The sequence below is a fragment of the Bemisia tabaci genome, chromosome 4 (assembly GCF_918797505.1).
Source record: "Bemisia tabaci chromosome 4, PGI_BMITA_v3".
Classification (NCBI taxonomy): Eukaryota; Metazoa; Arthropoda; class Insecta; order Hemiptera; family Aleyrodidae; genus Bemisia; species Bemisia tabaci.
The window spans coordinates 25,343,833-25,802,181 of NC_092796.1; the positions used below are offsets into that span (position 1 = coordinate 25,343,833).

The 458,349-nt window shown below is 37.9% G+C and overlaps 22 protein-coding genes across 36 annotated transcripts; 7 read left to right on the forward strand and 15 right to left on the reverse strand.

The window, feature by feature from the left end:
• The first annotated feature begins 14,227 nt into the window (after window positions 1-14,227).
• Window positions 14,228-31,081, forward strand: LOC109039042 (cysteine dioxygenase type 1). Its single transcript, XM_019054373.2, has 5 exons — window positions 14,228-14,432; window positions 21,768-22,303; window positions 27,278-27,540; window positions 29,403-29,572; window positions 30,579-31,081. The coding sequence occupies exons 2-5, from the start codon at window positions 21,843-21,845 to the stop codon at window positions 30,612-30,614; spliced, it is 930 nt and encodes a 309-aa protein (XP_018909918.2). The 5' UTR covers window positions 14,228-14,432; window positions 21,768-21,842; the 3' UTR covers window positions 30,615-31,081.
• An 11,055-nt stretch (window positions 31,082-42,136) lies between these two features.
• Window positions 42,137-61,367, reverse strand: LOC109038988 (cathepsin B-like cysteine proteinase 1). 2 transcript variants are annotated; one of them, XM_019054288.2, is made up of 7 exons: window positions 58,781-61,367; window positions 53,792-53,925; window positions 51,995-52,219; window positions 46,273-46,476; window positions 44,699-44,870; window positions 43,787-43,906; window positions 42,137-42,916 (listed from the first exon to the last, which is right to left on the reverse strand). In XM_019054288.2, exons 2-7 carry the CDS (start codon window positions 53,897-53,899, stop codon window positions 42,714-42,716), a joined length of 1,032 nt encoding a protein of 343 aa, XP_018909833.2. In that variant the 5' UTR covers window positions 53,900-53,925; window positions 58,781-61,367; the 3' UTR covers window positions 42,137-42,713. The 2 variants fall into 2 exon arrangements, with proteins under 2 accessions (XP_018909833.2, XP_018909834.2); XM_019054289.2 differs by lacking the exon at window positions 43,787-43,906.
• On the reverse strand, window positions 60,758-71,967 carry LOC109038987 (GRIP and coiled-coil domain containing 185 kDa). Its single transcript, XM_019054287.2, has 7 exons — window positions 71,720-71,967; window positions 70,285-70,407; window positions 69,538-69,599; window positions 68,771-68,933; window positions 65,651-67,626; window positions 64,596-64,694; window positions 60,758-63,890 (listed from the first exon to the last, which is right to left on the reverse strand). The coding sequence occupies exons 2-7, from the start codon at window positions 70,370-70,372 to the stop codon at window positions 61,431-61,433; spliced, it is 4,848 nt and encodes a 1,615-aa protein (XP_018909832.2). The 5' UTR covers window positions 70,373-70,407; window positions 71,720-71,967; the 3' UTR covers window positions 60,758-61,430.
• Window positions 71,968-93,366: 21,399 nt separating this feature from the next.
• On the forward strand, window positions 93,367-112,461 carry LOC109038969 (protein takeout). The gene is made up of 6 exons (XM_019054251.2): window positions 93,367-93,674; window positions 107,739-107,831; window positions 109,566-109,713; window positions 110,716-110,852; window positions 111,367-111,516; window positions 112,211-112,461. The coding sequence occupies exons 1-6, from the start codon at window positions 93,584-93,586 to the stop codon at window positions 112,360-112,362; spliced, it is 771 nt and encodes a 256-aa protein (XP_018909796.1). The 5' UTR covers window positions 93,367-93,583; the 3' UTR covers window positions 112,363-112,461.
• Window positions 101,484-118,103, reverse strand: LOC109038968 (EEF1A lysine methyltransferase 2). 3 transcript variants are annotated; one of them, XM_072299553.1, is made up of 7 exons: window positions 117,701-118,103; window positions 116,309-116,407; window positions 115,528-115,612; window positions 114,551-114,658; window positions 113,597-113,813; window positions 112,860-112,974; window positions 101,484-101,816 (listed from the first exon to the last, which is right to left on the reverse strand). In XM_072299553.1, exons 1-6 carry the CDS (start codon window positions 117,751-117,753, stop codon window positions 112,868-112,870), a joined length of 669 nt encoding a protein of 222 aa, XP_072155654.1. In that variant the 5' UTR covers window positions 117,754-118,103; the 3' UTR covers window positions 101,484-101,816; window positions 112,860-112,867. The 3 variants fall into 3 exon arrangements, with proteins under 3 accessions (XP_072155654.1, XP_072155655.1, XP_018909795.2); XM_072299554.1 differs by lacking the exon at window positions 101,484-101,816 and having other exon boundaries at window positions 112,457-112,974; window positions 117,881-118,103; XM_019054250.2 differs by lacking the exon at window positions 101,484-101,816 and having other exon boundaries at window positions 112,457-112,974.
• Window positions 118,104-118,252: 149 nt separating this feature from the next.
• Nfs1 (Nfs1 cysteine desulfurase) lies at window positions 118,253-128,058 on the forward strand. The gene is made up of 5 exons (XM_019054245.2): window positions 118,253-118,471; window positions 119,447-119,538; window positions 121,899-122,015; window positions 123,119-123,256; window positions 124,635-128,058. The coding sequence occupies exons 1-5, from the start codon at window positions 118,408-118,410 to the stop codon at window positions 125,544-125,546; spliced, it is 1,323 nt and encodes a 440-aa protein (XP_018909790.2). The 5' UTR covers window positions 118,253-118,407; the 3' UTR covers window positions 125,547-128,058.
• A 4,305-nt stretch (window positions 128,059-132,363) lies between these two features.
• RabX6 (RAS oncogene family member RabX6) lies at window positions 132,364-135,440 on the reverse strand. The gene is made up of 3 exons (XM_019054252.2): window positions 134,930-135,440; window positions 133,664-133,908; window positions 132,364-132,725 (listed from the first exon to the last, which is right to left on the reverse strand). Exons 1-3 carry the CDS (start codon window positions 135,107-135,109, stop codon window positions 132,527-132,529), a joined length of 624 nt encoding a protein of 207 aa, XP_018909797.1. The 5' UTR covers window positions 135,110-135,440; the 3' UTR covers window positions 132,364-132,526.
• A 1,146-nt stretch (window positions 135,441-136,586) lies between these two features.
• LOC109032867 (BPTF-associated chromatin complex component 1) lies at window positions 136,587-140,294 on the reverse strand. Its single transcript, XM_019045189.2, has 4 exons — window positions 140,045-140,294; window positions 139,124-139,215; window positions 138,669-138,770; window positions 136,587-138,048 (listed from the first exon to the last, which is right to left on the reverse strand). The coding sequence occupies exons 1-4, from the start codon at window positions 140,060-140,062 to the stop codon at window positions 137,796-137,798; spliced, it is 465 nt and encodes a 154-aa protein (XP_018900734.2). The 5' UTR covers window positions 140,063-140,294; the 3' UTR covers window positions 136,587-137,795.
• Window positions 140,295-140,394: 100 nt separating this feature from the next.
• Window positions 140,395-146,082, forward strand: Ttc19 (tetratricopeptide repeat domain 19). Its single transcript, XM_019045190.2, has 4 exons — window positions 140,395-140,827; window positions 141,678-141,940; window positions 142,412-142,646; window positions 143,406-146,082. Exons 1-4 carry the CDS (start codon window positions 140,534-140,536, stop codon window positions 143,718-143,720), a joined length of 1,107 nt encoding a protein of 368 aa, XP_018900735.2. The 5' UTR covers window positions 140,395-140,533; the 3' UTR covers window positions 143,721-146,082.
• Window positions 146,083-147,123: 1,041 nt separating this feature from the next.
• Window positions 147,124-156,314, forward strand: Dp (transcription factor Dp). 2 transcript variants are annotated; one of them, XM_019045201.2, is made up of 9 exons: window positions 147,124-147,539; window positions 148,549-148,637; window positions 148,926-149,071; window positions 149,599-149,761; window positions 151,095-151,307; window positions 151,871-152,019; window positions 152,420-152,502; window positions 153,128-153,211; window positions 153,663-156,314. In XM_019045201.2, exons 1-9 carry the CDS (start codon window positions 147,491-147,493, stop codon window positions 153,866-153,868), a joined length of 1,182 nt encoding a protein of 393 aa, XP_018900746.2. In that variant the 5' UTR covers window positions 147,124-147,490; the 3' UTR covers window positions 153,869-156,314. The 2 variants fall into 2 exon arrangements, with proteins under 2 accessions (XP_018900746.2, XP_018900747.2); XM_019045202.2 differs by having other exon boundaries at window positions 151,098-151,307.
• Window positions 156,315-158,087: 1,773 nt separating this feature from the next.
• Window positions 158,088-159,406, reverse strand: LOC109032806 (COP9 signalosome complex subunit 9). Its single transcript, XM_019045106.2, has 3 exons — window positions 159,205-159,406; window positions 158,869-158,941; window positions 158,088-158,282 (listed from the first exon to the last, which is right to left on the reverse strand). The coding sequence occupies exons 1-3, from the start codon at window positions 159,271-159,273 to the stop codon at window positions 158,245-158,247; spliced, it is 180 nt and encodes a 59-aa protein (XP_018900651.1). The 5' UTR covers window positions 159,274-159,406; the 3' UTR covers window positions 158,088-158,244.
• Window positions 159,407-159,583: 177 nt separating this feature from the next.
• Window positions 159,584-164,343, forward strand: LOC109032862 (mediator of RNA polymerase II transcription subunit 28). Its single transcript, XM_019045178.2, has 4 exons — window positions 159,584-159,846; window positions 160,633-160,821; window positions 161,684-162,013; window positions 163,137-164,343. The coding sequence occupies exons 1-4, from the start codon at window positions 159,787-159,789 to the stop codon at window positions 163,308-163,310; spliced, it is 753 nt and encodes a 250-aa protein (XP_018900723.1). The 5' UTR covers window positions 159,584-159,786; the 3' UTR covers window positions 163,311-164,343.
• A 143-nt stretch (window positions 164,344-164,486) lies between these two features.
• On the reverse strand, window positions 164,487-209,772 carry unc79 (UNC-79 domain-containing protein). 6 transcript variants are annotated; one of them, XM_019045173.2, is made up of 51 exons: window positions 209,313-209,772; window positions 208,123-208,242; window positions 206,943-207,104; window positions 206,194-206,364; window positions 205,594-205,683; window positions 204,940-205,125; window positions 204,244-204,476; window positions 203,018-203,232; window positions 202,320-202,576; window positions 201,752-201,893; window positions 200,869-201,045; window positions 200,277-200,400; window positions 199,332-199,455; window positions 198,637-198,770; window positions 197,869-198,099; window positions 197,354-197,509; window positions 196,474-196,591; window positions 195,890-196,053; window positions 194,969-195,117; window positions 193,624-193,781; window positions 192,840-193,021; window positions 192,386-192,587; window positions 191,044-191,232; window positions 189,180-189,311; window positions 186,685-186,830; window positions 185,872-185,993; window positions 185,172-185,367; window positions 184,551-184,692; window positions 183,624-183,840; window positions 183,243-183,336; window positions 182,649-182,753; window positions 181,518-181,693; window positions 180,134-180,348; window positions 179,245-179,340; window positions 178,409-178,579; window positions 177,734-177,834; window positions 177,021-177,114; window positions 176,520-176,616; window positions 175,974-176,084; window positions 175,206-175,346; window positions 174,669-174,799; window positions 174,130-174,224; window positions 173,145-173,378; window positions 171,847-171,957; window positions 171,117-171,233; window positions 170,427-170,591; window positions 169,172-169,350; window positions 168,197-168,425; window positions 167,248-167,388; window positions 166,745-166,867; window positions 164,487-166,186 (listed from the first exon to the last, which is right to left on the reverse strand). In XM_019045173.2, the coding sequence occupies exons 1-51, from the start codon at window positions 209,332-209,334 to the stop codon at window positions 165,980-165,982; spliced, it is 7,794 nt and encodes a 2,597-aa protein (XP_018900718.2). In that variant the 5' UTR covers window positions 209,335-209,772; the 3' UTR covers window positions 164,487-165,979. The 6 variants fall into 6 exon arrangements, with proteins under 6 accessions (XP_018900718.2, XP_018900717.2, XP_018900720.2 ...); XM_019045172.2 differs by having other exon boundaries at window positions 189,180-189,314; XM_019045175.2 differs by having other exon boundaries at window positions 189,240-189,311; window positions 209,313-209,771.
• Window positions 209,773-211,149: 1,377 nt separating this feature from the next.
• On the reverse strand, window positions 211,150-238,791 carry pod1 (coronin). Of its 3 annotated transcripts, none has more exons than XM_019045186.2 (23): window positions 238,632-238,791; window positions 237,350-237,520; window positions 236,551-236,699; window positions 235,285-235,471; window positions 234,439-234,662; window positions 233,717-233,799; window positions 233,202-233,294; window positions 232,445-232,607; window positions 230,225-230,365; window positions 228,100-228,516; window positions 226,125-226,316; window positions 225,516-225,743; window positions 225,031-225,124; window positions 224,499-224,612; window positions 223,808-223,978; window positions 222,856-223,085; window positions 221,784-221,977; window positions 221,018-221,156; window positions 219,609-219,815; window positions 218,826-218,961; window positions 217,968-218,107; window positions 215,481-215,564; window positions 211,150-214,968 (listed from the first exon to the last, which is right to left on the reverse strand). In XM_019045186.2, exons 2-23 carry the CDS (start codon window positions 237,507-237,509, stop codon window positions 214,960-214,962), a joined length of 3,555 nt encoding a protein of 1,184 aa, XP_018900731.2. In that variant the 5' UTR covers window positions 237,510-237,520; window positions 238,632-238,791; the 3' UTR covers window positions 211,150-214,959. The 3 variants fall into 3 exon arrangements, with proteins under 3 accessions (XP_018900731.2, XP_018900732.2, XP_072155656.1); XM_019045187.2 differs by lacking the exon at window positions 238,632-238,791 and adding an exon at window positions 238,389-238,604; XM_072299555.1 differs by lacking the exon at window positions 228,100-228,516.
• A 2,826-nt stretch (window positions 238,792-241,617) lies between these two features.
• Cip4 (formin-binding protein 1-like Cip4) lies at window positions 241,618-374,532 on the reverse strand. 4 transcript variants are annotated; one of them, XM_019045144.2, is made up of 14 exons: window positions 374,463-374,532; window positions 313,645-313,760; window positions 271,635-271,685; window positions 261,314-261,461; window positions 260,696-260,953; window positions 260,062-260,247; window positions 258,654-258,872; window positions 255,527-255,553; window positions 252,800-252,927; window positions 252,137-252,376; window positions 250,815-250,937; window positions 248,662-248,762; window positions 247,756-247,917; window positions 241,618-246,680 (listed from the first exon to the last, which is right to left on the reverse strand). In XM_019045144.2, exons 1-13 carry the CDS (start codon window positions 374,484-374,486, stop codon window positions 247,760-247,762), a joined length of 1,779 nt encoding a protein of 592 aa, XP_018900689.1. In that variant the 5' UTR covers window positions 374,487-374,532; the 3' UTR covers window positions 241,618-246,680; window positions 247,756-247,759. The 4 variants fall into 4 exon arrangements, with proteins under 4 accessions (XP_018900689.1, XP_018900688.1, XP_018900691.1 ...); XM_019045143.2 differs by having other exon boundaries at window positions 248,662-248,774; XM_019045146.2 differs by lacking the exon at window positions 255,527-255,553 and having other exon boundaries at window positions 248,662-248,774; window positions 252,800-252,897.
• Window positions 374,533-381,280: 6,748 nt separating this feature from the next.
• LOC109032856 (mitochondrial coenzyme A diphosphatase NUDT8) lies at window positions 381,281-386,329 on the reverse strand. Its single transcript, XM_019045166.2, has one exon. It carries the CDS (start codon window positions 385,776-385,778, stop codon window positions 385,047-385,049), a length of 732 nt encoding a protein of 243 aa, XP_018900711.2. The 5' UTR covers window positions 385,779-386,329; the 3' UTR covers window positions 381,281-385,046.
• A 1,990-nt stretch (window positions 386,330-388,319) lies between these two features.
• LOC109032855 (protein MMS22-like) lies at window positions 388,320-413,955 on the reverse strand. The gene is made up of 22 exons (XM_019045164.2): window positions 413,653-413,955; window positions 412,236-412,482; window positions 411,778-411,981; window positions 410,721-410,865; window positions 409,581-409,856; window positions 408,899-409,009; window positions 407,827-408,042; window positions 406,251-406,486; window positions 405,072-405,178; window positions 404,438-404,607; window positions 403,630-403,903; window positions 402,780-402,908; window positions 401,223-401,454; window positions 399,927-400,008; window positions 398,938-399,117; window positions 397,252-397,422; window positions 396,620-396,767; window positions 395,378-395,625; window positions 394,116-394,315; window positions 393,620-393,811; window positions 392,540-392,669; window positions 388,320-392,085 (listed from the first exon to the last, which is right to left on the reverse strand). Exons 1-21 carry the CDS (start codon window positions 413,747-413,749, stop codon window positions 392,624-392,626), a joined length of 3,711 nt encoding a protein of 1,236 aa, XP_018900709.2. The 5' UTR covers window positions 413,750-413,955; the 3' UTR covers window positions 388,320-392,085; window positions 392,540-392,623.
• A 2,336-nt stretch (window positions 413,956-416,291) lies between these two features.
• On the reverse strand, window positions 416,292-441,331 carry Nrx-IV (neurexin-4). Its single transcript, XM_019045138.2, has 14 exons — window positions 441,146-441,331; window positions 439,690-439,785; window positions 433,312-433,508; window positions 432,030-432,171; window positions 430,764-430,967; window positions 430,268-430,434; window positions 429,469-429,654; window positions 428,587-428,748; window positions 427,420-427,636; window positions 426,541-426,638; window positions 425,349-425,508; window positions 424,484-424,609; window positions 423,482-423,685; window positions 416,292-422,668 (listed from the first exon to the last, which is right to left on the reverse strand). The coding sequence occupies exons 1-14, from the start codon at window positions 441,201-441,203 to the stop codon at window positions 420,882-420,884; spliced, it is 3,804 nt and encodes a 1,267-aa protein (XP_018900683.1). The 5' UTR covers window positions 441,204-441,331; the 3' UTR covers window positions 416,292-420,881.
• LOC140224460 (L-aminoadipate-semialdehyde dehydrogenase-phosphopantetheinyl transferase) lies at window positions 434,711-438,521 on the reverse strand. The gene has a single exon (XM_072299558.1). It carries the CDS (start codon window positions 438,366-438,368, stop codon window positions 437,496-437,498), a length of 873 nt encoding a protein of 290 aa, XP_072155659.1. The 5' UTR covers window positions 438,369-438,521; the 3' UTR covers window positions 434,711-437,495.
• Window positions 441,332-441,603: 272 nt separating the features above from the next.
• On the forward strand, window positions 441,604-448,050 carry LOC109032794 (uncharacterized). The gene is made up of 2 exons (XM_019045091.2): window positions 441,604-442,007; window positions 443,621-448,050. The coding sequence occupies exon 2, from the start codon at window positions 443,680-443,682 to the stop codon at window positions 446,179-446,181; it is 2,502 nt and encodes an 833-aa protein (XP_018900636.2). The 5' UTR covers window positions 441,604-442,007; window positions 443,621-443,679; the 3' UTR covers window positions 446,182-448,050.
• Window positions 448,051-448,899: 849 nt separating this feature from the next.
• Window positions 448,900-455,812, reverse strand: LOC109032802 (uncharacterized). The gene has a single exon (XM_072299560.1). The coding sequence runs from the start codon at window positions 455,448-455,450 to the stop codon at window positions 454,848-454,850; it is 603 nt and encodes a 200-aa protein (XP_072155661.1). The 5' UTR covers window positions 455,451-455,812; the 3' UTR covers window positions 448,900-454,847.
• Window positions 450,236-451,375, reverse strand: LOC109032791 (uncharacterized). Its single transcript, XM_019045088.2, has one exon. It carries the CDS (start codon window positions 451,373-451,375, stop codon window positions 450,236-450,238), a length of 1,140 nt encoding a protein of 379 aa, XP_018900633.2.
• Window positions 455,813-458,349: the final 2,537 nt, after the last annotated feature.

A 458,349-nucleotide genomic window follows, 5' to 3' on the forward strand; every position in this document is an offset into this window, starting at 1 on the left:
TGAGCGAAAATTTGGTTTTTTGCGGGTTATGGCCTGTGACTCGTCCAAAATTGATCTACCAACAATTTGGTTGTTTTAAAAAAAAAGTTCGTTAAATTTCCCATAAAAATGTTCCTATACAATTTTATGCTCAAGGCAAAATTAAGCGCGCTGGCGGGCACCGAACTTTGAAAATTGAACGAAAATCGCGTTTTTTGCGGTTTTTGCAAAAATCCCGGGTAGTAATGCTTTCAGTGATTCCTACGTAATTTTTGACGCTGAATCTGAATTTCAACTTTGCACCAAAAAATTCGGACCGGAAAGTTGCCAAATTTGGCAAAAATGGCCTAAAATCGGCATTTTTTCCGGATTATGACCCGTAACTTGCTAAAAATTGATCTGACGATAAAATTAGTTATTTTCAGAAATAAAGATCGTTAAATTTCCTATAAAAAAGTTCCTATACTTTTTTTGCTCAAGGCAAAATCAAGCGCGCTGGCGGGCTCCGAACTTTGAAAAATGAGCGAAAATTGCGCATATTGTAATGTGTTGGGTTATCCTTATTATTTACATCAATTCATTGCACTAAGTGTAAATGTCATCATCTTCACTTAATTTGTCCAGAAATTACTCGTCGGATGATCATAACAGGAGATATCGGGCAAAAACCGCGAAAAACACAATTTTCGCTCATTTTTCAAAGTTCGGAGCCCGCCAGCGCGCTTGATTTTGCCTTGAGCAAAAAAAGTATAGGAACTTTTTTATAGGAAATTTAACAATCTTTATTTCTGAAAATAACTAATTTTATCGTCAGATCAATTTTTAGCAAGTTACGGGTCATAATCCGGAAAAAATGCCGATTTTAGGCCATTTTTGCCAAATTTGGCAACTTTCCGGTCCGAATTTAATGGCGCAAAGTTGAAATTCGGATTCAGCGTCAAAAATTACATAGGAATCGATGAAAACATTGCTACCCGGGATTTTTGCAGGCTCTTTTCCTTGTTTGCCTGGACTATTAGCTTATCGATCTAGGATTTGGAATTTTCAGTTTCAGTAACCAGGAACTAGGAAAATGTTACCAAAATTGGCTTACTTGAGACTATAAATTTCCATTCGTTTAAGAGAATCTAAAAATTTACCGCAAGTTCTATTCCGTCAGGTTCAGGGGGAAAGAATTGCTCATCAATTATGCAAATTTACTCCCTCTCTCAACACAGAAAACTGAACTGAATGTAGCGTTTTAAAGAACAAGTAGGAAAACGTTATTATAAATGCTCTATAGTGAGTTTTTTTTTTCAAAATTTCAACATTTTATTTTGCGACTCCTTTCAACCAAAACTGATCTGGTTCTGGTCTCTATTGAAAAGTTTGACATCGTGGACAAACGACATTTTACTCGGGAACAGTGCGCAGTCAAATGTAATAAAAACAACAATACTGATACGTGAAGATAATTTAGTCTTGTGTGCGAATTCAACACTATCATAATTGTACACTGGAAAAAAAAAACACATTGGATCTAGAATCCAGACTCTTAAAAACATCGACAAGAAAAAGTACTCTTGATTCAATCAGAATCTAGCTTAAATTAAGAACCAAGCCTCTTAATTGAAGCGGATTTCGTTTTGATTCAAGCAAAAATCCGATTTAATCAAGAGTATTTTTTCTTGTCAATGTTTTCAAGTGTCTGGACTCTAGATCCAATGTGTTTTTTTTTCCAGTGTATTGTAAACATACCACCAAATTTGTTTCAAATCAAATGATCCAGATGAATAAAAAGAATAAGGTATTGAAAAATAAGTCTACTGGGTCATGCAAAGAACAATAAGCGCGATCTGATACACAAGCTCTGTGACGGTTCGCTGCTACGATTCCTGCGCCTGTAATCCAGCGCTCTGCCGTTTTGTTAAACACATCGGTAAGATATTGCATACCTAGCCAATTACGGGCGAATGTTTAAAGTGAGTTTATAGAATTACAATTTATTAGTTCAGCAAACCTCCAAGAGTAAATTGTGCTGAATCAATTATAGTGCACGTTCTTCCAACTATATCTGCTTTTTGATATCAGTTCCTGGTATTAATATAGAAGACTTAACCAGGCTAAACCCAACTATTATTTAAAATGAGAAACAGGACACAAACGGATAAAATTAAAACGACGAAATCGATTCAATTTCCTTAGGTTGTTTCCTTTTTTGGAAGAAAAACTGAGCTACAGGTGCTTCACAGAGAATACAGTATCCGGCCCGAATATTACATATTTGTCCCGAAATCGGTGTGTGCCTCCCGTAAAAGAGCGTATAAAGTGAGCAAACCGCGAAATGAAAAGCTTTGAAGACCGAGGCCATCGTAATATAATTTTTTTGATAAAAAAAAATCCTGCGATTCATGTCATATGTAACAACGTTTGTTAAGATGCATCATTGCACCCCCACCTATTTCAAGGCATTTTTCAAAGAAAAATTAAACTTAAAAACTGAGATTCAAAGTCATATCAACCTTAGAGAAATACAAACAATCAACTGATAGCTCATGTACTTATATAAATTGTTTGTAACTTGCCGCAGGGTCATCTAAAATCCAGATTCTGAATAAAGTAAAATGACATCTTGAACCCGCTAGTATCTGATTCCGCGTACTTAAGCATTCTTTCACGAATAAGAAGGATGTCGAGAGGAAAGACAATGCACAATGTTTGGTGACATACCTCGCACTTTGCACTCTTTCCCTCCTGAGAATAAATAGATGCATTTATGCTAAAAGGAATTATATGCATGAGATTTGCATACGACGTAATTAGTTAAAAAAATACGTCTAAATGGTAGCAATGAGTTGCTTTAATCGACTAAAGATTCAGACGAGTGAGAGACGATGAAGCTCCTCGCAAAGTATGAATCGTGCATCATACTTTTTACGCCTTTAATGTGCGTGCAGGCAATTTCACTTGCTTCTCAGTCTATAAAATCCTTTTTTTTCACATCCTATTTTTGTGACATAGCGAGTGGCCTAGCCTTGTTGCCCTGAGGCCTCGTAGTGGTGGAGGAGTAGGTAACCATTGTCACCATTGTCATTAGTGTCATTAGTGTCATAGATTCAAATGCTCCGCCACCTCGACGCCCAGATTTGGGTTTTGTCTAACTGGGAAGTAAAGTTTCAGCGTTTACTTTTAGCTTCTCAATGTACTGTCAAGAGAATTATTTTTGATGAATTTATTTTATTTATACGAATAAAAGGTCATGTGAGTGAGGATATGAAACTCACAAGCTCATCTCAAAAGCAAAATTTGTATTTGTCCTTTGTTGTTTTAATACAAAAAAAGAGAGTGAGAGGCACTGTCAGTTGTGGTTAAAGGAAAACCCCATCAGAAATCCACACGGACTATCTTGTAAATTTAAGTAAAATAAATGTATGACATAGTTTGCCATTTTTGAACTTGTATATCAAACGAATCTCTGGTTAAAATAGCTCATTGTTGCTATTGAAACGACTCAATTTTTCAAAATCTTCCAAAGTTGGCTCCTTAACCCCCCCCCCCCCCTGCCCCCGCTTTATGAAGCTAGAAATTTCACCCCAGAACCGTATTTTGGAGGTAAAAGAATTTCTGCATCTTAGTAAGGTGTTTTGCTGTGTCCTGCTGGAGGTCCACGCAAACATGGTCGTCCTACCAAATTGTGTCGGTTACGTAACCGACACAGCGTAACCGACACTTGAAAATGTGAAATAAAAAATGATATAAAAGATGAAAGTTGGCAATTCTTGAGATATGAGGTATGGAATTAATGCTGCCTCAAAATTTTTCTAAATTTTGGAGACTACTTTTTAGTTTAATAATAATAAATTGAGGATTTCGTTAGTGAGGAATTAGTGCTACACACCTAAAAATCATTGGTTATCATAAGAATTAAAGTTTTAATCGTAAAAAAGCCGACTTATCAGTAATGATTGATCGAGGAAACTTCAGCGAACAATTTGATGACAGTTTTGAAACACCGGTTCCATCTGGCGAGACTAACACTGCAGTTAATACAACTGCTAAAATATGTTGCCAAATGTGGCGATGCTTCTTCTTAATGATCTTTCGCTTAATAATAAACATTTCAGCCCAAGCTGGCAAATTTCTTGAACATTAGAGTCTCCTTTCAACAAATATTGCCAAAGAATCCATGAGCAATACTGATTTATTACCGCAAATAGCTCTTTTGCTTCAAAATCGGGGCTGGCGACGCGTAACCGACCGGACATTTGCGGCCTTTGAAGTCTCATATTATTAAATATAATAATAATTCGTCATATTTTTGAGCATGAATAAATTCAGATACATCATTCCTATTGATTTATCAACTTGGTTTTCAATCATTTTGCCCTATGTCGCTTATATCGCACGGCGACCCGCCTTTTCCACTTATCGTGAAATCACCCTTATAATGAGGTAGCATTTTCTCCCTCCCCTCTTCCAAAGTACGAACGAGGAACAGCGGATCCGAAATTTGTAGCCCTCGAAGTAAACGGGCTTGAGGAGTTAAAAAGGTGCTAAAGCAAACTGACTGACAATCAGTGTTGTTATCAGCTCGCTTTTGCGCTGTTGCGTCTATGATCTAAATATTATGAACTTTAAATTCCTCCGAATGATCGAAAATGAGAAAGTAAAAAAGAGAGGAACAAGAAAATAAATATTTGAATAAATGAGCAAGCAATTTTAACAAAAAAAAAAAAAAAAAAAAAAAAAAAAAAAAAAAAACTTGAAGAGCGTGAGGGTAGAGGTCTAAATTAGTTGAGAGTATATCGAAACTCGTACTGAACATAAAAAGAAAATAAATTGAAAGTTCCGGAGAGAGGCCATTCCTTAATTAAAAGTATTCATTAATCATGCAAAATTAATCCTGAGAAAGACAACAATGCTTACTTTCGTCTGATATTGACTCTCACACTCGGGAAAAGACCTCAAACGGTTGAGATCGCAATGATTACATAATTCGGAAGCATCCAAAATAGAGATTACCTCCAAACAGATGTAATCTTTCCATACCAGTACTTACTTCGTCTTCCATTGAATGCCTCAAGAGCACCAAAAAGAAGGATACAACTATTTTAACTTCCGAGTAGCTAATATTGCATATCAGTCGAGTTGAAGGAGAATCATATTTCTCGCTCTTAAATCAACTCGTCCAGGCTCAATACATGCAAGTGATATGCTTAAATGCATGATACAATTTTTCAATCCCAGAGTAACTCTAATTGTATCGCCATCGAATTTAAGCGCGCTAATATTAGCGTAAGCGATTGTGTCCCGTACACAGTTCAGTTGCTAGATTAAGTGAGCAATTCTAAACATTGCAACCCAACGATCATGACAGAGACAGTCATGTCGTTTAAGCAGTAAAAGCTGAAAATTAAACTGAATACATCATCGACTTACACAATCTTAATTGTATAATTCGTCATAAGCACTTTTTTCCATTATATCAGGTGAAATATGAGATTTTTATAGCATTTTTAAAAATGAAACGTTCATGACTGAAATTGGACACTTATCGTAGAATTGCCCATGTATATGTTGTAGGCAATCTCAGACGAGCTGAAGAACCAAGACAAAACACGATTACTACAATGCGGTTCTGACAAATCCTGATATGAAAATTGCGTTCAGGGTTTTCCCATTCAAACATATCACGACCTACCCCAATGAATCAAGATCAGCCCAATATCGCTCCAAACAATTCCGGAATTTCCCTACAGTTGATTCATGACACTCCGAAAATCGGCTGATAGCGCCGAGCGCCGTATAGAATCGGAACAAAGCAAGGCCAACTAACGTTTGAATTTTCTTTAAATCATATTTTCAAGCTCAAGGATACATGCTCGCAACAGTGAACGATCCGTAACGGAAAAAGCTTAGTATTCGCAATACCTGTCTTCCCAACTTGCGGACCGGAGTTTTCTAAGTGCATTTGTAGAAATTAGTGCGAAACCGGAAGTTGCAATATAAACTGCGAAAGTATTTTGCAATTTAAAGTACCACACGTTTCTATTTTGCCACCATTGAACATTCTTTGAAAATTGATAATTGTAAAAAAAAATTTAGAAAAGTTTTTACGCTCCGCCTACGTATTAGAAAGTAAATCATGTTTAATTTCAGGACCGTTTTATCAGTGAGACCAGTTTTCTTCACATCCACCTCTAAGGTACGAAAAAATGTTTCTTCTCTCAACATTACATTCATTTTGAGATCTTCGGAATGGTACGGTTTGGAATATTGCAAGATGTGTCTAAAACGGTGTTTGGTGGATCAAGATTTGACCGATTAGCACACTCCCTCCAATATCTCGTACCATACATCAATATGCGCTTGTTGAATAGGTCATAAATTGTATCCACTGATATCTCTAAATATTTCTAGCCAGAAAGAGTTGTATATGTAGTTTGGTCCAGTATAAATTTCTCAACGAACTTTTTCATTTTAAACGTTATAATTGGCTCCTCTTGAACGATATTCTGAGGATGAGACTCTCATCCCAAGTATCGATGCCCGAAATGCGAAACCACGTATCTCCGTTTCGGTTATTCAAAATCTCCGCTCCTGTAATATTTTTTCGAAGAAAATTAAACCAACTTTTTTACTTGAAATTTATATACATACCTAATATTATGCTAACACAGAAGAAATATCAAGGGATGTTTAAAAAAAAATGACGTGGACTAGTTTTCTGAAGGAAAAATAGTGTATGACAAGAAGTTAGTAACGTCAAAAACAGAGTTACGTGGTTCCTCACATTGGCCAACAACATCTTGGTTTGCGACCTAGCGGGCTTCCTGTCTTACTTTCTTTTAAGTGGAGAATAACTCAACGTCAATTCTTGAAAACTCACTTGATTTTTCTCCTCTCTCGAAACAATTTCTTCAAACACTTGTTAGCTTTTAAAAAGTAGTAGCGGAGATTACAAAAAATTACGTGGTTTGAGAGTTTCATCGTCGATATTTTTTGTCCCAACCCAGCTTCAATGCTGTACTCAACGATTTCCGTTTTAAAGCACATTTTGTGTGAGTCGGTCACAGTTTTAGGTATTTTTAGGGGATTTCGAGGTTAAACCATGGTAAACTTCGTGAGACTTGTTCTAGAGGACCTAATGACATATAAACAAGAGAAGTTGGTTAGACAATTTTTTCCGGTTCATCCCCCCCCTTTTCAGTAATCCTCCCAATGGTCCCAAAGCATGCCATTCTTCTACAAACATTTACTGAATTACCCGGTACGATTTGCCATCTTAAATGTTAGACTTTCTATCGAGATTTAGGTAAATGGTGTCTATAATTCACAGCCTATAATTATAACGTTTAATATTTAACGTTCATATTTTGACTGGACCTTTGCTCACCTCCTTTCACCGTGAACTTCACGATATATTGATTATGAGACAAATAAAACCCTTACATGTTTGCCACATGTTACCAATCTCCCAGCTTTAAAAAAAAAAAAAAAAACTGCTTAACATTGTTCTCTGAGAGGAAGATACGGTACACGGTTTACGGTACGGTACACGGTGTACGGTACGGTACATTATCAGTTATTTTTTCTTCCTCTTATAAAGAATCCTCAGTGATTCGAGCAATAGATTACATTAAATCTTTCCACAAAAAATAAAATAAAACGCCTTTAAAGTTAACATACCGCACTTGAGATGACGCCGCGCCAAGGCGGATAAAGAATGGTGGTCGCATTTCGATTTTGGCTGCCATCTTAAAGCACTGTGACGTCAGGAGGGTACGGCTTTTGCCATGCAATTCGAGGTTGAGCCGACTCCCCGGCCTCGGCCGGCCCATGTACCCGATGTACCCGATACCGTGTGACGTCCAGAGGGTACGAAATGCGACCACCATTCTTTATCCGCCTTGACGCCGCGCCTATTCCTCGTCAGTTTCAGTTGCGATTTGTTTGATGTATCGATGATGAAGTAAATTCTCCTTCGAGTCCGGCTTAATGCGTTGTAGCACTCCTCAGAGTATATGAAGTTGCAAGGTGTTACGTTTGAAGGAACTGTCAAGCGCTGTTTCATTAAGCGACAGTCTGCGTCTGCATGTATCATTTACTTTATCTTCATGGCTGATACATTTTTTGAGCGTTTACTACTCTGGTTCGTGTTATTCTACCTCACTTCGCGTCACGTTAATTTCAAATATGCAGTATGTCAATCGCGACAGTTTGAAATACGATGAACATGAATAGGTGTGGTTTCCCTTTTTGAAGATATTCATTACCTCAATTGACAAAATAAGAGAGAGGGACAATGGATCTTCCTTTTTTTCTTCCTCCTTTAATTGAAGTATATGTTTATCTTCTATGCCTGTCTGATGCAAATTTCAAAATCCATAATACTGAAATTCGAATAATTCTAACACTGTGAGAGAAAGGGGTAAAATGCTTTCTTACAAGGGATATTTAGAATTTCACAGAAATTATCTCCATACTCAAATTTTTAAATATTAAATTTTTTAAGTGAAAAAATGATTTAAGATAAGATCTAAGTAATCTAGAGAGAGCTACAGACGAAAATATCTCTGCAATGCAAGGTACAGTTATATATGATCGCCTGATTTATCTATGCTTTCACATGTTTCGTATTCATCGATTATGACTTCTCACACACGGAAAAACCAAAGCTTGGATAAAATGTGGCAGTAAACTGATTTCATTTCATTTTACATACAAAATGATCTGCATGCGTAGTATTTTCTTTTTGCTTTAAAGTTTCTTTTGATTTTATTCATTGATGTATGGTTCCTTCTAGGATACCTAAAGTCGTCCGTTGTTAAAAATAAAAGCTCATCACTCATTGATACGAGGTTATTTGGAAAATTTGCATATTGTTCAACTAGTTTATTTGCATGAGCTTTTGATGAGGAAATGTCTAGAGATGCTGTAATTTTCACTTTATCAAGAGGCTCATTTGGTGTAACAGGCGGTGACCGAGAAACGGGCCGTAAAACAGTCGGACCTACACAGAGAGAAATTTAAACACGTAAGTTTGGTTAGTACGGGAACTAAAATACAGAAAAACCCCAGCCTTTGGTCGACAATTTCGAGAGAGCATGCCAGCTATTTATCTTGAAGAATTTTAATAAAAAACGAGTGAATACCAACGTCGCAATCCGAAAAATGCATTTCCCATTCTCTACATTGTTTTTTACGCTAAATTATCCGCAAGCTGTACCGCAGCTTGTCATTGTGTCGGTTTGTGCTTCACTTCCTGTTTCAACCAAAAGACAAAAGCAAAAATACTCTTATCAGTGTAATAGACCTCGGTAACCAATCATTTTCTTCGCGATAGCGTAGCATTTTCACAGATGCGGTCGACCTAAAGTTCGTTAAAAAATTACTCTTCAGTAAGATACGAATGAGAACCAAGTAAAATATTTCAGATCCACCCAGATCTATTGAAGGAGCTAAGATCGCAATTATTTGCAATTGCATGGGAAAATAATTGTGCCGGAGTGTTGTGTATGTTGTCTATTCACTGATTGAAGGGGCTCATCTTATTGAACTTTATTGCAATCAAATTGAAATAAGTTGCAATATTTTCATTACTTCTAATTCACTACCATTCTCTCACATGGAACCCATTTTACTGAGAATTTGAAATCGGCATTTATTGATTGCACGACGTAAGAATATTGCAATTTCATGGTGAAAAATTGCAATTTCATTGTATTAAATATCAGGATTATTTCAGTATTTCCATTGCACTGTGCCACTGTGCAGGACTATAAGCAGATGTGCAAGGAGACTCATTCTGATCTGCCGGCAAAAGCAAGAATTCGTTTGCAAAATTTACTAGGTCAAACTACGTTTCTTCAATAAAATCCGATGTCTTAGTAATTCAAACTAAAAGCATAATAATATTTTATGTAAGAACGTGGATTTTGAGGCATGGCAATTTGTTCTTTCTCAGTGAAGACAATGATTACAATAACTAGAATTGAGGGACTTGTAGGACAAGGCGCATAAGTGCAGTTTTTGAAAAAGTTGAGATATTAGTGATTTGAAGTAAAACTATAGTCTTAACGCACATTCTGTGAAAAATTCACTTCCAAATCCCAAGTTTTAAGCAACGAAAAGTCAGTTTGAACTTTCTTTCCGCCATAAGGATCCATGTAATTTCGTAACTTCAGCCACTTATTTCTCGAAATAGCAAAAACTGCACTTATGCGCCTTGTCCTCCAAGCCCCTCAATTGCATGATTTGATTTTGATGGGATGCAACGCGACGGTCTGGCCAGTGACATTCATGCGCTATCAAAGTTATTTGAAACAAAGTAGCACAATTCAGATGAAAATCTAAGGAAAAACGTCTTCACTTCTTTTTTTTAAAAAATTCATGATCTAATGCATATGAATCTTACGTGTCTTTCAAAAGTTTGCGCGTTTTTTAAGTTACCTTCACAACCTCTTGAGGTGGAGCGCAATTATTTTGCCGCGCAGTAAAATATTTTCAAGTGCCTGATTTGCAAGATATCATTGGTCGTCGAGCATACCGATTGACGATTTTATTCTTCTTCTTTTTCCTCATAATATTATTTTTCGCGCCGTTTAGAATTATACATGAGTCCTCTCATATAGATTCGTTAAAAAGCAACGGAAATGGATGACGAAAAATTATTCTGCAAGTGCACATAAGCAAAATGGTCGTTGATTTGGCGAGAGTCACAACCTCAATCATATAAAATTTAGAAAGCGGGGGAGAACTGGCTAATCTATGCTGATCTACTTAAATTAGAAAAAAACAACTTAATATAACCACAATCCCTATTGCAATCCCTGTTGCAATTTCATGTGTCGATTGAAAGTGCACCTATCATATAGAGGTCACATTTTGATGTCGGCAAACATCATAGACTTGAATGTTGTGGCATTCAAATCTCTGCAGAACTCATAGTTTCTTGAAAGTTCGGAAGGGGATTTTGAAATAATCTTGTGAAATTAGTGTTGTTTTTTCTCAAATATTTACAAAAAATCACGTGTGTGCTAACATCGCAAATCCTCTCTAAAAACTGCAAATCGGTAATGCATTCGTCAAAATCAAACAATACGATTTGTATCATGAAATTAAATAAGAACTTGAAGCGAGAACATCGAATGGAGTTTCTAATCGCCTTAAATACTTGAAAATAAAGTTTAGCGATTTGTTCAATTTCACCAACAATTTGAGAATAATGTAACATTTAAGAGGGAAAGCCTGGCTGCTCATATCAGCAGTGAGATGTTGAAATGAACGGGGAAAAGATTTACTTAATCAAAAACGATATCAAAGTTGCAACGGAAGTATATAATTGACTCTTTATAAATAAAATCATACAAAGTTAGGTTCTTATGCTCATGACAGTTATCATTCATTTCTGTCATGTATGATTGATTAAGCCACCCGCATAATTTTAACGACTTCTTGAGTAGAAATGAGTAAAATCGAGGCTCATTTAAAACGAAATAATTGATCAGTAGCACTAGTTTTAACATTTGATTACTATAAAATATGGATCGGAAAAAAGAATTCGATCTGCCAAGGTATCAAGTCTCTGCGTTTAGTAATGACCAAAAACTTTTCATTGGAAAGAAGCATGATTGACGTCATCCGTGGGGGACAGTGTCCGTGACATGGTTCCTTTCATCTCGTTCTCGTAAATGGTGCATGGAAGCATTCTGTTCAAATATAACGACGGTATGAAATTTCTAAACCACGTATCTCATTTCCGATATTTGAAAAACTCCGCTCCCATTTTAAGTTTTTACAGGTGAACGAATCAGCAACATATCTTGAAGTTTTCACAGATTTTTGCTAGATTTTAAAGAAAAATTATGGCATTTCTCAAAAGTAGCCGTTGAGAAAATTTCCATTATACGTGCTTTGGGAACTTCACCGTCGATATACACCATTAAGTGATAACTCTGCGGAGAAAGAAACCATGATATGAACCACCGACGACGACGCCATCAATGACTATATTCCGTGAACTACCATACTCTAATTGGACTACATTTTGCTATTAGGACTTATAAATTCGGTTTAAAAACAACATATATGCTATTAGTTTCCCTATGCACATACGTGTATTTCCAGATGAGACAGAATTTATAGCTCCCGCAAATAGCAAAATGCAGTCCAATTATATTCAGCGTAAATATTTCGCGGGTGGGTGGATCCGTATTTATTTTACTAATTTGTAAGTTCTCAATAAGTCAGTTGCGCTGATCACAGAATCGTGTTTTGATGCTTAATTATTGTAGATTAGCTGAAAATAGTAACATCTGTCTAAACAGCAACTTTCTACGTTCAATATTGACCGAGATATCATCCCTTGAAATCCGAGGTTTTGACGTCATCCACCGCGGTAGTGACACCCTTAGTTTCTCCCACCTTGCTTTCATCAGTCGGGTCGGTATAACGCACATTTAAATTGGTTGTTTAACGTGAAACTCGGATGCAAGATGGAAGACACCATGGGTGTCATTGCGTACCAAAGGGCACGCAATGAGGGGTGGGTGTCAAAGGGCGGTGGATGACGTTAAAAAACCGACTTTTCAAAGGGCGACACCTCGGCTAATAGTAAACGTAGAACGTTGCTGTTTAGACAGGTCTAATTATTTTTAGCTAATCTACAATAATCAAGCATCAAAACATGATTCTGTGACCAGCGCAACTGGCTTATTGCAACATTTAAAAATCATCGGTTATCCATTGTCTTTTTCATGGGAAATTAATTAGAAGTTTCCCTCGCGGTTTCGTGTGATTTTCCAAGTCGAGTGAAAAAAAATCTTAGAAATTTTCAATAGAAACTGTTGGTTAGTTTTTCTTTAAATAATTAAACACGGGCGGAGGCAGAATCTCAGATACGCATACTTCGATTGTAACAACCAATATTAGTCTAAACTGAACACAACAGTTTCATATAAAATCACCTGGTAATGAAAATGTAGGGGATCGAGGGCATATCGATGGTGAAACTCCCAAACCACGTATCTCGATTTGCGACGTTGTAGACTTCCTGTTATACTTTATTTTTAAATAGAAAACTACTCAACGTCAATTCTTGAGAACTTCCGTGATTTTCCTTTATTGTGCGCAGAAAAATCTGTAAAAACCTCAAGGAATAATATTGATTTGGTGTCCCTCAAAAAAATAAAATGGGAGCGGAGATTTTTAGACACCGCAAACAAGATACGTGGTTTGGTAGTTTCACCGTCGATATTGTAAAATGTCGAAATGTGAAAATTGGCGTAAAATTTATCTCCACATTCAGTCTTATACGGAAAAAAAAAAACCAAAATCAAAAGAAATACCGCCCGCATAGATGTCTATCTCTTGCGGGGAAAGAAAGAAGAAGACGGGAAATTCAAAAACCAAAAAGAGGCTGCAAAAATCAAAGGTTAAATGATATGTCACAGGTGATTAGTCAAATCAGACATTTTATCAAATGGTTAGGCAGATAGCCAAAGAACAGTTCACGAATTGTTGTAAATTCATGGCCAAGAGCTCCCGAGTTTTCAACGTTTTGTGAAAAATAACTCATTAAATCTACAAATTTCACTTGCTCCTTCCTCTTCAAAGGCTTCCAATATATTTAAAAATTAAAACTGTAGGAATTTCGTCTTCTATGATATGCTGAAAACTTCAATAAAAATGTTTGTTCAGGAGCTAAAAATTGTTTAATATTATTTCATGCCATGCAAATTTTTACGGAGGATTCTTCTTCTATGAGCGATGACTTTTGTCCAAAAGTAAGATGAGTATTAGAATTTCAATCCACGTGTAAATATTTGACCATTTGCCTAGGCATTTGACCAAATTCCTGATTTTACTATTTGCATACGATACATAGATTGCCATTGAGTCATCGCTAATGAAATTATTTTTCTCGATAAAAAAAAAATTAAAAAAATAAAAATTGACTTGTTACTCACAATTATTCCTTATGAATTATCATTTTCCAGCATTTAATCGATTTTTTACTCGTAAAGTCTCATTCGTTGTGGATTATCAATTAGTTCCAGAATAAATGCCTAAAGCTGGATTAAATTAGCGCCAATAAGAAGCTGCCATACAAGAGTGATATCGCGTCTGTTAACCCAGTAAAAAAGTGCAGGACCACGTGGTCGGCGCCGAAGAATTACGTGAAAAGGTTAATCTTCGGATAAACTGCGCAAATAGAATCAAATTCATTGGAGATTTGAACCGAGGTGGGAGGTGGTAGATAGGTAAATACAACAGTTGATCGGATCGGCGAAAGAAGAAAGTGATCATCTCTGCTACCGATCATATCGGACTCAGTCGATAAGTGGACGTGCTTACTCATTACGCATTTAATTTTGATCCGTGCTGGTGATTTACTGTACAACACTCTAAATTTTGAACAAAATTTCAACTCTGGTTGACATTAGAACATAGGCTTTTGCCCTCTAACAAAGGTACGTGATCATTGTAAAGCAACTTGCATCTCCCCTAAATGAAGGGTCCAATGCGTGAACATGTCAAACAATAATTTTGGGATAAGGGTGATACTGATTTTTTTAATTACAGAGCCTGTGTAAATAAGTCAAGCACGTTAAAACAAGTATAAATATAACTTAATTTACTGTCACAACGACACCGCTTAGCACGTTTTTTTGGCCATTGGGCCCAATCATATTTTTCTTATTAGATTCGTTTTTTCATATCACAAAAATGTCACATCACATGTTCATGCTTTTGATCTTTTGAATTAAGGGGAGACATTTTTTTTCTTTCCTTATAATTGCTCTAAGGATGAGCTTTGTCCCAAAAAATGCAATTATCATTTTTTTATCAGTTTCATGTATTACTGGAGCAAAAGTGTGTGATTCTTTACTATCATACTGTTACGACTCAAAAAATATTTCGTTCTCCCGCGTGATTTTTCTATTCAATCTAGATACCGAATGTTATAACTTAGGTTTCCTTCCGTGTCTCCAAATTTAACTCGTTTTAGCGATAGGCAACAAACCTTGCTTCCATAAGTTGAGTGATGTTACCATCTGGAAAACCTATCCTTACAAGTTGTAATTTTTTAATTGTGTAAGTTTACCGGCAATTTCCGTTTTCTTGATGAACTCGATGCGATTCTAATCTCTTGTTTCGTTAGTGATGAATTGATCTGACAAGGAATGAATTATTTGCGTCCAAAAATTTTGCAACTAATCTCGCAAAATCAAACTCTGACGACATATGACCGAAACTTTTAGCTTTTTCAAAAGTATAAAATCTTCATAGGCGCTAGATTTCTATTTCTGTAAAATGGCTAAATTTTTACAGTCCACGACCCTCATTCAAATTGTCACACTTGAATTGTTTATTCTTATCATGTATAAAGCCGCTTACACAGCGTTCTCCGGCGCTCTGCGACACCTAGCCGCCAAAGTCTCCTATCTCCTCAAAGCTCTTCGGGGAGTTGGCAAACCCTCATTTCCTCGTTTAGAAGAAATGATGGTTTATTTTCATCATTCCTTCCATAAAAATTTTAATATTCAATTTTTTCCAATCCAGCTTTAAAAAAGCAAACGAAATCTTCCTTCGACTGATCTCAAGATTTGATTCATGTCTCGGGAAAGGGTGGATATGCTTCTGGAAATGCCTTCCCTTTAAAATGGAGTGCCAAAATTTATGTAATTTCCCTCTATGACTGTCTCTGGGAGGTTTTTGATTTATCATATCTAAAGTCCCTATCATCATTTAAAACCTCCTTTGAAAGGTACCACTTTGGAACCGGGGACTCTCAAGAACAGCGGGTGGGAAAGTTCAAACGTTGTGACCCTTTAGCTATTTAAATGTTTTCAGAGTCATACGCTTATCGAAAAGCTCATCAAACAAAGATTGATAAGTAAAAACTTGCGCATCATCCTGAATATAAACAGACCGTAGTCAACTATCAAGATATCGAACACATTTCACCTTTCTCGGCTTTGATGATTAGCTAAAAAAATGATGAAGTACGACTTAAAACCAGCTCGGTCATGTATATCCAAAAAAATCAATCTCAAAAACTTTAAATTTATTCAAAAACCTTGCAAAAATCACCATGACTCAACTCATCGAAAGCGTTATTACAAAATCAAATAGTTTTGACATGAAAGAGACTTATTTTAAGAACACGACCATGTGCTTTTACGTTTTCGGAATACGTTTCTTCTGGGGAAAACAGCAAACTCGTGAGTTTATACGAAATGTTTCTTTTGGCTCCCCATTAAAAATGAAACCGATGTATTCTGACAAATTTATGAATAAATAGTTACTTACTTTGAGTATAGATTCATCTTAATGTAAGCCCACGTTCTTTCTCTCTTAGCAATAGCATTCCAAATCAAGCGCATATTGAAGCAGAGCTGATCAATTACTACTAGGCTCAGAATCAGATGAAAATAAATTACTTAACCGGAAATTATTGGAACAGATCGCTAGTAAAATGGTGTCTCAGCCTCCCGGAAGAACTATTGTTTTGATCATAGCGAGACTTGGAAATTCATTTTTAAAAAAAGAATCTTGAATTTCCCGTTTTCCTTGGTTTTCCTATAATGTATGACATCAAATCACATGGCCTTCAAAACTTTTTAGAATTAATATGAGGATAGAGTACAGTTGAAGTCACTCATAGGAATCCAACTTTACTAATCTGTTATTTCTACTATTATTTTACATACTAAGTACTATAATACAGGCGAGATCGAGTAGTATCTTCAACAACAGCGAATGCGGCATTAACTTCGAAGCTTTCTCTAAGATAAAAATTCTTATGAATCTGACTTTGACTGACCCAACCAGCACGTTTTTCGTACACGTTTATATGAGATTACCTGTTTAAATTGCTGCTATCAACAATTATTTCTAAAAAAACAGCTATCGAGGTAAGCGGATATAGATATGAAGCTCACAACTTAAGAAATCAAAACCCAGGTCACCGTAGGTCAAGAAATGGCCAGATTAAGGGGGTTTTTTACGCGTATTTCCTCACAATGGCGTCATCAGAGATACACTTTCCGATTTCGATCGTTCTCGATGAATCACAAGTCTAAGCGATCAGTGCTTCCATGATTAGAGGAGCCAATCAGTTCACTCAAAATACATCTGGTGAAAAATATGTAATATGTTTTGCAAAAATTATACTCAACGGGGCGCTTTAATGATTCTACTACGATCAATTCATCACCGCTTATTATTGTATGAGAAACACGTTGATTTTAAAATAGGAATCTGTTTCACGTGTCAAAAAATGATTAAGAAATGTAAGGGGTGGGTAAACATGGAGAACGAGAACTCCTTAAGCACGGTAACAAGCGTAATGGAATTTGCTGTGCAGGAGAAAAAACTTCACATTTTGCCAACAATACCTTCCGAATCCAATATTCAAATTAAACAGAGAAAATGAATACGGTGGCTTTTTGAAAAAATTGCCGGTATCAAAACGAACATATCAACGGTGTAAGTCGGCAATCACATAACTCGGTTTGCGACGTCGCAGACTTCCTGTTATTCTTTATTTTTTTAAACTGAGAACTACTCAACGGCAATTCTTGAAAACTGCGGTGATTTTTCTTCTCTGTGTGAAAAAAATTCTGCAAAAATTTCAAGGAATGATGTCAATTTGTTATCCTTTAAAAAAATAACATAGAGGCGGAGATTTTCAGACACCGCAAACGAGTTATGTGATTGCCGACTTACACCGTCGATATATTTTTCCACTCAATGTATACTTAAACGTGTTTTATACACAATATCACGATGTCAAAAGAAAAGTGCGAATAGTGGGATAAGTTCCGTTACGTATACATATAGTGCGCATGACCCCTTGCATTATGAGCGAAGAGAGGGAGAAAAGCGCCACAAACTTAATCACTTCCGAATTGCATCGACTGGCTTGTCGTTGATTTATTTATAGACTCTCTCAGAGAACTGATCGTACACGAATTAAATCAGCGTGTGCAACGCTCGATCATTAAGCTCATTCATTGGATGAACGACTCCACAGAGATAAACAGAGACTTACCACTATCCTCTCGATGGCAGAGGACATGCACTTCTTCAGCCCACGCTCAGGGCTCTACCATTTACCACTTGGAATCAACCTCTTGTTGGCTGTTGAGCAATTTTTTTTGACAAATGAGTAGATGCTAAATTAACTTGTTACGAGCGCACTGCTCTAAGCATAGCTCAATATAGCCAACAAAAAAAAATGCGTTGAATCTATGAATGTTTCAAAGTCTACCATTGGTAAGGAGCCGGTATATTACTAGAAGATCACTGGTTATTTTTGAGTATACCATTTAAACCAAAACTTTCACAAGATGAAAATAACTACTTACAATAACCAAGAAAGAGTAACCCATGAGGGAGGTCTACGTCGCGTAATCTTCATCCCTCTTTTGGCGACACTTCTGCGTGCATGATCTTAAAGCTAAGCATGAATTCCACGCATAACCCACTATAAAAGAATGGAAAGTCCTTATAAATTTCCGAAAGTCACAAAAAACCCAATTGCAGTTGAATATTAATATCGGTATGAAAATTAAGTATGCCATGTATTCAGAGTCAGTAAAGAAAAAAAATATGTATAAGTACAATTTGAAGCGACAAACAACATGCATGACGTCATGAGCAATCAAACTATCAGTGTTTCCCCGTTTTCCGCGCTCTTTTTAACTGTGCGTTCTTTGACGCAATAAACTCCAAATCCAAAGATGCGCTGTTTTCATTGTAACAGCACGGAGCAAACACCGTTATCGACTAGAGTCGGCAAATACAGGAAAAATATTATCGATGACAAAAATACGCCACCGATGAGAAAAAAATGAATGAGATGAGGCTGTGCGCGCGATGCTTGAAGTGTGCTCTGCGAGTAGCTCCATTCATTGATAACGATTCCAAACCATGACCCTTGTTTTTGGGGTGAGTCGATAGCTGCGTTGAAATAAAGAAGGTAAATATAAACAACAGCCGAGAAGAAATGGGTGAATGAATGGTGCGTGCTGGCAGATAAAAATTTCATGAAATGAGGTGAAATCGATCGGAAGTCGCACGGCTTTAAAGTTTAGTTTTTGAGGCTCTTGAGAGTGCCATATAAAGAAATGGGACAGAAACTGCGGTTGCTCTCCATAAACATGAAAATTTTAAAAATAAATTAAAACATTAAGCATGACCTCAAGGCACATTTATGAAGTAGCCGTACAAAAGCGTTCACTGGGGAAAAAAAAACACATTGGATCTAGAGTCCAGACTCTTGAAAACATTGACAAGAAAAAATACTCTTGATTCGAGGTCAGCCTCAGTGGTGTAGTGGTCAAGGCAGTTCGCTGCCAGCACTGAGGTCCCGGGTTCAATCCCCGGAGGTGACTGATATTTGAGGACACTCAAATATCAGTCATCGTGACTGTGGATGACTATGCCACTCCAATACCCTGACCCTTCGAGGTTACAGGGTGCGGGAGGGACATAGTCACCCAGTAAGTAATCCGTCTGCACTGTTCGACTGGGTTGTGAAAAATCGGTTATCACTCGTAGTGTGCGCGACTGCCAGCGCTACCTATCAGTGTAGATTGCAACAACACAGTCCAACTCGGTGGAGGCATGGCCGTGCTCCGAAAGTCCGTGCTCTGCAGCGTCTGCCACAGTCTTTGATAAGACCTTCCGTTGGCTATCAGACGGCCGCTGAGCCTTGCGGGAATATAATTGATACTCAATGTGTCAATAGTACGAAGATAAGTTAAGGAGTACGGTCCAACTTCGGGGTGCACGACGGCAGTTGCCAGTTGCCTTGGCCCCTTGAGGGCGCCTCGCCGGCCAGCCCGGCCTTACTTACTTACTTACTTACTTACTTACTCTTGATTCGATCGGATTTTTGCTTGAATCACAACGAAATCCGCTTAAATTAAGAAGCTTGGTTCTTGATTTAAGCTAGATTCTGATTGAATCAAGAGTAATTTTTCTTGTCAATGTTTTTAAGAGTCCGGACTCTAGATCCAATGTGTTTGTTTTGCATTGTTGACTCATTCGTCAGGAGAAAGTCACTTCTTGATAGGATCAAACATAAATTGTTCATATTTGAACTGCTTGAATGAAAATTCAAATTTAATGATTGATACCTGGGCGCGGTATTCGTTCCGCTGCACTTGCTGCAATTGCAAACAAGCGCGCGGCAAGACGCGCGTGTATTATCCATATTATCTTGATATTCGTCAGTCAATTTGCAAAATTGTGCGCTGGGAGTGAGTAAAAATGCGAATGTGTAGACCCCGACCGCTCACGGCGGAAAAAATGGTCGATGACTCACCGGGGCCGTGCAACAACCTAGCTTTGTGCTACCAATTTGTACATTTAAAATTTGCATTAAATTTTTATCAAATATCTCTCATATTGATGGCCAAACTCGGAAACCTCGCATTCCGATTGCGACATTTCAAAATTCTCCAAATTACGAATTTTGTCGAAAGAAAGAGCAAACTCTGTGCCTCAATTTGTCACGAAATTTTTCGAGAAATTGCGCCGATTAATTTTCAAGTTGAAATTTTAAGTATGCTAGGAAGTTTACGACTTTGCGTCGTAGAACCAACTTGATTTCCAATTTCATGATTGTTGCACGTTGGACGGTCTGAAGTATATCTCGCAAAATGAACGTTTACTGCTGTTACTCCAGTTGCTGCAAGTACATCTCAAATTATGTTTAATCGTACGAGTTTAGAGCAACTCCAGAGGGTCAAGGAGTCACCGGAATCGCGCTTTCACGGTTGAAATTTTTAGATTAGCAAAACGACAATGCAATTTATCGTAAAGCCAACATGAATAGATCCGTCACCTTGAGAAAACAAAGTGAGTGGCGTCATCTATCATGGTCATACATATTTCTTGATTTGATGAACTCAAAAAAGCAAAAACCATGATATGCACAGCCGCGGTGAAATACTTGAATATCTATCTTTTTTCGAAGTATGATATATGCTTCCGTTCAGGTTTGTCGTAGAAACATGCACTATTCGGTAATTTTGGGATTGGGTCCTGAAGCTTTTAGGGCTCAGAAACGCAGCCAATCTATGAATTCAAATTATCAAAAGTAAGTCATTACCTATTACAACTGCTGCGACCAGGGGCCGAATTTTTTCGGCTCTTTCACACGGAGTGCAACATCCATCGATGAGTCCAAACCGCACCACCGGCGAATCAGAGGCGCTAAGCCGGACTTAGGTGCAGTTGAGACCCGTCCTTAGTATGATCCAGTGCGGTGAAATACCGACAAAATTCGGCCCCTGGCGTTTGTGAAGCACGTATTTGATTTTTATTTTGCTTCAATTTACGAATTTTCGTGGATTTTGGTTTATTTATAAACAACTTTGGCCATCTTGGTTTGATATCGGAATCTGAAGATTGACAATGACATTGTTGGTGTTAGAAATTTGGCAACCCTTTTGGGCCCCGAGAGCTCCATCTTTCGACAGGTCCATAATCTCCCTAAACACTGAAAAAAAAAAACTTACATGCTATATAGACATACCGTCCGTTCCGGGCTCAGAGGCCGAAAGTTCCGGGTGCTGGAACCGTAGCTTCGACTGCTCCGGGTGCTACGCCCGGAACTTTCGGCCTCTGAGCCCGGAACGCGGTGGGTATGCCTAAATAGCTTCCACGATCGGAGTTTTTTTTTTGCAGTCCAATTGAAACTGCCGGCGCGGTGTTATCAGGAAAGACGTAAGGCACTTGCAAAATGACGGGTGCGCATAATTTTAACACGATTATCCGTTGTCTGACAGGTTGCGGTTTTGCGCGGGCGCGGAAGACAGAGAGCAGGCCAGGATCCCAGACGGCGGCGGCGACCGAGTGCGATCATGATCAGCCCGAGCGAGGAGTCGCGGACCTTCGGAACGAATCCTCTGCGGGCGACCGTCGATGCAGAACCGGAAACCCGGCAGACGCCGGAGATCAACAACAATGACAAGAAAATTGGGCACAGTTGCTTCATGGAAAAGTACTACCGGAGCAAGGAGGAGGGCACCCAGTGCGAGGAGTGCCAGCACCACAACGCTCCCCAGGACGCGGCCCTGCTCAGACCCGTCGGCAAGTTCATCGAGGAGGACTACGCCCAGCTTTTCAGGGATCGGCTCATCATAGACGAACAGAACGAGCCCAGGCTCAAGTACGGTATCAACACGCTCTACGATTTGATGAGCGAGCTCAGGAGGGCCTTCGAAACGGAGCACGTCAACATCCAGTACGTCAGCGCCATCATGGCTGCCTATAAGAGCAACCCCAGGGAGTGGGAGAGATTCGCCAAATTCGACAAGTACAGGTGGGCATTTTCGACACATATATTTTCTCATTTTAAAGTGCCCTTTGCCAGGGCGACTTAAAGTAAAAGCGGGTACCAAAGATTACTAAGGACTCCAGATACAACACGTCGTATACTTGCCGTAGGAAAGAAGCGGCCCCCCAGTCGCCTGCAGCGCCAGGGTAGGCAACCTGTGTAGCGGTATGCCATACTTTAGCCCACTCGTAATGGAAGTGCATGGGAAATTGCACTTCCAATGTGCAAATTATGAACGACAAATTGCGAAAATTGTTTACTTTAGTCACTAGTCTTGGTAAATGAACTCAGAAAATCGAGCAGAGAGATTTGCATTAATTTTTTCTTTCTTTCTTTCTTTCTTTTTTTTTTTTTGAGGGGGGGGGGGTCGGCATTTTTAACGATTTAAAACATAAGAAAAATTAATACAGTGAATCTTCAACCAAACTTAGCACAGCACGGCAAAACCGGTCAAACACACTGCAAGCTGCAGTATATTCGTTAGCTCGAAGTATGGCATACCGCTAAACAGGTTGCCTACCCTGGAGCTGCAGGGGACTGGGGGGCGTTTTTTATTTCAATGCGGTATCTGGAGTCTTTTGTAATCTTTGGAGGGTACTCACATTCCCGGCTTACGCAAAGGGAGGGTCGACCAATCAAAAAAATGGACTATTCACATTGGCGGATACAGCAACTTGGCGACATTGTTTTTCTCCATTTAAACCCTTGGAAATGTATCGATTCTTGGAGAGGCCGGAAGCTCCAACACGAATCGATGATTTTACATAGGTTTAAATGGAGGAAATCCGATGTTGCCAAATTGCTGGATCCGCATCTGACTATTCATGGATCGCCGCACAGTGGATCAATAGGAGAGGTCGGACAAAATTTGGAAACATTAAAAGCTATAGCTCCGTTTGTACGAAACTTTGAGGTTCTAAAAGTGCTTCCATCGGTTGCCTCGTGAAACTTTCTTCCGTGAGCATCCCTTGAAATTTAATATGTCACGAAATAAGCATCAAAATTTGCAGTTTCAGGAGGAAATTTCATGTCCAATCTCTCTAATTGGCTTGATCCACTGTGCGCCGTATAAAAGAGCATTGGGGCTGGATAGTCCTATTTTCTTATTGATCACGCGAAAATACGTCCATAAGCGAAGCAGTGGAGGGATTACTGAGATAATCAGGCTAACAGCAATAGCATTACCCTTTTTTCACGGAGAAAAAAACCTCGTGTGTGGGACCCGAATTTTAGGTCATATGGATCTCTGAAGTTTTCAGATTGAGCATTTGAACACTTTAGGTCTAGCTGTCGAGATTCGGACCACACATCTGAAACTTCAGTTCTTACATCTGAAGTACTTCAAATGTGAGAACTGAAGTTTTTCGGATGTGAAAACCGAAGTACTTCAGATGTAAGAACTGAAGTTTCAGCTGTGTGATCCAAACCTCGACAGCTAGATCTGATGTATTCAGATGCTCAATCTGAAAACCTCATATGACCTAAACTTCGGGTTCCTCGCACGAAGTTTTTTTCTCCGTGTTTTTTTTTTTTTTTTTGAAGGAATTTTATTGAAATATAACGTAACTACTAGAAGTATTTCCTTGTATCTATATTCATGGTTTAAAAATAAGACTAAATAAATTGCATTAATTTTGCATGGTAACGTTAGATAATACGATAATTACTACTCATTTGAATACACGTAATTTTGAACGGTCTGAACAATTATAGTTCATTTTTTAGTTCATATAGTTTATTTTTGGCGATGCGAGTACCCGCTTTTATTCCAAGTCACACTACCCTTTGCAAAAAAGGATCACTTCAATACCATATTGAGATCATGTTGTTATCAATTTGATCGTTTACACCCATATTGGTCAGTGAAACAAGGTATCAACTTGGTCTTAACCTTGTTTCATATTGGGACCATGGGCAGTTTGGATTTGGTACCATAATGATACCACCCACGGTGATAACATGTTGATACCAGTGGCGATTTTGCAAGTTGCAACACTGTTTTTTCTCCAATTAAATCCGTTAAAAAATATCGACTTAAATGAGGCAGCTGGCTTATCAAGAATCAATTGTTTTTTATATATCTATGTGGAGAAAATACGTTGTTGCCAACTTACGAGAATCCGCACTGGCTATACCATGTTTGCGTAAATATACTACCTACGTCTTACTAGCCAACACGATCCATCTTCGGGAGGTATCTTCATCCCCTGAGAGGAGGATTTGGTAGCAATCAATCAAGTGATAATTTTCAGATTTTAAAATATTTGTTTCCAAAAATCCCCAAGTTTCACGTAACGTTGTAGTCCATCACGTGTTTTTACAGAGAATGTGACTGAGAAAAATCTTGAAGTGACTTTAAAATCTAAGTCTCCAGTGAAAATCGCAAATCAAAAGAAAAAAAACTGCAGCATTTCAAGTTGTAAAAAGTAATGTTTTTCTTTTAAAAATAGACAGATTATTGAAACGTGCTTTAGGTACACAACCTATCGATTATCATTGAAACTGTTACAAAGATGCATCATTGCAGCATCAATAACAACGTGCTAGGCTCATTTCGGGTCAAGTGTTTACCAATTCATAGGTACCTCCACGAAACAAGCACTTGATTTTCTAACGCACGATAGTTCAACAAGGGAGCTCAGCTAATGTAAAAAAAACAAAAGCCGATACCGCTGCTTCAATGCTTAATCCAAGATGCATTTAAGCAAACATGTGATAAAATTCTGCAGTTTTCTAGGCTATTATCAAACGCTCATACAAGGAGGAATTACTCAAGTTATTTTGAACCCAAAGCGTGTCCGCACAAAGCGCTTCTGAATAGAGAATTTTAGAGCTTCTCGAAACGTTTAAATCGATTTGAGAGCAAGAACATCATTCGAGCTCACAAGCAACCGAGTATTTTTTTATATTGGTACCCTGAATGGCGTTTTTTCATTCTGGTCCATTCAGTGGCGTGGCGAGAATTGCGATGTATCGATTGTTATGCTATTTAAAACTATGGTAAAGAATCGATTATTAAGGTGTTCGCTATGAACGCCCTGTTTATCGATCATTTTCCATAGGTTTAAATGACAGATCAATCGGTATATCGCAAAGCACGCCACGCCACTGGGTCCATTTAACCTCATCAGATAGAAAGGTCCATGAAGAATACCGGGACTTAAATTTCCATTGTAATAAAACTTTTGACATGAGAACGGGTTATCAGAGATGGTGAAAAAAAAACATGATATCAAATATATTGTTCTTGACGTGCGAAGAAATCGTACATTTGATGTAAATTATCGCATTGATGAAATTAAATTCATGGATATAACGCGGGAGGGATTCCATTCTGAGCGGTTGCGTCATTTTGGAACATTGCCATTCAGCTCAACCTTTTCAGTCTTTTGAAGAAATTGACCGATGCAAGATGCCATCGTTTTTCATGATTTTCATAGTAATTCAACATTTTATGCGAATATAATGTGTAAATTTACTAAAAGAGAATGATTTAAATATTTACGGCCCATTTGCGATGAATACCTACATGAAATAATGTATGTAAGTACATTGTAAATAAGTTGGGTCGAAAGAGATTCTTAAAAGAATTCTACTGATAGCAGTCCGAATTCAAAAGTGAAGATTTCAATGCTCCCAAACGCTCATCGTTATATATTTGCTTCGATGAATCATTCCCATTTTAATGGAAAACTTTCGGTGAACACATCCATTCCCCTCAATCCTCCACCGCGACTCTACAAATAGCGGGAGAATGTTCAGCTCTGCAGAACGTGCAAAAAGGAGCGTAGATCAACGGGACATGCAGAAAATCGTGACAATTTAGAAGTGCGTATTACGTACTGGACTCGGTTCAATTTAACACGTGGTTCGGGCTTCTTTCAAACTGAGCAAGATAAAAGAAATAAACTGGTGGGCTGATAAAATAGTAAATCCATCCACCCACAACTTTCCACCCACAAAAATAAGAGCGCAAACAAGATATGCGAGGGCTCTCGACCAAACCGGTAAACCGAAACCACTCGAAAAGCCCCTCAAACGCGTCATTCATATTTCCTGATTAGTGTGACACTTTAAAGTGGCGTACGACTCAACGTGCCGAGATTTATAATAAAGTAAGCTGCATGAAGTTGACACTGGATTATTATCGATATCGACTTTTCTGGAGCTTCTGCCACAATCCATCATGTTCTCGCGGAGCAAAAATAAAAATTAATTTTGTCACATGAAAGCTTCGAGAGGGAGAATCAATCACAGCAAGGTGTATTCAATGCGTGCATGATGTTCTAGGACAGATTTTGCGCGGGAGTAGTTACATAATAGAGGTATACGCCATGAAGGATGTCTTTTAACATTGCGGAGTTCTTTGGAACAAGGACGTATGCGCGCATCCGCCTTTTTTTGGGAGAACGCATTTTCTAAAACTTGACTCTTTCTAGCCTTAGGTAAAGTACCTTTATAGGAAGAGTATGGACATGACAACTCGATTTATGTGGCTCTTAGGGCCCACGAGGGCAACAACGTGAAAAACGCAAATCACCAGGAAAGTGCCGCTGCCAACCTACGGATTTGAAATATTAATCAATATGGTTGACAGCGCATTATGAACAAGCGTCTTTAAGGATTAAGACTTTGAAACTGAGAAAATTTATGCGAGATAAAAATTTTAAACGTGCTTTTATGGTTTTTGATCAATGTACCTACTCTCGGAGTTTCAATTAGTACCACTTGATAATTTGAGTTCATAGGTTGGCTGCCTTTTTGGGCCCCAAGAGCAACATGACCTGATCAAACCTAAACACCAAATTTTCGAGTTGTTCAAACTCTCCCTATAAAACTAGAGTTAGTTTCAGGAAATATACAGGGTGTGCCAAAAGTCTCATTCCTCCCCTTGTGGCCTCTCTCTTGGGGGCTTTTTTTTAAACTCTAACTTATTTGACGTGTTGCTTTATGGTTCAGATACACGAGAAATTTGGTGGACGTTGGGAACGGAAAATACAATTTGATGTTGCTGTGTTGGGGCGAGGGACACGGCTCGGCGATCCACGATCACGCAAACGCTCACTGTTTCATGAAGATGCTTCACGGTGAGCTATGCGAGACGCGTTTCGAGTGGCCTGAAAAAGAGTTCGACCCCGACAACATCTCAGAGGGAGAGGAAGCAGCCCTCAAAGAGAAAGGCCGAACCATACTTCGACAAAACCAAGTCTGCTACATCAATGGTAAATACCCAAACCATCCTATTTGTCATGCCAGAATCACTCGCTGACTATGGAAGTCAACAGTCATCGCTCAAAGGCTGAAACTTTTCAAATTATACTTAAAATTAAACTTAGCAAATTTGAGTTATATTCGCATCCAAATTTGTATCAAATCTATTCGAATAATTCAGATAAATCCGACAGAATTCGACAAAGTCAGACGTTATCCGATGGTCGCTGAGCCTAGTTGCTGAATTTTGTGCGGCACGCGCAAAATTCAGGCATTAGGCCGATGACTTCCACACTCAGCGTGTGATTCCGGCATCAGTAAAGTATCCACTAGAAAGCAATGGATCGTGTTCGATACAGCAATCAGGTGAGATTGCATCGATATCGATTGGTTAAACATGTAAACGTGGACTCAAACGTCAATTGAGTAATCTGAGAGAACGGGTTTTTTGTGATAGATTTTTTATTCTTATGACTATAAAATGGCAATGAAAGGTAGAATTGTTAGGAATTTCCTCATTTTCAGCTTCTCCAGCTTAAACCCTAAAATTTTCGTTCGAGGTTAAGTTCTATTGTTTTGAACTAAACGATTTACGATTTCGCTGGGCGTCCCCTACTACGCAAGAAAACAATGCCCTGCTGAAAATATAACGAGTTAGAAAAGGTAGGTAAATTATTCTGCTGATATCAGGTGGGTCTCTACGGATAGCCGAGAAATCCACAGAAACCTCTCCTGATGCTCGTAAAAAGTCTGATAATATCTGCAGAGCCTCTTTGCTCGGTTTTGTCCAGTTAATATGGGTTGAGACCCTACTGATATAGGGACAGAAGTTGAACCTGTCTGATATCTCATATGTAGACTAATCACCACGTCACAAAAACTTAACAAACGGAAAGTGATGAATCCTAAATTTCATGATGATATAAAAATGCCTAAGCAGCTCTTCTGAAAAAAAAAAAAAAAAAAAAAAAATCCGAATGCTCAACAGTACCTCTTTCAAATCTGTTTGCATTACTTGACTAATCAAATAGGGATCTCTAAAATATTTACTCACCGTCAAGAATAAGAAATTGTGAGGGAATTCAAAGTCTTTCCTCGCATGAGCATTCAAATTTCGCCAAATTTCCTCTCAGAAAATAGTCATATTTGAGTAAAGTAATGAATATTTTTCCTTGGAATATTCCGGAAATTTGGATCCAATTGCGAATAAAATTCTCCGAAAAATTGGAAGATAAATAAATGTATTTACAAATATGCCCCAAAATTCCTAATTTGTCAAAAGACAATTGGCAACGTCTCAGTGCTCATATAGGGCGTTCTTCCTCAGCTTGGCAGGGTACTCAGCAGCCTGATGGTTGAAATTTTGTGTCTGTCGGGTAGACATAGATGACGTAGGTTAAAAGGCAGAGCGTGATTGGCCGGCTATGTCTTATCGCTGCTTTGTCGTGCCTGTGTCGGGTTGAACTCTCATCGACAAGCTAAAGGCACCTCTTAAGTTTCCGAGAGTATGTCGTTCATTCCACCTGAAACACGCACGATAAAGCAGCGCTAAGACATAGCCGACCAATCACGCTGTGCCTTTCAACCTATGTCATCTATGTCTACCCGACAAACACGAACTTTCAACAATCAGGCTGCAGCTTAAAACTTTCTTGGTACTCTTTACAAATCGGCACCACTGGTCTAATCAGCTTCCAAAGCGCCTGGCGCCTGGCGCCTGGCGCATGGAGTGCAGGGGCCTTTGCAGCGCACGGCGGCGGGCGCGGTGCGGGGTGCCCATTGAAAAATTCGAGCGGCCTTACGAGCCACGATACTCGACGTAGTACTACAGTCACCATACGAACCGTTGTGAATGACTCCGTTTGAATTACAGATTCACTGGGACTCCACCGCGTCGAGAACGTGAGCAACAGCGAGCGGGCTGTGAGCCTCCACCTCTACTGCCCACCGTTCGACTCCTGCTCAGTATTCAACCAGCGGACTGGCCACAGGTCCACGAGTAAAGTCACATTCTGGTCGATCTACGGAGAGCGCCGCAATAAGGTAGGCTCTTCCACCCTCCGAATCCGGAACCGCTTAAGTTCAATGAGAAATGATCCGAAGATACGCGCTTTCGCTTGCACTTGAAGCGGGGCTGCTACACTTCTGCCTTGGCCGCAGTTGCGTGGGATTTGACTTGATCGCTAATTAATGTCTGATGGACGATGTCTGTGTCCGTCGCGCCCCTAATTGTTAGACGTTCCCCGAATTTCGGATGGCTCAGATCCGCGTTTGGGTTACGTCATCTTTTATCTAATAAAGAGAGGACTGACAAGGAGGGATGTTGGATTTTCGGATGTTGTCAGGTTGACACCGTAAGAAATTAGGGAGGATGTACGAGTAGTTATTCTGGACAGTAGCCTGATTGTTGAAAGTTCGTGTTTGTCGGGTAGACATACTCGTAGATGACATAGGTTGAAAGGCGGAGCAAGATTGGTCGGCCATGTCTTAGCGCTGCTTTATCGTGTCTTTGTCAGGTGGAATGGACGACATACTGTCAGAAACTAAAGAGGTGCCGTTAGCTTGTCGATAGTTCAACCCGACATAGGCACGACAAAGCAGCGATAAGACATAGCCGACCAATCACGCTCTGCCTTTTAACCTATGTCATCTATGTCTACCCGACAAACACAAAATTTCAACGATCAGGCTGCAGGCGGTCATTTTTATGATTTAAAAAAAATTGAATACGTCAGTAAAATTATTAGATATAAAGAAGATCGTTATAAAGATGAAATCCACAGACAAGAATTAGTGTTTAACAGAGTAGAAATTATAATATATAACATATACACCTTAGCAAAGTTTTTTTTTTACCTAACTAAAATAAGTTCAGGACTTCAATATTTAGCAATATAAATATACAGAACTACAGTATTCAGGTCATCCGGCAGACGGAGCGCTTCCCAATTCGTCGCCTCTCTAAAATAAGAGCTTATATCTCTATTTTCACATGAGCTTATCCTTAAATCCTTCAAGTCGTAATAATCTGTTTCTCTCTTTTTTCCAGAAATTGATGGAAGACGTAGAGCCAGAGGACAATTGATGCATCGCGAAACCCGGTTGTGATAATTCCTAGTTCCAATTCAGGGACAATATGCCGTCCATTTCCTGAATACCTACCATTACCTACTACACTACCTACTCATTTTCATACTCCCTATCCTCAGAACGAGGATATATAGCTGGATATCTTTAATTTTCTTGACACTTAGAATCAAGGAGGGAGGTGTATTTACGTATTGAGAGAGAGAGAGAGAAAGGTGGGGGAGACGGAGGGTGGAAAATATGTGTTGTTACTCTCGTGGAGGGTAGGTTTACCAATTAAGTGTTATTTATGATTGTAATTTTATTGTGCGCCTATTTAATTGTTTCAATTTTAGCTCGGTGTAGATATTTTGGGGCCAATTTTTACTGGTGTCCAAATAAACAAAAAGATATTACTCCACCGTACCACTTCCTTGACTATAAATTCATTTTTGTTGAATAAAATTACGTTTTCGTTTATAAAAATTTTAAATATTTTTCTTTGAAAAACCACTTGCTAAACTAGAAATTTTCTTGAATTCGGAAGGAAAACCTATATGTTGCATGATGTGTACTATTCCGTCAATACTATTATAATCACCAAAACACGAAAGAGGAAAAGTATAGAATCAGTGCTTTTGATCATCTGGTACCTCGTCAGTGCCTACTGCCTAGCCACAAGAAGAGGGTTTTTAATGCGCAATACAAGGCTTCGTCGGTAGAAACGCCTTCAATTTTTGACATGCCACCCGCATATCTGTGGGCCACGAGCAGTGGTATTAAGGCTTTCTTATGAAAAACAAAGAAATTACTTGTAAAGATGAGACTTCTAATTTGGGTGATGGTTGTATGAAGGCGTCGTTGTCAAGGCGTAAACGCCTTCAATTTTTGACAAGCCACACGCACAACCGTAGACCACGAAAAGTGGTATCAAGGCGTCGTTATGAGAAACGAAGGGAGTAGAGATGGATGTTTAATGAACAGTTAACAAGACAGTAGTGTCGAGTGTTGTAGTTAGACAAGGTAAAATTTAAAGCATTCTGATGCATGTTTTTCAATCGAAATGTCTTACACTTACGCACACACATGTTCCTAGATCACTATTCGCGCAACTTAAATTACTGAAATCAACCCCTGACTAAGATAGTAAAGTTTTTATTTTACACTGGTCACTGAAAATTTGAATTACTCGCTCAGAAGAAAACGATGGTTGAAACCACGTTGAAAACAATCGAATCGCGCACTACGGCGGTTTTGGCAGGCTTCTTAATCAAGAAATCCCCCCCCCCCCCCGGCCAATATGTTGTTTAAACTGTTAACAACGTGCAACGGCTGAGCCGACGCACCAAGTACGAGGTTGCCATCTTCTCATACCGCACATACTGTTGCAGTACCGTTTAGTGCGCGCTTTGTCTCAATCTCAATCTGCAAACTGACGATTTTGTCAAACGAGGAGAAAACTTCACAATTTCTGTAGTTTTAAGGTCAGATTTGCAATTTTTTCATACATTACAGTGTCAATGAAACGTTTCCCTACAGAATTAGGGAAAAACTAAAAATATCAGCCTGCGTACTTTATACTGTAGAAAGCGCCAAAGTTGCTAGCTCATTTTTGCCAAAATTGTTAGTTAGGTGGTATTGTTCATTAGCCCTCGATATGTAGGGATCCATAGATACAAATTCATATTTTTACAAAATTTACAAAAAAAACCAAAACAAAGTTTTAAATTTTTTACAAAATTTAATGGAAGGATCCTATCGGTGGAAGCGGGTGGTTGCAAAGGAGGTAGGTAATTGACTAACTAACAGCAACCCACGAGACACCCCAGAGTTAGTCCATCATTTTCTCCCTTAATTCGTAGGAACCACCCTATTCAACCAATAGGATTGCTTCGTACTCCCTTTGTCTTTTTTGTCCATCAAGTTCAATAATTAGCCCGCTGGAAACCTAATGTTGTCGGTAGCGAGGAAAACTTAGGAAATTCCGTTCTTTGCGAAGAAATAAGTACCTTTGACCCTACTTTTTGCACCCCACAACGTGATGAATAATGTAGCTCTGGTAAAAGTGAATCAGCCTGACGTCAGGTTATGTTTCATAAACTACCCAGAGTCAGACTGATGCCGGACTGATGTCAGCCTGAATCAGTGAGACTCAGGGTAGTTCATGAAACATAGCCTGACGTCAGGCTGACTATATTTTACTAGGGAGAGGAAAGTTTATCGATGTTTGCGCCGATGTCACGCGTATTTTACTGTCGGAAGCCCAGAATGTTTTTCGCATGATGCATAATTAATTTAGTTTACCTCGGCTACAGCTGTCTGCAACAGAGGGGACAGGAAATAATTCATAAAAATCAATAAATTTTACGATGTAAAGGTTCTAGATCACAGGGAATATACCGAGTTTTGAATAATGTATTTACATAAATAACAAATAACAAATACAAATACACACACAAATATCAAATACAACAATAACAAATAACAAGAACTGGTCGACTAGAGTAGCAAAATACCGTCAGACTCTTACTAGATTTGTGTTTCTACAGAGCATTGGTCTCAGGCGGAAGAAATCTCATTTTTCTAAAGGACAGACACGTAAGTTATAATTACATGTATACTGTAATATACTATGTAATAACGTATAAAATAATATGCTGCAGTGAAAAGTGGAATTCGGATTTAAGGGAAACAAACACATTCCGTGTTACTACCTCTAAGAAGTAGGACCTTGTCTACCTATTTATGAAGTTTACCTTTTCCTCCAAAATTTCTTATTCGCCAATTTAAATTCAGAGGTCAATTGATTATTCGATGCATGAACTAGACACGTAAAATGCGCCAAAACAGAAAAAAATACTATAGTATATTTTAGGCTGATGATGTCATGTTGTGCATATTTTGACACAGCAGCAAACAAAAACGAGAATTAATCACATAATTCGTAATTAGACTGATTTAATGACCATGTCATTCGATATAATATCGAGCCCTCAGTTCAAACCTAAACAATCACAGAACCTTGTATCTGATTCGCGGCCTTTGCGCTATTGTGGTAAAATGTCCCTGGTAAAAATTGGCAGTAGAATCTGTGTTCCAAAACACCATAGACCTACAGCCGGCTGTAAGATTTCCAATAGCTTCTATAGCCGGCAACGCAATTTCTTATAGCCTTTTATAGCCGATAGCGATTAAGCAACAGCCTGGCGATTTAGTGTATGCTAAACGTTACTAATTACGGATGCTAGGACTTAGATAGTTTTTGGACTACCGCTCTCTTTTTGGGCCGTTGTATCTTGATTTATTTTGAGAGGAAAGCTCCGTACTTTTGAAGGATGCCTGCCATTCCTAATATGTTGGAGCGCCTTCAATTTCGTATGATACTGTGCAATACTTCTGGTGTGAAATAGTTGCTTCAAGCGCCGTGGTACGCTGCGGCGCGGCGAAACGCCAGCGCGAAACGCGCACTGGCGCCTACAAACCTAACAGGGATACTTCACGGATTGCGCAATGCGTGAAGTATCCCTGTTAGGTTTGTAGGCGCCAGTGCGCCGCTGCGCTCCGCTTTGTGTTAGGCTCTAATATTTAATCTCGTGGAGTCAGCGTTTTTCAACTCATGACTTTGAAATGTTTGCACACTCTGTATGGATTATCCTCATTTAAATTGATGAAAACAAATATGTAGTAAAGGAAAATGTTATGTGCGTTTTGTAAATATTAAGGTGATTCCGGACAAACCTAAGGATTTACAAAGCACACGAATTTCTGCACAATTTCTTATAGCCGATGGCGAAAAAGCAACAGCCAGCCGATGAAGTGTAAAGCCCGGCGATAGGAACTATAGCTCGGCCGTATAATTTTTTATCGCTTCGTGTAGCCCGGCCGTATGATTTTTTCCACTCTCTACAGCCAGCTATATGATTTTCTATCGCCTTCTTCAGTCGGCTATAAGAACTCCCATGGTATTTTGAAACGCAGCTCCTATCGCCAATTTTTACCAGGGGCGTCCAAGTGTTTCTTACAATCAAATTTTTCGTGTTCAATGAGTCTTTAATTGATTTATGACTAAATTTTAATAAATTAACACAATTATCTCATGAAGAATTCGTACATGAGGTTATGTTAGTTTGTTTTGGTTTGAACCATGAGTTCGATATTATGTTGAATGATGTGGTCACTAAGTCAGTCTGTAATAACTCTCGATCAGTTTTTCAATAGCCTTACCATGATATTTTCCTATCTTTTCCAAGGCAGACCCTTTGGCTACTTCATACGTGGAAAAATGTCCATTTTCGGAACAATAGTTTGGACCATTTACATCAGATTTAACTTACCGTCTGAAACAAGATGAAAATACTTATCAATAAGCTGAACATTCTCCAATACGTTATGATCGTTTTGAATGGCGCGGAAGCTGAGATTTTCGATCTGCCTCAAGACAAAAAAACAGAGCGAATGCTTTCGCCTGCCTTAAGCATTAGCAAGATGACAGGTGAGTTTTCAAAGGAGAAATTGTTGTACGTTATTAGCCTGAACACCGATTTCCCGATTCAATCTTTCATTCGAAGTCTACACGAGACCAGTATCAATACAGTCCTCATCTCTCACCAAACCTGGCTGGAAAGTACGATCACTGAGTATCGAATGAAAAATATTTTCATTCATCTCAACGATATGAACGAAATTCTCAGTTTAATTTTGGACTCAATTCCACATTCACTCTCTCAGTATGATAAGGACCCCTGGTTGCCAGTTGAAAATGCCACAGCTTTGAGAAAGCTCAGTAGCTATTGTGTGAAACAGGATGAAAAAATTATCGACGCGATGAACACGAAAAATTTTACATCTTGTGATTTTGAATTGCTCATCAGTAACGCAGAGCTGAACGGAGATGTCAAACTAACGGACTCGGTTTTTGAGTCAATCAAAGGTTTCGCGATGTTAAGTACCATCTGGAATTCTATTAATTACGTTATTTTTATGCTGCCTAACCTCGATGGAAATGATGAACAGTTAATGTTCCTCTTCCGATTTTTCTGGCGTTTCTTCCGCGGCCTGCGCACAGTCATTTGCGCGGAGTACAATTGCTTTAAATATGATCCCTTCAAGAGTGTTATCCTGCATACGGATACGAGGAGTGGCCACTATTTTCCCCTCGTCTCTATGCAAGGAGGCAAATTCAAAACCGGTTTTGTTCAAAAAAATGAATTGTACCGTCATACTAACAGCGCAGGAATGACACCCTTCATAGCCGTGGTTGGAGTTATTGATTATCTGCGAGAAAAATTAAACGTTGAAATAGAATATGATGTATTTGATATGTGGGGTAGATTCGATAAAGATGAGAAATATTACGAGATCGCTTTAAGGTCGAATATAGACGCGATCATCTTCCAAGACAGCATCTGCCCGGATGAGACGGTCTTCACACAGTTCGACTTTTCCGCAGCAATCCAAACATGTTCCCAATGTTTTTCCGTCCCTCGTAGCGCTTTCATACCACCGTGCCTCCTTCCATTTAAGAGCTTCTCGCTTCAAGTGTGGGCTGCCATAATCACAACAATTCTGTTATTGTACATCGCGATGTGCTTGTTTTATTATTCACAACGGACGCTATTCAAACAACTCTATACGGAGGAATCCCTTCGGGAGTTCCAAAACACCTCGGTAACCTTCATTCTATGCGCATTTTTTCTCGTTGGGTGTCCATGGCGACTGCTGTTGGGACGAGTGATTACTGGGAAGATATTGTTTACAATTTTATCGTTGTTTGTCCTGATAATCGTCACAGTATTTCAAAGCCAATTAACAACCCTCCTTGCGACGTTTGTGCGATATCCTGACATAGATACTTTAAAAGACTTAATTGACTCCGATCTGTCGATACAAACGTTTAACGTAGACATTTCAAGCTACCTCCTCGAAGAACACAATGCTTCACTGGAAAAATTAAGTGAAAGTTTCGTTTTTTATGAGCGGCTTTGGGCGAGTTTTTGGAGTTATACGGACGATGAGCACAATCGTTCACTTGAATTGCATTTACAGGAATACATGGACGATACATACATGGACGATGAAACAGTCGATTCCTTATTATTAAAAAAAGTTCGCATAGTCAAATCTAACATGAATGCGATCATGGAATTAGACGCATTTGAAGTATCTGTTCCTAATATGAACCAGAAAGATCATGGAAACTTCAAAGCAAGTTCGCATTTCGGTAGAAGGATGATCGAATTACATTTGGTTAAAGAATGCTTCCTCACATACGCAATGACACTCCGTTCTCCGAAAAACTTCCTCTCTGACATCATCTTCGATAGAATTAATAGTTTCGTAGAATTTGGTCTCTTGGATATTGAAGAAAGGTCAATGAGATGGTTGGTGAAGTGGGATCAGACATTACGGGATGAGAGCACGAGCGCTGAAGCTCAGGGTTTGACGATGCAAAACTTGCAGCCAGCGTTTGTAAGCCTTGTTTTAGGCTGGATTTTAAGCTTCGTCGTTTTTGCGATTGAACTCGCTATTGACGTGTGTCAAACAACCGGTAAATTTATGAGATTCGCCGGAAAAATCATCCGTCCGCCCAGTCTGTGGGTGTAATCAAACTATTGGACTCTTTAAACGAGACTGCAGTAGCCCTTTAAGGTGATTCGATGGACGCCATATTATGTGTCAGAACGACATGCGATATATAGCATCGATTAGTTTCATTTTTTCAGATACTTGTCATTTTTCTCGAATTTTGAAATATCGCAATTGTGTTGTCAGGAGACTGAAGAATTCACTTACCAATTTTGACAAGCAAATTCAACGTAATAAAGGCGTGTTTTTTAGAGGAAAAATATCGCATTCGATACTGATATCGAAACCGCACTTGAATGCAATATTTTTCCTTTAAAAAAACCCCGCCTTTCTTAGATTGAATTTGTTTGTCAAAATTGTTATATAAATTCTTCAGTCTCCTGGTAACAGCATATTGCGATCTCAAAATTCGAGAAAAATGACGAGTAGCTGAAAAAATGGAACCAATTCTGACCAAAAATATTGCGTCCATCGAATCACCTTAAGGTGATTTATCAAGCTTTCTGACGCGGTAACATGCGATATATCGCATCGATTAGGTTATAAAGCTAGGCAGCTTTTGACTTTTTTAGCCAAAAGGAGGACAATCGCCCCTGCGCATAAGCCTGAAGAATCATTTGAAACCAAAAAATTGGAAAAATTCAGAGAAACGAAAGCAGGACCCTGCTTGGAAAAAACCTCGCATTCGACACGGTTATGAAGAATTCAGAAAAATGAAATCAATTTCCTGTTTGGAAAAAACCTCGCATTCTATACAGAAATGCACCGATTCGATACAGAGCGTGCACCACCAACGTGGTGAACGCTCAGAATTGCCACTGAGGAAACTGATTTTTCAGCAGTCTTTTACTACACCGAATTAAAACTAGATTCCTCAAGAAAACAAGTCATTGTGTCAAGAAAAACGTCAGTCGTGATAACAAAAGTTTTCCTTTCCTCAAAAAAATGCCTGGTAACAAAGAAATTTGTTTGGTCGTCAAAAATAAAAACTATTTCGTTGGAATAAGAAAATTTACATTGCGATAGGTGAAATTTCATCGTCGTGGTTTATATTTTACTATGCACATTTGTACAGTGAGAATTTTCCTTGATGTAATGAAGTTTTTCCTCAGCCAGGAGAAATCCGTGTGGGGAAAAAGTTTAATCCCTTGCTCTAAGTACTCCTTCAATAGGTCATCTCTCCAGTAACTAATTTTCATTGTTGGATTAATTGTCATTGTCTCTGTACTTAGTAATGTATATTGTTAAATGAATTTTACTTATCGTTCTAATCTTTTATATGTATATATAACATGTTTGAAGTAATTGCATGCACTCACTCTTCATATATTCTGTAAAGACATTAATAGCCTAAGATTCTGAATGTCTCTAATAAAATTAATTAACTAACTGTATCTCTCCTCTTTAACAATGTATATTATAAACTTAACTGTCTTACATAATTTACGCATCCTCCGACAATGCACTCTTCTTTTTCATGCTCTTAATTCCAACTGTATTACATTCGGGCAGCCTCCCTCTTTATCCTATCCACATTCTCAAAAAAATCTCTTCTCCAAACGCGAGTCTATTTGAAGTAGGATTCATCATAATCGTTAATTTCTAACTGGAAAGGGAGAACGCCGTTTGACCTATCAGGCGTTGCCATATTTTTATGGACAAATCACAAATTTTAAGGGAAATTTTTAAATATTTCCTCTCCGATATTTCAAAGGATTTTGTTTATAATTTGATCTACAAAGTCTGAAAATTTCAAGGAAAAATATTCATACCTTTCTTCAAAATGGGCCACTAAATCTTGTTTACTTTATTTAATATTCTGAAAGTATACTAGGTGAGTAGATAATGTGGTGATTCTTTTGCATTTACATGGAGCAAAAATCGCGAAGAAAACCGCTTTGGAAAAATCTATAAACCGCAAGACATTTCAAACGCACCCGAAAGTCGGGAAACTATCGGTGGTGATATACTGCCTCAATTAGACTTTTGTTTTTTCATGAGCGAAAAGTTTGAGTTTTACGCATCGAAACGTTAAAGAGCGTAGTTAGGAGTTAGTTTCAGTAATTCTCGTTGCGCAAATATTGTTTTGCGTGAAATTTTGATCAGAAAACATGAATCAAAATGTTTAAATTCGTACCTTTTCTGCAGGTCCGTTCTGGGAACTGAGCGCTATAACAAGGAGACTTTAACGCAGGAGTAGAAAAGTTACACAATTTTTAACTCAAAGCTCGTCTCGTGCCCACTTACTCAGACAACCATAGGAGGAATAATTTTAGAAAACAATCATCAGAAACTCATTGGAAAACAGTTTTGACTGATTAGACATAGCGATAAATTTGCAAGTTGGATCGTGAACACATTTTTGTTAAGTTTTCAACGGCTTTGGACATCTTTAACCGAAATCAGCGGACAACTGGATCAAGCGATGTCTATACGTAATATCCTCTCCTGTTTTTTTTTTTTTTTTTTTTTTTTTTGGGGGGGGGGGTTTACTAATCAACATTTGATATAAAAATTTACAAGAAGTTTCTTAGCGTCATATCTTTCAGAATGCAATTGAAAAATAAAACATGAGAGAAAATGAAGGAACATAAAATGGAGTTAGGGTAGAGTTAGGTTGTTTCGATCTAATGCCGTCCAAATGATTGCCATTGAAGGTGTTTGGTTTTGGTATCAGTAGACTGGAACCCTTAAGGGACTCATAGGAATAGGATTCGTCGTGAAATATGCTAAAACAAAGCTAAAACTAAACGGCCTACGGTGGATCGAGACAACGGAAGAGGTCGGATAAACTTTGGAAACTTCAAAAGCTTATAACTCCGTTTCTACAAAACTTTGAGATTTTAAAGGTGGTTCCATTGGTTCCCTCGTGAAATTTCCTTCTAGAACCATCCTTTAAGTTTAAAATGAGACAAAATAAACATCAAAATATGCAGATTTAGTGAAAAATGTCATGTCCAACCTTTCTGATTGACTCGATCCACTGTGCGGCCCGTGGAGACCAGCCGTTAACTACTGTTAAGTTGGTTGTTGACTTATCTAAGAACTGACCGTTGAGCTTCCGGTGACGTAATCTACCGAACAAGTCTATCAAAATTTGGCATGTTTGCTGTGCGAAATGCTGAGCACGTTGTTAAAAATTCTCCCAATTAGGTAGGTTAAGAATTGAATGCTGAAGTCTCGAGAGCAAAAAATTTCACCTATGTTGGGTCTCACCTTGGCTCTGGATGGGCTTAGAGCGATTTGAAGGGTAAAAGTTAATTTTAGCATGGGCCTTTGCGAAGTCAATTAGTTCATCGGTGGTCAAGGCAGCTCGGCGGCGGCGCGGCGCGGCGCGGCGGCGGGCAGGTCACCTGTTGGAGATGAGTATGACGAGCCGTGAACAATACAGCGAAGTACGGTTAGAGCCCCAACAGCATTCGGCGCACGTCTCGAATCGAGTACTTGGCATCCAGCGCGCCTGCTCATTCTGCCGTGCTAAGGAAAAACGCCGTATGTGTCTTCAGGTGTTGCCAAATTTCCTTTAACACATCACGAATTTTCGGGAACGTTTGTGAAGACTTCTCTCCGTTTTTTCGGAGGATTTCATTAAAAATTTGATCTAAAAAGTCTGAAAATTTCAAGAAAGAATATTCATAATTTTCTTCAAAAATAAACAGTTTCCGATGGAAAATTTGGCAACGATCGAATGCTCATGCGACGTTTTTACTTAACGCGGCAGAATTGTCATAGGTTAGTTCATCGATTAGCCGAGTACGAGCCATTCCTGCCAGCCGGGCCCCCTCCCGAAAAATGCGTAAAGACCCCGGACGGATTTTTTTCAAAAAAATATGCCGCCTGATTACCAATGAGACTTGGCCTCCGTCCAAGTACGTGTGGGAGTGAAAGGCCCTTTATGCTGACCAGCAAAAAGGGCCTTTCACTTCGCCTCGCCGCGCTGCCAAATCGCCGTGAAAAATCCGCAGATTTCCACGATTCCGGTGCGCCGTGGGGCGATTTTTCGCCGCAACCTGACACCCGAAGCACCCATCGCAATACGGAACCAAAGCAGGATCGTGGACACACGTAGGATGTGTTGAAACGTAGCAAAAGAAACCTCATCCGTCCCAGTTTGAGCCCAATTAAAACGTAGTGAGGAAGTAAAAATATTTCGACGAAAATCTAGCACAGAAAGCTATGTACTAGGATAGATGGGGATTTTACACGAGATATCAACTGTAAAGCTCATCGGGTACCATGTGGGCTGACTGACTCATGCCTAGCTAACAGGTAGCATTACTCTGAGGTGTTCATCCACAGCGGGTCAGTATGATAATGTTTAGCTCACAACCTCCCGAAAATGCAAGTGGATGTGGTTATTGCAAACTTTTGCCGAAGCTGGAGGAAGAGATGTTATAACATACGCGCAACTCTTGAAGAGCTTTTTCTTGCATAAAAAATACAACGAGCACATGGGTATATTTTAATTTTCACACCTTCCCTTATAATTTGCGAAGGAAATTTGCGCACTTTTGAGTCTCCCACTTTATTGATCAAACTATGTCAAAGATTCCATTCGTAGAGATTGCATCATTACAGTGAAACAACTGTTTAAAAAACTCAAAATAACTTTATTTCATCGTGTAGGTTCCCTCATAACGATAGGTATCAAAAAAAAATTCTACTCCTTGTGTAACAAATTCGCGCATACCTTTGATTAGTATCTAGGAGGGTATACGTAATATGACATAATGGCTATTATCTTGTGCTCCTTGCAGAGCCATCAAACCGGGATAGCTTGCCTGTGTCAAATTAGGTATTTGCCCATGAAGGCAACCGCTTAGTACCGATATGTGCGAGGAGTTTCTTAGAGTTTTCCTTGCCATCCACCCAACCAAAATTTCCACCTTAATTTGAATACTATTGCATCTTAAAGTTAATAAGCTGGAAGTTAAAGGCTCTAATGAAACAAAGAAAAAATGGACAATAACAACTTGTATTGAACAAAAATAACACAAAACCGCTAACATCAAATCATCAAGTAGGTAAATAAATGACTAGAAACTGTATTTGACTAAATAATAGTCGAATGTTTGACGATTACTGCAGTACACATTACATTTGTCCGCGGTTTTGCCGGAAGCAATGGATGAAATTAAACCTCAGGAAGTTCCTACACGAATTTAGTAATTGAGCATTGACTTGAAATATTGTGTGCTTAAATTGTTTGTTAGGCTGTGACCATTTCTAAAGAGAGGTGACTATTTTTACTTTTGAATGAGTTCAATAAAGATGTATGAAGAATTAAAAAGTAAGTGCACAAATAAAAATGTTTTTACTTTCTTAGCGACGAGTTGTTTACCACAAAAGGACTCTTGGAATCCGCTGAAATAATCTGATAAATTTTCTTTCTATGATGGAAAACTGGAGCTGATCGAAAGTCATGTTATACCTACAGTCATTTAAGTGACACTACATAAAAATCTTCTGAGCCTTTGAAAAAGAATATACCCGTTTTTTAAGCATTTAAAATATTTTACTAACTAGAGGACCATCAAAATCGTCCAGCTGCTACCATTGTCTCGATAAATAGGTGGTTTCTTCCTCGGAAGAATTTGAACAGGCCATTCATACCCCACGCATCTCCGAAAAAATTAACTCCAAGCCAGTAAGGAACTTTTTTCTCCACACCCCAGCCGATGATTTTCACGTGCTGAATTCGAATGTAGGGCCCGTATCCATAGTGACGGTAGATCCCTGCCGGAAAACCATAAAAAAGTTAATGGTAATGGTAACTGTAGATCACAGTTGTCAAAAACACAGGTAGTATGAAAGTTTTATCAAATGAAATGCAATTTCAGAACTTGAGTGTTGGTCTCATAACATTAGTTTCAATTTTTATCAGTCTTATTAAGCCCCACTCGGAGTGGTTCTTTTACCGGAAAGCTATTTTTTTTCTTTTTGTCCTCAAAATCACAAAAAATTCTCGGTCCATTTGTTTTTATCTGTACTTTTACAATGACATCGAATTTTAGGGTGATCTGACCGACAATGAAGGTCTTGTCAATTTTCGAGATTTCCGGATTAATATGGATGTTCTATTCAAAATGGGTATGTTGAACACATGACTACACACAACTGACTGTATGTTCTGAGGTTGCAATCGCACTAAAGTCACGTTGAGCGTGTTAGAAATGTCTAACAATAAGATCCACTCCTTAATGCACAAATTTCGCAATTTGTAGCACTTTTTTCAAAACCGCATTCGCAGGTCATTATTCTTCGGTCCCCGGCAAGATTTGCCGAGAGAGAAACTTCAAGAACGCGGTAAAAAAAAAAAAAAAAAAAAAAAAAAAAAAAAAAAAGCGCGGTTTGAAAAATAGTAATACAGATTGCACAAATTGTGCATTAAGGGATGGGCTCTAGACTTTTTCTGTTATGCTCCTAGAATTTTCTTGTGCCTTTAACATCTGAAAGCGTACTCAAATGGTTGCATCTTTTGAATGTAAGAGACCTTTTATTGACACCTTAAATTCTGAGTTGTACTTTGACCTTCTGTTTATCTGCATACGTAGCTCTTACAATTTACTTAGGTAAGCAAATAAGCATCACTTAATGTTTTCTCACCTTTTTTATAATCTAAGAAGTCTTCAAATAACACGAATCCTGCTACAATTGGCCCATTCTTCAAAATGTCCTTTTTCATCTTTTTTTCCTCGTATTCCTCAATTTCATAGATACATTTGACTGAAAGTGTCGAGAAAATCATTCGATAAATATTATTTTTTTCGTTTCTTTCGATATAATGATCTACGTATCTTATCATTGAGTAATACTGAATCATATACCAGGCTATCAATAAGTGCAGGCTAGGAAGGCTTAAGCTTTTATTATTTTAAATCTACTATAATTAAAATGATTAATTCAGCCATTAGAAAATTTAAAGAGTGAAAAAATTTCTTAAAATGGAGCCAACGTCGTGAAACATGTTACTGCGCAAGAATTGTCATACTTTGGCGGTTAGCTTCAAGTGACGTACTCACGATTATTAGAACAAAAATACTACCGTGCTAAGGAAAAAACTCCGCATGAACCTTCAGGCGTTGCCAAATTTCCTTTGATAAAACACGAATTTCCTGCTAAAATTATGAGTATTTTCATTCCAACTTTTCAGATAATTTTGTTTGCAATTTCACCTAAAGTTCCTGAAAATTTCAAATAAACATTTCATCGAAAGAAATTTGGCAACTCTCGAATGTTCATACGGCGTTTTTCCTTAGCATGGCAGAATACAACTATTGCGTGTCTCCTTGTCGTGCGTGTAGTATAGTTGGGCAACTTAAGGCGCTTTTTCACGCTCGGAACCATGTTCCTGCCCAGTTGAAACTATATTCACTGAAGAGAACTATCTATTCCTTCCCGTAGAGCAATCAGTGCAGTGCTTCTTCCACTTTCATGATCTGACGCATTAAGAACTATTGGTGACGATATTCAGGAAGGTTGCAATTATAAAAAAACAACAATGCAGCGATTACTTACATTTATAGTAATCTTCGTCCAGCTTTTTAGGGTATACAGGATTAGTACATTCTTCAGGACACTCTAAAGGACTGTACTTGTCATTGTAGTCGCATGGTTCGAGAGAAATTTCATCTGGATTTACAGGAGTATTAGAATGATTGCAAGGCATTATCTCATAAGGAACACATCCCTGTAACATGAGTAAACGATTACGTTTGTCATTTTATCAACTTATAAGCAACAGCACAGCCTTTAACCAATAATGCCAACACTTACAAATTGACTTTTTGAATTAGGTATTAAGTGAACATCAATTATAAGATTCAATTATTGTCTACCGGAAGCTTTACCCCAGTTTTTGCCATCTTCCATCCACAACCCCGTAACCGTAACTATGTCCATATTATGGACCTAAACCCACCTCTCTCATGAGCGTGTCAGATATATATCGATGACCAACGTGTAAAACCACGTACATTCAGTTGCGACGACGCAAACTTCATTCCGTTTTTTCTTTGGAAAACGAGTATATTCTTGAAAACTTGATTGACTATCCTCCTCCGTCAGCAGAGTATTCTGTAGGAATTTCAGGCTATAAAGTCGGCTTTTTCCTTTTCGAAAAAATAAAATTAGAGCGAAAATTTTGAAACACCTCAACGAATATACGGGGTTCTACACTTTGGCCATCGATATGTATTATTTTAAAAACATTCGAATTCATGGGAATCAAAAATCTGTTAAGAACCTAAACTGTTCAATACTGTTCATGAATTTGAGGCAAAATTTTCGACGTTGCTTCAGCACTGACTATATGCGAACTTTCAGGGTAGTAGAATTGTTTGAAATTATCATAATTTTTAGAATATCGACGGTGAAACTACCAAACCACGTATCTCGGTTTGCGACGTTGCAGACTTCCTGTCATACTTTATTTTTTAAATAAAAAACTACATAACATCCAGTCTTGAAAATTTCTGTGATTTTTCCTCTATGTGCGGAGAAAATTCCGTGAAAATTTCAAGGAATGATATTGATTTGGCCTACTTCAAAAAAATAAAATGTGAGCGTAGATTTTTAAACACCGCAAACGAGATACGTGGTTTGGTAGTTTCACCGTCGATATCCGGATGAAGAGAAAAAAATCCATTTTTTAGTTAAATTAACTGTTTATGAATTTGAACCACCATCTTCAATCATTTCGGTGGTTCGGCCTAGAGTAACGTGAAAGTGAATAAAATATTTTGTTTTTTATCCTTTTCTTCAATGACGACTAATTAGGAATCAGTGTTGCACAAAGTTTTTTTTTTTTATAATTTATCTCTACTTTTGTAAGAAACTGCTCGAACATTTCCGTACAAACATGTCTGAAAATGTTTTTTTCTTTAAAAGAATGTATGAGGGTTAATTTTGAAACACGGTGCAAGAGATCTGCTTCAGTTCTATATTTGAATTACATCTGAATGGCATATTTTTAGGTCATGCACCACCACGTCAGAACATTCAATATTTCGATTGCCGTAAGTTGTTTTTCTTTTTCAAACTCGACGGTTTGATAAAACGTGTTGGATACTTTGAATCTTGGGACCACTTACTGATCGAGTTGTGTTGTCAGAGGCATAAGGACTCCCTGTCGGAATTCCGGTATGTTTCATGAACTCCAGAGGCGTGCTTAAGAGCTCATTTGTTTCACATGCGCTGCCACATGCCATCAAATACTGCGCCGACAACGTGGATTTGACCGTTCCGTTTGAGGAAATGCACAGGCGATCAGCAGCCATTGAGGCAACCGCAAGAACCTAAAACATGTCGCGGAAGTGGCCCATGAGTACTTGTACCGGCGGTGTTAGATTATACAGAATCTTCGATCTGGGGTCACTTTGATAGATCCAATTGACAAAAACCAAAACCGGTAGATACAGATATCGTCAACTTATTGTTCGCCTTCAAATCCGCTGCAGAGGCAACAAACATACCAGGAAGCGTGCACGGTTCGTCTCAGAGGGAGGTAAATGATTCTGTTTTGCCCACTCAAAATTCCTTCGGGATCTTGAAGTGAGATGCGTACACATGTCATTTAAGCCTAAAATGGAAATATTTTGTCGAGCTCTTCGAAAATAAAATCGATTTTTGTGTTTTTGGCGCTAGAATGGCCTCTAAAGATGATCGACGATTCAATTCACAGACAATACGCGGATAGTTATCTATTAAAAAACACACACACACACACCCTCACATATCTCGCTCCATAATTTTTGATGCAGCCAATAAGGAATGCGTAAACCTATTGGCAGGTGTCGACAACTTAAGGCTTGCCTTAAATTTCGCCGTACAGGTAAAAAATCGATGCGATTTTATATATCATACCCTGACACCGAATGGACCACTAACAAGGTACGAATTTCAGCATTCTGATACATTTTTCTTAACCAAAATTTCACGTAAAACACGATGTACTCAACGAAAATTACCGAAATTAACTCCTTGCGAAGATATTTAATGATTCTTGATGCATGAATTCAAACCACCCGCTCATGAAAAACTCAATGCTCTACGTGATTCACATCGCGCGCTAAACGTTATCATGACAATCTCTACGATATATAAATGTGGCAACCTCAATCTTGACGCTTTGGCTCAGTTATAGCCAATTGCTTTTAGTTTGAACAATACATGGTGGGACATGAGCATTACTCGACCGAGAAGCTTGCTGAAACCGTTGTAGTGCGCGATTTGACTCACGTAGAGCTTTGAGTTTCTTGTGAGCGGACAGTTCAAATTCCTAGTAACCAATGTGAAATAAAAACGTTAATATCTTCGTTAGGAGTTGGTTTAAGTAATTTTCGTTGTGCGAATGGACTACTAGACAAGGTACGAATTTAAGCAATCTGATACATGTTTCTTAACCAGAATTTCACGTAGAACACGATTCACACTACGAAAATTACCGAAATCAACTTCTAACGAAGATATTAACGTTTTTATTTCGCACTGATTACGAGGAATTTGAATTGTCCGCTCACAAGAAACTTAAAGCTCTGCGTGAGTCAAATCGCGCACTAGAACGGTTTCAGCAAGCTTCTCAATCGAGCAATGTTCATTTTCCACCATATGTTGTTCAAACTATTGGTAATTTGCTATAGCTGAGCCAAAGTGTCAAGATTGAAGTTGAAGATTTTTACATCGCAGAGACTGTCATGATAAACATTTAGCGCGCGATGTGAATCACGTAGAGCATTGAGTTTTCATGAGCGGGTGGTTTGAATTCACGCATCAAGAATCATTAAATATCTTCGTCAGGAGTTGATTTTGGTAATTTTCGTTGTGCGTATCGTGTTCTACGTGAAATTTTGGTTGAGAAACGTGTATCAGAATGCTGAAATTCGTACCTTGTCTAGTGGTCCATTGTACTCTACGTGAAATTCTGACTGGGAAACATGTATCAGAACACTTAAATTCGTACCTTATCTAGTGGTCCATTTCAGGGAAATCCATCGAACAGGAGCCGAGATGGCATTTTAAGCCACGTCAGTCATTTCAGATTTTCGAATTTGGAAAATTTGACTTAAAACGCGTGATACCCAAAATCGAAGTTCAGATTCGGATTCCTCGTTAAAAATTGATACAATTTCATGTATCATACCCGAGCATGGCGTGAAGGAAAGAGACGTAACGTAGTCATACTGATTCGAGCATATGAATCCAACGTGGTAACATGGGTAGTGCTCAGTGGGTCAGCGGAGGAGGAAGAATAAGAATTTATCCGGAGGAATTCCTCGGGACGAAACCGAATGCTTAGCGCCGGCCGGCGCCTCCCCGTTCGGTTGCATCTCGGGCGACCGGCGCGGCGCGGCGCGGCGGCTTAGTTCAAAGGGGCAGTATGACAGAATCTATACGCGTCGTTGAACCTTTTTCCTTCACGCTATTTTAACATATGATACATGAAATCTCATCAATTTTTCACGAGAAATCCAAATCTGAGCTTAGATTTTGGATATTACGCGTTTTAATCTATTTAAAATCGAAAGAGAATTTACAGAATTGTCCTTGAAAATTGATCACACATTAGTGTTTTTTTTATGTCATTAAACCTCTTTCCTTCACGCTATTCTAACATATGATGCATAAAATCTCATCAATTTTTCACGAGGAATCCGAATCTAAGCTTAGATTTTGGATATTACGCGTTTTAATCTATTTAAAATCGTAGGAGAAATTACAGAATTGTCATTGAAAATTGATCACACATTAGTGATTTTTTACCCCGTTTTTCTTCTACATTCACGTAATGAAATTAGATCAACAGTTGACTCATCGACTAGTCTAGCCTAACCCCCCAGAATCGGTCTAAAGGGCGAACGATTTTATCAGAAACTATTTTTTTGCAGCAACAACCAATTGGATCGCATTTTGCAAAAAGGAACGAAGAGCATTTCAATGTTGCTGGGATTATGCAACTTAGGTACATTCTTTGCAAAAAGTAAACTTTGCGACGGTAATTTTCGTCTTGAATTCATAGTCTATTGGGAGTAGAGGTGAAACTAGTTTAGATGATCGATTATGTTTGCAAGGTTAGCGATATTGGAATGCTCTTGACTTACACACGCTAAGTAAAATCAGTGAGAATCCCATTTCTGCTGCCAAGGATGGTTTTCTCTGTCCTGAAAAAATGTGTAATACCTGGTCTTCTTTTAAATTTAAGACAATACCCAGCATTTGAGAGGAGTTGGAGGTCCGTGAGTAGATAAGATAGGATGGAAATTTTGCAAAAAGAGAACGTACTTTTTGAAGCACTCTGTAATATTAACGAAACTATCGTTTCTGATTTTTGAGGTACAGTTTTATGGTAATTTATGAACACTTATTACGCCTCAATCATGCCGAAACTGTTTACTTTGCCGCCTCAATAATACTCAATATCGATGTTTTCTCTCTTTAAACTCCAAAATATTCGAATTGCCAGAGGATCGTTATTTTGGATGAGCACATATAGCAATGGGTAAGTTGCGCTACTCACAGATTCACGGATTAATTATTTACACTTGTAGACGTAAACTGTTACAAAATAATAAGATCCGTCCAAACGCCATGTTTCTACGTCCAGTATTGACGGAAATATCACCCGAAAAACACGCCGTGTATGACGTCATTCACCGCGGTTATGCGTATCGTAGTTTCTTACATTTTGGATTCGTTATTGAGCGTTACTCTCATTTTCTTTGATTGCTCAACGTAAAACTCGGATACTTACGCAGCCCCTCGCATGATAAATCAACCTTTTGTGGGAGCAGGGCCGGATTTACCTACTTGCCGCCCATGGGCCGCCTGTATTTTGCCGCCCCCATCTCATTCGTCTTGAAACATCAATAGATCGTATTCGACAGTGGTTCGGTGTATCGTTTGGTTCAAAACAATAGAACATAACCTCAAACAAAAATTTTAGGATTAAATTTGGAAAAGCTGAAAATGAGAAAATACTTAACAATTTCACTTTTCATTGCCATTTGATACTCGAGAGAATAAAAATTCGATCACATAAGACCCGCTACCTCAGATTTCTAAATTGACTTTTGAGGCTGTGGTTACATATTGAATCAATCGATATCAATATAATCTCACCTGCGTGATCTGTCGAATACGATCTATAAAAACCTTCAAGTGAACGTGCCAGAGGGAGAGAGATGCATAAGACGCGTTTACTCGTGTTGGATACAATTTTTGCGGAAGCCCTGTCAACACTACTAGCAAAAATTCACGGAACTTGGCGCGAAAGTTAAGTTCCGTAAACCTGTCTCTGTGTGGACAATGCCTTCCATTAATAAGAAATGAACGAAAAAATTATGAAAGAACAATCATAAATGTGGTTCGATAATTTTAACTTCCGCACCGCCGCGCGCCGCGCCGTGCTGATCGCACTTTGTTTGGCGCAATGCGTGAAGTATTCCTACACTCTTGTAGGCGCTATGCCTTTCACGCTAAGAACGCACTGTGTTTGACGCAATGCGTGAAGTATTCATGCAGTCTTGTAGGCACTATGCGTTACACGGCGACCGCTGCTGACCGCACTGTGTTTGACGCTATGCGTGAAGTATTCATGCAGTCTTGTAGGCGCTAATATGTGTTACATGCCGACCGCCGCGCCGCGCCGAGGGCCTCTCCTTTTCATCTCAAGTCCTCGTCATCATTGCTCTCTACGCCGCGCCGCTCCAGGCCAAATTGAGTGTTTGGTTTCTCTCACAACTGGACTAATGAAAGGACAGCCAATTTTCTGACACAAAAATGTCACTGACAAAATTCAGATTCCAATGTCAAACCAAAACGGCCGAGAATATATGTTCATAAATGAGCGTTTTGGCCAAATTGCGTGTTTGGTTTTTCTCATAACTCGACTAATTAGAGGTGCTGTCTTCTGTATCACCGCAAAACGAGAAAATTAGAAATCACGATACCACAGGAAATGCAAGATTTTGTCGCCTTTTCCCGTTTGCAATTTTATTTTTATACCCACATTTTAAAAAAAATTGCAAAATTTGCCGCCCCCTAAATTTGCCGCCATGGGCCGCGGCCCATTTGGCCACCCCCTTGATCCGGCCCTGTGTGGGAGAATTTAAATCAATTTCGTATTATTCCAGATTTCTTTTAAGTTTCTCCACTCCTCCCTAAGCTTTGACCTTCTTTAAACTACGTTTACCGCCTTTGAGATATTGCTGATCAGGGGTGCAAAAACCCAGGCCTAGGCAGGGTCGCAATTGGTCGCGTGTGGAAGTGGAAAGGTCCCGAGGACGGTGTTGTCAAAAGGAAAAGCCGGCGAAATCAGGGTATTTTTGGGGTTTGTTTTTTTTTTTGCAAAGTTGCGGTAAAAATCACGCATTTTTCGTAAAATCGCAGTAAAAATCACCTGTCCTTCGCAAAATCGCGGCGATACGTGCAGTCATAAAAAAGTCGATGTTTTTGAAATTTCTGAGGAAAAAGGGTTTTTCAAATGGGAAGGCCGAATTGAAAAATGGGAAGACGAGGACTTTTCTGCATCCCTTTTGCTGATAAGACACTTTCTGCTGATGACGTATATTTAAAAGCATCAGATATGAAATCGGACAAGAAAAGGCGGGGACGAGGCTGAAAAAACACAATAATTTATAAAATCTGCAGGTATTGAAAATTTCTGCGATTATTCATCTCGTGGAAAGTATCGAAGTAAGTGTGGCTTATCTGAGAATAATTAGCTGCCTGTCATGATGAGACCTATTTAACTTGTTCTTACGATTGTTGGGCTCAGCTCTCGTAACTAAGTTGAAATTAAAAGGAAGCTGTACCTACACTACTGCTACGACAGTTTCCTTGGTCCCATGGTGTTTCTATCAGTCCCGCACATTCCTTCCATTGATTCCTGGCATCAAAGACGCGAGGCAATTGGACGTCTTCCAGATCTAATGAATTCGGGCAGAACTGATCTATATCTCGCAGGGCTGAAACTTGTTGTTCCACCTCACTAGGCACCATGTCTTTATACTCGCCAAGCTCGCCTCCGAGAAATTTCAAATCCTTGTAAAAAATATAATGAACATTTGAACAAGTAACTTACATATTATACTGGTGATGTTTTTTGTAAACTAAGGATGACCAGGAGGCAAGTTTTATTTTATGATACTTTTGAACATATTTTACCGATGTATATCTCCGCGCGAACGACTCCAATAGTTTTAAATAATTGATTTCTTCTTTTTTCGAAAGAGAGATAAAGACAATTATTTTTTAACGATTAAAATCATACTTTAGAAATACTGCTAAAAGTTTGTTTTTATTATAAATCATTTCAGTAGATTTTCTTACTTATTTCTTGCGGCAAACCTTAATGCCGGTGACTAGAAAAAATCACTCGCGGACGCGCTAAGTTTGAAAGTGCGTCATTCAATCACACAACTAATGAGCCTCAGTCCTTGGGAATTTTCGATGGGCACAACGTAATTTGTGCATGATTTTAATCGTCGAGAGTCCCCTTAGTTAGCTGTACTTCTGATGTGCATTATACCAATTGATGCGTTGGGTGCAGAAAGAGCATTGCGACGGTATAAGCCGGAAATCACATGACTCGGTTTGCGACGTCGCAGACTGCCTGTCATACTTTATTGCTTAAACGGAAAACTACTCAACGGCAATTCTTGAAAACTGCTGTGAATTTTCTTCTCTATGCGAATAAAATTCTGCGAAAACTTCAAGGAATGATGTCAATTTGTTCTCCTTTCAAAAAATAACATATAGGCGGAGATTTTCAGACACCGCAAACGAGATATGTGATTGCGGACTTACGCCGTCGATTTCTTGATTGCGGTGTTTCAGAATTATATCTGCTAATTTATATCTTAGAGAAGAGACTATTCAGTGAATTTTCTGAATTTTGAATTTTTCTACTGAATTATTCGCAATCCGCATTGTGAAATTATGAAGAAAATTCAGTCAAAGTATCAACAAATTCTATAAATTATATAAAAGTGGATAAAACGTTCTGAGACACTGCAACCAAGAAATACCCTTTCTGCACCCAACGTCTCAATTCTGTCATGATGAGCCACTTTTATTAAATTAGTTGAACTTCAATTCTAATTGGACTTCAAAATCCTCACTATTCTAATAATCTATAAGGAAACTTAATGAGAGATGAGAATCGGAAGAACCGTCTTTCTTAGACAGACTGGAAACCGGAATCAGTATCAAAGTTTTGGGTCTGAGAACGTGTCCTAAGGGGAGGAAGAGTACTGGAGGAGTTCTCAAGAGTCCAAAGGATTCCCCAGGAATCCGGACAGCCAAGTGATTACCTGCATCTAAACTTTCCATTTTTTAAGTTAATTTACGAAGTCTCAATAGGAACGAAGCTTTATTGGCTCCTATTTTCTTTCTAACCCGTTTTTGTAATTTTAATTTTTTTTGTTCCCCTTTTTCTCAAAAAAATTGCGACAGAGTTTTTTGTCAAAGTTTTCATGAATTATCTTCAAGGTGTAAATAGTGCGTCCTAAAATTGTTTGACCGGAAATAAATCAAGCTTTTCCTTCAAAAAAAAAATACGCTAAAAATAAATAAAAAAAAAATAGGCTAAAAATACGTTTAATTATCACACACCTCTATAAGGGTTGACAGGCTAGGGTAGTCTGAGCCCCATTGAGCAAATGACGATGGCAGATCTCCGAGGCAGATGACAGATATTAGATTTACCCATAGCAGATGCATCCTTGCCAATTGAAACTTCCCGATAGCTGAATGAATCACACAAATAGATAAACAGATCAGTACGAAAAAGTGGCTATGATGCTGCCAAAAACGCATTTCCTTCAAGTTTTCTAAGTCATAGATTAGAATATTGCAACACAAATTTCTTTAAAAATTTTAAAAAATAAAAGCTTACAAGTTTTCCAAGAGATTCGTAATTAATCGAAGGAAATTTGGCAATGCTCGAGTGTTCTTCTCCTTTCTTCCTGAATGCTTCAGTTGAAATAAAAGCCGATCATAAGACAATGATATCGGTGATTACGCTTTGATGCAACTATTCGTGCTCTACGGACATCCATGTTGCATTCGAAAAATTGAAGGCGCTCCGGTCATCCTAGCCTATGATACGCTGCAATGACTCTGAGTGGCGGTAGGATATAATAACTTGATCTGCGAAAATGGTGCGATGGCATCGTTTCCTGTGCCAGTTTTGATCAGATTGGAGAATATCATATTGCCGCATATTATTCGTAACGGTGCGCCACACGCTGCTGCGTACACTGCTTCATAGACAAGGGTGACAGGAGCGCCTTCCATTGTTTCACATGCAACACGTATGTTCATAGAGTACTAACAGTTGTATCAGCGTTAATCAACAACATTGAATGTGTTGCTTATGTTGGCTGAGATATTAGCATGAAAAGCCCCGTCCCGTTTTACGTTAACTGTGTTTTGGTTAAAAAAATAAAATTAATAATGTTGAATTTCTTCAATTAAAAAACAATTTTAATCGATCTTTTCTTAAATTATGGTGCACAATTTCATCAGTTCATGTTGATTGGAAATTAAAACTGTTGTTGACACAACGATCTGGCGATCAGTCGTGGTACAGTGTTTCAAAGTTTAGGTACATAAGTTGTCTCGGACAGCCCAAGCCAATAGGTATTGTTTTCAAATTGTTTTCGGTTATCTTAGGTCGAACGATGTTTTGGATAGGAGGTAAATAGGAAATGAACCTTAAAAATCGGACTTTCATGATTTCGGAGTCTCTCAGACCTCCTTCAGGATTTATATCCTACTTGATCTATCTATATACTTGTCTCAGACAGTGGTGTCAGTAGCCATGTTTGTAGACGAGCAGCTCGTCAAGTGTGAAATGGGGGGGTGACTTTTTTTTTTTTTTTTTTTTTTTTTTTTTTTTTTTTTTTTTTTTAATGGGCACTTTTACCGTGAATCCGCCAAAGCGTTACCTGTTTTCCCTCGTAGATATTCTCCTCTCCACCCATCTTCCTTATTTTCTGCATCCCCCCCCCCCGTTCTCCTGTTCCCCCGTATTCTTCGTTTTCTCCCCCCCCCCATTTCCTTTTCTCCCCGATCTTTCATTCCCCCCCCATATTTTTTTCTACCCCCTCACCTGTTCCTCGCCCCCCCCCAATTTCCTTTTCGCCTCTATCCTTCATTCCCCCATATTTTGTTCTCTCCCCCCTATTCTTCGTTTATTCCCCCCCCCATTTCCTTTTCTCCCCGATCCTTCATTCCCCCCATATTTTGTTCTCCCCCCCCCTTTCCTTTTCTCCCCTATCCTTCATTCCCCCCAAATTTTGTTCTCCCCCCCAGTTTCCTTTTCTCCCCTATCCTTCATTCCCCCCATATTTTGTTCTCTCTCCGCCCCTCGTTTTCCTGTTCCCCCTCTATTCTTTTTCTCTCCCCCCATTTTCCTTTTCTCCCGATCCTTGATCCCCCCATATTTTGCTCTCTCCCCCGCTTTTCTTTCTTTTCTCTCCTTCACGATTTTTCTTATCCCTTCATCTTTCTTGCCCGTTTGTGATATTTTTATTTTTTTCAAGGGGGGCATTTACATGCAAGACACTGCTACTGTTAGTTCTAATCGTAAGCATCATTTTCTGGATTTTAAAAGGAAAGCTCATTTAATGTCAAGAAAAATAATAATGTTACTACACGTAGCTCACGAAAGGTTGAGGGGACCTTTAGTCGAGGTAAGGGGGGCTCAGTTGTGGTAGGGGGAGAGCTGAGAGCCCAGTTGAGTTAGGATCGAACTTGCTTACGGAAAGGGAGCAGCCCAGTCAAATTTATGTTAGATGAAGACCATGGAAATAGCTTCTGATAAAATTTAAGGAGGGTGTCATCGGTAAGGATTGGAAAGGGATAGCCTAAAGTTGGGGGGGGGGAGGTTTTATTCAAAATAAAAAGAGAAACTTCCGGCATCGTTAATGGGAGATTTTAATGAACCTTTGAGGGGACCCTTTTAATTCCACGAATGAAATAATTTTTTACTTATTTATTTTTTGTAATGGAAATAAAATTGCTCAATGTATCTGTATGGAGAAGGCATCCATAAATATTCATCCTTCCCTAAGTTTTTTTTTAAAAAAAATTATATATATTTACACCGAAAACTACGCAAATTTCTGCAGTGGAATCGGAGACAAAACTGCTGACTATAGCCTCAAATTGCTTCTAGAGAGCATCAGATTTTCAAAATTTTCCGGGGGAGGCCCCCCGGACCCCCCCTCGGGGGAGGGGACCGCCCCCTGGAAATTCGCGGCTGTTTAAGGGGGGTGAAAACTAATGAAATAGGGGGGGGAACTCGTCAAGTACCCAGGGGGGGAGTGACACCACTGGTCTCAGACATCAAGTGACCTAAAATAAGCCTAGCACGGGTGGTCTGGGACACAGAGCCGGATTAAGGGGGCTGCCACATGGGCCGCGGCCCATGGCGGCAAATTTTGTTTTTGAATGCAGGTATAAAGAAAATCGGATTCAGAGAAAAAATTATCAATGAGAAAAGGGGACAAAATCACTCTTTCCTGAGAGTAAGTACAGTAATTTCTAATTTTATCGTTTTTCGGTGATAAAAGAGACAGCATCTTTAATTAGTCGAGTTAAGAGAGGACCAAGGAACAATTTGGCCTGGTGCTCAGCGCAGAGGAATGATGACGAGGACTTGAGATGAAAAGGACAAGCCCTCGGCACTGCAGTTGACATGTAACACATATTAGCGCCTACAAGACTGCATGAATACTTCACCCATTGCGTCAAACACAGTGCGCCGGTCAGGAGCAGTTGGTGTGAAACGCGTAGCGCCTACAAGACTGCAGGAATACTTCACGCATTGCGCCAAACACAGTGCGACCAGCCCGGCGCGGCGAAGTGGCGGAGGTTAAAATTATCAAACCACATATATGTTTGTTCTTTCAATTTTTTGGTTCATTTCTGATAAACGGAGGACCTTGTTCACACAGAATGTTTACGGAACTTAACTTTCGCGCTAAGTTCCGTGAAATTTTGCTAGTAGTGTTTACAGGGCTTTCGCAAAAAATGTACTCAACACGAGTAGGTAAACGCGTCTTATGCGCCCCTCCCCCTCCGGCACGTTCACTTGATGGCTTTTATTGATGTTTCAAAACGAATGAAAAGAAGGCGGCAGAAAAACAGGCGGCCCATGGGCGGCAAAAAGCAGGCGGTCCATGGGCGGCAAAAAGCAGGCGGCCCATGGGCGGCAAGTAGGTAAATCCGGCTCTGCTGGGACACCTTATATCTAATTTGCAACACTTCATCACGACTGATCGCTAGATCGTGGCATCAACAAGTCTTAATCTCTGAGTAACTGATGAAATCAATCAACTGATGAAATTAAGCACCAGAAAACGAGTAAAAAAAGATCGATTAAAAACAGTCCTCCACCGAACAACTTCAAAATCTTGGCATTTTCAAGGGTAAAAAATTCAAAATTTGCAATGATGTGCTGCCATGACGAGGTTTAAAATCAACCTGGAGCTTCCACTGGAGGATTTTCTCATGCTGAGGTTCCCTTTTGGGTACCTAGATTAGAAGGAAATTCCCGCGTTTCCAGAGAAAAGGCTTTTTTTAAGAAATTGAAATATTTTTAGTTTACTCCCTTTAAGAGAATTAAACTTCGGGGATAAAATTAGCACAGAGCTTATTTCTTTGCCTCAGAATTAGAATTGAGGGCCTTGGAGGACATGGCACATAAGTGCTGTTTCGGCTATTTCGTGAAATACGTGTTGGAAATTTCGACCTAACACGGATCCTTATGGCGGAAAGAAAGTTCAAACTGACTTTTTGATGCTTAAAAATTGGAATTTGAGAGCTAATTTTTCATACGTAGATTATGCCTTAAACTAATTGTACTCGGAATCATTAATATCTCAATTCGCTCATAAACTGCACTTGTGCGCCTTGTCCTTCAAGGCCCTGAATTAAAAGTGCATTTTACTCATAAGCTCCAATGCAATTTTATCACGTTAAGTGGACGCATAATTCTTAAGTTACGTCACTGAACTCTGCCATCCATGATACTTTCAAGCTGCATATATTTTAGCAAAATTCAAGTAAGAGGAGCCTTGTCTGCCCGAACTTTCATTTGAAATAGATTTTATCACTCCTACCTAAAGGGAGCAAAATTTTGGTACCTACTTGAGTAATATTTGCTTTACAAATTAGAAAATATGACTCCATGGTCTCCTCATACCATTGGTCATTCAAATTTTGACTTAAGAATAATGACCCATCGTTGTCATGAATTGAGTACCTATCTAACATTAAACTGAACTTCAACTGACACACAAGTTTGTAGAAATGTATACTATAGGCACAGCAACCTCCCTTTCTTCCTTACTATCATTAAGATGTGAATGGTATAAATAGGAAAATGGAAATTTACTCTCTGATAACTTCAGGTGCTGAATGATGAAATACTTAGGTTTAAAACTTAAAGAGTAAAAGGATGGAACAAGATTGAAACTGAATAAATTACTTTATTATCACCAACAGTCGATCAATAACTTAAAATAATTAACTAAAGGAGATTATGTATTGAAATATCCTGCAGCAGTTATCAACTGAGGGAAAATAGCGTACCTTGTGCTCCTTAGAGGTGCAAATACTTGCAGTCACCGAAATCTTCCTTATTTCAATTAAAACAGCAGCAAAAAATAGTATTAAATTCGATAAAGTTACATTAACACAAAAATCTGAATGATTCATTCACTGCAAATAGAAAAAAAGCCGGGTAGAAGCACACTAAACAAAAATAGGATTGATTATTTCTTCAAAGATAGCACATTTTTTATGATCCATCCATTATTTTTGAAAGTATCAAAAAAGAGAGATCAACACATGTGATAGGGATATTACATAGCACACCGGATGAAAGAGAGAGAGAAAAAACATAAGATTGCGGTTTGGTGCAGATAAGCCTCATTTGAGAGCTTCAAACATTATCTTCCATTCACTCAACAACTTTTCCAATTTCTTCATTCTAAGTATTGAGAAATTGTTAATCTCAAGTATTGCCACTTGCACCTTCGTTCTGTGAATTGTGTTTGCTCAAACTGTCAGGCTGACCCTACTAAATTCACTACTTAGCTGTAAAATGAACTTATTTAACCTCTCTTGTTTCCCTTCGTTTCCTGTTCATGAATCTTGTCATTTAAAATATTGACATTAAAAACAAAGATTAACAATGTAAGAGAAAAATATAAAGGAAGTCTATGTTCGCCAACCAAAATTTGTTTCACAGAGAAAAAATTTTAAAAATTTATTAAAGGAGGGTGATGCTACAGAATTACTGAAGTAAAATAGTATAAAAGTTCCTTAATAATGCAGGGGTATCATAAGTTTGAAAAATGTTATTTCCCACAAAAACTGGCTAAAACTGACTATATGCTAATCACTAATACATTGTCATCCAATTTAGAGATGTTTCACGTGAATTTTGGTTGGAAATAAACAAGCGGAATGTTGGAAATCATATAAGAAACAATTGTGAACCAAGAAGAAATAGTGGCTTTAAACTCTTAAATTACAGTCCAAGCTTGGAATTCTATTTTTCTTTTATTCAACTTGCTTGGAAATCACAGACTTCTAAGAGAGCAGGTTAAACGATATTACATTCATTTCCTGTAAGGAGTTTGTGGGACATAGAGAACCCGATTATTTTAAACACACAACATATTTTGTAGGTATTTTTTCTTTATGCAATTCTAGAATCATCTTTTCAAATTTACAAAAGTTGTTAATTTATTCCTGTTCCTTACTTAACAATGGCATCAAACTGAGAAGCAAGAAACTTTGCTGATCAATCAGCATGTAGTATTTCTTTAAACTTACAACATCAAACGTGTTTTGGGAAATATTCTTTTAAAAAATTATATTATGAACTTGGAAACATTCAGGAGACAATTGGAACATTCTCTACCGGATTGAAACAAAAATTATACAACCGATTAACTTATTTCCTGCTAATTTGTATCAACTATTGCTGCTGAACTCAATAAGACAATTCCAGGAAGTTTTAGCAAGCTAAAGAATGAAATCTAATTAAGTTATTTAGGATTGCTTGAACTTGAGAGGATGGCCAACACAGTATGAAAATTTTTACATCTTACATAAAGGGGATTTGAATGAATACAATGATTTGAACTAGGAACATTAGGAACTTTTTGTGCTCATGTTATATCAGGGTTTTGAATCTGCGATTGACACACAGTGCTTTAAATCGACAAGATGACAGCACATCCCAGCATTATCCCTAACCTGCTAGCAGGTTTGTTTCTCAATGTATTCAAGACATACATCAGCTGCAAAAATAAGTCACTGATTTGAAGGGGGGAGGGAAGTTTGTGAGATAGAACGTTTGAGAATCGCTGTTTAAATGATAAATGCGATTTGAAAATACAGATCTGAGATATTCGATTGTATGCCTAAAATAAGTAGGTGACAAGGACTAAAATCTATCCGGCTGGCTTATGTTCTTGACTTGCAACATTGAAACTTTTCTGAATCAAAACACTGAATTTTAATTCCTTTTTAAATAGATAACGGGAAAAATTCAAATTCAGACATAATTTGCTCTGATTTAAATTTTAATAAAAGCTAGAGGATTTTCTACAGAAATTCATGGTAGATAATGGGAATATTTCACTGGCCTTGTAAGAAACTCATGAATAATTTACATCAAATTCACATGAAATAAAACTACAAACTTAACATCACAGTTTTCTTAATTATACATGCTAATTTTACTTTCTACAGGCTCTCCTAACCAGAGGCTAATCTAGACACCTCAAACAGGTAGATGGAAATAAGAGGAGAGAGATGCCCTCTTTAATCTGCCAATGGAAAAATACGAAAAGAAGACAAGTGTAGGAATAATATGTGTTTCATAAGCTACATCCAAGTAAGCTCATCAGCAAATATATTGGGTAAAGGGTCATCAAGCATTGAATTTCACCTAACCCTGGCACAATGACAAAAACCGAATCAAGAAAGAAGAACATTTTGTCCCCCAAAAAAGCAGAGCTAAGAGAAAGACTGAGGTCGTACTCACTTCATTTTTTAAAAATCATTATATACTTTGCAGAAAAACGTTTGTAACATCATCAGTTTAAGTGTTGGTATAACTTGAACTAAAACTAAGGAGGGTACTTCTGAAGTGTTCCATTCAGACCCTTGTTCCGATTAAATCACAGGTAACAAAGTTTGAAAAATGAATTCTAGCTAAATTTATTTACCAACTAAGAAAATTCCACCCAGCAGGTGTTTCTGCTGTACCACTGGCAACAGCTGACAATTTCTTAGATTCATCAGGACTCAATTTAAGAATCGTATCAAGGACAGGAACCAGACGAGATCTTTCATCACCACTCTGTAAGGTGATAAATTTAAAAATGACATTTTTCAAATACTCTGAATTAGTGATGTGAGGTTGTCTTTCAAGACTGCGTTCTAATCGACGAATTTCTTCTTTCAAAAATGAATTCAGCTGCTCATTGCGGGCGTTGTTCTTTTCAGACTCATTTAGCAAAGCAGATAAATGTTGCACTTGGGACTGATATGTTGCTAAATCATGTTTCAGCTCATCTATTTGAACAACTTCATTTTCAGAATTCAAATCAGAGGCTTCTAATAGCTGTTCTAATGGCATTATAGTTTGTTTTCTAGGATGAGGCAAATTGTAAGACAAAGGGGTTATGTCTGTGTTTTCAGAGCCTTCCCCTTCTTCACGGGTTGCAGAAAATTCGAAATCAGGGTTCGACTGTTTGAGGGAATCAGAACTAGTTTTCATTGCATCTTGTTCTATCTTAGATGATTCAATTTCAAGTGCAGAAATTCTTCCTCTTAGAGTTTGTAGCTCAGTTTCATACTTCAACCTTGTTTCTTCCATTTGAAACTTATGGCAAGAAATTAAGAGGTCAGTCTTAACTTTGAACGCCTTTAGCTCATTTTTGACCTCATCTAGTTCCTTGTTTTTCTTGGACAAAGTTGTTCTGGCTTCTTTCAGACCTTTATCGCATGATTCTTTCTCTGATAGAGCTTTATTCAAATTGAACTTAGCCGTGTCCAAATCAACAGATACATTTTCTAATTGTAATTTCAGAGCCTTATTGGATTCTTCTAACTGCTCTAACCGAATTCTCATGACTTCTTCCTCTTTTTGATTTGTGTTTTCTTTTTTGTGTTTTTCAAGAACACTGTGCACCCTAATTTTATAGGCTTGAAACTCAGATTTCATCGTTTCACATTCTTCTTGCGACTCGTGCAACAACTTTCTGGTTTTGTCTAGCTGGGCTGTTAGAGTATTTATCTGCTCAACAAGGGATTTTTCTTTCGCTATCGAAGAATTTTTAAACTGCGTGAACTCAGATGAGACTTCTGCTAATTGTAATGACAGGTCCTCACTGTGGCACTTCTCTTTTTCAAGATTTGAAGTTATCATACTGATTTCATCCTTGAATTTTTTGATAGAACCTTCAACCTCAGATAATTTACTTTCAGTCAAGCTTAGATTTTCAGCAATTTTTATGCTTTTACTTCGTTCAAAGGAAATTTGTGTTTCCATTGTCCCTATCTGGTCATCGAGGGTTTTTTTAGCCTTCTGAGCCTCTTGTAATTCATCTTGCAGGTTTTTCACATGACACTTCTCAACATTTAATTGTTGAGTTAAGTCCGAGACAGTCTTTTCATAATCTTGTAATTCTAAATTCAAAATACTTTGTTTTTTAGAGACACCAAATGCTTCCTCCAATTGTTGCCTTTGAGCAATCATTTCTTTTTCTTTTTCGACAAGTTTCTCTCGCATTTTGTTAACTTCTTTCTCTTTCTGCTGAGACACCATTTCAGCGGCTCTCTTTTCTTTTTGTAATACTTCTATCTGATTGGACAATGCATCAACAGACGTTTTCAGGGCATTCTTTTCCTTCAACAAGTTTGTAATTTCACCTACTTTATTATTCAATTCTAATTTGACTGTTTCCAGCTCTTCTGAAATTTTAATTTTATCATGCTTCTCTTCATCTAATTTCTTTTGCATAGCTTTCAAATCTTTTTGATACAGTTCAACATTGTCATAGGCCTTATCTAACTCTTGCTGTAGACACTGTGTGTTTTTCAATTTTGCGGTTAGCTGCTGGACTTTCTGCTGCAATTCGGACTCCTCTACAACTTTGTTTCTCTCTGCTTCAAGCTGGCGTGTAAGGTCATTACACTTTTTCTTCAGTTTAACAGCCACAACTTTTAATTTTGCATACCTGTCTTCAAAACTTTCTTCGATATCCTTCAATCGGTTTGCTTCTTCTGTTCGACTAATGGTGCTTGTGCTTAATGTATCATTTTCCTGGAAGTCTCGCAGTCGACTTAAGTCCTGCTCATGCGAAACAATTAATTCATCTTTCTCTTTCAGAGAACTCTCTAGTTTGGACAACTCAGTCTTTAACTGATCAATAATTACATTTTTACCTTCAAGTTCCTGCTGTATTGTGGTCAATTGCTTTTCACACTTGACTAATGATTCTTCGAGTGAGGTTTTCGATGATCTTTCTGAGTCTACTTCAGCTAGGAGAATGCTTATCTCCTGCTCTAGCTGCTCTACCCTGTTGGTGAAAGATGAAGTAACTTCTTTAATCTCTTCATTCTTCTGCGATAATTTTTGTTCGAGTTTTGATATGAATTCGCCTCGCTGCTTTAAAATCTGAAAAAAAAAAAAAAATCAAACTATTTAAATATTCGTCAAGTACTATCGTATTATTTATAATATTCATAAGAGACCATCAAACTTACGCTTCTTTGAAAAACGAAAAAAAAAATTAAAATCCTGTCAAAAAATTAGAGGGCTGACATAAAAACAGATACTATTGGAAGCAATTCATTTCAATGATAAAAAGAAATTGAGGGAAAAGATTCTATTTAAAAGAGGATTTTGGCTAAGTCAAGAGGACATTGATAGATTTGTGGGCATTTTGCGGTAAAAGGAAAAACGGAGTGATAGGGTAGTGAATGTATATTGTATATCCCGCCATACATCACACAGTGACATTCTACAAGGGATCTATGATTTCTAGAGATCCAACTGACCAGAGGTGTAAAAAAACTCTTACAAAAGGTGTTGGATTACTGCAAATGGGAGAAAACTCATGGAATTCAAAAATAAATGAATCTCTGAAAAAAATATTGCACCTTCACACAGAGAATCTAAAAATTTAATGATTGCAATATATTTTACTCAAGTTTTGCAACCTTCGTTACAGATGAGGACTGAAAAAACACCTCATATTTCTATTCAATGAAGAAATTTCTGAGAAAACTTGGAGAGAATAATTTTCCAACAGAATTCTCTTTCCTAAAAAACATGACTAATTTTTTTTTCAATCGTAATAAGGATAAAACTCTTACTCACAGTAACCATTTCCTGCATCTCCGACAGCAATTCAGCATGATCCCTCTTCATTGCAACCATATGCATATTCTTGTTTTCAACCAGTGCGTTCACTTTGTTCTGAATGAAAAAGAAATATTACTTTTCATTAGGAAAATCTTGAAAGACACATTGTCCAAAAACTGATCAGAGGAGGAAAAATAAGGAATGTCATGAGTACAAAGTGAGTCATCTGTGTTAAGAACATGATAATTGTTGAAAGTCAGAAAATGAATGACTATTGCATGGTGGGTTCAAAAGACTCTCAATTACAACATTTTTGCAATTCAATAGCTCTTCTTTTCTCCTGGTAACGTCAAGCCAGAAAAATCATGAAATGATCGACTGCAAAAATACAGTGCATTACATGGGCAGTTGCTAAAAAAAATTAAAGAATCTAACCGACATATTTCATTTAACCAGCCACAAAGAGACCTTTTATGGGGTAGTTCAATGATACAAATCTAATAATGGAAAGAAAGCAGACAAAACTTAATCATTTAAGAGGCATTCATATTTAAAAGAATAATGGAAAGAGTATTCATTAAAAGTACTTTCTGTACATGTAAATACAACCCACAAAACAGCAAACATTTCAGAGCGCTGTAGAAATTTTATACATACATAAAGCCGCTTTTATGATTTTTGAATTTTATTCTTGGAATAATTTTCCACAGAGAAACGCACAGCATCAACATAATTTTATCAACTGAACTGCCATGCTGTGAGAAAATTGTGCAATGAGATTGCTTATCTTTCATTGGTTTCTTAAACATCACTAGATTTAAGGAAATTTTTAGACTTTGACTTTTCCCATTATGTTGAATGTAGCAAGAGGTAATAATGCTAAAAATGGGGCTTTTTTTTTTTTTTTTTTTTTTTTGTAATTGTAAAAAGTGCTAAAGGCAAAAAAATTAAAAATGTGAGTTACAGTACGCCAGGCATGTTAGACATGGCTGCAAAGCCAGCCTTTAAGTCTGGAAGAGTAATTAGATGTAAAACGGAAAAAATAGAGTCCTTGTAATCATGTGACTCACCATAATATCCTGATTGACAAATGAAGAAAATGTTGACAGGTCTTGAAATGAAGCTTGTACAAAGTCCTTTAGATCTCGTCTCAAACGTTGGAATTCCTCCACTTTTCTCAGAATAATAGCTGCACTTTCCTTCTTCTGCTCTACTTCAACCGAAGTTTTGTTGAGATCTGCACTTTGCATCTTCTCTAACGAAGACTGCATCTTTAAATTTTTCCCTTCTAGTTGATTTATTAGATTGATACAATCATTCAATTTTTTCTTCACATTTTCATTTTCTTCAACACTTCCTCTCAGTTTCTTAAGTTCTATTTCTTGCATTTTTAGACGTTCATTCTGCGATTCATTTTCCTCTTTACAAGACATCAACTCCGAGTTCTCCTTTTCTAGACTTCTGATTTGATTCTTCAGTTGGAGAATCCCTCGTTGATGACTTAAATTTGTTTGATCAAAATTTTCTTGCAATTTTTTTAACGTTGAATGTATTCTTTCATTCTCTGATGCAAAATTATCTCTTTCTTTCCTAATGGCATCGATTTTTTCAGTGAGCTCAACTATCTCACAATTAAGTTTATCCCTGCAAGATTCAAAATCACAGTTCTGTGCCTTTAACTTTTCATTTTCTTGAGTTAAATTTTGAATATTACAGACCATCTGTTTCTCTGTGCTTTCAAATAAATGCTTTTCATTCAATAACTCCTTATTTTGTGCAATTAAATTGGCCATTTCTGCACTTAATTCACTTTCACTTGATTTCAATTTGTCAAGATTTTTTTCAAGTTCTAATTTTTCTTTGTTTAAGGCACTAATTTCTTTTTGGAAGGATTCTGCATTCTGATTATTCATATCCGTGGCTTTTTTGTCCAACTCATTACACTTGTCTTGTATTTTGACAAAATCGGAATGCAGAGAATCTAACTTCTTGGATAACTCCATGTTCTCACCAGCTAGCAGCGATTTTTCCTCTTCGAGTTTCTTGCACTTTTCAGCACTCTTAATTAGGTCTTCTTTCGAAACAACTATTGTTTCAGACTCTCCTTTCAATTGGCCATTTTCTAACTCCAGACGATCTTTATCACATTTCAGTTTTGATACTTCCTCTTTGATATTTTCTAAAGTTTTTGAAATTTCATTTTTATCAACGAGGAATTCTTCGCTGAGAGCAGTTTTTTCACATAAGGCAATATTCAGTCGACTATTTTCTTCTGCAAGTTTTTTGTACTTCCAATGCAAATTTGACACTTTTTGTTTCAAACTAACTATTTTTGTATTTTTAATACTGCTGAGATGTGCTTTGGCCGCCTGTAAGTCTTTGTCTCTTGCTTCATTTTGCGATAGCAAAGCACTCAATTCACTAATGACTGTTCCCTTTAGATTTTCAACCTTCTGTTTTAACGAAGTAACACTATCGAAAGCAAAAACCAGTTTATTTCTCAAAGTTTCATTTTCTGCAAGCAGCGTATTTTTATCTGAATCAAGAGGACAAGGGCTTCCTAACTCCTGTTGAAGCAATTCATTACACTTTTTTAAAGTTTCAATCTCAGTGGATAATGCGGAAATATATTCATTTTTTTGCGCCAGCTCCAATGATTTTGAGGTGAGATGTTCAATTTCTTTACTCTTTTCGAGTATTTGTTTTTTTAATGTATCTACTGCACTACCTAACCTACCGTTTTCCTCTTTTGTCAGTTCATCCGCAACTAGAAGCTTGGCCACTTTTTCTTTGAGCTTTTCAATTTCATATTCATTATTTTTCTTTGAATCTTGCAGAGTGGTCACCTGCTTCTTGAGTAACTCATTGTCATCGGATAATTGTTCTGAGTTTTCAATCAACTGACGTGTTTCGATAGATACTTCTTCCAATTTTTTCACTACTGCTTTACGCGTTGAATTTGCTTCCTCCAGTTTTTCTTGAAGTTTCTGGTTCTGCAAACGCAGTTCCGCGATTTCATCTTTCTTGCTTGTGTTTTTTAATTCGCCTGCAAGAAATAAAAGACACCTCATTATTATGATATATTACCTCTCTTTGACAAATATCAATTCGCTTCCAGTATACAAAAAAAAATGATTCTTACAAAAGAGTATGTTATTGAATTTAAATTATGCAAATGAACAAACGGACCTCTAACTCTTTCAAACACTCAGAAATCAAACATCTACTTCTGCAGGAGTCTTTTGGGATACATGAGTGCTCTTCCAAATAGTAGTTTCTGTGTACACTGAGATGCAATAAACAAGAGCAAGAATTAGTGGTATAGCAGGGGCATCCTGATGCAGTTGTTAATGCTCCCCAGCACCATGCCTTCGACCTAATAACCCCTTACCCCATCCTGTACCCCTGACACCCATTCTATTTTCCTCACACCCCTCTTTACTCTTCATAATAAACAACCACAGTATCTAATGACATTTTAAATCAGGCTCAATCCCCTCTTCCCCCGCTTTTTACACTGCGCCACTGGCAAGCTTTTCGCAGAAAGCAGTTACTTTACTGTACCTTCACATTAAGTAATTCGAAAAGGGGAGCTGAGGAGCCGATAGATTCCAATTGTTCACAATTGCCGGACTCCAAGCCAGGACTATGTTTTAAATACTTGCACTGTAAAGACAGGCAAAACAAAGTAACTGTTTCTCTTGAGAGAATTCAAGAAATAAAATGCTTCGATTTATTTATCAGCTGGAGAATTTGCCATGATTTTTAAAGATGAATTTCTTGAAAGAAGCTTTTCATACATTCAGTATCATAACAACATGAAAGTTGAATATGCGTAGTAAAATTTGATTTGAGGTGTCAATTATGAAGATTGATACACTGAAGAGTATGGTAAAATATTGCTCTTAACTGGTAAAACTTAGAAAGAAATTCGATTGTACCTTCCAACTGCTTGCATTTCAGCTCTGATGCATCTAATTTTACCAAAAGTTTTTCATTTTCATCTGACAATCGAGAGATCCTCCTCTCACAACTTTCTAACTGTGCTTCCAAAATATCTACGTCAGCACCACTTTTAGCCTCTGTTTCATTAGCGCTTGTTTTCTGAATGATATGAAGATTGATACACTGAAGAGTATGGTAAAATATTGCTCTTAACTGGTAAAACTTAGAAAGAAATTCGATTGTACCTTCCAACTGCTTGCACTTCAGCTCTGATGCATCTAATTTTACCAAAAGTTTTTCATTTTCATCTGACAATCGAGAGATCCTCCTCTCACAACTTTCTAACTGTGCTTCCAAAATATCTACGTCAGCACCACTTTTAGCCTCTGTTTCATTAGCGCTTGTTTTCTGAAAGAAAAAGATAAAGTTGACATAAACATACAGATAGAAACTCAATTGCAATGAAAATACAGGCTAACAAGACGAAACTAACAAGAAAAATTCCCTACTTCATCCATAATCTCATAATCCCTGAGGGATCCTATGCACTGCTGTTCAAGGAACAATTCTTGGAATAAAATCTTACTAAGTAAAATATCCTGTGGAGTTTTTCCTCAAGTCTCCAAAGAATTACTGTAACTCGGCAAATTTTCGACCAAATGACCTCATCTTAGGCTCAATGAAGAGCTCGAGATTTAAACCACAACCTCTCATATACCACATTCCCAAATCTTTTACAGTTTCTGAGCTGCAGAATCAATCTCAGTTATTTTGGGACAGCTTTTGTGACACATAATACATTAGAACCTATTGTAAGTACCAATTTGAAAGTGGATAATCTTTGACCTAATAGTTAATACTTATGAGCCCTAAATTGGAAATAAATTGTAATCATAAGTTCTTGCAACCACTCAATGGAGATGATAAGCTGTTTACAAAATGTTACGCTGAATGGTATAGTGTTTTAAGCACTTAATTTAGAATTCAAACGAGAAGAAGAGGATTTACAGACCTTATCTGCATTTTGAAATTTTTTCAATTCTGCATCTAGATCATCTAATTTCTTCAATGCTTCTGTTGAAAAAATGAAAAATAAAAAAATTAGCGGGAAAAATATTATTAGTTCTACTTAAGGGCTACAGGAATTTATTAGGGGTCAAAATTATTTTTTCTAGAATGATGTATAGTGGGTGTTGGATGTCTTTTTGACACTATAAAATTGGGCTTTTTGTAGGTGGTTACACATTTTCCTAGTTTTTCTGCATCCAACTGAATCCTTCACATGGGTTCCTAATGGATTTTAGTATCAATCAAAAATTGTTGTCTGGGTCCAATGTTTTTATAGCTAGCTAGCTGCAAATATTTAAGCGCCAGCTTTGACAATGACTTCAATTAATTAGCCACCATAAAGAATATTTGAACACATATATTTTGCAGAATATTTTACGATAGTCTGAAAAAATGAGTGTTAAATTCTAAAAATTAAAGATAACTTCCCTCATTTCAGAGAAATATGTCAGAAAGCTTGATATGCAGTAAACAGAGCTATGATGTTTCTTAGTTTTAATGAGGAAACATTGCAACAGGTTTTAACAAATTTTTATGATACATTGAAATTTTTGTCGGATTTGAGCACTGGCTAATAATTAAGTATGTTATGAACTCAATTTTTTTTTTCTTCCGATGAGCTTGAATCCACATAAGATTACTGTAATATAATGTAAATTTACAACAGGGTCGATTCCTAATGAATACGTACCATCTTTGGCTTGCTTGGCTTTTTGAGCAAGAGACAAATAATGCTTGCATTTGGTGATCAGCTCTTCTCGACTTAAATCATCCATCATCAGGCCATTAAAAAATGTTGTTTTAACTCATCAATCTGAAAATAAAGAAAATAAATTTACTGAAAGACTTTCCATTTACAAAACCTGCCCTACATGAATATCAAGAGCAGATCAGCTCCTTTTCACATGACTGACCTTGCCAAAAAAAAGTATTGGGGATCCCCTTTGATAAAAGGGAGGCAGGAGTTCATAAAGGATTTGAGAGCATCTGTAAAATTCCTTGAAATATATCGAACAGGGCCCCATAAATCTGCCGAAAGGGCCTCTGTGATGCCTCCTTGGCAATGCCTCGAGGGGCATTCACCCCCCAGCCCCCTGGACGAGTCTGCCAGCCACCCTCAATGAACCCTAATTAACGTCATACATCTTCAGTAAATTTCCACACTGAAGTGCATAGAGAACCTAACTGGACCAGTGTCTCTTTTCTGATCATCTTGATGTTTTAGATCTTGCGTTCCAAAGATTTAGAATTTGGTTTATATGAGTTAAAACTCAAGGATTTCGGATGTCCGGCTGACTTTCACGTCATCAGAGATAAATGCATAGTAAATTCAAGTAAAATTTTGTTGGGCCTAAATGATAATAAATGATCAATTGCCTGTCTAAGTACCTTGAGGACGATTATCTGTCTCCAAGCAAGTGACGAATTACATGAGGTGAGATCTAACTAAAATCTTCACAAAATCAGCCGTTCCAAATCCAACCTACAATGCCAATTTTACTCTTACCATGGTTTCATTTATCATGCTAAATAAGTACGAAATGATTTCATGGATTTGGGGGTTCTCGTCCAATTAATATGTATTCAACATTGGCAGTGTATGGATCCATCCATTGTCAAGGTTAATCCATCTCGGGAGCATCTTCCTTAGCTCCTTCACCATGAGACATGATGATTCCACGTAATGGTGAATAATCCGCTTCATATCGATATTGAATCAGTTCCACAGTGTTTGTTAGAATAAACTTAGAAAGATGGAACTGCCTTGAGAGGACGGTGTTAGAGAAACCTGGTCCAACCTACTAAGCAGTCTCCTCAGTATCTTACCTTCAGCTAGGAAAAGCGATAATCTATGAAGCATTTTGAGTGGCTTAGTCTGCCTTGCTGACACCTATCATTTCCTTCGAGAGACTGAAAACTGAAGTCTAAGATGATTGAACATGATTTGAACGGAGAAAGTTAATTCCAAAATCTCTTCAAAGTAAGAATAATTGTGATAAGGACAGGAGACAGTGAGTAAAAAACTACACTGCGAGGAAGATTAATAGTCCCGTAAAAAGACTGAAAACATCGATCAGTTCTGGTTCTGAGAGAAATATTAATGACAGAGAAACTGATGAAACTACCTGCATGAAATGTGGGTTTGTCAAGATAGGAGTGCCAGTCTAAAATCCAAGACCTGAAACTGATAAGCACTTCAGCTCGCTGAGAGGTAGTTACATCTTTCACGTTTCAGTCATTTAAAACGGTTAAACTGAATTTAGAGGGCAAATTGATTACAGCAAAAGTAAAAAATTGAGATTTCAAGAATTGTTTCACGTAGCACAAACAAAACAATAACCTCAAAATTGGTCAGCTGATCACCTCACAGGAGACGAAGTCACCTGATCATCGTTCCGCCGCTCTGATTGGAGGATCACCCAGTTCCTTGATTTATGACACGAATTTCAAATTAACGCGGGATTTTTTGAAATTACGCTCCCGGGGCTACTCGAGCGCACTTATCCAAGGTGTACGAAAACTGTAGAAACTTGTTAATATCTCAAGAACGCTAACAGATATCGACATTCGGTTTGGACGAGACGTCTTAGAATGGAAAAGAAAATATTTTTTGAGGGGAATCGGAGCGGGGACGGGGAGTTACGATTACCGTCAATTTTTTTTTTCAATTTTAGATGAGAACACTCATCATGTGAGACTTCGGTAGATAGATCATAATAAAAGGAAATTTTCGGCGCAAACCGCTGGTCACCGTTTCAAGGGCCGGTTATAGTTCAAAATGGGAGCATATTGATATCTAGGTTGTTCATGGATTGATTTGGATGAAACTTGGTTTCCAAAGGTTTTTTGGCACAAAAAGAACGAACCTGACATAAAATTAAAGAATATTGCAATATTTTAAAGAATATAGCCTTCAAAATGTGGCGAACCGCCATCTTGAAAAAGGTGCGATTGTTTTTTAATTCGGACGTTAGATTCGTTCTTTTTGTCCCAAGAACCTCTGGCTTAGGAATTTCAGCAAAATCGACCAATAAGTAACTGAGAAAACCACTTTCCGCCTTTATGAAAATATTGCAATATTCTTTAATTTTGATATTGGATTCAATATTTTAGTGCCAAAAAAAAAAAACCCGGACACCAAGTTTCATCCAAATCGGCCCGTGAAAAACCTAGCTATATAGTCGCTATTTCCGTCATCTTGTAAGCCGCCCTTAGTGAATGTGAGCCACCCTGTCTGGCGTAAAGTCAGTGTGATGTGAGACTGAGTCAGGGTGCTTTATGAAACACACTCTGAGTCAGGCTGACTTCAAAAATACCTTAAGTCAGGCTCAGTCAGTCTGGGTCAGTTGATCTAGCCGTGCTCTGTCAAAAAGGTATCATAGGGTGTTGGAATTTTGCCCCATTTTGAGATTTAAGGGGCCATAAGGATCAAACAAGTTTAATTTACTTGTTTTTTCCAATAAAATAACCAATCACGAAGATTCAGTTCATTTCATGAAAAACTGATGTAATTCGGAAGTAATTGGTATTACATGTGCTGGGTTTGCTCAAAAAACAAGGAAGATATATCTTGAAAGACGATCCAATTTGGGCCTCCGTAAACATCGGCAAGCCGGTTTTATTTTGATATTTTATTCAAGAAAGACCAATAATTAAAAAGAACCCTAACCAACACTCAATTATAACAGGAGTCAAAGCATTTCCTGGCTATCTCTTTGAAAAAGCTCTGAAAATACGTAATGAGGAACGTGAGTGGATTAAAATTAAGTAAGTTCGTTTAATTGCTCAACAATCCGTCTTTAGTTAATTCATATAAAGCAAGAGTATTTGCATTTTACTGTCTAAGATACTACTGCTATTTTATGCATCTTTTTTTCAACCGCCTGGTGCTGTGCGTTTTTAAAACTCAAACTAACCGCATCGATTAACCATCGACTCGTCGGTTTTGTTGTGAGGAAATTACAACTATTAAATCCGCAGTTGTGCGACCAGGACATTCAACGGAAGCATCAGGCATAGTTGCGAATTTAATTGAAGGGCAAATAAAGAATTGGAGACTGAGTACATTTTTTAATACTTTTTCTATCATTGAGCGTACTCAAGTGGTCGTTTATATGTTTTCCTACGTAACCCAATTTCTCGAACTGGGGAATGACATTCTACTCTCATCTGTAGTGATTCGATTGATATTATGCCATCATTGCCATCCTCATTAAAATTTGTTTGCTTGCAGAAAGTCGAGGAAAACGATGCCGTCGAAACGATAAATAATTGCGCGTCTTAAATCAGACTCGACTGAAAAAACGGAGAATGAGGAGTCAAACAAGTTCGATTGAAAAGGTAAATATTGAGGAAATCCAAGACTTGTGCACGTGCTCCAGCGCCTACAAGACTGCATGGATACTTCACGCATTGCGTCAAACAGTGTGGTCAGCAGCGATCAGCGTGAAACGCATAGCGCCTACAAGACTGCATGAATACTTCCTGCATTGCGCCAACACAGTGCGGTCGGCGCGGTGGTGGAAGTTGAAATTTTTAACCACATTTATGTTTGTTCTTTCATAATTTTTTCGTTCGTTTTTTGTAAACGGAAGGCCTTGTCCAAACAGGGATGGGTTTACGGAACTGAACTTTTGTTAGTGTTGACAGGGGTTTCACAAAAAATGTACCCAACACGAGTAAACGCGTCTCATACACCCCTCCCCCACCGGCACGTTCACTTGATGGTTTTTATAGATCGTAATCGACGGATCACATAGGTGAGATTATATTAATATCGATTGGTTCAATATGTAACCAAAGCCTCAAAAGTCAATTTAGAAATCTGAGGTAACGGGTCTTATGTGATCGAATTTTTATTCTCTCGAGTACCAAAAGTGAGATTGTCAGGAATTTTCTCATTTTCAGCTTTTCCATGTTCAATCCTAAAATTTTTGTTTGAGGTTATGTTCTATGGTTTTGAACCAAACGATACATCGAACCACTGTCGAATACGATCTATTGATGTTTTAAAACAAATGAGAAAAGGGCGGAAAGTAGGTAAATCCGGCCCTGCTCCTATTTTATTTTTTTGAAGGCGAACAAATCAACATAATTCCTTGAAACTTTTACAGAATTCATTCCGCAAAGGGAAGACAAATCATGGAAGTTTTTAAGAATTGACGTTTGGTGCTTTAATTAAAAAATGAGGTATGATAAGAAGTCTGCAATGTCGCAAACCGAGATACGTGGTTTGAGAGTTTCATCAACGACATGTCGTTTTACGACAAAAATCTACGGGCTATATTCAAATCCTCCCTTAGGTCCAGTTACACGATCAAATTGAGCCATCAAATCGGGCCTCTCATTGGTCGCATCCTCACCTCAGGTCTTTTTCCACCAATCAGAGCCTCAATTTGATGGCTCAATTTGATCGTGTAACTGAACCACTTTCAATGAATCCGAGCTCTACCCGAAAAGGCACCCGAATGAAAAATGGCAAATGAAAAAAGTATTGGTAAAACCGGTTCGACTAACTTTGACGCTATTCGATTTAATTTTTGTTATATCAACAGCTAAAGTCGAAAACGTTTACCTCTATTTTCACGTCTCAAAATCTCCAGTTGGATTTTATTTTTTTTATGAAAATACCGACCAAAATATCTTCTTAAAATTGTCGGAGTACCTAATAGATCGTATTCGACACATCAAACGGGTGAGATTATATCGATATCGATTGGTTCAAAACAAACATAGCCTCTGAAGTAAATTCAGAAATCTGAGAGAACGGGTCTTTTGTAACAGATTTTTTATTCATTTGAGTACCAAATGCCAATGCAAAGTGAAATTGCCAGGAACTTTCTCATTTTCAGCTTTTCTAACTTAAATCCTTACAGTTTGGTTTGAGGTTAGGTTCTATTGTTTTGAACCAAACGATACATCGAACCGTTATCAAATACGGTCTATTTGACGAGTCACGAAAATTCATAAGAATTAGAAAAAAACCTTCCTTAAGTAATCACTTCCAAAAATGAGAATTGAACGTAGATTTTAAACACCAAATTTGAAGAAGTGTGCATTTTTTAATAATTTCATGTTTTGCGTGTGTGCATGTGTGTGAGGGGGGAAACACACGATTTACCTGAATCAATAATTTTGTGTAGCCGTTATATTTGATGAGATCGGGCACCCATGTTGGCGGGAGCGTAAAACGCACTTGTGAATGAGCGAGCCCACCGCGCACCGGCCGCGCCATCTGCCGGTGCCGCCGGCGCAGTATCGGTTAGGATACGTGTGAATTATTCAACAAATTTGCATAACGACGTAATATCCCTCAGGGTAAATGCCAGGGGTTTTTTCTTGCTGCCCCAGACAGGAAAGCTCTGCGCGCGACGATGCGGCACAGCGCGGCGTGACAGTGCCATTGCGATATTGACAGTCGCGGCTGCCAGGTGGGCCTGAATTCCATCAATTTATGGGAATGCTATTGGAGATAATAGCAATTTTTTAGCACAATCCGGCAACTTGACGACAAGACGTCGGGCATTTGATCTGGAGTCCGCGGTAACGTTCTGTCAATCTCGATGCAAATATTATGGCAATTAATATTGACCACTCGATGAGGATCCCTCCCTCCCCGCCTGCGATCATTAACTAGGTTGAAAAGCGGGTTCATTCATTACAAACTAGATGCTTTTTTGTGATTTGTCCCCCCTCGTTAATTTTCTCAATGTCTTATCACCGACATTTTCTAATTAAACATTTGAAATACGCAGGATTGACACGAAGGGTATATGAATGTCGCGCATATCTGCCGTGCAAAGCAATAGCGCCATAAATCCATCAAGATTTTCCCGCGTTTTTTTGAACGTAACACTTTATAAAATGAAAACAGTTTACCCATACACCTCAAATTTTCAGATTAAGTTTTTTGTAGTATTTGCGAAAGAAATTGGTAAAAACATTGTCCCAAGGTACACGAGTTTTTCTGCGATGATACATTGTTTCTAAAAAAATTAAAATGGCGTTTTTGCGTTGCACGGCAGGTATCCATATCGCGTGTTAAATTTTCGAGGTTTCATTTTCAGCGACTGCCTTCGACCGATTCAAGTTTTAGCTCATAAACATTTCTCTGTGACTCATTCTTGTGGCCATGTCATAATTAGAGGGCTGAGAGCTGGCAGTGCAAAATATCTGGTTAAAAAATTGATTTAGATGATTTTATAGATAGATAGTCTGAAATCTGATCAAGCTCGAAAATTTCACTGAAATCGTTGTTCACGACGAGGATTCAAAAACCCCGACATATTGGGATCAAAACTCGAAATCTAGGACAAGTAACAGGCATGATCTCAATCAAAATGCCCAAGACCTACCAAGGAGGAAAAAGTTCCTTTTTTATCGCCCATTACCATAACCAGCGTTGCCGCATCAGACAATTATCATGGTATTATTTTTTATTCTTTCTGACTTCATTAGAGAAATATCAATGTTTAAAGAGGCAACGTTGCAATTGAAGCACGCAAATCAACCAAAAAAATACAGGTATGTATTACGCAGGCATCTCACTCCCTGAGTTGTGTAGTTGATGAAGAGTTAGCTTGGTAAAAAAAAAAAAAAAAAAAAAAAAAAAAAAAAAAAATTATTAAAAATTTTGTTACTCACATGCGGTAAAATTTTTAGGAGAGACTCGTTTTGGAGCTTAGAGCAAGAGAAAAGCGAAATGTTTTAAACAATTTTTTTTTATCATAATTGACTTGTGGCGTCCCCCCCCCCCCCAGAAGTTTCTATAAGAGTTAACTTGTTCGGCATGTTAAATTTTCAAAATAAAACGAGCATTAATAAAGTGTATTGTTTCACCACAATAAGCTCAAAAAAAGAAATTTTGCCTAGATATTTATTATTTTTTTTTATTTGTTTATTTAATGCACTAGAAGAGTATATAATTGAGACTGTCAGAACATTGAAAGACAACTTTGTGCATGATAATGCGATCGTGGGGTACTATTCTATACCTACGAGTACAGTGCAATAGAAAGAAAAGACATACTGCGACTAAGCGGGATGAAGCATACTCGTTAAGGGCTAGGCAGGTTTCTTAAAGGTCAATTAGGGTCTTGTTATGAGTTGATACTTCAAACTCAAAACAAAAATACATAAAAAATGTGGCTGACGAATGAACTTCATTGTAAGAAGTCACTTTTTTATAAAAATGGATTTCAATGCATGAAAAAAAATCACAGAGTATTTTTAAGTATATATCTCCGCACCGCCGCACCGCCACTCCTCCTAATTATTAAACATGAGCAGGATTTTTTATGTCATCATCTCTTTTTTTTCGTTTTGCAAATACATGTGATAACTTAGAAAAAACTGCTCGGTTGTCAAATGAATAAAATCAATCGATCCGACCAATGTCTGAGTCAAGAGAGAACTTATCTCTATGGTAATTTCTGCCTAAGATGGTAGAATGTCAAAATTAGTTGCAAGATGAGGCAAATCGTCGTTTCCAGGTGAAGGAGCGTAACTCCATTCCAAGATTGCAAGGTTGACTCAATTTTCTCGCTATTTTACAAGAAAATTACCGCACGATTCCTGATAAAAAAAATTGCTAGTTTTTGCCGATAGTCCAGAGAAAAATCAGTGAAATTTCGATTAAAAATTATGAACAAATTTTGAGTAAAAACACAAATTGCCAGTAGGAAATTCTGCAACGTTTGTATGTAACTACATGTTTTCTTCTGGGGAACAACGAAACGGGCTCTCTTCTAGTATCTCGGCAATGACGGAGGAAAGTTTCCTTTCGGGTATTCAACATTTTTTGATAAGTGGTAACACTCGCATTGCCTTTTTTCTATTTGCTGAGCCACATATTAAGCAGAGCTCATAAAAAAGTAAATCCAACTCCGCCTTGTTCTCTGAAACAAATTTTTTAACCCATTGCTGATCAGCCAACAAGAAAGTAATTTCTATACTTATACTATGGAGCTCCTTGGCAGAACTATGGTGATCCACAGGAGAAGGAGTGGCGGGGTGTCTGACTCCCCCCCCCCCTCATAATTTCACTTGAGTCTGCGATTTTTTATAACTCCCTCTGATGTATAGAAACATTCTGCATTTCTGCGGGAAGACGACCAATTATAGAACGACTTAATTTTAAATCCACTCCATGGTGTTTTTGCGAGACAATTGACAGTAAATGATATTCTTAACATGTTTGGGACTCACTCGTGTTTCAAAATCATTTCCAGTCGCAGCAGCTCAAAAGTGCTCCTGCGATGTTTAAACTCTCAAGATTTTCCTAACGAGACTTTTAAAACTTCTCTAGGACTGGGGAACCTCCTCTGGAATCCCAATTCAAGTGTGTCCATCTGTGCTGTACTTCCGCCCTGTCCCACTGAGAATGCCTTGCTCGGCGCCAGTGGCGATGCTTTCAAGTTGGAGACACTGATTGTGTTCCATATAAATCCATTAAAAATATCGATTATAGATGAGGCAGGCTGCCTCACCTAAATTCGATTGTTTTACATAGTTTAAATGGAGGGAAAGAAGAGTTGCTACCTATCAAATATCTCCATCGCTCGGCGCATGTCGAACGGTTCACTTCCACGATACGCATACCGGAAGCAAGACCGAAATATGTTACCTATGTACTCTCTATTTTGTTGTACTGACAAATTTCGCCTTCAATTTCACCATATAGGCAACAAACGTACTGGGGAGCGCAAATAGCACCCTTAAAACGCCTGAGTTTAACTTATTTTCGTCTTCAAAATTACTTTTGACGCTTCGGAGACTTCAACGCAGCATAGAAAAATAAACCTGTTTCGTACCCTCTGCAATCTGCTTCAATCAACGACAAAATTCTGTTACTTTAGCTGCAATGCTGCAAAATCAGAGAAAGTATTTTACCGTCACGCGTTGGAAGCCTGGAAAAGTAACTGCAGTGTGGGTTTTATTTTTCAATGCCCTTAAGCTGTCCATTCGAGGAATAATAACTTACGGCCCGACCCTGCCACACATCCAAATGCATCAAGCTCTCGGACTGGACGGAAAAAGTTGACTGAATGTTCTTCCGAGAGCAATTGTTCAGAAGACTGAAGCAACTGGGAATACCCAAGTTTTAAAAATCGGATCATGGCTGCAAAATAATATGGACAAGAAGTATCCAATGGGGGAAAATAAACATGACATTGAACATTGGACACTTAGCTGGAAACTTGCCATTCCGATGAATTTTATGACTACTTCGTATTAGCTTTATAATTCTGAACACTGATTCATGCAGTGTTTTATGACCAGAAACGACATTCTAATTACTATACAATGCTGTTCAATTAGTTTTTCAAAATAATTAATCCGCTATATTGGAACTCTAGTGTGAATGGGCATACATTGCTGTTGAAAACACCTCTGAACGATTCGTTAAGACTCATTAGTTAGTGCACAAAAAATTTCAATTCTGAAAGTTAAACTTTCCATCATACGTTATTACTACTTAAAAATACATTTAAGACGACTTAGTCGTAAAATTTGTTGGAATGTCAGATATTCAGCTGGTTCAATGCGGTATGTTCACCTTCCTCACGAAAAGTGCTTTTTTGTCCCTTTTCAAATTAGGCGCAGGATTTCAAAATTTTCAGATCCCTCGATCTCTCACGATCAAACTAAACGTTCAAAATGCAGCAATTCACGGAAACTCTTACAACGTGATTGGCTAGATTGACGTTATCTACTGCTCTACTTTAATTGAGCTGCTGTTTTAATCGTGGAAATATGACTCAGTGTTCTTCACTTGCTTCCGAAAGAGGATTTCTGCATTTTTAAGGAGGTGGATCCTGGAAGTAATCATATTGACACCTTGTTGGCGTCAGCATAGTAGGTATCATAATGTTTCACTCCCCTAAATGATGATTTTAGCAACTTTCAAATCCTAGTTCTGTGACGAGCGCAAGTGGCCCATGCTAAAGTTTAGAGGTGGCGACACCTGAAGGACTTTCCCATACCACAGGAAGATGAGCTCACGATAGATAACGGATAGAAGCATTTGCCGAGTGTGTCGTACTTTTCGGTTACATACGGTGGTATGCGTGTCACTTGTTAGACATCTCATCACGGACCCAAGGGCGGGTGAGACATGAGACACCCAATAATCATCGGGACAAAATTCGATGAGCTGCGACGCTCTTTAGCCGCACAACAATAAACGGCCGTTATCCATCGATTTGCATTGAATTGTGGGTAATTTAAGAGTTACGCCACGATGCCGGCGTCTTACGTCACACTGCGGCCGGCGCGCGGGTCGTTGCGACACCTTGCGGACTGCCGCAGCAGACTTGCGCCTCATCCCGGCGCTGAGCCGTCGAGACGAGACCTCTGCGCCAAAATCTCCTCCGTCCGCAGACACAGCTCGTTAAGAACCGCGTATCTCTATTCTGCCGTGCTAAGTAAAAACGCCGTATGAACATTCGAGAGTTGCCAAATTTCCTCCGATAAAATTTGTATTTTTGAGGAAAGCTATGAATATTTTTCTTTGACATTTTCAGGAACCTTAGGTGAAATTGCGAATAAAATTATCTGAAAAATTAGAGGAAAAATATTTACGAATTTCCCAGAAAATTCGTGATTTACCGAAAGAAATTTGGCAACGGCTGAAGGTTCATACGGCGTTCTACCTTAGCATGGTAGTATTCTGCCGACCTAAGTAAAAACGCCATATGAGCATTCGAATGTTGCAAAACTTCCTCTCCGTATGGATCAAATTTTGAAAACCGTTATGAATATTTTTCCTTGAAATTTTCGGACTTTTAAGATCAAATTACGAACAAAATTCTCTAAATAAATCAGAGCAGGAATATTCACACATTTTACTGAAAATTCAAGATTTTTCGAGGGGATTTGGCAACGTCTGATGGCTCATACGGCGTTCTTGCTTAGCACAGGAGTATTAGAGTCTGTCGAAGTTACGTGGTTTTTGGCCAGCGGCGCGGATTACAGGCCTCAGACCGCAGCCGCGGGTCGTAAGCTTCGTCTCAAAAAACCCCCCCCCCTCCCCCTGCTCATATGCTTGTGGTCAATCCTCATGATCTTGACCTTTCCATAAAATCGCTCCCAACTTGCAATGAGGTCGTCGGACCCGTGTCGAGGCCGCCTCACTCATCAGAAAGTGTCCGCGGAACATGAATAAATGTGTGGATCCGGCGTTCAGAGGTACCGGCGCACGGTGGGTCGATTCAATTAGGAAGGCCGGACATGAAATTTTTGAATAAAACTGCAAATTTGGATGTTTACTTCGTCACATTTTAAATTTTAAAGAGTGTATCGCGAGGAAAATTTCACGAGAAAACCGATTGAATCATATTCAAAACCTCAAAATTGTGTAAGAACGGAGTTATAAGCGTTTAACGTTTCCAAATTTTGTCCGACCTCTTCAATTGACTCGATCCACTGTGCGGTGGCACTCCTTGGATCTCTTCTATGAGGCGGGACCATATCCTAGAAAACGAGAGTTATTCATAGTTGATTTGAAATAATTTTAGCCTTTAATTTTTTGTCTTCAAAAAAATTGAGTCATTTGATTTTTTGCCTTTTTTAATAAATCGCAAAAATATGTTGTACATATTGTGATAACGCACGTAAAAAAGGTTTTTACCGTACGGGACAATAAATTTTTCTGAGTTATTAGAGGCATCTATGGTAAAATTTTGGAACCACATGCAACATATCAATGACCAAAGTAAAAAATCCTCCATTGCAATGTCTCAAAATTTCCGCTCATATCTTAATTTGATTTATGAGAAACAAACAAAAATTAAAGCTTGAGCTTGTACAGAATATTGAGCGAACAGAAATGAAAATTTAAGGAAGTTTCCACGAAATTATGTTGGTTAGAATTCCAAGAAAAAATATAAAGTATGACAAGAAATCTGCAACGTCAGAAACGAAGATACACGGTTTCGCACTTTTCCATCAATATGAGCCTGAAGAATGTTCGAGTTTCTGCTCCTCTTAACGAGGTCCGTATGTTTTCACTCTCGTAACGTCTAGGAAATATATTTACACACTCCTCATCTCACAGATGGGATCGACGCACCTGACAGCATGGATGTAGTAGGGAGTATAGGCGGGCTGGTGAAACATGATTCAATCTCTGCTGTGAAGAGACACAGCGAGAACTTCTTCTCTACAGGTCATATCGACGGCGAAATAAGTGCGAAACAACGTACCTCCATTGCTGAATTTCAAAACGTCCACTTCTCTTTCATTATTTCGAGTAGAAACAAGCAAAATTAACTTTAAAATTTTACAGAATTGTCTGTTTACTCAGAAAAAAATTCACGGAAGGCTTCAAGGATTTACGTTGACTAGAGTTCCATAGAAAAAATAAAGTATGACAGGACGTCTGCAACGTTAGGAACGAGGATATACGTGGTTTCGCATTTTTTTTAGCAATATGCGCTATAAAACGTGAGCGTTTTATTTGTCAATCAAGAGTTATTACTATTAAGTAAAGCAATCCTTTCAAGAATAATTCAAACTTGAATACCTACCAAAAATATTTTTGTGGGAAAGACGGCAACGCTGTCATTTTGAATCTCCAATTCATGGGCAATCGGTGCAAATTCCTTTTCAACTGCCAAAATTTCTTTTCCTTCATAATCACTGATTTAAGTCCCTCTTGACAGCTGATCCGACCAACTAGGTATAATAAAACTAACAATAAGATTAATTTGCGTGAAAAGAGAGGAGTCCTCATATTCAAAAACGGAACGGCCCGTGTACAACGACAAATCTTCGTGCCAATGATTTATTCTCATAGATCTAACTTCGGACCATCGCGAAAGTAAGATATGTCGATCAGTTGACCTTTTTCCGTGCCAGATTTTCTGTCAGTTTCCAGGGATTAAAGGAAATTGATGCAAATCGGCAGTAGTACCTTCTAGACTTCCGTCGAAGGCCATAGCACTTTTTGTGTCAGTAGTTAAAACTTGTTTCCTATCTTGTCTTGAAGACTGCTCCCAATGTTGCTCGAGGTATTGTTCTGCCGCTGGAATTTAAAGCGCTTTTAGATTTCAGGTGAAGTAGTTATTTGCGGGTGAATGGGTCGGGCATAATATAGGAATTGAGAGTTGCTGAGAAGGAGATACTTCGGTTGATATTTAATCATAAAAAATTTTTTTTTATGCTTTGATTAGTTGTTCAGCTCATTTTGGAAGAAATTCTGTGCTGATGAAAATGTTTGATTACCGTTTCATATAGATAAAAGTAAAATGCTTTAAAAGTGAGAATTATTATGCAACATGCCTGACCCTCTACATTATTATCGTCTTCCGCAATTTTTTCTATCACTTGACAGAAATAATTCTAGTTCTATTAAAGCTATCTGTACCTCTGGTTCTTTTTCTCTTTTTTTCGGTTGATTGGAATTTTATCGCTAACTATCGGTGAACAGGGATTTTTAACAAAGGTTCACAAATTAAATGACCCGACAAAATGAACTTTTAGATAACCCTGTTTTGGATTTGTGCAGACTGAAAAGAGACCTTATCCACGTCTAAACCATTGAGGCATGTTGGACATGAAGACGCAAATAAAGAGACCAAAACGTAGGGAAAATACTGAATTTCTCAGTCAAAACGCTACATTATTTAAGGAAAACAAGCACTGTAACCGCATAACTTCGCGCCTTCTGAATTGCACGCGCAAATATAATCGCCTTTCTTCGTGATTCACGAAGCGGAATGAATATCTAATGTAAGGCCACCGTCAAACATGCAAAGGAAAAACGAAGAAATAGAGTAATTGAATCGGCTCGTGCGAAAACCGCTAATGTCCATTTTCTCTAAATTTGAGAGAACTGCAAAAAACTGTAGGAGCCTTTAAAATGCGGAATTAAAAAATGTTCAGAAGTTAATTATTACAGGAGAGGATTGTAGAAAAGGATCCATAACAGTTTCCAGCTCCTCCTCTGTCTGGGACGGAATAATTAAAAAGAAAAGACTCTGGACATTAGCGGTTTTCGCATGATTCGTGATAATCGCCGAGTTTTGGAGCCGTTTGATACTTTCAAAATTCATTCTAAAGATATTAAAACGGTAGGTTATCATTCAAATAAAGTTGTAAAACTAAAATTATTGACAATTGCGGCACTCATAGCAATTTTCATCACGACACTACCAGCAATAAACTGGACATTAGCGGTTTTCGCATGATTCGTGCATGGTCGGTTCTAAGTAATCGAAAACGCATATTTTTCAGTATGCCTTTCGGGCAAAATACAGTTAGCCTTACATATTTTGAGGCACTGAATCCGAATATGACCTCCGTTTTTTTCCATCACCCTCCAATTTAGCAATCGGGATAACAGTCGGAAAAACACCGAAAATACCCAAAAATGATCATTTTTCCGAGTAAAATCGGCTTTTCCGGAAAATTGGAGGGTGATGGAAAAAAACGGAGGTCATATTCGGATTCAGCGCCTTAAAATGCATAAAGATCACCTAATGTCGTCCAGGAGACATTTTTTTATTTTGGTTTGTTGTACAGTAATGAGGCATACAACGATAGATGGACATTAGCGGTTTTCGCATGATTCGGACCACGGCTCCCCCTGAAAAGGGCTTCAAACCTAAGGAACAAACATTTTCACTACATTAATGAGTGCGTCTGACCTCCAAGGGTATTTTAACCCAAAAATCTCAAAATTGAAAAAAATGGACATTAGCGGTTTTCGCACGAGCCGATTCAATTAATAGAAGAAGTATATTTCATTATTCATGCGGAAGACGGAAAATCACAACCCCACCAATCATCTTTGAATTTTTACCAGCCGTAATTAGCGACTTACATGTAAAAAAAAAATAAAAATAAGAAGAAATAACCATTTCTTTCAAGCTGCTTGCAAGTATGCAATATTTAAAAATACGAAGTTCCTCCTTGTATTCACATACGTATGCTGGAGTTAGGTTATCATACAAAATATTGAAAAAATTTGAGGGGGGGGGGGTGAGAGAAGAGAAACTAACGGTATGAAAAAATATTCGATATTTTTTGCGTTCATATGAGAAGCAGAACTTAGAGTAACCTTGATGTGCGGTAATATTTTTGATTAGTTTTTCTTTGGGTTACATTGATCAAAACTTGGTGTTGAAAATTTGCAGCCTCGTTAAAAAGCAGGCGCGAATCGCCAGGATAGAACCCGAATCGTATTGGTGATGGTCCAATGCGCTAGTCACTCGGAAGTCGCAAACTCTAAATGAGGCGAAACAAGAGTGCTTTAGTTCAGCGGGGCATTGTTTCCATCCCCAGATGTCTCGTAACTTGCGGTCTCGGTTAATTTAATCAAAAATTTGGTCGATCGATCAAGTCCTTTTGGTTGATCTGACCGAAAAAAGTAACCCAAACCTAGAGGAACCATAATAAACACGGAAATTTCGAATTGTGTATGTACTACACTGGAAAAAAAAACACATTGGATCTAGAGTCCAGACTCTTGAAAACATTGATAAGAAAACATACTCTTGATTCAATCGGATTTTTGCTTGAATCAAAACGGAATCCGCTTAAATTAAGAGACTTGGTTCTTGATTTAAGCTAGATTCTGATTGAATCAAGAGTACTTTTTCTTAACGATGTTTTTAAGAGTCTGGACTCTAGATCCGATGTGTTTTTTTCCCAGTGTATATACTAATGGAGCGACGAAGGAACCACGGAAAATATGAGATAACGATGTTTACTTGAATTACTTGCTGCCTTACTTTTTTGTTACAATCCGATCATTTGTTCGTATTTATCCTGTGATTACGATGGTCATTTCGAGTGTTCAATAACTCATCTTCAGATGTAAAATTTCGCGATTTTTACGCACGTTCAATGCTAAAACGATAACACGAAAAACTTTCTAGTTTGCAAAAAACTTCGCACTTGAAATTGCCATCGTGTAATAACAGAATAAATATGAACAAAGGGTCGGACCATAACAGAAAAGTAAGTCAACAAGTAATAATGACATCCGAGAGAGTGGAAAAACCCCCTAGTTTACTTGAATGTTGAATCTCAAGGGGTTAAAGTTTCCATCTGTCATCAAGAGATTAGTGGAAGGTCTCCATTTTTCTCTGAAATGACCGCCAATGACTTGGAATACAAGTAAATAACAGTGGCGAGGTGTGAATGATTGATCATCGATATTTTTCCATTTGAGGCTATAGTAAAGAATCGATTATTAGGGTATTCGTTGCGAACACCCTGTTTATCGATCCTTTTCCCTACGTTTAAGAGGCAGATCAATCGATGTATCGCAAAACACGCCACGCCACTGGTAAATAAGTTTTACCCGTAATGCAACACCTCACACCAATACGTACTGATGAGGGTTACGTTGCGAAAAGAAAGAAGTTGAAAAAATCCTTTTAAGAGGATTGCTCCTTCAAGGACTCTTGTATTCCCGTAAATCCAAACGTGCGGTTTTAGCATGAAACAGCAGCAAAAAGTTAGGTCACTCAATCATAGAGGAAACAAATGTCAATTATTTGCCGGCAGCACTGATCAGACGCTTATAGTTCGGCTATTCACCTACGTAATATTTCAACAAAAAAGTACACGAAAAGTGCACTTGAATACGTAACACATGTGTGATTTAATCACCAGGTTTGGGCGCTGTTTACGACGTCATTCTTGACGACGCAGGAAAAATGTTCGTAGTGCCGGTAATGAAAAAATCTAGATCGAAAATATATCAATGACAGATTTTTCCTCTGGAGAAATATCAATTTAATGCAGGTCAGTGGCAGTTCTTTAATAATGTTTTTTTGTAGTTGGAGGCGTGGCCACTGACGTAAAAACTTAACGACAGAACGCGCGGTTTCGGAGGTGACCGATATAATACACATTTTACATGTAAGACTATTATGTGTCGCTACCGATAGGTGACACATGACCATGCTTTTTTTCGTTGAATTCTTCCGAGTTAAAAAAAGTTCGTATCGAAATGAGGATAATTCGCCAAACTTCTTGTTGGCAATGTAAGTACACGTACTTCCCTCCCTCGATGGGCCAGAGGACAAGGTACGAATTTGAGCATTCTGATACATGTTCCTCACAACAAACTTAAGGAACTAATTTTATACTTGGTTATTACTTTAATTTTGAGTTTAAAATGAATTCGTATGAGGAACAACCTTTCCCTCAGTTTTACTACATTTTACGACAAATTCTATTCCTGTGAATCCCTACAGAGTTTAAGCCTACCGATGCTAAATACCTCTGATGGCCATTAATTGGTATTATACCTACAGTGCCTCCATTTCACGTCGCTCAATGTTCTATCGTGTTTTATTTTTTAATCGAATCCTGAAAAACATAACGCCTTAAAGCTTTTTGTAGATTTTAACGTCAAGTGTTCTTTAGAATTCTGTTAAAAAATAAAACCTGAGAAGAAATTACATAGGGTATGCCCGATGTAGTTGTAAATGCTGATTTTGGCTAAATCCGTTCAAAGCAGTTAAATACGTGACAAAAATGTGTTCACAATCTAACTTGCAACTTTATCGCTGTATACCTGATCGATCAAAACTGTTTCCATATGATCTACAAACATTCTTTCTGCTATGCTTGCCTAATCAATACTCACGGACGAAATATTCTTTGAGTTAAAAAATTGTGTAACTTTTCTACTCCTGCGTTAAAGTCTCCTTGTTAAAGCGCACAGTTTTTACAATGTACCACTGGACAAGGTACGAGTTTAAGCATTTGATCAGTGCGTCCTGACCAAAATTTCACGCAAAACACGATTCGCGCGACGAAAATTGCTGAAATCAACTTCTGACCGAGTTATTTAATTTTTCTTGACGTGTGGGTACATTCAAACCTCCGCAGCTCATGAAAAAACAAAAGTCTACGTGAGTCAAATCGCGCACTAAACGTTGCTGTAGCAGTTTCTGTGGTATAAAAAGATGGCAACCTCAATTTCGAGGCCTCAGCATAACTGCTGCAAGCTGCAAGTGCTGCATGGTATTAAAACTTTGAACAAGACAAGGCGGGGAAGGAACATTGCTCGATTGAAAAGCCTGCCGAAATCGCTGTAGTGCGCGATTTGATTCAAGTATAGACTAGAGTTTTTGTTGTAAGCGCAGAATTCACACTTCTTGTGACCAATGTAAACTAAAGTTGTTAATATTTTAATTAAGGGTTGATTTTAGTATGTTTTGCTGCGCGAATCGTGCTCTACGTGAAATTCCGATTATGAAACATGTGACAGAATGCTTAAATTCGAACCTTTTCTACTGGCCCATTTAAAAGCCCCGTGACCAATGTAAAATTAAAACGTTAATATTATAGTTAGGAGTTGATTAGAGAATGTTCATTTACGCGAATTGTGTTCTACGTGAAATTTAGATGAAAAACATGTATAAGAATGCTTGAATACGAAACTGGTCCGCTGGTCCATTAGAGGTATAATCTCTGGTCTCAGCATTTCTCATAATGATGCCTTGATACCACTATTCTTGATACACGGACATGCGTGTGGCATGTCAAAAATTGAAGGCGTTTCTAACAACCACGCCTTGATAGGCTATCCCTGAAAATGGAGGTATCATCTCTATTGTTATTCTTTTGATTTCTTATAAGAACGCCTTGATACCACTATTCGTGGTCTACGGATGTGCATGTGGCATGTCAAAAGTTGAAGGCGTTTCTACCAACGACGACTTGATAGAACTAGCACCATAATGGAACAGTGGATAAGGCACGAATTTGAGGATTTTAATACATGTGTCCTGACCAACAGTTCATGTAGAACACGATTCGCGCAATGAAAATGACTGAGACTAACTCCTAACTAAACTATTCAATATTTCTGGACGCGTCCATTCAAGCAACCCGCTCCTGAAAAAACAAAGGTCTACTTGAGTCAAACTGTCCACTAAACTTTACCGTAGTAGTCTTGGCGGTATGAAAATAAGGTAACCTTAATTTTGGTGATGATATTTAATAGATATTCAATGTTTCTCGAAGCGAAAAATTTAAACCTCCCATTTACGAAAAAACAAAAGTCAAATCGTCCATCGAACGTTATTGTTGCAGTCTCTGCAGCATTAAATTGTAGCAACCTCAATTTTGGTGCTTCTGCTCAGCATTCATACGTTGATAACACTTTAAACAGTACGAAGCGGACAGGGAATTAAGAAGCCCGCCAAAATCGTTGTAATGCTCGATTTGATTCAAGTATACTATTGTATTTCTTGTGCGCGGGGAATTCAAATTTTCCGTGACCAATGTCAATGAAAACGTCAATATCTTAGTTATAGGAACTATTTTCAGCTATTTTCGTTGCGTGGATTGTATTTTGCGTAAAATTTTGTATTATAAAAATGTATCCGAATGCTTGTCTACTGGTCCATGGCAGAGCTGCGATTTTTCTGTCGGACGTAATTTTTTAATTTTTTTCCAGTGAAAAAATATTGCATAAATCAGAAAAAAAGCATTGTCAGGACGAGGAACCAGAATTGCCAAGAAGATTACTTTCACCCCTTTACAAAATAAAGTAAAATTGAAAAATTGGAACAAAGCCAATGTTTGAACGCGATTTTATGGGTCATCAATTGAAATACTATCGCCTTAAATTTTTACCTAAGTATGTTAATACTGAATTTATTAGTAATATTAAAGGTCAAACGAGCATTTTGACGATAAGTTGCTGAATTTTCTGATTGATACAAAAAAACATGTTTAAAATTTTGATCAATTTGGAGGAGGGATTTGCTAAGATCCGGTGTTCTGTTGGTGTGTGTCTGTCCGGTTGTTTTTAAATATTTAAATCAAGGAGTTTGATAGACAAGAGAAGATATTTGAAGTGCCTCCCTGGGTAAGGTTTTTTTTTTCTTTCAAATGTTCTAAAATCATTATGCTGAACCAATACATACACATTACCTTTACCTACTTTCTTTGACCTTACTTAACTCACCGGAAAAGAATAGTATAATACGCAAATTTATTCCATACAATCTCCTTGTTTTCCCTCAAATTCAATTTAATAATCTAAAGTCAATTCATCGATCTAAGTGAAGCAGAGGCAACTTGGAAAAACATGAGATTTGTGTTCAAAATGTGCAAGCGAGAGGTGAATTCAATAGAGAGCCAGTAAAAAGACCCCCCCCCCCCCCCCCTCCTGACTAATATCAAGCCCGATAAGGAATGAGAAATACTTAAAAATGGAAATGTTTGTATGCGCCCTCATTTAATTGGGCAAAGAAAAATGACTCTTTCAGATTTAAACGCTTTCGATGAAGAAAGTATCATTTGAATTCAAGTGCTTTGACTGGAATAACACTGAGAGACATTGCAATCAGTCGCTCAATTTTCCGACATAATATCAATATCATCATTTCAAAATTTTAAGACATTTTAATAAATATTTCATAAAATTAACATTCTATTTCAGTCATATTCGCCTCAAAATGTACAATACAACATCTGATGATGAAATACTTAGAATGAAAGAGTATTTCAGATTTCTCGGTTGTGGATGTATCATATGTTCGCAGCCTCTTGCGGGTCTGACAGATCGATTGCATGCCAAGTTAAATTATCAAGGCCAATCATATCTCTCTGCGATTGTCATCAGCAATTCTCTAGCTATAATTTAAACGGTCGGGTTAAAACGATGGTTCATTAACTTTGCAGGCAAAATACAGACCACTTACTGATTCCCAAAGATAGGAAGTATGATACCTGAGTGTTCATATTAAATGCGATTGTGAGTACTTAGATTTTGTCACGCACAATTTCCCTCTGACTTGGTTAGAGCCAATTTTTACTTTCCTGCTGGGACCTCCTGTCGTAAATGGTCATCTCTTGAACCTCTGCTGCCTACATCTGATTGATGCGCTACTTCATGCAAAAAATGGTCTGTTCGCTACTGTAGAACAAAAATTAGGAATGGCTTAGATTTTATTCATTGGCTCATGAAAGACGCGTTCTGAAGACTTGCGCTCTTCTAGGTTACTTCAGGGAAATTAGTGGAACGCCAATACAGCAGGACTTAGAGACTCAAAACAGAGCGTGAACAAAAGTCTAAGGGAATTACCTAAGAATCATGTTCCTGGAAATCAAGTGCAGAAGCTAGGACGAGATCATGATCACCTTCTTGGTTAGACCTCGACCTATGGGCGAGAAATGGTCGGTTGTTTATAAACGTGCATGGGTGGTTTCACGATAACTGGAATAGTTTTGTCGCCGTAACAAACAACACATTTTTCGGTCATATTTTTAGTAAAAATGATAATCACTCGAATTTTTTCGCATCAATCTTCAAAGGGTTGCGTATTATAACGCTTTCTAATGATTTTTTACACTACTTCTCAATTAATATTATGTAAATTCCAAAAATGTGCTGTCTGTTACGCGGTAAAAACTTAAAAAGTCAGCGTAACAGACAGCACATTTTCGGCCATTTATATATTGAAATTGAAAAATAGAGCGATAAATCTTTGAAAAGCGTTATAATACGTAACCCAGTGTAGATTAATGCAAAAAAAAATCGAGTGATTATAGTTACTACTAAAAATATGACCGAAAAATGTGGTGTCTGTTACGGCGACAAAAGTATTCCGGTTATCGTGAAACCACCCGCATGAAGATTTAGAGTATCTTTTTAGTGAGAATATGAACATTGGGAAATGGCGCTCTTGCATTTGTCTGGGATTTGCGATTTAAGTACTTTAACTCTCGTAATTATCGCGAGAAACAAGATGGTGCCACTGGTTTTCTCTGAAATCGACTCCAAAGCTCAATAAAAGCTCTCAAAGTTGAGGCAGCAATGAAGGGAATATCCCACGCTACCCTGTGAGTCCATCTCTATATCAAGTCAAACTCTCCATGCAAAGATAGGGAGCGAAAACATAAACAATGTTGCACTTTGAGGACTTCAAAACTGAAAGCACGGTAACCCTGCTACTGTATTTGTTCCCTACCTTTGCATGGAGAGTTTGACAAGATATACATAGAGGTGGACTCTCAGAATAGCGTGGGATATCCCTCCATTATACAGCCACAACTTTGAGCGCTTTTTTTAGCTTTGGAGTTGATTTCAGAGACAACCAGAGGGACTATCGTTTTTCTCGCGAAATTTTACGAGAGTTGAAGTCCCAAAGTCGCGAATCTCCCAGACATGCAAGAACTCTATTTTTTCGGGCTGTTGAAATAATAAAATATGAAAGGAAATCAGGCAATATCTGATGCAGTTACGTATACCCTGAGTAAATCTGTCTAACTGTTCCCGTTTATTTTGCCTATTTACTTTTGTTCGGATACAGAGTGAGAACTTCTAAAATATCTTGTATTTGTTAATCCTTGAACGGCCTGACGGAAATTAGTAATTTTAAAGTAGCCCTTTGGTAAGCAACGCAAAACCTATGCTACGTAAAAATAATAAAATATGAAAGTTTGAGCTTTTTCAACTAATCATAAAGATATTGGTGTTTTATATTTTATTTTTGGTGTTTGGAGAGGATTAATTGGAACTTATTTTAGTATAATTATTAAAGCGACAGCAACAAGCAGGATCATCGAACTTTCTTTTGCCCATCGATTAATCCGAACTTGGGCAGTCGGTAAAACAAAAAAACTTTGCAAGTGAGTAGAGGGTGGGGGGCAAGGAAAAGTCCAACTCCGGAACGGGCCAAGGATTGTACTAGAAGAGGGAGGGAGAAAAAAGATAGGGAAAAAACGATCACGAAAAGCTGTGACGTGCGAGGAGGGAGCGCCGAAAAGCTAGAGCTTAAATAGCGGCTGGAAAGCGTGCGACATTGAAAAGAGATCTTAACCTTCGCCGTGGTCGCGCTCTAACTGAGTGAGCACGTCTTCAGTCGCAGTCGGTGAGTGTTCGGTGTTCGCTAATCGTGCTAGTAGCGGACTTACACCAGCCGGTGAGACGCTGTTCGTGCTTGACCCGCAAGTGATCATCCCTGTTGACCCTGTTTACTCGTGGTGTCAGTTAACTCCCTGTTGCAAACATGCTCCCCGTGAGGTCTTCGATCCTTTTCCTGTGTTGTGCTGTGATATCTCAAGTTGCATCCGCGCCCAACAGTCCACCCGCCAAATTACGTGAGTTCCTTCCCAAATTGTTTGTTTACCATCGCCGAAAAAAAGTGCGGTAAGACCGGACTCTTTTTCAGTGGCGCATAATTCAAAACACTGAAAAATTAACCTGCGCTTATGACTGAATAATACTCACGGATGAGGCCACTCACTCATTTTTGAAAAATCGCCTGCTAAAGTTGAAATATGAGTATTTCCATCACAACGGTTAAAATACGCACCTTACTTTTACTTTTCTTCCAAAAAAAAGAAGAGAAAAAAAAAGAGTATCTCCTAAAATTGTTTGGAGATATTTTTAGTAACGGACAAAAGTTCGCAAAAAATTTTGGAGTTTTTGTCGGCTGGTTTTCCTTCAGATACATGAGCGGAGATTGGCAACGTCTTAATCAGATTCACACATTTTTCCACTTTAGCTTTCAGATTGGAATGTTCGTTATTTCTAGTAGACTCGTCGCGGGATGTTCTTACGACAAAAAAAAGAAGAAAAAATATACCATTTCATCTCATTATCTCGTCTCAATATCCGAGTAAATAATAACATTTTGCCTAGTTCTTGCAACTAAACGTCATCAAACAAAAATTTTCTATCAATAAAATAGTTCTGTCAAGGACTCGAATCCACTAAACGACTGTAATGAAACCTAAATTACTTTCTGAAACTCACTTCGATGGTAGATCCCTCCTGCTTAGAGAAATTAAATTGGTGTTTTTTGCGATAGCTGGCTGCTCCAGACAATAACTGAGCATGAGTTCAAGTAAGAAAATACCTAAAACCGGTCGTTAATTCGAAATTCCATGATAAGAAAAAGTTAGCAAACTGGTCTCTCATTTCTCTCGAAAATTCAGCGAAAAATGTCCCTAATAAACTCGGTGGAAACGTAAAATTAACGCAACGTAACTAACGTAAAAGTTCTAAACTTAAATAATACACAGGGTAAATTCTTCTCTAACTATTATCATTTTTTCCTGTACGCCCGTAATGTGTATAGGAGTTAAATACTTGGGATGTTGGATGCGTAACGCATACATTATACTTTCATACCTTTGCGTTCAAATCTCCAGGTGATTTTATGGCCCAACTCCTACAATAGGTATGCAACCAAGACTATAAGTGGCGGACGGGGAAGTCTGGGACTCTTTCATTCTTTAAAATTATCAAATTAGATATTTCAGGTAAATTTTATTCATATGAGTATATCCACTGTAAGATGAAGATAATTTGTCTAAAGTATCTAATTCACTAAATTTGAAGGTAGAGAGAGGCCCCTTTTCAATAGCTTCCTCTTCTGACACATATAATCTTGGTTGCAAATCTTGTGTGTGCCACTGAGAAAAAAGATTAGTAGAATTTACCATTCCTTCACGCTGTATTTCACACAGCGTGAATTTAAAGTCGATTCTGCCAGAGGAATGGTTACCTGTACCAGTATATCGTAACGTTTACCTTTCTTCTGGCAGAATTGACTCTGAATTGACGCTGTGTGGAATACAGCGTGAAGGAATGGTAAATTCTACCAATCGTTTTTACGGTGAGGAGTTTGGTCATGGAATCACCAGGAGACTTAAACGCAAGGATATGAAAGTATAACATATCCGTTACACATCTAACATCCCAATTATTAAGTTCTTACACATTACGGGCATAGAGAAAAAATTGAAAATAGTTAAAATAGAATCTACTCTGTGAAGATATAATTTAATTTCAGAAAATTCCCTTCGTTTCCTTTCTCAGAATAGTACGGAAATCGCGCTAGGAGTTACATCCTGTTTTCACGGACGTGTTCGACGTATTTTTATGAGACGTCATCCCGTGTCCTCTTTGTATTGCCTTCTTTTCTGATTCGACTAAAAATGAACGACCATATAAGTATATGTAATGCTCACAATTAAGTTACCTAGCTTTCATGGCCGTAGCTTGTTTACTTAAAATGCATAGCTTCCAGTTTTACGCGCCGTTTGCAGATCTTCTTCCGTATGATATATCATGTATCATGCGCTATGTGTCATATATGACACATAGCGCATGATCTCTAAGTCTTAGAGTTCTAAAGTTAATTAGATAATATCAAATGTCAAGGTTTTGCTAAGACTTTTGTTTTCGCAAATTGAACTGCTAATCGTATATTATCTTGCGGATTAGAACAATTGTCGGGGTGGTGCGTCTCATCCTTTGGCTCCTGAAGTTCTTGCGTTATTACCTAAAATAATGAGCGTTAATAAATATAATGCGTTAATAATGGCGTTTATTCATGTATATCATATTTCTCTCCACATGCTTTGTCTAGGCAAATGGGACTGTCAATGAGTCAAGATTACTTAATTTGTGCTGAGGATGATGAATGAATAAAGCTTAGATGTACTCCTGGTGTTGCGCGTAGAATAACCAATGACTTTAAAGTTATTTCTAGGGTCCAATCGTGGACTTGGTGTATGGAATGGGAGGAGGGAGGATGTTTTAAGATCCCGCTTCATCACAGGAGCGCCCGGGGGTAGCTAAATAATGCAACGTGAAAAGCGAGAGTCACTGTGACTATTAATGAGTCCCCGATGACTACTGCAACGACGTTGATATACTGCATCAACAACGTAATTTTTCACCCTTAAATATTTGTGTGCTTTTCCTCTTCACCATGATCTCCCATTTTCCATAATAACTCACACGCAAGTGAGATCGTAAAATCCTAGCTCAACTAAAATTTACACGAATAATGTGTCTAGTCTTTAAACATCGTACCCTTCACATAACCTTAGCTCGCACTGGAAAAAAAAAACACATTGGATCTAGAGTCCAGACTCTTAAAAACATCGACAAGAAAAAATACTCTTGATTCAATCAGATTTCAGCTTAAATCAAGAACCCAGCCTCTTAATTTGAGCGGATTTTCTTTTGATTTAAGCTTAAATCTGATTGAATCAAGAGTCCTTTTTCTTGTCAATGTTTTCAAGAGTCTGGACTCTAGATCCAATGTCTTTTTTTCCAGTGTACCCTTTACATAACCTTAACTCGGCGAAGGTTTCTATTTATAGGTACAAAGTTTGGGATTGAGGTGTGAGGATATTCAATTAAGGGATTAGAAAAAAAATACTTTTTAACGATAAAGAGTACCCGATTTTTGAGAGGCCACCTTTTTTGATTTTCAATATTACAGGAAAATACTTAATTCTTCCGTGTAAAGAGACATCCCAAACGTTGCAGTATTAATTATCATCATTAATATAAACTTCGAAGGATTCAGACTTTCAGCGATTTTACCTTTTTCTATTTCACTTGAGAGGTTGTCAGATTGTGCAATAAATGTGAATATTTTACATGGATTTGAATTGGGAAAAGTGCCAAAAAAGCAACTTATCTGGCAACAATAGAGTCCGGGAGGGACGAGAGGCTGCCTTTCTGGGGAAACCCATGATTTAGCTGGAAATGTCATTATAACAATCTATTTCGTTTGAAGCATCAATTGTATACTAGGGGAAAGCTATTTTAAAATAATAATTGTAAATGGACACAGATGCTACAGAAAGGGAAAAGGAAAAGGAAAGGAAATGAAATGAGGATATGATTACTAATATGTAATCAGAGAGAATAAAACAAAAACGTCAGAGAAATTTATATGCGATGATTGCGATGAAAGTATAAAGGAAACAACACGAGTGGGCTCATTGCGATTCGGAACTCGAACTATATCGTTGAGCAGTTTTTAGACCCCTACGCCTCCGATAATCTTCTTAAAAGGTAAAGATGAACTTTTGCTACTTCAGCAAGTCAAATCGCGGAAGGAGATCCATGGATTATCTTTTTCCGCCACCCGATGGGATGACGTCCCAGTTAAATGCGTTTCTGAAAAAATATGATGGATCCCCATCATCGCTTCATCTCCACACATCTATTCATGTGCAAATGATGGCACGCTCCGGCAACAAGGTTCTGTGACGAAATCATTTTTGCCTCCAGAGTCTCCAAAATGTATACATCTTAGTGATAAAATGTCCAATCACTGAGAAAAATGGCTCGCGGAGCGAGCCGAATTTCACTTGCGCAGCGAGTGATCGGGGGTCCAGGGGGCGCAGCCCCTTGACTGGCCGTGACGGACGCGCAAAGCGCGTCCAGAACGGCTAGTTACATATACAATTAAACTTTATGATTAATCCTGAAATGTTTGAAGAAAATTACAAGACTGAGGATTCATTTATCTACTCCTAACAGAGCCAATAAACGTCGTGAACAGTTACTTGCGGTTGGGGAAATAAAACGGAACCAGAAATTGGAAAAAAATATTTTATTTCAGTCAAATATAATTAAAGCATATACCGCGCAATCAAGTATTTCAATATTATCTGCAAAGGCCCTAAGCCCCTATTCTTCTTCCCTAAACGTAATCTTTCTTAAACGCCTACTCGTAATGAGATAAACAATTACGAGAAAATAATCGAATTAGTGAAAATATACAGGAGACGTGTATTTTATGTGTCTATTTTGAATTGCTGGGGATCAACTGACGCCGCACAGTGAGACGAGTCCATAGGAGAGGTCGAACATAATTTGAAAATTTTAAAAGCTTATGACTCCGTTTATACACAACTTTGAGATTCTAAAAGTGGTTTCGTTGGTTTCCTCGTGAAATTTTCTTCTAGAAGCACCCCTCACAATTTAAAATGTGACGAAATATACATCAAAATTTGCATTTTCAGCCAAAAATTTCGTGTCCGACCTCTCTAATTTCCTCGATCCACTGTGCGCCGCTCAAGAATAAAATCAATGAATTCTATTGTGAAGCGTGTCATATCAAGTCGTCATCCTCGATTCTAGGGCAGCAAGTCTGCTTAAAATAAAATGTATCATTTTCATGGAATTTAAGGCTCGTAAAAGAACATTACCTGCAAAGTTTCGAAATTGGGTATTTCCTAGGATCACAATCTTAGTAGCTTCAGGTTCTTTTGTTTTGTTTTTTTGTTTTTTTTTCTTAAATGAGCAAAATTAATCGGCGGAAAGTGTAGTGGAATCAGTAGGCTACAAATTAGCGCTAAAAAGCGAATCGCCTTTAAATTTGTTATTCGTTTAATGGCGCGCTTTTTAACAGTCTCGGACGGATCACTATGAATGCTGTTTCATTACATACGCACACTATAGCTTACTCACCATGATAGGAATCGCCATTTGAGGTTCTACTCTATCGCGAATTTTAAATGACCTAGAGAAAATTTCGCTGATCATTTCCTGAAAATGAGCGCGTTTGAATTAACAATTATTTTAAGTATGTTTGCATAGTTCCCATTCCAAGAAAGACCTAGGAAAGCATAAAACTTCCGCGGTGATTGTGAAATAAGCAATAAAAATGCAGAATAATGCTCCTGAAGCGAATAAAATGAATATATATGTTCAAATTCGGACTAACCGAATCGATTAACTGACTTCGTTCGGCTCACTAAAGCGGTTGTTACTTCCAACCACAACTGACCATAAACGACGGTAAGAGGAGGGTGGAAAATTAACAGCATTGTAAACTAATCGCTAAATTGCACTAATAAGTCAATTGTGTGGTGGAGATGAATTTCTACCGCCTCTTATTTACAACCTTAGGGAAATGTCTCGCGTATCTTGTTCGAGAATAGACAAATGAAAAAATAAAATTGGAGGCAGCGTTAAATTGCTTTCAATCGTACTTCGCTGAAATGGCACCATAATCCTTGAATAATATTCCTTAAGGGGCTCAATGCGTGAGGAACTTGTTACGGAGGGTACGTCCTTAATACTTAAACTCAATATTTGTAAGCAGGATAAAATATACAAAAAAATAAACGAATCTCTTGATTGCTGCCATAAAGTAAATACTACGGAATCCAATGTTGTGGATTTATTTTTTCTGTGAGAATTTACCAACTCAAATATGCGACGCAAATCACCCTACCAATACATTGCTAAAAATGCCAAAATAAATGCTGGATTTTCGTTCAATTAATATAATGAGAAACCAGATGTTATACGATCTGATGGCAATTTGCCTTTCTGCGGGAATAATTTCTGATACAGGTAAAGGTGGTTGAGTTTATTAATTGGAGTGATTAATAAATAACTCTCAAATGATGTTGCTCTTGATGCCTAGTGATCGACATTTCACGCATACTCACGCATTAAAAAGGGGAAAACAAGCTCTTATACATACAAGGCATAGGTGGAAAACGATGCTAAGCTCTCTTCGTTGCATTTTGGAAATATCTTGGATTCCTCTCATCAGATACATACCACGCTGATAAACCGGTTTTATAAGTTGCTTGATCGTTCCCGACCAGAACTTTTTCAGACTTTGGGGGGGGGGGGGGGAGGGTGTGAAGGGACGGGGGAATGCATTTGACCATAAGCTCCTCCCTAAATTTTAAATCAACGAGAAGACCAAAAAAATCAAACCCCCCTATTGGAATTCACCGACTTTTGTGAGGAGCGTCAAAAACGAATGACCGGGTCAAAATCCTGGTCATTAATTATCTTAAGCTGGAAAATTAGCCCACACCTTGATATTGAAATTCTGTGATAGTGAGAGATCCACTAGGATCCACGAGAACCAGAAAAAAATGACGGAAAAGAATACTGCCGTGCTAAGGAGGAACGCCGTATGAACATTCGAGAGTTGCCAAATTTCCCTAGATAAAACATGTAAATTTGACAGCATTCATGCACATTATTCTTTGAAATTTTCAAAAATTTTAGATTAAATTGCGTACAAAGTTGTCTGAGAATTTTGGGGGAAAATATTTACAATTTTCCCGGTAAATTCGTTTTTTATCGAGGGAAACTTGGCAACTCCTGAAGGCTGATACGTTGTTCTTCCTTAGCACTGCAGAATAGTGCCTTGAATCCGGTCAACGCACTTCACAGAAGCTCCTCGTTATTAATACATACTCCCCCGTTCGGTCATCGCCTTAAGCTCCTTTTTTCATCTAGTGTTTATCCCTTCCGTCATCTATTCTATTCTGCATTAGTTTTTTCTACTACCCCTCAGTTTTTTCGTGAGACCTGTTAGACCACACCAAAGCGTTCTCCTATTCATTTAGTTCAAGATTAATCTATTTGATTTTTCTTCCTCTTCCTCCAGATCTCTTGATGTTTGCCCTCTCCCGTTATGGAGCTTGTGACAAAACGTCGAAGTCTCTAGAAACTTACGGTCACAATGTTTGTCTCGCCTTTTTCTTCTTCTTCTTCTTCTAATGTGCGAACCTCTGAGGGTGTTTCTACTTGATTCTCAGAAAGTCCCATAGGAAGCAAGTTACAATTCAATACTTGTCAAAAAGCAATTACCTGTGCTCTCGGCAGCAACTTGCGGGACGTTGAATATCATTTTATTCCATGTTAATTTTCTTCTTCATTGATAAAATACCGAGGAACTTTACGCAGAGTTATTTTCTGTCATTGAGTGTTTAAAGGGGGGGGGGGGGGGTCCTCTGTAAATAATACCCACTACCACGTATGAAAGCTTCTAGTTTGTTTTAATTTTACTATTGTTTGAGTGTTAGTATGGATCATAAAATGGTGCAAGTCATACAGGCGTTTTTTGAAAGTCAGTTCTAGAAAAATTGCTACATTTTTTTTTTAAAAAACTGTCTAATCGGCAAATTTAAACATTCCGTTCCTGTTAATAAAAATAGCCTTATTTAAATGTTTAAAACGAAGCTGGACATGACGTCATTTAGACTGTTTTTACCAATAGCTAAGATTCCATTAAAAACGAATGAAACTTAATTTTTGAGAAAAGTTTTTTCTCAAAATTCACTGAAAAATTTTTACAGTATGTGGATTTCAACCATTAAAACACGGCTCTATAACACGTTCATACCTATTGATCTATTTCTCACTAAAGAGTAAGTTGCCAAGATTTCGGTTTACTTTGGCAATGCAGGGCGCCATCTATAGCTTTAATCCATCATTGGCAAAAGCTCGATCGAACTATCACTGAGAAGTGCCTTTGGGTCGTGCCTTGACGCGAAGCATTGCAATTATAGTTGGTTGAATTTTTCCCCGCAGTAATCTGATGACCATAAAACCCACCTCGGCCTAGCTTCCTTCCTCAAGAACAAGTCCGATGGATGCCCACAAGGTTTTCAGCAGAAATGCTTCGGTGAGATCGTGCCTCTTTGCTGTCATTCAATCATGAAGCTGGGCTGGAAAAATACAGCAGAATTTTTCGCCTTAGTAAACATTACGTGCCTCGTCCTTTTCATAAACAGGAACCTGGAATTGCATTTTATCGTGCAGCCTACCTGAGTGAAGACTTGTTACCTATTTCATCCCAGCGAGATGCCTACTATCAACTTTACATATACAATTCCTAACACAATTGACCAATTTTGGTTCAAAAAAATATGCAACTTTAAGACTGCGTTTCCGACTCTCCTTATTTCTTATGACACCTTTTTTTCTCCTTTTTTATGAACAAAAGTGTGTAAAAATGAGGGCTCGTTTGACTTGGTTAAAAATAAGATAAAATAAACTGAAACTTAGAAACTTATCGAAAGCCAACCTTTCAGTTAGACGCACAGCGGATCGAGTCAATATGGGAGAGGTCAGACATGATTTAAAAACTTTAAAAACGTGCGATTTCATTAATATGAAATTTTGATGTTTTAGAAGTAATTTCATTGACTTTCTCGTAAAATTTTCTATAAAAAGCACCCCTTACAATTAAGAGTGTGATGAGATAGACGTAAAATTTTACAATTTTTGTCCACAATGGACCACTAGACAAGGTACGAATTTAAGCGATCTGATACATGTTTCTTAACCAGAATTTCACGTAGAAAACGATTCGCACAACGGAAATTACGGGAACCAACTCCTAACGAAGATATTAACGTTTTTATTTCACATTGGTCACGAGGAATTTGAACTGCCCGCTCACAAGAAACTCAAAGCTCTACGTGAGTCAAATCGCCCACTACAACGGTTTCAGCAATCTTCTCAATCGAGTAATGTTCATTTCCCACCATGTTTTGCTCAAACTATAAGCAATTTGCTATAGCTGAGCCAAAGCGTCAAGATTGAGGTTGCCAGATTTTTATATCGCAGAGACTGTCATGATAAACGTTTAGCGCGCGATGTGAATCACGTAGAGCATTGAGTTTTCATGAGCGGGTGGTTTGAATTCACGCATCAAGGATTATTGAATATCTTCGTAAGGATTTGATTTCGGTAATTTTCGTTGTGCGCATCGTGTTCTACGTGAAATTTTGATTAAGAAGTATGTATCAGAATGCTGAAATTCGTACCTTGTCTAGTGGTCCATTTCATGTCCGACTTCTTCCATTGACTCGACCCACCGTGAGACGTCTGAAATTACTCAATCTTCCCTTCTTCTTTCGCTCCTTGTTCCCCCTTTTTTTCTCTTATCACAAAACCGAGTTCTAGGAGAAGGAGACTCATTGGCCACCGCGCCCGTCTTTTAATCATATAGATCGAAAAAAAAAATTTCGAGCAAGTATCTCTCCTCACCGTTCATAAAACATCCCAAGTTCCGAAAACAACACTGAATGCAGCTAACTCTTGATGCTGACCTGGCGAAGAAAGGTAGAAAGGATCGCTAAATGTCGGTTCGTTTATAAGGATCGATTGGTAAAGATCGCGAATTTCGCAACTGAAATGCGTGTACATACGTAAGTGCACAAGAGACAGACTCAAGCGAACGAACTTACTTATGTTGCCACGTTGATCCTTCCTCAATAATTTGTATCCACTAAGAACGCGGCAATTATGAGGTTCATCACGTATGCCTTTTTGGTGACAATATTTGGCCTCGCGTAAGACTCGAAGGAGCTTTTTTGTTGTCGTACACTGGTAAAAAAAAAAACCTCTTGGTTCAAGAGTGCAGTTTCTTGTTGCCGAATTTAAGAGTCTGGACTCTTGTTTCAATGCAAAATCCGCTTGAAACAAGAGTTCAAGACTCTGAAATCCGGCGACAAGAAACTGCACTCTTAAGTCAATGCACCGCGGCATTGGTCCTAGAGGTTTTTTTACCAATGATAGTGCATTTTTCGTAATTTCCCGTCCACATTGCTGCTCCGCTCAAACTTGACTGCAGTGGCATGTCGTGCTTGGTGATATATCGATTAATCTGCCATTTAAATCTCCATGCAGGAAAGGATCGATAAACTACTGGGTGTTCGCAACGAACACCTTAATGACCGATTCTTTACTATGGCTTCAAATGAGGAAATATCGATCATACATCATTCACGCTTCGCCACTGCTTGACCACCTATACCGCCTAATTAAGACTTGGGCGAGTAGAATCATAAATTACATGATGATCCTGGATTGAGGAGGAAGAGGTTTAAAACAAAATAACCTGGAACAAGCGAGAAAAAGAGGAGGAAAAAACCGATTGCATGTGTGATATTGACACCTAAATGGCGATAAAACGATATAAGGTCCTTTTCTGGAGTTTTTTACATTATACTATGGTAAATTACTGTTTATTTTTAGTTCGCTGCCTGGATGATTGTTTATACACTGATTATATTTACAAGGGAAAGAAATAACAAAAAGGACACTGCAATTGCTCCCCGCAGATAAAAATAATTCGCACGCTATTCAAAGTCTAACATTGTCCCATACTGTGCTGATGCCAAACGAACAAATGTACTGTCAATCGTTTACCTTAGTCGTCAAGAATCACTATACTGATTGTGAGGCCATATTCGATTAGTTTAGTGGAAGTTGGGACCTCATAATGTGTGTGTGAGCCGATGGTAATCGCTTCCCTATCGGGTTTTTCTAACTAAAAATTTAATTTTTGTTTCCATCGGAAAACGAGCTAGTAGATAGATCACCCTCTAGTGAAATCGTTATAGAAGTTTTCTGAGGACTGTCAAGTTCTTTGGAGCGTGCTTCAAAAACTTCGGGAAAACTCCTTAAAAATCCTGAAAGAAGGTCCTGCGAAGAAAATCCTGAATTTAGATAAGGCTCAATTTTCCAATCTGTTTTCCCCTAAAATTTTAACTATCACGCACGCATCAATGAGTGTCAAATCATTGTCTAAATCGAGAGAATTTAGAAAGACACCGTGAGGAAATGTTTTAAATAAAACTTCACTTCCACCCTGTAGGGGTCTAATCTCTTGCAAATCCCCCTCCCCCCCACCTTTTCGCCTTTCAAACGGCGTAGCTGAGAAATATTAATTATTCGCGTGTGTTTGACAAATTTGCGAATGACGAGAAGGCTCGCCGAGCGGTGAGCCAAGCGCTAATCAAAGAGCAAATATGAGATGTGGGGTCGTATCTATTCATACTTGCTTCTTAAATAGCTCCTTATCGGAGGAGATCCTATACGGTTTACATTGTGGTTAAGGAAGGGAAGTTTAAAGAGAACTTTAATATAACATAATGATAGGGACAATTGAGAGGCTCGGAGGACAAGGCGCATAAATGTAGATTTTGCTATTTCGAGAAAAACGTGTGTAAGTTTCTCAATTATAAGACGCTTTATGGCGGAGAGAAAGTTCAAACTAACATTTCTTTTAAAGAGAAAAAACACTTTTAAAAAATGGCCCGAAAATGTATGTAACAAGGTGGAGAAATGGTGCTGGGTCCACACCATTTCGTGGGGAAATCAAAGCAGAGAATTTCCAAAAATTACAATTACATGCAAATAATTGGAATTTCTTGGGAATGAGTACTCATTAGAGTTATGAAGATGTTTTAAGAATCTCGAAAATATTCTCTTAAATTCTTTCACTTTTCCTCGCTAAATAGAGACGTCGATCCGTTCAGTAAATGTAAGGTGATAATAAGATTATTTCTAATCGAAATGGGAGGGGAGGGTCCGGGAAAGCGTTACGAAATTTTTAAGGGGGGTCTATAGCACAGCGTTACGAAGCGTTACAGGGGATGGGGGAGGGGGTGTCACCTAGCGTGCTTTGCGATATATCGATTGATTTGCCATTTAAACCTATGAAAAACAGGGTGTTCGCAAGGAACGCCTTAATAATTGATTCTTTACGACAGCTTCAAATGGGGAAATATCGATAATCGACATTGCACGCCTCGCCACTGATAAGGGGCTTTCAGAATAAGAACGAATAATTATACTAAAAGAAGTTCCAATTAATCCTCTCCAAACACCAAAAATAAAATATAAAACACCGGTATCTTTGTGATTAGTTGAAAAAGCTCAAACTTTCATACTTATTATTAGTAGTTAAATAAATAACACTAGCAGGAGGAAAAGATTGTTTAAAGGAACGACTATAAATGCAGTCCTTGCTAGATTTCAAACATTTTTAATTTTTTTTTTTTTTTTTTTTTTTGGAAATTTAGACATTTCAAACGGAAGTAATAAGAGTGAAATTGAAAACTTGGCAATAAATGAACAGAGATGTAGAAACATGCGGCATGCGAGCCACTGACCACTGGCGATCACCCCCTCCTCATCGTCGAGGTGTTCTTTGAATGGAGGTGGTTGGCACGCTCAGCAACCGATCGCAAAGCTCCGACCCGGTGCGGCCACATTGACCAAGTTGCCCACTTTACACTGCCGCCAAATCAAACAATAAATACATAAACAGCTGTTAAGTAGTGGTAAAATACGTTGATTTTGCACCGGAACCCTGACTACTCGCTACTTACACCGCCGAGGTGAAAAAAATTATGGATTTTTTTCTCGTCTTTTTTCTACTCTCTGTAAGAGAAAAACAAAGAGGGGGAAAATGTAACAAGCAATAGAAAGTTTGGGAACATATCGAAAGGAAGAGGAGGAAAAATTAAGGATGAGGAGAAAATTAGGAAGGCACAAAGGTCGGAAACAGGATCTACATGTGTTTTTCCCTTTACCTTTAATTGTAGTGAAAAAATATAATTTGTCAACACGGTGTGTTGGCGCTTTGACTGAGGTCATAACTTGGCTGGTTCATTACTAATGCCGTGCTCTTCACCCAATATCTTCCTTTGATCTTCACCTGATCCACATTTGTCCGCGATGCTCATAAATATTGTCACATGCATAGTTGTTGAACTTGGTTGCATTTAATTGTAGGTTATTACAGATAGAGCAAGAGGAAAATTATGGGAAATATTCAAGAGCGCCCGGTAAACTACTGATTACTCAGTTCACAACCACTGATCTTCTACTCAATTTAAAGTGCCTAGCCAGGTATTTAAGTGCGATCCGACGTGAGCCTCCTCCTGCTAGATAAAAACCGCGTAAGCACGTCTGCCGTGCTAAGGAAGAACGCCGTATGGACATTCGAGAGTTGCCAAATTTCCCTTGATAAAACATGTATTTTTGACAACATTCATGCATATTTTTCCTTGAAATTTTCGGATATATTAGATTAAATTGCGAACAAAATTTTCTGAAAATTTTGGGAAAAAATATTTACAATTTTCCCAGTAATTTTGGTCTTTATCGGAGGAAACTTGGCAACGTGTGAAGGCTCTTACGGCGTTCTTCTTTAGCACGGTAGATGCGTGGGGTATTTCCTCGATTCCTTATAGGAGGTGGGAACTTGAACGCAAGGGTATGACGGTGTAACAAATTGTATAAGCTCAACTGCGTACGGTTCCGGGGACTTGCAACGTCGCAAATTGAAATGTGATTTTTTTTTTTATTTTTTTTTACCTCGCCATCGGTGATGAGAAACTATGTAACTGTGCACAATAGTGTGTAATTTCAGGGAAAATCGTGATATTCTGCGATCAAGTCGAAGCGATGTGCTCTTGAAGGCGCTCTAAGCAACTATTCCGCCACAGAAGTGTTGCACAGTATCAGACGAAAATGAAGGCGCGCTGCCGCATGTAAATTGATTAGTATCGTTCACCACTGGGTAGAGTCCGGCTGATCATACGATAGGTATTCAGCTTCTGTTAGATCGATTTTTATGATACTTAGTGCCAAGGGAAATTTTTAGAATTTCAAAGGCTCGAATCTTACCGAATTTGGCAAATACTGAGAAGCATCGCTACACTAAAAAAAAAAAAAAAAAGTTTGTGAGAATTGGCTTGGGAAATATCCAGATTTCACTGCGGTACAAGCTTTCTTTTTTTTAATAAATTGATTGTTCTCATATCAACGTTCTCATTTTTTTGTTTCAGCAAAAACATTCAAACGATGCAAGAAACTAGACCCAAACTTGCCAGACTGCCTAAGAACAGCAGTTCAAGGTGTGATTCCTGAGTTTGTCAAAGGTAAGAACACATCAAGTGGATGACCATAGACGTAACTTGACGTATTTTTCTGGGGGCTCATGATTTCGGGGATTGTGACCAATCGGGCCGAACATTGAAACCTTTAATTTCAAAAATACGTTTTATCAGGAGAGTAAAAACCTGTTCCCCATTTCAAATAGGTTTCAAAAAATAACTAAAAAAAAATCATGCCAACAGGGTTATGTTTTCACGGAGCATCCATCTCGTAAGACATATTAACGGGCACAGTTGTTAATATTGATGGAAAACTAACGAAAATCTTTCGATTAACAGTTCTTGGCATTACACGCCAATCTCACCATGCAGCTTATTAGATGATATCCTTGTTTTGCTAGGTGTAGTAGCGCAGGATGAAAAAACGCCTTCAAATGTTCGTATCTGCAATTTTCGAAAAAGACTTCATTTCTCTTCTGCGGAATAACTGAAACGATTGTGGTGGCGCCTCCTATCAGATACCTACCGCGGATATTTATCATACCTAATTCTGTTATTAAATTATCATCGGTACCTATCGTTACTTATTGCCTATTGCCACCGGAAATAAATTGATAGCCCTGACCTAAAAAAAGTATCTTGATTTTCACAAAATTTCAAGCCAGAAAGTTGATTAGTTTTTGTTAAAAAAGTAAAATATCGGCAATTGGGCAAAGTCCGATGTAATTAGGCTACCTTGGGTTACATTTGGACTGCATTTTGCAATTCAGAACTATAGACTCTGACTCACCTGAAAAAACACTGATGTGCATAGGGTTACCAATGGCACATATCGACGGTGAAACTACCAAACCACGTATCTCGTTTGCGGTGTTTAAAAATCTACGCTCACATTTTATTTTTTTGAAGTAGACCAAATCAATATCATTCCTTGAAATTTTCACGGAATTTTCTCCGCACAAAGAGGAAAAATCACAGAAATTTTCAAGACTGGATGTTAAGTAGTTTTTCATTTAAAAAATAAAGTATGACAGGAAGTCTGCGACGTCGCAAACCGAGATACGTGGTTTGGTAGTTTCACCGTCGATATGTTGTTTTTAAACCGGGCCAGAATTTATAGTAGCCGGGAAGAGGCGACGGGGCCGCCCCGTAAAGGGTTGGCGGCAGGGCGTTGACGAAGAGATGTTGCGGTGTCAGTTGCCTGATAACCTCTGGGAGGACAGGCATATATGGCGTTTGGGTGTCGTAGAACGCCAGAGTGCGTTGTAAAGCGACTTTATACATATTGCAAAATGCAGTCCATTTGTCCACTTGCGCTGTTTCAAAAGTAAGAGAAACGGGAGAAAAGGGACGAGAAGGCGAACTCGGAGAACGCCCGGCATGGCCGAAACACCGATGAACTGATTCAGAAACTATGAGCAGGAAAGTTCCTTCAAATTAGATGCTAGGCAAGACGCAACACGCGCATCACCTTCACCAGTGAGCTTTACTCTTCGCGCTCAACAACCTTACAACTCCTTTCTGGTAAAAGCAGTTGTAAAGCCGTTGAGCACGAAGAGTAAAGCTGACTAAAGATGGAGAAAAACTGCACTTACCTAAACTTCTTGTCCTCCAAGGCCCTCATTTGATCAAACTTCGGTATTCTAGTAATTTTAGAGTATGATTTAAATTCCTAAGAAAACTTGCCAAAATCGTCATGCTAAAGGATCAACCTCATACCATTAATACCAAAATAGATGCTTACACTCACTCTCATAAGAATGAATTTCTGTTTTAAAGGTGTACCAAGTTTAGGAGTTCTACCATTGGATCCTCTGGAACTGAAAACTTTGGTGATCGAACAAGGAGATGGCCCTGTTAGCATTAAACTGGATTTTAAAGATTTGTTCATACATGGGATCGCAAGCGCTGTCATTACCTCTGTAACGTGAGTTCAGTTCTCTAACAATTATTATCAATACGAAAAAGAAGTGTACCAAAATATCACTCACTTTTTCATCAGTCTTATGAAGCTTACCTATTCACCTATATTGAATACTAGTCAGGAAAAGAAAGTAGATAAGTAAGGACTCACAGGACATGTCGGGCCCCTCAATAGAATTTCAAACAGATCTTGTTGATCATAATGAAAACATCGTTTAACTCGTTAAGAAAAATTGGAATTTCCGTTGAAATCGGTCAGTTCAATTTTCCTGCTTGTGAAAACGAACGGAAATTAATTTTGGTCAAATCATCAGTACGCGATTGGTGAAGCTCTAGTCGACCAGAAGGCAGGAAAAAATGAAATATTTCCCGAATTTCAGCGGGGTTCACGAGACACATAGCTGCGTTTAAGCAAACTACAAACAGTTCATTTCAGAAGAGGTCACACAACTCGCATCCTAAAGTACAGAGAAATGCTGCATTAAATTTCACTGTCGGCGCTGATTTCCCATCAAGCGCTGCAAGTAAAATGCAATGGCCAATCAGTGTTGAGTGCAGTTTGGTAAACAAACATATAAGTCAGAGAAATTACTGGAAAATACTTTACTGAAAAAGTTCCCCTTTTCTGATCACAAATCATGTAAATTTGTAAAAGTGAAAAAAACTGAACTTGCTAAAAGAATCTGTCCATTCAAAGAAATGCTGACATGAATTTTTGCCCAATTGTATTCAAGACTATAGTTCTTAGTGTGAGCAGGAGGTTTGAGAAGAGAAACGAGAAATAAGTTTATTTAAGTCAAAAAAAACCAACATAAGCCATTTTCATTTTTACATTATGTTCTGGGTGAAAGCTGAGGAAACATAATATGCTGTGTTGTCATCACACGAAGGCTCTCGTTCACTATTCAAATTCAAATCGCTTTCTGAGTCACATTAACCTTAGACACCCTTGGTATGCAAGGTTCTTCGAATTTCAAACACATCTATTGATATTTCTTGTTTACAGGTCTAATCTGAAGAACTACACCATAAACCTTACAGCAGAACTGAAGAAACCAATCATCTTAGATGGAATGTACAATGTTCATGGTAAAGTTCTGATCTTGCCGATCACCGGTACTGGAAAATGTAAACTAGTGTTAGGTGAGTCAAATGCCAGACTAATTTTCAAAATTTCTAGTAGCTTTCCTTACCATGATATGACCTCAGTATTAAAATGGATGGTCATTTGACACAGAGAAAACAGCGAATGGGATAAGTGCATTTTTCGTTTAGAGGGGACGCGGGATAAGTGCGACCTACCATAACTTTAAGCCCAACTGCTGGCCTCAACTTGGCTCAACTGAGCTGAAAATTTCAGAAAACGTTCATGAAGGTGGGAGACAAACACTGATAAATTTTGAAGTTATTCAGAGCACTCCTCATGGGTTCAAGTAAAATCCAGAACTTTAAACTGGTTTTTTCGAAATAATAAAAACTGCACATATGCGCCTTGTCTTCCAAGCCCCTCAATTGATGCTGTTGTTTGGAATTTCACGACAATTTTATTGCGTGGCGTGGATATTGTATCTTTGGAGTTTATGAAAAGGACAAGTAACATAAATGTTTGTACTTAATGTTTAGCAAAATTAGCTGAGACTGTATTTTTTTGTTACAGAGGGATTCAGAGCAAAGATTGGTATCAAAGGAAAAGCCATCACTAAAAACGGAATAAAATACATGGAAGTACAGACATTCAAATTTGGACTGAGCACAACTAAACTTAGGGTGAAATTAGAAAACTTATTCAATGGAGATAAAGCTTTAGGTGAGTAGGAATTGTGTTTTTGATGAGCCATAAGAGTCATAATGATAGGTAGCAATCATTCTCTGCTCGCAGACGGATTCGCCCAAATTATCGATATGGAGCAAACTTGCAAATTGAAACAAAGTACTCTGCAGATAATTCTGCTAAACCTAATAGAATATGCAAGATTTTAATTTCAATCAAAGAGAAAATTTTTTCCCTTTTTTATCTAACTCCACGGTCACCCTGATACTGTCTCCAAATGGTCAGAATACAGTATTGAAAACACAGAAACAATATGCCCCTCAACAGACTGCGATTTATTCATCCACTTTTTGGAGGGTCAACTTTTTAAACACTTATTCTTAACAGTCTGTGTGACTGTCAGTGAAATCTGAACGCATCTATAATTTTCAAAATACTCTGGATTAGAATGCATTTTCATCCTGCCTACGGACAATAGTTACATCAATGTTTCATTTCAAGGACCTCATTTTAATCGTCTGTAAATAGTTTCTATTTGGAAATGCATATTCAGTCATAAAATGTTTTACAAATCAATAATTGAGGATTTACTTCGAAAATCCTATTGCTTTTTTGTTTCATTTAATTGTTTCTATGTATAATGATTAATGTTTAATCATGTTACAATATCACATGTTGTAGCTGCACAATATATTTATGTTGCTCATGATTCTACTTTTGTGTTTTTCAGGAGACAATATGAATGTTTTCCTGAATGAAAACTGGGAAGATATTTTAAAAGAACTGCAACCTGGTTTCGAAGATTCTCTCAGTCAAGCGTTCCTAGAAATCTCAAACAGAGTATTTACCAAAGTACCATTTGATCAAATATTCCTTGATTGAATCTAGTTTTAGTGCCTTAATTTATTCCTACCAATTAGTTTTAAGAAAAGAAAAAAAAAAACAGAAAAATGAATAAAAAATAAAAAAGTGAAAATCGAATTTTTAATGAGTTTTATTCAACACCCAGCACCATTACAAGGAATGTTTGCTGACAAAGTTTTCAAAAATCTATCTTCCTACTTTGTTCCACATAGGTTTGAATTTTATTTTTTTCAGTATCACTGAGCACAGAGCTTTCCTAAAAATGAGAGAGTCCTTATTTTCTCCTTAAAACTATAAGAAACAGAGCAAGGCAGTTAGAACTACTCTGTTAGAATGGTATTTACCTGACAATAATGGAAAAAACAACCCAGGCAGTTTTGACCCTCTTGTTGACTAATGCCGATGACAAATGGCTCTTCAAATAGAGAGATAAAATGGCTTCAAAACAGAAAAAACACAATTTTCTTCTTAATTCTGATCACCATAAGAGTATTAAACATTTAAGAACTGCCTACCTGAAAGATTAACTAACATCCGTCTTTTTCTTGAACACCACTGATGAGACAAGACTCCCAGTTTTACCTCCAAATTTAAATGCTGGGGCTGGTATCACACATGCCATTTTAAAATCTGCAAAAAATAATTAGAATTCAGAATACACTCAAAATGAATGGCGCATTAGAAATACTTAAAGTGAATGTAGATGAATAAAAAAATATTTGTTGCTCTTCTATGCAAATTAAGCAAGACTTTTTTAAATGATATAATCTCTCCTCATTTTGGGGCATCTTCATCAGAGCTCAGCTTACTCTGTGTTTGGCACTCCTCTGTCTTGCAGTTTTTGATTTTTAATATTTTGATCATCATAAATTATTACGATAAATAAAAAATTTAGGATCCAAAAAAACTTGTGATGCCTGAAAAGACGTAAATACTCTTGAGGTCAATATTCCAGCCTTCAAAATAATAAAAAGCATAGAATAATTATTTTTGAATGGTAAATTTCAGCTGATTACAAAATTTTTGCAAAGAACTATTTATATAGCTTAGAAATATTTTAAAAAATGTCATTGTAGAAGCCTCTTGATGCCAATGCAAGAATGCAGGATCATAGAGTAAAAATTTTCATTTTGCCTTGAAGATCATTTGTTAACATACTCCTCCTTAAGACTGAAGAAAAGCTTTGAAAATTTTCAGCTTCATTTTAAAAAAAATTGATAACTTTCATGCGGTTTGGTTTAATGTTGATTACCTTCACTAAAATGATCAAGCAATTCTTCCGCAGTCCAATTACACGATGTAATGATAAAAACTCCTTCAGGTGCTAAGATTTTAGAAACGTTGACCATGTACTTTTTCCTTTTCGCCGAGGCATTGTCTGGACATAAACTGATAGCATCATATGTACCCTTATCATGAACAACAATATATTGTTTTGAAGGGAATTCATCGCTTAGTATATCACAACTCTGGAATTAAAGATGAAAAAAATGTGCAATTAAAAAAAAGATAAAATTCACCACTTGACAGTGGCTAAATCAACGGTAATGTTGTATCCATTTCTTTTTAAATCTACCTCCATCCCCAACCGTATTGAATATCGGTTCTCAGAGCTCATATACAGCACAAAGACGGTAAGGCTTCTTCCTAATGTTATGCTCCTTAAATTGATTTTTAGGCAAAAAAAAAAAAAAACAAAGTTGAGAACGAACTATAGAGACGGAACTATCTCCTCTACTAATCAGCCATCATGAAAATGCTTGTCTGCAAGAGTTCGAGTGGGCATCAAATATCCTTGCCACTATTTTGACAACTTAAGATCACGATTTTACTTTAAGCACGTACATTACCCTCTTAACTATTTATTAAGTTCTAAATGCTCTTATTTCTCTTCATTCAATGTGAAAAGATTCTGAAAGTTTTCAACGGCCATACTTTTGAGCTTTCTCATACTCAAATTGTTTGTGCTATCCTTCATGAAAGAGAAAAAACCTGGCATTTGCCATTCAAAAGGCTGCTACTTTGCTAAAAATAAATGGTCCATTCATTTCATTGGCTTGCCATCTATTCCAATGGATCTGAATCCACAGGAAAAGCCTCGAAAAGCTTGACTCAAATGACCTGGCTTCTTACTCAGTCTATGAAAAAAGACCCAAAATATTTAAATATTTATTTATTTTTTGATATTTCGTTGAAAACTACTTACCTCTAATTTAATGCACTCTATATCTTGAGCTTTAACAACAGCTTTGGCTAAATCAACAGCTTTCTGACTGTAATCTACACCCGTCAAATTTGTGTAGCCCTCTCTAGCCTGTAAATAAAGAGAAAAACTTTAGTGTAAATCGCAACATCGCTTAAGTAGGAACTTACTGCTTGGAACCTACATGCAACACTTGACATGAGGGATTAAGTCTACCCACTTTTTCAACAGCAAAGGGATTTTTCTACATATCAAACACAGCCAGTTATTTTTGTCAATTATCTCACAAGGCTAATAATAATAGAAAAAGGGGGCTCCCCCAATTACACTACCCATAGTCGGATTGACATGAAGTTTGGTGCAAAAATGTAACTTCGACATGAAATTTTAAACCATACAAGTCAAAAAATTTAGTGATTTCACGATGCAAAAGAGGGGGAGGCCCGTTGCAGTGGCCTTAAGTGGCAGAGGATCAATACAGAAATAGTTCATCAAATTTGTACTTATGAAGATTGTGAAAGGCAAGTTTCATGTTCCTCTTCCACCAGCATATTTTACAAAGGAGAAGAATGTGTAGGAGTCCACTCTCTAAGTATGAGACAAAAAATAAACCTTGAAAATAATTCTATTTTGCTTAACTTTGGGGTTAAGATTCCTTTTACAAAAGAGAACTCAATTTTAATTGGGCTAATTGAAAGTTTGGAGGTCATTTTTTTCAAAGAACAACTACGTAGCGGGACAGCTTCATTCTCCTTCTCTTTCTTTCAGTGTTCATCACTTTTTTACAGTAAAATTAGGTAGTGCCACCCCCAAAAATGTGTTAATTTTGTTCAAATTTGGGGTGAAAGCTCCCTGTACCTGCTGGAACTTACTTTCATTTGGGCTGGATGAAAATTGTTATGTAAATTTTTCGAGGAGCACCGCAGTTTCAAGATACAGAGCAGCAGATGTGTTTAAGTATGAATAAATGCAGTGCTTACCAATTCAATGAGCATCATTCCATTTCCGCACCCTAGATCTATAATAGGAGCATCTGAAGGTATTTCTTCATTTCGAGAAAGCCAACTGAAACATAAATGTAAGAGTAGTTAGGATTTCATAATGCTGGGAGTGAGATTAAAACTGCATCAATAATATGTTAATTCACACAAAAAATACATGACCATTGTAAGAATCGAAATCTGAGAGTTCAAAAAAAGAAAAAATTTCAAGGTTTTGAAAGCATCAAGGAGTAGGGATGCTTAGTTGTCACTAAGAAGATGATTAAATGCCTTTGAACTCTGTGATTGTGAGCAAGACTTTTGAGCATTACTTTATGGCAGGAATCCCTAAAAAATTGCAGAGCGCATGTGAGGTTGCCTTACACCGAACCGTGCATCGACGAAGGTAGTTTAAATTTTCCAAATCGGTGAATGTAGTATTCTTCAGTATGTTATCAGCTTTCAGGAAAGTCCAAGAAAACCCGATGATGTACGATGGACTAGTTATCACCAAAATCTGGTTTCTAATTGAGCAGACTTTCTATACAGCGGGGTAGAGGAAAAAGAAGAAATAGAACTTAGCTTCTCACTGCTCTGTAGCCAAAGATGCTGTAAAAATTCACTTATCAGAGATATACGGATATAGATTCACATTTTATCCAATTACATGCTTAAGTGCAATAGTACATTAAAATGAATCAAGAAATATTAAAAATTTGCTTTAATCTGTGATGCTTTCATTCCATAACCATACAAAATTCCAAAATACTCAGTGGCAAACCTTATGATCCTCATTTCGCTGTCTTCACCAAACCAAACTTCACCCACGTCTCCATGATCAGAAAAATTTCTCATCTCTAATTGATAAGTATTCTCCCAGCTGCAATTAAATAACAGAAAGAAAAACAAATAAATACTGGTGGGACAAGACAAATTTAAAATGCAAATGGCAACAATAAAAAACATACGAAGTGACAATACTAAAATATCCAAGGGTTATAATAATAATAATTTATTTACTGTAGATTTGTCACATTTTAGGTTAATGAAAGGTTAAATAAGTGTTATGATTTTTAATTATTTTCTTAAAAGTTTTTGATATCAGTATTAAGTAATTCTCCTAATTTGGTAAGTTGTGTCAAGTTAAGAATTCCAGTATGCAAAACTAGGAATCATACTTAATTGTTCAGATTCGTTGTAAGTTAGTGAAATTTTCCTCAACACTCTATTTTTTGTCGTTTTTTCAGGCTTCGCAATAGTCTCCCTGAGGATCTTTTTGATTTGTCAATTTCTTGTTTCAAGGTCTTGGTTAGAGCAAACATTGGTTCTTCTTGGATCTCTTGTCTAACTTTGTTCTTTTATCATAAATGTATGGAGGACTTTTGGCTGGTTTTCCTGTCAATTTCTGCAGAAAAATTCCGTTTAGTTTTCGACTTTCAGCAAAGGGTACTTTCGAATTATTGCATTCAATAGGTCTGGAAAATGTGTGTTTTAAATCTGTATGGAAGCATTGTGACGCTCCTGTGACACAGATTTTCAATCCATTTCTGCAGAAAAATTATGTTTACATCTTTCAAACAGAGATTTGGAAGAGGCTAGGCTAGAACTGGGAAAGAATAGACAAAAGTCACATCTTCTAAACGCATCAATCATCAGTTGGCCCATTGGTTGGCATGTACTTAAATATCTGTTGAATGGTGCAATTTTTGGTTGTGATATTTGTCTATTTTTTCTTTCTAGCCATCTTAGGATAAGGCACGGATCATCATAGAGTACTTAGAGTCGTAATGTAAGTGGGAGGGCTGGCGCCACTTTTAAGGCATTTTCCATGTCCCGAATTCCGAGACTCCTGTGTGATGCAGGGTCACTTTTTCAATACCCGATAGATTATATGCGATACACGGGTACCCGGCCGTCCGATGTAAACAAAAGAGATAAGAATTACCACGTATTCCACACCGCCATTTTGGATAAAACATGTATCGAAAAAGTGACCCGAGCTCTGCGCACACCAGGTCAGGAACTTGTCGAGCAGAACATGGCGCCAGCTCTCCCATTTACATTAGGACTCTATGTACTCTATGCAGATCATTTATTAGGCAGGCCTCTACAGTTAATTATATCAAGATTGCAGTTACATGATAAAAATTAGAGGAAACATGTGATGACTTACTACTCCCGGGTGCCCAATTCACATGGTGTCAGTTCATTTTCGGGTTCTGACATGATTCAAAACTGAAAGAAGCTAGAGATTCAAACGGACGCTGTATTGTCTCCTGGAGATTCGCACTGTGGACTAGGTCGTGATGGACGGATGGCGATTAAAACTTACGGAATGAGAGACATTGAATACCTTTGAAGAGTGCACTAAACAACAATCCAGAAGAGTGCGGCTCGTCTGTCTTCTACCCGAAACTGAGAGGACTTGTGGAAGGAATAGCGTTCTTAATTTTAATTGATGGTTTGGACTATATTACTAGATACATATGACAGCAAAAAACTTATGAATACTATTATTTTCGTTAGTTTTCAACTGTTTTAAACAAATTCAAGTGATAACTGTGTTTGATTGGTAAGCCGACCGTGACTCACATCAACATAACCTCTAAAAAAAAATGCTGTTTGACTGTGCTGCTCTCTATTGCATTTTTTTTAAAATAAGCAGATAAACAAAACAGTAACCTCAAATTTTCGATCGCCTCCCGTGATGTGATGAGTGATGATATAACATGGTGTTGAGAGAGAAAGTGTCTTAGTGATCTAATTGAAGATAAAAATTAACATGTCTCCCCTTATTCTCGTACCGTAACAAAGAAATTGTGTCTTCAAATATTCAGACAGTGTATCATTTTTTCTTCCGTGTCTCCTCACCCCTCAAAAATGTTCCTGTTCAGGAGCACCCAACATTGTGCAAGATACTTGTCCTCTACTGCTCATCTAAAGCGTGAGTATTTTGCGAATACTTTCATATTTTCCAATTTGTCACTGCAGTATGAAGTCATGCATAGTGAGAGGAAGAACACTTCTTATGTATTTAAGTTCTTAATGGAGGAGTCTTTGTCATACCGCCAAATTTTAAGGCAATCTGATCATAATCAATCACCCTTCTTACCAAATTTACACTAATGACAAATATGTACCATGTGTGGATCACCAACATGTAAGTGTATGCGCAAATTGAATTACTTATTAAAAGATCATAGATTATGTTATATAGTTGAGCTATGATTAGTTGTCCTGACACCCACCACTCGAGCTGTGCTCTTGGTGGGGGACGGAGCCTACTCTGTAATGAAATTATATGTATTTGAAAAGAATAAAATTGAATTGGAAAATATGCACTAAGTATCTAAACATAGGAGGAAAGCTAGAACTCCTGGAAGTAATTCCAAAATCTTAGAGGTAGCTTTTGAGCTTTTTCTTCTTTGAAATTTCAGAGGACCGCGATGAAGCATGTTACTTCATCATCCTGATTCCCAGTCTGTGCGTTCTAGTGGAATGCTTGTATCTCTCTTTCAAGGTGGTCGCCTTGCAATTACATGCAATCTTAACCTCAAGTTAAACTACTTTGAACTGCAGATAACTCAATTCATGGATAAAAAAAAAGCCCCTAAGTTGTCAATGTAGTATAGCAAATATTCCATTACTCCTAAGTATTATGTTCTTACTTCAATGAAGCAATGGCGTCAGATAAAAATACTGACTTTTTTATTATTGTACACTCATCGGATACTTAATGTTATTTCAGTTATGGTCTTATGTTTATTCTTCTATTTAGAGGCACCCTGAATACTTTTATCTTAAGAATTTCTCCATTAAATCTGCCGAAGTAATTTGATCATGCTTTTAATCATTCCTGTTAAAAAATATTGTCTCCTGTAGTACTTTTCAGTGATCAGTGTTTCTTATTTTCTCCTAGATGCAGCAAAGATGGGAACCAAAGTTGAAAGTCCCATGGGAGAACTGGCAGGCAAGCCTCTTTATCTAGATGCACAAGCTACCACTCCACTCGTGAGTAACTATAAACTTTTACAATACCTACTTAACCAGCCATCTTTTCTTGAGCCAACTCACAGTACGTTTCTTGTTGTGGATGAGCATTAGGGTGGCCCAATTATACACAGCAAAATTTATTTTGCGAATTTTTTTGGTCTTACCCCCTAGAACTGTTCCATTTGATCAAAAAACACTCTCTGCCAAGTTTCAGCCAAATCGGATAATATTAACCCGTGCCGACAGAGCCATCTTTTTTATATGGGATTTTACATTGAAAAATACTTTTTTCCGGAAAAATCCATTTTTCGAAAAATGTGTAATTTCTAGAAAAAATCTGAGGTCATATTCGGCTTCAGCAGGAAAAATTGAGTGGGGAAACATGTATTGGACACTTCAAAAAAAATTTTTTATCCCTCGTTATAGCGGCGAAACAACTGAAACATCTAGAAAGCGCTAAATAAGGGTAAAATGACGGTGATAAAACTCAAATAATTACGTACGTCTGCATCTGAAAACGAAGCTCATCATATGGTAGGTGTTTCGTAGGTACTTTTTTACGCTGAGTCCGAAAATGCTATCCATTTTTCTCTATTCATCAGGATTTTCCGGAAAATCGATTTTCTTGTATAAAAAGAGGGTTTTCCGGGGAAAACTCAATTTTCAAGATATGAACCTCAACATGTGACGGGTGTGTTTTATGTGTTTTTTAACGCTGAGTCCGAAAATGATGTCAAAGTTGCTCCAGTACATCGGGCTTTTCCGGAAAATCGATTTTCTTGTAGAAACAGGGTTTTCCGAGGAAAACTTAATTTTTAGGAAATGAACGATCGACTTGTATTAGATGTTTTTGGTGTGTTGTTTAACGGTGAATTCGAAAATCATAACCGTTTCCCTCTATTCCACTAAGAGTTTCTGAGGAACTAAATTTTTCCCGTAAAAAAGGTAATTTTCCAGAGAAAACTCGGTACAATCGATTTCCCGGAAAATCCAGATGCACTGGAGCAACTTTGACATCATTTTCGGACTCAGCGTTAAAAAACACATAAAACACACCCGTCACATGTTGAGGTTCATATCTTGAAAATTGAGTTTTCCCCGGAAAACCCTCTTTTTATACAAGAAAATCGATTTTCCGGAAAATCCTGATGAATAGAGAAAAATGGATAGCATTTTCGGACTCAGCGTAAAAAAGTACCTACGAAACACCTACCATATGATGAGCTTCGTTTTCAGATGCAGACGTACGTAATTATTTGAGTTTTATCACCGTCATTTTACCCTTATTTAGCGCTTTCTAGATGTTTCAGTTGTTTCGCCGCTATAACGAGGGATAAAAATTTTTTTTGAAGTGTCCAATACATGTTTCCCCACTCAATTTTTCCTGCTGAAGCCGAATATGACCTCAGATTTTTTCTAGAAATTACACATTTTTCGAAAAATGGATTTTTCCGGAAAAAAGTATTTTTCAATGTAAAATCCCATATAAAAAAGATGGCTCTGTCGGCACGGGTTAATATTATCCGATTTGGCTGAAACTTGGCAGAGAGTGTTTTTTGATCAAATGGAACAGTTCTAGGGGGTAAGACCAAAAAAATTCCGACATCGCCAAATTTGGGCCACCCTAATGAGCATTTTTAGCCTCATACACTGGAGAGATAATGCATGAGTTACAGAAAGCAAAATAACACAAATTGACAGGATAAAAAGTGGAGATTTTCAAGGTTAATGAATTTTACCAAAATTTGTCGAGGGAATTAGGGAACCGTCAGGATTTTTCATTTTCTAAATTGTATAGCAACCCTGAATTGAGTAACTAGGATTTTCTTTTTTTCAATTCTAGTCCTTGTCAAATAAGTTAACACACTTCTAGTGTGCGACAGAAGACCATCTGTCCTCAGTTTAGCTTTAAACATATGTACAAAATTCAAGATTTAAAAATTTGATTGCATTTGTTTCATGCATTACTCTGTATTTAGGAATCATTCCTGGTTTATGTAATGTAATCACATTTGTTGCACAAGTATTTGCTTTTAGGTGTACCTCAGCGTTCATTGTTTTGTCATTAATAATTTGTCCTCCTCCTTAAAAAAAAAATGAATAAAAAAAGGAAATCTTCTGTTGCATTTTCAAAGTGCGTATTATTACTATTAATTACTACTTCTTGTTACTTTTGGTGAACTATACATCAAATTCCTAACAATGTGAAGAATAAAGTCTTACTCAGTTTGCTTCCTATTTTGCACCTTGCACTCATTTTCTGTTTGTCAAATTAAGATCACATCTTCTTTGTTGATGTGTTCTTGTTTTCCAGATACTTTTTTTCAATTTTTAATTTGTTTTTCCCGTTATCTTATGGCATAACTATCTTCTTACAGGATCCAAGAGTGTTAGATGCCATGTTACCTTTTATGACCTCCGCATATGGGAATCCTCATTCACGTACCCATGCTTACGGCTGGGAAAGTGAAAAAGCTGTCGAAAATGCTCGTGAGGTAAAATACTTCTTTCTCTTACTCATTTCACAAAATTAACATCCGAAGAGCTCCCAGAACAAAAAGTGATCCTGAAGTTTTGAGAATGAAAGTCGAGAAGCAGGCTTGCAGAAACTTTATGGCCGTTTGACTGGGGGTCACATTTGGTGGCAAGCAAAAACAGGAAGACAGCAAAATGTAGTTTTGAAAACGCCTCAAATGTCAGTTATTAAAATGCTGTGTTCTTTTGCTAAAATAAAGGACGTGTGTAAATTTAAGGAAAAGAGAAAATCATCCTTTGGAAATAGCAAAGGAAGAGATTTTTAAATGGGAAATCAAAGCATTTTCTGCATTCCTGCAGAAAACAACAAAAGTTAACAATGATTATACAATGCCTTTAGTTACAAGAGCAAGGTGAAAATTGCATTGTGTCGTTAGGAAACATTGTAAGTAGATTTAGAAAGTATTCTACCCAGTAGTGAAGACAGCCCTGTCTGAATGTTTGTATAATAACCCTGAAATTGAAAGATCATATTGATTTTTTTCTGTAAAATTGATTAGTAGAGCACAGCATACCCAACAGCATTTTTAGCTTTGCTGCTGTATTTAATTAATTCAGTTGCAATCATTTGATTTTTGCAGACAATTTAGAATCACATTTTTTTTTTCTTCTCATTTCTTAAAGATACCTGTAGAATGTTTCAATCATCCGAAAATGCCAGGGGGAAAAAATTGCCTTCTATTAGCAGGATTTTCAGAAGAAACCTTCATATTTTTTGGCTCATAAAGTAGAGAAAATGCCTGAAAATTTGAGTGGAGTGCTTAAAAGTTAAGAGGAGAAATCACGATATATTTCCAAAAATCCCATCTCTTTCAGACTACTATTTTGCATTTCAGCATCCTCAGGTCATTCCATAAGTATTGTGTGAAAGCTCTTTAAATGCCTTTCAATAGGAAAATAAGATGAAACATAATAAAGATATTTTTCTGAAATCATAGTTCAATGCTCGAGTTTAAATTACTGGGAAATGTATTTTTTTCGTACTGCAGTCATCCTTGTAAATTAAGCGAGGAACTTACCATAAGATCAGATTTTCAAATGAGTATTCATTTTTGATTTTCAGGAAGTAGCATCTTTAATCGGTTGTGATCCAAAAGAGATCATATTCACCTCTGGAGCAACTGAGTCAAACAATATTGCAGTGAAAGGTGTAGCAAGGTTCTATGCCAGTAAAAAGAAACACATCATTACAACACAAACAGTAAGTATTTTAAGCCTCTCCTTTTTCCTCTAATTCTTTTGCAGGCCACACTTATACATTGATTAGTCATACACATGTATAAAATTGAGCTTGAAACTATTATTCAACTTATTCCGCAGTTTTCCTCACACTACATTTCTTGAATTTTTCATTTTCTGCTAAGTTTATCAAATTTATCTTCAACTATTTTCGGTTTGGCTTGATTGATCAAACAGATCAATTCTTGAAATCTTGCTAATTCTATTCTCCTCATTTTGAATTTCAAATGGTTGAACGGTTTAAGTGCCTGGCTACTTCGAAAAAGTCTACTATTAGCAAGTTCTGTCATTTCATTTTGTGATGTGGATTGCTCTTTATATATATATGAGTCGCTTTTACAGCGCTCTTTGGCGCTTTACGACGCCTAATCGCCACAAAGCTCGGTCTTCCCACAGGTCATCAGGGAGTTGACAATCTCTCATCTCATTTACCACCCCCTGTCGCCAACCTCTCACTGGGCGTCCCCTACGTCTCCTCCCAGGAGGAACCCAATCAAGCATCTTTTTTGGCAGCCTCTCTTCCGTCATCCTATTGACATGACCATACCAAACAAGTTGTTTGGTCATGACGTCGAACACGATGTCATTTTCGACTTCCATTATCTGACGCACTCTATCATTACGGACCCGATCTCTCCTAGAAATTCCTGCCGACCTTCTCCAGAAATCCATCTCCGTTGCTCTTAGCATATCCTGTGTCCGTTTCTTCAGCTGCCAAACTTCACATCCGTATGTTAATATACTTTTGACTACAGCGTTGTATATCCTCCTCTTGTTATCTTTGGAAATCCGCTGATCCCAGAGGATTCCATTTAACATCGCTATAGCCTTCCTTGCTAAGGTGTTCCTTTCCCTGATAGCTTGATCCGTCCTTCCATCCTGGGTCAACCGCACTCCCAAGTACTTAAAGTGCTCGCATCCTTTGATCTGCTGTCCATCCTCCAACTCAATGCTTTGCTGATCACCGCCAAAAGTCATCTTCTCCGATTTGGATTTGCTGACTTTCAGACCCCACTTCCGATACTCTTCTACTAATTTGCGCATCATGTATTCCGCGTCATCTTGATCTTGAGCAACCACCACCTGGTCATCAGCAAAGCACAGAGTGAACAGAGTTTCAAGATCACCCAAGGGGACACCCATACCAGAACATTTCTTTTTATTGCTCTTTACTTGCAGAGATTATCTCTTAATTCTATCGTTTATAATTTTTACTGTATGTTCAAGCTAACTGTCAATGTTGGGATCTTTTTTATTCCAATAATTAGTGTTTGAAAAGTTAAATTTGCCATGCCCCGGGGGGAATTATTTAAAAGTTTATTTTTCTTGCATATTTTCAGGAGCATAAATGCGTATTGGATTCTTGCAGAGTTTTAGAAGGTGAAGGATTCTCCATCACCTATCTACCGGTCGGTACAAATGGAATAATTGATTTGGAAGAGTTGGAAAAAGCAATAACTCCACAGACATCTCTGGTCTCTATCATGACTGTCAACAATGAAATAGGAGTGAAACAACCTATCCAAGAAATAGGAGCTATTTGTAAAGCGAAAAAAGTGTTTTTTCACACTGATGCAGCTCAAGCAATTGGCAAACTTGAAATTGACGTCAGTCAGCAAAATATTGACCTAATGTCAATCAGTGGCCATAAAGTCTATGGTCCTAAAGGGATTGGAGCATTATATGTAAGGCGTAGACCCAGAGTGAGGGTTGAGCCAATTCAGAGTGGAGGTGGGCAGGAGAGAGGTATGCGTAGTGGGACAGTACCAACACCTCTAGTTGTAGGTTTGGGAGAGGCCTGCCGAATAGCAAAGAAAGAAATGAAGTATGATCATGCTTGGATGGAAAAATTGTCCCAACGTTTACTCAATAGAATATTCTCATCATTAACACATGTTGTGAGGAATGGTGATCCAGTACATTCTTATCCAGGGTGTGTGAATTTATCATTCGCGTATGTCGAAGGAGAGTCCTTGCTGATGGCATTGAAAGATGTCGCGCTTTCCAGTGGAAGTGCCTGCACATCTGCATCCTTAGAACCATCCTATGTTTTACGTGCGATCGGTGCAGATGAGGACCTAGCACACTCATCTATCAGGTTTGGGTTTGGAAGATTTACAACACTAGAAGAGGTTGATTACACTGCAGAGCGTTGCATTAAGGATGTAGAGCGATTGCGTAACATGAGTCCTTTGTGGGAAATGGTTCAAGAAGGTATTGATCTTAAGTCTATTAAATGGACTCAACACTGATTATCTTCGAATCATTTTTTCTGTGTCTTTGACTGTTACCTCCTGGTGAATATGATGTAATGGGGGACATTGTCATGAGCGCCCCCTTTTTTTTATTAGTTCCTTGAAATCACTCTTCAAAATGACAAGCTTAGAATTTATTTGTTTCACATTCTGTCACGATTTTTTTTTACAGACGGAAAAAAGTCTTAAATATAAGCTTTGCAATCATGTAATCATCTTCATGGTGTGTTGGTATAAAGGGGCATTTGCACGACGAATCATTTTATTTTCATCCTTGCTCAAATCTCCGTTCAAAGCACTTCATCGCCGAACAAAGTTTATCAAAACCGAAAGGAAGATGAAAACTTTTTATTTTGCACTGATCTCAGTGAATTTTCAATGGAGATTAAAGGATAAATATGAATTAGCCCCAATTTGCTGCAGGTAAAAGCCAGTTTTTTGTTTTTTCCAGTGGCATATTGGTTGGTCAAATTCGATATAAACACAAAGTCATTGTCATTTTAAAATTTTCCATCATATTTATTTTCTCAAGGAAAAACCGTCAAGCATACTTGTCCAAAAATTGTTAAGGTCATTTTGAGTGAATTAAGGAAAGTCTCATTTTTTTTCTATAGTGAGAATAGTGAGTTACCTAGTAAAGAAAAATATGATGATAGGTAAACAAAATGCCAGAAAGATTTTGCAATTTTTGAACCCGGAAGTCGTTGGTATTCAATTTAACAGTAATCTAAAAAAAAAAAAATTCAACCTTTTAGACCCTTGATTTGCTGCTTATTACACAATAAAAAAAGAGAGAAACTATGATCCTCTGTGTGTATAATTTTAAGTACAGAAAGTTCTCAATGTGATACTAGAGTGATAAGGTTGTACAGTTCTAAATTTTAATTCGATTTCACTGATATTTTTGTTTAATTTGTACTTGCCTTAAAAAAGACTCATGTAAGAACAGCTCTAAATTTAGTGTATCTGAATCATCTGATGCTCTTAACTGAAATGTTTCCTTGTGTTTGGGCAATTTTCTACCCTGATCCTAAGTTTATTTACATTTTCTCAAGTATGTAGACTGACTGATTTCCTGTTACTTGGTCAGGGAATGAGACTTAAAAGCTAAAGAGTTTTTGATTCGGTGCTTTAGAACCACCTATTGTTTTGAAATTCATAAATCCTCCTTTCCAACAACGTCCAGTCTCTTATTACGGGCAATTAGGTTTTATTGTGACATTTTGGTGCAGAGTCAGACTGACCTAGCTTACTGAAATGATGGGCATTTTGTTCCTCCACTTGCGTAGTGTATTACCATCTTTTATTCGTTTTGAAGATTTGAAATTCCTTATTACATAATTTTTTTTCTTCACTTCAGAATTTAATTATTTGATCTTGCATGGCAAAATAAACCCTGTAAAAACGTGTAAGAGCAAATTATAGGTACATCTTTATTTTACCCAGTCAGTCTGTAACCTGGACTTAGTTTGTCTCAACTTGAGAAGTTTGAACAAAAATTAAAGCGTTTAAAGAGCTCTCTTAAAGCTTTTTACTCATTTCATGGCCATTCAATTATAGGCAGACAACATTCGAGGTATAAAAATTTGTAATTAGAATCAGTATGATGTATACATTTATTGAACTTCCTTATTGGTTACTTAACCTAGGGTATTGTTTCAGCCTTAGATTTGGTCATCAAACAAATGAGCCATTAAAACCGAAATTTAAATCTATTCATTTCTCTTAAGTTATGATAAAATGGTCTTTAACAGAAGTTTCTTAGAATTGAAATTCCTTTTGTTGGCCAGCATATATCGATATGTAGCAGAACTAATGCTCGAACCGTATGCATCATCTTGGAGTATTTGATGTGCAGATATTGACTGACCATTCTATGATTAGGAACTCTTATTCTTTTCCATGTGCCCAATTATTATCACTGATACATTTTGATAAACTTGGATTGAAGCATAGGACTTTCTAAGCATAACATTGCTTTTAGCCTTGCAAAATTTATTTCAGACCAATTTCAACACAGCTGAAACAAATCGATCAAAATAACTTCACGAAGTCTGGCAAAGAAGTTCAGTCAAAGTTTGACATTGGAGATAGAGCACTAGCTTTCCAAGTTATTAGCCATTTAGATCTCTCTCTAGTGTGATCCAACTTAAAATTCCAAAATTATTCATATGATTGTACTAATTAAAAGATTTTTGACTGTAAGTAACTTATATTGCTCTGTCTCCTGATGTATTTTTCTGTGACAAGCCTGGCCACAACTCTTGAATATTACTACAAATAGGGCTACAAAACTGCTCGCTTTATGTGGAGATGTAAGGTTCTTGAACTTAAATATTTTGAATATGATCATAAATTATTTTCATGAATGAAATGTAAACTTTTTTTAAATAAGTCCAAATTTGTTATTGGTTGATTGTATCATAGGCATTTCTATTGTAAATTATTACGTGTGTAATAAGTCGTTCCTGTTTCAATTCAAAATAAATACCAACTGTTCTCTTTTTCATTTACAGACTCACCTCTTTTTCGAGTGCTCACTTGCGTAATATGCTTTCTTTTCTTGCATCATCTGAAGCATTGATAAAAGTTGCTTTAAGAGACAGAATAAAGAAGCCTTTCTTCAAAATGAAAACCATTGTATTCATCCTTCAATTTGAATAATTTAAAATCACACATAGTAAAATGACAATATATTCACAACAGATAGAAAACAAAAAAATTGAACAAATTGGATGATTTGATCAGCTCACATACTTCACTTTAAAACAATTCAAGTGAACTAATTGAGGTGATTCCAGGTATTTATTATTTCTGAATGTGTTAACTTGGTTGGAATTAATTTATGAAAAGTACTGACATTTTTTTGGGATTACTTTTTCAAATATATGCCTTTGGAAAATACACTATAAAGACAGATTTAGAGTAAACAAAATATTACCTTGAAAAGTTGATTACCACATATTCAGTTTTCTTATATGAAAATGGCAATGTAATTGTAGCTGAAGTGATGTCGTTAATGGACACTATCAATCAAACAGTGAAACTTTAATCTCAAGACACTTTTGTTGTATTTTGGTACTTGGATCTCAAATTGGTCAGTGCAAGCTGGAGATTTAAGTGAGTGCCTTTCTGTAATACATTATTTTTATTTCATTTTTTTTTTTAAAAAAAGAATAACACTCAAAAACAATTTTGAATCAAGAAAAATCAAAAATACATTGAAAAATACCCAAATTCACCTCAGACAAACAATACAGCTATCTACAGACAAAAAACATGAACAAATGAGAAAAACCGGGCATTCATGAGTCGAGGACTCATTTGGAAACTGTAAATGTTCAGTAAAGAAGTTTTTAGGTAACTGACATCCATCAAATTAAGTAACAATAAAAAAATAATTACCTACAAGAGCGACTTTACAGAGGGTTAGAAGCAAATCCCGTTTTGTACAACTATTGCTCTGCCTCGGCGAATTGAGTTTTACCAAGAAGGAACCTGCAGCAATAGTTCTGCCTTGCAAAACTAGATTTGCCCGGGAAAACCTGATAAGGAACCGACAAAACTGATTTATACCACTACCTTTCGTCAAAACTGATAGAAAGCCAGCAGAGCTAGTCCTGACTACTGCAGTTAGATAAACCTATCTCATAGGTAGGGGAGGAGTGGGGGTTTGAACTCTCCTAAGGGGTTTGTGACAGGATTCGACACTCCTGTAGTCTTGAAGAACATCGGTATGTAAAAAGAGGAATCTAAAATTCTGAATTATGAATGAAATTAATGAACAGCATCACAGGAAGGCGAGACATTGAGCACAACACCTCCAATGACATAACATTTTAAATACAATTTTTGGGATAGTTGTCTTTCTTTCAGAATAAATAAGTTGGAAGCTAAATATTTAAAAAGTAAAACAATTATTTTTCAGATTTGAAATTAAAAGAACTGGATGCAATACTTAGTATGATAAGAAAATCGTCTAAGAGAGTGGAATCTGTCATCAAATATTTTTCTTGGGAATAAGGGAAAACAAATTCCTAGAAACCACAGAGAATTGCCATTTTGAGAAAAATTTCAGGTTTAGGAGGAGGGGTTTGGATCCCTTTTTGGAGACGCTGCATCAATAGCAATGAACAATTAGAAAACTGGTGGTCCTGCTATAATTCAAGAGTGAATTTCTTTCTGTTGATAAAATAATGAGCCCTACTTTTAAGGTATCCCCACGTTTTGAGATTCAAGTCAGGAATTCTTTCAATGTTTTTTAAATGGTTAAGTACTTTTATGAATAGTATTAATAAGGAGTTATGTAGAGCATTAACAGTTAAAATTTAATAACTTCAGTTACGCAACATTTTAATTTACTTACTGAACAACAAGAGATTAATGAGACTATGTAATGTATGAAGGTTAGAGATGTTAGCAACTTACAAGATTGGGGGTATATTCTTTCTTCTCTTAGGAAAACTTAAAGATTTTCTCTGATACTTGTATGTGTGATACAGAAGACCATTTAAACTCATTTTCTTTTCCTTTTTAGGATGAAATCCGCATTTATCTACGTACCTTTAAAAGCTCAACTTTTTGTTCAATTAAGCTCATCCAACCAACCTAAGATCCCTTATCTGTCTGCTCCTGAATTAATTGCCACCAAAAAAAAAACCAATACCTACTAATATTCTCTTACCAGCAACAATGAATGAAACAGAAATTTGTGCACAACTGAAGAAAAAATCATGCTGACGCTTGAAGATCCATAACTGGCAAGAATTAAAAAATACTGGAATCGTCTAGTTTACAAATACCTGCGTAATCAACAATCAGAGACACACCGAAAAAGTTTTTATTCATTAAAAAACCACACAAAAAATCAAGATAAAAACCTAAACTTTCATGTTCCTTTCAATATTGCCACTCTAGTGTATATTTAAGTATTCACAGCCGATCCTCTTGCCTATGACCAGTGAAGGCTAACGAATGAAATACTTGCTAAATAACATATTTCAGAGAAGAATTTTGATGAAAAAACTATCTGATATCCCTTCTTAAAGAGCTAGGCATTCCCTACATGAAGCTTAAAATTTAAATGGATCCTGAATATAAATTAAATGCGAAATTTGTTGAAGGTAGACAATGCATTTAATCTAGTCTTTAAAGTGCAACTAACGTTGGATGATCAATTTCAAGATCGGATGGAACTTAAAATTTTGAGAAATCAACAAAAATTACTCTCTCTTGTAACGAATTACAGGTTCAGGGGGACCCCCTCACCTTTTAGAATTGTACGGGAGTCAGGGCAGAGGGTATGTAATTGTTACATGCTATTTTAGAAAACATTAAAATTGCACACAAATGGAACAGTCGAAGTTAAATTCTAGGCATTACGATCTTCATTAGGAAACGTTTAAAAAAAGTAGAGATTTTACTGGCGAGTCCTTTAGCGCCAGCAATTGTAGTAACACGAAGGTAAAGACACAAGCATGAAGAGATTCTGCTTATCTCCTTCACTTGAGACGATCTTAAGAAATTATAAAGTTATGAGATCAAAACTCTCAGATTTTTGCACACTTTCATACACCTACAAAGAGAGCAAAAATGAACGCAGATGCCTCAGACGCGCAACGCAAGACAATGTAAGATTACGGATACCTTTCCTTTACTTTTCCACTTTCATAATATGAATTGGCTTCCATACAATTATACTTAACAAGAAAAAACCTTAAATGGGGATTTTTTGGTCGCTATTAAAAATGGGGAAAAATACTGCATCCGCGCCTTCAATAGGATTACAAGCCGAAAAATATAAAAAATAATACATCTTCATCACTACACTAAGTGAGACTAATTCATAATTCCTTGAGTATTAACCTTTGGCACTGGCTAAATCCAAGCATTCTTGACGACCAAAACAAAACAATCAAAATCTAGAAAGAATTAAACTCTATAAATATAAGTTAATAATCAGGGAACACCTGTAGTAAGTATTATGTGAGGACAAAAAAGGAGGGAAATTTTTGATCTGAATCAAGGTTGAAGTGCTAGAAGACCCATTGGGATTGGGCCCTTCAAAGAAAAAATGATCTGATCGCCAGAGGCAAAGAGGTGGAAATTATCTAACCTTCACTCGACAGGAATCCACTATAACTCTTATTACTGCCAAAATTAAACAAAAATTTTTCTCAACTTTTTTGGGGTCCAACAACTGCACAAGGAGGTTGGAGGAAAAATACTTCAGAATGAGGGAAATTCAAAGGTTCTTCTCTGGGTGAATTTTATATGTGCTGTAATTTTGGACAGTTTACTAAACAAAAAATACAAATAATAGAGGAGAACCGAGGCTAGAGTGGAGACGACTGGAAGACAATTTTGCCTCTCTTCACATGAAAGGAAATAACACGAAAGAAAAAAGTGTATGCCAATTCCTCAAATTACGACTAAAACCAAAACCAACCTCTAGACCTTTGAGTTTTACAATCAAATTCAACAAGTTTATAATTTACACCAAAAACTGTCTTTTTCATGATTTTAGTGAAAATAATTCACAAATGGTGCGTACCAACTAAATAAATAACAAAAAAGTCCTCTTGCAGAGGGAAAATCAACAGAGATTATAGAATCTTTATAATGCATCAAGAGTCTTGTTGAAAACATCTTTTGATTTAACTCTGAATCAGCTCAACAACCAGATATAGGATTGTTACTCAATTTTTTTCACATATCCCCTTTTTTTTCGAATATAAAATTCACCAAAAATGGTTGTGAAGTCTTCTCAAAGCAAGATTTAATACTTCATGATTGAGAAAAAAAAAAGAAGAAAAAAAATGGAACTGCTGTTTTATGAACACGACTAAACACCAAATGAATAAAACTTTGAGCAGGTAGGCAGGGTAGATCTTGATTTCTTGAAGCAGGATTTTTTCATAATGAAAATGGTGTTTTATCATAAGGCTCAATTCCAGCTTTACTGACTATCATGTTACCTAGCACAGACAGGATGGTTCTGTGACTTCCTCAGCCGGTGCAATTTTGAATGCATTTACGTCAACACTCTGAAGCTCAATTCGAGATCGATTAGACTGAACTAGATGATATGCAATGTCTCTAAACATCTCCTCAACCCCTTCGCCGGTTTTACATGATGTTTTATAGGTTGCACTGATGAGATTGTGACACTGTTCACTGAAAACAATAAGTAAAAAATTATATTAATAAATCCCACAACTTAGAGCTGCAAAAAAACAACTGAATATTCCTCTTTTACGCTTGTACATTTGGAAAAAAACCAAGAGTACCATTTAATGTCATGACCAGATTTAACTTTTTCCTATCTTAAGGCAGATGCAATGGTTGTAATAAAAGAAAAGATGTACCATCGAGGGTCTTAAGGGCCTTCCTCGAAGAATTTTTTACTAAGTGTCCATTAGGAGCAAGTTTAACCTATTTTTTGTAACTTACCCACTTCATCTTTCCTCCCTATTCCTGGATTTCCGTTTGCTACCCCCGAGGCATTTGCTACACTTACTTTCCAGTGAATCAACTGTATTTTTTGCCCTTTGACAAAGATTTTTCCAAATACCACAGGTACCCGTTTGTGTATAGATTCACCTATTCCGGATGGTTCAAAAGCCTAAACCAGTTTCTTAAAAGTCTTGGATAATTTTTTATCATGCATTAAGTGTTCAAAGCAATTTTAATTAAAATGAGAATTGCTGAGATCTGGCAGTTTTGGGGACATACGACTCCTCAAAAAATTTTTTTAAAAGGGAAATTTAATTTTATGAGGAACTAATCATCTTACTGGCAGTCTTAGACTCACAGTTCTCATCAATCCAGGTTTTCAAATGGCACTTATGATTTTTTGAAAATTGGCTAAAGAATTTAGTTTGTCTACAATTTTGAACAGTCATATCTCACTTAAAAATTGAGCTTTTGACATAGCGTTTTCACAAAAACTAACCAATTTTTATTATTTTTCAAACAACATATCGTATAAAGTACCTTATACTGGTCAAAGAAAACACCTAAAATTTTAGATCTCTATGAGCAACCGTTAAAAGTGCTTCCAGACTTTTGGGTCACACTGTTAAACGGGTACAGGTTACAAAGAGTGTGCTTACCAAAAACTTTCCATGTCAGCCTCTGTGACCTGAGGTGTAGAACCCTCTAAATCCATTTTATTCCCACAAAGAAATATCTTAGCATTCTCAGCATATGTTACAATCTCTAACAAATGTTGAGACAATACATGAAATGAGGCAGCATTGTCTAAAGAAAAGACTAAAATAGCCGCTTCTGCAAACTTGTAGTAACTTGAAGTGATCGAGGCAACTCGCTCCATTCCTCCTGTATCCCATAATTGTAGCTGAAATTCAGAACACAAAATAGTAATTAATCAGGTGGAATTTACATCCAAATTTTTCCTCGATTGTGGTGCACATTAGGATGTAGGTAGGTAGGTAGGAACCGATTAAAAAAAAAAAAAAAAAAAAAAAAAAAAAAAAAAAAAAAAAAAAAAAAAAAAGGACAAAACAGCAAGAGTGGCAAAATGGTGTTGCGGTATAATTTCATTTTAAGTTTTACATTACTACCAATAGAAAGGAAAACTCACAAGACTTGAAGAAATGCTTTTAACATTATAGCTAAGCATTATCCAATACTTAAAGTTGGTAGAGCTTTTGTCAACTATATTAGCACTGGTTTACATTTTGCTTGCAAAAAATCGCGATGCAATATTCAAATAGCAATCAGGAATTGACTACAGCCCGATCGTGAGCACAGTCAATCCTCGATTCCTACTGGACAACTGCATTGCGGTCGCTTGCAAAGGGCATATGAACAAGGGTCACCTTAGCTGACGCACCTCTTCTACTGTGTATTTGATGACTTGGGACATTATTCTCTCACAATGTCATTTAACCACTCACGCCATTTGTCCACCTATATTCTTATAGGTATGGATGCAGCCTTCGTTTCTTGGATGGAATGTTCAAAAAAACTTTAGCGGATCCTTTTACAAATTTTCACTGCTCATGGTGTATAATAAGCTGCCTAATAAAAACAAGGAGTGGTGTAGAACAATTCTCAAAGCAATCTTAAAGAAAAGATGCTGGATTCATACCAGTACCACTCAGTAACTAATTTTGTCTGAAGATGTGTCATATATGACATCCCAATGTAAGCAAGTACAGACATGCTATTTTCTTTAAAATCGGGTGATAACATGGGTTAAATTTTTAGTGGGAGCATTTAGACCAGGATTTTGAAGGGATATCGAGTTTGGGGCAATCGGATTATCGGTAAAAACGATTGGATGAAAGGGCCTCCTTGCCTGGCAACTAACTTTAGTACAAGGACTATGAAAAATAAGCATCAGGACAACTTACCCCAATTGATTTATCATTAATCCGGTACTCTTTGTTGTAGTGATCCAAACCCAGTGTAAGTTGACGACTAGAGCCACTGACAAATGTATCATAAGCATAACGACGGAACAGAGAACTTTTACCAACTCCATACTCCCCGCAGAGTATTACTTTTTGCTCAGGTACCTTAATAGAGGCCATACTTAACTCCTCGAAAACGTAAGAGAAATTTCACTGTGAGGAAAGATACATTACATCATAAGAAATTGCGAACAGTTCCAGTGCGATGACTCTGAAGAAACATGAGATTGGTGTTGATAAACCCACTCATTTTTACACACTAAGGGCAAAAGTAAATAATGCAGTCAGGTGACAGAATTGGTGATTTTGATAGAGTCTAAATTCATCCAAGCGGCAATAGCAATAATACTATAGAGAAATAAAACCACAGGTACAGATTTCTCTTGACTTGAAAAACGCAAAGTGCTAACTTAAGACTAAACAAAAACACAGTTGGTTTGAATAGGTTAGAAAACTTGTAGCAGTGTTGCTAGATCTCGTGGGGAATAAATGTCAGCTGATGCGAAATCAATAATCATACAACAATTTTTTGGCAGTTCGGCAACGTTGCTAAACACCTACTACTCAATCTCATCACGTAATACGTAATACATACCTCTGAATCAAGTATTATACAGGGTGATCAGAAAGTCTGGACCTTATACTAATTTTGAAACAGTCGCACCTAAAGATTTGAAATAGAGACTCTCTCTGATTAATAAGAGCTAATTTTTACCATATTCAAAATTTTGGGGGACTATCTGGGTGGGCCTACCCACCCACTTTTTTTTCAAAAGGCAGCCCCCCTTTACATCATTAAGTACATCGTCTGAAAGGTACTTAATAAAAAGTGAGAATGGACCTCAATTTTTGAAGGAGTAAAGATGGGTCACAGTTTTACACAGGTATTTTCAACCAATTTTTTTTTTTTTTTTTTTTTTTTTTTTTTTTTTTTTTTTTTAAGAAAAAAATCATTTATTATTTATATACTTAAAATTTCACTTCTGTTTGAAGACTAGTTATCGAAATTTTTGATTGAAGTAAAATGTAATCATTACTCCTATACAACCGAATACAGAAACTGTTATGTAGTTCTTTTTACTAGTGCAGATTAAATACATGTTTTAGAAACTTCTACTTCTGCTTGTTCGCTCTGTACCTTTCTATTTCTAACTTGTCCTTTCTAATTTGTAGTAATTCTTTGAAATTATGCTTTCATCACTTTATGTACTTTTTAATATGTAACGTCACTTGCTTTAACTTGCTACGCTTGTTTACTACTTTACTTAGCTTTGTGATATTGAGTTGGCACTGATGATGAGCCGCATGCCTGAAAATGGTCATTAGCTTGGAATAAATTATTATTTGCATCTTGGTATGAATGTGTTCATTTTCATTTTGATATGATTAATATAGATGCAGTATGCATGAATTTCATTTGCATTTATTATTGTGTTTTGATAGCCAATAAATTTCAAAACAAAAGAATGAACTAAAGATCTGCCAAAGATGAATAGAAAGGTGAAAATTTAATGAGCAGCTTTCTTCCTCTTGAACAAAAGAAAATTAAATCACTGGAAAATGAGAGTTTGAAAAAAATAAAATGTCAATAGACTGGTGACTTTACAAAAATACTTTATTCAAAACTAACTCGAAATGTCATTCACTTCCAACCAGATGACAATTGATTGTGATAGTTGAATGTCAAGAAAGATACCTAATTAAAAAAGTCCACAGATAAAATGAATTTTTCAAATGTTTGCAGTTTTGAAAAGTTACATATAAGAACAGATTATTACAAAAAACTTGTGTGCCCTGGTACTTTCAAAAATAAAATTAAAAACGTGAATACTTCAGACAATGAAAATTCCTGTATAAATAAGTAATAAATAGAACAAGGCTCGGTATTGATCTTCAAATTTTCTTTCCTTCCAATGAGTGTAATTATTATCATGAAAAGAGATCATCATCCTATAAAATAAATGAAAATGATGAATACTCAATGAATTGGACACACAAAATAAGTTCTTTAGATAGGAGACCAATTTCTGAAAGAAAGCTTACGACCAATCATAAAGAATCAAACATCGCCGACGTCTTCATGGACATTTTTATCACTTTTCTAACTGCATATTATGTATCAATGAAACCTTTTAATCATAAAATCCAATGATTTTTTTTCAAAGCCTAATGTGAAATTAGTCACTGATCAAGATGCATAACATTGGTTTTGAAGAATACTCTTCAAAGCTAGTTACACAAGAGAAAAATATCACAAAGAAACTCATTTTGTCGGCTATGTACCAATTAATGCTAATCAAATTGATCAAAGGTGAATATTTTCCCATGTAAGCTAACCTCTTGCGAACAAAAAAATGAGATTTGACCTCTACCATTGCTATGGGCCTGGCAATGTGATCATTTTTCTGGCACCTTCTTCAAATATTTTAAATTTCTTCATATTTTAACTGCATTTCAATTTTACCCTTTAGCTTGGTGAGGTGGATTTTTTTAAAGAATCTATTTTAGGTCAGTAAGATGATGGCTCATTCTCAAAATAACTAAGTAACAGGATTAACAATAAAATTTTTCCAACTGAGATATCAATATTCCTATGGTTTCCTTATATACATGTTCTCCCAGAGAAGATTTACAATTATTGTTTTTACATTTTTTTTTACACTTTAGCGGGAAGCGCACACATGACACCATTCTTAATTAAAATAAAACTCAGAGATCAATCGATTCCGGCGCATATTTTGCAGTAGGCATTATAGTCACCTATGGACAAATTGACCCAGTTTAGGACCATCCGAATGAGGAAATTTTACGAATGAACCTCTTCGTTAGCTCCGTCATAGTTCACATTAACATCTTCGTGCATTCCTTCGACATCAACTTCTGATTCCGGAGCATTCAACATATTAAGGGTAACTTCTGCAGATTTCCCGATCATTGACTGTTGCTGCTGTTGTTGCTGCTGCTGTTGTTGTGCAACTATTGACTGCTGTGACATTGACCTTACAGGAATACCAGCATCTTCAAATGTTTTCTTCTTTAAAGTTGATCGAATTTGGGACCTAAAAAAACACATTAAAGAAGTTCAAAATGACAAATGCAGATGACTCTCCTAATATCGACTCATACAGTCCAGGGGTGCAGAAACTTCAAAGGGTTCCCCCAATATAAATTTAAGTTAGATATGGCGCAATCAGATATTATAGAGCTATGATCGTCACACGCCAATCTGAGGTTTCCATATTATGTGTACTTGTACGTGTTGAGGATTCTATCTCAATAGAGTTTCTTCGCAACAGACCATTTCCCGTTTGAAATAAAAAAATAAAAACACTTAGAGACTGATTTTTAACAAAAATTCTGGCTGGTTTTAAATACTAAAAAACTATATTTCTTATTTAACTAAGAACATTAGCAGAGATGCCATAGTATCTAATGGACTCTTGACCCAGAAACAACTCACAGCTAAGCTGTGCATCGATCTCTATAGAAATGTTATCGTGTACTTGAAAATGAGTTCTCTCATTCATGGGTTACTACAAATTAAATTACAACTCATTGCATATGAGGGGCACTGATTTGGAAAAGTAACTAATATGAACTTTCTATTCATGACATCATTCCACATCTCAAATCTGTATCACATGGAGGCATAATTGAAATAAATTTTGAGAAAACTTACACTGTTTTCTTTTTAATGTGAGCACTGATCTGGGCCAAGTCATCCATAAATTTTACGACTGACTGCTGGAGCATCGCGATTTCCTCATCCGACCATTTACCCCTACAACAATATACAAGTAAATTAGAATGCTGCTATTAAGAAAAAAATTAGTTTTCAAATATATGCTTCACTGCAAACTATCCAGTGATTGGATATTAAAAAAGGTGTGTGTATGAATTTACAATTCATGATTCTTCTTGTAAGAGGACAAGATAAAGAACCTTCAAAAATCACATCGACGTGTTTACTGAAAGCAACATATTCGATTGGGTTAGGGAAAAATAAATCAACATTTATCCCAGGTATTACTGTTAAAATTGATGTCAATGGTTGTTCAGAGAAGAAGACTTTAAAATAGCTGAAATTGAGCTTTCATATCTGATTTTTTGAATATTTTTTTGAAAGGATCTTACCCAGAAGGTGAATCTGCTGTGGGATGTAACTGTAGAATCAATTCTCCCAACTGATTAAACGCAGCACCAGCAGCAGTAAAAATTTCACCGACCTAAAACATAAATGAAGCACAATCGTAAAGACAGAACAGAACGAGGAGGAGATGTTCATCTAACGGAGGTAGAGATGCCTTTAGTCTGGAGTATACATGAGAAATCTCTGAAAGACTGAAACCAGCTGTGCAATGATGGTAGATCTTGAAGCTAACATGAGTTATGGCAGTAGAGTTTACTATTTCGCATTGACTTCCAAGAATATTACAGAGAATATTGGCAGAGTAGAGGTGTGACGGCTCACAACATACATTTATAACCCCGCAAGGATATGAATGTATGCTGCGAGTCATCATACAGGAAGAGGAATGGCGCTTCTGGCACGTGCAGGGATGTAGATGACTTATCATCACAAATAACAGCATTTAAGCAAAAAGAACGCTGATTGAACTGCAACCCTACAGAAAAAATGCGAACTTCACAGCAATTTTCTGAATTATATGGAATTTTAACATTGTGGCAAACTGGCTTTTCAAAATTATATGGCCTTTCCATTTTGGCGTATGCGCGACTGGGAGATCATAATTGCGCGATTGGAAAATTTTGGCGCCCCTGCACAGGCAGAGACATTACCTGTTGTGGCTTTGGTACCTAAGAATCAGTTGAGGAAAGCAGTAAAGTGATCTGCAGAGTCGCCAAACAATAGGGAGAAACTCTTCATTGATAACAGCAAATTACTCATCTTCTAGACTTTGTCATTGTAATCACAATGCTCCGCAATGAGTGCATCTGCCTTATTTCACACAGAGGTATTCTGAGTGGTATGAATCCATTCATTAGGAAATAAACGAAATCAAGGAAAATATTGGAAGTAAGATGAATACTCACTTTACTGGCTGAGTTCATTTTTGCACTTTCTGGCTCCTACAGGAAGATATTATTGAGGCTCCTGACCGATGTGTGGCACATGTGAAATGTTGACCTCAGGAATGAATTAAGTCTGGTCCTTGATAACTAGTAGTACTTAAAGCTTCGGTTTAAAAGCGAGAATATTCGTTAATATGATAAAAAATAAAATCCCTTTCCTTACCGAACTTGTTACCAAAGTTGTCGAGCGCCGAAAGTCAAAAAGTTTTTCTATCAAAAAGCTAAGCTCAACACAACAAGAATTACATCATTCATCGGACGCGAAAGAAGAGGTGTGATGGTTGATGACATACGTTGAATTCAGTGGCGCGATAACCTAATTTCACAATATTATCAATTTTTGCTTCTCAGCTCTTATCACTTCACTCACAGATGCGTAAACTGTCTTCTCATTGTTCATACCATTTAAATATTCCTTACCTTAACATTTAATAAATCTAGTCAGTCAAAATGGAAGCCATTCGTTGTCTCGCGAAGTGTATAAAATCCTACAGATGTTTGAAGTGTCTGAAAGTCTCAAGTGTTGAAACCCTCGGGCCATCAGTTGGAAGTCGACGATTCCATATCAGCAACAAGCTTCTCCTATCAATATCTCCTCAAGAAAAGCAGATTCCAAACAATACTCATGCTGGGAAATTAATGCTGTGTATTTCTCTCGGATTTTTGGATATATTCAAGAGTAAGGAATTGGATCCTGAATCGGAATTGATAATGACCCTCAAACGATCCATCCTTTTGATTCAGGCAAGACGGATATTGTTATTTTTTCACCAATGTGGTATACTTACATCAGTTCACAATTACTTTTCACCCTCTGCCTGCTTACTTTTTCGTACCAGATTCTGCTGTCTCAGTATTACACTTACCTCGATCTTAGTCAACATTGCATCGCAACTAACTGGCTAAGACTTATCATTATGTAATTCATGATCCAAAATTTTTACGGACACTCAAAAATGTATGCTTTTGGGAGTGTCCTCTAATGGTTTCTCTCTTATTTTTCATGAGATTAGGTACCATAAAAGATTAAATATTGACTTGCACCAAGTTCATACCCTTATAGCTTAGAAGTACCATTTTTGCACCCTAGATCATAAATTTACCATCTGCTACAAAATTTCATAATTTCAAATCCATGGAAACACTCGCACCTATAATCTGTATTTTCAAGTACTTGAGGAAAAATTACCCGTAGCCCTATTCTTTCATTTCAGGGTCCACGCTAAATTAACATGCACACTTCTAGAATGCGACAGAAATATCCCCCATCTTGATGGACATATACCTACTTCCAATATTACTTTTACGTTGAAGACATTAAAGCCTCTGTCACATTATACAATTGCATGAACTTATTTTGCCTGGACTCCATCAATCTCATCTCCAGCAGAATCAAAGAGAATTTGATCAAATTGTTCTTTTCTCCAAATTTTCAAAATGAAATTCAACTTCAGCTACCTGGCCCTAAAGCACGGTTGAATATTGTATATACAAAAATATCCTCTTTAGAGAGTTATGTTTTTAATGTAAAAATTTGCCTTGTAACATAAAATTTTTTTTGTTTTGTGTTAATTTTAACTTATTGCCTTTACAGCGAGAAGAGTTCCCTGCAGCAGAGCAAATGTTACATGTTGCCTTAAGACAAGCTCAAGAACAGGGTAACAGCGATGGAATTACTTATGCGTATGATCTTATGGCGAATTTAGCAATGACTAGAGGCCAGTTTGAGAAAGCCGAGAAGCTGTTTGTCTTGATCATGAACAGACTTATAAGCAATCAAGTGCCTGAAAATGACCTGAGGAATTTGCACATTAGCTTGAAACTTGCCAAAATATTAGAAGAAAAAGGAGATCGAAAGTAAGTAGTGCAAAAATAAGTCAGCTTAATTTAAGGCTCAAGTAGTTTCAAAATAAGGCTTTAGCATTAATGATCCACCTCTCGATCTACTTACTTAAGTTAAAATGAGTCGAACAGAAATCAAATCAGAAGAAAACAGAATCAAAATTGATTTTGTTTTAGCAATTGTCTAAAGTCCTCTCAACTTTTCTGAGTAGGAACCATCAAAGAGAAAAAACAACCGTCAAATCTTGTGTTGTTAAGGTCTGCAGGCATTTTTTTGGATTGAAACTATTATTTTTCCTTTTTCTGAAAATAACTATAATGTCAAAGAGGTATTAATTTTCCCATTTGCAGAAGAATTTAAATTAAAAAACTAACTGAACAGGGCTAAATATAAAGGAATATGAACTGACTGGAATATACTTAAATTAAGTTACTGTTAAAATCTTGTGAGTGCCTAATTTTTTTCCGTATTTTTTCTCTCTCTAGTAAAGCAGAGTTGGGCTACAAATTTTGTTTGGATCACCTAGAGGAAAAAGTAGCAGCCATTCGCGATCTCAAACTGAAGAAAACTCATTTCTCAGATCAAGAAAAAATTGACAACGAAAATACTATAGCACTCTATGGAATGAGTCTAGATTGGTTTGCTAAATTTTTACTTCAGGAGCGCAAATACGAAGAATCAGTGAAATGTTACAAGAAAGCGTACAAGCTCTGTGTTGAGGTGAGGAAAATGCTCGATCTCCTCCATTAGTCCACAAAAACTGAAAATCCATATCAGACCATAGCATAGCACACAATGCACATTTTGGCACTAAAGACACCCAAAAATCCAGACCAAACCAAGTTTCGACGATCCAAAGTTTGGAGTCAATAAATATGCTTTCGAGAAAAAGCTATTTGAAATTCTAATCTGTCATGTTAAGGATATAAAATTGCTAGATTATGATGAAATTTAATTGTGTCTATTAGCAAAAAAAATGAACCCAGCTGCTCCCACCTGATCCTCAACAGAATCACAGTTTTTTTTGGGGGGGGGAGGGGGATCTCAAAATCCGATTTCTTGACCCAACCCAAAAATCGCTCCATTGAGACTTTCGCCTCTAAGGTCTTAGATCTCTTTTCCCATGAATGGTCACTTTTAGTGAAACTAGTTTATATTTATTGTATTTTACTGTCTGTTACCCATTGTGTATTAATTAACATGCGTGGAAAAATATGCTTTCCAATTGAAACACAAAAAAACTGCTTCACTTATAATTGACAACAGTATTTTTCAGAATTTATGTAGTGGCTTTAAAATACTCAGCATCTGCAATAAAATGTGTTACCTTGCTTTGCCTAACGGATATTTATAATTTTCTTTTCAGAGCATTACGTTTTAAACACGTTGTAGATTTAACAAACTGTGATTTCATCCTGCCATTTTTTACAAATACTTAATAGGAGGTATCAACTAATCTTTTCATTCCTTTTTTTACAGGTGAATGGAGATATTCATGAACAAAATGTTATCCTCCTCAATGATATTGGTACTGTCAACTACCTGCGCGGAAATTATGATAAAGCTTTGAAATACCTAACTAGAGCTATAGAAATGGGCAAGCACCTCCCGCAAATGGAAGACTTGTCATCGGTGTATATTAATTTGGGAAAGGTGTACCTTGAGCAAGGTTTAAAGGCTGAAGCAGAGAAACATTGCAGAGATGGGTGGAAAAATGCAAATCGGTTGAATAACGAAGAAGGAATTAAAGATGCAGAAATGTGCTTATCAAGGGTTCAAAAGGCGATGGCTTAAAGGCGATGCACAAATTGATTCTTGTTCATTCCTTTGATGAAGTTTATTCTTTAACTCAAAGGGTGCTGTTTCTCTACTACTGGAAATGAGGTAGGAAAAAGATCGGGCAAAAAATGTCGAGGCAGTTTGTTGATACCCTTCTTACTTCTGTTTTTTCAGCTTTTGGTATTTTTAACATGCATTCAATGGAAGCAGAATATTCTTGTGTAGGAATCTGCATGATGTACAATTTTTTAGATTAAGCACAAGCTGACCTGTTCCTGGAGTGAGCCACAAGAAAAGGTCTACATTAGGAACACTTTCATGCAGTCTGAAAATATTTCTGTTTAAGAACTGAAAAACAATAATTGACATGTTTTTTTTTGTTTTTTTTTTGTATTATTTTTTTTTATCAATAGCCTGGAAAGTCTAACTGGTTGACTACGAGAGTCACCTTCTACCAAAAGAGCACACTTTTAAGTTCGGTTTCTCCATCGGATGTCTATTTCAAAGTCTCTTCAATGCCATGCCTTTTTTTCAGGTCCTCTAGAAAATTTTAAATTGTGAATTGATTGTAAAAGTATTAGCACCTACCTAAAAGGAAGGGCACATATACCTGAGATACCTTTACCGAAGGTAATGAAAAAGTCGTCATTTTTACCATCTTATATTTGTATATTTGTGACAGCAATATTGTCGTTGTAAGGGTTCATATTCCTATGACGTCGCATGTATAATTCTGCTAACAAAAGAGCCCATGAGGTTTAAAGAAACCCTAGAAGTACGCCTTGTTAGGGGTAGCCCAAGGGTTGATAATATTTTAATTTAAGTATTTCCCTCCAATCCTCCTTAAACATCTTTGTTGGACTCAGAAGATGTCAATCCCTCCAGAAAGATGCACTATAGTAGGGTTGCTTTTTTGCCTGAAGTTTTACTGCATTTTATTTTACCCAAAGTTTTTTATAGCGCTCTTGCTGAAAGTAGGATTCTAAAAAGCAAGCATATCTCTGAGAAAGTTCAAGCAGCTTTCCAATATCTTTTAGGTTGCAGTATCAGGCAAATTATCAAGCTTTGGAATTGTTGTGAATTATAGAAGTTTGGTCAGAACAACTAGTCAATTTTGCCTTTTGAATTGTACCAAAACTCCTTGTTTCAAAATATACCAACTACCATTACAAAGCATCATAATTGCTTTTCCTCTAACACACATTTTAGCTAGTCTTTTATGGATACTTCTATTATTTTTAATATTTTATGTAGCAGATAAGCATATGTAGCATGTGTATTTTTTAAAAAAAATGCCTACCAATGTACTTAAAATTGCATAAAAGTTACCATTAGCATTGAATGTCCGTTAACAACAGATACATATCTGCAGAGGATGACTTTTACTAATTACCTTGTTGATAATATACTGCTAGCACAAAAATTAGAGATAAAAGTAGGACAGAACTGAATGAAGATCATAAATCCTCATGTAATGTGAAACTGCTCAATGTGAAGTCTTTTTTTTCCCATTTTTTTTAACCGCTTTGCCCTTAATTGTTACTTGCACACAAGTTCCAAAGTTTACCATCGGGAAACTTAATTTTATGTGCTTCTTGCAGGCCTTACTTTTTTCTTTAAAAAAAAAAATATTTATATTTAAAAGTGATAGTCTTTAAGTAGATGAATACTCTGTAAATTTACCCTTGAGTCCTCCCCTACCCTCAACAATTTCCCTCGATGAGTGAAGTTTTCTGAGCAAAATTCGATTTCTTTAGAACAGGCAGTATATTAAAAAAAACCAGAAGCACTTTCAAATATAGCAGCAAAAAATACAATGGGCATTAAGGATCGTACACCTAACAAATTTAAAGAAAGTCATGCACTGCAGAATTTGTTTGTTGATTTTTAACACATTGGTGATGGCGTCAGGTGGCAGCGCCTGACAACGTTTTTAATTCTGGAATGGCGTCAGCCGCTGGTAGTTGATATAAATATTGTAGTTGAGCAAATATTCAATTGTAGAATTATATATCTTTTTGTCAACGTCTGAAATAAGCACAGCTCCTTGAAATGTATCCAATACAGGTTTTCCAGTTATAGTTTAACCTATCTCATGATTTCTGAATCCAGTTAAAAATGAGCAGGAACTTCAAGTATTTGGAGATGTCTGTCAGGTGCCTGCACCTAACAGCGCATATTCCACAATAATTTTTGGCAACAAGCGCTCTCATCACCAAAGTGTTAAAAACTGGAAAGGCATTCAACATTGTGATATTCCTTTTATACCTACTTATTGTCACAGTTTACACAAATGTATTATTTGTTTGTACCTTTTTCATTTCTTTATGTATTCTTTTTTTGTTAATTTTTGAGTTAATAAAAATCTCAAATTGGATGTAGTTATTTTTTACTATTGATATGCTATTAATACAGAGAGTGTGGTCAGAAATTTTTTCTCATAAAAATGTAGCTTGTGAAAAATTTGAGAGCCATTTTCATAATTTATGAAGTGACTGCTTAAGCTTTATGAAGAACAGTGGATCTAGCGGGATGTTTGCACATGAATGTGCAAAATTGTGGATTATTTTATTATTTACAAATTCATTTTTATAACATTGTACTTTTGAGAAATTCAGCAAAAAATTCAAAAATTTTACAGAACAGAGAGTGCAACCAAAGACATGATCATAATTGTTCTTACAAAATACTAAATTCCCCATGACACTTTTGCTTATTACTTATATCACTCCAGGCAAGACCTCGATACCTGTTTTGCATCAGTATTTCAACCATGAAATCTATACACCCCAAAAAACCTCAACCTCAAAATTAGAAGTATCCCTAGATGAGCCCAAGAATTTCGTGACCAACTAATGAGTGAGAGAGAGAGAGATGAACGACAAAAGAGCATATCACCATAATAAATTGAAGCCTGCCTCTCATCTACCATCGTGCTTTCTGGGGCATTATCAGAGTTGGAGTGCGGATTGCACGATGTAGCCCCTGAAAAATACGAAATATCTCAAAGCCGTGAAGAAGTTCATGAAATATTTCACTGAAATGTCGAATCTTTCATATTTTTCTATCATTGGGCACCCCAGGCTGGATCGCTATCGCAATGGCCTTGTCAGAAAGAAATTTTTCCTAAGTGGTAAAAGTTAAGCTGTTAATCAAGTGGACAAGAGCCCAGCTCATTGCCGATCATAAATGAATTATTTAGAGCTTAAATTTAGCGCATTTCTAGATACCTCCTTTTGAGGTAAAAGCCAATGAATGACCTAAAATCAAAGATTAAAAAGCGTGGCGTCGCTCTCCGTGCCATTTCTCATAACGTTTTTTACTTACCCCTCCCGCCCAAATTCGAGTGGGTTTCCGCTTCCGGTTGGAAACTTTTCCCACCAAAACTTTTGTTCCGTTCCGAAATTCCGTTTCAGTTGCATTTTTATCAGTTCCGCTGATCATCTCCGAGCGACGCTATCACGATAATTCGTTACGAATCTGTTTTCTTCGAGCCTTTTTAGTCTACATTGAGCTTCAAGTTTCAGTTAAGTTCGAATAATCGCTTCTGGAGCTGTCTTTTATCGTAGACATTGTAGTGAACACTTGTTTTTTTTCGAATCCATGATATATATTCCGGTTCTTTCCGTTCGTGTTTATCCACCGTCTGGACCGTAGTGTAAACACTTTTACGCCATTTTGACTCGCCGAAACTCCCAGCAGAAATACCATGAGAAGCTAATCTTTTTTACCAAAATTCTTGCTAAAATAGCTCCACAGAAGAAGTTTTTATAAATCTCAACAAAATGACGCAGCAAGCCGGCACAGTTCAATTCGTTTTTACAGGCGCCAGTGGTACGTTACCGACTCCAACTCATGCACGTTTTAACGTAGTGTCTGTTCCTTAGTTTTATGATATTACGTCTTATTACAGTTGTTTTTCATCACAAAGTCATTCCTTTTAACTCGAAAATTCTCATTTTACTCTCTGGATCTCTTTCTGGCCTTCCTTGTGTGCTGATAGCACCCTCCTTTTACACCCTAACCTATGCCTGTATGCCCCTCTTATTGCACTCCGTTCTCATCAAGTGGTTTCATTAAAATTTATTACGAATCTTGGACTACTTTGCTGACAGGGGCCATTAAATTAACGTTTCGTCATGCCCTACCAATCATTTTTCTACATCACAATTCAAAAGTCTTATCAGGTATCGTGCGCCAAACTGCTGCGCTGTGGCCATGATTATCCACAAGCTTGCGGATCCTGTACTGTGGTTCAAGACCGTGTACCTATAGTCAAGTAATTTCATCTAATCAATGATTTGAACTGATGATTAGGAACTGAGGTCTGCTGTAATTTGTCACAGGTTTTCTTCCCCTATGTAGTCTATTAATAATTTGCAATTCTGCATTTGAATGACGTAGAAATTCCAGTCCATACCCAGCTTTGTATTTTTAATGTGTCTCAACTTTGAACTTATCCCCTTGCCCTCATAATTTTTTATTTAAAATTTTGAAGGGTTTCATTTTTAAAAATTCTTATGTTGCCTCTTAGATTCAAGCAAAATCACTCACTTCATTTTCAACCATTCACAAGGTTTAGCAATAATGCAGTTACATTTTGAAACATCTTCATAAAGCCCTGTCTTCGAAGAATTGTAGAGAAGATCATGTATAGATTTCATACTATCTCCTGTAGAAACTCTCATCAGTGACAGGATTTTATGGATAGGCAAACATCAAGAACATATCTGTCTGATAGAAGTGTATCAGTGCCAAATGATTAGCATACTTTCAAGATTTCTATTTTCAAAAATTCAGTCTGTTTTGTTGGTTTCAAGAAAAATTTATCGTTTGATTTCAGGATCTAAACTCGTCACTGTACCTGTCCTAAAGCCGTACATGAAGAAAACTGTTTTGAAACCATCAGATGCAAACAAGGTTCAAGCAACTGTAAGTTGAATTTTAACCCTGTTTAAATTGTTTTCCACTGAACAAAACCTGCCATTGACAAGTTATAAGGTTGATAAAGTTAATGTAACATTAGTGCCCCAACTTTACACTCCATACTCTTTCTTATACTTAAGAGTGTAAGAGACATAAGTTGTCAGCATAGCTAATTTCTTTGGCTTTGCTGTTTTCTTCTGAGATAAAATCATCAGAACAGAAGTTTGTGACTGAACTGATTCATTTTCTTTTGCCTATGAGGTTCCTCAAGGTTTGTTTTTATCCTTTTTTCAGATTCTGCAAGGATCGCCTCAAATGATTGCACAGGAACCTAGTATGACAGTTGTTTCCCCAAGTAAGAACAACTTTATCTCTCCAATTTTAGACCACTCAGGATCTAGGAAACGCAATGAAGTTGAGAATCGTTACTATCCTGAACCGTAAGTTGCAACCATTTTCTTGGTCCATAAAGTTATTAAGTACTTTCAGGATTTCTGGGGGCATGTAGTTAGTTTCAAGACAATCAGAAAAATGATTGATACCACCTTAAATAATAGAAAATTAAAAGGCCCACTCGTTGAGCACATCAAATTAGAGGTTTTGATGCCTGAAGCAAATGAACCAGAAAATGAACAGAAGCCGTTAAGTGCTTGGAACTATTTGATATTAATTAAATTAACATAAAAAGTTTTTGCTTTGAGTTGAATTTCAGAGAGGTGATTCCTCTTATAAATACTCAAAACAATTTATGAAATAATATTTTATTTCATTTGATTCTTTTGATCTGGTGAGAGTGCTCCAGTTCATACTTTGTCTAAAGGCCCATCGCAAAAAATATTTGCCTCATCAAGTAGAGGTCCTAAGATTTTCAACTGGCTCTATATTATGAACCCTCTATTCACATCTTAGAAAGATTGGCAAGTGATTAATTTATCCAAAACTAACAAAAATTTCTTTGTCACATCAGGAAAAGGAGACGGTCTGATAAAGGTGGCAAGGGACTAAGGCATTTCTCCATGAAAGTATGTGAGAAAGTCAGGAAGAAAGGCACAACTTCGTATAACGAAGTAGCGGATGAATTGGTGAATGAGTTTGCAACTTCAGCTTTGATGAATGCAAGTGCAGAACAGGTAATCCCATAGATCGGTATTTTGATGCTAGCCAGCTTTGTCTTTCTCTTAAACTTTTTCATCAGAAGTGTAAAGCAGTCATTTCCACAGAGCTGATCCTACTGAGTACAGATAAATTCATCTTATTTGTTATGCTTTCAAACAGTTGGAAAATAAAATATGTGGAGATATGTTTATCATAAACAGAAAATGAGGGAGAACTGAACTGAAAAAAAAGTACCCAGCAATGAGGCAATTGCCCTGGTCTTACAATCATGTTTTGATGCGTGATTCTTGTAAATTAACTTAAAATAATAGGATCTGTCCAAACAGCAACTTTTTGCATTCACTATTAACTGAGATATTATGCTTTGAAAAATTCGATTTATGACATCATCCACCTCCCCTAGTGACAACCTTCCTTTCTTCCATCTCGCTATCGTTTTTCAGGGAGACACATGATTACTCAACATGAAACTCGGATGAAAGCAGGGTGGAAGAAATCAAGGTTGTCACTATCGCGTCATAAACCGAATTTTGCAAAGCATTCTATCTCAGTTAACATTGAACACAGAAAGTTGCTGTTTGGACAGATCTTGTTATTTTTAGTTGATCTACAAGAATCGAGCATCAAAAAACGATTATGTGGCTGGCGCAACTGATCCATTCTCAGCCTCACTAAGAAAAAGCAAGTTCTTAGAAGAGAACCACGTCACAGTAGTAGACGTACTGTAAAGAAGGATAAAATGATTTAGCATATTAATTGACAGGCTAATAGGTATGCAGAAAGTTCTTAGCGATCCATTTCAAAAACTGTCTGCTTTCTTAAACTTTTGAAGTCATGACTTATTTTCTCTCTCTTAATAATTCACTCTTTAAGTAAGTATGGCAATTTTGCCTGAAACACTCAATTTGTAATGCTAACTTGAACCAGCATCCTGATGTTTCATCAACTTCTTTTGTGTAGCCTTGTCTGATCATCTCAATATCCTATTTCCCAACAGTTGGTGGGCTTTTATCCCTCAAAAGTGTAACACTTTCACAGTGTATGTTAGTTTCACCAATTTACCAGATTTGTCAGGAGTCGCTGAAAAATCCGGAAAACCAAGCAACTCCGTGAAATGAAAAGTCTGTGTTTCAGTGGTAATGGCGCAAAATTTAAAGTTTGATTCTTGACATTTTTCTTTGCATGTAATCAGCGCACATTGTGAGAAAACTTGGAGCATAAGCTCAAGAACAGTTTAAGGTAATTTGGTTGAAACTAGTATTTGCCAATATTTTCTGTTTGATTATATAAACTGGCAAGCTTCTTTATTTATTCATCTCTGATGTCACAAGAATCCTTTTGTTGCAGCAGTATGACCAAAAGAACATCCGGCGTAGAGTATATGATGCACTTAATGTCTTAATGGCAATGAATATCATCTCAAAAGAAAAGAAAGAGATAAGGTGGCTGGGACTTCCAACCAATTCTATCCAAGAATGCATCAACCTTGTGCAAGAGAAACAGGAGCGATGCGACCGCATCAAGCATAAGATTCAGCAGCTCAAAGATCTCATTTTACAGGTAGGCTTGAAGTTATGCCTTCATTCTTCTAACAAATTCTATTCATTTAATAAACATTTGCCAAAATTGCACCGACAAACAAGTTCAATAACAGCAATTCTGAAGGGAAATTCCAAAAACTTTCAATAGATGTGCTTAAATGCAAGAGTTATCTATTCTAAGAAATTGACAACTGCATACTGCGTGTGCGAAGCCTCATTGAGCCAAGTCAAGAGAAATTTAAACATCTTTACCAGAATTTTAAAAATAAAAAAAAAGATCTTGAAATGATCTTAAATTAGACACCAGAGGAAACAATAATAGCAGCAAGATTAAAGCAGGAATAAATTGTCTCTTTTTTTTAACAGATTTCACGTAATCCTGTTTAGAAATTAATTACTGCCACTCTTGGAAAATGTCCATTCTTTAGAAATTAATCAGCACAGGGCCTCACTTGAAAATTTTTTCGTTAACAGTGCATAAGGATGCGTAACATTACAGCAGCTTCGTAATGTTAACTTTTTGAATAATTTTGCAATGATGACTTTTTAATGATAAAATGTTTAATTATTCTTCTTTTCCAGCAAATATCCTTTAAGAGACTGGTGGAGCGGAACAGTGAGGCCGAGCGGTTATATGGTGTTCCTGCGCCAAACTCAGCAATTCAGCTTCCCTTCATCATAATCAACACAAGCAAGAAAACAGTCATTGATTGCAGTATTTCGAACGATAAGTGAGTTTTCTAGTGTTCCTTCTTCTTTTCTTACAAAAAAAAATATTTTGAAAATTTGCTGCTGGTAAGGGTTTCTAAGCACCTACCTAAAGTTTTTTAGTCAAGTAGGTGCTATATTTCAAACGCAGGTGTGATTCCAACAGCTTCCAATCCCCTGAAAATGTTTCAATCAATAAAACATCAAGTTATTTCTCCTGTTTTATTTTTGTATACAAATAATTAGGCTCACTATTTACGTATGGATTGACAAATGTGTTCATTGCTCAATATGAGGCAATTCCCTTCTGCCTCATTCTCAGCTTTTTTAAGCAGTGTTTAAGAAAATGGTAAGATTTGCTTTTGTGTCTGAGTGAGTTTCACTTAATTTTTCTTCTAACTTATTTTAATTTCTCCTTTCCAGAACCGAGTACCTGTTTGTCTTTGATGACAAATTTGAAATCCATGATGACATTGAAGTATTAAAACGAATGGGACTAGTTATGGGTAAGATAGCTTTTATTTTTTTCCTTATTTTCCTTTTGGTTTGCATGACCATTAATTCTGATGGCCCTACCTATGACCTGTACAGAAAGAAGAAATGCAGTTGAAAGAATAATTTTGGAACTTCATGAACATTAAATACCCCCTTTTATGCTTTTTAACAAGTTCACTGTTGATTATGGTGACAATTTTTCCGTTGGTCGTGCCAAGCCAAAATAGTCAGTAACTGGCATTTTGATTTAAGTGTTTTCATTGTGCTGCTGTGCAATAGATTAGCTATCTACAGATCCTCCAAGAACCTGCATGTAGTGAACTTGTTATGTATGTAATCGTTTGGTAGCACTAGCGTCACAGCGATTGGCAAAAACCAAGGTTTGAAGCATTCGATTTTTGCTGTTTTGTTGCAAGTTTCTCTGACCGGACAGGAATAATTTTGTAGTAACAGGTAGACGGTGAGCGCATCACATATATTTACCGTTAAAAAAAAACTGTGAATCACCACTGGGTAAGTTAATAATTGCACTGTTAGATTTCAAATTGTTTATATGAATTCCTAGCTTCTTTTTTATTTCTTTTTCACCTTTTGTATTAAAACTAACCATCTTTACTTTTTTTGTTTTTTCCCCAGGCTTGGACAAAGGTGAATGTTCCATTGATGACCTTCAGAAAGCAAAATCCATGGTCCCTAAATCCCTCGAGAAATACGTTCTTCGTAAGTCTAACGTTAATTTGTATACCTCATGTTAATCTCAAGTTTCTTCACGTGTGATGAGTCAGGCAATCGGGACTCTAGGTGATAAAAAATGATATACCTCATACACCGGAGGGGGGGGAGGGGGGGGGGTTCAATCTGCATTTTTTGGGGCCAAGAACCCCCAAAAAGTAACTCTTTTAAAACATCTTGAAATATAATAACTAGGAATAGGGAAAACGAAAAAAACTATAGTTGCTCACTACCTAAATCTTCTGTTTGCCTGTAAATTCAAGTTTAGCATTAAATTTTCCTTGCTGCCCTCAATCCCTTTTTGACGTTTGGGTCGCCTTTTTTTTTGAATTTTTCAAAATCTTTAAAATTGAGTTTTTGCAGTCCTACATCATAAATTTATTTTAACAAGAAATGGAAAGTTTTGATTATCTTAAAGGCCCTTTTTTGTCATTTTCAGAAATGGCGACCGGTGATACAGACCCTGTTCTGGCTGAGATCTGCAATGCAAGCTCAAGTGCAGAGGAACAAGCTCTGCTTAACTCAATGCGGAGTAATGATGAGGGCGATACCTCAATGCCCATTTCACCCTCACTTCAGGAATTTTCTGACGATGAGTCAGACGTGCATTTTGAAGATCTTTCGAGTGACCTTGACGTTAACTAAGTGTTCCCGGTTGTGAGCTACCATCTTGTTGCCGTTGAAAATCGCCAGTTCTCAGAGACATTATTGGTAAAAGTATTTTGGCTGTTATTGGTGTTTTCTAAGATGCCAAGTAATAAACGCGCATCAGTGTGTAACTTAGCCTCAATGCAAGAATGGATTTTGTGTCTAATAATCGAAGTTGTTATTAAATTTATGCATTGTTCACTTAAATCTGAAGAGAAAGAAAGAAAATTCCTATATGTTCCCAGGGAAACAGTAAAAATCAGTCCCTTAAACTATGGACTGCATTAAGGTAGGTTTAGGTTTCTAATTATTCGAAGATGTGAAATTTTATTTTGATTTTTACGTATCACTAGAGAAAGTTATTTCTTCAAATGATTTTTTTCTCTAACTTTTGTTTAAGGGACTGGTTTAACAAAGCTGCTAATGATTAGTGATTTGAATTTTCTGATGCATGATTTCAAACATCTTATGTACACTTATGTAGTAAAGCAAATATATACAAAGGAACAAAATCCTAAACCTTAATTGTGCTTAGGTTCAAACTGATAGATTTCTTAAGGGTGGTGAACAAGAGGATATCCTCCTAAAAACTTGTAATATCAGAAAGATTTGTTATTCAGGACCAACTCAGGGAAATTTCTGAAAAACGGAGAAATTTGAATTAACGATCAGAATTCTTTTTGTTTTCACAAAAGCTGATCCAAGGAGGTTGTGATCTAACTAAAATTTTTGTAATTTAATTTTTGTAAGATACCGACAATTATTTGCATCATCCTAAAGGAGAAGCATGATCAAAATCCACTCTTGTTTTCTCTCGGTTGTACAAAGTACCTAAAGTACTGTGAACTGGCAATTTTTACGACAACTGTTCAGCAAAACGGTCTCATCATATCCCCACACCTCCGTGCATTGGATCTGCGGGTTAAACTAAGTTATTTGAGTTATTGGTTACCCCTGCAGATTTGTTAGTTTATTTCTAAGGAAGGAATTAAAATTTCCTTTATCTGGGAGTTAGTTTCTCTTTTTTGTGTAAATAATAAGTTTTCTTTCACCAGTTTTATGAGCTTCAGAGCTGAGCTGAGAATCCTAATTAGGAGACAGTTACTCAGTCCTAGGTTGCGTTTTGATAATACAAATATTTCTCATCTAAGAGCTCTTTTCACCCTGGTGGATCTTAGAAGTTAAAATAATTTTTCTTAAGGAATACATATGTAGTCATCAAATGTTAATTGTGAATATCCGCCAAAATTGATAAAGTAAATAACTGCTTAAGACAAATTCAATGACAAATCAAGTAATTTTAATAGACTCTTGACTTATGGAATGTAAGATTGTAAAGTTTCTCAGCAGTCAGTGGTATTCAAATCTGAGAAAAATGTCTTGTGAAGTTTGTATAATGGAAGTTTTTCAAAAGATTCAAACGTTTTTGCAGCTGATCTAATGATAACTGCCATCTCTGTCTCTCAAGTCAATATTTAGGCTTTTTGAGAATGTTTTTCTTCTTTTTTGAGTCACCCATTTTTTATTGTTGCACAAAAAATGGAAATTTCAGTTTCATTGTAAATTTGCTCATTTGAATCCAAGCTTTGAAGAGCTTTCCTCAAAGTGTGCCCCTGGCTGAAATACAAATACAAGTATTTTAGACGCACCTCAAGACTGACAGATCGAAAAACTAACAAGAGCTTAGAGTGTATCCAGCACTTTATGAAGAAAATAGTTGCTTGCTCAGGGTGTTTTGTCTGGTCACCTCGTTTAAGGTGATCGGCAGCTCTTGATAAAGAACTTTATTACTTGCAACGACCTCTCATAATTTTTCCTTCCAATCAAAATGAATTTGTTTTTATTTTTTCCTTTTTTAATGACTGCGTGTATAATAACTAAGACTATTATTCTTGCAAATCAGAACATAAGCTTTGGCCAATCTCTTTCAAATTGGACAAGTACTTAGGAACCTTACGTCAAGTCAGATTTTCTGCAGCCCTACAATACTGCCTTAGTAGAACAATGTAAGATTCCTGGCCCCGGAGTCACTTATCAGAGGTAGTTTTATCAAAGTGATGTCTATGGGTCAACAAACCAAAATTGCTACCCCCTATGAAAGGGACGATAGTTTGTCATTCTTCTGAGCTATCTACTTCCAAAAGATGTAGCTGCGTAGCTTGTTGTTTTTTGCTTTTCATACCCTAAAAGGGTCATGTCTTGCAGCAAGAAAAATTGCATTTGGGCAGCCCTCATTTTTATCCCTGCCTGACTTGTCTGGCGTATTGCTCTAACCACAAACAAGGGCAGTTCCTCAGCTCATCTCTATTCTAGTTTTACAGCCCTAAGTTGAGTTGAAGTAAGTCCTTGCTTTTGAATTTCTGAATTTTGCATTCAGAAGTCTGTCGTGTACATTTTAGACAAGATTGTCTCAAATAAAGAACGCCTGTATCTATTTTTTAAACCGAGCTTTTTCATTTAATTCCAGCTGATGCAGTTAAACCTTTCCAACATCATGAATCACCTGTGCATCTTTGTATCCCTGTCATTGGAAACTAGACTATGATCATTATGTGAGATCTGAGACTGCTTTTTACATCATGTTGATCATTCATGATGCACCCTGAAACTGCGTTGGCTTTCAACCTGTTCGAATTAGTATTGGAACTTGGACTTAAAATGCTTAATCCTTACAGATAAGTCAGTTTTAAGAAGAATTCAAGTTCAGAAAGTTTTAAAAGCGCCTTGAATTTTAAACAAAGCATTCCACTGATTTTTTTGTACATAAAGACTTAAAGGAAATCGCTAGTCTCACTTTGAAACCATGCAAATGTATGCAAGTGGCTTCTAAGGTGAATCTGTTGCCTCTCGTAAAGTTGGCAAGATAATTTGGAATCAACTCTGTCTATATGAATATTGAGGATAGAATTATTTGAGCCAATAATCAGTCTCATAGCGACTGTCAACAATGAAGAAGTGGGATTGAAAACATTTTGTAAACATTCTGCAATGTGTTACTGCTCACTCATATGAAGCCATATCTGTAAAAAAAAAAAACAGAGGATATTGGACATCCGTTATTTTTAGGGATAACACTTTTTTGGAAATCGCAAACCTTAAAAAATGTGGGCACTAATTACAAGTTTCAGACTTCTGGCATAATTTTTTATCAAGAGAAGAATAAAATACAGGGTCATATCTAAAAGCAGCGAATGTCAGAATTTGTTGAAATATTTAATATTGAGCTAAATAATTCTACGGAGCTTATTTATCTCCTTATGGATCGAGTATATGAGCCCAAATGGTAATAAAAAGTCATTAGGACCTGTTGCATGTAGGTCTTTGAGGGATGGCACCCTTTTTGATTTTTCTCTATTTTAAAAGATTTATATTCCTAACTTACAGTTTCTTCCTTACTTCTTTGATGGAAGTTACTGAATATTTGTTATCTTTGAAAAATCAAAAAGAAACCCAACAGTAATCATAATATGATCGATATCATCTCTACCTCTCTCACATTAGCTAGGTAGTTCGTTTTATGCCTAAAAAATGTTCTCTGTTAAAATAGCAGATGGTCTTTTTTAAAAATCACTGTATCTCATGGATATTTGCTTCTAATTCAAATTCCCAAAGCTCATTTTTTAGGAGAGGATTGGTTTTATAATAATTTCTCTAACCGGACCCTATTTGCAGCACAGACAACGAAATGAACAGCTTTGAAAACTTTCAGCGCGATTCTCTCAGAACTCAAAAACACGACATCTGCTGTTAATACAAATAAGGCTTCATATGGTAGCCTATCCTATTGTTTGCTAAGTGTAAGACACCAAGATGTTGACAGTGTAAGTCGGCAATCACATAACTCGTTTGCGGTGTCTGAAAATCTCCGCCTCTATATTATTTTTTTAAAAGAGAACAAATTGACATCATTCCTTGAAGTTTATGCAGAATTTTCTTTGTACAGAGAAGAAAAATCACGGAAGTTTTAGAAAATTTCCGTTGATTAGTTTTCCGTTTAAGAAATAAAGTATGACAGAAAGTCTGTGACGTCGCAAACCGAGTTATGTGATTGCCGACTTACACCGTTGATGTGCTCTTTACCTGCAAATTCAGAAGATAGATTTCAAATTTTACTACAGACGTTCTGTTTTGAATGTTTTCCTTTTTTATCCATTCTATAAGTCATAATATCTGTTTCATTGAGGGGTAAATAATCTTTCAAAAACAAATGAATCGCTTCTTTTGGTAAAAGTAAAAAATATATTTACATAATAACATTATCAGGGAAATTAAAAATTAAGAAATCAAAACAAACTTAAATTCTAGATGAGGAATTTGATGCATGGTATGCTGAGTTTAAGGAACAGTATGATAGAAGGAGAGCAGAGATCTTGTCACTCGAGATCTTCATCATCATATAAGTCCTCGAAATCTGGAACAAAATATTGCATCCTCAATGAAAACTGTCAATTGTAAAATATTTTTTTTTTTACTTTCAGTAACCTTATAAAATCTGATGTTTTTACTATATCATTCAAAACCGAATTTTAAGTACCCCGCCAGGGACAGACTGCTTCCAAAATTTTTGGAGGGCTGTCCTGGCTGAAAAGAGGACTAAGTAAGGAGTCTTTCTTCCTAATGCAGCGAAAAGGTTCAATGGAGCTCGGAGAGGCTCTGCAAGGTTTAGTATTGTGTTACCAAATGGGGCCAAATGACCTTTGTATGGCCTGTTTGGCTGAAATTTAGGGGACTTCACACTATGGAATCTACTAAAATTGAAAAAACTAGTTCAGAAAGCCACACTTTCATGATACAGTCTGTGTATTGTGCATTCCCAACACCTCTAAAAATTGGGCAAAGACTGGAATCTCTAATGACTCTGACATAAAACCTTGTGTTAGGAAATACTCCTTCTGACTAAGCACATCTCCTTGTGCAACTTGCGAATCTCAGGACTGTTAGGGTACTTAAAAATTAAGTTACGACTATAGCCGGATGAGAGGGCATCAGATTATTACCATTGAAAAAGTCACCGTGCACAGCCTTGTCATTGGCGGCCAGATCAAGCAGAATGCCTGAGGATTCCTCCGCCTGAAAAAAATTAGAAGATCTTGATTAATAGGGAAATAGACTGATGTACATTTCAGATTTTGGGCGTTCATTTCATCGAGGTGTTTGTATTAACTTACTAGTTGTTTCACTACATACATTCTAACTAGGCTTGTGATATCAATACTAATTCGCAAGGTTCTATTACAGCCTTGGAGAATGTTTTTAAAAGGATATAATTTTGGTTTAGCCGTTTTGTTCCAGAAATAATAGACGATGAGGAAACTAATGAGCGTTCTTCTTACCTCCTCGATATCCATGTAAGGTCCTGCTCCTTCTGGGAACATTTCATCAGCGACAACTGTGGGTTTCATCGTGCGTTGAATCTGACTCCTTAATAGATTCAAAGCAAACTATAATAGCAAATTAAACTGCGAAAACTAGAAATTCTAGTTGTAAGACACAATGACAGTAGTGACAGTACAGTATCAATAACAAAATCCAATTAATTAACCTCAAATCCCGAAGCCCAAACCAAAATGCTCTTCCGACACCACCATCATCACCCAATCAGCAGACTTGATTTGATTTAACCGCGTTTTTTTAAACCAATTAGAAAAAGGAGAGTTTTTTACCTTCTCTCTGATTGGCTCGACGCTCGCTCAATAAGTTTTTTTGTTTACATCTAAAAGAATTTGAGGTTATCTCTTTTCCCTTCATTTCGACTCTGATTTCGTTGTAAATGCCGCTAGTCAGAGACCGGAATCTATAACCAAGTATGTCCTTGCCGAATTTGAAAATGTGGTCTAGTGAAGGTGCTTGAAATAACATAGTAAGAGAGTAATTCATCCTGAAGAAAGTGTTTAAGGAGGCCCTAAAGCTTTACAATGGCGACTCCGACCGATGGAAATGGCAACATGATGGACGAGTTTGAGGAGGCATTTTTGGTGAGTAATTTGCTGTAGTATGTTTTTTACATCGCTCAATAGACTTTTGAATGCGTCCAATGAATGTAGAAAGTGTTGGCAATCCTCACTAAATAATTATATCAACGGATTCTCCTAGGGTGGGTTGGATTTTAATCAGGTAAGGTTGTTAGGATCTTCAAGACGTAAAACGCTGCATCCTCTAGGATACCAAATGGGTCAGTTGCGCTGGTCACAGTATCGAGTTTCAATGCTTGATGCTTGTAGATCAGCTGAAAATAATAAGATCCATGTTAAAAGCAACTTTCTATGTACAATATTACCCGAGATATTGCCCCTTGAAAAGTCAAGTTTTTGTACATCATCCACCGCGGTAGTGACACCCTCGGTTTCTTCTACCTTGCCTTCGTCAGTTGGTGTGATGCACATTTGAGCTGGTTGTTCAACATGAAACTTGGATGAAAGCAAGGTGGAAGAAACCTAGCGTGTCATTACTACGGTGGATGACGTGAAAAATCCGACTTCTCAAAGAGCAATATTTCTCATTGAAAAATCAGTCATAGTTGTCTGGGAGATGTAAAATTATAAACAAAATAATGATATGGGGATTTTAGGTACAAAATAATCGAAAACCTTTTGATTGTTCCTGCTTTTCTTTAAAGTTCAGAGTTTTATTCTCTTTGCCGGGTTACCCTCAAACCATGACAAGCGCTGTGTCATTTTCAGCTCTGTTTTTCTATCCTTGTCGGTTGACCAATTGCATTACTATTGCTAATGACATTATTACATTCTACATTACTTTTTCAGTTGTGCATCAACTCCCTAACCAAAGATGACTCTGGTCCTGATTTTTTTGCTGTTGAAAAAGATGACAGCCTTGCAGAAGTTGATTTAACCATTCCAAGATTCATTGAAATTGCTCATCAGATGGAGGCTTTCTTCCTACAGAAACGATTTCTTTTGTCAGCCTTAAAACCTGAATTGGTAGTAAAAGAGGTATGTTCTTCATCCTACTCGCTTCTTCCTTTTTCTGATGTTTTTTTTTTTTTTTTTTTTTTTTTCCGAATCCAAATACTCTTTCCTAAAGTACTTTACTGTCAGCTCAGTCAGCCTGTACTTTGTAACATAAGTAAGTAAAGTTTGATAATGTTTAAAATGAAAACTTAGTTATCTTTATGAGACATAGACCTAAGGCTCTTTTTCTGTCTTCCACGCACACAATCAAAACTTGGCGTGGTTGGTCTTGCCACCTCAGCTCTTAGTATCCTCTAAAAAAACATTTTATTTTTTGAAGACCAAATTTCCTTATCCAAGCCAAAAAAATATGAATATCTCATTAGCACACAGTGTACCATTTAATATATTACTGTCCTGGGACAAAAGATATTGGTGTTTGGAAGCTGATTTTCAATGAACGCCAACGTTAAAATGAATAAAACGAAAGTTCAAAATATTTAAAAACCCACTTCACTCCTCTTTTCTTTTAGTCGGAAATCAAAGATAGAATCCATCAAGGCCCAAAACGCGTCTTGACAAACAAAAAGCAAAGGAAGAGGAATAAATTCTTAAATATTGTAAATTTTCGTTTTTTTTCTTTTTCATATTAAGTAAGTCTCTTCCTGTTTTTTAAAAAAATTCCCTATACTGTAGTCAAAAGCTGACAAATTCAGCATTTTTTTCAATTTCAAACGATAATTTCAATGAACGTCTAACATGCCCTAGCTTGCTCTGGCAACATCGTAGTGCCGTAGCCAAATGAGGAATCAAAGTTTAGACGTAAAAAGTTGCTGTCTGAGTCCATCGAATCATGATGAAGTTTTTGATGTACCAAATGATGTTAACCCACCCATTTCTTCAGGACACACTGGATATGCGACATGAATTGAGCCGGAAAGATGAATTAATTAAGCGCCTGTACGATAAAATAGCAGTTTGGCAAAATTTGCTGGCAGATCTGCAAGGCTGGGAGAAAACAGGTGCTCAAGGCCAAGGCACACCCCCAAATCCAGGCCAAGTAGCCAATCCTCAAGGCCCCGGGCCCAGTGCACCAGGAGCACCAAACAGTGCGCCTCCTCAGCCTGGTCCATCTCCTGCAATGATGCAACAACAGCTTCAACAACAACAGCAAATGCAGCAGCAACAACAAATGCAACAGCAGCAGCAAATGCAGCAGCAGATGCAAGCTCAGGTCAGTGCAAGTTCTCCATGCAGGGCTTTGAGAAAAGCCAGTTTAAAAATGAAAAGTTTAATGAGTAGCCCGCAGCTATGCGCTATTTGTAAGTAGGCCACTGAACAAGGTATGGACTGAAGCACTATGGAACTTTTTTTTTCTTCCAAATTTCACGGAGAAAACGAATGGCACAACTGGAAGTCTAGAAATCAACTGCTAAACAAGATAGGTGCTTTCAATCAACATTTGTTAAATGACAAAAATACAGATGACGTCATTTGTATGATCTAACTCCATTTGATCTGTGTTACAAATACTTGTTAATGTCTCATTCAGGAGTTTGTTTCCAAACTTCTCATTGTGTGGATTGTTTTCTACGTAAGATTTTGACGAGGAAACATGGCATTTACTTCTAGTTCAGACCTTGTCTGGTCGCCTATTGCTGTGCTTTATGAGGAAATTGCAAATCCATGCGATTTTTTTAAAAGGGAAATGTCAAATTATGAGACTTTCCATCCATCATTTTGTGAGAAAATATTTTGGAATGAAGAAATACTCAAAAGCTTTAGCTTTTGTAATATTCAACTTTAAGCCTGAGCAAATGAAAAAAAATGTAAATGGAATGCTCTCGCCAATAATGGCAACTAAAAATTTTAACACAGAGATTCAAATAGTTCCAGAGGACTTTTTATTTCTTGTGATTAGCGTTTTTGCCTCTTGGTCAAATTACCAATCTGCTTCCGGGTAGGATACTAAATTTTTTCATACCAAAGTGTTATCTCTCAGCAGAATTTGAGCTTGGCTCCTTATTTTCAGTTGATGAACCAAAAGAAAAAGAGAAGCGTTAGTGCTTTTGAAAATTGACCTATGTTCCAGGATTGCTTCATTTTTGTTGTGACCGCCAGGTAGAGAAAGGGGGCATTCGCATTCCTTTTAAATCATTTATAGGTATTGTGATTGTCTACGATTTTTTTTTTCCATCACTAATGTATGCTTATTATTGTTTCTCTTGAGTGTGTTAGTCATCCGTCTACTAAAATATCTCTTGTTGATAAGTTATTTTTGCAAAACGCCATCCCATTGCATTGGTGTTTTTTGGTCTGATGTTACCATTGTTAAAATTGATTCTTTTTAATTGCAGATGTCTGGACCAGGTGTTGGTGGTCCCATCGGGCCTCCCCAGCAGGGTATGTTCATGCAGCAGCCAAGAGGCCCTCCATTTCCGGGCCAAGGACCTGGAGGACTCCTCCAAGGACCCTTGGCTTACCTCGAAAAGACAACTAGCAACATTGGAATGCCCGATGGGAGAAGGTGACGGGGTCGCGGGAGGGGGAGAGGGAGAGGCCGCGGTCGCGGGCCTGGCGAAGAAGAGTTTGGCCCGTCTCCTTAAACCTTCCCTTCCCGCTGATCTCACAGTGCAGTCAGCTCTGACCTACTTTCAGCCAATTGTTGCTTGCTGCACAATTTGATTTCATAATTGGGGGGATCAGTGTCCAGAAGGTTTAGTAGCCATCATGGTTGGCAGTTCAGACATACATCATAACAAATTGAAAAGCGAAGTGCAATGAGGCTGTGAAGCCATAAGTTGGAGAGTGACTCTAAAAAATATGTTAATAAACATTATGTTTTACTTTTAAAATTTTAGAATATGCGTAATGATTTTTGCGTACTCTTTGTAAAAATTTGTGTGTGTTGTTTTTTTCTCTTTAAAATAAATTAGGAACATTCGGCTCTAGCTACATGGGAATGAGGCATTCTAATTTTGATGATTGAAGACTCACCTCTTTTAGTTTCTAATCTAAATATATAGGGTTGAACTGCAAGTGCTCACTACTCATCTTCTAATCAATCGAAATTTTGCTGAAGTTCCCAGCTGTACATAAAATTAAAAACATAAGTTTTAAGTCAGAGAGGCTAAGCTGCAAAAGTACAGCCATCTTGACAGTCAAAGCCATCTGAAACCCACAAAAACTTTGGGCCTTTTCAATTTTAGTGGCGATCAGGAGACATCATTGTGGCTGAGTATTTGGCGCAAATCAATTTAAGAAACTCATTCACCTTTCTTCTCGATGTTACTCTTAACCTCATCACATGAGAAGGTCAAGGTCAATTTGTATCAATTTGGAAAAAATTCCCTGTAAGTGCAGATTTTTTTTTTAATTATTAATATTATGTCATTACTGATGTCAAAACATGTATAGAAAAATCTCTAATGATACCTTAATCTTAATAGAGCATATATTACAAGTTATATGTATGTAAAAAAGATAAAATCTGTATCGGTCTGGGAACCAGACTTGTCAAATATTTCTATCCAAAATAAATTTGGTTTTTTAAATTTGCTAAAACTTGACTATTTAGCGTAGACTTTCTATCATAATCCCACAGTGTTTCGGCTCCATTACCCTTACATTGCAAGGAAGATAAAAAAGAAACGTGCCTTAAACTGGCAATGATTTAAATTTCCAAGCTCAATATAGACTTCTAGGTGTGAATGGAAGCTATGAAGGGTTGCCGAGCCAAATTACAATATTGCTTTGGCGGACTTAGCATGAGCATGAGCAATTGTGAAAACCATTGAACTCATGGGGCATTTTAGACTGGAAAATCGAACCTCTCTTGTTATTTTACAGATTCCAGCGCACTCGGGGAGAAAAATTTTGAGATGATCAATATTACCACTGCGTAATTAAGGTGTAGAAGCGATTGCAATTAGGTCAGAGGGTCTGTGAGGCTTTCTGAGCCGAAGAAGGTCTCCTCTTTGCACATGCCCAATAATTTTTAGAAAATCAACAATACATTGTACTTTTACTTAGTGAATTCTATTTGGAAAAACTTACATTTTTCTACAGAGTCTGGTTGACTGACAAGATAATAAAATCTATAAAATGTTATGAATAAAACTGTTTGGTAAGTAACTTGTACTATGAGAGACACAAAGAAAAAACAAAATGAAAAACGGTAACATTAAAAATTTTAACAAAAACATTTTCAAAAGACTGAAATGATAATTACAATTATTACACTTCATTTAAATCTTTGATTTTTTAAAGATGATGGTTTATTCATATTAAATTAACTTAAATGATGGTCACTTCCTTTCAAGGGTCAGCTTTTAATATAAGGCGCACTTTTTACATTTTTCTTGAGATGTATTAATGCTACAGAGAAAGTGACCATTCTATTCAATTTATGTTGGGAGCATGGAAAAACGTTTGGAACACTAGGTTGTAATTCCATGTAATAGACTATGATGGAAAAAACCTTTACTTATTTGGCACTGCATACACTTCACTATCGAGGTAAGCTCCATAAATCATTATAATACAGGACAAACACAATATAAGATAATGCTCGCTAGGCTCACTGTGACAGATATTACCTAAAAACATTCGCAACCATGAATATTTTTAGGAATCAACAATCAAACACTGAGATTTCATTCTGCAGCAGGCAAAAAACCAAAATCTATGGGTTGATAAAGTAGAGGGCAGAAAGATGCATTGGAAATCAAAATTATTCTCGTCTGAAAACAGTTTGTGTCGATACAGAAAACTTTTTGATTCAAGAAGCATTCCTTGATTAGTGTGAAAACTGCAGAAAAAAACAAAAATTGTGGTCATCAAAAACGCCATGAAATCTTACAGGTTATCTTTCGTATTGAATTTAATAATCATTCGATGTTTCTCAACTCAAAGTATAAAAATGGATAAAAGCTAGTTTTGAAGATGAATTGCAAATTTCAACTTTTATTTAACGAAAAGGCCATTATCCACTTTCCACATCTCATATTAGTTTGGTAGTGAATGGCTCTCAATGGAAGCGCTTGTAATAGGTACCATGCCCCAAGTGAGAGGAAATAAGTAACTAAAAATTTGCTACAAAGGGTCCTTAAAAAACATGAATCACTTAAAACAGAGCACTATTTGAAAACAAAATTAGTGAACGCTTTGCTAAATGCACTTTACATAAGAATTTGAAGGGTCAGACAGAGTAAAACTGAGTTGCTGTGGATGACTGGAGCTCAATTTGACCCATCTTGAACTGAAGTCGATTTAACCAACGCACAAGAATTAAATTATGTGATACTGGGTTAATTTCACTGGTATCAGGAGAACTGGGTGCAACAGAGGGCGATGTGGGTGGAAAATTGCAACAATTTTGTAAACGGAGTTGAAGGTGACCAGGTAACTGGAAAGAAAATAATTAGACAAAAATTAATTGGATTAAAAATATAGGTAATCGAGTTAACAGAAAAGTCAGTGAAGGAAAAAATTGGAATCATTGACACCGACAAAATCCTCTTGGATGCCTAAAAAAAAAATCAACCGATTACAACCGCAAAGGCTGACGTACCTACAAAAAAATCAATCTATCAAATGTTGACCAAGGCAAATCTTGCTGATGGTGATTAATATTTTGAATCCAATCTAGCAAAAACAACACTCTCGAAACAGCCATTGCGAAATTTCTTCAAATATTTGATTCCGTTCTATAGAAAGGTACTGTTAAACTGATCAAGTTAGAAAAAAATTAAGATCTGTCCAGATGTCAGGGTTCTGCATCCGACTTAAACAAGGATATTTTTAGAAAACATTGAGGATGACATTACCCACTACTTAGATACATTCCTCCATGCACTGCATTTATTCTTTCTGACTTTCTAAGAACTTTCTCAGATTTTGTAACAGACCACTGCCTAGTGGGGAGCAAGACCTTCAGACAAGAATACCTATTTTGGGCATTTACCTGGATGTGGTGCGCAAATAAAATAGGAGTCCAAATTGGCAGAAGTTTGCTGAGCACCGATGAGTGCACTTCCAAAAGGGCCTCTAAAAGACTCAAAAAGTGTAAATTTATCATCTCTGCCATCTGAAAAAAAGTAAAAAAATGGGTGGATTGAATAAGTGCTAGATTGGGAGGTTGTTTAACATAGGTGATTGCATACAGTCAGAGTTGCAAACATTGGATACATGATACTTCTGACAACATAGTACATACATCCCTACATGCACTGAATTTGTTCTTTCTGACTTCCTAAGAGCTTTCCTAGATTTTGCAACAGACCACTGCCTAGTGGAAAGCAAGACCTTAAGACAAATAGTCATGTGGTGATGAGAAACTTCTTAATTTACTGTAGTTCCAGTTCACTTTCTTGAAATTAAATTTTAATTTTCTTAGAACTTAATGGTCGGTGAAAGAAATTTCCTTCCCTCCGTTAAAAGCCTGAAAAAAGATAATTGAAAACTAACCATTTTAGAAAAGGAGACGAGCTGAAGAACAGTTGATGTGATTTTGGACCAAAAATCGAACAGGATACTCATTGATACAGAGTGAGCTTCACTCCTTGGGGGATTCATTTCAGCATACTGCTCCATGTAAACAGTCCACAGCTGGAAATAAGGACAGCAATATTTGCATTAAATGAAGGGAAATTAAATGAGCTGAATTAACCATCCAACAATTTATGACACAATAAATGATGATGAAAGAGACAACTGCTTAATAATAAATTACAACTTTGCCGAATAAATTCAATAGTAAAAAGTCAGAACTTCACCGCTAAATACACTGAAAAAGACTTACAGTTTTTCCCTGATGCATTAATGACTTTATACTGATACGTTTTTTTTTCACTATTGTAATCTTGACGAAGATCCAAGACCGTCTTTCTTTTTGGTCACTCTTAATGAGAGCGTTTAAAGAAAACTTGAAAAAGTTGCCTCGTGTACCCAAAGCAAGGAAATGCAAAAGTGCTTTTTAAAAACCGACCAGATCTTAGAAATAATGCTTTGTGCTCGAAGATTTTCTGAAAATATATGTTGACATTGGCGATCCTTTCTTTGGTTTGAACTAGGCAAGAAAACTGACAACATTTTTATAAAGTGGATTCCATGTGATAGCGCTGCAGTGACAGTTGGAAGAGTTACCATCTATCTACTTTTCACTCATAAAAACAAAAAATGATGGTTTTTTCACTCATTAATTGGGATAGCCCTAAGTAAAGAGCTGTATTTCAATGGGCGATTAGATGAGTCTGTAAAAAGATTCCAATAATCTTAGATTTGCACAAATCAAAAAAATATTAAGATGCCACAAGATAGTGCAAGTCTGGCTACAAGAATGAATGGTTATTTAGAAATATAAATTCAGAATAATACACAGTAAACTATTCGCTGAATGCTCAAAAAAAATATGCACCTGGCAGAGAACGAAAGCGTGAAATAAGGAAGACATGTGGATGACAGAAGTTTTTGACTGATCGATGAACCCCAAAAGAATTTGCTGAATATAATCAGCAACGTGGCATGATGCTTCTTGAGGGATTGGTAGGCAAGGTGACATTTGGAGGGCGCAGTGCGTGAGACTCCCTAATAGCAGCCAAGAAGCAAGTCTGACTCCATTTATACATTCGTTCAAATCTCGAGGTCTACAATAAACCAAAATTTAACGATATTAGTCAAAAATTAAATTGAATAACATTGTGTCCATTCTGGATCATTTTGCAGAGGCAAAAATGAACTATTTGCAGATTATTCCATGAGTTAGATAGGGAAAAATTAAGGGGTCCACAATAGCTGCTTTTCGACGGTGAAAGTCGGCAATCACATAACTCGATTTGCGACGTCGCAGACTTCCTGTCATACTTTATTCTTTAAACGGAAAACTACTCAACGGTAATTCCTTAAAACTGCCGTGATTTTTCTTCTATGTGCGAGGAAAATTCTGCAAAAACTGCAAGGAATCATGTCCATTTGTTCTCCTTTAAAAAAATAACATAGTTGCGGAGATTTTTAGACACCGCAAACGAGTTATGTGATTGCCGACTTGCACCGTCGATTTGGCATTATCAAAAGTTGAGAAGTATAACAAAAACTGCTTGTAGTTGTCTTGAAATAAAAATGGCAAGTCAGCATACCTCAACTGTAGAATTTAAAAAAAAAAAAAAACACATGTAATATTCCTGCAGCAGATGCATTTTAATATTTTGTAAATTTTGCATTAAAAACTTCACCTTTTTGCTTGACATGTAAAATTTACCAAAAAGTATTAGGTATTTAACCATTAATGATACATGACCAATCACTACAGGTTTATAGGTTTAAACAGTTGATTGGACTTCAAAATTATTTTATGATAAAATGCGACTCTAAAATACTCTAAACAGAAACATACCCAGACTGGACAACAGTTGGAGGTGCAGTATATAACCAAGGTAAATATCGAGCAACAGCGCGGCTATCTCGACTAGTGCCTCGGGTCATTTCTAATGCGACATACTGTGCAATGCCTGCTTTCAAAGTTCCACCCAAGGTGTCTTCATTCAAACCTGCGCTTAAATCTTTTCCATAGCTCTGAAAATGAATCATAGTTGTTAGTTCCAAGATGTTCCAAGTTGTCAGTTTCAACAATTGATTTTCTTTCTGCTGAAAGAGCTGCCTAAGAAAGTTGTCTCAAGAGGCAAAAAAATCTGTGTGTAGAAAGGAACTCTCATGAGATTTAATTGAATTATTAGTAAGAAATCAATGTTTCCGTTATCTGTCAATTTAAACGTCTATCACATCAAAAGAACCTAATTATTAGACTCATTTTAGCATATTTCAACTAAATGAAAAATCTCTTTAGTGTGCAAATTTGTAAATTCCAAGTATTACCGATTGCAGAAAAGTTTAGTGGAAACTGACCTTTCCTCAAGAAGAATTGAGCTGCATTAATTTTGGATTTTGCCATGAAGGAGACTTTTGAATTTACTGATTTTGATGTTAAATTAAAAGGCAATTTCTCCTTTTTGAATTATTCGAAAATTTTCAATGGGCTTCCTAAGTTCTGCATAATTTTATTTTTTGAGAATTCACTACATGTCATATTTTAAATCATACCCTGTCTGGTCATCACAAGTTGAAGTATTGAGCATGAGCATGTTTTCTCAAATTTCTTAGTAATCTGATTGATATTTTTCTCACAGGAAAACAAAATTCATGTATTCAGAAGATTCCTGCGGCTACGTCTTGAAACAGGTTGCTGTTCAATAGTCATTTTAATTGCATGAAGTAACCTTCTCAGAAACCTAAGTGGTCAGATTAGAACTGTATCGTAATCGTTTAATACAATCTAGACCGCGCATTAGGATCTTTAGGCGAGACGATAGGTAGGTAGCCAAGATTGCATGTAGTACTGGAAAATTCGAGGAATCAAAGGCACCCTCTGGCAAAACAGAAGTCATCCTACAATGAGCGACTTGCAGTACTACATGTATAAAAGGCTGTATTGATTCAGATGGAGATGTGTCTTCATCCCCTAGCTGTCTCGCTTCTTCTGCCTAAAGTCGGGCCTAGTGTCTAGTCGCTGTCTAGATTGTGTTATAAGTCTATGAACTGTATGGATGAAATGAGAAAAAGAGAAGCTATGGTTATTAGCACAAAGTACTAACCTTGATTTTTGAGAGGGTATGAAAATCAGCAAGGAACTCTAAAGCGTCAGCCAGATGTTGGCGCATACATTCGGCCGCGCCAGTGTTCAAGATGGGATTCTGTTCATGAAACTGCACTTTACCTTGTTCGATTGAATGTGCTTGTGGAAGGACACCACCTACATCCTGTAAATTTTACAAGTTTATGAAACTCCTGAATCATAATTTTAAATGTTTCTGAAATCACTTAGGTCTTGTCCACACAAGCACAGTTTGGACGAATTAGTTCTGCGAAACTGGGAATTTTGAGAAACAAGTTATAGCTGTGTTATAATAAGCTCCTAGAACAAGTTTGCCCGAAGTTCTGCGAACTGTGCTTGTGAGGACAAGGCCTCAGTTCGTTCAACTTTATTGTGACGATGGGTAATAAGGTCAACTGCGTTTGTGCCCTTCCAGGACAAAAAAATGAAACTTTGAAAGAATATTCTTTCATGGAAGAAAATCCTCAGCACTTTCAGGAAATAATGTTAAATAGTTTCTCACAGAAGAATTATCCAAAATACAGAACTGATTAAATCTAATAACTATATTGTTGGTAATCAATTAAAGAACAAAAAAGAGGCTATTTAATGAAACTTAGATTGTAGAGAGATTGATTTTGAAGTAATTCTAATGATAAATTTTGTTGAAGGATGATGATTGTTCACTTACTTGCAAAATGAAACTGATGAGAACTAGAAAATTGGAGTCTGGTATGGTGATTTTGAATTTTAATGCCTGGACCAGCTCAAAAATCACAGTTCTTGTCAACATCAGTTTTTCTCTTTCCTGTAATAATTAAAAGGACTAAAATATCATCAATTCACAAGTTGTAGAGCACTTGGCCCATGTTCAGAAATAAATAAATTAATTTATACACATATACTTTAAACAATAAACAATAAAAAAAAGAAAGAAAACACATATACACATAAACCATGTCAACAGAGAACAAAGGGAGGTTTAAAAAGAAAAATGTCTTGTGATTGATACTTGTTCTGTTCGATTCCATTGTGGTCTGTTTCATTACATTTTGTTTTCATGTTGATAATTTTAATAAAATAAGGAATAAAGCGCAGCCCTCAAATGTACCTACAAAAGGAAGGAAAATATTCTCTCAGTTTATGACACTTCATTCCTCATCCTAAATTACGACATTTATAAGTCATTTAAAGTCCCTAAGAAATTCATACCTCCTGTTTACACAAGGACATCCTGATGCAATTAAAATGGATTGGATATTTCATGTCCAGTGTTTATAGACTTGCTAAAAATATATTTAATTAAAATCAAGCAAGGTTCATATCATGCAACTTTATGAAGGGAGTGAGAGAAAATTTGAAAGCTGTGGAAAGAACACAGAATTTAAGGACGAGAATTAGCTTAATGAAGGAAGACTTACCCTGGAGTAACCTCGATAGCAGTAAAAGCAGATGTCGACTAAAGTGTTGTACTTAAGAAATGAATTTTGTATGCTGTAGCTCAATATCTTAGTAAATGGTTCCAACAAGCTCTAAACAACGAAAAAACAGTGGAGATAAATGTTTTTCAGTTTGAAATATCCATTTATTGCAGATGATTTGACATGAGTGGTTCGAAAAATAAGTTTGCACTGATCAGTAGTGGGTCAATGCCATTAGTCGCAGGATTGCGTTACTTGAGTTTAAACTTGTAGATTAGCATAAAGAAAGGAAATTTGTAAAAATACCCTGCTCTGATGTCCAATACTTAGAGATACATCACCCCTCAAAAATACTGCCTTTGACTTAGTCTTGCATTTAAACCATTATTCTTCTACCTCGGATTTATCGACCAATGCGGTGTGCGGTAATGGGCAAATTTGCGATAGTTGTTACACCCTTATCACAGATGAGAGTAAGGTGGGAAAACCAAGGTATACACTATTTTAGTGGATATCATTAATCACATTTTCAATACCTCCTTTATTACAGTCATAGATGCTTAAATACTTTGGAAAGCTGGCCGAGGCAAAATTCATATTCCTGACAACCGGTAGCCAATGTGATCAAATTATATATGTGAGCCAAGTATCTCTCAGACTTCAAATTTACTTTGGTCAAAACCTTCTTTGGTTTTGGATTTCATCCTCTTTAAACTCATGCAGCCTGCTTTTGTGCTTTGAAGCAGCCCCTCACTTTCTTTTAACATTTCCATCAAATATTTCCATTCTTCTTGCTCTCCCGTTTTTAAGCTTTTTAGTCCAACTTAGACGCGGGTAAAGATACCGCATCAACGATGATGTTGTGACCCCATTATCATTATGACAACAGCGTTTTGATTACCGAGCCTTAATTTTGTCCAGTTCGCAGCCGTCTTTCTAAAGTTAAGCTGACACATTTTTTTTGCTCTAAAATTCAGCAGCTTGATACTACAAGGTTTGCAACTAATCCAATGTTGATATATTTATGTGACGTAGTTTAGAGAATGTATCATTGAAAGACGATGTCATAATCAAATTGCATTTTTTTTCAAATTTACTTTTAATTTTGCTGAGTAAAAAACAAGCCACGAGCTATTTTCTTTCTTGCATTTGTGATTGTGTGAAACCCATACAACCCTTTAAGTTCTATTTCAGACCTTTTCCCAACCTCTGTGGCTGACTTCGTTTTACTCGGTTCAAATTTCTATTATAGAAGAAAAAGAATAATGATGAATAGAAAAAAAAATTTCATAACCTACTTTTGAAGCTGGTATGCCTGGTACTTTGAGGACAGAGTTCATAATGCGTAGGAGCGAGGAGGCCTCCGGAGTTGTGGGTAACTTACGGAGGAGGAGATCTAATTGTGTGAGGAATCCACTCCACGCTGCACAACCGAGACCAATCTCCAGTGGTAGACAGTCAAGATAGCAGGCTACATTGGCAAGGACCTCCTTCAGATTTGTGCTCACAAGTGACTTTCGAGAATTTAGACTCTGTAATGCATTGGTCAATTACAACTATTGTGTGGCAAAAGCAGGTTATGGTTTATCAGAGTTTTGAGTTATGCAATTTCTTAAATTTACTTAAAAAATGACTAGATAATTCTGACATGGAATAAATATCAATTCATTGATTAGCTATTTTCATAGATCGGAGTATCAATATAATTTTCATTGCAGGGATTAAATCTTTCTGAGTGAAAAGCACAGACTTTACATAGGCGGAAGTAGAAGTTTCGAAGAAATCATCAGGACTGCATAAAGTTAGTTGAATTGCCAGTTTTCTTACAATACAGCAAATCGGTTCTCTAAATATTATATGGTTCGCTCCTTTAAATGTTCTTCAAGAGGCAAAGATATCTTTATAGGAGCAGAAATTTTTAAGTGTGTTCGATGAATTTCCATTTTTCACAACCTAATGGTCTCTTAAGTCTGGAAGTTTGAGGGTTTGATAACACCTTGGCCTAAAAACATGTGTGAATTCCTTTGTGCCAATTTAAGGACAGTATGATTTAAAATCATATAATCTATTAACTAAATTGGAACTCATAAGAAAAAAAAGGAAAACAATTCCTCATAGATTAAAGGAAAATCCTTCAATTTTCCTCTAACCTATGACCACATCAACATTTTAGGGACTTGGGGATTAAAAATACTGGAATTGAACAATTCTGAAGCTCCAGCATAATTTTTCCTCTGAAAGGTGCTTAGCCCTGGTGAGATAAATTTCATTCTTAGTTATTACCTCAAATAGTAGTTGAAGAGGGGCTACGGGATTTAGTTCATTGAAATCATGGAGGGCTTGTGCTACGCTGCGGAAGAAATGATGTCTGGTTGATGCTGGAAAAAGTAAAGAGGAAGTAAAGATAATGAAAAACTGTGAAATACTATGATTTTTACAAACATCAAAGAGTCAAATATGTGTAGCAAGTTTATATTGGATGTTCAAGAATCAAAACGATGGATTGCAGGAACATATTCTGTGGGTCTTTCTTTAACAATTGATCAGGATGACAAGTTCTTGAAAAGTCAAAGAAATTTTGCCCAACTTTGAAAAGTCTTATGATATGAACTATAAATTTGAGCCCCTGCTATGTCTTCCCAAACTTCTGAAACTTTGGGAAAATACTATTGAGTGAATGCAGCGTATCCGCCTCAAGCAAAACTTTACCCATTTTGCGTGTATCCCGTGTTATATTTGCGTATTTTCCGTGATTCAATCTTATTAAGCTGGTAAGAATTCACTTTATGACATATTAGAGTACCAAACGGAGAGGAACTGACCTGAAACATGAGTATGAAACATTTGTACAAAAATTCCATTGGGGGCCAATTGATGCAGAACACAACGCAGAAATTGGCGGGCAACACTGGTTGCTCCTTTCGGAGTGCTCTCACCATGCCAAGTGGCCATTCTAAAAAAAAATGCATGAGAAAAAACACAGGTTTAAATCAATGCTAGGGAAAAGCATGACATTTTAATTTACAACGAAACAAATGTAACGATAAATGGACAAAGGCATCACAGAAAAATGTCAGCGAGTCACAAGGTTTCCATGATTTCTTCATTTTCAAATTTTCTGACTTTCCTTGATTTTTTCTGCTTATCCCTGGCTCCAAAATTTCCAACTGCCCTGATTTTTACCAGACTTTCAAAGTTAGAGTTTTTGCATATGAATTGTATCGTCGATTCTTCTCCATCTCTTAAAATCTGAAGACCTCTCTTACTTTTCCTGAGCTTACTACCGTTTTCTAGACTTGTTATCAAATTTGAAGACTGATAAAACAGCGTGAATCAAGTGAAGATGATGAAAAACTCACTTTCCAACAGTGATGAGAATATGTGGCAGGAGAGGAGCCGCCAGCGCAGGTTCCCGGTGGATGAATGTTCCTAAAATTACAATACACAAACCCAATTCTTCTTCTGAATACTCTTCTAAGGCTGTTCCACATTCTCCGCATCTGGAATTACAAGACACAAGGATGAATATTATAGCTTGATGCAAAAAAAATGACAATTTAAAGATAAAAAAGTAACTTGAGGAAATCTAACTCATGGGTTTCTCGAAGAATGCTACTAGTCACGTCATTAGAACTTTTTGTACAAAAAATTGGATCCTAACAATGACAAAATCTCACGTTTTGGAAATGAGGTCCAACTTCCTACAGACTAAAAAAAGTTTACGATGAGAAAAAGTTCTATCACAGTGGTTGAACTCTCTAAGATTCTTGTATGAATCTGCAGTTAAAATCGTTGTATTGCATAAGTATGAACCAAAAATAGTTGAAGTTATACAATCATTTGGAACCAATTCCAATCCCAAGAATTTGATACCCTAGTGACAAAGGTCTAATAGTGACTGAAGAGTTGAAATTCTCTTGTGGCAAAAAGTGGAACGGGATACTCGTTTTTAACATCCAACCAAAATGGAATAGCAGTAGTACTATTTCAAGATTGTACCTGAAGCGGAGGAGGCACTTTCTTTGCTCCCAGCAAAATTATTGCACCATAACTATGATTGTTGAGAGGGTCGAACAAACTATGAAAATAAAACTAACATTTGCACAAAGGTAAGATAAAAATTATACCTGTTGATGACACATTCATCACCAGTGCGGGAGGCACTTAATTTTAAATCTGTAGCAGCATGGCAAGCAAATTGTACAGCAGGATCAAGGGGGGTGTGATTTCTTTGATTCCTATCATGAAATAAGAAAAATTCAAAATGAAAATGACAAAAAAAATCCAATATTAAAGATTACATATAATTTTTTTGGAATCTTTTCCCTCACAAAATGTATTAAAATGGAATTTTATCTCAGGAGGAACAGGTCGCAAGGACAAAAATATCCGTATGTTTCCTTGAGATTTTGGAAAAATTTCCTCCATTTCATTTCATTTTTTTAAATTTAAATTTCTTGTTACCATCCTGACTTATTCTCCCAAAAAAGTAAGTCATATAAAGCGTCATAAGAAAAATTATGTTGGAACTAAATATCTTGATTTTGGCATAATTTTCTCAATTTTCCAGAGTGACCCGCAATCTTAATATTTAAAGTAATTTTAGGTTGAAGTATAAAATTATTATATTAATATACTAGGCATCAGATTATTAAAATTTTAGACACAATTACCATGCTTCAGGACGTTTGGAATGCTCAGCAGACAACGAATGCGGACTTGTTGATTTTCGTAATGGTTGGCGATAATTTTTGGAATCCTCTGACCTAACTGAAATCAGAATAATTATTCACAAAACTGATAAGTATGAATACTAAACAAGAACTTCATTCATTATTAATACTTAAAGGCTTTATAACATAGATTGTGCCATTAGGAGTAGATTTCAGACTTTTTTAATGTGTCTATCGTTATTTTGCTGCGATTTCACGAAGAGAAAGTCTATTCATAAGGCTGTATCTCTTAAAAGCGACTGACTCATTCATTACGCTTTGCTTCAAGATTTTCGTAAAATTCTTGGCTTATGTTAATTACTTACATAAAGATCATCTGCCTCATGATGTGCTACAGCACGGCTGTAGAAATTGGTAATGTCTAATTTTCTGACTTGAAAAACTGAAAGAATATCTATTCATCTTCTGTTCTAAAAAATAAAATTGTATCAGTGCACTTACACACAGAAGAAAATACAGAGTCTTGAAGTTGGGGTGGCGGTGACTCCAAAGCTACTTGTTTGATTAGCCGGCGAGGACTTACACTGGTGCTGCTCTAAACATAGAAGATAAAAAAGTCAGTAATGACAAATGCTGACAAAAAAGAAGCTTCCTTTCTCCTCCCATAAAAAAGGAATTACAAAATTGAAAGGTGGGTGTAGGGGAAAATAGTATTGGATCTAGGTAAGCTGACAAAACTGTTGAAGAGAAGCTCTCAAAAAGTGTTTTGAAGATTCATACGATTTCTCCGCAGCAGCAAAGATAAATAAATAAACGAAAAATGAGGGACCTATCTGGCTAATAACGTTTTTTTTCTCAACTCAGCAGCAGAGGCGGTTGTGCAAATTTTCCTCCACAAAATCGAAGATCCAAAGACAAATGTTAATAATTATGAGTTGGCTGATAGTCAACTACAGAAGTACTTCACCCAAAAATTGCATCATATCCGAGAATTTGCTCAATTTTAAAGTATTCCTCCTTGTAATCAGAAATGAGACAACTTGGACTATTTGCTTTGGATTCTCTTGGTAATCACTTTGTACTCAAATGATTCTTATTTCAACTCAAAATTCACTATGCACACAGCACTTCCGAGAATTTGAAATTTTTGGACCTACTTTTCAAAGAGCTGAAAGAGCAATCACTCATTTCTTTTTAAAAAAAATTTGGCTCACCTGACTGATCGGCTTGTCTAAACTATCTTGTTTAGGAAGAGGAGAGGTAGATAGCGATTCACTGATAGTGCCAGACAGGCTAGCATCTGATGTTTTAGAGTCTGAAAAAAAGAGATATAAATATATTTGATTTTTACAGTTCTTTTCTTTGTTTGTTTACTATTTTGCTCAAATACTGATCAAACTAAATTACAAAGAATACCAGCCGTATGTTAATAGGTACTCTATCTTGTCACGGTCCAAAAATGTCTCTCATCTCAAACCTATCAGGTGGAGTACACACCTGACATAGATATGAAACTATAAAATATAATAATTACATGTTTACTTAAAAAATAATTTAAAAAGATACGACAGACTTCAATAAAGACCCACCAAGTATGCCATGGAAAGTACAAAATACTTTGAGGGATAGGCTGTATAACAGCCGGTGGCTGAGCTTTACTTCAATGCCTCCTCACTCATTCTGTATGAGGCTGAAAAAAACTCTCATAGTATCTAAAGCTGTTATGGAATTGCAGCCCTGGAATTCAAAATTGAGGGTGAAAATTGCAATTTTTACACCCATTAAGTAAGTCAGAGGCTCCTCATATCCTAATAACCTAAGTCTTACATAATTTGTGAATTCAAGAAAGGACAGGCAAATATAATTCTAAAAAATGAAATTGACAATACCGTTTGAGTTAGATATCCCTAGAACATTGCTGACATGGCGCACAAGAGATACCATGCCCTCTCTATTCACTGGCGCAGCACCGATGGGCAAAAGTCGCTCTGGAGCGGGTAATTCTAAAGGAGAGACACTTTGCTTTGAGCCTGCTTCCTGATCTTTGTCCGACGGCCACCCTGCAAAGTTGAAAGAAAAAATTAGTCAAAAAATACGGCAAAAATTCTTTTAAATTCATTTTCTGGTGAGAAATGACGGAAGTATTTTTTATTTATAGCCACATTATATGGTGTATTAGATTGATGCTGAAATGTTTGAAAAGCCTTAATTTCGATTGACAAGATTATGTTCTAGTGATGATTTGGACGTATTTCTATCAAACGGACCTAAGCGCCATAGGGTGAGGAAGGTAGAGGGGGGCTTGGATTGGCGGCGGAATTGGGCGTCCGGCTTATTCCGTCCTATACTCGCAATGCTTTTCCATGGCGCTTAGGTCCGTTTGACAGAACGCGCTATCCGGGATTCTAAATCCCTTAAAAGGAACTCAAATTGGCGCTTAGTTCCGTTTGATAGAAATACGTCCATTTTAAAGTTGATAAAAATATTAAAATAAATAAACTTGACTCTTCACGATAGAATACTCTACAGGTATTTACTTTATTTTTTTTTTACATAAAAGAACTGAAAATTTAGCAGCTTAGTCTCTGTAAAACAGTAATTAATTTTTTAAATACTCAGCCCACTCACTACTAACTTACTTCCTTTTAAGATTTGGTCACTTTTAAAAGTACTTCAGAGGCATTCAGTACATCTTGCAAAAGAAATCACTCTACTGTAGACTTACCGACCATGTGAACATCCATCTTAGACAGTGGTGATTCTGGAGACGCGTAAACCTCTTCTTTTGGAATCGGAGATCGCGGTGGTACTGTCTTAGAGGCTGTAAAAATGGAAAAAATCAGAAATAAGTAAAGACGTATTTTATTCAAATCAGTGAAGTTATGCTGTGTCTTATTCTTGTTTTTTTCAGTTTTGAACAACTAATGAAAGCACAACGAACAACGTAACAACATAGGACAAAGTTTTTTAACACAGGCTTGGTTAAACAACACAAAAACGTCCCCTGGAGCAATTCGTTGCAAAATAATCATTAGTTCAGGGGTTCTCTTATGCGTGCAAAAATAAACCCTACCATCCACAACAGAAAACAACTTTGAACAAAATGCAATGGATACTAGTTTTCAGAAACTGTTGCAAACAAAAGACATCTTATTGATGTGAAAGAGCTTCAGTTTTTGTGCTGACGCCGATTGAACTGATGATTTAATCATATATACCACATAATGACTTTATTTAATCGATTGCTTGGTTTCTTCAATGGCACTGGCAATCTTATTGCATCTTGAATTATCTCAACTTTTGTTTCGGTGGCAGTTTGAGAGACGAAGGTTCGAATTTTATAGATCTCATTACAATTTTTGTAAAAATGAGCATAAAATTGTACAGTAAGAGGTGGGTTTCAAATTTTGCCAGTATGCTCATCGTCATTTTAAAGCCATTTTTCATTGAATTAACTCCAGTTTTCGCTCAAACCGCAGTTTTTAATTGATAAGTGAGAAAAGTTAATGCATTTTTAACTCACAATTAGACCTATGGCAATGACGGTGATACCCAATCAAGCATCTTAAATGCTATTCATAACTAATGATAACATGTTAAGGAGTTTGACTGACCAATGCTATTATTCCTGCTGACGATCTGTGGGGGTTTGAGTTCACTCGATGGGGGAAACTTATTTTTTCCATGCAGGGACTCCAACTGCCACGGGGGAGTTGTGATCATGACAGTATGATCAATGTTGCATTTTGGATGGTGAGCAGGCTTCAAAGCCATCTGCCTGGTGACAAAGCTATCTGTCCAGTCCATCACTGGCTCTTTGTCAATGAACCTGTTAGAAAAAAGAAACAGACTTAAGGCAAGTGACATATCTCAAAGAATAAAGATCTGGCATCTCAAGGTCTGCTGCTTCACAATTAAATTGTTTTACACAACTGAAGTCTAAAATGGACAGAGTTCATCAGAAAGGAACCGACCCCCATTAAGTTGAAAGTGAGACAAAGAGGTTTGAAGTTTCATTCCTGCATAAGGCTCAATGTAGAAAATAAACTTTAACCCTTCTTTTCACAAACTAATTTCTGTTTTTCGACTTTAAGTTTTTGGCAGGAGAAAATATACGACTAGTGGAACTCAAAAACATTCTCAACTCAATTTTTTCGAAAATATGAATTGGTTCCTCTCTGATAAACTCGGTCCAGATCAACTCTTCCTCTCATAATATCGATGGCCAAGGTGAGATACCACGTAACTCCGTTCGGAACGCTGCAGATTTCCTATCATACTCAATTGTTTTCTTTGGAAAACTATTTATCGTAACTTCTTGAAAACTTCCTTGATTTTTCTTCTGGGTTAGCAGAATATCCTGCAAAAATTTTAAGCTACAAAGTAAGCTTGTTTTCTTCCAAAAAAATAAAATAGGAGCGGAATTTTGAAACACTGCAGAGGAGGTACGTGGTTACGCACTTTGGGCATCGATATGTGGGTGTTGAAAATTGAGGTCATAATGGTCATCTCAGACCATATCATGGAAAAGCCCATACTCTGTACCGATCAGGTCCTTGTTTTTAGCACCAAGTTAATTAATGCATAGTCTACAACACCTCGGGAGTAAAACTAAAATAAATTTAATTTTTAGGAGAAACTCAACTTTCAAATTACATCCGTTTCAAAACTTCTGACTGTGAAGACTAACAATTTTAAATGATATTTACCCCCCTGATTTTTCAATGTGTATTTTAATTCGTATTTGATGAACTATGATATTATTTGATTTTGAATTTTGATATGAGTCGAAAGAATACCCATTTCCAGGTTCAAAACATTAGGCTTGCATTTATACTATCTTCCCTCTTAGGAGGGAGTTCTTTATTGGCTTGAAAATAGGAAATCTGAGGTATAGAGGGTTTTGAAAACCAAAATGTTACTGTATTTTTAACTTTTAGAAATGAAGAAAAACTTTAATTTTGAGAGGATGTATCATATGAAATAGACATCACTTACTTAGGGGTGGAAGGGGAAGCTGAAGTGTTTCTCGGCATTATAGGGGCACTAGGAGGGGGTTGAGGTGGTGCTTGTGAGGATTCAGAAGTTCGACCGACTCCAAACAGTGAGGAAGCGACTAACATTTTCATTCCCTCCCGGATCCCTCGTTTTCCATTGGCACTACTTGGCTGGGACTGAAATTAAACATTATCACATGCTATTAATTAGATTGGAGATTCGAACTTGAGTGAGGAGAAATTAGGGCTGAGCGCATGACAAATTTTGAATGCAGAGCAAATAGCTTTGATTATTATTTTTCAGAAAACGAATCTGACAATTGGGATATAAATATTTGCTGGAAATATATTATAATATGAATAATACGGATACTTAAAAATTGTAGACACATGTTTTTGCCGGCCTGGTTGCGACACATGAAGAATTTGCATGATTGTCTTTTACACATTGTGGAGGAATTTTACACAGCAAATTTTATGTCATTCAGAGAGAGAAAGAGTAGATTTGCTGAAATGCAAAGTTTGCACAAAACTTTCAGTGGAAACAAGCTGTTACACAGCATTTTGCACAATCAAAGGCTGATTTTTGGTGGTGTCGTGTGCCACAATACCTCCAATACCGCTGGTGCAAAATGTCACAAAACCATGATACATCAATGAGTGGGGGGAAAAAATAAAAAAAAATTGTAACACTGTGAATCTTCATGAGTCACAATTCAATGCCTCTACTTTGCATCAGGAAATTTGAGGCAAATTTTGGATCAGTTATTTGAATTTAAGTCTAACAGTGCAGTCTTAGACAAGACTGAAAGTAAATTAAAGAGTTTTCGAGGATGTGAATAATTTTTCAGGCTAAAATCATGAAATATCTCCTTGATTTTATTCTTGATCAACGGAAAGAATGAGACACTTCAAACTCAAGTAGACACTGCTATGGCATCCTTGATTCATTTAATTTTACAGGTAATTATTGATAGCTCTGTCTGAGGATGCATTTTCCAGGGTGTCACAACAGCTCACTGTAAAGTTATTTAAGTTGGATAAGTGAAAAATCTCCTCATCCTTTAACGCAAAGGTTATAACAAAAAACAAAACCCCCCAAAAAAACGTAAAGATGGAAAAAGTGACTCACTTGAACAGAATGATCTTCACTTCCAAGGAACCATGTTGGCCGTGTCTTACCACTTATTTCTACTTTTTTCTTGGCTTCCTCATCAGGAACTTCCTCAAATGAGCCCTGATTAGAAAACATTAGAAAACAAAAACTCAGTAATTTTTACACTCTGTTCTGCCAAAAAACCTAATGGAAATTTTGGTACGCATGACAATTTGACTGTCAACAGTTTAAGACGGCGATTGTTTTTGATAGAACAAATAGAATAATGTATTTTTAAGATGAAATTATGAAAAGTCCTTTGGTAATGCCATTTTTCATCTTCAATCTTTTGAAGCCTTACTTCACATCCTGTGACAGTGAATAACACTCCCTAGAATCCCTCCTTTTGGTGTACTTTTCGAAAGAGATACACTATTGCTTTCTCTCCTGATGTCTGACCTGGACCAAAGACCATGTAATGAGCATCGATCATGGGTCGTAGATTTTGATACTTGAATTGAAGAGTCATTGTTTGTCAATAATTGATAGGAAAGTTCTGATTTTGAAAAATTATTCTAAAACCAGAGAAAAATATTTAAATAAATGCAACTTGGTGCAGCGGATACTAACTTGAGAGCTACCCTGAGCTGTGCTGTCCGATTTTATGCTTGCAGGAATTACGGCCAGCTCTGATTCCGTTTCTTCAGCTTCCGTTGATGAGTAGCTATTGACAAAGAAAATAAGCCGTTTTAGAAGAGCAAAGGGGTAAAATCAATATTTTTAATTTTGGATGCCAAACAGTCCTACAGTGCAGTCCAAAGTAATCTGCGAATGCATCAAAAGTTGTTAACACTATCTCAATGTTGTAACAAGTATCACAGCATTTTATACAACTCAGATATGAAATAAATTCAGAGATTTCTTGCCTCTATTATAATTATAAACACCAAATTGGTTCTTATTTTTTTTAAAAAAAAAAACAAAAAAAAAACAGAGCGTATTCAAACATACTTTGAATCATGAATATGCGGTGGTCGTTTGTCTTTCTCTTGATCATGCGAAAAATCTTCTTCCCAGTGAGTTTCCATACTTCCTGCGCCTTTTTCATGCACGCTTCCAACTTGTGGTCGTAACCCGCAATCGGACGCTGAGTACCCAGGTGAAAATGGAGGAGTACCTCCACTCAGTCCTCCATCATTATCGATTCCCAACAACGGTTGACTTGTATCTAAAACAGTGAGACATAATTTTAGAATGAAATTTATTTAATGCAACTGTGACAAATTCAAAATTCTGAAAGTAACTCAAAGTGCAAGGCAATGGCACATTATACTTACATCTTAAAATCTTACATCTTGCATGATGCCATCCCGGAGAAGGCAGACAAATTACTTTGCTCAATTGCTAGGTGATCATTTTGGTTGCGTATTGCTACCTTTCTGATGAATGATACCTTGTATATTGTTTTGGAGATCCGAATATTACCAACCTAACATACTTTCAATGGTGATTTTTCTCTCTTACTCAATAATTTGGTTTTCATGTACAGAAATAAAAGCTCTTGAACTCCTAGACAATACCTCAGAGATCAGGAGGTTAAACAGGCGCAAGCCATGAGAATTAGCCAATCCAGGTTTTGACCTTTAATTTCAAAGAAATATTTTGCCAGGCTTTGATGTTCCTGACAAAGCATATTGTATATGCCAAAGATCTACATTTTCTGCATCATTGGATAAGTTTTAGGACCGTTGAGAGGTGTCAAAGTTTATTGATTTTAATAAGCTTGACTTCCAACCCTGAGTGCAGCGGGCAGAGAAACACTGGTAAGCGAATAGGTTCAGTTTTTGCAAGGAACTAAGTGCCAATTTATTGACAAAGGGTTGAGCTGAATTTTTGTCTTGAGTAATTTGCATCTTGCAAATTGAGTAGACAACATACCTCTAGATCTGGAGGGGGGTCCAGGCATGATGACAGTAGGCGGAATGTGGCGGCAAACATGATGCTGGGATTCGATTGTATTCATAACAATTTTTATGATTGACATAACCTCGCTGAACAAGGGTTCTGAAGAGTAATCATACTGGAATCAAACAGAAGATAAATAACAAAAAGTGTCATCGAAGAGAGGAAGACGACATGTTATCCAATAGAACAGCAATATGATTGAACAGATTAATTCCGTGCAGTAAAAATTTGATGGTTTGATCATTATAATTCGGAGAAAATAGTCAACCATATCCTTGTATGCATATACCTCCAGATATATTAAATTTTAGTAGAAAATTTAAAAAAAATTTTAGTTGCACACTAAAATTTAAGTCGTCCAAAACTTCATAATATACCTCTGGTATATCAATGCGCTAGGCCAGGATGCCTTTAAGTTCAATGCGCAAATGAGATATTATAATTTTTTTTCTTTTTTCATAATTTGATGTCACCATGTTTTAACAGGACCAAAGTGTGTATTTTTCATCCGTACATACATGAACCTCTTATTTATCTTATAACTTGCTTTAGCCCCCTTCATGAGACGAACACGAGTGGAGTTGCTGATAGTACCTTGTAAAAAAGAACTATCATTGTCATTAGCCACGATCGCCTGGCATAGGGTTCCAATAGCCAGAGTGTGTGAGCCGGAGAGATGAAATGCTGCAAAAGCAGGAGACTTGTTGGTAGGAGCATCTTCCCCATTAAGTGATTTTGGTCAAGCACTTGTGGAAGGCAGGACAGAAATGCATTCATTGAGGCGGAGCATCTTTTGGAATTAAAAATAAGAGAAAAAGTTAAAGATCAGTCTAAAAAAAAGCCCTGCCTTCGAGAAAAAGGAACTTTATTCATTTGCAATTAGCTTATTATTAAATAATCTTATGCAACAGAGAATCTTCATGTAGTTTAAAATAGTTTTCAAAAAGCCAATGAACATGCATACTGTTTACTGAATGAAAATCGATCCATATCTCATGGTTTGCACACAAAAAAATAATAGTTGCCCTAGCTATGACCAGCTATATAAGGAAAAGAATAATTTTTTTGATTTTTTCATGATCAGAATAAGCCTTCAGATGGATGGAAAAGGAAGCTACTTCCCCTTCCACAAGAAAACATAACTATTCTCTCCTTACAACTATTTCAGAGAAAAACAAATCGAGGAACTCTTGAAATAACCTGCATAAACGATATCAAAAGAGTTATCCGTCTGATGAAGTGCACTAGATTGCAATAAGTCAAATGTTTGTAACATTATCAATAAAAACATCACCTCATTCTTTCAGCAGACATGTGGAAAATTCTATCACTCTGATTGTAGCCAAGCAGCAAATAAAGATGACGTAACAAAATGAGCTGAGTTCTGGATGGGCCTTTTTCTTCGCTAGGAAATGCCTAGGAAAGAAAAATAAAGCAATGAGGAGAGAGCCTAAGGGTAGATGGATACTACGATGGGATCAACATTTTTGGAGGCACTTCCCAGAAAGTTATCTTAAATTCATACATTTATATTAATCAAAATAGTAACTACTGTCCATGGGTTCATATAGTATAAAATCGTTTCCGGATACACTTGAAAATCTTTCCAGAAAATGGGCCCAAAAGGCTATGATCCTTTTTGCCAAAAAAATTGAAAAGTGGAATCTCCGTGACTAACTATGTGTGTACACGAAAGTTCCGATTAATTTGCCTATTTCTGGAGCTTGAATACCATTGTCCGGATGATAGGATTTAGTGCTTTAGACTGCAGAGACAAATAGGTGGCAAAATTCCTGAATTGACACAAATGGGTGATTATACGATTAGAGCCAAGGTGACGTTAAAGTTCATTAAAATTCCTGAACTCTTGCCATGTTTTTCAACCGGTATCTTTCCTATCAGGCTGCTTTTTGATAGTTAGAAAATATGACCACTTGATTTGGTTTCTTTTCTTCATCTTATTACGATCAAGCTATGAAAAAAACTGCATTCAATCTTCCCTCAACATCAACATTTCATCAGCTTTCTGGAGAAATAGTGGATTCCAATATGTTGGAATGTTTTACTTAAGAAAAGGGACCATCTTGATTAGATGCTAAAAACATGCCTGGTCTGATCGAGACAAGAACTGCATCAGGAGAAAAATCAAAAGATGTATGGTCTCTTTGTCTGCCTCTTCTAGCTCGATGATTCGGTGCAGTGTTATTGTCGAATCTGTTTCTTCATTAAGATTCAAAGAGTAGAGATGCCCATCTAAAAAAAAAGATGAAAGAATAAAATAATATTGCATACTTAGTTCAAGGTGAAGTAGCTTTCTTCCACCTGCAAACGAATTGCCTTTTAAATGGAGATGAATAAAGAAACCAGTAAAGCTAGACATCAAAAATTTACTGGAGTTAATACTATCGAAATTTGAATAAAAAAGCATCAGTAAAAAATCTGCAACAGACAAATGATCTGATCCGATAATTCACGATTGAAGTTACAGAGAGAAAGGGAAACTCTAATATGTTTGATGTCCTGATAAAAAAATTAATAAATAAAAAAAAATTGATATTAATTTTTTCAATTTTCTCCACTTGAACTTCCTTGATAAGATATAAAACAATGGGAAAAAATTATGAAGATAAATTTGATTTTAAAAACCATGATGGCAGAAAAATTCTAGGTTCAAACTATTCTGCCCGAAAATCATAGCCAGAAAAAAACAAAAATTAGAATCGGGCAGATGCATTGGAATTCTGTTGGGTCAGGGAAGCTGGGGTCAGGTTGAGAGATTTGAACCTGTGTAGATCTTCTTTTAATCTCGTTAACAGACCACACTCAGTCAGTGAACCCAGCTTAGTATCACTCCAAGTCGTAGATGGCAATAAATTGCTGTCATGAATATGACGCAAGGTGTGGCACTAAAGTGCAATCTCTGCGCCATCTGCCGTTGCTATCAGAATATGACTCTTAGAATGAAACAAGAAAAACACTCAAAAAAAATTACTATCAAGCAGTTGGAGATGCGAACGCATCGAGAAACAACTGTTTGCTCTTGAACAGGAAAATCACAGATCCCCAAGTGTTTGTACAAAGAAGGAAAAACACTAAAAATTTGACCCTAATACTGTAAGTAATAGGACGGTGAAATGATGCCGGATCCACTCTATTTTGCGGGGTAATCAAAGCCAGGAACAAACAAAAGTTAGAACTAGAGTTAAAAATGAACTCTAATGAGTTTCAGTGCAATACTGAGGGGAAGAGTTTATGAACAGTTGATGAGCATTGAACTCTTACATTTCGAGTAAATTATAGTTCACACGATAAAGGCTTAAAAATCAAAGTTATAGGTGAGAAGGTACCTATAAAGAAATTTTAATTATTAGTGGGAACTTTCACCATAAATCAAGGTCATTATGGTTTCAGTGAATACTCAATCTGATGAATGATCAGCTATTTTTTTATACTTCTGAACTGGTAAATATTAATGCGACACTTTGTCTAAAGAAAAATTAAGCAATAGTATTCTTACTGGTGAAAAACTCAGGTAGATATTTTAACTTTCATACCCTTTTACATTCATCTTTAGTGGCAGCGATTATGTGCAGTACAGAGAATATATTACAGGTGCATGAGAGAAGAGAAATCGTGCTACTGTCAAAATCACTTAATTGGCAAGCAAAAATTGATTTCAAGCAAAGGGCAGGGTTACATCGAGGTCAGACCCAAAAATGTGATATAGGAGACAAAGTGGAGAGAAAAAAATTGAAAGAATGTTGAGGAAAAATTTAAAGGCATCGCATGACTAAAGGGTTTTGGTAGAAGACATGCCACTACTAAACGTGCATCACTGTTCCATTTGAAAATAATATGAAATTTATGACAGCAAAAGGGAACCCTCAAAAAAAGAAACATATTGGTTTAGAAATATAATATAATCATTCAAACGGAGAAACTCAACTTCAAAGATGGTTGCCTTCGGAATTAAGTGCAACCAAGAGAAAATTTTCCTCTCAGTAATTAAAATTAAAGAAGTTCAAAGAGCCTCAGGACTTCACTGCAAAACTGTAAGAGGAAATTTTTTTCAATGGGGCCTCAAATGAAGACTATAGCCTCCCAAAATTTTAGAAAATAATTCTTTTACGCCAACTTGTTGCAATGGTTATGTACCAAATCTCATGAAATTTAGATGTCTTCATGGCACTGAACGCATGAATATTGATGAATACGCATAAATACGAACACTTAGAGAAGTGGATGCAGCCATTTTAAAAGAAATCCCCCAAACCCTCTGTAATAGTAATTTTTTTGGTGAGAAATAAACTAATTCTCAAACTTGTCAAAATTCTTGTCTACAAGTCCTATTTTAAGATTGTTCATTCCACACTTCAAAGTATGAGTCTATTAATTGCATCCGTGTAATATTCTTCACTCTAGTCCATGTGAAATTTGCAGGGCCCCTTTTCTAAAATTAGCACTTCAAATTCCTACAAGGGAAAACAGATGATGGGGTAATAAACTGATCTGCTACCCGGCTGCAAGGCAGGAACGAATCTGTTGAGGGAGGTAGGGGGGTTGAACAGAGGTTAGTGCAAGGTACACAAAGTGAGTGACTACCTGGTTGAAGTTGGCTACTCAAATTAGGGGGATTATTAGGAACTGAAGCTACGCACTGACCCATTCCAAATCGTGAACTTTTCCGTTTCAGAATAGGTGCGGAATATTGCCGACTGTACTGTTTCTCCTTGTCTGCTAAATATCCATGCACGAGAAAATACAGAAAAAAAAACCCAATCGATCACAATTGCAGTAAACTTTTTTTTCTATCTAAGAAACTGAGGAAATTTGTTGGATGGGGCATTGATGGATGTTAAGACTTTTGTAAGACACTTGGAAAATTCTGGAATTGCGGATCTGAAAATTTCATATTTTAGCGTTTTAAACTTAATAAGGAACTATTTTTATGGAAAGGCTTCAGTTTTCTAAATTTTTTTGCACCCAAGATTTTATGCAAGATAGGGTATTTCTGACGTTCTTTGATACTGAAGTTAGGCCTGCTTTATTTTTCTTTTAAATGACATAATATGTGCTACAAATGTACAATAACAGCAGTGAAGCTGAAGCTGCCATATATGGCTGTTATTTAACTCAAAGATTCAAAATGATCGCAACATCGCTTATAAGTTTTAGAATTTTCTAAATGTTATATTGCAAAAAAGGACATGCCTTTGCATATTATGTAAATAAATAAATTAATAAAGCTGTTGTTACTTTCTTGAGATGAGAGACAAACCTCCAAGATTCAAATTTTCAAGTACTGATTAAGACAAGAGCAAATGACCAGAGTATATTTAAGGAGATAGTCTGAAGAGAAGAGTGAACATAAAGTTAAGAGATAGAGAATACTTTTTTGACAGTGAGAGTGATTTTTATACTCATGCGTCAAATTCAAAGACCATCACTTGAGTTTTACATGACTTGCAAAGATTTCAACTCAGGTAACAAAAATAGTGAACAAATCTGCAATAACGGGAAGAAAGAAGATGGCTCACCCACAAAAAGTTCTGATAAAATGCAGGAGAGAAAGTGAAGGAGAAAAGTGACACAAATTAAGAAATAGTTTTCCTTGAAAAAAGTGCTTGAGAAAAATCGTGTGGGTTGATTCCTCACTAAAACATGATGTTTCAAGAAAACAGGAAATGAATTTGATAGATTCAAGATATTTCCTCAACAATTGCAGTTTTTTCCTTATCGTGGCAAAAAATTTTGTACGGCTCCCATTTTGAACAGGACTTTATGAAATAGCTGATTTCAATTAAATAATAACTTTCAAATCACACCCAGCCCTCTGGCTTTCTCACTTTCTCCTTCTTTCTGCCTTCTCAAAAAACAGGATTCACGAAACTTTCTATAGAATATTTTTAAAAAAAAAATACATAAATTAAATACTCTCCCACATCTCCAATAACCAAAAATTTTGACAATATATTGCACTCTGTTTATTCTGCTATTTTAGCAATTTACAAATTGAAATCTTGCCTTGAACTCAAGCCAACGTAGCCTGCCAAACTGAGTGCAGTCAGTTTGAAAAACCGACTCTGGCAAGACTGGTTGGTCAAGGGAAAAAAGATTTGAGATTTTCTTTACTAACAGTTCTTTAACTCAGAGTTCAACAAAGAGGCCAAACAAAGGTCTGCAGATGAAGACAAAAAATTACAGTGGAGCCTCAAACTGAAGTTCCTGTACTTCCCAGATGCTAATTAATGTACATATCTACTCTTGCTTGACACTACTACCTGTAGGAAATTGGCATTATAAGCAGACAAATATATGATTTAATAACTCGACTGGTTTTCCCTGTTTTCCTGCTTGATTATTTTTAAATAATTTTATGAGATCATGAACTAGGTATCAAAGGCCAAAAAGAAAATTACTGTGAATATCAAAACATAGAAAAAAAGGGGAAAATGGGCAACATTACCTAGTTTGTAATCTTGACGAGACAGCATGGAGGCAGGTGCTGACATGGTCCTTTTGTACGGCCATTTGGGTCCGAAACTGGCACTCAGTGTTTTTGCTGAACTTGTATCTGATTGAATCAAAAGTGCTTCTTGGGCACGGTGCAGTTTCTTGATCAAAACCTCGCTTGTCAGGTCAGAATTTCGCAGATCTGTAGGTGAGATAATGTGTCCTTGACTCAATTCTGATCATTAGAGATGATTATTTTCATAAAATATATCAATTTTACTGAATAAACTTGTGAAATTTAACAGAATAAACAATTATTCTGAATACTAAATTTGAATTGGATTGGCAACGCTTTACAACAGCACCTGTTTACAAAGATTCACAGAGAGCAAAAAACCATACAGATGTTCCTTTTACACTCAGAGAGCTAATAGACCTTCCATAAAAAAGAGAAGGACACTGAATTTTTACACTTGGGACGTTAGTAATACATCAACACACTGAAATATTTTTAAAATACATTTTCGAGTGCATATAATTTTTTTCAGCTTTTATTTAAAAAGATTTAGGGGTATGCATTTACAACAAATAAATAAATTAACTCAGAACAAGAAAATTTAGCATCCTATCCTTAAAAATCATCTTTTATCTCTGACTTTTTGGTAGATGTGAGTTACTTTGATCAGCTTGATGGCAGCAATAAAGACAGAGAAATAGACATAAAAGTTACTGGGTTTTTATTCTCTTTTAGAGCAGAGCCCATATACTATGCTATTTCTAACATTGCAATCTTACCAGCAAACTGCCGTGCAATGGGTCACTAAATCAAGAAAGAACAAGATGTGCACATTGAAATCGTGCAAAAACAGAAACTGAGAAATAAGCTGTTCAAAATGCGCAACTTTGCCACAAATTTAAATCGCTGCGGTTTTGTGCCAAACCAAATGATGTCACCTGGCACCAACCAGAAGCAAACATAAGGTTCTACAACTTCCATCAAATGTCTTTCTACTTCTTGTACATGAAAACAATAAGAAAGTCAAAACTATATATTCAGAATTAAAGAATCTAATCTGATTCATGTTATCTGTAGTTGACAAGCAACAATTTCACATTGAAGTACGTTTTATTTAAACAAACATCAGTGAAAAATGAGAAGAGAAAGCAAGGTATCTCCTTCGAGTCTTTGTACTTTTTAAAGCAGGTTTGTCCAGGATTTTGTCCCTAAAAATACGCCATAAATCATAACGTAATTTACTTACCTGATACCTTCAGAATATTAAATAAAAAACACAAAATTTAGTAACCCATTCAACAGTGAAAATAATGCATAACTTTAGAGCAAGTGCACATACCTCTTAAGTAGGAAATTTCACCAGTTTTTTCTAGATTGATTTGTGCTTCAATAAAAAGTGCGTCAAAGCGATTTAGGAAAAATTCCCAGCTCAGAATATGCCGATCGCTTAGACAATTGTGAAGTTGGTACAGAGATTGCAAAACCATTGGACGGTCCACTATCAGAGTGTCAAATTGAGTTTCAAAGCATAATATTAGTGACTGTGAAAAAGAAAGCAATTATTAGTTGATTAAAAACCGGTAAGCAATAAACTTACATAATTCACGTAAATCATGGTGTCTTAGAGTTCTTAAAATCTTAACCAGATTTATTCCCTGATTTTCCCTGATTTTCCCTCATTTCCGGGAGTTCATTCCCTGATGGAAAACCAAAGTTTTCTCCCACTTCCCGGTCCTAGACACCATGCATAAAACACAAAAATTTATTGCAAATTATCATGAAAAGAAAGATACCTTGATTGCAGAATCATGGATAGTACCCATGAATAAGGTGGCACGTTGAGCAGTGTAGACGTTGATATCATCCAGACTACAGATGAGGTAACAAAAAGCATTGGCTAAGGCAGCTTGAAGCTGAAGATTATTGCGCAACGGTGTTGAATCCATAAAACGAGCGATGACTGTGACCCTTTCCACTGTGAAAGAGAAAAGATGAGGAAAATTCAAAATTGAAAAAATGCAAAGGCAAGAGGCATTAAAAGAAGGCAAACGGTATGCTCAAGTGTTAAAAAAGGCACTTGAAGAGGGGGGTGGAAAGGAGTTTCTATCAAAGAGAATTACAAGGAGGGAAGGGAGCTAAAACCTAGTTTTCTGTACAGACCTGAGCAATTTGGCGAAAATTATGTTTTCTTCATGAGAATAAAGATTAAATAGTGGGCTTCATTCGATTGAAAAATCAATACATATTAGGGACTCAAAATGATCAAAAAACCAGCCATATTGATCTGAACCATTTTATGTGATGCAGATACGAAACCGCAGCTTTTAATTAAAAGGATTATGAATTAAATAAAATAGATGTTAATAACAGCAATATAGGCCATGATTTCTGTAGTATTAGTAAGTTTGATTAATATATATCTATCTCACAATTAAAAGTAAAGCTGTTAAATCTCGAGAAAAATACTCGACTTTTGAATGTGGAATAGATTTAATAACATCTTTGCGACTTCCATTTTCTTTACATTTTTTCTTTAATTCATACAGTAATAATTTATTTTTACATCAATGAACATACCAGCAGCGAATCGAACTTTCCAGTCAGATGAGTGAAAATCATCTTGGATAACTTTCCAAAACACATCGGATCCTACAGGCAATGATATACAGTGTAGCAAGATTGGAACGCAGACTTCACAAATATGAGAATTCTCAGCATTGCACAGTTCCCACAAACTACGAAAAAGCATAAAGTGAAGATGGATTTGAAGTAGATCAACATTTAAATAAATTAATAATATAAATCTTTTAGATAGATGTTTTTAAGCAAGAAAAATTTATTTAAATGATGAATTATGAAAAAGGACTCATTTGTTTTAAAGCTTGCTTCCGCTCGTGGATTGAAGTCTTAAGACTTTTGGATGAATTTTTGGCCTTGGGATTATTTTACTTAGAGACCAAAAATATAAAAATGAAACATGGTCAACCGCATACAGAATGCATTTTCTTGCAATTTTTCCGTGGACTAAATCTTCTGCGTGAAAATTATCAAAAGAAGCGTTCTACTACAAACTTCTACAAGAACTCAAAAAAGGTGTGTTGCATAAAATAACTTTGAAATCACGGGGGCACGATGGCAAAGTTAAAAATTCATTCTGAACCAAACAGTTAGCATTTTTTTGAGCTTCTTCTTTCATGAAGGATAACACAGGAAGGATATAATTCGATAAAGATGGATCACCTTAGTTTGATAACTCTGCACTGAGCCTATACTGACCATGAAAATTACGCGTAAACAAATAGCAAAATGTAAACCTGAACACCCATATAATACTTTCATACTTTTTAAATCACATCTGAAAAGAGATTTTTTCTACTCTTCTCCTGTTTTTTTCCCCCTTTCTTTTTAGGTAGGGAACTGTAAGCGATGACAGCAGCCACTAGGAATTCTGTGGGTACAGAGTTATTAAATCAGGATGACTCATCTGAGTCAAATCAAAAATTTGCCTCGATACACTTCTTTGAGAGGAAAGCTTAAAAATTTGCATACATCCTGCACAAAGCGTAATTTTATTTGTAATTAAGTGATTAGGTGTTGTAATTTTAAATGCTATGATTGGGTGGCACAAAAATGAATTTTAGAGATTGACGATGCACTCATCTCAACTAAAAAAAGATTACACAAAAAAGGTGACTCTCTTTTTAATTTTTGTAAGAGTTCAGGACAGTTTCATTACATCAAATAGAAAGAGGATGGTTGATTACTGCTGTTTAAAGAAGTCTTATGCGGTTCCAATCAGGAGCTAAATAAAAATATTGTCATGACAAATGAGTTCACGAGGCTTTTGAGTGAAAATGTTCAATTTATAACTGAGAAATTATTTAATAATGTTTTTATTATGCACAGCCAAAACGAATTTTACTTGCGGATTAGAAGATTTTCTTGACACCAGACGATGAATCCACGGTGGTCTTTCAATGCCTTGTTGAGGGCATCACCATGAAGAACAAACCGGTACAGGCACTGGAGCATGTAGTACAGAACATCTGGCGATTCAACCGTTGGCAATTCCTTTGACAGAAAAAAACTGATGATGACAAAAATGAAAATATACTCACAATCAAAAAAGAAAAACAATATCTGTATACAATAATAGCTGACATAAATTGCTACTGCTGGTCAATTCAATCACCTGATCTTCATTACCACAGACTTTGAATCAGTTATTGAAGTGAACTTCAGCAGCTGGCCGCCTACCTAAGATTTGGATTAAAATGAGCTCTTTTGATCTGAAAGAGTACACTGATGTGCTAGGGGAAAACGCCGAAAGAGCCTTCGAGAGTTGCCAAATTCGCTCCAATGAAGTATTTATTTTTACGGAGAGTTATGAATATTTCTTTTTGAGATATTCAGATGGTTTTGATCTGATTGCGAATGGAATTCTCTGAAAAATTGGAGCAAAAATAATCATAAATTTCCCTGTAAATTTGTATTTAATCAGAGAGACTTTGTCAACTTCTAAGGGCTCATACAGCGTTTTTCCTTAGCACAGCAGTACAGCCCAATGGTTTTGCGTCAATCTTGTTTCTTTTCACAAATCTGTTAACTGAAAAATTTGTTATAATCAGTTCACTGATGAATATTAAAGCGTGTCAAGCCTAAAGCCGATTTTCCTCAGACCTCCATCCAATGGAGATTGCTGTACAGCAGTTTCTGTCACTTGTTACTCCCATTTTTCATACTGGGTCGTTTTCTTAAACCAAAAAATTAAACTAAACCATTAAAACCTTGAATGTCTTGGGTGATTTGTTTCATCCAATTATTAATCAGACTTCAAACAAACCTTTAGCAGCTGATGAATGAACTGAAATTGCTGCGGTAATTCTGTCAGAACAAAGCGAAACTTCCCGACTGATGTGTGCCAAAAGTTTTCCATATCCTCTGTTTCCAGCTGTTCTTCCGTCTCACTGACAAGAGTTGGTTTTCGCACTCTAGCTGTGTTTGTGGCTGAAAAAGTGAGACAAGTTTCATTTCACTGAAAAGTCATACAGAAGAACAGTGCAAGCAGAAGTGACCTGCTGATTATGGTGTCCTGATAATTGATTAAATGGATTGTCTGCTGTAAAATATCCAGATAATTAAGGAACGAATCACCAATACAAAACAAATACACATGCTTAAAATCATAAACATTTTGGGTTTTACTTAAATACATTAACTTTTTTTAGTTTGGTTTTTCCTTTTGTCTTATTTTAAAATCTTCCTAACATTTTGGTCTTCTCCAGCAGTTATTCCTCGAAAATTTAAGGTTTTTATAGGACACAGTAGATGCATCTTTTTATTTTACACTATTGACTACTAACTTTTTTTTAAAAATAGGGAGCTTTGCAGGACCTTAAGAGTGTTAATAATTCAAATGGGAATTACCAGAGTCAGAGTGCGTCAAAGTCACTGCTCTTGCAATTGGAGGGATGACTCTTTCCGGCAATATAATTGGAGCTAAGTCCAGCTGTTCAACCACTGTTTCAACTGTTGCTGTCATTATCTATGAACAAAGGATCAAAACTATCGCGTAAATATACATACAGAAGTTCCATGGAGAGGACGACCGATTCATTTATCTCAAATTAGCTGTGGTAGGGTAAAACAATATAAAATCCTATTATCCAATCTCAACTTCATGGGCCAAAATATAAAATATGTTTCTTGATTCCAAAAAATGGTTACTTATTACAGACCCAAGTTAGCAAGTTTTATAGGATTGATGGGCTACTCTTTCACTTACAGAAATCACAATAATTTATAAATCGATGGTCAAACAATGAACGACGTATCTCTGTTTGCTACATTGCAGACTTCCTATCATACTCCGTTTTTTCTTGGAAAAACTAGTTAACATAATTTCTTGAGAATTTCCTTGATTGTTCTTTTTATTAGCAGAATATTCAGTATCAATTTCAGGCTATGAATTTGGCTTATTTCTCTTCGAAAAGCAAGGCTTAAAAGTGAATTTTTTTGCATTTTTAGACCAATCACTTGGTGAGAATGTAAGTGATTGAGGAAGGCTCTTCTTTCATTGCTGGCCAGGAATATAAGACAGAGGTCGCGTTCATTGTCTCAAAGCAAAAAATTCTGTATGCGAAAAACAGTAAGAGTGTCAACTCTCCATAGGGAGACTTGGTAGGTATTATTGCTTTCGGAAACAAGGAATAAAAAATGTTAATTTTTCATGAAAGGTTTTTTCAAGAGAGGCCCTCCTATCAGGAGTGTCCTTAATTGACAATAAAATTTCTGAATATTCACTTACATGAGGCATGTTAACAAGTACACCTCCAACTGCCGGAATATCCATGAACTGCATCATTCCAGCAACTTCAGATTTTGAGTCACACTTCTTGTCAGTATCAGGTGGACTTTTACGCTGTATACTACTTTCTTCTTCTTTTGCTTCTTCCAGTGGAGGCTGGTAAAATGAGAAAAATCCAAGCTTAATTAGTCATTCAACAGGAATATTTAAATTTAAAAATATTATTACAGCTTCCAGTTTTGTTTGAACTCTAGTAAATAATGATTAAAAACTAGACCCATTTCAGTCAATTTTAGCAGTACGTATTTTATAAATCAATGATTGTTGACCTTCAAAAAGCTATCTACGCATTGGAATAAGCTTAGTTTTATTTCATTGATCAGGGCTTAGTGGGAGAACGACAGTAGAAGGTGCAAGAATGCTTCCTAAGCTAGCTTTCCCAAATCAAGAAAAATAAATTCATTTCCACCACAGAAACCATTTTTTTAGTGCAAATGAGAAAAAAAGGGGCTTACATCAGGAGGATGTGCCAAGTTCTCTTGGGCTATATATTCAACCAGTTCAAGGCATAGCTGGTGCCATGTAATGAGTATCTCACAGAGGGAACATTCGCTAAAATCGGGGGTTGTAGTGCACTTGTGAAACGTCAACCAGGAGGCCGAGAGCATATCTTGCAGGAGTCTGCAAACATCCTGTGCAACGACGGTATGGATTCCTGTATGTCTCTCCACTTCATGTAACTCCATCTGGAAAACAAAATGAAATTTGAATTGGTTTTCTTCTTTGACTACTCTTGTGGACATTATTACTGCATCTCTAAGTATTCTTAAAGGTTTTTTCTGGAGAATAATTTCTGAAACCTAATACCTAATTTAAAGTCATGAAAACTGAGCGACAAAGTATCTTTAATAGGGCTATATGAAGGTGGTTTGGCATGATTTCTAGAATTATAAAAACATATCATTTTGTCTGAAAAAGGAAAAAAATATATTCCTTAGGTAATGATTAAGTCAAATTAATTTTAATTATTTGATTCATACTAACTTATCACAATGTATGTCAACGTAATCAAATGTATCCAGAATAGTTGATTTGGTCCAATTTCAGTACAATCAGAGGGTTTGATACATCGATCAATCAATATATCTGAGATTGATAGATGTCTGATGTTTGAGATATCAAGTCCTAACTGCAAGTTGTGATTCTCACTAGTAACCAAGTTAAATATACTCCTCAGGTTAAAAGAAAATTTGCTCAAGAATAGTTGATGATTAAATACTGACCTGTCTGAGAATGATATCAAGCATAAAAACCGAGCAGGAGAGAGTTAGTTCAGGGTCAGTTTTGGGGCTATTAATGCCCGGCAAAGTTTCTTTTTCTGGTGTGACATGATCAGTGCCTTCTCCATAAACTGGTGCTACAAAAAATTGGAGTAAAGATGAGTAAAAAAGCTCATAGACATAATAAAAAAATAATAACATTTTGAAAATGCCAGGAAATGGGACTTGTTTGGAAAGATATTTTTGGCAGGCTGTGATGACGTATCGAAACTCAGCTTCAAGTTTTGCACTGCCATGTCAACTTGACAGTTGGCTTTGGATATACTTCCACTCCCCTTAGAAATGCCTTTTTGACACTTTTAATGAATTTTTGGTTTGTCACGAAATTTTAAGTAGAGGAGACTGTGCTACATCCCTGCAAGAAAGAGCAGCACAAAAATCATTGGTAAAATTGGAAAACTACAACTCGTGAATGAAAGTTTTATTCTTTGTTACATACCTCAGGAGGAATAAATTAAAGATATTATGGTATAGAAAGATATTATACATAGTAAAGAAAAGCTCTTTCTCCTCCAATGGCAGTAAAGTGAGCCACTGTTGGCAAGAAATTGTGTTCACTCGGGTCTTTGAGAATTCAGATGATTCTTGAAATTTAAGGTTTCAGTTGAAAATTGTCAAGCATGCTCAAAGTTACTGACCTAATTTACTTTTCTTCAGTTGCTCTCCATTAGAATTTGAATGTTCCTTCAAACTGCTTATGCCATCCTCAAAGAATGAAAATAATAGATGAAGAGGAATAACGATTTCTAGAGCTGTTAAAACCTGAAAAATGCACATATTAATTTTTAGGTCTTTTAATCTCTGCTTTGAATGCAGGTGATTTTTACTTCCATCTTAATCTTAAAGTGGTTTTGTTTTATGTTCAAACCGTTTAATATTTATAATTTAGACTGCTGCAATCAACAAAAAGGAAGTCCTCTTAGTGATTAATGCAAACCAGACGATGATCACCAAAATCACTGTTGTAAGATAACAACACCACTGTTATGAGATATAAATCATTATTGTAAAAATCACTGTGATATACAGAGATGATTTGATAAAAACCAGTCACAATAATATTAACTGATTCAACAAAAAAGTTTCAAATATGTATTATTTCTCTGTTGTTCCCTACTTCAGCTTCAGAGGCTGAGCAAAGGATACATCTCTGGAGTTCCATTTCTCTTTGTTAGTTACACAATCTTCCATTCACTTGCATGTATGTGCTCATTCTGCTCCAAATTTATTGAGACTATGCCGAATAGGTTTACGCACTTTTAGACTGCGACGGAAGACATCAGTTTTGTATTGAAAGTAAATGCAAGAATCAAGATGGTGGACCTTCTGTCACATTCTAAAAGTGGGTAAAAATATTTGGCAAGGACTCTACATGAGAGAGGCTCTGAGAGATTGCATTACTAAAACAGTATACTGAGTTTGGTACCCTTAAGTTAAATAAGAATGAGCTCACCGTATTCTCCAGAATAATATTTAAAGTCTACAACTTGTGTCAAGTAGCTTTTTCTCAACTATCATGACTCAACCAATCCAAACACAATATTAAGGGCAGTAGGATATAGAGAAAATAACATGTAATGTACCTGAAGCCAGGCTAAGGCTTGTTCTTGAACTTTGGGTGATGTTTTCTTGAATCTAACAGCTACAAAATGATACATCTTTTTGGCATCAAACCCCAGTGGACTCATGTCAGGATCCAAAATTTTACTGCAAACCAAGAGAAATTGTTATAAATTATGCTGAGAACAAAATAAGACTTACAAGAATAAATTTATGAATGCGCAAAAACATTCATAGATGACAGAGGAAAACATCTGCTGAACTGTTGCTCATAGAAATAAAAAATAGTTTCATCGATGAAATTAAACTCTTACAAATCTTAAATTGTCAAAACTAATGAACACAGACACTGAAAATATTGTGTCTTACTGGAAGTACTATCAGCAGAAAAAGTTACTCTCATAGTGCCACTGATTAGTTCATTAATTTACAAGTGGCACTTATAATACAAGCAAAAATGTTGAGGTGGGACCCTCTTCACTTAGATTTTTACATTAGAATTTTTTTTGGGACCTTGTTCTTGTGAGCAAACCGCCTAAAATTGGCAGTAATCAATGTACTAATGACTTCAAATTATGTTAAAGCTGTGAGTTGTGCTCCAAATGCATTCATTACCTGAGAAGCATTTTCAATTCACAAAGGTCTTTGTCTGGAACATCTTTCACAATAGCTTCCATCCAGAATGGCATTACTTCATCCCAAATTTCAGATGAGATAACTTCATAAGGCACAAGACAGAACAGTCGGTTTAGGCCATTCTTCAGATGAGCTGTCCGTGTTGTGTGCATATCCCTTCAAAAAAAAGTTTCTAAACTTATTTACTTAGCATTTTCTTAGATTCTATGAAAATACTCCCATAAAGAACAAAGAAAACTTATAAATTATGACTAAACGCCAGGGAACAGAGTTTCATCCACAAGAAATAAAGAAAGGAAGGAGAATTTAAAAAAAGCACCAAGTTTCACCATAATCTCTCATGTAAAAATTGATGACAAAAAATTTTGTGCAGTAACTTTGATGCGACTAACAATAAGAATGAATACCGTACAGGACAGAAGTAGTAAAGTAGTAGAGATACACCTCTATTAAAGTACCAACCTAAACTTGGCCGTACATGTGTGTCAAAAGTTAATTCAAACAAGCACATTGTTTAAAAATAATAAATTCCTCTTGCATTCCTCTTACGATATTTTGAAGTTTGCAGCTGTTTCCCCCTAACTTCAATGAGAAATTACTGAAAAGCACCTTCAAATATGTAAGAAAGAACCCTTTTGCAATAATCAATTAAGATGCATTTCAAGAAAGGAGATTGATCTACAGATAATGTTTGAAAGAAACAATGTAAGTACAGCCCATCACAGTGCTTTGAAAGATTCATGTTTCTTCAAAACTTCCTTTGTGGATAAATCTGTTTTGCAAGATGATGTCCATTTCTTGTCTGTCCATCACTACTCTAACATTTTTCTTTTGCTAAAGACAGTAGCATAAAATCACTTACCAGTGGCCTCCAACACGAGCATAATCAGCTGGATGAGGTAGCAAGCATGATATGAAGACTTTGAAATGTGTTTCACAAACTGTGTTCAACCAACTGCAAACATAGTCTGTTTTCAGGCGTTCCAAGGTGCACTCAGCTTGATCTGTACACAGAACCATGAAAAGCCAACTATAAGAAGATACAAATTTCATTGACCAAGAGTTTTTTTTTTTTTACAAAGTGATAAAATGTGATTTCAAAAAAAGAAAATATTTACCAGAGCTGTAAATGAATTAAATCATCCATTACTGGAGGCCAGGATGCAAAAAATCTTCGGATTGCGGCAAATGTGAGGCAGATCCTGAGATGAAAAACGAAAATAATAAACCTCAGGCAAAAGTAAATAACTCAAAAAGAAAGAGTTTTTAAGTTTCAGAAGTTAGACAATTCACCGATTTTGCTGTGAGGCAGAAGCACCATGATCGTTAGAAATCAATGAATTTAGGAGCCTGTTGCATTCCTGTGAAACTGTGGCCACGCTTTAGAGAACAGCTAATAATAAAAAATACAGAGTCAAATTCAAATTTACCATCAAAAGAATAGGCGGTGACGTGGAACCAATGGAAAAGCATTGAAAGTAAGCGCCCTAGCACTTCTACCGGTGTTTCCTTGTCTGGAACACAAAGGCCAACCAGAAGCAGGACACCGAACCGGCCCATCAGCTGCCTCTCTTCAACAGAGATCTGGTTTGAGTGCCCCAAGACATTTAGTAATGCTGCTTTGGCTTGAATGTCAGTCATATCTTTTGGAATTTCTGGCGTTGTTGGTCTTGCCTCTTTCATTAAACTGAAAAGAGATTATGCATTAGAGTCTTTAGTTAAAATGACATGTAACTAATATCGATTCTTTTTTGTAAGTTTTTTCAGTTTTTACACTTGGTACACATAGGCATATTATATTCTTTGATTAAGACCATCCATCTTACAATGTTGATGACTAAAGAGCAAAACCGCATATCTTTGTTTGCTGACAAGGAACCAGCAGTTGAACTTTTACCGGGTAAAACTAGACTTGCTGATCAAAAGTGATTGCAAACCAGCAAGTTTAGTTTCAACAACTGTCTCTGGGCAAAACTGAGCAAGAGTCGACAGGACAATTTCTGGACAGAAATGCACTATCCAAACCAATTTTACAACATTGAACTGGTAGGCCACATCATTTTTGGCTACATTCAAATGGAAACTTCTTCATGTTATTTTCGTCTTTTTACTTAGACTTTAGTCTAACCTGATGATAGCCTCGATGAGGTAGTTCCTCATTTGCATGTCCATCTGCCATGCTGAAGACAAGCATGTATGAACTATATGGTCACCTCCTCTCCGATTGTTATGCCGTGAGTTGTGGCATTGCTGGCAGTAGCGAATTGGGTGATTTGCATTGTAGCTGGCGCATTCTGTTGAGAAGCAGAGCGAAACAACACTTTTGTCAGCTGAGCGGCAGCTCTGAAAAATTAATATTGAATATTTCTTCATGACACTGAAACTTCATTCATAAAAATGTACACCAATTCATCATAACTGAGATAAGATGAGAATATTTTCCATTGATAAAATGTATTCATCTTTGCTGCTCAAATTACACACAAAAAAAAGAATGAACTTTGATACATATTACTTTACTAAATGGTTGATATCACTTAGGTACTATTCTATGGTATAAGACTTCAAGTACCTTTTCATGTTTGGTGGAACTGGTATTACTTAACTGAAGATAAGTAAAAATAAAAAAATCAAAAGCCGTAAGCTTCTAATTTTCCTAAATTTTTCACGCTAGTGCCCCCTCGTTTTTTTTTATCTCTATTTTGTGGATAGCGTACAATTCTTTTGCTGTTGCCAGACAGCCTTACCATAATCAAAGCACCATTTGCCTTTCCATTTTATTGCAGTCTTAAATTTTCTACACTTCTGAGAATATGGACCCAAATGAAAAGAGCTCGATAGTAGTACCTAATCTTTGTTACTTCAATGAGTTATTTTTCTTTTGTAATTGTAAGCTTAAATTGTGACCTATACATTGACTTGCGCCAGCCCTCTATATAAATTATACAAATGGAATAAAAGTAGTAAGGAGCAAATTGAATGCCTTTTGATTTTTCTGTTTAGTCCTTATGAGATGTCTTGTAGAAAAATGTAAACGCATTTAAATATTTTCTCCTGGAAAAAGAAAAAGCTTTTCAATCTTGATAAAATTAATGATCTCACAGGAATGCCAATTAATCCTGCCAGCATTAATGTGTTTCATGCAAGTCAAATGACCGGTGAACATCAAAAGCATGCAAACATCTGATTTCTTTCATCAGCTGAGTTACAAAGATTTGACTATCTTCTTGTTCAGTGATCTGGTAATTCTGGTATGAAAAATGTGCTAAGATATCATGAGAAAGAGTGCATTCTTGTCAAATGCTCTCATTTCGGACCATTTGGATAAGAATTGAGTTGCGGTAAGACTTTTACCTTGTTTTCACACGAGACAGACACCTGCTGCATTGGATGGAGAATATCATAGAACATTTGATTGGGATGCTCTCGGTGGATTTCATTGGCACACTCGATGCACAAATACAAAGGTGGTGGAGTGTCACTTGAGTAAGTGATAGATATGCAATGGTCAAAACAGACTTTCGCTGCTTCTGCTGTTCCTACATTAGGGCACTGATCTCGTTGACAGGCAAAAGGAGTCCAATCATCTAGAATGGTTGTAAAAAGATTAAATGAATACAAAAAGTGAAAAAAAATGATACAGCAATCATACTGCTATGGATCATAGATATTTTGAGCTGATCCTGGTCTGAAAAATGGAATAGGTATGTATGTATATTTTAAAAATATCTTAAATGACCCATCTAAAGGTACATCTTGAAGATCTTGGAGCAGTATTCGATAACAGACCCTCCGCCAAACTTTTTGTAATTTGTTACACATGTTTAAGCTTTCCTAAAGTTTTATCTTCAGAAATCTATTGTTTTGTTTGCTTTTATCATTGTTACTCGACTACATTGCCTCTTTTTTCTTATTGTTATGTTATTGAGGCACCCATTAAAATTGAAAATAAAATGAATTATTTTTATTTTGAGAGAAAAAGCTCTTGATCAGAGTAATTTTTAGGATTTCTTTAAGCTTTAAAAATTAAAGATGAAAAAAACTGCATACTCGTGACTCTCGGAGGTGCGCCTTTCCGCTCAAAGAGACTTGAGTTAAACGTAGGCCAATAGTAGAAAAGTAATTTGGCTGCAGAAGCTCTTGCATTAGATGTTCCATATGCCATAACACAGAGAAGATCTTTTACTAAGAGTTGTTTCATGCCCATTAAGCACTCTAGTAGCTGACAGTGATGAGCTGTGAGAAGTAAAAGAAAATATCATAGATAAGGAATGAAATACGTGCTAAATGAAAAATATGTGAGGAATAAGGTTTAAAATGAAAAAAGTAATAAGTTCTGATCAATTAAAGAAAAAAAGACGATGGTATAATAATTCTGTAAATGAAGGATTACGCTCAGACAGATTTTCGTATTACTTCTATTCTAAATTTAGTTTTTTTCTGACGAAGTTTAATCCCTCAAAAATAAGTATTAGTGAGAGTTAGGCTGAAAGTCATTTAGACTCTGCAAAAATTACCCCCTAAGGAATTTTGGAGAGACTAAATAATGCAATTTTGGCTTTCTTTAATGGAAAATTACACAAGTGAGTTGGATGTAGTGATGGGGATGGTTGACCGCAGCTTCACTTCCTTTTGAGCTAATTTTGCTAATAATCTAAACTTGCTTTGGAGAAAGGTTGATGAAGCACTGGTGTAAGGTCTTACCCATGTCCTCAGAATACTGGAAAACCATCATAATGACAGCCGCTAACGACTGACTTATATAGCCTTCCTTCTCTTCTCCCGCTATCCTTGCTGCATGTAACACATATCATTTCACCCTGAATTTCAAAAATTTCCAAGAGGAACATTAATATTAAGTCGAAGAGCATATTAAAAAAAATTAAAAAATAATTCAAACAAAATGAGTTTTAAATGAAAAGAAAAAAAAATAAAAATATTGGACAGAGTCAGAGCTGTACTTCCTGACTGTCAAAATTTCTTTCAATCAAGATTACAAAACGATTCACATGATTTGAGGGTTCCTGCCCTTCCTGTTTCAAGTTTCAAGTACCAAAGTTGCTATGATGACTCAATATTGGAGTTATGAAAGACCCCTTTTCTTCAGGATTAAATTTTTTGGCTAAGTTTCAGCAACAGTTATATTTTGCCCCCTTTTCCAGACACAGTTATTTAAATGAGAACACTTAAAGAAATAAAGAAAATTGGAAAATTGAGAAACTCAAACTCAAAAATCAAGAATATATAATTTTGATAAAATATAAATTTCATTTAAAATTTTTGTAGAGTATGGAATAAAGCTACCTATGGTAAAAGGAAGTACATAGAAACAAAGAGCGTTGACAATTTTCTGATGGAGGGCTCGCGGAAAAACGGCCATTGTTAAGCTAGTCACATAAGGCAGGGAATCTATTTGATCACGCTCCAAAAATGGCATGATGCAACCAAGGCAATGTAATGTTGCTTCACCCATGGCTGAAAGAAGAACAATCATTGAAAAGTTAAATTTATTTGAAAGTGAAAATGTAAATAACTCAGGTAAAAACTTGAGTCAAATATGAAAATGTAATATCAAAAAAAATTGCTTCATTGTGAGGTAGTTTCGACTATAAGGATAATAGAAAAATGACTTTTTTTGCGATAAGCGATAGATACAGAACTCACAGCGACTCACTCGCTGATAGCGCTCCGTGATATTTTGAACCCGTATGGAGAGGAGGTGGGTTCAGAAAAATCCACTTTTCTAGAGTTCTATTGTACCAAATTTAAAAATCTACAGCGCATTAGAAAGCTGAGAGTAGTGGCTTTTTAACGCTTTTTACATATTTTCTGTATCTATCTTAATTTAGGAGATATTAAAAAGGTAAACTTACTTTCTGGACAACCCTCATATTTTTTTCTAGATGCCAGAGATCAAACAATGGCTGTGCAATTCTGTGATGGCACAACTGACCATCACAGTCATGTACAGACCAACACAGTCATGTACAAACCAACACAGTCATGACAAGATAAATTTTCAGTGTATAATCAACATAAATTTTCAAACAAACCTTGTAAACCAAACTGAACGAGGGGAGCGACATCTATGAGCTGTACAACGGCATTATAAAGGCCTTTATAATCTAAACTGGGAAACAGTGCCATTCTTGCAGCATCTTCTTCTGGATGCTTCAACATCACAAGAGGAGACTTGGGAACATCTTTCATCACAGCTGAAAAAAGACACAAAGAGGACAGTTAGCATGAATTGGCTGGCGATTAAGTTTTGCAAGACAAGAATTTTTTTACTTTCAGTTTCGTGATAACGAATTGAATGATATTCTTTTTACTGAGTGAGAAAAGTCCTAAAATCTCGCGAGGAATCTTGGCTGAAAATTCAAAGTTTTAGAGGCCATTCACAGTCATTCTGCGGTCATAAAGCTTTTTGATAAGCTTGCCATGGATCATGAAAACATGTAAAAAGCAAAAGACATAATGGGAATCAGGGCTGCACTAATTTTTCAGATGACATGATTGGCTAGCAACCATAGTATTCCGGCTCATTCTGTAAATGATTAATGGTAAAAATGAGAGATTTTGGATAATACAGAGAATATTTTGGAGCAGTTAAAAATGCTTTCCTATTTTTCAACATTACAGGATCACGGTACTTTTTATATAAGGCAAAAATATAAATATGGTAGCAGGGACTGTAGAAGATCTCTTAAAAACTTGTACATTTTGATTAAAAAAACTCTTATAAAACTGCTGAAATTCACGAAGAAGGAAACTCTGTTTAGGATTTATTTTAAATAAAATCTACGAGAGGTCAAATTTAAGTACAATAATTGTTTTAAAAAACTCTCACTCTTGAAAAACTCTTAAGAATAATACACTAGTTTTTAAACACTTTTTTGACACACATTCCACTTTAAAAACTTATTTTAAGAATTCATGTTTTTTGAAAGAGTTTTTTACCACTGTTTTCACTTAAATTCTACTTCTCATACATTTTACAGAAAAAAATTTCAAGAAAGGGTCTCCCCCTTCTCTGTAAATTTTAACCATTTTTTAAGAGTTTTTTTTTTTTTTTTTTTAAACAAAATTTAACTGCCATTGCTAATAGGGAAAAAAAATTAAGTTATGAAATTTTAAGGCTTAGGATCTTCAGAAACTTGATTACTTAATTACTCAATTAAGTACTGAAGACAATGACTTAAAATTAATGAGGCTGACAAAGAGAAAACTCACTTAATAAAGTTGTTGTAAAGTACTTCAAGGTGTTAGCCACATCGCAGCCACTGGGTACTGGAACAATGCTGTGGAGAAGCCGCAACTGATGGTCATGCAAGTTGCGTACTTTAGCTGTAACTGATGTAAGAGCACAATATTGAAAAGGAGGATTTTGAATCAAAACATGACAAGAATTCTTAGTTTGAGCATTAATTACCTCCGTAGTGATAATAATAACAACTATAATGCTTACTGTTACCATAGAATACAATCCAAACAGGCTGCAATTCAGGTTAGAGGTATGACAATGTTAATAAAACCATAGAGAGCACCTGTTAGTTCACATTCAGATTACTACAGTAAAATCATATTGCCGCACAGCAAATTGAGATGAAACTGGAATCAGTTTGACACAAGCTTTCATCTGGTTTCTCAATTTAATATATTTCCCATCTATAAATGAATTTCCTCCTTACTCAGGAAATATTTTCTACTTCCCAATTCCGTTATATGAACATGTCAATTATGATACAAATGCTTTCAGCAGAAAATCTCCGAGACCTGGAAACTTTCCGTTAAGAGCAGTTCTCCATTGCAAGCAGGTTCTGTTTAACCAAGCTTCACTTAAATGAGGAACTGTAGAGTCGACGCCAGATGATATTACACACTTATAGACTGCAAAAGAAGATCCACAGTGTAGCTTCTTGCATTTACTATTTACGTAAAACTGATATCAGACAATCTCCTATCACAGTTTAAAACTGCGCGCCTTGGACTGAAGTTCATTTCTATTTGGTAACATACAAGAAGATGTAGTTCATAGATGATTATCTCCCAAAGGATTATCAACAAGCTTTGCCAGATATTGATGGTGTAAAACTACCAAAACCACGGATCTCAATCGCAGTCTTTGGAAACTTCAGCTCATACTTCATTCTTTAAAGAGAGCACTGCTAGGGATTATGACGTGAAATTTTAGGAAAGTATAGTTGAGAGGACATAGAAAAACCAGATAAAATTTGGACGCAAAATTTACAGTCGAGCCTCTTTTCAATAAGTAAATGGTGACAGGAGATTTGCTACGTCGCTGATGGAGATGAGTGGTTTCGCAGTTTCATGACCAGCGCAGGATAGTATGAAAAAATGATCTTAAAAAAGAATTTGACTTCTTAATGAGCTACTGATTTGAAGATATATTAGTAACTTACATGCTGCAGCTCTAGTAGCCATCGTGAATTCGTGATACTTGAAAGCTAGAGTAAGTTATAGAGGGAAATTATTATCGGATGCAATAGTTGTCATAATTCACGTTATCAATAGTTCTCTCGCGCGAGCGAATGAATGAGAAATGGTGCATAAACATAACAGTGGTAATGGCAAACATTGGTAAACAAGATTGAAACTTCGTATTTTCGTAGGTTATCACATTGTTGTCCCGAGTTTTCTCCGCCTACTGATAAGAAAAATGTCTTACATGAAATTGGATGTTGTAAAAATTGTGCAAATCCTTCATCGCCTAACGAACAATAAAACCTATTTTTTTCACAAAACTTTCGAGTCAAATTTTTTCAAATTTTTTTTCTTGATGTTCACGAATACAATATGCATTAATGAACGAGTTAATTACGGTAATTTATTAAAGAAATCTGCACCATTTGTGCAACGCCGAGGATTGTTTGCAGGATTTTGAAAATTTTGACTATTATCGACCTCGGCCGTGGATTGGAGCCAATCAACGAACGTATTTCGAATTGGCAAATGCGCGCGCACTGAGAATTTGATGGTGCTGCTCCTAGTGTATTATTTCATAACTCTACGAGTGCCGCGGAAATTTAAATTATTTTCCAGCTGGGTGTAAGAGTACCACATATTATACGGACCTAACTTGTCTGCTTCATGCTTCATTATTGCTTCAATTTGTTTCGTTTGAAAGGTCCTGCTTGATCTTGATTTTATTTGACAGTTGAAGGGCTTGAGGGACAACACGCATAATGGCAGTTTTTCCTATTTCCAGAAATATGTGTTTGAAGTTTCAAAATTACATGGATCCTCATGGCGGAAAGAAAATTCAAACTAACTTTTTGATGCGTAGAAATCGGAATTTGGGAACGAATTTTTCACAGAACATGCATCAAGACTAGCTTTACTTGAAATCATTAATATCTCAATTTTTTCAAAAACTGCACTTATGCGCTTTGTCCTCTAAGCCCCACAATTATGACAGCTTTGTATCTTGGACAGCTTTAACGAAGCTTAGCTAGCTCAGAAGCAAACATTGTGAAAGTATTAATAATAATAATAGCCCATTTCATCTACTAGGGGCAAGGCCTCTCTCTATTGGAGAGGTTAGTTTGAGGAGTTTGGCTTGGTTGAGCTTGTAGTTCGTTGATTTTTAGTTCCAAGTTGTACCAGAAAGCTTCTTTGTTCGACGCAATTCTTTTCCAGCTTCTTCCTGCTCTGTCTGGATTTCCTCTACTCATCTCCTTTTTTATTATAAAGGTGTACAATTAATAATGAATGTCAAGTATTAGGTGTAAATATTGAATCAATGAAACCCAAAATTGTATTATTTCTTCGCTAAGGATGAAAAAGTCAGAGGTAACAGACAGGCAGGAGGAACAAAAAAAACCCAAGTGGACCAATCAATAATAAGGTTACTTTTGGATCGGATTGTCTTCTCATACAGCAAAAAACAACCAAAGTGAGTAGGTCCAAGTACTGAGGGGCCGATATTCCTGGTTAATTTTTCAGTCCCAGTCCACCTCTGCAAAAATCACTGAATTTATTCAATAAACTACTGCCTTGAGCCTGGATTCTTGCTTCACAATGCAGCCCCCACCCCCCATTGTACCCCAGCTTTGTTATATCCTTTATTAGCTTGCACTGAGCCCTGCTAATTTCTTTAAAACAGATTGAAAGATAATCTACGTTTGATTTTCTTCAATGAACAAAATGTGCAAGAAATAGGCTTTACTCATGATGATTAACGTCAGGGGCTAAAAGGGGAGGTTCTTGAAAAAGTTCGAAGAAAAAACAAAAAAGAAATACATAATAAAAATGTTCTGATATATTTTAATACGGTAAGATATAAAATTACATTCTCGCACATCATACAGAATATAGCTTCCGCTGAATATTGATTATATATCATAATATTCGTGGTAGATGGAATGGTACAATTAAAAATAATGAGTATTTTACATGAGGCTAAAAACTGAAATCACAAACTGTAAAATATACCCTTTAAAGCATGATACATAAAATGGCGCGTTGAAAAATAATGATTGGAAAGACACAATTTTCGTAAGTGAGGGACAGACAGATAGTTTTTTCAAACAACTTAATAAAAAAGCATATGTTTTTCAGCTAGAATCTCAGATACTGAGTTCCCATTGTGAAGGGATGTTTTGAAGTTTTGAAGTTTTGAATTGGGACTTTCTTAAAAATGCCTCGTTGAAAAAGTTCAACTTTTTCTCAAAAGTTAATAAAAATAAACGATTGGTTTTTTTTTAAACGGATTGAATCATTTTGTCCTGCAACCAGATTAAAGTTTGGAGACGTAAAGAATACCTGAGAGGATTATGGGATTAAAAAATGATGATTCCTCTAAGTTTCATCACAGACTTAAAACTTCTGAACACTATTTCAAAAAGAGGTGTTCACTGAGAATTTCATCTCAAAAACTTGGAAGGATAAGTTGGAGTGATTTATCTCATTAGTTGACCAGAAATTAGAGATAGCAGGTACTTATGTAAATAAGAAACTGGAAGAAAGAAATGACGATACAATAAAATGAGTATGAGTTTCTTATGAATGATTTTTCTCCTTTCTGGGAACAGTTAATTATAAAACTAACAAACTCATACAAAATACAAATATTCAACAGAGAGGAGGAAGAAGAAAAATAAAATGAAACAAGAAAAAGATAGAGCAAAAAACAGTAACTTTGCCTCTACTAAAAACCTAAGATGAACAGTATCCATAAGTTAATAGGTATCATACTTGGAATGACTAGAAAAATTGGGACTTCCTGACTCCAACCCATTCTTGGGCACAGAAGAGAAATTATGGGAAAAGTTGAAACAAATGTTGAATACTTTATGTTAAGGCTTCAACATCAGAAAATACTAACAGTTTTGCAGTATAGTTAAAAACAGATATTTTCTGAGATTCGAAACTGACATACAATTTTCACAGAAGAAAATCCACACACCTCTAAATTCAAATGCAGAAAAATATTACTTGCCGGACAAATACTCAAAAAAGCAAAGGTAATTTAAGAATGTTGAGAATACATAAGACATGAGAAGGAAGAATAACTTGAGCAAAATTACGAGTATGGGCGATTGCACATTTTAAGAAAATTATCAAAGAAAAATTAAATAAATAATAAAAACTTTACGCAAAAGTAAACTTGAATAGAAAACTCACGATGATTTAATTGTGTAAGTAGATGCAAAACCAATTAATCATCGGAGACTTCCCTTGCTTAAAAAAGAGAAAGACATTTAGAAAAAGTCAGTCTTGGGAAACCTTCATTTTGGGTTCCTTTGGTTACCACAGCTCTTTATTGTTTGGCTTGAACAAAACCACTAAAAGACACTTATCAACGGAAAGAGTAACTTATTTCTATGAATTAAAGATTGGAAAGACACTTTCTGTCATGAGACTTAAGTTAGGTTAATATTACAGACTCGAGTTATATATATTGAATGTTGGGGGAAAAAACAAACTTTGACTGCTTTGAATAAGAAAATTGAATTTTAAGCATTTTTACAGCAATTGGAGCCTTTCAAAAATTTTTGTTTCTCTGAATCATGACAATGTACTCGTGAAAAGTTAAAAGGTTTAATCAAACTGGAAAAATGTGTACATTGGTTGCGATGTGTCAAAAACTTTGCCTCTATTTTATTTTTTACAAGGAGATTGAATCAACATCATACCTTGAAATTGTCACAGAACCAACACTCTCTTATACATAGAGAAGAAAAATCACCGAAGTTTTCAAGATAAGACTTTGGTAGATTTCCATGTAGAAACTAAACAATGACAGGAAGTCTACAACGTCCCTAACCGAGATACCATTTCAGCAGTTTCACCATCAAAAGCTCCATAGCTCATAGGTGCATCCTCATTATTTCCTGGCTTAAACTGTATCTGACCCATTCCGTTTCAAGTGTTTAGAGCACTTGTTTCGTTATATTTGCCTTGAGACTAAAATGATTTGTTAAATTTGAATATTTGCGTGGGTGTGAACTTAGAAACAATATTAATCTGATACAGAGAATGTATTAGCCTTGCTAAGCAGTCAGTCTAAGCTCACTTAATTTATAGCTCAATCAAGGAGTGAAATTTAAAATAAAAATAATTAAATCGCTATTTTCAAATAAAAAATAAGCATGTCTTAATACATAGACATTCAATCATACAGCAACTCAATTGAATGAAAAAAATCACGTCAGTTACAATATCACTGATATGGGTAAAAGCTCCACACTTTCAGAAGAACTTCCCTTTTAAAACACTTGAACATGGAATTTTAAAATTTTAGACTTTATGTGATGGTGCAAAAGCCTCACAACCTACTGTCGGATGTATAGCTTGACAAAATCAGCTTTTGCCAAAAAAATGATTTATGAGACATCTACATGAAGTTGGTTCCTTAATAAGTAACCTTCTTTGAGAGACCTAAATGCATGGACTGAAGTGAAGTTAAGAATGGAGTTAGACATACAACATTATCATTAATTTTCTTTTGGGTTTTGATGCTTGGTTAAACTACCTATGTGATGAGGCTTAGGAGTGAGTCTTTCACACTTCTGTACAGAAAATCTCTCAACTCAAGCTCATTTCAAACAACGATTAGAGGAAAAGTAAAGACTACAGTAAAAAGACAAGGGCATCACATTCAAGAGTAAGACTCTTAAGATGTGGAGAAAAATAAATTGGAGCATAAAAGAAACTTTGTAGTGCTAAACTTGCTTTTGGAATGTTTTCAGTTGGTATTAAAAGTAAGGCAAGAATGTCACTCCTTAACCTTTGATGTCTTTCTTTGTTGTGCCTCAACAGTATTTCTCTTTAGACAATAGAATCTAAGCATCGATCAGGATGTATTTTCTTCATAATTCACTTGATGAAAACATTTTTTGGATAACATCTAGTACTCGTGATATTTGATTACTCCAGTATGCACATCTAGCAAAGTACTAAGTGCTACTAAGTACTAACCTTATTGCAGTTCTGTGTGCTCATGAAAAAACATGATTTCCTACCCCCCAAAAAATGGTAATGATCAAATAAAAACAAAAGCTTATTGGTATACGAAAAATAGTATTATTGGTCAGTTGAAAGTAACTTAGAGAGCTCTCTGATAATGCCAAAAATGTTTATACCATTAACTAGCTCTCGCTGAGTGCTCCCACTTTAAGCAATCTGATGGAAATTAAAAGTTCTTCTGAAACCTCTAAATGATACTCCCCATCCTCAAATATTTTTAAAAAACATAGCAAACTTAAATCTAGGACTAGCGACAAGTTAAAAAAATATAAATTTAAAAAGAAGATACGATATACTTGTTACATATGACGATGGATGTAAGCAAAGGGTAAATAATTACAAAAAATAAGCAGAGAATTGGTACAAAATTAGCCTCTTACCATTAAATGACTGCTCTGGCAAAGAAAAAAAAAAAACCAGCAAGAAAAGTATACTCAAAAAACATGGAAATTAAAGTAAATATATAAAAAAGATTAGATACTATGAGTAAATACAGCAACGGAATGCACAAAGAACAAGTACGGTGCATCAAAAACATGATGATAGCTGGTGAAAGATACACTTCTTTGACTGATCAAATTAATCATCCTGCAAAACAGACAGTACAAAGCAATGAAAATTAGTATGAAATATGATCAAATTATACTTCGTATTTTGCTTCCAAAACGTTTTTCATATTCATACAGAAAGTTTAGGGGGAAAAAAATACAACGATCAGAGGACAAGATAAGAGGAATGATTCCGCAGTTTTTAAGCAATTACTCAATTAGTAACTTTTCACTTGCACTCTCTCTGGGTCTAGAATGAGCAAAATTTAGCATATTTTTATTCACAAGCTTTTTGCCAAGAGTTGCCTGGGTTCGCCAGAACCATTAAAATAGGTTCCAGAGCATTAATGTTTTATGGTCATGAGATAAAAGGTTCCAGGGTGAAAATGAGGTCAGAGGTGTTTTTTTCAGGTGCTTTGCACGGCTTCACTTGCCCTTCAATGTGATGGCTCTAGTTTAAGCTCATTTTTGACTGCTTCTTTTGAATAACTAAGTGAAATCAATTTAAAAAAGGGGAAAATGGAATAAAATCTAAATACAAAACATATTTACCCATTCGGACTCATCTACACCTTCCATTTTGTCTTGTTCTAGAGTTGTATCAACTTCAATACTACTGAAAATGGACCTTTGAATCTGCAAATTGCACGAAACAAAGAAACAAAATTTAGATCATTGATACAGGGACCTTAAAAGAGCCCCTTTATCTGATTCGAAGGAGTCCTTTTTTGCCGTTTCCAAGGGACCATTTATTGCCGATTTGAAGAGGCCTTGATGCGGTTTTATACCGCCTCTAAGGACCTTCAAGGCACCGGGCTCTTTATCGCCGATTCGACAAAAGGGTCCTTTTTGCCGGGGGCCCTTTGGTACTGATTCAGAGAGGCCTCGAGGGCGCATTTCCATGCAATTTTGAACTTTGGAGGCCCCTAGTAGGGATTTTTGTCAATTTTTTGTTTGTATTTTTATTTTCATTTTTATTTTTATTTCGATGGCTAAATTCTGAAAACACGTATCTCGGAATCCGCATCATTAACTCATGAACCCTGAGACTCATAAGGATACACGCAAAACATGAGCATCCTTACGAGTCTCAGGGTTCATGATGCGGATTCCGAGTTACGTGTTTTCAGAATTTAACCATCGATTTATTCATTCATTACGCGTCATTTAACTAGTAAACGGCACTGATGGTTTTCCTGTTTGCTTACAAAAACTGACGGAATACATGATGCCGACTGATATCTGATTTCCAGAAAGATAACGAAAAGATGAGTGTCTCTAGTACAAGTCTACTTCATGCATACAAAAAAGATATTAACATAAAGTCTTAAAAAAACTCTATGCGACCAAGTTACAATTTACAGAGGGCTCTTCTGATCAGAAATTTGCTAAGATGCAGCTTTTTGAGGATGACTTGTTCAACAGCAGTCACTAATAATTTCAAAACATTTCTGTATAGTTTAAATATTTTACTCTGTAATATAACTTCATTACAGTAGCCCGTAACGCCTAACGTCTGAAGGGGGTGAGATCGCAAAGCAGTCATGGGGTGGAGCTCCCTGTTTTCTGATAACAGAGTAGAAACACCTGGCAAGGATGTGTCATGAAGAAACAAGTCCTATGGGAAGAGGTAAAATGCTTTAAAAATTGATCATCAGCAGTGCAGTCAATCAAACCTCTCGACCCTAAGGTATTTTCTGGTCAATCAGACCTCTAAGGTTGCATTTATGGTGAGCAGACTCAATCAAATTAGATACGGATTCAATTAAACGCTTGAGACAGAATGCATGGCATTGAATCAGCATGTTTAAATCCACTCGATTTAGACATAACTATTGTACATACAGTTGTACGCTCTATTTTAAGAATTCTTCATACTTTGTAGTTGCATTTGAAAAAAGAAAAAGGAAAAAAAAGACGCAATTATGATTTTGACGATTAGGTTTTATCACATGTAATCCCGCATTGTGAGTCCGTGCACTACACTCAGGTGAGAATAACCTCAACGCGATCTTGATTCAGTGCTATATTTGCATTCCTGTGCCAATTGGTTAATGTTTCGTGAAATATTATCTCTGATTTCAAGTTTGTAATAAAAAAGGCAATTTTTTATTTCTTTTTTTTTTTATAAAATTGCGTTGATTATTTTGATTGGGTGCAATGTGAGTTGTTTTTGTTACTTCATTTTTCTGTTCTGTTGTTATATTGGTCTCTCTAAAGTTGGAACTCCCTTTCATTTTAAGTGTGTAGAGGGTGGCTATCCTAGCAAACGGCTGAGAGAGCCAACCTCTATACTAAAAATCAGGGGACGTGAAATGAAATGAAGAAGAATGAAATGGTGATGAACAAACTATAATGAATGACTAAAATATGAACAAGAACAAAATGACAATGATATGATAGGAACCTCTCTCTACATGGGTCTCCCCGCTCTGGCCGTAGCCACGGACCGAAGTGGGGGAACAGCTCCGCGGGTCTTGCCGCGGTACTCTGGCTAACGTCACCGATTCTACTAGGGGAGCGGCGAGCGTACCCCACGTTTGCGGTCCCGAACACGGAGTATACACGCTAGACAGCAGTGTCGAGCGTGGATACTACAAGTGAATTTGTGGATAATTTTAAAAAAGAAGCCTCATACCCATGAATTTTAGATTATCAAGAATCCAACATACTTGACAGTATTAATGATGGTAAATCTTTCATTTAAAGTTGGAATGCGTAGAGATAAGAGTATATATGGACGGTGAAACTGCAAAAATGCGTATCATCGTTGCAGCGTATCAAAATTGTTGCTCTTTTTTTTAAAAGGAGACCAAACCAACATCATGGCTCGAAATTTTTCAGAGTATTCTTCACATAGAGAAGGCAAATCATTGACGTTTTCAAAAAAAGACGTATAGTAGTTTTCGATGTAGAAAATAAAGTAAGAAAAGAAGTCGGCAACGCCACACACCAAGATAAATAGTTCTGCAGTTCCACCATCAATATGAAGTTGACTGTCATGATTTAAGTTGAAATAGGTATCGATTAAAAGCTTACCCGCTCTTGAACATTCTTCGCAGACTCAGAGTTCCATTGGTGAACTGGAATATCTTTTGATACTGGATGTTTAATCTCTACATTTTCCAATCCTGAGCTCATTTCATTGATGTTATTGGATTTATTCTGCACTTCAGATACTAAGGAATCAGAAATAAGTCATGTAGTACCCAAGAGGTATATTGCAAAAACGGAGTTGAACAAGTAAAAATCAAAGACTAGAAATTTTTGGGAACGCCAAAATTATTAGCTTCTGTTATAACTGTTACTTTTTGAGAGGCTGACAGAATTGAGTGAGAAAAATCCCTGTTTTAATCCTAACCATTGGACTAATTTTACTGTGAAAGCTGATAGTTTTAAACTAGCCACGTTATTGAAACAGTCATTCTAAGTAATTTTAGCTGAAGGTTTGATAGTGAGGTCCCGCTTTAAATGCGATAAAGTAGGGTGCAGTTTTGGAGCAAAGTTAAAACAGTAGTCTAGTCTTAAAATTTTTGGCACTAGTCAATAATAAACTCAGCAACACTTAAGCTGCAAGCTGAGAATTTGCATCATTTTTCACCAAAAGATGGCAGTCGAGCTCTTTTACACAAATTCATCGAAAAAAGTGAACCACCTCACAATAATCAACTAAAATACTGAAGCAAAATTGCTGAATTTTTTATTGTAGTAATCTAAACGTGGTTTGATATGCACTTTAAATGTAGCACGCATTGAGACTAGATAGGTCAATAGTAATATTGAGAACCTAGATTAATTCATGATCATTGAAGCAATATTACACATGATATTGAATTCAATAAATGATTGACTGATAACTCCAGATCTTGGTAGCTAAAGAGGAAAAATAAAACTTACAAGAAGTCATTTCACTTGGTTTCAAGCTGATCCTTGGACAGGGCTTGTCTCTTCCACTAAACCACTCGGCTGCAGTAATAGTTGGTTTCCATGTCACTCTTGTTGGCGGAAATAGATCATCTTGGAATAGTTCAGTCTAAAGAAAAACGTAAATTATGGAGATGAGATCTCTCCTTCAAAGGTCCCCTTAGTAAGATTTACCTTTCTCACCGCATACCTTAAGGATTGGATTGATTTCATAAATTATGATGAAAGATACTGGAGCAGCGGGACAGCGGAAAAAATCACTGTGGGCCAGTCAGTATTTAGAGTGATTTTGGACTGGTATGTCTCCTTCACACGGCAAAAAAAAAAACTAATAAAGGGGCAAATTACAATTCCTGGTCACATTCTTAGTGCCAGTCTGCCCCTAGATGTGATCTTCATTTACTTCTGAAAAATGCAGGTCTCAGCAGAGAAGGCAACAACATTTTGGTGATCATTTCCCAATATTTTAAAAATAATTTTTGAACTTTTTTACAGCTCAATTGCAGTGATACTTGGAGTAAGCATGGGGCTTACTTCAAAAGTTTCCCAGACACCCTACTCGGATTGAAAATGTTTTCTTTTTGCATACATTATGAACGATAAAAAAGAGTTCAAGTTCTCAGCATTGAAGAATAAATAATTTGTGTAAATATACCTGAGACACAACTGACACTGCAAAATGATGAATTGGAGGCTAAAGAATAAATTTTGGAAAATGTTTTTGAAAGATATGAGAGAAAACAAGACCGAACAAACCTTGATTCGTGGAACAGTGAAAGACAATGGCTCAATTGATGAGTTAGTGAGCCGAAGCGCTTTTGCAAATTCTACAGCACCTACATCACAATATATCTTGGGAAGGAATGCAAGTCCTTGATTCTGAGATGGGCATCGATGGTGGCTCAACGGACACAAGTATGGAGATTCATCGCTCACTTCAAAAGCAAAGATAATCGAGTCACCCTGTTGAGTAACATTAAGGAGAAACATGAAAGAATTTTTCAATGCGTAATTTAAAATAAAAAGAAACCACATCCAAACCTGCAAACTTGAGTTGACTTTCTTGATCTAGCTTCACTTTGCATTTGTTTATGATATGTTAAAAAATACTGTTGGGAAAAAAAGTTTGAAAAGTTGATCTTGCCCATAAAGCATTAAAGATTGCAGCAAAAATTACGCTGGCGTAAACGGGAAAAAATCTAGTAATTTAGAAGAGGCTTGGTATCCATGCGGAAAATGCAGTTGTGTACAGAAATATTACATTTTTCTTGTTAAAAAAAGCATACATGGAGAGTACGGGAACCAAAAACGTTTAATTATGCAGAGCATAGGAAGTGGGGTGAAGGGTAAGATTGTCTTTATGACACCATGTCCAACAGCGTCAATTTTAACCTGATGACAATAAAAATTCCAATACTTTTCATGCATGATTTTTCAACAAACACGAAAAATGTAAGACTTCACTAAACGATAGTACAAGCCCCTTTTGCATGGCTTGATTTCTTCCTATTTGAACCGATGTAATTTTGGCCGCAAACTTTAAGACTCCAAGGTGACAAGACCCTCAGATATAGCTACATATAGCGGTCTCAAGAGGGCAAGCAAGATAAATAAACATCAAAAACAGCCGATGAAAGACCAAGGTACACTCTACTATAGGTATGGACAAATGGAATTTTAGAAAGTCATCGAAACGCATAGATTTGACGGTATCCAATGGTACGACTGCGGCGCCATATTGAAAACTTATTTACTTTCCATTTTGAGAGTGGGTCTCATCAATTTTGTGTTATTTTTTCGTGTTCTTAGTTTAGTTTTTCGTTATTTTGACTTTTATCCATTTTTTAAATTCGTCTGATAGCTTATTGAAGCTACCAGATCTGCCAGAACCTCATTTTGAACTGCGCGGCAAAGACTGTACGACTTGCGACATCACTCGATGGCCTATATTCTCAGCGCTGCTACTTTGACACCCCGTTTGTCCAAACCTGTAGTAGAGTGTACCTTGATGAAAAACAGGGTCACTTGAGTAACCATCAATGAAGGCATCAGCGACATTCATTGAGTTTCATGATGTACAACTAAAAAAGTCAATTTGTAAGAGAATTTTTAGGCCTAAACCTTCGTTGTGATGTGAATGAAAAGAGGATGAGATTTGATCTTACCCTGCCGGTCAAAAACAATGTAGATCCATCCTCATCATAGAATGGAATCAATGTTGAGGGGGACACATCTAGGCTGAATGTACTGATAGGTGTGTCAAGGTTCTCTTTGCTGAATAAAATGATTTTCCTTTCCGAGACTCTGAAATCATGAAATAAAAAACTGATGCGTTATAATGGTGTCAAGAACTTTTAAACACTGCTATGCAACCATTTTCACAAATTAAGATTATATCAATGGCTGAAAGGTGAAACCATGTGTCTCCATTGCAGTTTTTCAAAATTTGAGTTGGTATTAAATTGTTTTGAAGAGAAACGAGCCATAAAGTTGGCTTGAAATTTATACAGAATATTTTTCTTACTGTGAAGAAAAATCAAAGAAGTTTTTAAGAGATTGCATTGACTAGTTTGCCGAAGTGAAAATAAAGTATGACAGAAGGTTTGCAACATAGCAAACGGAGAAATGTGGTTTCGCACTTTGTCCATTGATATTATCCTCTCGCACATATTATTATGTAAATGACTGATCTACAACTACCAGCACTATGCAGTGCAACACATGAAGAAAGCTGACTAACATCTCCTTCTCATATAGTCCGATAGTAATAAGGCTTTTTCGTGATCGTTGTCGGCATGTGTCAAAAAAAATGAAAACAATTTAGGACCAAATTTACGCTGAAAAACTAAGTACTTTGTTTTCTTGGTGTTTCAAGAATGTCCAACATTCAATCAAAATATAAAAACAGTTGCCATAAGAAATATAACTTACTTGTCAAATCCGAGAACAACCAGGCAAGTGCCATCCAAGACCCATGTGATACGGGCCCCTCGTGAGCCACCAGGTCCACCTTTACCCTGTTTCACAGGAGTGGATGAAGCTCTTGGGTTGTAGATGCGTAAACAGTTGTCTTTGCAAATAGTTGCTATGTACTTCCCGCACGGTGACCATGCAAAACTCATGACCTGGGAGGAAACAATTTGAAAGCAATCATGAGAGACCGACTTGAGTGAGAAGGATTTTTTGTAAAATTTTGAGGAAATGTTCAAAATTGCTTAGATGAGGTGAGCAAGGTAACTGGACCGCCTTAAGCAAAAAGAAACCAAGCCACATCAGCTACTGCCAAATTTAATTAGGCACTTTAATTTTTTACATGAAAACTGTTGTAAGAACAGAGTCTTTGTGCAGATCTCAAGGAATTTTCTGCACAGCACGAACCAAATTCCTTAAAATTTTCAAAGGAATCCGCACATATGTTCTCTTGTAGAAAATTAAATTTTGCAATTAAATTTGGCAATAGCTGATGTGGCTTGGTTCCTTTCTGTTAAACGCGGTCCAACTGAGAGGTAAATTGATGAAAAATATTGCGAACAAAAATAAACATTCAGATTGAATCCTGCTAGAATAGTTTCCCAAGCCTAGACCCTGTCAGACTTGAAGCTGTCCAAAAATTATGTTAACTGTAGCTAAACTATCAATCAGCAGAATTAGTCACTCGGAGACTTTTACCACAATTTTACAGACAACTTAAGCTTTTGGCAATACATGGAGGACAAACAAATTTAGGCTCTAACCAGGAGAGAAGAATAATTTGTTTCATTTGAATCAGAACTGACACGTTCAGGGGTCAATTTTTGTCCAAAAAAAAAAAGTCCTTCTCATCAACTACTAGGAAAAATAAGGCAATTAGCAAATATGACAGCATTTTGAATGCAATTTCAAGGAACAGAGTTGGGAAACAATACTGATGTTGTACATGCGATTTGAGTATCCTCTAGAACCTTTTCTTTGAAAATCTCCCGCCAGGTCGAAAAAGAGGATTGAAAAAGTTGTAATCACACACCTGATCTTGGTGACCTTTCAGGGTATGCACCACAGTATAAGATTCCAAGTCCCACACTCTAATCATCAGATCGTGCGAAACGGTTGCCATGACATTCTCTGCAAGTGGATGAAACTTGACACTGAAGATTTTGTCAGAGTTACAGGAGAACGAGTGCTTTGGAGAATTGGTGGGCTCCTGCAAACCACCTTCCGGAACAATCCATTCCTTGATGGAGCCCTCATCACAAACTGTACATGAAAATTGAAAAATTTTAAATAGGGAATTTTTCAAAATGACTATACTAAAATAAGCAGCAGGTTGAAAAATTTAATACTTGTAGAAAGAAAATTTAAATAAGATAATCAAAAGGGCATTCTTGGGAAAGCTTATGATTCTTTTTAAGAATGCTTCTTTTTGATGGTATTAGTTTTAACTCCTTTCCAGCAATTTCTATCAAGTCAGGCTTGTTATAAATTGACAAGGAGACTCCCAAACCAGGTATCTCTTTTAGGGTGTTTAAAAATCTTCACTCCCTCTTTCATTTTTTTTTTATTTGATGGAGAACTAATCAACATTATTCCTGAAAGTTTTTGCAGAATTTTCTTTCCACAAGGAAGAAAAATCACAGAAATTTTAAAGAACTGACATTGATTAGTACTCTATTTAACGATAAAGTATGACAGAAAGTCTGCAACGTTGCAAACTGAGATATGCCATTTGGGATTTTTCCCATCGAAATACTCACAAACAATGCAGCTAAATCTTGGTCAAACTTGGAAATACTTAAGCGCAGAATTTAACCAATAATTGGTGGTATATCCAGGTGTATATCAGATTCGGCCAACTTAAATAATTGGTCGTCATGATACTCAAAATTTGAATAGCTGAGTTTTTCTCCTGGCAACATAATATTAATTTCCTTGTGATTCCTCTGAATTATTGAATTCGTGGGCTAGAAACTTTCACTAACCTGCAATGAGGCGACTAGAATTGAATGGATCCCATGCAAAATCCATGACATTGGTTCCATTGACTAGGGTTGGAAGTACTCCATCTGGTAATTTTCCTGTCTTATTAAGTTCTAATATTGCAAGTTTCCCACCAGGACCACCAAGCACAATTGCTGCTCTCTCTCCGTTAGCTGGAACGAGAAAAATAACATAAATATTGTGGTTTCTTGAAGTAATTTGGATGGAAACCTAAAATGAGTCAAAACTCTTCATGAGAAGCAAACTTGAACTAACTTTGAGAATACTACGCAAATCACAAGGAGCTTTAGCACTGGCTGAATTTGGTTACTTTTTGATAAGACGTTCATTACGACCCTTTTAGCATGATGGGCTTAAAAACTGAATTTTTCGACACAACAAATTTGAATAAATGTGGACAGAAAAGTGAAATTTTCACCAGTTCAACACACATTTTTTTTAAGAGATATGGAGATACTTTGAGGCATTCACAAATCGATACTACTCAAAAATTCAAGTAAAAAAGGTATCCAAACTATAAGTAAAATTGATTAATTTTGAAATACATTTTTCAACTTAAATTCGAATAGCTTGACACAAACTTGGGATTCTTTTGACAGAAAATCAAGACTTATTGCAATGAATATTAATACACTTCAATTGCACAAAGTTATCTTAATGAAGTTATGTTACCATAGAAGCCATCACTTTCTCCACTAATTTGGCGACTTAAGTTCCTGATGTTCTCGATGTGAGTGGATTTGTGTCCTGGGGTTCCTTTCAAATGACGGAATTTGGAGACACGACCTGAAAAAATAAGAATAACATGCAAAAATACAGGTCATTGGTGTGTAAAAATAAGAATTTATTTAATTTATTTTATTTTATTTTTTACAATTCAGAATTTATGAAGATCAGAAACTTTATGTACTAAAATAACGAAGAAAAAATATTAAATATGATTCAAAATACAATATTCCAAACTGTTTTGAAGATGGATGACAAAAATCTAGTACATTCTGATCATTAATAAGATACTTCAAAAACGTAAACTGATTATAAAAGAAACAGAGGGTTACTCCAATTCTAAACAGTTCATCAATACTATATAAAAAGAGTAATGGGATAATTATATTTGTGCCTTGAAAACCTCTGATGCAAAATCATGCTGGCAGAAAATCTACCATAGGTTAAATTGCTTTCCACAAAAAAATATGTAACTTACCAAAAACGGTTGACGTGCGTTTTGGAGTTGGTGTGGCTGGGGTCAATATTTTCGTGCCATTTTCTTTCTTTGGTTCCATTTTCGGGACAGACGTCTGTAGCAAAAAAGAAACATAACTGTACGGTAAACTTTAGCGTGGATTATTGATTAATTTATAGTACATGCATCCAATTCTGAGATCTGGAATTACTGAATTCTAAATTAAAGTTCATATAGTTTTTTATTTTTCACGTGATTATGAAACAGTCAATGCAATCCATGGACAAAATTAAACTAATAAGTTTGATATGAAAGTGTGAAGTTTGATAACTGATTTAGTAACATCCTCCGCAGAGAAGAAAAAAAAATTCCACTTCCCTGTATCCCAAGTCAATTTTTTGAAAAAGTTTCAGAAAAGAATCAGCTGATCCGCTTTCTGTGATCGGTGACAATACAATGGAGAGAGGTAACTAAGGAAACGCATACAGGTATCTTGGACTACTTACCATGTTTGATGGTTCTTCTTGGTACATTTTTCGACGATCAGCAAAACTACTCCTGTCAACTCTGTCTCTTTTGAAGCAATCTGGGGCATCGATATCTTCTGATTTTGTTTCTGAATCGGTCTTTCCATCGGAATCAGAGGAGCTCTGTTTCTCTAATCCAGGAGAGATTATCTTCTCTGCGCTGCTATCATCGGAGGAGTTGAGAGAATCTGACCCATTTTCATGATTCTGAAAAAAAGCCAATGATAGAAATTTAAGCTTAGGATATTATCATTTTTTAGTGTATGATCCAAAGCCAAACACACTATTATTAATGATTGTAAGTGTAACCCAGCTGGGAAATACTTGAGTATACAAGTCATTCTACGCTTTACGGGTCATCCGGAGCCCTTCTCATGTCCTAAAAGGCTAGCCAGAGGGTAATCCTTGGTCCTCATCACTTGTGACACACAGGAATAACTTCCACTTGTCGCCTTGTAACACCCCACAGAACATTGCAATGAAATGATAAGAAGACTTTTCCATGGACAGGGAAAATAATTTCTGACGGAACAGAACAAACAGGACTTAAATTGACACCCTACAACCAGCTATAATAAGACTACTTACATGGTTAGCAGCATCTTTGTTAGAGTGATAATCCGGTTTAGATGCATGATGCCCATTTTGAACGCAGTTGGCCCCATACATACTTTTGGGTGCTGAAGGAACGGAGAAAACCTTGTCGAACTCGGATGTTGGGGAAGTTTCACCAAGATCTTTTAACTTAGGGGCTGAAAATGGTTTTGGGCCTAATCGAGGCTGTAAAGAGATAAAATAAAAAATTGAAATGCCAGAAATGCGTAATTGATAGAAATACATATGAATAACAGAGCATTTTCTGATTTGCAAAAAGTGAGGTAAGGTGATCTTCTGGCTTGATTTTCTGACAGTAAAAGAATTTAATCGAATTGAGGACTGATCTACATTTAATTATAAGAACTAATTCGAAGGGAAGTATGAAATTGTATTATCACCAGAAATGATGAAGATAATCGTACTACTAAGCACGGCTGGCTATCATCGGCATACTCTCAGCTTTTTAAGAGTCCTTTGTGACTCTTGATTCCTTGAAAGCTTTTTGTGTTATCCTCAAAACTAAAAAAACTAAAACAAGTTGATAAAAAGGCTATAATTATTACTATACTCTTAGCTTTCTAAAGAGCTCCAGTTTTTCATACTTGTGTAGAAGATCTGTGAGTAACATGACTTTTTTTGCATTCATTTCAGAATGAAATATTACGGCTGAGGTGACTGCATCTTAAAATCTCTTGTGGATTCCTTTTGCTTATTCAGGACAAAAAGGAGCATTTGTTTTTATTTCCAGGAACATATTCACAGAGTAAAAATCAAAATTTCTTATTTAAAAGAGACTTGCGGTTAGTAGTAAAGCCAAGGTCAATCATGGTTAGATCTAAGTTCATTAGTTTGATCATGTCTGTTAGATAAAATTAAATAGTGGTGCAAAGCATTCTTCTTGAGTTAGACAAGGCATAACAAACATACAGAGACAGCAGGTGTATATACACATGTATTGACAGATAAATTGTTTAGAGAGTTGGTAATAAAGTTGCTCTGTCATTATTTACAAAATAAAAAAACCTGAAATATACAAAGAGAAGTTTAGAGGTAAAGAAACAGAGACAAAAATAATAAATAATTCAACAGGAATTATTCACTGAACAGGGATTGCAACACTATTCTGGCACAAAAACTCAGTTTTCATGCTAATTATCTCCCTCATACATCCTTTGAAACACTGATTAACTAAGAATAGAAAATCTTGTTCATTTTCAGGATATAAATGCTGGAAATTAATTGTTCCAAATTTTCCACCCTTCTTTCAACAATAAAAATATTTAAAATCGGTTCACATTGGAATTCAAAAACTCATAGCAGGAATCAGAGTTTTCAATTTTCAATTCTCCTGCCCTTCCTTGTATAAATAAGATGGACATGTAAAAGTGATACCAGTTAAAGCTGGTGCCAGGATGCACTGCTAAGTTTAAACTGAGTTCAACATTTTAAAATGCGGAGCATAACAGACGAACTTTTTGATAAATACATAATAATTTAGGGTACCAAAAGGTTTGACATGAGAAAGGCAACAAATAAAATTAGTGAATCCTCTAGAATTTCTCTTTCCATCTTAAAAATTGGAAAGAGCAGAATTTTCAAGTTCATGACAGCCTCAATAGGTTTAAGAGACTATTTTAAGCAACTCTTGTTTCCCTCAGTGTGACAGAAAAGAAATATAATCAATCTCTGAATGTTTAAAAATAGACAAATTTCTCTAAAATCCCTTGATCACTCCGTATTTCATGCACTTTCATGGGTGAAAACTCAAGTACATAACATAGAAACACAAAACTTTCCATACTTGAAGAATAAACAATAAATAAGCACAGAGCCACTTGTACGAGTATCAGCCTTTCTTAACTTTTAAAAGACCTTGCCTAACCTAGAATTTTCTGGTGAAGAAAATAATCCTATTCAGTTTACATCCTGGCACAAGCCCCACCTGCAAAAAATACAAAAATCTAACCTTGTATATATTGACTTGAATGGATGAAACAGTTGGAGGCCCTGGAGTTCCGGAGTTAAGAGTCCCAGAGGGCGCTAAGGAATTCGTTCTGGGCCTTGCAACTGGTTTCTGGTACACATCTTCGATTTGTTCCGATAGAGCTCGCGACACTCGAGGGAGTGGCTTCGGAGGAGTCGAAACGCTCTTTTCAATATTCGAGTCTCTCAGATTAATAGCATTGTTTTCTTTTAGTTTGCGTGCACCATTCATTACTCTTTCATCGTCATTCTTGATGAATGGACTCTGGAATATTCGGCTGGACTCTGAGATGGATTTCACCGCAGGGGTTGATTCCTCGGTTACTGACTTTGGTTTGTGATGAGCACTTGCACGATTTTGCAAGGCGGAGCATAGATCCTCTAGCGATGCGTACAAAACCTGTTCATTGGTGAGAAGCAAAATAAGCAGAAAATCCTTTGAGGCATAAGTCTGAAGCTTCAAAAATTTAAGAGAACTTAAGACCTCTGTTCCTGTTTTTGAGTTCCAGTTCTTGAACCCAATAGGATATGAGAACATTAAAAGCATACTTATACTCAGAAAAATACATACAACTTCTTACATCTTATAGGAAGCAGGTATTTCATCAGTGGCTTCAGATTACTGTTTATATCTTTAGTATTGTAATTTGTAATTTTTGGAATTTCTTGGCTTTGATTTCCCCGCGAAATGGTGTGGACCCAGCACCATTCCTCCACCTTGTTTACATCTTTTATTGATATTTGTTGACGTACCCTCACCAAAGACTCTTCAACATCAGAATTCAGGGGTGTTGATTCCTTGATTGGACTAAGAAAGTTCATTTTTCCCACCAAATAATTAACTTCCCTACTTCAATTTAAGTCAGACGAAATTTTTGAGGATTGACTCTTTTATTATAGAAGATGGTCCTCATGCAAGAAATTGAACTTTCTTTGATCCCAGATGCTCATGCATGGGGGGGGGGGGGGGGTTGACAAGTTTTAGAAACTTCTGTGAAAAGAATTGAGGACATCTTCCAGTATTGAAACTGTTCACAGGTTATAAAAAATTCTAAAATTGGAAACAATATGTAATCTAATCTGGTTGGCTGGTTGGTTGAAGCAAAAATAAATATTTTTCATTATTACAAGTATCGTTTATGGGGTTGAAATTATGATCCCTAAATGAGCGATTAAAAGAAATCAACACCTTCACTATAATTCAATGCAAACCATTGAACAAATGCATTAATTATGGGGGGGGGGGGGGGGTATGATGTAAATTCAAGGAATTGCCTTAGCAAGAAGAAATATAAAGAATTTTTGAAAACTTTTTTTGCTATGTTGGAAAGTTTTATTGATTTTTGCGTTGAAGACAACATATTGTATGTATACTATTTATACAAAAGGCAAAATAGTGTAAAAGCCAGTAAGTGAATGCAAGCACATATGAATAGGGTTAAAATAAGCAATGAATTAAAAAAAATCCAACACCAAAAAACCGAGCATTTCATGCAATTTATAGGCTGCAGGATATCAAAATACGCGTGAGACCTTATTAAAAACAAAAATTCATGATTAAATTAAATTGAGGTATCTGGAACTAAGAAGAACCTAGAGGTGATTAAATACAAACGTAGGCATCTTGTATGTAAGTTTAGGGTGATAGATTCTAATGACTAGTGATTTCATTTTGAGATCATTCCTTTAGGAACTCGAAGTTATTGAAACAATCATGAATAGTGAAATTCCAAATTTGAAAGATTCTTCCTACTGATTGGAAACTGTTTTTTTGATAGTTTCTTTGTCAATTTATCCAAAATGTTGTATGAGCAGTTTAAATAAATTGGAAAATATTTTTTTATGAGACTTGAAGAGTTTTTCGAGTTGGCCAATTTTTAGTTAAGTGGACTTTCTTAATGTTGTATAAATTTGTGAAAAAACAGGACCATGCAGTTAGTAAGAGTTGGCAGGGTTTTCAACTTATTGAAGATTGACTATGATTTTCTTAACAATTTGGAACCGAGTCCATCACCCTTTTTAGAAAAAAATGCTTTGATACTTCTCAATGTTCTCCTCAGAATGGAGTGCATTGATGTGTAGAATCCAACGTTTGTTGTTCAACTTACCGATTCTGCTCTCTCAGCTGCTGGGTCAAGACTGATTTTTGGTACAGGATTGTTGGCTCCTGTGAGCCACTCTTTGGGTTTCAGGGGTGAAACTGCACCATTTGTCTCTGGATAAAGATCAGCATGGAAGTCTCTATATGACTGCAACATACAAGAATAATTATTCTATGGTAGAAAAAAAAATAAAAACCCAGGTCTCCTAAAGAACCACAAAACAACGTTTGCTTGGTTTAACATCAAGCCTAGATCGCTAAAACTAAAAGTGAAATTTTATACTGTATTTACTCACATTACATAAATGTCCACCATAAGCAAAAATTATAGGGTTCCACTTAGGAAAATTACATTTCCCTCAATTTGGGTAAAAAAAATTCCAATAGGCTACAGTTTACAAATTATGAAGAGAAACTAGCATTCTCGAGCAATTGGCAAGAGGCTTGAAAATTTTTGGTGACACATTTCAAGAATAAAACAAAATGAAACTATTTGACAACGCAAGAGTTAAAAATAAGGCAGTGGTTAATGAAAGAGAGTAGAAAAAAGGCCACTTCTTTATTAGCTTTTTTAACAGAGTCACAACTCTACAGTGTAAAATTTCAAACTCTAATTTTTAAAGAGCATTAAATAGTATAGCAGCATACTGCTCAAATAAGTGTTTTATTTCTTACGTAAAAACATGTGTTAACTCTTCTTCTTGTTTGGAAATCATGCAATTCTACTGTCCAATTTAAAGAAACAATGGGTCACTGGCACAAAAAAATTGTAGTGCCTCATGTAAACGTAGCTGATGAGCTGAGTTAAAAACATTTTTCAAAATTTTTTTTCTGATACAAGGCTGTAGAGGGAATGAGCTTTAAAATTGACAAAATGTACCCTTCCGTAATGTCACTGGGCAGTATTTCTTACTTAAAACCATTGTATTTCAAAACATCCATGTATGATCATAACTTTCTAAATACTTGTCCGATTTAAAAACCAAGGATATTTTCATACTCAGCTCAACAGGTGGTTTTAATTAGGGCTGTGCGAGCCTGGTTTTTTGGATTCGAGCCGAGTTCGAGTATTTTTTTCACTAAGTCGAGCCAGTTCGAGCTTTTTTCGAGCTTTGAACATGACCCTCAAGCCGAGTCGATTCGATAAATTTTGATTTTAAACAGAATTTAAATCCTAATTTCTCAACAAATAATTCCAAACAAGACTCATAAGAGGGTTTTAATAAGTTATTGTCGGATGACACACTAGAAAGATTTACACTAAATATGACAAAGTTGTTTTGTATGTTCGGCAGTAAGAGCCCTTAATGCCCGCTAGGTCGTGTCGGCCGTGTCGCCGCGGCAGGTGTCGCCGCGACGTGTTTTTTGGAAATCGCGCGATCCATATTTTTTAAAGCCGCAGCACCTTCTTTTCTCTGCCGCCGCACACCGGTTTTTCTGGAGCGCCCAAAGGTCCAAAACACGTGCTCAACTTTCAGTTTTTCCAAGCGGCGGTCGCTGGCCGCAGGTGGAAATTTGGCGCGCGCGCAGAAATTGCGCTCATATGAACCAAAGCCCATTTTATGCACGCGATTTCGGGTCGCCGTGTCGCCGGCGGCTGGGGGTTGGCGGCCGGGGGCGGACGTTTGTTGAATCGCTGCGATCCATAGTGTGTCGCCGCGGCCACCTTTTTTCTGCCGCCGCGACACCGGTGTGTTCTACGAAATAAAGGGGCCAAACCATCTGCTCGAGAAGTTCAATTCCAAGCGGCGGTCGCCGAATTTGTCGCGCGCATAAATCTATCATATGACTCCGTGTAGTTTTCAAACCACGGCGCAGGAAATCGCGGGCGGTACGTCTGTGCGCGGGCGATGTAGGAAATTGGCCACGAGAACTCTGATGTTATTCAATCGGAAATGTTGGCAAATCTAACAATAGTTTAAGTATAGGAATGAAATATTGATAGTTGGACTCTGTCGGCGTTTCCCGCGCAAAAAAACCGAAATACTCGAAAAAAACTCGTGTTGTTGACACCTCGAGCCGAGTTCGATACTCGCTCAACCTAACCTAACTTTCGTGCCGAGTTGAGTACTAGCGATGCCGGCTCGACTCCGACTCGGAAAATTCGTATCTCGCACAAGCCCTAGTTTTACTTAAACCAAAACTGTAAACATTCCATCTCTTGCCACTGACCCATTATACAGACCATAATTGAGTAATTTATAGAAGTAGAGGAAGGTGACCTCACCTTTCTGGGGACTTGATACATAATAGGGATAACCATGGAAGAGGTCAGTTGAAGTACTCGGTTAACTTCAGCCTCCATGACCTTCAATGCTCGCTTTGGGACAAGACATGCTCCTTTAGTCTGCTCTCCTGTATGTCGCAATCCCTCAACAAGGAATGGCTCTCTAAATTCAAAGAGGAACAGAATTACACAATGAATAAGACTGAGATTTCCAACTACCAGTCTTTAAAAAGAAATTTTTTAGATTATTCACCATGCATCTGGCTTCCGTAATGATAAAATCACTTTTTTATGATACACACACATTTGATACATTTTTGGACTGCATCATTTGAAAGTTAATTCAGTAAACTGGGCTCGCAGTAATTTTCACTTTTTTTACTTTAAGATAGCAACAAAAAGAAAAATGTATTACTTTTCATTACATTTACGCCTAAATGGGAATGTGATCATTAATGCAACCTTTATTTTTTTGTGCAGCGCAGAACGATGGCAGGATTCGGTGGATGGTTTTCAAACAATACAGCACCATACATTTTCAGGAGTATAACATTCCTACCTGATACTTCCGTAAAGTATTTGATACCCTGTTCTGGTCAGATACAAAAAATTTAAATCCAATTTCAGTTCTGATTATGCCAGAAAACCATTTTGAATAATCTCTACTTCTTACAAACTGCACTATTCTTTCAACAGTCGGATATCGAGGGAGGAGGGACGCTGGGATCCGCAGAATATGAAATTAAAGACATTTTACCTGTCTGTGACCTCCATGTACAAAATTGTGATATCTCCTTTTCCAGCAAGGAACAACATATTTGTGTCTGGATCGAACAGTGGGATCAATATGCTGAAACCGAAATAGAATCAACATTAAACGTTTTCAAGAGAATGAAACTGATTACTTCAGTGAGAGGAGAATATTGAGATACATATAAGCAGAACTATCTCCTAAAACGCCTTTTTTTAAAAATAATCTAAATTTTCCAGAAAATTGGTGGATATAAGAGGTAAATTAGGGTCATGAATAGGCTCCGCACTACAAAATACTAAGGTCTCTCTCGGCAGTTTTCTCTGAACAGACCTGTGATATTGTCTGTTGTGTTGAGTTTGTTGCTTGACTTGTTGGGAAGGGTATAACTGCTTTCCTTACACAAGGAGCAGACAGAAAATATGACAAATTTCTAAGGAAAATTTGTTAAAATTAACCAATTTTAAACAATTAAACGATTAATTTTAACAAAAATTGTTCAAATTAAATAATTAACTCACCCAGTAGAACTATCTAGACACAAAGTTTTTTCAGGCTGATTCATGACACGTAGATCACGCATAATAATTTCTCGTTGCCTTGACTGAAATTATAAAAATATAAAGACAATGAGTGTATTTGAGCAGCTGGAAGTAAATTGTAAAAAAAAACATAGACGGACATGAAAAAAGAGAAAACCCTGAATGATGAAAATTTTAAAGACTTAAATTATCTGTAAGATCCATTTAACCGAGACAATTAACACGTTAACTGCCACGGTTTGCCTCATAATTTGCGGTAAGTTAAGAGATGCAAAAAACTTGCAACTCTTACAGATATCGCTCTGGGGGAGCGGTAGCATTGTCTTGTATAAGTCTATGCATCTCTTGGACCCGTGTGTAACGAAAGGTTCAGATATGCAATGATAGGGTGCTTTTCTACTCAACGGAAATGACTTGAGAATGGCTTCCGTAAGTCCCGGACCCTAGGAACCGGCAAGGTGGTCAACATGTTCAATCCAATTTGTTTTGAAGTTTCCCAAACACTGAGATGTTAGTAAATATAATAAATAAAATTTAAAGATTTTAAAAGAATTCCTTCAGCACTTCTCTTATTGTATCTACTTACTTGCACTGATGCTCATCCAATGGAGTACATCAAAACTTAGTGCATATTGATTTCTGCAAGTCCGATTAACTCGAATGATAGAGATAAGCCAAAATACCCTCAAAACAATACTTACTGAATTAAATCCAGTGGTTAGTATGCGATTCATGTTGCCTAGCCAAACTACGCGGGAATCTTTGATTCCATGATGACTGATGCATGAGTGTGTAACGGCACCATTAGCTGAGTTACATCGAGGGTCAATTACTCGTAATTGTTTGTCTTTGCAGGATGTCACCAGGAGCTGCCCATCTTGTTTCCATGACAAGCTTTGAACCACATCACCATGGTCATTGTAACCTAGGAACAATAATATGTTCATGAAGTCATCTGAGGTCATAGTGATAACCATACATCAAAACTTCACTTTCAACGATTAATAATAAAATAAATCCTTCATAATACAGGGAGAACATTTCCAATTTAGGAAATCAGGATGGATTTAAAATAGGAAAAGAAAACAGAAATTCATAAGAACTCCCTGCCCCCTTTGTGTGACCGTCAATCCATGCAAAGTGATCGGATAGACACACGCTGCACAATGCTGATGATGGGACCGGCTAGAGACGCTTCCACAGTTGTCTTCCTGACTGCTCCTGCTAAAGTTGCACCAAAAAGCATATCTCTGTAGTGGAAAATGTGTGCTTGAATGTGTTTTCTTCCTGTGTAATAAGAATTTCAGTTTTATACTGAATTTTAACACATATTGGCAAAATCGCCAACTCTCTGTCTAGATGGCACGTGTGTTGAGCCATAATCTCTTCAAAGAATAATAGGTTTGCTGTGCTAGAAATTTTGACCGATAAGATTAAATTAGCTTGTGCTTAAAGACCTTACAAGATTGACACAAATCAACTAACTTATTAAAATGATTTGATCGATACTTAAAACACAGGTAAAATAATACATATCCACCACTTACTGAATACTTTCTTCTGCTCAACTAAGTCCCAGAGAAAGAGAGAGGAGACAGATGTTGTAGTCAGCAATGCGTCACAAACTGGATGAAATGTAACATTTTCGACACGTCTGTGACCATGGTTGAGCATACATTGGGCATTGCTCAAGTTTTCGGTCAAACCATTATCTGGAATCGTCCACAGTTTTACCTGAAATATAATGAAACTAACTTAACCCTTTTCAACTTGAAGATGAGCCAGTATCATTTCTTGAAAAAAAGTTAAAAAGTTAAAAGTTAATTTCTTAAAAAATTGAATCGCACTAATCGCAAGTGTCAGGAGCGCTTTACCTTCTGAACTTGTGGCTGTTTGTTTGATGAATGGCGGGGACTTGGTATGGAGGCCTGGTTTGCTAAATCATATCTATTATCACAAGAGAAAGCAGTGATGAATTGCAAGGGTACATCAAAATTTATATGCATCCTTTGCACAATCCGCTCTACTTCGCTAGAGAGGCAGCACAGAACAACAGGAGAGAGTTAAAGGCAGCAGAGAAAACAGGAAGAAGCAGGGCCTAAGCATGTACGCGCGAGTGGAGAGGGTGATAGGAGCGGGGCAAAGAGATGAACTGAATGAAAGGGGCAACCGCTTTGCCATTCTCAACTACATATCGTCACCTTCCAGGCAAAGTATCACAAGCGCCATGCGACGTTTAAAAATTTCCGCCGCCATTTTATTTTTTTACTGAGAAATTGTTGGTTGAATCTGTTTGGAAATTTCACTAAATTTTATCGGCAGCACAAAGAAAATTCAGTGAAATTTTCGGACAGCTTCGTTGAACAATCTCTCTGTAAAAAAATAAAATGGCGGCGGAAATTTTTAAACGTCGCATGGCGCTTGTGATACTTTGCCTGGAAGGAGACGATATATTATCTGTGAGTATTCAAATTATATCCCTGCTCTAACTGATCTCACATTTTTTTAGCAGATGTCAATTAGAAATTAACATGATAGATATTTCTATGGATTAGATTATTGAAAACCCAATTGCTCAATTTTTAGGTGCTTAAATTACCTCATTTTTTCAGATTTAAAAAATCAAAAAACTGCTTCAAGAGAAGACAAATACTAGTAATTCTTCTATTCAGAGGTTTGCTGAGATTGAAATAAATGAAGCTTGCAAAAAATTGGTATGGAATTTGATTATGCTTTCAATTATTAAAAAAAGAGCAAGGAAAAAGGAGTGTTAGGTCATTTTGAACCATATCAGGTAGTAATGTCTCTCTTACCATACAATCTTGAGATCCAGTTGCCAGTAAATTATCGTGGAATGGAGAAAAATCCATGTCAGTAACAGTGTCTGAATGTGCATATAGTAAAGGCATATTTTTTGGTTTTCTCCCACAGTCATTGATTGGTAGTATTGCCAAATTTGAACCTGATAAATTAGAGGAAATACATTGAGTAAGCTTGGTTGGAGGTAGGGTAACTTGTGAAAAGAAATTTGGAGAGACTAATTCTAGATTATCCTTTAGAGTTCTAGACTAATTTGGCTAAGGCATTAAATAAAATAGTTTGATGATAAGATGTATAAATATTGGCTACGTATCTAGAGCCCTTGCCTTGAGCACCAGGAGAGGAAGCTAATTTGAGGCAGTATTTCGAACCATATGTGCTTGAAAAAACCTGCAGTACCTACTCATTTTATCGCTATGATATCTAATTTGCAAAGAAAATTTGTTTTTGATTAAAGCTTTCGTCTCTTGTTGATTCTGAGAATACTTCACACTGCACACAAAGGAGAACAGTAAAACATGGAATACTTAATACATAGATACATCATCAGGAAGGTGATGAAAATCAGAATGTCCTCTAGTCATATTGCTCATTAATGCCGCATACCATCAAAAATAGAAGAGAAGTGGGTACTTCGATGGTTGTTCCAGTTTCAAAAATTTTACTCTCCCTCCAAATAGGGTTCTACCTTTTCGAGTTGTATATCAAGACTATGTAGACCAACGAAGAGGCATGAATTAAAATATGTTGAAAGTAAAAATATCTGGTTGTTTGAAATTATATCTAACTCACCAGCATGATCCACATTAAAGGCCATGAACATGGCCGAGGCAGTGATATTGTTTCCATACGTTTGGTATGAGCCCACACTAATGTCTCGGATACAATTCTCCGGTTTGGGTACCAACGGAGCTGCATTCTTGTACTTTGATGCCTTAAATCGCCAAGCCATGTTTGAGGGATCTGCAAAAACAAAGCTTTTAATTAGAGGATACTGAAAAGAAGAGGATCATAGTTCTCTTAACAGATTTTCGATACAAAATTTGAGAATTGATAGTATTACGAGTTGATCAACAAAAAGCTTTAATTAGTTGCCCATCAATTAAATATGAGAGACACAAAATAATATAGCTATAAATTTTCAACCAGAGGTGGAGACCAATTCTGGCTCTGGAGCCTGCTTAATGCGAGTTAATTCTAAACTTTTGGTACAGATATAGAATCCAAGGGTTCCAGGCCTCTAACCTCACCGATTCTCAGTATCTTCATCATCGTGTTTGGTTAAAGGGTTGAACAATGCTGATAGGAGCCACTTGTCTCATTCACACATGCATTAAGTAGGAATATTTAAATTTTAAAGTTAGCCAGCAGGAGCTTGCTTATCATCATGTACTGCTGAAACCTTCCGTACTCTTGGCTCATTTACTTATCTCCACGTCAGCCAAGAAACAGAGAAGTTAGAATGTCCAAGATTCTCAACTTCAAAAGAAGTAACTGCAAGAGGATTTGTTAGAGAGTTTAAATTGCATGTGATCCTGGTCAAATCAGATATTGTAAATGTATAATGCATACTTGAAACAAATATCCGCTAACTAGTGATAAGAGCTAGGCGAATTCGAACAATCTAATATATACACTTAAATGTCATGGCACTTAAATACCATGTAAATTCGCATGAGATAGAATATATTATGTGAAAAGAAACATGCTTCGATAGTTGAAACTGGAAGATTTCGATGACTTGGGTGGAAAAACATAAATGCAGTGAGTGGGCAGGTAAACAATCGGTCCACAACAGTGAGATAAGGGAGCAACTCCTAAGAGAACATACCAAACGAAAAGAAATCCCTGATGTTTCAAACTACATTTAACGAAGGTAATGTGTTGATAGGGCCTCTATATTAAATCACAAGCTTTTCCACAAGGACAACTGTTCGATTGGACGTCGAAAAGGAGGCGAGGTGAGATGACTCAGGTTTATGAGTAAACAAAACAAAGAGCCTCTGGCAACTCTCGGGAAGACCTGTGCAGGAGATCACGACACGAAATTAAACTGCAATAAAAAGTGACTGACCTTACATTCCTTGACACAGAAATTTTCAAGAGAATAATTTATTGCTCACTGAACTGCTGAGATGGACAAATACGGACGTACAGACGCAGCTTTTTCTCACTAGCGCCGGTATAAAAACACAAACATGGCCCACCTTGACGGTATTGCGGGTTGCGGCACTTGGAATTACAGTATGCGCAGCTTTTTGGCAGATTGCATGATGGTACGGAAGACGCCTCCAGCGAGCTGAAACAGTACTAAAATGATCCCTATTCCCGTAAATTTTAGAAAAGGCAACCCTGAAACCATCTGCAACTCCCTAGGCCAAGGCCTCATCACAGAGCACAAATCTAAAGATAAAAATATTGTTTGATAAATCTGAAACTTCGAGGTATTTCCCCTCCCAATAAATTATACAAAATATATTTTGTAGGTCTCCATTTACTCTACACTATGCACCTAATAAGCTCGTTCACAATATCTAGTAGAAATTGAGAATTGGGGTTGAAACTTCACAAAATCTCCGAAAAAGTCCCCAAAGTAACGCGTATATATTCACGCAGAAAAGCTCACAGCAGAGAGGCGCCAAAAGCGCCTTCAAATGGGAAGGATACTATGCATTACATAGAAGCTTGAATATTTGTATCACTCTCCATTTCAGGTAGGTATTTAGATGCATTTAAATGCATTTTCCAAATTCATTTTTCACCAGGAATTTGTATGAAATTCTTGTATGGATACATACCTTGGTTCAAGATTGTTCAAATACTGGCTATACAGGGTGTACCAAAAGTCCGTCCCACCCCTGCTAACTTTTGAACGAATTGAGCTAGGGTAATGAAACTTAGGGAATGTTCCTATCTCAAAGGGGACCATCTTTTGGGGGGGGGGGGGGTCAACATTTTGGTCCCCCGACTTTTTTTTTCAAATGGCAACCCCTATCTTGTGATACCTCATTTAAAAGAGCATAAAAAACTAAGAATTTTGGCGCAAACCGCAGATCAATATCTTAATTTTTGACCGAGTTATGATAGGTCAAAGGTCAAATCTGACCTATTTTCAAAAAATCATAACCCGGTTCAAATTATCGTAAAGAAAAAAATAAAACGGGAAAATTTACCAAATTGTGTCCGCTTTTAAGTAAAAATTGCAGAAATCACTTCGATTTAATTTTAAGGGGGGGCTCGGACCCCCAAATACGTCAATTCAAAGGTCATTCAATTTTCCCGCGAAATAAGCCAATTTACCCTAGATTTGCCTCCACATTATCTCAGTAAGGCCAAAATCAGTTCAACATTACGTTGGCAAGTCCCCAAATTTCGGGAAAAGTTAAAAAAAAACGAACTTTAAACGGTCAAATTTAATCACCTGAAATTTCGTTTTTTTTAACCTTTCCCGAAATTTGGGGACTTGCCAACGTAATGTTGAACTGATTTTGGCCTTACTGAGATAATGTGGAGGCAAATCTAGGGTAAATTGGCTTATTTCGCGGGAAAATTGAATGACCTTTGAATTGACGTATTTGGGGGGTCCGAGCCCCCCCTTAAAATTAAATCGAAGTGATTTCTGCAATTTTTACTTAAAAGCGGACACAATTTGGTAAATTTTCCCGTTTTATTTTTTTCTTTACGATAATTTGAACCGGGGTTATGATTTTTTGAAAATAGGTCAGATTTGACCTTTGACCTATCATAACTCGGTCAAAAATTAAGATATTGATCTGCGGTTTGCGCCAAAATTCTTAGTTTTTTATGCTCTTTTAAATGAGGTATCACAAGATAGGGGTTGCCATTTGAAAAAAACAAAGTTGGGGCCCCCCGCGCCCCCCCTGAGGGGGAACCAAAATTTTAACCCCCCCCCCCCAAAAGATGGTCCCCTTTGAGATAGGAACATTCCCAAAGTTTCATTACCCTAGCTCAATTCGTTCAAAAGTTAGCAGGGGTGGGACGGACTTTTGGTACCTTGTTTAAATGGCAACCCCTATCTTGTGATACCTCATTTAAAAACATAAAAAACTAAGAATTTTGGCGCAAACCGCAGATCAATATCTTAATTTTTGACCGAAGTTATGATAGGTCAAAGGTCAAATCTGACCTATTTTCAAAAAATCATAAGTTTATCATAGTCAGTTTATCAAACCTTACTTGTACTTTACCATAATAAATAAAAATAAAATACTTCTGGTGAATCTGTAGATAAAGCTTGTTTTCAACACAATATGATAGCCGATGAGTCATTTATAAATCTCTGAACTTAAAAACTTTCAACAGAAATAATTGAAAAAATATTCTGAACTTAAATGAAACTGTACTATTGTGTCAAGTATCAATATACAAAATGTGATTAGGACGTAGGAGTTGAAATAATTCTAGAACAATCGCCCGTGTGAAAATGGAAAATCAAAATACAAAACGAATTGTAATATGTAGTCAGGACATATTTAGGGGGTAATTCTAAGATATTTTCAATTAAATTATGGAGAATAATTGCTGACACCACAACATAATACGAAAATAAAGAAAATCTTCATTGAGACTTTCTTTATTTTCATGATTTACACCTTGCTATTTGCAATAATGACATAATATGACTTTTAGGGACATTTTGAAAACTTCATCACAATTCAGAAATCAATAACTGATTGACTGACTATCGAAAAGTTCTTAAATGTACTTTGAGTCCAATGACACACCATAGATAAATGGAAAGATGGCGACTGCCTCTGCCTCAAACAATTTGAAAGCTTGGGAGAATTTTAGACTTTTTCGTTCTTAATTTGTATTGAAAGAAATGCTGATTATAAGCTGTGGTCATGATAAGAGAGCTTTCTCTGGCACAGAATAATCTGATCCCCCTTAGACAAATTTTCACTGAAATCTTCTAGATCTACACTTGGTAATGTTGCAACTGACTTGCTTCTATGGAAAATTAAGTTATTTTACTAAGGAACTTAAAATCAGAAAAAAATTTGGGGGGGTTGGGTACAAGAAAGAACAAGAAATTGGAATGTATTAAGAAAAAAATGTATTCTTTACATATGATGACAAAAAATACCTTTATTAAAAAAGTATATAATAAGTTACGAAACTTAAAATCTAACATGGCATAACAACATTTGTGGGGTAGGTCAAAGCTTCAATATACAATTACTAAGCAATAACTGTGCACTTTGCAACCTCAAAATAACAAATTGAACAAAAAAACAGAAAAAAAAGAAAAGAAAGGAGCAAGAAATCAATAAAATAATTTACTAGCATAAACACATAATAGGTGTGAGCTATACCTATATATACAATTTGTACGTATTTCTAACCTCCGATCACATTAATTTCATAAAATTGTTCAAGATTGCGAGACACTAACTTCCAATTACAAACAGTCATCGTCAAGTGATTTGATAGGATTGTGTTGAGGGATCAATGTTGGGGAAAAAACAACAAAATGAAGGTAAAGTAAATTTTAAAGAACAAGAGTGGTTGATATTGTCACTTATGACACACACCAAAAAAAGAAGAGGAAAAAAAAGTTCTTTTTCATTACAGTCCAGTTTCAAATTTTTATCCATCACCTTTATGGCAGTTTCTTGGCATAAATGTCCGATTTTGAAACTTGTGCCATGGGTAGTTTTAGAAGTGAATTAAAAGTCGTGGACAGATAATTTATAGACAACCGCATTAACAAACCCAGAAGTACAAACTTTGTAGTATCTCTTTAAAATGGAGGATAGGGATAGCAGCTCCATAAAATCAGAATATCAAAAGCAAAATTGATGAGATTAAACTGAACAAATAAATCACACAATCATACATCAAGTTTTAGCTATTGAACTGGGTATTATGTAATCTTTGGAAATGAACATAGTATTCTTTCCTTTTTATGTGGTGTGCATAAAAAAATATGTTGGGTGAATAGATGAAGTGATACAAAAACTAAACATAGCAACTGAAAAAGAATCACAAAGTTGGTGAATTCTTCTTGAGAAATAAGAAAAGAAAAGGGGCTTCAAAGCTGAGACGGAAACATAAAAAGAATGTTCTCAGAAGACCTGCATCGTAAAACAAATTAGAAATTTGAATAATCAATTGACAAAAATGACCACTAGATGAATACCAATTTCAACTCTCTGAAGTCCGATTAAAATGTTCCCTTTGAAAGAAATTAGTCCATCTCCTCTTTTTTAAATAGGTAAAATCTTGGTCAAAACAGTATCAGCTATAAACAAAAAAGTTGTATTACTCTGATTGAAAAAAAGAGGAAAAAGCTGATTGCGATAGGCAGATTTTATGTAAGATACAAATAGTAGCAGTCCTAAATGATTTTTGGACATCGTCTAGGTTCGTCTAAATAAGTAGTTGCTTGTTATTTCTAGTGTAATAAAATTTTAGGTTTATCAAGCTAAAAATGTCCTTCAGTCTCTGCAATGTTGTATGCTGTTACTTGAGAAAAGCACACGAGACTAAGTAGAGAAATTTGTTCAAAATACTTCATCCAATAGAGGTTTAAAGAAACAACCGTCAATAAAATCAACCTCAAAATATGAAGGGGCATCACAAACTAACTTATAAAAGGATTACTAGGAGAAAAATATTCAAAAATATATCTCATCAATCTACGATTGGCACTGGAGAAATTATTTGTCAATAGACCGAAGCTTCAGACCTTGCAGTTACGCAAAACTGAAAGAACTCGTGAATACAACCAGCGAGGAAATCTTCTACGATAGGAATACCAAATAGCCTAATTTACCTACAAATTTAAGGTTTTTAACTTTCTGATTTTCAATCTAAGACAGTAACACTTAAATTTTACATCAGCAGGATTCGTGATAAAAGGCCTAATTTGCGGTAAAAAACTAGAACCACAGAAATTACAGACAGTAAAAAAAAAGAAAGGTGGTAACAAAAAGGTATAGAACAAGATCGGCTTCTTGTTCTGCATAAATGAATGTAAAAATGCTCCTAGCTTCCCTTATACTAAATTTGAAAACTTATTTTGTTCAAGAGGGTGACGATTTTCCTCTAAAGCTAAATATTCCTAGTATGGAGTAGTATGGAGTAATTCTATTAGTGGAGATGCGCTCACTGAAATTTATTAACAAACTGCAGTTTCTCAGTAAATTACAGAATAATATATTGCAGTTTTCAACTTGCCACAGATAATGATACTTCACTCTCTCAATATTAGAACTATCATTGACACACAATTAAAATTGTCAAATAGGATACGATGAGAGAAAGATAGCGACACAGAATCTTAAACTAGACGCATTTCGTATACCATGTTTGCTGGCATGCGTTTAAGTAGCTCCAACAGAAGTGAAAAAATTCTGAAATACTATTTCAACTAGAAGAGAAAATACTCATACAATTTTGAGTAACAACCTGATAATGCTAATTTTTATGGAAAAATTAACCAAAATGCCTGGGATATAAGTTGAGAAGTAATGCAAATAATTGAGAAAATATTGTTGGACTATGAACAGTACTTGAGATTTCAAGTTTTCTGGAAGGCTAGGCTAGTGCTACAAGAGTTTTGAGCCTCTTCTGTTGAAAAAATATCTAATTTCCACTAGGATTTTCTAGCGAATTGAGGTTCTCGAAAAGCTAAAACTGAATTCAAGGAAGTTAAAAAATAAAAAATAAAATCATCACACAACCTCAGACAAAACTTTAATTTTCAAAAGGGCTGAAGCACTAAAAACTCATGGGTACATGCAGTTACGATGGACAAATGGAATCAATGTTCCAAGAGTTTTTGGCATTCAAAATCTTTCTCAAGTAGACAGAAAATGCAACTTGCATTCGGTTTGGTAAAAAGATATTATCACTGCTCAAGTTCAGCTTCAAGTCATTCTTTTCTTCATGGTCCTGGTGTAAATAAACTCAAAATTCCCTTGATTTTTAATGACTTACTGACTGAAAAAAATAACCATATATTTTCAAGTAGAGGAGCTTATTTGTTCTAGGGAACGTAAAATCAACCAAACTAAAATTGCCTCTTTCATTATTTCCATCCGTTATGCTCATCCCTGGGCCTTTGATACTTAACGCTTAGATTTTACAAATGAAATTTCTTGAAACTAGGCATTATAGACAGGTTAAAAAAACTCTGAGATGAGGTTCATTTTATACTAAACTTCCACTGCTATGTTTCATTTCCATTTCAAAAATCAAAAATTCAGAGTAAGCCAACTCAGCTTTGCATCAGCTCTAGCTAATCCATTAAGATAATATTTAGATTCTACTTGGACAAACTGGGTGTTTCTGATTATGTATATCGTATTTCTGCTTCATAACCAAGAAGACTCTAAAAACATAAATAAAATAAAAATGTCACTCCTTGATGGAGTAAAATTACAGAAAATAATACAAGTAACCAATAAAACAGGTTTGGAAAAAAGCACCAGACTTCGTACGCATTGTTGAGTCTGATGAGTACCGTACATTTTTCTTTGAATAACAATAACATAAAATTACAATATTACACAGTAACAATGAAGGAAATCGATACAGCCAACCTCCGAGCGCAATGAGAGAATTTTTTCTTTGATCAAATGGTTTCAATAACTACAAAAGTAGGTGAGTACTTAGTTTACATAATCTCATTGATAAGGTTTGAAAAGGATCATTGTCATCAATTCTTCAGGGAAAAAATAGGTAAATACACACGCTTTCTATAACAATGAGATGGAAGACTCTTACATAATACACACTTTGTGCATTGATTGTAAATGTAAACAAGTTCAGTTACAAAAATCATGAAATTCAAATATTTTCAATACTGTCATGGAAATGCAGATCAAAATAGCAGACTAAGAAAACGTCTATTTGAGGGAATCGGCTGCGAGTATTTTGTCTTTGCAAGAATTTTTTTAAATTACTGCCTTAACATTTAAAGCCATTTTCATTGTTTTCAACTATGTAGTATTTTAACAGACCAATTAAAAACAGACAGTACTGAGAGAATTTTTTAAAATTCATCCTGGTAACATCTACAACTAATTTAATGTGACTCCCTGTGTCTGATGAGTGAGGAGTTCGTTATTTGAAGGTAAAAATGCATGCAAAAATTAAGGAAATTCTTTGCATGGAAAATTTTTCTCCATTTGGATGGGTCCACTGGCAAAGTTTCATCTATGGTGTGATTTCCTTTATTTGTACATTCCTCCATCTGTTCAGTGGTAATTAGAGAAAAGACCTGGGAGATCTGTTTCCGATGACATTTCCAACAAGATAATTAGCCTTGATAAATACACATGGCGGGAGTAAGATATGCTTTAAAAATTCGACACTGTTTCAAGTCATCAGGAGCAATTATTACAAAATACCAAATAGGCTCATTCTTTTAAGTATTTAAGTCCTTACACCATTGACTTTCAGAGAAAAATTAACTGAGTGACAAGTTTTGCGAGTGAAGACTATTACATTGTTCAATGGCTCAGATGAGTTTAACCTTCTTCAATGATAATTTTCTGCTCTTAGCAAGGAAAGGTGCACCCACCATGGCAAAACAAAAATGACTCGATCGGAAAGATTTTTCAACCTTATTACCTTCATAATTTATAGCACATTGTGTCCTAAAATTGTAAGTATTGTGCTGTTCTGCAAATTGATGCTTTTTTCCAATTTGATATCAATTTAAAAAAAAAAACTCAAAATAGGTTTATGTGTTCCTAAGTCGGTAAAAATGAATTCAAGCACAGAATTATGACGCAATATTTGAGTATTTCATTGAAGTACTTGTTCACGAATAGCCTTGAGGTCAAATGATTTTCGACACTGATGACTGAAAATTGTGAGTTCACTTATTAAATTCAAAATGCAATAAGAGGTCTCAGCTCTGCGCTCTTTGAAAGTTGGCTGTCACGGCTAGAGAAGAAAAATTAAAATCAAAATCAACATTTAAAAGAGTATCAACAAAATTGCAAAAACATCCATCAAAGAGATTAGGCGCGGAGAGTGATCAGAGTAAGCGGATGAGCGAAGTTAGTCCGGCGGAGGTAAGATGGCATTGAAGCAGGCCAGAATATGATCCTTGACTATGGTGATAAGAAGTAAAAAACATCTACCTCTGTAAAAAACATGAAATCAACAAATCAGAATAGAGATTCAAATATATATACTCACAACAAGAGAAAAACAATTAGAATATATGAAATAAATCAACTTAGGATGTCCATCTGAGTGTGCTTGAGGCCACAAACAGAGTTTGTAAAAATAATTTTAAATAAGTATATGAGTTTGATTAATGATTATTCATTCTACTGCTGTCCCAGTACCCTTTGGTAACACTTTAATCAGGAACAATACTTCTATTGTATTCCCATGATTTCTGTCTCCCTCTACTCAGTCTTGCACCGAACCCTGATAGAGTTCATTTTGCGACTCTAATGGACCACTAGTAAAGGCACGAATTTAAGCAATACTATAAATGTTTTCACATCAAAATTTCATGTAGAACACAATTTATGCAACGAAGAGTGTTGAAAGTAATTCTTAACCAAAATATTAACGTTTTTCCATGCGTAAATTCAAACTTTCCGCTCATAAAAAGGTAGGCATAAAAAACCCAAAATCTATTAGAGTTAAATCGCACACTTAAAACTACCGTAACAATATTTGCAGAATGAAAAACGGCAACCTCAATCTCAGTGCTTTAGTTCAGCTGTTGTACATTGTTTACACTTAGGACAACAAAGGATGGAAAGGGAATACTGATTGTTTCAAAAACCTTCAAAAACTGTTGTAATGTGTGATTTGATTCACATGGACTTTATTTTTTCTTTTAAGCTAGATAATTAAATTTATCTTAGGAGCATCAGTGCTGCATCAAAATAATAATATCCTGGTTAGGAGTTGATTTCAGCAATATTTGCTGCGCAAATTAGGTTCTGTGTGGAGTTTTGAAAAAGAGACACTTTGTCAGAAAGTTTTGATGCTTACTTCGTCCGATGGTCCATTCTAATTATTGGATTTTTCTGGCTTTGAATTCCTCTCAGAATAGTATGGAACCAGCACTTTCCCGATATTTTTGCTATATTTCTAATTTTCACCCTTCTGCTTTATGCAGCTTCCAACTTAATTGGGTTTGACAGTGCTTAATCATACTCACAGCCTTAATAAAAAGATATTTAACACCCACTTACACTGTTAAGAATTGTAAACGGAGCATTCAATATATGACGTTGGTACAAATCCTTCTTCTGAATCATTCAATCTGCGCACTCTGGTCCAGCCATCTCCCTGGTCAAGTTCAATTATGTACAGTTCCTCTCCATCATACATGGGAATCGATCCTTCACTCGTTGCTATTCAAACAAATGAAACATATTTATACGAATTAATTGAATTTTTTCTCATAGGTGATAAAATTTAGTCATGAAAAACATAAATCAGCATGTTCATCTGATAATACTAAAAATGAAAGTCAGGAGATTCCTGAATCAAAGCAAGTATGAAAGAAAGGGAGTTCAGCTACAGAGGATTAGAGAGAGAGAGAGAGAGAAAAGAAACTCCTTCGATAAATAAAATATGTAAAACATTTTGATAGGAATACTTCTTCGGCACTGAACTGATGAAGTAATCTCCGAACACAAATGGGGTTTACCGTTTCACACATTTCAAGGTGGGCATACCGTTGAGAGCTCTCTCACACACCAAAGTTTTGTGAATTATGTTAGTTTCAGTTTGATGGCACACTTTTCGTTTAGTTTCTGAGAAAATTTATAAAAAAGGTGGACGACAATATTTTAATATCACTGTTTAATATTGGAGTCCCAAAATTTAAAGCCTCCACCATTGCTAAGATACCAATGGAAAGTCTCTCTGAATTTCTGGTTAGAATACAGATCAGTAAAATAAGACGTTGCAAAGGGCTTTCAGCCAATTTAAAGGATAATTATTAACTTCTTAACATCGCTTTGCCGCAGAGCAATAGATCTTCCAATGTGGGAGCTTTTATGATAAGATTATTGCAGTGGTTTTGAATATATTTAGAATCAAATTCAGCAAAGTAGAAAGAAATGTGTAATTAGTGAAAATGAAGAGAATACCTTCAAATGGATACAGAGCTTTACACGTTCCAAGTGGTGGTAGGTCATAGTATTCCGAATCTGGTAAGGACGTGTGTGAAGTGCCAAGCCCTGACTCTGGACTGTTGGAGAACCTGCCAAACAGGCATTCTAATTAATTAATCTCTCAATTTTGATCGAGAGGAAAAAATAAGGACAAAGAAAAAAATTAAAATCACAATGGACCACTAGATAAGGTACGAATTTCAGCATTCTGATACATGTTTCTTAACCAAAATTTTACGTAAAACACGATGCAAAAACTAAAATTACCAAAAATTTAACTCCTTACGAAGATATTTAATTGCTTCTTAATGCGTGAATTCAAACCACCGCTCATGAAAACACAAATCTAATGTGATTCACATCGCGCGTAAAAGTTTTATCATGACAGTCTCTGCGATATAAAAATCTGGCGACCTTTAATCTGGACGCTTTGGCTCAGGTTATAGCAAATTGTAATAGTTTGAACAACATGATGGGAAATGGAACAATGCTCGATTGAGAAAGCATGCTGATGACAACCGTTGTAGTGGACGAATTTTGACTCCTCAAATTCCTCGTAACCAGGCATTTGAGGCGCTATGAGGGTTATGCTGTACAGCATCAACTCGTTAGCTTCAGCATCAATGCCGTTTATGCCCAGGTAGCGGCCGTTTAGGGGAAACGGCTCCGAGCCTTGATGCGCTCAACCTGGCGGCGCCGGCTTCGGGCATTGAATGCCGATGCTGGAGAGGCCAACCGAGGCCAGCCTCAAGCGCTGATTGCTGAGGTTTGATCTGCTATGGCCTCAGCTCTGAGGCCGGACCGACGCTTGCGGCCCGATACGGCCTTAAATTTTCGGACCCGCACACAGTTAATTACGGACGGGGCTTGTCCAGAAGAACCGCGACCTGGATTCGGGTGAATTTCGCGGAAAACCCCCTTTGTTAACGTTTCCCATTGGCGCGGTGCTCGCAGGGGCGCTGGCGTCGACGGCGTCTGCTAATTGAGGCCGCTAATTTTGATGCTGGACTCAGCATCATCAAACTGATGCAGCATCAGAAAAGGAGCCGGGAGTTCGGCTTCACAGGTGAAGCCGCCTCACGGCATATGCGCTCCCCGGGCGCACTGATTCGAAGCGGCATATGAAAGTCCGCGCCGGGCCTCCGCTCGCGCGCCGATTGCGGCTCAGTGTATTGGATGCTCCCTAAACCTAGTCTAAATCCCTGCTGTAACCAATGTGAAATAAAAACGTTCATATCTCGTTAGGAGTTGGTTTCCATAATTTTTGTTGTGGAGAATCGTTTTCCACGTGAAATTCTGGTTAAGAAACATGTATCAGATCGCTTAAATTCGTACCTTGTCTAGTGGTCCATTAAATAAAAATCAGAAAAATGAAAAAAATAAACAAAAGCACAGGTCAACTTGAAACAACGTGAGGAAAATAATTTTTTCAAATTATTCACATTGCTTAGAGGCTCATTAACTTGTAAATAATGAGAATTTGCTCAACGCAGTTCTGTTGATGATTGTTATTTTGATGTGTAATTTGAGCAGTACCGATCAAAAGTAGGAAATTGATACCCAAGTGAATTGGTCCGAGTGAATGTTTCTTTTCGGAGTTTTCACTCAAGCTGTAGTGATGCAGACATTGGTACCAAAATTGATTCGAGCTCCTGCTTTGAGGATGTCATTGAACTCTTAATTCATGATGAATGGTTTACTTGAAAGTTCTATCGCAGGATTCGTTTAAATCTACTCTTCAATTAATCCACCTTAATGACTTAATGACTGTCATGCTAACTGTTTGGACATGCTATTGGTGGTTTCATGTACTTGACGCTGTACAAGTCCACACAGCCCACAACTTAAAAAACCTCTTATTACATCTGCTGCAACCTGCCGGGCAAATGGTTGCCGAAAAGGTTACTGCAATGTTATTTTCAGCCGCAGCCATAATTAACATTGTAGTGTCATTTCAGCAACCATTTGCCAGATAGAAAAATGTGGCAATTTCTCTAAAACTGTTTCTCTAAAAGAGAGACAAAAACCAATCTTAAGGAGCTTTCAAGGTATCGTAAAAAAAAAAAAAACGTTGAAAGCACACAGAATTACGCAAAAAATTTAAGAGAGATATTGTACAGGATACTGACCCATGGATAGGTAGATGACTGAGTGATTTATTATGATTTTGGTGATTACTATTGGATACACTAGAATCAGACGCTGATCGACTTAACGATTCCTCTTCTCCACCTGAGCCACCTCCATTATTTCTGGGGGAAAGACAGATCAAAACTCATTAGTATTTCTATAAATTCTTCTGAATTCTAAAACAAATTTAACTTGCATTCATTTGTTCCATAGATTATGATGATAATGTTGCAAAACACATTTAATTAAATTAAATTAATTTACTCGATGAAATTAGCTTGGAAATCTAGATAAAGTCTTTTAAACTTTACAGATAAATTCATCTTTGACACTTAATATTTTTTTCCTAAAGATGTGGGTCTAGAGATACAGCCAAATGAATGTACTCTTCGTAGGTAAAATCTCAAGAAAATCACATGGGGCAAGTTAAAAAGTCTGAAATCGGGAAATCCATTCCTTAGCTCGGAATCTGCGCAGTTTGTAACATGCTTCTTCAACTTTCTCGCATCTGTGGGCAGTTTTTTTCAGTCACCGCCGACCAGGTTTGCACAGGCAGCGGAGTAAGAAAAACTAACCTCAGAAATTAAAGATTTCATTGGCTTTTTCTCTTCTATGATTTCAATGGTTTTTAAGCATTTGTTTCCTTTTCTTCCTTTATTTTGCAGAAAAGAAAGCTTACACAAGGAGAGTTTATAAAAATTTGCGAGATTGTTCATTTATTTAGGTTAGGTCTCTCTCCGGGCAAACCTGACTGCCAGGTACCGAAGAAAACTGCCCGCAACCCCGCATGTGCAGTGAATTTGAAAAAACAAGTTACAAACTATAGAAATTGCGCTCTGAGGAGTGGATTTCAAACTTTTTTGGTGTGCCCAACGTGAATTTCGAGCAAATTTACCTTAGAGTATTCAGTTGGCTGTGTCTCTTGCATGCAACAGACCCATTACATCATGGTTGGGGCTTTGCAAAAAACTGACATTGTGAATAAGTGACCGGGTTAACTGCAAAATTCTCGCCCTTTGACTCCAAAAGCAGTTATGTAAATTTCGCACAGCCTCTTGCAAAGTCAGATTCTTCTTCTAAACAATAATGCGACATGTGTTTCCTAATGATCAATGCCTACGACACAGAAGGCAGCATGCAACCCAATCTTGATAGACTTATGGTGAGGGACTTGCAGCGCAGAATGGGAGCTGCTGATTTTAGACATTTAACAGGCCTGGCACTTAAGAAATGAATGTTGGTGCTGCGAGTCCAACACCAATTGTCATCTTTGATCCGTCAACTCAACAATGCTCTGGCACTTCAATAAACGGTAACTTACTGATAGTTATTTTGTAATCCGTTAACATTATTCACAGTTGAATTTTGTCTTCTAAGATTGGCCGGGCTGTTGCCATCATTGGTGATGTTTCCATCTTCCAAGAAGCCTTGGTACTTCTGCAACTCTAACCGTAATTTATCCAGTTTGTGCCCACTTTCATTCAGCTGACCCTCTATCGACATAGGGTCGCCAAGAGCAGGGTTTTGCTCATAAACACCTTTCATCTTCATTAAACCATCCCTGGAACCAGAAAAAGTAACATTAGTGATAATTGTTAAAATCTTTCTTCGATGAAACAATACACACCATGAAGATAATGCAAGTGAAATAGATGGTACTAATGGTAATATATGTGAGTATTGTAACAACATTCACTGATAAAATTACAGTCAAAATAAAGTAAAATTCTTTATTTTTGCTTCAATTTTTTGAAAATTGCAAGATCCTCCGGGAGTTGTTTCAGTCATGTTTTCAGAGGACTTTTGAATTAATATGCAAAAGCATTATATTTTTTTATTCTTCCCAGCATGAGTTTAGATGTTAAGAACGTTCAACCTCAAACCATTTTTCCTTCCAAAATCCGCTTGGCGACTTAAGGAGCTTCAGGCAAATAAATTCTCTGAATTCAGTTGAATTTGGATCAATTACCAGTAAGTTTCTTACCTAGCTGCTGTTTCTTGTTGAATTTTATTTTGAATTTCATCTATTTTCTGCTGGAGCCTCTTTCTCCTCTGATTTGGAGGCAAATCACTAAAGTCATCCTTGTTATCACCAGAGGAAGATAAATTATTCTGCAAACAGATAAGGAGATGATTAGTCGCTAGAATATTAATTGATCAACTGAAACAACAACAGATTTGTCTTACTTTCAAAGCTAATGACTGAGTAATGAAACCCAAAGAGATCACAACTGCAGTCACTAAGAAACGCAGTACTGTCTAAGCCCATCAAATTTTTTGGTGAAGTGAGTAAGCCAGGGGGTGGAATGCAGCTTCAGTGTTTAGTTGAATGATTGTGAGTTGTGAAGTCAAAGCCTCTGAGTCAATTAAAATACAATTTAAAAACACCTTACATGCTCTCAACTTTCCGCTGCACTAATTCTAGACTTCTGTTATTTCTTTGTTTTTTTTTTGAACAGCACAAAACTGGGCACACCATTTTCCTCACAGCTTTATTGAATTGAAATTATTCATAGTTCCCATCAAAACTTCCCTTGAGTCCTCTTAACTGGAGGCACCATAAAGATAAAAGCCATGCTGAAGTTTGGTATCCTTTATCTGGGCATCCACTTGATCTTCTGACCCATGCACGGTGTAAGCTACATATAACTCACAGTTAGAGCACGTTTTGTGCTTGTTTGAGGCTGCTATCGCATCACATTTTTACTTTGGGTGTTACTCCACCCTTGTCTGGAGACATTGGTCAGTTGCGATGAGTCAACTGTGTAGGATTAGTGACGTTTGTCCAGAAATAGGTAAATGTGCTAAATGGTATCGAAAGCTTTCAATGCAGTTCCACTTCTATAGGAAAGGAGCTTGAGTTGAGCTTAAGTTAAGGCGTACTCATTTTCCGCATAGCCTTCACATACAGACAGCTTAAGCGTCAGAAATCCTCAAATGGATACCCAGTTTATCACTTACGTAGCCTGCCCAAACTACGTTGATCATAAGAACAATGGGTCATTAGTTGATAAAAATGTACAGTAATTCAATTTTCGAGGCATTCAAGTAAAACATATCATTAATTCCATTTTTTACTCTCCTTCATTGTAATGCAGGACTTCACTCATGAAAGACGTAACACTGTACCAACTACCCCTGCCCCTTCTCTTCCTCATTTTTCATTTTTTTACAAGAGAAAGAGGCCCAAAATCTTTCTTCCCAGAGTATTACACAAAATATTGAAACACCAGGTTAGTTTTTCTCTGTTCTTATCGTAACACAGCATTGGCACGAAGAAAAAAATTAGAGATAACATTCCTAAGTGACATTTTTCCCATTTTCCAACCAATTTTATGGTCATGCATGACTTGCACACACCGTTATTTACATGTGGAAATTTACTTGTATTTTAATGAGAAATTCCTTCTTGTGACTTTATGCACAATACTAATGAAATAAATGAGTAGAGTGGTAATCGATTTTTCTTTCCAATTGGAATTATCTTATTTGTTCCAGGAAAAGAGAGTCCAACAGTATGCAGATGCAGTTCCTAGCCTAGTTTTCAAGAGATTATTCAATTTGTTTGATCTTGAGAAAATGCACCTCAGAAAACTCACTTCACTATCTTCATCTTCAGAAATAGAACAAAAATATCCTCTTTAACTTAAATCCATACTTCATGCAAATATTACCCAGGAAAAAAGAAAACACAGTGATTGCTAATCATATGTCACTGATGAAAGTATCGAGGAAAAAACTTTTGGATGTATTACCCAAAAGGATAACATCATTGATAGTGTTTTCCAAAAGGCAATACTTCCAAAAAGATTTGACGAGGCATTAAATCGAATATTATTATTTTTGGTTAACCTACATGGTGCAATCATCCGATCACAGCAACCAAAACCATTGTTTAAATCACCTACCATCATGGTGAAAAATATGTAGAACTATTTTAATTCGCTAGAAAGATGGTGAATACACAAAAACTTAAAAATATGTTTCATCATGCGCTTTGTTAAAGTGAACACAACATGTTAAATGGACCAAAATCAGCAAAACGGAACCACGCACAATGACATTTTTGCTATGATTGCAAAACTTCCTCTTTGCCATTACAAAAAAGGGAAGCATGAAAAATAGGTGATAATTCAAAAACATTTTCCTTTTCAATTGATAGTTATTACCGAGACAAAAAGAAACCGGATACATTTTCAGACTTTCTGGCACAGTAGTAGCATTTTAATATACGTAAATACTTGCTTCCTTTCAAAAAAATTAATTACGGATTTAACTGTAGCCCAAAATTTTAATAATGTATTGAACATTCCAATCTTGTACAGGGGGACGAAGAAAATACTTTAATGGTATTAAGAGATAGTGGGTAATGAAATAAAGGAATAGCCCAAGACATAAATAACCAAGGCTAAAAATATAGATGTTCAAAAGTTTAGAGCAGTTGGAAGAGGTATTGTTAAAACTTTGAAACATCTCAATATTTTAAACATTCATTTTTTCAGCTTTCGTAACCCATATTTTTGTGTTTATTTTTTTTATAATGCAAAGGGATAGATCTGTCCTAAAAATCAGAATCTTTCCTGAGATTATCTGTCTAAAGACATGTCTCCCATCCCCCACCAAAGAAAATTGAATGTTGAAATGAACTCTTGATGAGCGACAACTTATATATATTAACACACACAAAAATTGGCTTGACATCTTGACATACCTTAAAGGAATTGCACGCTTCTAGTAGCTTCTGAGTGCATGAAAATACAACAGAGACGGTTACAAAAGCAAAAAAGCAAACAAGTTGAGTTTCTCTTGATTAGTACTTATTAGTTGACCAATTGAAATGAAGTGTATCTACAATTCCTCACAGAGTGAAGAAAAGTGATAGCCAAAGGACAACGATCAAGGAATTTTGGCTTTTAAAAAAAAGGTTTAAAAATGATCAAACATTTATAGCGCTTGAATTGAGGAAGCTGTAAAATGAAAGCACCACACAAATAATGAAAAAATTGCCAAATCAAGAAAGTGTCTTGTCAAATCGGAGGAACATAAAACGGTTGCTATCCATCACAGAATTTTTATAAAACTGATTGTTTTCTTTAAAAAAAAGACGCCTTTCTAGATTTTCCTCAGCATTTTTATGTTAAATTTGTACCATTCAAATCCGACAAGAAAATGATGATCTGATGGTGGCAGCTAATGTAGGCTAAAATACTTGTCTTGGTAACCTTTTAATCTTCTTGTACGAGTTCTTCATTTCATGCAAGCTGCACTTAAGTAATAGAAGAACTGAAAATAAAACTTCTGAGTAAATTTTCTACCAAGAGCAACCCCTCTTCGAGAATCTTTAACAGAGCTATGAGCTTTTTCTGATGTGTTGGATTCTCTTGTTACACAATAGATATAAAAATAATTGTTGACTTGTGAGATGTGTGAGTTGTTGAAATAGAAACTTCACACGATAAAAAAATTATTTTTTTATTTTTGAAGAATGAAAAACCTACTAGATAGAACCAAACAGAGAACAAACAAAAATCTAAGTGAAAATTGAACAAAACTCATGAACAACAATATTGAAAACAATTTCAAGGTGAGATAAGCTATAAATTTTGATATCTATTTTTGTTTAAGTGCATGAAGGCATTCATAGTTTTAGTTTCCATTAACACTAGGAATGTAAGAGCGTTCTTTGAGTTTATTTTTGTGAAAACAGGGCTTAAGTACAGAGATGTTGAAAGACGTGAATGAATAAGCTGGAATAAATAAATAAATAAATAGATAAATAGATAGATAAATAAATGAATAAATAAAAAAATAAAAAAAATTTTAAAAAAATTAAAAAAAAAACACACACACACACCCCGGGCAAAGATAAATGGGATGGAGTTAAGAGATGGCACACATAAAAACCTGCTTTTGATTATTATTCCAGAAAATTTCACTTCTAGTTTCACAACAAGACAAGTAAATTGACATCAAAAAGATTTATAAAAACAATAACTGTCAGAACTTGAAACATAAATCATTTCAGAAGCTTGAAATCAAAAGTAACCAAGAATTGTTTGACAAACACACACAGATCGAGGAAGTAATCCTTTTCCGTACTTTTTTACAAAGAAAGAGGAAAAACTGAACACAGAGAAAAAGTGCAGAGGTAAGAAAGATCTAAAAGAAGACCACTAATTTCCGTAAATCCACACCAAACCCGCACCAGGTAAAACCAAAAATCATGCAACACAGAGACAACAAAAACACAGATCCCTGATTGTTCTTGCATCGAAACGAAATTGATACTTACTTTCAAGAATGTTGCAGGACAGATCAAAATTGAACCAGTCACCAAATCAAACACGCATAGAACAAAAATAAAATGGAGTCAGTATCTTCTTTAGAATGGTCTGGAGAGAAGGTGTCATAAAAGTCTGTTTGTCTCCTAAAACTTTTTTTGTCATTGAAAGTTTTTTTCCCCTCGAATCAAGCCCTTAACATACTCAATTGAGAGGAGAATAAAGCTTTCCTAAAATTTAAGAACTTGCATTGCTTTTGGCTATGGCTTCAAAGATCCTCACAAAACAAAAACGAGGAATGGCTATTTTTCTTTGACTCTTATTGCCAGTCAATTTTAAAATTGTGAGATTTGAATTAATTTACGTCATACAATAGATAGGCTCCTGGAAATTAATTCTCAACATAGCGAAAGGATTGAAAGTTGAAAAAGTTCATTTTCTGAGTGAATCATAATGGAAACCATAGGTTATTTTCCGTAGCTTCTGTGTTCCTAAGTCATGGTAAATACATTCATTACATGGAGTTAATTTTTGAAACTACAGGTGAAAAATAACATTTTTCGCTTTTACTTCTCTCGGTTATGTATCCATCTTAAGGGTGTCTAGTTTCAAACTAGGAACTTTCAAATTTTCACAACTTCTTTTCATTCCTTGATTTTTCTCATAAATTTAAACCAATTACAAGATATCACTACCTGTAACTTTCATGATAAATCACGGGCTGGACTAGGGTAGGGGTCCAATTATCTTACTATTTTCTTTTCATAGACTAGCTAGAAGGAAACATTCCTTCTATAAACAAAAAAATCCTTCAAAATTCTACCGATTTACTATAAAAATTTGGACAACCTCTTAAGAAAAACATTGACTAACTTTTGTTGTGTCTAAGTCGTAGAGTTCCGAAACTATGATAAGTTAAAGGTAGTGACTATAGTCTTCCTATAAATCTTAGTCAGAGCAAAAACTCAACCGAAGAGATCAGAGAGAAGATGTGTTGAAGAGGCCATTGAATGGCTTGCAACTTGAAAAATAATTTGGCAAATAAAAGAAAAACTTTCAGGGTAAAAAAAGAACTGAAGTGGAGAGAACTGATCCGATTTAAAACTGAGAACTAAGAGAGAAACGGCTACGAGATGACTATTTTAACTGTAAAAAGCTCCTTCTACACAAGACTAAGATAGATAGCCGTAATTAAGGATGTTAAAAGAGCGAGTAATGTTAAATTAAATCAGAGAAAGAGTAAGATTCAAAATCATGATCCAGTGAAAGTGAGGGCTTTCAATTTTTGACACTGTCGAAGATTCTCTTCCGAAATACTCCTAAGGTAAAGTATTTCAGACTAATGAGCTTTCCTGAGGGTGAGGTTATCTTGGTTTCAGCTTACTTGGATATCAAGTTTCCGGCTACCTTTGATTCCTGATTCCAACAGCTACAAACAGAAAACTCCCGCAACCATAAAAAGCGGTGAGCCTCTTAATTAGGACAGAGCTGAACTATTAAAAAAGAGACCAAGGTAAAAAAAAGAGGAAGCAATACTGGCACAATAATAAAAATTACCTTATTTGAATTGAAAATATTAAAGATAAGACCCCGTTTCTTGAGCCGACCAGCACCCATGGTTCCTTTGATAGTGAGTGTGTCTGCTTTGTGCAGTCCTGGGATAGTAAGCGGCTGCGTAATGTGGACTGCATCGCCATTCCGACTCAGGTCATCAAATGGTATATCACCCGGAGGTGGAAAACCAGACTTATACCTTTCAATAACTAATAACGTATCCTGAAAAATAAAGCGATGTCAGTCAGTGGGCGAATTTATGCTAGTATTTTCAAAGCGCATCTCTCAGTTATTATATGGAATACAAATTCAACACGCATTTAAAATGACAGTTCGTTCAAAATTCTGATTCTTACAATAACTCTTCAATGCAGCTAAAAATATATATCAAGTTACTCCAACAACGCACTCTGGCGTTCTGCGATACCCAAACTCCACATATGACTGTCCTCCCAGAGGTTATCAGGCAACTAACGTTGCAACATCTCTTTGTCAACACCCTGCTACCAGCCCTTTTTGGGACGTCCCTGTCGCCTCTTCCCAGGTGGTACCCAATCCAAAACTTGTTGCTGCAACGCAGCTAAATTCGGATCTTAAAAGTGCGCATGCTTGAAGGTCCCAGTTGGAAGCGAGTCATATGGTTTAGGTACATGAAAAACTGCTGTTTGGAAAGGGCTTCACTTCAATTCTTTATCAAATCAAGTGTTGACGTTTATAAGTTGTTTTCAATGCAAATCTTAAAGCACGATATGCATCTTAATTAAGATAGAAGCCAATCATGTTAAGTTGAATAGGTACATATGTTACAAAGATGTTAATACGGAGGTTTTCAACGCACATCTCTCAATATGGATTGCAAGAGATATGTTTAATTTGCATTGAAACATTTGTAAATGTAGGCACTGTTTGTAAATGCAATGGACAAGTAAAAGAAATACAAGGACCGGGTTTAAATGGTGCAAAACAAGACAAAAAAAATATAGTGCTCTAAGATTTCAGAAATCGTTACATTTCATATTTTGGTTGTTCTTATTTTTACTGATCAAAAATGGAGAAAAGGTTGGTCAACGTTTCATTTTGAGTGTGATTCCTTCTTGCCCCTATTTTCCGAGTTTTGATTTCATTGTAACTATATTGTATCTTCAATTATTGAGTCTCTTCATCTGATGAAAGAGTATTTAAGCTGCATATTATATTTCTTATCATACTTGCTATATGTTTCCTTGAATCACTTACAACGACGTTACCATCAAATCATTTAAACTTAAATAAAAGATAAATGGACATTTGATACAGGACTTCAAGACGTCACTATATAATTAGATGTTATTTATAACTTTATAATGATGGCATAACTGGTCCTGCTCAAAATTAAAGAAATGGGATGAAGGTTAAAAAAAATAATATATACTTCTTTTTCATTAATTTGGGAGGCAGCCTTCACAATTCCATCCAAACATTGTTCCATAATAGGAAAGACTTTCCGCTCGACATCTGCCGAATGCGTCATAAAATTTCGAATGTTCCTAATTCTCTTTTCATCTAGTTCTTGTAATTGTCTAAAAACTTCTGGCATGAGATGGCGGTAGTGCTGACTCTGGAATATCAAAAAAAGAGCAATCAATGAGTTGGATTTAAATGAAATTCAAAACAGACAGATCTGAATTCCTGCACAGAGGGCCAACTGGCCGAACTCTAATATACGGGACTTGAAGTTGTAGACAGAGATTGGAAATTTTTTAAAAAAGGGTACATAAGTATTGAAGAATAATAGAATAGAGTGTTGCTCTTTGGAAAAAACTTTTCAAAACATTGAGAGGATAACGACAGCTATGATAGTCTCTAAATCTTTACCAAATTTTGGGGAAAAATTGGCGAAACTCTTAGGATACTCCAAGCTGGTGAGGGGATTAATTTTACAAAATTAGGAGGTCTAAAATAGTCAATCGTAGGTAGCAGAAATGGGGATTAAGATATATCTCCTTCACTGATTCTTGTGTAAAACATTATTTTGATGGAAGGGGTTAATATCAACTTGTTAATACCTGAAGTTCATTAGTCCTCTGGAGTTGGTTGGCGTATTCATTTTTGGTGACTTCGCAATGCTGGTTCTTGGTCATCATGCTCATGCGCTGCTTCTCAACTTCGGCTCGAGATAGGTTGAGGTCAGCATCAGCCTTTTGAAAGCTCTCCAATGCCTTCTCCGCATCTTTGTAGGCTTTTTCATAGTTCTTTTTTGCCCTGTCTAAAGATGCAATTTGACCTGCCAGTGATTGCATCATTCGGGCCCCATCTTGTAAATGCTGCAAAGGATCCACAGATTAAAATCAATTAGTTCAGGAAATAATACGTTTTTGTCATTTTCTAAACGATTGCGACAAAATACTTAATGAAATCATTACCTACAATTAATTTTAAATCGAAAAAAGAAAAGTTGAAATACCAAATTATGATAAAAAAGGTAAAAAAAGAATGCTAAAAGAGTAAAGTTGAAAAAAAAAAACGATTGGGGCCTCAAATATTGTGTTTTTATGTTAAGTATATTCGTAGACAAAAATTCGTTCTGAGTTTTCTGAATTGTGAAATGGAAGTATATTAGTATAGCTAGAGGTAAAATGATGAGTTCAAGACTTCCAAGCTATTAGAATGGCCATTTAACATACCTTTTTCCGTTCTTCTTTGAAATCTTTGACAAGCATGTGAATTTCACGGATGACATCCGTTTGTAAATTTTCAGCTATTAGCTCATGTTGTCCTGCCAAATCGGTTATTTCTCCCATCACAGTCTTGAAAGCCTTACATGGACTATACCTGAAATCAAAAAATACCTTAATTAGTATCTGATAGCAATTACCATTCATAATTAGACATTTTGAACATAATTCATAAAAAATGACCAAACTGTGTGATTATACGAGGCATCGGATACCTGGATAGACCGCCTTCTATTCCTCAACATAATCCATTGGCAGGTTTGCCACAAAATTTTGACAATGAAATTCCCTGACATTTGCCTGATATATTATGGTGAAATTCTCTGACAATTGAAGATGTGACGGATGGTAAAGAAGACATAATCGAAAATAGTTTTCGGGCAAAATTTGCCGTTCGAAACCACAAACCCATTCTACAGAGCAAATGAAGGTGATTTAACCAATTTTCCCTGACATTTCTTGGTTTTCCCTGACTTTTTAAAATTCCCTGACATTTCCCGGTTTTCCCTGAATGCGGCAACCCTGCATTGGGCGTTTATCGAACTCATAGAATTCGACAAAAGCGAGATTAAATGCTTCAAGTTTTGGTTGCGGAAAGAAATAGCTAGCACGAGCACCACCACGGTAGCGGGAAATTAATAATTCGCACGAAGTATAGCAAACCCGGACTGAAACGGCCGACATAGTTGCCAAATTTGATGAGAAGGATCTTCTAATTCTCGATTAATTCTGACGGTGCGATCGGAGACTTTGCACGATTTGGCAACGATAATGGCGAGTGCGCGAGTGCAACCACGCTCTACTACCATTACGCCTACCGCGTCCAGTCCGCTCGGCCACTCACCGCGCCGTTTCAACGAGTTGCCGGAAAATCGGAATCATTCACTTGAGATCGGTGCTCATCTCTGGAAAGAAATCCCACGACGTGGCAACAGTGCTTTCCACGCCGCGACAGTTAGGCTAGCTCCGTGGGAAGCAGCCGATGACTTCGCCACAATTCAAAAAAGCTCTCTTTCCTGCGATGGTGCTCGACTTCTGCGAATTTAACAACCAGGGAGTGGTTTAGGAGGGAGCCATTTAGGACATGCCCCCCTCCCCAGTGAAAACTTAAAAACTGCAGCGTAAACTCCCGCAGATTAAAATTTTTGGGAATTAAGCTTCTCAGCTTACATTTAATCGGTAAAAATCGACGGCTTTCACCAGTATCCCTGAATTTTGGATGAGCATTCTTTCAGGAGAGAAAAAATAGCAAAAAATGCGAAAACGCACGTAAAAAAAGGCAGTAGAATTAAATTGAGCCATGTTATGAGTTTTAAATACAAAATAACTACAAACATTTTGAGTCCACCACATTAGCATAAACTTTGTAACGCTGTATCACATTGACAGCTAGATCGTAAGTTCAAAAACAGGCTTGATCCTAGAGTAACATGAACTGATGAAATTGTGACGCCTAAAATAGAAAAAGATCGAGTAAAGTAGGTTTTTAAATAAAAAACGTTAAAATATTGGCATTTTTTTTTTTTGTAATCTCTAATTTTATTTTTTTTACCGACGAACAGGTAGAATAAGACAGGACGGAGCTTTTCATACCGATATCTCACTCAACATAAGCAGTGAATTCAATTTTGTTGATAGTAACGCCTTGATACAACTATACGTACTCTATGGACACGCGTGTTGCATATGAAAAAATGGAAGGCGCTCCGGTCACCCTGGTGATCGTGTCCATGAAGCAGCTAGTGGCGCGCCGATACGAATGATAGAGTGCGAAGACATTGGAACAAGCAATGATTTTTCTGGACCATTTTCATACTTGAGCTTTCTTAAAATTGTAATTTTCATGGTGTCTTGTTAATGATCTGTTTAAACCTCCCTTAATTACTGCGTGAATTATAATAAGGCCTCCAAAGAACGACTATAAACACGGCCCTGAGGGGTTTCCAATTGTTACTTGTGTTGAGCTCGCCAATCTCAGATCGTTGACATCGTCTCTGGAGAAGAGATCTTTGCAGAGGACGTTGGAACAGCACTTAAAGCGGACAAAGCAGGCTCGATTGTTGAATCGTTATTGAATAATCCTGATCGATAAATCCCTATCTTAACAATGCTTTTAATCGATGAAGGTCATTCGATATCGAGTCGACGATCGAGCCGCAGGAATGTAAACTGAGGATGCCCATGCTGGGCTTCGGCTTGAGAGCGACCCGCGCGCACATCGCAACTGCTCCACCTGCTAGAAAGTTTGATGGCCGACGCGACACGGAACCGCAGAAACCCACGCCTCAACAACTGCTCTCATTCATCGGGAGTAATCTAAAATTATTTTCGCAAAACTTGGAAGGAAGTTGCACATTACGAGACTTCGTCTGGCAGCCCTTAAGAAGTTGAAGCGGAGTACGAAAAAATTCAAAAATACTAAACGCGTTTCTTCGGTCGGTCTCCTGTGGTGTAGTAGCTGTAGCACTATGGCTCTTTCACAAGGAGGTCCCGGGTTCGATTCCCGGTTCGGGGACCCGAATTTGATGATCTCAAACAATGGTTGTCTCGGGCTGGTTGTATAGTAGGACTGAGGGTGGTGGGGTCTTAACTGAAAGCGCAGGCGTACCATTTGTGTAATGCTTCAAGTAGTTAAAACAAAAACAAACAAACAAAATTCTTTAGAACCGTATTAAAAGTCGTTCCTTTGTCCGCTCCTTCCCTGAGAAGGCATTATCAGGGCCGGATTTATCTACTTGCCGCCCATGGGCCGCCTGTATTTTGCCGCCCCCTCCTCATTCGTTTTGAAACATCAATAAAAACCATCAAATGAACGTGCCAGCGGGGGAGGGGTGCATAAGACGCGTTTACTCGTGTTGAACACATTTTTTGGGAAAGCCCTATCAACACTACTATCAAAAGTTCGCGAAACTTTGCGCGAAAGTCAAGTTTCGTGAGCCAATCTATGTGTGGACAAGGCCTTCCATTCATAAGAAATGAACGAAAAACTTATGAAAGAACAAACATAAAATGCGGATTAATGATTTTAACTTCCGCCGCCGCGCCGCGCAGACTAGACGGCACTGTGTTTGACGCAATGCGTGAAGTATTCACGCAGTCTTGTAGGCGCTCTGCGTTTCACGCTGATCGCACTGTTTACCGCAATGCGTGAGGTATTCATGCATTCTTGTAGGCGCTATCCTTTCACGCTGACCGCAATGACCACACTGTGTTTGATGCAATGCGTGAAGTATTCTTGCAGTCTTGTAGGCGCTAAAATGTGTTACATGCCGATCGCCGCACCGAGGGCTTCTCCTTTTCATCTCAAGACCTCGTCATCATTTCTCTCTAGGTCGCGCCGTTCCAGGCCAAATTGCGTGTTTGGTTTCTCTCTTAACTCGACTAATGGGCCTGTTGCAAACTTTTGCTAGAGCAAAAATAAGAGTTGTTTCTTATAGATGATGCCTCAAAAATCACGATGAGCGCATCGGCAAAGTCTGAAATGCACTCATAACTTCACAATCTGCGTAAGAAATTTGCGTTTTTTTAAGCTTCCCGCTTCAAAAACGATACTACGGCACAGGTGAACATTTCGTTAGAAGAGTCGCTCCATCGTCGGCGATATTCATCATGGCCGACGCTTGCACGCAGTTCCGCGCGTAATTCAAGGAGAGTTCAAGGTCAGTCAATTCGGGCGTGGAAAATATGAACGTTAACACACCGATTGTTATCTGGTCTAATCCAGTTCAGGTGTTATCTCGTCCCATCAAACGTGTTTTGGCGGATTGGCGTCGGCTATGATGATTATTGCCGACGATGGAACGACTCCTCTTACAAAATGTTCACCTGTGCCGTAGTATCGTTTTTGAAGCGGGAAGCTCAAAAAACCGCAAATTTCTTACGCAGTTTGTGAAGTTATGAGTGCATTTCAGAGTTTGCCGATGCGCTCATCGTGATTTTTGAGGCATTATCTATAAGAAACAACTCTTAGTTTTGCTCTAGCAAAAGTTTGCAACAGGCCCATTAAAGGTGCTGTCTCTTGTATCACTGAAAGACGACAACATTAGAAATTACCATACTCTCAGGAAATGAGAGATTTGGTAGCCTTTTCTCGTTTGTAATTTTTTTTTCTTAATCTGATTTTTTTTTATACCTACATTTAAAAAAATTGCAAAATTCGCCGCTCCCTATACATTAGCCGCCATGGGCCGCGGCCCATGAGCCCCCCATTGAGGAGGGTTCAACGTGATCAAAGCACCATAAAAAATGACAATTTCAAGAAATCTCCGGGTAAAATTCAACCTCATTACTTCAAAAGTAGACAGGGTTTCTACTATATATTTCGACCTCCAGATTCCCTGTGTTTTCCCTGATTGATTGCATAAAATAGCTCTTCAGAAGTGGAACAGAATCACTCTCCCGAGGTTCTGATAGCTGACGACTTAAAAAGGCTACTCTGCCACTTTAATTTCTTGTCTAACTTCACTGCCACACAATCATCTTCTAAAAAATTATGAGTTTCACATCGTTCCAAAAGCTAAAATTTCCACTTCATGCAAAAATTCCATAGAAAACTTCAAATTTCCTATGTTTTCACTCAAAATTGCGTTTTCTAGTTGTCCCGGTAGTAGAGACCCTGGGTGAAAGGGATTTAAATGATTCACCGCGACAAAAAATTAAAAATACAAAAGAACCCGACAATTTGCAGGTTTTGAAAATTTTAAGGTAAGTTCGCACCTTCTTTAAGGTTGATCGAAACCACTAAATTTTTCTTCCACATTTTTTATTCGTTGCAGTGGCAAATTATTGCCATTCCTTCTGCAGTACGCGTGGTACGTAAGAAGAGGAGAGGTGCGGGAACTTGCGGTTACTCTAATTTTCCTAGTTCCCTTCGGTAAATGTTACCCTGCTCGTAGCCGTTGCACATACAAGTTGGCCTAATTGTAAGCTGATACTCGTACTCGAGCCGTGCATCTCGGTTTGAACGGAGCTAGCCCCGAGCTGCGAAAATCGTTCGTTATATAATCTAATTAGACTGCGAGACCTGCTCAGTTGCCTCGGTCTCACCTCGGTCGAAAGTCGTTCCCGAAAAAGCTCAAGCGAGAAACTTGAACTTAACCGGAAGGCGCAAACCCAAGACGGGAAGCCGCGATCGTATGCTTAGGAACCGGATTGCATGCACGCAGGTCCGCAACTATTACTCTATGTACAATATAGAAGCTCAAAATGAGTTCGAAAGGAATTAGAGTGCCTTTATACCACGCAGGGAAATACTAGAGTCCCTTTATACTGAGAGTCAAGACAACACCCCTTTATGGAGTCACAAACGGGAATAAAGATTACACAAATTGAACATTTTTCGTAATCTTTGATCGGCCCATTCTCAAATTCCTTTCTCCGTTCCTTCTCTCATTCCGTTTGTCCCTTGCCGAGCCCGTAATTCCCTAGTCCATTCCAGATTACAATCTGTGCAATCGGTGAAAATGTAATCCTTTACTCCCGTTTGTGACACTGTGAAGGCCTAAAATACGGGAACCAATCAGAAATGGATACACATTGTCTCGACTCTCAGTATAAAGGGACTCTAGGAAGTACTACCGTGCTGAGGAAAAACGCCGTATAAGCCTTCAGACGCTGCCAAGTTTCCTCCGATAAAAACCGAATTTACTGGGTAAATTTTGGGACAATTATGTACGCAATTTAATCGAATACATCTGAATATTTCAAGGAAAAATATGCATGAATGTTGTCAAAAATACATATTTCATCAAGGGAAATTTGGCAACTCTCGAATGTACATATGGCGTTCTTCCTTAGCACGGCAGTGTAGCAACGCTTTTGCGACGTTCCAATTCTTTAACACGTAAAAAAAGAAGGGTGGAACGCTCTCTTCGACCCTCCCTTTCTCACTGGAGCGTTACATATATTTTATTAACGGCCCCCTATACGCTGATGAAATATTTGTGTTCTTGTGTTAGGTTTGGTTAATATAAGAAAAGACCCAACTTAGTTGGTATAAGAACTGGTTTGTATAAGAACCAACTCAAATTTTGTATTGATTCTGATACAGTTTGCAGTGAATTTTGTGCAGAAAACAATGGAAAAACTGGGGAAAATTCATTACTTCGATTGCGACGTTGGTATTCACCACTCGTTTTTTATTAAATTTCTTCATGAAAACAAGCTGGCATTTTCTCTTGAAATTATCAACCGAGGACTATCGTTATTCTGTGTTTTACTTCCAGTATTCACCAAAATTTTGTGTTGAAATTTCTGTCCGTGTAATTCGTCTGGTTGGGGTTTGTTGACATTCTTGACTCTTAGTGCTCCATAAAAGGCCTATAAAACTGATTGGCCACTTGGAGTGAGCCGCTCAGCTATCTGCCAGTACTCTTCATAATTGTGTAGCTGTATGAAATGATCGATGCAAGACACTGCAGCCTATGCTACCGTCCTAAGCAAGAACGCCGTAAATCCATCAAGATTTTCTCTCGTTTTTTGGAACTTAACCCTTCATAACATAAAAACTATTTTACCCATGCACTTCAAATGTTTAAGTTAAGTTCTTGATGGTATTTGCGAAAGAACTCTGTAAAAACATTGTCTCAGGGTACACAAGTTTTTCTGCTATGATACGTCTTTCCAAAAAAATTAAAATGGCGTTTACGGCGTTTTTGCGTTGCACGGCAGTATGGGAATGACCACTCTCCAGCATTAGGATATCCTTCTTATACAGAACTCAAGGCTGGCATCGATAAAGGCTGACCCACAGTTACAAAATCCAAAAAGCCTAGGTTCCTGCATCGAAACTCAGATTTTCCACAGATAAGACTGAAATTACAGTGATCTCACGGCCCCTATTCGAAATGAGGGCTTACTTTCGCGCTGTGCGCTCACTTTCAGCACTCATGTAATAAGTTCCCCCTATGTGATTGCAGAGAGCGGTGCGCGCGGCGCGGCGCAAAGTGGATCGAGTCAATTAGAGAGGTTGCGGAAATGCAATTTTTGACTGAAACTGCACATTTTTATACTTACTTCGTCACATTTAAAACTTTAAGGGGTGCATCTGAGAGAAAATTTCACTGGTAAACCAACGGAACCACTTTAAGAACCTCAAAATCTTGTATAAACGGAGTAATGAGCGTTTAAAGTTTCCAAATTTTGTCCGACTTCTCCTATTGACTCGGACCACTGTGCGGCGCTGCGGCGCCAGTGGTCGTTGTCCTCCAGTCGAGTTGTAATCAGACGACCGCTCCAGAACTATCACTCTCGCCAACAAGGTTATCACTACATGTTACGCATAGGAGTGTACTTAAATGGTTCCATTTCTGAACACACGCGTTTATTATCGTCTAAACAGTGCGATACTCGGTTTATTTCTTTTAATTCGCACAGCCGTTGATTACGCAATGATTCAAAAAATTTAAAAACCAGCCTAAAGTTTTACTTTATCGGGGTGCCTGGTTTTTTTTCCATTTTGGGAAATCCTGATTATTCCTGATTTTTGACTGCTGAATCCTGAATTCTGTATAAGTGACAATCCGTCGTTAAAAATGATCTATATTTATTTTTGCTGACTTCAACCAACTGGTTGTATTTAGGGGAAATAGACCCATTGTAACGCTATCGTTGCGTAGGCAGGAATAATTGCTGCTTTGGCGATTTCGACGATACTTGTGATTTGACCGCTCTGTTGTGGTGACGGATATGCTGATACAGCATTACACATGCAATTTAGACTGACAATGAGAACAATTGATTGGGTCCTGAGTCAACCGTCAGCATTTTAAGTAAGGGCTGCACACGATTTTTCCCTTACACCAGGCCAACATTTCGCGGAGGCTACGAGTCAAGAAAAATAGACAGAGTGAAAGAAAGAGAGAAAGAAAGAAAAAAACACTAGAACTTTTTGGGCTTGTTATCCCCGTGAAATGGTGTGGACTCAGTACCATTTTACCACCTTGCTCAAAGTCAAGAAGGCTCCGTCGAATTTATGATTTTGTGTATGTATGCTTTTGAAAGAATTAATGAGCAATTTTTATTCCTTGATTAGTTGTAACTGCAGTAAATCATCCCTTCTCAGCGTAGTAAAATTTCCCTCATTTGCGCGTTTTTGGGGACCCTTATTTCCTGCTCGTAGCGAAGAAAATAAATCGGTGGTCATGGCAACCGAAGCGTAACACACTAACACACCTGGCGCTTTACGGTCGCCGAGTGGAAGGGTGCGGCAGATGGTTCCGGTACAATCTTGGAGCATAAAATGACATGAATCCTTATGACGGTCAAAATAAAAAAAAATAAGAAAAGAACTAAAAATTGAGCTTACGTAAGTTCCTCGAAGCGCGTTTTCGGAAATGTTCAATTTGTCAACCTTATTTCGTGTAATAATTTCGAAAATGTATGTCTGGCCCCCTTCAGAGATCCATCCATTTACTGATCGAGACATCTGATGGTCCCTTTTTTTGGTCGTAACGGTTGTGTAATTATTCGCGTTACGGACGATGCGTCGTGAGTTCGTGAAAGTCGCGCAGATCGAGATTCGCGGTTCGGAATTAGGGTTGCCAAAACGAGCATTTGCTTGCGTTGCAGCCGACCGCGGCCCACCACGATACCGCATTTGGATACGGAGGCCTCTTCGGGTCGAGCAACCGGCGCTGCATGCCGTGCTACGAAAGAACGCCATATGAGCCTTTAGACATTGCCATATTTCCTTCAATAAAACAACAAATTTACTGAGAAAGTTATGAGATGTTTTCTCCAAAATTTTCAGACAATATTGTTCACAATTTAGTCTAAAATATCCGAAAATTTCAAAAAAAATACGCATGACTATCCTTAAAAACACATGTTTTATCCGGAGAAATTTGGCAGGTATCGAATGTTCATACGGCGTTTTTCCTTGGCATGGCAAGTGGTGGAATCAGGTCTTCATTTAAACAACCCTGCAAGCTCCAGCCCTTGTTTCGAATGAGGAATACCTTTACTGAACACCAGCGAAAAAACTGAAAATATTTCTATAACAACTCGCAGCCTTCAATTAGGACTTATCGCTGCAATTCCCAACACGATTTTTCCTCCTTCCGCAAAGTTTCAATTTTGAAGCCCTGTTAATCTTGGAAAATATAGCTTCCGGTTCAAAGTTGTTGTGGCTGATTATCTTGATTATTGGGGCTCGTAACAAAAATTGATAACGAGACTCGAGAATTGCTATGGCAAGTCTGCTTGAATGTGCTTTTTACTTACTTTCATGGTAAATTACCTAATATTTAAATTGAAATGAAAGGCGGAAACCTAATTGCATTGCAACGTTTAGAAGTTTCACCTGAAAACTTCTTTTTTAATCATAAACGGATGACAATTTTAGTACAACGCAAACAGGAAATTTTTATCAGATCACAAAGAAAAATCACAAAAATTTAAAAAAAAAATTGGAAAAACTTGAGTAATGGTTACATTGTCAAGTGAAATTTTACAACGTTGCAATGCAATTGAGCGCCTCTGACTCTCACCCCGTGAATTAAAACCATTTTCTTGGCTAAACATGGCAACCACGCTTCGAGCGCATCGGTCGGAGCAGCTGTATTCAGAATTGATTACGACTTGCGCCGGATTAAAATGGTCCTAACAAAATTCGGTCATTGCAACATTAGCTTGTTGTTGCCCTCCCCACGTTTGACCACTGATGACCCTTTCCCTTTTCCGCTGTCCGCATCCGATCGTCCTTCGGCCGGGCCGGCCGGGCGGCCCAGAGTGATAAGGAAGCCGTTCCATTTAAGTTCTTTTCTGCTGGGATTCAGACATTCGAAGTTAGCATTTTGGGGCAATTGAAGGTTAGAGCTATAGATAAAATTAATCAAAACAGCGTCTGAGTTTGCGGGAAAAGGGACCCGAGAATCGGAAAACTCAGCAATAATATATTACTATAAAGGAGGAGAAGAAGAAGAAGAAAGAGAGAGAAAAAGCACAAACATGTTGAATCAACCCGAAGTCGACACAATTCGGCGGTAGCAGTTAAACAAACACCGTTTGAAAAGAAACCTATTTACAGTTTTAATCTTCGATATTCGGGGTTCAAAATCATTAGGAAAAAGTGCAGCTTTGCGCCTTCTTTTGACACAAATAAGAACCAAAGCACTCGAAACTGATTTTTTGCAAGTTTTTCACCATAAAACTGAAGACAGGCCTTTTTAGATCCAACTCGACGAATAGTTCTCCTAAAAATTTTGCCTCCCAAGACCAAGGTAACTAAGAGCCTAGGAGAAAAAAAGTAAAAATAAAACTCAAAACTTACTGGTAATCTTCTTCTTCCCGTTTTTTTGGTTGGTAATTTTTTACAAGTCTCCTGAAACAAACGAATGCAAACGACAAGTCAAATTTTGCAACGGTAGGTATACAAGAAAATATATACATTGAAAGTATAAAGAAGTTTAAATGGGCAAAAACATTCTTAGAACAAACTACAGTACTTTAACCGCTTTGGTTTAACCCGCTAAGTCGAAAGTTCCGGGCGTAGCACCAGGAGCAATCAAAGCTACGGCTTCAGCACCCGGAACTTTCGACCTATAAGCCCGGAACGGACGGTATGTGTACGTAGCCCGTAAATCTCTTTTCAGAGCGGATAAACTCGAAGAATTGCAAAGGATAACAAATAACAGTAGGTGTAGACCCGAAGATCTGCAATGAAGATCTCCTGACCTGACGCAACACGGCAGCAGGCGCTCCCACACTGCCATGCTAAGGAAAAACGCCGTATGAACATTCGAGAGTTGCCAAATTTCCTTGTATAAAATGTTTATTTTTGACGAAAGTATGCATATTTTTCCGTGGAATTTTCAGACTCTTTGGAGCAAAGTACAAACAAAATTATCTAAGAAATTGGCGGGAAAATATTCAAAAAATTTCCTGAAAATTAGCGATTTGCCAGAGGAAATTTGGCAACGCTTGGAGGCTCATACGGCGTTTTTCCTTAGCACGGCAGCACAGGTAAGTACTGAGGCAGACACGAAATCCCTCGAGGGACGACAGACAATCTCTTCATGCTGTCAGGGCGGTCTACTGACTGTCTGCCTGTCTGGGTGCTGTCTAGGACTGTCCGACTCCTGCCCGATGAAACTGCTAATCGGTATGTCAATCTATCATTCAAGTTGCCCGTCTACATTTAAGACAGTGTCTTCTTTATTGCTATGGTGCGGAGGTAAGATTGCGCCGTGGGTAGCTTGCATCATACAGCATAGGTGAGGTAAAGTTCGCGTTCTTTGCATTTCAAAGAACTTCACGTTGTGAAACGGATGAAGTCATGTACACTCATCGATTGAATTCTTTCAGTAAAATTATTAATTTTTTACTCCTTGCTTACAATTTTTAAGCAAGCCAACAAATAACTCTCATTTTTTTTGGATGCTGAAAAAACCAGAACGCCGGGCGTTTCTTCCCACGAAAAAAACAAAATAAACAAAACATACAAATAATCCTAACTATCATGATGCGTGGAACGATCATCTTGGTTGCTGTTCCATACCGCCTAAATGGACAAACCTGACGATTCAAACTTATGTGAGAGTGTGGTAATGCATTGTTAAGAGCACTTTTACACGATTTCTTGAGGAAATTTGTGAAAAAGTGAATTTTGATTGAAAAACTGAATGTTCTGCTATCAGGGCTTTCCTATCTGAAGTTTTCAAGAGGGTAACATTCCTTCTCCCGTCAAATATTATTATTAAAGGCCTCAAATGGATTTGTTCAGGTCTCCACTAAAAGCGCCTGTGTAATCTTGCGACAAGATGTTTTACGACCTCAAAACCAATATTCAGATAATCTCTGTCTGGGAGGCAATGAATGTTTCAACTACCGTTCACTCGTTAGCACTCCCAGTATGAAAAATTCTCACCATACGCTAGACCGTGAGTCTAACTTTTCACTTCAAACCCCCCCCCCCCCCCCCCCCATATCCTCTAACCAAAACATTTTCCCCTAATTTGGTGTTTGTGCCGACTGCGACTCTGCCGTACTAAGGAAAAACGCCGTAGTAACATTCGAGGGTTGCCACATTACCCTCACTAAAATGCTCATTTTCAAGGAAATTTGTGACTATTTTTCTCTGAAATTTTCAGAAACTTCGGGAGAAATTGCGAACGCAAAATTATCTGAAAAATGGAAAGGAGAATATTCAAAAGTTTCATGGGAAATTCGTTTTTTATCAGAGGAAATTTGGCAACGCCCGTAGATTCATACTGCTTTTTTTTCCATAGCACGGGAGAACTGCCCCCATCATCAGGAGGGTGTGTCGAAATCGGACTCTCGCCTCGTGTTCCGCGGGTCGCGCGTCACCCCGCGTGGCCGCGTCTTTTTGGCGGATTAAAGAGGCGTGAACCACTGAACCCGGCTCGGTGCGCGACTCGAGGGTGCAGTTATTCGCACGCAACGAGACGATAATTCCAGGCTCGATCATCGTCGGAGGCGTCACGCCCGCATTCCGAAAAAACCACCGACTCTTATTTGGGCGGATCCGAGAGACTCGCCCTTGCTCCCATTTGCTCGCCCGGGGACCGTGCAGACAATACTGCCCTGCTAAGGAAGAACGCCGTATGAACATTCGAAAGTTGCCAAATTTCCCTTGAAAAAATATGTATTATTGACAACATCCGTGCGTATTTTTCCTTGAAATTTCCAGATATTTTAGATTAAATTGCGTACAAAATTGTTTGACAATTTTGGAAAATAATATTCGCAATTTTCCCAGTAAATTCGGTTTTTATCGGAGGAAACTTGGCAACGCCTGAAGGTTCATACGGCGTTTTTCCTTAGCACGGCAGAATACAATTTGCCCGCAACTCGGTTTGATGTCGTGGATCCTTTCTGGATCGGAAAGCAAACACAGACTTTCGACTTGAAAATAGGCGATGAGAATACACATCAACGTCTTGTGTGCAGGGCCGGATCAGCGCTGAGGGGCACAGGGTGCTGGTTATATTAGAGGTCCCAAATCTTAAAAACTTAGGGCCCCTTTATTCTATTATTTCTATATTCTATTCTAGGCTTAGGCAGGGTGTCTACTAGATACAGACTAGCCAAAAATCAGTACTTTTGCAGTACTTTTCCAGTCCATTCCCATAGCATTTGGTACCTCTTCATAGGAGAAATTCTGTACTTTTTCAATACCTCCAATAGACGAAATTCGAAAATTTTCAAAAATTTCAATTTCTCGCTCGAATTGCGACAAAAATGACAAAAATTCCGGATCTTCTCACAAAATTCCGCACTTTTTCAGTGCTTCCGGACCGCCCTTATAAAACCAGTACTATATCCGGACTTTCCGGAAATTCCGGCCTTGTAGACACCCTGTTAGGGCAGGTTCTATAACCTCTGGTCAAACTGCTGGTTACATTTGACGAGAGGATAAATACGAAAGTAGCGTTTTACTACCTCCTGTAACCACAAACTCCCGATCAAATTTAGCGCGACAGAGGGAGAAATTGGAAAATTTTGACAGGTGCTTTACCCCGGTGAGGCGGTGGCCCTCTAATTTGATCAAAATTCGACGGGTCGTCCAATTTCAATCAGAGTAGAATGTCGCAGGGGTGTCTAAAAGTCATCAAAGGGGCTGCTCATAAATTTCGTCCCCCATTTTTTCGGATTTTAACCCCTTCCTCCCCCTTTGCCACCTACATGTCACTCTCCTCAAGACCTTCCCCCACTAAAAAGTACGTCATTTCAAGCGCACCCCTCACCTGTTTGCGGAAGTGTGGGGTTGTAGCAAACCCTTGCTACAGGCGTATCACATGTTTGTTGTAATGACTTGAAAATAAAGTTGAGCATACAAGAAAAGTCTAAAATCCACTCATTTTCTCACTGTGATACGATTTTACCTACATGTCACTCACCTCCAGACCCCCCTCCCCCTGGGTGGGCGGCGTAATTTATGGACGGCCCCAAATGGTCTATTTTCATCGAAATAAGTTCAGAATTTGATGGTCAATCGAGACCTGTAATGAAATGAGCAGGCAACGTCAGATAAATTGCGAATTACTCCGAAAAAATTTCTAAGCAGCGCGTTGCGAGGCGGCGAGAGGTGCCCGGTGCCGAGCCGGAGGTCACAGCGCACCGCGACAGTAGCGACACCCAAGGCAGCAGCGGCGACTAGAGTCCCTTTATACCCAGAGTTAAGACAACTCGATTATCAGCTGACTGACAGCCGGCCTTGGCTGGCCATGGAGGCCGAAACGAGTGCACCCAAACGAACGATATTGAGGGATAAGGATCAGGAATCCTGCGATGTCTGTCACACAAAAACAACAACATCAACAAATTGATCAATTAAAAAGAAAATGAGATTGGTTTGTGAATAATTTCTTATTCTCTTTTCGCATTTTGGACCGATGGAAATGACAATTTACTCTTGATAAACCACAATTAGGTGATATTTTCATTATTCTTGTTCACATTCGAAGTACCGCCATCTTGGTGCACTCGTTTCGGCCTCCATGAGCGAGAACCAATCAGAATTGGATTTTTTTTTAGGCCACTTTCAGCCGAACCAAAAGTGAGTTGTCTTAACTCTGGGTATAAAGGGACTTTAGCGGCGACCCCGCGAGCAAGCGTGGCGCTGTGGCGCACAGTGGTTCGAGTCAATCAGAGAGATCGGACATGAAATTTATAACTAAAACTGCAAATTTTGACAGGGCCGAATCTACCTACTTGCCGCTCATGGACCGCCTGTATTTCGCCGCCCCTTTTCTCATTCGTTTTGAAACATCAATAAGAACCATCAAGTGAACGTGCCGGAGGGAACGGGTGTAAAAGACGCGTTTACTCGTGTTGGACGCATTTTTTGCGAAAGCCCTGTCAACACTACTAGAAAAAGTTCACGGAACTTTGCGCGAAAGTTAAGTTCCGTAAACCCATCTCTGTGTGGACAAGGCCTTCCATTTATGAGATATTAACGCATAAATTATGAAAGAAAAAACATAAATGTGGTTTAATAATTTTAACTTCCGCCGCCGCGTCAAACTGACCGCACTGTGTTTGGCGCAATGCGTGAAGTATTCATGCAGTCTTGTAGGCGCTATGCGTTTCACGTCGACCGCTGCTGAAGTGCTGACCGCACTGTGTTTGACGCAATGCGTGAAGTATTCATGCAGTCTTGTAGGCGCTAATATGTGTTACATGCCGACTGCCGCGCCGCTCCAGGCCAAATTGCGTGTTTGGTTTCTCTCTTAACTCGACTGACTGAAGGTGCTATCTCTTATATCACCGAAATACGACAAAATTATAAATTACTTTATTCTCAGAAGATGAGAGATTATGTCGTCTTTTCTCGTTTGTTATTTTTTTATACCTACATTTTAAAAAAATGCAAAGTTTGCCGCCCCCTAAAGTTGCCGCCATGGGTCGCGGCCCATATGGCCACCCCCTAAATCCGGTGCTGAATTTTGATGTTAAATTCGTCACACATTACATTTTAAGGGGTGCTTCCAGCAGCAAATTTCACAAGGAAACCAATGGAACCATTTTCAGGACCTCAGAGTTTCGTATAGACAATGTTATAAGCGTTTAAAGTTTCCAAATTTTGTCCGACCTCTCCTATTGACTCGTTCCAGTGTGCGGCGACGCGACGCGACGTGCCTGTCCTCTTACCCTCTACAATAGCGACTCATTAAGCGACGACCCAAGACATCAGACACCGAAATTAACCGCACCTGTCACTCCCGGCGATTTTTCACGGAAAACGACGAGGAACAAATCCCGCGACTTACATTCGAAACTTAAGGTCATCATTTATGCAACTTATGACACAATTTTGAACAAATGTTGCGTTTAGTAGGGTAAGAAGTCTTCAAAATGGACCAAATAATGAACCTCTTAAAACGAATTCGGTTGTAATTTTTCGATACATCCAATCTATATTGAGATGGCGGTTTGAAACTGGCAGAAAACCGGTAATTTCCCCGAGTAAGACGGCCATCTCGGGAATAATAGTTCACAGGAAAGAAATTATAGCGTCAAATTCGTGTTCAGCGTCCCCAAAAACTCTCGGATATGCCACGTTTAAGGCGAATCTGGAAAACGGAAAAATACAAATTTCCCGTCATTTAAAGGTCGGCCTGTTGCAAGGAATTGAGGGTATTTTTCCATCGGACACCAACATCAAATTTATGTCAGCGTTTCAAAAAAAAAAAAAAAAAAAAAAAAAAAAAAAAAAAAAAAAAATAAAAAAAATTGGATATTAACTTTGAAGCAAATCCGTTCATGAGTTGTCTTTGCAATCTCTTGTCTTGGCTCTCTGGCGCTCTACGACGCCTAGCCGTCACAGTGCCCGGTCCTCCCACAAACCTTCAGACACTCCCTCATTCAATTTAAAATTCCTTATGACCACCCTTTCACTGGGCGTACCCTTCGTCTCCTCCCAGGAGAAACCCTGGATGTCTTTCATCTTCTCCCGAAATGGTAAATTGAAACGACTCTTTGCTTTTCCTTCCTTCCTTCATATTTTGCTCGACTGTGTACACTTACACATAAGTGTGGGAATTTGAGACGTTTTTAGCGATCCGTTAACACAGCGACACAGCACATCCTCGGAACTTGATTTCGCTTCACGAGTAGGGGAACTTTCATAACATACGGAGCATTTCTTAACAGTACGCGAGGAGGAAAGACATTGGAAACGAAAGACAGATTGAGAGCGGGATGGGATATGGGAGGGGGAGGGGGAAGTACTTGATATAAACATCGGTGGGGACGAATAATTGTTGACATTTAATGCCGTGATATCGGAGTTACCACGTTGTCAACGCAGACGAAACATTTGAAAAACTGATGTTAACATAACTTCGCACTTTCTCATTTCTGGAATGACGAAATCGATGACGGGGGCAGAGAAATTGTTGCGAATTGCAAATACAGCCAATACACTGCGTGGGTTTACGTGCTTGTAGTAACAACGTTGAAGGCCCTTGATGTAATAAACCAACGTCGTTAGTCCAACTTCAGAGTGTGTTTCGATGGTTGAAGTTTGCGGATAATCTGCCTTACTACTAAAAATCTACTACTACTAAAATCTGTCTTAAAGTCTTCTGACGAACATCAATACATTTGGGTTGGTTTGGTTTTTGAACGACAGACATCCCATCTGCTTCTGTGATACCACTCTGAGAAAAATCTGATTCAATATGACAGAGAAAACAATTCCTAGCCCGGTTCCTAGTTGCGCTCAAAAGGATAACTGCGGAAACAGGGAAGCAACTTTTAAACCGCATGAATATTAAAAATTGTGTCGAAGAATATTTTCTTCTTGCAATGAATTTTTTTTCGGTCGTAATACAAAAAAAAAATTGTTGAAAAAAATGAAAAAATGCTGTCACGACTAAAATTTTCTCTCACGCAATAAATTATTGCTCTCTCTCCGCAAAAAGATTCTCCTTTGAATACAAAAACTTCACTGGAAAAAAAAAAAAAAAAAATCACATTGGATCTAGAGTCCAGACTCTTAAAAACATGGACAAGAAAAAGTACTCTTGATTCAATCAGAATCTAGCTTAAATCAAGAACCAAGCCTCTTAATGTAAGCGGATTTCGTTTTGATTCAAGCAAAAATCCGATTGAATCAAGAGTATTTTTTCTTGTTAATGTTTTCAAGAGTCTGGACTCTAGATCCAATGTGTTTTTTTTCCAGTGTTTTGTTTGAGGTTATGCTCCACTATTCTGAATCAAACGATAGATCGAAGCACTACCGAAGAGGATCCATTGCTTGTGCGACTCTGCGACTGGCGGAGCTGGGACCCCCGATTTAAGGAGCGAAATTCGGCACGTGCGGATCCCACGCTGAGACGAGAGGTGAGACCGGGGCCGGAGATCGGGGGCGTAGGAGGCTCAACAGGGTGCAACTCCGCTTGGGCAATGATCGCTCGCCGACTCCAATCCGTGCTCGATTCGCGCCCGAGAACAGTGTCGATCTCTCGAGAATGGCGAAATATCACGTCATCCCGTCACCTAGCTTTACATGGATCGTATTCGATGGTAGTTCGATGTATCGTTTGGTTCAAAACAATAGACCGTATTCGATAACGGTTCGATGTATCGTTTGGTTCAAAACAGTAGAAAATAACCTCAAACCAAACTGTAAGGATTTAAGTTGGAAAAGCTGATCGAAAATGAGATTTTTCCTGACAATTTCACTTTGCATTGGCATTTGGTACTCAAAAGAATAAAAAATCTGTTACAAAAGACCCGCTCTCTCAGATTTCTGAATTTACTTTTGAGGCTATGTTTATGTTTTGAACCAATCGATATCGATACAATTTCACCGGTTTGATGTATCGAAAACAATCTATTCGATAGTCGTTCGATGTATCGTTTGGTTCAAAACAATAGAACATAACCTTAAACATACATTTTAGGATTTGAAAGTAGGAAAAGCTAAAAATGAGAAAATTCCTAACAATTTCACTTTTCATTGCCATTTTATACTCATTGGACCGCGTTAAGCGGAGAGGAACCAAGCCACATCAGCGATTGCCAAATTTAATTGGGCAATTTATATGTTATGCATGAAAAACCGCAGTTGTGCAGGGTTTTGGGCAAATTTCGGTGAATTTTTTGCTTAGCACGAAACAAATTCCTTAAAATTTGCAGAGAAATCCGCATGAAAGATCTCTCGTAAAAAATGAAATCGCACAGTTAAATTTGGCAATAGCTGATGTGGCTAGGTTCCTTTCTGCTGAACGCGGTCCCGTTAGAATAAAAAATATATCACAAGAAACTCGTTCCCTCGGATTACTCAATTGACTTTTGAGGCTATGTTTATATGTTGAACCAATCGATATCGATAAAATCTCACCTGTTTGATGTATCGAATGCGATACATTACATGAAAAAGCGATTTGACGGTAGTTTCCTTGCCCTCTTCCGTTGAGACTGACCGGACCGGTGATCGGGCACACGCCCGCAAAACTTACGACGCGACGCCTCTATCGTTTCCCTGTATAAGTGAGTACATTGTTAAGGGTCAAATCCGGCATCGCAGGGTTGCCAGGTAGAAATCAGGTTTTTATTTTACGAAACCATTTGTCTCCCCGATGAAGATGTTCTTCCTGTAACCGGATACGAGCCTATACCAGCTCCTTCTCGTGCTGAAGTTTCAATGGTCAATGCTTACTTCACATTAGAAGTGCAAAAGTTCTTCGACCTCCGCGGCGCAGTTTCGAGCGACCAAGGATACAGATTAAACACATGACTCCGCGCGTTCGCATTGATTTTCACAAAAAAAAAAAAAAATCGCGTTGGAATTTTGAAATTTCGAGGAATTCATAGCAAATTTCTCAAAAATTAAACGCTTCTCCAGTGATTTTTTCGAAAATTCAACATCGAAGCAGTAATTTTATAAAAAATCCAACACTCGGCCAGTTTTCCTCCCCAGAAAATTCAGAGCTTTCGCATTCATCTTTAAAAAATAGTAACATTCTTGTAATAAGTTTTCGAGAAAATCAGTGACTTGGGCGTGCACTCTTTAGAAACAAACAATTTCTTTACTGGTTACGAACAATTCTTTATTGGTCAAACAATTTCTTTATTGGTACCGAACGTTCTGTTACGCGAACGGAAAGATGGATTTGACGGACCGAAAAGTTGAGATGATACGAAAAATCTGTTCTCCTTCATTTTGTGGATATGCAATTCTACCTCCTTGGCAGTTAAAATAGTTGTATCACGTGTTTGGCCTCATTAAACTTTTTTACTCTGCGTTTAAGTCTCCGAATCAGCGAAAAATAAATTAACCTCTGTTCCATTGCATTGTTTAAATGCAAGAAAGTTCTGCTGCTTCATAATAGTGTCGGATCCGTGAAAAGGGACCTCATCTACCGGAGGAAAATTTCATAAACTTTAGATTTAGCGCGAAAAACGACGCGGGAAGCGCCTGCAAAACTGGGATAATACTTCAAGCATCGTGCCGTCTGGTTTGGCACTTAAGTTTGTGATTCGATGCGTATTGCGTGCGCTATTTGGACATGCATAGAGCAGCGCGCGTTTACAGTTTCGGAAGGTATACCCAGAAATAGAGCGCATTTGGATCAAAACGTAATGAATTTTTTATTATCTATTAAATTTCGTATAATCTATCATTCAAGGTCGTAGCCTACACACTTTTCCCACTGCCTAAACAGACGACCGATTGGTCGTTGGTTCAAGAACATTTTGCACCCTTCCAGGTATCCAGCTTAAAATATCGGTAAAATTATAATCGCTCTGTAAAGCAGCGGCAGTCAGGTAAAATGTTGGATAGTGAGCGTTGTTTCACCCTTTTCGAATGAAATCAATTCGTAATTGGACATGTAACGGGTATTTGATCCTAAGTCATTTTACAGCGGACCAGACTTTGCAATCATTGATGCCGAATGGACACTAATCATCAGAAAATTCCGACAAAATTGACAGCAAAAATTCGTACTTGTAATTATCGGGCATCTCTGTTCGTGACCTGGAGGCGAGCGAGGAAAACGGAGCATCGAACACCGAATTTTCGACGTTCAAGGAAATTAACATTTTATTACGCCAAAACAAACTAATTAAAGACAGAATGATGCGTAAATTTTAGAATATTGTTAGATCGCATGGTGGCAGATAAGATTTTATGAGTTCTGGCGATAGTGATGCATCGATACTGATAACATGAAACAACGGCAATTAGAGTATGCCTAAAAAATCGTCGACTACGTGATAACGCAACCATGAAGCTGACAGCGACACAAACGGCATGTCGGAGTCTCTAATTTTTTTGCTAACATCTCTGTTTGTGATGTATTTTCTTGAACGGAAACCGACCATAATAGTTTTTAACATTTTTTGTGACTGTTTTTAAAAGAGGGAAAACACTTAAAGCAAACTTCAATAAATACTGTTCGTGATCAGTTCTATTACAAAAAAAATAAAACACAAATAGAAATTCGCATCGTCGTGGGTCGGAGGTACGCATTTTCCGACCTTAGTGTTATATTAGGTATAAACGTATTCACATCGATGTCCAAATAAATTGAAAACCCTTCATTCAGTTCCAGGCAGACCACTCACGATCGAGGCTGGTTTTGAAGTGCGATATTAAACACCGCAGTCTCTGGCGTAAAGTCATAAATCAAAGCATTCTCAGCAACTCCATCCGACTCAACCTACGTTCAATTAAACTTGACGAAAACCACATCGCATAATATTAATCATCGGCGAGGAAACCACCATCTTCAATCGAATCCTTTTCGGAAGACTGTCGCGAAAATGGTATCCATTAGCAATTGCTCACCGGACCTCAAAACAAAACAGTTCAATGTTCAATTTTCTGATGATTAGTGTCCATTCGGCATCAATGATTGCAAAGTCTGGTCCGCTGTAAAATGACTTAGGATCAAATACCCGTTACATGTCCAATTACGAATTGATTTCATTCGAAAAGGGTGAAACAACGCTCACTATCCAACATTTTACCTGACTGCCGCTGCTTTACAGAGCGATTATAATTTTAACCGATATTTTAAGCTGGATACCTGGAAGGGTGCAAAATGTTCTTGAACCAACGACCAATCGGTCGTCTGTTTAGGCAGTGGGAAAAGTGTGTAGGCTACGACCTTGAATGATAGATTATACGAAATTTAATAGATAATAAAAAATTCATTACGTTTTGATCCAAATGCGCTCTATTTCTGGGTATACCTTCCGAAACTGTAAAACGCGCGCTGCTCTATGCATGTCCAAATAGCGCACGCAATACGCATCGAATCACAAACTTAAGTGCCAAACCAGACGGCACGATGCTTGAAGTATTATCCCAGTTTTGCAGGCGCTTCCCGCGTCGTTTTTCGCGCTAAATCTAAAGTTTATGAAATTTTCCTCCGGTAGATGAGGTCCCTTTTCACGGATCCGACACTATTATGAAGCAGCAGAACTTTCTTGCATTTAAACAATGCAATGGAACAGAGGTTAATTTATTTTTCGCTGATTCGGAGACTTAAACGCAGAGTAAAAAAGTTTAATGAGGCCAAACACGTGATACAACTATTTTAAACTGCCAAGGAGGTAGAATTGCATATCCACAAAATGAAGGAGAACAGATTTTTCGTATCATCTCAACTTTTCGGTCCGTCAAATCCATCTTTCCGTTCGCGTAACAGAACGTTCGGTACCAATAAAGAAATTGTTTGACCAATAAAGAATTGTTCGTAACCAGTAAAGAAATTGTTTGTTTCTAAAGAGTGCACGCCCAAGTCACTGATTTTCTCGAAAACTTATTACAAGAATGTTACTATTTTTTAAAGATGAATGCGAAAGCTCTGAATTTTCTGGGAGGAAAACTGGCCGAGTGTTGGATTTTTTATAAAATTACTGCTTCGATGTTGAATTTTCGAAAAAATCACTGGAGAAGCGTTTAATTTTTGAGAAATTTGCTATGAATTCCTCGAAATTTCAAAATTCCAACGCGATTTTTTTTTTTTTTTGTGAAAATCAATTACATTCCCAAGAATTTCAGTACCCCCTTAGCCAAAAATTCAGTACTTCTTCAGTGCCTCTAGTTGACGTCATTCGAAGAATTTTAAAAATTGAAATTTCTCGCTCAAATTGCGACAAAAATGACAAAAAAATGAAAAAAATTCCGGACCTTTTCGTAGAAATTCCGCACTTTTTCAATGCTTCCGGACTGCCCTTAAAAAATCAGTACTATTTCCGGACTTGTAGACACCCTGCTAAGTAATTAATGATAAATATATGAATAAAATGTAGACTATTCATGCGGCAATCACCCGCTTGCCTTTATCAGCAATTACACACTTTACTTTCTTCTTCTGGATCTTGTACTCCCTAAGTATTCTTTGTCTGTCGCTTCTCTTATCAATTTCAATAATCAGCCCGCGGGAAATGAGAGAGGACAGTTTAACTTGGTCTCGGCGCTAATGTGGACAAGTTGCAACTGCTGCCGTGTACTCTCGGGCCGGTAACTAATCACATTAAAAGACACGTTAGCGGGGCAAACTGCCCGGTAGACACTCGGCCAGGCACACTCCGCACCAGTGCTGGCAAGCCAGCTGCACATTAGCACGATCCAACCGGTTGTCATATCGTCGACTTTCGTCGGAGATGAATAAATTCTACAGATCTCCGATAAGATTTATGGCTCCTTGCCGAACGACTCAACTTGAGGACTTTTCAGGAGCTTCCCAGGATTCACGAAAAAATTTCCAAGGATATACTTATAAAAGATTAAAAGGACTTAAAATGTTCAGATGGAGTTTGTGATTTTGTCATGTGCGTAAAAATGTTATTACTGCGGGCTGATTTTTGAAATTGATAGACAAAGCTATAGACAAAGAGGACGAAAGGGATATGGTGGGATCCTATTGGTGGAAGCGGGTGGATGCAATGGACAAAGGAGGTATGTGATGGATTAACTGACGGCACCTCTCCAGAGACCCCATACAGTTAGTCCATAATTTTCTCCCTTAGTCTACAACAACCCATTTCCACAAGTAGGATAGCTCCATACTCTTCAAATGTCTTCTTTGTCTGTCGCTTTGTCTATCAGTTTCAACAATCGATCCCGCAGAAAGAAAAAGCTAATCCGAGCACGATATTCTCCCATAGAAAAATGCCGTTTGGAGCAACACTAGTTACGACCAATCAGGTGCTAAGATGAGCTGGAGAATTCCACGCACATGGCAAAATCACCAACTCTGTCTAAACGACGCGTGCGTTAAACCGCAATCACTTTGCCTGAAAATGTTTTGAAATGGAAATATTTTCCCCCATGTTTCTATGTTTTTGCTGTGTCTGTTGGTAAACGGGCAAACTTCAAAAACATGACCGACCAATGACGCTATTAGACACTTACACAAACGTCATGGCCGGGAGGAGAGAGAGGAAACCCGGATCATTCAATTAGTTGTAAATAAAGAACCATGATAGATTGGGCTTTAAATGCTTTATGACAGTTTCGTAGTATTCAAACAACCTCAAGGACTTGAAAATCATGGGAAAATAATCAGGTACACTCACTCAAGGCGTCACAAACCCTCGAGAGGCAGGATGGCCCGAGATGGAATTTCTTTTTACTGGGTAAAAACTTATTTTTTCGGCTAGATGTTTTAACAGGAGGAGCTATCTTCAGTCTCTCAAAACAGGCTGTTCGAAAATTATTACTTTTACAGTACTTTTTCAGTACCTCCATTTGAAAAATTTGGATCTCTCGCTCAAATTGCGACAAAAAACGAGTAAAATTCCGGACCATCTTGCGGAATTTCCGCACTTATTCAGTACTTCCGAACCGCCCTTAAAAAATCAGTACTATTTCCAGACTTTCCGGAAATGCCAGACTTGTAGACACCCTGACCTTGATCAGATGATTCCCAACATGTAGGCTGGTTCCTTCCCACATGCCTCGGTCCATCAGACATCTCAATCGGTTACGGGTTCGATCTTGCTACAGCGGGTGCATCGCTCATTACCCATTAGGCACTGCGCATCATTCTTCATAAACGAGTGCAATTCTGCAGCTCTCATTAATGCCCATCCCCCGCCCCTCGGCCATCGAAACCAGATTCGTCAAGCGTCGAGTTACTTCATTAGATCGAACCACTTCCCCCGCCCCCCGGCTCCGGGCAATGCAAACATCTCATTAATCGCCTGTTAGGATTTTCATTAAGCGAGTACGAGTACGAGTACGGCCGGTCGAGACGAGACGCTGCAACCGCCCGATGAGTCCGATTCGAATATCGCTCGTTGACCGGCGAGCACTGACACGGAGAAATTACTGAAGGTCAGGGATGCAGAAAGTTCTTAGCCTCCCAATTTCATAGACTCTTTTCTCTCAAAAATTTGAATAAATTGAAACGTACAGGTGCGTTGTTGGAGTGAACTGTTTGGGACCGTTTGGATATCTATGAAAGCTTGGAAGATCTGCACCGTGATATAAGTTCTTTTTCATCCTTTTCTCGTTCTTCTTTGTCCCTTTCCTCTCACTTTATTGATAAACAGGTTGATATTGATAAAAGAGTTTCGCCCTTCCTATAGTCTGGATTGGCCAATGGAAAGACTCACCGTCTCCAACTGCTGATAATTTTTGGAGACGTCCCGTAATACTTCTTTCATTCCCCGGGTCTTTAAAAGATTGTATCTTCGTTTCCCTGCTTTCCAAGGACTTCGAGTCGTTGACGAGCTTTGAATGCCACTCAACACTAACAAAGCAGAGGTCTGATTGTTGAATCGTCATCGAATGATCTTGATCGATACATCTCATATCTCAGCATTTTTAATCGGACGAATTTCTGTCAAACGAAACTATGTGCATTGTGACGTGAGCCCTGTTATACGTGTATTATTATGGGTCTTGGGGCTCATGTCTACATGCATATAGTTACGTTTGACAGAAATACGTCCAATCGATCAGGATCATTCGATAACGATTCCAAGCACAGTCAAGACCAAACTTCGGAGAGGGGTTAGACTTTGAGGTGTCCGTTGAGAAAAGTGATTGAAATCGCAACCAGCTCCAAAAACGCTTCTCCCGAGAAAAAAGTGACTTGGTATCAGGTCCACGTGTCACCTGGAAGTCTCGGCCACGCTGTGGCTCGAAAGATGGCACTGGACAAAGATCCTCTTCCGTGCCAAATTAGTTGCCATTCAGCACTTGCTTCGGTCGCCGGCTGAAAATTCAGGCCGGACACACATCGGCCGGGCACGTAGGAGGACGTGTCGAGCCCTCGGCACACCGAAGAGACGCCGAAACGCGTCGGGCGAGACCGCGGCACTTAAGAAGCACCGTAGAACGAACTGATCAGACTGTAGGATGCGGGGCGTTCGTCTTTTCGTTCACCTGGTTCCTTTTTTGTAGGAAAAAAAAAAAAAATATGGAGTTTTCAAAATTTCATGGGATTTTAGGTTGTTCCAGAATCCTAAAATTGAGAATTTGGCGCCGAGAAACTTCAGCACCAACGATTCCATGATTTCAATTTCGGCCTGCTGGAGAGGTGGGGCAAAATTTTCGATTTTTAATGCATTTTCTGCAGGAAATACACTATTTTTCACCTTACTAGCATCTCTTCAACGTTAAGTCAACGCACAAACCGCAGATTTTAATAAATAAGAAGGCCTCCCGATAAAAAAAATACCAGATTTTAACATAGGTGCCTGATTTGGATGTCCAGTTTTTTTTTCATTTTGGGAATCCTGATGAAATCCTGATTCCAAAATTTTCTAAATTTTCCAAATTCTGATCAAATCCTGATTTTTTGCGGGGAAAAATCAAAATTTCTGCACAATAAGCGTATGCGAAAGCATAAGATCAGCCGATCGGACAGCCAATTTTTCTCACAACCTGATTATACGACCGATTTTTCCTCAAATCCAGATGAAATCGGGATTAGATACTAATTAACCTCAAATCCTGATAGAATCGGGAAAATCCTGATGCTAGACACCCTGCCGATAAATCCCCGAATTTCCTCACGGAGTTTCCGCTGTACTCAGGTCCTAAACCACGCTTGGAAGTCGCTAACCTGCAAAATGGGCGATGCAGCAGGCAGTGGACTTCAGCGGCGACAAAATTAACGTCATAAAACTATGAGGTTACGGTAAAACGTTGAGCTATGTCAACTCGAACGTGCGACGAGACCGCGTCGGATCCTCTCCGCCGTGTTACGGAAGAGGCCCGTAAGTGGATTTCTGTATGAGCCACGGTTAGCACACACTCTTATGTGTCTCGAGGTTCATCCCGGAGTGCACTTACGGCTCTTTTCCGTAACGCGGCAGCACCGTAGATCGCGGAGGCCCGCAACACGACGCGACGCGACGCCCAGGAGCGGGCTGCGTGCCTATTGTAACGGTGTTCCGGAGTTATCACACTAGCTCCGCTCAACCCCCCCCCCCCCCCCTTTCGCCAACACCGCGGCAAGTAAAATATCCTCAAACACGGTTCAATTACGGCATTACGGCAGATGATAGCACCGGGCGCCAAGCAAGCGTCGCACAGTGGATCGAGTCAATTAGAGAGGTCGGACATGAAATTGTTGACTCCATCTGCCAATCTTGATGTTTATTTTATCACATTTTCAAGTTTATGGAGTGCTACTGGAAAAAAATTTCACGAGGAAACCAATGAAATTACTTTTAGAGCCTCAAAGCTTTGTATGAACGGAGTTATAGGCTTTCGAAGTTCCCAAATTTTGTCCGAACTCTCGTAGTGACTCGATCCACTGTGCGCCGCGTCGCTGCCAGGGTCGCCGATATTAATTATCGCACGGTTCCATCGCTTCACCGGGGCGCGTCATCGATGAGTCATCGGTGCGCTACCGAACCCATTGATTGGGATCGATTATCGATCGGCGCGTCTGCGTTGCCGAGGTGGGATTCCTTCCGCTTCATGAAGCGTGGAGTCAAAAAACTCAGCCGAGGAAGTCAATAACCGACGATTGACATTGGGATCTGCAAATTTCTGAGCATTCGGGCTACTCCTGAAACGATGGTGGCGCGAGTGGTGTAATGGTGTTGCATAAACTGCAAATTACTAAGTATCCGAAGAGGCCTTGAAGTAAAGGCTCCAGTGAGTGGTTGCAGAGTCATGGGAGTATACAGTATACACCTTTTTGGAGTTGGTTGATGTCTCTATTCAGAGATAGGAATGCACATAGCGGAGGCTAAATAGCCAGGTTGGTCATGGATCACTCACAGACGACTTCGCAGTGTGTGAGATCATGCCAATCGTGCTCGTGTAGTAAGTTCCATCTCTGTATACAGAGTGACCTAGAGTTAAAAGGCTTAAGCATTTGGGTCTGATTTGGACCCATAGAACACGCTTTTACAATTTGGCCATTTAACCTTTGGATACACTTTACTCTTCAAGCTCAGAGCTTGACCATCCGCAAAATACTTCGCAGAGCTTGTAGAAAATGTTAAATAAGTTAAAAAAAAGTTTCGTGAGGAACGCAATCGACAAACTTGCACACTAATTAAAACATTTCCTATCGAGTCCATCCGACAAAAAAATAGAAGACAACACAGACACAATTTTCACGAGTCTAAAAAACATGATATATTAAGAGAAAGACATTTTCAATTTTAAATCAAGACAAAGAACTTGGTATTAAATCTTTCGAGAGTTAGCAATGCTAGTTATTTTCTTACTTCTTCCTCTTCACCGCCTTCAAACCGAGAGCAGCCACATAGGGTCAGACTCATTAAAAATGTATTAATTCGAAAAGCAGACTGATTTCGCGAATAAATCATGCCTGACTCGTGTCTTTCACTTATTTTAAGGGGGTTGCCAGTTTTCTGGATTAGACGACTTACGCATCAGATTATTCTTATTGAGAAGTAATCACTTTCGACCGACCACGGTGTCCTTGATGGAATAGGGACGATTACGAGGTAGAGCATTCTTTTCAGCGACTGCACGGTAACAGAGCTTTTTTTCTCTTGTTTCCTCTTAAATTCTTCGTCACGAGAAGGCCTGCGTATTTTTCAGAAATTTTCAAGCGAAAACTTAATCTTGAGGTAGGAGGCCACACCGCCAAAAATTCACTCTTTTCAGCAAATGCATGCTATCAGAGCCGGAGGTTATTTAAGGGCCGGTCTTCTGGTGCTTGATACTTGTTTTATCTCTTCACTCTTCTTCACCTTTTTTTCACAAGTTATAATTGAGCCATGGTGTCTTTAACAAATTTTCAAAGAAAAATTCATGCTAAAGCGGCAGGTCACAACACTGAAAAAAAAGTTACAGGCTATACAAACATACCGTCTGTTCCGGGCTCAGAGGCCAAAAGTTCCGGGGGCTGCAACCGTAACTTCGACTGCTCCGGATGCTACGCCCGGAACTTTCGGTCTCTGAGCCCAGAACGCGAATGGTATGTCTATAGAGCCCGTAAGTACGAAGTACGGCTTCCACGGCCGGAGTTTTTTTTTCCCAGTGAAAGGGAAATGGGGAGGGAATTCGGCACTGCACGCTAACGCATGGTTAACGTGGCCTAAGTAACAACCCTGCCATGAGAATCTGACAACACTCTTTAACAACATTCGCCTTTTCCTCCATTTTTGGACTTGCTGTCTACTCCAGCGACCAGCTCGGTCGCCACCGAGCAGAAATACCCCGTTTCAACCTCACGTGGAAAAGCAACGATTAAAAAACAGTCTGGAAACCGCGCAGGGTTTCTCTGGGATCGATACATCGATCATTGGAACGGTTCCGGAGACCTCCCGACCCGCGGGGGAAAAATCGAACGCGGGAGATCGAACTTGCCTCCAGAGCGCTGACGATTGTCAAGGCCACGAGGGCTTTGCAGCCGACAGTCCGGTTTCACATGGAGCGACTGTCAATGTCTTTCGGTCTCCGCAAAACCGGTGAGAGCTCTCTTCGGTCGCGGAGTCATTGGGCATCGATGAAACCAGTGGAGCGAAGCGTCGCTATTTTTTATGATCCAACTATGGTCGGAAGCTACCGTTCGTGCAGTTGTAAATATAGACACATCGGACAAATTCAGAACAAAGAAAAACGTGCAGCGACAGACTGGCGAATCCTCCTCTAAAAAATCGCAGACAGAATCGTCGAAATATTTCGAGTTTCTTGGAATCGTTTGTAGTTCGCCCGATGATGACTTCGCAAAATCGGTAAAATGATAATGGAGGTTTAAAGATGTTGGTTTTGTTTTTCGTTTTCTTTCAGTCATATGTTTTATAATGGTGACTTCTGCGTCTAGGTATGCAGAATCACTGAGTGGTGTTTTGGTGGTTAATAGTGAGTTTTTTATTTAAAAAGACGATTTTATGGCTGTGCGGCAGCTGATCCATTGAGGGAAATTCAGAATCCTAAAACAGGGACGAAAAAATTGATTTTGTGAAAGTTGAGCGGTGAAGAGAGGGTTGATTCTAGTTGAGTAGATTCTAGATCAAAGCGTCCAAATCTTGAGGAAATAATTCAACCTTACAAAAATTATCCACATCATCAGGAAAGAAATTTAACGTGACTGCCTAAGATAGAACAACCTCATGCCCTATGAGAATCCTAAGCGTCTTTCTACAAGAATTTTTTCCTCCTTCTTTTTCGAGAATTTGATCCAAACCCCTTATTTTGCGAGCATTCTGGGTGAGGGATGAAAAAAGAAGAAGAAAATGGATGCATTCATGCATCATGAGCCTGAACTCTGTGTTGCGGAAACCCTATGCAGCTGGACTTCTTTTACACATAGATTCGTCGTATCTGAGCGTACACGATGATGAAACCGGCTCTCGATAGCCGCCAACATGGAGGTGAGCGACCTGTTTTACAAGCCGACAACAGATACGATCAGGGACTTAACACCTTGACACGGGCCCAGAAACCCGTCAAAAACTGAACATGTTCGGACACGGATAGCTTTTAAGCCGAAATCACTTAGTCAAACATACAACGAAACACTTGGCAAATACATGCCGATGCCGGGCACCCCCGCGCCCGTCCGCGGAAAAGAATTTAGGTAACGACTGTACAAAATAACACCTCGATGAGCGGATACAGGCCGTTGGGTTCCGACTTGCATCGTAAATACTGCTGGTACGTGCAGTTCCGCTACCCGCTCGCACTTATCGTGATTCGTCTTAACGATGAACACGATTCGGTAAAAGATAGTAAGGTGAATATTCTTTTAATTGGGTCAGTTGTACTACTGATAGCATCTTTTTTGGTAAGTCAAACAAATAAATTAGGCAAAAATGATTAGACTGGCCCGACCGCAAGATTTTTCTACACTGGAAAAAAAAAAAAAAAACACACATTGGATCTAGAGTCCAGACTCTTGAAAACATTGACAGGAAAAAATACTCTTGATTCAATCGGATTTTTGCTTGAATCAAAACGAAATCCGCTTAAATTAAGCGGCTTGGTTCTTGATTTAAGCTAGATTCTGATTGAATCATGAGTACTTTTTCTTGTCGATGTTTTTAAGAGTCTGGACTCTAGATCCAATGTGTTTTTTTTGTTCAGTGTATTAGTAGGAAAATAAAAATCGCCTCTCGATAACAATAAGATTGACGTTCCTCACTGCAGTTGTGCATGCAGATATTTTCTGATGATTTTTTCGATGAACCCTTTGTCATCTCTAGCCGCCGCACAGTGAAACAAACTATTAGAAGCGGTCGGACAAGAAATTTTGTGCTAAAATTTCAAATTTCGATGTTTATGTCGTGACAATTTTAATTACAAGGGGTATTTCTAGAAGGGCATTTCATGAAAAAACCAATGGAGCCAATTTTTATTTTTTCCGTTTTATATTCTCGAAGATAAAAGCTTGAAAAATTTCAAAGTATGTCCTACTTCTCTCAATGATTTGTTCCACAGTGCGGCGCCCCGGATCCTATTTGTATATAACGAGTAGTGTTTGAAAATTCGAGTTTTGGGACCACAACAAGTTAGATAGGAGCTTTTTATGAAGTCACATGCCACCGCGTGGTTCCTCAACTTTACACCTGCATTTTTTAAAATGTATTTTTTGGTTTGAAGCAAAAATATCCTACGAACATTCCTATGTATCGGATCCTCAAATTACAAAGCTCTTGCGGAAAACAATTTTCTCGTTACGGAAGGTTGCGCTGCGGGGTCCAAAATAGTTTCCTCCTTTTTTGTCAGGATCCCCCACGCTAGGCCCCGCTGAGTTTGCTTTGTATCGCATCTAATATTGGGAAAGACGAGCTGGCTAATTATTCTTGGCATCGGCCCAATAGCGCAGAATTCATTGACAAACCAAGACATTTCATCGACGGAGCCCGACTTCCAGACCATGAAATCTGTCGGTTCAAGTCAAGGCTTGGCGCATGGCGACGTGAAAATCCACTGTCATAATATCAAACTGAGAACAATGACGGAAGATCATCTTCATTCATTGGTATCTTCCTTGACTGGGCTGCACCTCTCGGTAAGGCACTAATATTTTTGACTAATCCACAAAACATCTATCTGTGTAGAAAAACTGATGCCACATACGTTGTTTTTAAATTGAGCCAGAAATAATAGTTCCTTATTGCAAAATGTAGCTCAATGAAATTCCAAGATGGATTTTCTTCTTCCTTTTTGTATCTTTATCTAAATTCGTAACAAGAAAACCCGGCGCTAAGAGTTGCCTTTCTCTCTTTTTCTTGATCGTTTTCACTTTATTTCGCGCCACTGCTGAAAGAAAAAATCCTCGAAAAAACAGAAAAATGTTACCGTGACGACAGACAGCGTTAGGAGGAAAGGTAACCGATGATCAAAAACACCCACCTGAAACAAAGAAACAAAACAAAAATCAAATTATATTCTCGAAATTAACCAACAAATAAGGTAAAAACTTAGTTATTAATCACGCTGCAATTTGTAGTAGCAAGGTCATGTAAATGTAAGGGGACTTACAACTAAATAGGTTGAGAGAAAACCAAAAACCATAGTGCTCATAGAAACGGGTTTCACGTTGCCGCAGGCTTGCCAGATTAATCTCGTTTATCACTAAAAAGCCTCCGAAAATGTCAACAAAAAATTCGGATTTTTCTACCCTCCCCTTTCTGTTTTTCGCGGTTGTCAACAAGGGATGTTTCTATCCTCAACTTTCAGAACCATAACGACTTCGGGTGAGAAACTTCTTGATTGTCAGAATACGTTCTCGACCCGGAGATCATGGATGTCACGAACTCACGGCGGACCTTTTCTAAGTACCAAACGTACCGAAACTAAATTACCCACCTGAGCAAGGCAATGATGCGGGATTTAAAGCGAGGGGAGGGGGGGGGGGAGGATTAGTTTTACCGCTGGAAGGTCGGTCAATGGTCAACGGCCATTGATAACGCGTTGACAAGAGGAGACGGAGATGGACCGAGCTTTGGAACCGGTCTTGCATCGAGCGCTCTCCAATCACCCATCTCCGCTCCGCGCCGTCTACCGGGCTCATTCACGACCGGCAGCCCTTGGAAAGCCCTTATACCGAACATGAAAAAAAAATTAACTCCGGACGTAGAACGGTCCGTAAAAAATGCGCGCTTCGGACCGGTTCATGACCGAGACCACGTGTCTGTCGTTGACTAGCTCCCGACTTGCGGCGGGCATCGATTAAGAAAGTTCACGAAACTGAGACCGTGCACTGGAAAAAAAAGAATCTTAAATTTGCCGCCAAGAAGTATTTCTTCTTAAATCAAGAATTTTGCTGGTTAATATAAGCTACTTTTTTGCTTAACCCAAATATTATTGTTCTTGAATTAAGAAAAAGTCAGCTTAAAGCAAGATAAAGAAAATTCTTGGCGGCAAATTCAAGGATTATCATGCTTGATCCAAGCTACTTTTTTTTTCAGTGTGCGTAAAACGCTCGTATGGAGAGGGCGAAAGTTTCGGCAAACTCTTGAGCTTTTGGTAGACTTTAAGAATTTCGTGAGAGATTTTAAAATCTATCTTCAGGGTCGAATTTACCTACTTTCCGCCTAAGGGCCGTCTGAATTTTGCAGCCCCCTTCTCATTCGTATTGAAACATCAATAAAAACCATCAAGTGAACGTGCCAGCGGGGGAGGGGTGCATAAGACGCGTTTACTCGTGTTGAACACATTTTTTGGGGATGCCCTGTCAACACTACTAGCAAAAGTTAGGTTTTGTAAACCTATCTCTGTGTGGACAAGGCCTTCCATTCATAAGAAATGAACGAAAAAATTATGAAAGAACAAACATGGATGTGGTTTAATGATTTTAACTTCCGCCGCCGCGCCGCGCAGACCGCACCGGGTTTGGCGCAATGCGTGAAGTATTCATGCAGGCTTGTAGGCGCTGATATGTGTTACATGCCGATCGCCGCGCCGATGGCTTCTCCTTTTCATCTCAAGTCCTCGTCATCATTGCTCTCTGCGCCGCGCCGTTCTATGCCAAATTGCGTGTTTGGTTTCTCTCTTAACTCGACGAATTAAAGGTGCTGTCTCTTGTATCACTGAAAGACGACAAAATTAAAAATTACTACACTCTCGGGAAATGAGAGATTTTGTCGCCTTTTCTCGTTTGCATTTTTTTTTCTTAATCCGATATTTTTTTATACCCACATTTAAAAAAATTGCAAAATCTGCCGTCCTCTAGATTTGCCGCCATGGGCCGCGGCCCATGCGGCCACCCCCTTAATCCGGCCCTGTCTATCTTCCCTGAAAAATAAAGTAGCCAAAAAACCAGTGAAAAATTTAAAATTCCCTGGCAGACGGAAACAATAATTCTCTGACATTTTCCTGACAAGAAGGGAAATGATTCCCAATTCGTCGACACGGTTGATTAGATGTAAGCAATAATTTGTTCAAGTTTTAGGGATAGTGTATTAAAGGGGACAAAATATAAGGTGTCTGAACTTAAACGAGATCCGTTTGCCTTATTTTGTAAAATTTAAAAGACATCAGCGGAAATTCTGGTAGGAATTTTAGTATCGATTCCATTTTTCTGAAACTTGATTCGTCATTAATTATCAAAAAAAGAAAAAATCCGTGTTTTTCGATTTCCTTCGAGTTTCCCTGACACGTAAATGGCTTGCAAGGTTAAATTCCCTGACATGCCGAATTGTTACGGATTCCCTGACGTTTTCCATGGTTTCCGTGACATTTCCCGGTTTCCCAAGCCGCTATACATCCTGCTATCGCTTTCTGATCATCCTTGCTTTCGGGCAGAATACACACATTGGTTTCCAACATGGTGTCTAGTTTTCTTGGCGAAGCTCATTCCCTGATTTTTCCCTGATTTTCCTTGATTTTCAGGAGCACCTTCTCTGATAAGAAACCGAAGTTTTCTCCCACTTCCCCGGGATTTTCTTAGGGAAAAGAATATAATTTCCAGAGTTTTAGATATGAACATCGATTTCAATTAATCTTACAGCCATCTTTGCCGCGAGTCAGATTAGACTGCCAAAGGAAACGAAATGATCCTTTGGTGGTTGGAGAAGAGATTACCGGTTTTTGGAACAGATTCCCTGATTTTTCCCTGATTTTCTCAGTTTTTTAAAAAACTAGACCCATGCTTTCCAAGGATGAAGGACGTACACTACACTACGGCCTCTCTTGCCCCGAGGCGAAGTCAACAGGAGGGCCAATCCGCATTGGCTTCCCGGCTGTCCTTTCTCCCCCTATAAAGACACTCCGGTAGAAAGAGGAACATGACGTCACAAGAGCATCGACAGCCGTATCAAAGTCTCGCTCGAGCGGCTATTAAATACCTCGGAGCGTCTTGTTCTGTCGCTCGCTCGACGGCCGCTGCTTTCTCCGGCGCGGCGCGCGGCGCTTCGGCCTTTCAGGCGCCCGGTCGTGTGTCGCGTGTCACCGCCCCAGACCTTCTGTCCCCGACTCCGACTCCTGTCGTCGCGTCGCCGAGATCGAGAAGAAAGTGCCCGGACCGGGCGGAACACGTTAAAAAAAAGAGAGAAAAAAAGTGCGACGACGTACGCCTTAACCGCCGGCGCGTTATAGGGAAAAGGCAAGGCGTATACTCTACGGTCTTTACTCATTATTGCTGAGTTATTATAGTAGCGTAACGAGTGAATGATGTGTCGGAGTGGGGGTCACGCAGGCTCCCCATGTTGATGGCTTTTGATCGAGCTTCATCTCTCCGAACACGATGAGGGGGGAACAGGGAGGGGGCACGGTGGTACGTCACAAACTTTCTTGGTTTTTGGGATTAAAGAGTTTCCGATTGAATCGGCTCGGACGAAAAACAGGGTGTCTGGTTTTTTTTTTCGTTTTGGAAACTCCTGATTTTTTTAATTTTGACCGCTAAATCTTGATTTCAGAATTTTTCCAAGTCCTGATCAAATCCTGATTTTTTGTGGAGAAAAATTAGGGGAACGTAACTTCACAAAAAAGCTCGACAAAAAGTGCTCAAGTGCTGTGATTGGTCCAAGTCATCGAATAAGCCAATCATAACACCTGACCTTGATAATTCGAAGGCTAGCTTTGATAGTGTGACACAGGCCAAAGAGTGTCTCGCATTCTGTCAATTCCGCCTTTAATAACTGCGATGGCAATATGAGCGGGTTAGGAGCAAGAATAGTTGATAGAAGTAATTTTGTCACTTTCGCTCTGTCCTTTCAAGAGGGATCGAAAGTCTAGTCTTAAATTATCTGCTAGTGCCGCACTTCCTTGAGTCACAACACACGAGGGTCGCTAAAATTCGCTGCAATTCGAAAATCTCCAAAAAAGGATATTTACTTCAAAATTATTTTCTGATATGAACTTCTTGTGTGGTATAATGTCGTAATTGGTCAACCACCTGCAAAGAAACCGGACGATCGAGCAACTGAAAGTCATCCAACTGACTAATAGCAATCCATTTTTAGAGTATTAATCTTCTCATTGCCTTCGAAAATTTTCCATAGGAAGAAATTGCTGCTATCTCCTACGCATGCATGACGTGTTCAGTCTGGTTTTCCATTTATATTTTCAGTTTAATTGAACGTTACGTCGAAAACAGATTGTCAATGAATAAGTTGAGAGATGTTTCTGAAGTTAAGATAAACATTTGCGGATGTATGAGGAGCATGAGGCCATGAACCGTTAAACTAATTGTAAGGGGAGTGCTAAATTCTGTGCAGAGGGTCTTGAGGAACATTGTAAAAGACGTTTCCTAAGAAGTGTGAATTGCTTGGATCTGACGGATCGGGGCCGGAAATGCAAAGCCGAATGCCCTCATCGGAGTCATCGTAAAACAATCCCACTCGAGAGATTGACGCAACAGCCACGGCATTCGCTGGCCCGATGGTGCCAGATTTGGCCTCGCAATTCGGATAATGACGCAACAAAACGGAAAACGATTGATTGTGCTCAAACAAGGAAGGGGCACAACATTGAAAGAATCAATTTTTAACACGAACAGGCAGGAGATCTTCCATTGGATTGAGACAACCAAAAAGTGGTTGCTTATGAGAAATTTCCGATAGAAATCAACAATTTGTCGTTTTTCGAACGAAGGGACGTAACTTTATTCCAAGGTTGCAAAACTGACTCGAACAATTTAATTCATCACATGAATGTACTAAACAAGAGAGTGATTTCGGGGAAGGGGGGGGGGGGGGGGGGCACGACACAGTGGATGGAGTCAATGGGAGAAGTCGGGCAAAATCTGGAAACTTTGAAAGCTCATATTTTTGAAAAAATGAAACAAAAAAGTTTGAGAGTGGTTCCATTGTTTTTTCCGTGAAATTTACTTTCAGAGATATCCTTTATAATTGAATTTGTGACCGAATAAACATACAAGTTTGAAATTTTAGTCAAAAATTGTATGTCCGACCTCTTTTAATAGTTCGTTCCACTGTGCCACGTCTATTAATACACTATTGGTGCATTATTTTTAGGGGTGAATTGACAACTGCGTGAGGCGCTTGAGCGGGCACCTGCCACTTGAAGACACACCTACCCAAGAGGAGAATCTTTGCGTTTGCGCAATCCCTCTTCCACCCCCGTGTACTAAAACAGCGCCATCGATCGATCAGCCGATTTGACTTCGATTATGTTCAAACCTTTGTATGCACGGCATTGGGTGACTTAGCGATATGAGATCAATGAATGGATTAATCGAATGTCTCAACTCTCCCTCTAGCCGAATCGTTGCGCTCAGTTGAGCACACTTCCGAGACTTCGCAGTTGGCACTTTGAAAATAACTCTCATCAAGCTGAGCATGCGTATATACAAACATACAACGAGAGAATGAATTCGGGAATAATGGGAGATATTCAGGACTTTCTGGAATCAAAACGAATGTTCGAAACATCCTGAGAGAGAGGCGAGGATCTAAAACTTGATACGCGGCAACTGGTATTGCTCAGTGGCGTGGCGTGCTTTGCGATTTATCGATTGATCTGTCATTTAAACCAATGGAAAAGGATCATTAAATACGGTGTTCGCAACGAACACCTCGATAATCGATTCTTTGCCATAGCTTCAAATGGAGAAAAATCGAAAATCGAGCATTGACACCTCGCCACTGGTATTGCTAAGATAGATTGTGCATGATGTTTCTTACAAAAAAAGAACTAAAATTCCAACTAAGAGAAGGCCAGAATTTAGTACAGATTCCACGAAAAGCCTCATAGAAAGACTAAAATCTTCGACAACTCAGGAAACCGACTTCTCGTTTCCGGACGGTGCAGAAAATTTTGTAAGGGTGTTAAAGTTTACCCGCGTCCCACTGGACCCACAATGTATGTGCTCACAATCAAATAAGAAGAGGAAAAGCCCGATAAATTAAGAGTAATGTCGGAAAAATCTTATTTTTCTCCTGAATCGAACCAGTGTCGTGGCTTGCTTTGCGATCTATCGATATTTCCCCATTTGAAGCTGTGGTAAATAATCGATTATTAAGGTGTTCTCTGCAAACAGCCTGTTTATCGATACTTTTCCATAGGTTTAAATGGCCGATCAATCGATATACCGCAAAGCACGCCACGCCACTGAATCGAACTCCCGACCCATCAGTGAGAGAAGAATTCCCAATCCGCACGCGACGAATGGATAAAGAGTGCTTCATTCGAACACGAAATTACCAAGGGTCGTTGGCACCCTCTTCCCTCACAGAGACCCTCTTTGCAGAAGGTTATCCCGTTCACGATACTGCTTGGGGCAATTTAAAAACGCTGCCCTCCTTAGCGGGAGGGCAACGAATGCAATCCCGAGTTGCAATCTTTCCGCCAACGGCCTATTCATTGTGGACATAGAATCGATTTCGAACGTCACAGATAAGAGCTAGGTATGAAGCTCCATGGATTTTTGAACAGCTCTTGCACCGTACTGCCGTGCGAAGTAAAAACGACGTTTGAGCCTTCAGGCGTTGCCAAATTTCCCCTGGCAAATCACTAATTTTTAGGAAAATTTGTGAATGTTTCTCTACCGATTTCTTAGATAATTTTGTTTGCAATTTGATCTAAAACGTCTGAAAATGTCAAGGAAAAATATTCATAATTTTCCTCAAAAATAAACATTTTCTCGAAGGAAATCTGGCAACTCTCGAATGTTCATACGGCGTTCTTTCCTCAGCACGGCAGAGTAGTCCAACGACGAGGCGAAAAAGCCTTTTGAATCCCAAAGCCACTTTATGTATTCTCTGCGCCAGTTCCGAATGATGATTGAAACTGGTCGGATTCATGCTACAAAATCATGATAACAATAAAATTAAACAAAAAATAACGTAATTGTTCACCTTAGGCAATTTGAGACTATCTTAACATCGCTGCATGCCTTGAGATTCTGCTACTTTTACTTGATTTTATTTTTCACATTGATTTATTTTTGTGCCCGTTCATAAACTACACGTATGTAACAGCTCTCTATTAGGGTTGAAACATTAAAAAAAAAAAAAAAAAAACCATGATCGGCAATGATGAATTACAGTTGATTTAGCATGACACTGCTCACAATACATATGGTGGAGCCATAAAATTGGTAGTTAGGTTACATTGGGTCATGCAACTAAACTAACTCTGAAGCAATGCGTGAAGCGTCGTGCAGAAATGCAGGCGCGTTAACGGGAACCGGCCCAGCAGCTGCAAGCTGCAATGCGAAGGGTATCACGCAAAAACGAACGTGTAAATCCGATTATTCTGCAAATAATCAGATAGCTCTCTGTTCAGCGATAAAGTCAAGTTTCCAAACGTCTTTAATCAATTAAACTCTGGTAATTTTTTAGAAGTTCTTGCACGTCTTTCAATTGACATCAATTTAAGAAGATTTCAATTTGTTGCAATTTGCAAAGTAAGTACCACAGTATAATTGATTGAAGACTTTTGGAAACTAGACTTCATAGCTGAATAATATCTGATTATTGGCAGAATAATTGTATTCCCACATTCGTCTCTGAATAATGAATTCGCATTGTAACTGCAGAGCCGCGCCGCGCCGGTTCCCGTCAACGCGCCTGCATTTCTGCACGACACTTCACGCATTGCTTTAAAGTTAGTTTAGTTGCTGAACCCAATGTAACCTAACTACCTATCGAATGGCTCCACCCTATGTACTGTGAATAGCGTCATGCTAATACAACTGTGATCCATCATTGCTGATCATGGTTTTTCATATTTTAACATAATGACGCTTAATCTTAAATCGATGTTTATACGTACTCAATACCTTGCCGCTTCATTAAATTATCTACTAAATTTTCAGATGTTGCAATGGCGAATCAAGCGCTTGATTCTTGACGCTTCATTTGCGTTTGATACAAATGTATTTTTTCCTCACGACGATTAAAAACCTATAGGAAATTCTCGTAAAATTTTGTGAGAGGAGGAAGAAACAAAGAGGAGGGGAAAAGATTACAGAAGAAATATTACAAAAATGTACACCGAAAAAAGGTTACGGGCCATGCAGAAATACCGTCCGTCCCGAGCTCAGAGGCCGAAAGTCCCGGGTACTGGAGCCGTAGCTTCGATTGCTCCGGTGCTACGCCCGGAACTTTCGGCCTCTGAGCCCGGAACGCGGACGGAATAGCCCGTAAGTACGGCTTGCACGGCAAAAGTTTTTTTTCAGGGTCAGGGTGTCTACTATAACAGGCTGACCAAAAATCAATACTTTAACAGTACTCTTTCAGTACATTCCCACGAAATTCAGGACCTCCTCAATAGAAAAATTCGGTACTTTGTCATGCAGTACCTCCAATTGACGAAATTTGATACTTTTCAAAAATTTGAATTTCTCGCTCAAAATGCGACAAAAATTACAACAAGTGCAAAAATTCCGGACCATCTTACAGAATTTCCGTACTTTTTCAGTACTTCCGGGCCGCTCTTAAAAAATCAGAACTATTTTCGGAGGGTATACATATTACCTCCCGATATTTTTTTATTTTAAAAAAACGGAGAGAAAAATAACTACAGCTAGATCGGAGGTTGATCAACCCGAGCGATGTACATCCAACTTCTTCCAGAGAACCGAGGAGTATCGGGGAAAGAAAAACCCAAGATAGGACTGAATCAAGGGTTGAAGGGTGACGAATAAGACGCACGGTTGGAGGAACAGGAGTCGACGGGGCGGGGCGGGGCGGAGGGCGGCGCGGGCGTGAGGCGAGTGCGGCGGCACCGGAAGTAAACAAGATGAGTCACAGGTGGAGAGGTCACCGAGGAACAAGGGTCGATAGCGTCACAACCGGCGCCGCCGCCGCCGCCGCGACGCCCTACCGCCGCAAATTGCACAACCCGGCGTTCATTCATGGAGACGCCACCGCCACGCTGCCGATACGGACCTGCGGAATATCCAAGATCTAGGCTCGCATTGCACCGCCACTATTTAAATACCCTCTTTCCGTTTACATCATTTTAACGCTGTGTCAGTTAGTCTTTCGTTTTTAGTGAAGGCAACATCAGGGTGTCTCTGAAACAGGCTGCCCAAGAGTCAGTACTTATACCAGTAGTGCTTTTTCAGCGGTGGCGTGGCGTGTTTTACGATATATCGATTGATCTGCCACTGATTCGCACTATAAGGATCGATAAAAAGGGTGTTCGCAGCGAACACCCTCTTTATCTGTGAGCATCACTGTCAGCAGCTAGATTTCGAGTGCCGACAGTGATACCACTATTCGATCATGAGGGTGCTCACCTTGCCTACACTAAAAATTGAAGGCGAATTGACATGGCGTTAAAGTTACCTTTTCACGTTCGACAGAAAGACTTTGTGTGTTCTGAATAATGATTCAGTGCAATGATAGTTAGGCACTTTTTTCTCTGTGGTACTAATAATTTTAATTAAAGTTACATAAAAAGGAAAGTAAAATAACAACGCAAGTACCTTCCTCAAGATTAGACGGTGCATTGTATCGCAAAATTGCAAAAGAATTGGAAAACGTATGTTTTTTATCGCCAGAGAATTATTTTCGTCGATTTTACTTCATCTGAGGCTTCTGTTATGAATCAATCCATCCTCAAAAATTTGCCTTTTAGACATAAATTCGGCGGAGTTGCGCCGGCACCTTCGCATTCCGAGTCAACGATCGCCCACAATCGCCAGTAATGGAGTTTGGGAGTACACGGTTAGGACGGTTTATCATGGGACTTTCCCTTGCGTTATACTTGAGCATCGAGAACCAAAACATTTCCAGATTAAATCGACAGGCGAGCATAATAATTTATCGAGATATTTAAAAGGTGACGCTAGGGGCTTTTTTGGGCTTGTCGAGTAAATAACTTCCTGCTTCGACCAATTTCAACGGAACGTTCCATCAAAAATAGGAAAAAGCGTCAGTATATAAAAATAGCTTTCTGTGAATTCAACTGGAAGCTAAATAGGTAATGATCGATTTCTGGAGGAAATGACAGGATTTAGCACTCGGCCTACGAGTCTAGTCATTATGCCAATCCACACGAGGAGAGAGAGCTGCGGATCTTGGTTTGGAAGTTAAGTATTCAAAAAGAAGCGAAGTTGATATTGATCCGAACTAGCTTTCTGATCGCAAAGCGGAAATTTCGTCATCAGCGACTTCACCCCTGAAGAAGAATCTCGTCGTTTCAGTAAAGGGAGGAAAGTCTACTACAGTATTCTTCATTAATCAACAATTCAACACAGCGAACTGGTGATTTCCTAAAAATTTTCACATCATTTTCACGAACATTTCCGATGAAAGCTGTCGCTCCCCCGACACACGCTGTGCCTGACTCTGGAAACTCCATCAATTTTCCCTGAGACAAAAGCCTTTCAGTGGCGTAGCGTGCTTTACGATAAATCGATTTATCTATACCATTTAAACCTATGGAAAAGGATCGATGAACAGGGTGTTTGTAACGAACACCTCAATAATCGATTCTTCACCACAGCTTCACATGGGGAAATATCGATTGTAGATCATTCACGCTTCGCTACTGAAACCTTCACTTTCGAGATTCCAAAACTCAACCGTTGAACTGCCTACGACTACGATGGTAAACAACAAGTTGAGTATTTCGTTTTACAAATAAACCGATGTTCGGTAAACTTGTTTTGCTCATTAAACGTCACCCGAAGTTCATCATCCACCTTGTAAGCAGGACACGTCTACAGCCGCACAAAGGATGATGACTGTTGAGTGTTGCTGCCTTATATTTGTCCATAAAGAAGTGCTGATTCCCCGGAAGTATAAGTTTCCAAGTTCCAACAGGTTAGTGAAAGGTCTCTGGATTTTGTCAACCTGAATTCATTACCACGCAACGTATATTTTGAGCTCCCCGTTATTTTTTCCGCACCCAGCCCAAAAGTCCCCACTGAACTACTGGGGAACAAGGGACCCAACCGAAACAGACTAAATTATCAGAGTCGCTCCGGTGGGCGGTGCCGCAGTTAATTGAGCAGAAAATGTCTGCAGACGCTAAACGCGGAGGATCAAGAGCCGGTGGCGTCCACTCCTTTGACGTACGCTTCACCATGGTTGCCAAACTGGGTTAAATCCATAGAAAATCTGTGGGGAGAGACTTTGAGAATTGGCAATATCGCCGCTGCATCGTAAGAAGGGCGTAACTCAATATTCACGTGAGATCTGAGGAGCTGGAAATTATACGAAAAAAACAAAAACATACGAAGTAGAGTTTACCTTCAAAAGCAGTTACGTCATTTTACCCGCAAACTGAAAATATGTGCACGCACACTGCAGGGAGCCAGAGCTAAGTGCACGCCCAATATTCCATCGTCTTAATCGGTTCACTGCGCTCTTAAACAAAGAAACTGCGTAACGCCTATGAGATCAGCTATTTTTACTTGGCGTGGCGATGCACTTGTCTGTCTCACAGACAGGTTCTTACGCATTACGCATGCGCTCAGGTCGCATCCTTACGACGAAAAATCGAGAAGTAGGCTCTTAAAAAATCTCAACGCGAGCTGGAAAGGAGTTGTTACATTAGCGGAGACGACATGGCCACTGGTTTTGTCCAAAATAAACTTCCAGGCTCATAAAAGTCTCGCTGTTGAGGCTGGGATGATGTTGCAAGACACGGTGCAGTCAAATTCTGTAATCGACCACATTTTTAGAGCGCAAATCTAGGGCTAAATACTTTAACGGAGCTGTCATGCCTTGTCGGGAATAATCAGGAGGGTGACTGGGACCTGTGGTCATGCCCACCCGATAAACATATTCTGCTTCATGCTTCATCACACCGTAGAGAATTTGATAGTAAACAGAGGTGAGCTCTCTAGCAGTTGCTTCTAGAACCATTATTTCAGGAATGTTTTAGGCTTGGAACTTAATTTAAAACTAGCTCAACTTGCAACTACTAGCTCAACTTGCAACTACTAGCTCAACTTGCAACTATCAAAATTCTATCACTGGATAAGCATTGGGCTACTCCAAGCCCCCTCCCCTTCCTGGAGAAACCTTGCAAACCCCCTCATGTTTGCACTATATCAGTTTTACTGGACTTGCATGCAACTTGAAAAGAGGGTTCTCGTAAGGGACGAAAAAGCTGGAAGAGAAGCAATTTTTTCCTCTTTGCTACTTTTACGTTGGGAGACATTTTTAAACTTAATTTTAGGAGCGACGGTTAGACCAACGAACAAATCAAAACCTCCCTCGCAGTTTCCTGAAAGATTATACTTACAGGGTTGCTAAAATGTCTTCATCTTTAAATTACCTGACTTTTTTGGATTATCCCTAAATCCAAAATTTTTCAATTCCCTGACCTTAGAACAACATTTCTAAATATTTTAAAAAAAAAAAAATACCCCGCGGACTGTCGCTAGACTTGGATAGATAGCTGTGTCAGAAATTACCTGAATTTTGCCACAAATTCTCTGATTTTCCCGGTTTTCCAGACAGCTGGCAACCCTGTACTTGATTTCCATCTAACCTCTCCCGAAAAATAATAAATCCATGTAGTCATAATTCTGTTCTCCAGTTGGCTAGCGTCCTCATTCGAGAGGAGATAGGGTTGAGATAAAAATCAAGAACTGTTTATTCAACAAGTGAAAAGTATTTTTCTGCGGCTGAACTTGGTTAGACTGCTCTTGACCGAGGTCCAGGGTCGGCACGGATCGTCTCACTGCACGATGTCTTGGAGGGGAAAAACTGAGCCTTCCGGTGTCATCTGACAGGCAGTCGTCTCGATCGGCTGCCCCACAGTTTGAATTACACCCGACCCAATCACTGGCCCCCGCCCCCGTCTTGCCACCGGATTTCCACGCTTCGTCAAAGTCGCGTCGCGTCTTTCCCGCTCACCCGGAAAATCCTAATTCACTCAAATCCATGCGAAATCGAGAAGAGAAATTACCTGACGGAAGTCGGGAATGTTCGCTAATTTATGGATCATTACGTATTCTGCCTTGCGAAGGAAGAACGCCGTATGAACATTCGATAGTTGCCAATTTTTTCTCGATAAAATGTTTATTTCTGAGGAAAGCTTTGCATATTTTTCCTTCAAAATTTCAGGAACTGTAGGTGAAATTGCTAACAAAATTACCTGAAAAATGGGAAGGAAAATAACGATACCTTAACTAGGAAATCCGTGATTTATCAAAGAAAACTTGGCAACGCCTAAAGGTTCATTCGGCGTTTTTCCTTAGCATGGCAGTATTCTATCTAGACCTCGGGGACGCGGCCTACCAGAATGACAGTGGCGTGGCGTACTTTGCAATGTATCGATCGATCTGCCATTTAAACCTACGGTAAAGGATCGATAGACGGGCTGTCAGCAACGAGCGCCTTCATAATCGATTCTTCACCATGGCTTCAGATGGGGATACATCGATTATCGATCAAGGCCGGATTTACCTACATGCCGCCCATGGGCTGCCTGTATTTTTCCGCCCCCTCCTCATTTGTTTTGAATCATCAATAGATCGTATTCGACAGTGGTTCGATGTATCGTTTGGTTCAAAACAATAGAACATAACCTCAAATACAAATTTTAGGATTTAATTTGGAAAAGCTGAAAATGAGAAAATTCCTAACAGTTTCACTTTTCATTGCCATTTGGTACTCGAGAGAATAACAATTCGATCACATAAGACCCGTTACCTCAGATTGCAAAATTGACTTTTGAGGCTGTGGTTACATTACATATTGAACCAATCGATATCAATGTAATCTCACGTGTGTGATCTGTCGAATACTATCTATAAAAACCATCAGGTGAACGTGCCGGTGGGGGAGGGGTGTATGATACGCGTTTACTCGTGTTGGACACATTTTTTGTAAAAGCATTGTCAACACTAACAAAAGTTCAGTTCCGTAAACCCATGCCTGTTTGGACAAGGCCTTCCATTTATAAAAAAGAACGAAACAATTATGAAAGAACAAACATAAATGTGGTTAACAATTTTAATTTCCACGGCCGCGCCGACCGCGCTGTGTTGGCGCAATGCGTGAGGTATTCATGCAGTCTTGTAGGCGCCATGCGTTTCACGCCCACCAATGCTGACCAAGTGGCCACACTGTTTGGCGCAATGCGTGAAGTATTCATGTAGTCTTGTAGGCGCTATGCGTTTCATGCCGATTGCTACTGACCGCAGTGTGTTAGACGCAATGCGTGAAGTATTCATGCAGTCTTGTAGGCGCTATGTGTTTCATGCCGACCGCCGCGACACTCCGTTCCAGGTCAAAATGCGTGTTTAGTTTCCCTCTTAACTCGACTAATTAAAAGGTGTTGTCTCTTGAATAACCGAAAGACGACAAAGTTAGAAATTACTATACTTTTACTCTCAGGTAATGAGAGACTATGTCGCCTTTTTTCGTTTGAAATTTATTTTCTGGGTCCGATTGCTTTCTCTCATTTTTTGATAACTTTATTCGAAAAGATTGCAAAATTTGCCGCCCCCTAAATTTTGCCGCCATGGCCACCCCCTTAATCCGGCCCTGTTATCGATCATTCACGCCTCGCCACCGCAGAATGATCCGAGACGATGGAGAGAACTAGATTGTAGGACGAAATTAGGTACATGGATTCTTAAGGTGGAACGAAAGTTCAAACTGACTGTTTGTTGCTAAAAATTGAAATATGGAAGCAATTTTTTCCAAAAACTGCACTTGTACGTCTTGTCCTCCGAGCCCCTGAATTATTGTTCGAATGTTTTGTGTTAGCTGCAAATGAAGCGGAGTATAGTTTTCCATTTGTGGCAGAGTTATCCCTTTTTTCCACTTCACCTCAAGGCCCATTTTACCAGGCTCCATCGAACATAGATCCAGTTCCGAGGGCGGGTGGATGGTGGAATATCGGGGGCGTTGCGTCTGTTTTCACTGATGGATGTCTCATCGGAGGGCGCGGAGCCCGCGGGCGGTGTGCGGGCGCCTCCGACTTGGATTCTGGATCCTGGCTCCGCGCCGCTTTTTGATGACTAATGAGATACACCAAGATAACCACTCAACGAGCTGTCAAAACGGTACACCCATCGCCCATTTACCGCCGGCGATGCGCTATGCTTCATGCCCTAAACTGAGCTTGGCACAGTGGATTTCTAAGGACTAGTAGCAATTAAATATACTGCCGTGCTAGGAAAAAACGCCGCACATAGGAAAAAAGAGTCTATTGTGCAAGTGTATAGAGCCCTCAGTCTTCAAAATTTGACAAGAAAAAATCCTATTGATACCTAAAATCGGTTTTTTGCTTGCACTGGAAAAAAAAACACATTGGATCTAGAGTCCAGACTCTTGAAAACATTGACAAGAAAAAGGACTCTTGATTCAATCAGATTTAAGCTTAAATCAAAAGGAAATCCGCTCAAATTAAGAGGCTCGGTTCTTGATTTAAGCTTAAATCTGATTGAATCAAGAGTATTTTTTCTTGTCGATGTTTTTAATAGTCTGGACTCTAGATCCAATGTGTTTTTTTTTCCCAGTGTGAATCAAAAGGAAATTTGCTTAAATTAAGAGGCTTGGCTCTCGATGGAAGCAAAAATCTGGTTGAATCAAGAGTATTGTTTCTTGTCAAATTCTTTAGAGTCAGGAGTCTGGATCCAAGAGACTTTTTTCCCGATGTAAGTGCATTCGAATGTTGTCAGAATTGCCTCTCAGAATGTATCTACTCTTAAAGACCTTTCGTCAAATTTTCCTTTGGAATTTTAACACTGAAGATCAAATTACGAACAAATTCTCTGAAAAATCAGAGGAGAAGCAATTATAAACTTTTCCGAAAATTCATGAATTATCGAAGGAGTTTTAGCAACACTTGAAAGGCATTTTTCCGTTTACGCGTCATTTACCATCAGAAAAGTCAAAAAGTCTACTCGTAAGTCAAAATTTGTTCATCGGGTGGTGACAACCCATTGAAATATGATGCAACCACTAAATAAATCTATGGCGACGAATCGCTTGACATGCCCACTAGATCAGTTTATTGCGGGGTCTCTAAAATACATCATCTCTAGGTTTCCAGGCCGGAACGAAACCACAATACGTACCACTGTCCGACGAGGGAACGGTACGGAACGGAGGCTGGCGCTGCGCTTGATGCTGGATGCAAGTGCGCGTACGCTGAGCTGCAGCCGAATTCTGGACTTCCGAAGGACGACGCGACGGCTGAAAAGAACCGGTGCGGCCGCACGGTGGATCGAGTCAATAGGAGAGGTCGGACAAAATGTGGAAACTTTAAACGCTAATAACTCCGTTTGTACAAAACTTTGAGGTTCTAAAAGTTGTTCCATCGGTTTTCTCGTGGTATTTTTCTTCTTGGTGTACCCCTTGAAATATAAATTGTGACGAAATAAACACCGAAATTTGCAGATTTAGTCAAAACTCGATCCACTGTGTGGTGGTGCGGCCACGGCGCATGACTCCGCGTAGCGACGAGAAAAAGGTTGGAGGCAAGGATTCGAATTTCAAAGAGAGATAATTTATTGCGCCCGGGATGCATTCATGCTCATCACGCGTTGATGGAGGAGCTCCTTGAATGCCTAATCGAGACAGATTGCCCCGTCTTATCCCGGTTCCAGTTTGAAATATTGAACCGCGGCTTCGTCACTATTACCGTCATTTCCCACGCGATTTTAGAGCAGATTTTTTTCCCCTCCAACGAGGTTTCGTCTCTTGCATGGAGCTGTTGCAAACTTTTTTTGAAGCGAAAGGATGAAAAGCTTCTTCTTGTGAAAAATGGATTGAAAATCAGGATGTCTCGGCTCACTGGAAAATTGTAAAAATCACTCCTGACTTCACGCTTCTTTGGCGTTTTTTGAACTTTTCCTGATCAACTTCCTGCGATTTTCATTATAACGGTCCGTGCAGGGAGTCTACTTTTCATTTCGAATTTTCCGGATATTTTCCTAATTTTTCTTGGAATTTTGAATGAAATTTCCTCATTTTTTACGCGGATAAAAAGAGACTCCGTTGATTTTGCAAACCAACACCTTTGGTGAATGGAATAAAATGTTTTACCTTTACACTTGCTAAACTGCATGTATGCAGTTGAAAAATGCTTGACGCTCTTGGAATTTCCTGATCAACGACCGATTTTCCTGACATTTTCCTGGTGACACCAAATTTCCTCACATTTTCCGGGGTTTCCGGTTTTTACTGGCGGTAGCAACCCTGCGGTCGGTGGGAAGTTCAACGGATACAGACAAATGGACCGCGTTAAGCAGAAAGGAACCAAGCCACATCAGCTGTTGCCAAATTCTACTGGACAATTCAATTTTTTTTACATGAAAACGGCTGTGCAGATTTTTGTGCAAATTTTAGTGAATTTTCTGCGTGTTACGAAGCAAATTACTTAAAATTTTCAAAGGAATCCGCACGGAGGTCCTCTTGTAGAAAATTAATTTGCCCGATGACATTTGACAATCGCTGATGTGGCTCGGTTCCTTTCTGCTAAACGCGGTCCAAATAATTACAGAGGAAAAGATTCCTCTACTCAAAAAATTCTATGGCGACACCACCTGTTTTTACAGACTTTTTCGGTCCAGTTTATTTTAGTTTTATAAACGCTGCGATATCTAGGTGGTTTACCGAGATGAAAAATCACCATTCTATTAATTTTCGTTATTTTCATTTTATTTTTATGGCGAAGCCGACAACGGCGACACTAGACTGGAGAGCGGGCCGAATAATTGCATCTTGTCTAGTAGTGGCTCGAGCATGAGCCATGAGCATCATACTCCAATTTGATACACCAACAGACGGGCGAATGAGGGCGGGAGGGGGAGGAGAAAAGCAGGGACCCACAACGGCGAAGAACTTAATAATTTGGGTCAAGTAAGCGCTATTAGTTGCGAGGAGCGGGAGAAACAGCCGCCGCACAGTGGAATCAAGAGTTTGGACATGGAATTTTTTTCTGAAACAGCAAATTTCGATGTACACGGAAAAAAAGTATCACAACTATACCCCTAGCTGATTTGGGCGCCAGATATTAGAGTAGTTGCACAAGCCAGAGGTATGGTTAAGGTGATTCGATGGACGCCATCATTTGTGTCAGAACGGCATGCGATATATCGCATCAATTGGTTCCATTTTTCAGCTACTCGTCATTTTTCTCCACTTTTGAGATCACAATTCTGTTGTCAGGAGACTAAAGCACTCACTTACCAATTTTAACAAAGAAATTCAACGTAATAAAGGCGCAGTTTTTTTTAAAGAGAAAATATCGCATTCGAGTGCAGTTTCGATATCAGTATCGAATGCGATGTTTTCTCTCTGAAAAAACCACGCCTTTATTACGTTGAATTTCTTTGTTTAAATTGGTGAGTGCTTTAGTCCTGACAACAGAATTGCGATCTCAAAATTGGAGAAAAATGACGAGGAGCTAAAAACATTGAACCAATTGATGCGATATATCGCATGCCGTTCTGACACAAAATTTGGCGTCCATCGAATCACCTTAAGTTGGCAGAAAGTGTGGTTGAGAATCAACCAAGCCTCCAGTTGGTGCCCTCACCGTCAGCATGAGTGTGGTTGGATTAACTATACCGCTGGCTGGTGCTTTTAAACTTCATAGCTAGTGCAACTCCTCTTATGGTTGGCGCCAAAATCAGTTGAGATTGTGATACTTTTTTTTTCAGTGTTGCGTTTCGTCACATTTTAAAGTTTAAGAGGTGCTTCTTTGGTGAAAACATGGGTATCGATGAGGGCTGTTTTCGGGCACACTCTGGCTGAATTTCCGCGACTCAACGATTCCCTGCTCATTGAGGGACTATTTTTTACGAAATTTATCACGGTTTGATCTATTTCGGGTCTAATTATGGCCTAAACATGAATCTGAAGGCCGATTTTAGGGGAAATTTGGATTAATTTCGTTTTTCGACTGCAAACCCGCAAACCCCGCATTTTTCGCCAACGTCGGCCTTCAGACTCATATTTAGGCCATAATTAGATCCAAAAAGAGACCTAAAATGACCAAATCGTGATTTATTCCGTGAAATATCTACCCTCAATAGCAAAAAATCGGCAAGTTGAAGCCTTTCAGGATGGGCTCAAAAACGGTCCTTACCTTGTCGATACCGCTTCTTTTAAAAGAAAACCAATGGAGCAACTTTCAAAATCCTGTACGTCTCATAATATTAACGAGGATACAAGTTTTTTTTAGGTTTCCAAATCCTGCCCGACCTCTCCTATAAAGGCGGGTATGGATTTGATCGACATGAAGCGATCGAAAACTAAAAGTGTGAATTGATCGACACTGATTTGATTGAGAGCCGTGAATCGACCGACAAATCCGTGAATCGATCAAAAAAACCCGTGAATCCATCGGCAACTCCGTTAGTCGATCGAATTAGGTCTATCGAATCACGACGATCGGTTTACGCTGACCAATTCACGTTTTTATTCTTCGATCGATCCATGTCGATCTAATCCGTACCCTCCTGCCATTGACTCGTTCCACTGTGCGCAAAGCTTCGGGCTTCGGCTGATTGTGACTTGGGAGCGAGGGGTCCGTTCGAATCCATTCGCGTAGCCGGGCGATATGCCTCATAATTACCGAAAGAGAGTGATACGTAGAAAGTCTATCGTACCACGCCTTGCCTTGCCGGGCATCGTGGTAGCGAAGTATATGTTGGGATTGTCGGAGTGGAGGCGCTGTATTTTCGGACAAGCTGTCTAAATTCATCTGCATGGAACTTTTTCGTTGGAAGAAACCTGGTAGACGCTCGGCCGACCACGATTCAGATCGGTACCAAGGGCTAAGCGGTCAGTAACGTGGAAGGCAAAATCGTGCTTTGATAGTGGTAGATCATAAATTAGTGGAAAAATAATAACATCCGTCCAAACACCGGTCTTGTAGGTCTAAAGTTAACTGAGATATCACCCTTGAATTTATGATGATGAAAAATACAAACCACGACATGGACCGCAACAGTAGGGAGCGAAAAGCCGGTTTACAAGATGATAATAATGACAAATAAATCAACCAGTCGAACATCCTGGAAAATCGTGATCAAACCTAAGCTAGTCATAAGAGTTAAAATATATCTTACCTGAGTTTAGAGGCGTATTCCACTTCAATTGCACACCTATCCCTAATAAAATGACCGTATTTTTCTAAGAAATCTATCCCTTTCTGCGTGTGCAGAGACAAATTCTCGTACTGGTCCTGAAACAGACAAAATTATAATAAAACATTAAAAACCATTCCTGGTAGAAATTAACAGCAAAAACACAGAAAATGCAGGCTCTGTTTCTCGGTGAAACCACATTTAAACTGATGATGCGTTTTCCGCCTTCATTTTTGCCGGTTAGGCAAAAGAGGATCCTTCGCGTTGATGCAGTAGCATCTTGCATCCTCTGTTCGTTGTTCCCGTTCTTACAGTTTTAAGAGGTGGTTTTCGTTTTTAACCATCTTTGGTTTTATAATATAAAATAGCACAAGAAATTTGGATTTTCCATGAAGTGTTTATAACTTAACTTCCTCTTTCACATCAGAAGAGACAACTCATATGAATAAATGAAAAAATTTCAGATCAGGAAAGTTTCCCAGAGGATGCACTATAGATAGATAATAATAGACTAATAATAGACAGCGCAATTATCGGTTAGTTTCCATCCATCATCGGATTGATAGAAGAGGAAAACTCTAAGAAAATGGGCGGATAATCTTTCATCCTCATCAAGGACGCGCCAATGCCCTCTTTCTGTCCTCCGCTCAAACCACCCACATTTGTCAGCCAATAAAAATGATTCAACCCGGCGATAAACGGGTCATAAAACAAAGGCGACGCCGGTCAACTTTACTCGTCCATTTGCTCTCAACCTCAACCGCTCATCGCTCATCCTCACTGCCGTTGAGCGCAGTCGTCGGGTTGTCGTTGTCCCGAAAAAACTCGCCTACTTCGCAGGGAACTCCGCTGGGAGCGAGTTTTTTCTATCCTCCGAACCTGGCAGCGATGCCTCCGGTTCCGGCGGTGACCTTTCGGCCCCGGTGTCAAGCGTTGTAAACCGGTGACAAAAATGATTGCAGAACAGCGTTGCCGATTAAAGGTCGCGGCCATGGACATGGAAAACGGAAAACTAGGAAAAAATAGAAGGATCGAGCGCACATTCCTACGATTAATATTGATGCGTTTTGTGTTCAAGAAAGTTCTGACGTCATGCATTGCCATTACCAATAGAGATATTAATGGAGAGTATGTCCTTGTCTTTGGAATGTCGGGAGAAAATTCGATTATTCTTGGGGCTAATTTTTAGAACGATGCAAGAAAGACAGTGAAACGTAATCAGAACGCTATGTTGTAGCATACTGCACATTTTTTCTGACACTTTATCGGCACTATGAAAACTTTTTTCTATACAAATTGAAAAATTTTCAAAAACCGGTTATACTTAGATTACTTACTTTTTCGTCACCTGAAGATGGGCGGCCTGCCCAAAATGGCAATTGTGCGTAAAGAATAATAAAAAAGTAAGTCAGCTAAGTATGATCGGTTTGTGAAAAAATTTAATTTTTATAGAAAAAAAAAGAAAAACAAATTAATTTGAATAGAAAAAAGTAATCAGAACGGCAACAGAGTCACGGATCCGTAGGGTTTACGATGTTCAACGTCGAACTTTCAACGCGGCGGATTGGGACGTTGTAAAAAAATATAAATTAGAGTTGCCTCGACACAATAGAGCATCGGACAGGTATCAAACTTTTATTCCTCCACGGTGCGGTCGGCGTGACGGCGGCATACTTACAACGCCGAGGGGGATGGGTGTGCGAGGAGGCTAGAATCGCCCGGGCTTTTGTGAGGCTGCACACTTAGGAAATAACTGTCGGAAGGATTTAGCCGTAGATTCTCCTATAATCCGATTGAAGCGATCAACGATCGCACCATACACGCAGCCAGGAAATGCTCGGTGATAAACCAGTCGACACACTTGTTCCAATTTGATTGCCGTGTACCTGGCCAGAAAGAGCGGTGACCAAAACTGTTCCTTTGGGGAGGGGGGCGAGTGAAGGTGCATACGCTGAAACGACTAAGAATTACGATAGAACTAATGATAAATTGTCACCTTCCGGCCGAAGTATCACAAACGGCATGTGACGTTTAAAAAATTCCGCCGCCGTTTTATTTCTTTACAAAGAAATCGTTGGTTGAATCTGTTTGAAAATTTAACTGGATTTTACCGGCAGCACCAAAAAAATTCAGTGAAATTTTCGGACAGCTTCCTTGAATAATTTCTCTGGAAAAAAATAAATGGCGGCGGGAAATTTTTAAACGTCCCATAGCGCTTGTGATACTTGGGCCAGAGGGTGACGAAATGTTACAAGAGGAATGTGAAAAAAGTAAGCTCGCTGAAAGTGGTATTTTTCTCAAATTTTCAAAGGTGAAATTTGATAAATTATTATTACCAGTATAGTAATGGTTTTGAGGATTTCTTTGTGCTTTTTTTCGTTTTTTAGCTTCTTTTCGATTTCATTTTATCAAATATTTTTTCTAATACACATTTATTAATAGATTAATACACGAATAAAACAGCGTAAATACGACTATTCGTCCTCTACACCATGCGGCAACCGAATGCCTGGAGTTGGAAGAGCGAGACCAAACCGCGCGATGCTTGAAGTATTCCGACAGTTTTGCAGGCGCTTACTTACCGCGATCGTTTTTCGCATGAATTTCAAGTTCCTGAAATTTTCTTCCGGAAGAAGAGGTCCCTTTTCACCGATTCGGTCCGATTATGAAGCAACACAATTTTCTCGCGTATCTCTGGCGATTAGAAAAAGCTTCGTCTCTTTCCCGCTGACTCAGAGACTTGAACGCATAAGAGAAAAGTTGGATAGGGCAAAACATATTGCCTGTTCTTGTTAACATGGGGGGAAAAAAACTATGTAAGGTTTTTCCATGTCTTGTTTTACTTTTTACTCTGATATTTAAAACAATGACTGTGTGGAAATGAAGTAATAGGCGGTAATTTTTCGAGATGCGCTTATGAATTCAGGCAAAACATGTACTTTAGTGCCAAGACAGTCATCATACTTCATCGAATATCGTCTGGGAAGTCAGAAGTCTGATGAGCTGATGAATCGTGGGAAAGGATAAATTGGCGCCGAATAGAGTGTGTTCGATGTTGCCAACTCAGACCAGAGAACAAAATTCTCGGCGGAAAAGAGCTGAACGTTTTTCACGTTCCGTTGACCCCATCCAAGACCATTAATTATTATTCCACCACGGCCTGAGATCACTGCGATAATCTTTGGAAACTTCCGATTTCTCCAGTCGGCATCCGAGTGAGCATTTTGTCGCGCCTCCGACGAAAAGACGCATCTCAAATTGAGCCCTATTCTCCGTGTAACTCTACGTTTTTCGGGGCTCACGAGAAAATGGATGTACGGCTTAACGTCAGAGGAGCGACGATTTGCGGTCTCGCGAGCTTTACACTCTCGATTTGCACCTGAAAATTTCCTGCGAGCGTGCGCGTCGGGTGAACGTGAAATTGGTCAATAACGTCGCGCGCTTATGGCGCACGGTGGATCGAGTCAATCAGAAAGACGGACATGACATTTTGGACTGAAACTGCAAATTTAGATGTTTTCACTACTAACTAACTAACAAGTCGCTCTTACAGCGCTTCTGTGCGCTCTGCGACACCCAACCGCCAATGACAGCGATCCTGCCAGAGCTCCTCCGGCAGATCGCATCTCCTCATTTCCTGCCTTATTCCCTTAATTCACGATTTGGCAGGGCGTCCTCTGCGCTTTCTGCCACGGGGAACCCGATCCAGAACCTTCTTCGGCAACCTATCATCTGGCATCATATGAATTTCATCACATTTCATATACTAACGGGTGTTTCTACAGGGTGTCTAATTTTTTTTTTTGTTCATTTTGAGAAATCCTGATTTTCCCTGATTTTTGACTGCTAAATCCTGATTTCATAATTTTCCAAATCCTGATTTGCTTTAGAGCCTTCACGCAAGGCGAGGTAACTTCACAAAATTAGCTTGATAAAAAAATCCGATAGGACGGTCGACTTTTCTCAAATCCTGATTTCACGACCGATTCTTCCCCAAAGCCTGATGAAATCGGGGATTAAATCCTGATTGACCCTAGATCCTGATATGATTGGGAAAATCGGGAAATTCCTGTTACTAGACACCCTCTAGAAGCAAATTTCCCAAGGAAACCAATGGAGCCACTTTTAATACCTTAAAGTTTCGTATGAACGGAGCAATGAGCTTTCAAAGTTTCAACATTTTTCCCGACTTCACCCACTCGATCCACTGTGGGGCGCCCGGGGGGGCAGCGGCGAAAACCCGCAGAACTTTCCCGGGCGCGAGGACCACGTGAACCGCAATCTTGCAACGCGTGTGGCTCATTAGCGGTAACTGCGTCTCTACGCGGCGTTGCCGGAGCGGCCGAATTTCAGCGAATTCCCCTTATTATTTCACGTAGAACAAGAAACAAGAATTTACAGGCGAGAGTAGTCAACGCGGGCTGAGCCTGTAAATCAAGTTTCGCGGCTCGACATATCGCAGCCACACGGTAAACACAAGCGGCGCGATCAAAAACATGAAAGTTTTGACGGCCGGATTGCAGATTGAGCGGGGAGAGAAATGAAGCTAATTAAATCATTATAAAGCTGCTCTCTCGGGCTCAGGTGCGCCGCTCCACGCACGATTGAGATGGATCCTCGGAGTGAATGCGGGGATCACAGAGGTTTACCACTTTGTCATTCTTAAAGCTGAGATTAGGATTGAGACCCCTATCAGCCCTCGGCGAAATTTTTTGGCGGGGTTTACTAAGTTGTTAGCGCCAAGGTGTGAAAGATGTCTCATCCAAGGATCCGCGAATGGCAGGTAAGGCAAATTTTGAGCAATAATAATTGCTCATCACTTCATAAAATTGAGACGATCGCATATGTTGCCTCGGAATCTGGCATAATGGAGAAATTGCAGGAGTTGTAGGGTGTCTACTGAAACAGGCTGGTCAAAAATAAGTAGTTTTACAGTATTCTTTCAGTACATTCTCGAGAAATGCAGTATACCTCCTCCAACACAAAAATTCCGTACTTTTTCAGTACCTCCATTTGACGAAATTAGAAAAATTTCAAAAATTTGAAATTGCGACAAACATGACTGAAAATGTAAAAAAATTCGGGACCTTTTTGCGGAATTTCCGCACTTTTTCAGTGATTCCGGACCGCCCTTGAAAAATCAGTACAATTTCCGGACTTGTAGACACCCTGAATTGTCTACTGGTACCCAGTCATTAAAATTCTTTGTTTTTTCAGTGTCTTTTCCTTGCTCTTTCCTCACTTTCCTGAAAACTCCTATTTTTTGGCGATTCTCAAAAATCCTTGCCTTTTCCTTACTTAATCCTTACCTTGCACTCATCCTTGACTGTATTTAGATTCAAAAGTCCTTTCGCAGAGAGATCTCCCTGCTTTCCGACATTCATTTTACCCGCAGCACTATTTATAAGTGAATCAAATCGGTAACATCGGATGCACAAGATAGGTCTTGAACAGAGACAAGAGACCCTCCACTAGTATCTTGGCCATTGTAGAAGCTTTTACTTTCGGGACTTCAGCATTCTACTGTTGACTTACCTACATGGTTGATGTTCAACAACGTGTTGGCAGTTTCGTTTTGCAAACAAGCCGAAAATGGCCAACGTTTGGAAATTTTGTTTGGCTCATGACGTCACCCGAAGTTCATCATCGACCCTGTAGGTAGTTCAACAGCCGAAATTAGGGTGATGACTGTTGCTCCCTAATAACTGTCCATAAGGAATTGTCGAAACCCCGAAATTAGAAGCTTGCATCTGTCGCAAGGAGGCCAGTGGAGGGTCTCTTGTCTCTGGTCTTGAACCTGTGCTTTCACACCTGTAGAAAATGCTGTCGCAGCAAGTCGTAATAGTAAATTGAACCACGCCAAACGCGAGCTCAACCTGTTGAGCGCCATGTGATAAGAAGCGAGATAACGGGACGGTGACTACCTCGCACGCCAGCAGCGCCCGGGGAGCGCATGCAGGGGACTCAACACCAATTTGTGTCAATCACTCGCACAAAAAAAATTCCCAATCGTCATCGCCGCTAGTTTGCCATTCCCCTCTCCTCCACTCCGAGATTTCAGCGATGAGGACGTGCCAATCCACGCGCCAACAGGTTAAGGGGGGGGGGGGGGTGTTGCAGAGGAGCCGGGAGTCATGAGCCACGCTCTAATCGGTCAATCCGCACTTTCGAACCGCAATGCCATACTCCGCTCATCCGTCGATTCCCAGCTCCGGGGCTTAAGAAGATACTTTCCGGCGGCGGTAAGATTGCTAGAACTACTGTGCTAAGGAAGAACGCCGTATGGACATTCGAGAGTTGCCAAACCCTTGATAAAACATGTATTTTTTAACGACATTCGTGCACATTTTTCTTTAAAATTTTCATTTGCGTATAAAATTTTCCAGGTGTCTAGTTTTCTCATTTGGGGGAATCCTGATTACATAATTTTTCCAAATCCCGATGAAATCCTGATTTTTGCGGAGAAAAATTGAATTTCTGCATAGACGTATGCAAAAGCATAAAAAGATCCGATCGGACACCCGACTTTTCTCAAATCCTGATTTTACGACCGATTTTTCCTCAAATTTTGATGAAATCGGGATTAAATCCTGAATGACCTCAAATCCTGATGAAATCTGGAAAATCATGATGCTAGACACCCTGATGTCTGAAAATCTTGGGAAAAATATTCACAATATTCCCAGTAAATTCGGTTTTTATCGAAGGAAACTTGGCGACGTCTGAAGGCTGATACGGCGTTTTTTCTTAGCACGGCCGCGTAGTAGTAGGTCCCTGCAGCTGATGATGTTGATACTGCGTACCCAACGTAGCCGACGAAGCGGATATCAGCGCGACTGGTGGCATCTTGAGGGAACCAGTTTCATGTGTATATGGAAATTATACTGGCTGGGAATCGGCGGAATGACCATCCATCCGATCGAAGTTTCTTATATCTTTTCATCTTCGTGAACCACTGGCCCCTTCCTTGCGGCGAGTGGTGCTCTTTTGACCTTTTTGACGCAAAATCTCGACGATTGGACGTAGCATCACAGCTACTCGGATCGAAACAAATTGTAGACTTGCTCACTTGCGCTGGTTGGTGGATCGTATTTTGATGGCGAACTCTTTGAAATCATCAGAAAGTAAAAACTCCTTGCAAATGCCGAGTTGCAAAGCCCAACGATGGTGTATGGTCAAAATCGGGTGTTTTCCGAAAATTTTGATTTATTTGCGGAATCGGAGTGGTAGTAACCACGATAATCACACTGAAAACACTCCCCGACCGAGGAAGCCGTACTTACGGGCTATATAAACATACCGTATTCGCATTCCGGGGTCAGAGGTCAAAAGTTCCGGGCGTAGCGCTCGGAGCAATCGAAGCTACGACTACAGCACCCGAAAGTTTCGATCTTCGAGCCCGGAACGGACTGTGTGTCCATATAGCACGTAACTTTTTTTTTCAGTGCGAACAACTCCATCGCGATCAGACGTCAATCGCAGAGACATTCGCGGAAACTTAACGTGGAAACTTGACCGTTATTTCAAACGCTAGGAAAAAAGTATCTCGAATCGTAAAAAGACAAGAAAAATGACTCTTGATTCAATCGGATTTTTGCTTGAGTCAATAGGAAATTCCCATTAATGAAGAAGCTTGGCTCTCAATTTAAGCAAAAATACGATAGCATCAAGATTATTTTTTCTGGTTAGTTTGAGTCTGGACTCTGGATCCAAAAGACTTTTTCCCGGTGTATCGTTTCAGCTAATTAGTAGGCCTATCCTTTCTGTGGCTATCCCACCTGACCCACTGATGGCTCGAATCGAAACACAATATTTTTTTCTTGTCAATTTTTTTCCGAGTCTGGACTCTGAGAGCAAAAGAATTTTTCGCGGCGTATATAATTTTGGCTAAATAGTAGGCCTATCCTTTCTGTGACTATCCCACCTGACCCACAGATGGCTTCGAATCGAAACATAAAAAATAAATAATCGTTTAAGACTGTCCCCGGCGGTGGCAGAGTCCTCGACTCCTCGCTCGGTCGAGCCACGGTTGGGACAAACGACAAGTTCCTGAGCCCGCGCCGCTGTTTCCGGCTGAAACCGCTTCAGCTGACCCTACGAAGAAAACGAGCCCAGGCGAGGTGGCCGGACCGGACCCGCGCTATCGCGATCCCCACCTGCGGATCCGCGGGATTGTCCGTCAGACTCGGCAACGGCCCCGGCGCGGAATGAACGGAATACCAGGCTGTCGAGAACCGGTTCCGGTCTAGACTTGCCGTTGCCGAGCGCGGCGCGCCGAGTCGGCTCCCGGCCGGGCGCGACGCTCCGACCGGCAACCCCGCCCGGCGGACTTGGACTTTCCTCGGCAACTTTCATTGTTGCGGACGGATCCAGGAATGCACCCTCGGATGTTTGCGTTGCCGTTGCGGCTCCCGGACTCGCCTTGATCCGGACGGCGCGGCGTTCGGCATTCGGCATTCGGCGGCAAAAAATCCGACGACCCATATGGAGCGCGATGAACTTGGGTCGTCGGTTTCGCTCGAGACGTACAAGACATCATTGAGCCCGAAAGACGAATCATAAGAAGCGTCCGTCAAAATCATAATGCGAATGGGTCAGCGGGGTGGTAGTTGAAATTGTTAGACGAAGCTCAAAAGGGATCGATATAGAGGAATCCTTGGTGGAAGCGGGTGGTTACGACGAACAAACACGGAGAAAACAAACCTCGTGCGTGGGACCCGAAGTTTAGGTCATATGGATCTCTGAAGTTTTCGGATTGAGCATCTGAACACTTTAGGTCCAGCTGCTGAAGTTTGGATTACATATCTGAAACTTCAGTTCTTAAATCTGAAGTGCTTCGGTTATCACATCCGAAAAACTTCGGTTCTTACATCTGAAGTATTCAGATGTAAGAACTGGAGTTTCAGATGTATGATTCGAACCTCGACAGCTAGACCCAAAGTGTTCAGATGCTCAATCCGAAAACTTCAGAGATCCATATGACCTAAACTTCGGGTCCCACGCACGAGGTTTTTTCCTCCGTGAAGGAGGTAAGTAATAGACTAACTAAAGGCAACCTATGAGAGAACCAATAGTTAGTCCATCATTTTCTCCCTATGTTTACGGGAACCGCTCATTTCAACCAATAGGATCCCTCCATACTCCTTACGTCTTCTTTTGGTTGGATGGATTGACTCCTTTTACGAAATGTTCACGTGTGTCGTAGTATTGTTTTTTTAAGCAGAAATGAGCTTTACAAACGCATACTTCTGGCGCAGCTTGAGAAGTACGGAGAGCAGTAGTCCAAACTTTCCCGATGCGCTCATCGTGATTTTTGAGCTATTTGCAATAGGAATCAACTCTTCATTTTGATCTAGCTGAAGTTTGAAACAAGCCGATGAACTTTAAACTGTGAAAGCGTAAATAGGTCCCACCATCGCGCGCTGTCCTCGCTTCGACTCCCGTTTTTCGCGAACCCGACTCGGCTGGCTCGGGAGCAAGACTAATGCGCTTATAATAATACATGGGGGGGCCTGCATTTGGCCTACTCCGGCCGGAAGTATCATGGCGGCTGCACTGGGAATCGGAAACGGATAAGATAACGGCGAGGCAGATGACTTGCCTTGCTCACTCATTACGTACGAGCACTCGGCGATCCCATGCTTCGTTTCACGGTGTCGTCTTCTTATGGGACCGTCCCGCCGCGTCGGAGTCTTTTCGTCAAAGAGAGGCGTCGCCATATTGCATAGCTGGACTCTATTTTATACTTAGAATGCGAAGGGAAAGAGGAAAATTAACACGCAAACTTTAACCGGGCTTTCGAGGTTAAACTTTGCGCGAGGAATAGATGGCAGAATTTTCCGTAACAGCAGACTCCATTGAATCGGTCCAAAAGTTACGTTTCGTTACAGAAGTTGCCCCCTCTTCGAGATACAAGATAAATGACAGCTTCACTCATCACTCAGTAAGTCAATAAATTCTGGGACCTTTTCAACTGCTTCGGATGGATACAAGCAAAATCAATAGCGGGTCGATTGTTGAATCGAAACCTATACTGACCTTGATCGATAGAAAGCATTGCTACGATAGGGATTTATCGAACAGGGTCATACGATAACGATTCAACAATCGATCCCTCTTTTAACTTTTTCTGGACATTCGTTAAAGGTTTCACATCTAGAGATTCGAAACCGCGTACCTAGAATGTCAATGCGCCGACACGCTAAGCGCGAAATTTCCTGTCTATTCATACTAATTTTCTAATTTTTCTCGGTCGGCGAGAATTCCCTGACTTTTCGGGTTTTCCGTACTGTTAAAAATTTTGGAGTAAATTTCTGTGTCAAAGACTACATGGCGCATAAAACGAGTGACATGAATGTGGAGCGGAGTGTTAAGGAGTGACTTACACTGTCACAGAGTGGAATTAACTCTTTTCTCAGAGTCTCACAGGGCCGGATTTACTTACTTGTCGCCCATGGACCGCCTGTATTATGACGACCCTTCTCATTCGTTTTGAAACATCAATAAAAACCATCAAGTGAATGTGCCGGAGGCCGAGGGGTGCATACAACGCGTTTACTCGTGTTGGACACATTTTTTGTGAAAGCCCTGTCAACGTTACTGGCAAAAGTTCACGGAACTTGGCGCAAAAGTTAAGTTCCGTAGAACTATCTTTGTGTGAACAAGGCCTTCCATTCACATGAAATGAACGAAAATATTATGAAAGAACAAACATAAATGTAGTTTAATAATTTTAACGTCCGCCGCCGCGCCGCGCTGACCGCACTGTGTTTGGCAAAATGCGTGAAGTATTCCTACAGTCTTGTATGCGCTATGCGTTTCACGCCGACCGCTGCGGCACACGACGCAATGCGTGAAGTATTCAGGCAGTCTTGTAGGCGCTATGCGTTTCACGCCGCCCGCTGCTGACTGCAACGACCGCACTGTTTTTGAAGCAATGCGTGAAGTATTCAGGCAGTCTTGTAGGCGCTAATATATGTTACATGCCGACTGCCGCCGCGCCGGCCGCGCCGAGGGTTTTTCCTTTTCATCTCAAGTTCTCCTCATCATTGCTCTCTGTGCCGCGCCGTTCCAGGGCAAATTCCGTGTTCGGTTTGCACCTCAGTCTTAAATCGACTAATTAAAGGTGCTGTCTATTGTATCACAGAAAGACGACAAAATTAGAGATATACTCTCAGGAAATGAGAGATTTTGTTACCTTTTCTCGGGGTAGGGGTAGGGTGGGATATCCTCTCCATTTTGGCCTCACTTTGAGAGCTTTTTATGAGCTTGGGAGATGATTTCAGAGAAAACCAGTGGCACCATCGTGTTTCTCGCGAACTTTTACATAAGAATCAATGGTCAAATCGCAAATCCCTCACACATGCAACAATGCAACATCTCCATTTTAATTTGTACAAAACCTACATCACTAAGGGTGACCTCCATTGCTCATCCTAGTTTTCCAAAAGGTCTAAAATTTTGATAATTCTTTGGGTAATGTACGACGGCAACCCTGCGGCTGGGTGCGATATTTGCCGAGGAGATTCTCGCTGGGCCCACCGATCCACGGCGATGGACTGCGGCTCGCTGGTGCGAATCGCGCTCCGTCGCTCCGTCTCACGTCATAGCTCACCGGCCATTTTACCGTCTTGGTCCGTCTCCGTGAAGTCGGGCGAGCGCCGGCGCGGTAATACACACCCGCAGTCGTACATGCGGAGATTCACAATCGCCGCACGAACACTCTGCATGTGAGATTCCGAACAGGTCAAGTCCTTGCCGTACCGCGGCACGACGCCACGCTCGCGCTTGTTTGACCGCTCGCGGACGCCACCGCCGCCGTGGAAGCCGTCACGGGATTTTCGAGCTACTCTGCCGCATTGCGAACAAACCTTCGAACAGAGAGTTTGGATTTTGAAGCACAGGGTGATCCAAAAGTCCCACACCGCCAGCACCAGGCATCATCCCGGTGACTTTTGAACATTTTTAGACAGACAAGAAACTTTGTGAGCGCTCCAGAAGCAAAGGAAACGACTTTTGGAAACCTCCAAAATTTGGAAGGGACCACCCTGAAAAGGGGTAGGAGCCTCAGGAGTTCCGGGGAAGGTGTGTGATTTTAGGATCACCCTATAGTAATGCGAGAAAAAAGCGGCCAGTTCCGCAATTCCCAAAACCGTGTTACCTTCACAACTCGACTGATTGAAAAACGACCGATTCTGCTAATTCAGCGAAGTTCGTATGATTTGTGGGGGGGTGGCTGGCCCAGAATCAATACATTTCCATAGGTGTAAATGGAGAAAAGACAATGTTGCCAATTTACTGGGTCCGCCAATGAAGAAACCATGGTATTATTATGGTGAGGAGGGATGCTGAGGATCTTCATCCAACCGCGATTCAAGTAGCGCTTGGAACTTTATAGTCGGTCGATCAACTTGACACGACTTGACCGCTGAACCTGAACTTAACAAGTACGACCGGCTAGAGTATTGGCTTTCGAAAAGAGCGGACGATTCACTCCTTCTCTCATATTTCTTTCTCTTCCCTTTTTTCCTAACTTTAAAACTTGCTATCCGCAGCGAGCTTTCCGTTGCTTCCAAGCAGGGAGTCATCTGGCATATTACGTCGCGCATGAATGAGGGAGTCTCAGTTCACAGCGAATAAACAAAAGGTGGTAGCAGTTTTTTCATTCGTATCTGTTCATTTTCACCCCTCTCTTCCTTTCAGGTCCTCCTGAGTTTCTCGCTCGATTCTTACTCGTTTCATGTTTTTCGTCGCTCGCTACCTTTCTCCGTTATTAATATGGCCGCGAAACTTTAAAATAACACCACATGCAGTTTCCTTTCTACGATAAGAGACTCCCTTTGTCAAGTCTCGGCTTCTTCTTTGCTGCTTCATTCCATTCGGACTAAAACAAAGTCACGAAAAACCACGAGTAATTAACTCTTGAATGCATCGCGAGATATGCCACTTCATCGCAATTTATATTGCGTTCAAAACCGAAAAAAGAAAGATTTTAAGCAACTCGTGAAAATTGTCAATTTTCCCCTGACTTTTAGCTGTTTTTGGTCAAATTCCCTGACTTTTCCAGGTTTTCCGGAGCACTTTTTTTTCCCCTGACTTTTTCAGGATTTCCCTGAATTCCCTGACCGTGGCAACCCTGATGTTGGAGTATTCAACTAACAATGAAATTAAGGCCTGACAATTTCGAGATGATTGCCTCCTATTTTGAACAGGGCGCATGCATATTTGGATGTTGTAATACGCTTTCTGAGGCGCTCCCGCAGCAGCATAGACGGAAACCGCTGACTTCTTGAAAAGCATCGACGACGCGGAATCGATGAGAGACTGCGACGCTCCACGGGCGCGACTCGAGACGCTGAGCAGTCGGATTTTGAAACGGAACCGTCGAATTTTCCTTACTTCAACGGTCGAAACGGATGGATTTCAGTCGGGATCGGACAACAGCGATGGGAATGGTAAGTGGTGTCGTGGTGAGTGCGCGTAATGGCGTCACGGCAATAAACAAACGAGGCGAGCGGCCGCGGCACTCGAGACCAGCGTTGCCATTTTTGCCGAGAATGCCGAAAAAGACCGAGTAATCCGGAAAAGTTCACCTGGAAATTTGGCAACGTTCCTCGAATCGCGGCCCGGGAATCCGCTGCCGCTATCCTGCGTTGCCCGAGCATTAACGCTGTCCCCGTTCGAAAGGTTAAATTCAGAGATCGACACGCCAGTAATATTTAATTGATCATCTCACTTCTTTTCGCACGCTCTAGAATCGGTTGGATTTGTTAAAAAAAACTAAAAAAAAACTAAAAAAAAAAAAAAAATTCGCTAAAATGTTGGTTGAAGACTTAACTCCTGTACCTACCTAAAATGTTTAAGTTGATGTGGTTGACTTGCACCATTGGACCACTGAGAAGGAAATGATGAAGGTGGAGTGGAGGAGGGGCTTTAATTGCCTTTTTCTGATGAATTTTCAAGAGCCCCCCCCCCCCCCCAATTACCTTGGCCACCCAATATCAAGCCTCAATACTTAAGTTTCTTTGGGTTGGAGTGGAGGAGGGTCCTTCATTGCCTTTTCCTGATAAATTTTCAAGAGCCCCCCCCCCCCCCCAAATTACCTTGGTCACCTGATACCAAGCCTCTATACTTAAGTTTCTTTGGGTTACCAAATTGGCCCACGCGCCACTGCCATCTGACCACCTGTGAGCATATTTTGCTTCTACAAAAAAATTGTGTCAAACCCTTCTTCTAGAGATGCGACTTAAGGCATGGTGTCCATTTTTTTTCTCCATTCTCTGATAAGCCCCTGGTTTTTCTTGACGGAAAATTCCCTGATAAAAACTCAGGATTTCCACTTGTTTTCCATTCAATTTCTTGGGGGGAAAAAACCAAGATTTTTCTCCTTAGTCTGAGGGAAAAATCAACATTTTCGTCTCATCTCTGATTCTTTGCGGCCAAGTTAACACAAATCACTAATTTTAAGAATAATTTGATTTCAGAACGGAGAAAGAGGAAATTCCCGGTTTTGGGCATCAATTCCCTAACAAGTTCTTTACTTTTCCCGGAAATGTTCCATTCCCTTATGGGTCTCTCTTTCTCCGGTCCTAGACACTTTGCTTAGGGGGAAACATTTCCGTGGAAACTTGTTCAATTTTCGAGGCTTTTTTGCGAGCAGTCGTTTTCCCCTGCAAAGGCTCTCTGTTCGTCTTTTTTTTTTCAAAAGTAATCTTCGGCAGGCGCTTAGGGGAAACATTTCCGTGGAAACTTGTTCAATTTTCGAGGCTTTTTTGCGGGCAGTCGTTTTCCCCTGCAAAGGCTCGCTGTTCTTCTCTTTTTTCAAAAGTAATCTTCGGCAGGGCGCCATCGTGAATTTGGCAGCATTGAGCGAAGAGGCGACTTGCACTCTTGAGTCCGAGTGCCAGCACGTCGACTGGGCAGACGCGGAAACCTCTAAGAACCACGGTGCTTGAATATAAAGAGTCACATCAGCCGCAAATTAACCGGCGGGACAAACCCCCCTCCCCCCTCATTTACGGGGAAGGCGGAGGGTCACCATTCGCAAATAGCTCCGAGTCGCCTGACTCGCGAAACACCAAAGCTCTCGAAGGATTCGAAATACCGTGATTTTAGGGTTTCGATAAGAAATTTACGGGCTTTGATTGAGGACTATGACGGAAGAGGGGCGAGAGGGCATGTAAAAGGTATAGCAATGTATAGCATTTTGAGGAAAAAACGCATTTAAAAGTTTGAAATGGTGTCCCAATGAACTGACTGTGAGAGGGACCAATGGGTCAGTTGCGCTGGTCACGAAACTATATGTTGATGCTTAATTCTTGTAGATTAGCTAAAAATAATAAGATCTGCCCAAACAGCGACTCTCTAGACTCTACGTTCAATATTAACCGAGATATCGCGCATCAAAAAATTTGCTCTATGACTGCCACCCACCGCTTGCTTGCTTGTGTGGGTGACACCCTTGCTTTCTTCCACCTTGCTTTCATAAGTCAGGAAGACACACATTTGCACTGGTTAGTCAACTCGGATGAAGGCAAGGTAAAAGAAACATAGGGTGCGCCAGCTGTGCCACTACCGCTATGGATGACGTCATAAACCGAATTTTTCAAAGCGCAATGATTCGGTTAATATTGAGCGCAGAGAGTCGATGTTTCGACAGATCTTATCATTTTTGGCTTATTTACAAGAATCAAGCATCAAACGAGGGTCCTGTTACCAGCACTTCTGTCCTAATTGGTAACACCAAACACAATTTTTGAAGCTAGATTCTGAAGGTATGAAATCCACGGGAAGGCATTTATGAGATACGCTTTTTTTCCGGCAGGTATCCAAGAACGCTTTGTTTTGCTCTAGGTGCATTTGAACAATAGAATTTTAAAAAAAATTAAGGCTACGTTACCTCTCTTGGCCACACATAATATGGAAAAAACTGAGAGAAAAAATTGCAGCAATCAACAGGCGATCTGACTTGCAGGACCCGTGTGCATGGAATGAAAGATCCCGATAATCAGGTAACAACATACCGAAGAATGATCGAGTTATGCTATTCCTGTCTTGGAATTTGATCTTATTCCGGACGGAAAGTATTATTATCAAATGAGACGGCCGGCGTTGATGCAGATTTTCCATAAGCATGACAGTTACGACTTGAAGGTCTCTCGCCGGTCAGGGAAGGGATTTGCGTCTGTTGACGTTACATGGTCGATTCATTTTACGTGAGTCATCCTACACGGCTACTAGACTCAGAAATGGAAAAAAAGGTGGAAGACTCAATGCAAATATTTTTCATTGTGATGGATCCCGATTCAAATAGATACTGCAGATTCATCACAGAATTCATTACGTACACATTCTTACTGGGAAGCGGTTTATTAAATGAAATTCTCGGACCGAAGGCTTCTTTCAGATAAAAAAAAAAAAACAAACAAAAGGTTTGGTTTGCATTCTTTCGAATCTTCTCTCCTTCTTCAAACGGCCTTCAAATAGATGCCCTCGGCTTCGTAGACATAAAGCTATTCTAAAAATTGAGCTATTATTCAGATATTTAATCTAAACATTTAACAAAGATTTTTTAATTTTCTTTACTTTGAACATACGGTCCAAATTATGTCCCACACGAGCTTCAAAAAATATTCCCTGTAACGCCGCACGCTGAGGACAATGTCCGGTGTTTTGGAAATGCTGAAAGGAAGGCTGTTCTTTTTAGTAGGGTTTGCATGTAACATAGCTCCTTTAACTATAAATACGCCCAATTCTGAGCTGCAAACCTATGAGAATCGCTAAGAATTCTAGAGGCGGGGACTACTTGGACTTGGTAGCTGTTCGTGGCGTTTTGAGATCGAACTAAAAACTGCTCTGAACGATTCGTCTCCTCACGAACCGCAACCACACACACTGTAAAGCTCGTGTGAAATCGCATGGTGGGTTTAATATTTGAGTCTTTGAGACGTAGTATTAAAAAACGGGACTATTGATGAACACCGAAACCCGTTTTATAGATCGAGTCGTCCGGGTGATGATCGTTGATCAGCGCCCCGGTTTTGAGCGGCTCAGTGGTCTGCTCAGTGGTCAGTCGTGAAGAGGAGGATGAACCAAGCCATCGTCCAATATCCTCCAATTCCCGAATTACACTGGAAAAAACACATTGGATCTAGAGTCCAGACTCTTAAAAACATCGACAAGAAAAAATACTCTTGATTCAATCAGATTTAAGCTTAATTCAAGAACCAAGCCTCTTAATTTGAGCGGATTTCCTTTTGATTTAAGTTTAAATCTGATTGAATCAAGAGTCCTGTTTCTTGTCAATGTTTTCAAGAGTCTGGACTCTAGATCCAATGTGTGTTTTTTTCCAGTGTACTTCGCATTCTCACCTCACACCTAAACCGAATCGGTAAATCAAATACTGGATGAATGATCTCGAAATCCTTCCATCGAAAATTATGGCTCCACTCATCACGCTGGAAAAAAAAGCGACTTGACATAATGGCTGGAGTGAATTAATTAATAGAGACAGTTTCTACAAATTAGTAGCCCTATCAACAATAACAATAAGTCAGTTAGGGATTTTATTTATCTCTATCATGCAGGCTGAAATATTCTTGTATTTGCCGCCGTCGTACAATTTTTTCTTAGTAAAAAAAAAAAAAAAATTGCCGCCAAGAGGAACTTTCTCGTGAAGTAAAACGAAAATATGCTTGGGTATATCAAGATGAAAGCCATTTACTTTCATAGGGTGTTTACTGTTCATAGGATGTTACTGATCGGTTAAAATTGGCAGGCAAAAAGCAGTGCTTTTACAGTGCTTTACCGGTACTTTGTACTTTCCCCAAAAAAATAGTATCCCCACCACGGAGAAATTCAGTACTTTTTCAGTGCCTTCATGTGACTAAAATTTTCAAAAATGGGCCCAGAAATCTGACTTCCCTGGTTTTGAGATCTCTCAGCTTTCATTGGGATTCATTCTCCACTTAACTCCTCAGTCCCAAACATCACCCACTCTTAAATAACTGGAAAAGAAGCCTTATTACGTTGGTGCTTTGTGACACTTTAGTTTAAACGTTATATAACACTTTATCGCGACTGATCTCTAGATCGTAGTGTCAACAGCACTTTTAATCCCCGAGGAACATCAACCGATGAAATCATGCTCCAGGAACTTAAAAAAGAAGATCGATTAAAATTGTTTTCTAACCAAATCTCAAGAAAATGAGTAGTCCCGAGTCCCCTGTACCTACTTTTATGCCCTAAGTTCATGAATGATCTAAAGAAAATGGAAATCTAAATTTGAAGAGGGAGTTTGGGGGTGTTTTGGCTCCTGCAATCTTGTCGTTCAACCATTGATCACCCTCTATAATGCAATTTTGTTTTTAAAAAATGCATTAAATGGTTAGCATACTTCCTAGTATTCAATAAACGATAAAAAAGAGCATTGTTTCCTACAGTCTCCATACAAATGCATTTGCATGGATTAAGTCAGATATTTTGCCTGAGAGGAAGCAACATTCAAATGATATGAGGCTAGGAGCTGCTGGCTACCCTTTCGAGTCGACTTTACACTCGATTGCACACCGAAGCTGTTGCAAAGTGATCTGGCATTTTCTGAGTAAAATCTTTTACCTGAAGAGCTTGTTCGTTGTTCCAAATGGAAGGAGTTTATCGTTCACTCGTTCCCCTCTTCTTCCACTCTCACCTTTCCCTCCCTTCCCTTCGAAAAAAAGATCCAACGCCTTGAAAAGCAGAACACTTAAGAGAGGCTTGCGTCACATATTGAACACTTGGATGCACAGAAGATTAGCCGTGAGTGGGACCTTATCTCCGAGCTTGAACTTTGAAGAAAGCGGGGCGCAAACAACTATAAAACATGTCATACTAATACAAACAAAAGATAAAGTTCGTTCTGAGCAGTCTAATAAGAAACCTAGTAAAGGTGTACAATTCGCCTGAGCCAGCTCTGGAAAACTACTAGTTGCAACCTTATCAACTTGCTGTAGCTGAAAGTTTACGGTTGATGACAAAGGGAAAAAAAACAAAGGAAAAATTATCCATCAATCCTGGTCGAAAAATTTAATTTCGTCTACAATCAAACTTCATGGGCATCAAGTTAGGAATTCGAGTGAGTATCAGACTCACTTGATAGCTCGTCGTGATTTGTGTACTGTCAGTGGGTTTTTTAACGGTGAATTTGTGGCGAAAGTAAACCAAGATCGAGATTTTGTTGAACAGAGGTTGCTAAGGCTAGGATACTGATTTCACTTTGTGTATTGGTCAGAAAACGAATCGGTTACTTCTAGAGGTGCCTTTCAGCTAATTTTGCCCAAAATAATCATTTTTTAAAACCCTAAAATAAAGATTGAATGCAATCGCGAGCGCATTGTATAGGATGACCGGTATTTTTTTTTTTTTTTTTTTTTTTTTTTTTTTTTTTTTTTTTTTGCTTACAACCGTAAACTTCGGTCTTTGTAACCCCAAGAGAGACAATCCAAAAAAAATTTAGCACGTTTAGGTTACTCAGTGTTTTATTTCCCATGTTGCCCCATATATCGGTTACTTTTCCTTAATGTGTAGGCGTAATCGATCCGTAATCAAGAAATACGTATTTGATACCCCGCGGTTTATTTACTTTCCGGTATGGATTCATTTCAAGAAACAATCCTCCTTTTCACGGAAGAAGTTTGTAGAGACTCATTGGTTAATTTGTAGTGCGTTGGCTGTTCATTGGAAGCTGGAAGCAGTTCGCACGTGTCCGTGGGCGGAGCAACTCACGAGGGCGATCCGGGAGCGGTAAAAAATTAACTCCTGTCCAGAACAATAGCATCTCAAAAAATCGATTAAACCGCGATACCAACTGACCGTGGACCATGGCGCTTTCGAATATTTTAGAGAAAGCTCCGCACCGTGCTCCTGATTCGCCTCTTAAGATATCTTTCCTCTCATTAAAAGGCGAAACGAGAAAAATGATTGTGCATTCCTTCGAGGAACAAACCAGGGAGGGGATTTAGCTCTACGCAAAGAAATAGTGCGTTGGTATCATTATTTGAAGATAAAATATGCGCAACTAATCATTTTAGCCTACTTCGTTGGGATTAATAGTAGAATTTAGTAGATTTACAAAAAATTAAATTATCTATACCAACTTTTTTAAGTCGATTATTTTAAGAAGGGTCGGTTTTCAAAAGACACTTTGTGACGCCTTTCATCGCGGTCACGTATGTAAGGTTGTTTTAGTTTCACCTATGTTTCATCGGGAAAGTCCATATAAGAATTGGTATCAAGGAAAGCAAAACGCCCACTGATACAATAAGTAGATGTTGTCATTCATTGTCCTTTCAAAGGAGAAGAGGACTTCTGCTGATATTGAACGGACATACCTTAGGACAAGGTCATCCTACTAAAATTAATAACATTATTGAGTTTGCAACGAAGTTATGATTCTACATATGACCTTCTTGGCCAAGCCAGTAGTTGCATTATGCACCATGTAATCCGGAATAGTGCGGGAAGCGATAAATACCACAACGCCTGAGGCAAGTAGAATAAACGCATCAGAAACGTCTCCACCGTTCCTAGTCGGGGGGCATACGTAATCCCGTGTGCAGATTCGTGAAGGCATATTGTGTGATACATCAATCTCTTCGTTTTGATGTCTAGAAAAAGAAAATCGATGATGGCCATCTCAAATTTCATACAAACCCCCCCAAATTCAAGATGGCGGCCAAAATGGCGGTTTTGGGGTAAAAAAATTTAAAGTTTGCAAATACGTCGTGTCGGGTGTCGTTTCTTATGTATTTTTGATCGTAGAATCCGAATTTTCAGTCAAAAGTTAGCCCAAAGGTCATTTTTAGGCCAAAATCCAAGATGGCGTCCAAAAATACCTCTTACGGGTACTAATTTGCCTACTCGGGTCTACATGCATTGTGAGGTATCAATTATTAGGTTTTCAGGGTCGTAGAGTCCGAAAATGAGGTCCATTTTCCGCTGCGGCTCTCAAGAAGCCCTAAAATCAAAGATGGCGCCCAAAATGGCCGCCGGTCTTGCGGATGAAACTGCCATTTAAGGCAGCTATAACAAACAATACGTTCAAAATTAAGTTTCTTGGGTCAAGAAGTTCGAATAGGAGATCAGATGTTTACTCCTACAAAAAATTAAGCCTCCGAATCGAAAATCGCTGCCGACATTGTTGCCAGTTAAAGGCGCAGACCGGTAAATGACTGATATTAAGAGATTTGCCGAAGGAGGGGTTTCGATAAGGGCCGTTGTTGGGCCCATACCCTGAAATTCTTCAATTTCACGATTGTTTGCTCATTTAAAGTCTAAAGTTTGCGGAATGTATCATGATTTGGTAATTTCCGGTCTATTTAGGGGTCTAATACCGGCCTAAACATGAGACTAAAGGCCGATTTTGGCGAAAAATGCGGGTTTTTACTTTCTCGCTCCCATAGGGTAGAGAGGAAGTATTGTCATCCTCCAAAAAAAAAAAAAAAAAAAAAGTTGAAATTTCATCATTTCTAGACGTTTTAAGGTCCCAGGAGTAAAAATAACCATACTTGAAAAAATGTGTGTCCGTCCGTGTGGCGTCCCCCAAATCTGTCTACAGCGATATCTCAGAATCTATCTGTTCGATTTCATTCAAAATTGGCACAGGACACCATATCTATGGTCTCCTTATGCACGTCCAACGATTTTGAGGTACGCTAAAATTTGGGGGGGCTACGCTCAATTGTCCATTTTTAGCAAAATCACACGGAAAGCTCATTTTGAAAGACTGTAAATTTTGAAAAATGGCTTTAATTCTTTAAAAATGGGCATCAAGCACATCACCTGGGTCATTAATTTAAGTTCCAAAAAGATCTTTGCACTAAACTCAAAATTCAAGGGATTACGAGGCCCAAAAGTAGGGCACTTTGCTCCGCGACATCACAAACAGCTCATTTTCAAGGACTGTAAATTTTAGAAACAAATGCCTTTAATTCTTCGAAAGTTAGCATAAGAGCACCACCTGGTTCATTAATTTAAGTTCCTGTGAGGTCTTTGGACTAAACTAAAAATTGAAGGGTTACGCGTCATGTAGCGAGGAGAGCACTTCGGTCAGACGGAGAGCTCATGGACAGTAGATTTTAAAAAAATGCCTTTAATTCTTTGAAAGTTGGCTCAAAAGCACCACCTGAGTCATTAATTAAGTTCCTAAAGGGTCCTTGGACTAATCTCATAATTGCAGAGGGGCCGATAGGAAACGCTCAATTCTCCAATGAATGAGTCGGTACGCTCCTAGATAATAGCAGCAAACACTTTGAGTCAGATGAAACCTAGGAATTCAAATGCATTGTATAATGCATCATATACTATCTTCAAAATTACTCCGTAGGTATACACCAAGCAAAATTAGACAACTAATCAGGTACTTACATTACATACAATTATCGAAGCTAAAACGCAAGCACTGACACTTGGATTTTTATTGGAAACTAATATGTTTGTTGTTGATGAATTTAGAATCCCGGCAGATTCCATCTTTCGCGGTTCCTTTTTACGAGGTACTGAACACAAATATAATATAATAATATAATAAAACTGCACAAACATGATTGATTTAATTAGGTATTGATGTTGTTGTTGCGAGGTTTGTTGACACGGGGTTACGAACTGGTTAGTGGTTACGAGCAGCAAGAAGGTAGCGCGCTCTCTATTGTTTTCGTTTCGAATTACGGGGATACGCGCTAAGGAACTGGCGCTCTTGGCGGGCGGGTGGTGAACCATTACCAGCAGGTAGATTCGCCCGCCAAATTTAAAATTTGGACGATGCTAAGCGAAAACCGTTTAGTTTTAAGACTATTTAAACATCGAATAGTCAATCTACCCATTGAAGTAGATTTTTGATGGCTTTTGACCGTGCTTAAGGAAAGATTATAACATATAATCGTATCTGAAGTATGATGCCAATGAATCTAATGGATCCTAATGAATCGTAGAAAAGCTAAGATTTTTACGGATCGCCGTCTTTAATAGGAGGCATCATTAATCAATTACATATTTAATTGAAGATGCCTCATAATATCGACAAGTCGAGTCCGAATGTATGAATTCATCCTATATCTCGAAGACATTTACAATATAGTGCAGTGGTTTGAATAAAAATTTCATAACTATTATCCTGCGATCAAAATTCCAATCAAACTTTATGATTTTGTGAAATTGGCAGTATTTTTCTAAATATTGCAGTAAAAGTGTCTATGCCGGCGCGGAGCGCCGGCAAAAGCGAGAAAGTCTTGTGCGATCTTCGCACCATGATGGGGGGCGAAGCCCCCCCACATGCCGGCGCGAAGCGCCGGTACGCGGCGCTTGCGCCGCGCATAAATTGGCCGGAGGCCAATTTTTTTACATTCGACGTGACGCTGTTTCTTAACGATCCCATCATCGGAGGAGATTGTTGTCCTTCAAGTACGTTCATTAAGGATGTAAGATAGTCAGTTTGCCCAATTTTCGTTGATGGCAAACCTTGCGCTCAGAGTTAAAACGATCTTCTTTAGAATTTTCTTGTTTTTCATCATTATTTAAAATGGCATAAAAAGGGCGACTCATCTTAAACCAGAAATAGATTCATTGGTGGAAAATGTACGCAGCTGGTCATAACTGTCCTCCAAAAAATTAATGGATTAAAGCCTCCCCCCCCCCCCCAAAAAAAAGGAAAACCTGTGTTGCCATATTTTATTGCCTAGCATCACAGAAAACCGCGTGATTATTTCAGTATTTGGAGGCTGTTCTTCGTAGAGCACATTTAGCAAAGCTCAAAACCCTCGATTTTTCATACGTTACGATTATTGATTATATACATGCAATTATCCATCATTATTTTGTTTATTACATGTATGTATCTATAGAGACTCTTATCGTGGCGCGGCATTCCTACATATCATCGGTAAAAATCGAGAAAAATGCAACATTGAAACGGAAATGAGAATTCTACTATCATCGCGCTGAGAATGTTAGCCTTATCCAAAACTACAAATTCATTGCAATAAAATGTGTAATATTGGTTAAAAGGCAAAACGACGTAGAACATGTTCTTATCCGGGTGGTATTACCTGTGCAAAGTGGGCGATAGAGTCGTCAACTGCTGAGCTCATATTGCATCTCTCATTTGGTGCCTCACTCATTACAGACATAAGTCTGAGCCAGAAAAACTAAGCGTTTGCTAGATTAACATGCATGCGTCATTTCTCTAAAATTATGACATGGCAGCTGCAAAGAAGAGGTTTGATGCAGGAGACAGGGAACCTGATAAAGAAGCAACTGATGAGGAAGCTGTTAGGTTGCTGGGCAGAAGTGAAGGAAACCAGGGTTTCAAATTATTTTTAGGAAGCAGAATTCTGATCGATCGCAGGCAATAAGAATGGCGGGGGGCAGGGATTGTCAGGGTGGTGAAAAATCAGCATTAAGCACTCGTGATTCTGACACATGGCTTACTTTTTTTCGGATCTCAGATCACGGTCAATGATTCAAAGTTGCACCTTCGTTTGTAAATATCGTGTACAAAATTCGTAAGATAATAGGCCACCTACAAGCCCAAAATTTTAAAGCAATTATCACTAACACAAAATATAATCTACTTGCATCTCTGAATACTGTAATTTGAGTCTTACATATTTATTTCAAAATGCGCATATTCCGAGAAAGTGGATGAAATCCTCGGCCAACCAGGATTTTTCTCGATTTTTACCGATGATATGTGCGAATGCCTTGCCACGATGGGAACCTCTACAGATACTTACATGTAATAAACAAAATAATGATGGATAATGGAGATTTCGCATATGTGAGGAATTTGCGATTTGACTGTTGATTCTTACGTAAAAGTTCGGGAGAAACACGATGGTGCCACTGGTTTTCTCTGAAATCAACTCCCAAGCTCAAAAAAAGGTCTCAAGTTGAGCCCGAAATGGAGGGGATATCCCACACTATCCTGAGAGTCCACCCCTAAATCAAGACACACTCTCTATGCAAAGATAAGGAGCAAGTACATTCACAGGGCTACCACTTTATTTGGGGACTCCACAACAGAAAACACAGCAACCTTGCTAATGTATTTGCTCCCTATCTTTGCATGGAGAGTTTGTCTTGATGTACAGGTGGACTCTCAGGATAGCGCGGGATATCCCCTCCATTTTGGTCTCAACTTAAGAGCTTTTTTTGAGCTTGGAAGTTGATTTCAGAGAAAGCCATTGGCACCATCGAGTTTCTCGCGAACTTCTACATAAGAATCCATAGTCAAATTGCAAATTCCTCACACATGCAACATCTCCATTGCATTTATATAATCACTAATCATGCGATCGTAACGTATGAAAAACCGAGGGTTTTGAGCTTTGCTAAATGTGCTCTACGAAGAACAGCCTCCAAATACTGAAATAATCACGCGGTTTTCTGTGATGCTAGGCAATAAAATATGGCAACACAGGTTTTCCTTTTTTTGGGGGGGGGGGGGGGAGGCTTTAATCCATTAATTTTTTGGAGGACAGTTATGACCAGCTGCGTACATTTTCCACCAATGAATCTATTTCTGGTTTAAGATGAGTCGCCCTTTTTATGCCATTTTAAATAATGATGAAAAACAAGAAAATTCTAAGAAGATCGTTTTAACTCTGAGCGCAAGGTTTGCCATCAACGAAAATTGGGCAAACTGACTATCTTACATCCTTAATGAACGTACTTGAAGGACAACAATCTCCTCCGATGATGGGATCGTTAAGAAACAGCGTCACGTCGAATGTAAAAAAACCCGCATTTTTCGCCAAAATCGGCCTTTAGTCTCATGTTTAGGCCGGTATTAGACCCCTAAATAGACCGGAAATGACCAAATCATGATACATTCCGCAAACTTTAGACTTTAAATGAGCAAACAATCGTGAAATTGAAGAATTTCAGGGTATGGGCCCAACAACGGCCCTTATCGAAACCCCTCCTTCGGCAAATCTCTTAATATCAGTCATTTACCGGTCTGCGCCTTTAACTGGCAACAATGTCGGCAGCGATTTTCGATTCGGAGGCTTAATTTTTTGTAGGAGTAAACATCTGATCTCCTATTCGAACTTCTTGACCCAAGAAACTTAATTTTGAACGTATTGTTTGTTATAGCTGCCTTAAATGGCAGTTTCATCCGCAAGACCGGCGGCCATTTTGGGCGCCATCTTTGATTTTAGGGCTTCTTGAGAGCCGCAGCGGAAAATGGACCTTATTTTCGGACTCTACGACCCTGAAAACCTAATAATTGATACCTCACAATGCATGTAGACCCGAGTAGGCAAATTAGTACCCGTAAGAGGTATTTTTGGACGCCATCTTGGATTTTGGCCTAAAAATGACCTTTGGGCTAACTTTTGACTGAAAATTCGGATTCTCCGATCAAAAATACATAAGAAACGACACCCGACACGACGTATTTGCAAACTTTAAATTTTTTTACCCCAAAACCGCCATTTTGGCCGCCATCTTGAATTTGGGGGGGTTTGTATGAAATTTGAGATGGCCATCATCGATTTTCTTTTTCTAGACATCAAAACGAAGAGATTGATGTATCACACAATATGCCTTCACGAATCTGCACACGGGACATATGTTTTGTTACGTATGCCCCCGCACTATTCAAAATCCTCTGTTAGAGGATCCAATAACCAACGCCTGAGATAATGGTAAAGTCAGACAATTAATTGACAGCAGTTCGTGATGTCCTAGAGAGAGGAGATCCTTCCTTACGACTATCGAAAACCATAGGAAACACGCAGCGACGCGAGTAAATGCTGAATATAAGTGAATAACCGAATAAAACGATAAGTTTGCATGCGATAGAAGTTCCCGGAATGGAACGATGAAGTCATGCACTTGGCAGGTGCAAGATAAAAGGTAGGTGCGAAAAGCCTGATCTATTTTACAACAACGGCGTTCAATCTAATTACTATTGGTCGCAATGACGATGGTAAAAATATTACCCTGACGAAAGATAACTTTCATCGAGCACAAAGCGGTCATTCGAACTAGGCATTATGCATGAGAAAAAAATAATACCCGTAAACGCACGAAGTGTCAACGTATGTTAGATTTTTAGAGACTGAACTCAAACACGACTCAAGAAAGAAGTGCACCTGATCCACAGTTACTCTCTTTGAAAACAAATCAAACAAACAAAATAGCCTCCGAACCAAAACACAAAAGCGCGCTTGCTTTCAGTTTAATTATCCAAATGGGCATTTTGACGCTTTGCAGCTTTCCTCTGATTATTTTTGTCTGTTCAGCAATTACTAGGCATTGAAAACAGAGCTCTAGCAAAATTCAAGTTCCGAATTTTCGCTTCGGTTCGAGCACGAATTAAAAATCCCCTGTCATCCTTCCACATAATTTCTGATCACAAAAAGCGTGATACAATTGTTCCGACTTTTTCGTAGCACAAATTGCATACTCTTCAAATTGCAGGAGACATGCACTATTCAAGTGATTTTGCAGGCGGCTCATAGGACGCGACGCGGCATCTCTCGCTGTTTACAGCTTTAAACGCAGAGCCATCATCAAACACATTTCGCGAGGGAAGCACTCATGGCAGCTATGAATTTGCCCTTCAAACCTACTTAAGCGCAACAACTTTGAAGGGCACAAAAATACGACACGGAGGATTTGGGGTGCAGATTATTCTAAGCCTCCGAAATTTTCAGCAACGCGCTGGGTTTCCGCAAAAAAGTCAACACAACGTGCTAATAAAAATTGTTGTGAAATTTGTGGAGGTGCGGCAAATTCATATCATCCCGCAAGAGTTAAAAAACTGAAAACCTTTGGAATAAAAAAAAAAAAAAAAAAAAAAACTGAGCCTCCACAGATTTTGGATATTGCCACAATCGGCACCCCTGCGGAGGTTAATGCTCTCGTGCTAAACAATTCCACTCCAGATTTTACTTAAGCCTTCTTGGAAAGAACTAAGTGTATAGTGGATAAAAGTCGCGTAGCACTTTCCACCAGAATAAATTTTTCGTTCCCCGGACGAAAGAACGTAACTCCACTCCAAGGTTGCAAAATTGACGCAAACTATTCAATTTTATACAAACATGTAACTGTGTAATATTTTTGTCCAAAATTTTCCTGATTTTCGCATAAGGTCGGAGGGAAAGTCGGTGAAATTTTCAGTTAAAAATGCCTAAGATATTTCTGGTATAAATGAATTCATGAGGGGAAAATTGACAACATTAAAATGTAGTTACGTTCTTTCGTGAAGACGAACAAATTCCGCGAAAGTTCCTTCATCCTCCAGCCCCTAGTTCTTATTACGGCACTTGCCTGTGAATGGTGATCTCCCAAGGACTGCTTAAAGATGCTGCTGAGGAAGAACATTCAAGAGTTGCCAAATTTCACTCGATAAAACATATATTTTTGACGACATTTATGCACATTTTTATTTGAAATTTGGAGATATTTTAGATTAAAATGCGTGCAAAATTGTCTGAAAATTTTGGGGGAAAATGTTCACAATTTTCCCAGTAAATTCGGTTTTTATCGAGGGAAACTTGGCAACGTCTGAAGGCTCATACGGCGTTCTTCCGTGGACGGCAGAGGAGGAAACTTGCGACATTTTTATAGCCCTCCTGCTCCTTGTCCTCTCTCCGATGGGTGCTGTTAGAGAGATTTTCTGACGACTAGCTTCACACGGGTTTCTCATTTTCTTCGTTTTACAGGAGTGGCAACAGTGATCGCAGCGACCAAAGGGCCTAGTTGTAAACGGAGCTTACTCAATGGAACCCGGAAACCCGACCATGAATGATACAACCGAGGACCGAGACTGACTGAGGCTGATATGCACCCGACCTGGCCTGGCCTAAGGCACTAAAGGCGAAAAAAGAGGCTAGTGACCATTTGCGATTTTGCTCTTTGGTGCGTCTGGAGTACACCTATGTAAAAATAGTCGGGTGAAGTTGGAATGGAACAATGTATCAATTCTCCTCCGATGACACATGTATTCCTCATGATTTCTCGAATCATTTTCTGGTTATTTCCTTGTGGTTGGGTTTGTTACTATTGGATTACATTTTGCAATAAAGAACCACTATCTCTGGCTCTTCCATAATAGCACCTTTCTGCATAGGAAAACTAATGACATATATGTTGTTCCTAAAATGAGCCAGAAATAGTGGTTCCTTATTGGAAATTTAATCCATTGGTCCTCAAAAGCCCCGAAAGCCTATCATTGCGTCGCACAATGAATCGTACCATTGGAGGTCAAACTTCATTTCATGATTATTAAAGCAAAATTTTGGCGTTTTCTTTTCAACTGAATTTTAAGTAGTGCTTTTGAAAGAGAAGCTGACGGAAAAAAAAAAAAAAAAAAAAAAAAAAAAAAAAACCCAAACCACTTTAAAATGTTTACGTCTCGTATTACACGGAGAAAAAACTTCGTGCATGGGACCCTAGGGTGCGTCAAAAAAAATGAAAGTCTGAAATGTTCCGCTCCCCAGGCGGCAATCGATGACGTTTGGTAAAAAAACATGTTTGCCAAAATTTGGGCCAATTTCAACCATTTTAAATGGTGCCAAAGGTCAATTTTGTGATGAAATTATGATATTTTGGTTTAGACCTCGATTTCGTACAAAAAACTCGATTTTACGCTGAAATCGTGCGTTTACGAGAAAAATGTCAAAGAACTCGACTTGTAGAGGATGAAATTTTACACTAGGAGGACGTCTTTGTAACCGATAAAAATCAAATTGAACTAGAAAAACTCAACTCGGTATTTATTTTTTTGGTCCTCAGAATTTCCGAGGTCTTACAAAGTAGAGGTTTAAAAGACTCATTTTTCACGAAAATAAGTCGAAAGAGGGTATAAATGAACTGTAGGCAAGTGTTGAGGATGCAAATGTCATCAGAACTTCCTCAGTTTCAAAAAAAGTTCCAACTATTTTGCACAATCCTCCAAAAAGTGTACGGCTCGAGAAGCAGGATCGTGCTATAATAGTAAGGGAAAGTGCGGTTTGACCGGGAAAAATTGCGTAACAAACTTTCCCTATGTAATCGTCATCAGTAGGTCCCCCTGAACAACTTCCTAAAAGTTAAAAATGGCCCGACCCCGGAATACCCCTCAAAAAAGTTAAAATTGAAAATGGCGGCCGTAATAAGAGGGTCCGGGCAATCGGTATTTTAAAATGCTCATTCTGTCTCATCATGTGAGGTATCATTTCCTATGTAATTTTGGTCATAAATTTCATAAATGAATTCCGCAAGGTCCCTATTGAGCTTACGTTTCTCTCGATAGTCGTATGTTTCCTTTAATTTTCTTTATTAAATACATTTATAACATCAAATTTAAGTCTCTTAGCCATAAATACATGAAAATAAAGACACTTCACTTTCCTTGTTCCTTCGGTGAATTTAAAAAAATGCAACCTCCTGCCTTTCACATTTGGCCGCCATCTTTGATTTGGAGCGCCCCCTTTGGCCGGAGGGCCTTGTGGAATTCATTTATGAAATCTACGACCAAAATTACATAGGAAATGATACCTCACATGATGAGACAGAATGAGCATTTTAAAATACCGATTTCCCGGACCCTCTTATTACGGCCGCCATTTTCAATTTTAACTTTTTTGAGGGGTATTCCAGGGTCGGGCCATTTTTAACTTTTAGGAAGTTGTTCAGGGGGACCTACTGATGACGATTACATAGGGAAAGTTTGTTACGCAATTTTTCCCGGTCAAACCGCACTTTCCCCTTACTATTATAGCAGATCCTGCTTCTCGAGCCGTACACTTTTTGGAGGATTGTGCAAAATAGTTGGAACTTTTTTTGAAACTGAGGAAGTTCTGATGACATTTGCATCCTCAACACTTGCCTACAGTTCATTCATACCCTCTTTCGACTTATTTTCGTGAAAAATGAGTCTTTTAAACCTCTACTTTGTAAGACCTCGGAAATTCTGAGGACCAAAAAAATAAATACAGAGTTGAGTTTTTCTAGTTCAATTTGATTTTTATCGGTTACAAAGACGTCCTCCTAATGTAAAATTTTGTCCTCTACAAATCGAGTTCTTTGGCATTTTTCTCGTAAACGCACGATTTCAGCGTAAAATCGAGTTTTTTGTACGAAATCGAGGTCTAAACCAAAATATCATAATTTCATCACAAAATTGACCTTTGGCAACATTTAAAATGGTTGAAATTGGCCCAAATTTTGGCAAACATGTTTTTTTACCAAACGTCATCGATTGCCGCCTGGGGAGCGGAACATTTCAGACTTTCATTTTTTTGACGCACCCTAATGGGACCCGAAGTTGAGGTCATATGGATCTCTGAAGTTTTCGGATCACGCATCCGAAAACTTGAGGTCCACCTGCCGAAGTTCGGGTCAGACATCTGAAGTACTTAGGTAAACACCGAAGTACTCGGTACATACCGAAGTACTTCAGGTGTTTGACCCGAACTTCGGCAGTAGGACCTCAAGTTTTTGGATGCGTGATCCGACAACTTCAGAGATCTATATAGATATAGGTTTCGTACTTAGATATTGATATGTAAAATGGGTCTCAAGTAGAAATTGAGAAACGTTAGAGGGGCGACGATTGAGAGAGGCCAATCAGCGAACGGCACGAAATCGGCAATGCACTCCTTATACAGGGTGATCCAAAAGTCCCTTCCACCCCCTCTAACTTTTTACCTAATTGAGGTAAAGATTTGAAACTTGAAGGATATTCCTAGGTTAAAGGAGCTACTTTTTGGCCCCCCTAAAATTTTCAGGGGTCCCCCTTGGGGGGGCAACGGCCCCAACTTTTAATTTTCAAATGGGAAGACCCCCTTTTTGATGGCTCGTTCAAAAGAGCATAAAAAAGAAAACTTTTCGCGCAAACCCGAAGTCAATATCTCAAACCGTTTCAAATGGCATTTGAACTTTTAGTCCAGGTTCTTATGTACTCCCGTGGAACGGTAAGTGAAGCAAGTGTGGAAAATATCTTAATCTCTTCATTTCGATGCGTAAAAAAAGAATTTCGATGTTGTCAAGCTCAATTTGCGTCTAACCCCCAAAATCAAGATGGCGGCCAAAATGGGGGCTCGGGGGGTGAAAATTATGGAATTTGATTTTGATGTCATGATTGGGGTCAATTCTTATGTAATTTTGGTCGTAGAATCCGAATTTGAGGTCCAAAATACTCTCCGACCCAAAGGGATGCCCCAAATCCAAGATGGCCGCCAAAATCTCCAAGATAGGGTCAAAACTGCGATACGTATGTAAAAGTGCCAAGTAGGGTGTCCTTGGTAGGGTTCTTTGGGTCGGAAATTTCACCTATGATGTCAAAAACTTACCACGGATCCATTGAAGCCCAAAAAAATCAAAATGGCGGCCAAAAGGGCTGCCGTTGCGGGGTGAAATATTTTGTTGAGGCAAATATCGTCGAATGAGGTGTCACTGTATAGGTTTTTTGGGTCGTAGATTCCAAAAATGAGGTCCAAATAACAAAATAAGCTGATAGAAGTTCTCCAAAAGCCAAAATGGCGGCCATAATGGCTGCCGCCCAGGCATTGAACGCGTTTGAACAGTAGGGTGTCCCATTTTGGACGTTACAAAAAAAAAAATTGCGAAATCCAACAGAGATACCTGCCAAAAAGTTGTCTCATAGTTAGAAAAAAAAGCACAAAAAAAATCTCAGGGTCGTAGCTAAAGTTTGAGTGGTCCCGCAAGGTACTTAAGATGTTTCACCGATTCCTCATCTTGGCAATCTTGGCGATCTTGCAGATTTTTTTTCGGCAAATGCAATCGAGGTAAAAAGTCGCAAATGCGGATAATGAGACTTCTGATACTATATTTTAAGAGAAAAATAACGGTTTGGACCCACGAGGATCAGAATCCCTCGTTCTTAGCTCTCAAAATGCTAAAATCAGCGATTTTAGCATTTTGTAGTCAAACCGCTGCTCGACCGCCGCTCGACTTAAATGTCGCGGCATTTGACGCGCTGTTTCACAATGATCCCATTGTAGGAGTAAAAAGTCCTTCAAGTATGTTCATTAGAGGTGTAAGAGGGTCACTTTGGCCAATTTTTGTTGCTTTTAAACATTGAGCTCATTGTTTAAAATGTTTTTTGTTTTTTGTTTTGTTAATATAATTTTCCTGTTTTTCATCATTTTTTAAAATGGTTTAAAAAGGGCGACTCATCTTACACCAAAATTGAACTCCTTTGGCGAACAATATACGTAGATGGTCAAATACTTCCTCCAAAAAAGCCGATGTTGCCATATTTTACCCCCGGAAAACACAAAAAACCGAGTACCTATTTCAGTATTTGGAGGCTGTTCCTCACCGAGCTCATTGAGCAAATTTCAGCAAACCTTGAATTTTCATACGTTATGACCAGATTACTAGTGATTATGTACATGTGTTTATCTATACAGCCTCCCACCGCGGCGCGACGTTGCCACATACCATCGATAAAATTCGATGGAAATCCGCGTTTCCTTAGATTTGAGCCATTTTTTCGGATATTGCACATGGAATACATATGGGTCATTCCACGTCAACGCAACCAAGCTCAAAACTCGACCCCCTCCGATTTGGTTGAAAATTGGTGTACGGGGTCTTTATATCATATTAAGAAACCAATTTTGATAGATATTGGCACAAGGTATGATCCCCCTCTATCTCCACGGAAAAAACGAGTTTAGGGTTGGGACCTGCGGGGCAGGGCCGGCCCTACACCCGGGGTAGGTAAAATTGCTTCACCTAAACATCGAAGGGGCAGGCCCATGCTGAAGTTAAGGTTCAGCCCTACCTGCCTCAGGGCCTAGTCCTACCTGAGGCGGGGCCGAGCACTAACCACATAGGGCTGGGCCCTGGAGAAGGTAGGGCTGGGTCCTGAAGAAGGCAGGGCTGGACCCTGCAATGCGGGAAGGACCGGACCCCCTAAAAAAGAATTCGAGGATGTTACTCTACTTATGCGAGCATATTTAGCGCGCTCTATGCACTGTTCTATGAAGTACTCACACAAAATCGGAGGGACTGTATTTTGGATCAGTTTGAACATTGAATGCAAAGAAATAGTAAATTTTAAAAAAGCCTGAATTACGGCCATTTAAATAATTCTTAGCTCAATTTCGATGGCATATTCAGAATCTACATGAAAAAGTGGTCTAGAAATACTCTTTCAAAGCATGATGGATTGATAAAGAGTCTCGCTATGGAGAGTCAAAGAGAGGAGAGTCGAGAAAATGAGAATCGCTAAAACGGGCTGTTTTGAATACCGCTAAAATTCACCCCATCTTTGGGGGTCGATATCTCGCGAACGGGGCGTCAGATGGGAAAACCCTTCAAAATTGGTTTCTTAATATGATATAAAGACCCCGTACACCAATTTTCAACCAAATCGGAGGGGGTCGAGTTTTGAGCTTGGTTGCGTTGACGTGGAATGACCCATATGTATTCCATGTGCAATATCCGAAAAAATGGCTCAAATCTAAGGAAACGCGGATTTCCATCGAATTTTATCGATGGTATGTGGCAACGTCGCGCCGCGGTGGGAGGCTGTATAGATAAACACATGTACATAATCACTAGTAATCTGGTCATAACGTATGAAAATTCAAGGTTTGCTGAAATTTGCTCAATGAGCTCGGTGAGGAACAGCCTCCAAATACTGAAATAGGTACTCGGTTTTTTGTGTTTTCCGGGGATAAAATATGGCAACATCGGCTTTTTTGGAGGCTTTGAATCCAAAAACTGTTTGAGGAAGTATTTGACCATCTACGTATATTGTTCGCCAAAGGAGTTCAATTTTGGTGTAAGATGAGTCGCCCTTTTTAAACCATTTTAAAAAATGATGAAAAACAGGAAAATTATATTAACAAAACAAAAAACAAAAAACATTTTAAACAATGAGCTCAATGTTTAAAAGCAACAAAAATTGGCCAAAGTGACCCTCTTACACCTCTAATGAACATACTTGAAGGACTTTTTACTCCTACAATGGGATCATTGTGAAACAGCGCGTCAAATGCCGCGACATTTAAGTCGAGCGACGGTCGAGCAGCGGTTTGACTACAAAATGCTAAAATCGCTGATTTTAGCATTTTGAGAGCTAAGAACGAGGGATTCTGATCCTCGTGGGTCCAAACCGTTATTTTTCTCTTAAAATATAGTATCAGAAGTCTCATTATCCGCATTTGCGACTTTTTACCTCGATTGCATTTGCCGAAAAAAAAATCTGCAAGATCGCCAAGATTGCCAAGATGAGGAATCGGTGAAACATCTTAAGTACCTTGCGGGACCACTCAAACTTTAGCTACGACCCTGAGATTTTTTTGTGCTTTTTTTTCTAACTATGAGACAACTTTTTGGCAGGTATCTCTGTTGGATTTCGCAATTTTTTTTTTTGTAACGTCCAAAATGGGACACCCTACTGTTCAAACGCGTTCAATGCCTGGGCGGCAGCCATTATGGCCGCCATTTTGGCTTTTGGAGAACTTCTATCAGCTTATTTTGTTATTTGGACCTCATTTTTGGAATCTACGACCCAAAAAACCTATACAGTGACACCTCATTCGACGATATTTGCCTCAACAAAATATTTCACCCCGCAACGGCAGCCCTTTTGGCCGCCATTTTGATTTTTTTGGGCTTCAATGGATCCGTGGTAAGTTTTTGACATCATAGGTGAAATCTCCGACCCAAAGAACCCTACCAAGGACACCCTACTTGGCACTTTTACATACGTATCGCAGTTTTGACCCTATCTTGGAGATTTTGGCGGCCATCTTGGATTTGGGGCATCCCTTTGGGTCGGAGAGTATTTTGGACCTCAAATTCGGATTCTACGACCAAAATTACATAAGAATTGACCCCAATCATGACATCAAAATCAAATTCCATAATTTTCACCCCCCGAGCCCCCATTTTGGCCGCCATCTTGATTTTGGGGGGTTAGACGCAAAATTGAGCTTGACAACATCGAAATTCTTTTTTTACGCATCGAAATGAAGAGATTAAGATATTTTCCACACTTGCTTCACTTACCGTTCCACGGGAAGCTTTTTTTGAACATAAGAACCTGGACTATTTAACCGGCGTTAAAGTTCAAAATGGCCGAAAATTCACATCGGTTATTTGTCGATGGATTTGCGCGAAAATCGGTATGTAGGGGTATTTTGACACGAGAAAAACGAATTTGACGTTAGATTTTTAAAAAAACCGAAATTTCCAAAATGGCCGCCGGTTAAAGTTTAAAATGGCCGAAAATTGTCACCTCGGTTTTTTGCTGATGGATTTGCCTAAAACTTGGAATTTGAGAGTATTATGGCATAAGACAAACAAATTTGAACTTAGATTTCTAAAAAAATCAATTTTTGGTCATTTTGAACTTTACCGGCGGTCATTTTGGAAATTTCGGTTTTTTTGAAAATCTAACGTCAAATTCGTTTTTCTCGTGTCAAAATACCCCTGCATACCGATTTTCGCGCAAATCCATCGACAAATAACCGGTGTGAATTTTCGGCCATTTTGAACTTTAACCGGCCGCCATTTTGAAACGGTTTGAGATATTGACTTCGGGTTTGCGCGAAAAGTTTTCTTTTTTTATGCTCTTTCGAACGAGCTATCAAAAGGGGGTCTTCCCATTTGAAAATTAAAAGTTGGGGGCCGTTGCCCCCCCAAGGGGGACCCCTGAAAATTTTAGGGGGGCCAAAAAGTAGCTCCCTTTGACCTAGGAATATCCCCCAAGTTTCAAATCTTTACCTCAATTAGGTAAAAAGTTAGAGGGGGTGGAAGGGACTTTTGGATCACCCTGTAGTGCACATGGATCCATACTTTTAATGGACCTAGGATAGCCACTGGAGGATCCATCCTTCAGGTCCTCCTCGATAGCATCAACAAAATCGCGATCGGCGATTTCCCTGGCGACCATGGGCGGTTCTAGACCTTCATGCTGGGGGGTGCCCAGAGGTGGAAAATGTCGGAGACCGGCCCCGAAGGGTACGGTTGCTCAGGGGAGGCCTAAGCCTCGGCCCTCAAGTTTTATCCCTTTCCTACCCTCCTTTTTCTTTTTCTCTCCTTCCTTTCTACTTAAATACCTATAAATGCAATGTAGATAATTTTTAGCAAAACTTTCCATCAAAACTACAATCTTACCACAAAAAACAGAAGAATCTTTGTAAAACACGAATATCAATATTAATTCTGTTTAAAACATTTTCAATTAATTGCTGGGATTTTTACTCAGTGTGAGTGAATACAGAATCTGTAAAAGCAGTAATTTCACGGTTCCGATAACCGTACTTAATTTTTGCTTGGGGGTGCCCGGCACCCACTGGCACCCCCGTAGAACCGCCTATGCTGGCGACTCCAGGAGCGTCGCGGCGCTGAGCCGAGGCGCGCGACGGCCGAATCCCGAACGTCTCGAATGGCTATTAACGGTTAATAGTCCTCGCGGGCACGGCAAATTGCACCGAGGGCGGCGCTGCCAACTCGGCCCGGATGCCACCGGGAACCGCCAAGGAAATTCCACCGATGACGGTGAGATTTGACCGCCGAGGCTCCGACTTGCGGATGCCACACAACGCACGGCCGGCCGACGCGACGCGACGTAGGGTCATAAACGCCGCGCGGCGGCCGCGGTTCCAGCGGCTTATCCACGGCGATGACGTGGTTTCTGTCGATGCACAATTGTAGCGTCGCATACACCTAGGACTTCGGGCGAGATTTCCTTCGTCCTTTTTCACAATGGTTGGTGGTCATCCAGGGTGTCTACTAGAACAGGCTGGTCAAAAATAAGGACTTTTATGGTACTTTTTCAGTACATCCTCAAGAAATTCAGTACCTCCTCCAACAGACGAATTCCGTACTTTTTCAGTACCACCATTTGATGAAATTAGAAAAATTTCAAAAATTCGAAATTGCGACAAAAATGACAAAAAACTAAAAAACAATTCCGGACCTTCTTGCGGAATTTCCGCACTTTTTCAGTACTTCCGGACCGCCCTTAAAAAATCAGTACTATTTTCGGACTTCCGGAAATTCCGGACTTGTAGACACCCTGTCATCGGCTCCGTAGCATTGGGTACACACTGAAAAAAACTCCGGCCGTGGAAGTCGTACTTACAGCTATAAAGATAGACATACAATCCGTTCAGAGGTCAAAATTTACGGGTGCTAAAGCCGTAGTTTCGACTTCTCCGAATTCGGAGGCCGGAGCAATGGAGGCTAAGCTAAACCCGAAACTTACGGCTCTTGAACCCGGAATGGAAAGCTACGTCAGAGCTCTCATAAACACAGCTGAAACCCGCGAAAAATTTCGATCAAATCACACGAAAATTCCGTTCCCACGATCGTGACGAGGGAAAAAATAATATTCATTCCGCAGTGACGCAAGCTAGAAATACTTCCGCGGAAGTGGCGGGAAACGTCCCGGGTGAGCGGCGCGGCGGCGGCGCACAGTGGCCCGAGTCAACTAGAGAGGTCGAACTTGAAATGTTTGACTACGACAGCAAATTTTGATGTTTATTTCGTCACATTTTACATTTTAAGGGGTGCTGTTAGAAGATAATTTTACGACGGAACCAATGGCGCCACTTTTAGAACCTCAAAATTTTGTATAAACAGAGATATAGGCATTCTGAGTTTCCAAATTTTGCCCGACCTCTCCTACAGATCGTATTCGATACATCAAACGGGTGAGGTTGCATCGATATCGCTTGGTTGAAAACATAAACATAGCCTCAAAAGTCAATTGAGTAATCTAACGGAACAGGTTTTTTGTTATAGATGTTTGATTGTATGAATACCAATTGGCCAAGCGTACTGAAATTGCTACGAAATTTCTCATTTTCAGCTTTTCTGAAAAAATACTTACATGGAGAAAAAAACTTCGTGCTTGAGACACGAAGTTGAGGTCATATGGATCTCTGAAGTTTTCGGATCACGCATCTAAAAACTTGAGGTCCGAGCTGCCGAACAGCTTCGGGTCAGACGCCTGAAGTACGCTTCGATAAATACCGAAGGGTTCGGGTCACACATCTGAAGTACTCCGGTACATACCGAAGTGCCTCGATGTCTGACCCGAACTTCAGCAGCTTGACCTCAAGTTTTCGGATGCGTGTTCAGAAAACTTCAGAGATCTATATGACCTCAACTTCGGGTCTCAAGCACGAAGTTTTTTCTCAGTGTAAGTATTTGTCAGAAAGCTGAAATGAGAATTCGTAGCAAGTTTCGGGGGGTGATCAGAAAACTTAGAGATCCATATGACCCAACTTCGGGTCCATGCACGAAGTTTTTTTCTCCGTATATCTTAAAATTTCTGTTTGAGGTCATGTTCTACTGTTTTGAACCAAACGATACATCGAATCACTGTCGAATACGAGCCATTGACTCGATCCACTGTGCGGCGCGGAGACCAAAATTTGCCGATCACAATTTAATTCGGCCAGTCGGAATGAATGTGGTTGGTTGCCAGGAAGGCGCGGCATTCTTGCCCCGTAACCTACTCCCCGTTCGCGTCCGTCTGGGAGCCTCCTTCCGCGGTTCCCAGACTCCCGACACCCCCCCCCCCCCCCCCTTTCTCCCGGGACGACCTGACCCAGCAGCACTACCGGCACGGGCTCTGGAGCAGGACCGCTGGCTCGCAACGGAGGTGCGAAGTACGGTACCACCATGGATCGACACGAAGATAGGCGATTCCAATGGAGATGTTGCATGTGTGAGGAATTTGCGATTTGACTGTTGATTCTTGTGTAAAAGTTCGCGAGAAACACGATGGTGCCACTGGTTTTCTCTGAAATCAACTCCCAAGCTCAAAAAAAGCTCTCAAGTTGAGGCCAAAATGGAGGGGATAGCAAGCTATCTTGGAAGTCCACCTCTACATCAAGACAAACTCTCCATGCGAAGATAGGGAGCAAATACATTGACAGGGCTGCCACTTTATTTGGGGACTCCAAAACTGATAACACAGCAACCCTGCTAATGTACTTGCTCCCTATCTTTGCATGGAGAGTTTGTTTAGACGTAGAGGTGGACTCTCAGGATAGCGTGGGATATCCCTCCATTTTGGCCTCAACTTGAGAGCTTTTTTTGAGCTTGGGAGTTGATTTCAAGAGAAAACCAGTGCACCATCGTGTTTCTCGCGAACTTTTACACAGGAATCAACAGTAAAATCGCAAATTCCTCACACATGCAACATCTCCATTGGAATCGCCGATCTTCGTGTCGATTTTTTGCGCTGATCATATGCGAAAAGTGCGAAGCGTCCTTGATTCTCCCTTACTGACAGCGGAAATCATTGAGGCCTTCCCAGAGAAAGTAGGAGTTGAAGGGGAGGACGATGTTTGCATTCTTGAATACCGGTGCCCTTTGCTGAAAAAATTTGAATTTGTTTCCACCCAAGCTGGCGGCATGGCTGTGACATCGCAGACCGGGATGAGCCAGATGAGGACCTCTTGGCACAGTTGGCAAGGAAACTTGGGGAGACGCGAGCGCAGAATGGTTCCTGATTGGCCGACTGCCGCGACGACGTAATGCGCAAATTCCTCGTAAGATAGCCACATGCATGCGCGATGTACGATGCGCGACGATGCGTGATGTCGAACGGCGAACACACGCCGCCGGCGCCGCCGTGGAAAATGCTTCTTGCGAGATGCAAAACCGCGGACAGGAAATAATGGTGCGGGCACCGAGCAGATTTTCCTCGCGGATTTAAGTTTAGAGGTGCTAAAATTATATTTCATCTAGAACTTGAGTGGTGGTACGAACTCAACGTTACGATTTATGAAAATATTACAAAAAACTAAGACCCGAAAAAAAAACCCAAGCAGAACCCAAGCAGAAGTAAACTTACTGAGCGGTGGTTCGAATCGGTTCAAAAGTTGGAATAACATGAAAACTCACCTGAAACAGAGAAAAATTCTTATATGAACAACCAGAAATAATATACACAACACTGAAAATTTATACAAGTAGATACATGAGAAACAAAACAGCTGGTATATGTGTGTACAATTTGCGATATATTTGACACATGTGAGTAAAAATTAGAGGAAAACTATAGGACTACATTATATAGGTCGGTTCAGAGCGGGTATCCGAAAAATGATCCAATTTACAGAGCCTGCACTTCACTGCACGCAGCAAGAGGATTTTTCCCCCGTAAAGAATGATTTAATTGCCTCAATTACGAGATAATCCCTCGGCTTACCAGTATCGTTTATTCACACAAAAAACTGACCATTAAATGGACTATATTTTGCAATTAGGAACTACAGTTTGTGGCTCAGTTTGGAAATAACGCATAAATACCATTATTTTCCCTATGCACAAACATTTTTTTACAGACGAGCCAAAAATGGTCGTTCCAATTGCAAAATGGTGTCCAAATCCAAATGACTGAAACTGGTTGTGAATTAATTGAATTTTAGTCTTTATTCATAGGTATCGGCGGTTATTAACACTAGTGACGTTGAACACAGTTGTCAAACTGTCAAACATGACAACAAAGTATCATTATGCAGTGTACAAGACGAGTTACTTTGAATAAACCCAATATTTAATTCATCAAACCAAATCATATGACACTTCATGACTGCATGCCGGTTCGCCTTTCTGTTCGCTCGAGTCTGAAAAATCATAATTGGAGCCTTTTACACCGATTCCATCTAGAGTGTCAAGAAAAAACGACATGACAGGAAGCATCTGGGACTTGGTGGTCGGCGCGGGAGGACATTAGCACACGCCAATATGTGCCATTTACCGATATTACGAGGGACTTGGCCGACTGCAGCTGCTCAAAACCTCGCTCCTCTGGCGTAAGAGCGTAACTCGATTACCGCACGAGCCTCAGAAAGCATGTATTTATATGTGAGACAGGGCTCATGCGAAAATCGAGATATGCGCTTACGTCAAAGAGCGAGAGCACCGAAATCCGGTTTCGTGATACTACCAATGATCGGGCTTGAGTGCTTGGGCCTCGTAGCTCATTAAAAGGCGGCGTCTGTGATGGACTGAAAACGGCACATTTTCAAACTTAAGAAGTTCACTGATCAAAGCACATCCGCGCAAATGCACTTTCACCGAAACCGGGCGTTCAAGTATTATGTAACAAACTTTTTCCGGTTTGATTTTAGCTTTTTTTCATCTTCCTCTTTCCCTCCTTTCGCCGCGAATTCAGACCTCTATTTTTACGAAGAAAGGTCTGCTCCACCTGCTTGTCATTAGAGGCTGAAAATGCTCTTACCATACCCGTGCGAAAAAATTCATGCTCGCGCGACGCACGTAGGTTAAATTGGACCGCGTTTAACAGAAAGGAACCAAGCCACATCAGCTATTGCCAATTTTAACTAGGCAATTTAATTTTTTACGAGAAAACGTTTGTGCGGATCCCTTCGAAAATGTTAAGGAATTTGCTTCGCACTATGGAGAAAATTCACTGAAATTTGCACGAAAATCTGCACAACTGTTTTCATGTAAAAAAATTAAATTAGCCGATTAAATTTGGCAATAGCTGATGTGGCTTGGTTCCTTTCTGTTTAACGCGGTCCAAATGTTCTGCGAACTTAGCACAGAATCTCGAGCTATACTGCCGTGCTATGGAAGAACGCCGTATGAACCTTCAGGCGTTGCCAAATTTCCCCCGGAAAATCACTAATTTTCAGGAAATTTTACTTTCTCGTTTGATTATTTGGCTACCAAATTCTCGGATAATTTGGCTCGCAATTTTACCTAAAGTCATTGAAAATTTCTCGGAAAAATATTCGTAACTTTCCTCAAAAATAAACACTTCATGGAGGGAAATTTAGCAACTCTCGAATGTTCATACAGCGTTCTTCCTTAGCACGGCAGTATACGTGTAAAAATCCCCCGACTCTTCTGCTTCTTCATAACTTTATTTCACGAGGGAAAAAGGGTCAGGAATGTTCTCCTAAAATTGCGGTACCACTCCATTTTGTTAGATGCACTGAAGAAAAAACATATTGGATCTAGAGTCCGGACTCTTCTTAAAAACATCGACAAGAAAAAATACTCTTGATTCAATCGGATTTTGGCTTAGATCAAGAACCAAGCCTCTTAATTTGAGCGGATTTCCTTTTGATTTAAGCAAAAATCTGATTGAATCAAGAGTATTTTTTCTTGTCAATGTTTCCAAGAGTCTGGACTCTAGATCCAATGTGTTTTTTTCCAGTGTGATACTTCCCAATTTACGGCAACATTCGGGTTTGTAACCTAATTTGCAGGGGTACGACCACAATTAATTGGCAATGTCCAAGTCGGGTGTAAGCCCCTACCTCTTTTTTGCCATCTTTTCAAAGATCTAAAGGCGCGAAGAGTACCGTTCGGGGGGAGACCTTTTGATTTCCACGAGGGGCTCCGCTCTTCACCGCGATTTGGCATGGGTGGGGTTGCGGACTGCGCAATGCTAACTTGGCCGGAGCCGGTGCCATCGGTGGCGCATCACTTTCTCTTCTTCGGAGGAGGAGGAGGCGGGGCGAGGCGGTGCGGCGGTGGCAAAGTACCGCGACGACGCGATGCAATTGCGCAAAGGTTCAACCGAGTTCAAAGGCCCGTCGTCGCAGCGTTCACAGGATGAGCGCATCACTGCCGGTAGTGCCGGTGCACGACCTCAACGTCTTCAAACACAATGACCCGCCGCAGCCACGCTCATCGCGAAAAATTCAATTTTGACCAGTACCGGCCTTTGCGCGATATTTTCCACCAAGGGTATAACACTGGGAAAAAAAACACATTGGATCTAGAGTCCAGACTCTTAAAAACATCGACAAGAAAAAATACTCTTGATTCAATCGGATTTTTGCTCAAGTCAAGAACCAAGCCTATTAATTTGAGCGGATTTCCTTTTGCTTCGAGCTTAAATCTGATTGAATCAAGAGTATTTTTTCTTGTCGATGTTTTTAAGAGTCTGGACTCTAGATCCAATGTGTTTTTTTTTTTCTACTGAAGGGAGAGTAAGGACAAGTCGGTAATTTTGAGGTTAGGCCAAGGAGTTTTTAGGACCCTAAGGCAACCACCAACCTATGAATTCAAGTTATCCAGAATGATTTAATAATACGATTGTTACGACCCGTCGTTCGTAAAGTACGTAATTGACTTAGTTTTTGCATACATTTTCTCATTATTGTGGAGGAAGGCTCATTTGTAAACATTCTTTGCCATCTTGGTTTGATGTTGGAATCTGAGGATTTACAGAGACATTCTTTGTGCAAGAAGGTTGGCTACCCTTTTGGGCCTTAAGAGGTTCATATTTCGACATGTCCGTACGCTCCCTATATGGGTACTTTAACTATAAGGGTAACCTGGATCCTCGATATGGAATGTACAAAAAAAGAAGTCTCATTGGACTAAATTAAGCAGGGTGAAAAGTTTTTGGGTATTGCGAAGTTCCCTGACTTTTCCAGGTCAGGTACGAAACGTTTAGCAAATATTATCCGTTTAGGAGGTCATGAATGATCACATTAATATGAAAGATAATATACAAGGATTATCGAAGTACGACCTGTCAACGGAGCCATTCAAAATCTACTGGCATCGTCTGGGCTTAGATTACTACTTCCTTGCAGTCCAGCGATCAACGATAATGACCGGCTAGGTTAACTAGACTTGTAGCTACATAGGTTTACTCACCACCAACGGGAGGATTAGGATCACGAAAACTCGTCTGTATAAAAAGGAATTATGTACACAAAGAGACCCTGCGTGGTATACCGATATTCGTTTTCACCGAGAGGTAAAATTTTGTTTCAAAAAAAACTTCAAACGAGAAATTCCAAAATTGTCTGATCAAAGTAAAATGACTGGAATAATCATGTTGAATTGTAGAGATAGACGCCATTAAAAAGCAGGAGTGCATAAATTCCTACCAATTTCAAAAGTAATCACATTCTCCTTCTTTCATCCTTTGACTTCGGATTTTGACGCGTAAAAATAAATGACGAAATAATAATAAAATCGAGAGTGTTTTTCAACTTTGGTATGACAATTTTCTCCTTGTTTCCTTTGATTTTGACTTTCGACCCTTGAAAATTGTCTCTCCTTCCACATTTTTACGAACATTTCCACTTTTTCACCCGCCCATCCGGGCTCGTAATTGACCATAGATAGTCTTCAGACCGTATTAAAAAGGAGGGATCTAACCTACGAGGGCAGTTTTTCTAAAACGACAACAACTCTTTGTTTCAACTCAGTGGCGAAACCGAAAAATCGTACTGCTGATAAATTCGTATTTTATGGAGCCCGTTTTATTGCATAGTGATTGAAGAATATAGGAGCAGCAACCGACAAAATTCTTCAAACTTTTCTGTCACTCTATGGCTCTGCTCGGCATTTTTCTGGTATTTTTCGTTTTCGAAGGTTGGCTGCCCTTTTGAGCCCTGAGAGCTCTGTCTCCACATGTCTGTCCGTACTCTTTTCATACAGGAATACTTCACCTAGCCCAACCTAAGTTTTCAAGGACGTGAAAACTAGGAGAGAAAACTACAAAACTCAAACGGCATTCCGAGACACTGCAAAAACACGGATCGAGAAAAACGCTTCAATGTGGGCAAGGAAAATCGAGGCACAGCACGAACCTTAAAAGGGAACGTCTTTCCTCTTCGCGGACCGCAATGTTGTAAAATTTGACGCGATTTTCCAAGCGTGATGAAAATTCATGGACGAATTCCGACTCGAATGCATTTGTTCCCAGAGACGCGGCAAGCACGTCGCTTGAATAATAATGACCGAGTAGGAAAAAAGAGACCCCGGTCGCGGGTCTGGGAAATTTTTCTCGAAATAAGAGACTAAAAATAAACTTTTACGCAAGGTAGCATGGAAACGCTGTAAGTGGGTGAGACCGGCCATGACAAATACGTCCCGAAGTGCGACCTCAACGAGTTGCATTCAGGTGGTCAAGAGTGGGACTTGGCAACGCCGCGTCAGCTACTGATGAGAGTCCATTCACAAGCTCATCAATCAACAACCGAGACTGCTTCTTTCGTCCAAATCGCGATTCAAACGCTCCCACGCGTTTTCTGTGGTCGCTTTGGTTTTGCATTTGGTACAAAAAAAAAAGAAATTGGGCATGTAAAAAAATACTACGGGTGGGAGTAAATGAAAATGAATCAAGCAATTTCAACAAAGTATAAGGACTTAAAAATGCCGTAAATTGACTTTTTAACCCTACTACTTTTCTTGGAATTGGCAGATTGGAAACGGAGAATTTCATCGTGCTCCTTACCTATCAAATACCGAACGCAATTTTTTGTCAAAATTATGGTACTGGAAGGAAAATAGGCTCAGCCATCCCAACTGTAATCCACTTTACCGTCCATACGCGGCAACAACACGAATCTAGCAAGGCTGTAATAAGATATAGATGATCCATGGAATCAGGGAATCTCTCTGTCCGATAGAGCCTCACGTGTAGGCACTTCCGAGCGATTTCCGCCGTCCCGTCACAGACCCCCCCCCCCCCCCCCCCCCCGACAAAATGCAAGGCGGGGGAGGACGGGGTATCAATTATTGAACGATTCAGGGGCTATCCACGGTCGGCGTTTGATGAACTTTGGAAGGTGAGCTGAGTTTACTCAGTGGGTCAACCGTGTTGCACATTCAGAGAGAGCCTAATCCACGGTCTCGATAACAGGAGGGGCTCATCATCGGTACATTTTTTGACCCTATAGTTCAACTCTGAGTCATCGGTGACTAAATGCCATATTAGGGCTTGCTCACGTTATCAAACTTTGTTGAGGGGTATTATTTGGACTTTTATTTGGTATTATTTTGCAATGAGAAACTACAATTTCTGGCTCCTCCGTAAAAACACTTAAGAGCATAGGGAAACAAATGGGACATACATTCGTTCTAAATTGAGCCAGAAATGTAGTTCCGAATTGAAAAATGTCTATCTGACAGTGGACCGCTGGACAAGGTATGATTCAAGCATTCTGATGCACGGCTCCTCTCTAAAATTTTACATAGAACATGATTCGAGCAACGAATATAACTGATATTCACTTCAAACCCAGATAATACAGTTATAATCAACACTGATTGCGACAAATATGAATTTTCCGCTCGCAAGAAAACTTGAGTCTACTGAAATCAAATTGAGTACTGCGACGGTTTTGGTATAGGCTTCTCAATCAAGCAGTGTTCCTTCCCCACCCTGTGTTGTTCAAAACGTAAACAACATGTAATAGCGGAGTCGAAGCGCTGAGATTGAAGGCGCCGTATTTTTACACAACAAAAGAAGACTGTCAACGCTAACATTTAAAGTGTGATTTAACTCGAGATGACTGTTCTTTATATAAGCGGAAAGCTGGAATTTATGCATTGTAAAACATTAATATCTTGTTGAGGGGTTTCATCTGAGTGATACATTTCGTCGTAAAAATCGTGTTCTACGTGAACATTTGATGAGTTAACAAAAAAGCATCAAGATTAAATTCGCACCTTGTCTTGTGGTTCATTATTATAAGAGAAGCAAGTCTTGAAAGATGAGTGCAGCTGCGCTGCAAGGCTGACTGTACCAAGTTTTCCGAGGGGTTTAGGCGCTAGGAGTAGGGGTCCTATGAGATAAAAGGGGGGGGAAAGTCCAACAGCGAATCTGAGAGGTTCTACGGAAATAATGTAATCAATCAGATGGAAAATGGAGTAAATCGGCTAACGAAATTGAAACCTTTCAATGTTCCTGAGATATATTTTCGGTCCTTCTAGCGTCCACAACTTCTTTTCCTCACTGCCTATCTTCCCCTCTAGTCTGCTTTCTATTAGCTACGCCTGTGGATATGACGTTTTTAAGTCTTCTACGATTAAGCACAGTACAGTTCACTAGCACAAGTGTACAACCGCTGAAGAAAGGAAGCAAGAGGCCCACGACTGCGATGTTGTCAAGTTACGCGACAGCAAAATTTCCTGAAAGATTCTAGGACCTTAAATAAACATAAATAAGCGTGGATTTCGTCTTGAAAATATGGGTCTGCATGATTGCAAATTGAAAATGTTGTGAGAATCCTCCCTCTATAAGAAACTAACTCTCGGCATGCATAATGAGCTTTTCACAGTTAACACGCAAATCTCCTGATACTGGCCCCTGAAAATCAGACACTTTTTTCTGAACTTATTTTTTGGCTCTATGCGCTATTTTTCATTTGTATACAGGGTGATCCAAAATCTCCTAACTAACAGCACCCAGCATCACCCCTCTAACTATTACATAAATTGAAATAGAAATTGAAAGCTTGTGAGTGCTCCTTCGTCAAAGGAAATGATTTTTAGGAATCCCCAAAATTTTAAAGGGACCAACCTGAAAGGGACAAAACCCTCAGGGGCTACAGGAGCAGTGCGGGACTTTTGGATCACCCTGTATAAACCTGCTGTACTACAAAGTTGACCCCTTTCCGTAATTAAAAATTCGCACATAATCGCGGAGAAATCAGGAAAATTTGCGAATGTCCTCACCCAATAGAGCTATCGCGGTTAAAGTGATGGATTGATGAAATTGGAGAAGGAAGGCTGAGAAAACTTTCAGTGCTCCCATTTCCCGAAACTAGTACCGAATTTCGGAAATTTTTAGATTTTCTTGAATTTTCCCCGGAACTTATGAGATTCCCAAATGTTCCGGAACTTTAGAAAAAAACTTAAAAAGATCCCGGAACTTTGTGGGAGAAATTGGAACAAAAAAGTTCCGAATCCTGGAACTTTCGACGGACTTGAAATACGAGCACTGCAGATTTTCGACAAAATCTGGCAACCATGGTCGGGAATCGGCGGTTAGCTGCCGACGTCACGTCACCGGGTCACCGATATCGTGCTTCCTTCCGGGGGTCTCGGAAATCCTACCCTCCACCCTCCTTCCCTTCACCCTCCTCCCTCCCTCCTGTCCATCACTGCTCACGTCATCGCGCTCAAGTTCAGTGTTCACTGCAACGAGTGCAACTGGCAGTTGCTTCGCAGTCGCAGGGACGCTCAAGAATAGGAATCGCTTCGCCACGCTGAAGCGGGGAGGGAGAGGGGGGAGGGGATGGCTGAAAATAGTTCTGGGCCTCCGCAATTTACTGAGAGGTCTTCGCAAATAAGAACGCACAATGTTTCTCAAAAAAAATGAACGCAATGGCCATTATAAAATTTACTTGACCGTTTCTAAAGACCTCGGGAGAAACCGACGTTTTAAACGACGCGACGGTGACAACGCGAGGGAAGATGCATCAGCGCAGCCAATAAAGGGCAGGGGCCTTTATGGCAGGGTTGCCATAAAGGTCAGAGAATGAAATTCTCTAACATCTCCCTGATTTCCATGACACGTCCGAGTAAAATTCCCTAAAAATTGAAGATATGCCAAACATACCGAATTAGAAATAGTTTTCAGACAAAATTTGTTGTTCAAAACGTCTGACACATTCTAAAATAGGGGTGAATTAACAATTTTTCCCTGACACTTTCATTATTCTCCCAGACTTAATAATTTCCTGAAATTTCCCAGCATTCCCTGACTTTGGCAACCCTGGCATATGCAGTAACGCGGTGGATGAATTCATATATCGTATTTGTAGAAGGCTCACTTAATAACGATCTTACTTTGTTTGGACTAAATATATGGTGATGATCTTCCTACTACCGATGTTCCCTCTCGCGAGAACGCGAATGATGATTCATAAATGAGAGTTAAAAAATGGACAAGACGAAATTAAGTAATTAAGTGCACTTTCTTGATACCGAGCTGATCCCTCTACTTGGAGACGATTTCCGTTTACGGATTCGTTGAAAGTTTATAAAAAGCTTGACAATAGCGTGCATTGTCAAACGACGACGTCAAAACAACAGCGCAGATGTTGATTGTTGACGTTTCAACTCCACTGAGAACGTGACGCAATGAGAAGAATTTCTTGCCACCAGTTGATAAAAATTGACCTAAAACTCTTCTCCGACGCAGGTGTTGCAAACGACAAGCGTCCGATGCACATAATGTGCTTCGCCCCCAACGAGTTCGACCATCCATAAATTCATGCCAGATCACATTTCCAATTACCAAATGCCCTCGCCAAATTCCAAGCATGGTCTCGGTCCCAATCGCATTGACTTTGCAAATTCCGGTCAACCGAATGCAGTTACGAGAAATGATTCGCTATAGAACACTCCGAAATTCAACCTGTCAAAGTTCGTCCTTGATCGACGGCATCAGGTTACCGCCTACTTTTTCACCTAAAGCGACAAATGCGAAAGTTTAAACTGCGAATAAATTTCACGCGTGATCAAAAATGGCGAACCCTGAAACAACCAAAACGGACCCAAAATAAAATGTTGAATTACTTTTTCGGAGCCCATGTTGTCTACCGTAAAAATTGAAGGCGAACTGTCAATGCGTTAGAATCACCTCTTCGCTTTCGGTGAGAGGATGATCTTTGAGTGCAGAGTGTCTTGACTAATCTTGACATTTACGTTGATACCACTATTCGAACATGTAGGGGCTCATATTGGCTATGCTAAAAATTGAAGGCGAAATTATTAAAGTCACCTCTTCCTGCCCGGAAAGTTGATATTTTTTTAGAGAGTTTTCTGAAAAAGCAAGACATTTAAGTACGGTGAGGCTGCATAACGTTTGCGCACACTTTTCTTACCGAATTTCCGTTTACGGATTCGTTGAAAGTTTATAAAAAGCTTGACAATAGCGTGCATTGTCAAACGACGACGTCAAAACAACAGCGCAGATGTTGATTGTTGACGTTTCAACTCCACTGAGAACGTGACGCAATGAGAAGAATTTCTTGCCACCAGTTGATAAAAATTGACCTAAAACTCTTCTCCGACGCAGGTGTTGCAAACGACAAGCGTCCGATGCACATAATGTGCTTCGCCCCCAACGAGTTCGACCATCCATAAATTCATGCCAGATCACATTTCCAATTACCAAATGCCCTCGCCAAATTCCAAGCATGGTCTCGGTCCCAATCGCATTGACTTTGCAAATTCCGGTCAACGAATGCAGTTACGAGAAATGATTCGCTATAGAACACTCCGAAATTCAACCTGTCAAAGTTCGTCCTTGATCGACGGCATCAGGTTACCGCCTACTTTTTCACCTAAAGCGACAAATGCGAAAGTTTAAACTGCGAATAAATTTCACAGCGTGATCAAAAATGGCGAACCCTGAAACAACCAAAACGGACCCAAAATAAAATGTTGAATTACTTTTTCGGAGCCCATGTTGTCTACCGTAAAAATTGAAGGCGAACTGTCAATGCGTTAGAATCACCTCTTCGCTTTCGGTGAGAGGATGATCTTTGAGTGCAGAGTGTCTTGACTAATCTTGACATTTACGTTGATACCACTATTCGAACAGTAGGGGCTCATATTGGCTATGCTAAAAATTGAAGGCGAAATTATTAAAGTCACCTCTTCCTGCCCGGAAAGTTGATATTTTTTAGAGAGTTTTCTGAAAAAGCAAGACATTTAAGTACGGTGATACAACTATTCGACCATGTGAGATAGTGTGATGACACAGAAGAGTTCTAAAATTATTCCGCAGGAGAGCTGTACTTTCAACTGTCTTGAGAAAAATGGTGCTCTTTTCTGCAAATTTCTAACCTGACAATTTGTTCGTTGTAAGTCCAAAACGAAAGCACGCAATCATGCAGCAGGTAGCGCATACTGTGATCTCGAATGACAAGAATGCATAAAACCCTTCTGACATTGTCAAAACTCTTCGGGATTTAGTCATCCAAACAGTTTCGAAAAGTCTTACGGATAAATATTAGTAATTTTATATTCGTCTGCTCAGCAGCTGCGCTTGTTTCCTCAAGCCTACAATTTCGCATTTACTGCTCCGGTGATACAGCAGTGTGGACGATGACAATGCAGTCAGCTGATCTGCCTTCTTGCTGCGCTGCGAAGCGGCAGGACGTGAGGGTGACGTCAACAAGTGAGCGACTCGACTCGCTCGTCGTGGCGCAGCACGGCGCACAGAGGATCGAGTCAATCAGAGAGGTTGGACATGAAATTCATGACTAAAACTGCAAAGTTTGATGTTTATTTTGTCACATTTTAAATTGGAAGGGATGCTTCAGAGTAAAAATTTCACGACGAAACCAATGGAACCACTTCCAGAACCTCAAAGATTCGTAAAAACGGAGTTACAAGCGTTGAAAGTTCCCAAATTTGATCCGACCTCTCCTATTGACTCGATTCACTACTGTGCGGCGCGGCGACATGAGGTCCGCTCGGCTATCGTCGGGAAATCGCCGATATCCGACTCACAATCACAATGACCGACTCGTAAATTACGGCGCTGCGCGGTGTTGTGCAAGGTCCGGCGCCAAGGTCGCAACCACCGCGATAGGCAGACGCCCCACCGCAACAGGCCGGCCGGCCTCTCCGTGAGGTTCCCACATGTGTGAGTGCATTGTGCAGGGCATCCTCCATTCCAGTATAAATCCTCGCCAATATAAAATTTCGCGAGAGACGATTGACGGTCGGAGGCGGGTCCAGCAATTTGGCAACACCAGTTTTCCGCCATTTGAACCAATGCTAAATAATCGATTCTCATAGGAACACATGGCCCCTCAAAGAATCGATAAATTTCCATCGGTTTAAATGGAGAAATGACAATGTTGCCAATTTGCTGGATCCGCCAATGTTGATGGTGCTCTTAGTTTTAACTAAATTATTTAGTTATTTTTCGGGCTAAACTAGTACATGAAATAACCATTCATCTCTTCAGCGTGCGATTCCGGTGTTACACGGAGAAAAAGACTTCGGGAGTGAGACCCGAAGTTTAGGCCATATGGATCTCATGAAGTTTTCGGATTGAGCATCTGAACACTTCAGGTCCAGCTGCTGAGGTTTGGATCACACATCTGAAGTACTTCGGTTTTCACATCCGAACAACTTCGGTTCTCACATCCGAAAAACTTCGGTTTGCACATCTGAAGTGTAAGAACTGGAGTTTCAGATGTGTGATCCGAACCTCGACAGCTAGACCTAAAGTGTTCAGATGCTTAATCCGAAAACTTCAGAGATCCATATTACCTAAACTTCGGGTCCCACGCACGAGGTTTTTTCTCCGTGTAGTGTGGAAAACGACTACCTCTATCTCCGACTTTCCCCGAGTTTCACATACCATTTCAAGCACCCTGACAATTCACCATTCCCACCATTGATCGCCAACGAGACCCCGATATTGAACAGTGAGTAAATCGCCCCTAATCTCGTTTCGATACGAATTCGTTCGTATTAAGCTCGCCGATCAAGGGCGCTGGCACTTTCCCGTTCGACAGGAGACTGGAGATAGGGGGGTGCGGAGCTAAGTAAGAATTAGGAGCCCTGAGGGAGGCCGGAATGGGGACGTGGGAGGTTGAAAGCACGCCGGCTCGAGGAGTGGAGTGGGGTCGAGTGGGGTGTGGGGTTGCGGTGGCTGCTGCACCCGCGCCGCCCGGGATGCAAGGGTGCATCGCAAGACCCGGACTTTCCCCTCGTTACGATTCTGAGTCATCTTGGGAACGTCAAGACGATTTATTTCATCTCCTTGTCTCCCTACTTACGTCCACCACTGTTGCGCTGTTGAAACTTGTAAGGGCCATTGTTGTAACGGGATAAACTTCCGTGCTGAGGAAAAACGCCGTATGGACCCTCAGGCGTTGCAAAATCTCTTTTGATAAAACACGAATTTTCGAGAAAACTTATGCTTACTTTCCTTCGAATTTTTCAGATACTTTTGTTCGCAATTTCACTAAAAGTTCCTGAAAATTTCAAGAAAAAATAAACACGGATCTCCTTAAAAATAAAAATTTTATCAAAGGAAATTTGCCAACTCTCGAATGTTCATACGGCGTTTTCCCTTAGCACGGCAGTAAAGTGCTGAAGTCGTTTTCATTCCCGTTGATAAGTCATCGATGGCCAAAGTGTGAAACCACGTGTCTTCGTTTGGGACGGCGCGGACTTTCTGTCATACATTGTCTTTTTTTGGGGAAAATAGTCAACTAAATTTGTTTGAAAACTTACATGATTATTCTACCTTTTTTGCAGAGTGGCTGAAGTGCGAAAGCGAAACTGCGCATCTCCGTTCAGGACGTTGCGGACTTTCTGTCGCGCATTATTTTTTCTTCGGGAAAACAGACAACGTAGTTTTTTTTTAAAAACTTCCATGATTTTTCTACTCTATTAGGTAGCAGAATATCCTATAAAAATGTCAAGTTATAAAGTTCGCTTATTTCTTTTCGAAAAAATAAAATACCTAGGGGCGGCAAATTTGAAACACCGCAATAGAGATACGTGGTTTCGAACTTTGGCAATTCTCATTTCAGGCTATTCCTCAATAGGTTTGTAGCGGAATTCTGCTGGAGTGAAAAAACAGAGTTGATTCTTATAACGAATGGTTCAAGGCCAACATGAGCGAATCCAGAAAGTCTAAAATTTACAATCTGCCTGAGAGATTTTGCATGTTCTGAGCTTCTCGTTTCAAAAAGTTTACCACGGGACCTCATTAAGTATTCTTTTCTTTATCATTGCCTGAGTAACATTCAAGCAAAAAAAAATATTTTTCGACGCCAGAATTGAGATTTGTGTTATGCAACGATCTTATCAAAGGCTTTCACTCTACCGACAAAATTAAAAAGGAAGAAATGATAATTTTAAGATTCACGGTTAAATTATTTGAAGAAAGTCATGAACGGATCATCAGTGGACTAAATGGGAGGGGAGCGTTCTTCCTGCACGTGACAAACAGCTTAATCCGACAATTTCTACAAATACCCACGTGCTGGCGTATTTGGGACTTCGCGATATTCTTGCTTTGCAAGACATTGAATAAAGAGTAAACAGCGGCAACCTAACGTTGGATCAATAAGTGAACCCCAGAGTCGAGGAGACAGAAATTTTGGTCCGAGTCCAGGGCAGGCGATTCCACGAGTGACGTCATATTCACAGACATACCCGGCTTACCTATCGTGGCTCCGATGTTAAGGTGTTCAACGTCTCATCTTTAAGTGCTTTTGTCTTCCTTCTGTTAAAGGGGCAAGAACACTAACTCGTAATTTATTGACTTGGTTCCTTTGTGTCAAATGTGATCCAAATAACACTCGGGAACTGAGAATTTTCGATTGCAAGAGGAAACAAAAACGCTGGTAAAAAAAAAGGAGTATTCCCTCGATCTGGTTTGATTCATACCGGCATCCGAGTAGCGGAATGGAATTGAGCCACATTGTAGGAATCTTCCGCGGTCGAGCGGCGCTACGAGGCATGTCTGTTACTTTCATTCACAGAATTTGAGTAATTCGTCAAACGGGGTTTTCACCACGGTGAAGTCTCGAGGTATGCGTCGGCTTATCGAGCATTGAACTAAATTAAACGATGGATCGCGTGTCATTAAACCATGATAAGGCGAAGCACTCAATAACTGTTCAGGGTGCCTACTAAAACAAGCTGGCCGAAAATCAGTACTTTTACAGTACTTTCCCGAGAAATTCAGTACCTCCACGTGACGAAATTCGGAAAAATTCATAAATTTGAATTTCTCGCTCAAAAATAACAAAAAAAATGAAAAACATTCCGGACCCTCTTGCGAAATTTCCGCACTTTTTCAGTACTTCCGGGCCGGCCTTGAAAAATCAGTACTACTTCCAAACTTTCCGAGAATTTTAATTTTACTTAATTTCTTTTTTGGGTACTTTTTAGCGGTTAATAATGGTGTCGTGAGACACCGAAAAGTCTCGTGTATTTTTATGTATTTTAGTCTTGTTTCCACTGTTTCCTTGTTTTTCTTTCGACGATTTCCATTTTGGGCTGCCTGTGTACCTTCGTCTTTTTTCATTTATATAAATGCAATAGTAAGATGAAAGGTGAGCTAGAAGATACATGACACGGAAACTTCTAACCGCGAATAAGGCCTTAAAATCGAATTTTGAAGCGAGACTGTAAGAGGCAACAACAAGAGCTCGCGTCGGCGATCGCGGGACGCGTGGCAGGTTGCCCAGGCAACAGGCGTTCATTTTTACCGGAGTTAGCACCTTTCCCTTTCAGCCGTATCTCGAACCCTTCACTTCGGTAGGTATGAAAGGACACTCACTCTCATTCACAATTTTAGTTTATTGACCAATGCTTAGTTAGATTTGCCATTTTTAAAAATTGAATCTACTTTGAACTGAGTTCATGTATTTTAGTCTTGTTTCCACTGTTTCCTTGTTTTCCTTTCTACGATTTCCATTTTGGACTGTCTGTGTACCTTCGTCTTTTTTCATCTATATAAATGCAATAGCAAGATGAAAGGTGAGCTAGAAGATACATAACATGGAAACTTCTAACCGCGAATAAAAATCGAATTTTGAGGCGAGATTGTAAGAGGCAACAACAAGAGCTCGTCGGCGATCGCGGGAACGCGCGGCAGGTTTGCCCAGGCAACAGGCGTTCATTTTTACCGGAGTTAGCACCTTTCCCTTTCAGCCGGATCTTATCTCGGAACCCTTCACTTCCGCTACGGCGGCCGTTCCTGTCACAAGCGTCAACTACCAGTTGAGTAGCTGTTGACCGTCAACTACCGGTTGACGTGTCTTGTCAATTTTCAACCATCAGTTGAGTTCCCGTTGACCGTCTGTTACTCAACTGCTACTTTTTCTGGCTGTCGAGTCTTCAACTTGAGGTTGAGACCATTTTATAACCTCACTTTTTTCACACTGGATGTTATGTTTTGGTTCTTACGGTTGTTGGCGTGATCTGTCTTGCGATATTCGTTAATAATTTTATGGTTTGAGTTTCTCTAATTAAGTTTGAAAATGTTGGCTCTCTATGATGAGTTCGTCAGCCCCTCAGATGACGAGGAAGAGTATGTATACATTCCACGGAGACCTGCCCTCCGAAGGGCCAAGTGAATTATTTTGACTTATTGAGCGAACCTCAATTTTTCATGCGGTTTCGCCTGAAGAAAGAAACAGTGGCCTTGCTACTCGTCCAAATTGAGCCCATGATCAGGGTTGCAAGCGTGAAATGAAAAATATGAAAGGTTGGAAGTTTCAGTGAAATATTTCATGAAATTTCACAAACCTGTGAAAAATATGAAAAATTGGAAAAATTGGATTTTCTCGCCGCCAATTGACAGAATATTGATATCAATACTTTTACTTAGCAAACATATAATTCCAGAACAAAAATATAGTTCCTGTCTTTGCTGTAATTCAGTAATTGGAAATCTGAAAAAATACCAAACCTATAACCTTATAACTCTTCATTCGTCAACCATTTTCAGATACACAATTTGTTTTTAACTACATATTTCTTAAAAACTCAAACTGTTCCAATGGAATAATTCATGAAGTTTCTAAAAATACTGATGACTCTGTTTGATGCTTAAAGCGAAAACAAAAAAAATCAAATGTCATGAGAAAAACACTGGTATCGTTGAAGGGTGCCATTTGGAAGGATTCTGTTCCCCCTCCCCAGAATCTTGCAACATTCACATACATACAGAGTTAAGAAATTTCGTGAAAGATTATAAAAAGAAATATCATGAGGAAATTTCAAGAAATTTCATTTAACACACAGAATTCAGGATTAAACCCTAGAAACTTATGAATCTCCTTAAGTCTCTTTATACACACGTGGTAAACTGTGAAAGGGAACTTTAGAAATGTCCAGAAAGTTGAGTAAAACAGCAAAAACATATATAGGTAATTTTAATTTTTTTTCTCAAATTTTGGTTGAACACACAGCCGTACTAGTTGAACATCAAAATAAATTTTACGGATAGAGTAAAACGTTATAGCTTTCATACTTGGAACAAAACAAATTTCTTGACTATAAAGAATTCTAGTACCCCCTAATAGTTTCACCTTATTTCTTGGTACAAAAGGGAGGGAGGGATCTTAAACTATCCTTGAAACAATTTAATGGATTTTTCAGGAATTAACAGTTTCCTTCGCTAACGTATTTCTTTTTTTAAATAGGAAATATTTGATACACAAGTAGAGTACCTGTATTTTTGAACTTCGCAGTGCTAGATTTTGAGATCGGTAAGTAGGCAGGTATTTTACATTTCTTGAATCTGAGAGAGAATGTTTGACATTTTGTCGGTCGAAAGAAATTTCATGAGGAAAAAAGAAATTTCATGAAATTTCTTGTGATTTCTTGTGAAATTTCACGAAATTTCTTGTGAAATTTCACGAAATTTCGTTCGATGAAATGTCTTTTAGCAACTCTGCATACATATAAAAATAAAATCTAACAATATTAATCTCAGCAGGAATCACATAAGGTCCGAAAAAAGTTATATTTCCCCAATTTTCCAAAAAAATTCCTTCGCCCTTTTGTGGAAGTTGTTCCCTACCCTCGGAGTCGAGAGTCGAACACGAACACACGACGAGTGACGTGATTTCTGTAAAATAATGGCTGCCGATTGACCGGAAATGGCTTTTTTCTTGCATGTTTTGGAAAAGAGTAGTACTGCAATCAGACACTCATCAGTCAACAGCCTGTTGACCGCTAGTTGACGAACTAGAGGTTGAAATTTCGTCACAAGACACCCGGCTCCGCTGAACTGGTAGTTCGCCTCAACTACTAGTTGATCAACTAGCAGCTAACACCCAGTTTGACAGGAACGGCCCTAAGAAAGGACACTCGCTCTCATTCACAATTTCAGTTTTTCGACCAATGCTCAATTGGATTGGCCTATTTAAAAATTTAAATATACTTTGAACTGAGTTCATCAGAACCAAACCCACATTAAGTTGAAATTGAGAAAAAGAGGTTTGAAGTTTTATTCCTGCATGGGGCTCGGTGTAGAAAATAAACTTTAACCCCTCTTTCCACAAACTAATTTCTGTTTTCCGAATTTCAATTTTCAGTAGGAGAAAATATCCGGCTAGCGGAACTCAAAATCATTCTTAGGTAACTCAATTTTTCGAAAATTTTTCCGCTGGATTGGCAGAATATTCTGTAAAAATTCTATGCAGTAAGTTGGCTTTTCCTGTTCGAAAAAAATAAATAGAAGCGGAAATGGCGAAACACCGCAATGGGGATACGTGGTTTCGCACTTTGGCCATAAATATGTGATTTTGTACTTCAATTATCCACTTGGTTTTCTTTGTTGTGTAGAGATAATCCCATGTAAGTGGCTATCATCTTATTTATCTGTCTACAATGCTCTCTTCTAAAATAACTTATCTACACAGGAAGTTTTGCTGACACTGTATCACAACCACTTCCATACAAAGTGATGTCAAATCATGCAAAAAAATTTGTGTATCACTGCAAAAACGTGCCTTAGAAAGAGAAGTAAAAAAGAAAAGGGGATAAATGAGCAGGAAATAGCCAGACTCCAAGGAAAGTTCAGGGACCTCCCCAGCTTAAAGAAGGGATCTGGAGAGCCTCCCCCAGGAAAATTTTGAAAAGTTGAGTTGTCTAAGGAGGAATTTTGAGCTGTTCTTGCCAAAAAAATTACTTTCATTTTGTATTATGAAAGATGAGTCTTGCACTAAGGTACTTAGCAAAATCCCTTACATTTTTTAGAGGGGGCTAAGTAGATTTCTGGCAGGATTAAGGAGGCGGAGGAGCTCCCCCCCCCCTATTTCCACTCATGTATGGGGTCATTAAGCCCATGGATAAACCCACACAGAATTAAAAGTGAGGACAATTCATTATTCTTATGAAATTCAGTAGCATGACATTTTATAAAAATTGTTGAAACTTTCAGGGATTCATTTTAGGGTTACCAATTGTGAAATTTTTCACCTCCCTTACCTCTCGTCTTTTTATTCCCCCAACTATTTTTTAAACCAAAAGGTTGCCGCACCTTGCTCCTCGGCTTTCTAGCCATGATGACTTCCTTAGGAGAATAGGAACTAAAAAGTTTTCCAAAACAGGAACATGTGGCCCCAAGAGAATCTTGATGTGTTTTCATTCAGTTGGGAAGTTAGATTGGGGGCTTGCCTAATTTCGCTCTACTTCCCCCCCCCCCCTCCCTTAGCGCAACAGCATTTCAAGCAATACCCTGGTCATCCATTGATTAGGCAAATATCAGTGATTACTATAAAAGTTTCTTGAACACTTGCTCCTCTTCCAACGAATCTAAAGGGATTGAAAGGTCTTAAAGGAAGGGAACATCATACGCTTCAGCAATTCCAAACAATTTTCAAGAACTTCATAAAGGAGTGTGTAAGCACACCTAGGGTTGATCCATTGTTTTTAGGTTTAAGTATTGACCACCTTTAGGTTGAATGGACAATTTTGGAACTTGAAGATTTCTAAAAAAATTCCTGAAACTCATTATCTCTCTGTGATTACTTGGTATAGTAGAAAGAAGTTGTTGGGAGTAAAATTAGGACTGTAAAGTGAACATATATGACTTATACAATTACTTCAGAGATAGATGAAACGACTAGCAGTATCAAATTTGAACAAACTTTTAGAATCGTAACAAGATAACAAGATAAGTACCTCATAAAGGTTTTGGCGTATTTACCTCCCACGCTTAAGATATGATATGAAATCGAAGGATATGCTAAACTTCACCTTAGAATTTAGAAAGTACATATAAGGCCCTTCATGTTGGTACTTCAGATTTAACTGAAAAGAAACTTCTTTAAAGACCGCTGGTGATATGTCCATACAAACACTGCCTCTTCTGCAGTACATGCAAATATGACAATATTGCCATTCCTCCAGTTAGCTCAAGGCTATATAAAGAGGAATTGCATAATTGAGGGAATCTCGCACGCAAATTGAGTTCGACTCCGCAAAATCAATTCGTGACTGCGTGTGGGGTACTAAATTAAAGAAAAAATGCAGGTACAGCTACTTATAAGCTATGCAATGACTAGAGGGCGCCAGACATAATCAAAGAGACATACCCATAATTCGGACCCCCAGCTCATATTGGTGATTTAATCCAAAGTAAAGAGCACTATATCACCTTGAGGCATGTACCCAGAACAAAGCACCGGGTATACACAGAGTAAAACCAACGGTCGACTTTGTCCATACATAATTTACAAAACCGCACCTCTCGCACCACAAATCTGAACCCGAAAAATTTGTATCTAACAACCGAAATTCCTAAACAATCTACGTTACACGTTACGCGCTTCGTCTTCAACAATGGCTGAACAAACACAACAATGAACTGAGGGAGGGAAGGGATGGGCACACACGAGGCCTCGCCTCCGCTCGGAATGATGTAGAGAGCCAGTAGAGCGCGAAGCACCTAGCCACGATTGACGAAAACTAACGGTGGGACAGTGACTCGCTAAGGCTAATGGCGCGGGCGCTCATTGTGAGAGCATGTGCTATGAGCGGTGTGCGAGCGGTGCTGTTGAGCACCGACAGATCTTACTTTAATGAAGTGTTGCTGAATCATCCTTCACATCCCACTCGATCCCAAATGCACGAGTCCTCTTCCAGACCCTCAGGTCTATTATGTACTTTCCTTCGAAGATAAAGAATGTGAAACCATATCATTTTGCTGCATCTTTGGAATACGCAAAAGAAATATTTAACCTGAGAAAAGATCAAACTGTTAACTTACTGAAAAAAGCGTTGTAAAGTTTGAAAAATATGAGTTTTCGGGGAGCTGTGTGCATTATTAATTTGTGAAGGGAATAAAATCCCTTAACCTTAAACCTTTTCAAGAGTTTAAAGAATGATTCACCACGAAAATAAATTATCCATAAGAACAACGGATGTCAGAGACGGGGGAGTTTCATTGAATATGTCAGACATAAGAAGTCCAGTATAATAATACATTTTTTCTTATACACAAAATAGGATATTAACTTCTAGTCCCTAAAGTTTGTTATAAGAGGCATATTATGAACTTATTAGGTATGAACCAAAGAAAAATTTTGCTGAACAAAAGTATTCCGAAGTAATCTGAGTTGCCTTCTTCATTCAGATAAAAATAATTATTTTAACATCCCAATAATAAATGACATAGGTACCTCATACCGGCATCACAGAGGGAGAAAAAAATTAAGAAGTATTAGGCAAGTGCAAAGGATGAATAAATTGAAAAAACAATGAACAACTTGAGGGGAACATATTTTGAATTTTTTATTTAAATAAAAGCAACAGCAAAGGTCAGTTGGAATCAAAATGAGCAGATGATTGACACAATGGTAAAATTACTAAATAAATACAAAAATATAATAAAAAAATACAATTTTAAACACAATTCATCACAGTTTCTTCATGAATTTTCCATGAAGTTCACATCTGAACAAATTGTAAAGGGTATGAACATGGAAAGAGTTTCCGAGAACAATCCAGGGGGCATGTTAAATTATCATGGGTTATATTAAATAAAGTATTCATAGCGAAGCTGATAATGATAATATCTAGGACCCCCTTGGGATCGATTTTGTCTTGGTTCACAGCGACGGTGAACATCCCTCGAGTCGCTCTTCTTTAAATTCGACGCCAAGAAAAAAAAATTCCAGGAAACGTTTAAAAACACCCTAAATTCAGCCGATATCTTCGGTAAATGGAAAATACTTGGATACATATTACTTATATACTGATCTCCTGGTAATCTTTCTGGATTAATCTAGAATCATGACTTGCAGAGATCGGAATAGAGGATTTCAAAGTATGTTTTTCACATAAATCTCATACAGTTGAAAGCAAAATGTTCAAGTTAACACAGTGCTCATTCTCAACATAGCCTCCCTCACTAGTAAATTTCGATCTTTGACAGTAAAATACTGAATTTTAAAAACCTCGGAGTTATGTCGTCTTACGAACAAACAAAATTCATGCCAATCTCTTCAATTTAAAATGAAGAAAATTATTGGGGGAACAAAATAAAAAACATAGAAGATTCAAGAGGTCTTGAAGAACTACTTTCTCTGAAAAAATAAAAATCATTTTAAACTGAGTTGTATTCTGCACGAAAAAAAACAAAAAAAAACAATTCACTTGATGAGCTTTCTTTGACACTGACAGACTTTTGAGTGCATTGTATCCTGATATACAGGGTGATCCAAAAGTCCCTTCCACCCCCTCTAACTTTTTACCTAATTGAGATAAAAATTTGAAACTTGGGGGATATTCCTAGGTCAAAGGGAGCTACTTTTTGGCCTCCCTAAAATTTTCAGGGGGCCGCCCCCTTGGGGGGGCAACGGCCCCCAACTTGCAATTTTTCAAATAGGAAGACCCCCTTTGTGACAGCTCGTTCGAAAGAGCATAAAAAAAGAAAACTTTTCGCGCAAACCCGAAGTCAATATCTCAAACCGTTTCAAAATGGCGGCCGGTTAAAGTTCAAAATGGCCGAAATTCACACCAGTTATTTGTCGATGGATTTGCGCGAAAATCGGTTATGAAGGGGTATTTTGACACGAGGAGAAAAACGAATTTGACGTTAGATTTAAAAAAAAAAACCAAATTTCCAAAATGGCCGCCGGTTATAAGTTTTAAATGGCCGAAAATTTTCACCTTGGTTTTTTCCTGATGGATTTGCTAAAACTTGGAATTTGAGTAGTATTTATGGCACAAAATAAACAAATTTGAACTTTAGGATTTATAAAAAAATGAAATTTTGGTCATTTTGAACTTTAACGCGGCGGCCATTTTGGAAATTTCGGTTTTTTGAAAAATCTAACGTCAAATTCGTTTTTCTCGTGTCAAAAACCCCTTCATACCGATTTTCGCGCAAATCCATCGACAAATAACCGGTGTGAATTTTCGGCCATTTTGAACTTTAACCGGCCGCCATTCTTAAAACGGTTTGAGATATTGACTTCGGGTGTTGCGCGAAAAGTTTTCTTTTTTTATGCTCTTTCGAACGAGCTATCACAAAGGGGGTCTTCCCATTTGAAAATTTAAAGTTGGGGCCGTTGCCCCCCCAAGGGGGGCCCCCTGAAAATTTTAGGGGGGCCGAAAAAGTAGCTCCCTTTGACCTAGGATATTCCCCCAAGTTTCAAATCTTGTATCTCCAAATTATGTAAAAAGTTACGAGGGGGCTGAAGGGAACCTTTGATCACCCTCGTATAGTTCCATTCAATCTCGCCCAAAAAAGGGTCTAACTTTTGCGCACATCTGAGGAAAGAAAAGTAAGCTACGGATTCCTATGCTAATTTTGCGGTTCGCCTGAAGTCCAGAATCTCGATGTTTGCCAACAAAAATTCTTTGGACCCGGGACAATGCCGCCATCTTAAACTAAATGGTGCGGAAATATACACGTTTTTTTTTTCCTCCCAAAACTCACCCCAATCACTCTCACTTATTTTGGCGGGTTTTTCGACAAAATGAGTTATCGTTTAGACCTTTAACAGAGTACGTAAAACTTCTATCAAACGGCTTTTTAGATTTTTCTGACAACAATGCGCCAATTAGGGGTAAAAGTTCATGGCGATCCGAGCTTCAGGGGTGTGTCTCTTTACAGGGGATTCGATGCAATTTTTCCACCAAAATTGCTTACGCGTAAGAAACGCTGTAACGCCGTTGCGGAAGTTGAAACAAAAATCTCCGCCAAAGAATGGTTTGCATATGTCCCCCGGTACGCCAGTGACTCTCCGCCATGACAAAATCCCCCCACCCCCCCCTCCTCCCCCCGCCGTCCCTCAATCAACACTGTCGCACTGTTTTTTCAAAATAAATCAACACTAATTGGCAGATGCCGATAATGTATGCAAAACCCTCATGGATCACGTTGGTTTTCCCACTCCTATCACCAGCCCCCCCTTAATCCCGTTATGACCCCCTCGCCTGCACCTACCCCACCTCCCCCTCAACCCGCCCTCCCCCTCCGCCCCTCCATCCCTCCAACCCCAAACCCCTTCTAAGCCAAAAGACAGACCACCGAACCGATTCTGCAAAGCAAGTATTTTTTTTTTATTTTTTTTTTTACTAGGCGGGGCCCGAAAAATCTTTTACGAAGACACTTCTCATCGTAGGACAAGCTAGGAACACAAGATGGAGTGCTTTGGGATTTCCACCCACTGCAAAAAAAACCCCCTCCGCTTTGGAGTGAAGCGAACTATAGAAAAAAAAGCACTGAATGAATGTTGTCTTGAATAGCGCATTCTCTGTAAACATTTTCCTTAATCCCCGCTCCAACCCGGTAAATTCGGTATTCGCCACTCATACACCTGGCACTGCTGCAAATTACTGAGTGGAATCGCGTTGTGCCTTTTCTTTTTTCTGGAACCCCTCTCGGTTGCTCTTAACTTCTTTTGTTATTTACGAATGAAAGTATGAATCGTAAGGAGCTTCAGAGAATCTGGGAATGTCGTGAATTTCTGCGTTCTTAAAAAATAATCATAGAGATGCAGGATATTTCGTCTGTGATCGTAACCCTTCCTTCTGATATCCATGAGAATCATGTTTGCAGCAGGTTGTCGCACGATACGTAAGCCTTTCAGCGTTTTTACTTGCTTAACAAACGCTGATTTTCATAACCTAAGGCTTCGTCATGAGACATCTTATCACCAAAAACGGGAAAACGATATCACTCATAAGTTTGATTTGGTTATCTTTTTTAAGGACGGAGAAATCAGACATTCCTGAGTCTCTGGCAAGCTCCTATGATACTATTCATTCTAAATAACAAAAAAAATTCAAGAGTAAACCCGGAAGTTCCGAAAAAAAAGTCTCAACCGGGGCCCGATTTCTCCACTCTGCAAATTTCAGCAGTCCACGACCTCGTTCATAAAATTTCGCCCATTCCAAATCGTAGTTTTCATTGTATGTCGTGCTAAAAATTCACATCGAAAAACACTGATTGGTGTAATTGAATCTCTCTCCTACTTTGCAGAACCGTAGCAATGAAATTTGAAAACCGCTGCTATTTCTCGCCATGTACCGTGAAAAAATCAATGTTCCGACGCATTTCCTCCAGTTCATAATTCCGAGTTACATCGCGGATTTGAATGTGTCAAGACGCTTGCGATGGAATGAATACCCTTCCTTGCTATGGGCGAGCGTAATGTTATCCAACAACCCACAATCATTCCAGTTTACCCCTGATAAAGTAATACCTCGTAATTTATCTCTCAAAATCCGCTGGTTACAAAGCCATAGCTCGAGGCCTCTGTAGTAACGGACCCATCTGAATTTTTTGAAAAGAAAACAGCCACGAAGGAATAGAAAGACATCACAATTCTTGATTGCACGACTGCGTCTCTATATAAAATCGCTGATCGGTAGTGAGATTCCTTAACGCTCGGATTTTTTGTGGATTTATGCGACATTTGATTAAAAATAGCGCGAATTTACCGAGGTCGCGAGCGGATTTATGGAAAATGTCATAGAGCAAACTAAAGCCTATCCCCGCGGTTAAAAATTATTCATTAGAGGCAGCGTTATCAAAAATACCTTAGGAATTCTTAGCAGCTGGATATATGAAGACGATAGAAAATATTAACTGGCTGGAGAGAGCGAAGAATTTCACTACAGCCGGCTACACCGCCGGCGATTAAAAAATTAACAGCCTGGCTAGCACGAAGCGATAAAAAAATATGAAAGCCGGGGGCTATGTGTATCCTAGACGCCAGGCTATACAGTATATCTCCGGGCTATACAAATATAGCCTTGCTGTGCTTTTTTTGCCACGTTTATAAAAGGCTATAAGAAATTGCATAGTCAGCTACGGAAGCTTTCGAAACCGACTGCCGTCTGTAGGTCTTTAGTATTTTGGAATACAGGATCCTATTGGCCATTTTTACAGGGATTCAAGACATCTTTCATTCGGTGCCTTTTTTTTCAATTCGCTCACACCCAAAGCTGGAGGGGTTTTAAGTTGGGTGGAAATCCCACACATCCATCTTAGAGTTCCTATGCTGCCTACGATGAATGTCTTTAAAAAGTATTTTCCGCCGCCTGTAGAAAAAAGCAAAAAAAATAACAGAAAAAATCTTGCCCTTTCAGAATCGGTTCGGTGGCTTCTTATATATGTCTAATAAGGGTTTGGGGTGGAGGTATGGAGGGGCGGGGTAGGGGTGTTGAGGGGGAGGGGTAGTGTGAGGGAGGGGTCCTCAACGGGATTAAGGGGGGGTTGATAGGAGTTGGGAAAAACGCAAGAGATTCGCCTGAGTGGGGATTATTAGCATACATTTTTCGGCATCTGCAATTTAGTGTGATTTAAAATTGAAAAAATGGGCACATTGAATGAGGGCGGGGGAGGGCGGGGTGGGGGATTTTTTCATGGCGGAGAGTCACTGGTACCCAGGCGGGACATATGGCAAACCATAGTGGCGGAATTTTTGTTTCACCTGCTATTCCACCGAGCTGTTACAAGCGTTTTTATTACGCAGCAATTTTGGTTGAAAAATTTCATCTATCCCCCTAAAACCACACCCTAACACGCGATTCGCCCATAACGTTTAACCCTAATTGGTCCGATTTCAAAAATCTACAACGGCCGTTTATGATAGAAAATTTTACGTACGATTTACAAATGTACAGATAAACTCATTTTGTCGAAAACGCCCAACATGAGAGAGATATTGTTGGATTTTTGGGGAAGAAAAAACGTGTTTACCTCCCCCTTTCCGGCCATTTTTTCATTTTTTTTCAAGATGGCGGCTCATTTCCTGTCAAAAAGTTTGTTGGCACACGCATCAGATTCGGAGAATTTCAGCAATAACCACAGAATAAACATAGGAATCCGTCCTTAACTTTTTTCTCCTCAGATGTTTCGCAACAAGAAAATGCCAGATTGATCTGGACTATGTAGGTGATTTCTTAGTTACATAAAAAGAGGAGCACACACAGATGATGTATGTTTATTTTCAATATCCTTTGTTCTTCAATTCTTCATCTTCTCCCAGCTGACAAGGAACTTGCTCACGCAATATGTCTTACATTTTGCTCTCCTAGGTTTACTGCATTTATCTTAAAAATTAAACTGGTTTAAACCACCAGTTTCAATCCATTTCTTCCCAAGAGAATACCACTTGCTCAAAATTCTTTTTGATTGCCTGGAAGAAGTTCAGTGCAGTTAGATTACATATTAACAAATTTATTATTTACTACTTATTTAATATTTTTTATAAAAACGGAAATCTCCCTTCGGGTGCCCTAGTATGCTACTATCATTTATAGGTTTTAGGTTCGGGGAAATATACTACATGTTACATGTTTACATTTTTTTCTTCATTAGCTGGATAGTGTCATGGAATTTTGATTTTAAAAAACAACTATAATTTCCGGGAATTTGTCAGAATTGACTAAAGAATAAAAGTCAACAACAAGAGACCCACGCCGAGGTACATGGCAGTAATTAAGTTGTTTAAGTTTTCAGCGAGTGCCTACGTACGCTGAAAAGTTAATGGAAATGTAACATTTTTCATAGCCTTTAGGTTCAGATTTTAAGAGGTGCTCCCTCAAAAAAACTGTACTTATTCTTAAAGTGGTAAACTGAAACTACTTGGTTATTCAAATGGCAGTAAGAAATGATGCAAGAGAGGGTACATTATTCTAAACTTATTGACAACGGATGGAATACCTCACAACCCTATTTGAGGGATGTTCATGGAAAACAAATGAGTGAACCCAATGGACATAAACTATGAATCTGCAGAAATAGAAATGTTACTTTCACCTTGAACTATTGAAGTATTGATTTTGAATAAAATGGAATCATTCAGTCTCGAACCAGTCTTTTTTTCTTGTTTTTGGTATGCTATTTCAAGGGCCACTGACTAGTAGTCTTATGAACGCCTGCTTCTCTGCGAGGCATTTCAATGTTTTAAAGCACTATTTACACAGTTAAAGCTTCAGATTTGCTACGGTGCAAGTGCTTTGAGGCAAGGGTATTCAATAAAATATTCAACATCAAATAATTTAAAATCATACTGTGCAGAACACAGCTTGGTAAACACATGCAGACAAATTCATCTTATTCAGAGAAAACTTGACTTTTCCACTTGCTTTAAAGATACATTATAGCCTGATATGAGGTGCAGTTGACCCATCAAAAACAACTTCCAACTTTTCCGCGTATGATTCATCATGACACAAGAGAAGCTGAACGTTAATTGTCGCACACTGTTTATCTTCCTAATTATCATACAAAAACAAATATTCATAATATTTATTACATGATCTTTCAGAGCAAGAGGAATCCATAAGAGGAAGATTTACTATATACAGAGAAAAAAGAAGATATTGGACAGAAATAGTGACAGAATTTAGGACATTTCATAATTAAAGTATCATTCGGGTAACTCCAGAGAGCTCACGCAAATTTCGAAATTCCATTAATATCATCAGTGCGAATACATTTTTTTAATTGAGCTTTCAATATTAATTTGTTTCATCTAGGGGTGCAAAATGTGAGAACTTGGTTGCAGAGAGACTTCTGTGAACTTCAGAAAATCAAGCAAAATTTGAAAAATTCTGAAGGAAAAAATTAATCCTTCATAAAGCCACTTTAATTTTTGGCCATTTGAATGCAAATTTCAGGATGAAACTTAAAGTTCCTTTCATTTCTGGGCCCCTGGTAAGAGGGAGAGAAAGCAGAATATTTTAAAAACGAATGATTTAATTACAAATGCTCGATTACTGTATCACATAAAAAATTATGACATTTTGTGTGCTATCAAAGGGCTTTATCTTTTTCACCATTAATTCAAAGCATTCTGACATTTTATATCTGGCACATCCTGAGAACTTCTGTACATATCACAAATAATGGTAACTTAAATCGAAATTCCGACACAAGTTGTCTGCGAAAATCCAAGTTATTTAGTCCTAATTTCTGTGAAGTTAGTAATGAAGGGGCGTCATTTAGCAGTGCACAGAGAATTTACAGAAAGAACAAAACTTTTTAGTGATACATTTGACTTACATTTTGTCACAAAGAGGCCAGGTCATTAGTGATCTTATGTTTGAGCCTTAGCGCAAAATGAAGGTAGATGTTACGTAGCCAAATGATATTCTTTTGTGAAAAGAAAGTTTCTCCTTCGACACTTTAGCAGATACAACCTTTCAGATGACGTAAAAATATGAAGTACCATGTTTGGCTAAATGGTGTGTATGCGACATTTTGCATGACATGATGCAGAGTTCGGCTCTCTGGTGGAAGTATAAACTCCATTCTTTCCTCTTGGATCAATCATTTAAAATCATGTTATCACGTGAAAGATTTAAGCAACATAACAATACTTTGATCAACTGGTCCAGTACAAAATAGGTAACTACATACAGTACTAAGTTCTTCTGCTCTGAGAGAAATTGATATTATTTGAATCTATTTCTCTTTATCAACAGAATTTGCGACTCAATTTTTTAAAAGTTTTTGTTGGGAACTGTTGTTAGAGGCTTAAAGGACTGCCACAGAAAAATCGTTTTCGGAAGCACCATTTAGCTCCCATGCATACAGGCAGAGGATTTTACACATTTTCAATGCCTGTCAAATTGCATAGAGATTACTTCTGGCTCTGAAATAAAACAGTAACTGGGTAAATACTACCTTATTTAGTGGCAGAATAGAAGAAAAAATAAATTAACCTTTGCAAGAAAGGGATCAATGTGTCGGTACAATTTATGTTATTGACAACAAGGGAGAAGTTGAGTCTCTTCAAGGAATCAAAATTCTCGACAGACTGGAGCATTGCGTACAAACAGCAAAGTTGCTGCACTGGCATTATTGAATTCTACAGTCGCAAGTTTAGCCGAGAAAGAAAATTTGATCACAGGATAAACTAAACATACAGAGGGGAAAGAAAATATTGCCTAGATCACATGAAATTGAGCTAATTAAATTAAGAGTTATGAAGGTACTAAGTTCAACCAAAAAAGGAAAACTATAGTTTCCCTTGTCAGTTGATGAAAATATGATAAATTAATTATCTACAGTAACATGACAAGAAAAAAAGTTCAATAAACGTCGGCAAGCGTCAATGCCAAAAAACAAGTCAAAAGTCATAAATAACAGAACAGTTACAACAGGAGCTAGGTCAAAGAAGCAGGTACTTTAGTGCAAAGTAACTGGAAAAAAAAAATAGAAAGATCTCTTTCTTGCCATCGACGTCCTCTACAGAAGACCTGTTTAAGTATGGGCTCTAAAAATAAAAATAAAAATTTAAAAAGAATAATTGATGTCATGGAATTAGAAGAAATTTGTGGAAAGTGCCCTGTTGATATTCGACTATCTTAGGCCTAAATTTCCTTCATCATGAAACTTAGGTTGCCTCAAACAATAAGTTACCAGAGGGAGCAAGGACTCATTATGTATACATTGATCGAGTCAAGAAAATTCAATTTTTTTCACAAGAAACCGGGATGCATGAAAAAGAATAAATAAATGATTAAATTAAAAGTGACAAGACAAGGGCATTAATTCAAAAATAATATGTCTAATGAAGTGTAATTTTTGTTCATTTACAATTAGAAACTCAGACTGATTTCATAGTAAAAATGTAACAATTTAATGACTTGAATAACATGAACATTGAAGAGGACAATGACAACCTCACAAGTATTCGAGAGAGTTTATATCATCTCTGAATTGGTTTCAGAAAATAAAGTGAATTTTTGTACTGCTCAGGGCAAAGGGCTTTGAGAAAAAAGTGTGTTATCATTCCTGTGATTCCCCATATCCGACACTTTGCTTTGAGGTACACTGGCGAGCTATATCCATCTTTAAACTGGGTGTATCGAAAATTCACTGGATCACACAAATGCCTGACGGAGACCAGAAATGCTAACTCAACTTCTGACTTATTAACACTTAATTTATCTAAGTCAACAGCACCTACATAACCTAATACAGGAGTTACCTCTATCCCCCGCACATCAAAGGTGTTGCCTTTCCCCCAAATTTCAATTTGATCTTTGCTAATTCCTAGCTCTTCATTTGTTTCCCTTACAGCTGTTTGTTCCAGACTATGATCTGATTCGTCAAACATGCCACCTGGAAACGAGACTTGACCTCGATGACGGTTCACACCAATTGCACGTAACGTATACAATAATGCTAATTCGTCCTCTAGTTTACAGATTGGTACCAGCACAGCTGCTTTTTGCAAAGGTTTATCTGCCGGGGGTCTTGGGAATACATGACTAATTTTCTGGAACCGATCGACACACGCCTTTTTGCTTTCCTCTTTGAGAAAACCGTCAGCTGAGAAAGATGAAAAGAGTTTTATACAAAGCCCACTTTTGAAAGTATCTACAGGAAGTGTCAGCGGCTCCGAGAGCAGAACATTCAATCGAGCTAGGAAAGCCATCTAAAGCAGATTGCTAAATATTAGCTTTGAAAAATGTTACTATAATTTTCATCATACTAGTAAAATAGTTTGAGAAAGCCTAGGGTTTGGCATCATGCGTTGAATTCCTTTACTGCTTGAAATGTGTTGAGATGCATCTGAAAATCATTTCAGACTTTGAACGAAGCATGTAGAAGTCGCTTCCATAAAAATTTGTGCTTAAAAACTGATTAAACGCTGGATTAAAAGATAAAGAAGAGTTTTACAAACGTCACCACACTTGACACTGATAAGAAACAATCTAATAAAGACAATAACTGCCCTTGACTTCAGCACCAAAACCAATGTTGACACAATTGATCAACAGTCAGTGAAGCAATTTCTGCTGCATCAAGAATATTACGATCACTACTATTTCTTCTTAGACATGTGGAATAGAAAACAAGTGAGACACATTCTTTCAAAATTAGCGTTTCCAAAGCGGACTCAGCTTTGGATTGACGAAAACGTGCGAAAAGAAAAATTCAACACCACGACACATTGAAATTACCTAACCTAAAAAAACAACATAAATGAGAGGACAAAGCGACGGTGGCGCTCTACCGACGAACAACGAGTGCTGACGGTACTACTCATTGACGTATAATACAATCTAGACCGCGCATTGGGCCCGACTTTAGACGGGGAAGGTAAGACAGCTAGGGGGGTAAAGACGCGCCTTCAGCCTAGTTGATACCGCCGGATATACGAGCTAAGTGTACCCGTATCAGGCAACGGCGGCACTGGCAAGACTGGCATTTCCACGAATTCCACCATTGTCTCGCCGGTACACTTGCTGTGTGTTGCTGGGTTGCCTATCGTCTCGCTTGAATTTCGTAATGCGCGGTCTAGATTGTATTATACGTCAATGGTACTACTCGAAGCGCCGACGAATTTTTCATGTGGGAGCTCCGGACGAATTTTGGGTATGCAATATGTCTTACTTCCATGTGTTTGTGTCGCGCTCCCGCGGGAATTCAAATCTTGGCGGTTCAATCTGAACCGATCAAAGTGGTTTTAGTATCAAAGTGCGTGTTAATGTCCGTGCTATCACGTTTTGGTTTAATTTCGTCCTTTCGTTGCAAATAATCCGCGACAGCTCGTGATTTTCAAGTGAACATATGCATTAATAGTGAGAAGAACCGAGTGCCGCAAGTGATCCCCCATACCCTCCCGCCTTGTGCGCCGGGCGAGAGGGCTGCGCGACCCTTCTCAATCTTCGCGTCGTAAAATCTTAAGTGCTCCAGCATGATGCCTAAGAGGAACGAACTTGAAGAAAGCAGTGCCAGACTCCTCATTAGAGGATTTAACGTCTTCAAAGATTCCCAGACCCGCTCCCACGCCTCAAAACCTTAAAAATATGAATATGGATACCTCCTCCCTCCTCCTGGTCGTAAAATCCAGTCCCCCGTGCTGAACTCCCCTATGCTGAGCTCCTCATCAACAGAGTGGACTGTTTCTAGAAAAACAGCCCCAATACAACAAACTCAACCCCAACCTGTGCCGACTAAGGTCAATAACCCTTTCTCTGTGCTTAGAGATAATGAGGGCAAAACAGACCCTCCGCCTCCTCCTTTTTACATAAAAAATGTTGCCTCCGTTAAAAATATCGAACAAAAAATCCTGCAAATTGTTGAAAAGGGTAAATTTACAATTAAATTAGAGGGACAAAACCTTAGAATTAACATGACTGATGTCGAAAGCTACAGGAAGTTACAAAATAACTTTATGAACAATAATATTGAGTATTTCACGTACCAATTGAAAACGGAAAGGGCTTACTGTGTTGTGTTAAAGGGGCAACACACCTCCTTAACCCCGGAGGACATATCGGCCGCAATCCAAGAAGAGGGCTTTCAGGTCCGCAAAGTCCTCCAATGCCTAAAGACTAAAACAATTGACAACGGCGATGAAAATGTCATCACCGAGAAAGTCCCCACTCCGGTTTTCATTGTTGATCTGGAGCCAAACCCAGACAATAAAAAAATCTACGACCTTAGATACCTGTGTTCAATGACCATCAAAGTTGAGCCACCTCAGCAGAAACAGATAATCCCATAATGTGGCAACTGCCAAAATTACGGGCATGTTGGATAGCCTGGGTTGGTTACCCAGCACAGGTTGGCAACACTGCCCTCAGAGGGTCAGGTGACCACAAAAAATAGAAATTGAAAACGGGGAGGTTTTGGATAGCCTGGGTTGGTTACCCAGCACAGGTTGGCAACACTGCCCTCAGAGGGTCAGGTGACCACAATCGTCATGGCGTCAGCCGATCATCATGTCGTGATACCAGTGTTACCATGTCGTGTTCATTCCCTTTTTATTTTATAATAAATATGAATATCGTTTTAACCGAGTGTTCACTTATTCAGATATTACCCACACTAAACATGGCGACGAGGATGTAAACGGGTGATCAACGAAGCGCAGCAAAAAATACGGAGGTGCAAGACATGTAATTTCGCTAAAAATGTTCAATTTTATTGTATCGATTAAGTTCAAAAATGACTTTTAGTATATCGATTAAGTTCGAATTTTAATTTCTCAATTGCACATGGGTCAATTTCTTCTAAGTTCATGATAATCTGTGTCGTTATCAACCTTCACTAATTGCAAGGTAATCATTGTTCGGACGGTACAATGGAATTTCTTACAAAGCCAGAACCACTGGAAATCAATGATAATATTAAAGAGAATTGGGAAAAGTTCAAAAGACGTTGGAGCCGTGTCGTGTTCATTCCCTTTTTATTTTATAATAAATATGAATATCGTTTTAACCGAGTGTTCACTTATTCAGATATTACCCACACTAAACAGGGCATACCCGTAAGTACTGTAAATTTAGCCCTAGGTGCGTCAAATGTGACAGTGATCACAAAAGTGAAGACTGCCCTAGGCCTAGAACTGAGAAAGCAACTTGTGTCCTCTGCGAAGGACCCCACACAGCAAATTACAAAGGATGCACCGTATACAAACAACTATACAACAAGCGATACCCTTCAGAGCGTCAAAACAGGGAAACGCAACCCCAGCTTGGAGAGCACTCATATTCCTTAGCACTGTCAATATGGCAACTATGTGCGCCTAGCCGCCCAGGCTCTGTGGAAGCGGCCCCTTCAATATACTACTGGCATGGCGTCCACCTGAATCGTCTCGTCTCTTCTTGCCGTCCGTTCCCACCAACTTAACATGGTGTCAGGTGCGCGGTTTTTAAATTTGTCATAATGTTTCTATAAAATTTTTAGCCTTTGTTCCTTCTCGATTATTTCAACATTTTTTAAAACTATTTTACCGATGAATTGTGACTCGCACCTTCGCGCCGCGTCGCCTGCTCGAAGGCCTATTTTTGGTTACCATCAAGTCCGTCAGTCAATCAGTCAATTCAATCCTGTGTCCTTTCGTATCAACTGAATAATAGTCTTTGTACATCGTCAGTGCAATTTCGTCAAGTCATCCTGGTCGAACCAATCTGCCTACGCCAAAACAACTTTATTCTAGTACACTTGGTGAAAGATATTTTGTATGCTTAAAGGTTACTTTGTTGTAAAATTGAATGTAAAATTACAAGTGAAATTTTAGTAAATTGTAAAATTAAATGTGAAATTTTTTGCAATATTACTTAGAAGTGAAATGTTTGTAAAATTGAAAAGTGAAGGTACTATAGCTATACTTAGGTACTACAGTTTTTGACAATAAAATATATTTGGTAAAATGTGTTTTAAAGTTTTCTGTTTTTGTCCTGTTCCTATGCTTTTAGATGTGTGGCCATTCATATGAATAAAAAAAAAAAACATTAAAGAACTAGGAGACAGCTAATCTGTTTACAAAAAAACAGAAATAAAGGAACCTGGTGAAAATGATCTTGTGGAAACCAAAAAACAAAAGCAATGGACCCCATCTGTTATACTTGAGGAACAAGGTTCCTTAGTCACACAAAAACTAGACAGATCAAATGTCTGACGCAACGAACGACACCTAAAACATGACAAATCATCCGATTTTCTGGCACTTTGGTCCCTGGTTGGAACGATAAAACAATCACCAGAAATAAATCAAAGAAAGTCAGTCTTCAAATGATTTGAACAGGCCAAGAATTCTCATAATAGAAGACTTATTCAGCATGCTTTATCTGAAGAACTATCAACATTACAACTACGAGCCAAACTTTAAAATCACGCAGTATCACCTCCTGAAATCCTATTTCAAGCATCAGCAATGAAATGAGAACAAGAGCTATCAACGTCGAAGACTAGTTTCTCAGAGAATCCCAATAACTCCTCTGAAAGCTATTATTCTAAATTAGTTGTTCAAGTTATTGTTCCAGATATTTCAGGATCATTATTTGTTGCATGGTCAGTTAAAAACCCTAGGCCCCCGAATTCTCCCAACCTTTTGCGGCTCCTACTTTTTCCAGCTTCTTCTAGTATGACTGCAGAGCTTGGTTGACATCAGTGATCGAGAAAGAGCTTGATGCAAAAACGGCTTTTTTCGCCCCCCCTCTGGAAGTTCTTCAGACTTTGTCTATCAATTACTCATACTTGAGCGCTTCTTTTCCCAAATTTTCAGACCCCCAAAAAATTTTGGAGGCGATCTAGGGGGGGTGGAAGTCAAAACCTGTGAACCTCGATATCTCTTGAACAAAGAAAGATATCGAGGTCCGGTTTGGACGAAAAATCGTCTAAAATTGCATACTTTAAGATTCTAAAGGTCGAAATCCCGATATCAGATTTTTAAGTCAACATAAGTGCTTTTTTCCAGTTTTTAGGTCTAGAACATTTCTTTTAAACAAAAAATTTACAAAGATCTCAATTTTTTATTTGAACCAAAACCAGTTTTTTAAATTGTTCGTCTTTTTTCGCATCCAACGGGTGGTCCATTAAGCTGGGGAACCAAACGGTTCCGGAGTTATGATCGATTGAAGTTTCCGCTCAACGCGCGCCAACCGATTTTCGCGCGCAAAAAAGTCGGATTTGACTGTTATTAGATCAGATTGAATGTTCAAACTGAGCAAAATGCTTTATTAGGGACTCTTGAGGGTCGCTGAGTTCAGAAATTACAGATACTTCCAAAAAATTCACGTTTTTAAAATTGCAGCTTCGGACAGGACCACTGAGCGGCCGGTCGGCGCTCAATGGGCCTCTAAAATAGCGCTGCGGAGCTGTAATTTTAAAAACGTAAATTATTTGGAAGTATCTGTAATTTCTGAACTCAGCGACCCTCAAGAGTCCCTAATAAAGCATTTTGCTCAGTTTGAACATTCAATCTGATCTAATAACAGTCAAATCCGACTTTTTTGCGCGCGAAAATCGGTTGGCGCGCGTTGAGCGGAAACTTCAATCGATCATAACTCCGGAACCGTTTGGTTCCCCAGCTTAATGGACCACTCGTTGGATGCGGAAAAAGACGAACAATTTAAAAAACTGGTTTTGGTTCAAATAAAAAATTGAGATCTTTGTAAATTTTTTGTTTAAAAGAAATGTTCTAGACCTAAAAACTGGAAAAAAGCACATATGTTGACTTAAAAATCTGATATCGGGATTTCAACCTTTAGAATCTTAAAGTATGCAATTTTAGACGATTTTTCGTCCGAACCGGACCTCGATATCTTTCTTTGTTCAAGAGATATCGAGGTTCACAGGTTTTGACTTCCACCCCCCCTAGATCGCCTCCAAAATTTTTTGGGGGTCTGAAAATTTGGGAAAAGAAGCGCTCAAGTATGAGTAATTGATAGACAAAGTCTGAAGAACTTCCAGAGGGGGGGCGAAAAAAGCCGTTTTTGCATCAAGCTCTTTCTTCTCACTTGATTTATCATTTGTCTCTGACACCATCAGAAATAAATCGCAACATTGCTTTGAAAATTGAAAAAAATGGCCCAATACAAAATCAAATGTGAGTATTCTAAAAGCTTCAAACAATTTCCTAACATTCTCGCATGTGCTTCGCATTTTGAGCACAAGCACAAAATATTACTAGAGATTTTGAGACTAATTGAAGACAAATCATTAAAGGTTCCAGGTGACTAAAAAATTCCTAGGAAATCAGAACCTTTTAACATAAGTTAGCGTTACACTTAATTTGTACTTGAAAACCAACATAAATGGCTAGGTAACTTGATTTGTTTGCTCCAACAAAATGATGTTATCTTTTCTACTAACATTCAAGCATTACATTAGAGTTAAGTAATTACTCCTTACGCTGCTATGAGAATTTACCACAATGAAAGTTGCAGGTGTATCCAGTGGGAAATACCGCAAGAGTTGTAAAATACTACCCAAGCTTTAATGATCATCTGGAAAAAGAAAGAAAAACAATTCTCCAGAAAAAAGTTGATAATGTTTTAAAAGTTGAGACAGCAAGATTAAAAGAAATAAAGAGCTAAGAAATATAAGAATTGATACTTCATGGGGTTTACTGAGGCAATACATAGGTCCTCAGCCTTATGACGTCTTTCCTTTTAAGTGTGCGTGCAACAACACAGCGAATGAAACTCTCATCCTCAATCTAGTCTATACTCTTAGCGTAAGATGTGGCAGTCAGGCTTGCACAGGACGCCTTGATGAATGCTTAAATAAATGTAGGCTGGTGGAGCTTCTTTTGGTTCTTAGTTTTGAAAATGTTCACATCGAATCTGCAGCATACAATTAATGCAACAGCAAAATTTCCACAGCTTAGCATTAGTTTTTGGGTGCTTTTCCCGTCTGTAGAAATTATGTCTTGGCGATATAAAAAACTTTAAGACTTACCAAATAGCGAGGTAAAAAATTGTAGTAATTGCAACAATTTGCCATGGTAACATAATGACGGTTTTCATGCCATCAAAACTTGTTTTAGCCACCTGATAAAATTTGCTCAATACGTTTGATTCCTTTATCTCTGAAAACAAAAATAATAGGGTAAAAATTATTTAAAGAAAAAAAAACCGGAAAAAAATTAGCTATACATTATTTGCAAGCACAAAATATTTATTTCCGAAGAGAAAACAAGCTAAATTTTCCTTCAAGAAAATGTTGACTTAGGTGTCATTTTCATTCTGGAACTCGTCCGAAAATTGTAAAGAGAAAAGACAAGGGTTGTCCAGAGGGGTAATTTATCTATTCAATTTCTCTTTAATTCAGATAGGTAGAGAAAATCTGAAAAAAGTTTTGAAATACCATCATTGTTCATGCTATGAAAATTAAAATTGGGTTCAAAGATTTCTAAAAAAGTGGGTTTCTCCAAATCCACCTCACAGTTTTATTCTTCTTTTGCGATTTTCAATTATGATAATGTTGTTTTGTTTGGTTTTTTTTGTTTTTGTTTTTCCCTTCAAAGTTTACTGAAACGGTAAGCTTTGCTGTCATTGCCAGAACTTGGAGTCTGAGAGAAAAAATTTACAACTTTCCAAACAATCTGTTTGACGTCAAATGCTTTGTTACTTCTTAGCCATGAACATTTACCGCTTACTAAAGTAAGTACTGAAATTCAAGCACTTTTCAAGCGCCACCCAAAAAGTCAAGCACTTGAAAAAACTTCAAAATCAAGCACTTTCTAAGGCGGCAAGAACCATGTAATTTTGATAAAAGAATAAAGACTTTTTATTTTCCTCACTCATTTTTTACGCGGCCAAGGTAACTTGACCCACAACTTATGGAGGTCCATCTCAAGTTTATCTGTGATTTTGTCTTTTGAGATTTTGTCAACGGCCTGTCACCACTTCTACCATGGCGGAGGAGTTGGATCAAATTCTTATGGCCTCACTGGATACCATACAAAAGGAGAATTTCCTGCTCAGTAATTTTTATGGTTACCCATTTCATTTAGACATTCATGCGTTAAACTCCTACCTGAGAGAGCTATCATAAGTGACACCTCGTTTTTTCTCAACTGTTTCAACATGTTGAATGAGTTGCGGAAGGAAGTGATTGAGCAATGTGGGCACTCTACCAGCGATCATTGCGAACAGATCGAACAGCTTGAGACTGTAGAAAGCTAAGTGGTCTCTGCAAAGCTTGGAGAATAAATTCATGGCGCTCAACCTGAAATAAAGTAAACAAGAATTATGAAATGGCATTGTAAGTTTTTAGATGGAAAATAGCATGTAATTCAAAGCATATTGACTGTCATTTCAGTTAATATAACTAGCTATCTAAAGGTACTAATAATGCCTCTGGAGTGCAGATAAATTTGGTCAATTGAAAGTGCTTGTTGAACACTATTAGGTTGTTAAACAGCTACCTAGTATTCATAGAGTCATACTTCTTTTTTTTCCATTTTTTAAGGATGGTTCCTCTATGGGCAAACCAGATTCTTGCATAAGTAATTGTAGGATAAAGCATTAACCTTATATTGGGATCAGTTGAGACGATATGGATAGTGAGAATCCCATTGATCAAGCGCTCTGCGTTTTTTTGGCAGGGGTCTCCTTTGTCATAGAACATGGCAACGCTCGCAATAGACTCAAGACAACAGTCAATAATGCACTGTACTGTATGAGCCCGATTCCTGTTGATGGAGGCCACATCTGCGATAAATGCTATAGCCTGCACAAAAAATTGAAGATTAACACTATGTTTTATAGGTTTTTCAAGATGACATCTGGTAACATGTTTCAGCTGAAAATGTTTGGAAATTCCTAGAGAAGGAATTAAAGAGAGCATAAGAAGCCATTAACAATATCCATTCTTCTAAATTTTTATTTTGTCTCCAAAATACCTTCCAAATCGGATTCCTTCAAAGTGAAGAGCTTACTCCCCCCGCCCTTTTTGCCACAATCTTGGACTCTTAGTCTAGAAAGTTTCATCATTATGTTAATTCTAATCAGAAATGGGAGATTAGACCTTTGTCTCATAAATAAGAATCACAGATGATTTGGTAATATTTTTAATTTTTTTTTACTGCTTTCAAAGTCCTTCAAGCTCCAGAGTACTGACTGGTAGATAGAGACTCCAGAGAGAGACTGCTGCGAGGTTCAAATTTTGGTCTTCCTCTGTTCAAAGATAAATTGAGTTATGAAATTTAGAATCTTCCATCACAGCATCACACGAAAACTTAACGAGTAAATGCAAGTTCACGAGAGAGATGTTATCGGGTGAATTGTTTTCAAATAGGAGCAACTTGGCACAAAAACACAATTTTCTGATATGAAATTACCCCAAAACATCTTTCCTGGGGAAGAAAAGAAAAAAAATGTGATCAAGCTTGGGTTTTGAAGATTCAAGCATACCAAGATTTGTCCGCTGAGATTGGAGTTTACTAGAGGATGCATCCGTTGCTCTCCTTCCAAATTGTACCAAAAACTCTTACATTTTTATAAACAGATAAAATTGTAATTGTCTCAAGAGCATTATTAATGGTGAATAGCATTTTATAGGAAATGCAAGTAATTGGTGAAATGATTTTTAGTAGAGAAAACGGCTAAACTTTAGAGAGACAGTGACAAATTACCGAAAAAACTTATTCCACTTTTTGAGGATTTATTTTGTTAGTAATTTTAAATATTACAGAATATTTCAAATTTCCTTTGGAATAATGTTCTTTTTGATACCCATACCCCATACAGATCAAAATACTTATGCAGGCATCTAAAAGTACGAAAAACTTACTTGAAGTGTGTGATTAGGCTCGTTTTTACGACATCGTTTCTTTATGAGTCTTTCAACAACAATTTGAAATATGATGATACAGCAGTCCTCTTGTGGAGCAACATTATTTAAGCATTCCGTGAAACATTTCAGGAGTGAAAACGTGGTACACGTGTCGTTCAATGCACCTGATTTTCGTATTAAACGTGGCATCAATAAGCTCAGAGAGTCCTTGATTGCACTAAATAGGTACAAGTCGTTAGGGGCACCTGTACAAATGGAAAGAACACTATACAATGAGCAGAAGTATGCAGAAAATTTCAACTAAACTTAAAGTTTACGAACTTGGAATAGACAACCAGAGGATGATCCGCAGAATCGACACTTAACCGTCTAAAAGGTAAATTATAGATTTAGAACCAAATTAGATTAGAAATAGATTGTATGTTTTGGAGACAAACCACAGAAACAACGAAAAATTTATCGAGGCCATTTCCCTGCTTAATTTATTCTTGAAGAAGCTTTGCCTTCGTAAATGGAGCCTCATTATTTCTATCTTCTTTCAGTCTTTCTGAGCTCTGATCACTTCATTCCTTTGCTACTGTCCAATTGGCAATTACATTGGCATTCCTAATCAATATGAGTGTAAGTTCTAGTTCCATTATGCCTCCGTTTGCAGCATCCCCTGAGAGCCCACATCAATTCATTTTGAACAATTTTAGACTGCGACAGAAGATCTGCCATCTTTGATTTAGCATTGAAAGTAAACAAAAACACAGCAAAACGCCAGATCTTCTGGCTTGTTCTAAAATTTTCCAGCTTATTTAATGCGTACTTTACCAGGTGCCTAGATACCTGCCAAACTGTTTTCTACCAGATGCATGAAATGTACAAAGCAACGAATCTCACCAAAGATATCTAGATCTATCTGACTACTTTAGAATTGAGCCATTTGACATATTGGTGGGCCAACACATCTTTTTGTCTTTACTTAGAGCCAAAATAGGCAGATTAAAATTCATTCTTGTAGAGTCTCACACACACTTGTACCCATATTTTTAGAGTGCTAGTCCTTATTCTATTTGCTCTGAAAAAGAATTGATGTTCGGCTGAAGAGATTTTATTGTGATCTATGTCAAACTTTTCTTTGAAGTTCTTTACAATAGAAGAAACATACTTTTGGTTGACACTCTCTTCCTCTTTGTCTTCTCAAGTTACATTATTTGAATTTGCTTTCTAACAAAAAACCATGAAATAGCTCACCTAGTCTTACCAATCCTTGAATGAACAGATTCAAATTATGATGCAGTCCCTTCGCAACAAATGGGTGAAGATCGTAAGCTGGGTCACGCACTTGTGGGGGCAGTAAAAAAATTTCCAGAAGTCGATGAAGCAAGGTTTTGGTCCCTGACTGAGATAAAGAATGCAAAATCAGAATAATACTTCCTAAGAAAATACGTTTTCAAAAAATGTGAATGATTAGATACAAAAAAGGCAAATATATGATCATATGAGACTGTAAATATTGAAGTTTTGTCCTAGAGATTTACATGTAGACTGTACAATGGATTTTAATGAATCAAACAAACAACAGAAAAATCAGCAAAAAATTTAACGAAGTACAAAAGATCAATGGGATATTTCAATATGTGAATCATTGTTAACTGTTCAATCTAGCCCAAAGCCATGTTGGTCCATATTGACCTTGTTCCACAGACAAGATTGATCAGGGTGGTATAACTTTATCTTTCAATATTTCAAATTAGAATGAATTGTTCTAATGGTCTTATTCGAGAAAAGACAGATCTATATTGATTTTTCTGCACGAATAGGCATTTTTATAAAGTCCATCTATTGGTGTGTTTTACTAAGAGCTATATTCTTGTAAGTCTAACCTGAGCATAGAAGATAGCACCTGCTTCTGAGACTAAGAACCCAGCTCTCTCGTGGATGCGGAGCACTTCGTTTTGAGAGGTTAAATTTTTCAAAACCTGAGATGACCATTTTTCCAAATTTCCGAAGTAGAAGGCTGCTTCATTACAGAACTTCTTTCTTTCTAGAGGATCCTGATTAAAAAAACAAAAAATTATTTAAATAAACTGGAAAGAAAGGAAGAAAAATTGGAATTAGTGTGAGAGATTTATCATGCAGTTACCGCACGAGTGAAATGTTTAAAGAACAACTTACTGACAAGGATTATAACTTCAGCAAGAAGAATTGTCAAGCAAGTAGCCAGAGGATCACCTTGAACTGTCTCGCAGTGGACTTATTTATGTCTTTTGTGTTGCAACTGCTGGCATACTTGACTTGGACTGTTTCATAATATATGATATTGGCCTTAAATAATCGTTACAGATTACACATAAAGGGTATCTGAGAGATTAATGCAGTAAAATTCGAGCTGAAGGTCATTGTCTTCTCACAATACATTCCTAACAATAGATGGTTACCACCAGTGGCAATTTTTATTTTCACTAACGAGAAAATGCTAAGGAGATTCTCGGACAACTTCTCTTTCACTTGTGTGTCTCAGTTTAGACAAGTCAATTCTTATGCGCAACAAGTGCAGTTGAAAGAAATGGAAGAGAAGATAAGAAAAATTTAACTCAATGCTCACAGGCAAACTATTCAAAGGGTGACTCATCAGTGTCATTATTTTGTCACAGTTGAAGATTGCTGTACGCGCTACTTACGCTATGAAAGCCTTGTTTCTCTTTTATGAGTCATTTACCCAGAATTTTGTTTACTTTTTTTTTTATCATCTTTGAAACAGAATAATCCAACTGTTCATTTTGTCGCTTCTTTCACAAAAGAACGTAACTAAATTTCGATGTTGTCAAATTTCCTCTCGCAAATTCCAGTTTTACCAGGAGAATCCTGGGCAATTCCAACTGGAAATTTCACTGATTTTTCTTCTGATCTCATGTAAAAATCAGAAAAATTTTGAATAAAAATTGCACAAGCACATTCTTCTAAACACTGAACTGTTAAAGTCAATTTTGCAACCTTGGAATGGAGTTACATTCCTTTGTCCAGAAAATAACAAATTGTCAAACATTTAGGGTTGTCCATACTTAACTGATACTTCCAAAGTATAGATACTCATCGATACTTGGCACCTATACTTAATGATATTGATACCATGTGGTATCGATCTTCAGACCCCAGTATCGATAGTATCAATACTTAATCTGATTTGGCTATGAAGAAGGCCAAACACGGCCGAGGCTTAACCATTTTGGTGCTGTTGAGGGGGCCCTAATGGAATCAAACGGCTGACGGGCATTTGCCCATTCTGAATTACAGCATAATTTAGAATTAGTATCAATAGTGTCAATACCTCAAAGGCATCGATACTTCAGTTTGATGCTCGATGCCGGCATCGATGCTTAGTATTGATACCAATATGGATACTGAGAATCGATACTTTCCCCAGTATTGACATTCATACAATCCTTTCTGAAGCAAAAGCAACACTAGGAAAAGTTTACATATAGTGTTGCATGCTCCACAGCTTTTGAAATTTGTGAGGTCTTGATGACTATACAAACGATTTTCCAAAAAATTTACAAGTGTATTACCGCACAAAGGTTGAACTCCGACCGAAGTGCTTTGATGAAATCGATGAAAATATCTCCTTTGGAGAGAGTCAAGCTTCGGAAGAGTCGGTTGTTTGGGAGATGCAGCCGAATATATTCAGCTACATCAGAGAGCTCTGTGGATACCCTTTCTTCATGTAAAAAAGAACACTTGAGCCATGCCTGAAAAAACAATTATGCAGTTTTAAACTATAAAAAACTTGTCATTTTCACAAAGACTTCAGATGAAAAAGAACCTCTGATCTCAAAAGTCGCTTTAAGCATGATTTAAAGTCCTCCTCAAACATGTAACTACAAAATAAAAACAGGGATAAAATCTAATTTGCATTACGATTATCAGAAAGTATCTAAAATACTCAACAACGCTGGCAGGTTTCAGTTTTGTAATTGTTTTAAAACATGGGTTTGTGTAGACCCTGCATAAAGCATTTTTCAGTTGAATCGTCTAATTTGTGATGATTTTTTTTATTTATTCGATAAATTTGTAATCAAATTAATACCTTAAGCTTTAATTTCACTGAGTTTGAGAGTGCATGGAGGTTTCAAAGTGTTTGCTTGGCAAAATCACGGAAAATATCATACTTTATTCCTTTTAGGCATAATTTTGCTTACTTGGAAAAGAATGATCCAGCTAAAATAAAACCCATTGTGCATGTGCAACCTCCCAAATACATTGGGCCTTGGCCAATTTTGTGAAAGAGAGGTATAACAATTCATGGCATTGATTCTACATGATCTTGGTTGGCCCTAATAATTGTTATTTTAAACAGCAATGGTGCCACAAAACACCTTCAGTTCAGTTTTAGGTGACTTAAAATTTCAGTTGTCTAGACCTTGCTCTTAATTGTGAAGGAAGGTCAGGTGAATAAAAGATCCTCTTTAGAACAGATGAATCTTCCATTAGGCTGAGAGTCCAAATGGAGTAAATAGAATGGGAAAAAAAAGGAGTGAGAATGTGTAAAAACAAAAACCTGGACAAATATTTGAGGGGTGTTCAGAGTCCTCAGGGCATTATCGTGCTTAATCAGCTCTTTCAAATAACCTTTCATGACACTGCAAAGAAAATGAACAACTAGAAATCGGTAAACATGAAATAAGCACTGAAGTAAAAACAAAAAATAAAAAAACACTGATTTCATTGCCCAAAGAGCTTTAAGCCTTCGTCAATGGCAGGGATTTTAAGTTGATATATATTATATTAATTTTCCTTACAGCAAGGTAAGTTTTCAGAGAAATTTTCAATTGCAAACAATCTCGCAAAGAATCAAACGGCCCTGAATGGTCCGATAATTTTTCTGCTTCTCATCCTGTGCTCTAAGTTGCCAATCGAGGAAGATTGCTAATGGGCCTGTTGCAAACTTTTGCTAGAGCAAAACTAAGAGTTGTTTCCTACAGATAATGCCTCAAAAATCACGATGAGCGCATCGGCAAAGTCTGAAATGCACTCATAACTTCACAATCTGCGTAAGAAATTTGCGGTTTTTTGAGCTTCCCGCTTCGAAAACGATACTACGGTACAGGTGAACATTTTGTTAGAGGAGTCGTTCATTGGCGACAATACTCATCATGGCCGACGCCAGTCCGCCAAAACACGTGTGATGGGACGAGATAACACTTGAACAGGATTAAACCATATAACAATCGGCGTGTTTACGTTCATATTTTCCTCGCCCGCCTTAATTGACCTTGAACTCTCCTCGAATTACGCGAGGAACTGCGCAAGCGTCGGCCATGATGAATATTGCCGACGATGGAGCGACTCCTCTAACAAAATGTTCACCTGTGCAGTAGTATCGTTTTTGAAGCGGAAGCTCAAAATAACGCAAATTTCTTACGCAGATTGTGAAGTTATAAGTGCATTTCAGACTTTGCCGATGCGCTCATCGTGATTTTGGAGGCATTACCTATAGGAAACAACTCTTCATTCTGCTCTAGCAAAAGTTTGCAACAGGCCCATTCTTGCTGTAGCCCTCCGGCCCGTATTTCTCGATGAAAGGAGAGATACTCGCCCAATTTTACCTTTGTCCATACTGTTGGTAAGAGGGCGGAAACGTAGTGCAGGTAACTTCATCTGAACACTGTCAAGCGGACTATTCTAGGACGTGCAATTTTTTGCTAGAATGTTGTAAAAACAAGTCTTTGCTTCAACACATTTTTTATCTCCATAAATGAGACCAAAAAATAATAAAACATAAAACCATAAACATAAGCCTAAAAAATAAAAACATAAAACTAATGTAATGAAAAATTAATACTTGTAAACTCACCCAATTTGAACACTCTCTGAGCACAATAAATGCTTGAAAAGGGCTTTGACTTTCTCTGTTCGAACTTCATTCAGGCCAATCATTAGACTAAAATTGATGAAAGCAGCTAATAATTCACCAGCGATTTGAGGAGTAATTTCACTATATGGTCTACAGCTCAGTTGCTTCAAGTGCGGAATCAAATGAGACCAAAGTTTCACTTGCAACTGCCAAACATCTTTTTTTGCTTCTCCTATAGAAAATAAAACAAAGAATATTACTAAAAATTTTCATGAGAGCAAAAATTCTACAAAGTGGAAGGAATCATAGTCACAAACAGAATTTACATTTCTTAGTATTGAAAGGCCCTGTGTTCTTTCTTCTTTTTGTGTATGATGTTTAGCGCAGCTCCAAATTGAGAATAGATTTAACTACATTTTTGCACGTTCTTCTGCCTTATTTTAGAAATGGTATGCGTCTTATTAGTTTCCTTTCGCAGATAGCTGCTTTTATGGGTGAGCCAGAAACAGCGGTTCTTCAGCTCAAAATGAAGTCCAGTTTATCTTTAACAAAAACTAAAAATTCCTTCAAATTCAGGTTTCAAAGGAGGAAAAAGAATCTAAAGGACTAACACGGTTGGATTTATATTTTTCTCATTTCACACCAAAGACATTGAATTATGCATCTGGCTCGGTTTTATGCAGGCAAAGCGTTACAAATTTTGCGGAACTCCATGAATGGGCGAGGAGAGGGAAAGAGCATGTGTCCCAAGCGCGCTCGGTTTTTTGCGAATAACTCGTTTTGAGTACATTTTTAAACAAAATTCCAAATGTCATAGGTTGTAGAGCATATATTTGTACAGCTGAATTGCAAGGTTCCACTTTTCCCAATTAATTACCAATTGAGAAAAAAAGTCTCACATTCTGACAACAATTCACTGGGGCTGCTACTGCGCATGCTCAGATATGCGCGGTTGGAACACACGAACTCAGCGATGCAAGGTCGGCGCTCTGCACTCATCAGTCGGCGCACCATGCAAAAATTTAAAAGTTGAAACGCCTTCCGTTGCACAGGATGCACAGTCTACATGATTCAATGTCTAAGTTTAACACAAACATCGCAAAACTGTTCCTTATCCATTCATTTTTAGTTTCAGGGTGTTGACAACAATGTTAATCGATCAGCTGTTCTCTAGGCTGAGTGCTACCCTTTTTACTCCTCATACATGTATCCAGTTCAGTTATCCAATACATCTCTTACAGTTAGTATTTATTCTTGTTTTACTTTGAAATGATTAAAGCTAACGGTAATTAGCAATGTTCAAGGTCAAAATCAAATTTTTCTCCAAAAAAAGTCTTTGAAATGGTACCCAATTACTTTGTCTGAAAGAGGTGTTTTCTTCTTTGAAATGTTATAAAATAAAATTCTAATCTCATTGATTGTAATAAACATGGACCCAGGTATGAACGCAACAAACAGATAAGATACACAAAATGGATGGGAAAACCCAATACACCTACTAGGCATAACATTTGGGAGGATGATAGTTTTAATTTAATTAATTGAAGAAATACTCACCAGAATCAATTTTGAAAACGCCTTTAGACAACTCAGCATTCAAAAAGCAAAGAACAGAAAAGCAAATGCTCAACAGGTTGTTTTTCTCAACCTCTGAAGAAGACGTAATGCATTTTTCAACCCATGCATCTGAAAATTAATTAAAAACACATAATTTTACCTTATAACTTCTTTTAGTTTTTTACACCTAAAAATAAAAATAGAGACAAGAGAAACAAGTTTCTATGAAAAAAAGAAAAGAGTTTATCTACTCTTTTCAAATTTTTGAAGATTCACTTGCCATGATCTGAGAAAACTTTAATTTATCATAGATGATTCGATAGACGCCATATTTTGGGTCAGAACGGCATGTGATACGTAGCATCGATTAGTTCCATTTTTCAGCTACTTGTCATTTCTCTCGAATTTTGAGATGGCAATTCTGTCGTCAGGAGACTGAAGAATTCATTCACAAATTTTGACAAACAAATTCAAAGTAATAAAGGCGCGTTTTTTTTATAGGAAAAATATTGCACTTGATACTGATATCAAAACTGCACTCGAATGCGATATTTTCTCTCTAAAAAAACCAAGCCTATATTACAATGTATTTGTTTATCAAAATTGAAGGGTGAATTTTTTAGTCTCCTGACGACAGAATTGCAATCTCAAAATTCGAGACAAATGACGAGTAGCTGTAAATAGAAACAATCAATGCGATATATTGCATGTCGTTTTGACACAAAATATGGCGTTCATCCAATCACCTTAGGAAGAGATCAGGCTTGGGAGAAACCAAGAAACAACAGAGGGAGTCCGTTTCTTTGAGTAAACAAAAAAAAAAATAAAGGAACATATGAAAAAATCCTACCGATGAATGATAGCTGGCCAAATTGTAGACCACAAGGCGCAATGAGCATTTCTTGAAATGCCTCAAAGAAAATAGACAGCATCCTTTCACTATCGGTGACAGCTAGGTCTGCATTGATCATTTGAATCATTGGCCCGACCAATGAGTCTACTTTCTTCTGCTTTTCTAGGGTCAACAATGCCATCGCCAGATACCCTTTCCATAAAACTTTCCTCCTGTTAGTCATTCTTCTGTCAATTTCTACCTCTCCAATTAGGCTACTGGTGACCTTGCACTGAAAAGAATTAAAGAAAAAAACACGCTGAACTAATTCTTGATAAAATCATGTTTTGGGTGTTGTACTATCTACCCCGGTATCCCAAGGTGAGGGACAGGATCTATGGAATCAAGCTCCCAACAGAACTGATACACTGCTACCAGTTAAGTCCCATAAAAGTTTCAAAAATTCATTTCTTGATCATTTGGGAGTAATGGAATGGGGAATCTCCTGTCTAGACAATGGACCATATACGATGAACATACGATTCTTAAGAAAAGGAAGCAGTATAGTATCCACACTACAAAATGAAAAACTTTTAAAACAAAAGGGGAATTAGAATTTGTAAGGCAGACTTCCATGTAAAAAAAAACCTTGTCTCGGGTAAAAAGTTCTGAAGACTGAAAACGCTGATACCTAAATACTTTTTCAAAATCTCCAGGGATAATTTTATTGGGAAAAGAAAATGCAACTTATGCACTCTGAGAGCTTGAGGCATTAAAACTATCCTGGAATTATGACAATTATTGGTAACTCATTTATTGTACTTACCACTTCTTCAGCATCTCCTGCGATAGCTAAAGTGAGAAATAATGCAAAGAAATTCATCAACCCTGGTTCAGTGAGGTTACTAATTTTCCTTGCTGAGAACTTGGAGAAAATTCGACTTTTGATTTGATTCCAAACACGAGGAGTATCTTTACACCTTCTCAGATGGGCGGCTAAAAATAGATGAAAGTTTCTTATCAATTTACATTGGATGAGCAAAGTGGAAAATGGTTGAAGTTCAGTGAGATTACTTGTGAGAAGACAATTGACACAGAATATGGAAAGGATCATACAGCCTTGTTATGAGTTGGCAAGTTCCGTTTACCATTCAAATTTATTTCAATCCATTATGTATTTTTTTTTCTTCAGAGAAAAAGTAGATACATTACTTGATTTCAGTTCAATTCCATCACATAATTTAATTGGCTTGTTTCTATTCGAAAAAATAAAACAGAAGCAGACACTTTGTGACAGCTTATAATGGAGGTATGCGATTTCGCATTTTGGCCACCAATATGGAGCTGTACTTAGAAAGAAATGTATTTATTTACAAATAGATGAATGAGGGATATTTGACAAAAAATTAAAGTATTTTAAAATGCTTTCATTTTTCATAATGTAAAGAGCACAATCTTACCAAGAATACGCAAAAACTGCTTGTAAATGGTCAGTTTGGCTGAATCTATACATGAGCCAGGTTCAATAAATGCTTGGATTTGATTCAGGAATGATAAAGCACTTTCACTGAAAAAATTAAAGACATTAAGATTAATAATTTGAGACTGGAAAAAGTTACCAGCACAACACTAGAGGACTACTCAAGTTTAAGATATCCAGGGAGAAAGATCTCTTATGTTACTAAATTGAACTTGCTCTTGAATGTCTTTAACATTGCATGTAGAGAGTCTCATCAAAATTGAATTTGAGGCTTAGAATTAAAAAGGTGGATTTATAAGTTAATGAAACTATGCTCTTTTTTTTTGGAAACCATCCACGCTAGGAGAAGAGAATCAAACCATGATGGAGCGGACATGGATTCAGCTTGCTGGAAAGCAAAAAATTGGACAATTTGACGAATGGTTTTTGAGCAAAGGCAGATTTACTGTACCCGGTTCTGTATTCTATTGACTCTGCGTTCACCACTTTTTCTTGAAAAGAAACGATAAAAGGTGAGAAGAAAATAAAAAGTTGGCCCTAAAAAGCCCGCAATTTCGGAAATTCAATAGATATACCAATAAAATAAAAGACTTCACTGATAAAACATTAAGTAGAACCCGAGGCAACATGGGTTTGAGCTAGCAAGAATTCTCAAACACTTGGCAACAGCATCAGCAGTATGTCAAGATCAACATTTTTCATCAGAAATTCATGATAAAAAGTGTTTCGACAACTTATTTTGTCTTTACTATTTTCTCTAATCATCGCTTCTGTTAGTTTTTTTTTCTCAAATAAAACAAAAATGGAGGAAAACCTAAGATTTGTTAGGAATGTTCCCACTTTGAAGGAAGGGGATTAGAGAAATTTTTCACATTTTTTAGGAGGTATGGACTTTTGTTTCAGGTGCATAGGAGTGGGGGGGGGGGAGTATAAATTAGTTTTTAGCATTACATACATGATGAATGAGTCCTGATAGAGCATTGAAAATTTCTAGTTATATTTTCACAGTCACAGAACAATTTTATGGTAATGGTCCCTTTTTTCTAGTCAATCAAATGTTTATTTTATTTATTTATATTCTTGTGTTTATACATACATTTAAATCAAATAAAAAAAAAAAAAAAAAACAGAAAAAAGGGTGGCAACATGAGTAACTAACCTGAGTATCCACTGATTTTGAAGCTGTTCCCCTTGGATTAGGAACATGCCTTGATCAATCGTCCGGTGAAAATAATCCCACAAAATGAGAACAGCGCTTGAATTTGGCTCCCAATACTCAGTGGTTAAAATTTCTGCTATGGCTAGACACTCTCTTAGCTGAGAAGGCCTGACATTTCCTTCCTCCAAAGAGCCCGTTAAGATCTTCTCTAGAAGTGGGTAGTTACTTTCTACTTTCTGTAACACAGACAATAAGAAATTGTGCTGCTCAGCTCAGATTTTTTCAGATTTCAGAAGTGAAGAGCTCATTGCAATGAGAAAACAAGGCAAAATTCTTTCAAGACTCCAAAAATATTTTAATGCAAAAGAATCAGTGAGAAATCAATTTTTGTTCAATATTATATTAATTTGAAAAACGTGAGATTTGTACACATTTACAGATAATTACGACAGAAGCACCACAAGAAACATTCAACCATTCGAAAAGACCATGATTTAGGTATGCTTGAAAAAAGGAGCCTTCAAATGGTGGAATTCACGATAGAAAAAAAAACTTGAAGCAGGGAAAAAGCTGGGTAATAAACGATGTAAAACTGAAACATTTTGGGATTTTTACACGTATCTCTTCTTCTGGGATATCCCATTTTGACTTCTTCTGGAGAAAAATGAATGGTGCTTACGGAAAGGGTGTCAAGATCCTGAGCAGTAACATCTATCTAAGTTTGTGACGAAGAAATTCTAATTACATGGGGGACTCTTGACACCATTTCATTTCATTGACTCAGTCGCAAATTCAAAGGAATAGAGGCTCAATAAATGGAGAAAATGGTGGGACTCACTCTCAGAAAATAATCGTGTAATTTGAAGAGCAGCCTCCAAAATGAAAATAAAAATTCAAGCACATAACCAAATCACACAGCGCAAAGTGTTTTTTACACAAATAAATAGCCTACATTACCCTAAAAAGAATTGTTATGGATGGCTGAACAGTAGACGATGGGGTGAATGGATTGAAATGTTCATCATGTAACTTGGGAAATCCTGTGGGGTATCACTTTAGGCAACCCTCCATCAGCCAATATTCATCACTGGCCGAGAAGAGCGTCCTAATGGAAAGTTTCTACACCCTAAAATGACTGCTTAGGGCTTTCTATTGAAAATAAATTAATGCAGTCAAAATTTTCCAGAGCAACGACTCAGCACTTCATAAAGAAATAGATTCATACAACAACTGCAAAAACTCATCACAGCCTTGAACCTTCCCATTTGCTTAGGCTGCAGGTAAATTTTTTGAGATTTTTGCCAGGAAAAGTATGTTTCCCTACACTTGATAAAACTAACTAGGGGTTGACCTACTTATAATATGCAAAATTCAAACTTAAGGGACGCACTAATCTCCCTGTCTTTAAGACGGGAAGCCAAGCTACTTTGTACTCTTTACAGCTTTATTACTGATAGAGGATACTATCCAATGCTGAACAGATGCATATTTGCAAAATATAGATGTAAATAAAGCTAGCGTAAATAATTGTGATCTGAGATTACTTATCATTTTTTTTCATGCAAAATTGACTTACAAATTCAGATAAATTGGAGGCATACTGTGCTTTGGTGATATGGAGAAGCATCCAAAATATGTACGGATAGAAATTCATCCATTCATCTAAAACAGGTAAAGATGACTCATTGAAAGTCTTCAAATTGGCTGCTGAAACAGTGCCTTCATTAGCACTCTTTGGTCGGTGCAACTCCAACATTCTGTTGAATATTTCGTTGATGCGGTCCCAAAAAGACTGAAACAGAGGCAAACAATACTGTATGCATTAACTGGAGGTGTACAATACAGGGATATGAGAAGTACACAACATTTTGACAAAAATAAAATTTTCAGGATAAATTGGACACAGTAGAGCAGAGAAAAACTGAGTTGACAAAACTCAGTAGCTCAAGCACTCATGTATTTGAATGAGATAGTGAAAGGTGGGTGTAACATTTCTAAGGTAAACCACAAGAGTTGGTTTCCTTTTGATAAACTCATTCTGGTTAAAAATATACAGTGATGGAACAGGGGACCTTCGATGATGGTATTGAACATCATCAATGCCATTGACAAAGCAGAGCAAAAGAAGGAGTTCATTGAAACAAGCATCCGACCCGCACAATGCACAGTTCAATGGAAGCGAATGCATTCGATGAATTTCATTCTGGGGAGGCATATGCGTCACTTGCGTTTGATATATTTTTCTCATGAAATCGAAACATTTTCCTATCCCTGTCTCTACATGAAAGCTGACAAAGTTCTCGAATTCTAAACATCTGATCTCATTTCCTGAGAGCTCCTGCCATATTCACTGAATGCTTTCTCCATGAGATTAAAACTTTTCCCTGTACCCAAAGGGTCTTAATTAGAATTTATAGTGTATTTTCCGAAGAAAATACACTATTTTTTACTTTATGGCATATCATGCTTCCACAAGTGGATGTGCCTCCCCCCTCCATGATATGCATCCAAAGAGTCCCTTTCAATGCTCCAAAATACATTCAATGAATCTCATCCCATGCATTCACATTCTTGCCTTGCAATCGAAAAATTATTCTTGTGATATACAAATATGCACATGTATCAGAAAATATAACTACAATACTTACCTTCACTTTAAACTTTTTATGCACGACTGTTATGACAGGGTACAGGAGAATCCATAGATGAAAAATGCAGCTACAACTAAATGGAGCCGCACTCAATAGACTATCCTTGATCTGTAAACATAAAACAGTTTTTACTAAAAATTACTTTGTCTTGTAAAATGGATGAGAGTCTTCAGATGTCGAGGTTTTAAGTGATAAAAGAGTAGCGGGAACGATTCCTACAAATTTCCTGAACTTGAGTTTTTCAGGCCTGATAAGAGGTGACTAAGAGTCCTCTCCTGAGCTTAAATGGGTTGCTTTGATTCAATTTTAGCTGACAATTAACGGCAGATGAACTACTGGACCAGATTGCAAACAAGAAAACAAACAAAATTGGACTTTTGTTTCAACAATATTGCCACAAGGAAGCTGACTTTCTGATTAAGCGGCCTGATTGGTTTATTTGGTGCCTTAAATCTGCTGAGTTGAGCTTTCATTACATCAATATTTTAGGTGTAAAACAAGTGAAAACCTAGCATTCCTGACCAATCCTGCTTCTTTAGAAATTTCAAGGTGGTTCTGTAAGTGAACGTTACGTGGTACCATCGACCAATGGGAGCATTGTTACATTTCCTAGTTTGATCAGTGAATCTTTAAGCCTGTAGATCAAGATTACGAGTTTTACAATAAAAGCTACTCTTACGTTTTTAAATTTAGTAGTAGAGAGTTGAATTAGTTCCCTTAAAAGACGGTCAATGATTCGATCTAGGAGTTCCAAGCTGATTTCTTCATTATCTTTTATCTCTGATGTCTTTGGAGAGGCAGCCATTTGGGGAGAACTTGAATGCTGGTGAGGTTGTTCTGTTTGTGCATTTGCTAGCAATTCTTCTTCCACAATCACAATAACGTACACAATTGTGATTAAGAGCCACTGCAAATCTAACTGAAGATGACATAAGTGATGTTCATTCAGTAGATCCTGTTGAAAAGAGCATGTTTAGCTAAGTTCAAACATTTCAATCAATGAATTTTTAGATAAAGAATTGTGAATTCTCATTATGAGAAGAATTGTATACGAATATAGTTGTAATAATATTAATAACATTGAATAATTACCCTAGGACGAATTGTATGAAATTATGTTTATGTAAGTATCTTTATTCTGAAAATGACGTTTTTGTGAGGCCAAATGTGTAAAAAGCAAAAGAATAAATGAATCAAATCATTTTTACACAAGACTGCAATTAAAAATACTTCTGCAAAGAGTTTCCCTCACATCAACTTTAGGCACAAATTAAAATTTTTCATAGATACAAAGAATTTTTATACGGGCGTAGAAAATGCTGGTATACTACTTTTTGAAAGATAACTCACTTTAAATGATTAGGCATTTTGGATCTCCCTAAATTTTTCAAGGTGCCTAGTTTTTTTTTCATTTTGGGAAATCCTGATTTTTAACTGCTAAATCCCGATTTCATAATTTTTCCAGATCCTGATTTTTTGCAGAGAAAAATTGACGGACAGGTAGCGGATAATTGACGGACAATAAGCAGACGGCCGACTTTTCTCAAATCCTGATTTTATGACAGATTTTTCCTCCAATCCTGATAGAAATCCTGATCTTAAATCCTGATGCTAGACACCCTGTTTTTAGAGTGTTTTTGACTTAATGTTTTTTAAAGCACCTTTGAATAAATGTACCTGTATCTACCAGCCAACCAAGATTATTTTAGCGCATGTGAAAATTTTAAGTCCCAACAAAATTTAAAGATGTGTAAGCTTCTCACAGAAGGAAAAAGAAACTCTTGAGGAGCTTCACTTTATCAATACCAAAATATGTTACCGTATTTTTTGAGGAGGCTCCTTCAAAAACATATCCCGGATGCGGGCTGAGAAAATCTAAAATATGATGAAGTGAAGAAATGTGTTTGACAAGACTAGAAACCAATTCACTGATTATTTCGGACCCTTCGGCATAGCAATGAAGCCTGTAAAAGAAAACATTTTTTCAAGGATCCATAATTTCATAGTATACCTGTTCATTAAAATAAACAGAAAGGAACTGAGTTGAATTTCATTAGTCACTAGTTACAGTCTAACCCATGTAAAAGAAAGCCTCAGGTGGCCAATTTTAATTATTTAAATACAGAATTATGTTGAAACATGCCTGAGATAACACACACATGCATAGTGATAACAGTCTCAGAGTGACAAAAAAAACTGGATTTTGTACAAAGTGAGTTTGTTATGAACAGGTTTGACTTGAATTTTAAAAAATAGGAGACAGAGATTAATATTTTAAAAATCATTTGTGACCATTACTTACAATTGCTGTAAGAAATTTTAGTAGCCAAGGCAAAAATAAAATGAGGAATGAAAATGAAAGGAAAAATGAAGGAAAATGTTTGGAGATTCACACCATTGCAATTAAACGATAAAAAATTAGCTCTGTACCATTTGAAGTGTACCATTATGAAGTATATTTAATTCCTAACAAAATCACTCCTATGAAAAATTGGAAAAAAACTTTCAAACGAAAACCATTGACAGACCTCAATACCTACTTGATTGGCTGCAATGGGTTTTCAAAATTGATGCGGTAAATATCAGATATTGATTTATTTCCTTACCCAAAAAATGAACGAATGGTAATTTTTAAAATTTTTTGAAGATATTCTAAATTACACGAAGAACATTCTGTAAGAATTCCAAGGGATAATTTAATCATTTTTCCTTAATATTGTGATGAGAAATTTGTAACATTTCCAATCAAGACACTTGGACTTAAGCTTCCACCTCAAAAAATGTGCTTCAGTTCTTAAGAGCATAAGAAGTAGAAATTTTGGTAATATCCTTATTCCAATATTGACAAAGACTGCGCAGAAAACAAACACACTTACCGCAGAATGTAATTTCGGACATACAAACAGAATTCAATGATCTCTTTACGTAGGGCAGCATAATCCAGCACTTTCTTTATACTGGTTGTAATTCTGAATTTACGCTCTTTGATGCGGTAGCGCCGATACCTTTCTTCACCATGGTTCAAAATTCCTGCAGATTTATGAGGATGGGCTGTTCGGTCTAATTCCAGAAGTATTTTCCTAGAAAAGAAATTTAAAAATTAGGATATACAATTTAGGATGGATAAAAGCTACAATGTCATCTCCATATAACCATGAATGAAGCACCTAATACTGTTTAAAGGAGCTGTTATGACAATTGTTTTTGACAAAGTTTTGAGCGTTAAGTATGATTAAAGGTAGGTGGGCCAATTTAGGACTTAAGCTGAAGAATCAATTTTAACTTCTGACGCATGAATCTTAGCTGGTCTAAATTTATAAATGCTTTATATTACCTGACATTCTGGAATAAGTAATCTGTTCGCTCAATAAGAGCACTGCCTCTATCAAAACACCGTCCAAACAGTTGTATTTTAACAACCGCGTTCTGTTCAGAAGGCTTAGCTGCAGCATTCAGACCATGAAGAAAAAGACTGAGATCACCAGATTTGCTCTGGATGAGTGAAGATGCTAAAGATGCGTAATCTTGGTCCACTCTCCCTTGACAAACAAACCCTTGCTCATCCTGGTCTTTTATTTCAGCTGAAACAAATAGGCAAACTAGAATGGAGAAGTTAACAGAAAAATTTGAGAAGTTTTCACTTTTTCGGCCCTCTCAACTGACAGATATACCTTGGAGGGCTCCAACCTTGCATTCTTTCAGTGCTAGGTTTGAGAGTCATTGAAAGATTGTCTTCATCGATTGGCAATTTTAAATACTTGGGATGAAATTATTCAAAGTCAAGATTGCAATACATACAGGAGTTCAGGTGTGCAGTAAAAACAGGGTCATAGGCTACATTAGGGAACATTTGAATAGTTCAGAAAGCTATAACTCTCCCCTCCCAATTCGTGGCGGGCATTGATCCTGAAAGGAAATGTCACGACAACAATTGCAGTTGCAATTCTGCAAGAAGAGTCAGCAACCAAGTTCTGAAATTTTCACAAGTTACCTGTAAAGTTTTTCTTGTGGAAAAAAATGTTGTGGTCGAAAACGCTTAGCTGAGAGATTTGACACAGGAAAATTGTCCACAGCCATCATCATGTGAAACATTCGTTTCTAGCAAGTAAGTGCAGTCAGATCTAGTTGGGCATTTTGGGAAAATATACCAATGGATCTATGATGTGAGAATTTGAAGTTTTAGGGTTGTCCGGTTCCACTACGCTACCAATAACCGACTGGAAGTACAGCATCGATTTCAGGTTCTAAAGCTTTGCCAGTAGGTCAGCGGTGGCTTAATCCTCAACGCATCAGCCCAGCAAGTAAGGTCTTGTGGTTGAGGCATTGATGGACTTGAAGAGACATCCAATTAAATTTGATGATGCTGGGCGGGTTGATCAGTATGTGATGACTTTCTGCTGTACATCAAAAGTGCATCTAAAATGAAGGAATTCAGTCTCAGCATTGGTGCATTGTCAAAGTAAACTGTTCGCAACAGTTCACTGACCAAATTATCCAATGCTGAACAGTCAACAATGATTGACTGTACTTGGATTGTTCGATTACTTGCGTGTCTACATGAGAATGCCCAACGTTTCTACCAAAAGTTCAACGATCTTAAGAGATCAATGGAGCAGTTGAATTGTATTTCGTTCACAGGAGAACGAAACAGTATCGGACAAATTTACTTCGACAACGCACCTAAGGCTTCGGATTGATGGAGGTTAAGAGCTTGTTGAAACCGATAAATGATTTTTGAAGAATCTACTTACGGGAGAAGGCCTCTGCAGATTTCATGAAGGAATCATCATTAGAATGGTGGCTTTTAGGAGGAGTCATTGGAGGTGTTATGACTCCTTCACAGGACATGGTGAAAAGGTGAACTGTACTGGCACATGGAAATTACAGAGGAAAAAGCGAAAAAAACAAAACTGTGCGCGAACAATAAGGATAAAACATGATGATGAACCACAAACAACGACGAGAACAATAATAAAATATTCAATTCATTTGATAATTTAATTCGGCAGTGCAATTGCACCGAATTGCACTCTTTAGTTGCATTCTAACCTCACTTATTTTGTATTGTTTGCATGTTCAGAGCGCGGGAAATATATACTGACGTCATAAAAAAAGGACCAATCAGCTGCATTCATGTTTAAAATTCCCCGGTTTAATTTAAATCTGCGGCAATGCTTTAATCGGCCGTCAGCCATCCAGCAGTCAACATTCACACTTTACTTTCAAATGCAGCATCAAATAGAATTTTTCTTTTTACAAAAGATCATGATTTCTTCAATGAAATTGACAATCTTCTCAAGGGGTAGCAAAGTAAAACTTTTTGTCTTGATTGCCCGCTACAAACCTTGACCTGCTGCCACGATTATAAAAGCAGCTTTGAGCCCTTAACCTGAAAAGTCAGAGGGGCATATAATTATTTAAATAAAGAGTTAAATTTCCTGAGAATATTTCGCCTAACTTAAAAATTCACGAGAGAAGTAAGTAGATGATAAATATACTGAAGAAGTTGAGTTTATTCACACAGATGTTTCCTGACTTACACCATGAACCTTTGAAAATGACCAGTTGAAAGAAGGTCTTTGAGAAACTCACACCGACTTGGATGTAGACCAATGTAGACTGAATGCACGTAAACAACGACTTTTTTTAGTATATAGAATATAATAAGTCACTCTTGGAAATGAAGTCAAATGATGGTGAATCGGTGATTGGGGTAAAGAAAGCCAATGCTTCAATGAACTGCAGCGAACGGAAGTATTGAGCAAAACAGAAAACCTACACTATCACAAAGCTTCTGAGAGCCGAAGACCAATTTTATCTTACTTGGTTGAGAAAACAGGCAAATTCTTAAAAGCTCCCTTTACTAAGCGTTATGAGAGCGATGATTGCTCCCATGTTCCATAGCAATGGATGTCAGACAAATCATTAGACTTGACATTGGAGGACAAATGGCAGAGCTCATGTCTTTCCAGACTTGATCATGGGGACTCTAAGTACGATGCATTTATTCATGATCATAAAAATGAAAATATTATCGGTTTCAATAACTTTACTTTAATCGGTTCCCTCTTCGAAATAGTGAAAAAGAAAAACTAAAATCTGACAACAAACAGAACAATAAATACCATTTCGGAAAATGTAAGAATTGTCGAAATTTCAAAACTCACTCAGCATATCTAAAAAGCGGATCAAGATGCAAGGGCGTCAAAAAACAGAGTAGAAGAAAACTAGAGTTGTACTATTTTAATCATGGAAACACCAACTATCTGGGCACAACCGACACGACATGCACACTGAAATCAGACAAAATTTTAGGGGCTGCTGAAAGAAAGGCGTCGCAGTTTTGGGCTTTTTTGGGGTAATATTCATTATACTAACTTTCGTAACAAGTTTTTTTCTTCAACTATATAAATTTCTCCTTTACAAATTGATTCGTCACATGATTAGAGGTTTTAGTCAAATAAGTTCTGATTATGCCATCAAACCTGTCTTAGTTTTAATAGTCTTAGTTTTAATACCTTTAATAGCCTTATTCAACCAATCTCAGTATTTCTTTTTAACATTCTCCTATCTATACGAGACTTATTCCAGCCAATTGCTGCTTGCTTTGGATTCTTCTGAAAAGAGAGGGCAAATGTGCTTCAATCGATACGATTAATAGACTACCATTCTTACCATAAATATAATGGCTGTAAAAGCAATACTTAATTGTTTACTCTTGAATTCGGATTGCGTTAATCATGGGTGCCTACCGTATTGATGAATAGAATGTTATACAGCATAAGTAATTTATAGAGTAATTTTAATATTTTAATTTATGGAGTAACTAGTCACAGGAGAGCTAGCAATTTTTATTGATTCGTGACATCTAAGTAGGAAGAACTAGGAAAACTTAAGATGATGTGATGAATTGTTTTAAGACAGGCTGAAGTATATGATTGCCATTCATACTAGTTTTTTTCGATTTTTAATGTGGAGAATTTTGCGGTGAATTTGCTATAGGCTAGAATTAGATCCAGCTTACTATTGTTATGAAGCATCAATTCTATTTCAGCATTCTCCTTTTTTTATGGAATATTGTAACTCCATGACCTCTGAGTACGCATTCCTTTAAGACAGCAATGGAGAACATAAGTATGAGCTCTATCTTCAGACAGACACATGAGTTCTAAAATTGTTGAAGTTTTCGTTTTTTCTTAATAACATCAAAGTGAGGTTTGTTACTTTGTTGAGTGAATGCTCATTCACTGTTCTGGACTGCAGTTCAAGAGGGTAGGAACATTTTTTACGAGGCACGTCAAGTGCAAGTATCAAGTTTCGATTTTTACACCTTTTTGGATCTTGAGAAAATTAAAATTCGGTTGACATATGAAATTGAAAACCAATTCAATGGAGATGTACATGTATGTATTTAAAAGAAAAATATAATTCACAATAGAAAAATAAAAAAGTAGAAATAAATAAATGTTGATTTAAGACAGGTTGAATGCTTTGTTTTAATTTTTGTAGAAAGGCAGCTGACGGTAACTTAACCTATACTTGTATTTGATACAGATTTTCATGCATCAAGTTTTACATTCTTCCACATATAATTTTACTGCAAATAAGGAAATACTTCAAACTTCGTTGGAAAAACAGGATTTGAAAAATCTAGAGTATCTTAAGAGTTAATTCAATTTGTGGGCCAAAGGAAGGAGCATGCTTGATAAATGGCACATCTTTCATCTAGCAAAATCTTGAACGATACTCAACTGCCTGCTTATGACTTTGTGTCATATAGGTGCTTTGGGTGAAAAAAAAAGGCTTTCAGTTTTTCAGCCGTACTCTCAACATGGCCGGTTTTACTTGAAAGGTGCTCAAATTTTTCTCCCAAAAATTCAAAATTCTACTCATCTTATTTGCAGTGAAAAAATATTGCTTTGATTTTTGGGTTTAATATGTGGCAGCTTGGTTGTGAAGACATTGGTGCTTTAATGGTGTATCTACAAAAATGTAAAAGTAAAAAGAAAAGAGAAATCAAAACATATTATGACTGAGATCTGATTTCAAAATGAAATTACTTTCAATACAGAAAAAAATATTTTCGAGTTGCTTAAGCGAAATAACCCTCGACAAATACTTTGATACAAAGTATGACTACTGGACGGAATGAAAGGTAAAAATAAAAACAAAGCTGCTGCACAAAAATATCGTGGGGAGATATGAAGTTAGAGTGATCAGATCTGAAATTCAACTCTCTGGAGGAAAAAATACAAATGTAGACTTCGTACAAGTGTTTGGTGATTCTTTCCTTCAAAATAATTAGAAAAATACTTGGGAAAAAAAAAATTCAAAGCAGCTGATCATCTAAGTATTTAACTTATGTACAATCTTTTCAAAAGTATCGAGACACTTACATATACACATTATTTTACAAAAATCTATTATAAAAAATCCGTTGAAGGTCAAACATTGACTAAACTTAAACAAGAAATAGAGCAACAAAAATGGACGGAATGTTAAAAAATATTACACTTTCTACAGAGAAACTTATATCAATAATTTTTTAATTGTCTGAGAGTCTAATTTCATGTGCCTAATATGAACACGAGATTCTTAGGATGTCGCTTGGTCAGCATTCAAAAAACTTTGAAAACCCAGAAGTACAACAAAAAAACTGATAGCAAAGCTCACTTTCGAATGAAAAGTTCGTTTTTGATACAGGCAACTTTGATTAGCCACTATAATTTGAACTGTTACTTTGCCAGAGCATTCCCAAAATGTATACTGGCTAAAATCTTATTGAATTTTTTTTTATTTTCTGCGTCATGAAAACAACCATTGAAGGGTCTACCAGATTGGATCACGTTGCAACTGAAAGCAGTAGCAGTTCAAAAATCTACGCAGTAAATACTCAGCATTTACTATGAAGAAAATCACAGCTATAGTCTCTTCATCACTTTTAGGGAAGCTTTGCTGAAAACAGGCTTTTATCAGATTCTTTGATGGAGAGCAAGGGCTTTGGGGATAATAAAGCAAACAATTTTAAGCAGTATTTAAGACAATTTCAATATAAAAGGCACTAAATTTCAGCCGAACAAGATATAGATAACCTACATTGCATCATGTATAAATTCTTTAAAGTTTTTGATTTCAACAGACCAAAATAATAATCATTGGTCATTATAATTTTAAGATGAAAAATGCAATGTGATAGGGTTAATCAATGAATGAGTTGAAACAAAAAAAATTATGATTAATTTTTTTTTTTAGAAAGACCAGAAAAAGGAAAAACTAAGTATAAGTGCACATACTTTTTTCAAGATCCTTTAAATTGCTTTAAATGTCAAAACTATTCATGATTAACTTGAGTACAACAAATATGGAATAATCCTTAAGGGCAGGAAGTATAAAAATACATATCAATTTTACAGGGAAGGATGAAAAAAGAAAAAGAGAAAAAACTTTTAAAGTTTTGTGGTAACCCAAAAATCAGTTAATTACATGGACACATTTAAGTTAGAGTAGTTACACGGGTAACAGGAGCTAGTCTCTATTAAGTAGGAAAAGCTTTGAATCAAAAATGAAAAACTGAAGCAGTAAAACATTCAAAGTTTTTTTAAAGGATGCATTGAAAGAATTAGTGCATTTCACTGCACAATGTTTCAACAAACAAGGAATTTCTATCACATTTTTTGATTCCTTGGTTAAGTCTTAAGAAAGTTTTAAACTATTGCACTTGCAATAAAATATATTTACTGGAATCAGAGTTATATATTTGCATCAGGAATAGCTGATAGGCGAAAAGATAAATTAAGGGCTCAGTATTGAGAAAAATCAATATTTCCAATATGTGGTCATATTAATCATGTCTCATCAAAAGCACTAAAATTAAATGAATTCAATAAAATAGAAAAAAAAACTTAAATATTGAAAAAATGATAGGCATTTTTAGACATCTTTAAACGAATGAATAAGAACATCTTTCACGCACCCAGCTCCCATTAATAAAAATATTGAAATAAGAACAATGATTGTAGATGAAAAACGGATTGATAACTTAGACGAGTGATACTTGGGTAAAATGATGGTTTTGAGTTACTGAAAAATTTACCAATGAGTTGATCTGTAAATTCTTTTGAAAATAATTCATTACAGGTATATTTGCTTACTTTATTGTATTACTGTAAATGTATTTAGTACACAAATTTTTTGATGATATGAATCCCCAATAACGTATTCAAAAATTTTAGAAGGAAAGAGAAGAGCAAATAGAGAAAAAGGTGGATGAATAAACATAATAATACCAGATTTTCAATTGCAAGGAAAATATTATGACACCTGCATTTTCAGCCTGGTACAGGAATAATTGAAAAATTAAAGAAATTTTCTTTAGATCTGATAATATGATTTTCAAAGGCATACATCATGTTCCAAATTTGAGTCAGTGGTAAAATAATTCGTCAGGCTTACTAAAACAGATCCTTGTCAAGAGCATTCATTTGTTAAGATACAAACTACCAAAAACATGGTAAGAAAATAATATAAGGGGGAGAGTAACTGATTAAAACTTTTAAAGAAGGAGTAAAAACACTTAACAAAAAACAGAGATTCATGAAAGAAAGTTTTGCACAAGATCTTCCAACTCACTATATAATTTTTTATAATTTCCAAATAATTTTTTATTGGTCAAACACACCATGAATAATGTATATATTAATTCCTAAAATTTGTGGAAAATATCACACGAATGTCATTTCATAACTATAAATAAATAAATTGCATTCCGTTGCTGGCAAAGAGGCTCATTGAAAATCTTTAGGTGCATTTCCAGCTTTATTGCCCGATGTGTTTTTGCCTTCTGCATGCAAACAGAATTTGATCATTGCATATTAGCACTTTTGGTGAAGCTCTAGTAGTTCGACCACATTAGCTTCATCAGTTGATGATGAACGGTACTTGATGATATCTTGAAATGTTCACTGCTATGGAATTTTCTGGAATAATATCATCAAGCCTGAGGTTACAAGTGACTTCCTGGCAAAATATTTTTAGAGGTTACATGATAAATCGGTCAGTTACAACAGTCTCAGAATTCTACATTCAGTTAAATTCTACAAGGTCTGGATGCCTCATTAAATTAGACGTTTTGAGTGTATCTGTTAGATATGATAATGGACTTAGAAAAAGAAAATGGATTTTGATATTCTTTTGCCATTGTTCATTGAAGTTCTCGGACCCGTAGAATCTAAAGTATCACTGATGAAACGTATTTAACCAGACTTAAAGTAACTAAATTTCAACTTGTTTGATTTCCTGACATGACATGCTGGTGAAACTGTGGTGATCGTCAATGACCTCCACTGCAGTAAACAAGTTAAGAGCCGTACTTCACGCTACCTCGGCAGAGGTTTCTGTTCAGCTTAGACTGCATATAGCAGATTGTTAAGCCTGTGCCTACTGTTAAGTAAGGAATACGTGTGGGTTTGGCTTGAATTTTGGAAAGTCTCTACACTTGACAATGCAGATGTACTTAAAAACTACACTTTTTTTGACGGATGCGAAGAAGTTGATTCCTTACTTGTATGATAAAAAAAACTTAATACTTATAGTTCAATGATAGGTTTAAAAGAGACTTCAAGTTTAGATGATCTTACATGACAATGATTGCACATACTAAGTGTGTTCCTTGCTTAAAACAAGCCACCTGAGACTTGGTCACCCCCTTAGGAACTTATGCGAAGCTGTGAAAGAAAATGTCCTTAGCTTTATTTATTGGTGATTTTTGTGTCATGGCAAGATTTCACAAGGCACTAAAATGGTTTCATCTTCCATCTTGTTTAAGATTTGCTTGATAAATAATAATGAGATGTGGCCAATTCACACATTAAGTTAAGAAATAAGAGATTATGGTATTTTTTTATAAATCTTCCTCAAATGTTAAGAATGAATGGAACCTAGAAAACCGGAGTATTTTTTCAGTCTCAGTATCAGTCAAAACTTATATAAACCATTCCCGTTTCTTCTGCACTTGATGTCCTGTTGCAGACTCTACAACAGCAGTGTCCGGATCTAACGCCATGTCTGCACCATGATCTTCCTGTGTAACATACTCGCCCTGATGCCTGGCAATATAGCGTCCTGCCGCTACCAATAACACTACTAAAATTAAAAACAATATAAGTAAAGCTCCGCCTAAAACAGCCGAATCCGTTCGGTTATAAGCTCGCTTTAATTTATCTTGATCTAGTAGTGGTGGTGGACGTGTTTCTACGCGGTTGGGAGGATGAGTTATAGGTTCCACACCGCAAAAGTCTTCTGAGAGAGGTGAACCTAAAGAGTGTACATTAGCAGGACCATCTTGTTGGAACATTAACTTGAGGGGATAGATATCATCAAATTCAACCCTAGAAATACACCCAATGAAGCCTTCTGTCATAGACTCATTTCGACCTATGTACATATACTGGATATTATTAAACTGTGCATCGGCGGAAGCTTTAATGTTAAAGTTGAACTCCATTGGTTCATAAGAATCTACTTGCATGACAAGAGTTGCACCTGAATTTTTTCTTGAGATTCTGACATCATGGTATTGTCCGAGACCGAAATTTTTGTTGGGAAAAATAAGTTCCTGCCTCTCAAAACCAAAATCAAAGACAACTCGAAGATGACCACTGTTAGAAACCATTATAGTCATGTATTCTCCAGAGATGTTTGAGAAAAGTCCGAGTAAGAATCCTTTGGGGTTGGTGGTCGTAAATCCAACCCGAATATTTTCAGCAATTGTTGATCTCCATGAACCCATAAAGTCATACTTGATTAATGAGCTCGGTCGAAGATTGACACCAATTTCATCAGCACAAATGGGACCTTTAAAGGCAGTCCAACGGCAGTCACACTCGTAGCTGTCGTACTTTTCAAAACAAGTACCGTTGTTCAAGCAGGGATTACTTTCACATTTGCCGATACACCCAGGGGAAATACCATATAACCCTCTTTCAGCATAAGACCTCAAATCCACCATCCTTCCATCTAGCATCAAGGCGCGCATGCAACCAGTGTACCCGTCACGGTAATCAACTGTGGACCCTATGACAAGAGGTGATGTGAGGTGTAAGGCTCTAACAGGACCTGGCGGTTCACGTACTTCAGCTTTCAAGGCTCCGTCAACAACGATTCTGGCTTCTTTACGATTCCTTTCGATTAAAACAGTATGCCAATTATTATCAGCAAGACGGTTGGTAGCTTCTATGTTCACACCCAATGGTCCACTTCCTGCTTGATAGTTGAAGATGAGTTTGTTACCATCGAGAATACTGACCTTTATGTAGTCTGTTGGTCCTTTTGAGTGAATCAAAACAGCATTTGGGATGGTTGTTTTAAATTCAAAGTATATATCTCCACTATGACCAAAATCAAAAGTGGGTAAATCGATTGATGCATCTATTATTCTGAATGTAACTACATTGTTGAATATGTCATCTCCTTCACATAATAGAGGTCCTAAAGTGTACCGCCCTTCTTTATCATCGAGAGGACTCCCAGTATCGCCAAACCGCAGTTGCTTCACTGGTAAATGTTCCTTTTCCATGATATCACCACCATCTTCGAACCAACCTGCTAAACCGGCATCACAGTTACACCATTTTGTTGAGTCAGCACACTGTCCAAGAATACCACAAGCACATTTGCGAGATCCAGGTAAGGAGCCTCCCCAGTAGTCCATCTTCTGGTTGTTTCGGGACACCCACCATGAAAATGGTTGAAACTCGGATCCTTCTTGGTCTGAAAAAGAAGAATGTAATCAGATCAGGGGAAAAATAGGGATGATCAAATAAATAATGTAGAATCACACCTATTTTCAAACTTTCTAAAATTGATAGACTTCATGGACGACAGCCTGTTCAGCATGGTAAAATTGATATTACTCAAAATAACATGATATATTTTTGTTAAAATTACATACCTTCACCAAAATTGTTATGTGAAGGAAGAGAAAACATTCTATAAGGCTAGCCTGCAGACTGATAGTTGAAATTGATAGACAAAGCAATAGATAAAGAAGACATAGGGATAGTATGGAGCGATCCTGTTGCTTGAAATGGGTGGTTTTTATAGACTGAGACTGAGGAGGTAAATGATGAACTAACAATAGAGTCTCTTGTGGGTTGCTGTTGGTTAGTCTATTACCTTCCACCTTTGTCCATTGCAATCACCTACTTCCACTGATACGATCCCTCTGTATTCTTTTTGTCTTCTTTGTCTATAGCTTTGTCTATCAATTTCGACAATCAGCCCACTGGCCTTTCAACGACTATCACAACTGTTATATAGTGGTGAATTCATCACTTTTTTGCGCAAGTTGATGTCTTCTATACCTTTCTGCACTGAAAAATAGTGATTAAATTCTGATCTGAATGATTTGACAGGTGACTGATGATTAGTCTAGCCAAAAGTTTGATGAATCTTGAATAGAAAACGATCAATGAAAATTCCTCGATATTACACACTGATAAGGTAAACAACAGAATTAAACATTAACATTTACATTTATATAATAGTATCCTTAGTATTAAAGGATGTAAATAGAATTCTTACATGGTGAATTGAAGAGATGCGACTGTCTGCACTGATAAAGAATTCGTTGCCGGCAAGAAGAAGATCTGTTGATTAGAGCTTGGATTTGGTGCACATCAGCATCGTAAACAACATCTTGAATGAATTTTCCAGGCTCTTGAAAACCATCGACAGGTGTTAATTCCTCATTACTGTGACTGACAACAGTAATAATTCGTCCATCCGCTGAAATATGAAAGAAACTCATGAGTAAGTAGAGCAAAACATATGAAAGAGACTCATTAGTAAGTAGAGCAAAACGAAGAAAGTTGTTCTCAATCAAACTTCATGAAAAAACTGTTTTTATAAAACAATAAGCTTGTTCAATGGTTGTTAATTCTTGCATTATTGACAAGTAGAGAGTGCACGGAGTTTACCTGATATTTCTTGGATTTTTGGAATGGTATTAACTCTTGAAAATTGCTTTCAGATTTGCGTTTCTTTCATTTAGACCTGCATTGGGTACTAAGAAAGTCAAGATGGCATCCAAAAATATAATTCATGCCTCTATATTGCTTTCGACAGCACACAACAACCCAAAAGGTTATATTTTCTCTAAAACACTGTTGTATCTAAACACTCAGAGTTTATTTGAAACACTTCTATGGTTGCTCTCCTGCTTGGTCGTAACCAATTTTTTGCATCACAAAATTCTTTGCACTTCTTAAAATTTGCATAGCTCTTTGTGAAAAAACTGCTTGAATAAGTTTTCTCTATCTATAATGAGAATTCCAGTTTTATGCTGAATTTTAAGGCACACTGGCTAGATTGCCAATGCTGTCTAAACAATTTATGCGTCTAACCGCAATATGTTTATGGTAAAGTTAAAGTAGATTAAAGGAATAACTTTCTTGATAATTTTTTTTTTTATTTGACTAATTAGCAAATTTTTACTAATTTCAGTAGCATAACATTGAGATGGTATTTCACCAATAATTTCATGGGAATAAAGAAAGAAATATCAGGAAGTGCTTCAATACTTACTGTAGTATTCACATGTCACAGGGAATGGTCTCAAAGGTCCACTTCCATCAACATCGATATTTATGTCTGCACGTAAACCAACTGGATTGACATTCTTGAAAGCTTCACAGGATAATGGATTCAAAGCTGCAAAAACGTAAATGGAATTAAAATTATATTACGTTGAATTGATATTAGAGGATTTCATGCCGATAAAATTTAAATTACAGAGCGTACTACGTTACTGGGGAAAGAGGGGGAAGATTAAGCATAGCGTTACATAACCTTTTCGACCTCCTCAAAAATGCAAATGCAAAATAAGAATGTTACTGAGGTAAATCACCTCACTTATGTAACCTCATTTTTTTGCAGTATTTCATTAAAGTTTAAAGTAAAATGCCTAGGATTTTATACAACTTTCAATGGAACTTTTTTCTGCTTTTTAGGAAAATAATGTAGGAGGGAGGTAGCATGTCGACTATACATTACTTAATTTATTATGAGAGATGAAAGGATGTTCTCAAGTTGTGTTATGTTGTGTTACATGGGGGGAGGGGAGGTCTTGAAAGCAAAAAAAATGTTACATAATACAGGTACTGTCCCGTAGTAAAAGAATTTGATCATCCCAAATTTGAAGGATGACAAGTTTCCTAAACTTTTAAAATTTTTCAAGTTCTCCAGGTTTTGCATCAACAAGTTTTGGATTATCACTGATTTCTCAAGATTTTGGGAATGAAAGCGCTTTTCACACGACTAATATTCAGTACCAAAATGAGGTTCTGCAGATAGCTCAAATGAAATCAGAGCCATACTAAGTTTTGACAAAACAAGGAAATTCAAGGTTTGATGGTTGAAGTTTGCTTTCAGGAGACAAAATGAAACTTACAAGTATGACAGACAGCGCCCGAATAGCCTGTGTTAGAGCAATCACAGAAGAACTCAAGAGAATTCTGATGACAAACTCCTCCATGCTGACAAGGGTTGGGAGTACATCTATCTATCATCTGACATGCATCGAATACAACTTCACCTTTACAGCAGTATGCCTAGATAGAAAAAAAAAGCGTATGAGAAAAGTAAGTTGGTTGATACTAAACATTTTGCATGATTGAACATTTGATTAGCGTAGCACTGACCGTAGGAGAAAATTTCTCATAGCTCATTCACAATAGACTTTAAATGGACCATTAGACAGGGAAGCAATCAAGCACAATAACACCAATTATCTCTCTCAAATTCCATGTAAAATACATTGAAAATATTAAAAACCTCCAAAATTGGCACAAAAGTGAGAAATAGACAATTGCAGTTTACAATATGAACAGTAAATTCAAATATTTTGCTCGCAAAAAAAACCATAATGAACGAAAGCCAAAAAAGACATTGAAATCAAGCGATATGTTAGGCAAATAACTAAAGCATTGTTCCACACACATTTTCATTCATCTTGTCAAAATAAATAGTGTCCAGGAAAATTCTTACATCGTAAAGAAATATTGACATTAGTTCAATACAGAGTTGAGCAGATTCCGGGTTTTTTGAAAGGGGGAGGTGTAAACTAACATGAACAAAAACCATTATTTTCTTAGTTTTAAGTTAAATTTAGAACGTTTTGATGTATCCATTGTACTGTACGTAAAATTTTGATAGCGTGAAACATATGGCAGTGTTCAATTTTAGAATCTGTCTGGTGGTTCAATGAAGGTGAAGAGAGGTTCAGAGAGAATGCTTCAAATAAAAGAGTTTTCAGATATTAAAATGATTTTGTGTAGAAACTGCAAGTGAGTATGAATGAAAAAGGCCAAAAGAGTTTCTGACAAAAATCTGTCATCAGAGAGACTTATCATTCATTTTGTGAGACTATGGTTTTCCAAAAGGAACTACATAATATCTTGGGATCAAGTCCATCCTAATTTCTGTTTGAGGCAAACACTACCTTCAACCTCTGGCATGCGCATGAACTCTCAATATTATTCATACGTTTAGATTCATCGAATGAGCCTTGCGGCAGAGTGAACTATTAGAGGAGCAGTTACTGTCTCTATTGTCTTATCTGCAGGAAAACTAGTAAAACTTACATCATCCTTCCAATCGGTTGGGGGTATGTAGTTACCATCAACTTTGATAAGTCTCATACAACCGATAAATCCGCCAACGCTTCCACCAACGATGCCACCTGTGAAGAAGAGGAAAAACACAGTAATTACTGAGGGCTGAAAAATAGTTCCCACAAAACACAAAACCTTGTCTTGAATGCACAATTTGAATCGTTCATTTCATTGAGGATTAATTTTGTTCAGACTATGTTAATTGGAAAGGTGCTGTGCTGCTAACCCAAATTTTGAAAGGAAATAAAACTAAGTTAAAATGAGTTTTCAGTGCAGCTACACCTTCTCTTATTGGAAATTTCAAGTTGAGAAAAATATGTAACACCTGAAAAGTTTTCTGAAGGAAGAAAGCTTCAAACATCCTTTCCTCAGTCTTAACTTCACAAGGGTTGGTTTTTTTGCAAAAAGTTATGCTCATATCATTGCCAGCTCAGAGAAACCTCTCCAGGAAAGATATTTTAAGTTACTTGTAAACACATACCATTATGCAATCTTTATTGACTTGCTTATTCATACTAAAATATTCTGCAAATTGATCAGTGCAGATCTTGCACTGATACTCATTAGAGTCCAAATTTTTGATGTAACACTGATGTAAATTTTTGGAATTTTTTTGCCTTGATTTCCCACGAAATAGTGTGGCCCTGGCACTAATCTACCACCTTGTTACTCACAATTCAGCCCACGTTTGGAGTTTTTCTCTTGTTTCCGACTTACTTATTTACCTGGTTTGGTTTCTTAGCAAGATATCTGGTTTTCAAAACAATAAGTAAAATAAAATGATATTTAAAGAACACAAGTTTATGTTGATTGAAAGAGATTGGAAAAAAAAACATGAGAGATGCTTACCTCCAATCATATATTTAACGCCAGTGATGATTTTCAAGAGTCGAGTTGTGATAACCTGCCGCTTATTGATGTTCAATACCATGTTATTTTCTGAGATAGAGAAAATGACATCATGCCATCTACCATCATTAAGGGTCTCATCAAAGTTGTCTAGAACTACCTTGGGGCTGCCTTCTGTCATCAACTCGATCATTACTTTGCCTTTCTCCAAATACAACTGTCAATACAACAGAGGTAAAATTAAAATAAGAATGATAAAATATTGATCCGGATAAATTTTAATAAGCCTTTTTTCACTTTAGAAGGGCTTTTTTGAAATTTTCAATGAGCTTCTTAATTTAATTTGTTCTTGGAATTTTACATGGCAAAAACTACAGTATAACCCAGTGAAAATTCTTTGCCAATGCTCCATTGCGGTCAAAAGTCGGAGTCACTAGGTCTGAAGAGTAGAGTGGGTGCAGTAGACTTTCCCACTTGAACTAAACAAGCAAATCCTGGATTTCACAGATAGCCACATTCTTTTAAACATCTATGATTCTATACAATGATCTTAAAAATATAATTACTATTATTAAAAGAATTGTTATATTGTTTAGAGATCAGTTAACAATTGACTTAAATGAAAAAAATTCGCCCATAATATTAATTGAAGGTGGTATTGGAGAATTTCCTATACATATAAAAAATCATATAGCACTCAAAAAATCTAAAAAATCTATAAAAATCATTTTGTTAGCACTTACAGTGCTAACAAAATGTTTAAAACTTGATAAAAATCTGATCATTTCATTAATATACAAGGATTATTTGCCGTAAAACATATATTTTTGTTTGCTATTAAAATCTCTGATGGTAAAATAAGCAAATCGTCTGTAGAAACGTTTCTGTGCGAGCTGCAGCAGAGCATGAAAAAAGGACACATTTTGGGGAGAGGCGAGTGTAGAAGATCCATGGTTACTTTATGATGCATAGACCAAATTTTGAAAAATATAGCTTATTAGAAAGCTCAGTTTATATGCATTTCAAAGCTGTTTGAGTTGTTTCCTGAGCATTGATAGTTCTTGAGAAAAATTAGGTAAACTTATCTCAAAAGCCACCCTTGTCGAATAAAGGTTGTACCTATGTAGAGACCTGTTGGATAACGTTTTAATTGCTAATAAATCTAACCTTAACGTGTCCAAAAGAGGTGAATTTATGGAAGACAAGAAGACCGCTTTCCTCAAAAGTACGGAATGAGAAAGTGACATTCATTGTAGTCTGACCCTCATAACCTGTCAATATGGCGTACGAATTTGAAGTTAAAAATGTCACTGGAATGATGGCCGGTTCCTGAAACAAACACACAGTTTTGACTTGAAATACTTCAGTGGAGTTAACTATGAATTTTTTCTGAGCTGATTTTCGGAATATTTTGAGATTTATAATTGAACAAAGTAAATAATATAGAATGAAATAAGTAATCTTTTGCGAGTTAAACATTTGAAAGAGAGATTGAACAAAACAAATTACTTAAAATTGGTCTATTGCTCTCCTTTTTAGTATCTGTTTTCCTTTAGAAATTTTGGCAAGTTTCCTCAAAAATTTTGGATGGCTTTCAAGGCACCTTCATCAAACATAATAAGGATTTCTTTTGAATGGAGCTTGACTACTTTTTCCTTAAAAATCAAAGATCTACCAAAGAAATTGTTTTAGAGAAAAAAGTTAGGGCCTCTAGGCAATAGCACTAAATTTTGAACATCCTACTTTAGAGTTTAACGGCTCCAAACAAATTTTGGGATTGATTTCTAGCAATTTTCAACGCATAAGGTCAATGTAAAGCATCTTCAGGGCTACTGTTGGAAAAAATGACAATTACATGAGTTTTATAGTTTCTGGTAAAAACAGGAACTAGGTGAGAAAATGCTGTTTAGGTAAGTAAAAAACTCAGAGAGCGAAATATGGTCAAGACACAGATTTGTTGAAGTTAGAAAACTGCCAACTGTTCTATTATCAAATTTAACTTTGAGATCAATGATTGTAAGTCAAAAAGAAAAAGGAATTTGTTCTTACTGGACATGAAAATAAGATGTTGTTCTTTCTGTATAAGTTCATTTCCCAATCATCTCCGGACTCATAAGCTTCTTTCATAGTGCGGATGAAGTTGGTGGCATTGAAGTAAATGTTTTCCATGCATCCAGTAAAATTTTGTCGAACGCTTAGACTATCTTCAAAATTAGGCACTCCACCAATAAAGAACTGAAGAAAGAAAAAACAAATGAAAAAAGGATTACATTCAGATATCAAAGCATAACAAGGTGGTGACAAAGTGGAGATGAAAAAAACGCAGTTGAAATTTACATGGATACTTTTGATAGGACCAGATGGATAAGTTCTCTCTTGGTCAAGATTTTCAATTCATTGATACAATTTGTCAACTCTTTTCAAATCATTTAAATTTCAAGGTCATTAGAGATTTAGCATGAACCCATGAACTGATGAGGCAGAATATGGCTGGAGAAAAAAACTGTAGAAAATGCCGAATGTCAACATTATAATACGGAGATATCACTCAGTTAACGAAGACTCAGTTAAACTGAGTATATGAGCGAAAAGTAGCAACCTGGGGGCATACCCCCTAGTAAATGAATATTAGTGTAGATGACTTCGCGCTGTTTCCATGCTTGTCCTTTTACCATAAAGCTTTACTGAACTGACATATCACTCATGGTTCACGGAAAGTTGAAAGAACCGCTATGAGAACAGCATGTGCATACCTGTCAATGGAAATTCACAAGAGATATTTGGAAATTAAAGAAAGAGAAAAAATTTAACTTCTAGGATAAAAAAAAGAAAAAAAAGAATGACTTACGTCTCTGTTGAGATTGAGTCGAATAAAGTCGCCTTTGATCCTTCCTGACACTACAACACGATCAACTGAAAAAATAACTTCTTTGCGATTCCGAGTTATGATTACATCATGCCAAATGTTGTCATCAAGAAGACTCCCCACAGAAAGAGAAGTTTTTGAACCAGACCCTGAGGGTGAAAAAATCATACAAAAAAGTCAGTAATAACACAGAAAACTGAGACTTCATGAATACAGCAAACCACTAAGGCCTTATCTCCATGGGACGTTTTCACAGAACTTGTTCCATATTTTGTTGTTCACTCGAATATTTGTGTTTGTTTAATTAAAATAATTTGTTTAGCTGTTAATCTTGTTCATTTATTATCATAATCCTAATCAAAAACTCAAATTATGATTATCTCTATTCTTTATGCTCATAAATTGAGACTGTGGACTGCATCTGGATCCTACAATAATTCATTCAGCAACGAGCAAAATAACTTAGAAGTGGAGTTACCTAAATCTACACTGAATGTAAGTCCATTATTGTTCAGTTCTAGCGCAAGGAAATCACTTTGAGGTCCTCTACTGTACATCAAAACACCGTTGGCACTGTTAGTTTTGAACCTGAATCGGATGGATTCACGGAGTGAAGAGATCGGCTCATGTTTCAAATTCCACTGAATCAGCGAAGATCCATTGAAGTAGACATTTTCGGCAACTGAAATGAGAAATTAGCAATAAATGGTTTTACTTATAATTATAAAATCTTGCCCTGATTAACTGGGCATTGTGGTGCATGATGGGATCTTTATGGAGGAGCTTTAAACTCCTAGAGCCTAGAATAAAATTTGTAATATGCAGTTCATGGAAAATCAACTCAAGGTATGAAAAGGGGACACTTAATAATTTGTGATATTGCCATCGAACACGCATGCTACTTGACTGTCATTTTACTGCTAAAAATATCAGTATTCAGCAGTTTAGTGGAAGAATAAACCACCAAAAGTTGAACAAGTTTTTATTTCTTGCCTAATTTCTCCACACCTCCTCATGTAACCGTGGTCTTATTACAGAGGGTCTGTAGAACATTGATTGATTTTTATGAGAAATTGCTGAAGAAATCAAGCTTTTTCATTTTCATTCAATAGTGATGCTGAGCGGTTTAATAGCAGAAGAGCACAACTGCTGAAATTTAAACAAATTTTACGTTTTCACCAATTTCTGTGACCATTGTTGTGTAACCATAAATTCATTTCAGTAGATTGTATGTAGAGCATTCACTAATGTCTTTTAGCAAAAACATTAAGAATTGTCGAAGATATGAAATTTATTCATGTTTTCTTGAAACTTGACTTTTGGTCCTCATGCTCTTCTTTGGGTAAGCCGTACAAATGTAATTCCAACAGTGTTAAAAACAATTTAATTTAACCAGATAAATAAAAGAAAAACTGAGAAACTAAATTCTTGGAGAATTGAAATGTTGAGTTATATATATGATCTTCTGAAGCCCCCCCCCCCCCCAATTAGTCATTATTATTATTAGTCATTATCTGAGTAGAGATATATGTTTTTATTGGGTATAACAATGTTTTTTTTCCTTTCTGTTCTGCATGGTTGGACACGGAGAGGTTTGTGCATGGAGCAATTTAGAAGTTCTACTTGACCCTTTAATACAAAAGGAAAATACTGGCTTCTGTCAACCTCTTGACCCTCTGATACAAAAGTAAAATACTGCCCTACGTTAAATATGAAAAGACCTCGAGAGACAAAAGAAACATACCATAGTCACAACCGTAGAGTTGCACTCTCATTGATATTCGATCCCTCCATCGAGTTGGATTTATGCGAACCCATTGAGCAATTATTGGGACTTCAAAATAATTTATCCTTTCTGAATCTCCATCAACATTTCCTTTGAACATCTAAAAGCATAAGAGGAAAAGTGATTAAAATTTGTGGTACTGTTTCTAAGAACTAGAAGTTCCTTAGCATTGAGTTTCAACAACAGTATTTCAGGCATGACAAGCAATTTAAAAAGTTACAAATTTCCTTCATACCTTCCAGGTTTGTTTTTTTTTTTTTTTTTTTTTTTTTGCAAGAAATGTATTTCTGTTAGTTTGTTACAGTAGATGCCAATAAGAATGCAGTCATGCTTATGGAGTAGTTGATATGAATTTCTGAGCTAAGTACAGGCACTGATTGGAACTGTCAAAATATTTGCTAGTATCAAAAGAAGAATTGATTTTAATTCTGGATTTTCCAATTGAATCAAATATAAAAGGAGTCAGAAATGCAAAAAATCAATTCCTCTAGATCTTGAGTTAAATGATGATGAATGAAGCTGCTTTTTAAGTTCTAATTAGTGCTCATATCTCTTGAGTAAATAGTTCTCCTTGAGATTAAACTTAGAAACAAACCGTGGATCTGAAAAAAAGTTTTTTTTTTAAAGAACCATCTGTTGATATCGTCTATAGTTGATGAAGCAAAACATGATATATTCAGAGAATAGACTGAATAGATTGAATAATAGATTGTAGTAATTATAATTAATTGATGGGAATAAAATTGTGACCAACCAGAAAACCTTTATTTTTATTCTCCTACTACATTTTACCTTCAGAGGTCTGTTGGTGGAATTTCTAATTCTATGATTTCAATTCGGCTACACAAGAGAGAGAAAGAGAGGAAAAAAACCATTTGAAGAAACGTTTAAGAAAAAAAACTGGCGCAGAGAGAAGCAGAGCGCCGGTTTTTTTCGACATCATGGGAGAATGGAATAGAGTATTTTCTTCAGAAAATACATTAAAACTTTATGGAGGCATAAGGATACTTATAATTTCATGAGCTACTATGGACAGTGCATTGTTTCAGTATCAGCAACTTCACCAATACAGTTCACCATAATAGCTAATAATAAAACATCACTGTCTGATTAAATGATCTTTCTCATAAAAATAAAAAATGAGTGGAATCTTCCAATTTAGAACCAAAAAGGTTCTGAAAGGGGTTTAAAAGGGAATTTTGCCTAGAATTTTGAATTTGAGGGAGTATACTCAACTCACCTTAGTATAACCACCAGCTTCTTTGTAATCTGCATAGTCAAGTCCATTGGAACCATAGCTGATGAGGTACTCCATGACGTATTCAGAAGAGTGTGCCCGGCCCTGTGTTGCGATACTGTGGATCATCATAGGCTGGCCGAGATCAATGATAAGATATTGCCCAAAATCTGAATTGGATGCAGTCCACGCATTTTGGCCTGAAAAAAGTGCAAATGAGAATTAAAGTGTCCATCCGAACCTACTTCAAGGGCACGGTGCGTAGGCAAGTTGTTCTTTGCAACGGATCAATTGATTTGCCATTTAAACCAGTGGAAAAGGATCAATTATCGGGGTGTTTGCAAAAAATCCTAAAGAATCGATTCTTTACTGTTACACATGGGTTACTTTGAAGTAACCACTATCGGAAATTGAGAAAAAAGCTAGTAGAGAATCTATAATTACTTATTTCTGGGAGGAAAAGTATGATGGTTGGCGGTGTGAAAAAGAGCAGGATTAATTTTTGAGAGAGGAGAAGCACTTTCCTCTCCCTCAACGATTGCGAATATGAATGATAACAAAATCTATTTTATTTGCATAAAATATTCAAGAATTAGCCTGTGTGGAAAGCCGGCTTGTGGACTGGACTCTTGAGGTGAGTTTTTGTATTAAAAAGTTTGATTTGTATTTTTACTTTGTCGTGCCTCAGACGACTCTGTTGCTATTCAATCCAAAAATTAGTACTAAAGTACTAAATATTAGTACTTACTAGTATTAGTACTTAAATTAGACGATAGTCATTTTCACCATGAGTTTCTTAAATCTTAATTTTTTTAAATTTGTTACTTATTGATTCTTAAGATTTTTTTTAATAAGTGTCTTAGTTTGGGGGTGGATATCATTTTATTTTGTTCCTCTTATTTAAATGACAAACTCGGAATTTCTGATGAAAACCTACCATTCAGAACCAAGATTGGCAATAATGGTTAGAAAAAAAAAAGAAAAAAAACAGTTGAGATCAGAGGAAATGACGTTCAGATACAGAACAAGTGCCTTTTTCTGCTTTTTATCATTGCAATTTTCCAGTATAAAAAAAGTATAATGTTGCGGCATATACGACTGAACAAAATTGTAAAGTCATTCTCATAACATTTCTTGCTGATAGTTAAGTCCGTCCATGAAAACAAAACAAATTTTGTTTTCTTACTTGTACCACTCATTAATTAATTTCTTTTCCCTTTCTTGGTTTCTTCATTCTTTTACTTGAACAGATTCAATTTGATTGAGAATAACAGGAAAGGAGGGATGAGAAGGAGGCTGAAATGGGAAAAAGTAACAAAAAGGTTAAAAATCATATGCCTGAATGTTTGTGCAAAGAGGGATGGAAAAATCAACGCAATATGCATGTACTTATCCATAAATATTTATTCTCTTTTTTTTGGTTCTTTTTAATTATCCACCGACAGAATTTTTGCAATTAAAGTAATTACCCGCTCAAAAGTCTACAGTAAGGTGCTGTTCGACAGCTATGAAGAAAAATCAATGAAAGAAAGCAATAAAACAGGATGGGCTATGTGCGGAAAGAAGCAATTATCTATGGCTGCAGCTACTGCTGGGTAAATTGAGACAATATATAGGAAAAATCAATAATTGTAGTCTGGGGATGACACAGCATTTGTGCTAGTTACAGTCTGACATGATAAAATGCATGCAACACAGTGCCAGTGTGTGACATTTCTGAAACCTACTTATTTTCCCCCTTCCTCTGCGAAGCTTTGGGATGAGGCCTCACCTCCAGTTCTTGGTTCCATGACATGCTACCATTAGAAATCAATAGTCTATAATGGCAACTGTGAGGAGTGTAAAACAAAGGGAGGCGGCTTTGAAAAAGGAACTTCCTTCCTCCATTGCTTGGAGGAGGAAAGCTGTGAAGAATAATGACCAAAAACAAGCCGGTAAAAAAGTCAAAAGGATTATTAAGAACATATCAATGGCTAGAGAGCAAAACCACGTATCTCTATTGCGGTGTTTCAAAAACTCCGCTCCTATTTCAATTTTTCTAGGAGCAACAAGCAAACTTCTGAGCTTGAATTTTAGGGTTTATCTGCTGCTCTATCTGCCTTGATCAATGAGGAGAACATAACTTTGAATAAATGGGGGAAAAAACTATCTTTCTAGACCCTTCAAGACCTTTGAAAACCACACAAGCAGCAGGTGCTTGCTGCAGCAATAAGACCGATATGATAATTTTTGTTTTCTTTTCCACTGGTAGGTATATTCACAAAATAGATATTGATACTTACATTATACAAGCATTTCTTTCTTACTGATATTTGGATCATTTCTGGATATTTTATTTTACTCTGATTCATTTTTATTTTTTTATTTTGTTTCGGGCTAGACGAAAGGCATCATTCAAAGAGTTAAAAGGGGCTCAACTTTCCCCATGTCTTGACTTGACCCTTATTTACAAATGAGTTTTCACTCTGAAAAATCTTTCAGATGACTGATTTCCTTTCTTATTTCGATATTTTTGCTGAACATATTATTATACCTATCTGCACGGATGCATAAATTAATTTCAACACAAAACAAGATCTAAGTATGGTCGTTTGACTGTGGCTTGCTACCTCAAGAGTCGATAGGTATCAGTTATTTTTTGCAGATGTATGCCAGTTGGAAAGAAGAAGAACGAAAATTGGGTTGGGCCAGATGATGAAAACTGAATGCAGGCAGCGAATAGAAAAGAGGAAAAGTAGCTGATAAACCCAAATAGGAAGGGCTGTTGGTAGGCTATGATTTGCGGTTCATGAATTGAGGGGGGGGGGGGGGGAGGATGATTTTTTCAAAAATTTAGATTTTCCTTTGGAACTTTCCTTTCAACCTCATAGAATGGCTTTTGAAAATCCGAGGTATAGGACCAAAATTTCGAATCTCCCGGCATTTTCGTTGGAAACTTCCGGTTGTTTTGTTGTTAATCTCTCCCCCCTCCACCAACAACACATGCATAACAGATTAGTTGATGAAAGAAAGTGTTACTAAGAATACACAGAGGGTAATTCTCAAATTATGACAGCCTAGATTTTCATAACTACATAGGTACTCGTGTGATAGAAGATCCAAAAGGAATGTCTTGAATAATTTGTTGAAGAGAAAAAAGAAGAAAAAAACATGTTGCTTTCGTCTTTTTATATAGTGAACATTTTAATGACAAGAAACATTTACAGACGCATACATTTTCTTCTGACAAAAATTTTATGGAAAAAAATTTAACTTGAGTAAACCTCCTAGAAAAGAAGAGCAAGGTTTCTCAAGAGAAACAGGTGATCAAAGAGTTTCATGAAAAAAAGTTACTTTTTTTTTTTTTTTTTAAATTGCGTTTTGACAAAATAAATAATAATATATGACTAATAATGATGGGCCACCAGAAAAGGTCTGGACTTGGAAAAAAGTCACATGTGTCCTCTTCAAAATGTAATGTTAAAAACACAACAGGAAGTTCGGAAATCAACTCTGGAACGAGGTATCAACAGGTATTCTGAACACAGATTAGAAGGCAGTTGGATTTTGCAAATGACGTCATATGAATTTTGTGACTTAAACATTGTTCATTGAAAAAACTTGTACCTATTTTAAGAGCTGATTTCTGGATTTCACGTTACAAAATTCGTTTTCTTCAAGAAAGTTTGAAGAGAGAACATGCTGTGCAGTGCTTTAGTCCATGTCTTGTCTAAAGGCTCTTTGAAGAGAACAAATGGACTTCATTTTGCAATTAGGAACTAAATTTGGGGCTCAGTTAAGAAACAACTTATGTATCATCAGTTTCCTTATGCACATATGTGTTTTTATGGATGAACCAGAAATTGTAGTTCATAATTGCAAAATGCAGCTCATTTATGAAACATGTGGTTGCTGGAATCTGCACAGAATATTTCTGAATAAGATGGGGAATTGAATGATTAAATGATTATGGTAAGCATAAAACATGGAATAGGTATAAGTAAGAAAAGCAGCAGAATTAATCCAGCAACTCAATCAGAAGTTTTAAATTACAGATAAGCATGAGGTAATATTTTGATCAAATAGTAGGTGAAAAGAGCGAAATAAAAATAGCTTCAAAAATTATATGAAAATAAAGTTTCTTAAAAAACAATCTGATTGTGAGCAAAATATAAGTTCCAGTATATACGTATAGGCATACAATTCAACTATGGAGCTAAAGGTTTATTCACCATGCTGACAGAGAATTCAGAGTCGGGTGTGCTGATTTGTTCTGCTTCCGAAATTAAATCATCTAATGTCAGAGTCGTAAACTTATCTACAAAATTGGAAGTTCCAGAATTGGCATCATGAATGCCTATTGCAACACAATGAGCAGGATCTAATAAAGTCTCATAGAATGTCCAGGTACTTTGTAATGAATCTTTTAAAAAAAACTGCGTATCAGTAGTGAATTGATTTTGTACCAATTCTAAAGAATTTACTTTAAAACGCAAATCTTGTAAATTTACATTTAAACCTACACCTATGGCTTTAACATAAGATTCTTTCAAACACCAAAACCGATAAAACATAAAGTTCTTATCAAGTTCAGTTGAGCAAGAATTGATTTGTTCCCATTCACTGGGAGTCATTACACGTCTCATGATCCTGAAAAAATCCTCCAACCGTTTACCTGACTTTACTTCATTTTTCATAATATCGATTCCTAACTGATAGGACCCAACCTCTCCTGCCAGCACAGTGAAATTCCCTTGATGAGAAACATTAAAATGTAGTTGAGGATTATTTAGACAGAGCGGTTTGTTGTGCTGATCCCTAATGATCTGGATTTCACTCCAAGGGAGCCCTGAACTTAAAGTTAAGAATTTTCTCATTAAAAGGCGTCCAATCAGGCAGGATTTTGCATCTCTTTGGAAATAAAACTGCTTAACTTTCTGTTTTTCATCTTCCTGGAGAAATGAAGCAGTTTTCCTCCACTCATCTTCGGAGGGATTCCATAATTTACAGTCAAAAGCCCAACGAGCACTTTTGAGGCTCATTTTCACAATATGCGAATTGCAGTGAATCTTCAATTGCATTAGATCAATTTGTGAACAAGGTCGAAAAACCGTCTTATGAGTTAAAAGTTCCTCCTTTTAGTGGATCAAAGAAACTAATAAATGCAGCCGTTAAAATTTTCTTCCCTTTTTAATTATGCTTGTTGAAAATGTTTCCTTCAAGCCCAAAATCAATCTGAAGCAAAAGAAAAAAAAGAAGAAAATATTATTGGCTGCTATTTAGAAAGGTTTCTGAACTGAAAAAGTCCATTTCATTATTATAAACTCTGTCGGGGACTTGATGAATTAGTGGCAAAGATTTTAAGAGCTTAATGCAATTTTTCAGTTTCATTCTGTGCAAAAATTGAAACTAGGAAAGTAGATGCAACTAATCCTTAGAAAAGAGAAAGCTTTTTCCAACATCCTTCAGTTTTTATAAGCTTCTTCATTGGATACCACGCTTCCAATTTTATGTAACTGATTGTTAAAATATTGATTATCTCTCTTTTATAATAGACAAAAATTTTCTTTGTAAACGATTTTCCTTCGGTAAGTACTTGTGCAGCCCTCCCCACCACCACTCTCCACCCAAATAAAATGAAAGATAATACAAGAGTTTGTCGAAACACTTACACAAGAAAATGGAATAAAATAGGGTTGAAAAGAATTTTGAATTGACCAATTTAAGGAGAAGGATAATGAAGGAGATCAGCTTATTAGCTACTTTGAAGAGAAACTAGTCTGTTAAAATATGCTTTGCAAAAAAAAATAAAAAATGAAAAATTTAAAAAGAATGATACGTGCAGCACAGGCGGAAATATTAAGAAGCTACTGCCTGAGGATAAATAGAAAAATAAGCAATTAGATTTCCAACAAAATGCAAAGAAAGTCAATTCCCAGAGCATTTGACGTCGGAAATGTTTCGTAAAAACTTCCAATTAAAGATTTTGAGATTACTTTGAGCCAGTCCCATTCACCTGAGAGTTATAGTGAATTTTTCGATGACAATTCTTGTCAATAAGGGGGTTCGTGGTTGAAATTGAAAGTCCATATTTTTGGGACATCTCGACATTGAATCAAGGCACTGAACGGAGTTTGAAGAAAATGCACAAAGATGCATTTTGGAAACAAATGAGTTAGTAGTAGTTTTTAATTCAACTGCTCATAAATGTTTTAAAACTTGAAAAGTGGGGGAAAAATATTTTGAACGTAAGATTTTTGGTAAAGTTTGAGCCTCACAGCGTTATAAAACATCAAATCTCACTTTCTCAGTTCTTACTGGATGTAACTACTAGCATTTTAGTTAAACTTGGTCCGATAATAAGATTGTAAATAAATGAATTGAATGAAGTGATGGACTTACCATTTAATCGAGCATTTCCTGGACCTCTATCATCTAAAAATGAAGTGGCAGACAATGCAGCTTGCTCCAGTAAAGGCTCATTGCAGTCATAGTAATCTGAAATCAGAAAAATATGCTCAGATGATGTTGGTCTGTTATGATAAAAATAAATTTTACCATCTTGCACGATGCAGTTAATTTCTACACACAGTAAATGATAACATATTGTCAGTGAAACCGTAAGTACAAATATCTTGCTTCGCGAAATTGCAGCCACCTTGTCGTAATTATTTAAGCGGAAAAAAACTCATTGTAAGGTTGCCAAAGATAATAGGAAATAGATTTTTCTGACATTCCACGAGGGAAACAAGACAAAACACTGCAAAAGAGATATGTGTTTTAGCAGTCTCATTATCGATGTGCATATTGTAAATGGTACTGGCTTTTAAATTAGAGGTGTGCAAGTTTCAGGACAAAAATGAGGTATTGAAGCAAAACGACGCATTTCTTGAAGGACTAAACATTTTGTATCAGCCGGTTACAAAAAACTACATCCAAGAAATTTGTGGTGACCTAAAATACAGAATTCACAGAAGCCGCAGCAAAATGCCTCAGGACCACTGACCACTTTATTCATTCTTTTATAAGGCTGTCAATTTTGAAGGAGACTGTTCAGAGATTTTTCTTTAAGAGGGTAGAGTCCTCACCAAATCAGTTTACGCACTTCTAGACTGCATCAGAAGATCATCTGACATCACTTAAAAGTAAAATTACGAGTAAAGTAAATGCAAGGAGCAAGATGGTAGATCTTCTGTTGGAGTCTAATAAGTGCTTAAACTTATTCGGCGTATACTCTGAAATTAAACATTGGTGCTAGCAGTCCACTCGTGCCTGTAGAGATTGCCGATCACAAGGAGAAACTACGCTAACAAAGGGCCGCAATGAAGCACGGATTGAATTAAAAGTTTATCACACATTAATAATTAATGGATGTTGTGCATGCAAAGATAGTGGACTGATTTGCTGAACTTTTAGGCTATTTACTGTGTAAGAGAATTGGTGCATTACGGTATTCCAGTGAACATATCAACTTGTGCTCTCATTTCTCTTGCCATTTCATGACTGAAACAAACATGCCTAAAATATCATTCGGTTTCGAGGATTAACAAGTCTGCTAAATTTAAGACCTGCAAAAAAATATGCAAGGGGAAAAGGAAGAAGACATGAATCATCGAAAATCCAAGCATTCCATAGAGGGTGCTTGCGCCGCAAGGATCTGTTGATTAATATAAGCAAATGTGAATCGACTAAAACCGACAGGTATGCGTGTAAACTGAGCCGTCTACTTTAGTAAATAAATCTATGAGATGGAAAGGTCTAGTATACGAAAAAATAGCAAAAAATTGAGATAAATTTCAGGAAATGGGAGGGGCTCGGTGGTTGCTCATCGAAAGAGAGCTGCAGAATATCGGATTACCTGACGTTACACGGTTGATTAAAACAGCAATAAAAACTATTTTAGATATTGGAAACATTGTTAAATCTAAAAAAAAACTATATAACTACGAAATTAACAGCCACATCAGGATTAAAATGTTTGAGAGCGTTCCTCGAAAACGTTCCTTCACAACAAAACAACAGTTGGTGATGGTGATGCACACTGATAACAAAAAATCTCCCACTTTCTCTCATCAACTTTATGACATTATATCACTTTGTCACATAAAAACTAGATAAAAACCCCGCTCCGTTCCTGAGAATGCGTATTTTCTTCTTTTTTTTTTAAATTTAATCATCATTTAATTCGAATGGAAAATGTTCTCCTTTGAAGCGGAAAATAAAAATCCAACTTTGTGGTGGCATGGGTGGCATTGGGAAAAATTAGGGAAATTTTCTCTTTTTTCCCTCAGGTGCAACGTTGCGCAACGTTGGACGTTATGTCGTTATGTTTACGTTTGCGTATGAGGTTATGTTCGCTGAATACTGTAGCTGGGAACAGCTTTTTCTTCAAGAATTATTTATTTACCTAAAGTAAAGTTCAAAATAACCTAGCTTTATTAAGAATATAATTCTGCAATAAGTTGTATATCAGAGGCTCACGCTTTTCACCTCCTGCGTTATTTGTTCGTCAGCAATGGTATCACCTTTTCATAATCTTACCCCCTCATACAACAGCATACTTCAACTTTTTAAGGAGTAAATTTATTACCTACTCTGTCATTTTTAAGTAAATTCATCTGGAAGTGAATTCGTAAAATTCCAGCCTACGAATATCGCCTACAACCAGCCGCTCACCCTACGAGGAAGGAACTTCAGCACTCTTGGCACCCGTCTACAAGGTATTGATCATCTTCTCCCTTATCGATGAACTCTTATTTTCTTCTCCTCTCTCTTGGTTTCTCATACAGTAGCTTTGCCAAAAGCTGTGGCGCCACAGTATATTTGACCTATTGGCCATCATTAAATCATTTTTCCATCTCTAGATCTGGCGATATCGACCAAGGTTTACTATGTGGCACTTTTTGTATGCCTGATGAATTCCGAAGTTCCTAGTGGAATAGGATCGTTAGATTCAGTTCATTAGAAGCCAATACTTTCCATTGCCTCTGTTAATTTTATGTATTTACCACCGTAGCTCCAAACTATTCTAAAGGAAATCATGAACGTAATTGATATCTCACTCCTCTTTGTCTCCTAACCTATAGAAGATCAAACAATCCTGCTGTCTGAGTTGTGAAAAAGTCATTCAGAGCCTGCACCCTCACTATTTTATATTTTGCCTCTCCTAGTAGATGCGTGTTATTGAATAACGCTCCCTCTCTTCTATCAATAATTTACCAAGATTCTTGTCAAGTTTAATTCAGATTTTTCAATCTGTAGCCCAAGTATTATATTCTACACTTACGTTTTTATTTTTGGGGTTAAGTTAAGTTGGAGCTGAAGTAAGTTTAGAAATCTACATGATGAGATTAGTACTAGAAGGAAGATGGCAATAAAACTTATGAATATCACCGACAAAAGAACTCACCTGTGCTCTGCAAAGGCAGAAACCTCTTCTGCAGGCTGGCATCATTCAGGATTAAATTACTTTTTTATTTCACCACTCAGTTTGTCGAAAATCCTGAGCAGGATTTTAGCATGAATTCCATGAACAGCCTTAATTTTTCTGGGCAAGTTTGAGTTTGCTGGAATAAGGAGGAACTTCTCCCTGATTGGGTCACCTCCAGAGAGAATTCAATTTCCCCCAAAAATTGGGGCATTTCAGTTACAAAAACCATGTCATTATTGCGTTCAGCAGTCGTAAGTAGGCAGCAATGTACCAGTGTTTATGGCATGCCTGATAATATGCCTCGCATTTTCTGATGGCAAAACTTTTCAGGTCAAATGCCTCAATTTGCCCATGCTCATACACTCTTTAAAACTCACGCTATTGGTTTTGGATCTAGATGGATGGAAAAGAAAAAATTCCCAGTAGGATACTGAGGCTATTCCCTCTATTAATGTATTTCCTGCAGAAAATACACTATCCTCTATTAAGCTTAAGATGATCAGAATTTTTTTCCATCATTATCTAAAATAACCCCTTTAAACCCTTTCAAACTGAACTTCAAAAAGTATTCTTCAATACCTAGGCAAAGGATAATCTCACAAAATGTTGTGTAAAAACAATAATTACTCATCATTTAAGAGAAAAAATGTGACTGGGAACCTTTGACATGGCAAACGAAAATGTGTGGTCCTGTTGGCTCACCATCAAAATGTAATTTTTGTCACCATGGAACATCCCTGGTACCTAGGGGCACTTTGGAATTTTTAAAGCACCTATATGAAATAAATGAAAAACATTGGTGTGCATATTTGTCTAACAATTTTTTTGACTTTTGTTTCTCTTTTCTTGTATTTGTATGTCACTTCGTACTTTCGCTAACCCTCTTAAATCTTCATCTTACAGGTCTCAAGTCCATTAACTCTGGCTCAGGCATAAATCATCGAAGACCGTACTGCGATATAATGTTCAGGAGAGGAAGAAGACCTTGGAGAGGAGCGAGAGGAGTACACCGATGGGTCCGATCAGAACAAGAGGAGCAACCTCAACATTTTCAACCGGATGAAGCAGATAATCAAGAAATTTCCCAGCAACACGAGTTTCAGGAGTCGAGTGGAGAAAATTTTTCAACTGGCAGAGGAGGGAAAAAGCGAGACTTCAGAACCCAAAATGGTCCCGATTATAATGCAGGTAACCCGCACTTTGTTAAAAAACCAAAGAACTCTTTTATAAATAGTAACAACTTCACTAATAATTCAGGTGATTTCAAAAGGAACCCTCCCTCCCATAATGTACACCAAAATCACCATCAACAAAATATGCGTCCGAATCATCCACCACAGGATCTTCATCCAAATCATCCGGGGCAAGCTAGACAGTATGATAATCACCCACCTCAGAACATGCATCCTAATCGTCCACCTCATAATGTACACCCAAATCGTCCACCGCAGAGGAATCATTTCCCACAGAGTCATAATCACCCCCCACAGACTTCGCATCCAGGCCATCCATCACAGCATGTTCATCACAATCCTCCAATGCACTCGTCTGATTATGTGGATGAGCCAGCTCCTGATGAGGGAGCGGCAGATTTTCCTCCTTCGCAACAGCCAATGGATAATGTGCCTTTCAGATGTACCATGTGTGGGAAACCTTTCAAGAAAAAAGCTCTCCTAGATATACATTTAGAATCAGAGTGCAAGGCTGCCATGAATCAAGGCCAGTCTTCTCATTTCCAATCGGATAATTTTCAGCGAGGAAATAATTATCGAGGGCGTCCTCGAGGACTGAGAAGGCGAGGGCGGGGAAGAAGGGGGGGTTTCAATCATAACTTCAACCCTCCTCATGAAAACGATCATGATTTTAATGATGTCGAAAACTTCGAATCCTGGGATGAGTTTGAAAACAGCGAATTTCATGAAGCTCAAGATAATTTTGGCAATGACGAGTTCTCAGAGCAGAATGCCTTCAGAGGTAGCAGAGGTAGAGGAAGAGGGAGAGGTAGAGGAAGGGGTAGGGGTAGGGGTAGAAGTCGAGGTCGCCCTCCGTACCGTGGTGGACAAATGGGACCGCGACCCTCTTTCCACTCTGAGTTCCATGACTCGGAGGATCCCCATAACAACTTGCAGCATGAAGCATATTCTTCTGATGTATACAATGAGGATTCAAACAGCTATGATGGACCTCCAGATGATGGCTTTAGCTTTCACAACCAAAATCATAGGATGAATAATCGACGTGGAGGTCCCCGAAATTTTTTTAATTCGAAATATTGTAACTTATGTAATGTCCAAGTTAGTAGTTATGAAGAACTTCAGTTTCACAAGGAGAAGTTTCATTTGAAGTGCAAATTCTGCGTAGCATTCTTCGCAACTAAGCCTGATTTATATTTACATCAAGAAACGCATTTAACAGAAGAAAACTCAAACCCAACCGTAGATCAAAACATTGAAGAGCCCTTTATCGAGGATCCAAACATGCAGCCTGATGGTTTTCCGTCTAATTGCCATTTATGTGGTCAAGTTTTCAACGATCACGAAAGTCTTTCCACACATTTGCAGAATGATCATGGGCAATTACCGTTACCGCCCATGTTTCCTCTACCAGAGACTGTTGAAGGTCAAGAAGGAATGGGTCTTAATGAACCTGAATCAGCAACAGGAGAAGCCGATCCAGTTGAAAACATTCCAGAACAGATTATTTCATACCCTTGTTGTTTATGCATTACAAGTTATTCAAATATAGGAGAATTATCTGAACATATTTCCTCAACACATCCTCCTGCATTAGTATGTAGTGAGTGTGGGTTTGTATTCAAAGATGAAGAGCAGTTGCAAGGTCACCATAAGTATGAACACAGCCAAAACGACTTTCCTGAAAAAGAGCGCTACGCCATCCTTGCTCACACTGATTATTATCCTTGCGAGTTATGCTCTGAAGTGCAATGTAGTCCAGCTACTCTTCAATTTCACATGCATGTACATCGTGTTCATAATGTACAGCATGAACCGAAAAGCAACAGACAGCCTTATATTGCTTGTCCAGAATGTAACGTTTTAATTAAGAGTAATGGTCTTAAAAACCACATCCTCAATAACCACAAATTGATCACATGTAACGTATGTCAACAAGTATTCTCGGATAAATATGTTTTTGTGAAGCATGTTGACCTGGAACACTATCCCAATTGTGTGTGCAACATCTGTTGTGCAATATGTTTTAATAATAATGCCCTGCAGCAACATGGGGCTACAGAACATGCAATGGGTGAAATGTTCAAATGCAATCTGTGCTCTAAAAGGTTTGGGATGAGGACACTGCTAAGCATTCATGAACTCCTACATTCTGAGCTATTTAGCCAATGTAAAGTATGTGGCGAATTTTTCAAGATGCCTGAATACATGCTTGAGTTCAGATCTCATATGGTTGACACTCATGGAATGGATAGTGGTATGTTTGTGTGAACCATTTTCAATTTTTCTCAGTATTTCAGTCAAGTTCTTCATCAGGACGGCTTTTTTAAATTAAAGAAGAATTCAGGGAAAGTTCCAGGCAATTACTCCTTTGAAAGTTCATACCATGACTAGTTGCTCTGACATCATGCTCTTTTTAATGATATGCATTTTAAACCATTTATTATTTAATTTTTTCAGAGAAGAGAGAAAATCAACCTAATTACACTGTACACACTATATTTAAAAGAAAATAATTATCTTACTTGAATTCCCTTTTCCATTCATTTTGTGCTGTGCTCCTATCAAAAAAGGTGGCTTGCTGGATTTCCCCAGCAGTCTTTATTTTGTAATCCTTACGAGTACATACCGAGATTCCATTTTATAGATATTCTTTTATTTTTGGTTTCTATATCTTTCAATTGCTTGTACTAAAATATTTCATCTCTCATACCGTCTTGGTGTTTTACAAATGTGGATCTTAGCACTTCAGATTCATAAAACATTAAGACCATAACTGGCAATCTCTGAGAGGAAATTATGCGCGATTGAGTACCTTTATTTAAGGATACTGAGAGTGAGAATATGGTTCTGTTAAATCATGTTCTGTCAATACATAATCCTTGCAAGTAGAGTGTTCCCACTTTTCTGTCTTCATAATTTTTTTGCATGATATTTTTTGGGTTTTTATGAATGCTATGCCCAATTAAACTACTCCTTTTTTAAATTTCTACTTGTGATAATGAAATCAATTATTGCTCTTTCTATCAGAAAATAAACTAAAAGCAAGTCTGAATTGCTTAAGATGGCAGCTTAATCAAGTTTTACCCAAATATTTCCAACCTGTCTGGGAGGGTAAATCTGAGATACCCTTGCAAGTATCACTTACCATTTATTCAAACAGGACTAGATTCTTGCAAAGAGACCTTATCTGTTAAAATCCCAACATTAAGTCACAAGCACTATTGCTAATGGAACATGAAATCAAACATGCTTTTGACAGGTTGAACTTTCATTGCTCAAAAATTGATCGTAATCGGACGCTCTGAAATTTGCTCCACTTGTTCAAATTTTTTAAAAACACATTTAAAAATTTGTAAGTAGGTATCGACCAATTACAGTTAGTAACAGAGTCATCAAATTTTTGTCTCCTCAATATTTCATACTGCATTCCTTTTTCAGTTTTTAGGTGTAATTACTCTTTTTCTTCATTAGCTAAATTCGAAATTAACATGGGTGCGTATGTGTACTTAATGTATGTAATCTGATATTGTTATGTAATCTAATGTTCTTGAAGGCAATTCTTCAGCCATCATTTCAGAGATATGCTTTTACATTGATTTGAACTTTTAAAGATATTTTTGTAGGTGACACTTAAAGTTGTATCATTCGGCATAAAATCAGTATCTAATTCCATTTTAACTTACAGTCACTTTTGAATGGTTTTCCAGTGTCAAGGGTCAGTGAATGTTGGTCATGGTTGTTTCATATTCTTAAAATCAAAGCCTTTTCCCTGCTGTTCCAATGAATGTATTTTTACTTGACGTGTTATTTAGGTTGCTCAGGTTTTTTCATTTGGTATTATGTATGGTCTATACACTTTAAAAATTAATTGACAGGAAAAAATCATTCTCAGTATTCCTCATCTGAAAATCTTAGTTAAACTTGTAAAAAACAGAATGAAATCACAGGATTTTGTATTGGATTTCAGACCACCTGGAAGCTCATTAAATAGGCACTGCTCTCAGACCATCTCAAGAACCATGTGTTCATAGACTGTAATCGTCTTTTATTACTTACTGTTTTGGTATATGTGTACCTATTTGATTTTATGTAACAATTTTTTTTGTAAATATACAATCCTATTTATTTGTGGTAAAATTGTCTCTTTATTCAATTTCAACCATCATCCAGCAAATAAATGCCAATTTTTAATATAATATCTGAGCCTTCAAGTAATGGGACACCCAGGAAATATGCATTGGTTCTAAAAATCGAATTTTTACTGCCTAACTTTTCTAGCAGTTTCTCTCTTTGGATGCCTATTTGTAAATCCTGCTAAGTTTATGCAATTGCAATAAAAATTAGTTAATTCCATAGCTTTAACTTGCAAATATTTGAGGCTGCCTGAGTATACAGGCTGAATTTATTTGTTCTAAATGATTTTTTTGTATTGAAAAGAAGTCTCAGAAAGGTTTTAAAGAGTGATTTAGGATTATAAAAGGACAACAAAGAGCTAAAAAAGTAATGCGAAAGAATAAGAAAGGAGCCGATGTTTAGGGCAAAAGCGAATCTTTAAGTATACGTTTTTCTGTCTTAGGAAAAAAATTTATCTGAGTATCATCCAAGTATGTAAATATTGTGATCAAGGATAGAGCGTGTAATTACGTAGAGATGGCTAACGAACAATAACACCCATCTGCAAACTGACAATTTTGCAGAATGAAGAGAAAACTTCGCTATTTTTGTAATTTCAAGGTTAGATTTGCAATGTTTTCATACATTGCAGCGTCATTGAAGCGTTCCCCCACAGAATTGAAAAAAATCTAAAACCATCAGCTTGCGTATTCAATACTGTAGAATGCGGCAAAGTTGGTATCTCTTTTTTGCCAAAATTGTCAGTTAGGTGATGATGGTCGTTAGCCCTCGATATTCATTTTGTTCCTTAGAGTTTTTAAAATGCCTGATGACAGTTTGAGACTGAAACAATAACGAAATGAACGGCCTGAGTAAATGTAAATTAATTTTATTACTTAATTACATTTAATCATCATAATAAAACTATGTACATAGATGAAATGTAATTAAACATTACAGAGGAAAGTGAATAATAAAAATAAAAAAATAAACTGGCAGTTCAGCAGTGTAATACGAATACACTCTTTTTTTCTTCTTTCTTTTGTTTAACTTATCTCACAATTTCTTTTTTCTCTCCATGAAAACAAAACTAAAGTTAGTTCTTGCTTACACTCAGGTGGACCTACTTAGAGGCATGTAATATTCAGATTTAGAGTACATCTTGCAGGTCAAGATGAAACCTAGGAACCCTAACAAGAAAATTTAAGCAAATTGCACCTCTTAAAAGAGTTCATTGGTACGTCTTGCAGTTGCACAGTCCGCATACCAAAATTTTAAGTACCAACCCAACACAGCAAGTAGGTATGTGACACAGCAGGCGGTCGGTAATAATTTGGGTGCCTAGATATCCTTAAATGAGGGGCTTGGAAGACAAGTGGGATAAAAGCCGTTTTTGCTACTTCAAAGGATGCGTTTTTGAAGTTTCTAAGTTAGGTACATGAAGTCTTATGGTGGAAAGAATAAGTTCAAACTCACTTCTTGATGCTTGAAAATTGGATTTTAGAAAAGAATTTTTCATAGAACATAATTTAAGACTAGCACTAGTTTAAATCATGCATATATAAATTTTTTCAAAAACTGCCCTTATCCCACTTGTCTTCAAAGCCCCTCAAATCATCTAGTATGATGGTACGGAGAATTATCTTTTTATGTAAGTAGGGCAAATGGGACATCATTTTATAGATTAAAATTCTGACAGGAAATGTGTACCCCTTTTCCTCCCAAAAAAATCAAATTTCACTTCCTTTATTTAAAATATTCCAAAAGCACTCTATTTTGGGTGAAGCCCTATAGGCTTCTCAAAGATAGGTAAGCTTTTGGGGGACTACTTGCGGACTCCCCACTGCAGCTGACTACTTGATCTGAATAAACGTCCCTAAAGCAAAACCGCCGAGAGAGGAATCCCAATACTGATTGAGGGACGAATTATTGTCATTCGCGAAACGCACTGAGTAACGCGGATCACTGCTTAGAGTTTGCTCAGGGTCAGCGAGAGCTAAAAGTACACGATAATTTCCGGTGGGTGATCCGGAAGGAACCGTGGCGTTCACGCGGACAGTGCTGGTTCCTGGTACCCACCGACGTGGATCTGCGCCGGACGTTGAAAGGCGCAGAGTCGCATCTGAACGGACGTTCTGAAGAACAATTTGAAGCGAGCGAGCGTTATATAATCGAGCCCATCCTCCATTGCTTACGGCCAGAGACAACGTCAAAAGCCCGCCCCGACTGACCGTGTCCTCGTGCGATGCCTGGAGCAAAGCCAAGCGATACCCCAATCGTCGCCGAACCTCGGCATACAGCCATTCTTTATCCACATTTCATGGAACTCCGGTCGCCAATACTGGCTGTTAAGGTAGCTGAGGTTGTAGATCGCGCCCTCCTTCAAGATGTCCGAGCAGGTGGTTCGACGGACAGCTGTCGAACTCCACGTGGAGTCGCAAGTTTCACCACCGAAAGGTCCAACGTCACCTAAACGGTCCGTGTAATTCCGTTCGTTATCGCGGGGCTCCTTCTCTTCACTATACGTCCCGACGTCGTCATCGCTGGAGAGAAAACAATCGTTGTGGAAACCAAAACGAAAATTTTGAGCGATAGCTGCGTCCACGGTGGGTGGATCTGCTACCCATTTTTGAATGTGGCGTGGGTTGCGGAACTGAACGAAACGCGATGGGGGTATGTTGTCCATTAAACTGTTCTTGACTGAGGCACGGGCTGAGGCATCGGTATCCAAACCGTTGGAAGACGTGTGCCACTCGCCCCAGGCTCCGATGAAGCCGGCCTGAACGACAGCAATCACGTCGGCGTTGTCTCGGAGGACTGGTTTCAACTGCGAAAGATGCCCCTTGATCCGCTTCAAAGGTGCGTCCGCAGCGGTCTCATAGTTCACTTCGCTATCCGGATAGTTGTAGACTGAACGTATGATCATCTTGATACCGGCGGCACGTGCATAACCGAATCCATTTCTCAAAGCGTTTAAAAAACCGTCAGGCAGCGCGTTCTTATTTTTAAAACGTTCGAGATTGATGAGCGCGTAGACGAGGCGATATCCGTCGGTGAAGGCATCGTCGGCGTCTTCTTGCGTGAATGAGTCCAAGTTAGTGGACCAAATAGCTCGATAGAAACCGCGTTCGGGGTTAGGAAAGTCAGTGGTGCTGGTAGTGAATGACACGTTCACGACACTTTCAGCTTTAGCAGTTAGGCCGGAGTTCCGCCCAGAAGCGAGCATCCAAAATATGACCATACCCTTAAGAAATGGTACTGCTAGAAACGCGATTTCGCGGTTGAAGGTTACCGTGGTTACGACACCATTCAATCCACAAGGGATATTTCTCCCGGTTGAACGTGCCATGAATGGTAGGGTTTCACTTAGGACTGAGAGAAAAAACAGCGTAAGACTGGACTGGGCCTCGAGACAACTGACGGCTCTAGAACGAGAAAACGATTAACCAGGACGCGAAAACGGTGGTCCTTCATTTGCAACACTTTCGTATCAAACGGTTGACATCCACTCTGAAGGGCGCACTACCTATCCACGACATAACTACGCGTTTTGGCTACTCGGCATTGCTCATAGCCGTCGGCGACGAAGAACACGGCGGAGCGAAGCTCCCGCGCTTCCGCGACTCCAACCACTTGGGATTCACGATCACGAACCGACGTCATGAGGATGGTATTTTGCTGGATTCGATTTCCTTAAGTATAATCTGCTGCAATTGGGAAGCCCTGTACGTCACGATATGTCATCTCTATCAGACGTGAAGGATGGGTCGTCCACTCCAAGTTTATCACCTCTATCAGTACTGAACCCTTCACCTCTGAGAAACTTCATAGCTTTTCGTCCGAGATTTGAATTGAGTATTTTGCTAGTTTTTCCTGCTCATTGATTTGTGTGCATTTTTAAGTGATAGGTAAACAAAATGTAATGTAAAAATGGCTTCATTCCCTCCGTAAAAAGAGTAACAAAACTTGTGTTATTCATTAATTAATTAAGGCTTTATTCTCTTATGAAAAGTGTAAATGGCTAGGTTCTTGTTTCTTAGAAAATTAAGAAAAAAATCTGATTACAAATATCCGATGAAAGTTGGTTTAGAAAAAAGCAGGAGGTAAAAATTGAGTAAAGAAGTTTGACTCAAGAGTCACAGAGAGAGGTCTAACACTAAAACCCCTAGATTTTTGCTTGCCATTTAGAAAAAAATGGTTGAACTCATTATGACAGGAATCGTGACTTAAGAAAATAAAAAAGTAGAAACATTTAACAGCTAAAAAGCTTACAATACTTAAAAAAGCAACAATAATATCCCAAAGTTCCTGGAGATAAGATTGATTTTTACACTCATTAATCTTGAATTTATTGACACAATTTTACTGCTCCTTAAAGCGAACAACAAAGTTGACAAAGAATGTCGGGATGGGACTTGGTCATTTTCGTTTGTTAAAAAATAAGGTCAAAATTTAGAAACCTATAATGACCTTGGTGAAGATTTTACTCTCAATGCATACAGAACTAGGGATGGAAGAATAGGAAAAGGTTGACAACAACTTAATCTCCTCTTTCTGAAATCCTAAAAACTTTTATCATCATACTACTGCATGTTTCAGATAATTGAAGGTGCACTAATGCAAGTGAATGAACTAGTTCAAGTCTAAAATACTTTGAAGTTGAGTTACTTTGATTTCGGGGTCTCCTTTTGAGAGGAGCAGATAATATATACACAAAGCATCAATTTTTTCTTAGAATACACTTCAAAAAGTTTTTCCTTTGTACATCATTTAGACTATGATCATACCATCATATCTGTGCACTTTTATGCCAAGTATTTTTTCAATTACAGAATTTTACTAAATTCACCGATAAACATATCTATCAGCTATTAGAAAAAAGAAAAGTTGACAGATCCATTTCTGTAAGAGGATGACAGTTTCTTTTGTATAAATGGACAACACTTACACATTCAACTTAACATCCAACATAATGTTTAAGAGTTAACAATTAAGCTAGATTAATTTACAATGCCAAAAGGGAAGAATAATCATGGATTGAATAATCTTTTAATACATAAACATTATTTACAAATAGATGATTGTGCGTTACGTAACTTACACTGTTTTAAGCTAACATGTCCTTCAGTACTCATAATGTTATTAAAGTTGTTGGTAAAGAATATTTCAGTGAAAAAGCTTGAACATCTGTGAAAAAATCAGATTAAGAATTGCATCAACTGTGATTCTCAAAAACATACATTTGCACCTCCTTCATCTTCTGTCACTTAAAACCCACCACTGTCTCCCACAGTTGCAATTATCAAAAACTTGGACTATCGATCAAAAAATCTCATCTCCAAATACTTTTTGATGGGCCATCTACAAAATACATTTCAACTCTTTGGATAGTTTGTTGAATAAATAAAGAATGAAAACTGATAGAAAGCAGATCTTGCTGTAAATCATTAAGTGGCTATTACTGTTATTGATGACTCCAATGTGCTTTAATATGAGTTGTATTGTCGGAACACAAGAAAAAAATGGTATCTCGTGAATGAGGAGATGAAAAGTAAATACATATAAATGATTGTGCATGATGCTCCATCAAAATTTTTACGTTTGAGAGTAAATGATAAAGAATCATTTCGTAAGATGGTCAGATCAGACACAAAGGAGGAAACTATTTAATTGTTCTACAAAAAGACATTATTAATAAAAAAAATTATTAATTCAGTCAAGTTAATTAGATGATAGCATCATGTTTTATCAGCGGTAGAGTTTTAAATTCACGCTGGAACCTGTAAAAAGGGTGTTCAACTGAGAAAAATAAGGACAATTTTTCTTAGCTTTTATTTGCTTAAAAAATGCTAACTTTTTAGAGTGCTTAGGCAAAGCTCCTGTGACTTCAGAAGTAATAATGTGTGAAAGATTGAAGAGAAAATACATTGAAATTCTCTTTGGATATACAAAAAAATGTTGGCACTGAAAGACATTTAGACAAAATAATACATATTTTTAAACAAATGGAAGAGAGGATAGACAAATAAATATTTTCGGAAACTGAGAAATAACAGGCATAGGACTGTTGATAAAAAAATGCGATGTGGGTTTGCAGCTAATTAAGAACAAAGCAATACATCTGCCAGTGACGATTGATAAAATAGTGTTTTTACATTTGAAGAATGTTCAAAGCCGGTAAAATGTACACCGCTAAAAGGTATGCCACTATATGGCAGAAAAAGCTTGTTTTAAATTGTGGTGAACTACCTCCGGGCTGAAAGGCTAATTTTACTTGTGCCTTTATTTATGTTGTATCTAAAATACCTTGGAAACCAACTTAGATATACTGCTCCTTTCATGAAAATTAGTATTTGACACATCAAAACTACTAACACTTACAAATCTTCCCCCAGACCTAACTTTCAGAATTTTTTATATAGTCCCTACATTTCATATAAGAAAAGATGCGTATATAACGAAATTTTCCAGATAATGAGTAAAATAAATTTTAGCTCTGATATAACTCTTTTTGACTTTGTTTAAAATTGCTCAATCAGCAAGTTTTCTGGTATTTGTCTCCTGTTTTGACTGAATGCTAAAATACTGAGCAAGCTGTGGCTGGAGTAGGAGTTCAGCCCTATTAACTAAACTCATATTGATATATCTAAGAAACATAATTAAAGTTACAATACCTACCACAATTTCACAAAAGATTAATTAAGGAATGTTTTCTGATGAATATATATTTTGTACATGGTACATCAAACTTGCGTTACACTTAATGTTTGTGCCAAAGGAGACACACCTATCACTCCTATTGCTATTAAGTAGGTATGTACTCAGAACCTTGAAAATGGTAACCACTTCCCTCTCCATGTAATCTTAACCCAGTCACCCTTCTCATCAGTTTCTTTCTCCACATGGGTTGAGAATGTAACTGCACTCATGATACCATCTCCAAACTTTTCATTCAAAATTGCTTTGTAAGCATAACCGTAATTTTGTATAATCTCATAAAAACGATAGATCAGTGGGTCCTTTGGTGGCATATCTAGTAATCGACCTCGATCTGGCCATTGATACAACTGTTGGCAAAGAAGGGAGTAGTCAACATCAAGTAAATTTGAGAGTTCTTTTACATCTTCTTCGTTTGCTTTTGCTTGTCCATAGAACAGTGCGGCAACAGCTACCTCATCACGGTTAAGTTTCTTGGCAATAGCTTCAAAGGTCAAATTTTTCTTTTTCTTAGCCTCGAAAAGAGTTATACATGAGACTGGCAAACGCGATATTAGTGATTGGTCGAGAAGTGCTACAGGATGCTTTAGCGGACCTGGTTTAGAACTAAAGTTTCTTTTAAAGATGTTTGCACAAGTCATCAATTTATATTTGGTTCTAGAAGCTAAAGCTACATGCAAATAATGATGAAATGCTTGGAGATGCATTATGCTTGCTAGGAAAAAGGAAAGTAGGTATTTACACAAAATTAAAGGACTTAAAAGAAGAATGCTCAATGTTCACCTTCGCAGTGATGTAAATTAAGGAAGTATTGAAACTTAACGCACTCGTACTAAGGAGACCAAGTTTTACCAAAGTTTACCAAGTTTAATCCGAGCTAACTCCACCCAGAAAGTTAAACAATTAACAAGGAACGAGGTTATGATCTTGTTTATGTTATGTAAGGGTAATAGATGACAATTCCTAATCACTCCATCAGCTGATTGCTTGAGGTTGCCACATGTCTTTGTGTGCTAACAGTGTTGCCAATAATTTAAATGGAGTACTCTCCACAGTGAGGGAATACGGTGCAGTAAATTTAAAATAGTAAAACAATTCATATCCTAGATTTAGGTAGGCAAATCCATGAAGGAGGATATTACTGTGTGTTTTTTTATTTTGTAGGTTAATGGTTTTTAAGTTACGGTTCTTTTATGTTAAAGACAACACATCAAGTCAAGATCAGGCCATATATATGAACATGATTGTTACAATTTAAGTATTAGCACAAATCTTCTACCAGTTTTACTGCACTTCTGCTATACATTAAAAAAAAGAACTATGACTTCAATAAATGATGAGGTACCACAACAGAGGAACTTAGATTTGCAATTTGGAAGCAACTAACACTAGTAATAGGGTGCAATTGTTGAAGAAATAAATAGGGGCTGATTTTGGACTTTCCTAGAAAAGAAGCAATCCTGCAAATGTTAAAAGTCAAGCAAAGTTATTCTTAATGAGCCCAGTGAAAATTAAACATCAGCATGTTGGACATGTTTTTCCGTTTTTCCTTCAGGCGGATGTTTGGACAGCCTAATTGTAGGTATTGGCAAACATCTATTACTTCTATTTAAAAAATGTGCAGTTTAACTTACGACTTGCAGAAATTTCTAGATTTCAGGCAAATCCAAAAAAAGTCCTTCGTAATACCCCTCTTCCACAAAGGGATACTCTCAGAATTTTTTTTAAACTAACTGTCACAAAATTCCTCCCATTTGTCGACAGCAAAATTGTTAAACTAAGTGATTAAAAACCATTAATTTAAAATACAATATGTAACAACAATCTCCTAGCTTAAAAGTTAGAGCCTTACAGTGAATGAATAACTATCAAAAGTCCATAACTATTTTCTGTGTTGTAACATAATGATACTTTACAATCTTTAAACATCAATTACAAATTACCATGGAAAATTTAACTACAAAGGGAAATAGGAGATTAACAAAGAGATGGAATATGTCAGCATCATTGATGGACCTCTAGACGGGTCAGTGGCCTTTTACAAGTTGGTAACACTGTTTTTGCTCTTTTGAAATCCATTAAAACTATCGATTTAGGTGAGGCAAGCTGCCTCACTAAGAATCAATTGTTTTAAGCACAATCAAACAGAGGAAAAGCAGTACTGCCAACTTTCAAGAATCGCCTCTGGACAGGATAGGAAATTAAGCAAAACAGCGGATGTTTCCTCAACAGAATTTCATGTAAAACATGTTGAAAACATTCAAAATTAACTCATAAATGAGAGATAAACATTCGTATTTTACATTGTAAACAAGATAAATTCAAACTTTCAGCTTAGGAAAAACCATAACCAATGTAGGCCTTATCACACATTGAAATCAACCTACATGTTCATCAAAGAACTAGAGCTTGGTTTCACACCCATTTCCTTACCTACTGATGTCAGGTATCTTTAACTTTATGAAAAAGAAGTTAGAATACACGAAAATCTTTCATCGTAAAATATACCAAAATTACTTCAGTGCTCGATTTGACTCCAAAGGACGCTTCTTTTTCTGCGAGCAAAAGTGTGACTTAACTTTGACAAAAACCGTAATTTTCAACCTTATGAGCTGAATTAGGAAACTTTCAATGTGCCTATAGTATTCTACAGAAAATTTTGATGAGGAAGTTCATGTTGCGGTTCATTATCTTGTACCCTGTCTAATGGTCCATTGGAGAAAAATAGACCATTCCGTGTTCATACATTACATAACGCTCTAAAGGGGGAGGGGATTCTGGGAGGACTTTAGGCTATTTTGTTTTTGTATGTTGAAAAATAGGGACTACAAGAGTGATACAAGGAAGGACGGGTAGTCGAAAAAGCGAAAAAAGTGCGTTGCTTAATTCATAAACGTTCTCTATGGACAAATATCAGCCAAGTTTATTCTTTTTTTCTTGCTGACCAGATTTCAAACCTAAAACCTTGTGGAAGCAATACATAATTTGAACCCTCCTTTCAACTTCAAGAATTGATATTCTAATAAACCATAAAGTAAAGATGATTTTTTTTGTACATAAAGTAACGCTCTTCACTTCAGACTGTGGCCCTCATTGCTTGGTTTTTGTCAAGAGCAAAAAGAAATTCTTTTAAAGAGAGATCCTGGTTGTCCTTCCATCAATGAATAGCTGATGGAGGCATAAATGGCGGCTATTGCATTGGAATGGATTGCAGGTTGATACAGTATGCTTAGGTCATCCGACAGTTATGATTTTAAAATTGTGCAGAAATGAATAAGAAAATCAGTCAGATATAAAAAGATTGATTCACATTTTCGTGTTGATATGAGCTTCTTTCACACATTTCAAGAAAGAGAGCTGTAGTTTAGTGAAAGCTATTATTTCAGTTAATACTAGCAGTTGAGGGGGCGATTAGAAAATGTTGTATGCAAGAATAATATTGGTTTTTAAAGAGAAATTGTACGAAAAAATGTGTTTCTGAAGATTATTAAATCTTAACTGGCACACCTCATAATAGTCTCAAATTCTCTTCTGAAGGTCTTTCAAAACATTAGAATAAAGGGTTTTAAGTTCTTTCCATTGCAAAGCGAGCCCTATATACATATC

What these genes read in the sequence shown, in the direction of transcription:
- LOC109038987 (XM_019054287.2), bottom strand. Translation starts at nt 70,372, where the DNA reads ATGATGGATGATTTAAGTCGAGAAGAGCTGATCACCAAATGCAAGCAT. An exon ending in TTGTCAATCAGGATATTATG is followed by an intron (nt 64,695 to 65,650) that starts GTGAGTCACATG and finishes TTTTTCATTCAG; the next exon opens with AACAAAGTGAACGCACTGGT. An exon ending in AGATGCAGGAAATGGTTACT is followed by an intron (nt 63,891 to 64,595) that starts GTGAGTAAGAGT and finishes TTTTTTTTTCAG; the next exon opens with ATTTTAAAGCAGCGAGGCGA.
- LOC109032806 (XM_019045106.2), bottom strand. Translation starts at nt 159,273, where the DNA reads ATGAAACCCACAGTTGTCGCTGATGAAATGTTCCCAGAAGGAGCAGGA. An exon ending in CTTACATGGATATCGAGGAG is followed by an intron (nt 158,942 to 159,204) that starts GTAAGAAGAACG and finishes AATTTTTTTCAG; the next exon opens with GCGGAGGAATCCTCAGGCAT. An exon ending in GCACGGTGACTTTTTCAATG is followed by an intron (nt 158,283 to 158,868) that starts GTAATAATCTGA and finishes ATTTTGTTCCAG; the next exon opens with ATTTCGAGGACTTATATGAT.
- RabX6 (XM_019054252.2), bottom strand. Translation starts at nt 135,109, where the DNA reads ATGGCCTCTATTAAGGTACCTGAGCAAAAAGTAATACTCTGCGGGGAG. An exon ending in TTAATGATAAATCAATTGGG is followed by an intron (nt 133,909 to 134,929) that starts GTAAGTTGTCCT and finishes TCTGAATTTCAG; the next exon opens with CTACAATTATGGGATACAGG. An exon ending in GCTGACATGGAAAGTTTTTG is followed by an intron (nt 132,726 to 133,663) that starts GTAAGCACACTC and finishes TATTGTTTTCAG; the next exon opens with TGAACAGTGTCACAATCTCA.
- LOC109039042 (XM_019054373.2), top strand. Translation starts at nt 21,843, where the DNA reads ATGATCAGCCCGAGCGAGGAGTCGCGGACCTTCGGAACGAATCCTCTG. An exon ending in CCAAGTCTGCTACATCAATG is followed by an intron (nt 27,541 to 29,402) that starts GTAAATACCCAA and finishes TTTGAATTACAG; the next exon opens with ATTCACTGGGACTCCACCGC. An exon ending in ACGGAGAGCGCCGCAATAAG is followed by an intron (nt 29,573 to 30,578) that starts GTAGGCTCTTCC and finishes TCTTTTTTCCAG; the next exon opens with AAATTGATGGAAGACGTAGA.
- Cip4 (XM_019045143.2), bottom strand. Translation starts at nt 374,486, where the DNA reads ATGAGCTGGGGGTCCGAATTATGG. An exon ending in CGGGAAGAAGAAGATTACCA is followed by an intron (nt 261,462 to 271,634) that starts GTAAGTTTTGAG and finishes TTTTGATTTCAG; the next exon opens with GTATAGTCCATGTAAGGCTT. An exon ending in AAGCGTGCAATTCCTTTAAG is followed by an intron (nt 252,928 to 255,526) that starts GTATGTCAAGAT and finishes ATCTGTTTGCAG; the next exon opens with AATAATTTATCTTCCTCTGG.
- LOC109032855 (XM_019045164.2), bottom strand. Translation starts at nt 413,749, where the DNA reads ATGTCCTGTGAAGGAGTCATAACACCTCCAATGACTCCTCCTAAAAGC. An exon ending in CTACTACTAAATTTAAAAAC is followed by an intron (nt 409,010 to 409,580) that starts GTAAGAGTAGCT and finishes TTATGTTTACAG; the next exon opens with ATCAAGGATAGTCTATTGAG. An exon ending in TCAAGGATTGGTAAGACTAG is followed by an intron (nt 395,626 to 396,619) that starts GTGAGCTATTTC and finishes CCATTTGTACAG; the next exon opens with GTGCCCCTAACGACTTGTAC.
- LOC109038988 (XM_019054288.2), bottom strand. Translation starts at nt 53,899, where the DNA reads ATGCATCTGCTATGGGTAAATCTAATATCTGTCATCTGCCTCGGAGAT. An exon ending in GCCTGTCAACCCTTATAGAG is followed by an intron (nt 52,220 to 53,791) that starts GTGTGTGATAAT and finishes ATTTTTTACAAG; the next exon opens with GATTTGAAATTTCTCGGAGG. An exon ending in GGACGAAGATTACTATAAAT is followed by an intron (nt 43,907 to 44,698) that starts GTAAGTAATCGC and finishes CGACACTTTCAG; the next exon opens with TCAAATGTATCTATGAAATT.
- LOC109038969 (XM_019054251.2), top strand. Translation starts at nt 93,584, where the DNA reads ATGCTCCCCGTGAGGTCTTCGATCCTTTTCCTGTGTTGTGCTGTGATA. An exon ending in CAGTCCACCCGCCAAATTAC is followed by an intron (nt 93,675 to 107,738) that starts GTGAGTTCCTTC and finishes TTTTTGTTTCAG; the next exon opens with CAAAAACATTCAAACGATGC. An exon ending in CAATGGAGATAAAGCTTTAG is followed by an intron (nt 111,517 to 112,210) that starts GTGAGTAGGAAT and finishes TGTGTTTTTCAG; the next exon opens with GAGACAATATGAATGTTTTC.
- Nfs1 (XM_019054245.2), top strand. Translation starts at nt 118,408, where the DNA reads ATGTTCCTGTTCAGGAGCACCCAACATTGTGCAAGATACTTGTCCTCT. An exon ending in CTGTCGAAAATGCTCGTGAG is followed by an intron (nt 122,016 to 123,118) that starts GTAAAATACTTC and finishes TTTGATTTTCAG; the next exon opens with GAAGTAGCATCTTTAATCGG. An exon ending in ACATCATTACAACACAAACA is followed by an intron (nt 123,257 to 124,634) that starts GTAAGTATTTTA and finishes GCATATTTTCAG; the next exon opens with GAGCATAAATGCGTATTGGA.
- Nrx-IV (XM_019045138.2), bottom strand. Translation starts at nt 441,203, where the DNA reads ATGTTTCCAATATCTAAAATAGTTTTTATTGCTGTTTTAATCAACCGT. An exon ending in AATCAACCGTGTAACGTCAG is followed by an intron (nt 439,786 to 441,145) that starts GTAATCCGATAT and finishes TTCTGATTTCAG; the next exon opens with ATTACTATGACTGCAATGAG. An exon ending in GCATCTCTTCAATTCACCAT is followed by an intron (nt 422,669 to 423,481) that starts GTAAGAATTCTA and finishes CTTCTTTTTCAG; the next exon opens with ACCAAGAAGGATCCGAGTTT.
- Dp (XM_019045201.2), top strand. Translation starts at nt 147,491, where the DNA reads ATGACGCAGCAAGCCGGCACAGTTCAATTCGTTTTTACAGGCGCCAGT. An exon ending in CAAACAAGGTTCAAGCAACT is followed by an intron (nt 148,638 to 148,925) that starts GTAAGTTGAATT and finishes TCCTTTTTTCAG; the next exon opens with ATTCTGCAAGGATCGCCTCA. An exon ending in TGCAGTATTTCGAACGATAA is followed by an intron (nt 152,020 to 152,419) that starts GTGAGTTTTCTA and finishes TCTCCTTTCCAG; the next exon opens with AACCGAGTACCTGTTTGTCT.
- LOC140224460 (XM_072299558.1), bottom strand. Translation starts at nt 438,368, where the DNA reads ATGCAATTGAAGATTCACTGCAATTCGCATATTGTGAAAATGAGCCTC.
- Ttc19 (XM_019045190.2), top strand. Translation starts at nt 140,534, where the DNA reads ATGGAAGCCATTCGTTGTCTCGCGAAGTGTATAAAATCCTACAGATGT. An exon ending in GATCCATCCTTTTGATTCAG is followed by an intron (nt 140,828 to 141,677) that starts GCAAGACGGATA and finishes TTGCCTTTACAG; the next exon opens with CGAGAAGAGTTCCCTGCAGC. An exon ending in GAAGAAAAAGGAGATCGAAA is followed by an intron (nt 141,941 to 142,411) that starts GTAAGTAGTGCA and finishes TTCTCTCTCTAG; the next exon opens with TAAAGCAGAGTTGGGCTACA.
- LOC109032802 (XM_072299560.1), bottom strand. Translation starts at nt 455,450, where the DNA reads ATGCATCTCCAAGCATTTCATCATTATTTGCATGTAGCTTTAGCTTCT.
- LOC109032862 (XM_019045178.2), top strand. Translation starts at nt 159,787, where the DNA reads ATGGCGACTCCGACCGATGGAAATGGCAACATGATGGACGAGTTTGAG. An exon ending in AGTTTGAGGAGGCATTTTTG is followed by an intron (nt 159,847 to 160,632) that starts GTGAGTAATTTG and finishes TTACTTTTTCAG; the next exon opens with TTGTGCATCAACTCCCTAAC. An exon ending in AGCAGCAGATGCAAGCTCAG is followed by an intron (nt 162,014 to 163,136) that starts GTCAGTGCAAGT and finishes TTTTAATTGCAG; the next exon opens with ATGTCTGGACCAGGTGTTGG.
- LOC109032794 (XM_019045091.2), top strand. Translation starts at nt 443,680, where the DNA reads ATGTTCAGGAGAGGAAGAAGACCTTGGAGAGGAGCGAGAGGAGTACAC.
- unc79 (XM_019045172.2), bottom strand. Translation starts at nt 209,334, where the DNA reads ATGGCTACTAGAGCTGCAGCAT. An exon ending in ACTGAAGAAAAGTAAATTAG is followed by an intron (nt 198,771 to 199,331) that starts GTCAGTAACTTT and finishes AATTTTTTGTAG; the next exon opens with CACCAGTTTATGGAGAAGGC. An exon ending in GAGTAGCCAACTTCAACCAG is followed by an intron (nt 186,831 to 189,179) that starts GTAGTCACTCAC and finishes CTTTTTTTTTAG; the next exon opens with ATGGGCATCTCTACTCTTTG.
- LOC109038968 (XM_072299553.1), bottom strand. Translation starts at nt 117,753, where the DNA reads ATGTCAGAACCCGAAAATGAACTGACACCATGTGAATTGGGCACCCGG. An exon ending in GAATGATGCTCATTGAATTG is followed by an intron (nt 114,659 to 115,527) that starts GTAAGCACTGCA and finishes CTTTATTTACAG; the next exon opens with GCTAGAGAGGGCTACACAAA. An exon ending in TAGAGTGCATTAAATTAGAG is followed by an intron (nt 113,814 to 114,550) that starts GTAAGTAGTTTT and finishes CTTTAATTCCAG; the next exon opens with AGTTGTGATATACTAAGCGA.
- LOC109032867 (XM_019045189.2), bottom strand. An exon ending in ACAGCAGATTCACCTTCTGG is followed by an intron (nt 138,771 to 139,123) that starts GTAAGATCCTTT and finishes ATATTGTTGTAG; the next exon opens with GGGTAAATGGTCGGATGAGG. An exon ending in CACATTAAAAAGAAAACAGT is followed by an intron (nt 138,049 to 138,668) that starts GTAAGTTTTCTC and finishes GTGTTTTTTTAG; the next exon opens with GTCCCAAATTCGATCAACTT.
- pod1 (XM_019045186.2), bottom strand. Translation starts at nt 237,509, where the DNA reads ATGGCTTGGCGATTTAAGGCATCAAAGTACAAGAATGCAGCTCCGTTG. An exon ending in TTCAAGTCAATATATACAAG is followed by an intron (nt 226,317 to 228,099) that starts GTTAGATTTTTG and finishes ATCTCTTTACAG; the next exon opens with CCTCGATTAGGCCCAAAACC. An exon ending in TCACTGTTCCACGAATCAAG is followed by an intron (nt 218,962 to 219,608) that starts GTTTGTTCGGTC and finishes GTTTTTCTTTAG; the next exon opens with ACTGAACTATTCCAAGATGA.
- LOC109032856 (XM_019045166.2), bottom strand. Translation starts at nt 385,778, where the DNA reads ATGGCTTTCCTAGCTCGATTGAATGTTCTGCTCTCGGAGCCGCTGACA.
- LOC109032791 (XM_019045088.2), bottom strand. Translation starts at nt 451,375, where the DNA reads ATGGCACGTTCAACCGGGAGAAATATCCCTTGTGGATTGAATGGTGTC.